Source organism: Ranitomeya variabilis, chromosome 8 (assembly GCF_051348905.1).
Source record: "Ranitomeya variabilis isolate aRanVar5 chromosome 8, aRanVar5.hap1, whole genome shotgun sequence".
NCBI classification, from domain to species: domain Eukaryota; kingdom Metazoa; phylum Chordata; class Amphibia; order Anura; family Dendrobatidae; genus Ranitomeya; species Ranitomeya variabilis.
In genome coordinates, this window is record NC_135239.1 from 10301266 (window position 1) to 10877981 (window position 576716).

The 576716-nt window shown below is 44.2% G+C and overlaps 2 long non-coding RNA genes across 3 annotated transcripts; both read right to left on the reverse strand.

The window, feature by feature from the left end:
• Positions 1-29535: 29535 nt before the first annotated feature.
• LOC143788097 (uncharacterized) lies at positions 29536-60698 on the reverse strand. Of its 2 annotated transcripts, XR_013218555.1 has the most exons (5): positions 60506-60698; positions 36500-36619; positions 35698-35833; positions 31020-31154; positions 29536-29634 (listed from the first exon to the last, which is right to left on the reverse strand). It is a non-coding gene; the product is annotated as an uncharacterized LOC143788097 (long non-coding RNA). The 2 variants fall into 2 exon arrangements; XR_013218556.1 differs by lacking the exon at positions 36500-36619.
• Positions 60699-62469: 1771 nt separating this feature from the next.
• On the reverse strand, positions 62470-397663 carry LOC143788316 (uncharacterized). Its single transcript, XR_013218602.1, has 3 exons — positions 397575-397663; positions 64013-64110; positions 62470-63132 (listed from the first exon to the last, which is right to left on the reverse strand). It is a non-coding gene; the product is annotated as an uncharacterized LOC143788316 (long non-coding RNA).
• Positions 397664-576716: the final 179053 nt, after the last annotated feature.

A 576716-nucleotide genomic window follows, 5' to 3' on the forward strand; every position in this document is an offset into this window, starting at 1 on the left:
GAAACCCAAAAAAGAGACCTTCTGGACTCCAAAAAGACATTTTGAGCCCTTCACAAATAAAGCATTGGCACGCAGGACCTGAAACACCATCCTGACCTGCTTAACATGGGACTCCCAATCATCCGAAAAAAACAGAATATCATCCAGATACACAATCATAAATTTATCCAGATATTCGCGGAAGATGTCGTGCATAAAGGACTGAAAGACAGAAGGAGCGTTAGAAAGTCCAAAAGGCATCACCAAGTACTCAAAATGGCCTTCGGGCGTATTAAATGCAGTTTTCCATTCATCACCCTGCTTAATACGCACAAGGTTATACGCACCACGAAGATCTATCTTGGTGAAACAACTAGACCCCTTAATGCGAGCAAACAGATCAGATAACAATGGCAAAGGATACTGAAATTTGACCGTGATTTTGTTTAGAAGGCGATAATCAATACAAGGTCTCAAGGAACCATCCTTCTTAGCCACAAAAAAGAACCCCGCACCAAGAGGGGAGGAGGAGGGGCGAATAAGTCCTTTCTCCAAAGACTCCTTTATATAACTCCGCATAGCAGCATGCTCCGGCACTGACAAATTGAAAAGTCGTCCCTTAGGAAACTTACTACCAGGAATCAAATTTATAGCACAATCACAATCCCTATGAGGAGGTAGAGAACTGAGTTTGGGCTCATCAAATACATCCTGGTAATCTGACAAAAACGCAGGGACCTCAGAAGGAGTGGATGAAGCAATTGACACCACAGGAGCGTCGCCATGAATTCCCTGACAACCCCAACTTGACACAGACATTGCTTTCCAATCCAGGACTGGATTATGAGTCTGCAACCATGGCAGGCCCAACACGACAACATCATGCAAATTATGCAATACAAGAAAGCGAATCACCTCCTGATGAACAGGAGTCATGCACATGGTCACTTGTGTCCAGTACTGAGGTTTATTCGTAGCCAATGGTGTAGCATCAATTCCCCTTAGTGGAATAGGGAATTTTAAAGGCTCCAAAACAAAACCACAGCGCCTGGAAAATGACAAATCCATCAGACTCAGGGCAGCACCTGAATCCACAAAAGCCATAACCGGGTAAGATGACAGGGAACAAATCAGGGTAACAGACAAAATAAACTTAGGCTGTAAAGTACCGATGGTGACAGATTTATCAATCTTTTTTGTGCGCTTAGAGCATGCTGAGATAACATGAGCTGAGTCACCACAGTAAAAGCACAACCCATTTTGCCGTCTATAATTTTGCCGTTCACTTCTGGTCAGAATTCTATCACATTGCCTAGACTCAGGTGTCTGTTCAGAAGACACCGCCAAATGGTGCGCAGGTTTGCGCTCCCGCAACCGCCGATCAATCTGAATGGCCAGAGTCATTGACTCATTCAGACCTGCAGGCGTAGGGAACCCCACCATGACATTCTTAATGGCTTCGGAAAGACCTTTTCTGAAATTTGCAGCCAGGGCACACTCATTCCATTGAGTAAGCACCGACCATTTCCGAAATTTCTGGCAGTACACCTCTGCATCATCTTGCCCCTGAGAGAGGGCCAACAACGCTTTTTCAGCCTGGTTCTCAAGATTAGGTTCCTCATAGAGCAATCCAAGGGCCAGAAAAAACGCATCCACACTGAGCAACGCAGGATCCCCTGGAGCCAATGCGAAAGCCCAATCTTGAGGATCGCCACGCAAGAAAGAAATAATAATCTTAACTTGCTGAACAGAATCCCCAAAGGAACGAGGTTTCAAAGAAAGAAACAACTTGCAATTGTTCTTAAAATTCAGGAACCTAGATCTATCTCCAGAAAACAACTCCGGAATAGGTATTCTAGGCTCTGACATAGGACTGTGCACAACAAAATCCTGAATACTTTGTACCCTTGCAGCAAGATGATCTACACTGGAGGCTAAACTCTGGATATCCATATCAGCAGCTGAACTCAGAGCCACACCAAGATTAAGAGGAGGAGAGAAGCTAGACACACAGCAGCTAGACACACGGCAGCAAAAAAAAAAAAAAAATATCTCCAAGCTTCTTTTCTCCTGCTTCTGCCATGCAATTAACACTTTATCGGCCGGCTGTACTGTTATGATCCTAGTGGCAAGGATCGCAGGTCGGACTAGCTAAGTAACTGAACAGACTACTAGCTCTGGGGAAGTGGTAACTAGATTGATCGCAACCTGATCCTATCCGCAAACAACTATAGGCAGCCGTGGAACGTTACCTAAAAATCCTAGACGTCTCGTCACGGCCTGAGAAACTGACTATTCCTGGAGGGAAAGTAAGTCCTCACTTGCCTCAGTGGAATGCCCCCAAAGATATAGAATAGCCCCCCACAAATATTAACGGTGAGTTAAGGGGAAAGCACAAACGCAGAGATGAAATCAGATTTAGCAAATGAGGCCCGCTAATACTAGATAGCAGAAAATAGGAAGGAAACTGTGCGGTCAATAAAAAACCCTATTCAAAATATCCACGCAGAGATTGCTCGAGCCCCCGCACCAACTAACGGTGCGGGGGAAGCAACTCCGTACCCCAGAGCTTACCAGCAAAAAGAAATCACATGTTAGCAAGCTGGACTAGACTCATCATACACAGAAATCATATTGCAGGCAGATGAGCAAAAAATATTCAAACAGAACTTAGCTTATCCTGAAGAGGCAGAAAACGAGATAATCAGGAGTAATCAGAATAGCACTGAATACATTGACAGCCGGCAACAAGTGGAAGTGAAGCAGAGCTAAATAGGAGCCTCCCTGGTGAATAACAAGGCAGCTGATCCAGCAGACCCGCAGGATAATAAACCAAACCACCAGGGGGAGCCAAAAAACCAAAGTCACACAATACCATCTGTGACCACAAGAGGGAGCCTGAAAACGGAGTTCACAACAATAGAGGTATTATCAGTCATTGTACAGGAGGAGGAGGTGAGCTGTGACATCACCTATTGTGAATGGTGGATCCTGTGTTATCTACTGTATATAGAGGTGTTATCAGTCATTATACAGGAGGAGGAGGTGAGCTGTGACATCACCTACTATGAATGGTGGATCTTGTGTTATCTACTGTATATAGAGGTGTTATCCATCATTGTACAGGAGGAGGAGGAGGTGAGCTGTGACATCACCTATTGTGAATGGTGGATCCTTTGTTATCTACTGTATATAGAGGTGTTATCAGTCATTGTACAGGAGGAGGAGGTGAGCTGTGACATCATCTATTGTGAATGGTGGATCCTGTGTTATCCACTGTATATAGAGGTGTTATCAGTCATTGTACAGGAGGAGGAGGTGAGCTGTGACATCACCTATTGTGAATGGTGGATCCTGTGTTATCTACTGTATATAGAGCTATTATCAGTCATTGAACAGGAGGAGGAGGTGAGCTGTGACATCACCTATTGTGAATGGTGGATCCTGTGTTATCTACTGTATATAGAGGTGTTATCAGTCATTGTACAGTAGGAGGAGGAGGTGAGCTGTGACATCATCTATTGTGAATGGTGGATCCTGTGTTATCCACTGTATATAGAGGTGTTATCAGTCATTGTACAGGAGGAGGAGGTCAGCTGTGACATCACCTATTGTGAATGGTGGATCCTGTGTTATCTACTGTATATAGAGCTATTATCAGTCATTGAACAGGAGGAGGAGGTGAGCTGTGACATCACCTATTGTGAATGGTGGATCCTGTGTTATCTACTGTATATAGAGGTATTATCAGTCATTGAACAGGAGGAGGAGGTGAGCTGTGACATCACCTATTGTGAATAGTGAATCCTGTGTTATCTACTGTATATAGAGGTATTATCAGTCATTGTACAGGAGGAGGAGGTGAGCTGTGACATCACCTATTGTGAATGGTGGATCCTGTGTTATCTACTGTATATAGAGGTGTTATCAGTCATTGTACAGGAGGAGGAGGTGAGCTGTGAAATCACCTATTGTGAATGGTGGATCCAGTGTTAACTACAGTATATAGAGGTGTTATCAGTCATTGTACAGGAGGAGGAAGTGAGCTGTGACATCACTTATTGTGAATGGTGGATCCTGTGTTATCTACTGTATATAGAGGTGTTATCAGTCATTGTACAGGAGGAGGAGGAGGTGAGCTGTGACATCACCTATTGTGAATGGTGGATCCTGTGTTATATACTGTATATAGAGGTGTTATCAGTCATTGTACAGTAGGAGGGGGAGGTGAGCTGTGACATCACCTATTGTGAATGGTGGATCCTGTGTTTATCTGCTGTATATAGAGGTGTTATCAGTCATTGTACAGGAGGAGGAGGTGAGCTGTGACATCACCTATTGTGAATGGTGGATCCTGTGTTATCTACTGTATATAGAGGTGTTATCAGTCATTGTACAGGAGGAGGATGTGAGCTGTGACATCATCTATTGTGAATGGTGGACCCTGTGTTATCTACTGTATATAGAGGTATCGGTCATTGTACAGGAGGAGGAGGTGAGCTGTGACATCACCTATTGTGTATGGTGGATCCTGTGTTATCTAATGTATATAGAGGTGTTATCAGTCATTATACAGGAGGAGGTGGTGAGCTGTGACATCACCTATTGTGAATGGTGGATCCTGTGTTATCTACTGTATATAGAGGTGTTATCAGTCATTTCACAGGAGGAGGAGGAGGTGAGCTGTGATATCACCTATTGTGAATGGTGGATCCTATTTTATCTACTGTATATAGAGGTGTTATTAGTAGCGTTGAGCGATACCGTCCGATACTTGAAAGTATCGGTATCGGAAAGTATCGGCCGATACCGGCAAAGTATCGGATCCAATCCGATACCGATACCCGATACCAATACAAGTCAATGGGACTCAAGTATCGGACGGTATTCCTGATGGTTCTCAGGGTCTGAAGGAGAGGAAACTCTCCTTCAGGCCCTGGGATCCATATTAATGTGTAAAAGAAAGAATTAAAATAAAAAATATTGCTATACTCACCTCTCCGACGCAGCCTGAACCTCAGCGAGGGAACCGGCAGCGTTGTTTGCTTAAAATTCGCGCTTTTCTTTCCTTACGTGAAGTCCCGGCTTGTGATTGGTCGCGTGCCGCCCATGTGGCGGCGACGCAACCAATCACAGCAAGCCGTGACGTAATTTCAGGTCATTCAGTATTTTAAAATTACGCTCCGGCTTTGTGATTGGTTGCGTCACAGTCACATGGGCGACGCAACCAATCACAGCAAGCCGTGACGTAATTTCAGGCCCTTAAGGATTTTAAAATTACGTCCCGGCTTTGTGATTGGTTGCGTCGCAGTCACATGGGCGACGCAACCAATCACAAGCCGTGACGTCACGGGAGGCTGGACACGCGCGCATTTTAAAATGCACGCGTGTCCAGCCTCCCGGCTTGTGATTGGTTGACCGCGACGCAACCAATCACAAGCCGGGACGTCACGGGAGGCTGGACACGCGCGCATTTTAAAATGCGACTGCGACGCAACCAATCACAAAGCCGGGACGTAATTTTAAAATCCTTAAGGACCTGAAATTACGTCACGGCTTGCTGTGATTGGTTGCGTCGCCCATGTGACTGCGACGCAACCAATCACAAAGCCGGAGCGTAATTTTAAAATACTGAATGACCTGAAATTACGTCACGGCTTGCTGTGATTGGTTGCGTTGCCGCCACATGGGCGGCACGCGACCAATCACAAGCCGGGACTTCACGTAAGGAAGTAAACGCGCGAATTTTAAACAAACAACGCTGCCGCTTCCCTCGGTAAGGTCCAGGCTGCGTCGGAGAGGTGAGTATAGCAATATTTTTTATTTTAATTCTCTCTTTTACACATTTTTACATTAATGTTGTTTCGATACCGATACCCGATACCACAAAAGTATCGGATCTCGGTATCGGAATTCCGATACCCGCAAGTATCGGCCGATACCCGATACTTGCGGTATCGGAATGCTCAACACTAGTTATTAGTCATTGTACAGGAGGAGGATGTGAGCTGTGACATCATCTATTGTGAATGATGGATCCTGTGTTATCTACTGTATATAGAGGTGTTATCAGTCATTGTACAGGAGGAGGACGCGAGCTGTAACATCACCTAGTGTGATTGGTTAATCCTTTGCTATATACTGTATATACAGTCATGGCCAAAAGTGTTTGCACCCTTAAAATTGTTCCAGAAAATATTACACGTTTATTTCATGTGTGTGTATTGGAACAACACAGAAAAAAAGGCAAACAGGACATAACTGCACGCAAAAACCCAAACATGGGCCAGAACAAAATTGCTGGCACCCTCAACTTAATATTTGGTTGCACACCATGTGGAATAAATGGTTGGACCCGCAGAAGCGCTGGGATAGGCGCGAAACGGCTGTTCTCCTCCTTCACTTCCCTGATCCCCCTGCTTTCTAAAGACTGTCCCACCACAAGAAATAAAGGACATCATTTTTTAAGGAATGCTGAGTGCTGTTTTTTCTTCATTTTTTTCATTATACTTCATCCCATTTTACATGCACCACCATTCCTGTATTTAAGCGGTGTGCTGTATATTAACCAGTGATTCGTGCAATAGGTGACTGGTTGGTGCCGTTTTGTCTTGTAACTTTTTTCTATACACCGTTTCGAATAAATAACTGCAATCAATCGCTTACTATAACCATCAGCAAGCTTCTTACACCTCAACCCCTGTTGTAGGTGCTGTGTTCTTTTCTTTGTAGGCCTCATTCCATCTTTGGTAAAGAGTAGTGTGATTTTGGGTTACTCATGTTCACTTTGGCAGACTGCAGTCTAGTTTTCTTATGTCTCTGTGTCAGCAGTGGGTTCTCCTGGGTCTCCTGCCATAGCGTTCCATTACATTCACATGTAATCATTCACATGTAATGGAACGCTACATGTGAACCTTTCATCTATTTTTCTCTACCGTCCACATCCAGAGAGATTATCTGCAGCGCCATGGGTTGTAAACTTCTTGATTATGTTGCGCACCCTGGACAAAGGAACATGAAGATCTCAAGATCTCTGGAAATGAACTTGTAACCTTGAGATTGTTAACATTGTTCAACAATTTTGGTTCTCGAGTCCTCAGACAGTTCCCTTCTCCTCTTTCTGTTCTCCAGACACACACAGACATACAATGCAAAGATTCAGTCAACTTCTCCCCTTTTTATCTGGTTTCAGGTGTGATTTTCATATTGCCCACAACTGTTACTTGCCACAGTTGAGAGTGAACAAGCATCACATGCTTGAAACAAAGTTGTTTACCCACAATTTTGGAAGGGTGCCAACAATTTTGTCTGATCCATTTTTGGGGTTTTGTGTGAAATTATGTCCAAATTGCCTTTTTTTTGCTCTTCCAATATGCACAAAGGAAGTAAACATGTGTATAGCAAAACATGTGGAATTGCAATCATTTACTGTAGAGGTGTTATCACTTAGTGAAATCCTGCCTCTGATTATAAGGAAACTGCTGTAAACTCTTCTAGAAATGACAGAAAATATTTATTTAACCCACCGTCAGGAACAATATTCGCACTAACTCGTAATGGAACAATTTGCGTGTCAAGCGCAGGCTAGAAAAATGCCTAGAATATCTAATTTTCTCAATTTCAGTGATCTAAAAGTGATCAGAGACCTTCATAGGGATGTAATAAAAGAGACTACACATTATCAGGTACAAAACAAACCCATTTACTCAACATAAAAGTAATAACTTTGATATACACAAATTTCAAAACTCCCACCAAATAGCCCCCAATGATATCAAGTAACGGTTATTAAAAAGAGAAAATTTTGGCACAAAAACATTTTCTAGGGACCTAGAATAATATTACACACAGAATTAATCTGAATTAGATCCTGAAGGTTCCCCAGAAATAACACATTTTCAAAGCAAAGAGCAAGAATTGCAATACATTTTTGCATGTGTCAGGCAGATTGCATGATGACATTTGAGACATTCATAACTAGAAAGCCTTCTGTTCCCGCTTTCCATGGTGCATCTCCTTCTTTTGGGAGGTGGTACAGGTGTTGGATTTTCAGTATCAATATCTGGGCGGAATCTTTTGAGCCTAACTTGAAGGCCAGAGGGGATACCGATGGTTTTCATACTTCTCCTGCGTAGCTCTCCAAGCATTAGTTCATGGGCCAATTTTTTCAGGTACAATCGTCTACGGAGTGGTTCAAGCTGGTTTTCAAGGTAAATGATTTGTGAATTTATACCACCCAAATTTAGCATAGCAAAAAATATGACCATTGGCCAGCGCTTGGTGTTTCTGCGGACGCTGAAAGTTGAGCACATCTGATCAGCTGTATCAACACCCCCTTTGGTTTCATTATAAAATGTAATAAACTCTGGTTTTTGTTGTGCTTCAGATTTAGGATCGATGGCATCATCATTATGAAGCATTGAGAGAAGAAGTACATTTTTGTTTTTGCGTGGTACATAGGAAACCAAAACCTTTCCATCATGGAATGCAAACATACTGCTGTACTGGTTTTCTCCCTGTCACAGTAACAAGCTGTGGCGGCAATTCTTTTTTATTTTTTCTTACAGTTCCGACATATGAAAGCTTCTGCGTTTTTAGATAATCAATAAGATCACAATTTGAAAACCAATTATCAGCAGTTATATTGCGACCTGATCCAAATAAGGGCTCAGACATTCTTTTCACAACATCAGTGGGTTTGTTGCTGACACAGTTAAGGTACCTTCACACGAAGCGACGCTGCAGCGATAGCGACAACGATGTCGATCGCTGCAGCGTCGCTGTTTGGTCGCTGGAGAGCTGTCACACAGACCGCTCTCCAGCGATCAACTATGCCGAGGTCCCCTGGTAACCAGGGTAAACATCGGGTAACTAAGCGCAGGGCCGCGCTTAGTAACCCGATGTTTACCCTGGTTACCAGCGTAAAATCTAAAAAAAACAAACAGCACATACTTACATTCACGTCCCCCTGCGTCCACTTCCTGACTGACTGAGCGCCGTACAGTGAGAGCAGAGCGGTGACGTCACCGCTGTGCTGCTTTCACTTTCACTTTGCGACGCTGAGTCAGAGGAGGAAGCAGACTGCAGGGGACGCAATGTGAGTATGTGCTGTTTGTTTTTTTTACATTTTACGCTAGTAACCAGGGTAAACATCGGGTAACTAAGCGCGGCCCTGCGCTTAGTAACCCGATGTTTACCCTGGTTACCAGTGTAAAATATCGCTGGTATCGTTGCTTTTGCTTTCAAACACAACGATACACAGCGATCGGACGACCAAATAAAGTTCTGGACTTTATTCAGCGACCAGCGACATCACAGCAGGATCCTGATCGCTGCTGCGTGTCAAACGAAACGATATCGCTAGCGAGGACGCTGCAACGTCACGGATTGCTAGCGATATCGTTATAATGTCGTTTCGTGTGAAGGTACCTTAAGGACCATCTGGCTGTTTTCCAGCATAAATTTCAATGTTGTATGTGTAGGTCTGGCATCAACAAGGGCATACATTTTTATTCTGTATTTGCTAGGTTTTGATGGTATGTATTGACGAAATGCGCATCTGCCACGAAAACCAGGGAGCATTTCGTCAATTGTGACATTTGCCCCAGGGCAATAGTTTATCTTACAGTTTTCCACAAATTTTTGGAATACATCGCGAATTGGAGCAAGCCGGTCATATGTTTTACGTTCGGTTTGGGTAGTTCTGTCATCAAACCGAAGGCAACGAATTAGAATCTTGAATCTTTTTAGAGACATAACAAGGCTAAATTTTTCAATTCCATCACTTTCTATACCCCAAAGTTCCTCCAAACTTTGCCGATTTGCCCTATAAGCTCCTGCAAGGTATAATAATCCAAAAAATGCACGCAGTTCAATTTCATCCGTGGGCTTCAGGATTCTGTCACAGATGAACTTGTGCTTTATATTGTCTATATATTGATTAGTGTATATGACAATAGAGTCCAGAATGTCATCTGTGAAAAAAGTATTCCAGCATTCAGCTGCAGTTTTTGCATTACGTGCTCTTCCCATAACTGCAGGAAGGTGAACTTTTTTTAAGGGTGGATTCTTGTTCCATTTGGTTTTTTTATCTTTTCCCATATAATACGATTCTATATCTTCTTCCTCCTCATCACTGTCACCATCTTGCTCTGTTTCAGAATTTAGTTCACAGACTTCCACCTCATCATGAGAATCAATCTCACTTTCTTCAAAATCCTCATTCATTGTGGGGTCTGCATCATCATCATCATCATCATCATCTAACAGCATGTTTCTCACTTCCTGAACATGATGGGGTTTTGAAAGATCATACATTTTCTTCTCCATTTCAGAAGATAATCTGAAGCAAGAGAGAGAATATGTGCAGCGCCCCAGAGTCCTGGTCGTTGCAGTACTGTGGCTCCGCCACTATGGGGAGCTATGGTGCGTCCGATGGCACTGAAGGAGTTCATCTGACCAGGTATCACAGACACCAATACATTTCACAGCTGGGCCTCCGGGGGGAGCTAAGGGTTCTATTCATTAGGCCACTCCCCACCATAGTGGGTAAACTGGGGGTCAGGCAGGAAGTTAGATGAGAAAGCTGACTGGATTGGACGAAGCAACACCTAGTGGCAGAGGGTGTTGTGGAGGAAGAGACAGTAGGGCCTCTGTCAGGGGTGGGATCCTGACAGAGGCTTGGCATTGAAAAGAACGTAACGGGTCCGCGCCAGCTCCGGGAAGCGGCGGGATCCAAGAAAGGACTAGAAGCGAGATAGATTGTGCTGAGTGAGAAACGAGATCAAGCAATAGGAGAATTCCAGTAGGGGTCATGCTGTAAGACCGGAGCAACACCCTACTGAGGCGCACTACCGGTGGCCGGAACGCCGAGGGAGTATTATAACATTCAGCTTCAAGCAATACTCTAAACAGCGGCAGGACAGTCAGTCTCAGGCGGGCTGTCTAACTCAAATCACCTATGAAGTCTTGGGAGGCAATTGCGGGAGAGGGGCATCTCTAGGGTCCCGGAAGAACTCCAGGCCTACCTGTCAAACGGGTGCCGTTCCTACCCGAACCTCAGGGAGGGACGGAGGATTAGCAGAACATCATCTAATCGAGTTGTGAGGGAACATCAGAAACAGACACAACAGTTGTGGGGTACTTTCCGTAAGCACAGCAGGGAAGGACTACAACACATAGCGCTAGGGGGAAGGCACAGATTTCCTCCTGTGAAGAGAACTCTGGAAGTGTCATTGGACCGGCCGGACTTGCGTAGCCTGGTGAGCCGTATTCTGGACTGAGGACTCAGAGATCTTCAGTAAAGAGGTAAAGATACTGCAACCTGGTGTCCTCGTTATTTACCGCGACCTGCACCCCACAACTGCACCGTTACAACACCACTTATTGCACCGGACGTCCCCCACTGACAGACAGGGCCACGGACCGGGTCTAGCCACCGTGACAACCCCAGGACTGAGACCGAGAGGCCCAGCTCCGGGTACCCCTCGGCCCTGCGGCGGTGTGGGGGCGCTCCATATGCATTAGGGAACAATGTGCATGAGAAGCACACTTTCATTTGTAAGAAAATCTGCCTTATTTATATGAAATATCCACAAACCTTCCTCTATCCATTCATAAAACAAGCTAAATAAACAATAGTAATGACTAGTGTTGAGCATTCCGATACCGCAAGTATCGGGTATCGGCCGATACTTGCGGTATCGGAATTCCGATACCGAGTTCCGATACTTTTGTGATATCGGGAATCGCTATCGGAACCATATTCATGTGTAAAATAAAGAATTAAAATAAAAAATATGGATATACTCACCTCTCCGGCGGCCCCTGGATCTTACCGCTGTAACCGGCAGCCTCCGTTCCTAAGAATGAGCGCGTGAAGGGCCTTCGATGACGTCGCGGCTTCTGATTGGTCGCGTGAGCGCTCATGTGACCGCTCACACGACCAATCACAAGCCGCGATGTCATCACAGGTCCTTCACGCGCTCATTCTTAGGAACGGAGGCTCCCGGTTACGGCGGTAAGGTCCAGGGGCCGCCGGAGAGGTGAGTATATCCATATTTTTTATTTTAATTCTTTATTTTACACATGAATATGGATCCCAGGGCCTGAAGGAGAGTTTCCTCTCCTTCAGACCCTGGGAACCATTCCGATACTTTGCGTCCCATTGAAATGCATTGGTATCGGGTATCGGTATTGGCGAGATCCGATATTTTGCCGGTATCGGCCGATACTATCCGATACCGATACCAATGCATATCGGAAGGTATTGCTCAACACTAGTAATGACTAAAAACATTAAATACCAACCTTATAAAATGTGATGTGTTCGGGGGGACCAATGAGCCTGAGAAGCCAGCACAGCTATATCTTCCTTCCTGAAGCTCTGCAGACCAACTGTGGTATCAGGTTTCACACAGCAGCTAGAGCCAGGAGACTATCTAGAGGGAGGGGTTTTCCTGAAAATCTGGTGAGAGGGAAGAAATGAAAGTAGAAGAGCTGCGCCTGTCAGATCCATTGTTCCTGTCGGAGGGTTAAATTAACAACAATAGTCAGTATGAAAAAGATCATAAAATAGAAAAAAGCCATTGCCTGTTAGGGCTGGCGGAATGCACCGAGTAAATATAGATGTTATTATTGCTGCGTTCACAGCCCGGGGTCCACCGTGCAGGAGGAGAACCTGCTGCAAGCAAATGGCACTATATGGCGGTATAAGCGTCCTCTGTTACTTCACAGAGTCGCCGTGATAGAAAAGCACTGTGTCCTGTTAAGCTCACAGGAGTACACAGCTAACTGCTGAGCTGATAGCAGTCAGTGGTCATGCAGTCAGAGAAACATACAAACAATTCCTCACCGGAGGTGACGGTATTCTAGAGGCTTATTTCAGCCGGGCCCTGAATACATGCAAAGAAACTCCTCACCGGAGGTGCCGCTATTCTAGTGGCTTATGTCAGCCGGGCCCTGACCACAAGCAGACATGACCACACTGACGTAAAGCTCATGACAAAGATTGATACTAGCGCGTGGCCGTGCGGCCAAGCAAACTTTTTATAGTTGCAGCAACTTCAGAACCTTCCTAGAGGACCAATGGGAGTTGCTTCAGGACCTGAGCATGTGACCCCTGATCTCCAATGAGAGGTCTTCCTTTGGTTATGCTCAGAAGGGAGAAAGCCGGACTTAGTCCCAGAAGCGAGTCCTCGCCGCTGACCAGTACTAGCTATAATGGCAGAGCCTGGAAGAACAGCAGTAGCCAGACGCAGAGTATCTGCCTGAGCCAGATGCTGGGACCGATGTCTCCGCTGAGCAGACTCCACTGAGGCTGGAGAAGAATGGTAGACCGCAGCGGAGATGGCTCGAGATTCCCCCCGTGCAGGGGTAGGAATTCGACCTCTAACAATTTTCAAGAATTGTTGGAAATTGGTAAACTAAATTGCGATTGACAAACCTGTGTTAAACAATAGACCATCTTCTAATGGCAACTTCCCTCTAGTTGATACAAATTAGAAATAAAGGAACAAATTAATAGTTTCATTTAAACTAAAATAATTTGCAAAAAAGCTAAAAACAAATATCTAATTGACTGAAAGGGGCAGGATACAAAAATGGCCAGCCCAAGAGGGGAAAGAAAACAGTGTGGGGAAAGTGAGGAGTGTAATTGTAGAGCATGCACTGACCGATTTCATAGAAGGAATTACGATAGAAAAAAAATCTTCATTTAGTCATTCGTTTTGCAAAAAAAAACATTATTTATTGACTTTTAAACTTCCCAAAGTATCTCTCTGTACATTACAAAGTATATAAGGGTGAGAAGTGTATGTATAAGTGCACATTAAGCATCTTTCCCGGCAGCTGTGGCGGCTTAGCACGCTGGAGCTGAAGCTTTTGACCCGGAGTCTACTGGAAAATTTCTACTGAAAAGCAACTGGTAACGGATCCGAAAACAAAATGCAGGGCTCCGCATGGAGGCAGAGCCAGAGGTCACCAGTCTCGATTTCTACAGCTTAGCTGATCAGCACATTCACCAGCGTTTCTGAGATCTGTGACCAGCGCCCAACACACAGCAATTAAAGACATTTCAGCTCCTCTGACATTTCACAGTGGGTGATTAAGGTCCATTTTTATTTTACAGGTAATGTTGATATCTTACTGTACACGGACACAATTCTAGACCGGGGGAGAGCGGTACTACTCTACACTCCCTGACAGAAGTTATGTCGCTTATCCATGTTATGTAAATAAAAGCTTATAACCTGACATTAAATTCATCCATTGGTTGTATAAATTTTTCTTTTGAAAGCTGAAACCCTCCGAAATGTGGTTTAGGTTAAGAAAATAAATTGTCATCAATGCAGAAATATTGATCAGTTAATGGACACAGAATGGTGAGATTTTGGCAAGACAAAAGTTTTGTCGCCCACAGAAAGTAATGTGATATTCAAACAAATAATTAACGTAAAATACAAATATATGTTGCATAACATTGGTGAATGAAGTTGTGGTGCTATTAGAGTCATATTTAATATTTTGTGTGACTTCCATGAGCTTGAAGGACTGCATCCATGCGGATCAACAATGATTCATACAATTTACTAATGAAGTCATCAGGAATAGCAGAGAATGCAGTCTTACATGCCTCCCAGAGTTCATCTAGATTCTTTGGTTTTGTCTTCCAAGCTTCCTCTTTCATCCTACCCCAAACATGCTCAATGATGTTCATGTCTGGTGACTGGGCTGGCCAGTCCTTGAGCACCTTGATCTTTTTTGCCTGGAGGATCTTTGTTGTAGAGATGATGGATGAGATGGAGCACCATCCTGCTGCAGAATTTGACCCCTTTTATGATTTGGAATATAAGAGGTAGCTAATACTTCTTCATATTTTAGGATATTGATATTGCCTTCCACCTTGCAAGTGTTTCGCACACCCCCACACTGAATGTAACCCCAGACCATGATCTTTCCACCACCAAATTTAACTGTTTTCTGGGTGTATTTTGGATCCATACGGGCTCCAGTAGGTCTCCTGCAGTATTTGCGGCGGCTGTGGTGTAATTCTACTGAAGATTCATCACAGAAATCCTCCTTCTGCCACTTTTCCAGGGTCCATCTGTTTAGCAGGCTGTGGGACTTTACAAATGTCACACGGTTTTTATTTGTCTTTTGTTTAGTGCTGGCTTCTGGGCACTGATTCCACCATGGAGGCCATTTTGAGACAGAACCCTACAAACTGTTCTAGTTGACACAGGGACTTGAGGTGACCAGACCTGTTGGAGCTCTGCTGCTGTGGAAGAGGGGCTTGCTTTGGATTTTGTAACCAACAAACGTTCCTCCTGAGCAGTTGTCTTGCGGGGTCTGCAGGACCTGGGCTTGTCAAACACATCTCCAGTCTCTTCAAATCTTTTTTTAATTCTTTGTACTTGACACTGAAACACATTAAAGGTGCCAGCCACCTCTGCAGTGGATCTGGTCTTCAGCCTCTTGATAATCCAGCCTTTGGTGGATTTTTGACATGTTGTCAGAGCTCAAGTTGCAGTTCAAGTGAAGGTATGGGGTGCTGGGTTTCTTTTTATATACACACACACACTAATTAACCGATCATTCACTGAGCAGAGGTGAGGATGTAAACTAGGATTGGGTGCATTATATGACCAGGCGACAAAACTTTTGTCTTGCCAAAATCTGACCATTCTGTGTCCATTTACTGATCAATATGTCTGCATTGATGCCAATTTATTTTCTTGACCTAAACCACATTTCAGAGGGTTTCAGCTTTCAAAAGAATAATTTATACAACCAATGGATGAATTTAATGTCAGGTTATAAGCTTTTATTTACATAACATGGATAAGCGACATAACTTCTGTCAGGGAGTGTATAGCATATTAATTTAGCTACATCAGCTACTATATAAAGGCAGAGGGAGATCTGTGAATGAGGAAAATGTAATATTTGTGTGCAGCAGAAGAGTGGACCCCAGAGCACCAATGTTACTGGTGGGCACATGCCACCCCAGTCAGTCACGGCAGACGAGAGATGATCGAGACGTGAGAGATTAGAATTCTGCAAATTACCATTTTACAAAACTGAACATGTGATTTTTAGTTTAACTTTCTGATCAGACTGTATGAAGCCGCTGCCACAGGGGCGGACTGGGCCAGGTGGCAGGAGTGCATATGCCCCCCGGGCCGGTGCCTGAGCAGCTGCACAGGGCCGCTGGAGGACCGGCAGCGATTTTAATACATAGCGCGCCGCATCCCTCCAGCCGGCCCTTTAAAACTAAGCCAGGTCCTTGTGTGCGCGCGTTGCCCGCGCTGATAAGTGCCGCGGCGGCCCACGCTAGTGCGCGAGCACGGCCGCGGTCCTAGCTCCTGCGCGTGCTCGTCTGCTGCCCGTGTCAGCGCGGGCAAGCAGGAGACCACGCGCGCACATTTGAAAAGGCCGGCGCGCATAGGACGCCTCCACCTGACTGTGTCTGACGCTGGCCGGCCTGTACCAGCGTCAGAGAAGACTGCTCACCAATGCCTGGGATCCTCTTCACTGCCGACGCTGGAGAGGACCCGACACACCTCAGCCCTTCATCCTCCCGACCTCCCCCCCCAATCTCAGGGACCTGGGTGAGTCCCAAGATGATTTTTTAATGTATATACAGCGGTTGCACCTATATAATGTGTATAGACTGCTATATATACGTTATGTAGGTGATACTGCTGTTTATAATCACTATACCACTAAAATGTATGTATAGCAGCCTATATCTTATATAGGTGACACTGCTACTGATGCGTATATACCTTATATAGGTGACACTGCAGTGTGTGTGTATACATACTGTATATACAGTATACTGTACACACACATGTATGTATACACATATATGTACATGTATACACAGCAGTACCACCTATATAAAGTATATACACATAAGTAGCAGTGTTACCTATATAAGATGTAGACTGCTATACATACATTATATAGGTAGTATAGTGATTATATACATCAGTATCACCTATATAATGTATATTTAGTAGTCTATACACTATATATTATATAGGCAATACCGCTACTGATGTGTATATAGGTGATACTGCTGTGTATATATGTCGTTATATAGGCAATACTGGTGTGTGTGTGTGTACACACACACACACACACACGTACATATATACACAACAGTATCACCTATATATAACATATCTACACATCAGTATCAGTATTGCCTATATAATGTATATAGACTGCTGTATACATGATATATAGGTGATACTATCATTATATACAGCAGTAGCAGTATCGCCTATATATCGTGTATCCAACATTTGCAGTATCACCTGTATAATGTATATACTGCATATACGTTGTATAGGTGATACTGCTGTGTATAGCAGCACTATCTATCTGTGTCTAATATATATATATATATATATATATATATATATATATATATATATATATATATATATATATATATATTTTTTTTTATCAGTTTCATCTATATAATGTGTGTACACCAGTCACAGTATCACATACAATATATAGGTGATACTACAACTATACACATCAGTCGCAGTGTCAACTATATATTGTATATACAGTAGCTTCAATGTGATATATATTCAGCAGTCGCGGTGTCTCCTATGTACATCAGCCTCTGTGTCTCCTACGTGATGTATGCATCATAACATAGTATAATTCTGTCCTAATTACCGTATATTGTAGAGATGTGTGTGTGTGTGTATGTATATATTTTTTGAATATATATATATATATATACAGTATATATATATATATATTACATAGAGAGAGAGAGAGAGAGAGAGTGTAGAGATGTTTGTATAGTATGGCGCTATGTATATATATATATACAATATATAGTTGACACTGCGACTGATGTGTATAGTTGTAGTATCACCTATATATTGTATGTGATACTGTGACTGATGTACACACACTATATATACACTGCTGCCACATCTCTACACTATCTACTATATAATTGTCTAAGGGTCACTTCCGTCTGTCTGTCACGGATATTCATTGGTTGCGGCCTCTGTCTGTCATGGAATCCAAGTCGCTGATTGGTCTCGCCAGCTGCCTGTCATGGCTGCCGCGACCAATCAGCGACGGGCACAGTCCGATTAGTCCCTCCCTACTCCCCTGCAGTCAATGCCCGGCGCCCACTCCATATTCCCCGCAGTCACCGCACACAGGGTTAATGCCAGCGGTAACTGAGCGCGTTATGCCGCGGGTAACTCACTCCGCTACCGCCGCTATTAACCCTGTGTGACCAAGTTTTTACTATTGATGCTGCCTATGCAACGTCAATAGTAGAAAGATCTAATGTTAAAAATAATTAAAAAAAAATAAAAAAATCATTATATACTCACCTTCTGCCGCCTTTCCCACTCCTCGCGATGCTCCGGTGACCGGTCCATGCAAGCGGCAGGTTCCGTTGGCAAGGATGGTCTGCGAGAAGGACCTGCCGTGATGTCACGGTCATGTGACCACGACGTCATCACGGGTCCTGAGCGCCTGCGCGAGAAGGACCTGCGATGATGTCACGGTCAAGTGACTGCGACGTCATCACACCCTGGGACCGGAAGCTGCCGCCTGCACGGCACACAGGCGACAGAACTACAAGGGACCCCTCGGAAGGTGAGTATATGTTTATTTTTTATTTTTTAACCTGTGACATACATGGCTGGGCAATATACTACGTAGCTGGGCAATATACTACATGGCTCTGTGGTGTATACTACGTCGCTGTGCAATATACTACGTGGCTCTGTGCTGAATACTATGTCACTGGGCAATATACTACGTCACTGGGCAATATACTACGTCACTGGGCAATATACTACGTGGCTGGGCAATATGCTACGTGGCTGGGCAATATGCTACGTGGCTGGGCAATATGCTACATGGCTGGGCAATATGCTACGTGGCTGGGCAATATGCTACGTGGCTGGGCAATATGCTACGTGGCTGGGCAATATGCTACGTGGCTGGGCAATATGCTACGTGGCTGGGCAATATACTACGTGGCTGGGCAATATACTACGTGGCTGGGCAATATACTACGTGGCTGGGCAATATACTACGTGGCTCTGTGCTGTATACTACATAACTGGGCAATATACTACGTGGCTGGGCAATATACTACGTGGCTCTGTGCTGTATACTACATTGCTGTGCAATATACTATGTGGCTCTGCTGTATACTACATCGCTGTGCAATATACTACGTGGCTCTGTGCTGTATACTACGTGGCTGGGCAATATACTACGTGGCTGGGCAATATACTACGTGGCTGGGCAATATACTACGTGGCTGGGCAATATACTACGTGGCTGGGCAATATACTACGTGGCTGGGCAATATACTACGTGGCTGGGCAATATACTACGTGGACATGCATATTCTAGAATACCCGATGCGTTAGAATCGGGTCACCATCTAATATAATATATACACCGCTCTATATTCCTTAACACGGTATATAATATGCCTCTGTGTATATAATAGATTGTAGTATACCGTATAAACTCATGTATAAGCCGAGTTTTTCAGCATATTTTTTTTTGTCCTGAAAACACCCCCCTCGGCTTATACACGAGTCATTGTCCCAGAAAAACGGAGGGGGAGCAGCGAGTCACAGAATATTCCAGTGCCGTGAATATTCATTTCTCTTATAGGGTTCACAGCCACAGCCGCCGGCTTCCAGCACACATCCTACTTACCTTCCCTGCGCTCCCTCGCTGCATCTTGTTCTGGCGCCAGCAGCTCTTCAGACCGAGCGATCATGTGTCTGCCTCTCGTTAAGGTAATGAGTATTCACCCCTCTCCACTCCCATAGGCGTGGGTAAAGGCCGGAGACACACTGGTGCGAGATACGGCCGAGTCTCGCTGGTTAAAAGCAAGCTGTGGCACCTGCACTCCGGAGCGGAGCGTGCGGCTCCATGTATTGCTATGCAGCTGCACGCTCCGCTCCGGAGTGCAGGTGCCACAGCTTGCTTTTAACCAGCGAGACTCGGCCGTATCTCGCAGCAGTGTGTCTCCGGCCTAAATATTCATTATCTTAATGAGTGGGTGACACGTGATCACCCAGCCACAGGAGCTGCTGGTACCAAAACGAGATGCTGCGAGGGCATGCAGGGAAGGTAAGTAGGATGTGTTTTTTTTTTTTTTTTTTTATCGGAACCATGCATACATGAACAAGGACGGAGCCATGCATAAAAGGACGGGGATAAGGAGCCATGCATACAAGGACGAGGATAAGGAGCCATGCATACAAAAATGGGAATAAGAGGCCCATGCATACAAGGACGGGGATAAGGAGTCATGCATACAAGGATGGGGATAAGGAGCTAAGGAGCCCATGCAGACAAGGATGGGGATAAGGAGCCATGCATACAAAGACGGGGATGAGGAGCCATGCATACAAGGACGAGGATAAGGAGCCATGCATACAAGGACTGGGATAAGGAGCTCATGCAGACAAGGATGGGGATAAGGAGCCATGCATACAAAGACGGGGATGAGGAGCCATGCGGACGGGGACAGGGGAGCCATGCAGACAAGGATGGGGATGAGGAGCCATGCATACAAGGACTGGGATAAGGAGCAATGCATACAAGGACAGGGATGGGGGGACCATGCATACAAGGACAGGGATGAGGAGCTATGCATACAAGGACGGGGATAAGGAGCCATGCATACAGGGACAGGGGATCCATGCATACAAGGACGGGGATGTGGGGACAATGCATACCTGGCTTATACTCGACTCAATAAGCTCTCCCAGTTTTTTTCTGGCAAAATTAGGTGCCTCGGCATATACTTGGGTCGACATATACTCAAGTATATACGGTATATTGTGGAGCTGTGTATACTTCTACTGTCCTGCATAAATGGTATAATTCTCAGTATCTCTTCTTATTATGTATGTGTGTGTATCTGTCTATCTATCACTCTGATTAATTGTGAGAAAAGTAGCGTACTCCTTATTGGCCCATGTGGCAACGTTTCGGATCCATAACTGCACATTTCTCTGATATGGAAGTGAAATGTTGCCACATGGACTAATATAGTGTATAAAAAAAAAAATCGGTTCCATTTTCTTCCACAAAAGTGGTACGATTCTCTTCTCACTTGCTGTCCGTGTGCAGTCGTTTTTTTTTTTCTCAGCAGATGTTGCAGTCTGATACACAGCGAATCAGACCATTGAGAAGATGGAGAAATTAATTTCTCCATCTCCTCCACACCTGTGCTGCGAGCGCATTGGAGCACGGACACTCGGATCATGCTCACAGCAGAGCAAGAGCCAAGTATCATTGGCAGATCACATCCAATGCCATATGCTAGTGTTATTCCACCCTAATGAGCACCTGTATTAAAGGGAACCTGTCACCCCCCCCCCCGGCGTTTTTAACTAAAAAAGCCACCTTGTGCAGCTGTAATGCTGCATTCTGTGAAGGTGGCTCTTTTAGTTCTGGTCCCTTCCAACGCTGAAGTAATCGTTTTTAGAATTTGCCTGTCATACCTGTAGTTTGTCAGGGGGGCATGTCTTTTCCCCCCTGACACAAACGCCTCCCTCAGTACTCTGTGTGCCAGGCGCCACCTCCTCTTCCTTCATTAGCGTCTCCAGCGCCTGCGCTGTAAGTTTTTTTTCGGGCTTGCGCTGCCCTTCCAACTTACAACGCAGGCGCCGGGGCACTAATGAAGGAGAGGAGGAGGCGCCTGGCTCCGGAGCAGATACTGCTGGGCGGCAGGAGGAGCGCTGGTCCCCTGTGAGGGAGATGGCACCTCTGCTGTGAGTCCTCTGCAGAGCGGTCACTGGGCGCTGTGCTCCTCAGTCCTCTGCCATCCTCTGGGCTCTCCTCATCCCCAGGGTGTCCCTGATGCCTGCCTGCGGTGTAAAGAGCACCATGTAAATGGACCTGTGTTCGATCATGCGCACTGCGGCGCCATTCACATGTGGCTCTTGAAATAACGCCTTTAAGAGAAGTGTTGAAGGGCAGGACAAAGTATAGCAAAATTCACTGATCGGGATGGGCAGTGTTATAGTATGTGGGCTGGTGGGGTTTGTGTGGCAGGGCTGTTTTTTTTTGTCCCAGTCCGGCCCTGTGTGTGTGATTATACAGTGTGTGCGTGAGATTATACAGTGAGGCTGTGTGTGAGATTATACATTGGGGCTGTGCCTGTCATTATACAGTGGGGCTGTGCGTGTCATTATACAGTGGGGCTGTGCCTGTCATTATACAGTGAGGCTGTGCCTGTCATTATACAGTGGGGCTGAGCCTGTCATTATACAGTGGGGCTGTGCCTGTCATTATACAGTGGGGCTGTGCCTGTCATTATACAGTGGGGCTGTGCCTGTCATTATACAGTGGGGCTGTGTGTGTGTGTGTCATTAATTATACAGTAGGGTTGTGTGTGTGTGTGTCATTATACAGTGAGGCTGTGCTTGTCATTATACAGTGGGGTTGTGTGTGTGACTGTCACTGTATACAGTAGGACTGTGTGTTATATATATATATATATATATATATATATATATATATATATAATATATATTCATTCGCATGCTTGCAGTCACAAGACCACCTGTTCCCGGCACCAGAGAATCCTCACAGTGTGCACGATATGGGGATTCACACACAGTGACTTTAGACATGTAGCTTAAGATCCGACAACCCCTTTAAGGATGGGCCGCGACTCATGGGCCACTGCTGTGTGGTTGCCCCCCAGGCTAAAATTTGCCAGCCAGCCCCTGCGCTGCCACGTCACAGTCAATGTTCCAGAGTGATTCTACCTGGAGCTTATACACCAGGGACAATGGGGCCAAATGTTATACACCAGGGACAATGGGGCCAGAGGTTATACACCAGGGACAATGGGGCCAAAGGTTATACACCAGGGACAATGGGGCCAGAGGTTATACACCAGGGACAATGGGGCCGGAGGTTATACACCAGGGACAATGGGGCCGGAGGTTATACACCAGGGACAATGGGGCCAAAGGTTATACACCAGGGACAATGGGGCCAAAGGTTATACACCAGGGACAATGGGGCCAGAGGTTATACACCAGGGACAATGGGGCCAAAGGTTATACACCAGGGACAATGGGGCCGGAGGTTATACACCAGGGATAATGGGGCCGGAGGTTATACACCAGGGACAATGGGGCCGGAGGTTATACACCAGGGACAATGGGGCCAAAGGCTATACACCAGGGACAATGGGGCCAGAGGTTATACACCAGGGACAATGGGGCCAAAGGTTATACACCAGGGACAATGGGGCCAGAGGTTATACACCAGGGACAATGGGGCCGGAGGTTATACACCAGGGACAATGGGGCCGGAGGTTATACACCAGGGACAATGGGGCCAAAGGTTATACACCAGGGACAATGGGGCCAAAGGTTATACACCAGGGACAATGGGGCCAAAGGTTATACACCAGGGACAATGGGGCCGGAGGTTATACACCAGGGATAATGGGGCCGGAGGTTATACACCAGGGACAATGGGGCCGGAGGTTATACACCAGGGACAATGGGGCCAAAGGCTATACACCAGGGACAATGGGGCCAGAGGTTATACACCAGGGACAATGGGGCCAAAGGTTATACACCAGGGACAATGGGGCCAAAGGTTATACACCAGTGACAATGGGGCCGGAAGTTATACACCAGGGACAATGGGGCCGGAGGTTATATACCAGGGACAATGGGGCCGGAAGTTATACACCAGGGACAATGGGGCCGGAGGTTATACACCAGGGACAATGGGGCCAAAGGTTATACACCAGGGACAATGGGGCCAGAGGTTATACACCAGGGACAATGGGGCCAAAGGTTATACACCAGGGACAATGGGGCCGGAGGTTATACACCAGTGACAATGGGGCCGGAAGTTATACACCAGGGACAATGGGGCCGGAGGTTATACACCAGGGACAATGGGGCCGGAAGTTATACACCAGGGACAATGGGGCCGGAGGTTATACACCAGTGACAATGGGGCCGGAAGTTATACACCAGGGACAATGGGGCCGGAGGTTATACACCAGGGACAATGGGGCCGGAGGTTATACACCAGGGACAATGGGGCCGGAAGTTATACACCAGGGACAATGGGGCCGGAGGTTATGCACCAGAGACAATAGGGCCGGAGGTTATACACCAGGGACAATGAAGCCAGAGGTTATACACCAGGGACAATGGGGCCAGAGGTTATACACCAGGGACAATGGGGCCAGAGGTTATACACCAGGGACAATGGGGCCGGAGATTATACACCAGGGACAATGGGGCCGGAGGTTATACACCAGAGACAATGGGGCCGGAGGTTATACACCAGGGACAATGGGGCCAGAGGTTATACACCAGGGGCAATGGGGCCGGAGGTTATACACCAGGGACAATGGGGCCAGAAATTATACACTGAAGGCAATGGAGCTGGAGTTTATACACCGGGGGGGCAATGGGACTGAAAGAAATACTGGAATACAATGACTGAGACTTGCGGCCCAATACTTTTCTCCATACAGTGACCGTACATAGAAGTGCATAGAGCACATTCACCTATGTAATACCTTATTACTTACATATGTACAGTGCATGTTCCTACACGGTTTGTTAGAAAGTCGCCCTGACGTCTTCTGGCTTCATTTGCACAGGATTATTAGTATGAGATATATACGTGAGGAAATGAAAAGTCACAGATAAAACTTCGATGTTCTGGAATGAATCCGGTGAATGATATATAGTCACATTTTTATAGTATTGAATCAGGAAACTGTCGATTCCCGGTGACAGGTGCACTTTAATGAGGAGGGATTTCCAATTTAAGATTGGACTTGTCTATACTCGTTCTATGATATGAATCATGGGCGGCAGAAATGAATTGCATTAAATGGATATTCTGGATGAAAAGCTCATAGTACTTGTCATCCGCTGCACTGACGGGAGCTCAGTGCAATGTAGGCTATCGTTCATGTGAGCGGTGGAGGGGTGTGGAGCCGCCGGACACATGGTCGGACTGTGAACTCCTCGCTTTGGATATTTTACACGGTTATTCCAGGTAGATAACTGAATAGAAGGAGGAACCTATTATCATCAGAAAGTGGTAAAGTAAGGTCACCCGACAAGCAGCTGCCTCCACTGTGGGAGTTCCCTGCCCACTGCTAATCCTCTAATAGATGCTCCGCATTTGTTCCTCGGTGGCTTTCCAAAGTTTGTTTTGTCACCCAATGGTCCTTCACACCTCCAGTGTTACCCTTCAGTGAGGCATGAATCAACTCGTTCTAAAATGTTTCACCGTGAAATGTAATGCCATGTTCTCAAATATCTACACCGACAACGGCGAGAAACTGCGATGGATCTAGATTCATGTCTGTAGGAATCTCTACTAGAAAGACATCCAGTCCGGTCCCGCAACCTCTCCCACTTTCATTCTACACCATTCTTGGTTCTACACCATTAACTTAAAGGAATTGTCCTATAAGAAATATTAGTATAGCTGATAAATGTCTGATCGCTGAGTCTCTGCCTGCTGACAACCCTAGGAAAGAAAGCAGTAGTTGTGAATAGTGCCTAAATTAGTCACTGACAACTGAAGGTGGAGAGTACCCCTGGGACTTCCAACATTCTCGTGGCTCTTTTCACAGACCACAATCTTAGTAACATCAGTCTGTTTTTACACTTATCTTTCAGGTTGAGTTCCATGTTGTATGTTACTAAGTACAGAGATCTGTTGGCTTCTCCCTCTCTTGCCAATCACCTCTCACCTGCTCCTTCTACCACGATTATATCTGTTTCTTATAAATAAACCAACGATCTTCTGGAATTTGACTCGATACTTTGTAATCTGCAGAAATATCCTCAGAACCACTAAGCCGCCATACATAGGTAGGTATGGCGATCTCGTGGCTTCTTCCACTCAAGCTCAATTACTTCCAAACCCAATCAGTCTTCCCCTACTGTATGTGTCATCTGTTTCTTGAAAATAAACCAATGACCGTCTGGAATGACTCCAATGCTTCAGATGGTGCAGAGATAACCAACCACTGATCTACCGCACTGCCCGATGTCCCGATGTTGGCAGCTGCAGAGAGTTCTGTTGACTTCTGCTCTTGGCCAATGACTTCCCAACAGCTCCATCTATCCCTGCTAAAGGTATTGTCTGCTCCATGTAAACTATACCCATGACCGGCCTGAATGAACCCTCCAGTCTCATGGATGACGTGAAGTCTTACACCGAAGTCTTACACAGAAGGTCCGTGCACAACAATCCGATGATTCGAAGGATAGCACATTTCCCATGGAGAAGACAATCTGTTCTTAATTCCGGCTATCACATACTAGTCAGGCATTTCTTTTCCTCTTCCCTTGTGTGTTTTGTCCAGAAGATAGAGAGAACGTATTAAATAGTTCCTCCATAGGAATCGAGAAGTTAACAGACTGTTGATGAGAACTTGCAGAGAGGACGTTGTTCTGGCACAGATACCGGCATTAAGCAGAACCATGCCTCCATCTGACGCTGACACCATAAACACAGAGATGGTTTTTCACTTTCAGATCACAATGTGTTAATACCGCCATAAACTCGCAGCCGACTTATAGACATTCCATCTGATAAATGCTGCTTAATCCGTCTCAGAAACATCTTGATTGGATTTAGATGTTGATGAATTCTGACGATTTTTTTTCTATGTTTCTAGAGCGGGACTGTAAAGGAAGAACATCTGCAGAGTGTTGGCCGCACATACGTCTCCTCCGTACATTAGCGCCATGATGATGACTGGATGTTGACAAGTAACTGTTCACAATGGTTTATTTTCAGTGTTCCATCTTATATGTGGTAAAAAGACAGATGTGAAGCAGCAATAAGGCGTCGTAATCTGTTAATTACTGCCCGGAATATCGCCGGTGTTTAGATTGGAGGATTGTCGGACAGATTCTCACGCTACATGCTGGATATGGGGCAGCCGGGGTTACACATGTGGATGGTATTCTATCAGCCATTATTCGGGATAGATTTTCTTAAAGGGAATGTCTGCTTCATTAAAACCTTAAAAAAAAAATGTACTTTTAAAATTCTGTTAAAAGGGTCCCAGAGGAAATATGTTCTAGAAAAATAAACTTTTTTTTACTTTGTTTTTCTAAAACAAACTTAACAAAAAACAAACTTAGTTGGACTCGCCCTCCTTGGGTCCAATGCTGAGTCTCCAAGTAAATCCAGTAAACCGTGAAGCCGAAAAAATTGGAGTCCGGCTCAACAGGACTGGATTTTACTTTTCTTTTTTCAAAAGAAAATATGGTGCATACAAAAGAAAAAATTTACATGGTCGACATGACCCAGTCGATGTGTTTTGACTGCGCTGGGCAGTCTTACTCATGACAAAAGCTAAAATAATAATAATAATAATAATAATAATAAAAAGCTGTCGGCTGACAGACACTGAAGGGTTATGGCCCCTTAGTCTAGGACTAAAAAGTTTCTAGAAATACTGTACCTGATATTGTATCTGTCAGTATTGCTTGTGACTTGAAGACAGGGCTTTATGGCATTGCTAAAATCCTTGGTGGCCTCATGCTTAGATAACTGCTGACCAGCTATACCAACATTTTAGGTTTGTCCCACAGGTGATAAATACAATGTAACGCAATGCTCTGGCATCAGTCAGATTGTGATACAATAATGCCGGAATACCATAAATCTGCTAGAGATAGGACATAGGGTTCCCAGAGCCCGACAGAACCTGTAACCCTTTAATACGGCGTACTACATTAAGATGCTACTCTCTATACAGATGGACCTGGGCTCCGTGGGTGGATGAAATTCTTCTGAGAGCCTCCATCATTATGTGCAACATTCCCTTAAATGAAGATATAATTTACATTATTTTCAGTCCATAGGAAATAAACCCAAATAAAAAAAAAATCTCCAATGTTTGCATCAAGTGGGAATGTCATCGGCCGGACCTTTAGACCATCCTGAAAAGTGGAGCTCCCCTATAATAAATGAATGATCCTGAATATGGAAAGAAGGTGATGTTTCTTGATCCATGTAAGAAGTGCCGGTGATCTCATCAGAGCTTGTGCTGCATTCAGTACTATCCAGTAATATGACCAGAAACACATGGGCCACTTGCACATTGAACAAGTCTGTAGGAACCTGTTTACACCACCAGAAAACTTGAAGACACAAAAGAGCACAGTGAGGTCAAAAATACTCTGTTGTAAAAAAAAAAAAAAAAAATCACAGTAATCAGCAAGTGCTAGTCAAAAGATGTAAAGAAAACAGGGTATTTAGTTGATACTTTTTTTGCAAAAAAATGTATACTAAGCTGCTCCACCAAATCGTCAAGGTATACCCTTATAGAGCAGTCCTAACTAATGTATAGAATCCCTATCTGATATATTTAAAACCTGGTCATCTGTATAGTACCTGTATAAGCAGGGTTCAGAGAAGGACTATCCATGTGGACATGCAGGATGGAACAGCTTAAATGCTAATGACCCACAGAGGAGTGGTGGACTCCCCAGTCTTGTAGAAACAAGAGAACAATTATAGAACCAGAAACACATGGGCCACTTGCACATTGAACAAGTCTGTAGGAACCTGTTTACACCACCAGAAAACTTGAAGACACAAAAGAGCACAGTGAGGTCAAAAATACTCTGTTGTAAAAAAAAAAAAAATCACAGTAATCAGCAAGTGCTAGTCAAAAGATGTAAAGAAAACAGGGTATTTAGTTGATACGTTTTTTTGCAAAAAAATGTATACTAAGCTGCTCCACCAAATCGTCAAGGTATACCCTTATAGAGCAGTCCTAACTAATGTATAGAATCCCTATCTGATGTATTTAAAACCTGGTCATCTGTATAGTACCTGTATAAGCAGGGTTCAGAGAAGGACTATCCATGTGGACATGCAGGATGGAACAGCTTAAATGCTAATGACCCACAGAGGAGTGGTGGACTCCCCAGTCTTGTAGAAACAAGAGAACAATTATAGAACCAGAAACACATGGGCCACTTGCACATTGAACAAGTCTGTAGGAACCTGTTTACACCACCAGAAAACTTGAAGACACAAAAGAGCACAGTGAGGTCAAAAATACTCTGTTGTAAAAAAAAAAAAAAAAAGTTTTCTGGTGGTGTAAACAGGTTCCTGCATGTCCACATGGATAGTCCTTCTCTGAACCCTGCTTATACAGGTACTATACAGATGACCAGGTTTTAAATACATCAGATAGGGATTCTATACATTAGTTAGGAGGACTGCTCTATAAGGGTATACCTTGACGATTTGGTGGAGCAGCTTAGTATACATTTTTTTGCAAAAAAACGTATCAACTAAATACCCTGTTTTCTTTACATCTTTTGACTAGCACTTGCTGATTACTGTGATTTTTTTTTTTTTTACAACAGAGTATTTTTGACCTCACTGTGCTCTTTTGTGTATCCAGTAATATGGCAAAGAAAATAAAGATGGTAAAATCACATCCCTGCGAGAAGAAGCCGAACAGAAACATTGAATGAATGTGAACAATATAATTTATATCTGGGATTAAACCAGACAAGATTTCTTTATTCTTCTGCGTCTTCCTGTCTTTCCACTACGTCATGTCTGCAGTTGTATCATCTGGACAGAGAAAACGACAAACACGAAGAATGAAACCAGCAACTGACACAACAGACACCATCACATGTACAGATCCAAGGACACTGAGCTGACGCGAAATGAGCCCCAGATACAGAACATGTGGACAGAGGTCTGCGAGTGTTCCCCGGAAAATGTAACAATGTATCAAAGTTATTCTGCAAGTGGGCTAAAGGGTCTAATTAGCTTTCTATCTATCTAGTATTTATTTATCTTTCTATCTATTATCTATCCATTATATATTATCTAATTTTCTATCTATTATCTATCAATCTTTTATCTATCTATTATCTATCTATCTGTCTATCCATTATCTATCTATCTGTCTATCTATCTAGATATCTATCTATCATCTGTCTATTATCTATCTATTATCTATCTATCTATTATCTATATATCTATTATCTATTATCTATCTATTATCTATCTATTATCTATCATCTATCTATCTATCTATCTATCTATCTATCTATTTATCTATCATCTGTCTATTATCTATATATCTATCTATTATATATCTACAGTATCTATATCTATCTACCTATCTATCTATCTTCTATCTATCTATTATCTATCTATCTATTTATTATCTATCATCTATCTATCTATCTATCTATCTATCTATCTATTATGTATATCTATTATCTATCTATTATCTATCTATTATATATCTATTATCTATTTTCTATTATCTATCTATTATCTATTATCGATCTATTATCTATCTATCATCTATCTATCTATCTATCTATCTATCTATCTATCTATCTATCTATCTATTATATATCTATCATCTATCTATCTATCATCTATCTATCTATCTATCTATCTATTATCTATCTATCTATTATCGATCTATTATATATCTATCTATTATCTATCTATCTATTATATATCTATCATCTATCTATCTATCTATCTATCTATCTATCTATCTATTATCTATCTATCTATCATCTATCTATCTATCTATCTATTATATATCTATCATCTATCTATCTATTATCTATCTATCTATTATCGATCTATTATCTATCTATCTATTATCTATCATCTATCTATCTATCTATCTATCTATCTATCTATCTATCTATCTATCTATCTATCTATCTATCTATGCACAATAGTATGAGCAGATCCTGTTAGACCCTTACATTCTCTTCTATCTGGTATATTGCTATTGTTTTTACTGTTGATCTCTTGGATGTTAAGAGTGGAATAAAAGTTGGTTTATCCGCATAGCCGCAGCTGTCGGCTGGAGTTAGAGCGGGCACTTGGTTTTTCTATTAAACACAGACCCTTTCTCTGTATATTTTTGCTACAAGAGTAATATAAATACTGTCTAAGAGGACATTTCATGCACAAACCTCTCCGGATCACATGCAGGGAGAGATGGAAGCTTTCAGCCTCAGCACTGTGAGGTTTTTGCTCTGGATCCTTTTCTCGGCCTCCTCTGCAGGAGTGGAGTGATGACAGCTCCGGTAAACATTGTAAAGTAGTCGCTGCATATATAATATAATATATAGAATAAGCAGAGAGAGGCCGGACCGGCCCTTTCTGCTTCCCACAAACCAATGACTTTTATATTTGGTCAATGTGTCTTTGAAAAACAAAGCAATTTATCGATTTATCAATGTTTCTGTAATCAAGACGATCAATATCACAGCAGGAAGCAGCATGAAAAATTAACAAGACAGTAAGTGAGTTCAGCCGACATTTACAATTCATAATACATCCATACCGGCCATGTATGTTCCCTCTATGGACCTAGAACCTTCTTTAACTCTTTACGTTGCAGTAACAAGTCTAGAAGTCCAATTAATCGTGTAACAGGCGTTCTTCCAGTTTAGCATTCGGCCTATGGCCTCACAAGTAGGCCATTGTAGCCTTCCCTATGGTACTGCTGGAGAGATCCAATTACAGCCATATCATACAATGAATAGGCGTAGGCAGTACCCGGCCATGGTCGCTATGAAGATGACGGAGCATGCTGTTCTGCTCCGCTACAGGGCAGTGCTGACTGGAGAGGTGCTGGATGTTGCATCCCCACGATCTGGTATTAATCATCTATCCAAGGATATTTCAATGAAAGGAAAATTCTGTATTGCAGCCACTTAGCAATGTAGCTGTGAATCCAGCACTTGGGTGAGATAAATGCAGCGCCCCAGAGTCCTGGTCGTTGCAGTACTGTGGCTCCGCCACTAAGGGGAGCTATGGTACGTCTGATGGCACTGAAGGAGTTCATCTGATCAGGTATCACAGACACCAATACATTTCACAGCTGGGCCTCCGGGGGGAGCTAAGGGTGCTATTCATTAGGCCACTCCTCACCGTGTGGGTAAACTGGGGGTCAGGCAGGAAGTTAGATGAAAAAGCTGACTGAGTTGGAACCAGGCAACACCTTGTGGCAGAGGGTGTTGCAGGGGAAGATACAGTAGGGTCTCTGTCAGGGGTGGGATCCTGACAGAGGCTTGGCAACTTGAACGAACGTAACGGGACCGTGCCTGCTCAGGATAGCGGCGGTGCCCAAGGAAGGACTAGAAGCGAGATAGATTGTGCTGAGTGAGAAACGAGATCAAGCGAAAGGAGAATACCAGTAGGAGTCGTGCTGTAAGACCGAAGCAACATCCTACTGAGGTGCACTACCGGTGGCCGGAACGCCGAGGGAGTATCATAACATTCAGCTTCAAGCAATACTCTAAACAGCGGCAGGACAGTCAGTCTAAGGCGGGCTGTCTAACTCAAATCACCTATGCAGTCTTGGGGGGCAACTTGTGGAGAGGGGCGACTCTAGGGTCCCGGAAGAGCTCCGAGCCTACCCGTCAAACGGGTGCCGTCCCAACCAGAACATCAGGAAGGGACGGAGGATTAGAAGAACATCATTTAATCGAGTTGTGAGGGAACTTAAGAAACAGACACAACAGTTGTGGGGACTTTCCGTAAGCACAGCAGGGAAGGACCACAACACATAGCGCTAGAAGGAAGGCACCGATTTCCACCTGTGAGGAGGACTCTGGAGGTGCCATTGGACCGGCCGGACTTGCGCAGCCTGGTGAACCGTATTCCGGACTGAGGACCCAGAGATCTTCAGTAAAGAGGTAAAGAGACTGCAACCTGGTGTCCTCGTTATTTACTGCACCGCACCACTACAGCCTCACCCCCCCCATCTACATCCTCCACACCTATTATTCCCTGTGCGCCCCACGGCAGGGTCACGGACCGGGGCCTAGCCGCCGTGACAACCCCAGAGCAGAGACTTCAGAGGCCCGGTACCGGGTACCCCTCGGCCCTGCGGCAGTGGGGGCGCTACATAAACACATTCTAATAAATTCCAACCTTATACAATCACAAATTATACTAAACAATATCTTATAATAAAACCAGACCTTCGTTTCAAAACCCAAAAAACAATTAAAACTAAACCTCATTAAAAATGGAGAGACAACAAAAAGTCTATGTAGTTTGTGTCACAGCAGCCACGGAAGGAACAAGGGGATTGGAGGCTGCTGACATGAAGGTCACTTCCAGGATGCTGGTATTTAGTTGCATTGGAAACCTATAGTTCACAATGTTCGTTTTCATTGGATTTGATTTTACCACCTCCAGATTAATGGGAATGTCCGTATGTCGGAAAACAAAGCGGCCCCAGAAAAGATGACGGTAATTGAAGGATTTACTGGATTTCAACTTTGTTTCAACATCCACAGGAAAACACATCAAGGTAGAAAGTATCATCCAACCAAGACAACAGTATCGGTTCCTGTAACCCTCTAGATCTATCGTCCATCGTATGTGAATCTTTGGAGTTTATTGTGGCGTCTTTCTCACTTTCCTCGAGCATTTAGTCCCCTTTTTATTTGCATGTAGACTCTCAAAAAATATCCAAAAATCTCTCCGGTCGCTGAAATCTATTATTTCCCATCAGAAGACAATGAGACGGGGGAGGAGGGAGATGCAGCTGCAGGAAAATACTAAGAAATGGAGAAATTAATGAAGGTCAATCATTTCTATTTTGATTTAAAGGATGATAACAGATTATAAGGTCTACACAAGTCAGGGGACGCAGCTGTTAGTGTAAAGATACGTGCGCATGAGTAACGAAATGTACAGTGGGCAAAAAAAGCTGGGGATTTTGTTCCATTAATTGACCAATCAGCAGTGCCAGGAAGACATTTGACATCTCTTCTCAAATCTTTCCTTCTGACGAAGGGTTTTCAGGCCTGGATTCAGTTACATTGCTTCCCTTCGGACTTTTATAGGCCCCCGGCTCGTCCTTTTTATGAACCTGTGCCCAGAACTGAAAGACACGTTGTAGACGAGGCAGTATGAATTCTTCGTGAAGCAGTACGATTACATACATGGCTTTCGAGTGTGTCTGTTTTTCTGCACTACATTATTCCGCTGGCTTTAGAAGCAGCTGTTTGACATTACCGTCTATGAGATTCACATGTAACGAGCCGCAGAAAAAAACGCTCAACTCAAATCTAAAGAAATCCTCAGCGAAATCAGCAGCAGAAAATTAGCACAAAGTATTGCAGATCTTACTGATTTCTGTGCAGAAAATAGCTAGCATGGTGTAAAGAAACACAAGTCACTACTAATAGCCCCTGTTCTACCATCCCCTCCCCCGCCCGCAGTAATCGCGAATACGACTGATAGCAGCAGTCCCATGTCAGAACTGTGCGTCATCACTAGATGTCGGCATACAGCGAACAGTGGCAGCCCCAGGGGATTTGTCATTTTATTTTTTTTAACCAATCCACATGTAACTTGCAGGAAAATAACCAATAATATGATTTAATTGGGGCATTTACTATAGAAGAAGGCAATAATAAAAAAATCCTTGCTCGTTCTGTCAAAGGAATTAACGTGGTGCAAGTTTTAAAAAAATTACACCACGTGTCATTTTCTGCATGGAAGATTTCCACAGAATGTGGTTTGTTAAAGGGGTTGTCCGGTCCAAACCGATAAGTCTGTGTTACTCTGTGTGATTGCAGACTTATGAATCCCCCCGTGCACGCACTGTGCGCTGCTGGGATTCACCGGCTTTGCTCTCCATACACTTGCATGGATTTAGGCCTCGCCCTCTAGTCAGACACCTCCACTGGCCGGCCACGCCACTAGACAGGGTGTAGCGTCGAGTCAATACAAGTATATGGAGCAAGGCCACGCCAACTGGCCAGGGGTATGTATAACTCATACACACTCTCCGTTCCCCTCTCTGAAACCAGCGTATCCCCACATGGCACAGCGCGTACACTGGGGGATTCATAAGTCTGCAGTCACATAGAGCGACTGCAGACTTATCGGTTTTGACCAGACAACCCCTTTAAGGGCTAGTCCACTCACTTGCCTTCCTATATTCCATTGTGGATTTTCTGTATGCCTATCCACAAAAACACAATTGTGGCATTTCTGCCGTGTGTGGACTTACTCTAATTGACATTGAGTGCAAATAATTTTCAGAAAACTCTACTATAAAGTTTTCCTGTTTTTTTCAGATAACTGATCAGAAGAAGCTGTTATGTGTCTGTGTAAGGATTAACACAATTTATAACCATCGTAAGACTTGTATTCTGGTCTGATGGATCCCATACACAACAAACACAGACATGAGGGATTTCTTCAGAAATAGCATGGAGGACTTTATACATCAGTACTGAGCAGTGTAGCTGTAAAATAATCACTGGGTGAGATATAACTGTTACTAAAAAGAAGCAACATCAGCGCACAATAAACAGCAGCACTAAGCAATGTAGCTGTAAGATAAGCACTGGGGTGATGTAATCATTCACTTACTAAAAAGTAGCAACATTATACTTAGTACTGAAAAGTGTAGCTGTGAGTCTAACACTGCGGTACGATAAATTAACTGCTAAAAAGCAGCAGCAAGGAGCATATCATAAAAAAGTACTGAGCAGTGTGGCTGTTAATTCAGCACCGGGGTGACCTAAACAATTGTTAAAAAAATGCACGATCGAGGCAATTACACAGAAGTACTGAGAAGTGCAGCTGTGAATCCAGCACTGGGGTGAGATAACACACCTACTAGAAAGCAGCAGCACCAACTATGTGTCTCTATTCATCTTTCTTACTCAGATCCTCTCTCCTCTTCTCTTTTCTCCCCATTTCCACAGACAGTGGTAATCTGACCTCTCAGTGAGCTAGCAGCCTGACTTGTCTTGAGCAGGACAGATATGATATGATATGAGAAGGGAGAGAAGAATGGCTCATTAGTGAAGAAAAAGGCACATTTCTCTAATCAAACATTTTATGTCGTTTTTGACATTTGCTCGTTTCACATATTTATGCAACCAATCAATGATCAGCACTTGGTCCAGTTTCTGGAGATTTCTCCTAGAAGGTCTTCGTGTTCTTCCTACAGATACTCTTGGTGCTCGTGTTTAGCATCCCGCTGAATTACACCCGTCTATGAACTTCCCTCACTCACCCTGACACATTTAAACTCCTGCCTATCAATAAATAATTAATCAGATTGAAATATCACTGTATGTAGCCTAAATAATTCACTGCGCTCCTCTGAGCAGACAAATAGATTTAAATATAGTTATCTCGCTAACACTTTAATCCATGAAATACATAGACATTGCATCACAAATCAAGCGCAGAGAAAGCGAGATGAATCCTGATTAAGATCTATACATCCCCATATTTCCCATGCCAGAAAAAGAAAAGTTACAAAAGGAAATGTAAAAATATCATTTGTGTCTTTGTCGATTGTATCGCTATATGTTTATTCATATTACCATTTGTTTAACTGACACAAAACAGAATTAAGTGTTACAGTAATGGCTATTTCTCAAGACTTTCCAAGGCGATGGAATACCTAATCAGTCCGGGTAATTATCAGCGCAGATCCATTGATTAATTAATTGATTTTTTTTGTCTCTGATGTAGTCATGCTCGCTTGGGGGGAGAGAATGGATCTGGTTCTTCAAAAGCTAATCTGTAAATGTGAAGGGGCAAGAGTTAAGAAAACTGAAAACTAAAAGTGGGGAGCAAAGCACAAGAGAAAAAGAGTGAAATCATGGGATTTAATCATTGGGACACAAATCAATGGAACACTGAGACTAGTAACAATATGCAAGATTTGTGATCCTAGTAGTGCATTAATTGTAGAATGTGACAAAGAGATGATTGGATGGAAATATGATTTATATCAGGTAGATAGATAGATAGATAGATAGATAGATAGATAGATAGATAGATAGATAGATAGATAGATATAGATAATAGATAGATAATAGATACATAGATAATAGATATATGATAGATAGATAATACATAGATAATAGATAGATAGATAATAGATAAATAGATAGATAGATAGATAGATAAAAGATAGATAATAGATAGAAAGATAGATAATAGATAGATAATAAATAGATAGATAATAGATAAATATATATATAATAAATAACAGATTGATAATAGATAGATAATAGATAAATAGATAGATAATAGATAGATGATAGCTAGATAGATAATAGATGTAGATAGATAATAGATAGATATATAATAAATAATAGATAGATAGATAATAGATAGATAAATAATAGATAGATAGATAATAGATAGATAATAGATAGATAATAGATAGATAGATTCCATCTCATGATCTTGGGCAGACAGCACGGTGGCTCAGTGGCTAGCACTGTACGGTGGCTCAGTGGTTAGCACAGCAGACTTGCAGCACTGGAGTCCTGGGTTCTAATCCCATCAAGGACAACATCTGCAAAGAGTTTGTATGTTCTCTCCGTGTTTGCGTGGGTTTCCTCCGGGTTCTCCAGTTTCCTCCCACATTCCAAAGACTGACAGGGAATTTAGATTGTGAGCCCCATCGGGGACAGCGATGATAATGTGTGCAAACTGTAAAGCGCTGTGGAATATGTTAGCGCTACATAAAAATAAAGATTATTAGGATTATTATTGGGCTCCCTATGCATTCTTACAGGCGTTTTCCAGGGGAGCCTCCTCAGCCTACACGATGTAATCACCCTGTTTTGGGTCCTCGATCTCAGGGGCCCCATGACAGCTCCATGCTCGGCATTAATGGTACAAACATTCCTGTGTCTCATCTATTACAAATTTATGTAAATTGCTCCCGATTGTGGTCGGATGCTGCGGTTTCGTGGAGAGGCTACCGGCTGTACTCAGCGCAGGCATGTCACAGGCGCTATGATCCCTCCAGGCTCCTGTAGGTCGGGGAAGAGACGATTGGTTGGTCCAGCAGTTTTCTCCCCACGTTCTCCTTTGCCCACCATGTGCCACTTTCTCATCAATCCTTTGAATTGAGCAATCTCTCAGTGCAATTATTTTCCTGGAAACATCAGGTCCTTCTGGATAATTTGTTGCTTTCTCTTAATGCCGTATTTTCCCGATTTGTCAGGTTGAACAGTGACCAGTGGCCATTGTCAGCATTTTATTTACCTCGATGTGATTCCCGTCATTTACTGTAAAACAATAGGAACTGTTTAATGATAATGCATTGCAACCATCAGTGAAATCCTATATCCCCGAGTCTTAGATCTTAATATAGCAGCTTCGGAGTCAGTAAACATGGAGATCCAGATAGAACCCGGCAATGATGACTGCTGAGGCCTGCTAATAGTGATGGACGGTCCTACCAGGAAAGGGAACTCCACCATCGATCCCTGGTCCAGATAGTAAACGTTTGATCAATGTGGATCCATCGCCCGGATTTCTTGCCAATCAGCTCACGCTTCCTCCATCATATGAGCAGTTGTATCTTATTGTGCTGAGGTCAAATCCCAACTGATCAATAATGGATTGTCAATGGAGAGCCCCTCTAAGGTGACACAGCTGGAGGGCAAACGTTCTTATATCAGGGGTCCATGTTCTTATATCAGGGGCTAGAGACCACCAATGTATTATCCCTACTATATAAAGGAATAGCAAAGCTCGGCTTTTGTGAGATTTTGTACAACACAATTGTTATAAATAGGAAAATTGAACATTATTATCATATAAAGGATCAGGCAGTCATGCCTACTACTTACCTTGGGAAACAGTGCCCCACTGATCAAAAGGCTGTGTCTGGTATTGCAGCTAAGCTCTTGTAATGATTGGTGCACAGCTGCAATACCACACACAAGCTGCTGGCAAAGGTGGCGCTGTTTATGGAGGAAAGCAGTCATCATTTTCTAATATTGCATAATCTTTTTTACCAATCACACACTGTGCTGTATCTAGTTCTGGACCTAAAGATGGTTCATGACTCAGCAATCTACAGTGCATCAATGAATTAATTGTGTGCCCTTAGTGTTCAGGACTTACAGGCCATGAATGACACAGGAAATCAAAGGATAACAAGTCATTCATTTGTGGAGTTCTTTTCTCTTAGAACCTGCACCAAGGATGTACTGCCCCCTTAGGACCTGCACTAGGGATGTACTGCCCCCTTAGGACCTGCACTAGGAATGTACTGCCCCTTTAGGACCTGCACTAGAGATGTACTGCCCCCTTAGGACCTGCACAAGGGATGTACTGCCCCTTTAGGACCTGCACTAGAGATGTACTGCCCCCTTAGGACCTGCAATAGGGTTGTACTGCCCCCTTAAGACCTGCACTAGGGATGTACTGCCCCCTTAGGACCTGCAATAGGGTTGTACTGCCCCCTTAAGACCTGCACTAGGGATGTACTGCCCCCTTAGGACCTGCACTAGGTATGTACTGCCCCCTTAGGACCTGCACAAGGGATGTACTGCCCCTTTAGGACCTGCACTAGGGTAGTACTGCCCCCTTAAGACCTGCACTAGGGATGTACTGCCCCCTTAGGACCTGCACTAGGGATGTACTGCCCCCTTAAGACCTGCACTAGGGATGTACTGCCCCCTTAGGACCTGCACTAGGTATGTACTGCCCCCTTAGGACCTGCACTAGGGAAGTATTGCCCCCCCTTAGGACCTGCACTAGGGATGTACTGCCCCCTTAGGACCTGCACTAGAGATGTACTGCCCCCTTAGGACCTGCACTAGGGTAGTACTGCCCCCTTAAGACCTGCACTAGGGATGTACTGCCCCCTTAGGACCTGCACTAGGGATGTACTGCCCCCTTAGGACCTGCACTAGGGATGTACTGCCCCCTTAAGATCTGCACTAGGGATGTACTGCCCCCTTAGGACCTGGACTAGGGATATACTGCCCCCTTAGGACCTGCACTAGGGATGTACTGCCCCCTTAGGACCTGCACTAGGGATGTACTGCCCCCTTAGGACCTGCACTAGGGATGTACTGCCCCTTAGGACCTGCACTAGGGATGTACTGCCCCCTTAGGAGCTGCACTAGGGATGTACTGCCCCCTTAGGAGCTGCACTAGAGATGTACTGCCCCCTTAGGACCTGCACTAGAGATGTACTGCCCCCTTAGGACCTGCACTAGGAATGTGCTGCCCCCTTAGGACCTGCACTAGGGATGTACTGCCCCCTTAGGACCTGCACTAGGGATGTACTGCCCCTTAGGACCTGCACTAGGGATGTACTGCCCCCTTAGGAGCTGCACTAGGGATGTACTGCCCCCTTAGGAGCTGCACTAGAGATGTACTGCCCCCTTAGGACCTGCACTAGAGATGTACTGCCCCCTTAGGACCTGCACTAGGGATGTACTGCCCCCTTAGGACCTGCACTAGGGATGTACTGCCCCCTTAGGACCTGCACTAGGGATGTACTGCCCCCTTAAGATCTGCACTAGGGATGTACTGCCCCCTTAGGACCTGGACTAGGGATGTACTGCCCCCTTAGGACCTGCACTAGGGATGTACTGCCCCCTTAGGACCTGCACTAGGGATGTACTGCCCCCTTAGGACCTGCACTAGGGATGTACTGCCCCTTAGGACCTGCACTAGGGATGTACTGCCCCCTTAGGAGCTGCACTAGGGATGTACTGCCCCCTTAGGAGCTGCACTAGAGATGTACTGCCCCCTTAGGACCTGCACTAGGGATGTACTGCCCCCTTAGGACCTGCACTAGGAATGTGCTGCCCCCTTAGGACCTGCACCAGGGAAGAACTGCCCCCTTAGGACCTGCACTAGGGAAGTACTGCCCCCTTAGGACCTGCACTAGAGATGTACTGCCCCCTTAGGACCTGCACTAGGAATGTGCTGCCCCCTTAGGACCTGCAGTAGAGATGTACTGCCCCCCTAGGACCTGCACTAGGGATGTACTGCCCCCTTAGGACCCGTACTAGGGATGTACTGCCCCCTTAGGACCTGCACTAGAGATGTACTGCCCCCTTAGGACCTGCACTAAAGATGTACTGCCCCCTTAGGACCTGCACTAGGGATGTACTGCCCCCTTAGGACCTGCACTAGAGATGTACTGCCCCCTTAGGACCTGCACTAGGGATGTACTCCCCCCTTAGGACCCGTACTAGGGATTTACTGCCCCCTTAGGACCTGCACTAGAGATGTACTGCCCCCTTAGGACCTGCACTAGGGATATACTGCCCCCTTAGGACCTGCACTAGGGATGTACTGCCCCCTTAGGACCTGCACTAGGGATGTATTGCCCCCCCTTAGGACCTGCACTAGGGATGTACTGCCCCCTTAGGAGCTGCACTAGAGATGTACTGCCCCCTTAGGACCTGCACTAGGGATATACTGCCCCCTTAGGACCTGCACTAGGGATGTACTGCCCCCTTAGGACCTGCACTAGGGATGTATTGCCCCCCCTTAGGACCTGCACTAGGGATGTACTGCCCCCTTAGGACCTGCACTAGAGATGTACTGCCCCCTTAGGACCTGCACTAGAGATGTACTGCCCCCTTAGGACCTGCACTAGGGATGTACTGCCCCCTTAGGACCTGCACTAGAGATGTACTGCCCCCTTAGGACCTGCACTAGGGATGTACTGCCCCCTTAGGACCTGCACTAGAGATGTACTGCCCCCTTAGGACCTGCACTAGGGATGTACTGCCCCCTTAGGACCTGTATATAGCGATTGGATAAAACGTAACCTTTATTAGGTCTGAGTATTAAAATGAATAAATATACCAAGATCAAAAAAAGAAAAAAGGAAGGGAAACCCTAGTGCCCATGTGACCCTACCCGACACAGATGGGGAAAACAAACCAACAAAACAGAAAAAACACACAACACGAATTCCTGACAGCACCAATGCAGCTACAGCTAGCCAAGATATGAACAACTATTGTGTAGTTGTCATAATGACCTAAGTTACACTAGCTGTATGTATATGGCTTAGCATAATCAAAGGGAATATATCCTGATGTATAATTCCAATTCCTCGATGTACTGATTAGTTCCAAAGGTCAATTAGTCACCCTATAACTGTCCTGTTTTGGCCTACACCCGGAACATATACAGGTCCTTCTCAAAAAATTAGCATATAGTGTTAAATTTCATTATTTACCATAATGTAATGATTACAATTAAACTTTCATATATTATAGATTCATTATCCACCAACTGAAATTTGTCAGGTCTTTTATTGTTTTAATACTGATGATTTTGGCCTACAACTCCTGATAACCCAAAAAACCTGTCTCAATAAATTAGCATATCAAGAAAAGGTTCTCTAAACGACCTATTACCCTAATCTTCTGAATCAACTAATTAACTCTAAACACATGCAAAAGAGACCTGAGGCTTTTAAAAACTCCCTGCCTGGTTCATTACTCAAAACCCCCATCATGGGTAAGACTAGCGACCTGACAGATGTCAAGAAGGCCATCATTGACACCCTCAAGCAAGAGGGTAAGACCCAGAAAGAAATTTCTCAACAAATAGGCTGTTCCCAGAGTGCTGTATCAAGGCACCTCAATGGTAAGTCTGTTGGAAGGAAACAATGTGGCAGAAAACGCTGTACAACGAGAAGAGGTGACCGGACCCTGAGGAAGATTGTGGAGAAGGACCGATTCCAGACCTTGGGGAACCTGAGGAAGCAGTGGACTGAGTCTGGTGTGGAAACATCCAGAGCCACCGTGCACAGGCGTGTGCAGGAAATGGGCTACAGGTGCCGCATTCCCCAGGTAAACAGCGGCAGAAGCGCCTGACCTGGGCTACAGAGAAGCAGCACTGGACTGTTGCTAAGTGGTCCCAAGTACTTTTTTCTGATGAAAGCAAATTTTGCATGTCATTCGGAAATCAAGGTGCCAGAGTCTGGAGGAAGACTGGGGAGAAGGAAATGCCAAAATGCCTGAAGTCCAGTGTCAAGTACCCACAGTCAGTGATGGTGTGGGGTGCCATGTCAGCTGCTGGTGTTGGTCCACTGTGTTTCATCAAGGGCAGGGTCAATGCAGCTAGCTATCAGGAGATTTTGGATCACTTCATGCTTCCATCGGCTGAAATGCTTTATGGAGATGAAGATTTCATTTTTCAGCACGACCTGGCACCTGCTCACAGTGCCAAAACCACTGGTAAATGGTTTACTGACCATGGTATTACTGTGCTCAATTGGCCTGCCAACTCTCCTGACCTGAACCCCATAGAGAATCTGTGGGATATTGTGAAGAGAAAGTTGAGAGACGCAAGACCCAACACTCTGGATGAGCTTAAGGCCGCTATTGAAGCATCCTGGGCCTCCATAACATCTCAGCAGTGTCACAGGCTGATTGCCTCCATGCCACGCCGCATTGAAGCAGTCATTTCTGCCAAAGGATTCCCGACCAAGTATTGAGTGCATAACTGAACATTATTATTTGATGGTTTTTTTGTTTGTTATTAAAAAACACTTTTATTTGATTGGACGGTTGAAATATGCTAATTTATTGAGACAGGTTTTTTGGGTTATCAGGAGTTGTAGGCCAAAATCATCAGTATTAAAACAATAAAAGACCTGACAAATTTCAGTTGGTGGATAATGAATCTATAATATATGAAAGTTTAATTGTAATCATTACATTATGGTAAATAATGAAATTTAACACTATATGCTAATTTTTTGAGAAGGACCTGTATGTTGGACCATAGAGCAATGTCTGCTATTCAAACCATAATTGAAACTGAGTACATACTGGATATGTGGAACTATATACAAACGGTGCTATAATCAATCAGTGCCATATGAAGCTGTCAGTAATATATAGCAGCATTTAAGAGGCATATATCACAAACTACCTAGAACCATCGTTATACCAAACACAATCGGGACCCTGCAGCCCCATGACCTATTCATGAGCATCCCCCTAGTGTATGCTGGTATGGTTCCGGTGTTTGTAAATGAACAACCTATGCAGGGTCAAGCACCATCATGTGCCAATATATAAAACAACTTAATGGAATGATCTCACCCGGGTGTTGAAGAGAAACCTCCTGTCTCTCATCGGGTAAGAATGCCTCTACTGCAACTAGCGTCTCCCGACGCGTTTCGTCCGTTATGGACTCATCAGGGGAGTATGATAAGCTGTGGCTGCCTAGGACCTGCACTAGGGATGTACTGCCCCCTTAGAACCTGCACTAGAGATGTACTGCCCCCTTAGGACCTGCACTAGGGATGTACTGCCCCCTTAGGACCTGCACTAGAGATGTACTGCCCCCTTAGGACCCGCACTAGGGATGTACTGCCCCCTTAGGACCTGTACTAGAGATGTACTGCCCCCTTAGGACCCGCACTAGGGATGTACTGCCCCCTTAGGACCTGAACTAGAGATGTACTGCCCCCTTAGGACCTGCACTTCTTCCCCCTCTTTGTGTCCCCTTTTTGTCACATGACTTTATTAGACCATTCAAGGTTTCTCTCGTCTCTTACACAAAGGCTAAAGCAGAGCCCCATCCTGCAGCTTCATCTCCCTCTTCCCCCTCTGTCTTCTCCTCCCTTATTTACTGTGTTACACTCAATGGATTGTTGCTCGCTGTGGAAATTTCTGAACATTTATAGAAAGGTTGTAGTAATAAAGCGAGAAATTACCGGCAGCTGGAAGATGGAAGAGATGCCACCTTCCCCTAATAATATAGAACATGCTTTCATATAGCCACATGTAATACTGAAATATGAAAGAACAGATAAGGCGAGCGGCGCTTTGAGGTAGAATGTAAAGGATTTTAGAAGTCGTCTTAGAAATCAGAAACCTGAACAAGCAATTGACCTAAAGCTGAGAGAAAAAGATCAATTGAAATTCCGCTCACATTTCAGCTGCAGTTCGGCACATATATTGGAATATTCCATCCCTTTAAGATATATACTTTGTATCTCATATGTCACGGCGATGCTTTAGGGAGTCAAGCATGTTCTTTTCTTATCTATTTCCTGTCATATGAAGAATCAATGAGCAGAGATCTGTAGCCAGCAGCAGCTTAATATATTAGGAAATATTATTTGAGAAATCCCACGGCGTCGGCAGAGATTCTAATAATTCCGTTCTCCGATGGGTCTCAGCCTAATAACGAATATTCTGCTTTACAAAATGCTGATCTCTATGAATGCGGTGTCAGAGGTGATAGGAATTTCTTTATCACATGAGAAATGTTTCTCTCTCACTCATGACATTCATTATCTTTCCGTCACGGGCGAAGCGTCTATGGAGACGAGAGGGTCCCGAGTATTAAATTCCCAATGTATCAATAAAAGTGTCAGGACGAATCTGCACAATCAGGGGCTGCATGTGAGTCTACAGCTTAAATACAGGTCCGCAATGTGCTGTCTTCATCATCCGATATTCATGGAGACTGCGGTTATTTCACTGGCGGTCCACATCGGGGGTCCTAACGTAATTTCCCTATCTCAGATACAACCATGGGGATTATAGGGTCAATTCAATAGTAATTTACACCGTGTTCCAAATTATTATGCAAATGATATTTTTCTCGAATTTTCCTAAATGGTCGGTGACAATGACAGTCAGTCTAATAGAAGTCATCTCAGGAACCTCCCAATGATAACAGTTTAAAATAATCTCCAAAATGAATAAAACCACACAATGCACTGTTCCAAATTATTAGGCCCAGTAGAATTTCTAAACATTTGATATAAAGAACTGAAAATGCTCATTTGTGGAATTTGCAGCATTAGGAGGTCACATTCACTGAACAAAAAAGCTATTTAACTCCAGAACTTCCTAACAGGCCAAGTTACATGTAACATAGGACCCTTCTTTGATGTCACCTTCACAATTCTTGCATCCATTGAACTTGTGAGTTTTCGGAGAGTTTCTGCTTGTCTTTCTTCCCTCCCAGAGCTGCTGTTTTGGTGTGAACGGCCTCCCACCCTCATAAATTTTTTGCTTGATGATGCTCCAAAGGTTCTCTATAGGGTTGAGGTCAGGGGAAGATGGCGGCCACACCATGAGTTTATCTCTTTTTATGCCCATAGCAGCCAATGACTCAGGGATTCTTTGCAGCATGAGATGGGGCATTGTCAGCATGAAGATGATTTTGCTCCTGAAGGCACGTTTCTGCTTTTTAGACCATGGAGGAAAGTTGTCAGTCAGAAACTCTATATACTTTGCGGAGGTCATTTTCACACCTTCAGGAACATTAAAGGGCCCTACCAGCTGTTTCTCCATGATTCCGGCCCAAAACATGACTCCTCCACCTCCTTGCTGATGTTGCAGCCTTGTTGGGACATGGTGGCCTCCACCAACCATCCACTACTCCATCCATCTGGACCATCCAGGGTTGCTCGACACTCATCAGTAAACAAGACTGTTTGGAAATTAGTCTTCATGTATGTCTGGGCCCACTGCAACTGTTTCTGCTTGTGAACACTGTTTAGGGGTAGCCTAATAGCAGGTTTATGCACCACAGCAAGCCTTTGAAGGATCCTACACCTTGAGGTTCGAGGGACTCCAGAGGCACCAGCAGCTTCAAATATCTGTTTGCTGCTTTGTAATGGTATCTTGGCAGCTGCTCTCTTAGGGTACCGTCACACAGTACCATTTTAATCGCTACGACGGCACGATCCGTGACGTCGCAGCGATCGTATTATTATCGCTCCAGCGTCGTAGACTGCGGTCACACGGTGCAATCACGGCGCTGGAGCGATGCCGAAGTCCCCGGTAACCAGGGTAAACATCGGGTAACTAAGCGCAGGGCCGCGCTTAGTAACCCGATGTTTACCCTGGTTACCAGCGTAAACGTAAAAAAAAACAAACAGTACATACTTACATTCCGGTGTCTGTCCCCGGCGTTCTGCTTCTCTCCACTGTGTAAGCGCCATAGCCGGAAAGCAGAGCGGTGACGTCAGACGTCACCGCTGTGCTCGCTTTCCGGCTGGCAGACGCTCACACAGTGGAGAGAAGCTGAGACGCCGGAGGACAGACACCGGAATGTAAGTATGTGCTGTTTGTTTTTTTTTACGTTTACGCTGGTAACCAGGGTAAACATCGGGTTACTAAGCGCGGCCCTGCGCTTAGTTACCCGATGTTTACCCTGGTTACAAGCGAACACATCGCTGGATCGGTGTCATACACAACGATCCAGCGATGTCAGCGGGTGATCAAGCGACGAAAGAAAGTTCCATACGATCTGCTACGACGTACGATTCTCAGCAGGATCCCTGATCGCTGCTGCGTGTCAGACACTGCGATATCGTAACGATATCGCTAGAACGTCACGAATCGTACCGTCGTAGCGATCAAAATGGTACTGTGTGACAGTACCCTTAATCCAATGAATTTGTCTGGCAGAAACCTTCCTCATTATGCCTTTATCTGCATGAACTCTGTCTGTGCTCTGTTTCAGTCACAAATCTCTTCACAGTATGATGATCACTCCTAAGTTTTCAGGAAATATCTAATGTTTTCATCCCTTCACCAAGGCATTGCACTATTTAACACTTTTCAGCAGAGAGATCCTTTTTCTTTCCCATATTACTTGAAACCTGTGGCTGTTTAATAATGTAGAACATCATTTTTAAGTAGTTTTCTTTTAATTAGAATCACCTGGAAAACTAATTATCACATGTGTTTAAGATTGATTTCAGTGATCCATTGAGCCCTGAGACACAATACATCCACAAGATTATTTGAAAAACAAAACAATTAAATCTTTATGACACTTAAATCCAATTTGCATAATAATTTGGAACAGTGTGTAATTGTTTTTGGATCATAGGAAGAAACTACAATATTTTCCTAACTATAAGGTGCAATACTTTACCGTACAGAGCAGATGCCGAATCACAGAAGTAAGATTAACTCCTTCACTGCTGTGGACCCACCGGGAAGCTGGCATTAAACTAAACCCTCCATTAACCTGGACCATTGGAAAAGCTGGGATTAACCCCTTAAATACCAGGGAACTTGGCACTAACCCCTGCACTATCCCAGATTATCAGGGGGGCTTATATTATCCCCGTAAATACAATGAAGCACAAAGGAACCTAGTACTAAGCCCTGCTCTATCCCAGACCACTGGGGACAATTATATTAACCCCTTAGTTACACTAAAATTACCAGGGACCCTGGCACCTACAGTATCCTAGAAACTAGATTACCCTTTCACTACCCTACAGCAGTGAGGAGCCGAGCACTAACCCCTGCGCTGCCCGCTATCATCAGGGGCATCATTGTATCGTAGTACACCCAGACCCCAGCACTTACCCCATGCACTATCCTGGATCACTGGTAACGCTAGAATTAACCCCTTCTCTGAACTACAGCACAAAGGGATCTGTTATCGAGGAACATTGGTAAATTTGGGATTAACTCCGTCCTTAACTACTCTTGAGCACCTGGGAGTATGGCATTTACCTCTGCAATATGCTAGATCTTCGAGAAAGCTTATATTAACCTCTTAACTAGAGTTAAGCAAATTTTTCAATATTCGGTTTGGATTACAATCGCTGGCGAATATTGTTTTTGCAATATTCGCAGAACACACCCGAACTCCATTGGAGTTAATGGGAGTAGAAATGAACGAATATGTTCGGAAATGATCATCAAACATAAATTTGGCACAAATAGGGTAACAATATGGCATGAATATGGCAAATTCAGATTCGGCGATCGTTTCCGAACAAATTTACTAATCTCTACCCTTAACCACCATAGCGCACTTTGGACCCAACACTTACTCTTTCACTATCCTAGATGGTATTGACCCCTTGACCCCTCACCCTTCACTATCCTAGACGGTATTGACCCCTCACCCTTCACTATCCTATACGGTATTGACCCCTCACCCTTCACTATCCTTGACGGTATTGTTCCCTCACCCTTCACTATCCTAGATGGTATTGACCCCTCACCCTTCACTATCCTAGATGGTATTGACCCCTCACCCTTCACTATCTTAGACGGTATTGACTCCTCACCTTTCACTATCCTAGACAGTATTGACCCCTCACCCTTCACTATACTAGACGGTATTGACCCCTCACCCTTCACTATACTAGACGGTATTGACCCCTCACCCTTCACTATCCTAGACGGTATTGACCCCTCACCCTTCACTATCCTTGATGGTATTGACCCCTCACCCTTCACTATCCTATACGGTATTGACCCCTCACCCTTCACTATCCTTGACGGTATTGACCCCTCACACTTCACTATCCTAGACGGTATTGACCCCTCACCCTTCACTATCCTAGATGGTATTGACCCCTCACCCTTCACTATCCTAGACAGTATTGACCCCTCACCCTTCACTATCCTAGACGGTATTGACCCCTCACCCTTCACTATCCTAGTCGGTATTGACCCCTCACCCTTTCACTATCCTAAACGGTATTGACCCCTCACCCTTCACTATCCTAGTCGGTATTGACCCCTCACCCTTCACTATCCTAACCGGTATTGACCCCTCACCCTTCACTATCCTAGACAGTATTGACCCCTCACCCTTCACTATCCTAGTGTTGTGAATTTGGATTCTGGGCTCCCCCGGTGGCCGCTTGTGGAATTGGACTTGTCATCCTCTTTCCTGTTTCACCTGATTCCATCAGTAGTGGGTGTCGCTATTTAAGCTCATTTCTCTGGTGGTTTCTTGCCGGTCAACAATGTTATCTGATGCCTCTCAGTGCTTGTTCCTGCTTCTAGACAACTACTAGATAAGTTGGACTTTTGTCCATGTTTTGTTTTGCCTATTTGTTCCAGTTCACAGCTGAAGTTTTGTTACTGTGTCTGGAAAGCTCTCGTTGATCAGGGATTGCTACTCTGGCGTTATGAGTTAATGCCAGAGTTTAAGGTAATCTCTGGATGGTGTTTTGTTAGTGTTTTTCTGCTGACCATGAAAGTATACTATCTGTCTTCTGCTATCTAGTAAGCGGACCTCAAATTTGCTAAGACTATTTTCCTGCTGCGTTTGTTGTTTCATCTGAACTCACCGTCATTATATGTGGGGGGCTACTGTCTTCTTTGGAATATTTCTCTAGAGGTGAGCCAGGTCTTATATTTCCCTCTGCTAGCTATTTAGGTCTTAGGCCAGAGCTGGGCATCTAGCGATAAATAGGAAATGCTACCTGGCTATTTCTAGTTGCGCGGCAGGCTTAGTTCATGGTCAGTATAGTTTCATCTTCCGAGAGCTTGTCCCTCTATAGGCTTGCTATTATCTCTGCCTGCAGAGATCATGACAGTTTGACCGGCCAATAAAGTGTTAAAGACCCAGGTTCAGAAAGGAGAGTTATAAGAAGTCTGCTGGAATTTTTTTTTTTTTTTTTCCTCCAGTCTGCCTTGCTGCAGTCTTTTTTCTCTCTCTCCTCCTAATCTCTGTATGCTCTGTGTGCACCTGACAATAATGGATCTCCAGAGTGTAACTGCGGGTTTGAATAATCTCATCACGAAAGTACAAAATTTACAAGATTTTGTGGTACATGCTCCGGTATCTGAGCCGGGAATTCCTTTGCCGGAGTTCTTCACAGGGAATAGAGCTAGCTTCCAGAATTTCCGAAATAATTGTAAGCTTTATTTGTCCCTGAAGTCTCGTTCAGCTGGAGACCCTGCTCAGCAGGTTAGGATTGTGATTTCCTTGCTCAGGGGTGACCCTCAAGATTGGGCCTTCTCATTGCCAGCAGGGGATCCTGCGTTACGCGATGTGGATGCGTTTTTTCTGGCCTTGGGCTTGCTTTATGAGGAACCTCATTTGGAACTTCAGGCAGAAAAAACTTTGATGGCACTATCTCAGGGGCAAGACGAAGCTGAAGTTTTCTGCCAAAAATTCCGTAAATGGTCTGTGCTTACTCAGTGGAATGAGTGCGCCTTGGCGGCAACTTTCAGAGAAGGTCTCTCTGATGCCGTTAAGGATGTTATGGTGGGGTTCCCTTTGCCTGCAGGTCTGAATGAGTCCATGACAATGGCTATTCAGATTGATAGGCGTCTGCGGGAGCGCAAACCGGTGCACCATCTGGCGGTGTCTATGGAAAAGACGCCAGAAAGTATGCAGTGTGATAGAATTCTGTCCAGGAGCGAGCGACAGAATTTTAGACGGAAGAATGGATTGTGTTTCTATTGTGGGGATTCTACTCATGTTATATCGGCATGCTCTAGGCGTACAAAGAAGCTTGATAAGTCTGTTTCCATTGGCACCATTCAGTCTAAGTTTATTTTGTCTGTAACCCTGATTTGCTCTTTGTCATCCATTGCCACGGACGCCTATGTTGACTCTGGCGCCGCTCTGAGTCTTATGGATTGGTCCTTTGCCAATCGTTGTGGTTTTGATTTAGAGCCTTTGGAGACTCTTATTCCTCTGAAGGGGATTGACTCCACCCCATTGGCTGATAATAAACCACAGTACTGGACACAAGTAACCATGCGTATCAATCCGGATCACCAGGAGATTATTCGTTTCCTGGTGCTGTATAATTTACATGACGATTTGGTACTGGGATTGCCATGGTTGCAGTCTCACAACCCAGTCTTGGACTGGAGAGCAATGTCTGTGTTGAGCTGGGGATGTAAGGGTATTCATGGGGACGTACCTTTGGTTTCTATTTCGTCGTCCATTCCCTCTGAAGTCCCTGAGTTCCTCTCTGATTATCAAGACGTCTTTGACGAACCCAAGCTTGGGTCGTTACCTCCGCACCGTGAGTGCGATTGTGCCATAGATTTGATACCGGGTTGTAAATATCCAAAGGGTCGTTTGTTTAATTTGTCTGTGCCGGAACATGCTGCTATGCGGGAATATATAAAGGAGTCTTTGGAAAAGGGACATATTCGTCCATCTTCTTCTCCCTTGGGAGCTGGGTTTTTCTTTGTCTCAAAAAAAGACGGCTCTTTGAGACCATGTATTGATTATCGGCTTCTGAATAAGATCACTGTTAAGTATCAATACCCATTGCCATTGCTTACTGATTTGTTTGCTCGTATAGAGGGTGCTAAGTGGTTCTCTAAAATTGATCTTCGTGGGGCGTATAATTTGGTGCGGATCAGGCAGGGGGATGAGTGGAAGACCGCATTTAATACGCCCGAGGGCCACTTTGAGTATTTGGTCATGCCTTTTGGTCTTTCTAATGCCCCTTCAGTTTTCCAGTCTTTTATGCATGATATTTTCCGCGATTTTCTGGATAAATTTATGATAATATATCTGGATGATATTCTGATTTTTTCTGATGACTGGGACTCTCATGTCCAGCAGGTCAGGAGAGTTTTTCAGGTTCTGCGGTCTAATTCTTTATGTGTGAAGGGGTCTAAGTGCGTTTTTGGGGTCCAGAAAATTTCCTTTTTGGGGTATATTTTTTCTCCCTCTTCCATTGAGATGGATCCCGTCAAGGTGCAAGCTATTTGTGACTGGACTCAGCCCTCCTCTCTTAAGGGTCTTCAGAGATTTTTGGGCTTTGCCAACTTTTACCGCCGATTTATTGCTGGTTTTTCGGATGTCGTTAAACCACTGACTGATTTGACCAGACAAGGCGCTGATGTTGCTAATTGGTCCCCTCATGCTGTAGAGGCCTTTCAGGAGCTTAAGCGCCGTTTTGCCTCTGCCCCTGTGTTGCGTCAGCCTGATGTGAATCTGCCTTTTCAGGTTGAGGTTGACGCTTCGGAGATCGGAGCTGGGGCAGTGTTGTCGCAGAAAGGTTCCGACTGCTCCGTCATTAGGCCTTGTGCCTTCTTTTCTCGCAAATTTTCGCCCGCAGAGCGGAATTATGATGTTGGGAATCGGGAGCTTTTGGCCATGAAGTGGGCGTTTGAGGAGTGGCGCCATTGGCTCGAGGGGGCTAGGCATCAGGTGGTGGTATTGACTGACCACAAAAATTTGATTTATCTTGAGACTGCCAGACGCCTGAATCCTAGACAGGCGCGCTGGTCTTTATTTTTTTCTCGCTTTAATTTTGTGGTGTCATACCTACCGGGTTCTAAGAATGTTAAGGCAGATGCCCTTTCTAAGAGTTTTGACCCGGACTCTCCTGGTAATTCTGAACCCACAGGTATCCTTAGGGAGGGAGTAATTTTGTCGGCCGTTTCTCCTGATCTGCGGCGGTCCTTGCAAGAGTTTCAGGCGGATAGACCGGATCGTTGTCCGCCTGATAGACTGTTTGTTCCGGATGATTGGACCAGCAGAGTCATCTCTGAGGTACATTCTTCTGCATTGGCAGGTCATCCCGGAATTTTTGGTACCAGGGATTTGGTGGCAAGATCCTTCTGGTGGCCTTCTCTGTCACGAGATGTGCGAGTCTTTGTGCAGTCATGTGACGTTTGTGCTCGGGCCAAGTCTTGTAGTTCTCGGGCTAGCGGACTGTTGTTGCCCTTGCCTATTCCTAAGAGGCCTTGGACACACATCTCGATGGATTTTATTTCAGATCTGCCTGTTTCCCAGAAGATGTCTGTCATCTGGGTGGTCTGTGACCGTTTCTCTAAAATGGTCCATTTGGTTCCTCTGCCCAAGTTGCCTTCTTCTTCTGAGTTGGTTCCTCTGTTTTTTCAGAATGTTGTCCGATTGCACGGTATTCCTGAGAATATTGTTTCTGACAGAGGTACCCAATTTGTGTCTAGATTTTGGCGGGCATTCTGTGCTAGGATGGGCATAGATTTGTCTTTTTCATCTGCTTTTCACCCTCAGACTAATGGCCAGACCGAGCGGACTAATCAGACCCTTGAGACATATCTGAGGTGTTTTGTCTCTGCTGACCAGGATGATTGGGTTGCTTTTTTGCCATTGGCAGAGTTCGCCCTCAATAATCGGGCCAGTTCTTCCACCTTGGTGTCCCCGTTTTTCTGTAATTCGGGGTTTCACCCTCGATTTTCCTCCGGTCAGGTGGAATCCTCGGATTGTCCTGGAGTGGATGCGGTGGTGGAGAGATTGCATCACATCTGGGGGCAGGTTATGGACAATTTGAAGTTGTCCCAGGAGAAGACTCAGCGTTTTGCCAACCGTCATCGTCGTGTTGGTTCTCGGCTTTGTGTTGGAGATTTAGTGTGGTTGTCTTCTCGTTTTGTCCCTATGAGGGTCTCTTCTCCTAAGTTTAAACCTCGGTTCATCGGCCCTTATAGAATATTGGAGATTCTTAATCCTGTTTCTTTCCGTTTGGACCTCCCTGCGTCCTTTTCCATTCATAACGTTTTTCATCGGTCGTTATTGCGCAGGTATGAGGTACCTGTTGTACCTTCAGTTGAGCCTCCTGCTCCGGTGTTGGTTGAGGGTGAGTTGGAGTACGTTGTGGAGAAAATTTTGGACTCTCGTGTTTCCAGACGGAAACTCCAGTATCTGGTCAACTGGAAGGGTTACGGCCAGGAGGATAATTCTTGGGTCAATGCATCTGATGTTCATGCTTCTGATCTTGTTCGTGCCTTCCATAGGGCTCATCCTGGTCGCCCTGGTGGATCTGGTGAGGGTTCGGTGCCCCCTCCTTGAGGGGGGGGTACTGTTGTGAATTTGGATTCTGGGCTCCCCCGGTGGCCGCTTGTGGAATTGGACTTGTCATCCTCTTTCCTGTTTCACCTGATTCCATCAGTAGTGGGTGTCGCTATTTAAGCTCATTTCTCTGGTGGTTTCTTGCCGGTCAACAATGTTATCTGATGCCTCTCAGTGCTTGTTCCTGCTTCTAGACAACTACTAGATAAGTTGGACTTTTGTCCATGTTTTGTTTTGCCTATTTGTTCCAGTTCACAGCTGAAGTTTTGTTACTGTGTCTGGAAAGCTCTCGTTGATCAGGGATTGCTACTCTGGCGTTATGAGTTAATGCCAGAGTTTAAGGTAATCTCTGGATGGTGTTTTGTTAGTGTTTTTCTGCTGACCATGAAAGTATACTATCTGTCTTCTGCTATCTAGTAAGCGGACCTCAAATTTGCTAAGACTATTTTCCTGCTGCGTTTGTTGTTTCATCTGAACTCACCGTCATTATATGTGGGGGGCTACTGTCTTCTTTGGAATATTTCTCTAGAGGTGAGCCAGGTCTTATATTTCCCTCTGCTAGCTATTTAGGTCTTAGGCCAGAGCTGGGCATCTAGCGATAAATAGGAAATGCTACCTGGCTATTTCTAGTTGCGCGGCAGGCTTAGTTCATGGTCAGTATAGTTTCATCTTCCGAGAGCTTGTCCCTCTATAGGCTTGCTATTATCTCTGCCTGCAGAGATCATGACACCTAGACGGTATTGACCCCTCACCCTTCACTATCCTAGATGGTATTGACCCCTCACCCTTCACTATCCTAGATGGTATTGACCCCTCACCCTTTCACTATCCTAGATGGTATTGACCCCTCACCCTTCACTATCCTAGATGGTTTTGACCCCTCACCCTTCACTATCCTAGACAGTATTGACCCCTCACCCTTCACTATCCTAGTCGGTATTGACCCCTCACCCTTCACTATCCTAGACGGTATTGACCCCTCACCCTTCACTATCCTAGACCGTATTGACCCCTCACCCTTCACTATCCTTGTCAGTATTGACCCCTCACCCTTCACTATCCTATACGGTATTGACCCCTCACCCTTCACTATCCTAACCGGTATTGACCCCTCACCCTTCACTATCCTACATGGTATTGACCCCTCACCCTTCACTATCCTAGATGGTATTGACCCCTCACCCTTCACTATCCTAGTCGGTATTGACCCCTCACCCTTCACTATCCTAGTCGGTATTGACCCTTCACCTTTCACTATCCTAGACGGTATTGACCCCTCACCCTTCACTATCCTAGATGGTATTGACACCTCACCCTTCACTATCCTAGACGGTATTGACCCCTCACCCTTCACTATCCTAGATGGTATTGACCCCTCACCCTTCACTATCCTAGACGGTATTGACCCCTCACCCTTCACTATCCTAGTCAGTATTGACCCCTCACCCTTCACTATCCTAGACGGTATTGACCCCTCACCCTTCACTATCCTAGACGGTATTGACCCCTCACCCTTCACTATCCTAGATGGTATTGACCCCTCACCCTTCACTATCCTAGTCGGTATTGACCCCTCACCCTTCACTATCCTAACCGGTATTGACCCCTCACCCTTCACTATCCTAGATGGTATTGACCCCTCACCCTTCACTATCCTAGTCGGTATTGACCCCTCACCCTTCACTATCCTAGTCGGTATTGACCCCTCACCCTTCACTATCCTAGTCGGTATTGACCCCTCACCCTTCACTATCCTAGACAGTATTGACCCCTCACCCTTCACTATCCTAGACGGTATTGACCCCTCACCTTTCACAATCCTAGACGGTATTGACCCCTGACCCTTCACTATCCTAGATGGTATTGACCCCTCACTATTCTAGATGCTATTAACCCTTTATCATGTTAGCCCAACAGGGACCTTAACCTGGAGCATGAGAGAAGCTGGCATTAACCTCTTAAATACTCCAGACCAACAGGAAAACCAGAAATACAAAATCTGTAAACCATCTAGAAAGCATTCAGCCGTTCAGCAGCCCGGACTAGCGCAGCGCCGACATTACTCCCACCATCACGGAAGCGGACTTGAATACTAGACCATGGAGGATGCGAAGCCTAAACCCCCTTGTTTCCCCCTTGGCCGCACACCTGTAATGTGCATTTGTAATATTGGTGTATTATTAGGGGACAGAGGGGCATTTAGGCCCCCATATACCAGGGTCAGGGGCAAATGCTTCCTCCGGACCAGAAAGGAAGCTGCTATTAACTCTTTGCAGCTGATGCCCCTGTGTCTACAGTGAATTTACTGGGCGCTTTTATTTCACTTTCTTTCAATTAATTAACCTTATTTTCAGGATGAACATTATTAACTTCCGAAAGGCTCCTAAATAGGGGAAAGGTCATTCTGTCACATAAGTTTTATCATGGAACATATTATTATTATTATTTATTATTATTATAGCACCATTTATTCCATGGCGCTTTACATGTGAGGAGGGGTATACATAATAAAAACAAGTACAATAATCTTAAACAATACAAGTCATAATGGTCCAGGAGGAGTGAGGACCCTGCCCGCGAAGGCTCACAATCTACAAGGGATGGGTGAGGATACAGTAGGTGAGGATAGAGCTGGTCGTGCAGCGGTTTGGTCGATCGGTGGTTACTGCAGGTTGTAGGCTTGTCGGAAGAGGTGGGTCTTCAGGCTCTTTTTGAAGGTTTCGATGGTAGGCGAGAGTCTGATGTGTTGTGGTAGGGGGTTCCAGAGTAGGGGGGATGCATGAGAGAAATCTTGTATGCGATTGTGGGAAGAGGAGATAAGAGGGGAGTAGAGAAGGAGATCTTGTGAGGATCGGAGGTTGTGTGCAGGTGAGTACCGGGAGACGAGGTCACAGCTGTATGGAGGAGACAGGTTGTGGATGGCTTTGTACGTCATGGTTAGGGTTTTGTACTGAGTCTCTGGGCAATGGGGAGCCAGTGAAGGGATTGGACAGAGGGGAGAGGCCGGGGAATAGCGGGGGGACAGGTGGATTAGTCGGGCAGCAGAGTTTAGAATAGATTGGAGTGGTGCCAGAGTGTTCGAGGGGAGGCCACAGAGCAGGAGGTTGCAGTAGTCAAGGCGAGAGATGATGAGGGCATGGAATAGGGTTTTTGCAGATTCTTGGTTGAGGAATGAACGGATTCGTGAAATATTTTTGAGTTGAAGTCGGCAGGAAGTGGAAAGTGCTTGGACATGTGGTTTGAAGGAGAGATCAGCGTCAAGGATTACCCCGAGGCAGCGAGCTTGTGGGACTGGGGAGAGTGGGCAGCCATTTACTGTAATGGTTAGGTTCGTTGGGGGGGTCGCATGAGATGGGGGAAAGATGATGAATTCTGTTTTGTCCATGTTAAGTTTGAGAAATCTAGCGGAGAAGAAGGATGAAATAGTGGACAGACATTGAGGGATTCTGGTTAGTAGGGAGGTGATAACTGGTCCAGAGATGTAGATCTGTGTGTCATCAGCATAGAGGTGATACTGAAAGCCATGAGATTCTATGAGCTGTCCCAGGCCAAAGGTGTAAATGGAGAAGAGCAGGGGCCCAAGGACTGAACCTTGTGGGACTCCGACAGATAGGGGGCGAGGTGAGGAGGTGGTGTGTGAGTGGGAGACGCTGAATGTCCGGTCTGTTAGGTATGATGAGATCCAGGATAGGGCCAAGTCTGTGATGCCAAGGGATGAGAGGGTCTGTAATAATAGGGAATGGTCCATTGTGTCAAAAGAAGAGGACAGGTCCAGGAGGAGGAGGACAGAGTAGTGTCTCTTGCTCTTGGCGGTTAAGAGGTCATTGGTGACCTTAGTTAGGGCAGTTTCAGTGGAGTGGTGTGACCGGAAGCCAGATTGTAAGCGGTCAAAGAGGGAGCAAGAAGAGATGGGAGGACAGTTCAAGATGGACGTGTTGTTCCAGTAGTTTGGAGGCATAGGGGAGAAGTGATATAGGGCGATAGCTAGATACAGAGGATGGGTGAAGAGAGGACTTTTTGAGGATAGGTGTGATGGAGGCATGTTTAAAACTTGAGGGGAAAACACCAGTTGTTAGTGATAGATTGAAGAGATGGGTTAGGGTTGGGATGAAGACTGTGGTGAGGTTTGGGATGAAGTGGGATGGGAGCGGGTCAAGTGCACAGGTGGTGAGATACCTGACTCTTGAGAGTTTTTTTTCCTGGTAACATTGTGGCAAATCTTCACTTTATCTTTCTAATTCGCTCATCAAGTTGCAACTCAATAAAGTAACAAACAATGGAGGCGAGAAGGTGAGTGGATGAGTGCGGCAGATTGCACAAGTCTCTAACTTTGTGGGAAAATTGAATTTCTTTTTTTTTTTAGACTCCACTTACCCTAAAACCCTTTATTAGGAGACCCAGGCGTTAAATTTGCCTTATCTGATGTTCCTTGGCTGTTACTAGGGAGAAAGACATAGAAGAGTTGTCTTTTGGCCGCTCACCTCTCCTCTTCACCGTAGGACGCTACCTCCTTACGTGCGATAAGTGACCTCACACGTCGCGGTCACTGACAGGTGCACATTAATGCCACTCTCTGACATATGCAATTAGACATTGCACCAGATGGGAGATATCCCACAGTCCGGGCCCCAAAAACACCGAGAATTGCTTGATTCTAATTGCATTCTCTGGTATTTGGCCTGTGACTTACTAATAAGGGTCATGTGGCCTTGGAACGTTATGGGCTTTAGCAAGGGCCTAATGATAATGTCTAATATTTCACCTTTCACAAACATTCCCTTCTTATGCCTTCAGCCATCCAAGAGAAACCCAATATTCCTCCTAATTTCTGCAATCAGTTACTGTTGCCAGACGGCTCCGTTACATTTCTGCACTTATATTTTTAGATGCAGCTTTGTGTTGTCTAGAAATAATAATAGAAAGTCCAGACAATATGTGTAGAATGTATTTATATATTATTTTACCCCAAATTTCTATTGAATCTGAGTTTTTTTTATTCAATTTTTGCAAATGCAATAAATAGCGGCCTGCTGACCGTCACTGGATTATAAGGGCAGGGCAGAGTCTTTAAGAAAGAAACCAAAACAATAAACTTTTGCCCGTATCTCGGCTGACTTGGACCGGTGAAGTAATATGGTCATTAATGGTCCCACGTGGAGGAGACGATCCCATCAGAGGATCAGGCGGCTGCAGGACCTGGGCGTCATGGGCCAGGGAGAGGCGAATATACAAGGTTTCGCTTTTTTAACTCCTTACCAGGAGATTCGATTTCTACTTAAATTGATGTGAACAAATCTCTATCGCAATTTATTCAGGAGCGGAGGCAGATTGTAAGGACGGGTCTGCGGGATCAGACTAGACAAACGGTTTGTAGACACAATCAGGGAATCCCATAGATCAGATGAGGAGCTGCATATAGAACGCCCGCCAGGGTTGTGGGATACTCGGCACCGGGTCTGGTACTTAAGGGATGTGTCACGGCGGCGACCCGGTCAGTGGCCCTAGGCGCCCATGTTAAAGGGACGGTCTTTAAAGGGGTTAGATTAATAATAATAGTTTGTGACGCCACCTGTGGTATTCGGTCAGGGGTGACCGACGCTGCTTAAAGGGGTCCACTGAGGTGATGTTATGACAGCAGGGATGGTATGGCTTCCCACAGGTGAATCTGGGTCCCCAGGGCTCCCGGTGTAGTAGGGACAGGTGGTAGGTGGTATAGTAAGAAACGGAGGACACAAGGCTGCAGTCTCTTTACTTGCTTTTAGCCAGCCACAGTCTAGGGTACCGGATCACAGGTGCTGGTGTGGTCCGGCCGGCTTGGAAGCTAATTGGGAATCCTTCTAACCAGGTGGGGTTGGAAGCCTTCCTTCTAGTCCTGTGTTATAGTCCCTTGCTGCCTTAGGCCTCACACAAGGTCCTCACATTCTCTCTCTGTCCCCCTTTAAGTAGGACACTAACCCGAAAGGTACGACAGGTAACTCGAGCCTTTTTACAGGATCTCTGTCACGACCCGGGCTCTATGTGTTACTGTGTCCTTGGGTGTTAATGGTGGACAGGTAACTTGCAATCAGCTGTCCACCAGTTTCTGCCGTGGGGCATGAAGTTACCCCCACAACCTCGGTCTTCCAGCTACCTGTATCTGCGCTAAGCGTGGAGGAATTTCAGTCGCAGCTTCCCTCTCTAGCTCTTCTCTTCGCCTTTGCTTCTTCTCCCTCTCAGTCTCTTTACAAGTTGCTCTGCTCTCTTTTTCCTTCCCAGGAGCGTCAGAATCACTCGTCTGCACGGCCCCAGCTTTCCTTCCTGACTCCTCGCTCTCCTCTCACCAACTGTCTAGCTCCAACTGCCTAGCAACTGCCTAGCAGCTGCCTAGCAACTGACTCCTCCTCCCGACCAGAAAGAGCAGCCCCCCGTGAAGTGGGGTGTAGAGCTCCACCTTCTGGCCTGGAGTCAGAACACTGTTGTATGTACTGAATACCTGTTAAAGGGATCCTTCCTCGCTTCCTAGCGTGATATCACTCTCCCCGTGAGGAAAGCAATGCCACTGTAATAATCAGGAACCTGCAGTGTTACACATATACAAATCAGTAGACAAGAAAAAAACAGAAAAAATTCCACAAAGTTGTTTCATTTTATACTGGAGATGTAGAAGTTACCACGTAAGCTGTGTATGAGCTTTACTGTGACGGGGGGGTGAACCGTGTGTCATTTTGATACAATTTAAGAATTCTGGAATAGATTGTGTTTATTACATTTATTCAGAATGTGTAGAATGTATGGAAAAGTTACACTATTCGTCCATAAAAAGTTTTCATTTATTTCAAATTTACCATCTGTGTGACAGAGAAAGTGGGGAGAGGAGTAGGGCGACATAGCAGACGACTAATATTTCACGCTGGAGTAAATAGAGAAACATCAAGATCTCTGGAGATGGACTTGTAACCTTGAGATTGTTGATATTTTTCAACAATTTTGGTTCTCAGGTCCTCGGACAGTTCTCTTCTCCTCTTTCTGTTCTCCATGCTTAGTGTGGCACCACAGACACACAATGCAAAGATTGAGTCAACTTCTCCCCTTCTTACCTGGTTTCAGGTGTGATTTTCATATTGCCCACACCTGTTACTTGCCACAGGGGAGTTTGATCAAGCATTTATGTATTATGCTTTGCTAATATAGCAGTATTAGATTCCACAGCGCTTTACAGACATTATCATCGCTGTCTCCATTGGGGCTCACAATCTACATTCCCTATCAGTATGTCTTTGGAATGTGAGAGGAAACCGGAGAACCCGGAGGAAACTCACACAAACATGGAGAGAACATACAATCTCCTTACAGGTGTCGTCCTTGGTGGGATTTGAACCCAGCGCTGCAAATCTGCAGTGCTAACCACTAATCCAGCATACTGTGCTAGCCACTGAGCCACCGTGCTGCTGAGCATCACAAGCTTGAAACAAAATGTTGACCACAATGTTTACCCAGAATTTTGGAAAGGTGCCAACAATTTTGTTTGACCCATTTTGGGGTAATGTGTGAAATTATGTCCAATTTGCGTTTTTAAAACTTGGGCAATGGAAATCATTTTCTAGGAGATATACTTCATTTCCTGGAACAATTTCAAGGGTGACAAGTGACAACATTTTTGGCCATGATTGAATATATATATATAGTGTCTGATCCGTGAGGGTCACCACTAGCGTGACCTCCATGATCAGATGAATGTGCGCTGACACTTTATTTAGTCCTTGGGACTGACAGCGAGCGGAGAACTTTGCTCTTCCATCTTTGTTAGTCCATGGAATTTGAATACTTTGACGTTGCACATGATGAACCATAACTTCACTCATAGAGGGAACATGGAATCCATGTTCTTGAGATTAGTGGAAATCCCAATGGCTGGATTCCCATTGATCTGACCGGGGGAAGACAACCTGGGGCCTAAGAGGTACGGGGACCCATTGCCACCTCCACAGCAGAGGCAATTATACATTATGAGGACTAGTGGACTGCAAAGGACCCTTATATTGCCCTTATACAGGGGTCTCTTCTGCCTGTGTCCACCCCTGGATACAACCTAATATTTGTATCAATAATGACTAGTGAGTGTTGATTTTTGGAAAACCCCTTTTAATAATGAATAATATGAAGCAATTAAGAAATAAGTAAACAGAAACTACAATTAAAGGTAAAAAAAAAAAAACATGGATAAATAAAATAGACACGAAGGCAAAAATATATAATAAAGTAATAATAAACATAAAGAATAAACAAAAAGTGCCGATAAAAAGACCTAAGAAAGAACTCGTAAAATGCACTGAATAAATATATTTTCTACACTTAGTGGGAGTTTGTAAAGAGTGCGGATGACATTTCTCATTTATTGCACAGACCTTTCTGCAGAACACGCCTGTCCTTTTACACGATCTCCCCAAACGCTGCGGCTGGCAGGTCTGTATAATAACGGGATACATTGATAATGGCAGATGTTCCGATTTCACACCTGTAGCTACAATTGGGAACAGTAAATGGACCCTTTCTTCATTGTTTCCTGGACAGGGGGTGAAGGGCGGTGTCAGGCTCCGATCTGCTGAGGGATTGTCTTTGTGTCTACGTGTGATTGACACGATCCATTGTTGGCCGGTGAGGCGGCTTCAGATGGAACGTAAGTGACGCCTCTCTCCTTACTGACCTTCCATCGTTCCCACTCACTATATGTAACATTTATGGATGATCGAATATTGAAGGATGAATTTTTGCCAAATTCTGTCAAGGAAATATTAAGGTAAAAGGACAGAATCAGCGCAGGATCGCACAGAAAAGCCGACACTTATTTACATATCACATGCAAGCGACTCTGAAAGCTTCTCTGCAATCTCCATCTGAAAAGCAGATACGGTTGTGATCTTTTCATGGAGAAGCACAATAGTGCGAGATGTCCAGGAAACTTAATGTTATGTGACTCAAAGAAGATGTATCCGGAAAACCAGAAAAGCCCCGTGTAGGACTGAGCCGTCTGCTGCATTTTTATTCCTCCTTTCTAGAACTTCCATAATAAAATTTGGTAAAATCTTTCATATAAAATGCCCGTAGGGATTGACGCTGGATGTATCTCAGAGTCTTTCCCCCTAAAGTTACACCCATGGTCTAATCGCAACAATTCTGCAAACTGAAAACAACACTCAGGGAACCACGGAGGAATATAAAAGGGGGTGAGAACTTTGTACAGAACCCTAAGATGGATTCATCCAAAATTCAGGATTTATTTCGGGATTCTGCATCCCAGCATCTGTGACCCCTCATGATGTTGCGTCGTGGCTTTTTGAGGTCTACTGAGCGTGGATGGGCCAAAGATGATGGGACATGGTGGGACAAGACGTCTGAACATTGGACAGGAATGCAGACCGCTTGGGAGAAAGACAAGTGGGGGATTGATTTTTTTAACCTACGCTTATCATGCTCTATATTGAAATAAATAGTATAGATGCACGCTAGAAGTCCTTTGTATATGGGCAAGCCAAGTCTCATTTCAGCAGGTTCGCACATCAGGGTTCTTGCTTCATGTAGATGTTTCCCTTGGACCTTCTAGAAAACCCCCTGAACGGATGCAGTTCACATAACCAGCACTAGGTGGACACATACTTACATATAGCATAGACATCTCCCAGCAGAGTATCGCAGACTCGTGGTTTCTTTTTCAAGCTGCTGCTCATCTCTCAACGTCCTTTTGGAAAAATGTTGAGTCTAGAAGAAAGGAAGGACACATATGTAATCTCAATACGGTCATCCTTCCGGGACAGGCGAATACTCTCCTGCAGAGACGTAAAGACGGGGCCTTAGGATAAAATCGGGTGTCTCATTGTTCTTTCTTGTTGAAAATCTTATCTTTCGTAAAGATAAAGGGCGTGAACACTTCTGCACATTTTTTATATATTGCTCTAGTGTACCTAAACTAAAAAGAAAATAAATTTGCAGATAGATTTGGTAAAAAATCTTGTACTTTTTCCTATGCACAGCTGCCATGCAGACTTATGCATCTCCGTGGATACAGCCCACAGAAACCTATTTAATCTGATCCCGAAACCACACGTTTCCCTCTAAAATCTTACCGCACTTTCCAGCTTTTCAGACCCCATAGCAGCTTTGGCCGATATCCACACTCTGAAGTTTTATTGTAGAAAAGAAACAAGTAAACTTTGATTTTCAAGATTTATCCTTAGAGCAGATTACTCTGAAGTCTTTCTCTATGTGTGACTTGGTGCTCACCATCTGTCCAAGTCCTGAAACATTTTTTATATTATTAATATTTATTAAATATGATCTGTTAAAATGAAGAAAAAAACTTCTATAATCACATAGGTAATTAGGAAAAGCTGAGAGAAGCAGAAGAGAAGCTCGTAAGTATGAAAGTCGCATATGAGCGAGGTGTCCATGTGACGACTGCTGGAATCTGCAGAGCTGAATCCTGACAGTGAGGATATGACACGCTGCTGGGATTGGCTGCAGGGCTTCATGTTATAAATAAAGGCCTCCTCCAGATTTGAGATGAAAGTCTATGTGACTGCAGGCTTCAGAATTCTCAGTGCATGCACTGCACACTTATAGGATTCTCCCTTACTAGTGATGAGCGAGTGTACTCGTTGCTCGGGTTTTCCAGAGCACGCTCGGGTGGTCTCCGAGTATTTGTTAGTGCTCGGAGATTTCGTTTTCATCACCGCAGCTGAATGATTTACAGCTACTAGCCAGCCTGAGTACATGTGGGGGTTGCCTGGTTGCTAGGGAATCCCCACATGTAATTAAGCTGGCTAACAAATGTAAATCATTCAGCTGATGCGATGAAAACTAAATCTCCGAGCACTAAAAAATACTCGGAGGACACCCGAGCGTGCTCAGGAAAACCCGAGCAATGAGTATATTCGCTCATCACTATCCCTTACCAGTGGCAAGAGTGGACTGTTATGTGAGCAATTTGTAAACTTCTGGCCACCTTCCGACTAGACGTGTCCGCCCTCATTTTCTACACACGTCTAGTCTGCATGGTTTCGGTTTCATGACCTCCCACTCTTACTGCTGCTACTAGAGAATCCTAACAGTGTGCAGTGAGCACTGTGAGAATTCAGAAGTCTGCAGTCACATAGAATGACTGCAGACTCACTATAAACTTGGACAACCCCTTTAGTGCTCCTAACATAAATAAAAACATAGTAACCCTTAACTTGCACATCACTTTATTAACATAGCCATGTATCTCGTAATTTTACAAGATATGCATTTTACATGTGTACAAGATCAGAACCAATAACAGCAAAATAATCCATCACCAAAACCACCAACAGTACAGAAATACATCACCATAATAACTAGCAGTACAGAAATAGATTGCTATAACCCTCATCAGTACATGAATCCATCACCAGAACCACCAGCAGTACAGAAATACATCACCATAATAACTAGCAGTACAGAAATAGATTACTATAACCCTCATCAGTACATGAATCCATCACCAGAACCACCAGCAGTACAGAAATACAGCATTGCAACCCTCACCAGTAGAGAAATACATCACCAGAACAGCCATCAGTATAAAAATATATCACCATAACTGGAAGAACAGAAATAAAACACTAGAAACCCCATCAGTACATGAATCCATAACCAGAACAACTAGCAGAACAGAAATACATTAATTTAACCCCCATCAGTACAGAAATTACAACCCTCATCTGTATAGAATTTCATCATCAGAACCATCAGTAGTACAGAAATTCATCATCATAACCACCAGCAAAACAGATATTCATCCATATAGCCTCCATCAGCACAGAAACACAGCACAAATTCTCATCAGTACAGGAATACATGACAAGAACCGCCATCAATACAAGAATACATCAGTAGGACCACCATCAGTACATGAATTCAGCAACAGAACCACCATCAGTATTTGGTAAATCAATTGTAATATCAGGTCAGACGCATATACATTTGTATCGCCTCAACCTATAACTTCCACTATGTCCTTAACAATGGTAAGGAGATACTGGGAGTTGTTGCTATCTGCCATCATCAGACTGCAGACAGGAACCACAGTACTGAGGAGCATTAGTCAGTATCACAACTTTTGTTTTACATCCAGGAACCTTATAGATGAAGTTGTCCCTGATTGGAGTCTTTCTCTTTCTTTTCTTTTATGTTGTTCAGACGCCATGATGACTTCTCACACCCATAGCTTGTCTGTACAGACTTCTATCTTTTCCGGTCTTGTGCAAAACATCTTGACACAGAGGCCTTAAAAATAGCAGGATCATTATAATGATCCTGAGTAAAAATATCTGCCCTTCCCTGAGCCACTGAATAAATAATTGCCCCTCACTATATTCCCTGCACAAAATATGACCCACATACTGTCCCTCTTATGGTACATGCCCTCAAAATGGCCCACTACTTTCCATACTAGACCCCTTCTTCACACTATCCTCTCACACTATGTCCCCCCACCTCATACAGTCTCCTCTATAATACCCCTTGCTCCCCATTCTGTGTCTGTATAGATTCATACCATTACTCGTCATATTGTGTCCACATACATTATCCCTTCACTCTTCCTACTGTGTCCGCATGCACCCCCCACTCACCATACTGTGTCTGAACCCAGCAACCTTCGCTCCCCATCCTGTGTCTGCATACACTTCCCCCTCCAACTGTATCCGCATGCATCCCCTCGCTCCCCACACTGTGTCTGCATCCATCCTACCCATTCTGTGTCCACATACATTCCTCCTTCACTTCTCATTATGTATCAGCACTCATCATTCCACTCACCATAGTGTCTGCATTCATCATCCCTCATACTATTTCCTCATACATGCCCTCTCATCTCCCCTCTTGCTCCTCATAATGTGTCCTCAAATTTCTCATGCTCTGTATAATGCAGCCCCTATGTACAAGAATATAAGTACTATAATACAACTATACTACTATAACACTGCACCTATGTACAAGAATATAACTAATATAATAATATTATAAAATAATAGAATATAATACTGTTCATATGTACAAGAATATAACTACTATAATACTGCTCCTATATACAAGAATATAAGTACTATAATACTGCTCCTATGTACAAGAATATAACTACTATAATACTGCCCCCTATGTACAAGAATATAACTACTATAATACTGCCCCTATGTACAAGAATATAACTACTATAATACTGATCCTATGTACAAGAATATAACTACTATAATACTGCCCCTATGTACAAGAATATAACTACTATAATACTGCTCCCTATGTACAAGAATATAACTACTATAATACTGCCCCCTATGTTCAAGAATATAACTACTATAATACTGCCCCCTATGTTCAAGAATATAACTACTATAATACTGCCCCTATGTACAAGAATATAACTACTATAATACTGATCCTATGTACAAGAATATAACTACTATAATACTGCCCCTATGTACAAGAATGTAACTACTATAATACTGCTCCTATGTACAGAATATAACTACTATAATACTGCCCCCTATGTACAAGAATATAACTACTATAATACTGCTCCTATGTACAAGAATATAACTACTATAATACTGCCCCTATGTACAAGAATATAACAACTATAATACTGCTCCTATGTACAAGAATATAACTACAATAATACTGCCCCTTTGTACAAGAATATAACAACTATAATACTGCTCCTATGTACAAGAATATAACTACCATAATACTGCCCCTATGTACAAGAATATAACTACTATAATACTGCCCCTATGTACAAGAATATAACCACTATAATACTGCTCCTATGTACAAGAATATAACTACTATAATACTGCTCCTATATACAAGAATATAAGTACTATAATACTGCTCCTATGTACAAGAATATAACTACTATAATACTGCCCCCTATGTTCAAGAATATAACTACTATAATACTGCCCCTATGTACAAGAATATAACTACTATAATACTGATCCTATGTACAAGAATATAACTACTATAATACTGCCCCTATGTACAAGAATGTAACTACTATAATACTGCTCCTATGTACAGAATATAACTACTATAATACTGCCCCCTATGTACAAGAATATAACTACTATAATACTGCTCCTATGTACAAGAATATAACTACTATAATACTGCCCCTATGTACAAGAATATAACAACTATAATACTGCTCCTATGTACAAGAATATAACTACAATAATACTGCCCCTTTGTACAAGAATATAACAACTATAATACTGCTCCTATGTACAAGAATATAACTACCATAATACTGCCCCTATGTACAAGAATATAACTACTATAATACTGCCCCTATGTACAAGAATATAACCACTATAATACTGCTCCTATGTACAAGAATATAACTACTATAATACTGCCTCCTATGTACAAGAATATAACTACTATAATACTGCTCCTATGTACTAGAATATAACTACTATAATACTGCCCCTATGCTCAAGAATAAAACTACTATAATACTGCCTCCTATGTACAAGAATATAACTACTATAATACTGCCCCTAAGTACAAGAATATAACTACTATAATACTGCTCCTATGTACAAGAATATAACTACTATAATACTGCCCCTATGTACAAGAATATAGCTACTATAATACTGCTCTTATGTGCAAGAATATAACTACTATAATACTGCTCTTATGTACAAGAATATAACTACTATAATACTGCCCCTATGCTCAAGAATAAAACTACTATAATACTGCCTCCTATGTACAAGAATATAACTACTATAATACTGCCCCTAAGTACAAGAATATAACTACTATAATACTGCTCCTATGTACAAGAATATAACTACTATAATACTGCCCCCTATGTACAAGAATATAGCTACTATAATACTGCTCTTATGTGCAAGAATATAACTACTATAATACTGCTCTTATGTATAAGAATATAACTACTATAATACTGCTCCTATGTACAAGAATATAACTACTATAATACTGCTCCTATGTACAAGAATATAACTACTATAATACTGCCCCTATGTACAAGAATATTACTATAACTACTATAATACTGCTCCTATGTACAAGAATATAACTACTATAATACTGCTCCTGTGTACAAGAATATAACTACTATAATACTGCCCCTATGTACAAGAATATAACTACTATAATATTGCCCCTATGTACAAGAATATAACTACTATAATATTGCTCACTATGTAGAGGAATGGAAATACTATAATGCTGCTCCTATGTACAAGAATATAACTACTATAATACTGCCCCTATGTACAAGAATATAACTACTATAATATTGCCCCTATGTACAAGAATATAACTACTATAATACTGCTCCTATGTACAAGAATATAACTACTATAATACTGCTCCTATGTACAAGAATATAACTACTATAATACTGCTCCTATGTACAAGAATATAACTACTATAATACTGCTCCTATGTACAAGAATATAACTACTATAATACTGCTCCTATGTACAAGAATATAACTACTATAATACTGTCCCCTATGTACAAGAATATAACTACTATAATACCGCCCCTAGGTACAAGAATATAACTACTATAATACTGCCCCCTATGTACAAGAATATAACTACTATAATACTGCTCCTATGTACAAGAATATAACTACTATAATACTTCCCCCTATGTACAAGAATATAACTACTATACTACTGCTCCTATGTACAAGAATATAACTACTATAATACTGCCTCTATGTACAAGAATATAACTACTATAATACTGCTCCTATGTACAAAAATATAACTACTATAATACTGCCCCTATGTACAGGAATATAACTACTATAATACTGCTCCTATGTACAAGAATATAACTACTATAATACTGCTCCTATGTACAAGAATATAACTACTATAATACTGTCCCCTATGTACAAGAATATAACTACTATAATACTGCCCCCTATGTACAAGAATATAACTACTATAATACTGCTCCTATGTACAAGAATATAACTACTATAATACTGCTCCCTATGTATAAGAATATAACTACTATAATACTGCCCCTATGTACAAGAATATAACTACTATAATACTGCTCCCTATGTATAAGAATATAACTACTATAATACTGCTCCTATGTACAAGAATATAACTACTATAATACTGCTCCTATGTACAAGAATATAACTACTATAATACTGCCCCTATGTACAAGAATATAACTACTATAATACTGCCCCTATGTACAAGAATATAACTACTATAATACTGCTCCTATGTAGAAGAATATAACTACTATAATACTGTCCCCTATGTACAAGAATATAACTACTATAATACTGCCCCTATGTACAAGAATATAACTACTATAATACTGCCCCTATGTACAAGAATATAACTACTATAATACTGCCCCTATGTACAATAATATAAATACTATAATCCTGCCCCTATGTACAAGAATATAACTACTATAATACTGTCCCTATGTACAAGAATATAACTACTATAATACTGCCCCTATGTACAAGAATATAACTACTGTAATACTGCCCCTATGTACAACAATATAACTACTATAATACTGCCCCCTATGTACAAGAATATAACTACTATAATACTGCCCCTATGTACAAGAATATAACTACTATAATACTGCCCCCTATGTACAAGAATATAACTACTATACTACTGCCCCTATGTACAAGAATATAACTACTATAATACTGCTCCTATGTACAAGAATATAACTACTATAATACTGCTCCTATGTAGAAGAATATAACTACAATAATACTGCCCCTATGTACAAGAATATAACTACTATAATACTGCCCCTATGTACAAGAATATAACTACTATAATACTGCCCCCTATGTACAAGAATATAACTACTATAATACTGCTCCTATGTACAAGAATATAACTACTATAATACTGCTCCTATGTACAAGAATATAACTACTATAATACTGCTCCCTATGTATAAGAATATAACTACTATAATACTGCCCCTATGTACAAGAATATAACTACTATAATACTGCTCCCTATGTATAAGAATATAACTACTATAATACTGCTCCTATGTACAAGAATATAACTACTATAATACTGCCCCTATGTACAAGAATATAACTACTATAATACTGCTCCCTATGTATAAGAATATAACTACTATAATACTGCTCCTATGTATAAGAATATAACTACTATAATACTGCTTCTATGTACAAGAATATAACTACTATAATACTGCCCCTATGTACAAGAATATAACTACTATAATACTGCCCCTATGTACAAGAATATAACTACTATAATACTGCCCCTATGTATAAGAATATAACTACTATAATACTGCCCCTATGTACAAGAATATAACTACTATAATACTGCTCCCTATGTATAAGAATATAACTACTATAATACTGCTCCTATGTACAAGAATATAACTACTATAATACTGCCCCTATGTACAGAATATAACTACTATAATACTGCCCCTATGTATAAGAATATAACTACTATAATACTGCTCCTATGTACAAGAATATAACTACTATAATACTGCTCCCTATGTATAAGAATATAACTACTATAATACTGCTCCTATGTATAAGAATATAACTACTATAATACTGCTTCTATGTATAAGAATATAACTACTATAATACTGCTCCTATGTACAAGAATATAACTACTATAATACTGCTCCCTATGTATAAGAATATAACTACTATAATACTGCTCCTATGTATAAGAATATAACTACTATAATACTGCTCCTATGTACAAGAATATAACTACTATAATACTGCTCCCTATGTATAAGAATATAACTACTATAATACTGCCCCTATGTATAAGAATATAACTACTATAATACTGCTCCTATGTACAAGAATATAACTACTATAATACTGCTCCCTATGTATAAGAATATAACTACTATAATACTGCTCCTATGTATAAGAATATAACTACTATAATACTGCCCCTATGTACAGGAATATAACTACTATAATACTGCTCCTATGTACAAGGATATACTGTATCTGCAATCTATGTACAGGACATTACAGATTCATTATGATATGATCTTCGCACATGAATACAGAACATGGCAGCACACTGTGCAGAACATTATTAGCTCATTGCAATAAGCCATGGTAGAAAACTGCCGACTGAGCAATACAATGGTTAGTTATTATCATACAGACAATGGCCGCAGTTACTCCGATCAATACATGTATCCAAATGTCGAGTAATAAGAATATTCTGCTGCTGAATAATTCATTCCAGCCGTCCTCTGTAGACATAACACATCATGACTGATACACTGATGGCCATTACTTCATCAGGTTACAATGTTGCACTGAGCTCAGTTACTTCTGACTGCATGAAAACAGATAGTAATAGCTCCACTAAGATGTATCTATGACCGAGGCCGCCTCCTGAACAGTCGTCATGTCCTAATGGGTTCCTCATTGCTATCTTTATGTTTTGCTTTTTGTCCATAGGAGTTGTCAACATGAAGTCGTCAGGAGATGCTGGGAGTTGTAGTTACACTGCCTTAGAACATACATAGTAGTGCCGGGGGCCTGTCATCGCTCCTGAGTTGTTTGTTTCCGTAAATAATTGTACTTTATCTTTTCATCTTTTCTTCTACCTCTATGATGTTTTCGTTATTCTCCCTCGAAGTTTGAATACATTGACCCTTGGGTGATACATTTCTTCTTCTCCTAGGGTTTTGTTGTTACAGCCTCTGTCCGCACAAGTTAGGCACCATGAGAGTGTGTAAGAACACGTCACCAATTTATAACTGTTTATTTATTAATTTCCAGGAGTAATAACAGAGGAATGGAACAACATACATTTCTTAGACAAAGATGATCTATACCAGTAACAATGCCAGTATTTCCTGGTATCAGAAAAGGTTGCCGGTCCTCGTTATTTGCTGTTATGCAAAGGGAGGATCTAATAATAACAATGTCTGATTCTTGGCCGTCTGGTGGATGCTCATCGTCCCTGAAATGGGGTCTCCAGACCCTTGTTGCTCTCCCCAGTTTGATTGCACTATATTAATCTGGACACTTATCTAGAATATTACATGTGTCGGAATGTTTCTTTTCTCGCTGAGATCGTCATCTGCAGCAGAAGTCCCTTGTGCACTGGATTCACGGCAGTGATGGGGTTAAGCAGGATTAGACACTCGGCCCCTCCACATCGCAGCCTGGGCCCTTCAGACCCCTATATGACAGCTGATGATTACAAATATTTGCACAGCCCCATCTGACATATGAGGGATGACAGCTCCGTCCTAGACATGTGACAGCGTTTAGCTAATAATACTATAATGAGCTTGATTGTGGTCAGCTGTCAGGCGGAGAACAAATTCTGTCCGTATGACACCAAATTGTGCACAAATGTGCCATGCCCGGCCGTAACACTCAGCATAGCTAGACATTGTTATTATGTAATCGAAAGGATCACATGATTGCGGATACAGTGCACCAGATGGCGAGGGGCGGACACAGGCGGAAGAGGCCGCTGTGCAAGAGCGAGATATGGGCCCTTCACAATGCACAAGTCCTGCTCTGGAGCTGGAAGTGGCCCCCTTACCACCAATGATATGTCCACCCCTGTGATGGCGGCACATGTAGGGCATACTAAGGGGGATGGAGCTGCAGAAACGTGCCGCTGTACAGTGTGGAAATGTATACGGGTCCCACCACAAAATCTGTACTCCCAGAACGGCACGGACCACGGTGACTTCTCGTCATAACCTTATGATTTATAGAAGAGAACTTTAGTCAGATGAGGATTATTAGACTTTAGAGCAGGAATCTCTCCTGTGTGCTGTGTATAGGAGCCATTGCAGCTGCTAGTCTTCCCCCACCAGCTCAGAGACAACTGAAAATGAGAATTAGAGCCTGCAGACTGAAAACTGGTGAAAAAAAGCAAGAGATAAGTCATATAATGTCCAGATACAGTGATATTTCTTAATAAACATTAGAATATACCATTGGTTAGTACAATATGTTAGCCCCTGTATAATACAGCACTCATTATAAGCCCCTCTCCGGCCAGTACTGTATGCCAGTATATAGATGCACTGTATATACGTATACAGCGAGGTCTGTGGAGGCCGCGTCCGGCCGCTGCTCTGGTATTGCCCGGTGCTGTATGTGCGCTGTGTATCTTACATTCCCTCCATCTTTTCTGGTCCCTGCTCCTTGTCATATTCTTGTGATTATCATCACCCGCACCGGTCAAGAGATACAGCTGTCAGGTAACACTCAACAGATGGCAATTGCCGGCCGATGCTTCATCCACGGTGACATCGGAGCTCAGGGCTGACTCTAATCCAATCATGTAACTGATTCTTAGAGCAGCATGTCCGACATGTAAAGAGCAGAGATTCTTCTTCTCATGGCGCTGTACAATCATCTGAGAAATGCTGCCGAGTGGACGAAGAAGAAAACATCCCAGGAAATAAAAGGCCTTGAGTTGCTGAGATATGTCGGCTAGTTTTGTACAACTGGCCCTTAGTTGTCTCTTTCTAGGATGACTGGGCGACGACCAATATGAGAACTAGTGGTGACCTGTGAGACTTTGTCACACAAGTGTCCCAAGCTTCTGAGTGACCAGGGGTGTAACTGTAGAGGATGGAGAGAAATCAGAAACACATAAAGCCAAAGGAGACCCAAAAACCTGTACACTACTGAAAAGACTCTGTATTATACACTGATCAGTCATAACATCAACGCAGCTTAATATTGATGGCTATACAGCAAAATGTGATGTTCTGCATAATCTGACCCCTTTACATCATAGCTGTGATTCTCTGCATGTCCTGACCCCTTTCTATCATAGCTGTGATGCTCTGCGTGACCTTATATTTTTCTATCATAGCTGGTCATAACACCTTTCTATCATGGCTGCGATGCTCTGCGTGCCCTTACACCTTTCTATCATAGCTGCGATGCTCTGTGTGTCCCTTTCCTTTCTATCATAGCTGCGATGCTCTGCGTGTCCTGACCCCTTTCTATCATAGCTGTGATGCTCTGTGTGTCCTGACACCGACTATCATAGCTGTGATGCTCTACGTGTCCCGACACCTTTCTGTCATAGCTGTGATGCTCTGTGTCCAGACACCTTTCTGTCATAGCTGTGATGCTCTGTGTCCTGACACCTTTCTGTCATAGCTGTGATGCTCTGCGTGTCCCGACACCTTTCTGTCATAGCTGTGATGCTGTCCCGACACCTGTCATAGCTGCTATGCTGTCCTGACACCTTTGTCATAGCTGTGATGCTCTGCGTGTCCTGACACCATCTATCATAGCTGTGATGCTCTGTGTGTCCTGACACCGACTATCATAGCTGTGATGCTCTACGTGTCCCGACACCTTTCTGTCATAGCTGTGATGCTCTGTGTCCTGACACCTTTCTGTCATAGCTGTGATGCTCTGCGTGTCCCGACACCTTTCTGTCATAGCTGTGATGCTGTCCCGACACCTGTCATAGCTGCTATGCTGTCCTGACACCTTTGTCATAGCTGTGATGCTCTGCGTGTCCTGACACCATCTATCATAGCTGTGATGCTCTGTGTGTCCTGACACCGACTATCATAGCTGTGATGCTCTACGTGTCCCGACACCTTTCTGTCATAGCTGTGATGCTCTGTGTCCCGACACCTTTCTGTCATAGCTGTCATGCTGTGTCCTGACACCTTTCTATCATAGCTGTGATGCTCTGCGTGTCCCGACACCTTTCTGTCATAGCTGTGATGCTGTCCCGACACCTGTCATAGCTGCTATGCTGTCCTGACACCTTTGTCATAGCTGTGATGCTCTGCGTGTCCTGACACCATCTATCATAGCTGTGATGTGCTGCCTGCCCTGACTCCTTTCTACCATAGCTGTGATCCTACGTGTCCTGACTCCTTTCTATCATAGCTGTGATGCTCTGTGTGTGCCTTTCCTTTCTATCATAGCTGCGATGCTCTGTGTTTCCCTTTCCTTTCTATCATAGCTGTGATGCTCTGTGTGTCCCTTTCCTTTCTATCATAGCTGTGATGCTCTGTGCGTCCTGACTCCTTTCTATCATATTCATTACCAAAAAAGGTCCAATAGTGGAGTAGCCACCTCCAATCAATATAATAAACACCTATCTACCAGGTATATTACTGGTGAAACATAGAGGCTTGGGCAGATATAAATAAAATATATATTTTTATTATTAATTACATAAAATCATACATAGAAAACAAGACAAGGAAGTTTCATAAAAATATAACTGATGATAATGATGCAAGAATTAAGAGACACTATGGGTATGACAACAAAAAAGGTTCAAAAGGTATGTAAATAGATATATGTCAAAGCCTCAAACCTAAAGGGCCCATTAAATAAAATGCATAGTGCAATAAATCATATTAGGGCAAAAGAAGGAATAACCTTACGTAATTAGAGTATGAACCTAAATGATGCTGCTATATATATACGACCTGCTGTGTATATCTTAGTATGGTGTATACATAAAGTGCATTTTGCTGTGCAAAAATAAATACCACCAGTAAACTAACAGCAGCTCACATAGGGAAAGGACATCATATACTATTGTGAATGACAAAGTAGGAATATACCGCAGCGTATGTATTCTGTTACTTACATCAATGAGACCATCAGTGACCCCGACAGCGCCATTTCGCCATACTGGCTTCCTCAAATGGGGGCGTGTACCCTTTTTTGGTGTCATACCCATAGTGTCTCTTAATTCTTGCATCATTGTTATCATTAGTTATATTTTTATGAAACTTCCTTGTCTTGTTTTCTATGTATGATTTGATGTAATTAATAATAAAATATATATATTTTATTTATATCTGCCCAAGCCTCTATGTTTCACCAGTAATATACCTGGTAGATAGGTGTTTATTACCTTTCTATCATAGCTGCGATGCTCTGCGTGTCCTGACACCTTTCTATCATAGCTGCGATGCCCTGCATGTCCTGACACCTTTCTATGATAGCTGTGATGCTCTGCATGTCCTGACTCCTTTCTATCATAGCTGCGATGCCCTGCATGTCCTGAAACCTTTCTATCATAGCTGTGATGCTCTGCGTGTCCTGACACCTTTCTATCATAGCTGCGATGCCCTGCATGTCCTGACACCTTTCTATCATAGCTGGGATGCTCTGCGGCCCTGACTCCTTTCTTTCATAGCTGCGATGCTCTGCGGTCCTGACTCCTTTCTTTCATAGCTGCGATGCTCTGCGGTCCTGACTCCTTTCTATCATAGCTGTGATGCTTTGTGTGTCCTGACCTTTTTCTATCATAGCTGTGATTCTCTGCATGTCCTGACTCCTTTCTATCATACCTGAGCTGTTCTGTGTGTCCTGACACCGTTCTATCATAGCTGTGATGCTCTGCGTGTCCTGACCCCTTTCTATCATAGCTGTGATGCTCTGTGGGTCCTGAGCCCTTTCTATCATATATAAGGTGAATATGTGTGCACTACTAATGATGGTGCTCAGGTAGGTTCCCACACAGTTAAAAGTTAGGGCCATCAGATGGATAGGCTTAAGCGGCGTGTGTTCCTGGCCGAGATGCGGCATTCACTGCCGTGAAGGTCCCGAATTTGGGACCGAAACGTTTGTTGGTACTACAAATAAATCTTTCACAAGCATTAAGTTGGGTGCCAGGTTCTTCAGTCTATCGTTCTATCATAGTCAGCAGGAGCTGTGCACTGGATCGGTATGACACTGACCTAAGATGTTGTATATACAATCACCATAGTTCAGGCAAATGTGAGACAATGAGCAGCTGCTTCTTTGTAACTAGGGGAATCTTACTGAGTCTTTTTAAAGTACAATCACTTTAAAGGATTATCTAGGATAAAAAAGGCTTTTTTTTGCCGCTTCCTGTTGATAGTCTGCAGAAAATTTTCCAGTATTCTAGTAAATAGTTTGTCTTATCAGTTAATACTTTGTTGCTCTTTGACAATTTCCAGGTCTTGGTGCATGACACGGCGATGGCACCTCCCATCCATTTGGGGTCTCTGTGCATCCACTTCGGCTGACAGAAAAGAAAAGCTAATGATTAGTTCAACAAAAGGTACTTCAGACAATTTAACCATTGTGCTCATACCCTTTATTCAGAGATTAAGAGCCAAAACTCTCCCTTATTTCCACTTTCATTTATTTACTACAGTGGTGCAGCACATCACTTCCAAAATGCATTCAGTTTGTAATCTGGCTCCTCATGGCCAGGTACTGATGCATCTGTCAGCACTTTCTCCTGTCAGCAACTTCTCCTATCAGCACCTCCTTCTGTCAGCACCTCCTCCTGTCAGCACCTCCTCCTGTCAGCACCTCCTCCTGTCAGCACCTCCTCCTGTCAGCACTTTCTCCTGTCAGCAACTTCTCCTATCAGCACCTCCTTCTGTCAGCACCTCCTCCTGTCAGCACCTCCTCCAGTCAGCACCTCCTCTTGTCAGCACCTCCTCCTGTCAGCACCTCCTTCTGTCAGCGCCTTCTCCTGTCAGCACCTCCTCTTGTCAGCACCTCCTTCTGTCAGCACCTCCTCCTGTCAGCACCTCCTCCTGTCAGCACCTCCTCTTGTCAGCACATCCTCCTGTCAGCACCTCCTCCTGTCAGCAGCTCCTTCTATCAGCAATTTCACCTATAAGCACCTTCTCCTGTCAGCACCTTCTCCTATCAGTACCTTCTCCTGTCAGCACCTCCTTCTGTCAGCACCTCCTCCTGTCAGCAGCTCCTCTTGGCAGCACCTTCTCCTGTCAGCACCTCCTCCTGTCAGCACCTTTTTCTGTCAGCACCTCCTCCTGTCATCACCTCCTCTTGTGTGAAACTCCTCCTATCAGCACCTCCTTCTGTCAGCACCTCCTGTCAGCACATCCTCCTGTCAGCACCTCCTCTTGTCAGCACCTCCTCCTGTCAGCACCTCCTTCTGTCAGCACCACCTCCTGTCAGCACCTCCTCTTGTCAGCACCTTCTCCTATCAGCATCTCCTCCTGTCAGCACCTCCTTCTGTCAGCACCTCCTCCTGTCAACACCTCCTCTTGTCAGTACCTTCTATCATCACCTCCTCCTGTCAGCACTTTCTTCTATCAGCACCTCCTCCTGTCAGCACTTTCTTCTATCAGCACCTCCTCCTGTCAACACCTCCTCTTGTCAGTACCTTCTATCAGCAGCTCCTCCTGTCAGCACCTCCTCTTGTCAGCACCTCCTCCTGTCAGCACCTCCTCCTGTCAGCACCTCCTTCTGTCAGCACCTCCTCTTATCAGCACCTCCTTCTGTCAGCACCTCCTCCTATCAGCACCTCCTTCTGTCAGCACCTCCTCCTGTCAGCACCTTCTCCTGTCCGCACCTCCTCCTGTCAGCACCTCCTTCTGTCAGCACCTTCTTCTATCAGCACCTCCTCCTGTCAACACCTCCTCTTGTCAGTACTTTCTCCTATCAGCACCTCCTCCTGTCAGCACCTCCTCTTGTCAGCACCTCCTCCTGTCAGCACCTCCTCCTGTCAGCACCTCCTTCTGTCAGCACCTCCGCCTGTCAGCACCTCCTCCTGTCAGCAGCTCCTCTTATCAGCACCTCCTTCTGTCAGCACCTCCTCCTATCAGCACCTCCTTCTGTCAGCACCTCCTCCTATCAGCACCTCCTTCTGTCAGCACCTGCTCCTATCAGCACCTTCTCCTGTCCGCACCTCCTTCTGTCAGCACCTCCTCGTGTCAGCACCTCCTCCTGTCAGCACCTTCTTCTATCATCACCTCCTCCTATCAGCACCTTCTTCTATCATCACCTCCTCCTATCAGCACCTTCTTCTATCATCACCTCCTCCTATCAGCACCTTCTTCTATCATCACCTCCTCCTATCAGCACCTTCTTCTATCAGCACCTCCTACTGTCAGCACCTCCTTCTGTCACCACCTTCTCCTGTCAGCACCTTCTTCTATCAGCACCTTCTTCTATCATCACCTTCTCCTGTCAGCACCTTCTTCTATCAGCACCTCCTCCTGTCAGCGCCTTCTTCTATCAGCACCTCCTATCAGCGCCTTCTTCTATCATCACCTCCTCCTGTCAGCACCTTCTTCTATCAGCACCTCCTCCTGCCAGCGCCTTCTTCTATCATCACCTCCTCCTGTCAGCGCCTTCTTCTATCATCACCTCCTCCTGTCAGTGCCTTCTTCTATCTGCACCTCCTCCTATCAGCACCTTCTTATATCTGCACCTCCTCCTGTCAGCGCCTTCTTCTATCATCACCTCCTCCTTGTCAGCGCCTTCTTCTATCAGCACCTCCTCCTGTCAGCACCTCCTCCTGCCAGCACCTCCTCCTGTCAGCACCTCCTTCTGTCATCACCTTCTCCTGTCAGCACCTTCTTCTATCAGCACCTCCTTCTATCAGCACCTTCTTCTATCAGCACCTCCTCCTATCAGCACCTTCTTCTATCATCACCTCCTCCTGTCATCACCTCCTCTTGTCAGCACCTCCTCCTGTCAGCACCTCCTCCTGTCAGCACCTCCTTGTGTCATCACCTTCTTCTATCAGCACCTCCTTCTATCAGCACCTCCTCCTGTCAGTACCTCCTCCTGCCAGCGCCTTCTTCTATCATCACCTCCTCCTGTCAGCGCCTTCTTCTATCATCACCTCCTCCTATCAGCACCTTCTTCTATCATCACCTCCTCCTGTCAGCACCTTATTCTATCATCACCTCCTATCAACACCTCCTTCTATCAGCACCTCCTCCTGTCAGTACCTCCTCCTGCCAGCGCCTTCTTCTATCATCACCTCCTCCTGTCAGCGCCTTCTTCTATCAGCACCTCCTCCTGTCAGCACCTTCTCCTGTCAGCACCTTCTTCTATCAGCACCTTCTTCTATCAGCACCTTCTTCTATCAGCACCTCCTCCTGTCAGCACCTCCTTCTGTCACCACCTTCTCCTGTCAGCACCTTCTTCTATCAGCACCTCCTCCTATCAGCACCTTCTTCTATCATCACCTTCTCCTGTCAGCGCCTTCTTCTATCAGCACCTCCTCCTGTCAGCGCCTTCTTCTATCAGCACCTCCTCCTGTCAGCACCTTCTTCTATCAGCACCTCCTCCTGTCAGAACCTTCTTCTATCAGCACCTCCTCCTGTCAGCACCTTCTTCTATCAGCACCTCCTCCTATCAGCGCCTTCTTCTATCATCACCTCCTCCTGTCAGCGCCTTCTTCTATCATCACCTCCTCCTGTCAGCGCCTTCTTCTATCATCACCTCCTCCTGTCAGCGCCTTCTTCTATCATCACCTCCTCCTGTCAGCACCTTCTTCTATCAGCACCTCCTCCTATCAGCGCCTTCTTCTATCATCACCTCCTCCTGTCAGAACCTTCTTCTATCAGCACCTCCTCCTGTCAGCACCTTCTTCTATCAGCACCTCCTCCTGTCAGCACCTTCTTCTATCATCACCTCCTCCTGTCAGAACCTTCTTCTATCAGCACCTCCTCCTGTCAGCACCTTCTTCTATCATCACCTCCTCCTGTCAGCGCCTTCTTCTATCATCACCTCCTCCTGTCAGCGCCTTCTTCTATCATCACCTCCTCCTATCAGCACCTTCTTCTATCATCACCTCCTCCTATCAGCGCCTTCTTCTATCATCACCTCCTCCTGTCAGCGCCTTCTTCTATCTGCACCTCCTCCTGTCAGCGCCTTCTTCTATCTGCACCTCCTCCTGTCAGCGCCTTCTTCTATCAGCACCTCCTCCTATCAGCACCTTCTTCTATCAGCACCTCCTCCTATCAGCACCTTCTTCTATCATCACCTCCTCCTGTCAGCGCCTTCTTCTATCATCACCTCCTCCTGTCAGCACCTTCTTCTATCAGCACCTCCTCCTATCAGCACCTTCTTCTATCAGCACCTCCTCCTATCAGCGCCTTCTTCTATCAGCACCTCCTCCTGTCAGCACCTTCTTCTATCAGCACCTCCTCCTGTCAGCACCTTCTTCTATCATCACCTCCTCCTATCAGCACCTTCTTCTATCAGCACCTCCTCCTGTCAGCGCCTTCTTCTATCAGCACCTCCTCCTATCAGCACCTTCTTCTTTCAGCACCTCCTCCTATCAGCGCCTTCTTCTATCATCACCTCCTCCTGTCAGTGCCTTCTTCTATCTGCACCTCCTCCTGTCAGCACCTTCTTCTATCAGCACCTCCTCCTATCAGCACCTTCTTCTATCAGCACCTCCTCCTGTCAGCGCCTTCTTCTATCATCACCTCCTCCTGTCAGCACCTTCTTCTATCAGCACCTCCTCCTATCAGCACCTTCTTCTATCAGCACCTCCTCCTGTCAGCACCTTCTTCTATCAGCACCTACTCCTGTCAGCACCTTCTTCTATCATCACCTCCTCCTATCAGCACCTTCTTCTATCAGCACCTCCTCCTGTCAGCACCTTCTTCTTTCAGCACCTCCTCCTGTCAGCACCTTCTTCTATCATCACCTCCTCCTGTCAGCGCCTTCTTCTATCAGCACCTCCTCCTATCAGCGCCTTCTTCTATCAGCACCTCCTCCTGTCAGCGCCTTCTTCTATCATCACCTCCTCCTGTCAGCACCTTCTTCTATCAGCACCTCCTCCTGTCAGCACCTTCTTCTATCATCACCTCCTCCTGTCAGCACCTTCTTCTATCAGCACCTCCTCCTGTCAGCGCCTTCTTCTATCATCACCTCCTCCTGTCAGCGCCTTCTTCTATCATCACCTCCTCCTGTCAGCGCCTTCTTCTATCAGCACCTCCTCCTGTCAGCACCTTCTTCTATCATCACCTCCTCCTGTCAGCGCCTTCTTCTATCATCACCTCCTCCTGTCAGCGCCTTCTTCTATCAGCACCTCCTCCTGTCAGCACCTTCTTCTATCATCACCTCCTCCTGTCAGCGCCTTCTTCTATCATCACCTCCTCCTGTCAGTGCCTTCTTCTATCAGCACCTCCTCCTGTCAGCACCTTCTTCTATCATCACCTCCTCCTGTCAGCGCCTTCTTCTATCATCACCTCCTCCTGTCAGCGCCTTCTTCTATCATCACCTCCTCCTATCAGCACCTTCTTCTATCTGCACCTCCTCCTATCAGCACCTTCTTCTATCAGCACCTCCTCCTGTCAGCGCCTTCTTCTATCATCACCTCCTATCAGCACCTTCTTCTATCATCACATCCTCCTGTCAGCGCCTTCTTCTATCTGCACCTCCTCCTGTCAGCGCCTTCTTCTATCATCACCTCCTCCTGTCAGCGCCTTCTTCTCTCTGCACCTCCTCCTTGTCAGCGCCTTCTTCTATCAGCACCTCCTCCTGTCAGCACCTCCTTCTGTCATCACCTTCTCCTGTCAGCACCTTCTTCTATCAGCACCTCCTCCTATCAGCACCTTCTTCTATCAGCACCTCCTTCTATCATCACCTCCTCCTGTCAGTGCCTTCTTCTATCAGCACCTCCTCCTGCCAGCGCCTTCTTCTATCATCACCTCCTCCTATCAGCACCTTCTTCTATCACCTCCTCCTGTCAGCACCTTATTCTATCATCACCTCCTATCAGCACCTTCTTCTATCATCACCTCCTCCTGTCAGCACCTCCTTCTGTCATCACCTCCTCCTGTCAGCGCCTTCTTCTATCAGCACCTCCTCCTGTCAGCACCTCCTTCTGTCATCACCTCCTCCTGTCAGCACCTTCTTCTATCATCACCTCCTCCTGTCAGCACCTTCTTCTATCATCACCTCCTCCTGTCAGCACCTCCTTCTGTCATCACCTTCTCCTGTCAGCACCTCCTCCTGTCATCACCTTCTCCTGTCAGCACCTTCTTCTATCATCACCTCCTCCTGTCAGCACCTTCTTCTATCATCACCTCCTCCTGTCAGCGCCTTCTTCTATCAGCACCTCCTCCTGTCAGCGCCTTCTTCTGTCATCACCTTCTCCTGTCAGCACCTCCTCCTGTCAGCACCTTCTTCTATCAGCACCTTCTTCTATCAGCACCTCCTTCTATCATCACCTCCTCCTGTCAGCGCCTTCTTCTATCAGCACCTCCTCCTGTCAGCACCTTCTTCTATCAGCACCTCCTCCTGTCAGCGCCTTCTTCTATCATCACCTCCTCCTATCAGCACCTTCTTCTATCATCACCTTCTCCTGTCAGCGCCTTCTTCTATCAGCACCTCCTCCTGTCAGCGCCTTCTTCTATCAGCACCTCCTCCTGTCAGCACCTTCTTCTATCAGCACCTCCTCCTGTCAGCGCCTTCTTCTATCAGCACCTCCTCCTGTCAGCGCCTTCTTCTATCATCACCTCCTCCTATCAGCACCTTCTTCTATCATCACCTCCTCCTGTCAGCACCTTCTTCTATCAGCACCTCCTCCTGTCAGAACCTTCTTCTATCAGCACCTCCTCCTGTCAGCGCCTTCTTCTATCATCACCTCCTCCTGTCAGCACCTTCTTCTATCAGCACCTCCTCCTATCAGCGCCTTCTTCTATCATCACCTCCTCCTGTCAGCGCCTTCTTCTATCTGCACCTCCTCCTGTCAGCACCTTCTTCTATCAGCACCTCCTCCTATCAGCACCTTCTTCTATCATCACCTCCTCCTATCAGCACCTTCTTCTATCATCACCTCCTCCTGTCAGCGCCTTCTTCTATCTGCACCTCCTCCTGTCAGCGCCTTCTTCTATCTGCACCTCCTCCTGTCAGCACCTTCTTCTATCAGCACCTCCTCCTATCAGCACCTTCTTCTATCATCACCTCCTCCTATCAGCACCTTCTTCTATCAGCACCTCCTCCTGTCAGCGCCTTCTTCTATCATCACCTCCTCCTGTCAGCACCTTCTTCTATCAGCACCTCCTCCTGTCAGCACCTTCTTCTATCAGCACCTCCTCCTATCAGCGCCTTCTTCTATCAGCACCTCCTCCTGTCAGCACCTTCTTCTATCAGCACCTCCTCCTGTCAGCACCTTCTTCTATCATCACCTCCTCCTGTCAGCACCTTCTTCTATCATCACCTCCTCCTGTCAGCACCTTCTTCTATCAGCACCTCCTCCTATCAGCACCTTCTTCTATCAGCACCTCCTCCTGTCAGCACCTTCTTCTATCAGCACCTCCTCCTGTCAGCACCTTCTTCTATCATCACCTCCTCCTGTCAGCACCTTCTTCTATCATCACCTCCTCCTGTCAGCACCTTCTTCTATCAGCACCTCCTCCTATCAGCACCTTCTTCTATCAGCACCTCCTCCTATCAGCGCCTTCTTCTCTCAGCACCTCCTCCTATCAGCACCTTCTTCTATCAGCACCTCCTCCTGTCAGCACCTTCTTCTATCATCACCTCCTCCTGTCAGCACCTTCTTCTATCATCACCTCCTCCTGTCAGCACCTTCTTCTATCATCACCTCCTCCTATCAGCACCTTCTTCTATCAGCACCTCCTCCTGTCATAGCCTTCTTCTATCAGCACCTCCTCCTGTCAGCGCCTTCTTCTATCAGCACCTCCTCCTGTCAGCACCTTCTTCTATCAGCACCTCCTCCTGTCAGCACCTTCTTCTATCAGCACCTCCTCCTGTCAGCGCCTTCTTCTATCAGCACCTCCTCCTGTCAGCACCTTCTTCTATCATCACCTCCTTCTGTCATCACCTTCTCCTGTCAGCACCTTCTTCTATCAGCACCTCCTTCTATCAGCACCTCCTCCTGTCAGCACCTTCTTCTATCATCACCTCCTCCTGTCAGCGCCTTTTTCTATCATCACCTCCTCCTATCAGCACCTCCTTCTATCAGCACCTCCTCCTGTCAGCACCTTCTTCTATCATCACCTCCTCCTGTCAGCACCTTCTTCTATCATCACCTCCTCCTGTCAGCACCTTCTTCTATCATCACCTCCTCCTATCAGCACCTTCTTCTATCAGCACCTCCTCCTGTCATAGCCTTCTTCTATCAGCACCTCCTCCTGTCAGCGCCTTCTTCTATCAGCACCTCCTCCTGTCAGCACCTTCTTCTATCATCACCTCCTCCTGTCAGCACCTTCTTCTATCATCACCTCCTCCTGTCAGCGCCTTCTTCTATCAGCACCTCCTCCTGTCAGCACCTTCTTCTATCATCACCTCCTTCTGTCATCACCTTCTCCTGTCAGCACCTTCTTCTATCAGCACCTCCTTCTATCAGCACCTCCTCCTGTCAGCACCTTCTTCTATCATCACCTCCTCCTGTCAGCACCTTCTTCTATCATCACCTCCTCCTGTCAGCACCTTCTTCTATCATCACCTCCTCCTGTCAGCACCTTCTTCTATCATCACCTCCTCCTGTCAGCGCCTTCTTCTATCAGCACCTCCTCCTGTCAGCACCTTCTTCTATCATCACCTCCTTCTGTCATCACCTTCTCCTGTCAGCACCTTCTTCTATCAGCACCTCCTTCTATCAGCACCTCCTCCTGTCAGCACCTTCTTCTATCATCACCTCCTCCTGTCAGCGCCTTTTTCTATCATCACCTCCTCCTATCAGCACCTTCTTCTATCAGCACCTCCTCCTCTCAGCGCCTTCTTCTATCAGCACCTCCTCCTGTCAGCACCTTCTTCTATCAGCACCTCCTCCTGTCAGCACCTTCTTCTATCAGCACCTCCTCCTGTCAGCGCCTTCTTCTATCAGCACCTCCTCCTGTCAGCGCCTTCTTCTATCATCACCTCCTCCTGTCAGCGCCTTTTTCTATCATCACCTCCTCCTATCAGCACCTCCTTCTATCAGCACCTCCTCCTGTCAGCACCTTCTTCTATCATCACCTCCTCCTATCAGCACCTCCTTCTATCAGCACCTCCTCCTGTCAGCGCCTTTTTCTATCATCACCTCCTCCTATCAGCACCTTCTTCTATCAGCACCTCCTCCTGTCAGCGCCTTCTTCTATCAGCACCTCCTCCTGTCAGCACCTTCTTCTATCAGCACCTCCTCCTGTCAGCGCCTTCTTCTATCATCACCTCCTCCTGTCAGCGCCTTCTTCTATCAGCACCTCCTCCTGTCAGCACCTTCTTCTATCAGCACCTCCTCCTGTCAGCACCTTCTTCTATCAGCACCTCCTCCTGTCAGCGCCTTCTTCTATCAGCACCTCCTCCTGTCAGCGCCTTCTTCTATCATCACCTCCTCCTGTCAGCGCCTTTTTCTATCATCACCTCCTCCTATCAGCACCTTCTTCTATCAGCACCTCCTCCTATCAGCGCCTTCTTCTATCATCACCTCCTCCTATCAGCACCTTCTTCTATCATCACCTCCTCCTATCAGCACCTTCTTCTATCATCACCTCCTCCTGTCAGCACCTTCTTCTATCATCACCTCCTCCTATCAGCACCTTCTTCTATCATCACCTCCTCCTATCAGCACCTTCTTCTATCATCACCTCCTCCTGTCAGCGCCTTTTTCTATCATCACCTCCTCCTATCAGCACCTTCTTCTATCATCACCTCCTCCTGTCAGCACCTTCTTCTATCATCACCTCCTCCTATCAGCACCTTCTTCTATCAGCACCTCCTCCTATCAGCGCCTTCTTCTATCAGCACCTTCTTCTATCAGCACCTCCTCCTGTCAGCACCTTCTTCTATCAGCACCTCCTCCTATCAGCGCCTTCTTCTATCAGCACCTTCTTCTATCATCACCTCCTCCTGTCAGCACCTTCTTCTATCAGCACCTCCTCCTATCAGCGCCTTCTTCTATCATCACCTCCTCCTATCAGCACCTTCTTCTATCAGCACCTCCTCCTGTCAGCGCCTTCTTCTATCATCACCTCCTCCTGTCAGCGCCTTTTTCTATCATCACCTCCTCCTATCAGCACCTCCTTCTATCAGCACCTCCTCCTGTCAGCGCCTTTTTCTATCATCACCTCCTCCTGTCAGCGCCTTCTTCTATCAGCACCTCCTCCTGTCAGCACCTTCTTCTATCAGCACCTCCTCCTGTCAGCACCTTCTTCTATCAGCACCTCCTCCTGTCAGCACCTTCTTCTATCAGCACCTTCTTCTATCAGCACCTTCTTCTATCATCACCTCCTCCTATCAGCGCCTTCTTCTATCAGCACCTCCTCCTGTCAGCACCTTCTTCTATCATCACCTCCTCCTGTCAGCGCCTTCTTCTATCATCACCTCCTCCTGTCAGCGCCTTCTTCTATCAGCACCTCCTCCTGTCAGCGCCTTCTTCTATTAGTACCTCCTCCTGTCTGTGCCTTCTCCTGTCAGCACCTCCTCCTGTCATCACCTCCTCCTGTCAGCACCTCCTCCTGTCAGCACCTCCTCCTGTCATCACCTCCTCCTGTCAGCACCTTCTTCTATCAGCACCTCCTCCTGTCAGCGCCTTCTTCTATTAGTACTTCCTCCTGTCAGTGCCTTCTCCTGTCAGTACCTCCTCCTGTCAGCACCTCCTCCTGTCAGCACCTCCTCCTGTCAGCACCTCCTCCTGTCATCACCTCCTCCTGTCAGCGCCTTCTTCTATCATCACCTCCTCCTGTCAGCGCCTTTTTCTATCATCACCTCCTCCTGTCAGCGCCTTCTTCTATCATCACCTCCTCCTGTCAGCACCTTCTTCTATCAGCGCCTCCTCCTGTCAGCGCCTTCTTCTATCATCACCTCCTCCTGTCAGCGCCTTTTTCTATCATCACCTCCTCCTATCAGCACCTCCTTCTATCAGCACCTCCTCCTGTCAGCGCCTTCTTCTATCAGCACCTCCTCCTGTCAGCACCTTCTTCTATCAGCACCTCCTCCTGTCAGCACCTTCTTCTATCAGCACCTCCTCCTGTCAGCGCCTTCTTCTATCAGCACCTCCTCCTGTCAGCGCCTTCTTCTATCATCACCTCCTCCTGTCAGCGCCTTTTTCTATCATCACCTCCTCCTGTCAGCGCCTTTTTCTATCATCACCTCCTCCTATCAGCACCTTCTTCTATCAGCACCTCCTCCTGTCAGCGCCTTCTTCTATCAGCACCTCCTCCTGTCAGCACCTTCTTCTATCAGCACCTCCTCCTGTCAGCACCTTCTTCTATCAGCACCTCCTCCTGTCAGCGCCTTCTTCTATCAGCACCTCCTCCTGTCAGCGCCTTCTTCTATCATCACCTCCTCCTGTCAGCGCCTTTTTCTATCATCACCTCCTCCTGTCAGCGCCTTCTTCTATCAGCACCTCCTCCTATCAGCACCTTCTTCTATCAGCACCTCCTCCTGTCAGCGCCTTCTTCTATCAGCACCTCCTCCTGTCAGCACCTTCTTCTATCATCACCTCCTCCTGTCAGCGCCTTCTTCTATCATCACCTCCTCCTGTCAGCACCTTCTTCTATCAGCACCTCCTCCTGTCAGCGCCTTCTTCTATCAGCACCTCCTCCTGTCAGCGCCTTCTTCTATCATCACCTCCTCCTGTCAGCGCCTTCTTCTATCAGCACCTCCTCCTGTCAGCACCTTCTTCTATCAGCACCTCCTCCTGTCAGCGCCTTCTTCTATCATCACCTCCTCCTGTCAGCGCCTTCTTCTATCAGCACCTCCTCCTGTCAGCGCCTTCTTCTATCAGCACCTCCTCCTGTCAGCGCTTTCTTCTATCATCACCTCCTCCTGTCAGCGCCTTTTTCTATCATCACCTCCTCCTGTCAGCACCTTCTTCTATCATCACCTCCTCCTATCAGCACCTTCTTCTATCAGCACCTTCTTCTATCAGCACCTTCTTCTATCATCACCTTCTTCTATCATCACCTCCTCCTGTCAGCGCCTTCTTCTATCAGCACCTCCTCCTGTCAGCGCCTTCTTCTATCAGCACCTCCTTCTGTCATCACCTCCTCCTGTCAGCGCCTTCTTCTATCATCACCTCCTCCTGTCAGCGCCTTTTTCTATCATCACCTCCTCCTATCAGCACCTCCTTCTATCAGCACCTCCTCCTGTCAGCGCCTTTTTCTATCATCACCTCCTCCTGTCAGCACCTTCTTCTATCAGCACCTCCTCCTGTCAGCACCTTCTTCTATCAGCACCTTCTTCTATCATCACCTCCTCCTATCAGCACCTTCTTCTATCATCACCTCCTCCTATCAGCACCTCCTTCTATCATCACCTCCTCCTGTCAGCGCCTTCTTCTATCAGCACCTCCTCCTGTCAGCACCTTCTTCTATCATCACCTCCTCCTGTCAGCGCCTTCTTCTATCATCACCTCCTCCTGTCAGCGCCTTCTTCTATTAGTACCTCCTCCTGTCAGTGCCTTCTCCTGTCAGCACCTCCTCCTGTCATCACCTCCTCCTGTCAGCACCTCCTCCTGTCAGCACCTCCTCCTGTCATCACCTCCTCCTGTCAGCACCTTCTTCTATCAGCACCTCCTCCTGTCAGCACCTTCTTCTATCATCACCTCCTCCTGTCAGCGCCTTCTTCTATCATCACCTCCTCCTGTCAGCGCCTTCTTCTATCAGCACCTCCTTCTGTCATCACCTCCTCCTGTCAGCGCCTTCTTCTATCATCACCTCCTCCTGTCAGCGCCTTTTTCTATCATCACCTCCTCCTATCAGCACCTCCTTCTATCAGCACCTCCTCCTGTCAGCGCCTTTTTCTATCATCACCTCCTCCTGTCAGCACCTTCTTCTATCAGCACCTCCTCCTGTCAGCACCTTCTTCTATCAGCACCTTCTTCTATCATCACCTCCTCCTATCAGCACCTTCTTCTATCATCACCTCCTCCTATCAGCACCTCCTTCTATCATCACCTCCTCCTGTCAGCGCCTTCTTCTATCAGCACCTCCTCCTGTCAGCACCTTCTTCTATCATCACCTCCTCCTGTCAGCGCCTTCTTCTATCATCACCTCCTCCTGTCAGCGCCTTCTTCTATTAGTACCTCCTCCTGTCAGTGCCTTCTCCTGTCAGCACCTCCTCCTGTCATCACCTCCTCCTGTCAGCACCTCCTCCTGTCAGCACCTCCTCCTGTCATCACCTCCTCCTGTCAGCACCTTCTTCTATCAGCACCTCCTCCTGTCAGCGCCTTCTTCTATTAGTACTTCCTCCTGTCAGTGCCTTCTCCTGTCAGTACCTCCTCCTGTCAGCTCCTCCTGTCAGCACCTCCTCCTGTCAGCACCTCCTCCTGTCATCACCTCCTTCTGTCAGCGCCTTCTTCTATCAGCACCTCCTCCTGTCAGCACCTTCTTCTATCAGCACCTCCTCCTGTCAGCACCTTCTTCTATCAGCACCTCCTCCTGTCAGCACCTTCTTCTATCAGCACCTTCTTCTATCAGCACCTTCTTCTATCATCACCTCCTCCTATCAGCGCCTTCTTCTATCAGCACCTCCTCCTGTCAGCGCCTTCTTCTATCATCACCTCCTCCTGTCAGCGCCTTCTTCTATCAGCACCTCCTCCTGTCAGCGCCTTCTTCTATTAGTACCTCCTCCTGTCAGTGCCTTCTCCTGTCATCACCTCCTCCTGTCAGCACCTCCTCCTGTCAGCACCTCCTCCTGTCATCACCTCCTCCTGTCAGCACCTTCTTCTATCAGCACCTCCTCCTGTCAGCACCTTCTTCTATCAGCACCTCCTCCTGTCAGCGCCTTCTTCTATTAGTACTTCCTCCTGTCAGTGCCTTCTCCTGTCAGTACCTCCTCCTGTCAGCACCTCCTCCTGTCAGCACCTCCTCCTGTCAGCACCTCCTCCTGTCATCACCTCCTCCTGTCAGCGCCTTCTTCTATCATCACCTCCTCCTGTCAGCGCCTTTTTCTATCATCACCTCCTCCTGTCAGCGCCTTCTTCTATCATCACCTCCTCCTGTCAGCACCTTCTTCTATCAGCGCCTCCTCCTGTCAGCGCCTTCTTCTATCATCACCTCCTCCTGTCAGCGCCTTTTTCTATCATCACCTCCTCCTATCAGCACCTCCTTCTATCAGCACCTCCTCCTGTCAGCACCTTCTTCTATCAGCACCTCCTCCTGTCAGCACCTTCTTCTATCAGCACCTCCTCCTGTCAGCGCCTTCTTCTATCAGCACCTCCTCCTGTCAGCGCCTTCTTCTATCATCACCTCCTCCTGTCAGCGCCTTTTTCTATCATCACCTCCTCCTGTCAGCGCCTTCTTCTATCAGCACCTCCTCCTATCAGCACCTTCTTCTATCAGCACCTCCTCCTGTCAGCGCCTTCTTCTATCAGCACCTCCTCCTGTCAGCACCTTCTTCTATCATCACCTCCTCCTGTCAGCGCCTTCTTCTATCATCACCTCCTCCTGTCAGCACCTTCTTCTATCAGCACCTCCTCCTGTCAGCGCCTTCTTCTATCAGCACCTCCTCCTGTCAGCGCCTTCTTCTATCATCACCTCCTCCTGTCAGCGCCTTCTTCTATCAGCACCTCCTCCTGTCAGCACCTTCTTCTATCAGCACCTCCTCCTGTCAGCGCCTTCTTCTATCATCACCTCCTCCTGTCAGCGCCTTCTTCTATCAGCACCTCCTCCTGTCAGCGCCTTCTTCTATCAGCACCTCCTCCTGTCAGCGCCTTCTTCTATCATCACCTCCTCCTGTCAGCGCCTTTTTCTATCATCACCTCCTCCTGTCAGCACCTTCTTCTATCAGCACCTCCTCCTGTCAGCACCTTCTTCTATCATCACCTCCTCCTATCAGCACCTTCTTCTATCAGCACCTTCTTCTATCATCACCTCCTCCTATCAGCACCTTCTTCTATCAGCACCTTCTTCTATCAGCACCTTCTTCTATCATCACCTTCTTCTATCATCACCTCCTCCTGTCAGCGCCTTCTTCTATCAGCACCTCCTCCTGTCAGCGCCTTCTTCTATCAGCACCTCCTTCTGTCATCACCTCCTCCTGTCAGCGCCTTCTTCTATCATCACCTCCTCCTGTCAGCGCCTTCTTCTATCAGCACCTCCTCCTGTCAGCGCCTTCTTCTATCAGCACCTCCTTCTGTCATCACCTCCTCCTGTCAGCACCTCCTTCTATCAGCACCTCCTCCTGTCAGCGCCTTTTTCTATCATCACCTCCTCCTGTCAGCACCTTCTTCTATCAGCACCTCCTCCTGTCAGCACCTTCTTCTATCAGCACCTTCTTCTATCATCACCTCCTCCTATCAGCACCTTCTTCTATCATCACCTCCTCCTGTCAGCGCCTTCTTCTATCAGCACCTCCTCCTGTCAGCACCTTCTTCTATCATCACCTCCTCCTGTCAGCGCCTTCTTCTATCATCACCTCCTCCTGTCAGCGCCTTTTTCTATCATCACCTCCTCCTGTCAGCACCTTCTTCTATCAGCACCTCCTCCTGTCAGCACCTTCTTCTATCATCACCTCCTCCTATCAGCACCTTCTTCTATCAGCACCTTCTTCTATCATCACCTCCTCCTATCAGCACCTTCTTCTATCAGCACCTCCTCCTGTCAGCGCCTTTTTCTATCATCACCTCCTCCTATCAGCACCTCCTTCTATCAGCACCTCCTCCTGTCAGCACCTTCTTCTATCAGCACCTCCTCCTGTCAGCACCTTCTTCTATCAGCACCTCCTCCTGTCAGCGCCTTCTTCTATCAGCACCTCCTCCTGTCAGCGCCTTCTTCTATCATCACCTCCTCCTGTCAGCGCCTTTTTCTATCATCACCTCCTCCTGTCAGCGCCTTCTTCTATCAGCACCTCCTCCTATCAGCACCTTCTTCTATCAGCACCTCCTCCTGTCAGCACCTTCTTCTATCATCACCTCCTCCTGTCAGCGCCTTCTTCTATCATCACCTCCTCCTGTCAGCACCTTCTTCTATCAGCACCTCCTCCTGTCAGCGCCTTCTTCTATCAGCACCTCCTCCTGTCAGCGCCTTCTTCTATCATCACCTCCTCCTGTCAGCGCCTTCTTCTATCAGCACCTCCTCCTGTCAGCACCTTCTTCTATCAGCACCTCCTCCTGTCAGCGCCTTCTTCTATCATCACCTCCTCCTGTCAGCGCCTTCTTCTATCAGCACCTCCTCCTGTCAGCGCCTTCTTCTATCAGCACCTCCTCCTGTCAGCGCCTTCTTCTATCATCACCTCCTCCTGTCAGCGCCTTTTTCTATCATCACCTCCTCCTGTCAGCACCTTCTTCTATCATCACCTCCTCCTGTCAGCGCCTTCTTCTATTAGTACCTCCTCCTGTCTGTGCCTTCTTCTATCATCACCTCCTCCTGTCAGCGCCTTCTTCTATCAGCACCTCCTCCTGTCAGCGCCTTCTTCTATCAGCACCTCCTTCTGTCATCACCTCCTCCTGTCAGCGCCTTCTTCTATCATCACCTCCTCCTGTCAGCGCCTTTTTCTATCATCACCTCCTCCTATCAGCACCTCCTTCTATCAGCACCTCCTCCTGTCAGCGCCTTTTTCTATCATCACCTCCTCCTGTCAGCACCTTCTTCTATCAGCACCTCCTCCTGTCAGCACCTTCTTCTATCAGCACCTTCTTCTATCATCACCTCCTCCTATCAGCACCTTCTTCTATCATCACCTCCTCCTGTCAGCGCCTTCTTCTATCAGCACCTCCTCCTGTCAGCACCTTCTTCTATCATCACCTCCTCCTGTCAGCGCCTTCTTCTATCATCACCTCCTCCTGTCAGCGCCTTTTTCTATCATCACCTCCTCCTGTCAGCACCTTCTTCTATCAGCACCTCCTCCTGTCAGCACCTTCTTCTATCATCACCTCCTCCTGTCAGCACCTTCTTCTATCATCACCTCCTCCTATCAGCACCTTCTTCTATCAGCACCTTCTTCTATCAGCACCTTCTTCTATCATCACCTTCTTCTATCAGCACCTCCTCCTGTCAGCGCCTTCTTCTATCAGCACCTCCTTCTGTCATCACCTTCTTCTATCATCACCTCCTCCTATCAGCACCTTCTTCTATCAGCACCTTCTTCTATCAGCACCTTCTTCTATCAGCACCTTCTTCTATCATCACCTTCTTCTGTCAGCACCTCCTCCTGTCAGCACCTTCTTCTATCAGCACCTTCTTCTATCATCACCTTCTTCTATCATCACCTCCTCCTATCAGCACCTTCTTCTATCATCACCTTCTTCTATCAGCACCTCCTCCTGTCAGCGCCTTCTTCTATCATCACCTCCTCCTGTCAGCGCCTTTTTCTATCATCACCTCCTCCTATCAGCACCTCCTTCTATCAGCACCTCCTCCTGTCAGCGCCTTTTTCTATCATCACCTCCTCCTGTCAGCACCTTCTTCTATCAGCACCTCCTCCTGTCAGCACCTTCTTCTATCAGCACCTTCTTCTATCATCACCTCCTCCTATCAGCACCTTCTTCTATCAGCACCTTCTTCTATCAGCACCTTCTTCTATCATCACCTCCTCCTGTCAGCGCCTTCTTCTATCAGCACCTCCTCCTGTCAGCACCTTCTTCTATCAGCACCTCCTCCTGTCAGCGCCTTCTTCTATCATCACCTCCTCCTGTCAGCGCCTTTTTCTATCATCACCTCCTCCTATCAGCACCTCCTTCTATCAGCACCTCCTCCTGTCAGCGCCTTCTTCTATCAGCACCTCCTTCTGTCATCACCTCCTCCTGTCAGCGCCTTCTTCTATCATCACCTCCTCCTGTCAGCACCTTCTTCTATCAGCACCTCCTCCTGTCAGCACCTTCTTCTATCATCACCTCCTCCTATCAGCACCTTCTTCTATCATCACCTCCTCCTGTCAGCGCCTTCTTCTATCAGCACCTTCTTCTATCATCACCTCCTCCTATCAGCACCTCCTTCTATCATCACCTCCTCCTGTCAGCGCCTTCTTCTATCAGCACCTCCTCCTGTCAGCACCTTCTTCTATCATCACCTCCTCCTGTCAGCGCCTTCTTCTATCATCACCTCCTCCTGTCAGCGCCTTCTTCTATTAGTACCTCCTCCTGTCAGTGCCTTCTCCTGTCAGCACCTCCTCCTGTCATCACCTCCTCCTGTCAGCACCTCCTCCTGTCAGCACCTCCTCCTGTCATCACCTCCTCCTGTCAGCACCTTCTTCTATCAGCACCTCCTCCTGTCAGCACCTTCTTCTATCATCACCTCCTCCTGTCAGCGCCTTCTTCTATCATCACCTCCTCCTGTCAGCGCCTTCTTCTATCATCACCTCCTCCTATCAGCACCTTCTTCTATCATCACCTCCTCCTGTCAGCGCCTTCTTCTATCATCACCTCCTCCTATCAGCACCTTCTTCTATCAGCACCTCCTTCTGTCATCACCTCCTCCTGTCAGCGCCTTCTTCTATCATCACCTCCTCCTGTCAGCGCCTTTTTCTATCATCACCTCCTCCTATCAGCACCTCCTTCTATCATCACCTCCTCCTGTCAGCGCCTTCTTCTATTAGTACCTCCTCCTGTCAGTGCCTTCTCCTGTCAGCACCTCCTCCTGTCAGCACCTCCTCCTGTCATCACCTCCTCCTGTCAGCACCTCCTCCTGTCAGCACCTCCTCCTGTCATCACCTCCTCCTGTCAGCGCCTTTTTCTATCATCACCTCCTCCTGTCAGCACCTTCTTCTATCAGCACCTCCTCCTGTCAGCACCTTCTTCTATCAGCACCTCCTCCTATCAGCACCTTCTTCTATCATCACCTCCTCCTATCAGCACCTCCTTCTATCATCACCTCCTCCTGTCAGCGCCTTCTTCTATCAGCACCTCCTCCTGTCAGCGCCTTCTTCTATCAGCACCTCCTCCTGTCAGCACCTCCTCCTGTCATCACCTCCTCCTGTCAGCACCTTCTTCTATCAGCACCTCCTCCTGTCAGCGCCTTCTTCTATTAGTACTTCCTCCTGTCAGTGCCTTCTCCTGTCAGTACCTCCTCCTGTCAGCACCTCCTCCTGTCAGCACCTCCTCCTGTCAGCACCTCCTCCTGTCATCACCTCCTCCTGTCAGCGCCTTCTTCTATCATCACCTCCTCCTGTCAGCGCCTTTTTCTATCATCACCTCCTCCTGTCAGCGCCTTCTTCTATCATCACCTCCTCCTGTCAGCACCTTCTTCTATCAGCGCCTCCTCCTGTCAGCACCTCCTCCTGTCAGCACCTTCTTCTATCAGCGCCTCCTCCTGTCACCTCCAACTGACGGTTGCCACACGTGTGCCGCACATAGTACACACACGGACACATGGATACTGATATCTCCGGTACCGGTTTCTAAGGACTGGAAATATCAGGACGTGTGAAACCGGCCTTAGGCTAAGTTCACATTGGGCATTTTTGCTGCTTTTTTATGCTAATTTTCAACTGTGTTTTACAGTAGCAGCTATGTCTAGCAGATTTCAGAAATCTCATGCACACACCTTGGTTTTTTTTCATCAGTATTTTGCGCTTTGAAAGGTTTTTTGGACATGAAGCATGTCACTTTCTTTCAGCGGTTTTCCCCCATTGACTTGAATGGGTGGTGAAAAAATGCATCAAAATCGCAGGTATAATTTTTTGCAGCATTGTTTGTGCCAAAACTGCATTCTTTGGAACAGGACTTATTCTCAACACTAAACTTTATCAGCGTGTACAACAGAGTATTCTAGCATGCCAACACCGCCACAAAAAACGGACAAAAATTGCATCAAAAACATACCGAAAAACACAAGAAAAACTAAGGAAAACATGCTTTTTTTCTGCAGCTTCTTTGAATACAAGAAATCAGGTTTTGCTGCGGAACGAAAGCGCAGAAAAAAAGAGTTGAAAAAACACCTAGTGTGAACTTACCCTTAGGCTGTGTGCACACGTTGCAGATTTTTTGCGTTTTTTTCCGTGTTTTTCCACTATAAAAATGCAGAAAAAAATGCATACATTATGCATCCCATTAGAATGCATTCCGCAATTTTGGTGCACATGATGCGTTTTTTTTTCTGCAAAAAAAACGCATCGCGGTAAAAAAATGCAGCATGTTCATTAATTTTGCGGATTTTTTGTGGATTTCCCACTATATTATTGCATTGGGAACCTCCAGATAAATCTGCAAAAAAACCTCACCAAAAACGCGGTAAAAACGAGGTAAAAATGCGCAAAAAACGCATGCGGATTTCTTACAGAAAATGTTCTGTTTTGCTCAGGAAATTTCTGCAAGAAATCCTGAACATGTGCACACAGCCTTACTGTCAGCCTCTACCAATCCTTGGACCCCAAAAGTGTAAAGAAAATGCAAGACAATATCCCCCCCCAAAAAAAAAACTAAAAAAAACCAATAAACCATAAATACATTGTATCTACATAGTAAATAATAAAAAGAAGCACATTAGAAATAAACCGCTCATGCATCAGGTTTAGTGCGGCTTGTGGCATCCACGTTTAGTGGGTTAAAAACAAAACATTGGTTAACAACAGGCAGAGATATTTCCCAATATGACGTTCTATCCTTAGTGTGATGTATGACCGTAGTCTGGGAATTTTCGCCGTTCGCCGTTATAAAACATCGGCAATTATGTTTCTGCATATGTTAAACTAATTGAGTTATATAGCTTTCTCCTTCGAAGTGGACGCACGTTTGGCTGGAAAATAATAGTCGTAATGTAAATAGTCTCTTGGGACGGTGGAAGAGTCAGACGGAAATAGATGTTTTCTCTCATGGATGATTCTGTTTTCCAATTCCATAGCGGTGAAATAGGCAGCGTATCATATGTCATTAGTATTTTATCACTTCAAACTATAATTGAAGGAAAAAAGGACTATTTTGCTTTTCACTGCAATTTCAGCTCCAGAGAAGCAACCATTATCTGTCGAGACTGTGATCTGAAAAACCGAAAAGGAAAACATGTACGCACTTTATAAACTAAGCACAAGTAGAAGCTTTCAAAAGCCTGTCCTATGTGACGGCCCATATGGGCGTAATTAGCTTTATTTTCATATGGTTTTCACCACAGAGAAGCTACACGAGGAAAAACGAGATTATGGGTGAGAGAAAAGCAAGTCATGTGCATGGAAGAGATGCCGTAATAAGCAGCTAACCTCGGAAGGATCAGGATCGTTTTGACCTTCAGGGTCACACAAATGTTGGAGATTTTTCCCCTTGTCATTCCAGAAATAATAATGTTTTTTCTTTTTGCATCAATGTAGCAATATACACTTACTAAGGGTCACTTATGTGTCAGCTTTAATTTTTATTCATTTAGCTTTACAGGACCAGCAAAGCAAAACACAAATGCAAACAATCACCGTGCTCTATTTAGGTATATACAGTGGTGTGAAAAAGTGTTCAACCCCTTCCTGATGTCTTATTCCTTTGCATGTTTGTCACACTTTAATGTTTCCGATCATCAAAGAAATGTAAATATTACACAAAGATAACACAAGTGATCACAAAATGCAGGTCTATATAAAAGACTATAGGTCTATATATCGGTCTATATAAATAAAAGGTCTTTATTATTAAGAGAAAAAGAAATCCAAACCTACAGGGCCCTGCGTGAAAAAGTGATTGCCACCTAAACCTAATAACTGGTTGGACCGCCCTTAGCGGCAGCAACTGTAATCGAGCGTTTGCGATAACGGGCCATGAGTCTTTGACAACGCTCTGGAGGAATTTGTGCACCGGCGGGTCAGTCCCTTTTCACGCAGCATTTCTGCAGTCCGTCTTTGTCCTTCATTTGTGCTTCGTTTGTGCTTTGTTTTCCACCAGTTTTGATCTTTTAACATGGACACAAGTTAGAAACCTGCAACCCTGTTAAAATGGGGCGAGTTGAACTTTTTTCATTTATTTTTTTAAACATTTATTTTCCTCTTCTCACTGTATTTGTTAGTCTATAAGTTGCGATTGTCTGCAAAACCAGTTAGGGGGATGCTGCTCTCGGCCGCTCCTGGGGGCACCGAGCACCCTAATTAGCATGTCTTCAGTTTCTACACAATGGAGGCAACAATTAGAAGAGTACAGGTGCAATTTTTTGGGCCATGTCGCCCACAAGGCAATGTGCTTATACCATACTCTCAGTTGGGGCTGATAGACTCCCTTTAAGGGGCTCATATCCTTTGCCTCCCTCAATCTGCACATGTACACTTAATTTAGCAGAGCGTGCATGTGTTCTCAGTGGGGACAGAAGATTACACCGCTGTCAGGCGCCTCGGGGGGTCTACATCATGGGAGAACAAAAGTATCCGCAGTGGGAAATCAGGAGACCCCAGAAACGATAGATGATGAAGAGACAGGTATGAAATCGATGGATCAATGGGATAAGTCTCAGTCTAGGTCGGACATTGTTATTTCACGGCTCCAGAGATAATTACACATCTGCATGTAAACCGATCATTTCCCAGGAAGGTCTCGTTTATAACGGCACGGTACCGGCACTGATCACATTATAGATGGGCGCTCTCTCCATGAGAATGACGATATTGTCCCTCGCTCCTCGCCCTCCACTCAGAACCGTAATCATTCCCATTTCCACAATAAGGACGTAGTGATTGTGCTGCCGCTTCAGGCGCATTTATAGGAGGAGAAATCTGCACCTAAAACTTCACTAATGAAAAAAGTAGAAGAGCGTAAAAACGAAGAAAGTATACAGTCATGGCCGCCGAGGACAAAAGTGGCATGTAAAAGGAAAAGTCCAGTCTGTGTCCTCCTGGAAATGCTCAGCCATGAAGCGGGGATAAGAGGTAGATACTGTAGATGGATTATAATCCCCAGACATGAGGGCAGATCCCCAAAATTAGATGATGGAAAATAATTTTGTATCACCCGATTTTGCGTTGCTGCCCTAATTATTGGGGATTTTTCTCTATGTAAACGGTTTTGAGTGATAATGATTCAGGCAACAATGGGGCCTCAATGCAAAAATTTGTACGTGGGCCCCAGGAGCATATTAGGTAGATATATTGGCCTCTGTAATAATGCCCCCTATCCCGGCCCTCGTTCTATAATAATATTTGCCATCCTCTTCTCCAACAAATATGAAAAAAATAAAAAATAAAGTAAAATAAGCAATTCCTCTCAACTGTCCTCGCTCCTCGGCAGCGTGTATAGCGATGGTGGTGCAGGGAGCCGGTGGCTCTCTGCACCACCATACATCTCATACATCTCAGCGGAATGTGTATTCGAGCACACATAGTCAGCAGGTTCCTGATGCCACAGACCCGGTTGTACCGCCTGTGTGACGGTGATCTTTGCTCTCCTGTTTGGAGCCTTTCACCAATTTCTGTACTGAACGCTTCCATTTCTCGATGTCCAGGTAGATCGTGCCGTGGATGGATTGATGGGTAGATTTCCACTATTGCTGCCGTATTATGGCCATGTATAAGTCCTGAGGCTGTATACTTGTGCGCCCAGCTTGTGTAGTGCTGGGATCTGGGATCACTTTGATATTTTTGCTCACAATTTTCGGCACAACATTTTGTATAAAAGAAAACATAAGTGACATGACTGCGCTGGATCTCAGTGGGCAGAAAACAGGATGAAAAGTGATTGAAAATCTGAATAAGATGTTATTTTAGTCATCGGATATAATAAAAAAAAAGCAAAACCAGAAGTCACCCGTCCTATCTCCCACAAGGAGCCGCATAGCAGAACAGGTCGCTGCCTGCAGGCTCGCCGCTCGTTCAGACATCCAAACCCTCGCAGCAAATCCAGACACGTAGAAGACAGCGCTGCCGGTGTGAGGTCCACGCTGAACACAGTCCTGGGAGCAGCCGAGATGACATCAGTGAAGCCTTCCGGGGCGAAGCGGCAGCTGCCGGCACAGGTAATAGGAAGAAGCGAGCGGCAGAGCGGCGAGGACAAGAGACACGTCCATCACTGCAGGAGAAGACGGCAATTAGCTCCCGGCATATGTGGGATTATTATAGCTTCAGGGTTATTAATCCAAACTGCAAGCTCTAATCACAAAAACAGAAAAAAATCACAGAAATCATTAATAAACATGTATAAACACCGACTCTGATCAACTTTTTTAGAATTGTTTTGTTTGTTTGTTTACTGTATCGAGGAAAGTGCAAATATAGGGAGTGCGGAGGAGATGGGTGCAACCAGTCCCAAACTAGAAGCCCCTGTGCTACATTACAAGGCAACACGGGTCCCAACTCTGTAAAGTATTACTAGAGATGAGCAAAATGATTAGTAACTACAGTGACATGAAAAAGTTTGTGCACCCCTGGTAAAAATGACTGTTATTGTGAACAGTTAAGCAAGTTGAAGATTAAATAATCTCTAAAAGGCCTAAAGTTACAGATGACACATTTCCTTTGTATTTAGGCAAAAAAATATATATATTTTCATTTTTTATATTTTAAAAATTATAAAAAGGAAAATGGGCCTATGCAAAAATTTGGCCACCCTGCATCGTTAGTACCTAGTAGCTCCCCCTTTTGAAAGTATCACAGCTTGTAAACACATTTTGCAGCCGGAGAAGAGTTTTTCAGTTCTTGTTTGAGGGATTTTCCTCCATTCTTCCTTGGACACTTCCTCCAGTTCTGTGAGATTCCTGGGGCGTCTTGCTTCCTCTGCTATTTTGAGGTCTCTCCACAGATTATCAATGATGTTCAGATCAGGGGACTGTGAGGGCCATTGTAAAACCTTCAGCTTGCGCCTTTTGAGGTCATCTATTGTACATTGTGACGTGTGTTTAGGGTCACTCTCCATTTGTAGAAGCCATCCTCTTCCTCTTCCTCTTCCTCCCTTCATCTTCAGCTTTTTTACAGATGGTGTTATGTGTGCATCAAGAATTTGTAGAAATTTCATTTAATCCATTCTTCCCTCTACCTGTGATATGTTCCACAAGGTTGGAAGGAATCTTGACAGTTTACCCAGGGTAAATTGCAGATGATAATACACAGTGCATACTCCTGCAGTAAAGTCTTCATGAAGATGTCGCCTCTTTTACCTTTACTTGGAACCAGTTTCTCATCCAAGTTCAGTACATTTTTTTACGACCTGCTGGTAAAATCCACAAAAGGCTGCAAGTGACATCACAATCCCGGGATGACCACATATGGACACCTAAAGCATAAACTTCTCCCAGCAGATAAGTAGCAAATATTTTCATGTTTTTTATTTTAAAAAAATCTCATTTCGCACCACTGATCTCAGTTCATTAACCTTGTACGCCAAATGCCATTAGGTATGACCGGTATGGTTGTCCTTGGTAGATGCCGCTTTAGCGACAAGAAGATCTGGGTGTTCGGCATCCAGGCAGTTTCCCTGCTGGGTCACACTGCGCCAAAGTAATTTCCAGTTGATTGATCCATTGCTACAGTAATGGACACCGAAGGTTGAGTAGAAGTCAACCTGACTTGGCGCAGACTTTGGAAAACTGCCTTTAGAAACAAGGAACTTGTGAGCCTTGACCAGAGCTACTAGATGATCTCAAACACTCCCTGACCGATAATGACATCCTTCTATACCATTCCTCCTATCTCAAAACATACTTAGATAAAGCCATGAAATAAGAATCTTTAAAATAAAAACTTGGATTTTGTGATACTCTGTTGGGAGGCGTTTATACTAAATATGTGTGAATGGTCACCCAGTGGTTGTAATGTGAACTGCAACCTTGAAAGAGTTTTTCTAGCAAGTTGTGATAATGTATTGAATTTGCTTCACAATAAAGTGGTGTCTTTTACAAAATTCACGAACAGGTGAAGGTGGAAACTTCTGTATACAGTCTAGAGCAGGGGTGTCAAACTGCATTCCTCGAGGGCCTCAAACCATGCATGTTTTCAAGATTTCCTTCTCATTGCACAAGGTGCTGGAATCATTCTGTGCAGGTGATTAAATGATCACCTGTGCAATACAAGGAAATCCTGAAAACATGACCTGTTTGCAGCCCTTGAGGAATGCAGATTGACACCTCTGGTCTAGAGAAGGCTGAAATAGAAGAGCACAATTCATGAAGGAGTCATGGACTAGAGCAAGTGCAATACATGCAAAGTATAGAGCAAGTGCAAAACTAACTGCGACTACTAGCATTATTATGGAGCACCTAAAAAAAGAAATGAAACAAGGTCATCCAAGCACCTCTCTGCCTGACGTCCGACCTGGAGCATGTCACCCAACAGACTTCCGCAAAAGAGTAAATCCAGGCTGACAAGTTTGGCCACATCAATGTTCTAGAAGCTGCATCCATACTACGTTCCAGAACAAGCTTGAAAGCTCTTCTTATGAAGATGAGAGGGATCAGAGCTCAGCCTGACATGGAGGAGCCGGCACTGAGTACTTGATAAACTACATGGGTCTGGAGGCATATCCGAGGAGAACTGTGAGACGAGTGAGAACACGAGCGAAGGCTTCCAACTCGTAAAATGTTGTAATGATTGAATCGTGACACATTGATTGAATTGACCGGATTCTCGGTAGACTTGTGCATGATAAATGAACGCTTACACGAATTTTGACAAAGCTGGAAGGGATACAATGTAATTTGATAGGAGAAATAAGGAAAAAGAGTCAAAGATATCATCTCTTTGGCCTGGAAGGAAGCTACGATGATGGAAGTGTTGACAGCGACCGTGATGTGTAAAATACCAGGAGCATTCCACTTCTCTTGCAAGCCCATTTTACTTACATTTATTCATCTTCGTCTGATAATCGGGTTTTCCGTTCATGTAGATATGGAAAGATGGAAAGGAGATGAGGGAAGAGGAATGTGAGAAGTACAGAAGATATTGAAGTGCCAAGGTCTTGGCTTTCTTAACTGGGTCATATCACCGAAGGTAAGAAGACACATTTTGATGTCCAAATAATTTAAAAAAAATGTACGATTGTGCTGCTTATATACTAAATATATTATATACAGTATATACCCCCTCACAACACCTTCAGCCTTGTGGTTTGGTAAATACATTGGAGCAAACCTCCAGCAGTGAATGTCTCGGACGCCCTAGTGTTGGGTAGGCCAGATGTGTGCCACATGGAGATGACCACGGACTCGTGATATTCAGCTGCTGGACAGGTTTTACTCTTTGGCTGACGCCATTTTTAACATTTTAGATCGTGTACTAGAAATATGCCAGAAAGAAAAATAAACACAATTGGGTTGCAAATCAGTCGATTGATGAAGTACCCCAATTTTACATGTGTGGGTGAGAGATGAGCAAATTTGTTTCAGATGACTTGAATTCGCCTCAAATTTTACAAAAGAAATTTGTATTCAACTCCATTAAAATTTTTTCAATTCAGTCTGTGAGAATTGAAAAAAAGTTGCAGCTGACCGGCTTAAAGGGTTAATAAAATGAATACACATCTTGCGGCTCACCTCTCCTGTTGCCGCCGCTCCCCTAACCCTGTGTCCACCATTATAAAGAAATTAATATTCACTGCTCCACCCGCCCATAGTCCTACCCACCTCTCGGTGCTGGCTTCAGTGCATAGAGGTGTGAGGGATTATGGGCGTGGGGAGAAGTGAATATATATTTTTGTAAACAGGGGCGCAGATGTTAGCCGCAGCAGCCAGGCTCCAGCCTCCTGTGACCTGCTCGTCCACCACTGCCGCTCCCCAACACAGCCATCCACAGTTACAGCAGGTACATCTGGACTATAAAATGCACCCCCCATTTTCCTCCAAAATTTTGGAGGAAAAAAGTGCGCATTATAGTCTGAAAAATATGGCATATAAATATATATATATATATATATATATATATATATATATATATATATATATATATATTAGGGATTCCCACTCTCAGGTAGGTATTAGGTAGTGTTCACACAGGCACTGGATTCTTTTGTCAAAACAGTGTGACATTTATTTCTACAGGTTCTACAGCACCAAAACAAATTCATAAACGTAAATCCCGGCCTTGTCCAGGCGCTAACTAACCAATATTGACCTTGGCTAATCACACAAGGCTGAGCTAGCCACAGCTCGGTCACACAGAACAGCTATCGTCCATAGGAACCACTTTTACATGCAGTTTTGGTGCACACAGCCTGTGCAATATTTTTCTCAGAGATTCTGGCTTGTCCCTCTCTTCAACTCCAACGCAAATCCACTCTGGTCAGCTTCCCCCCAGCTGACTGACTTAGATGAACACATAGCCTGCAGAGCTAGCCAGGTGCGCCTAATCAGATCCTGAAGAGCTAGGATTTAACCCTAGCCTACCAGGCATTGCTGATAAATATATATATATATATATATATATATATATATATATATATATATATATATTATATACACTTTTTCTCTTTTTGACTACACCCTATGTATATAACACTCTGGGGTCTGGAGAAATGGAGCGCCCCCACACCGCCGCAGGGCCGAGGGGTACCCGGAGCCGGGCCTCTGGGTCTCAGTCCTGGGGTTGTCACGGTGGCTAGACCCGGTCCGTGGCCCTGTCTGTCAGTGGGGGACGTCCGGTGCAGTAAGTGGTGTTGTAACGGTGCAGTTGTGGGGTGCAGGTCGCGGTAAATAACGAGGACACCAGGTTGCAGTCTCTTTACCTCTTTACTGAAGATCTCTGAGTCCTCAGTCCAGAATACGGTTCACCAGGCTGCGCAAGTCCGGCCGGTCCAATAGCACCTCCAGAGTTCACTTCACAGGTGGAAATCGGTGCCTTCCTTCTTAGCGCTATGTGTTGTAGTCCTCCCCTGCTGTGCTTACGGAAAGTACCCCACAACCGTTGTGTCTGTTTCTTAAGTTCCCTCACAACTCGATTAAATGATGTTCTTCTAATCTTCCGTCCCTTCCTGATGTTACAGTTAGAACGGCACCCGTTTGTCGGATAGGCCTGGAGTTCTTCCGGGACCCTAGAGACGCCCCTCTCCCGCAATTGCCTCCCAAGACTTCATAGGTGATATGTGTTAGACAGCCCGCCTTAAACTGACTGTCCTGCCGCTGTTTAGAGTATTGCTTGAAGCTGAATGTTATAATACTCCCTCGGCGTTCCGGCCACCGGTAGTGCGCCTCAGTAGGGTGTTGCTCCGGTCTTACAGCACGACCCCTACTGGAATTCTCCTATTGCTTGATCTCGTTTCTCACTCAGCACAATCTATCTCGCTTCTAGTCCTTTCTTGGATCCCGCCGCTTCCCGGAGCTGGCGCGGACCCGTTACGTTCTTTTCAATGCCAAGCCTCTGTCAGGATCCCACCCCTGACAGAGACCCTACTGTCTCTTCCTCCACAACACCCTCTGCCACAAGGTGTTGCTTCGTCCAATCCAGTCAGCTTTCTGATCTAACTTCCTGCCTGACCCCCAGTTTACCCACTATGGTGGGGAGTGGCCTAATGAATAGAACCCTTAGCTCCCCCCGGAGGCCCAGCTGTGAAATGTATTGGTGTCTGTGATACCTGGTCAGATGAACTCCTTCAGTGCCATCGGACGCACCATGGCTCCCCATAGTGGCGGAGCCACAGTACTGCAACGACCAGGACTCTGGGGCGCTGCACTCCCCCCTGGTTAAACACAGTACTCCGGCCGGGACTGGGAAGAAAACAACAATACAAGTTAGCAAAAAGACATACAATTTTTTTTGAGTGCAATGACAATAAGTATACTTGAACAGGCTTCCCTTTATGGGAGGTAAGGACACTTGAACGTTACAAACATGGCAAAAATATCATAGCAACATGCTATAATTAACTTTTCTTACCCAACCGGGTATTCTACTAAGTGCAAACATTATTGAACAATAATTTAACTTTGCCTTTAAGGAAATACACTCTGTATCCACCAAAGGCCTTCCTATAATCACATTATAAGGCATTTTAACTTTCTCATTCTCCTACTTTGGATCTGCAGGACCGCCTGTCCTATTGGCACCAGACCTACTGCCTCTCCTTTCTATTACAGGACCGTCCCGTTCAGCCAGGGCCTACTGCCTTTTCAACTACTATACATAGTATAGGACATAACATACTTTCAGTTTTAGAAGCTTTGAGCCATCTACGTATGGCTCCTAGGAGGACTCACTACCTAACCCCTACGGGTTCACTTTCTGTCCTCTGTAACACATTACTAACTCTTTCTTAACTTTCTATGGAGGACTCAGGGTTTACCTTCTATCCCCATTTTCTTATGAACATTATCAACTATCTTCTTAGATCATCAACCTTCATTAATACTTTCTTACTTCCGACTATGCAGGACACTCTGTCTACCCCTAGGGGCCTACTGCACCTTCCTTCTGTCTCTCAATCTTTCTTCTAAGGAACATTATCAGCATTTCTTTACAGTTAACCAGTTGGATACATATAACTTTTACATGTAAGTATCATCATTTTCTCTTATCAAACATCATTGCTATCTATCAGTCTTAAAGCAATACCATTTCTTTAAGTGCAACACGTGAACATCCCCTTTAAGAGGGGACCAAGTCTTTAGGAGGTAGCATTTGTTCTCTAGCTACCAGTCCTCTCTCAGCAAAAGCTCCGGTATGGTATCTTCACAAAGAGTCTTTAAGTAAAACCAGTAGGAAAGGTATCTTCACAAAGAGTCTTTAAGTAAAACCAGTAGGAAACACCCTTAAGAAGGTGTAAACTATTTACAAAGAAGAGTTTGTATCATGCACGGTCCATGATTAGTGCAGTTCTTAAAACTTGTGCAAAACTTTTGGTAACAAAAACAAACAATAGGGATCCCGGGTCAACAAAGGGATCCCTTTAAGAGTTAACCCTTTACGGGTATAGCAACAAAGTAGTGGAACAGTAACTATTTACAGATTCAGGGTATCGAGGTTTATTCTTCTAAGTCTGGGGGCGATCCCTATCCCCCAGCCAACGTGGCACCCGTACTGGTAGTTGGTCTCTCAGATGCCATCAGATCAGCCGGTGCCTGGATTTGAAGGCTAATCCTGCTTGCGAGTTCGGTAGCCGCTACAAGACGTACCGTGGTGATGGGAACGAGGTCCGGCAAAACGGGATCAGTCATGATCGGGACAACAGGGGGCGCTCTCTCGGGCTCACACCGTTGAACGTTCCGGGCACACCATCCTTGTGCACTCCGATGGCGGGTGTAAGTCACCTGATCCCCTCTTTGTAACGGGTCACCATTTCGACTGCAGCAGGGGGTCTTCACATTATAGCTAGTGACAAAGACATCAGTTGGTAGCCCCGGTTCCTGTATGGAGCCCCATCCCCTCTTCGGCTGGTAGGCCAGTACAGTTCCCCGCTTTACCACGTCTTTCCTGCCGGGAGCAGACTTCTTACGTGGCGTGTCAGGTGGTTCGATCTCGTCCCGATCTTTCCAGTGTTGGATCAGACAATGCTTATACTGCTCCCAGGTAAGTACCGCAAGGGTGAGGCCATCCTCCCGGGTCCCATCCGGCCCTGTCCAGGGGGTATCCCACCGAAGGATCACCCCGTCTAAGCCCACACCTATGGGTTCTCCCATCTTTGTTGGTAGCGGAGGCACTAGCTTCCCCATCGCGTTGGAGGTGAGGATAACCCGCTCCACCAAGAAGGAACGATCATTGCCGGGGTGGGGAGCGGTCACGGGAGTGGGATCGATCAGGGGAGCCGGATCGGTCGGGAGAGCAGAATCGGCCAGGGGAGCAGGGATGTCGTCCGTACCTGCACCCGATGTGACTCCACCAATGTCGCTCCGGTCCTTTGACAAGGACACTGGAATCAGCTGCAGCCCGGACTGCGGCTCCTCCAATACGGTCCCCGGACGCGGCTCCGCTATCGGTTCCAGGGACTTCGGCTCCTCCGGCTGCAGGGAGCACGGGTCCGCCTCCGATAAGCGAGGGCAACCCGGGACTGCTCCTTCCCCGTTCCGGCACTCGCTGTTCTTCATCATGATCTGCTGATCGGTGGCAATGCATGCATCGGACTCCGCCATTTCTCCAGGGCCGAGCTTCTCCATCTCCTGCTTCCCGCCATTGCAAATCAGGGGGTCGTCCTCTGCTTGAAGGCAGGTCCTCACTTTGCAGCCAGAAGCGCAGGGGGCGGTAGCCATTTCTCGAGCCACTCTCGTAGTCTCCTCCCATGGCACACCCTCCTTCTTCTCTGGCGTAGCAATGGCGGCGGCTTTTGGCGGGAACTCCTCTGGGTCAATGGCAATACACAGTCTCTTAATAAAGTACAGTCCAAGCACAACAAATCACAGTTCCAAGGCACACATGACCCGATTCTTCAGGCTTAAGTAGATCCTGTTCGTGACGCCAAGTTTGGAGCGCCCCCACACCGCCGCAGGGCCGAGGGGTACCCGGAGCCGGGCCTCTGGGTCTCAGTCCTGGGGTTGTCACGGTGGCTAGACCCGGTCCGTGGCCCTGTCTGTCAGTGGGGGACGTCCGGTGCAGTAAGTGGTGTTGTAACGGTGCAGTTGTGGGGTGCAGGTCGCGGTAAATAATGAGGACACCAGGTTGCAGTCTCTTTACCTCTTTACTGAAGATCTCTGAGTCCTCAGTCCAGAATACGGTTCACCAGGCTGCGCAAGTCCGGCCGGTCCAATAGCACCTCCAGAGTTCACTTCACAGGTGGAAATCGGTGCCTTCCTTCTTAGCGCTATGTGTTGTAATCCTCCCCTGCTGTGCTTACGGAAAGTACCCCACAACCGTTGTGTCTGTTTCTTAAGTTCCCTCACAACTCGATTAAATGATGTTCTTCTAATCTTCCATCCCTTCCTGATGTTACAGTTAGAACGGCACCCGTTTGTCGGATAGGCCTGGAGTTCTTCCGGGACCCTAGAGACGCCCCTCTCCCGCAATTGCCTCCCAAGACTTCATAGGTGATATGTGTTAGACAGCCCGCCTTAAACTGACTGTCCTGCCGCTGTTTAGAGTATTGCTTGAAGCTGAATGTTATAATACTCCCTTGGCGTTCCGGCCACCGGTAGTGCGCCTCAGTAGGGTGTTGCTCCGGTCTTACAGCACGACCCCTACTGGAATTCTCCTATTGCTTGATCTCGTTTCTCACTCAGCACAATCTATCTCGCTTCTAGTCCTTTCTTGGATCCCGCCGCTTCCCGGAGCTGGCGCGGACCCGTTACGTTCTTTTCAATGCCAAGCCTCTGTCAGGATCCCACCCCTGACAGAGACCCTACTGTCTCTTCCTCCACAACACCCTCTGCCACTGAGTGTTGCTTCGTCCAATCCAGTCAGCTTTCTGATCTAACTTCCTGCCTGACCCCCAGTTTACCCACTATGGTGGGGAGTGGCCTAATGAATAGAACCCTTAGCTCCCCCCGGAGGCCCAGCTGTGAAATGTATTGGTGTCTGTGATACCTGGTCAGATGAACTCCTTCAGTGCCATCGGACGCACCATGGCTCCCCATAGTGGCGGAGCCACAGTACTGCAACGACCAGGACTCTGGGGCGCTGCAGAAACATCAGAGAAGAAAAAGGAATTTTGATCCAAATTCAAGAGATCTGCCAATTTTGATTCTCGGCTGATTTGCTCATCACTAGTATCGTTTATATGACAGTAATGCAGTTCACAAGTCATGTATTCCGTGTTTGCATATATATTGGTGCATACAGAGACCGTGTCCAATGGAACAGGACTTGCGAATCGATTCTCACCAACGCTAATGGATCTAATTGGAGTTTTGATACATTTTTTCGAGGGTGTCCACTGTATTCTGAGATAGGATCTATATTATAAGCATGAGCAAATCTGCTAAAATTCATATTGGCTTGAACTGGGCAGAGATATTTAATTCGTACTGAATTTATTATATGCAAATCACTTGTTCCTTCGCAAATTCCGGCTCCAGTCTCAATTTTCGACAGCATTTCCAGTGACGACTAAACCTCGAGGCACGTTATTATCTGATGGCATGGACAGGTGAGGCCGAGGAGAGTATATTTCATTATTAAATCCTTCCAAATTCGCATGTATCTGATATTTTGCTTGATTTGCACAAATTGAATTAAGAGACAAAATCAGATTTGCTCGAATTCGCAAGTTTTGGAGGAAATTCTAAATGAATCTGATTAATTTAGAATTGATTCACTAATTCACCTCCTTACTGTCGGTATGATGTTAGCTCCTCACAAGATGGTGATACGTCACTTCCAAGCCTCCAGCGTGCGCCGCTATGCCGCAGGTATTGGCGCAGTCACGCTGTATGGAAAGTTTCCTTTTGTTAATAGATGGTTTATTTCTGCAGCTTTTGTCAGATTTTTGCTCAGCAATTTTTCAAGCACAACTGTTTGCATGCGAGATGACATATGCTAGTAATCTGAACAGGGCAGCGCACCGCGGAGCTCCAGAAAAATGATATTTCATGATTTACCATTTAGTCTGGTTCATCATTCATAACCCTGAGTTCAGACGATACCTACTGCTATTAAGGATGGGATGTTATTGAGCTGCCACCACCACAGGCAATTCAGAGCCATTTTTCCTTCAGGTCTAGCCGCAGGGGCATTTTACCTTTTATTTAACACAGATTTGCTCAATTTAAGCAGCGCTGCCCTTTATAAATAAGCAATCGCAGCGGCCATGGATTGGACGGTACGTGGAATGTGTTATTGTATCTTTACTTAGGAAAAGCAAACAGAGGTTTTACGAGCTCCTTTACACGCAGCGCACATGGCTGCCTCTCCGGGGTGAGACGCTCACTCCAAACTCAGGTTTAAGGAAATGTTATATTCTGCCGATATTTAGTCTTCAGAAAAATGCTGCAGAATTTGTGCAGCTGAAAATCGTCAGTGAAGACAGAAAAAAAAATCGTGATTAATTACAGAGATGCAACCGATTTTCTGCAGCTAGAAATTAAGAAATTATTTACTGCTGGGAGAGCATCATCTTCTTCCATCTTCACCCGGAACCAAGAAGCTCTCTGATGTCATGATGCCTAAGATGCTGATTAAACCTTGTCCGGCCCATGTCGTGATGTCATGACTTACGCTGCGACATCAGAGGCCTATTCTGTCCTGGAACTCCCAGCGCAGACTGAAATATGGTAACATTTTTATATTAGAATATCAATATAGAATGAAGGTAAATTCTCCCGGAGTGTTCTAGCAGGAACATTGTGCTGACCTCGTAATTCTAACGCTTAGGCTACTATCACAGTAGCGTCGTAAGATGCACGTCGCAATGCGTCGTTTTGGAAAAAAAACGCATCCTGCAAAATTGCTTGCAGGATGCGTTTTTCTCCATACACTTGCATTACCGACGCATTGCGACGGATTGCCACACGTCGCAGCCGTCGTGCAACGGTTGCGTCGTGTTGCGTCGGACCGTCGGCACAAAAAAAGTTACATGTAAAGTTTTTTGGTGCATCGTGTCCGCCATTTCTCCGCCCCCTCCTCCCCGCACCTCACAATGGGGCAGCAGATGCGTTGTAAAACTGCATCCGCTGCCCCCGTTGTGTTTTTAACTCACAGTTTGCGTCGGTACATCGCAACGTCGCATTGCGACGTGCGTCGAATGACGCTAGTGTGAAAGTAGCCTTAGGTGCACTTATATGGTGGAGCTGAAGTGCGTCCAAAAGCTGCACCAAAACGCCCTGTGCATAGCAGGAAGGAGAACACCCTGGTCCAGCAGCCTCACCCTGTGCATAGCAGGAAGGAGCACACCCCGGTCCAGCAGCCTCACCCTGTGCATAGCAGGAAGGAGCACACCCCGGTCCAGCAGCCTCGCCCTGTGCATAGCAGGAAGGAGCACACCCCGGTCCAGCAGCCTCGCCCTGTGCATAGCAGGAAGGAGCACACCCCGGTCCAGCAGCCTCGCCCTGTGCATAGCAGGAAGGAGCACACCCCGGTCCAGCAGCCTCGCCCTGTGCATAGCAGGAAGGAGCACACCCCGGTCCAGCAGCCTCGCCCTGTACATATCAGGATTAGTAAATGTGTCTTTTTCCTAAGAAACACCTCCACTCTTATGTACAGACTATATCTGGTGCTACAGCTCATCCATGGACTTAACTGCAGTACCAGGCACAGCCCATAGACAAGGGTGGTGCTGTCTCTGAAAAAAAAGTTGAGTATTTCTCTGGACAAAATGTATACATCAATGACACTTAGGCTAGGGTCACATTGCGTTAGGGCAATCCGTTAAGCGCATAGCACTAGCGGGTTGCGCTAACGCAATGCTTCCCTAGGGTCCGCGTTCGGCGTCCCCGCTAGCGCAGATCCCCGATCTGCACTAGCGAGGAACGGACCTCGGGCGCGCCGCGGACGCTGCAAGCAGCGTCCGAGGTCCGTCACTCAAATGACGCGACATCGCTAGCGCCCGCCCAATGTGGGCGGGCGCTAGCGACGCGCTCACTATTACAGGCTATGGCGGCGTTAATGGACTACGTTAACACCGCGTTATGCCGCGGTGTAACGTAGTCCGTTAAACGCGGTCACATAACGCAATGTGACCCTAGCCTTAGTGAATTGCTTGATGGAGTAATTTGGGGTCACTTTTGGGGGCTTTCTGGATGCTACAAGTCTTTGTTCCTTATACAACGACTTGAAAGCCTTTTATATATTTCATTACGCTTTTCTTTGTCTAATATTTTCTTTTTACATTTCAAGCCCGTTCAGTGTGACAAATATGCAGTAATAGAGGACATCTGGAGGGGGGGAATACTTTTTCACAGCTTCATACAAAAAAAAAAAAGAAAAATCCCATCGCTTCAAACCGTAATCGTCCTCTTTCATTTTAATTGCATTTTAGTCTTCTAATATTTATTTAGAGGAAAATGAAGGCAGAAAAAAAACCTAATTTATAAGGCAGAGATTTCACGTCGGTTCAGGCTGCGATTCAGGTGGACATTTGGGAATCCTGGAATAATAAGTGATTGACATGTATCGACTTTGTTGCCATGGTTACCATTCAAGGACGATACAACGTAACTGTTTCACCATTTACATTATAAAGATGATTTAATCTGTCAAAGTGGAAATAGATACAAAAAAAACCCAATCTCATTTACTTGAAAGCAAATTAATCTTACAGGGATAGACTAAATAGGGCGAAATGTTTCACCGGGAGAAAAATGTCTCCATTATTATAGGAAATTTGAATATCACGACCTGTTCATCATCTCTTCATGTAGCGTTTTTACCGCGGATGATGATATCATTTCACTTGTGAATACTTCCAGCAGCAATAAAAACAGCAATAGCCGTGGATTACTGATTAACTAGGGCCCAGATTACAGTCTAGAGTCCGTATAACAGAGCAAACGCTCCGATTATTTACTGCAGGGGCTTCTAGACAAAATATTACAAATGACTCTCCATTTGCTGTTGTGCTGCAATACCACTCACAGCCACAAAGAAAGGGTGGCGCTGTTTCTTGGAGGAAAAAAAAATCTCCTACAAGCCCTTATTGTAGAGCATTGTGATGTTCCCCTTTTATTCTTTATGGCAATGCATAAATAAACTGCTTAAAAGCACGTCACCATTCTCCTTGTCCCCGACACGTGCCAGCACCCTGTTTGACACTGTCTGACTATTACTGGCAGTTTTCACAGTGTGTAGGAGCATGTCCTATTGACAGGACGAAAAGGAAAGGCATTATGGAGAATTACAAGAACAAGTGCAGCAGATCTGGTTCTTCTTGTGAAATATAGTAAGAGTATATAAAGGGAATCTGTCAGCAGGTAATCTGAGAGCAGCATGATGTAGGGGCCTAGAACCTGATTCCGGTGATGTGTCATTTACTGGGCTTCTTGCTGTGGTTTTGAAACATTTCTGGTAATATCTTCTGTAGATGTAGCAGTGCTCAAATGCTGAGCTGTGCATAACCCCGCCCACGCTCCTGATTGGCAGCTTCTTGTGTACACTGTACATTGTCAGCAACCTGCCAATCAGTGATGAGGGCGGGGTTACATACACAGATTAGCTGGACTGCCTTGCACATGACACCTAGTCCTTCTGTGATAATCTCCTGATCATGTTTTTTTCTGAGGAAGAAGTGGTAAAACTTTGAATCGTGTTGACAATTAAACCGCTAAAACTTGGATCTGCATCACTTCATTCTTTCCCCAGGGCAGCGCAGGATAACCCATCGATTCTAGTTTTGTTTCTTCCCATCCCACCATGGGTCTGCCCCAACCTTGTCCCAGCTGAGCACCGCTGTGCATGTTGTTCTAATATTATCTATTCCAGATAAGACCCTATTTGTGCTTTTTATGGTTTCCAGCATTTATCTTTTCAATCTCCTCCTGATAAAACACTGATTGTACCGAAACTACAGCAAACTTCTGAGCAAGTGATGCATCCCTGGAATCAGGATCTCTGCCCCTACATCATCCAGCTTTCAGAATAAATGGCTCTCAGCCTCACCGACAGATTCCTTTTATAAACGCTGTTCAGCTGCACTACTAATGTGGAAGGGAAGCAAGGTGCGCAGGCAATCTATCTAATGAAGGGCATCATGACGTTATAGAGGTTTATGGGATGTCGGGTGGAGGAGTGAAAACTGCAGTTGCCACAAAGGACTGAAACCAGGAGAGCGCAAATGTTTTTGCTCAACAGTAATCGGTAGATAGATGGATAACAGATAGAGAGATAGAAAGACAGAAAGATAGATAGATAATAGATAGTAGATAGATAGATAAATAGATAAGATAGATAATAGATAGATGATAGATAATAGATAAATAGATAGATAGATAGATAGATAGATAGATAGATAGATAGATAGATAAATAGATGATAGATAGATAATAGATAGATAATAGATAGATAGATAGATAAGATAGATAATAGATAGATGATAGATAATAGATAGATAAATAGATAATAAATAAATTGATAGTAGATAGATAATAGATATACAATATATTGATGACAGATAATGTATAAATAGATAACAGATAGATAATAGATAGATGATAGATAATAGATAGTGCTGAGTGAATACATTCAGGCTATTCTTTACTCGGCGAGTAATTTGCTATTCGCCTCTGTATATTCGAGTGACCCGCCCAGCATGTTTGACGCTTTATTTGCAGCCAATGGACATGCTGGGCTGGCTTGCCAATCACATTAATGCCGGCGTCATCTTTGGTGTGGCATTACTGTGATTGGCTGCCCTTACAGCATCATAGGGAATATTTAAAGGCTGCCGCCGCCATCTTGCCCACATTCTAGCCTGAAATAGCATAAGGAGAGCATAGTGTAAGCGTAGGGAGAGTGAAAGAAGCACATAGGGAGAGTTTGTGACTACAAAAAGCTCTTTTAACAGCTCATGAGAGTGAAGATTAGTTCTTTGTTAGGTGGAGATAGCGCAGGGGAAGATTTAATATGAGGGAAAGTGAAAGGCAGGAACCTGGGTGTTATCATCATTGCAAGTACATGCTGCAGATCTCTGCTATTTTCCATTGTGTTGTATACTTTAGTATTAAGAACAGACTGTGGGATTAGGGAGAGATAGGGAGGGTTTCGTCCACTACCATAATATACAAATCAGTTCTTTTAGGGCCAAATGATACTAGGTAGTGCCAGCATATGCAAAACCAATTTTTTTGGGAGCTACATAATATTCCTGCGTACCAGCATATAAAAAACTTTTTTTTTTTACAGCTGAATAATATTCCTCAGTGCCAGCATATAGTACATCCTTTTTAAAAGCTAATTGCTAAATGATATTCCTCGTCTATTGCTGAATAGCTAATATTTATCTAGCAGTTGTACGACTGGCAGAAAACCTACTGATCTACGGAAACGTTGCTATTTACCAGTAATTTCCCAGAGTCTGCTGTTGGAGTGTCTCATAAAAGCGATATAAAAAAAATTATATTGGTTAAATAAATAGCGTATCTTTATCTAGCACTTCTGCAAAGCCTGCAAAGATATCTAAATGTCACAATTTACCAGTGCCAATAATTTTCCTTAATCTGCTGTTGGCATGTGTCATAAAGGTGAAAAATTATACTTTTGTATTGGTTAAATAAGTGGCATATATTTATCTAGCAGTTGTGCGACTGGCGCAAACCGTGCAGAGATACGCAAACGTCACAATTTACCAGTGGCAATAATTTTCCTTAGTCTGCTGTTGGTGTGCGTCATAAAGGCGATATAAAAAAATACAGTGGCTTCATTGGGATCTGGTGGCAAAAATGAACTGTGGAGCTTACAAAACTCAGGTTTCACAGCACCTGCTGGCCATCAGAAAATGTGAAGCAAGGGCCGAATAATGACATGGCGGTGGACATGGTTGTGGTGGCAGGAGAAGCCCAAAATCCAAATGGACATGTTTTATCTAGCATTGTAAAGGGATGGGGAATATGTATTCCACTGTCTGGCTAAGGCCGGGGTCACACTTGTGAGTGCAATGCAAGAAACTCACTTGAGTCTCTCACATCAATACCCGGCACTGCTGCCGGCACTCAGGATCGGAGCGTGCGGTTGCATGTATTTCTTTGCAGCTGAACGCTCCGGTCCTGAGTGCCGGCGGCAGTGCCGGGTATTGATGTGAGAGACTCAAGTGAGTTTCTTGCATTGCACTCACAAGTGTGACCCCGGCCTAACTATTTAGAATGAAGGAGGGACTTCACAAATGTTAAAGAAAAACTAAAGCCAAAATATATATGTGAACATTTGCTAAAGGGCAGGTATAATTTTTTTTATTTTGCGTTATATACAAGTAATTATAAAGGAAATAATGTTTCTTAGTATTTTTCCCTTTAAAAAAAATTTGGTTTGGTTTGGTAGATCTTCTTATAACTCCATAAAGCCGGCGCAATAGTCTGACAACATTATTCCCAGATCCCATATGTGAGTCAGAAAGGCATGCGGCATCTTCTCCATGCTGTTCACATTTAGTTTTAGCTCCTTCCCATCCATTTCAGCTTTTTTTTCTCTCCGGCCCCCAGACCTGTTTGTTGGGTCCAGCAGAAAAATATTCAGCTTTCCCATTGACTTGCATTGCATTCATTATTCGGTACAAATACACAGATATTGGAAATTATTAATGCCGATTTTCCCGAATTCAAATATTTAACTGTTCGATCATCACTAATAATAGATAGATAATAGAAAGATAGATAGATAGACAATAGAAAGATAAATAAATAGATAATAGAGAAATAATAGATGATGGATAGATAATAGATAGATAGATAATAGATAGATGATAGATAGATAGAGAGTAATAGATAGATAATAGATAAATAATGGATACATAGATAATAGAGTGACCCTGGCGTTAGGTTCAGCTGTTCTGCGTTGATCTCAGGATCAGGACGGGGCTCCTGCGCGGATCATGCGGCTTTACTGATAATAATATATTATGACTTTTATCCAAGATCGCGCCATGTTTACTCCACTTGTCTTTCAGCAACGTCTGAACTTTCTGTTTTCATAGTAACGTGAAGAAAGATTTTGAAGGAACGTAAATCTAAAACTATTTTCTGCTCCTTCACTAACATCTGTAAAGAGGATGAAGAAGTTGCAGAACTCCATGATTGGAATCACTTTACTTTCTTACTTTTCTTTCTTTGACTTTTTTTTGCACAAATCACAAAGTCCCGGGGTGCACTCTTAAATTTCCTTTGGGGCAGAGGGTCCCAGAATTATCGCTGCTGCCTTCTTCCAACAACTTTGTGCGACAGAAAAGAAGCAAACATTGGATGCCTGAGTTCAGAATGGCATTACTGCCACAGAGTGGACTCATCATGTGAAGATACAATGTGAGCTAACTGTGTCTGCCAGGTGCCAGCAGTGAGGAGACCTCTATAGATGGGAATCCTATCAGGCTCATCTGTCCTGGACTGAGTCTACAAATGTAAAGGGCCGGTGGCTTCCAAGTCAGGACTCATTCACACGTCCGTTTTGCTCACGTACGAGAATCCACAGACATGTGCACAGCCCCATAGACTATCACACGTCCGAGTGCGATCAGTGATACCACGGGCAATGCTCGTACGCAGGGCCGTTTCTTCAACAGGGCGGGCAGGGCGGCCACACGGGGCGCCGTGGGGCCGGGGGGCGCAGGAGAGGCCTCGGGCCCCGGTGGTCCCCTGCCCGCTGCTGCTGCTGTTTAAGGGCTGTCAGGGGCGCGGATGCCGCGCTCAGTGCTGAGCGCGGGCGCGCCCTGCCCGAACTCAGCTGCAAATCTGACAGCTGAGCGGTCAGATCATCGCCTCGCGTCGCCGCGCCCCCCCCCCCGCACCGCACATAATGGTTGCGGCCACCTCGGCGCCGCCACTCACCCATACCTCCCAACCGTCCCGATTTCAGCGGGACAGTCCCGCTTTGGCACCGGGGTCCCGCTGTCCCGCTTCGGGCATTTAAAATCCCGAATTTGCGGCCGCCGGTGAAGCCCCGCCCACTTCCGGGACGTAGAGAGAGCCTGTTTTTTTTTTTTTTTATATAAAAGCTGCCTCCTGACCGCCCGCGCAACACCCCCCCCCCCTCCCGCCCCCTGTGCGGCGCTGCCACGCTGAAGGAGAGAGCCTGCAGCAATCAAGAAGAAAGGTCAGCGATTCACTACCTCTGGCTGTGTGTGCACGGAGCTCCGGCTTCTGCTCTTAGCTGCTATCCCGGCAGAGAAGGAGAGACGGGGGAGGTGCCGGGATAGTGCAGAGCTGTGAGCAGGAGACTGAAGACTTCAGCAGAGAGCTGCACATGGACATCAGCCGCCCCTGCATCACAGAGGAGATTGTGTGTGTGTGATGTGTGTGATGGCTGCGTGTGTGTGTGTGTGATGGCTGGGTGTGTGTGTGTGATGGCTGTGTGTGTGTGATGGCTGCGTGTGTGTGTGTGTGATGGCTGCGTGTGTGTGATGGCTGCGTGTGTGTGTGTGATGGCTGTGTGTGTGTGATGGCTGCGTGTGTGTGTGTGTGATGGCTGCGTGTGTGTGTGTGATGGCTGCGTGTGTGTGTGATGGCTGCGTGTGTGTGTGTGATGGCTGCGTGTGTGTGTGTGATGGCTGCGTGTGTGTGTGATGGCTGCATGTGTGATGGCTGCGCGTGTGTGTGTGTGTGTGATGGCTGCGTGTGTGTGTGTGATGGCTGTGTGTGTGATGGCTGCGTGTGTGTGTGATGGCTGCGTGTGTGTGTGTGATGGCTGCGTGTGTGTGATGGCTGCGTGTGTGTGATGGCTGCGTGTGTGTGATGGCTGCGTGTGTGTGATGGCTGCGTGTGTGTGTGATGGCTGTGTGTGTGTGATGGCTGCGTGTGTGTGATGGCTGTGTGTGTGTGATGGCTGTGTGTGTGTGATGGCTGTGTGTGTGTGATGGCTGTGTGTGTGTGATGGCTGTGTGTGTGTGATGGCTGCGTGTGTGTGATGGCTGCGTGTGTGTGTGATGGCTGCGTGTGTGTGTGTGTGTGATGGCTGCGTGTGTGATGTCTGCGTGTGTGTGATGGCTGCATGTGTGTGTGATGGCTGCGTGTGTGTGTGTGTGTGATGGCTGCGTGTGTGTGTGTGATGGCTGCGTGTGTGTGTGTGTGATGGCTGCGTGTGTGTGTGTGTGATGGCTGCGTGTGTGTGTGATGGCTGCGTGTGTGATGCATTTGTGTCAAAGCTGCATGTGTTTGTGAGCTGCGTGCGTGTGAGCTGCGTGCCTGTGTGTGAGCTGCGTGCCTGTATGTCATTATACAGTATGGAGCATCATGTGTGGTCATTATACAATATGGAGCATCATGTGCGGTCATTATACAGTATGGAGCATCATGTGCGGTCATTATACAGTATGGAGCATTATGTGTGGCCATTATACAGTATGGAGCATCATGTGCGGTCATTATACAGTATGGAGCATCATGTGCGGTCATTATACAATATGGAGCATCATGTGCGGTCATTGTACAGTATGGAGCATCATGTGCGGTCATTATACAGTATGGAGCATCATGTGCGGTCATTATACAGTATGGAGCATCATGTGTGGCCATTATACAGTATGGAGCATCATGTGCGGCCATTATACAGTATGGAGCATCATGTGTGGCCATTATACAGTATGGAGCATCATGTGCGGCCATTATACAGTATGGAGCATCATGTGCGGTCATTATACAGTCTGGAGCATCATGTGCGGTCATTATACAGTCTGGAGCATCATGTGCGGTCATTATACAGTCTGGAGCATCATGTGCGGTCATTATACAGTCTGGAGCATCATGTGCGGTCATTATACAGTCTGGAGCATCATGTGCGGTCATTATACAGTCTGGAGCATCATGTGCGGTCATTATACAGTATGGAGCATCATTTGCGGTCATACAGTATGGAGCATCATGTGCGGTCATTATACAGTATGGAGCATCATGTGCGGTCATTATACAGTATGGAGCATCATGTGGGGTCATTATACAGTATGGAGCATCATGTGCGGTCATTATACAGTCTGGAGCATCATGTGCGGTCATTATACAGTATGGAGCATCATTTGCGGTCATACAGTATGGAGCATCATGTGTGTTCATTATACAGTATGGAGCATCATGTGCGGCCATTATACAGTATGGAGCATCATGTGGGGTCATTATACAGTATGGAGCATCATGTGCGGTCATTATACAGTATGGAGCATCATGTGCGGTCATACAGTATGGAGCATCATGTGTGTTCATTATACAGTATGGAGCATCATGTGTGGCCATTATACAGTATGGAGCGTCATGTGTGTTCATTATACAGTATGGAGCATCATGTGTGGCCATTATACAGTATGGGGCACTGTGTGGCCATATTTTTTTGTTTATAATTATTGTATATGAAACAGTGTGATCGGCAGTGCTAAATGGGTGTGGTTGGGATGTGGATATGGGTGTGACTAATTATGAATGGGTGTGGTCAGAGGCGTGGCCTAAAATTTGCCGCGGCGCGCAAAGCGCGCCGCAAACTTTGTCCCTCTTTCCCATCTTCAAAAGTTGGGAGGTATGACTCACCTCCGCTCCGCGCTGGATGAACAGCGAGAATGAACAGCCAGGATGAGGCAGCTCGGCCACTCCCACACTGATAGCAGGGGCGCCGCGCTCTCGGCTGAGCACGGGCGCTCCCTGAGACAGTGATCAAAGAGCTAAGCACACACACTATCACTGTCAGACTAGGCTGCCTGGCTGTTGCCAATTTCAATGCTGGACAGGACAGGCTGCAGTCTAGTCTGACAGTGGTAGCAGTATAGCAAAAATGCCCACCCCCTGCCTATGGATTAGTCCTTCCCTTCCCAGCAGCCCCATTTAGCAGTCTGAGCGCGCTCAGACTCAGAGGGCAGAGGGCACTGACACACTGAACAGGTGAGGGGGTCTGAGGGATGGGATGGGTTGGGCTAGCCTTTTTTTTTGGATGGGGACCCCCACACCTGCCCCCCCCCCAACCACCCTTGGGGCATGCTGATTTGGCATGCCCCACAGCATGAAACCCGGGAGGGGGCCCAGCTGACTTACCTCATCTTTGGCAGTCTGGTGGCATCCTCACCCAGGCGAGAAGTGTTGGAAAGAGTTATGGCAGTAACTGTATACCTGGCAACCAATAATTTAGCTTTTCGAGGATCGTCAAATACATTGTTTACACCAAATAATGGACATTTCCTTGGGCTTATAGAGCTTCTTGGAAAATTTGAACCAGTAATGAGAGATCATTTAAAACGAATTACTTCCCAGGAAATCCATACACATTACTGTGGAAATTTAATTCAAAATGAAATTATCTGCTTGATGGCCTCTCAGGTGAAGAAATGTATTCTAGAAAAAGCCAAAAGATCTAAGTATTTTTCAATAATGTTGGACTGCACACAAGATGCAGGTCACACTGAACAGTTGTCATACACCTTAAGATTTGTTGATATAGATGATGATCACGTAGCAATAAAGGAACATTTTATTGGCTATCGTCCTGCTACTGATACATCTGGGGAAAGTCTCGCCAATCTCCTTTTAGAAGAGATTAGTAAATGTGACCTGGAATTAGAAAATGAACTGGCAGAAAAGCTGAATTATTCGGAAGCTATTAATGCTTTTGCAGCGGCTAAATCTAGAAGAGTCAGTTTCTCATAAATCTGCAACCTACAATTTTTAGGATCTGTTTCCAAAATAATTAATAGATATTATTTACCTACAACTTTGTTCTCACCGTTAATAATTAGCATACTTGTCCCTTTTCCCCAAGTTCTATATAAGTTAAAGGCAAATTATAATTTATTAAAAAAAGGGAAGATACAAGCCTGCTCTCTATTTATTACTCAAGCCCACAAAAATAATGTTTATTATTTTCGGTGCCGGGGGGGGGGGGGGGGGGAGAAATTTCCTACTCTCGCCCTGTGTCATTTTTGGGCTAGAAACTGCCCTGCTCGTACGCAACAACTGGACGTCTGAATGAGGCCTTAGACTGATGGGAGGAGGAGCATGGTGATTTATGGAAGCCATCATAGATTGCCATGACAGTCGAGGGTCTGCTGAAGCCCCCTTGCCAGCCATGACAGTATTGTTATGAAAGTCAGACTGTGGCTGGTGATCATAGGAGACCGGGATTATTCTTATATACAGCAGTGCTGCACATACTACCCTTAGGGGACTGCAAAATAAGGTAGAAAAATGTTTAATATATATATATATATATATATATATATATATATATATATATATATACTCAAATCACCTCCTCCCTTATTAAAAAAAAATAAGGAAATTCTAAAATATTAAAAAACACATAATTACAGTCTATCAAAATATAACTTAAATTAAATCGATCAGTAAACGGCGCAGTGAGAAAGAGAATCATAATGCCAGAATTGTTTTTTTTTGTCCGCTGCCTCGGACGGCGAGGAGAATGGCAGGATTTATGCCAAGTCTCATGACATCGCCATCCAGATACCCAGACGACACACTGCTGACGTTTGAGCGAATTTGCATCTGACTTTGCCTCTGCTGGCAGCATTCACACTTCCACACCAGATGGTTCTAGATTTAGACTCTCTGCTCTCATTTGGGGCATACATAATACAGAGCCGGTGTCAGAATACGGGGAAAGTGCTGCGGTATTGGAAATCTCATTCCCGCAGCCGGCTCATATTAATATTTTTCCAACTATTTGAAATTCCGCAGCTCTACGGAAACACAAACAGTAAACATCGTTGCACATGCGAGTCACATCGCTCATGTATTATTCTCCCGCAAATTACCATCGATAATACTAATATTCTGTGTATTCCTGCCGAAAATCATCGGAGAACAGTCGTAGAACCATGAAAGACGTCCATGCATTATACAAATGTAATTATCCGGGCCGTAGTGTTAGGCTACGTTCACATTTGCGTTGTGCGCCGCAGCGTCGTCGCCGCACCAAAACGCATGCGTCGTGCGGCCCTATCTTTAACATTGGGGCCGCATGGCGCCGCATGTACATGCGTTGTCATGCGTTTTGGTGCGTCGTACGCCGCATGCGGCGTTAGGGCGCACCTGTCAGGGCGCGGCAAACGCAACATGTTGCATTTTTTTTGCGGCGCCGACTTTTTAAAAAACGCATGCGTCGTGTTTGCGTCGCTTTTGCGTCGTCGATGCGCCTTTTTTCCCATTGATTTGCATTGACAACGCAGACGACGCAAGTACTTGCGTCGTGGTGCGTTGTACGACGCATGCGTTTTCCAAAAAAATTGCAAAAATTGTCTAGACTTTGGGGGGGCGCATGCGGCGCAAAACGCTGCGTTTTTTGTTCATAACGCAACTGCGTTTTTGTTTGCGTTGTGCGTTGCGGCGCCGACGCTGCGGCGCACAACGCAAATGTGAACGTAGCCTTAGCAGCTTCTGCTTTATATTGGTTTTTATGAGGATTAGATACTTTTCCGGACGGTGTATTGATCTTCGCCGAATGTTACGTCTCTGCATAAAACGATGCTCACTTTAAAAATAAATGTTTTATCCGAATGTTCTCAGAAGAAGCGGAAAGAAAATCACCATCAGAAAGGACAAAGAGAGGAAGAGAAGAATTCATCATTGAACAGAAAGTCTACTGTTATTCAAAACAAGTTTGATGACGGCCATAATGGAAGCGCCTGTGATTGTAGATGTAATGTGTTTATATATATAATGTAACAGCAGGGTGTGAATATATTGTATGAATCTATCGATAAATAGATATTGTGTGTGTATATATGGACAGATAGATACATTTATCCACACACATATGTAGCTTTCTCTTTCTTTTTAGCAGTTTATTACTTAATAAGCTCATGTTTAGTGTTGAGCATTCCGATACCGCAAGTATCGGGTATCGGCCGATACTTGCGGGTATCGGAATTCCAATACCGAGATCCGATACTTTTGTGGTATCGGGTATCGGTATCGAAACAACATTAATGTGTAAAATAAAGAATTAAAATAAAAAATATTGCTATACTCACCTCTCCGACGCAGCCTGGACCTCACCGAGGGAACCGGCAGCGTTCTTTGCTTAAAATGCGCGCGTTTACTTCCTTCCGTGACGTCACGGCTTCTGATTGGCCGCGTGCCGCCCATGTGGCAGCGACGCGACCAATCACAGCAAGCCGTGACGTAATTTCAGGTCCTGAATGCCTAATTCTGCATTCAGGACCTGAAATTACGTCACGACTTGCTGTGATTGGTCGCGTCGCGGTCACATGGGCGGCACGCAACCAATCACAAGCCATGACGTAATTTTAAAATGCGCGCGTTTCCTGCCTCCCGTGACGTCACGGCTTGTGATTGGTCGCGTCGCCCATGTGACCGCGACGCGACCAATCACAACCCGGAACGTAATTTTAAAATCCTGAATGCCTAGAATTAGGCATTGAGGACCTGAAAATTACGTCACGGCTTGCTGTGATTGGTCGCGTCGCGGCCACATGGGCGGCACGCGACCAATCAGAAGCCGTGACGTCACGGAAGGAAGTAAACGCGCGCATTTTAAGCAAAGAACGCTGCCGGTTCCCTCGGTGAGGTCCAGGCTGCGTCGGAGAGGTGAGTATAGCAATATTTTTTATTTTAATTCTTTATTTTACACATTGATATGGATCCCAGGGCCTGAAGGAGAGTTTCCTCTCCTTCAGACCCTGGGAACCATCAGGGATACCGTCCAATACTTGAGTCCCATTGACTTGTATTGGTATCGGGTATCGGTATCGGATTAGATCCGATACTTTGCCGGTATCGGCCGATACTTTCCGATACCGATACTTTCAAGTATCGGACGGTATCGCTCAACACTACTCATGTTATGTATCTAACTATAGATCGGAATCTACGACTCCTACTTTTTTTTTGTTTGGAGTGGTGACACTAATCTAGGTTCACTGCACTTAGCATGATTCTTACCAGCCTCCATCTTCATCTGTTATTGGTGCTACTCCTGTCATCTAGGCTCCAGTGTTTTCTGCACAATCTGAAAGTCACAATTCAGTGTAAGTTTGTGAAGGCAAGAAAGAAGCCAGAACGAGGCTTTCATAGACTTGCACTGCGAGCTTGTGAATGTTACTTTTGACTTCTGGTCAGTCAGAAGTTGAGGTCACAAAATGGTAGCACGGGATCAGAGCGGTGACGGGAAGAGTTGAAGACGGGGATGGTAATGAGATGACTCTGCTGAATCTGCCCTGTAATGATAGTTAGACAACTCTTCTGATCCTGCCCACTAATGATAATGAGATGACTCTGCTGACCATGCCCTCTAATGATAATGAGAAGACTCTGCTGATCCTGCCCTCTAATGATAATGAGAAGATTCTGCTGACCCTTCCCTCTCATGATAATGAGATGACTCTGCTGACCATGCCCTCTAATGATAATGAGAAGATTCTGCTGACCCTTCCCTCTAATGATAATGAGAAGACTCCGCTGACTCTTCCCTCTAATAATAATGAGATGACTAGCTGACCCTGCCCTCTTATAATAATGAGATGACCCTCATGACCCTGCCCTCTAATGATAATGAGATGACTCTACTAACCATGCCCTGTAATGATAATGAGATAATTCTGCTGACCCTGCCCACTAATGATAATGAGATGACTCTGCTGACCATGCCCTCTAATGATAATGAGAAGACTCTGCTGATCCTGCCCTCTAATGATAATGAGAAGATTCTGCTGACCCTTCCCTCTCATGATAATGAGAAGACTCTGCTGACCCTTCCCTCTAATAATAATGAGAAGACTCCGCTGACTCTTCCCTCTAATAATAATGAGATGACTAGCTGACCCTGCCCTCATAATAATGAGATGACCCTCATGACCCTGCCATCTAATGATAATGAGATGACTCTACTGACCATGCCTTGTAATGATAATGAGATTATTCTGCTGACCCTGTCCTCTAATCATAATGAGAAGACTCTGCTGACCCTGCCCTCTAATGATAATGAGAAGACTCTGCTGACCCTACCCTCTAATGATAATAAGATGATTCTGCTGACTTTGCTTGTAATGATAATGAGATGACTCTGCTGACCATGCCCTGTAATGATATTGAGATGACTCTGCTGACCCTGCCCTCTAATCATAATGAGAAGACTCTGCTGACCCTGCCCTCTAATGATAATGAGAAGACTCCGCTGACTCTTCCCTCTAATAATAATGAGATGACTCTGCTGACCCTGTCTTGTAATAATACAGTAATGGGATGACTCTCCTGGCTTCACCTTCTAATGATAAATAGATGACTTTGCTGACATTGCCCTCTAATGATGATAAGATGACTCTACTTACCCTACACTCTAATGATAATGAGATAGCTCTGCTGATTGTGTCCCACTCTACTTGGCAAAGCTAAAAAAGAGTCTACTAAAAAATCAAAAGTCACCTTGTTGTTTTTTAGATGGATAATCACATGAAAACATAGAAATACTGAAAAAATGATTATACAAAATAAACAAATACCCTGTAGTAAATAATAGAGGTTAGGACCTGCTTATTTTTGTATTTTATCTCTGGTTTTGTTGGTTTTAGTAGCCAGTGTAAACATGCGCCTACACGCTGCATGCACACCAACTTATATTACAGTTCACTTCTTCAGGATTTTGTTTAATTTGTTTAGCTCTGTGCAAATAATGGTGTGGACTGCCTTTTCCTTGAGCTGGATATTACATTCATGTAGTTCCTCATGGCTTGGTGTCCACTAGCCGGGTATTCATCCTACTCAGCCCTTATTCACAACACATCGCTTTACGTATCGTAAGATTTCAATACTAGCAGTTAGGACCATCCCAGATAGGGTCGCCTTGAAGTAGTGGGATGGCTTTATCATTTTTTTTTATCAAAATGATGTTAGCTAAACACCCTCTATTATTTTCATGTCCTAGTGGTATTTATTTATTTACTGCAGGGTATTTGTTTATTATGTTCTATTTTAGGTTTTGTCAGGATCAGTAATGTAATGTGTGTACACAGTGACTGCACCAGCAGAATAGTGAGTGCAGCTCTGGAGTATAATACAGGAGGTAACTCAGGATCAGTAATGTAATCTATGTACACAGTGACTGCACCAGCAGAATAGTGAGTGCAGCTCTGGAGTATAGTACAGGATGTAACTCAGGATCAGTAATGTAATGTATGTACACAGTGACTGCACCAGTAGAATAATGAGTGCAGCTCTGGAGTATAGTACAGGATGTAACTCAGGACCAGTAATGTAATGTATGTACACAGTGACTGCACCAGCAGAATAGTGAGTGCAGCTCTGGAGTATAATACAGGATGTAACTCAGGATCAGTAATGTAATGTATGTACACAGTGACTGCACCAGCAGAATAATGAGTGCAGCTCTGGAGTATAATACAGGATGTAACTCAGGATCAGTAATGTAATGTATGTACACAGTGACTGCACCAGCAGAATAGTGAGTGCAGCTCTGGAGTATAATACAGGATGTAACTCAGGATCAGTAATGTAATGTATGTACACAGTGACTACGCCAGCAGAATAGTGAGTGCAGCTCTGGAGTATAATACAGGATGTAACTCAAGATCAGTAATGTAATGTATGTACACAGTGACTGCACCAGCAGAATAGTGAGCGCAGCTCTGGGGTATAATACAGGATGTAACTCAGGATCAGTAATGTAATGTATGTACATGCAGCGCCCCAGAGTCCTGGTCGTTGCAGTACTGTGGCTCCGCCACTAAGGGGAGCCACGGTGCGTTCGATGGCACTGAAGGAGTTCCTCCAATCAGGTATCACAGACACCAATATGTTTCACAGCTGGGCCTCCGGGGGGAGCTAAGGGTGCTATTCATTAGGCCACTCCCCACCATAGTGGGTAAACTGGGGGTCAGGCAGGAAGTTAGGAGAGAAAGCTGACTGGATCGAACGAAGCAACACCTAGTGAGAGAGGGTGTTGTGGAGGAAGAGACAGTAGAGTCTCTGCCAGGGGTGGGATCCTGGCAGAGGCTTGGCATTGAAAGAACGTAACGGGACCGTGCCTGCTCAGAATAGCAGCGGTGCCCTAAGAAAGGATTAGAAGCGAGATAGATTGTGCTGAGTGAGAAACGAAATCGAGCAGAAGGAGAATACCAGCAGGGGTTTTGTTGAAAGAGGCAGCACCTTGCTGAGGCGCATTACCGGTGGCCGGAACGCCGAGGGAGTGGAATAATATACAGCTTTAAGCCATACTCCAAATAGCGGCAGGACAGTCAGTCTCAGGCGGGCTGTCTACCACATATCACCTATGAAGTCTTGGGGGGCAATTGCGGGAGAGGGGCGTCTCTAGGGTCCCGGAAGAACTCCAGGCCTACCTGACAAACGGGTGCCGTTCTTACTGTAACATCAGGAAGGGACGGAAGATTAGCAGAAGATCAGTTAATCGAGTTGTGAGGGAACTTAAGAAACAGACACAACAGTTGTGGGGTACTTTCCGTAAGCACAGCAGGGAAGGACTACAACACAAAGCGCTAAGAAGGAAGGCACTGATTTCCACCTGTGAGGAGAACTCTGGAGGTGCCATTGGACCGGCCGGACTTGCGCAGCCTGGTGGACCGGATTCTGGACTGAGGACCGAGAGATCTCCAGTAAAGAGGTAAAGAGACTGCAACCTGGTGTCCTCGTTATTTACCGCAACCTGCACCCCACAACTGCACCGCTATACCACCGTTAACAGCACCTATTTGCAACGGACGTCCCCCACTGACAGGGCCACGGACCGGGTCTAGCCACCATGACAACCCCAGGACTGAGATCCAGAGGCCCGGCTCCGGGTACCCGTCGGCCCTGCGGCGGTGTGGGGGCGCTGCATACACAGTGACTGCACCAGCAGAATAGTGAGTGCAGCTCTGGAGTATAATACAGGATGTAACTCAGGATCAGTAATGTAATGTATGTACACAGTGACTGCACCAGCAGAATAGTGAGTGCTAGGGTTGAGCGAAACGGGTCGATCATTTTCAAAAGTCGCCGACTTTTGGCTAAGTCGGCGTCTCATGAAACCCGATCCGACCCCTGTGCTTGTCGGCCATGCGGTACGCGACTTTCGCGCCAAAGTCGCGTTTCAATGACGCGAAAAGCGCCATTTCTCAGCCAATGAAGGTGAACGCAGAGTGTGGGCAGCGTGATGACATAGATCCTGGTCCCCACCATCTTAGAGAAGGGCATTGCAGTGATTGGCTTGCTGTCTGCGGCGTCACAGGGGCTATAAAGGGGCGTTCCCGCCGACCGCCATCTCACTGCTGCTGATCTGAGCTTAGGGACAGGTTGCTGCCGCTTCGTCAGAAGCAGGGAGAGCGTTAGGCAGGGTCCACTAACCACCAAACCGCTTGTGCTGCAGCGATTTCCACTGTCCAACACCACCTTCGGTGTGCAGGAACAGTGGAAGCTATTTTTTTTTTTTTTCCTCAGCGCTGTAGCTCATTGGGCTGCCCTAGAAGGCTCCGTGATAGCTGTATTGCTGTGTGTACGCCACTGTGCAAACCAACTGCTTTTTTCAAAGCACATATCCTCTTGTAACTTCCTTTCTGCACAGCTATCTTTTTTGTTTGTCCACACTTTTTATTTAATTTGTGCATCAGTCCACTCCTATTGCTGCCTGCCATACCTGGCTTACATTACTGCAGGGAGATAGTAATTGTAGGACAGTCCCTGTTTTTTTTTTGTTTTTTTTGTGGGAGATTAAGATTGGCATTTCTGCTACAGTGTCATCCCTGTGTGTGCCATCTCTCACTGAGTGGGCCATAGAAAGCCTATTTATTTTTTCCGTGATTTGTGTTCTAAATTCTACCTCAACACAAAAACACTACATCAATCAGTGGGAGAAAAATATTGGCCTCAGTCAGGGCTTGTGTGCCACTGCTGTGTGTGCTATCTCTCATTCAGTGGGCTATAGCAAGCCTATTTTTTTTTTTTTTTTTTTTAATATTATTTGGTTTCTAAAGTCTCCCTGAAAAAAAAAAAAAAACCTAAAAAAACAGTGGGAGAGTAATATTGCCCTTTCAGCTTGTGTGCCAGGCTTGACTCCTGGGTGTGCCACCTCTCTCTCTCATTCAGTGGGCCATAGAAAGCCTATTTATTTATTTTTTTAAATATTATTGGGTTTCTAAAGTCTCCCTTAAAAAACAAAAAATACATAAAAAAACAGTGGGAGAGTAATATTGCCCTTTCAGCTTGTGTGCCAGTCTTGACTCCTGGGTGTGCCACCTCTCTCTCTCATTCAGTGGGCCATAGAAAGGCTATTTTTTTTTTGGTTTTTTTAATATTATTTGGTTTCTAAAGTCTCCCTGAAAAAAAAAAAAAAAGACATAAAAAAACAGTGGGAGAGTAATATTGCCCTTTCAGCTTGTGTGCCAGTCTTGACTCCTGGGTGTGCCACCTCTCTCCCTTTCATTCAGTGGGCCATAGAAAGCCTATTTATTTTTTCCGTGATTTGTGTTCTAAATTCTACCTCAACACAAAAACACTACATCAATCAGTGGGAGAAAAATATTGGCCTCAGTCAGGGCTTGTGTGCCACTGCTGTGTGTGCTATCTCTCATTCAGTGGGCTATAGAAAGCCTATTTATTTATTTATTTTTTTTCTTATTATTTGGTTTCTAAAGTCTCCCTGAAAAAAAAAAATACATAAATTAGGTGGGAGATTAATATTGACATTAGTGCTTGAGTGACAGTCCTGCGTGTGTGTCATCTCTGTGATTTTGTGCCACAGAAAACAGAGTGTGTAACATTGTGCCTGATTTTCCTTGTGGTCTCACCAACCTGTTAAGGGATATTGAAATCATACTGAAGTTATAGCTCACCGTGTAAGTTGTTTGACAGCAACAAATAAAGTTACTTTGGTTAAGATTTTAAAACAATGAGGAAGTCTGGTGCAAGAGGTCGTCGTGGGCGTTCATTGTCAGCTGGTAATGATGGTAGTGGTAGTGGAGCATCAGGTGGTCGTGGGGATAAAAATATTCCACCTAAGTCTGGAGCTGTGGAGCCAGTTTCGTCGTCAGGCTACACAAGGCCTCGAACGCTCTCTTTTCTGGGAGTAGGAAAACCGCTTTTAAAGGCGGAGCAGCAACAGCAAGTTTTGGCTTACATTGCAGACTCAGCCTCTAGCTCTTTTGCCTCCTCTTCCGAAACTGGTAAATGTAAAAGCAGCGCGTCGCTTGTGGATGTTCACGGTCAGGGACAAGTCGCTTCCTTGTCCTCCTCAGCAAAAACTACAACAAGAGAGAAGGATGCAGCAGGCGACACAACGGGTCACTCCATGGAGCTCTTTACACATACCGTCCCTGGCTTAGAAAGTGAAACATTTAACAGGCCATGCCCATTACAAGTATATTCTGACATGGAGTGCACTGATGCACAGCCACAGCCAGAGTACTATGCTGCTCCTTTGACTCAGACCACCACATTGCCCTCTCAGGGTACAGATCCACAATCAGACCCTGATGAGACTATGTTGCCCCGCCACGAACGCTATACCACCGACCGACACAGTGACACAGACGAAGTTGCACACGAGCTCGAAGAGGAGGTAATAGATGACCCAGTTATTGACCCCGATTGGCAGCCATTGGGGGAACAGGGTGCAGGCGGCAGTAGTTCAGAAGCGGAGGTGGAGGAGGGGCCGCAGCAGGCATCAACATCGCAACAGGTTCCATCTGCCGGGCCCGTATCTGGCCCAAAACGCGTGTCAAAGCCAAAACCTGTTGGAGCACAGCGTTGCCATCCGGTTAAAGCTCAGTCTGCAATCCCTGAAAAGGGATCCGAGTCTAGGAAGAGTGCAGTCTGGCATTTTTTTAAACAACATCCAACTGATCAGCGCAAAGTCATCTGTCAAAAATGTTCAACTAGCTTAAGCAGAGGTCAGAATCTGAAAAGTCTAAATACTAGTTGCATGCATAGACACTTAACCACCATGCATTTTCAAGCCTGGACTAACTACCAAACGTCCCTCAAGGTTGTAGCACCCTCGGCCAATGAAGCTAGTCAGCAACGCAACATCCCTTCCGTCACTGTAAGGCCACCATTTTCCGCACCACCGGCAGTATCTGTGCAGGTTTCTTTGCCAGCCAAAAGCAGTCAGGGTCAGGGAATCACCAGTTTTGTAGGAGGAAATATTGCATCTAGGGCACCGGCGGAAACAATACCGTCTCCAACCGTCTCTCAGTCTGCCATGTACACCGGCACACCCGAAAGTTCCACGATCTCCAGCTCTCCAGTCCAGCTCACCCTACATGAGACTCTGGTTAGAAAAAGGAAGTACTTATCCTCGCATCCGCGTACACAGGGTTTTAACGCCCACATAGCTAGACTAATCTCGTTAGAGATGATGCCCTACCGGTTAGTTGAAAGCGAAGCTTTCAAAGCCCTGATGGAGTACGCTGAACCACGATACGAGCTACCCAGTCGACACTTTTTTTCCAGAAAAGCCATCCCAGCCCTGCACCAGCATGTTAAACAGCGCATCGTCCATGCACTCAGGCAATCTGTGAGTACAAAGGTGCACCTGACTACAGATGCATGGACCAGTAGGCATGGCCAGGGACGTTATGTGTCCATCACGGCACACTGGGTGAATGTGGTGGATGCAGGGTCCACAGGCGACATCAATTTAGGGACAGTTGTGCCTAGCCCACGGTCTAGGAAACAGTTGGCTGTAGGCGTTCGCACCCCCTCCTCCTCCTCCTCCTCGTCCTCCTGCAGAAGCTACAGCTCTTCCACAGAACGCAGTCTGCCAACCACTCCATCGGCAGATGACACTGTTGCACACCAGTTGTCCCATTATGGGCCAGCTACTGCCAAGCGTCAGCAGGCTGTATTGGCTATGAAGTGCTTGGGCGACAACAGACACACCGCGGAAGTTCTGTCCGAGTTCTTGCAACAAGAAACACAGTCGTGGCTGGGCACAGTAGATCTTGAGGCAGGCAAGGTAGTGAGTGATAACGGAAGGAATTTCATGGCTGCCATCTCCCTTTCCCAACTGAAACACATTCCTTGCCTGGCTCACACCTTAAACCTGGTGGTGCAGTGCTTATTGAAAACTTATCCTGGGTTCTCCGACCTGCTCCTCAAAGTGCGTGCACTTTGCTCACATATCCGACGTTCGCCTGTACACGCCAGCCGTATGCAGACCTATCAGCGGTCTTTGAACCTTCCCCAGCATCGCCTAATCATAGACGTTGCAACAAGGTGGAACTCAACACTGCACATGCTTCAGAGACTGTGCGAACAGAGGCGTGCTGTTATTTATTTGTGGGAGGATACACGGGCAGGCAGTAGGATGGCAGACATGGAGTTGTCAGGTGTGCAGTGGTCTAAGATACAAGACATGTGTCAAGTCCTTCAGTGTTTTGAGGAATGCACACGGCTGGTTAGTGCAGACAACGCCGTAATAAGCATGAGCATCCCCCTAATGCGTCTGCTGATGCAAAGTTTGACGCACATAAAGGAGCAGGCGTCTGCACCAGAGGAAGAGGAAAGCCTTGATGACAGTCAGCCATTGTCTGGTCAGGGCAGTGTACAGGACGAGGTAGCGGGCGAAGAGGAGGTGGAGGACGAGGAGGATGATGGGGATGAGTATATTTTTAATGCCGAACCTTTCCCGGGGGCACAGGAAATTGGTTGCGTGTCACGGCCGGGTTCTGGTTTTTTGAGGGACACAAGTGACGTAGATTTGCCTGCAACTGCCCCTCAACCAATCACAACCGGAGATTTGACAACTGGAACTTTGGCCCACATGGCGGATTATGCCTTACGTATCCTAAAAAGGGACACACGCATTACGAAAATGATGAACGATGACGATTACTGGTTGGCCTGCCTCCTTGATCCACGCTATAAAGGCAAATTGCAAAATATTATGCCACATGAGAACTTGGAACTAATATTAGCAACCAAACAATCAACTCTTGTTGACCGTTTGCTTCAGGCATTCCCAGCACACAGCGCACGTGATCGTTCTCACACGAGCTCCAGGGGGCAGCAGACTAGGAGTGTTAGGGGTGCACACATCAGAAGTGGCGTTGGACAGAGGGGTTTTCTGACCAGGTTGTGGAGTGATTTTGCTATGACCGCAGACAGGACAGGTACTGCTGCATCAATTGAAAGTGACAGGAGACAACATTTGTCCAGTATGGTTACTAACTATTTTTCATCCCTTATCGATGTTCTCCCTCAACCGTCATTCCCATTTGATTACTGGGCCTCCAAATTAGACACCTGGCCAGAATTGGCAGAATATGCATTGCAGGAGCTTGCTTGCCCGGCAGCAAGTGTCCTATCAGAAAGAGTATTCAGTGCTGCAGGTTCAATATTAACCGAAAAAAGGACTCGTCTGGCTACCCAAAATGTTGACGATCTAACATTCATTAAAATGAACCACAACTGGATTTCGAAATCTTTTGCCCCACCTTGCCCGGCCGACACCTAGCTTTCCTATGAAAAGCTCTTGCCTGTGAATTACTTTTCTAATGTCTAATTTGCTGCAGCTGATTGTACAGCATACGACATGTTTACACCTCCCTAAATGGCAAAACTCCCCACACGGGGCCGTGGTATCGCGACTTGGCGCAAGCACCCGTGAGACTGCTGTTTGTCTGAAGAGGTGGGTGTGCTCGCTTTTGGTTGACGGCATTGCTACTGGGTCCCTCATAGTACAATGTAGTGTCTCTGGCGGTGGTGGTGCGCACCCAACGTCAGACACACCGTTGTAACATGAGGGGCCCTGGGGCGGTCCCGCCGGCCTCAAGAGAGTTCCCCCCTACCCCAGCTCAAAATGTGCTCTACCACGTCCAAAATTATGTCGCACAGCTCCACCAATCTTTAGTCTATTCGCTGACATCATTCAATGTCTGGCACTGACAATACAAATTTGTAGACATCTATGATGCAACTTAAAGTAGTCTGTGTCTGTGTCCTATATTGGCACCATTAAATAGTTACTGCCAAATTACTATGTCAGAAACTCAGCAGATGAGCCCACCCCTGTACCTAAGTATGCCACCTTTTTTTTTGTTGTGGTTGTTTTGCGAGACATTAACATCTATTTATATTTTGGGAGTACTGGGACAGACACTCCTTGCACTACTCCTCCACTCACCACCAAGCTGCCTGTGTATCCATGTAACCGCTGTAAAGCTGCCATGAGCCTATTGTTTGTTATTTTAGGCCTTTGATAGCCTGTCTGCGGTCCCTACTTTAAATACTCCTCCACTGACCACCAAGCTGCCTGCCCGTGTATCCATGTAACCGCTGTAAAACTGCCATAAGCCTATTGTTTGTTATTTTAGGCCTTTGATAGCCTGTCTGCGGTCCCTACTTTAAATACTCCTCCACTCACCACCAAGCTGCCTGCCCGTGTATCCATGTAACCGCTGTAAAACTGCCATGAGCCTATTGTTTGTTATTTTAGGCCTTTGAAGCCTGTCTGCGGTCCCTCCTTCCACTAGTCCTCCACTGACCAGACCACTGCTGCCCGTGTACCCCTGGAACCAATTATAAAGTGCCTACAGCCAGCCCATTTTCTTATGTTAGGCCTTTGAAGCCTGTCTGCGGTCCCTACTTTAAATACTCCTCCACTGACCACCAAGCTGCCTGCCCGTGTATCCATGTAACCGCTGTAAAACTGCCATGAGCCTATTGTTTGTTATTTTAGACCTTTGATAGCCTGTCTGCGGCCCCTACTTGCAATACTCCTCCACTGACCACAATGCTGCCTGGAGTGCCTGCCTGTGTATCCATGTAACCGATGTAAAACTGCCATGACTGCCTACTGTTTGTTATTTTAGGCCTTTGATAGCCTGTCTGCAGCCCCTACTTGCAATACTCCTCCACTGACCACACCAATGCTGCCCGTGTACCCCTGGAACCTATTTAAAAGTTCATAGAGCCTAGTTATATATTTTATTTACTATTAATAAGGCCATGATGGACTACGCTGTACCACGCTACAAGCTAACCAGTCGACACTTCTTTTGCGAGAAAAGCCATCCCAACCCTCCACCAGCATGTAGAAGACCGCATTGTCCATGCACTCTGGCAATCTGTGAGTACAAAGGTGCACCTGACAACAGACGCATGGACCTGTAGGCATGGCCACGGAAGATTACGTGTCCATTACGGCGCAATGGGTTAATGTGGTGGATGCATGGTCCACAGGGGACAGCCTACTAAGTCTGTCTGCAGTCCCTAATTCAAATTGTCCTCCACTGTCTAAATCGGAGCTTCCACCTTCTGGCTTTCGGCCTATAGTATCAGAAATTAAACTGCATTTGGCCTTCAACTTTGGTTAGGGCCTACTAACGGCTTCTGCCCCTCCCTGGTGTTGCCCTCAACTAAATAAAGCTGAGCTTCAACCTTCTGCTCCAAATTACCATTTTGAAAAATGCAATAGGCTTTTCCGGCCTACTAAAGGTGTCTGTCTGTGTGCCCCTGCCTGGTGTTGCCCTCAACTAAATAAAGCTGAGCTTCAACCTTCTGCTCCAAATTACCATTTTGAAAAATGCAATAGGCTTTTCCGGCCTACTAAAGGTGTCTGTCTGTGTGCCCCTGCCTGGTGTTGTCCTCAACTAAATAAAGCTGAGCTTCAACCTTCCGGCTCTCATTAAGTGGTTTTAAAAAAAAAAATGGTGGTTAGGGCCTACTAACGGCTTCTGCCCCTCCCTGGTGTTGCCCTCAACTAAATAAAGCTGAGCTTCAACCTTCTGCTCCAAATTACCATTTTAAAAAATGCAATAGGCTTTTCCGGCCTACTAAAGGTGTCTGCCCCTCCCTGGTGTTGTCCTCAACTGAACAAAGCTGAGCTTCCACATTCTGGCTTTCGCCCTATACTATCAGATATTAAACTGCATTTGGCCTACTAGTGTGGTTAGGCCCTTGAAACAGTGTCTGCTGCTCTTGGGTTTGCTACTCCACTGAACAAAGCAATGCCGCCTGTTTAGTCCTGTTACCAATTTTGAACTGCATTTAGCCTACTTTATTCTTTGGCCCTATATCTGTTTCCTCCTCATCCTGCCCATTGCCCAGCCACTGCTAAATGAGTCTGCTGGTACATTGACCTAGACCACTACATTCCCCTTGTACTCTACACAGCCAGAATCTTTCCCTGCTGAAAGTAAGGTTCCCCTTCCCGCATGTTATACCACCTTACACAGGGACAAAGAGGAAGGTGCAGATGAAAGTGCAGGTTCCTTCATCAGGTGGGGGGGCATACTCGTTGGCGACGTCACTGGCACAGGGCCCCTCAGAGTACGCAAAAGTGTCGCTGCTGGTGGGAGGCGCCCCCGCCATGCAAACACACCGCCGTACTTTGAGGGGCCCTGTGCCAGTGGCAATGCGAACGAGTGGGCCCCCCCCTGCTTGCTCAGGATCACAGCACTTGCAACTTTTAAATACTTACCTTTCCCTGCAACACCGCCGTGACGTAGTCCGCATTTCCTGGGCCCACGAAAAACTTGAGCCAGCCCTACTCCCCCCACAACTTTCCCCCAATTCCCTATGCCCAACTATTATTATACAGTTAATTAAGATTGGCAAGCTTCAGAAACAAGAATGGATGTTTTTGGCATTAAAATGGGCACTGTAGGTGTTTTCCTGGCCTCCACTCACTGCCGACTATGCTTCCCCATTGACTTGCATTGGGTTTCGTGTTTCGGTCGATCCCCAACTTTTAGCGATAATCGGCCGACTGCACTCGACTCGACTCTGGACAAAATCGGGTTTCCCAAAACCCTACTCGATCTTAAAAAAATGAAAGTCGCTCAACCCTAGTGAGTGCAGCTCTGGAGTATAACACAGGATGTAACTCAGGATCAGTAATGTAATGTATGTACACAGTGACTGCACCAGCAGAATAGTGAGTGCAGCTCTGGAGTATAATACAGGATGTAACTCCGGATCAGTAATGTATGTACACAGTGACTGCACCAGCTGAATAGTGAGTGCAGCTCTGGGGTATAATACAGGATGTAACTCCGGATCAGTAATGTAATGTATGTACACAGTGACTGCACCAGCAGAATAGTGAGCGCAGCTCTGGGGTATAATACAGGATGTAACTCAGGATCAGTAATGTAATGTATGTACACAGTGACTGCACCAGCAGAATAGTGAGCGCAGCTCTGGGGTATAATATAGGATGTAACTCAGGATCAGTAATGTAATGTATGTACACAGTGACTGCACCAGCAGAATAGTGAGTGCAGCTCTGGAGTATAATACAGGATGTAACTCAGGATCAGTAGTGTAATGTATGTACACAGTGACTGCACCAGCAGAATAGTGAGTGCAGCTCTGGAGTATAATACAGGATGTAACTCCGGATCAGTAATGTAATGTATGTACACAGTGACTGCACCAGCAGAATAGTGAGTGCAGCTCTGGAGTATAATACAGGAGGTAACTCAGGATCAGTAATGTAATGTATGTACACAGTGACTGCACCAGCAGAATAGTGAGTGCAGCTCTGGAGTATAATACAGGATGTAACTCCGGATCAGTAATGTAATGTATGTACACAGTGACTGCACCAGCAGAATAGTGAGTGCAGCTCTGGAGTATAATACAGGAGGTAACTCAGGATCAGTAATGTAATGTATGTAAACAGTGACTCCACCAGCAGAATAGTGAGTGCAGCTCTGGGGTATAATACTGGATGTAAGTAAGTAACAGGTGAACTGATACACAGCGGCTTAGTACAAATAGCTTCTACCTAGACACAGGTAAAGTGGGAGCCACAAGCTGCATCTTCTTTGCTTTTTCTTCAGAACTCCATCACTTGCAGCAAAGTAAACATGTGAGATTTCAGTGAGAGAATCTGGCAGACATCTTTCACTCCTCGATCTGCAGCGCTCACTCACCACACAGGTTTTGTTATATCTCTACGTTGTGAACATCAGCAGCTGGTAATTTGTCACACTGCAACGCCGGCTTTGGGATGACAATTCCGCCATCTCTGTGATAAATGCTCAAAGTGGGATTTAGTCAGGGGCTCATAATTTAATAAACCAATTTTTATTGATGGCCAATACGCCCAGGAAACATGCCACAATCTATCCCCCCGAACAAAAGAAGACATGATATATAAGGGAAGAAATGTCTCCTGATTTAGTAAATCACGATTGAAAGGAAGATGTCAAACTGCCGACTCATAATGAAGTCTGATTTCTGGATTTCATGGTTTTATGCTCGGTCAGGTCTGATTACAGATTCTGCAGCTTCTCTCTGATATAAAGTGCAGAACAGGGGTCCCAGCATATCTGCATGCCTATTGTCAAGGGAAGGCATAATTAAAGGGGCGTGCAGAAATTGCTCTAACTTTCTCCAGGGGTTGTGACTGGTGTTGCATCTCATACCCACAATGAAGGGTATATTGGATTTTTGTCACTCTTTAGTTATGTCACTTGTCGCCATTATTTACAGTTCCTGCATATGCTGCAGAATAAAACGGAAATAGGAAGAGTTATATACGCATAGTAAATACATTTATTATTTACTGTCTCATATATGTAGATGCTCGATTGATTTATATTGGCTATGTAATATATAAAATATGCACAGAATGAGAGAATGTTACCCCCAGAAGAAGCAGTGGTGAAACATGCATCAGACTTTATGTGCCTTATGGGGCATTTTGTTGTGATATGAAGGAGATAGTTAATATTGTATTATTATCTATTATTGTTTTATTATTTTAAACATCAATCATGTTAATATTCTGATAATTATATGGATATTACTAATTGATATCATACGCTGTGACACTTTAGGTTAGAAAAATTGCCAGATTTGGTATATAAATTAAGTAATGAAGTCTATAATCAACATCCCAGAATTAACATAGACTGTTAAATGTTTAACCCCTTAAGCCCCGAGGGTGGTTTGCACGTTAATGACCGGGCCAATTTTTACATTTTTGACCACTGTCCCTTTATGAGGTTATAACTCTGAAACGCTTCAACGGATCCCGGGGATTCTGACACTGTTTTCTCGAGACATATTGTACTTCATGATAGTGGTAAGTTCCTTTGATATTACCTGCGATTATTTGTGAAAAAAATGGAAATTTGGCAAAAATTTGGAAAATTTTGCAATTTTCCAACTTTGAATTTTTATGCCCTTAAATCACAGAGATGTGTCACACAAAATACTTCATAAGTAACATTCCCCACATGTCTACTTTACATCAGCACAATTTTGGAAAAACATTTTTTTTTTGTTAGGGAGTTATAAGGGTTAAAAGTTGACCAGCAATTTCTCGTTTTTACAACACCATTTTTATTTAGGAACCACATCACATTTGAAGTGATTTTGAGGGGTCTATATGATAGAAAATAACCAACTGTGACACCATTCTAAAAACTGCACCCCTCAAGGTGCTCAAAACCATATTCAAGAAGTTTATTAACCCTTCAGGTGTTTCACAGGAATTTTTGGAATGCTTAAAAAAAAATGAACATTTAATTTTTTTCACACAAAATTTACTTCAGATCTAATTTGTTTTATTTTACCAAGGGTAACAGGAGAAAATCGTTGTTGTACAATTTGTCTTGAGTACCCCGATACCCCATATGTGGGGGTAAACCACTGTTTGGCCACATGGCAGAGCTCGGAAGGGAAGGAGCGCCGTTTGGAATGCAGACTTAGATGGATTGGTCTGGAGGCGTCACGCTGCATTTGCAGAGCCCCTGATGTACCTAAACAGTAGAAACCCCCCACAAGTGACCCCATATTGGAAACTAGACCCCCCAAGGAACTTATCTAGATGTGTTGTGAGAACTTTGAACCCCCAAGTATTTCACTACAGTTTATAATGCAGAGCCGTGAAAATAAAAAATCATTTTTTTCCCACAAAAATGTTTTTTTATCCCCCCAAATTTTTATTTTCCCAAGGGTAGCAAGAGAAATTGGACCCCAGAAGTTGTGCAATTTGTCCTGAGTACGCTGATACCCCATGGGAGAGCTCGGAAGGGAAGGAGCACTGTTTTATTTTTTCAACGCAGAATTGGCTGAAATTGAGATCGGACGCCATGTCGCGTTTGGAGAGCCCTAATGTGCCTAACCAGTGGAAACCCCCAATTCTAACTGAAACCCTAACCCAAACACACCCCTAATCCCAACCACACCCCTAGCCCCAACCCTAACCACACCCCTAACTCCAACACACCCCTAGCCCTAATCCCAACCGTAACCCTAACCACACCCCTAACCCTGACACACCCCTAACACTAATCCCAACCATAAATGTAATCCAAACCCTAACCCCAACCCTAACCCTAGCCCCAACCCTAGCCCTAACCCTAGCCCCAACCCTAGCCCTAACTCTAACCCTAACCCCAACCCTAGCCCCAACCCTAACCCTAGCCCTAACTCTAGCCCTAACCCTAGCCCTGACCCTAACCCTAGCCCTAACCCTATCCCTAGCACTAACCCTAACTCTAGCCATAACCCTAATGGGAAAATGGAAATAAATACATTTAAAAAAAAATATATATTGTTCCCTAACTAAGGGGGTGATGAAGGGGGGTTTGATTTACTTTTATAGCATTTTTTTAGCTGATTTTTATGATTGGCAGCTGTCACACACTCAAAGACGCTTTTTATTGCAAAAAATATTTTTTGGCGTTACCACATTTTGAGAGCTATAATTTTTCCATATTTTGGCCCACAGAGTCACGTGAGGTCTTGTTTTTTGCGGGACAAGTTGATGTTTTTATTGGTAACATTTTCAGGCATGTGACATTTTTTGATTGCTTTTTATTCCGATTTTTTGAGACAGTATGACCAAAAACCAGCTATTCATGAATTTCTTTTGGAGGGAGGGGGGGCGTTTATACCGTTCCACGTTTGGTAAAATGGATAAAGCAGTTTTATTCTTCGGGTCAGTACGATTACAGCGATACCTCATTTATATCATTTTTTTATGTTTTGGCACTTTTATACGATAAAAACTTTTATAGAAAAAAGAATTATTTTTGCATCGCTTTATTCTGAGGACTATAACTTTTTTATTTTTTTGCTGATGATGCTGTATGGCGGCTCGTTTTTTGCGGGAGAAGATGACATTTTCAGCAGTATCATGGTTATTTATATCAGTCTTTTTGATCGCGTGTTATTCCACTTTTTGTTCGGCGGTATGATAATAAAGCGTTTTTTGCCTCGTTTTTTTTTATGGTGTTCACTGAAGGGGTTAACTAGTGGGACAATTTTATAGGTCGGGTCGTTACGGACACGGAGATACTAAATATGTGAACTTTTATTGTTTGTTTTTATATCTAGATAAAGGAATGTATCTATGGGAACAATATGTATTTTTTGCTTCTTTATTTAGGAATTTTTTTTTTTCACACATCTAAATATTTTTTTTTTACTTCATAACATTGCCCCGGGGGGGGGGGGGGGGGCATAATGTTATAAGACACTTTGCCCAGCACTATGTCAGATCAGCGATCTGACATGCAGGGCTGCAGGCTTACCAGCGCTTACTCTGAGCAGACGCTGGTAAGCCACCTCCCTGCAGGACCCGGATGCAGCCCCACGGCCATTTTGGATCCAGTGCCTGCAGGGAGGAGACGCTCGGTACAAGGTGAGCACATCGCCTTGCGATAGTCAGCTGACACCCGGCCGCGATCGGCCGCGCTCCCCCCCGTGAGCACGGCCGATCGCTATGACGTACTATCCCGTCCCTGGGAATTAAGTCCCAGGTCACCGTGACGGGATAGTACGTCATGTGGGATTAAGGGGTTAATAAAGACTTTTTCGATTTCTAACTTCAAGTGACTCTCAAAAGTTACAAGAGGAAACAGTCGATATCCAGAAATCTACAAAAAAGTAAGAGTTATGAAATCTGAGCAATAATGGAGTGTGTCAATGACAATTCATTCCCAGCACTGACAACCACGACTGCAGAATGATGTCAGAATGGACAGTGTTATTATTATGAAGTTTTCAATAATTTCCAGTTGTTTCTTATCATCCGCAAAAACCTTCAATGAAAGCTGATGAACAATAAAGGTGATTGTCAGGAAGCTGCAACCCTGACGTGTGTCCCGAGCATTAAGGAATGTTTATAGAAAGCAGGGAAGTGTTCCAAAAAGTGAAATGAGGCCGGTGTGGAGGGATTACAGGAATATCCAATGCAATCCAATGTAAGTCCAGATCTTTAAAGGTGACACTGCCCAGATATTAAAGTTACATTTCGTCTATGGACTTTGCTTTCTTATCAACATTTAATTTATGGACTTTGATTAAAATATGGACTTGGCAAGAAAAAGTACTGAACAATGATGGATACAATTATGGCCTGTACAATATCTACATGCCATAATGTATTTCAAAGGAGTGCTCATCTAAAGACTGTTTATGCTGGAAAAGTTTCAAACAGAATCAAGTGATAAGAACGAAGACACCAAGGAGAAGATGAAGACCAGATGACATCAGATGATGACAAATTAACCTGTTTGTTTTGAATTAGATTTAGTGAAGTATAATTCTGAATTTTATATGAATATTAGTCGCAGCAGCCATAACATGAATTCACTTCACTATGTTATTGAATACGTATAACCATGATCCGATATTGATATTCCATGCATATTTATTTATTCAAGACTTCTTACCAGATGCGAAACTGCAAAGAAAATGTCACAATAATTCTTAGAAAGAAATGTAGTGGTTTGTTAGATTGTGCACCAAAAAGAATTATTGTAGCAAAATACAGAATGTATGAAGTAGTTATAAAGAAATTGTCCATTTGTCCAAACTTAACTCACATCAGTTGAGGTTTGTTCACCCATCTTCCCTTATCCACGAGTGTGAATTTCCAAGAATTTTTTCAGGAGCACATGTCAATCTCTGTATGTGTCGGCCCAAAATGCTATAGAAATAGGAGCTCATGTCAGCTCCTGAACATAGACCCTCTAAGAAGAGTGACCCTCCCTCACTGAGTGTCATGAAGTTTCTATATATTTCAGCTGGGGTGTTCCTTTATAGAACCAACCACCCGAGTTGCCGGCTCACCAACTGACCGAGCTGCCGCCTCACCAACTGCCCGAGCTGCCGCCTCACCAACTGCCCGAGCTGCCGCCTCACCAACCGCCGAGCTGCCGACTCACCAACCGCCCGAGCTGCCGCCTCACCAACCGCCCAAGCTGCTGCCTCCCCAACCGCCCGAGTTGCCTCCTCACCAACCGCCCAAGCTGCCGCCTCACCAACCACCCAAGCTGCCGCCTCACCAACCGCCTCACCAACCGCCGAGCTGCCGCCTCACCAACCGCCGAGCTGCCGACTCACCAACCGCCCAAGCTGCCACCTCACCAACCGCCCGAGCTGCCACCTCACCACCACCAGAGCTGCCGCCTCACCAATCGCCCGAGCTGCTACCTCACCACCACCAGAGCTGCCGCCTCACCAATCGCCCGAGCTGCTGCCTCACCACCGCCAGAGCTGCCGCCTCACCAACCGCCCAAGCTGCCACCTCACCACCACCCGAGCTGCCACCTCAACAACCACCCGAGCTGCCGCCTCACCACCACCCGAGTGTTGTGAATTCTGTTCTTGGGTTCCCTCCGGTGGTTGTTGGTGGTATTGCAGCTGTCCCTGGCTTGCAGTTCTGGTCAGGTGTTTCTGCTGATTGCAGGCCTGACTGGGGTATTTAGGGCTGCTGGATTCATTAGTCAGGGCCAGTTGTCCATTGTTCTTGGAGGGATTGCTTCTCTCTCTGGTTCCTTATGCCCTGCTGCCAATTCAGCTAAGATAAGTGTCTGTTTTTTTGTCTCTGTGCACACATGCAGTGTGCTTGTAATTCAGTGCAATCCATTTGTGTTTTTGTCCAGCTTCGACTTTGTTTGGATTTTTCAGTCATGCTGGATTCTCAGGAGTTGTAGATATACTTGCTATGTCTTTAGTTAGATGTAGTATATTTGTATTTTCTGCTGTGGATATTTTTAGGATTTTAATACTGACCGCTTAGAATTCTGTCCTATCTTTTTCTATTTAGCTAGAAGTGCCTCTTTTGCTAAATTCTGTTTTTCTGCCTGTGTGTGTCTTTCCTCTTAAACTCACAGTCAATATTTGTGGGGGGCTGCCTAACTTTGGGGCTCTGCTCTGAGGCAATATAGAATTCCCATTTCCACCTATAGGGGTATTTAGTCCTCCGGCTGTGTCGAGGTGTCTAGGACGGGTTAGGCGCACCCCACGGCTACTTCTAGTTGCGGTGTTAGTTTAGGGTTTGCGGTCAGTACAGATACCACTTACTCCTGAGAAAGTCTCTCATGTGGCTCCTAGGTCACTGGATCATAACACCCGAGCTGCCACCTCACCAACCGCCCGAGCTGCCGTCTCACCAACCACCCAAGCTGCCACCTCACTAATCGTCCAAGCTGCCGCCTCACCAACCGCCCGAGCTGCCTCCTCACCAACCGCCCGAGCTGCCACCTCACCAACCGCCCGAGCTGCCGCCTCCCCAACCACCCGTGCTGCCGCCTCACCAATCACCCGAGCTGCTGCCTCACCACCAGAGCTGCCGCCTCACCAATCGCCCAAGCTGCTGCCTCACCACCACCAGAGCTGCCGCCTCACCAACCGCCCAAGCTGCCACCTCACCACCACCCGAGCTGCCGCCTCACCAACCACCCGAGCTGCGGCCTCACCACCACCCGAGCTGCCGCCTCACCAACCACCCGAGCTGCCGCCTCACCACCACCAGAGCTGCCGCATCCCCGACCTTCTGTCTCTTCCCCAGTATCCTGTAGAATGTAAGTCTGCAAGGACAGGGTCCTCTCCCCTCTGTCAGCAAAATCTTCCATTAGGGCAAAAGCAGTGTACTAGTATTGAAACTAATAACTTAATTAATATTTATTACATTTACACTGCAAAATGATGATGATGAATGGGCATAGTTAAAAATACTTGTTTCATGGTTATCTGCCAAACACCTGATAAAGGAACAAAACGTTCTTTTCGAGGGGTGAAATGTTTTTTTATACAGCACAAAAATCTCATTCTTCCGAGCGGTGCATAATCTTGTGTAAACAGGACTTGCACTGCAGATAACTATGGCAGCCTATGTTCACGGGGCGATCTAGTATACACATCTTAGTGTACATAGTTTACTTTGGTCTGTCCTTGTAAACAAGCATTTAAACCATCACTGACCTATAAAAGTTTACCGATCGGTGGTAGTATTGTGCTATCGGCCCCCACTGGTGCCAACGGCGCCCACTAGGCTCTACGATGTTATTACATCTCAGCCCAATGCATGACACGACTCCATGTAAAAGACTAGTCCAGCCCTCACCTTGTCCACATAGTCCACCACTTGGTCATTCTGGAGAATGGGGAGCTACTCATCAAGATGGGAGGCTGCTCAGCCAAACCCGAGCTATGCTGACAAGGTGAGGGCCTGCAAGACGTAAGTCTACCCTCACATCACATCATGACGTGCATTGGGCAGAATTATAAAGATGTGAGGCTTTGTGGATGCTTGAGGGGCTGAAGACCCACCCTTAGCTTCAATGAAGACCTGATTAGAATGATCAAGTAGGGAGCAGTGCAGCGAAAGTGGGGGAGAGTTAGAAGTGATACAGTAACATAGTTAGCAAGGCCAAAAAAATCCATCTATCCATCCAGTTCAGCCTATATTCCGTCAGAATAAATCCCCAGCTCTGCGTCCTTCTAAAGAACCTAATAACTGTAAGATACAATATTATTACGCTCCAGGAAGACATCCAGGCCTCTCTTGAACCCCTCTACTGAGTTCGCCATCACCACCTCCTCATGCGAGGAATTCCAGGTTCTCACTGCCCTAACAGTAAAGAATCCCCTTCTATGTTGGTGGAAAAACCTTCTCTCCTCATCTCCCCTCTTCTTAGGTGAAAATTAATATTTTTTATTTTTATTAGGGGACATTCGTCTAATTTCTCCAACAACTTTGATTGAATCTGCTAAATTTGAATTTCGGCACATTCCATCCTCGCTGTATCAAACTTTTATTTGGCCAATATATTAATAACTTACAAATTGGCAAAATGCAGATGTCCTGTCTCCCTGTCTGCCCAAACCTTAGATTAACTAGCAATAATAATAATACATTCATTATAGTTCATCTCGATTTATAAACTTCTGTTTCCACCTCCTCGGTAACTTTTACCGCTTGACACTTTTGACCTACATTTTTACTTTTTAAAACTTTGCAAAAAAAAAGAACTCGATGATTGCTCGTTTAATGTGGTGTAATGGAAGCGCGGCTGGATCCAGACTATTTAATGCAGAATTAACCTATCTTCATAACTGCAGATTGTTTGATTGGACTAATTAACAATCCCACTCACTTCTGCTCCCTCTGTTGCCTAGGAATGATTGGTCTTTTTGTAACGAGGTTAGGCTCTGGAGATCACATGTGGCATATATTAAAAAAAATATATAGTCCTCATGCCAGATGAGATAAAGATTTGTAGACAGATTTGCTTTGCGAGTTCCTGACCGTGTGCTCAGAGTATTTTTTATCTGAAATCTAATTTAGCTGAAGTGGCAGCAGACTTTAACGATTAATGGACTGATTAACCTAGCATGCAAGGAAAAATGCAGAATCTATATGACCTCATTTATGGAAACTAGTGCAGAGGCAAGCTGGTGGTCGTGTCCTCAGTAACCAACCTTATTACAGGCTGATCTGTGTGTTCTTCAACATTGTATTCTGTGATCGATACATGAGGCTACCACCACTTATCTCTATGGATGAGCATGGCCCGTAAGTGTAGCAATATTGCTGTGTTCCTAAGAGTTAATAAAAATGAAAATGTATCATTTGTCTCATAAAAGGGGTCGTCCCAAGTCAGCCCTTTTTCACTTTGATACCTGGAATAGCAGAACTGGAAACAAGCACCATGGAATAGCAGAGTAGAGTATGTGGACAGGCACATTGTAACAGATGAGTTGACTATCCAGACTGGCAAAATGGAACAGCAGAGCTAAATGGAACAGCTGAGTTGAGATTGCAAGGAGACCCACAGTAAGGGTAAATCAAAGAGACAGTGTCCAGTGGAATGATATGTTCACCCAACTACCTGAATACTCAGACAACATCTCTCCACCTGAGCCAGCATAAAAGGCCTAAGTGTGGGACATCAGAGGAGGTGCACATGGAAACCCGACACGCATGAGAGCAGAGAGAGCCAACTGTCAGGAGAGAAACAAAGCCCGGTGCTGGAGCCCGGACTGGTGACAACTACATTATCATGATATGCTAGCAAAGTCCTTAACAGGCTGCGATTCTCATTACAACTGAGTGGCCACAAACAGACAAGAATAGCAGAAACATCTCTCTACATGTGAAAGATTCTCCTGGTTTGTACAGTTAGAAATGGAAGATTTCAGGGTTTTTTACCTTTTGAACTCTGGATAATGCGCTCTTTTGGCAGATCAATTACTTATTAGATGGAGACTGTCTTACTATGATTAATTCAAAATGGCCGTCATTAATAATGTGCATGTCAAATCTATGTATGTGACATCTGGGGTGAACGCTTGTCATCAAACATTGGGAAAGAGCACTATGGCTTGCTGAGGTCCTGATTGACCCTTACACAGAAGTATACATAGAAGAGAGGGGACACCACCAGTGGAAAGATGACACTGACCGACTCTCCTAATATTGAAACTTCAGTCAATTTGCAAGAATTTGATGAGGAAATTTGCAGCGCCGGAAGCAAAAACTAGAAGAAGTCTCAAGAGATATGATTGGGCAGTGGGACAGTTATGAAATGTGACGAGGAGTATAAAGCTATGTTCATACGTTGAGTTTTTTGTTGTTTTTTTGCTGCATTTTTTATGCAAATTGAATGCTGCTTTTTACTGTACCAGCAAAAGCTATGAGGTTTCAGAAATCTCATGCACACATTTGCTTTTTTGTTCCTGACTGAATTTGAAACTGTTGCATTTTATAAATCAGCAATCTGTCAATTTTTGCAGCATTTTTTTGTCATAGAAAGCAACGAGAAAGTGCAAAAATGGTGGGGAAAAAAACCACAACCCTGCATTTTTTTCTCCATTTTTGGTGAACAAAACTAACTTTATTAAATATGTCCTGTAGACAAATGACACATGTAATCTGCACCAAAAAAGGGAGCAAAAATGCACCAAAATCTGCGTTTTGTAATCAGCTTCTTTACTGTCAAAAGAGCAGGTTTGGCTGCAGAAAAAACAATGCTGCAAAAATGCAAAATGTTAAGATAGCCTTATACTTTATTGTTTTTTCTAATTCCAATTCAGAAAAGTTGATAGAAGAAGCTGGTGGTGAAACGCGCGTCGGGGTGAGGGGATGCTGAGCATTTTCCTGTGGCCACCTTTTACCGGTAATTAACTTTCATCATCATTGTTTTTCCTTGTTTTATACATAGCTTTGTCACAGCTATTATAACAATTACCAATATGTCTAGCTACCATTCCTTGTGTCTTAAGGAGTAATATTTCATTGATTGCTACATTACTTACCTGTTTAGAGGTGGTGCCACTAGGTGAGGTGCTACTTATGCTAAGCATTAACCTTGTCACCTCATAGGGGGAGTTGTTATATGTGCATTCATCCCCCTTGGTATTTTGTTTTCTGGCTTACCTCACTTATTGCTTGGTGTCTTTTACAGCATTTTGCTTTTTTTATTTCCCTGTTTTAATATCATATATTAAATACAATGTATTTTAATTGTTCTTGTTTTGGATCTCTTCATGTACCATATATGTGTGGGAGCGTTTCTTGTTGTATCTTCATTGATTTGCCTTCTTTCATTTGAGACCATTTTTCATTTAAAAATGCAAAATGTGAACCCAGCCTTATACGTTATTGTTTTTTTACTTCTCATTTATGATGGTGGCCGGCTGGATGCCATATTGCTGGATACACGCCGATTGATTAAAAGAACAATCGTATTTGTTAAAATCTGAATTTTGACATTGATTAATTAATAGCAAAATCAATTAATGTAGCGATCATCATTGATGTGCGAGCGGAGGGTAACAGTGCAAATCTCCTTGGTGCCAGGTCGGTGTCTTCTCATGTGACAGAGGGGTCTTCGGACCCCCAGAGTTATCGGGGCCAGAGTTCTAATGTGACAAATATAGGCAACCTAAATGCAAGTATAAGCCTTAGAAGACGCCTTTAAATTTTTCATTAGGTTATTTCATGCTTATTAAGGAGACGTAGGCAAGCGGTGGGTGTTATGGAAATGCAGATAACCTCCGGAGAGGGAAAGTATTTTTCTTTGCCGAGTTTTCAGAAGTATGTATTTATAGTTTTGACATATTGTTGACTTGGAACCGTGTGAAGGAGTTCTAGCTGAGATGGACGTTTTGTATATAATGAACTCGGCCTCTGAATTATTCCTTGTGATGTGCGCGAGTTTTCTACAAGCCACATTTCATCTAATTTATCACATCAGGCAATGTGAACATTGGACATTTCCACCTGAATGGGATTAAGAGGTTTTTTTTTGGTTTTTTTTGTTGTTGTAATTCAGCGAGGTTTATCCAGAATATTTAGTGTAATTATTTTATTGCCAGGTGACTTGTTTCTTAAAGTAAATAGTATGAAGTCTGAACGCGCGTCTTCTGGCGGTGAAATCCTCAGGCCGTTGTCAGGAACATTCAGACCTAATGTAAAAAAAGGAAAAGATGTCGGATTGTCAAATGTTCTACATTATCGCCAGGTAGCCGGGGAAAAAGTGGGCATCTGCTGGGGAGGGGACCACTGTGACATTGTCAGACAAGACCCCAGAAGTACCGCCATCCACCATAGTCTGGATTGTGAGATGGTCAGGAATAGAAAATCTGCACAAGAAATATAAAACAAAATAGTCAATGTCTTCTTCACTGTGCACCAGTCGTCACATTGCCTCCAACCGGTGCCCGTCACTAAAAGGACTCACTTCCCAGTGACAGTCGCTGCCCCATCCCCACCGCTTTCACTCCACCCACCCTGTCCATGCTCTGCATTCTGCCAACCGTCCAAGACTAACAGTGTCCACAGTGCAAAGCTCTAATTCCAATCTCCAAGACTCCTCTCGTGCTGCACGAGTTCTCTGGAATTTATACCCCAGGCAGTCAGAATAAAGAGGTTCAACAAAGTAACAAAACAACAAACACTTCTCAACTCACTTCTCATCATTTTTACTCTTAGCCATGTGCATTACCACCAGCATCATGGCTTCAATCGCTGAGCAGCAATAATAAATAGAAAACGGAAGAAAAAAAAGCGCAAGTGCAACATAGTGATTGGTGCAAGTCCACAAATTGTGCAGATCAATAGTTAAAATGGTTTTGATGCAAAAAAATGGGATTTATTTGCCCATGTGTATAATGTTCTAAATGCACATGGGGAAAATAATTCACCAGAACTTTTTTCATCTAAACCATATACATAGATAATAGATAAATAGATACATAGATACAAAAAATATAGATAATAGATAGACCATAGATAGATAATATATAATAAGTAGATAGATAACAAATAGATAATAGATAGATATATAATAGATGATAATTAGATAATATATAATAGATAGATAATAGGTTAATAGATATATAATAGATAGATAATGGATAATAGATGATAAATAGATAGGTAATAATAATCTTTATTTTTTATATAGTGCTAACATATTCTGCAGCGCTTTACAGTTTGCACACATTATCAATGCTGTCCCCGTTGGGGCTCACAATCTACATTCCCTATCAGTATGTCTTTGGAATGTGGGAGGAAACTGGAGAACCTGGAGGAAACTCACACAAACACGGAGAGAACATACAGACTCTTTGCAGATGTTGTCCTTGGTGGGGTTTGAACCCAGGACTCCAGAGCTGCAAGTCTGCAGTGCTAACCACTGAGCCACCGTGCTGCCCCGATAGATAATAGATAGATAGATAGATAGATAGATAGATAGATAGATAATAGGTAGATGATAGATAATAGATGGATGATAAATAATATATATATAGATAGATAATAGATAGATAGAGAGATAATAGATAAATAATAGGTAGATAATAGGTAGATAGATAGATAGGTAGATAATAGATAGATAGATAAATAATAGATAGATAGATAATAGGTAGATAATATATGACCGTATTTACTTGCTGTTATAGCTAAATCCATCCTATATGACTTTGGTTATGAAATATTGACGCTGATGGTGACACCGTCACTTACTGAAGACCTCGGAGAAGTGTTACTACAGATAGAAATGTCAGGTCTTGGGGGTTAACAGTGCCTTGTGGATGTATCTGTTAGTTGCATATAAATGTGCGCTTACGCTTTAAGACGCCCCATAGCAGAACAATCCCCGGTAGCTTCAGTCGCGACCTAATTGCGGATGTTGCAGATACACGTCTTGGTACCTGGTGCCCTGCGGCGTCGCGCGGCTCAGTTAATATGGACCCGCGCGTTGCAGTCACCGCAGCAGTATTGACCTGTACGCCCGGCTCGCTGCATTACGTCTGACCTCTGCATCTATCTGCGGTCACCGATGGGGGCGACGTCCGGACTTCACTTTTTGCCATTTGTGTAGAGAAACATTTCAGAATCTATGGAGATAAACACATTGGAAACTCCCAAGAGAAAGTCGCGGTATTTCCCGCAATGGCGATGTTCCCGTCTCTATAACGATGGCGCATTGTGTCCGCTGTGTGGACCCGCTGCCTAATGTGAGAACTCATTCCTGATTTAATCAGGTCGGTCCAGAACGATGTGCTGACGATGTAACAGAAATTAATCATTTCTCATGTCCTCTGCTATTGAGGACCCCCCTCCCCCAAAATGAGATGAACGCAAGTTATTATAAATCCTGGCGTCATCCACTGTTTAGTCAAGAAGAAGATGTTGAGGTCCCATTTTAACTCTTTCTAGTCTCATTAAACTCCTGGGAAAGTTGTGACTGATACAACATGGCTGTGAGCATTACGGCTCCCTGGGGGTGTCACTCCGGTGATTGGGTCTGCTGAGGTTATATTTGGGGGGGACCAGTGGCGAATCGCGGGATACCAGCTCTCATTGCAAGAACTATGCGCCCCTTAACCTGTGAACCATTAACATTCCCTGTTCCCCCAGTCCCTACCACCAGTCCATTATTAACCTCCCAGCACATTTATTGCAATTTGAAGAAAATACTGAAGTTATTATAGATTGCATTTTGACCGCCTGTTATTTATATTACTTTTTGCTAAATTAAAAAAAAGACATATATTGCTATTTTTATTTCATTTTTTATGTAACAGTTGTATTACCCTAGCCCTATCTCTAATACTATCCCTAAGTCTAACCCTAAATCTAACCCTCACCCTAAGCCTAAGATTTAGGCCAAAGCCTAACCTAATTCCTAGCCCTAAGCCTTACTATAATGGCAATCTCTAAACCAATCCCTAGCCTTAACACTAACCATAGCCCTGGCTCTAAGCCTGACCCTAATTCTTATCTTAACCTAAACCCCAAGACTAACCCCTAACTCTAACCTTAGCCTCAACCCTAGATAGCGTCAGAAAAAGTATAAAATATAAAAGCAGCTCTTAGTAATGAAGTTCGGTCGTGTCCTGGGACCATTAACAATAGGGACAAGTCAGAACCGCACACAAAGATGTGTTTGGAAGTTGGTTTCATTGATTGGTGGAAATCCCGGAGGACCGGCCCCCGAGGATCACGCACTGATCGTCTATGCTTTGCAAGAGTGCTCTCAAGGGTAATCCTGGGCGGATTTTTGGGTCCAATAGACCTGGTGGACAGCGTGAATATTAGTTTTGATGTAGATTGAGGTTCACAATGGCCACAATTTGGCTGAAGTCTTCAAATTCCCCTGAATTCACCCCTGTTCTTAAAGCTAGCCGTATGCTTCAGATACAAATGTAACAGCTCCAGAAATGTCTACGCTACTTACATGAGGTAGCCATCATAAATCTATTGTGTATGGCGTCCTTATGGGTAGGCTTTCTCCGCGTTCTCCTGGAAGACTCCCAGCCTCTCGTAGACCTATCCTCTCATCTACATTTCCATCACGTAGCCAAGGTTTGGCGTTTTCTACGGCCGAGGTTTGCTTCACCGCTCCAATAAATAAAGGGGTGCTTCAATTTTAGAACCTTTCAGTCCAACCATAAAGTTCCTCCGACGCACAGTAAATCAATTACAACTAAAACAAGTCAAGTTTCTGCGTAAAAAGCCTTAAAATTGCAGACAGCCTCTCATCTCCTGCTCAACGATACAACCGGGCATTACGGCGGGAACACCCACAATGCCTTGCTCCATTAAGATGCCTAATAGCTTGTAGGAAATTTGCTTTTAGAGTTTATGTGAAGAGGAGTCGTATTTTATGCTAAAGTTCAGCCGCCGCGTATTATTTAGTGGAAAACGATGGATAAATACACAAAACAGGAGGAGAAGTAAGTCAATTCACAAGGAAATAAAACTTATTAGCATCTCGTCTGACGTCCGAGTTCTGGGGCCGAGCAAGAAACCGCTGAATGGGATTAAATAGGAAGGTATAAATCGTCGCTGACAGTGTATATAGACGCGGAGATGTGCGGCGATGCTAAACACCGCCGCCGTGAAAGTATCTGTGAGGTTATTATGATATTGTCCAGGGCACATATCTGCTGACGTCTCCAAACAGAATCCTTCACTGCCACCCGGCTGTATATACAGGAGGCAAATAACTCAGCTCCGAGCCAGAAAAACAGATTGCGGAGGACGGAAAAGTGAGAGAAAAAAACATTACTACATAAAGTAAGGAAACAGAAAAAAAATCATCAGATGCAAGAAAGAAGTCTGCAGTGCAGAAAGTGCTGCAGAATCTTCAGAAATCGGCATGACACGAAAATATCTGCAACGTGGAGATGAGGTTCGGTGAAGGGTTTGTCTCAGCTTCTTAAAAGAGGAATATTCCAAGGTGCTTGGAAAAATAAGAAACGTTGTAATTTACATTTTCATGTTACAAATTGTTTTCTGTCTCAAAAAAGAAAGATTTTTTTTTCAGTTCTACAGTTTACTGCTCATTGGCCACTTCTGCAATCAGAGGTGGCCGATTTCCTAGGTGAGGAACAAACAGAGCTTGGAAGCGCTGCTCTGAAGCTGGCAGGATTGTTGGGTCCAGCCGGTTCCTCTGATGCTTCAGAGGTAAAGCGTCCTCCACTTGTAACATAAAAGAGCGCACAGTGCAGGCCAGTGGTGCAGCAATGCCGCAGGTCTGACCTGTCAGTCATTAGGATAGCACTGCCCCAAAAAGCAGAGGAGTGGGGAGGTAGAGGAGTGGGGAGATAAGTGGAGTGGGGAGATAGAGGAGTGGGGAGATAAGCGGAGTGGGGAGATAGAGGGGTGGGGGGATAGAGGGGTGGGGAGATAGAGGAGTGGGGAGATAAGAGGAGTGGGGAGATAGAAGAGTGGGGAGATAAGAGGAGTGGGGAGATAGAGGGGTGGGGAGGTAGAGGAGTGGGGAGATAAGTGGAGTGGGGAGAGAGAGGAGTGGGGAGATAAGAGGAGTGGAGAAATAGAGGGGTGGGGAGATAGAGGGGTGGGGAGATAGAGGAGTGGGGAGATAAGAGGAGTAGGGAGATAGAGGAGTGGGGAGATAAGAGGAGTGGGGAGATAAGAGGAGTGGGGAGATAGAGGAGTGGGGAGATAAGAGGAGTGGGGAGATAAGAGGAGTGGGGTGTCAGGACTCTGAACATTTTTTATTACCTTTTGTGCATTACTGCCCTTTTCCAAGATGGCGTCTTTGGTCTCATGTGCACTGGGTTTTCCTGCTATAAAACTCCACCCCAGCCTTCAGTCTGTGCTAGAGTATTCTGCCTTGCATCCAGCTCCTGACCTCTGGTGACTCCCTGGCTATATACCTGCTCCTGTGAACCTGCGGGGTTATCCTGCTACTCTGCTCTGAGTTCCTGCTGCATACACAAGTTTCCAGTAATCCTCCTTCATCTGCTGCTCGTGTTTACTTCCATCTGCATTTGCTGGACATGTAAGCTGTTGCTGCTCTGCAAAAACCTGAGACTATTACCCAGGCCTCCCTGGTTGAGCTAAGATATTATTTGAACTGCCTTATAAGCATATCGATCTGTGTTTGGACTAAGACAAGGACTTATTCGTGTCAAGTTTCCTCAAGAATAATTGTGCTTCATAGACTTTCTGCGTGATTGCATTTTCCTCTAAAGTTTTCTATAGACTGCTAAGCTGCGTTTAATATTTACACCAAGTGTTGTGGACTTGAGTTTCTCTCTGCACCTGTTTGAATCACCGTGTTATAATATAGACTTTACCACTTATAAAACTGTGTCCTGTAGTTGTCTTGTTCCACGCAGAGAGTCTCCTGAGTTATCCCCTATAATTATACATGGGGAGATTGTTGTGAAATTGGATTTTGGGCTCCCCCGGTGGCCACTGGTGGAATTGAACTGGTGTGCATCATCCTCTCTGTTCACCTGTTTCCATCAGGATGTGGGAGTCGCTATTTAGCCTTGCTCCTCTGTCACTTCCATGCCGGTCAACATTGTAATCAGAAGCCTTTCTGTGCATGTTCCTGCTGCTAGACAACTCCCAGCTAAGTTGGACTTAGTCCTTGTTTGTTTTTGCATTTTGTTCCAGTTCACAGCTGTAGTTTCGTTTCTGTGTCTGGAAAGCTCTTGTGATCTGAAATTGGCACTCTGATGTTATGAGTTAATACTAGAGTCTTAAAGTAATTTCAGGATGGTATTTTGATAGGGTTTTCAGCTGACCATGAAAGTGCCCTTTCTGTCTTCCTGCTATCTAGTAAGCGGACCTCAATTTTGCTAAACCTATTTTCATACTACGTTTGTCATTTCATCTAAAATCACCGCCAATATTTGTGGGGGCCTCTGTCTGCCTTTCGGGGAAATTTCTCTAGAGGTGAGCCAGGACTATATTTTCCTCTGTCAGGATTAGTTAGTCCTCCGGCCGGCGCTGGGCGTCTAGGGATAAAACGCAGGCTACGCTACCCGGCTACTGTTAGTTGTGCGGCAGGTTTAGTTCATGGTCAGTTTAGTTTCCATCCTTCCAAGAGCTAGTTCGTATGTTTGCTGGGCTATGTTCTCTTGCCATTGAGAACCATAACAGGAGATAGAGGAGTGGGGAGATAAGAGGAGTGGGGAGATAAGAGGAGTGGGGGGATAGAGGGGTGGGGAGGTAGAGGAGTGGGGAGATAAGTGGAGTGGGGAGATAGAGGAGAGGGGAGATAAGAGGAGTGGGGAGATAGAGGGGTGGGGAGATAGAGGGGTGGGGAGATAGAGGAGTGGGGAGTTAGAGGAGTGGGGAGATAAAAGGAGTGGGGAGTTAGAGGAGTGGGGAGATAAGAGGAGTGGGGAGATAGAGGGGTGGGGAGATAGAGGAGTGGGGAGATAAGAGCAGTGGAAGATAAGAGGAGTGGGGAGATAGAGGGGTGGGGAGTTAGAGGAGTGGGGAGATAAGAGGAGTGGGGAGATAAGAGGAGTGGGGAGATAAGAGGAGTGGGGAGATAGAGGAGTGGGGAGATAGAGGAGTGGGGAGTTAGAGGAGTGGGGAGATAAAAGGAGTGGGGAGTTAGAGGAGTGGGGAGATAAGAGGAGTGGGGAGATAGAGGAGTGGGGAGATAGAGGAGTGGGGAGATAGAGGAGTGGGGAGATAAAAGGAGTGGGGAGTAAGAGGAGTGGGGAGATAAGAGGAATGGGGAGATAAGAGGAGTGGGGAGATAGAGGAGTGGGGAGATAGAGGGGTGGGGAGATAGAGGAGTGGGGAGATAGAGGAGTGGGGAGATAAGAGGAGTGGGCTGCGCTCCTGCAAAGACATAATTGGAACAATCCTTTCAATCTCACCTAAATCACTTCTACCGTATTAAGCCGCAGATTTTCAGCTGGTAAATTTGCAACATTTGCGTAAACTCTAGGGCTTGTGCACACGGCAGGGTGGATATGCTGCAGAGTTTTCGTCTGGATGGATATCCACTGCATATTACAGTAGCACCAATGTGAATGAGATTTTTCCGAAATCTCACCCAGACACACAAACACCGTGCACCGTACATTCCCCTTCACTGCAGGTTTACATCGCTGATTTGACCCTGTGCAAATGTGCAGCGTTTCCTCAATAACAACTGTAATATAATGTGCAGGATTTGGTGCAGATTTTGCAGCTGTGGATTTCAGTTCCAAATCAGACCACTGTGGATGGAAACACTCAAATAGACAATGATGTAGAACGTAATATTCCAGCTGCCTACGTCCACTAGTGGAAGCTTAGGATTTCTTCACGCTGCACTTTGTCCTTTCATTAAGTGCGAATGTCAAGAAAAGCTCCCATGTATCAGTTTAATGGAAGGTTGTGATGGATGATATACAGGACCATCAGTCACCTATAGCACTCCATTATAAAAAGGCATCTCTGCTTGATATCAGCTTCTTCGTTGTATAGAATAGCATATGGTGCAGGACTTCATACAACAAAAAAAGGTAGAAATTTAATTTTACACAGAAATGGAATTAAGTTTTCTCTGATAAATGGGGTCTAAGAGTTTGTTTAACACATTAACAGAGAACTTTCCAGTGAATACATTGCAAAATACAATGTGAAAAGACCCTGCATACAGCTCTACTATTGAGCTCTATGTGTAAGCTGTATACGGTAACCTCACCAGCTCCCTCTAGTGGTGGCTGCAGACAGGACACTTTCGTGTTATAAATCTGGATATACACAGGAGTTTTACAGCTTACACTAGGAAAAATGGAACTTTGATCACTGTAAAGATAAACTTAAAAATTAGCACATAGTTCTAACAGCTGGATTTAACAGCACACCCAATGAGAGCTCTGTATATCACCTTGTATTGGAGTCTATTGGAGTGTCAAGGCAAGTAAAGCTGTTCAGTGCCAGACCATCCCCCAATTTAAAGGGGCCCATAGCTACACCACTTATTCTTATAAAAGAGAACTGATTTGATAAAATGTATTAAAATACGTTTACATGATACTGCATGTAAGCCAATGCACAAAGCAATGCAGCCCCTAGAAAATAAAGAACTCCGCTCTGCTACATCTGTGCCGTGCCACTATAATTTTTGACTCTACTTCATACCAGCCAGAAGCAGAGCACTCAGCTAGAATATAGAAATGTAAGATGAAGTATGAAAATAAAAGACATAAAGCATCGCTTCTCAACTTTCCAGGCACCTGTTAAGTCTCCTGCAATACCCGGCAGACTGCCTTAATCCATGGAGATTCTGGGGATATCGCTGGTTATTTGTCAAGCTCCTCTCCTTTCCAAATTTAGTTTAGCTAATCCATACAGCATTTAGGTCCAGGTATCGGAGTCTGGACTTTATTCCCCCGGCATTACCTTCCATCCTCACTTCCTCTTAGAATTATTTTCTATTTTTGCTTTTATTTCTCACAAAATAAAACAAATAAAGAAACAGTGTGCAGTGCTACATTGTTACATTGTTGCAGCTTCTTCTGCAGTTCAGTGATCAGCCTCCATTGTTCCTATCTGTTTGGTTCAGGTATCTCTGAGCTGAGAATATCCGTGAGCACAATTTAGGGTAACAAAAAAAAAAAAAATGTAAATGGCGGGCGCCCAAATTGTTCTGATCATGCTGTTAAAAATGCCTAGAAATGTTCTCTCTGTCACTTCCAGAAGTCCAAGTTTGGAGTTCAGAGATACTTTGCAGTTCGGGTTCTCTCCTCTCCACTCTTCATATTCATTTCTACTATAAAACCACTTTGCTGCTCATGGGATCAATTTTTGAGCAATTTTCTTTTGTTTCCAGTTTTGATAAGAAAAAATAAAATGCATGTCCTTTGTTGGAAGTGAATCCTGATGGAAACCTCTACCAGCTGACACTGGCCAATCAGAAGGCTGCAAAAAGATTTCGAAAAAATAAAAACTCTTCAAGGTCGCCTCAGGAAGTGAAAAATGACTCCAAAAATCCAACAATGGGTCTGCTGAAGTGGTTTTCACTAGAAAATCCATAGTTTTGGACCACTCAAAAAAAAGCCTGTTAGTGCAGGTAGTGATGGAGGACAGCAGTGCTCCGCCGAGGGCCAAGGACTTTTCTTATTCTTTGCTCTTACCAAGCGTCACATAGTACTGTCTTATCCCAATGGGAGATCATCTTACAGCCAGAAACCCTGAGATTCCGCTCATTTCTGGGACCTGAGCCTTTCTTCTGCCTCCAGCTCCTGGCACTTACTCTACAATGTAGTCGCTTTTCTCTATGATTCTGGTGCAATCCTCTGCGTAATGTCAGATGAAGAGCGCAAAGTATCAGAGGGAAAAACGAAGGCGGAAGCCACGTCGCTCCGGGCATCGATGGAGTCTGACATTAATCACCCGTCTCATTGTGGTTGTTTAATAACGAGTCATGTTATTAGAGAATAAAACACTGTATCTAGAATGTATACGACGATTGGAGATGAATCAATTGGAGACAAATCGAATTTAACTAAAAACAAGAATTTGTGTTTTATGATACATTTAGCTCGAATTAAGCAAAATAACGTCCCGGTGGGCTGCACTTATCTTGATTCATATTAGGTCTTGGAAGTTTAAAAATAAAACAAAAACTTTATTCTCACCTCTGCTATAACGTGGGTGGTGCCGCAGCTCACGGCCCGGTCCTCTGTGGCTCCATATTTCCTTCCGTTTCCAGTTTTCTTTGGGAAAGAGAAGACTGGAGTTAGTGGAGGATCGGATGGGGAGCTATCCTGAGGCCTCTCGCACTCTGCTGTATAACTATGCAATTTTTATCGGATAACACTCGGCCCAGTGTTCTACTATGGTGCACCTCAGATATGACGATTCGCCATGAGAAAACAATTGCAGCATGTTGTAAGTGGCTCCGAAATTCAGATTCATACAATTCTATGCCTGTGAAACATGGGACTGCACTCTGATGTCATCTGAGTGCAGTCTGATGTAGGCCCACACAGTGACAATGGAGAAAAGTAGAAATGACATTCTCCTTCTTCTCCACACCTGTGATATGATTCTGTCATCCGAGAGAATTGAATCACACTCAGATGACACTCGGATCAGGCATAGAGAGAGTCTACGGCACTGTGAGCGTACCCGAGCAGTGATCAGTCCATCAGGAAGGGGCACAAATACTTTTTTATACTGCGCTTCACTTCTGTCTTTGGAGCTTCGTCAGCATGTATCAAAAATGTATCAAAATGTTGATTATGTGTATCTGGATGATAGAGAGGTCCCAGCGGTCAGCGGCAGGACGCAGACCCCATGGATTAGGCTGCTTGTAGGATATTGCCTTTAATCTGTAGAAGAGTGATCCGCGTGTTACAAGTGAGACAGTCATTTATGGAATGAGAGGGAGCAATGGCGTTCAGCTGGGAGGAGGGGACGCAGCGGAGGCGCTGACGAGCTGCCAGCTTCTATTTCCCACCCACGTCTTGTTGACAATAATATTATCAATTACTCGGAGGTAACACATGGAGACGGAGGGCTGGCGCTGCTCAGTGCAGCCAAGTATCTTCAGCACTTTGACTTCCCAGATTCAAAACAAACAGAGAAATTGATTGAAATCAATGGTGGATGCGAACCAAATGGTTCATCTCGCCGTTAATGTTCTGATCTGGCCGCGGTTTCCCTGTGATTATTCTCTGTCTGTTTCCTTCTAATAATATTTACGTGTTTATTTGTATCTTACATGATTTTAGGCGAATTGGGGTCAAATCGAGATTCAAGGAATAGCGGCGCGGAATCGGACAGCTGCTTCACCCGCTCTTATAGGCACCGTTCACACGTATCCGCAGCAGGTTATAGAAGCAGTAAATGGGGGAGGTTTTAATTAGAAGTTTTAATTCCGCTAAATCGCTCAAATTACCCCAGGAAATTGGTTTTGCATCAAATGTAATCAATGTGAATTGTGCCCTTATTTAAAGAATATAAAGCATCGTACACACCCATTCGCGCGCCGCCGTTCGCTGCCCAGTCAGCGTCGGACCAGGGGGAGGGAGTCAGCGCCGAACCAGGTGGGAGGGAGTCAGTGCCGGACCAGGTGGAAGGGAGTCAGCGCCGAACCAGGGGGGAGGGAGTCAGTGCCGGACCAGGGGGGATGGAGTCAGCGCCGCAGTGCCGGACCAGGTGGGAGGGAGTCAGCGCCGAACCAGGGGGGAGGGAGTCAGCGCCGGACCAGGGGGGAGGGACTCAGCGCCGGACCAGGGGAGAGGGAGTCAACGCCGGACCAGGTGGGAGGGAGTCAGCGCCGAACCAGGGGGGAGGGACTCAGCGCTGGGCCAGGGGAGAGGGAGTCAGCGCCGGACCAGGTGGGAGGGAGTCAGCGCTGGACCAGGGAGGAGGGAGTCAGCGCCGGACCAGGTGGGAGGGAGTGGAGGCAAAAGAAGTGGATGATGTGATTCTTTCTTTTTTTTAAATCCCCTTCCCAACCTAAAAAAAATATCAAGCACTGTCCCAGCCGACCAGCCGTCATTCTGCTGGATTTGAGCAAATTGAATCTCAAAATATTCAGATTATGGCAAATCCAATTTTTTTGGGAGGAATTCTGAGGAAATTGGCAGGTAAATTATCAATCAGTGCAGATTTTCAGTCTTCAGTATCCAGTTTCTTTCTATGGATTTTTTCATCAGCTCTTACAAATCATAGAGCAAAATCCATGTCAGATCTGCCAGTAACACAAGGCTTGGGATTTACAGGCAAATCACAGACAGTATTTATTTCATTCCTGCGTGGACGTATTTATGGGTGATGAGGTCTTTGTAGAGAGACTCAGACCTCCCTCCATTAGTCAGACCCCCCTCCATTAGTCAGACCCCCCCTCCATTAGTCAGACCCCCTCCATTAGTTTGGTGGCAAACCATGTTACATATAGTTGTCTATGCCAGGGAAATGTATGCCCCCACCATAATTACACCCCCACTTAGGAAATTTGAAGCTAGTCACCATTAAAGAAAATTTGTCAGCAGTTTTTTGCTATTTAATCTGAGAGAAGTATAAAGTAGAGGCAGAGAGCCTGATTCCACAGATGTATCATTTACTAAGTTGTAATTTCAGTACAATCAGTGTTTTATCAGCAAGAAATTATTATTATCACTCCAGGACTAGTTGTCACATGCCAGGCAGTCCTGCTAATCTGTGTAACCCGGCCCCTACCACTGATTGGCAGCTCACTGACAATGTACAGAGAAAGCTGCCAATCAGGGATGTGGGCGGGGTTATACACAGCTGAGCATTCTGAGCACTGCTACATCTACCTCAGAGGAATCAGGGATTATATCAAAACTTCAGCACTCAGCCCAGTAAGTGACAAATTGCTGGAATTAAGGTCTCAGCCCCTACATCATGCTGCTCTCAGATCACATAGCAAAAACTTGGTGACAGGTTCTCTTTATTGAGCTGTTCACCAGGTCAGCTTTAAATTAAAAAGCCTTGGTGAGACAACCCCTTTAAGAGTTGTGATATCACGGGACTCTCACAAAGGTGTCATTCAGATTCAGCACCAATGTCAGTATCTGGCAAACCTGGAGCAAAGTGATTCCAATAAGAATTGTCTGACCGCTGCTACAGTCACTGTATATTGGCTGCAGCGGTTTTGTCATGTGAACGGCTCACATCACTGCTTCAGCCAATCGCTGGGCTCAGCGGCTCGTGTCGTCTACATCAGCGGTGACGCCATCGGAATGCGTTCAATTTTTTAAATTTTTTTAGCAAAATGCCAAAATCTAATTTTTCCACCTAAAGTCTGGAGCACAAACCTTCGCGCGCGAACGTCCGCGCTCCGTGACATAATAATATAAAACTAGATTAGACTGAGTCGCTTTTGGGTAAATCAACTTTCCCTCGAATTTCAGATTAGTAAAAAAAATCCATATTTTCAATTCATGCATTTCGCTACATTCAAATCGGCCAGTAAGGGGTTAAAAAAGAAATGGCGAACAACTGAAGCCAATAAAGCCGTGTGCCCCGGAGGATGTCGGTGACCAGACACTGCCGTCCTGCGCCTGTCCGACAGCGCTCACACCATGTGTTCCCAATTTACCACAATTTTCCCAAAACGCTGTAAAATCCCTCTTTTTATCGTATTTTTGGAAAATTGCTGCAAAATCCGTGTAACAAATGCATCGTGTGAACACGGCCTGAGAGTGCTGCTGAACTGCGCATTTTTCCTGTGTTTTTTTGTTTTCTATCAGCGTCTATGAGAACCCGAATAAACGCGCTGTAAAAACAAAATTATGTTTTACAGCGCAGAATGGAAGCTTTTCTGCACTAATAAAACACACTTACACATTGTATCAAATTTGCATCAAAATCGCATCAAATAAAGGGAAAATATTATTCTTGCATATCATAGTGTGGACTCCTGCAGGAAACTGATAAAAACAGAAGATAAAACACAATTTTTATTCTACATGAGAACATGGCCCAAGGCTGGGTTCACAGGACGCCTTTTTTTAGCACAATTTTCCAAAAACAAGGTAAAAATCGCTGTATTTTAGCAACAAAATTGTGGCAAGAAAACCCGCATGGGATACGCATCTTACGGACACGGTCTAATCTTCAACATGCTCCGGCGCCGGCGTCTTCTACACTTATCACGTTGCACCATCATATGTGTCCAGTGATGTTATAATATAGCAGGAAATCCCAGGCGCCATCAGACGGACCCGATATCCGGTGCTCGTAGATGTCGATGTAGCCCAGTAATGGCGGCTCCGGTGACGGGAGTGAAGAAGACAACCCACCGGGAGGACAATGAGCGCCAGGGAGTAGAATGTTTATTTTTATGTTACTTTTGTTTATTTTTATCCAATAAATTTGATACAATTTGATCTAATTTTTTTGTTCAAATTTAAGCAAAATGGAGAGTTGTCACTAATTATAATGAGGGTGATGAGGATCCTGAGGCAGCGCGGGTCATTGCTGGTGCCGCTGCTATAACCTCACATCTGATCTCCATTTGTATCTCCGTAAAAAAGCCAAAAAGGAGCAGCGTCGTCCAGACAGAGACCTCATCTGCTCCTGCCATCATTATTTATGACCCCGTCACGTGCCTCTTACTGTACGCTGCAGGTTTTTTTCTCTTGTTATTAAATGTATACTGTCCTAAGATAGCCTCGGGGGGGGCGGCCGGGATCACGCAGTGTTAAGTGCTAATGCGTTCAGCATTGGAGAATTCTCTTCTTCTGGCGCCAAGGAGTTAAGGCTGCGAAGCCGGCAAGTCGGCTGGTGCATCGCCCCCAGCATTAATGGACTTGTTGTACCCCAACAGTCAAGCAAAGGAGAGAACGAGGGAGACGAAGACTGAAGAGCCGACGCCGGCCCCTCGGAGTCCAATCCTCAGCCATAATGGAATATATGTCGCATGTTTTATTAATTAGCCCTAATATAATAAACCGCTATAAAATGGCATAATTAAATACGGAAACGCTCGGCCCTAATTCCCGCATGTTTATAACGTGTCACATCCACCGCTAATAATAATAACACGACGATATTACGTGTCGGATGTTGTTACGCAATTATAAGCAATTGGTTTTTTTATGGGAAGCAATATATCACCCCGCTAAATACGAGCGGCGCTGCGATTATACGGCCGCGCAGATGGATTTAGCAACTGAGTTAATTTGGTAACTAAGTTTAATAGCAGGGAAAATAATTATTCTTAAAGGGACCATTTACTACAACTGTCTGATAAATTCCCCTTTAAGGTACAGTTTTAAAACTTACAGCCCCTCAAAAAGCTCCGGCCGAGCTCAGATCTGAGGTCAGAAGCCAAAAAACATCTGGTAATATGGGGGAGTCATGATGAGGGGTTGTGGGCTCTTCGGCGTTGGGTACATCATCACTTCATAGGGTTACAAGCAAATTATATTAAAAAATGACTTTTATCTAAAAATCTAATTCCATGACGTTGTTTGTACAGGATTAGAAAAAAGCGGCTGCCTTATATCAGAAACAGCGCCACATCTGTCTACTCGGCTTCATTGAAATGGATGGGGCTCAGCTGCAATACCACGCGCAACCACTGGACAGGTGTGGCGCTGTTACTGAAAAGGCAGGCACGTTTTCTAAAACATAAGACAATAGGGAATTCAATTGAATGACAATTTTAGAGTCGTCTCTTTGTGTGTGAATGGGGTTTTGCTTCACATGTATAAACTTAATATAATTAGTCACATCGTCCACTGAAGTCATATAACGTATCAGGACCATCATGTGCAGCATCTCCTCATTGGTCCAAAACCACTAATAACCAATGCTGCCTTCACTAGACTGTAGTGCAGGGCGCCCCTTCTCTGACAACAGTCTGTGCTCTGCAGCTATTGGAAGAAACTGCACCCCTAGACTCAATGCTCTGCTGCTAACCGCAGACTCTCTGCATGCCCCCGGTAATCTCTCTGCCTCCCCCCACCAAGTCTCTGCATGCCCTCACAAGGTCTCTGTACTACCCCGCAGACTCTCTGCCTGCTACGCTGACTTCCTGCATACCCCTGCAGATTCTCTGCACGCCCCCGCAGGCTCTCTGCTCATTCTGGGCAGGCTCTCTGCACACCCCGGGCAGGCTCTCTGCATGCCCCCAGCAGACTCTCTGCCCACCCCCAGAAATCTCTCTGCCTCCCCCCACCAAGTCTCTGCGTGCCCTCGCAAGGTCTCTGTACTTCCCTGCAGACTCTCTGCCTGCTACGCTGACTTTCTGCATACCCCCACAGGTTCTCTGCTCATTCCGGGCAGGTTCTCTGCACGCCCCCGCAGACTCTCTGCCCACCCCCAATAATCTCTCTGCCTCCCCCCACCAAGTCTCTGCATGCCCTCACAAGGTCTCTGTACTACCCCGCAGACTCTCTGCCTGCTACGCTGACTTTCTGCATACTCCACAGGTTCTCTGCACACCCCCACAGGTTCTCTGCTCATTCCGGGCAGGTTCTCTGCACGCCCCCGCAGACTCTCTGCCCACCCCCAATAATCTCTCTGCCTCCCCCCACCAAGTCTCTGCATGCCCTCACAAGGTCTCTGTACTACCCCGCAGACTCTCTGCCTGCTACGCTGACTTTCTGCATGCCCCTGCAGGCTCTCTGCACACCCCCGCAGGCTCTCTGCATGTAATACTATTAATATTAATCTCGTCCTTCTTTGTGGACCTCATGTATAAGGAATATTAACCTTAAAGGCACTGTTTGCTAACAATAAATGTTTTATACATGGGCACATGGTGGTCTTAAAATTTTTGAAAACACGTTCTCACCTATTGGACTCTGATGCTCTTCCTTATGCTGTGTCTTGCAGGCCTTATGATTTCCTCTTCCTACAGTCAGAAGAATGACTGATGATATTCTAATTTTGTGAGAAGCACCTGTATGTTTCTTAGAAACGGACGGCCCCTTTAATCCCCTCTGTATACTGGCAGTGTGGATACAGAATCCGTGAGCAGCATTACTCCCTTGTGTTTCTGTGCTGACGTGTTTTCGCGACACATCGTGCTCCATGAGATTATTAGTAGAGAAACGGTTGATAATCTGGAAATTATCGGGACTATGCCGGATTAGAGGAGTTTTGCTGAATTTAGCGCACACAAGTGTCCTCCCTGATCTGCCCCTACACATCTGTAGTGCTCCATTATGTTCCCAGAAACCTGAGGGTCCCACGCGGTGGAATCGGTCGTCATCATATCATAGACGCATTCTCACGTTGGTGCTAAGTGACCGCCGGCCCGAACCTAACACAAACAGTTATTGAAAGAACAAGGAGAATACATTGACCGTGATGGTCCTGGGTCCCAAGTGGTGTCAGTCAACATGTAGGGCATTAATGTAAGCTTTTTCCTGTATTTCCCAGTTAGTTTAACCTTCCACCAGTTGACCTTTGTCCCCGTGAAATACATCCATCACCAACACAACCACAAGCATGAAGAAAGCCCATCAGGAGCCGGAAGGAAGGAACCCGCTCTATGCAAATCCTCCCCATGGCAATTTGTCTCCAAGTTACACATATATCGGTTTTATTTCTTTTTTTGCACTCGCTAAAGAAAAATGAAAGAGGGGTAACTGTGCAAAAAGTAAAAACAAAACATTGTCTGTTTACAGCTCCACTGCGCACCTGTGCATCGTCATGGTTACAGACTACACAAAGCCCTTTTGTAGTCTGAGCTTCAGCTATGTGATAGTTGCAATCTCTATATTTGCCCACATATTTCACAAGATGCAAAAAATATTTTAGGAGACTTCATCTTTCAACTTCTGCCTTGTAAAATTGGGTACAAAATACAATTTGCAGTGTAATTTTTTTTTTACATTATTTTGCTCATTTGTTTAGTTCCGCTTTTATTCTCAGACGCTGATGATCTATAACTACAACCAGCCTTCATGCTTCATCCCCAGTTGATCTCCAGATGCCCGGGGCATGAGAGCCCATGTTCAAGAATGGACCACTCTCACTTAAGGACACAAAGATCAGCCATTGATGTTTTAGTCCACCTCATGATTAAAGGGGTTGTCCACTAGTAAGCCAATCCCTTTTTTATCTAAATGTTTGGCTCCGATAAAATAAGAAAGTCTATACTCAACTCCTGTGCCAGCGCCTTCCCAGTGGTGTCGGCACTCGCGGTCCTGTGGCCCTGGTGCAGTTGGAGTGACACATGAGCCCGGTGCCCAGTCAGCGCCGGCGTCACCGTCCTCTCCTTCTGTCGATTTGAACATGACGAGTAATTCCGGGCTGCGGCTGATCTCTGACTTCCTCTTGATGTTCAATTTGTATGAAGGCGAGGACAGTGACGCCAGCGCTGATTGAGTTCCAAGGTCACATGTTACAACAACCGCACGAGAGCCCCGGACCGCGAGGGCAAACATTACTGGACCGACACCGGCACAGGAAGTGATTGTAAGCTTTTTTATTATATCAGCGCCAAGAGTGGAGTATGAGAAGGAATTATCCAAGTAGTGGACAACTTCGTTCAGGATCTGTCGAAACTTAAACTTAGGCAAAAGTGAGCGTCAGTGCAGCTTATTCTTTGCGTTTCGAGGTATTGTTACTTCTTCTTCAGCAGAACCACAGAGTCTGTCCGCAGCAGCCGAGAACAGTCTTGAGTAGTGCGACAATCCATTATGAGCATCAAATAAGAAAGCATCAACTTTTGGGGCAGAAGATTCATCTGCCGCCAGTGCAAATAAAATTCAAGTAGAAACAAAGTGTGTGCTGAAAAAAAAGTTGCATTTTCACATTGCAAGGATATTTTTGTTGCAAGGAAATAGTGAGAAATTTAAACTTGTCGGATCCGCTCGAATTCAGTCGGAACAATTGAATGTTTTTCAATGCAAATCAATTTGCAGGTAAAAGATGATTATTATAGTCCTCATTCTCTCTGGTCTGTAATAAACAAAGGGGTTAAAAAAAATACCGCTGCTCCTCACCTCATCCGCTGGCTCTCTCCTGCCCTCCGTAGTCTTCATCATTAAGTGACATGAGACTGACCAAGTGAGCACAGGAGGCGACGAAGAGCAAAGGTGGAAGAGAAGACAGGAGCCGGATGGAGGAAGTGAACCAGAGAACTGGGTGAGGTGAGTATCATTTTTTTAATTCTTCCTGCCCCTGAAAAGTAGCAAAATGGTGAACGTCCGACCTCCCTTTTACTTGAGTTGAGCAAATCAAGATGACAAAAGTTTGGGTTCATGGTGAATATTTTGTGAAATTCAAAGCAAATTTGAACTACTTTTTTTAAACTTTGTATCTTTTTATATAAAGGGTTTCTCTACTACTTTTTTTTAATTTAAGAACTGGACACATGATGGTATTAAAAAGAAAATCACAAATCAGATATCAGTGCTCCTCTCTTACTCTTTCGACAGGGAGCATCTTGTGACTACTGCAGCCAATCATCGGGCACTGATTAGCTGCAGCAGCCATGTGTTGTTTCAGATAGAAAACAAATGATGACTGCCGCAGAAAATCAGTGGTCGCTGATTGTCTGGAATGGTCACATGACATTTCCCCCACTGGAAGAGCAACAGTGTAGAGTAGTGGACCTTTCCTTAAAAAAAATAGAATATTTACATTTGTATCCAGAGTCAAGAATGTTTCTTTTTCCCCCTCTCGGCTGGAGCAGTTATCTGTATGACCAGTCGTTACATGTAATAAAATTGGATTCCTTGTAAAGTATCGGTCTAGTGATGCTCAACTCCCCACGATCCGCAGTCAGGAACAGAACCGACAAGTTCTTAGAAAACTAAAACCATTCACCCAGGAATAAATAAATCACGGAACCCGGGTCAAGTGAACATCTGTATTTTCTGGTTCCTTCTTCATCTTCCCAGGTGTGAGGGCGCACAATTCATGGAACATATTTCAAATAACGGTGTCATATGTTCCCTTTATGAAAAACATTGTCATATGCTTCGTTCCGGTAATTGTTTCATTAGTATACAGCCATCAGCAAGTTTTTAATTAACTGTATGATTAAAGAATGCCCAGAGTGTCTGACCGCACACATCGCAGCACATCACCGAGGTGACACGTGAATGGGACCATCTGCTTTTTCACTCACCTCCAGATTTCCTGCGCGCCTTCCGCTCACATCCTCGTAATCTTCGGGAGATTATGGCTGAAAATTCTAATAAAACTTCAATCACCGGTGGCTAAAAATAATCGCACGTCTTGGATGGCGCGTCTGCATGGGAATATGCTGTGGACCGCGTGGTGTTCATTCTTGGCTGCCCTCGAGGGTTTCCGTAAAGCTGTAATGATCCATGTTCACATTGTACGGATTGTTAGGAGGAAAATAATGAGACAAGTGACGCTTTTAACATTGAAATTCACCATCTTCATCACATTTATACAAACATATTTGACTTGCAGCAAATCGATTCAATCAGAAGGATTCAAGGGGTAACGTTTATCCTTGGGGAGAGTGACATGTCAAGCCTGACATGCCGAGATGAGGAGACTTTTAAGCCGCAATGCTCCTCTGGGAAATAAGCAAATTGTCTCTTCAGAGAGGAAGAGGATCTGAACTCTAGCGCCACCTATAGGAAGTAGCAATCCTAGAAATCAACGTCGACCCTTTAACGAGCCTTGTCACATGACTTAGGATAAAAGCTAAAACCAGAATCTCAATCTGCAGACACTGTGTTTCAGGGTACTGCCCCTCGTCAGTGCAAAGTGTGAGATCAGGTTCTGCTGTGTGAGAGGCGTCTGACCGGGATCCAAGGGGTATAGTTTCTCCTTGCAGAGAGTGACATGTCAAGCATGCCGAGATGAGGAGACTTTTAAGCCACAATGCTCCTCTGCAAAATATAGAAGATTGCTACTACCTATAGGTGGCACTGGAATTCTAGTCCTCTTCCTAACTTTGAGGTGTCCTAGGATTGTACTGAACATCTTTCAAGCTGTTTAACACAGACACATTGTTAGTTATGCCATAGTGACCTCAAAATATATGACTATGGATAAGTGGATGGTAACGTTCTTCACCGCTGCGCTGTCACACACTATTTGTAAGGTTTGTTCAGTATTTTATGACTTTTTTCCCTAATATCTATGACTAAGCTGTGAGCTGTGATGTCCTCTCACTATCAAGGTTCACTACACAAAATAGCAGCTTCATTCCCTGCCTCGGCTTTTACACAAGCTATGATAGTCCCTCTTGATTGGCTGTAACACACCATGTGATGTAATAGCTGCTCGGCATTCTGGGAGCCAATCTGGCCTCACCCAAAGTAATGTGGTCCTTCTGTAGCTCATGCAATGGGTTAAATAGCAAATGTCATTGAAGGCGATTTATTTGAACTCTATGACAATTTTTTTGAGTTCGGCTCTAACTTCCTAAAAATTTGATACAAATTAACATGATAAGTTTTTCCCTAAAAATAGAATAAAACACATCAGCCAATCAAAGAGATCTTCGTGACCGCAAAGCAACCTGCTCACCGCGGCTGATAACCGTGAAAAAACCAAATATGTTAATTTCCAGAAAACTTTCTAAAATATTTCCAGGGAGATGTGAAAATTCTCTACTCATCCATGTCAATATCCTTAGGGGAAAGTATAATAGTCTTGGCTATGCTGCCAGAGGTAGCTCTTAGGGCTTGTTCACATGAATATATTTTCCTTTCGAGTGCTAAAAAAAAACAGATCGAATCTGCATGTAAAAAAAGTCAGCGTGCATTGGTTGGTCCTATAAAATGGATGGGACTTGCCCATTGAAGTCTATGGTTGCGCCAAAAAATCGGAAGCCGTACGAAGCCACAGTGAAGCATCTGATGTTTACAGACACATTGCAATTTTGTAACAACAAGAAATTATAAATGGTCCTATAATGAGGAAAAAAAAACGGATTGTACATGGATGACATGCGAGAAAAAAATCTTCAGAGTTTTGTGAATGAAACTGACGTTTTATGCGCTTGTGTGAACATTCCCTTAAAAAAAGATTACTGGTTCTCATCCAGAGGGATGCTCCATGGGAAATATATGCAAATTACTTCTTTAGAAAAAATAAAGTGACCCATCAACCTGAAGCCACCAATTTATAGAACTTAGTACATAGAAAAGTTACTTTCTCATGAATATTGGCCCAGAGGTGGACTGAGCAATTGTCTTCTGGTGTCTGGTCAGATGTAAGTAACCGCATCTGTGTCTCCGGTCTCATCCCACTTTTGGGGTCTGGCACAGATTTGTGGAAAATTTATTTTTCTCCCAAAATGATGTTTTACTGAAACTCATCTATATACTCAGAACTTTCCAATGTTTGACATACTCTAATCTGCAGATACAATGGCTTAAACACATGTTAGAAGAGCAACATCAGGGGAAATGTCACAATTCAGCATCTGAAACAAAATAGCATTCACAGAACTTGTGTCCTTCCGTCAGCTCCGTCCTCTCCGCTATGTGTCACCTCTCATAGCAGTGACCTGCAAAAGCTAAGAGAAAGGGAAATGCAATGTGGACTTTGTAATGTTGGCTGAGAACAGCTCAATCTGATTCATTTAAATGGGGCTGAGCTGCAGTACCGGACATTGCCTATGGGCAGGAGTGGTGCTGTTTCTAATCCTGGCAACCTCTTTACAGATAATTTCCATCTGACAACTAATATAATGATAACATGTCCTTAGGGTGATGGTGAAAGTTTGATAATTGCATAATTTTTTTTACCTTACAACATATTGACGATATTCTTTTGTTGAGGAAATGGTTTTGTAAAGAAATGACCATAGGACGTGCAGCCCATAGGTTCTCAGCTTTGAAATATAATCTGATAAATTATGTCTACATTCTATCAATAACAAAGTAACAAATTTACCGTCAGGTTCTGAGACGCTAATCCAAAAAGTAACAACTTATATGGCTGCACTTATTTAAAAAAAAAAGCCGGGCCACTATTACCGAAGAAATCAAATATCTATGCAAGTTAAGAAACATCAGCTATCAATCTGATTTACAAAGATCTGCAACGTTTTATGCTTTTTTTTAATAAAAGATCCCAGACCAGCTCCTAATGTCACTTGTGATTATCTGATCTACCAGCGATCAAAAAAGGCAAATTAGCAAAATATTAAAAAGAAAAATATTCAAATATACAAAGTTGCGATAAATGGAATGATTAGTATCACTGGAACTGTGTGTGTGGAATCGATAAATAAATGATAGCTAGATAGATGATAGATACACTCCCTGAAAGAAGTTATGTCTCTTATCCATGTTATGTAAATAAAAGCTTATAACCTGACGTTAAATTCATCCATTGGTTGTATAAATTATTCTTTTGAAAGCTGAAACCCTCCGAAATGTGGTTTAGGTTAAGAAAATAAATTGTCATCAATGCAGAAATATTGATCAATTAATGGACACAGAATGGTCAGATTTTGGCAAGACAAAAGTTTTGTCGCCCACAGAAAGTAATGTGATATTCAAACAAATAATTAACTTAAAATACAAATATATGTTGCATAACATTGGTGAATGAAGTTGTGGTGCTATTAGAGTCATATTTAATATTTTGTGCGCCTTACATGAGCTTAAAGGACTGCATCCATGCAGTACAACAATGATTCATACAATTTACTAATGAAGTCATCAGGAATAGCACAGAATGCAGTCTTACATGCCTCCCAGAGTTCATCTAAATTCTTTGGTTTTATCTTCCTAGCTTCCTCTTTCATCCTACCCCAAACATGCTCAATGATGTTCATGTCTGGTGACTGGGCTGGCCAGTCCTTGAGCACCTTGATCTTTTTTGCCTGGAGGAACTTTGTTGTAGAGATGATGGATGAGATGGAGCACCATCCTGCTGCAGAATTTGACCCCTTTTATGATTTGGAATATAAGAGGTAGCTAATACTTCTTGATATTTTAGGCTATTGATATTGCCTTCCACCTTGCAAATGTTTCGCACACCCCCATACTGAATGTAACCCCAGACCATGATCTTTCCACCACCAAATGTAACTGTTTTCTGGGTGTATTTTGGATCCATACGGGCTCCAGTAGGTCTCCTGTGGTGTAATTCTACTGAAGATTCATCAGAGAAATCCACCTTCTGCCACTTTCCAGCATCCATCTGTTTAGCAGGCTGTGGGACTTTACAAATGCCACACGGTTTTTTATTTGCCTTTAGTGCTGGCTTCTGGGCACTGATTCCACCATGGAGGCCATTTCAAGACAGAACCCTACAAACCATTCTAGTTGACACAGGGACTTGAGGTGACCAGGCCTGTTGGAGCTCTGCTGCAGTGGAAGAGGGGCTTGCTTTGGATTTTCTAACCAACAAACGTTCCTCCTGAGCAGTTGTCTGCTGGACCTGGGCTTGTCAAACACATCTCCAGTCTCTTCAAATCTTTTTTTAATTTTTTGTACTTGACACTGAGACACATTAAAGGTGCCAGCCACCTCTGCAGTGGATCTGGTCTTCAGCCTCTTGATAATCCAGGCTTTGGTCGCAGGGTGGATTTTTGGCATGTTGTCAGAGCTCAAGTTGCAGTTCAAGTGAAGGTCTGGGGTGCTGGGTTTCTTTTTATATACACACACTAATTAACCGATCATTCACTGAGCAGAGGTGAGAATGTAAACTAGGATTGGGTGCATTATATGACCAGGTGACAAAACTTTTGTCTTGCCAAAATCTGACCATTCTGTGCCCATTAACTGATCAATATTTCTGCATTGATGCCAGTTTATTTTCTTAACCAAAACCAAATTTCAGAGGATTTCAGCTTTCAAAAGAATAATTTATACAACCAATGGATGAATTTAACGTCAGGTTATAAGCTTTCATTTACATAACATGGAAAAGCGACATAACTTTTGTCAAGGAGTGTAGATAGATAATAGATATCGATAGTTAATAGATAATAGATAATAGATAGATAGATAGATAATAGATATCGATAGATAGATAGATTATAGATGGATAGACATCGATAGATAGTTAATAGATAAATAGATAGATAGATAGATAGATAGATAGATAGATAGATAGATAATATATAGATAGATAATAGATATACAGAGATACAGAGATATCGATAGATAGTTAATAGATAATACACCCACACTTCCACACACAATCTTACTTTTCTTTCTCGTCTGATTGAAGCTCTGCTATTATTCAGAGATTGGATATAAACTAGTTTTGCGATCTCATTAAGTGGAATATTGCAAAACTGAAATTTAATAATATCATCAGCCTTGAGAGAGCAAAGTGCACAAAATGTCCCTTTTCAGTAACCTGAAAACACAGTTATTTCCCGACTCATCATAAAAAATGACAATTTCCTTTGCTGAGAAAACATTTTTCTCTCTTTGTCCGGCAGTGAAGGGCTCCGATCCTACAGACTGTCACCCAAAATCCAGTCAGCGCGTTATGGCCTCTGCCTCTCTGCTCAGGAGTCATTGAACACATTCATAAATCAATGGCACAGACTGATACATTAGTCTCATTATTATCTCTGCTCCACTGCTCGCATTATGTCACAGGCTCATTGACCACACAGGACTATACAGGAGACGACACATTCAGCTGCTTCCAGGTTCTGGGGACTACACTATGACACTACGTTATGAGTCCAGACAGAACGTTCCACCACATGTGCATTCTTCTCCATAGGGGCAGTATTATAATATTTAGTATTGGGCTGGAGCTCACCTTCCAGAAGGTGATGTGAGCCTTAAGGTGGAAACTAGAGTAATGCGTAAAATCTAGGACTAGTTTGGCCCAGTGTCCAGTCCAGTTCTCCATGGTAGCCAGACCAGGGTAGTCCTCAGTGGCAGAGGCCTCACTGCACAGAAATGGTTGAGAAAGAGGACATTGCATATCATGGAGGGGTCAAGAAGCTGAATGAAGGACAATGGAGGACCAGATGGTGGGTGCGGTGTCGGGAATGGCAAGTGTCAAGGTGTGTGTTCCTCCTTTTCTAGCCCTTTGCCAGCCAGAACAGCCAGCCACCATTCTGCTGTATTTGCACAAAGTGAACCATACAAGATTCAGATTTGGGAAAATTCATGTTTTCTAAAATTTGAGGCAATTTCATTTTTTTTTTTATTTGTGGCCGCCCAGTGGTTGTGTGTCAATTTGCTAACTGTTGAGGGTTTTATTTGCATGTTGTGATAATTTATTGTATTTGTAGCTGGAAAAGTGAAATCCTTTAAGGGATTATCCAGTACTAAGATATTGTTAATTAATCCTTAGGTCATTAATATCAGATTGGTTTTGGTCTGAGACCCCAAGTGATCACCTGCACCAGGTCTGGATGTACACTGTGGACGGATACCACCGTTCTTGGGTGCTGGAGCTCAGCTCCTATTGAATTTCTGTCTTCTGAATTTGTGGAAATGCAGATTATTTGTTGGATTCCGATTGATTTATCAGAATATCGTCTATATCGGGGTGCGAGTTACTTCTCAAATACTAACGATTCTAAAACATGAAGTACTATGGTTTGGACGGAAGTTAATGTGATTAGTCATAAGACCCCACGATACTGATTAAGCTTTCCTGCATTAAGCTTTCCCACCCCCTGGTAATATAATAGCACATGTAGACAGCCTGGGAATGCCCTTTAGTTATTACCATACGATAATGACGTGTAGAGTTCTCTAGTCATTCCGTCTAATTGGAGGGGGTCTCAGGGGTCCGGGCAGGGGTCAAACACTCTTTGTATTGTTTACAGTCCAAAAGTCCATATTCACGAGAGGTTGTCTGCATTCTCAAGATCTGCGAAGAATCTGTGATGATAGTGGGAAAGATTTAGTAAATGTTTTATGTTGGTGGAGGAACGTGGTGCCTGGAATAAACAAAGCCAGTCTCGGATTGTAAATTCAGACTCGCGATGAATTAAACTAACATTTCATTGGTAATATACATGGACAAATAAAGTGTGTGAAATATGATGGAGCCTTGGAAGCCTCGACACCATCCATTCATCAACTTGTACAAACTTTTGAATATGTTAAACAGAAGAAAGGACACTGTTACATTGTGTTTATGTGGAGCCTTCTGTGTTTAGACCCGGAGAGGTTACATGGACTGGAAATGACAGATACGTTTATAACACGTCCTCACTGACCCTGACTAATACTGAGAAGGAAATACCACTACGCTTGATGAGAGAGCAAGGTTTAAAATGGACACAAAACATTAAATACTTGTAAATATTCCTTCCCCATCACCACGATGACTGTAAATTTCATTGCCTGGTTTTTGGGTTCATAGAGAAAAGGTGAAAAAATGCAGAACAAATGCTAACTATTACCCAGTGTCAGTAACATCCACAGGAGAGAAGAACGTCTCATAGTGAAGACCCAATAAATGGACAATGCTCTTCCGGAGGAGAGTCCTGCAGCGGTTATCCATGGAGATGACGGAATTGATTCTAGGCTAATGGAACTCACTTTCAACTTTACAAAAAAAATTTTGATTCCCTCATATTCAATTATAGAAGACTGCAAATAGGTTAAAGCAAATAAATATTATGCTGCCCTCTCCTCTGCGCTCCCCGTGCTTGTCCTGTTGCCTTCGTGGGTCCACTGATGTTCTGTCTTCCATCTTCTTTCTTCTATTTTCTATCTTTGTTCCACTTCTCTGGCTGTTTTGTTTGTCATCCAGTCCCTATGCTGGAACATGAAGGTGGAAGACAGAAGATCCAATCATAGGACCAGCGTAGATGGGACAGGTACGGGAAAGGCTGAAGAGAGTTGAGTATACGTTTTATTTTCAACTCTTTCTTGCCAGATTTAACTTACATTGCATTTATTCGATGGAAATCTTATTTCGCATTCTGAGTTGTGTTAATCCGCTCCAATTGAATTTTGGGAGATTTGGTGAAAATGACTTATATCCAGAAGATATAATGCTCAGAGATCTAGCTAGTAGTGGATCGTTAGAGGAATGCTCCCTGAGAAAGTGTTTTGTGAAACAGCTTAACTCCAGTAAGATGAAAACTTCCTTTCCCGTGACATCTGTAGATGCTTTCTTGTAAATCAGTGTCTAACACTTTATAGGGTCTTGAACATGACTTGGGTTATCTGACAAACCAGAGACGTCCATCCCCCCATTTGTAAATCGCTATGTTATGTCTTACCTGGTGAGATGGATCTTCTAAGATGTAACTCTAGGTGAGCAGTATGGACCAGAGGTGTTGATGCAGCTTAGAACAGTCAACCTGGATATGTTGAGCAGCACCTAGAGTTACTTAGATACCTGGAATAGTAGAGCTGAGTGTGCGGTTGGCACCTTCCGCATAGTACAAAGCTGGATGGCACCTGAGGCATGGAACGGTAATGCTGAAAGTGCAGACAGTGCCTTACTTGTAGAATGATAGTAGTAAGGTTTTTTCTGATGAAAAGGTCCTGCGTTAACCTCGAAACGCGTTGACTTTGTAAACCGGTTAAAATAAAGTATTTAAGGAAAAAATTTGTAGAATTCTATTATCAGCAGCGCATCCAGTGACACTTCACCTGGATATGTTCTGACTTGAGGAATAGCAGAGCTGAGCATGCAGAAGGACGCTTTGAAGCAGCAGACCCTAATGTGCTGACCTGCATCTTGGAACAGCAGACCTGAGTTTGACAGAAGACTCATCTAGGGTATATACTGCAGAGCCCAGCTGTAAAGCAGAGCTGGGGTTGTCATGTGACACAATAGAACAAGCAGCAGAGTCCAGTGATGTAGTGATAGCTAGGATGCCAAGTACATGAATATCTCCTCAACCTTAGTCTGCCTCCACAGGACATACAGCCTTGCGTCTATGGGTCTTTCTTGATGTAAATGGACGGCTCTCTAGCCCCATGCTTACTGCAGCCTTTGATTCAGGATAACGGAGGCAGATAGCATCTGGGAATATTATTTCAAAGTGTGCTAATTTAATTTGCAATTAGGTATTTTAATACCAGAAAGCCCCCTTACTATAGGGGTTATACCTCACCAATCATTGCCACTCACGTACGTGTCTGAAGTGAGCAATGCCAAGGACATTACGTCCCGAGCATACGCCGAAACACGTCCACAAAACTTGTCCACACGATTTGGAAGGTATGTGGCTGGTAACATCATTGACACCGCTCACTTCCAATGTGGTGATGATAACCCCTGTGATTTAACACTAAAGCAAAAATATGCCGAAAAATAGTGATGTCAGCCGGCTCGCTGGAAGCCTTGATGAGATCTAGCGATAGGTTTTCTGATAAGGATCGATCTAGGTTACAGAGGCAATAGCGTTTATTAGTAGAGTGTAACATAAGCCAAAATATGAACACAAAAGTCTTCATTTATTGGAAATTGCTAAAAAGGCAAAACCTTTCTCATTTTACACTTGTCTTTCATCCATTTTTCTTGTACGATATTTGGTGAAGCAATATGAAGATATTTGAGTGTGAGCACAATGCAGATCTTATTTTTTTGCAAAAGAGTCTATAATGTAATCTATTCAGTGGCATCCGATACAAATCACTTCTATCTCGCAATCACTTCCTCCTGCTGACAGAAGGGGTCATTTCTAAATACTATTATACCTGGGTATCCGTGCCTCTCCAAAGGAACTGACAATATATCTATCAGCGCTGGCGTTTATCCACTTTTATCCTAGTATTACATAGTTTTGAGCAATACGGGACACTGTCCAAATTGTTTTCCATCAGCTAGCAAATATAGGAAAAGCTCAACAAGAATAGGGTCATCAAAGAGAATAGAATAGAACCTTTCCCCGTCCAACGCGCCTGGAGCGCTGACAGCTTCATTGTTCTACGCTGCCTTTGTTCTATTAACGCCCCAGAACTAGAATATTGTGACACTTTTTATTTGATTAGAAATTAATCAGGCGTTGTTCATTCCATTTGGGAAACTTTTGTGAAAGATCACCGTTTTGTCCGCACGTTTCCGCTATTTACAGTTTTTGGCTTGTTCATTTCTATTTTCATTTTTCACGGTGTAACGGTTGGCTGATGTACAACTGGGTGTTATTTGCATATTCGGCTCATAGGAAGAAGGAAATGTTGGAAGATAAATTACAGAATTTTAGATGCAGATGAGGTCTGGGACTGAGCCAATCAAATGGGTCGGGTTTATGTATTTCTAGTTGAGTTGTGTGATGTGTTTTCCTATTCTTTTGCATATTTGTCACACTTAAATGTTTCCGATCACCAAACAAATGTAAATGTTAGACAAAGATAACACAAGTAGTCACAAAATGCAGTTTATAAATGAAAGTCTTTATTATTTAGGGAAAAAGAAATCCAAACCTACAGGGTCCTGTGTGAAAAAGTGATTGCCTTCCCCCTTAAAACATAAACTCCCTGTGGTTTATCACATCTTTGGGAAGCGGAGTACAAATTCCCTAGCCACACTCAGGCCTGATTATTGCCACCCCTGTTTAACCCCTTAATGCCCGCCGATAAGCCTTTTAACGGCAGCAGTTACGGGTCCTTATTCCTCAGCACTGAATTTTAACGGGGCTGACATATAAGGTTATAGCGTCCCCTAGCATATTGTGATGCCACGACGTTACATCATCTATTGCCTGAGGCCACACAGCGAGGAGGACCGGACAGCAGGCTAGGGGGCTGTGGACATGAGTAAGTGGGGAGGTATTAGTTTATTTCAACCCTTGCCGCCTACTATTCAGCAAAATATCATCCAACTAGCCGCCATTTTCATGAATACGCTCACAGTAAGATTGTTTTGTTTTTAATTTGAGGCAAATTCAATTCATATAAAAAAAAATCACTCATCTTTGTTACATTAGTATACTTTTTAATTTATTTTCTTGAGACATCCTTTTTGGCTAATTTGTCTTCCTAATCTTTTCCAAAATCAAAAGGACAAGAAGCATGCATGAAAACTCACCAAATATAGGGCTGCCAGGTTCTGTGCTGACTAATAGTCAAATGTTAAGCCCCCAGAATCATTAATCTGACTCTTAAGAGCTTATCTCCAGCCATGCTGGGGAATATCACGTCCCATTGACAGTGGCCCCTGCCAGATTACACCTGGAAATGTGGTTTGAAATACGCAGCTTTTACTCATAGTTACTGGAAGCAACAAGCTTCAAAGAACGTCATTATATTCTCTATGAAAAAATGATAAAAACAAATATACATTTTAGTGTGTTTCACATCAAAAGACTTTACGATATCAAAGGCAGTTTCATTTGCATTTTTACTATCACCACTTTCATAAATGTAAAAAAATACGGTCTTTGATTTCAGCGGAATATGAATTTATGTCATTCATGCTTTACACACTGTAAGGTCTACATTCGACAAGATGGACAATAATAGAAAATAAAGAGTCAGATGAAAAGATAGCTATAGAGACAAGAAAGATAAAAGTTGCAACAAATGTTTCTACCACTATGTGTCAATGTAAAGCACTTTTCTACTTAGTAATGGAGTGTAACAGCACACCACATGGTTAGGAGTGGTATTGCGCTTAAAATTTATTATATACGGTAATATGGACTTCTCCTCAAAATGAATATTTGAGAAAATATCCCTGGCAAAATATGAACTTGTGTGTTAATTTGTTAAATACTTTATAAACAACAACATAGTGAAGAATAGATTAAAAAAGACTGATAATAGATAAATAGATGATAGATAGATAGAAAAATAAAAGTTGCAATAGATAGATAGTTTTATCTAAAAAATGGAAGCACCTCACCGTTTTTAGGTCAAATCATGTGCGATTTTAATTGCCCATACGATCGCACATGAATTGATCCAATAAAGGTGTGCTACTTCCATTTTTTTTTATATATTTACTAGGTGTGGTATGTAGCTGAGAAGCACCCCACAAATATTTTTGTGCTGCTTTTTGTTCTTTTATCTAGATATATAGAAAAATTTAAGTTGCAATAAATATGTTTACCACTATGTGTCACTGTGCAGCATTGCTCTATTTCGTGAAGTAGTGTAACAGCACACCACATGGCTGGAGGTGGTATTGCAAGTAAAATATATCACTATATTATTTTAAGGTGACCATAATATTACATAAAAAAAATTTGTGAGCATGTTTGATAGGTGTCGAATTCCCGCCGCTGCACAGGGGGAATCTCGAACCATGTCCGCTGCGGTTTCCCATTCTCTTCCAGCCGCAGTGGAACCTGCTCAGTTTAGACGTCAGTCCCAGAGTCTGGCTCAAGCTGATACTGTGCGAATGGTTACTGCTGTCTTTCCAGGCTCTGCCTTTGCAGCCAGCACTGATCACCAGCAAGCAGGCCTTTCTGGGACTAAGTCCTGCTTTTCCCATACTTAGCATGCCCACGGGATGACCTCCCGTTGAAGGTCAGGGGTCACATGCTCAGGTCCTCTTGCGGCTTCTATTGGACCATCAGGAAGGTCCCGGAGCTCTACTGCTATAAAAGGTTCGCATGGCCACTCGGCCATGCGCTAGTGTAAACTGATTTACTTGTGTGTGTGTGTGTGTAGATGAATGCCTGTCGATGCATGAAAGCTCCGAATCATTACCATCCCTAGTGTTGTTGACTGCTCGCGAATGATGGAAGCTACCTACCACCACACTGTGCTACTCTGCACATCCAGCACACACAATTCAGGGTCTGTCAGCAGCGACCGCCAGCACGGCGCCGTGCACTTAGTGTGCTTTCTGGGCCCTGGTTAGGGTGGTTAGTGGCATCCGCCTGTGCGGCGTTGTACGCACTCTTGTGCGATTAATTATTACTATTAGTTCAGTTCTACCCCTGACACCACAGTAACAGTGTCAAGCGTAAGAGGTCTAGAGGAACCCTTTCCCCATGTCTTGGGACAGAGTTCTGTGACCCTTTACTTGCGCACTCTGTGTGGGATCGCGGCACTGTGACGCAACATGGTTTGCTTCCTTCATACTGGGTGAAGCTAACCTGTGTGTATCCACATTATAACGCCATCTAGTCTGCCATTACTGAGCAGCAGGTGTCCTTTCTGCACGGTGGACCTCCGACTGCGAACGCACCTCATATCCTCTCTAAATATTATTTGGTGCGTTCCGCCAGTCCTAACAACGTTTATGTCCTGTTGTGATTAAATAGTTCCTTAAATTTTAAAGTTAACAAATTCTAATATAAAATACTTACCTGAGAAAAAAACTACATAGAAGAGAGATAAGTAGTGTTGAGCGATACCTTCCGATATGCAAAGGTATCGGTATCGGATTGGATCGGCCAATATCCAAAATATATTGGATATCGCCGATACCGATACCCGATACCAATGCATATCAATGGGACACAAAATATCGGAATGGTTCCCAGGGTCTGAAGGAGAGGAAACTCTCCTTCAGGCCCTGGGATCCATATTCATGTATAAAATAAAGAATAAAAATAAAAAATATGGATATACTCACCTCTCCAACGGCCCCGGCTCTCACCGGTCCAAGCGTCTGCCTCCGTTCCTAAGAATGCAAAGTGAAGGACCTTCGATGACGTCGCGGCTTGTGATTGGTCGCGTGACCGCTCATGTGACCGCTCATGCGACCAATCACAAGCCGCGACGTCATCGAAGGTCCTTCACGCCCTGCATTCTTAGGAACGGAGGCACCGCTAAGAGCCAGGGTCCGCCGGAGGGGTGAGTATATCAATATTTTTTATTTTTATTATTTATTTTTTACATGAATATGGATCCCAGGGCCTGAAGGAGAGTCTCCTCTCCTCCAGACCCTGGGAACCATACGCACCGCACACTTCCGATTCCGATTTCCGATATCGCAAAAATATCGGAACTCGGTATCGGAATTCTGATACAGCAAATATCGGCCGATACCCAATATTTGCAGTATCGGAATGCTCAACACTAGAGATAAGTAAAATAGCTATCAATGTTAGAGTGGGTTCAAACTGAGTTTCTTTGCTGACAGTTTGGAGCAGAAACTGAGTGGAAATTCTGCAAAATCCTCCTTCAATACTCAAAATTCCTTAAAAACGTGGAGCTTCTTTCAGTGGCTATGTTCATACAGAAACTTTTTGAAGCAGAAACTGAGCAGAAAGTGAGAAGAAATGGTGCAGACACTCCTCAAAAATGCAAAACTCCTTAAAACTTAGAGTTTCTGCTCCAAAAACATAGCAAAAAAAACAACTCCGTAAACAATAGCAAATAAAGACAGATTGTAAATTCACAAAGTAGGACACAACAATTGACCACAGAAATACCAGAATAGTTATTGGTTATATTGATGGGTCATTGGTGAGTGAACAAGTCATTGCAATGAGTCAGCTTCTTTATATAAACAGAAGCCTTAGAGAACCAATAGAACTTTACGAATGGCTCCCACTGGAGGTAACAATATTTAAACCCCACTGACCCAGTCAACAGCTTCAGATAAGACCCTGGTCTACTATTGGGTATCAGCAGGTAGACCGGATTTCGATTTTGCTGGGACTTTGAATAATTCACATATCGCATTGTTGAAAGCTTCAGCATTCAGAAGCTGGTACTATAGGGTGTGACCAGTTGTCAGTGGAAGCAGCTCTGAGATACACCATGAAGATGTCTAATGGTGGCTGTATTGGCTGTCACGCAACTTCTTTCCAAAAAGATTTGCTTGTTATTTTTTGGATGGGGAATGTTTTTATTTTCCATACATGAGCTCAATGATCTAGCTGTTCAGCGTATAGGAAACGAAGTAGTTAAGTGCCCTAAAAAGTGATAATTGATTAATTATTTAACAAATCAATTGGAGTTAATTAGAAAGTTTATTTCCTTTTTAAATACCCTGGAGAACTCTCTCCACTTCTATGAAAATGATTGATGCTATAGAACGTATAAAAGAGGCTTATAGAGAAGGGCATGATGACATACAGAAGGCAGAATAAGTTACCAAGACACCACAGGTCCTGCTTTCTGTTTTCTTCTATTTTTTGCATTAAAAAGAATGTTCTATTTGTCCGAGGATGAAAAACACACTTTTCAATTTCATAGTGTTTGAAGAATCTTTTTGAAAGCTTATATTTAGATAGGGCTTTAATTTGTGATTATTTAGGGTTTTATGCCTGAGATAGCCACAATAAGCAGGAAGGAGCAATACATATCTTGGACCATCAGTAGGAAGCAGCTACGACCCCCTCGGAATTGTTACAGGCGGCTATGGCCGTGCCTTGTCCTGTATCTCATCCCATTCAAGAAAACTGAGCTTGGGTTGAGCTGCAATACCAAAAATAACCACATGTACACAGGGTTGGACTGGTCCAGAGGGGTACTGGTGCATTCCCCGATGGGTCCGGGTCTTTGTCAGGCCCCCAAGCAGGATGTAGAGGGGGCCCCATGGTGGTTTCAACTGAATGTGAGTCCGAGGAACCACTTTCAGTTGAAATGTATTGTTCTGCCACAGTAGATAACAAGGCTGGCAGTTGACTTGAGTGTGCCTGCCGCAGGCATCGCATGACAGTGATGTACCAGGCGTATGACGTCACTGTCACACACTGCTTAAAACAGACACAGTTAAGTCAGCCGCCAGCCTCCGCTAGTTCGGCAATCATTTTACCACAAGCAGCCGGATCTGCAAGCAGAGGAAGCCATGTAGTACAGAATAGTAGACAGGTAAGAGGAACCTTTTTTTCTGTGGATGCGGCATGATGCTGGGGCCAGGCCAAGGGACATGGGGGCCAGTCAGGCCAAGGGACAGATGGGGGGGCAGCAAGGCCATTGGACATATGGGCCCAAGATTGTGCACATTATTATATAAAGGGGGCCGGGATGAGGGACTTAATTACTGTTTGATGGTCAGAATGAGGGACATATTATATTAGTTTATGGTGGCAAAAGGGGGAAATAATTACTATAGGGGGCAATTGGGGACATCATTTATGTTGTAATATTATTTACTGTTTAGAAGACTACTTTCAATGGGAGAAATGGAGGTCCTGTTACTTTGCTTTTTTTTTCTTTATCTGTATAGCGTAGAAGTTGGGGAAAAAGTGGAGAATGTGTTCTAGAAGAGATCACCTATAAATGACTGTGTTATTCTCTGCAGAGACAAATTCAATTCCAGCAAAGTGATAGTGAAGTGTGCCAAATGAAGAAGAAAAGCAAGAATGAAGGACTTTAGCTAGAGACATCACTGGTGACTCACTGTATCAGATGTACATGCACACTTTACACTATATACAGAGCTCCAGTGTAAAATGTCACTGGGGGGTCACTGCATTACCTATACACTGACACTATATACAGAGCTCCTGTGTATATTGTCACTGGTGATCACTGTATTACCTGTACACTATATACAGAGCTCCTGTGTATAATGTCACTGGTGATCACTGTATTACCTATACACTGACACTATATACAGAGCTCCTGTGTATATTGTCACTGGTGATCACTGTATTACCTGTACACTATATACAGAGCTCCTGTGTATAACGTCACTAGTGATCACTCTATTACCTGTACACTGACACTATATACAGAGTTCCTGTGTATAATGTCACCAGTGATTACTGTATTACCTGTACACTGACACTATATACAGAGCTCCTTTGCATAAAGTCACTGGTGATCACTGTATTACCTGTACACTATACACTATATGCAGAGCTCCAGTGTATAATGTCACTGGTGATCACTGTATTACCTATACACTGACACTATATACAGAGCTCCTGTGTATATTGTCACTGGTGATCACTGTATTACCTGTACACTATATACAGAGCTCCTGTGTATAATGTCACTGGTGATCACTGTATTACCTATACACTGACACTATATACAGAGCTCCTGTGTATATTGTCACTGGTGATCACTGTATTACCTGTACACTATATACAGAGCTCCTGTGTATAACGTCACTAGTGATCACTCTATTACCTGTACACTGACACTATATACAGAGTTCCTGTGTATAATGTCACCAGTGATTACTGTATTACCTGTACACTGACACTATATACAGAGCTCCTTTGCATAAAGTCACTGGTGATCACTGTATTACCTGTACACTATACACTATATGCAGAGCTCCAGTGTATAATGTCACTGGTGATCACTGTATTACCTGTACACTGACACTATATACAGAGCTCCTGTGCAAAATGTCACTGGTAGTAATAACAGTGTTGTTAGTATTGTGTTTTTTATTCATGATGTGTATTGTAGTATTTGGTCAATATGTGGTGGTAATATGTGGTCTGGTCATGTTGTGGTGGTATTTCTCACTTGCAGGTAGTATTATTTGGTTACCATGTGATCTGGTCTAATGTGGTGGTATGTCTCCCTTGTATGTGCTATTATTATAACTTGTTTTAACCATAGAAGCCATTTCATGCAAACTACCATAATTGTACATCCCAGTTATGGTGTGTGCATAGTAAATGTGCAGGAGCCACCTGTCTTTTACAGTCGATGCCCCACTATTACAGGGATAATGGCTTACATATATTTGCATATAGCTGTAGGGTGGGCCCCTAGAGTAAATTCCCCCTGTGGGCCCCAGACATCCCAGTCTGACCCTGTATGTACATTAAAGTGGTGTTAGGGGGTTTGTTCTTTTCTTTCTTCTGATTAGGGTGTTATTTAGTCAGAATCCTTCTGATCATACAATAATGATCTATCATAAAGAAATTATTGCCGAGACTCAAAAAATTGTGAGAAGCTTCCGGAATAAAAGGAGATACTCAGACCCCAAACTCCTGGAAATCAGCAAAGTCCTACCAAACCAGCATGAAATCCACAATTCAGGGATGTTTCTTCATTCTGGTAGTTAGGGAACAGGTGTGGGGAGGAAGCGAACAGAACACCTTGCACACCACAAATGAATCATCCTCTTGGATATCTGCCTTCCAATGTATATCTAAAAACGGTTCCAAGTTCATAAACCTGGAAAAAAAATTGGTTTCAAAAATCAAATTATTCAAATGAAAATGTAAAATGATTTATTTTTTTTTCTTTTTGGGAAGAGATACAATTTACTAAGTTTGCAGCTTGAGAATAGAATCTAAATTTGGAAGTTTTCAGGACAGAAGTGAATTGATAAGTCAATCAGTCTCAGAATGGTGACGTAATGTAATACATTTTCCATATTTTTAGACTCAGTGGAATATAGAAAAAAACATTCGAAGAAATCTAAGTGAATAAAAAAATAGATTTTCACTCAGTATGAAACGAAGCAGGAGGGACTGGGTGATGATGTTGTATCTTTATCTCTAAGTCAGGGGAGACATGTCTTAATATATTCTACATAATTCTACAGTTAATTTGACATTTGCCTGAAGCCATATGTTCCATGTTTTCATGCATGATATATATATATATATACACACATCTCACTCTGTATACTGTGTATGCTCACCAGTTACAATTGCTCTGTTAAGGTGTCCACATTTGGGCAACATCTGAGTCTTTATAGGTCCCTGCTCAAAATCTCTCTACAGTAAATGCCTTTAAGAATCAGGTCTCAGATGCAAGTGCTACTTCTGCACCTCCAAAGGCTGCACCGCTGGAAAGATAAGGAAGCCATGTTAGTATTTCTGTTTCCTATTTTCTTTCATAGTATTCTTTTAATTTTTGCTTTATGATTTCTTAAATGTCACCAAGTGCACCTCCTGTGAAAGAAAAAAGTGCGAGATTTATGCACACATTTCACCAAATGGATTTAATAAAACATATGGGACATCATTTCTGCATATTCAATGGACTCCCACCTGGGACCCCCAGCAGTAAGTGTTATTTTTTCCATATTTATGTTGTTTTTTTCCAAGACAACCAGGGACATGCTTCAATATTTCCTATTAAAATAAGAAATAACTTGTATTTATACCTGAGATTTTCTGTATTAATTGATCATGCGAGTAAACTAGAGTCTAAAGTTTTCTTTTCATGTGCACTAAACAACTTTACCACTTATTGCATGTTAAGAATATAATTCATGTTTTTTAAAGCAAAAATATACTGCATAGAGAATTTTCTGATATTTGTTTATGGCAAATTTGCTTGAATCAGCCAGCAAATTCAATGTTGGCTGAATAAAATGCATCCAAATTGACATTGTTACACAAAGACATTCAGAATGCTCTGAAAATCCTAAAAGCTTATACCCACCTTTCCTAGGCCCACTGCGTCACCTGTCTTGTTTGCCATTGCTACCCGCTGGGTCCTCCATTTGTTCCGTAAGGTCACTCTTCACTCTTTGGATATTCTGGCACTTGGCTTCATGCGGTAACATAGGTAAATCGCACACCACCGCAATAAGACAAGTAAAGCACAATGCACATCATTGGCCCCACGTGAGAAGCCTCGTGCTGGAAGATCCGAAAAGCAAAGAGAGACAGGCGGGATCAAGCGCTGAACCAATCAGGGAGCTACGATGGTAGGACAAGTAAAGGGTGGACGTAACACAGGTCCATATGAGCTTTCATTATTTTTTAACCTATTCCCATGAAGAATTGCCAGCAACACTCCACCATGCCCAGCTTTCCTTAAGGAGAATGGATACTTCTCTGTAGCACATTTTGCTTGTAGACGATTTATTTTTTAAAGTCCAGACAACCTCTTTATGTGGTATTTGCACCCATTCTGTGCTTTACAATGTTGGAAATTATGGACAGACAGCCATTTGTCTTTTTTTGGCAGATATTGATTCATATAAATCAACAGTGTTTACCTTCTAATACAGAACAATACATGTAACTCACCCGTCCGCATTCGGCAGGTGCACTCGTGAGTAATATTTGTTAAATTCCATCATTACGTGACATTCGCACAAGTAGAACAATCATATGATGGATATTTGTATAGTGACAAGACTGAGGTTCTTAAAGATGTAAAAGGACTTTAATGAACGTTCCATTAACACAAACTTTTGTTTGGCAAATACTAATATGTGCTCAGGGGTGGGTGGGCATGGAGGAGTATTTTAAAGTGACAGTCTTTTTTTTACTTTCAAGTGATACTTTTATTTGCGTGAGTAAATAAATGGAAGTAAAAAGATTTGGATCAAATGCAAACAAAAACCATAAACAAAGTAACGTCTGGAGGATCAGGAAAGTAACAATCCTGTGCCACAAAGCAGCATGCAGACATCTTATTTCTTGACACTAAATTTACTTTTAGAATTTTATGTACCTAGAAATAAAATAATAGAATACACAAAGTAAGGGTACCGTCACACAGTGAAATTTCCATCGCTACGACGGTACGATTCGTGACGTTCTAGCGATATCCATACGATATCGCAGTGTCTGACACGCAGCAGCGATCAGGGACCCTGCTGAGAATCGTACGTCGTAGCAGATCGTTTGGAACTTTCTTTCGTCGCTTGATCACCCGCTGACATCGCTGGATCGTTGTGTGTGACAGCGATCCAGCGATGTGTTCGCTTGTAACCAGGGTAAACATCGGGTAACTAAGCGCAGGGCCGCGCTTAGTAACCCGATGTTTACCCTGGTTACAAGCGTAAACGTAAAAAAAACCAAACAGTACATACTTACATTCCGGTGTCAGTCCTCCGGCGTCTCAGGTTCTCTGCACTGTGTGAGCGCCTGCCGGCCGGAAAGCGAGCACAGCGGTGACGCGGTGACGTCACCGCTCTGCTTTCCGGCTATGGCGCTTACACAGTGGAGAGAAGCAGAACGCCGGGGACAGACACCGGAATGTGAGTATGTACTGTTTGTTTTTTTTACGTTAACGCTGGTAACCAGGGTAAACATCGGGTTACTAAGCGCGGCCCTGCGCTTAGTAACCCGATGTTTACCCTGGTTACCCGGGGACTTCGGCATCGCTCCAGCGCCGTGATTGCAAAGTGTGACCGCAGTCTACGACGCTGGAGCGATAATCATACGACGCTGCGACGTCACGGATCGTGCCGTCGCAGCGATGGAAATTTCACTGTGTGACGGTACCCTAAGGAGGGACAACAATGTATCCAGAGGGGCAATATTGTGTCTTTAAAGGGAACATGACAGCGGATACATGTTGCCCGATCCACAATCGGCAATTATCAGACATTGGCTGCATGATATCAGACAGGTATATTTAGATCTGAAATGTTGCTGTGTTTCTGAGGAAAAACATAATTTATAAGCCACCAATGGACCAAAGCCATGTTGTGGGCTAATTGGACAGGCCGGTCCCCAGCAGCTTTTTCCTGCACGCTGCTCTGGAGTGACAGGTCTATCCCTATACACACATGCAGGAGAGTCCTGTCACTCAAAAATAGCTGGCGGGGGGAAGCTGCCGGGGATTGGTCTTTGTGTCCCCCGTGGCCTTGAATTTCTGTGGACGTTTAGAGAAAAATATACTTTAGAGTCAAATATACTTGGCTGATATCATGCAGACAGTGCATGATACGTGCGGCCAGTGTTTTGGGCACCATGTATCAGCTGTTAGGTTCCCTTTAAAGGAATTGTCCAGTTTATCATACTCCTCAACATTGAAATTTCAACATAAACAAGGACAAGTCATGGAATGATGGAAAGTTATTAATCTTCAAATGATGAAAAAATAGAAGCAAACTGTTGAAAACATCTGGGTTTATTCCGTCTGCACAGAAATACCGACATTTTCTGCCTCGGCTGCTATCACTGAAGTTATTAATGGTCATCTGAGGAAGCTTCTGCCGCTGATGTGCTAGATGGAGACAAGTCCAGAGATGTTGCCAACAGCTCAAGTGTAATCACCGACCAATGATGTCCCCCATGTGCTCGATGGAGACAAGTCCGGAGATGCTGCCGGCAGCTCAAGTGTAATCACCGACCAATGGTGTCCCCCATCTGCTCAATGGAGACAAGTCTGGAGACGCTGCTGACACCTCAAGTGTAATCACCGACCAATGGTGTCCCCCATCTGCTCAATGGAGACAAGTCTGGAGACACTGCTGACACCTCAAGTGTAATCACCGACCAATGATGTCCCCCATCTGCTCGATGGAGACAAGTCCGGAGACGCTGCAGCCATGTGAGCAGGTTCACAGTAGTACGAGGCCTGATTGTTGAAAAATAAGAATAGAAATAAGATGATAAATAATAAATAGATTATACCAATAGACAGATGTGGCCGGCAGTAGTGACATCTCTACAGCAGGTGGTCTGCCACCTCATGTAAGGTGACATCTCCATGCTTCTCACATCATGTATGAGAGCAGAGGTGGGTTATAGACAATTGACGATGGTGACGAATTGTAAAAGTAACTATTCTTTTATCATCACTTGAAATTACCTGGGGTAGACGACCACTCTAAATACTTGGTGACTGTTTCAGAAGATCCATTTCGGGTGGATTTCCTCTCCTCAGTGTCTCAGTTAGACTATTAGTAATTTCTGAGACTTTCCATAGAGAACGTATCTCAGATTTCTTAATTGCTACCACCTAAATCTAAAATCAAGGTGACCACGGTTCTCCTCTATTAGTACCAGCTCTAACCTTGGTTGCTCAGGTTAATTTGTTGACTGGTGATTCATGTATATGAAATGATCCTCTGACTTTTGGTAAAAGCTTCAACATGATATCATTTTATTGAAGCCTGACCTTTCATCTTCCTTGTTTTTATTATAAATGACAGTGACCTTTCCGTAGCCCAACGTTAGATCAGTAGTGCACGGATATTCAGTCTGTATGCTAAGCAAGAATTAGAATGCACAATATTTACAAGATTTTTATACATTTTATCAATAAATCATTTGTTTTAACCCCTTGAGCAACTGGACTTTTTTTATCTTTACATTTTGAAAATCAAAACTTTTTTTTAGTAGCTTCATAAGGATTTTTTTGTTTAACTGAATTTGACTATAGGGGATACATCTTATTAAATATATACTATATAGAGAAAAGTTAGTGCCCCCCACATCCTCCTCCGGGGCTTCTCTGTCCTCCATCTACATCCATAAATATTAATATGGAGAAAGTATGTGCCCCCCACATCCACCTCCGGGGGCTTCTCTGTCCTCATCTACATCCATAGACATTAATATGGAGAAAGTATGTGCCTCCCACATCCACCTCCGGGGGCTTCTCTGCCCTCATCTTCATCCATAGACATTAATATGGAGAAAGTATGTGCCTCCCACATCCTCCTCCGGGGGCTTCTCTGTCCTCATCTACATCCATAGAGATTAATATGGAGAAAGTATGTGCCCCCCACATCCTCCTCCGGGGGCTTCTCTGTCCTCATCTACATCCATAGACATTCATATGGAGAAAGTATGTGCCCCCCACATCCTCCTCCGGGGGCTTCTGTGTCCTCACCTACATCCATAGACATTAATATGGAGAAAGTATGTGCCCCCCACATCCTCCTCCGGGGGCTTCTCTGTCCTCATCTACATCCATAGAGATTAATATGGAGAAAGTATGTGCCCCCCACATCCTCCTCCGGGGGCTTCTCTGTCCTCATCTACATCCATAGACATTAATATGGAGAAAGTATGTGCCCCCCACATCCTCCTCCGGGGGCTTCTGTGTCCTCACCTACATCCATAGACATTAATATGGAGAAAGTATGTGCCCCCCACATCCTCCTCCGGGGGCTTCTCTGTCCTCATCTGCATCCATAGACATTAATATGGAGAAAGTATGTGCCCCCCACATCCTCCTCCGGGGGCTTCTGTGTCCTCATCTACATCCATAGACATTAATATGGAGAAAGTATGTGCCCCCACATCCACCTCCGGGGGCTTCTCTGTCCTCATCTACATAAATAGACATTAATATGGAGAAAGTATGTGCCCCCCACATCCTCCTCCGGGGGCTTCTGTGTCCTCATCTACATCCATAGACATTAATATGGAGAAAGTATGTGCCCCCCACATCCTCCTCCGGGGGCTTCTGTGTCCTCATCTGCATCCATAGACATTAATATGGAGAAAGTATGTGCCCCCCACATCCACCTCCGGGGGCTTCTCTTCCCTCATCTACATCCATAGATATTAATATGGAGAAAGTATGTGCCCCCCACATCCACCTCCGGGGGCTTCTCTGTCCTCATCTACATCCACAGACATTAATATGGAGAAAGTATGTGCCCCCCACATCCACCTCCGGGGGCTTCTCTTCCCTCATCTACATCCATAGACATTAATATGGAGAAAGTATGTGCCCCCCACATCCTCCTCCGGGGGCTTCTCTGTCCTCATCTACATCCATAGACATTAATATGGGGAAAGTATGTGCCCCCCACATCCACCTCCGGGGGCTTCTCTGTCCTCATCTACATCCATAGACATTAATATGGAGAAGGTATGTGCCCCCCACTTCCACCTCCGGGGGCTTCTCTGTCCTCATCTACATCCATAGACATTAATATGGAGAAAGTATGTGCCCCCCACATCCTCCTCCGGGGGCTTCTCTGTCCTCATCTACATCCATAGACATTAATATGGAGAAAGTATGTGCCCCCCACATCCTCCTCCGGGGGCTTCTCTTCCCTCATCTACATCCATAGACATTAATATGGAGAAAGTATGTGCCCCCCACATCCACCTCCGGGGGCTTCTCTGTCCTCATCTACATCCACAGACATTAATATGGAGAAGGTATGTGCCCCCCACATCCTCCTCCGGGGGCTTCTCTGTCCTCATCTACATCCATAGACATTAATATGGATAAAGTATGTGCCCCCCACATCCTCCTCTGGGGGCTTCTCTGTCCTCATCTACATCCATAGACATTAATATGGAGAAAGTATGTGCCCCCCACATCCACCTCCGGGGGCTTCTCTGTCCTCATCTACATCCATAGACATTAATATGGAGAAAGTATGTGCCCCCCACATCCACCTCCGGGGGCTTCACTGTCCTCATCTACATCCATAGACATTAATATGGAGAAAAGTATGTGCCCCCCACATCCTCCTCCGGGGGCTTCTCTTCCCTCATCTACATCCATAGACATTAATATGGAGAAAGTATGTGCCCCCCACATCCTCCTCCGGGGGCTTCTCTGTCCTCATCTACATCCATAGACATTAATATGGAGAAAGTATGTGCCCCCCACATCCTCCTCCGGGGGCTTCTCTGTCCTCATCAGGGGCTGACTGGCCCAGGTGGCAAAGAGGCAAATGCCCCCCGGGCCACTCCCCCAGCAGCTGTTCAGGGCCGGCTGCCTGGTGGTGGCTACAGCCACACAGCAAATTGTGCGCAGCCATGTCCGCTGTACTGTGACGCGGCCGGCAGCAGACACAGCCGCATCACAGTTAGCACACACGTCTGCGCTGGGGCCAGGAGCTATGCTTGGCTGTCACCTTGACAGTTGCACAGCTTCTGCTCCCTTCATGTTCTCTATACTTCCAGGTTAGGTGTCGGGCATGCGCGATAGCATCCTCACGCACGCGCCGACATGTCCCGAATGCTAGAAGCAAAGAGATGCTGCAGGGGAGCGACTGGTGAGGTAAGTATGAAAAACCTTTTTGTTTTCTTTATAAAATAAATTTAATTGTGGGTAACTGCAAGTGATTAAGTGGGGGGTTGTAAGGAGACTGCACATGATGGAGTGAGGGGGTAAGTGGGGCTGCACATGATGAAGGGGGAGTGGGGCTGGACATGATGGAGTTTAGTGGATAAAGGAGACTGCACATGATGAAGTGGGGAGAGTGGGGCTGTACATTGTGGAATGGGGCTGCACATGAAGTGGGGGGTAAAGGGACTGCACATGATGAAGTGGGGGGTCAGGGGGACTGCACATGATGAAGTGGGAGTGAGTAAGGGGGACTGCACATGATGAAATGGGGGAGTGGGGCTGCACATGATGAAGTGGGGGTTAAGGGGGACTGCATATGATGAATTGGGGGTTAAGGGGGACTGCACATGATGAAGTGGGGAGAGTGGGGCTGTACATTGTGGAATGGGGCTGCACATGATGATGTTGGGGTAAGGGGGATTGCGCATGATGAAGGGAGATATGGGGCTGCACATGAAGTGGGGGGTAAGGGGGACTGCACATGATGAAGTGGGGGGTCAGGGGGACTGCACATGATGAAGTGTGAGGCAGTAAGGGGGACTGCACATGATGAAATGGGGGAGTGGGGCTGCACATGATGAAGTGGGGGTTAAGGGGGACTGCATATGATGAAGTGGGGGGTAAGATGGACTGCACATGAAGTGGGGGGTAGGGGTGACTGCACATGATGAAGTGGGGGGTAAGGGTACTGCACATGATGAAGTGGGTGGGTAATGGGGACTGCACATGATGAAGTGGGGGGAAGGGGACTGCAAGATTGCACATAATGAAGTGTGTCTGAGGTGGGACTGCTCATGATTAAATGGAAGAGGGATAGGGGGCTGCAAATGATGAAGGGGCACTGCAGGTGAAGTGAGGGGGTGATAGGGGACTGCAATGAATGAGGTAAGGGGACTTCAAATTAAAGTGGGGGGACTGCAAATGATGAATTCAGTGTGAGAGACAGGGGACAGCAATTTAATTGAAGGTGGGGGTGGTGAGAGCAAATGATCAATTGAAGAGGGGGTGGGGAGAGCAAATGATGATATAGGGGAAGAACAAATAATGAATTTTAAGGGTGGGGGAGTAAATGATGTATTGAATGTGGGGTAGAGCAGTTGATAATGAATAGAGGGTGGGAGAGAAAGACATGACAATGAATTGGGGCGGGAGGGACATGTAACTATAATGAATCAGGGTTAGGGTTAGAGTGGTAGGTACATAGTGGGGGGCGTTGAGGATGAAGTGACTGGTAATGAATTGGGGGAAAGAGTACAGGTGCTAATTAATTTATATATTAAATGGGGAAAGTGGCTATTTATAGTTAGTGGGTGCACAGTGGTGGATTATAATTTATATTTGGAATGGTGGGTTAATAATAATCATTATAATTTCTATAGTGCCAACATTTTCTGCAACACTTTACATTTTAGAGGGGACTTGTACAGACAATGGACATTAAGCATAACAATAAACACATAGATCAATTATTATTATTATTATTATTATTATTATTATTATTATCAACAGATACCAAAAGGAATGAGGGCTCTTCTCGCAAGCTTACAATCTATGAGGTTGCATAATAACCAATTATATATTGATTGTGGGTGTACCTCTGTATTCAGATGTGTAGTGTAGAAAAAAGGGAAAAAGTGAGGAATGTGCTCTGGAAGCCGTGCTCTAGGTAACTGTGTTATTTTGTGCAGAGACGAGTCCTGGCTGGAAGAAGTGACGGCGGTCTGTGCTGGATGAAAATGAAAAACAAAGATGAAGGACTTCAGCTAGAGACATCACTAGTGAGTCAGTGTATTACCTATACACTGACACTATACACTGTATATTATATACAAATCTGTGTATAATGTCACTGGCAGTGGTGATCACTGTATTACCTGTACACCGACACCTTATACAGATCTCCTGTGTATAATGTCACCAGTGATCACTGTATTATCTTTACACTGACAGTAAATACAGAGTTCCTGTATACAATGGCACTTAGTATTGTGCTTTTTTAAATTAATGATCAGTATTGTAGTATACAAGTTGTAAAAGGTGTACACTCCCTGACAGAAGTTATGTCGCTTATCCATGTTATGTAAATAAAAGGTTATAACCTGACGTTAAATTCATCCATTGGTTGTATAAATTATTCTTTTGAAAGCTGAAACCCTCCAAAATGTGGTTTAGCTTAAGAAAATAAATTGTCATCAATGCAGAAATATTGATCAGTTAATGGACACAGAATAGACAGATTTTAGCAAGACAAAAGTTTTGTCGCCTGGTCATATAATGCACCCAATCCTAGTTTACATCCTCACCTGTGTTCAGTAAATGATCGGTTAATTAGTGTGTGTATAAAAAGAAACCCAGCACCCCAGACCTTCACTTGAACTGCAACTTAGGCTCTGACAACATGCCAAAAATCCACCCTGCGACCAAAGCCTGGATTATCAAGAGACCAGATCCACTGCAGAGGCGGCGGGCACCTTTAATGTGTCTCAGCATCAAGTACAAATAATTAAAAAAAAGATATGAAGAGACTGGAGATGTGTTTGATAAGCCCAGGTCCGGCAGACCCCACAAGACAACTGCTCAGGAGGAATGTTTTTTGGTTAGAAAATCCAAAGCAAGCCCCTCTTCCACTGCAGAAGAGCTCCAACAGGCCTGGTCACCTCAAGTCCCTGTGTCAACTAGAACAGTTTGTAGGATGCTGTCTTGAAATGGCCTCCATGGTCGAATCAGTGCCCAGAAGCCAGCACTAAACAAAAGGCAAATAAAAAACGGTGTGACATTTGCAAAGTTCCACAGCCTGCTAAACAGATGGACGCTGGAAAAGTGGCAGAAGGTGGATGATGAATCTTCAGTAGAATTACACCACAGCCACCGCAAATACTGCAGGAGACCTACTGGAGCCCGTATGGATCCAAAATACACCCTGAAAACAGTTAAATTTGGTGGTGGAAAGATCATGGTCTGGGGTTACATTCAGTATGGTTGTGTGCAAAACGTTTGCAAGGTGGAAGGCAATATCAATAGCCTAAAATATCAAGAAGTATTAGGTACCTCTTATATTCCAAATCATAAAAGGAGTCAAATTCTGCAGCAGGATGGTGCTCCATCTCATACATCCTTCTCTACAACAAAGTTCCTCCAGGTAAAAAAGATCAAGGTGCTCAAGGACTGGCCAGCCCAGTCACCAGACATGAACATCATTGAGCATGTTTGGGGTAGGATGAAAGAGGAAGCTTGGAAGACAAAACCAAAGAATCTAGATGAACTCTGGGAGGCATGTAAGACTGCATTCTTTGCTATTCCTGATGACTTCATTAATAAATTGTATGAATCATTGTTGAACCGCATGGATGCAGTCCTTCAAGCTCATGGAAGTCACACAAAATATTAAATATGACTCTAATAGCACCACAACTTCATTCACCAATGTTATGCAACATATATTTGTATTTTAAGTTAATTGTTTGAATATCACATTACTTTCTGTGGGCGTCAAAACTTTTGTCTTGCCAAAATCTGACCATTCTGTGTCCATTAACTGATCAATTTATTTTCTTAACCTAAACCACATTTTGGAGGGTTTCAGCTTTCAAAAGAATAATTTATACAACCAATGGATGAACTTAACGTCAGGTTATAAGCTTTTATTTACATAACATGGATAAGCGACATAACTTCTGTCAGGGAGTGTATGGTGGCATCATTGGTCTTTGTATAGAGTGTAGTTTCATGTAGAGGTAATGGTGATATTATAATATTATGTATTCGCTGTGTAGTGGTGATAGTACTAGGCACTGTGTAGCTGTATTGTTGTATGTACGTTTGTAAGTAAGCTCCGTTATGGCACCATATCTAAGTAAGCTTGGTTCTGGTACTATATCAATGTAGTATTCTAGATTATGGTACTGTGTGTATGTCGTAATCTCGGTTCTGCTCCAGTTTCTATGTAGCAGGCTTGGTTCCATGTAGTAGACTTATTAAGCTTGGTTCTGTTCCCTTATCTCTGTAGTAAGCTGGGTTCTGCTCCCTTATGTCTGTAGTAAACTCAGTTCTGCTGCCATATCTCTGCAGTAAGTTCGGTTCTGCTGCCATATCTCTGTAGTAAGCTCGGTTCTGATCCCATATCTCTGTAGTAAGCTCGGTTCTGCTCCCATATCTCTGTAGTAAGCTCGGTTCTTCTCCCATATCTCTGTAGTAAGCTCGGTTCTGCTCCCATATCTCTGCAGTAAGCTCGGTTCTGCTCCCATATCTCTGTAGTAAGCTCGGTTCTGCTCCCATATCTCTGTAGTAAGCTCAGTTATGCTCCCAAATCTCTGCAGTAAGCTCGGTTCTGCTCCCATATCTCTGTAGTAAGCTCGGTTCTGCTCCCATATCTCTGCAGTAAGCTCGGTTCTGCTCCCATATCTCTGTAGTAAGCTCGGTTCTGCTCCCATATCTCTGCAGTAAGCTCGGTTCTGCTCCCATATCTCTGTAGTAAGCTCGGTTCTGCTCCCATATCTCTGTAGTAAGCTCGGTTCTGCTCCCATATCTCTGCAGTAAGTTTGGTTCTGCTCCCATATCTCTGTAGTAAGCTCAGTTCTGCTCCCATATCTCTGTAGTAAGCTCGATTCTGCTCCCATATCTCTGTAGTAAGCTCGGTTCTGCTCCCATATCTCTGCAGCAAGCTCAGTTCTGCTCCCATATCTCTGCAGTAAGTTTGGTCCTGCTCCCTTATCTCTGTAGTAAGCTTGCTCCTGCTCCCTTATCTCTCTAGTAAGCTCGATTCTGCTCCCATATCTCTGCAGTAAGCTTGCTCCTGCTCCCTTAGCTCTGTAGTAAGCTCGGTTCTGCTCCCATATCTCTGCAGTAAGCTCGGTTCTGCTCCCATATCTCTGTAGTAAGCTCGGTTCTGCTCCCATATCTCTGTCGTAAGCTCGGTTCTGCTCCCATATCTGCAGAAAGCTTGGTTCTGCTCCCATATCTCTGTGATAAGCTCGGTTCTGCTCCCATATCTCTATAGTAAGCTCTGTTCAGTTCCCTTATCTCTGTAGTAAGCTCGGTTCTGCTCCCATATCTCCGGAGTAAGCTTGATTCTGCTACCATATCTATGCAGCTAGCTCTGTTCTGTTCCCATATCTGCATACCAGCCTGTTTTTAAAGCCTGTTATCTCTGCTACTTTAATGCAGTGGCCAGATATAAGCAGGGAAATGGGGGGCCACCGCCTTGTGATTGCCCCCCAGGCTGAAAAGTGCCAGCCAGCCCCTGGTCCTCATCTACATCCATAGACATTAATATGGAGAAAGTATGTGCCCCCCACATCCTCCTCCGGGGGCTTCTCTGTCCTCATCTACATCTATAGACATTAATATGGAGAAAGTATGTTCCCCCCCACATCCACCTCCGGGGGCTTCTCTGTCCTCATCTACATCCACAGACATTAATATGGAGAAGGCATGTGCCCCCCACATCCTCCTCCAGGGGCTTCTCTGTCCTCATCTACATCCACAGACATTAATATGGAGAAAGTATGTGCCCCCCACATCCACCTCCGGGGGCTTCTCTGTCCTCATCTACATCCATAGACATTAATATGGAGAAAGTATGTGCCCCCCACATCCACCTCCGGGGGCTTCTCTGTCCTCATCTACATCCATAGACATTAATATGGAGAAAGTATGTGCCCCCCACATCCACCTCCGGGGGCTTCTCTGTCCTCATCTACATCCATAGACATTAATATGGAGAAAGTATGTGCCCCCCACATCCTCCTCCGGGGGCTTCTCTGTCCTCATCTACATCCATAGACATTAATATGGAGAAAGTATGTGCCCCCCACATCCACCTCTGGGGGCTTCTCTGTCCTCATCTACATCCATAGACATTAATATGGAGAAAGTATGTGCCCCCCACATCCACCTCCGGGGGCTTCTCTGTCCTCATCTACATCCATAGACATTAATATGGAGAAAGTATGTGCCCCCCACATCCACCTCCGGGGGCTTCTCTGTCCTCATCTACATCTATAGACATTAATATGGAGAAAGTATGTGCCCCCCACATCCTCCTCCGGGGGCTTCTCTGTCCTCATCTACATCCATAGACATTAATATGGAGAAAGTATGTGCCCCCCACATCCTCCTCCGGGGGCTTCTCTGTCCTCATCTACATCCACAGACATTAATATGGAGAAAGTATGTGCCCCCCACATCCACCTCTGGGGGCTTCTGTGTCCTCATCTACATCCATAGACATTAATATGGAGAAAGCATGTGCCCCCCACATCCTCCTCCGGGGGCTTCTCTGTCCTCATCTACATCCATAGACATTAATATGGAGAAAGTATGTGCCCCCCACATCCACCTCTGGGGGCTTCTCTGTCCTCATCTACATCCATAGACATTAATATGGAGAAAGTATGTGCCCCCCACATCCTCCTCCGGGGGCTTCTCTGTCCTCATCTACATCCATAGACATTAATATGGAGAAAGTATGTGCCCCCCACATCCACCTCCGGGGGCTTCTCTGTCCTCATCTACATCCATAGACATTAATATGGAGAAAGTATGTGCCCCCCACATCCACCTCCGGGGGCTTCTCTGTCCTCATCTACATCTATAGACATTAATATGGAGAAAGTATGTGCCCCCCACATCCTCCTCCGGGGGCTTCTCTGTCCTCATCTACATCCATAGACATTAATATGGAGAAAGTATGTGCCCCCCACATCCTCCTCCGGGGGCTTCTCTGTCCTCATCTACATCCACAGACATTAATATGGAGAAAGTATGTGCCCCCCACATCCACCTCTGGGGGCTTCTGTGTCCTCATCTACATCCATAGACATTAATATGGAGAAAGCATGTGCCCCCCACATCCTCCTCCGGGGGCTTCTCTGTCCTCATCTACATCCATAGACATTAATATGAAGAAAGTATGTGCCCCCCACATCCACCTCCAGGGGCTTCTCTGTCCTCATCTACATCCACAGACATTAATATGGAGAAAGTATGTGCCCCCCACATCCTCCTCCGGGGGCTTCTCTGTCCTCATCTACATCCATAGACATTAATATGGAGAAAGTATGTGCCCCCCACATCCACCTCCGGGGGCTTCTCTGTCCTCATCTACATCCATAGACATTAATATGGAGAAAGTATGTGCCCCCCACATCCTCCTCCGGGGGCTTCTCTGTCCTCATCTACATCCATAGACATTAGTATGGAGGAAAGTATGTGCCCCCCACATCCTCCTCCGGGGGCTTCTCTGTCCTCATCTACATCCATAGACATTAGTATGGAGTTGCCCCTCTGCAGTTTTAACATTACTGCTCTTCTGGGAAGGATTTCTACAAGATTTTGGAGATGTCTGCAGGACATGGTAGGGGTATAAGCTGACACCGCCGTGTCTTAGGTAGAAATGGCCATTCCTAGCTAACACACGGCGGTGTCAGCTTATATCCCTGCATCACCTATGGATAACAGGACTGCATCTTTTCAATGCTAACTAGCAGCTGGAACCTGATCCTAGCATTAATTACTCCATTACAGGATATTCAGTGCTTCTCTATATGATAATTATTTGCATCACCAGGGATATACCATATCATATAATCTACCTTTGCACTAACTAAAAATAAACACACAAAAATTTAGCTTAACTTGAGTGGTACACATGCAGAGGTTAAAAGCATGTTCACATTGGCCACAAAACATTAAAACCTACAAGAGAAAAAGTAAGCAAATCCCTGATGTAACTAAGTAAAAAGCAAAAGTGCATTTAAATAACAGAGTTTTTAGTAATACTGTTCTTTGATCAAAAATAGCATAAAAGCCATCACACCGCATCAAGGTAACTCTGATCGGGACGGTCCTACACTGTCTAATATTAAAACCATTACAGGATATTGAGTGCTTCTCTCTACATGATAATTATCTATATTACCAGGGATAGACCATATCATATGATCTACCTTTGCACTAACTAACCTTAACCTATGATACTTTGTGATCAAGGGTATTAATTAGCCGAAACGTCAAATTTACCTGTCGCTTTATCAATCACTATAAATAAACCCTCACTTGAAGCATATTTTTAACTTGTACGTGTGCAGTGATCTCAACACTTATTAACCAAGAACTGAGTCTTTCACCTAAATTACCTATGCCTGTGCAGCGCCCCAGAGTCTTGGTCGTTGCAGTACTGCTGCTCCGCCGCTATGGGGGGCCATGGTGCCTCTGATGGCACTGAAGGAGTTCACCTGACCAGGTATCAAAGACACCAATACATTTCACAGTCGGGCCTCCAGGGGGAGCTAAGGGTTCTATGTATTAGGCCACTCCTCACACACTGGTAAAACTGGGGGTCAGGCAGGAAGTTAGTGAGACAGCTGACTGGGTTGGAACCAGGCAACACCTAGTGGCAGAGGGTGTTGTAGGGGAAGATTCAGAGGGGTCCCTGTCAGGGGAGGCCTAGCGAACAGAGAGAAAGTTACGGGTCCGCGCCTGCACTTCATAGCGGCGGCACCCCAAGAAAGGATAAGAAGCGAGATATATTGTGCTGAGTGAGAAACGAGATCAACGCAACAAGGAGAATACCAGTAGGAGTCGTGCTGTGAGACGAGGCAACATCCTACTTAGGCACATAACCGGTGGCCGGAACGCCGAGGAAGTACTAGGTTCCAAGCCAGACTTCAAACCTATGGCAGGACAGTCAGCTAGAGGCGGGCTGTCTCACTGAATTGACCTAGGAAGACTCAGGGAGGTAACAACAGGAGTAAGGTGACGTTAGGGTCCCGGAAGACCCTCCGAGCCTCCCCGTCATACGGGTGGATCCTTACTACAACATCTGGGGGACATAGAAGAACATCAGAATCGAGTTGTGAGGGAACACGAGAAACAGACACAACGGTTGTGGGGACTTCCCGTAAGCACAGCAGGGGAGGACCACAACACACAAGTGCTAGAAGGTAGGCACAGATTTCCACCTGCGAAGGGAACTCTGGAGGTGCCATTGGACCGGCCGGACTTGCGCAGCCTGGTTAACCGTATTCCGGGCTGAGGACTCAGGATCCTTCAGTAAAGAGGTAAAGAGACTGCAACCTGGTGTCCTCGTTATTTACTGCGACCTGCACAGCACTGCAACCTTACTACCATACACCACCTTTTATTGTACGCCCCTCAGCAGGGTCACGGACCGGGTCTAACCACCGTGACAACCCCAGAACAGAGACTCAGAGACCCGGTACCGGGTACCCCTTGGCCCTGCGGCAGTGGGGGCACTGCACCTGCGTCAATGGGTCTCAGTGGGGAGGTGGGGGGGATTGCTTGTGGATTTTAGGGAGGGAATGGACAATGGGGACCACTGGGTGGGAAACTATTAAGTCTTCCGACAATGTATCTGTTACCATGAATCATTATGTCATTCTTTGCAATTACATGGAGATCAGTTGTTACCATGGTTTTTGGTTATATCATTTGCTTTTTAATTTTACATTTATTGTATGTTTTAAAATTTTCACATTGCGGTGACATGGTTGGCTCAAAGCAATCAGCTGTTCCAGACAGGAAGCAGTAAATAAGGTCGATGGTTATGTCTATATGGTATGCAATGACTGAAGACCTTGGGGTCTGAAAGGCGTCGGCCCGTGTGAATTCTTCCCTTTGGGGTTGATGACCATTATCTTGTTTGTGAAGGATTTTAAGAATTTTCAGTAAATTTTGTTCTATGGGATTCCTGGATTTTTCTGCATTCATTTTGTATTGCTGCTGTACTGCTGACCTGTCCGTGCTTTGGATCCCCGGCTTCTTTTCGGTGAGCTTACCACGTTTTTTCATTTCTATTATATATTTGAGTGTTGTCGAGCCTCCAATACTTAAGATTCTTCATTTCAATACGGAGCATTTTTTTTTGTTCTTTATTTTGGAATTTGAAAAAAAAAATATTTTTACACTTTTTAATCACTTTTTCAACATTCTCCCAGGATGGGACCTCACTGTATAGTGACAGATTGCCGATCTGATACTCTGCAATGCTTTTGCACTGAGCGGCATGAGAGCAGGGTCTGACAGTCAGGGGAGGAAGCGTGTCAGGTCCTTCTCTGAGCAGGCGCTCACTGGCCACCTTCCCTGCAGGTCCCTGAAGGACCTCGTGGCCATCTTGTGGCCCGGGGTCACTATGGAGATCATTGACACAATGCGATTGTATCGCGTTGTGCCGATGGAAGCAGAGAGAGCTCACTCCCGCTGTGATGCTCTGTTATGTCGCTATCACTATTGACAGTGGCATCAGAGGGGCTAAACGTCTGTGATTGGTGCTAGCACCGATCATGGGCATTGCTACAGACACTCGCACCCAATCTCGGTGGCGCTCAGCATGAGCCCATGCGGTCGTGGTACCGTACCTATACAGCGGTTTGCGGGAATGCAGCTCCCGAAAAGTCATATATATATGTCGGGATGGGGTTAAGTCATTCAACCTGGCCCTTTTAATTAATAATGTCCCTCATCTTGGGCCCCTGCATCCCTGGTTCTGGCCCCTATGTCACTGGTCCCCATGTTCCCGACCTTCATGTCCCTGGTCCCCATGCCCAAAATATCCGTCCCCCATGTCCCCGACCCCATGTTCCCAGTCCCATTGCTCCTGGTTCCCATGTTCCTGATTCCTGGCCCACATGTCCCTGGTCCCCATATTCCTGGTCTCCATGTTCCCAACCTCATGTTCATGGTCCTATGTTAACTACCAGTGCCCCAGCATCCTCTCCATTCAGATCCGCTGCAGCTGTATTCAAATGGCTGCCGACCTATCTTAGGCTGGCGGCTGACATCAGCTGGTGGCCATGTTAACTATTGTGGTGCAGATTTTCTGCACGAAAATAAATTTCAACTGAATGTGCATCCTTGGTTGCACATTCAGTTGAAACTATCCAGCCCGCTCTATGTACTGCTCGGGGCCCGCTGAGGACCTCGGTCCACAGAAGAATCGTCCGGTGTCCCGGTGCTCCAGTCCAACCCTGGGTCATGGCTCTGTGTGGCCGCCCATGATCCCCCCCCATGTCGGTATGGACCTTGTGCCAGGGAATAGTCATGGGGAACAGAAAAAGTTTTTCCCAAAACTGTTCCCACAAAGCTGAAGCTACAATTGTTAACAATATCTTGTGGTGAAGATGAAGATTTCCCATCACTGGAGCTGAGGGTCCGAGGCCGCCCCATGATAACAGCGCATAGAATTATCCTCCTCCACTATTCTCCTGGAATCACCAAACCCAGACTCCTCCGTCAGACGCAGATAGAGAAGTGTGATCCATCACTGCACAGAACACGTCTCCTCCACACTCCAGTGTTGGCAGCTTTACACCACTGCATCTGACACTCGGCATTGTGCTTGGTGATGTACGGCTGCATGCAGCTGCTTGGCCATGAAGCTCCCAGTGGGGGGTGCAATGTTTGTGCTGATGCTAGAGGAGGTCTGGACTCTGCAATTACAAAGTCAGCAGAGCGGTGAGACACTTTTCAAGTCTGTGATTTCCAAGGATAGATCTCGTACCTATGATAGTCTATCTGATCTCTTTCATAGAGAGGTTTCCAATATTGATCCAAATGTTAGATTAAAATTGGAGATGCAAGTCTGCGAGTCTGTGATAAAATTGAAAGCAGTCAGATGCCACCTAAGTGCTGTCCATTTTTCAAGGACTGCTCGATAGAAGAAGGTGGAGAAACATTTTCTTGTTTTCTTATCCAAGAAAAAGTGATAAAACTTGGACCAAAGTCTGATGACACTCCACCGTGTTATTGCAGCTGTGCATGTCTTACTGTGAGACATTGCAGCATTTCAGAGTGGACATACTTTGGAAAAACGTTTGGGACCATATGTCCTGGATGACAAGACCAAGATGCCAGTCCCCAGGGCTTCTCCCTTCTTGTTTCCGTAGACTGACGGGTCTTTATATGTTGGTGTAGAGTTTGACCGGTCAGTCTAGAGAGGCAGACAGGGAAGAAGCAACCCGGGAGCGGCCTCTTGGACTAGTCATCAGAGACACATGGTCCAAGGTTGGTTTTTAAAAGTATCAAAATATCCAAATTGCCTTATATAAAAAAAAATTGTCGATAAAACAACAGACTAAAAAAGTTAACAAATTAGTGAACACCATTAAAGCCGGCAAGACACAGACAGCAGGTCGACAACCAATGTAATGGACGACCATCACCATCAACCTCAATCAAAGGGATATGTTTATTTCAATAGGGAGAGAGGACTAGCAAGTGGGGAATAACCAAGGGGACAAAAGATAAAAAATTAAATAAGCCCTGAACATCTGACACTTTCCATCTACAATTACAGCATTGTGCCGACTTGTCAGGATTAGAGTTTGTGTTTTAGGGTAATTTTGTTACTCATTTTTAAGCAGAGACATAAAGTGCTCGACTATTTGTTGAAAAAGAAATGTTCCTTTATTTACTTTCCTAAAAATAAACAGCTAAATAAGAAAAAAAAAATGTAAACGTAAAATAAATAAGGACCTCTGAAATGCTATACCGCCAGACTATACACAATCCGATACATCAATATCACGCAGGAAAAACTTCTCCATGTTACAGTAAATTGCCATAAACTGCCTTAATGACCAGTAGGGATTCTTTAACATTATCAGATTGTATTTCCAATCATATTTTTTCTCCCTTCAATTTAATTTTTATGGCCTCTAACAAACATCAATGTTTCATGTGGTTATTATGACCGATGCAGAAAAAAAAATGCACGTAAGTATTTAAACGCACCAATTTCAGAACAGACGGGGCCTCGCAAGACAGGAAATGACATCTTTAAATCCATATAATTATTCCCAGTTGTATGGAGAAAAATCAAATCAGTCATATAAGCAGTAAATTAATTTTGCAAGCTAATATACGGGCAGGAAAGAAATACACCAACAGCCTGATTTGTTTGCAGAAAGTGAAAATTTAGCATTTAGAGCATGAAAGCCGACTCAAATTGCAATAAAAAAAAATCAAACCGTAAATTAAGTTAGTATTATTACCCGCGCGTAGATATTCCGGATGTCATGAACCCCATTAGGCTTCTTTCAAGCCAATTGTTATATTTTATTTACAAATGGCTGCAACTAAGTTACACTCGTGTTGCCATGATGACTTTGACCAAACTTTCTTTTTTTGCTTGGAAAGCTGTGTAAATATATTTTCACCGGCAGAAACATTTCAGACAACAGACCCTGCCCCTCTGCAGAAATAGAGCCGTATCATAATCCTATAATCCTCTATCTCTTTTTTTCACAAGCTCTTTTCCACAAATTATTGTTCCAGTAAAAAATATCAGCTGCTCTTTTTTTTTACAGTACACAAAAAAATTCTACAATTTCCATACGTGAAACTTATTTTCTGTTATCTGCAATTTATAATTTTTATTCAGAAATTACATATTTTTAAGATGTTTACCTACAATAAAGTACAGAAAGCAGAAAAGAAAAAATCTGATAATTTGCATGTGTCAAAAAAATTTATTTTCTGTACTTTTTCCCCAAAAATTATAGCATCTATTTATTGTTGTTATATTTATTTTATTTAATTAGGGGATACATGTAATAGAATAAAAGTACAAAAATAAATCTTCAAAAACCTGATACACACAGGCACCGCCAAAAGTGTTGGCACCCCTGAAATTGTTCCAAAAATTGAAGTATATCTCCCAGACAAATATTACAATTACCATACAAATGTTTTGTTATGCAAAGTGTTTATTTCTTTTGTGTGTATTGAAATAACACACACAAAAAACCTAAAAAATGGCAAATTTGACATAATTTCACACAAAATCCCCAAAATGGGCCCGACAAAATTGTTGGCACCCTCAACTTAATATTTGGTTGCACCCCTTTGGAATAAATAACTGCAATCAATCGCTTCCTGTAACCATCCACAAGCTTCTTACTCCTCTCAGCTGGAATTTTGGACAACTCTTTTGTTGCAAATTGCTCCAGGTCTCTCATATGTGAAGGCGCCTTCTTCCAACAGCAATTTTAAGATCTCTCCACCGGTGATCAATGGGATTTAGATCCGGACTCATTGCTGCCACTTCAGAACTCTCCAGCGCTTTGTTTCCATGCATTTTGGGGGGCTTCTTGAAGTAAGTTTGGGATCATTGTCCTGCTGGAAGACCCATGACCTAGGACTCTAGCTCAGCTTTATGACACTGGGCTCTACACTGCCACCCAAAATCCTTTGGTAGTTTTCAGATTTCATGATGCCTTGCACACAGTCAAGGCACCCAGGGTTAGAGGCAGCAAAACAACCCCAAAATATCTTTGAACCTCCTCCATATTTGACTGTAGGTATTGTGTTCTTTTCTTTTTATGCCTTATTCTGTTTCCAGTAAACAGCAGAATGATGTGCTTTACCAAAAAGCGCTATCTTGGTCTCATCTGTCCACAAGATGCTTTCCTAGAAGGATTTTGGTTTATTTACATACATTTTGGCAAACTACAGTCTAGCTTTTTATTGTCCCTGTGCCAGCAGTGGGTTTCTCTTGGGTCTCCTGCCATTGTGTTTCACTTAATTCAAATGTCAATGGATAGTTCGCGCTGACACTGATGCCTCCTGAGCCTGCAGGACAGCCTGAATTTCTTTGGACCTTGATCTGGGTTGCTTATCCACCATCCAGTCTATCCTGCATTGAAACCCTTCATCAATTTTTCTCTGCCGTCCATGTCCAGGGAGATTAGATACAGTGGTATATGATGTAAACTTCTTCATTATGTTGCTCACCATGGACAAAAGAACATCAAGATCTTTGGAGATGGACTTGCATCCTTTAAATTGCTGATATTGCTTAACAATTTTTGTTTTCAAGTCCTCAGACAGTTCTCTTCTCCTCTTTCTGTTCTCAATGCTTAGTGTGACACACAGAGCCACACAATGTAGAGTCCACATCTGTTACTTGCCATAGGTGAGCTTGAATAAGCATCGATGCTTGAAACAAAGTTGGAAAGATGTCAACAATTTTGAAATTAAAAAAGAAGTTGCACTTACCTTAGCAAAAGAAATGGGAAAAATGTATTCCATGCCAAAGGTAGACTCTGAGCCAAAACGTTGTACACCTTTAGCATGAAATAAAAAAATGTTCACGTTCTTTGCTATGCTTGGAGTATGACCTCTTTTTCTCTAATTCAGGGAGAAAAACTACACAAACATACATATTATATATAGTGTGTCTGTAAAGTCATGGTGCACTTTTGACCAGTCACAGGATCTATTTGTAGTTTACATTTTGGCGCCCTTTCTCTGGCCCAATCATATCAGACCTGTTCATGAGGAGAGATAACAAGAACCAACCAAACAACACAAACTCATTTAAGCTGTTGCTGAGCCCCCAGTCATATTAACCCCTGATAAACTGAACTCTGATTAATACACTGCCAGGTCTGTGACATCATGCAACCACAAGCTTATGCCAGCTGTGTTGTTTTTCCATGCCAGTCGAGTGTGGATGGTACAGAAGAAAGTTCAGTGTGTTCTGTAGCTCGCTACATTCGAATCTGTGACCAAAGTGCTACGTGAATATCGGCGCGTTTATAACGAAGCGCCACCACATAGGAATAACATTACTCGGTGGGAAAAGCAGGTGAAGGAAACCGTCAGTTTGGTGGAGAAACCCTGTTCTGGTAGGCCATCAGTCAGTGATGAGTCTGTAGAGGCTATACAGGATAGCTACCTAAAGCCCTAAAAAATATGTGCGTGCGTGTGCTCGACAATTACACCTAAGCAAGACTACAGTTCATAAAGTGTTAAAGAAACATCTATGTTTTATGGGGTACAAATTGCGGCTGTTGCATTCTATCAAACCGGCGGATAGACCCAAACGATGTGCGTTTGTTACAGATATGCTCCATGAGATCGACAATGATGCAAGATTTTTGCAGAACATTGTGTTTAGCAATGAGACGACCTTCCATATCTGTGGACATATTCATCACCATAACGTCCGAATATGGGCTGCTGAACATCCTCATGCCTACGTTGAGTATGGTGTGGCCTGATGCATGATAAGGTGATAGGCCCATTTATTTTCGTGGAGCGGTCTGTGACGGCAAACACGTATCTTGACATGTTGGAATTGTATGAAGTGCCACAATTTCCAGAAGGTGTCATCTTTCAACAGGACGGCGCTCCTCCACACTACACCAACATTGTCGTTGAGTTTCTTGAAAGAACATTCCCCGGCAGTGGATAGGCAGGAGTTCTGTCAAGCCATGGCCACCACGATCCCCTGATCTGACGCACTTAGACTTTTACTTTTGGGGTTATGTGAAGCAACATGTGTACATTGAATGTATCAACGACATTAATCACTTAAAACAGAGATTCACAGATTTTATTCACTCTGTTACACCAGACGTCCTTACCCGTGTGTGGCAAGAACTTCACTATTGTTTGGATGTGTGTAGGACAACAAATGGAGCCCACATCGAACTGCACTGAATAGGTATGAAACTGGGAGAGTTTTTCTTTTATTTGGAACAAATTTCACATTTCTATCCTTTTTTGTTGCTTTCCAGTGAATGGTCAAAAGTGCACCGTGACTTTATGGACACACTGTATATACACTGTTGAAAAAAATAAAGGGAACACTAAAATCCCACATCCTAGATATCATTGAATGAAATATTCCAGTTCTAAATCTTTATTCATCACGTAGTGGAATGTGGTGAGTACAATAAAACCTAAAAATTATCAATGCAAATCACAACTAATATCCCCCGGAGGTCTGGAGTTGGAATGATGGTCAAAATCAAAGTAGAAAATGAAGTTACAGGCTGATCCAACTTCAGTGGAAATGCCTCAAGACAAGGAAATGATGCTCAGTAGTGTGTGTGGCCTGCACGTGCCTGTATGACCTCCTTACAACGCCTGGGCATGCTCCTAATGAGGAGGCAGATGGTTTCCTGAGGGATCTCCTCCAAGACCTGGACTAAAGCATCCTCCAACTCCTAGACAGTCTGTGGTACAACGTGATGTTAGTGGATGGTGCCAGTCATGATGTCCCAGATGTGTTCAATCGGATTCAGGTACGGGGAATTGGCGGGCCAGTCCATAGCTTCAATGCCTTCATCTTGCAGGAAGTGCTGACACACTCCAGCCACATGAGGTCTGGCATTATCCTGCATTAGGAGGAACCCAGGGCCAACCACACCTGCATATGGTCTCACAAGGGGTCTGAGGATCCCATCTCGGAACCTAATGGCAGTAAAACTACCTCTGGCACATGGAGGGCTGTGCGGCCCTCCAAAGAAATGCCACCCCACACCATTACTGACCCATTGCCAAACCGGTCATGCTGAAAGATGTTGCAGGCAGCAGATCGTTCTCCATGGCGTCTCCAGTCTCTGTCACATCTGACACATGTGCTCAGTGTGAACCTGCTTTAATCTGTGAAGAGCACAGGGCACCAGTGGTAAATTTGCCAATCCTGGTGTTCTGTGGCAAATGCCAAGCATCCTGCATGGTGTTGGGCTGTGAGCACAACCCCCATCTGTGGACGTCGGGCACTCAGACCATCCTCATGGAGTCGGTTTCTAACCATTTGTGCAGACAATGCACATTTGTGGCCTGCTGGAGGTCATTTTGCAGGGCTTTGTCAGTGCTCCTCCTGTTCCTCCTTGCAAAAAGGCTGAGGTAGCAGTCCTGCTGCAGGGTTGTTGCCCTCCTACGGCCCCTGTTGTGAATTCTGCTCTTGGGCTCCCTCCGGTGGTTATAAGTGGTAGTGCTGCTGTCTTTGGATCGCAGCAGTCATCAGGTGTGTCCACTTATTGCAAGTCTGACTGGGCTATTTAGTCTTGCTTGACCCTTTGGTTAGTGCCAGTTGTCCATTGTTTCCTGGAGGATTCACTTCCCTGCCTGGTCTCTCTTGCTTGCTGTTCATGTTAACAAAGATAAGTGCTGGCTTTGTTTTCTGCAGTCCACATGCTGTGGGCCTGATCGTTCTAGTTACTTTCCATGTTTTGTCTTGTCCAGCTTGGTCTGTATAAGGATTTGTTTAGCCAAGCTGGTATCTCTGGAGATGCAGATATACCCTACATGCCTTTAGTTAGATGTGGAGTTTTTGTATTTTCTGTGGTGGATATTTTCTAGTGTTTTAATACTGACCTATGCGGTCAGTATTAAAACACTAGAAAATATCCACCACAGAAAATGTACTATGTACTATGCGTACTCTGTCCTATCCTTTCTATTTAGCTAGAATTGGCCTCCTTTGCTAAATCCTGATTTCAGTCTGCGTATGTTATTTCCCTCTCTTCTCACAGTCAATATTTGTGGGGGGCTGTCTATCCTTTGGGGGGATTTTCTCTGAGGCAAGATAGTTTTCCCCTTTCTATCTCTAGGGGTAATTAGTCCTCCGGCTGTGTCGAGATGTCTAGGGAGTGAAAGGTACATTCCACGGCTACTTCTAGTTGCGGTGTTAAGTTCAGGGTCTGCGGTCAGTACAGGTACCACCTTCTCCAGAGTACGTCTCATGCTGCTCCTAGGCCACCAGTTTATAACAGGCCCCCTCCTCATCTCCTGGTGTACTGGCCTGTCTCCTGGTAGTGCCTCTGGACTATACGCTGACAGACACAGCAAACCTTCTTGCCACAGCTCGCATTGATATGCCATCCTGGATGAGCTGCACTGCCTGAGCCACTTGTGTGTGTTGTACAGTTTGTCTCATGCTACCCCAAGTGTGAAAGCACAACCAACATTCAAAAGTGACCAAAACATTAGCCAGAAAGCATTGGTACTGAGATGTGGTCTGTGGTCCCCACCTGCATAACCACTCCTTTACCGAGGGTGTCTTAATAATTGCCAATAATTTCCATCTGTTGTCTATTCCATTTGCACAACAGCATGTGAAATTAATTGTCAATCAGTGTTACTTCCTAAGTGAACAGTTTAATTTCACAGAAGTTTGATTTATTTGGAGTTATAGTCTGTTGTTTAAGTGTTCCCGTTATTTTTTTGAGCAGTGTATATATATATATATATATATATATATATATATATATATATATATATATATATATATATATATACACACACACACACATATCAGCAGTATATATACACACACATTTTACATTTTATTAAAGTGGATATTCATCTAATTAAAGCGTTAAAAAAAATCATTGATTTTCCAAACTTATTTTGAAAAATGATATTTTCCAGTGTTTGATAGTAACTTAGATAAAGGAAAATATTATCATGACAGACGGAGGGCGCCGCTTACTGAATGGCTTAGTAAATGGAGCTCCCCCACTATTGACATCTCCAGGCTGAGAGTGCACTTACTGTAATCTTCCAGCTTAAAAATAAAAAAAAATATATATATATATATGTATAAAAAGCTCGTGATAGGTTTATAATACAGATGAAAAAAAAAGAGTTGAAATTGAGCATTTAAAAAAAAAAGAACAGAAAAACAACCCATAGTTTTGCAAACAATGTGAAATAAATCTGAGGATGTGAGAACGAGATGGCGCTTTGAATTTACAGAATTAATTTGCATAATTTCAAAGGACATTAAAACTGGATGTGCAAAACCATTAAATGCGTCCATTATATGCGAGCATTTGTTTCTTTCCCTGATGCTATGAATATGACACCATGTCTGCTTTATTAGATTCAGGTTTTTGGTGTTAATTACCTAAAACTAAAATATTAATAGATAAAAACAAACCGTCAAAACAAAAAAAAAGTTATAAAACTATGAGAAGTTACACAAATGCCAAATGTAAGTGAAGAGACTGAGACTGGCAGCATTTCAGGAGATGGTCAGATAGGAGATAATACTTTTATAATTCGGGAGGTCTGTTTCCTTGGGCACACCAGAATGGTTAGTAAGCTTATTGTGGGTCTCAGCGGGGACCTTCCTGTGCCTACAATGGCTTATAGCAGAGGACAACAGCTTGTGACCAGGCAGACAACCATAGCCAATGCCTTAGAAGAATCGGAAAGCCAAAATGATTTCAATTTGCTTCATTTACAGAGTGAGGAAGAAACTCCGAGAATTTCCTAGTGTGATGACGATTGTTGGGTGACAACACAATTGTATGAAGCCCCTGTGTAATTCACATGACTTTTCGCAATGTCTAATATCTTTGGTAGGTTATTCCTAATTCCTTATTTGATACCAGGATGTATTCCTACATGTTTGATCAAGTCGAATTTCTGATTGACCACCCAAAATTGCATTGAAAAATTATCTTCTAGTTCGGGCAAAGTGTGTATCATCCAAATCTGATGTTCAGACTTAGGAGTGGCCACCACCTTAGTCTACTAAAGACCTCCAAGGCTCCATCAATATGATGAAAACCACCATCATTTTTTGCCACATAGCCACCATGCCGAAACAGTGATTTTTATTTTTGCTTACATGCTCCACAATCAGATAATTAATTGCATCAACTTTGGACTTCTACTTGGATCAATAACCATAACTTTTGATGGAATGGCAGCCATATGCCTGGTGTAAACCGTGAAGGCCCAGTATTGGCCGAAACGTCAATTGTGGGTATATCTACATCAATAAAAATTGTTTTACTTTTTTGCATCTCAATTGGGAGTGCCGAATTATGTTTTCTATATTAAAGACAAAGGCAGCCACCAATCCATTGTGACAGGGCATTTCACAGACTCATTCTTGGTAGTTGTTTGGGTACCGGTGATGACATACACACTAATCTGCAAATTATCACTTATCCTATACAGCATTTTTTAGGAGGGGGTTTGTTCTACAAGAGGCTTTTAGCACGTCCCACAAGGTCTGAAAGCCTAATGGTCATTGTGCTCCGTTATTTCAGCATTGACCTTTATGGAGATCAGAAAGTTTAACTTGTAGAGGGATGGAGGTTGTATTTATGTTCTTTCATAGGACAAATAAGAGCCAATGCGTCATGGCAGATGATTTTAGGGTTGATTAAAACTTCTTTGCATAGTTGGAACAAAACTGTGAAGGACTTTTAATATCCAGAAATTATAGTCACTAATATAAAACAGAAGGGGATGTGCCATTAGAGAGCACTAGTATGAGCTCAATGATCATCGAGAGACCAACATTACCAGGCTTCCTACCAGACAGATCAAAACTATTTCTACTCCCTGGTAGACAAGTTATTTAGTAATGGCACACATATCATAGAGGCTAACAATGTGGCTGGGTAGGGTTCCTTCTATAGAGAGGATGGCCTCTTCTGCCTTACACTTCAAAGCCTAAATAGAAATCACCTTGTCAAAGTAAAGAAGGGGTTAATTACTCAATGGGTAAACAAAAAGCCATAAAAGGGCAAACATTCGTTGGATTCTTCTGTTTTGGATGGTAAAACTAAGCACCACCCATGAGGATCCAACAATACACAGAGGGCCAATATTAGAAGCTTGGACATAGTCACAGGCCAACCTTCATGTTTATAGAAAAAAATGTCTATAATTAAGGAAGTTTTATCTTGTCAAATATAACAATTAACTTTTTCATATGGAAACAAAGTTAAAGGGGTTTTTCCATGAACTAAGTACATTTTAATTAATAGATTAGTAAAAAGCATATGACCTAATTTAAACATGCAAAAAAGGATAAAAAATCTTGAACAATACAGATAAAGTATGACGCAAACAACAGTGCCCCCAAGCACAGTATGATACCCCCACAGTGCCTTCCACACTCACATTATGATGACACTGCTGTACCCCCTCCCTCAATCCCCTGACAAAGAATGACCATAAAGTATGATATTGCAACTGTAATCCCCACACAGCCCTCCATACAGTATAATGGGCCCCGTATTGTCCTCCATACAGTATAATGGCTCCACATAGTGCTCCATACAGTATAATGGCCCCACATAGTGTTTCATACAGTATAATATCCATAAAAGTGCTCCACACAGTATAGTGATGCCACATCATGCTCCATAGAGCATGATGGCCTCACATGGTGCTCTATAGAGTATAATGGCCCCACATGGTGCTCCATAGAATTGAATGGCCCCACAAGGTACTCCATAGAGTATAATGGCCCCACAAGGTACTCCATAGAGTATAATGGCCCCACATGTTCTCCATAGAGTATAATGGTCCCACATGGTGTTCCATGGAGTATCATGGTCCTATATGGTGCTCTATAGAGTATAATAGCCCCACATAGTGCTCCATACAGTATAATAGCACCACATAAAAAGCAAAAAACTCATCTCTGCCTGTTCCCCCGTCGCTCGTCATGATTTCTTCAGCTCCTCTGCACAGCTTGGTACACAGGGCGCCTTGCAATGACGTCATCGTGCCCTCTGTGCTGAGACGTCAGATGCAGAGGGGGAATGATGGGAGAGGGAGCTGACGGTCCTCCCTCCATCATTGCTTTTAACTGTATCAGCATGTAAGATGTCGATATAGTTGAAAAAGAAATACTGGGTGACAGTGCGGTGTCAGGCTGGTTCCGCCTAGTATAGCAGGCCAAATATGCTCACCCTGTGGGCCAGAGTTTGACATATGTGATTTAGACCTGCTCTATAAAATGCACATACAATACATATAAAATGCACTAAATTCATACTATGCAATATGATCCCTGTACCGATAGTGAAGGTCAAATGTAGACATAATATACAACCTCAATTCCAAAACAGTTGAGGCGCTGTGTAAAATTTAAGGAACACAAGGATGAAAGTTATTATGTGCTGTACATGGTGGATATTCAAAATCTTTTTATTTTTACATTAAGTGACATTTTTCTAAAATTATTCCAGAATTTTTAGAAGTGGTTGTTCACAGATCAGTGACCTCTGACCTTCTTTGCTTCCGGGAGACTCTGCCTCTCTAACATGCTCTTTTTGTATAAAGTCATGGGCCTTCGGCTCTTTTCCATTACTACCACTTCCTTCTGAGATGTGTCGCTGACTTCAATTTCGAAATGAGTAAATTTTCAAATGAAATGAAAAAATGTTCAACAAAAGTTTCAACTTCTGATCTGTTCTGTGTTCTGCTGCGAGTAAAATATAGTGATAAGAAATTTCCTAATGATCGCATTCTTGTTCTGTGCGCATTTTACACAGTGCCCAGTATTTTATGGAATTATGGTTGTATTATTAGACATATATAATATATGGTGTCAAACTATCAAATAAATCTAGACATGATCTTCAGTTTTGAAAAATGAGCAAATCATTTCTCGGCACTCATCTGTCACTAGACCGCGCTGCTCCAGGTGATGTACATAACAAGTGCATTCTTCTGTCATCCAGGCTCGATACCATTTATAATGCCCCCAAGCATGCCGCTCTGTAAGTGTCAATCCCCAGGTCACACGGAGGATAGAAAGAAATCTCCTGACCGCGATTACCTAAGATTTGTGTCAAAAATATCTTTGTGAGAACGACTCAAAAAGCGCCAAAAAATAAAACACTTTATTTCTACGTCTCGGAGTTCAGTTGAGAAGATCTGGGGAAAGTCTAGAAAAATGTCCTTCAGAAAATGTTGTAGAGATTCCAGAATCTTTTCGGTCTCGTCATCGTCTCCACAGGCCCAAGCCATTTTATAGGTTTTTGTGTCTTCATAGGCAGAATACAGGCTGCCATAATATGAATATATCACAGCTTTGTGGATGTATTTTCAGATTAAAGGTATCTTCCAACTGCAAGAATTTATTTTTTTTACAGATGACAATAATATACAATAATGAAAGGAGTAAAATGTATGTTCCTGATAATCTGACCCTCCTGTGCCGAGGCTGTATTGGCTACTGCTGCGGTTTGTTTACTTCACCAATGATGTGTTCTGTCAACATGTTACCACTGCAGCTAATCACTGGGGCAGCACTGATGTCGTTACCATGGCCAGTGATGGGTAAAAGTGGACAAATCTTGAAATGATACAACATTGATGGAAATTCTATGGGCAGACAGGAGGCATTGGCCCAGGAGCAGAAGAGAATCTGTAAAGCTATAAAAAAAAGTTGTGGTTGTAAACCCTTTTTATCTTGCTTGTAATGAGTAGCAATAATTGGCAGAAGAGAGACCGCTTACTTCCTTCTAGAGGACATCTTTAAGGAAGCAAAGAAAATTAATATTTCCAATAGTGACCTCGGTGATAGGACTTGACGGTAAAGCCCTCTGAGATACATCAGGTCCTGGCACGCTTGTCCTCATGTTGCCTGGTCAGTGCTATGACCTTGTCTGCCCCACGGCATGGACCTTGTATCGTGGCTGACAAGACAGGGAGGCCTTGTGTGCTGGGATCTGAAGGCAACAGAAGCCAGGAATCGAAGACAGGTAAGTAGATGCCCTTTGTTTGTTTTTTTTTACATCTGATCTGAGGTCTGATTTAGGGCTCTAACCAATGGTGTGTAGCCAATAGCGACAGACCAAACACCCAGTTTGGGACTCATGAACTTGAGGGGCTCGGTGCTGAATGGCTCCACATGCTGACTGATGTCCACTGTCGTCTCCCAACATCCATCGTATAGCTACAGCAGAGGGTGGAAGGATTTTTATAGAGCAGTTTCACACTCTGAGCCCATTGTTTATCTCCATGGTGTGGCTGTTTTACACAGAAGGCACCTGCCGGTAACAGCTGTGATTAGTGTTGAGCGATACCGTCCGATACTTGAAAGTATCGGTATCGGAAAGTATCGGCCGATACCGGCAAAGTATCGGATCCAATCCGATACCGATACCCGATACCAATACAAGTCAATGGGACTCAAGTATCGGACGGTATTCCTGATGGTTCTCAGGGTCTGAAGGAGAGGAAACTCTCCTTCAGGCCCTGGGATCCATATTAATGTGTAAAAGAGAGAATTAAAATAAAAAATATTGCTATACTCACCTCTCCGACGCAGCCTGCACCTTACCGAGGGAAGCGGCAGCGTTCTTTGTTTAAAATTTGCGCTTTTCTTTCCTTACGTGAAGTCCCGGCTTTGTGATTGGTTGCGTCGCAGTCACATGGGCGACGCAACCAATCACAGCAAGCCGTGACGTAATTTCAGGTCCTTAAGGATTTTAAAATTACGTCCCGGCTTTGTGATTGGTTGCGTCGCAGTCACATGGGCGACGCAACCAATCACAAGCCGTGACGTCACGGGAGGCTGGACATGCGCGCATTTTAAAATGCGCGCTTGTCCAGCCTCCCGTGACGTCCCGGCTTGTGATTGGTTGCGTCGCGATCAACCAATCACAAGCCGGGAGGCTGGACACGCGCGCATTTTAAAATGCGCGCTTGTCCAGCCTCCCGTGATGTCCCGGCTTGTGATTGGTTGCGTCGCGATCAACCAATCACAAGCCGGGAGGCTGGACACGCGCGCATTTTAAAATGCGCGCTTGTCCAACCTCCCGTGACGTCCCGGCTTGTGATTGGTTGCTTCGCGGTCAACCAATCACAAGCCGGGAGGCTGGACACGCGCGCATTTTAAAATAGTGGTAGTGGAATGCTCAACACTAGCTGTGATGGAAACTAGCCCTGATCGCAGCAGTCTGGATGTCTTAGAGACTGTGCTGAGCATCTAATTGGTTAGATGAGGGGTGAGGGCTCGGTTACTCCAAATGGGCATCACTGATACAATCGCTTGAACCCATCGAGTGATTAGTTGTAGCTGCAGTCATGGGGGTGTCTCAATTTGGACGTCATATTTCTAAGTACACCCCTAAATCTGCAGTCTGATTGGGGGGTACATGATCAAGAAGTTGATATTTAAGTTATGACATGAGGCCTAGCATGCTGTAGCTACACCCCTAGTCTGTGCCCATCCTGACACTCGGGACACAGGTGCGGCCAGTGGCTGCCTCCTTCCTCCAGGTTTGCCTCTATTAATTGATTTTGTCAATTTACAACGCAAAGAACACATGGCAATAAATAAAGCTCTGGTGATTTATACGGGATTCTTTTTAACAACTGTTGATGATACTATAAACCTTAAGTAAAAGTACCCCGAGTGTGCAAAGAAAAACATGCCTTCGAATTCAGCCCAAAAAACAGCAGGAAATGGCGGTCTACCAGCAATATGAGGGTTTAGATGAATATATCCATCCCACAATTATGTATTGACATGTTAATGCTACAATTTTTTTCTACTAATTTATCCATTTTGACAAATCTGCAAAGTAAGAAACGCTGATAATTCCCACAGAACGAATTCGCAACATGAAAGTGTGACCTTATTTTGCCGAGAACGCCATTCCCCTCACGCCTCGGTGTTAACCACTTTGTGATACAGGCTTAGTAATGGATGTGTGAATAGTGATCACAATTTTGATTACATTAGACAATTTGTATATAAATGGCAAATGAACATTGATTTTAAATCTGTTTTCGTCGGCAGAACCTGTTACCACCCGTAATTGGTAATCACCTGCTGAGAATACAAAGCCAAGGAGATTGCTTTATGGGATGACGGTTGCACGTAAACAGCGACAATAAATAAGTAGAGGTTGTGGTTGTGGTATTGGCCTGTTCTTTTTCATTCCTTCCAGAGGAGATAACACACTTTGACACAACAGCCAGATAAGGAACACTCCACATTTCACAGGGTGCCCATTATAGGTGCTTACTCCATTTTTCTATCTGTCTCTTTGATGCTCTGTTGCATTTCAATTGCAATCTTAGAAGCGACATTTTAATATAAGCCGCTTGCAACAACATGTAAAAGCCTCACAATAATCAAAATCTTTTCTTCTCATCGGTCCCTACGGGCTTTATTGAATTTTTTCGAATTTTTTTTTTCCGTTTGAGTCAGAAATAAAAATGTAAAGAGTTTGAATGAAGTTTTCAGGTGAGGTGTGGAGATAAAGCCTTGGGTTCGCTGCAGTCGTCACCGAGCAGTAGTTTACCGTCACTGGAGTATTCTGAACACATAAACTAACATCAATCTCCTTCTATTAGGTTAAAAAACCCATCAAAGTAATACTGGAGCTGAATCGGGGAATTACATGGTGATTCAGTTCTTAACCCCTTGAGGTGCACGTAAGGTCCCTGTCTCTTCTAGGCATCAGTTTCATCATTAATTGGATGAAAGCAGCAGATATTTCAAACATAAGATCGCGTCAGTAAACTCCGCAGAGCGATTTGTCACGTGAGAAGATCAGTCGTGGCTGTGAAATAGCAGAACATTGATTACTACGTGATTTGGACCTAAGGAAAATTTTGACCAGAGCGGAGAATGGTTAGAAGAGCGTCTCTACTAGCTCTGGAGGACCCGTCCGATCCTGCATCCAGTGTATGAATGGACACTGTGTAATGCTCCAAGTCCCCCGTGGAGGCGCTGCAGGGAAATCTAACACTTCTCAGTGTCCTACAGATCAGACCTGAGGATCCAGTAGGGTGGACACTGACATTTTTGTCAATAGACCCTTCTAACAAATAGGGTAGTCCAAAGAAGAGAATTCCTTTAATTTCAGGATGACTTTTAATTCCCAACCTGTTCATCATATAAAAAAAATTGAAATTATTTTCCTTTCTGAGAAGCCTTCAAGGGAACCTATCAGAATGTTTTTTTTTACTAATATAGCTATTGACATGGTTGCATGCACGAATAATAATGATCTTGGTCTTACAATTATCTGATGCACCGGGGCTGAGAAAGCGATATTATAGACAGCTTGCAAATAAGCTTGGAAGTACAAAGTGCATTGGGTGGGGGTGTCCATGTCCCCAGCGTCCATCACCACGCCCTCAATGCACTTCTAATGGGGGAGTGTGGACACAAATTTGTATGTGGACTCAAAGATCAATTTCTATTAATCAGAAGGGACCGATCCAATATTACATGGTCGACAATGTTGGATGCGGAAGTAGAAATAAATACGGGTGAAATTGATCAGATTTCTAGAGAGAAGCGGAACAGACAAAACTAGAATTTTTCAGTTCATGCATATTTTCCCTGAAAATTTCATTTTGGGCAATGGAAAAGGTTCAAAGAGTTTTCCAAATGGCCAAAAAAGGAGTAAAATAAGAAAACTGATGATGTCAAAACTCAAAAATTGATGATGTCAAAATTCAACTCAAATTTCATCCAAAATTTGTATTTACCAGAATCTGAATTTTTTTGCAGCTTTGATGTGAGACAATCCAGAAAGATGACGGCCTGACAGTCACCATTGTGCTGGATTCAGAAGAAAGATTAAAAAGAACAGAAAAAAACAATACTTGCCTGGCCCTCACCTGCTTTCTTCAACCTGGCCACCAGTGTGGTCTTCACTGGACCATCTTCCACCACTCAGCATCTTTGAGACCTTGTGCTCCGACAAGGGAGCGACGTCATGGCGCGCTATGTGAGATGTGATAACTTTGTAGGTTAGTCAGCAAAAGTAATGCCAAAAATATGGTGAAATGGAAAATGCTAAAGAAAGAACAAAACAATGACTGGAACAAAATACCAACCAGACGGTGGGGGGGAACAGGTGAGAGACAATTGTGTATCATTTTTTACATTTTTCTACCTATGTTTATTATGCTCTGGGGATTGGAGAAATCTCAGAAGAATATATTATAATAAGTTTGATTTGCATGAAATAAATTTGTTGTGGAACATATTTTGTAGCCAAATTTATGTGAATTGCCGAATCTGAATTTCACCAAATTGGCTCATCACTAGTGATCTCACAAAGAGATTCTGGACTTTCGAAGAGAAACGTTTACATAAAAGTCATTTCACAGGGATAATTCAGCCATCGACATCAACCTCATGACATTTCTCGGGTGATGAAGAGTTTGGAATATTTCTCTTTAAGTAAACAATCAAAAAGTTGGTAAAAGTCTTTTTACACCCAAGACCGACAACCTAAAAAGTGAAGCTTTGGCATTTCCCACCCATCTTTTCCATTGTATCCAGGAGCTCTGATTCATGGGTCGGCAGTAAACTGTAAAGCGTGTCATCCTCTACCCCCTAGACCCCCGATCCTCACCCTATAACCAGCAGTAATTTTATAATTCGAGCTCTTTCTAACTTCTACGACAATATAATACGAGCGGCAAAATATATTTTGGCAGATTATATCTCACTTTACAACGTTTCCAGCTGTGACTTGCTGTCTATTTTACTATTCACTTTATGGCTGCGTGTAAAAATAGGAGACGCCGATGCTATTTTCTATTCCCTGTGTATTTTTTTAAATTTTTTTTCCTCTTTCAATCTAGATGTGAAATAGAATCTGACAGGTGAATATTATGAAATCCGCCATGCTATGCGCCATTTGTAGGAGTGGTTGTAATTTATAACAGCAGAAACATTTCCAAACAATCGGAGGTTACACGTGTCATTAATGCTGAAAACGCCACAGAATACCGGGCACATAATATAAGAGAGGAACAAAGAGAAGAAAAATGTAGATAGAGACTCCGGGAACTGATAACTAGAGAAATAAAGAAAATCAATATTAAAATTAGGAGACATGGAGGAAACAATGTATCTATATAATAAGAAGAAATTCTCTATATATGGTTATGTAGGAGTAGTGATGGGCGAACCCCCCGATGATCGGGATCGGCAGGTTCGCCCAAGCTTTTTTTGTAAAGTTTGAGCTTGGGGCCGGACATGACGCGAACTTGCATCCGAACCCCGAGCTTGGATTTTACAGATATGGGATGGGGCGGGGGGGGCTGGTAAAACAAAGCATAAAATTAATAATAAACATTATAATTATACTTACCTGTCCAGCAACGCGTCCTCCCGTCTGCTGTCGCCACATCTGCTTTCGGGCCTCTCGTTACCTTCCGGCGGTATTCACTGCACTCGGCAGTCTTCGGCTTTTTTCTGGCAGTGTTCGTGCTGCATGAACACTGCCAGAAAAAGCCGAAGACTGTCGAGTGCAGTGAATACCGCCGGAAGGTAATGAGCGGCCCGGAAGTGGATGCGGCCGGGAGAAAGCGGGACGGGAGGACACGTCGCTGGACAGGTAAGTATAATTATAATGTTTATTATTAATTTTATGCTTTTACAGGCCCTGGACCCGAACTGGACCCAAACTGTAACACGGGTTTCCCATGGAAACCCGTGTTTGGGACCTTGTGACCGAACACTATGTGTTATGGGTCCAGAACTTTACAGTTTGGGTTCGCCCATCCCTATGTAGAAGGTATTGGAGACATTGAAGTAAAGAAAGGATTCCAGAGCAGACAAATATTTCTCTATATCCAATCGGATGAAGAAAAGGGACAAATTAACAAGATCAAATATTAGTAATTTAGTACAGTTTTCCTTAATTTTGTTATAAAATGTATTGTATAATATTAAAAAAATGAATCATCACCGACTTCTGGAAATAGGGACTAGAACAAGGTAATAGGAATACCTGGTGAGATAGATAGATAGATAGATAGATAGATAGATAGATAGATGGATGGATGGATGGATGGATGGATGGATGGATGGATGGATAGATAGATAGATAGATAGATAGATAGATAGATAGATAGATAGATAGATGGATAGATAGATCGATCGATAGATGGATAGATAGATAGATAGATAGATAGATAGATAGATAGATAGATAGATAGATAGATAGATAGATCGATAGATAATAGATAATATAAAGATGGATAGATAACAGAGAAATAATAGATAGATAATAGATAGATACTAAATAATAGATAGATAATAGATAGATGATAGATAGATAGATAATAGATAAATAATAGATAATAGATAGATAACAGATAGACAAATAATAGATAGATAATAGATAGATAATAGATAAATAATAGATAAATAATAGATAATAGATAGACAAATAATAGATACCGTATATACTCGAGTATAAGCCGACCCGAGTATAAGCCGACCCCCCTAATTTTGCCACAAAAAACTGGGAAAAATTATTGACTCGAGTATAAGCCTAGGGTGGAAAATGCAGCAGCTACCGGTGAATTTCAAAAATAAAAATAGATGCTCCATACCGTTCATTATGGCCCCATAGCTGTGCCATATAGTGCTCTGCACCATTATTGCCCCATAGCTGTGCCATATAGTGCTCTGCACCGTTCATTATTGCCCCATAGCTGTGCCATATAGTGCTCTGCACCATTATTGCCCCATAGCTGTGCCATACAGTGCTCTGCACCATTATTGCCCCATAGCTGTGCCATATAGTGCTCTGCACCGTCCATTATTGCCCCATAGCTGTGCCATACAGTGCTCTGCACCATTATTGCCCCATAGCTGTGCCATATAGTGCTCTGCACCGTCCATTATTGCCCCATAGCTGTGCCATACAGTGCTCTGCACCATTATTGCCTCATAGCTGTGCCATACAGTGCTCTGCACCATAATTGCCCCATAGCTGTGCCATATAGTGCTCTGCACCATTATTGCCCCATAGCTGTGCCATACAGTGCTCTGCACCATTATTGCCCCATAGCTGTGCCATATAGTGCTCTGCACCGTCCATTATTGCCCCATAGCTGTGCCATACAGTGCTCTGCACCATTATTGCCCCATAGCTGTGCCATACAGTGCTCTGCACCATTATTGCCCCATAGCTGTGCCATACAGTGCTCTGCACCATTATTGCCCCATAGCTGTGCCATATAGTGCTCTGCACCATTATTGCCCCATAGCTGTGCCATACAGTGCTCTGCACCATTATTGCCCCATAGCTGTGCCATATAGTGCTCTGCACCATTATTGCCCCATAGCTGTGCCATACAGTGCTCTGCACCATTATTGCCCCATAGCTGTGCCATACAGTGCTCTGCACCATTATTGCCCCATAGCTGTGCCATATAGTGCTCTGCACCATTATTGCCCCATAGCTGTGCCATACAGTGCTCTACACCATTATTGCCCCATAGCTGTGCCATACAGTGCTCTGCACCATTATTGCCCCATAGCTGTGCCATATAGTGCTCTGCACCGTCCATTATTGCCCCATAGCTGTGCCATACAGTGCTCTGCACCATTATTGCCCCATAGCTGTGCCATATAGTGCTCTGCACCGTCCATTATTGCCCCATAGCTGTGCCATAGTGCTCTGCACCATTATTGCCTCATAGCTGTGCCATACAGTGCTCTGCACCATTATTGCCCCATAGCTGTGCAGCGCCCCAGAGTCCTGGTCGTTGCAGTATCATGGCTCAGCCACTAAGGGGGGCCATGGTGCGTTCGATGGCACGGAAGGAGTTCTCTGAGCAGGTATCACAGACACCAATATATTTCACAGCTGGGCCTCCGGGGGGAGCTAAGGGTGCTATTCATTAGGCCACTCCCCACCATAGTGGGTAAACTGGGGGTCAGGCAGGAAGTTAGAGAGAACGCTGACGGGATTGAACGGAGCAACACCCTGTGGCAGGGGGTGTTGTGAAGGGAGAGACTGTAGGGTCTCTGCCAGGGGTGGGATCCTGGCAGAGGCTTGGCATGGAAAGAACGTAACGGGTCCGCGCAGGCTCCTGGAAGCGGCGGGACTCAGGAAAGGACTAGAAGCGAGATAGATTGTGCTGAGTGAGAAACGAAATCAAGCGAAAGGAGATACCAGTGAGGGTTGTGCTGAAAGAGGCAGCACCTTACTGAGGCGCACTACCGGTGGCCGGAACGCCGAGGAGGTAAAGAGTTTCAAGCCATACCTCAGACCTACGGCAGGGCAGTTAGCTTGAGGCGGACTGTCTCACGCATCACCCAGGAAGGCAAAGGGGGGTACCAACAGGAGAGGGGCGCAGATAGAGTCCCGGAAGATCTCCGAGCCTCCCCGTCATACGGGTGCGTTCCTACCATAGTATCTGGAGGGACGAGGAAGATCATTGCGAATTAAGTTGTTGTGAGGGAACACGAGAAACAGACACAACAGTTGTGGGGTACTTTCCTTAAGCACAGCAGGGAAGGACTGCAACACATAGCGCTAGAAGGAAGGCACCGATTTCCACCTGCAAGGAGAGCTCTGGAAGTGCCATTGGACCGGCCGGACTTGCGCAGCCTGGTGAGCCGTATTCCGGACTGAGGACCCAGAGAGCTTCAGTAAAGAGGTAAAGAGACTGCAACCTGGTGTCCTCGTTATTTTCCGCGACCTGCACCCCACAACTGCACCGCTACAACATCACTTATTGCACCGGACGTCCCCCACTGACGGACAGGGCCACGGACCGGGTCTAGCCACCGTGACAACCCCAGGACTGAGACCTAGAGGCCCGGCTCCGGGTACCCCTCGGCCCTGTGGCGGTGTGGGGGCGCTCCAACTTGGCGTCACGAACAGGATTTACTTAAGCCTGAAGAATCAGGTCATGTGTGCCTAGAGACTGTGATTTATTGTGCTTTATTGCAAGATTGTGCTGCGCCATTAGCCGCCAAAAGTTCCCGCCAAAAGGCGCCGCCATTGCTACACCTCAGGAGAAGGAGGGTGTGTTATGGGCAGAGACTCCCAGTGTGGCGCGAGAAATGGCTACCGCCCCCTGCACTTCTGGCTGCAAAGAGATGACCTGCCCCAAAACAGAAGACAACCCCCTGAGATGCAACGGCGGGAAGCTGGTGACGGAGAAGCCCAACCTCGGAGAAATGGCGGAGTTAGGTGCATGCACTGCCACCGACTATCAGGCAGCGATGATGAACGGCGAGTGCCTGAGCGAGGAAGAAGCAGTTCCGGCCTGCCCTTCTTCACCGGAGATGGACCGGAAGCCTGCGGACCCAACAGCGGAGGTACATCCACCAATCCCGACCTCGGAGTTAGAGGAGGAGGAACCACGGCCAGCGGAGCCGAATCCGAGCATCCCATTGGAGGAGCCCCGGTCCGGGCTGCAGCAGACTCCAGCGTCCTCGTTAGCGGACCGGAGCGACACCGATGGAACCATATTAGGCGCAGGTATGGCCGACGTCCCTGCTCCCCTCCGCGAGCCCGCTTCCATGACCCACCTCTATCGCAGTAGGGAGCGACTTATCTCGGCGGGGCTAATGGTGCTATCCCCCGATGACCTGGGGAGGATGGTGCCACCGCTGTCGACTGGAGTGGGGGAGCCTGTGGATGTGAGCTTAGATGGAGTAGTTCTTCGGTGGGACACCCCCTGGTTTAGAACAGATGGATCCCGGGAGAACGGGTCCACTCTTGCGGTGCTTACATGGGAACAATATAGACAGTGCTTGATTCTACAGTGGAAAGGCCGGAAAGAGGCCGAGTCGATGGGCCCATCGAAAGTACAACAACCCCCTCCGGCATGGGATGACAGAGACGTGACAAGGCGGGGCACTGTGTTGGCCTACCATGCAAGAAGAGGGTGGGGCCTTATACACGAGCCAGGATTGGATACTGACGTTTTTGTTGCGCACTGTAACGTGAGGGCTCCTTGCTGTGGCCGAAGTGGAGAACCATTGCAAAAGGGGGATTCGGTGACCTACAGCCGCCACCAGAACCCGCTCGGGTGGTATGCACGGAATGTTCGGCGGTGTATGTCTGGAGCCGCGACCCTTACCGCCTCGGACCTGGTCCCAGGAGCACCCGATCTTGTCACCATCGCAACGGTGCGCCTGGTTGCGGCCACCGAGTTGGCCAGTCGAGTTCATCTTCACGTTCGAACCACGGACGCTGGCACCACGGTGGCTGGGGGGCAGGAGCCCGAGCCGCCTGAAAAAGAATAAACCTCGATACCATGAAAAATGTAAATAGTTAACTGTTCATTCCTTTAACTGTTCCTGTTTGCTGCTAAACCCGCCCAGGGTTAATGGATCCCTCTGTTGACCCGGGATCCTCTTTGTTTGTTCTTCTTTTCCTGAAGTTTATACAAGTTCTAAAGTTACACGAACTGCAGTAATCATGGACTGTGCATGATTCAAACTTTCTTTTGTAAATAGTTTGCACCTTCTTAAAGGTGCTCCATACTGGTTTTAGCCAAGGACACTTTGCGAAGATATTTGCCCTATTTGTTTGAGCCAAAGACACTTTGTGAAGATACCTTTCCTACCGGTTCTAGTTAAAGACACTTTGCGAAGATACCATGCCGGAACCTTTGCATGGACTGGTAGGCTGAGAAGACGAGCTACCTTAGAAAGACTTGGTCTCCTCTTAAAGGGGATGTGAGAAATTGAACTTGAGAGAGATACTGTTGCAGAACAGTAATGCCATAATGATGCCTTGAAAAGAAATGTAACTGTTTTACATGCTAAGTTATATGTGTTGAATTTGTTGAAATGTCTAAATAATGTTTGCAGAAAGAAAAGATGCAGAGAGCCCGTAGGGGTAGAGATAGAGGTCTGCATAGTTGAAAGTGAGCAAAGTAATAATGAAGGTGAGGATAGAAGGTAAACCCTGCGTCCCCATTGAAAAGTTACTTTATTGCTAAGGACAGAGAGTGAACCCGTAGGGGTTAGAGAGTGAGTCCTTAAAGGAGCCGAGTAGAGCTGGCTCAGAGTTCTTCAACTGAAAGGAATGTTATGTCTATACTGTGTATAGTAGAGAAAGGCAGTAGGCCCTGGCTGAACAGGGCGGTCCTGTAGAAGAAAGGAGAGGCAGTAGGTCTGGTGCCGTAGGGACAGGCGGTCCTGCAGGTTCACAAGAAGGAGAATGTAAAGTTGAAATACCCTGTAATGTGATTATAGGAAGGCCTTTGATAGACTAAGAGTGTGAGTTTCTTAAAGGCAATGTTAATTTATTGTTCCAGAATTTGCACTAAGTAGAATACCCGGTTGGGTAACAGGAGTTATGCATAGCCTGTAATGTATAATGTTGACCATGTTTGTAACGTTACAAGTGTCCTCACCTCCCATAAAGGGAAGCCTACTTAAGTATACTTATTGTTATTTGCACTCAACAAAATTGTATGTCTTTTTGCTAACCTGTATTGTTGTTTTTCTTCCCAGTCCTGGAGTACTGTGTTTAACCAGGGGGGAGTGCAGCGCCCCAGAGTCCTGGTCGTTGCAGTATCATGGCTCAGCCACTAAGGGGGGCCATGGTGCGTTCGATGGCACGGAAGGAGTTCTCTGAGCAGGTATCACAGACACCAATATATTTCACAGCTGGGCCTCCGGGGGGAGCTAAGGGTGCTATTCATTAGGCCACTCCCCACCATAGTGGGTAAACTGGGGGTCAGGCAGGAAGTTAGAGAGAACGCTGACGGGATTGAACGGAGCAACACCCTGTGGCAGGGGGTGTTGTGAAGGGAGAGACTGTAGGGTCTCTGCCAGGGGTGGGATCCTGGCAGAGGCTTGGCATGGAAAGAACGTAACGGGTCCGCGCAGGCTCCTGGAAGCGGCGGGACTCAGGAAAGGACTAGAAGCGAGATAGATTGTGCTGAGTGAGAAACGAAATCAAGCGAAAGGAGATACCAGTGAGGGTTGTGCTGAAAGAGGCAGCACCTTACTGAGGCGCACTACCGGTGGCCGGAACGCCGAGGAGGTAAAGAGTTTCAAGCCATACCTCAGACCTACGGCAGGGCAGTTAGCTTGAGGCGGACTGTCTCACGCATCACCCAGGAAGGCAAAGGGGGGTACCAACAGGAGAGGGGCGCAGATAGAGTCCCGGAAGATCTCTGAGCCTCCCCGTCATACGGGTGCGTTCCTACCATAGTATCTGGAGGGACGAGGAAGATCATTGCGAATTAAGTTGTTGTGAGGGAACACGAGAAACAGACACAACAGTTGTGGGGTACTTTCCGTAAGCACAGCAGGGAAGGACTGCAACACATAGCGCTAGAAGGAAGGCACCGATTTCCACCTGCAAGGAGAGCTCTGGAAGTGCCATTGGACCGGCCGGACTTGCGCAGCCTGGTGAGCCGTATTCCGGACTGAGGACCCAGAGAGCTTCAGTAAAGAGGTAAAGAGACTGCAACCTGGTGTCCTCGTTATTTTCCGCGACCTGCACCCCACAACTGCACCGCTACAACATCACTTATTGCACCGGACGTCCCCCACTGACGGACAGGGCCACGGACCGGGTCTAGCCACCGTGACAACCCCAGGACTGAGACCTAGAGGCCCGGCTCCGGGTACCCCTCGGCCCTGTGGCGGTGTGGGGGCGCTCCAGCTGTGCCATATAGTGCTCTGCACCGTCCATTATTGCCCCATAGCTGTGCCATAGTGCTCTGCACCATTATTGCCTCATAGCTGTGCCATACAGTGCTCTGCACCATAATTGCCCCATAGCTGTGCCATATAGTGCTCTGCACCATTATTGCCCCATAGCTGTGCCATATAGTGCTCTGCACCATTATTGCCCCATAGCTGTGCCATACAGTGCTCTGCACCATTATTGCCCCATAGCTGTGCCATATAGTGCTCTGCACCCTCCATTATTGCCCCATAGCTGTGCCATACAGTGCTCTGCACCATTATTGCCCCATAGCTGTGCCATACAGTGCTCTGCACCATTATTGCCCCATAGCTGTGCCATACAGTGCTCTGCACCATTATTGCCCCATAGCTGTGCCATACAGTGCTCTGCACCATTATTGCCCCATAGCTGTGCCATACAGTGCTCTGCACCATTATTGCCCCATAGATGTGCCATATAGTGCTCTGCACCATTATTGCCCCATAGCTGTGCCATATAGTGCTCTGCACCATTATTGCCCCATAGCTGTGCCATACAGTGCTCTGCACCATTATTGCCCCATAGATGTGCCATATAGTGCTCTGCACCGTCCATTATTGCCCCATAGCTGTGCCATATAGTGCTCTGCACCGTTATTGCCCCATAGCTGTGCCATATAGTGCTCTGCACCGTCCATTATTGCCCCATAGCTGTGCTGCTGCTGCAATAAAAATAATAAAACACATACTCACCTCTCTTGCTTGCAGCTCCTCGGCGCCATCTTCCCGGCGTCTCTCCGCACTGACTGATCAGGCAGAGGGCGGCGCGCACACTATATGCGTCATCGCGCCCTCTGCCTGAACAGTCAGAGTGGAGAGAGAGAGACGCCGGGAAGATGGAGACAGCGCCCGGCGTGTGGAACGAGGACAGGTGAATATGTAATACTTACCTGCTCCCGGCGTCCCGCTCCTTCCCCCTGCCTGTCTTTGGTGCTGCAGCCTCTTCCTCTGTCAGCGGTCACCGGCACCGCTTCATTAGAGAAATGAATAGGCGGCTCCGCCCCTATGGGGGTGGAGCAGCCTATTCATTTCTCTAATGAGCGGTCCCACGTGACCGCTCAGGGGAAGAGGCTGCTGCACCCGGAGACCGTGGGACGGGCAGGGGGAGCGACAGGATCGCCGGGACTAGGTAAGTATGCCTCAGCGCCCTCTCCCCCTCACCCGCCGACCGTGACTCGAGTATAAGCCGAGGGGGCACTTTCAGCCCAAAAATTTGGGCTGAAAATCTCGGCTTATACTCGAGTATATACGGTAGATAATAGATAGATAATAGATATATACACTCACCGGCCACTTTATTAGGTACACCATGCTAGTAACGGGTTGGACCCCTTTTGCCTTCAGAACTGCCTCAATTCTTCGTGGCATAGATTCAACAAGGTGCTGGAAGCATTCCTCAGAGATTTTGGTCCATATTGACATGATGGCATCACACAGTTGCCGCAGATTTGTCGGCTGCACATCCCAAAGATGCTCCATACAAGGCAGGATGGATCCATGCTTTCATGTTGTTTACGCCAAATTCTGACCCTACCATCCGAATGTCGCAGCAGAAATCGAGACTCATCAGACCAAGCAACGTTTTTCCAATCTTCTACTGTCCAATTTCGATGAGCTTGTACAAATTGTAGCCTCAGTTTCCTGTTCTTAGCTGAAAGGAGTGGTACCCGGTGTGGTCTTCTGCTGCTGTAGCCCATCTGCCTCAAAGTTCGACGCACTGTGCGTTCAGAGATGCTCTTAGGCCTACCTTGGTTGTAACGGGTGGCGATTTGAGTCACTGTTGCCTTTCTATCAGCTCGAACCAGTCTGCCCATTCTCCTCTGACCTCTGGCATCAACAAGGCATTTCCGCCCACAGAACTGCCGCTCACTGGATTTTTTTTCTTTTTCGGACCATTCTCTGTAAACCCTAGAGATGGTTGTGCGTGAAAATCCCAGTAGATCAGCAGTTTCTGAAATACTCAGACCAGCCCTTCTGGCACCAACAACCATGCCACGTTCAAAGGCACTCAAATCACCTTTCTTCCCCATACTGATGCTCGGTTTGAACTGCAGGAGATTGTCTTGACCATGTCTACGTGCCTAAATGCACTGAGTTGCCGCCATGTGATTGGCTGATTAGAAATTAAGTGTTAACAAGAAGTTGGACAGGTGTACCTAATAAAGTGGCCAGTGAGTGTAGATAGATAATAGATAGATAATAGATATAATAGATAGATAGATAATAGATAAATAATAGATAATATCCCCAAGTTATAACCAAACCAACAACTTTCTTCTGTAAACCGAAAGGAAGTCATCATCGCTCCAGAATGTTCTTTTCTGACACTTGCAGCATTTAATGGCCGATATGAAACAGATAAATGAAACTATTTATACAGGAATGTTCTGGAGATAAAGTCTAATTAGCGCGGCTTTTTGTGCTCACCATTAGAATTCTGCTAATGAGCCGTATCTTGGATTTGTAGCATTTTTAATTCAGAAGCTTTATGACATCACCTATGAATACTTTATATGATGTAGTTTTCTAGATTTGCTTCTCAATGTGATGAACATGAACGATCCGCGCGTCTCCTAACTCCAGGACAGAATCTGTGTATGACCCGGGCCGCTGCTATCACCCGGGCCGCACCTATCGCCCGTGGGGTTTTCTTGTGAAGAACTGCACCAAAGGGCTTTAATAAAACAGTTTGGCTACAAGAAGGTCACGGCCGGTTACATTTTTGATGAAGTTTTGAGTGTTTGGATGGAAATAATCCCCAATAATCCATAACTAAACGGACAGTGGAGAATTTCTAAAACTGTCAAGGGGGATATAAAAAAACACAAAACATTATACTGAACTCAAAATTAATTGTATATGGCTGAATCATGTTCTGTTATCAGGAAACTTCCAGCTGCTCATGAAAAATGAGGGCAAAAAATAAATTCAGGAAATGCCGCCATATTGTGTCAATGTCACCAGCGGCATACGTATACATAGGCAATGTTCCCATGAGGAGTTTATGGTGAATGTTTGATGCTGTTCATTTTCACTGCACAAAAAAACCTCATTGTTTTACAGTTCCAGCAAAATGGAAGGGATTTATCGAAAACGCTCTGAAATCTGCAACATTTCAACTTCTCTTGCGGTAAATCTGCATTTTATGGGTGGATTTTACCCAATTGCATAAGTTGTGGAAAATTGACATACAAAAAAACCCACAAAGTCCGCACATGACTGCACCAAAGTTTTATCAAATATCTGGAACTATCAAAAACAAAGCAGCTCAGTGTAAAACCTTACTGCAGTGTAAAAAAGCGAGCAAAAAAACCGCAAGTCACCTAATTAACATAATAGGAACAAAAATACTGTGTAACATCTGCAACATTAAAATCTCAGCATGGGAACGGAGCTAAAAACTAATACAAGAAAATCCAAAAGGCAATAAAAACTATTTTCCCCAACATTCTCTTTGGAATAACAGGAAGTAAATGTCGCTTTAATTCCTATTCCCAGCATCCTCTATTACCAAGTATTTTTTTATCGCCTTATGTATCATTTTTGTCTTTTATTTGGTTGTTTTTTTTTGTTTTATGATATTTTTTTTTTTTGCTCCACAAAGCTGTATACATTGTTCAGTACAGAAGCTACAATCGATATCACCGTCATGATATGATCCTTGGGTTATCAATAGATGCAAAAAGAAAAAATACAAAAAAATACCAGGATAAATATAAAATAATTCTTACTGAAAAAAATTGACATTGTGCACATGCAATATCTGGACCCATACGTACGACCACGTAGTATGACCACGCATATTCTGCACGTAGCATAGCCTGCTCCTGACAACCTGCTCCTGACAACCTGCTCCTGACAACCTGCTCCTGACAACCCACCTCTGTCACTTAGGAGTAATCTAAGCCCCTCATAGTACATGAAAGCAGGCCTGGATGGCAGAGAATACATAGGAGGGCGGCAATAAGTGAGGCTGGAGCAGGAGGCGCTGCCTCCGCACAATTGACCTCCTGAGGCTAAGTCCTCTTTGAGAAGCCAGCTTTGGGATCTACTACCTCTGATTTGCATTGATTATCTCCACTTGAAGGGATACATTTAAATTTTTCTGGCAGAGCGGTGAAGATATGGAGGGACGGGAGGGGGGGAGAGTCAAGAATGAGACGTTGGGAGAAAAAAGAAGGATAAAAAAATAACAAAGACGGTTTTCTGGGAAAGATCTCGCCATGTAATGGAGCCCAGCCGCAATCTGTGAAGAGCTACAGTGCCCTCTACATGCCAACTGCATAACGCAACCACATACTTCACTGATGAAAAAAAGGCATTAAAATAAAATGTATCCGACGCCGAGTAAGACGAGAAAAATGATCCAGTCATTAAAAAGTAACTGATCTAACATTAATTGTGATTTTTTTTTTCTTTTTACACTCTGTGTGTGCAGAATATTAACCTTTTATCACAGAGAGCGATCGATACAAATAAACGACTTTTCCTTGCAATGTTTATTAGTTAAGAAATCCAATTTTTTTGACACCAGATTTTACATTTGTGCAATTCAGATTTTGCCGTTATAATTCTAGCACATGAAAATTAACAGTAGAACTTAATAATTCCCTCTGTATCCGACAATGGTTAAAGAAGATTTGGTTACAATTTTTGATAGTTTGTTACTTGCAATATCAGCAGGATACAGTGGATTTTGTGTTTCCTTTGCAGCTTGTTTAGTTTGTATTTGTGTTTTACTTATTTAAATAAATTGGATCAGACACCCAACTGGCAACATTGTAGCATTGCATTGTTTAGCAAGTTGGTCTTCCAAACAACACTCCATGTCCAGACTTCATAATCCACACTTCAGTGTCATGAGATTTTAAAGGGATTTTTCACTTTCAGGAAAACTTTAAAGCAAAAAATAAGGAGTAACATCTTGAAGTGTCGGCTGGAGGAAGATGAAACACTTCTCTTAATATGTTGGGTGGATCTTTTGCTGCTTCTCAGTGACTTAACCCTGCTGTTCTGTTCGGGTCATAGTGACCCGAACAGACTTTTTGCGGCCCTGTAGATTTTTTTCTGTAAGTCTCTAAAACTTGAGACTCCTTGACTTTTCCTCATTTGGGGGGACCTACATATGAGTATATATATATATTTTTTTTTTCGTTTACTTTTTGCTACACGAAAAAAGTTACACTAGTTCTGTTCGGGTCATAGTGACCCGGCATCGTTTTTTACAGCTGTGAGGCCATATTTTCAGTGAAATAAAGGACTTATAACCTCAGTTGGGTCTATTTATTGCATCTACTATTGTATATCAATTGATTTTTTTCCTAAATTATTTCAATGGGGTCGTACGCGCGCTCTACCGGGGGTATGCATTGAGATCTGCGCACCATAAAAATGGCTTTATATTGATTATTTTTGGTGCGCAGTCTATTCTAAAATGTAGAGTGCATCCGGAGAGATCACTAGGTGTGCACTACACGTGTATATTTTGCGCAGAACGGACTGCTCAGAACGCGCTGTCTAAGACGGTTTTTGTTTGTAAATCTGAGCTGTAAAGTCTTGCAAATAATTTTTTTGGCTAAGTAAGTCTGTCTTCCTGGCTTATCTGCTTGTTTTCAGAAGTTTTCAAAATGTTTGATTTGATTGTTTTGATTTTTTTTTTTTTTTACAAAAAATGTGTATTTTTCTATTTTCGTTTTGCTCATTGATCTGTTTTTTCAGAATAAAAACAAAAAAAAAAGATTTCTGTTTCATTTTTCTTTTTTTTACTACCAAACATGTTCACAAACAGTCTAGTAAGCAAAAAGTTATAAAAAAAAATGAGTTAGAGTGTCTAAAATCAAGGTTTAATAAGCCGGGTCATAGTGACCCGAACAGAACTAGTGTATAGTAAATGCGAACAGAACAGCAGGGTTAAATTATGATACATTTTTTGACTAAACTTTTTGAAAAGTTGTCAGAGCTGGCCACGACGGTCATAAAACCAACAAAAGTCTCAAAGTCTTTGAGCAACTTCACGTTCCACAAACATTTTGGAAATTTCAAAATGTTTTATGGAATAATTCTGTGTAAGGGCCTGTGCACATGGTGCGGATTTGACGCTGCGGATCTGCAGCAGTTTTCCATGCGATGTACAGTATAATGTAAACCTATGGAAAAGCAAATCCGCAGTGCACATGCTGTGGAAAAGTCCGCGCAGAAATGTTTTATACCTGTTCCTTAAGGCCGGTTTCACACGTCAGAGGCTCTGGTACGTGTAGTGACAGTTTTATCACGTACCGGAGACACTGACACACGTAGACCCATTCACATGAATGGGTCTATGCACATGCCTGCGTGTTTTCACGGACCGTGTGTCCATGTGCAAAACACAGAGACATGTCCGCTTTTCTCCGACAGCACGGTCCGCAAAGCGTCCCGCATACGTGCACACGGAGAACAGTGTGCTCTCTCCTCCGTGTGCACGTACCGCCCGCAGGAGAGACAGCGCTAGAGTTAAGCTCTGTCCCCTGCGTGTGGTGCTGAAGCCGGCATTCATCCCTTCTGTCCTGCTCGGCTGAAAGCAATGCTTGCAGGAGAGAAGGGATGAAAGATCAAGTTTTTTTTGTTAAAAATAAAGTAGGGGTGGAGCCGCATATTCATCACTGTAATGAGCGGTACCACGTGACCGCTCACACAGGACAAGCTGCCGGCGCTGAGAGGAGGCATCGCGGGAGCTGGGTGAGTATTTTAATGCAAGCGGGCGGGCGCACAGGGGGTGTGAGGCGGGAGGTGACCCCAAACTTTATTTTTAACAAAACATTTTTTTTAAAAATTGATCTTTCATCTCTTCTCTCCTGCAGGGGAGAAGAGATGAATGCCGCGTTCAGCACCACACGCTGGGGACAGCGCTTAGTATAGCGCTGTCTCTCCTGCACGGTCCGTGTGGTCCTCAGGCAGCACACGGGCGGCACACGGCTGCCACACGTGTGCCACACTGATGTGCCGCGTGAGCACACGGACACAGATAACTCCGGTACCATTTTCTCCGGTACCGGAATTATCTGGACGTGTGAGACTGGCCTAATAGGAATCCGCTGGTGTAAAAACTCAGGTGAAATCCGCACAAAAACTGCACAAAATCCGCAGAAAATCTTTGGAATCCGCAACGTGTGCACATACCCTAAAGAACCAAGGCCTCTGGGATTATCACTAATATAACGATAATACACCTCAGCTGCTGCAGAACCTCAAATACATATATTTTTTGCTTCAGAATCTCTTTAGATTTAGACTGTCCAATAGTGATTGAATGTTTTGTGATATCTTGTAGCGCAAGCAAATTATTATAATAAATAGTTACTGCAATGATTAAAAATAAGTATCTCAATAGATAAAAGTTCCATTAAGATCCGATTATTCCCAGTGCATAATAAACAATCATATGTTATAAATCAATAAATAATAGCAGTGATAGTGATCAAAAGATCAAATACTGGGAGCAATAGTAGTTAATTATAATGTTAGTCAGTATGGAAAAAGGTTAACCATTTAAATATAAAAAGTGCCAGTGTGCAATATTATTATTATTATTTATTATTTTTATTATTCATTTTTATAGCGCCATTTATTCCATGGCGCTTTACATGTGAAATACGGGGCAAATATAGACAAATACATTAAACATGAGCATAAACAAGGCACACGGGTACATAAGGAGGGAGGACCCTGCCCGCGAGGGCTCACAGTCTGCAGGGGATGGGTGATGATACACTAGGAGAGGGCAGAGCTGGTTGTGCGGCGGTTCAGTAGGTTCAGGATCACTGCAGGCTGTAGGCTTGTCGGAAGAGGTGAGTCTTCAGGTTCTTTTTGAAAGTTTCTATGGTAGGTGAGAGTCTGATGTGCTGGGGTAGAGAGTTCCAGAGTATGGGGGAAGCGCGGGAGAAGTCTTGGATGCGGCTGTGGGAAGAAGAGATGAGAGGGGAGTAGAGAAGGAGGTCTTGAGAGGATCGGAGGTTGCGTGTTGGTAGGTACCGGGAGATCATGTCACTGATGTATGGAGGAGATAGGTTGTGGATGGCTTTGTAGGTCATTGTGAGGGTTTTGAACTGGAATCTCTGGGCGATAGGAAGCCAGTGAAGGGCTTGGCATAGGGGAGAGGCTGGGGAATAGCGGGGAGACAGGTAGATTAGTCGAGCAGCAGAGTGTAGGATGGATTGGAGTGGTGCCAGAGTGCTAGAGGGAAGTCCAGAGAGTAGGAGGTTGCAGTAGTCGAGGCGGGAGATGATAAGGGCATGCACTAGTGTTTTTGTGGTGTCACGGTCAAGGAATGCGCGGATCCGGGAAATGTTTTTGAGTTTGAGGCGGCAGGAGGAGGCAAGGGCTTGGATATGTGGCTTGAAGGAGAGGGCAGAGTCGAGGATCACCCCGAGGCACCGGGCGTGTGGGACTGGGGAAAGTGAGCAGCCATTGACATTGATGGATAGGTCTGGTGGAGGGGTAGAGCGAGATGGGGAAAGATGATGAATTCTGTTTTGTCCATGTTCAGGTGTAGAAAGCGAGCAGAAAAGAAGGCTGAAATAGCAGACAGACAGTGAGGGATTTTGGTAAGTAAGGAGGTGAGGTCAGGTCCGGATAGGTAGATCTGCGTGTCATCAGCATAGAGATGGTACTGCATACCGTGGGATTCTATGAGCTGTCCCAGACCGAAGGTGTAGATGGAGAAGAGTAGGGGTCCTAGAACAGAGCCTTGAGGAACACCGACTGACAAGGGGCGAGGTGAGGAGGTGGTGTGACGGAGGGAGACACTGAATGTCCGATCTGTCAGATATGATGAGATCCAGGAAAGGGCCAAGTCTGTGATGCCAAGAGATGAGAGGATTTGTAGCAGAAGGGAGTGGTCCACAGTGTCAAAGGCAGAATACAGGTCCAGGAGAAGGAGGACAGAGTAGTGTCGCTTGTTCCTGGCAGTTAGTAGGTCATTGGTGACTTTAGTTAGGGCAGTTTCAGTTGAGTGATGGGAACGGAAGCCAGATTGTAATCGATCAAAGAGGGAGCAGGAGGAGAGGTGAGAGGACAGTTCAAGATGGATGTGTTGCTCCAGCAATTTGGAGGCATAAGGAAGAAGAGATATCGGGCGATAGCTAGACACACAGGATGGGTCGAGGGAGGGCTTTTTGAGGATGGGTGTGATCTTGGCATGTTTGAAGGATGAGGGGAAGACACCTGTTGTGAGTGAGAGGTTGAAGAGGTGCGTTAGGGTTGGGATGAAGACCGTGGAAAGGTTAGGGATGAGGTGGGATGGGAGCAGGTCGAGCGTGCAGGTGGTGAGGTGTGATCTTGACAGGAGGGTGGAGAGCTGATCTTCTGTCATGGTGGAGAAGCTGGTTTTGGAGGAGCAGGGTTGAGTAGCTAAGAGGGGCAGTGGGTGCTGTGGGCCAAAGCTTTCTCTGATCGTATCGATCTTCTGTTTAAAGAAAGAGGCAAAGTCTTCAGCAGAAATGAGAGGGGAGGGAGGGGGTGCAAGGGGACGGAGTAGAGAATTGAAAGTGTTGAAAAGCTGTTTAGGGTTGTGAGACAGGGAGGATATGAGAGATGAGAAGTAAGTTTGTTTTGCGGCAGTGAGCGCGGACTTGAAGCTGGCGAGGGACTGCTTGTATGCGGTGAAGTGGTCAGCAGAGCGGGATCGCTTCCATCTTCGCTCAGCGATCCTGGAAGCCCGTCTCAGTTCTTTAGTCAGGCTGGTCAGCCAGGGCTGCCTGTTGACTGTACGAGTTTTGCTATGCATGAGCAGGGCGGCCGAATTGAGTGTTGCTGTTATTGTGGCGTTATAAAAAGCAGCAGCAGCATCTGTGTCATGAAGCGAGGCTATGTCGGTAAGAGGGAGAAGGGACTCAGAGAGTGATTGTAAGTTGAGATGTTTGAGATTTCTGCGAGGGAGTTCGTGGAGTGGGGGTTACACACTAGGAGAGGAGAGGGAAGAGAATGTCAGTAGGTTGCGCAGACAAAGTGCCATGAACATAATCACTTGCCAGGAGAACACAGACCCAGGTGTTGGACCCGCACAGCCCGACGCGTGTTTCGCCTTAGCTTTGACGAGGGAGACTCAATGATCTTATGAAATAATAAAATATATATTTTCTTCAAGAAATGAAGTGTGTATCATATGTTTAGCTTTTTTTTTATTGATAGATCGGGCGATTCTGAACACGGCGATACCATATATGTGTAGATTTGATTTTTTTTTTAATTGTTTTATTTTGGATGGGGCGAAGGAGGGTGATTTAAACTTTTATATATATTTTTTTTCATATTTTTAAAAACATTTTTTTTTAACTTTTGCCATGCTTCAATAGCCTCCATGGGAGGCTAGAAACTGGCACAACTGGATTCAAATGCAGGTGTGCTATGAACGCCGACCACAGGGGGCGCTCACAGCAGGTCGGCATCGCCATCCTGAAGCATCGCCGACCCCCGATCATGTGACGGGGGTCAGCGATGCGCTCATTTCCGTCCAGAAGCGGTAGTTAAATGCTGCTGTCAGCATTTGACAGCGGCATTTAACAGGTTAATAGCGGCGAGTGAATCGTGATTTCACCCGCCGCTATTGCGCGCACATGTCAGCTGTACAAAACAGCTGACATGTGGCAACTTTGATGTGAGCTCACCGCCGGAGCCCACGTCAAAGGGGGAGACACGACCTGCGCAGTAATAGTACGGCGCATGTCGTGAAGGGGTTAAACCAAAGTATGAGAAGGAGGGGAATTAGCACACATACAAAATCTAGCAACAGTGTCAGATAAATTATTATTATTATTATTATTATTATTATTATTATTATTATTATTTATTTCTATAGCACCATTGATTCCATGGTGCTGAACCTGAGGAGGGGTTACATACAAGTTACAGATATCACTTACAGTAAGGAAACTAACAATTACAGACTGATACAGAGGGGCGAGGACCCTGCCCTTGGGGCTTACATTCCACCAAAACGCTTCTCAAACAACAACCACAAACCGCTATCTCCTAACCATGAATGCCAACAAAAAACGAGCAACCAGAAATCCCTTATAGAGAGACAAGCACTATAGGGTAAATCAGAAAACCAACAGGAGGACACAGAGTGCAAAACAGGTCTCGTAAGACATCACATTTTATTTCAATATTTAAAAAAAAAAATTAAATATATATAATCAGATACAGTGTAAGTAAGATTCAAGCAGAGTATTCATAAAAAAGGGTGATGCCAGTACATACTTACAAAAATAAATAAATTTTAAAACAGAAATATACATATATGACAATATATGAACAGCTGGGCCTAAAAATAAGAGCCCCTAAAAATATACCCCTAGTCAAGGACAATTGCTATGACTATTACTAAATCCATTTTAGCCAAGAAAAAAGAATAAGTAAAGTACTTACATCAAGTTGGTATGTAGATATGTAGGGGTAAAGTACATATGTGCTGGCCCACCAGCCCCAATGCACGTTTCACCCAAGGTTTCATCAGGGGGCGCCTCTCCAAACCCTCCAAAAAAGCATTCCAAAATTTATCTGGATTCAATTACTCATACATATACTTAGTTATAAGTGCTCTCGGTAGCATTGTGGTGATATTTAACCCTCAAAAAATTGTTAAAAAAATTGATCGGCATTATATTGCTCATCCATAGAACATTACATCTTCTTGGGTACATTTTCAGTGGTATCTAACCCTCCCAAAAATTGTTCAAAATTTTTGTTGGTATTATATTGCTCATCCTTAGAGTATTACTTACATTTCGGTGGTATCTACCATTCAAAAAAATTGTTCAAAAATGTATTGGTACTATATTGCTCAGTCATACAGTATAACGTGTTCTTAGTTACATTTTCGTGGTATATAACCCTCAAAAAAATTGCTCAAAAATGTATGGGTATGATATTTGTTGTGAACTCTGTTTTTGGGCTCCCTCTTGTGGTCACAAGTGGTACTGTGTGAGTGCTGTCTTTGGGCTCCCTCTGGTGGCTCTTTGTGTCATTCTGCAGGTCTGAGGCTGGTTCAGCTGTCTCGTTATCTGTTAGCTGGTTTCCTATTTAGCTCACCTGGACTTTCAGTGGTTGCCTGCTGTCGATGTATTCAGTGCTATTTTGATCTCTCCTGAATCCCTTCGTTATCAGTCTCGCCAAGAGAAGCTAAGTTTCTGTTTGGTTATTTTTTGCTAATCAGTGTTCAATATGTTTCTTGGTTATTTATTTGTCCTTGTCCAGCTTGCTAATATGTGATTTCCTTGCTTGCTGGTAGCTCTAGGGGGCTGAGTTTCTCCCCTCACACCCTTAGTTGGTGTGGGGGTTCTTGTATTCTCAGCGTGGATATTTTGTATAGGGTTTTTTACTGACCGCACAGTTCCCTGCCTGTCTTCTGCTATCTAGTATTAGTGGGCCTCATTTGCTGAATCTGTTTTCATTTCTACGTTTTGTATTTTCCCCTTACCTCACCGTTATTATTTGTTGGGGGCTTCCTATATCTTTGGGGTCATTTCTCTGAGGCAAGTGAGGTCTTACTTTCTCTATAGGGGTAGCAAGTTTCTCAGGCTGCGTCGAGACGTCCAGGAATTTAGGCACGTTCACCGGCTACCTTTACTGTGTTTGTTAGGATCAGGTTTTGCGGTCAGTCCAGTTACCACCTCCCTAGAGCTCGTTCTATGTTCAGTAACTTAGCTAGTTCATTCTGTGATCCTCAGTCACTAAGGATCATAACAGTACAGCAGGCCAAAAAAGAGTTTAATGCATCGCAGAACTGGGATAAGAGAAGTCCTGAGTACAATTTTTTTTTTTTTCCTCTCCCTTTGCTGCAGTCTGTCCAGCTTCTCTCATCCCCTTAATCTCTGGGTGGCTTTGAGTTCAGCTGCAGACATGGATATTCAGAGTCTGACTTCTAGTGTGGATCATCTTGCTTCAAGGGTGCAAAGCATTCAGGATTTTGTTGTTCACAGTCCTATGTCTGAGCCAAAAGTACCTATTCCTGAGTTGTTTTGTGGAGATAGATCTAGGTTTCGGAATTTTAAGAATAATTGTAAATTATTTCTTTCTTTGAGACCTCGTTCCTCTGGTGATTCCGCTCAGCAAGTTAGAATTGTTATCTCCCTGTTACGTGGCGACACTCAAGATTGGGCTTTCTCCCTGGCGCCAGGAGATCCTGCATTGCTGAATGTGGATGCGTTTTTTCTGGCGCTTGGATTGCTTTATGAGGAACCTAATCTTGAGAACCAGGCAGAAAAGGCCTTGCTGGCTCTCTCTCAGGGCCAGGATGAAGCTGAGGTGTATTGTCAAAAATTTCGGAAATGGTCGGTGCTTACTCAATGGAATGAGTGTGCCCTGGCTGCAAATTTCAGAGAAGGTCTTTCTGAAGCCATTAAGAATGTTATGGTGGGGTTCCCCACGCCTGCAAGTCTGAATGACTCAATGGCTTTGGCCATTCAGATTGATCGGCGTTTGCGGGAGCGCAAATCTGCGCACCATCTGGCGGTGTTTTCTGAACAGAGACCTGAGTCTATGCAATGTGACCGAATTCTGACCAGAATTGAGTGGCAAGATCATAGACATCAAAATGAGTTGTGCTTTTACTGTGGTGATTCAACTCATGTTATCTCAGCATGCTCTAAGCGCGTAAAAAAAATTGCTAAATCTGTCACCGTTGGTACTATACAGCCTAAATTCATTTTGTCTGTTACTTTAATTTGTTCTTTGTCTTCCTATTCGGTTATGGCTTTTGTGGATTCAGGTGCTGCCCTGAACCTGATGGATTTGTCGTTTGCCAGGCGCTATGGTTTGGTCCTGGAGCCTTTGGAATTCCCTATTCCACTGAGGGGAATTGATGCTACACCATTGGCTGAGAATAAGCCTCAGTATTGGACTCAAGTGACCATGTACATGACTCCTGTACATCAGGAGGTGATTCGCTTTCTTGTGCTGCATAATTTGCATGATGTTGTCGTTTTGGGTCTGCCATGGCTGCAGGCTCATAATCCAGTTTTGGATTGGAAAGCTATGTCTGTTTCAAGTTGGGGTTGCCAGGGGATTCATGGCGATGCTCCTTTGGTGTCAATTGCTTCTTCCACTCCTTCTGAGGTCCCTGAGTTTTTGTCGGACTACCAGGATGTATTTGATGAGCCCAGATCCGGTGCCCTGCCTCCTCACAGGGATTGTGATTGTGCTATAAATTTGATTCCTGGTAGTAAGTTCCCTAAGGGATGACTTTTTAATTTGTCTGTACCAGAACATGCCGCGATGCGGAGTTATATAAAGGAGTGTTTAGAGAAGGGACATATTCGCCCGTCCTCCTCCCCTCTTGGTGCAGGATTCTTTTTTGTGGCCAAGAAGGATGGTTCTCTGAGACCTTGTATAGATTATCGTCTTCTAAATAAAATCACGGTCAAATTTCAGTATCCTTTGCCATTATTATCTGATCTGTTTGCTCGGATTAAGGGGTCCAGTTGGTTCACCAAGATAGATCTTCGTGGTGCGTATAACCTTGTGCGTATTAAGCAGGGGGATGAATGGAAAACAGCATTTAATACGCCCGAAGGCCATTTTGAGTACTTGGTGATGCCTTTTGGACTCTCTAATGCTCCTTCTGTGTTCCAGTCCTTCATGCATGACATCTTCCGAGAATATCTGGATAAATTTATGATTGTGTATCTGGATGACATTTTGGTCTTTTCTGAGGACTGGGAGTCCCATGTGAAGCAGGTCAGGATGGTGTTTCAGGTCCTGCGTGCTAATGCCTTATTTGTGAAGGGCTCAAAATGTCTCTTCGGAGTACAGAAGATTTCCTTTTTGGGTTTTATTTTTTCTCCTTCTACTATTGAGGTGGACCCAGTCAAGGTCCAGGCTATTCATGACTGGACTCAGCCTACATCTGTTAAGAGTCTTCAGAAATTCTTGGGTTTTGCTAATTTTTACCGTCGCTTCATTGCTAATTTTTCTGGCGTGGCTAAACCCTTGATGGATTTGACCAAGAAGGGTTCTGATGTGACTAATTGGTCTCCTGCGGCTGTGGAAGCCTTTCGGGAGCTGAAGCGCCGGTTTTCTTCGGCTCCAGTTTTGTGTCAGCCTGATGTCTCTCTTCCTTTTCAGGTCGAGGTTGATGCTTCTGAGATTGGAGCAGGGGCTGTTTTGTCGCAGAGAAGCTCTGATTGCTCTGTGATGAAACCTTGTGCTTTCTTTTCAAGAAAGTTTTCGCCTGCCGAGCGGAATTATGATGTTGGTAATCGGGAGTTGTTGGCTATGAAGTGGGCATTTGAGGAGTGGCGACATTGGCTCGAGGGAGCTAAGCATCGTGTGGTGGTCTTGACTGATCACAAAAATCTGATTTATCTCGAGTCTGCCAAGCGGCTGAATCCTAGACAGGCTCGTTGGTCGTTGTTTTTCTCCCGTTTCGATTTCGTGGTCTCGTACCTGCCTGGTTCGAAGAACGTGAAGGCTGATGCTCTTTCTAGGAGTTTTGTGCCTGACTCTCCGGGAGTTTCAGAGCCAGCTGGTATCCTCAGAGAGGGAGTGATTTTGTCTGCCATTACCCCAGATTTGCGACGAGTGCTGCAGAAATTTCAGGCGGATAGACCTGACCGTTGCCCACCAGAGAGACTGTTTGTCCCAGATAGATGGACCAGCAGAGTTATTTCCGAGGTTCATTCTTCGGTGTTGGCAGGCCATCCTGGGATTTTTGGTACCAGAGATTTGGTGGCTAGGTCCTTCTGGTGGCCTTCCTTGTCACGGGATGTGCGTTCCTTTGTGCAGTCCTGTGGGATTTGTGCTCGGGCTAAGCCTTGCTGTTCTCGTGCCAGCGGTTTGCTTTTGCCTTTGCCTGTCCCGAAGAGGCCTTGGACGCACATTTCCATGGATTTTATTTCGGATCTTCCAGTCTCTCAGAGAATGTCTGTCATCTGGGTGGTGTGTGATCGTTTTTCCAAAATGGTCCATTTGGTGCCCTTGCCTAAGTTGCCTTCCTCCTCCGATTTGGTTCCTCTATTTTTTCAGAATGTGGTTCGCTTGCATGGCATCCCTGAAAATATTGTGTCTGACAGAGGATCCCAGTTTGTGTCCAGATTTTGGCGGATTTTTTGTGCTAAGATGGGCATTGATTTGTCTTTTTCGTCGGCCTTCCATCCTCAGACGAATGGCCAAACCGAGCGAACTAATCAGACCTTGGAAACTTATTTAAGATGTTTTGTTTCTGCTGATCAGGATGATTGGGTGACTTTTTTGCCATTGGCCGAGTTTGCCCTTAATAATCGGGCTAGTTCTGCTACTTTGGTTTCGCCTTTTTTCTGCAATTCTGGTTTTAATCCTCGTTTCTCCTCGGGTCAGGTCGAGCCTTCTGACTGTCCTGGGGTGGATTCTGTGGTGGATAGGTTGCAGCAGATTTGGAACCATGTGGTGGACAATTTGAAGTTGTCACAGGAGAAGGCTCAGCGCTTTGCCAACCACCGTCGCGGTGTGGGTCCCCGACTTCGTGTTGGGGATTTGGTATGGCTGTCTTCTCGGTATGTTCCTATGAAGGTCTCCTCTCCTAAATTCAAGCCTCGCTTCATCGGTCCTTATAAGATTTTGGAAATCCTTAACCCGGTGTCATTTCGTTTGGACCTCCCAGCGTCATTTGCCATTCATAACGTGTTCCATAGGTCTTTGTTGCGGAGGTATGTGGTGCCTGTGGTTCCTTCTGTTGAGCCCCCTGCCCCGGTGCTGGTTGAGGGCGAATTGGAGTACGTGGTGGAGAAGATCTTGGATTCTCGTGTTTCTAGACGGAGGCTTCAGTATTTGGTTAAGTGGAAGGGCTATGGTCAGGAGGATAATTCCTGGGTTGTCGCCTCTGATGTTCATGCGGCCAATTTGGTTCGTGCCTTCCATGTGGCTCATCCTGATCGCCCTGGGGGTTTTGATGAGGGTTCGGTGACCCCTCCTCAAGGGGGAGTACTGTTGTGAACTCTGTTTTTGGGCTCCCTCTTGTGGTCACAAGTGGTACTGTGTGAGTGCTGTCTTTGGGCTCCCTCTGGTGGCTCTTTGTGTCATTCTGCAGGTCTGAGGCTGGTTCAGCTGTCTCGTTATCTGTTAGCTGGTTTCCTATTTAGCTCACCTGGACTTTCAGTGGTTGCCTGCTGTCGATGTATTCAGTGCTATTTTGATCTCTCCTGAATCCCTTCGTTATCAGTCTCGCCAACAGAAGCTAAGTTTCTGTTTGGTTATTTTTTGCTCATCAGTGTTCAATATGTTTCTTGGTTATTTATTTGTTCTTGTCCAGCTTGCTAATATGTGATTTCCTTGCTTGCTGGTAGCTCTAGGGGGCTGAGTTTCTCCCCTCACACCGTTAGTTGGTGTGGGGGTTCTTGTATTCTCAGCGTGGATATTTTGTATAGGGTTTTTTACTGACCGCACAGTTCTCTGCCTGTCTTCTGCTATCTAGTATTAGTGGGCCTCATTTGCTGAATCTGTTTTCATTTCTACGTTTTGTATTTTCCCCTTACCTCACCGTTATTATTTGTTGGGGGCTTCCTATATCTTTGGGGTCATTTCTCTGAGGCAAGTGAGGTCTTACTTTCTCTATAGGGGTAGCAAGTTTCTCAGGCTGCGTCGAGACGTCCAGGAATTTAGGCACGTTCACCAGCTGCCTTTAGTGTGTTTGTTAGGATCAGGTTTTGCGATCAGTCCAGTTACCACCTCCCTAGAGCTCGTTCTATGTTCAGTAACTTAACTAGTTCATTCTGTGATCCTCAGCCACTAAGGATCATAACAGATATTGCTCATCTACACAGTATTATGTGTTCTTAGGTACATTTTGGGGGTAGGTAACTGCTAAAAAAAATTGTTCATAAATTTATCGTTATTATATTGCTCATCCTTTGAGTATTGCATCTTTTTGGGTACATTTTGGTTGTATATAACCTTCAAAAAAATTGTTCAAATTTTGTTCGGTATTACATGTTTTTGGGTACATTTCAGTGGAATTTAACTCTCAAAACAAGTTGACAATTTTTTTTTCTGTATTATACTGGTCATCCATACAGCATTTCGTGTTCTTGGGTACATTTCGGTGGTAAATATAACATTAGAAAAAAAATAAATTTGTCTGGATTCAATTACTCATCCATACGGTATTATGTGCTTTCTGCTCCATCTTACTTTTGCATAAAAGTCCAAAAAAACCTTGAAAAAATGTTTATGGATTCAATGATTCATCCATACACTGCTACATAGTTCTTGTTGCATTTCGAGGGTATATTAAACATAACAGAAACCCTTCCAAAACTTTTTATGGATTTGAGGATTCATGCATACAGTTTAACGTGCTTTGCGTAAAACTATGATGGGTTAAAATGTTTAAAAACCGCTTTGCCTGGTATAGTTCATAAAATATTTTTGGTCAAAAAATTGACTCGTGATATATACTGTAGAAGCTGCTTTGCGTGAAACTCTGTTGGTTTGAAATAACATGGGCCTGCTACAGGTGTATATGTTCTTAATATTTGAATGAGGCACTACAGTTGGTGTGTGGATGACTCTGCTTGCAATTTTTGGCAGGATTTGCACTTAGTACAGAATGTCTAATACAGGGTGCATCTGAGTCCCTCTTACATCACATTTTTGTCAGTTCTTGCTTCCTTCATAACCATACACTAACATTTCCAATTTTGGTTTACTTAACTCATTATTTAGTTATTTTTTTAAAATCCTTTGTTTCTTTACTTTTTTTTTCATGTAATCTCCAATTTCTTGTCGTTTTTGTATGTTTTATTATCAATTTTTAAAGTGGAGTAAAAGTGTGACAGCATTGTTTTCAATGATCTGGGGGTCAGAGATGCTTCCAGGGGTCTTCCTCGTGCTGTTCTCCTTCCATTCAGCACTTTTCCCATCCATTTGAACATTTTGTAGGGTCTGCCGGAAAAAGCTCAGATTTCCCATTGACTCCCACTATTCTCGTCACTCGAAACGAGCATTCAAGTATTAGGAATTGCTCGGTTTCAGCAACCAGCACCTGTACATTTTAGTGCTCGCTCATCTCTACTCAGATTCTAACATCAGACTGTATCAATTTTACAAATATTATTTACTGTCCCGTCAATGCACAATTGATTATTGATATTATTGATATCGTTATTTGCTGCATTAGACCCTGCAGGACTTTGTATCAGTTTCTGCTTTATACATTGTATCAGGAGCATCGTTCCTTGCATCTGGTTCTGTCCTTTTGCCTCCTGCTTCGCTGTGCACAATATTATGGCCCTATGACCCTTTCCCCTTATTTTCCCACTTAAACATGATTATTTTTTCGAGAATTCGTCCCGATGTCTTTCTCCCTTTTATCCATAATGACTGTGACCTTTTCTAAACTGTAATCAGAGCTGCAGAAGCCAAATGCCGGGGCAATCATATGTACAATCCTCATAAAGTAGGAGCCGGCGTTAATGCTGAAGCGGAGAGTTTCTGTATCTATGACGTTGGATCCAAAATAAGAAAATTAAATTTGCGTCACATGTTGCACTTGTTCGTTATTCAAGGCGGCTTTAATGATATTTTTTTGGCCAACTCTCTGTGACGTGTGCTTTATGATACAGATGTGGCACGCGGTGCGCTAACAGGCTGTGCCCCACGCCACGTGCAGTGTGTGCCACAAATATCATACTGCGCCATTCTGACTGTAACCGTATGGCACAACGATAAATGAAGGCTACGTCCCCTTGTAGTGTAAGGTCCAGCAGCACAACTGAATGACGTGAAATGAAACCTTCCCATACTACAAGAGAGAAATCCACAGAGCAGCAAGTCCACAGTCTTTCCACAATGGAATTTTCAGGGGTATTTACCTTTTTGGATTTCCTGAATTTTTTTTCTCCTGCAGAAAATCCAGAGCATTGACCCTATGTAAGAGCTTAGCGTATGAGGAAAGCAGCACCAGGTGCGCTAAGCTGTGGAACAGGCGGTGCCTGCTAGTTTCATACTTGCTACTTCTGTATACCTCAGGCCGGTTTCACACGTTAGTGATTCCGGTACGTGAGGTGACAGTTTTCTCACGTACCGGAGACACTGACACACGTAGACACATTAAAATCAATGTGTCTCTGCACATGTCAGCGTGTTTTCACGAACCATGTGTCCGTTGGGAAAACACGGAGACATTTCAGTTTTCGTGGGAGCGCACGGATCACTCTCAAGTTACACTCTGTTCACACTCTGATCACACTCTGGTTACACTCTGATCACACTCTAGTTACAATCTGATCACACTCTAGTTACACTCTGATCACACTCTAGTTACACTCTGATCACACTCTTGTTACACTCTGATCACACTCTTGTTACACTCTGATCACACTCTAGTTACACTCTGATCACACTCTGATCACACTCTAGTTACACTCTGATCACACTCTAGTTACACTCTGATCATACTCTGATCACACTCTTGTTACACTCTGATCACACTCTAGTTACACTCTTATCATACTCTGATCACACTTTAGTTACACTCTGATCACACTCTGATCACACTCTGGTTACACTCTGATCACACTCTAGTTACAATCTGATCACACTCTAGTTACACTCGGATCACACTCTTGTTACACTCTGATCACACTCTTGTTACACTCTGATCACACTCTAGTTACACTCTGATCACACTCTGATCACACTCTAGTTACACTCTGATCACACTCTAGTTACACTCTGATCATACTCTGATCACACTCTTGTTACACTCTGATCACACTCTAGTTACACTCTGATCATACTCTGATCACACTCTAGTTACACTCTGATCACACTCTAGTTACACTCTGATCATACTCTGATCACACTCTTGTTACACTCTGATCACACTCTAGTTACACTCTGATCATACTCTGATCACACTCTGGTTACACTCTGATCACACTCTAGTTACACTCTGATCATACTCTGATCACACTCTAGTTACACTCTGATCACACTCTAGTTACACTCTGATCACAATCTGGTTACACTCTGATCACACTCTAGTTACACTCTGATCAGACTCTGATCACACTCTAGTTACACTCTGATCACACTCTAGTTACACTCTGATCATACTCTGATCACACTCTTGTTACACTCTGATCACACTCTAGTTACACTCTGATCATACTCTGATCACACTCTAGTTACACTCTGATCACACTCTAGTTACACTCTGATCATACTCTGATCACACTCTAGTTACACTCTGATCACACTCTAGTTACACTCTGATCACAATCTGGTTACACTCTGATCACACTCTAGTTACACTCTGATCATACTCTGATCACACTCTAGTTACACTCTGATCACACTCTAGTTACACTCTGATCACACTCTAGTTACACTCTGATCACAATCTGGTTACACTCTGATCACACTCTAGTTACACTCTGATCACACTCTGATCACACTCTGATCACACTCTAGTTACACTCTGATCACACTCTAGTTACACTCTGATCATACTCTGATCACACTCTTGTTACACTCTGATCACACTCTAGTTACACTCTGATCATACTCTGATCACACTCCAGTTACACTCTGATCACACTCTAGTTACACTCTGATCATACTCTGATCACACTCTAGTTACACTCTGATCACACTCTAGTTACACTCTGATCACAATCTGGTTACACTCTGATCACACTCTAGTTACACTCTGATTATACTCTGATCACACTCTAGTTACACTCTGATCACACTCTAGTTACACTCTGATCACACTCTGATCACACTCTAGTTACACTCTGATCACACTCTAGTTACACTCTGATCACAATCTGGTTACACTCTGATCACACTCTAGTTACACTCTGATCACACTCTAGTTACACTCTGATCACAATCTGGTTACACTCTGATCACACTCTTGTTACACTCTGATCACACTCTAGTTACACTCTGATCATACTCTGATCACACTCTAGTTACACTCTCATCACACTCTAGTTACACTCTGATCATACTCTGATCACACTCTAGTTACACTCTGATCACACTCTAGTTACACTCTGATCACAATCTGGTTACACTCTGATCACACTCTAGTTACACTCTGATCATACTCTGATCACACTCTAGTTACACTCTGATCACACTCTAGTTACACTCTGATCACACTCTGATCACACTCTAGTTACACTCTGATCACAATCTGGTTACACTCTGATCACACTCTAGTTACACTCTGATCACACTCTAGTTACACTCTGATCACAATCTGGTTACACTCTGATCACACTCTGGTTACACTCTGATCACACTCTAGTTACACTCTGATCACACTCTGGTTACACTCTAATCACACTCTAGTTACACTCTGATCACACTCTCATCACACTCTAGTTACACTCTGATCACAATCTTGTTACACTCTCATCACACCCAAGTTACACTCTGATCACACTCTAGTTACACTCTGATCACACTTTGGTTACACTCTGTTCACACTCTGATCACACATTAGTTACACGCTGATCACACTCTAGTTACACTCTGATCACAATCTGGTTACACTCTGATCACACTCTAGTTACACTCTCATCAAACCCAAGTTACACTCTGATAACACTCTAGTTACACTCTGATCACACTCTGGTTACACTCTGATCACAATCTGGTTGCACTCTATTCACACTCTGATTACATTCTAGCTACTTTCTGATCACACTCTAGTTACACTCTGATCACAATCTGGTTACACTCTGCTCACACTCTGATTACACTCCAGTTACACTCTGATCACACTCTGATCACACTCCAGTTACACTCTGATCACACTCTGATTACACTCTAGTTACATACTTATCACACTCCAGTTACACTCTGATCCCACTCTAGTTACACTCTGATCACAATCTGGTTACACTCTGATCACACTCTGATTACACTCTAGTTACACTCTGATCACACTCTAGTTACACTCTGATCACAATCTGGTTACACTCTGATCACACTCTGATTACACTCCAGTTACACTCTGATCACACTCTGATCACACTCCAGTTACACTCTGATCACACTCTGATTATACTCTAGTTACACTCTGATCACACTCTGATTACACTCTAGTTACATACTGATCACACTCTTATCAAACACTGGTTGGTGACCTCCGCGTTGGTTTTCTGTGGCAGCAAGGTCCTGCAAACTTCTTTGGAATATCAACAACCTGGCCACCTCGGGCATTTCTAAGGCTCTTACAACATCATGTTGCTATTCACATGGATTTATTTTACTGATGTCAAGGGCCAATATAAGTCTATGAGTCCATAAAAACACGTACAGCACACGGATTGCATCGGTGTACAGTCTGTGTGCTGCCTGAAATTAACATTGCAAAGCATCGGAGAAGCTTTATCATTTAGTTATTCATTTATCCATCCAGGGAAAAAAAAAGTTGACTGATAGGAAAACTGGCCACAAGTATGACCCACTGATCCGAAGCACTGATGACCACGCTATCATTTTTCCACTTATATTTTTAAACACAGACGAGTGAATGAAGTCTAAAGTTGTATCACTTTTGGGTAAAACATTCTGATTAGTTTCTTATCTGGTTTTAAGGTACAGAATGTGGAGCTTCGTGTTCTGGACATCGCCATTGTGCTGAAAGAAAAAGTCCCGAGAAAAGGTAAAAGACAAAGATGAATCTGGGCCAACATCTCTCCTGCAAATGATATAGAAAACTGATTACAGTGCAGACATCTCGGTGCGGCGCTCGGTGGCCAATTTAGACCATTTAGTGGGAATGTTGAGCCTGAAGCCACAAAAGAAATATTAGAAATGTAGAAATCGATCCAAAGAAGAAAACGGAAACTTAAAAATTCTGCGGGGTTTTACTTTACCTCTGCACAATGTGCTTCACTGCATTTCTAGAAGCCAAATTGTACAATGTGGATAAAAACCTTAGTCTAATCCCTTCCCGGGGAGCTGCGTTCACGCAAAGTGCAGGTTAAGTACAACGCCGCTATTTCTGGTCACCGCACTACATTTTTTTTACATCTGATTTTTTCTTTTCATTTTTTGCTTCTAAATTTTTTTTCTTTACTTTTTTTTTCTCTACTTTTTATAATAAATAGTACCCTATACACAAGCCCCGCACATTACACGTGTAAAAGCAGCAGTTTCACACACATTCCCGGGCTTTTAAAAAGTAGAATAAAAATGGCCCATTCATCAAGACAACACTATTTACCTCCAACACGGATTCAGCCAGTGAGGAAGATCCAACATTCCTCTATTCCTCCTCCTCCTCTTCATCTAGTGAGGAAGGAATCCCTGAAAGGTGCTGTTGGACCCAGGCTACCCTTGCAGCAATCGATCACATATGGATTGCACCTTTCGAATATTATCAGTCCGTTATTCCGGGTTTCATTGGCAGCTCAGGAATACAGTTTGACACCAATGGTCTCACTGAAATTGACTTCTTTAAATTCTTTTTCAGAGAGGAAATAATACATTTTACGGTTGCGAAGACAAACTTGTCTGCCTATCAATTTTTCACCCAAAATCCCACGTCGTCATACGCCAGATTGACCACTCCTAAATGCCTCCACGTCCTAGGCGTCCTCTCTCTCTCTCTCTCTCTCTCTCTCTCCTCCGTCCCAGCACAGAAAATTTCGTATTGCACATTCCAAATCGCTACTGAGCACAAGCGATAACATGACGATAGGCGTTCACTCCCCTAAGACCTATGTCATCACTCTGCCCACGCTCATTCATTGGCTGAAAAAATGGCGCTAAACGCGTCATACGAAACGCAACTTTGGTGCCAAGATCGCGTACCGCATGGCCGACCCCGCACAGGGATCGGGTCGGGTTTCATGAGACGCCGACTTTGCCAAAAGTCGGCGACTTATGAAAATGCATGACCCGTTTCGCTCAACCCTAGTTATCACCTCTACATTGATTATTTTTACACCAGAGTCCCACTTTTCAAGACCCTCTCTGTTAGAGGTAAAGTTGCATGCACAGTGCAAAAAAATCAGCGAGGCCTCCCTAAATGGACAACTGCTGAGAAAAGGTGAGAGCAGAACCCAATACAACGACAACATGGTGGTGGTCAAGTATAAGGATAAAAGGGATATCCGCACTCAGGAGAAATTGCACAACAACTTTTGCTGTCCATTGTCTCCTGTTACCCTTGTGAAAATTAAAAATGGGGCTAAAATATCATTTTGGTGGAAAAAATTTGATTTTTTTTATTTTCAAGACTCAACATTATAATTTTCTGTGAGGCAATTGGAGGTTCACAGTGCTCACCACATATCTAAATAAATTCCTTGGGGGGTCTATTTTCCAAAATTGGGTCACTTGTGGGGTATTTTCACTGTTTAGGCACATTAGGGGCTCTTCGAACACGACATGGTGTCCGCTCTTAATTCCAGCCAATTTTGCATTCAAAAAGTCAAACGGTGCAAATTCCTTTTACGGTCCTGCCGTATTCCCAAACAGTGGTTTTCCCCCACATATGGGGTATTGGCAAACTCAGGAGAAATTGTCCAACAACTTTTGCTGTCTATTTTCTATGGTTACCCTATGAAAAAAAAAATCAGGGCTAAAAGATCATTTTTATGGAAAAAACGTGATTTCTTATTTTCAATGCTCCACGTTATAAACTTCTGTGCAGCACCTGGGGGTTCAACGTTCTCACCACACATCTAGATAAGTTCCTTGAGGGGTCTAGATTCCAAAATGGGATTAGTTTTTTTGGTTTTCATCTATTTAGGTGCATTAGGGGTCCTTCGAACGGGACATGGTGTCCGCTGACAATTCTAGCGAATTTTGAGTTCAAAAAGTAAAACAATGCTCCTTCTATTCTGAGCTTTGCCGTGCGCCTAAACAGTGGTTTTCCCCCACATGGGGTACAGGCGTACTCAGGAGCAATTTCACAACAACTTATGCAGTCCTCATTCCACGTTGCTTCAGTTCCAGTGAATCATGTGAAGAGCTAATAATCTTCTTGAATGTGGTTTTGCATAACTTGAGAGGTGCAGTTTTAGAATGGTGTCACTTTTGAGTATTTTCTGTCGTATAGGCCCCCAAAAAGTCACTTCAAAAGTGATTTAAGGGCATAAGAATTCAAAGTTCAAAAATTGCTGTATTTTCCAAATTTCTGATTTTTTGACAAATAAACACAAGTCATATTAGAGAAATTTTGCCATTACCATGAAGTAAAATACGTCATGACTCATGAGGAAACAGTCTCAGAATCAGTTGGATCCGTTGAAGCATTCTAGAGTTATAACCTCATAAAGTGACACTGGTCAGAATTGGAAAAAAATGGCTCGGTCAGGAAGGTGAAAACAGGCTTCGAGGTGAAGGGGTAAAATGAACATTCTTGTAGATATTTCAGAATATATTTTGAAAATTACATCAGCTTCTCTGGAAGTTTCCTTTTTCTTCTTTGAATTGATCTCTTCGAGGTGCATTAAGGATCTTCAGGAGGTTTTTGTTGCCGCCAATGTGGTTTGATGATCTACAACTCCATCAATCGATGTAACTGACCAACAAGTGCCCCCATTGTGTGCTCTGCTGAACAGGAATACACCTTTATGGCTCTTACGTGAACATCTTAGTATTATATTACTAAATCTAGAAACAATATTGTTTCTTCTCTTCTTTTTTTTCTCCTCTATATCTGTTTTAGGTCAAATATCAACTCTTTATTTTTAGTAGAAACTGTGTAGAGCTCTATTTTTTCTGTGATGAGATGACAGCAAAGTACTCACATACATAAAACAGAATCTGTATACAGGGAGCTCCCCCTAGTGGTGGCTGCAGACAGGATCTTATCATGTATCTCTGTATACAGGGAGCTCCCCCTAGTGGTGACTGCAGACAGGATCTTATCATGTATCTCTGTATACAGGGAGCTCCCCCTAGTGGTGACTGCAGACAGGATCTTATCATATATCTCTGTATACAGGGAGCTCCCCCTAGTGGTGACTGCAGACAGGATCTTGTCATGTATCTCTGTATACAGGGAGCTCCCCCTAGTGGTGGCTGCAGACAGGATCTTATCATGTATCTCTGTATACAGGGAGCTCCCCTAGTGGTGGCTGCAGACAGGATCTTATCATGTATCTCTGTATACAGGGAGCTCCCCCTAGTGGTGACTGCAGACAGGATCTTGTCATGTATCTCTGTATACAGGGAGCTCTCCCTAGTGGTGACTGCAGACAGGATCTTATCATGTATCTCTGTATACAGGGAGCTCCCCCTAGTGGTGGCTGCAGACAGGATCTTATCATGTATCTCTGTATACAGGGAGCTCCCCCTAGTGGTGGCTGCAGACAGGATCTTATCTTGTATCTCTGTATACAGGGAGCTCCCCCTAGTGGTGGCTGCAGACAGAATCTTATCATGTATCTCTGTATACAGGAAGCTCCCCCTAGTGGTGGCTGCAGACAGGATCTTATCATGTATCTCTGTATACAGGGAGCTCCCCCTAGTGGTGGCTGCAGACAGGATCTTATCTTGTATCTCTGTATACAGGGAGCTTCCCCTAGTGGTGGCTGCAGACAGAATCTTATCATGTATCTCTGTATACAGGGAGCTCCCCCTAGTGGTGGCTGCAGACAGGATCTTATCATGTATCTCTGTATACAGGGAGCTCCCCCTAGTGGTGGCTGCAGACAGGATCTTATCATGTATCTCTGTATACAGGGAGCTCCCCCTAGTGGTGGCTGCAGACAGGATCTTATCTTGTATTTCTGTATACAGGGAGCTCCCCCTAGTGGTGGCTGCAGACAGGATCTTATCATGTATCTCTGTATACAGGGAGCTCCCCCTAGTGGTGGCTGCAGACAGGATCTTATCTTGTATCTCTGTATACAGGGAGCTCCCCCTAGTGGTGGCTGCAGACAGAATCTTATCATGTATCTCTGTATACAGGGAGCTCCCCCTAGTGGTGGCTGCAGACAGGATCTTATCTTGTATCTCTGTATACAGGGAGCTTCCCCTAGTGGTGACTGCAGACAGGATCTTATCATGTATCTCTGTATACAGGGAGCTCCCCCTAGTGGTGGCTGCAGATAGGATCTTATCATATATCTCTGTATACAGGAAGCTCCCCCTAGTGGTGACTGCAGACAGAATCTTATCATGTATCTCTGTATACAGGGAGCTCCCCCTAGTGGTGGCTGCAGACAGGATCTTATCATGTATCTCTGTATACAGGGAGCTCCGCCTAATATATCATGACTTTCTATGCTTCTAAAGGGGTTTGGATATCTACTGGAAAAGCAAAATTCGTACCTCTATGAAGATATATAGCGTTATTAATTAGCATAGAGTTGAGGAGTATTGAAACTAAACACTCATTTTTAATAGTTGGACATTTACTTGAAGACAGAAGATGTATTTTTTTGTTTATAAAAGTTTTCATCACTTTTCAAAGACCCCTAATGACTTCCACTGAACGATACCTTCCCAGCTCTGGCACATTGTCATTTCAGTGAACAGAATTCTAATAATGAAACATGTCTGGAGACATCAATGCAAATCATTGTGTAGCAATGCCTACATTAATTTGTAACTGGGTCATTTCAAATCATGCCCTTGAAATCAAACACCTATGTCATAAATCAGATCCAATATTACACATTCTATCAATCTCATGTCCTTGTCACACTTCTGCAATATTGCATTCCGGGGAGATTATGATATTTTATTGCTTAAATTGTCTTAAAGTCTTGGGAAAACAGGGAAGATCTGCATACTTTAACGACTTTCCTTTTAGATTTGCACATTGTTACTATTCTGGAATAATGAGCAGGCAATTCACAGAGGTGCTTACTTTTCATCTTTATTTCAACTTCACAATTCAAATGGTAGCGAGTTTTGAGTGTCCCTAATTAGAGAAACAAGTTTTCGGTGTTTTCATCTCAGTGTTACTTAATATGCAGCGTTATTGCCATTGACATTCCCTTCACTTTAGTAAAGTAGTATCTCAATTAGATAATAAAGCCGTAGCGAGTGTGTATGTAGCAGAGCTCAGGTTATCCAATGATACAATTGGTTTCATCCTACTGGATCTATTGGGATCCCTGGATTAAGTTTCTCATTGCCCCCGAGATACAACCAGTGGCATGTACAGGACTTGTAGTATTTCATGTGTCTGCTCAAGTCAATGGTCATGAGTGCAACTCATCTATGGCTGGAGATCACCAGAGTGAGAGTCAGTTTTAGGTGCTCTATACACCTGAATAGTGATGGGCGAACCAGTGGATGTTCAGGTCCGGCGGGTTCGCTGAGCATCTAAAAAAAGATTGGTTCAGGTACAGTAAAACACAAATAATTAAGATTTATTTACAAAGAAGCGGCAAACCCTGGATAGAAGGATCAAATAATTATTCCTTCGGGAGTGTAAAAAAACTACTAATGAACAATTACGATGTAGAAAGTGCAGCTCTCTCGGGAAACTTGCTCTTCAGATTTATCTAAGGACTTAATGTGTGTTGAAATTATATTGTTTTCTTTTAATAGTTAGACTATATTCCATTAACAAAAATCAACATCAAAAGTTCTGATTAGTTGAGGTCCAGGGGCTGAGACTCCCACCAATTACTAAAAAAAGGGACAGAAGTGCAGAACTGATTGCCGAGTCCCTTCTTTTCAGCTCAGCTCAGTTTGCAGTCCCATGTAGCCTTTTTGTGGATCTTTGTGCGTTTGGACTTTACAACAAGTATCGAGCAGGGTTCTAAGGGGACACACCAGTCAGCCCTTTCCTTTTATCAATCTGTGGGGGTCTCACACTTACCAACATTCTGTTGGTAAAACTGAACAATTTAGTTGCAGCCCAAGAATATCGAGAACCTCCCACCTATGGTTTTATGTTTGTCTATAGTCCAACCTTTTTTATACTGTGGTTCTTGGGTCTGTACCAGTAAAATCAGGACTATTGCAGCTATGGGATTTCTACAGCTGCACTCTCAACTATCCAAATTTCTAACATGTTACAATGACATATCAAAAGGTTTTGAAAAATGATAGTTACCCTTAAATGTTGAACGAACAAATGTATTCCCTGGTAACAGGAGTAAGCTGAAGCTATCGGGCTCCTCTCCTACCAAGTTTTCATAAAAGCCTGAGATTGTGCTCTCCACAAACAAGTGTAAAATTGCAGTCTATCGCTGCTACTCCTAAAAGAGAAAGGCCTTTAATAAATCTTTCCCCATCCCTCCAGACCAGAAGGTCAAACTAAGAATCAAGGATCAATGGCTTCCCCTCAGAGAAGCTTAAGGAGAACTGGTCAAAATACTAATGACAGAGATTCAGCGTAATGCTACCTACCTACATTCCTGGACCTTTCACCGGGAAATGTAAAAAGTCCTCATCTTAGCCAGGAGGCCAGAATAAGAGTGTGTGCTGAAAAGTAAGAAAGTGTGAAGTGCGGTGCAAATGTTTATAAAGCTCTTGTGAGGTCCCACACCCAGTGAGTTATAGCACCCCAGGGACACCACCGCTTCACTTTGGCCTTGGGATTAGGGTGACCTGACTAGATGACTATATAAGTCACCCAGTGTGCATTAGTGTATCAACCCACATCAATGGCTGTCATGTTCTCAATGGCAAGAGAACATAGCATCAGCATATATAGGAACTAGCTCTTGGAAGATGGGAACTGAGCTGACCATGAACTAAACCTAACGCACAACTAGCAGTGGCCGGGTAGCATGCCTACGTTGATTCTAGATGCCCAGCACCAGCCGGAGGACTAAATAATGCTAGCAGAGGAAAATATTAGTCCTAGCTCACCTCTAGAGAAATACCCCGAAAGGAGACAGAGGCCCCCCACATGTATTGGCGGTGAATTAAGATGAAATAACAAACGTAGTATGAAAATAGGTTTAGCAAATTTGAGGTCCACTTACTACATAGCAGAAGACAGAAAGGACACTTTCATGGTCAGCTGAAAACCCTATCAAAACACCATCCAGGAATTACTTTAAAACTCTGGCATTAACTCATAACACCAGAGTGGCAATTCCTGTTCACAAGAGCTTTCCAGACACAGTAACGAAACTACAGCTGTGAACTGGAACAAAAATGCAAAAACAAACATGGACAAGAGTCCAACTTATCTAGTAGTTGTCTAGGAGCAGGAACAAGCACAGAGAGGCTTCTGATAACATTGTTGACTGGCAAGCAACTAACAGAGCAGCAAGGTTATATAGCGACTCCCACATCTTGATGGGAACAGGTGAACAGAGAAGATGAAAACACCAGTTCAATTCCACCAGTAGCCACCGGGGGAGCCCAGAATCCAAATTCACAACAGTACCCCCCCCTCAAGGAGGGGGCACCGAACCCTCACCAGAACCACCAGGGCGATCAGGATGGGCCCTATGAAAGGCACGAACCAGATCAGAGGCATGAACATCAGATGCATTCACCCAAGAATTATCCTCCTGGCCGTATCCCTTCCACTTGACCAGATACTGGAGTCTCCGTCTGGAAACACGAGAGTCTAAGATTTTCTCCACAACGTACTCCAACTCACCCTCAACCAACACCGGAGCAGGAGGCTCAACGGAAGGCACAACCGGTACCTCATACCTGCGCAATAATGACCGATGAAAAACGTTATGAATAGAGAAGGATGCAGGGAGGTCCAAACGGAAGGAAACAGGGTTAAGAATCTCCAATATCTTATACGGGCCGATGAACCGAGGCTTAAACTTAGGAGAAGAGACCCTCATAGGGACAAAACGAGAAGACAACCACACCAAATCCCCAACACAAAGCCGAGGACCAACACGACGGTGGCGGTTGGCAAAAAGCTGAGTCTTCTCCTGGGACAACCTCAAATTGTCCACCACCTGCCCCCAGATCTGATGCAATCTCTCCACCACAGCATCCACTCCAGGACAATCCGAAGATTCCACCTGACCAGAGGAAAATCGAGGATGAAACCCCGAATTACAGAAAAACGGGGACACCAAAGTGGCAGAGCTGGCCCGATTATTGAGAGCGAACTCTGCCAATGGCAAAAAAGCAACCCAATCATCCTGGTCAGCAGACACAAAACACCTCAGATATGTCTCCAGGGTCTGATTAGTCCGCTCGGTCTGGCCATTCGTCTGAGGATGGAAAGCGGACGAAAAAGATAAATCTATGCCCATCCTAGCACAGAATGCCCGCCAAAATCTAGACACGAATTGGGTCCCTCTGTCAGAAATGATATTCTCAGGAATACCATGCAAACGAACAACATTTTGAAAAAACAGAGGAACCAACTCGGAAGAAGAAGGCAACTTGGGCAGAGGAACCAAATGGACTATCTTAGAGAAACGGTCACACACCACCCAGATGACAGACATCTTCTGAGAAACAGGCAGATCTGAAATAAAATCCATCGAGATGTGCGTCCAAGGCCTCTTAGGAATGGGCAAGGGCAACAATAATCCACTAGCCCGAGAGCAACAAGGCTTGGCCCGAGCACAAACGTCACAAGACTGCACAAAGCCTCGCACATCTCGTGACAGGGAAGGCCACCAGAAGGACCTTGCCACCAAATCCCTGGTACCAAAAATGCCAGGATGACCTGCCAACGCAGAAGAATGAACCTCAGAGATGACTCTACTGGTCCAATCATCAGGAACAAACAGTTTATCAGGTGGGCAACGATCCGGTCTATCCGCCTGAAACTCCTGCAAGGCCCGCCGCAGGTCTAGAGAAACGGCTGACAATACCACTCCATCCTTAAGGATACCTGTGGGCTCAGAGTTACCAGGCGAGTCAGGCTCAAAACTCCTAGAAAGGGCATCCGCCTTAACATTCTTAGAACCCGGTAGGTATGACACCACAAAATTAAACCGAGAGAAAAATAATGACCAGCGCGCCTGTCTAGGATTCAGGCGCCTGGCGGTCTCAAGAAAAATCAAATTTTTGTGGTCCGTCAATACCACCACCTGATGTCTGGCCCCCTCAAGCCAATGGCGCCACTCCTCAAAAGCCCACTTCATGGCCAAAAGCTCCCGATTCCCAACATCATAATTCCGCTCAGCGGGCGAAAATTTACGGGAAAAGAAGGCACAAGGCCTCATCACGGAGCAGTCAGAACTTTTCTGCGACAACACTGCCCCAGCTCCGATCTCAGAAGCGTCGACCTCAACCTGAAAAGGTAGAGCAACATCAGGCTGACGCAACACAGGGGCAGAGGAAAAACGGCGCTTAAGCTCCCGAAAGGCCTCCACAGCGTCAGGGGACCAATCAGCAACATCAGCACCCTTCTTAGTCAAATCGGTCAATGGCTTAGCAATATCCGAAAAACCAGCAATAAATCGACGATAAAAGTTAGCAAAGCCCAAAAATTTCTGAAGACTCTTAAGAGAAGAGGGCTGCGTCCAATCACAAATAGCTTGAACCTTGACAGGATCCATTTCAATGGAAGAGGGAGAAAAAATATATCCCAAAAAGGAAATCCTCTGTACCCCAAAAACACACTTAGAACCCTTCACACACAAAGAATTAGACCGCAAAACCTGGAAAACCCTCCTGACTTGCTGGACATGAGAGTCCCAGTCATCCGAAAAAATCAGAATATCATCCAGATACACAATCATAAATTTATCCAAATAATCGCGAAAAATATCATGCATAAAGGACTGGAAAACTGACGGAGCATTTGAAAGACCAAAAGGCATCACTAAATACTCAAAGTGGCCCTCGGGCGTATTAAATGCGGTTTTCCACTCATCCCCCTGCCTGATTCGCACCAAATTATACGCCCCACGAAGGTCAATCTTAGAGAACCACTTGGCCCCCTTTATGCGAGCAAACAAATCAGTCAGCAACGGCAATGGGTATTGATATTTTACAGTGATTTTATTCAAAAGCCGATAATCGATACATGGTCTCAAAGAGCCGTCTTTTTTTGACACAAAGAAAAAACCGGCTCCTAAGGGAGATGACGATGGACGAATATGTCCCTTTTCCAAGGACTCCTTTATATATTCTCGCATAGCAGCATGTTCAGGCACAGACAGATTAAATAAACGACCCTTTGGGTATTTACTACCCGGGATTAAATCTATGGCACAATCGCACTCTCGGTGCGGAGGTAATGAACCAAGCTTGGATTCTTCAAAGACGTCACGATAGTCAGACAGGAACTCAGGAATTTCAGAGGGAATAGATGATGAAATGGAAACCACAGGTACATCCCCATGAGCCCCCTTACATCCCCAGCTCAACACAGACATAGCTCTCCAGTCGAGGACTGGGTTGTGAGATTGCAGCCAAGGCAATCCTAGCACCAAATCATCATGTAGATTATACAGCACCAGAAAGCGAATAATCTCCTGGTGATCCGGATTAATACGCATAGTTACTTGTGTCCAGTATTGTGGTTTATTATTAGCCAATGGGGTGGAGTCAATCCCCTTCAGAGGAATAAGAGTCTCCAAAGGCTCTAAATCATACCCACAGCGTTTGGCCAAGGACCAATCCATAAGACTCAAAGCGGCGCCAGAGTCGACATAGGCGTCCGTGGTAATAGATGACAAAGAGCAAATCAGGGTCACAGATAGAATAAACTTAGACGGTAAGGTGCAAATGGAAACAGATTTATCAAGCTTTTTAGTGCGCTTAGAGCATGCTGATATAACATGAGTAGAATCACCACAATAGAAACACAACCCATTTTTCCGTCTAAAATTCTGCCGCTCGCTTCGGGACAGAATTCTATCACACTGCATACTCTCTGGTGACTTCTCAGTGGACACCGCCAGATGGTGCACTGGTTTGCGCTCCCGCAAACGCCTATCGATCTGAATAGCCATTGTCATGGACTCATTCAGACCCGCAGGCACAGGGAACCCCACCATAACATCCTTAATGGCATCAGAGAGACCCTCTCTGAAAGTCGCCGCCAGGGCGCACTCATTCCACTGAGTAAGCACAGACCATTTACGGAATCTTTGACAGTAAATTTCCGCTTCATCTTGCCCCTGAGATAGGGACATCAAAGTTTTTTCTGCCTGAAGCTCCAAATGAGGTTCGTCATAAAGCAACCCCAAGGCCAGAAAAAACGCATCCACATTGAGCAACGCAGGATCCCCTGGTGTCAATGAAAAAGCCCAGTCTTGAGGGTCGCCCCGGAGCAAGGAAATCACAATCCTGACCTGCTGTGCAGGGTCTCCGGCAGAGCGAAATTTCAGGGACAAAAATAATTTGCAATTATTTCGAAAATTCTGAAACCCAGATCTATTCCCCGAGAAAAATTCCGGCCAAGGAATTCTCGGCTCAGATACAGGTGCATGACAAACAAAGTCTTGCAAATTTTGTACCTTCGTGGCGAGATTATTCAAACCTGCAGTTACACTCTGAAGATCCATTACAAACAGGTGGACACAGAGCCATTCAAGGGTTAAGAGGAGGTAAGAAGCAGCTAGACAGCAATTAAGGGCTAGGCAGCAAAACTCTGAGGGGGAAAAAAAAAAAAAAAAATTCCCTTAAACACTTCTTTTTCTCCTGCTTCAGCCCAAACAATTAACACTTTGTAGGCCGGTCAAACTGTCATGTTCTCAATGGCAAGAGAACATAGCATCAGCATATATAGGAACTAGCTCTTGGAAGATGGGAACTGAGCTGACCATGAACTAAACCTAACGCACAACTAGCAGTGGCCGGGTAGCATGCCTACGTTGATTCTAGATGCCCAGCACCAGCCGGAGGACTAAATAATGCTAGCAGAGGAAAATATTAGTCCTAGCTCACCTCTAGAGAAATACCCCGAAAGGAGACAGAGGCCCCCCACATGTATTGGCGGTGAATTAAGATGAAATAACAAACGTAGTATGAAAATAGGTTTAGCAAATTTGAGGTCCACTTACTACATAGCAGAAGACAGAAAGGACACTTTCATGGTCAGCTGAAAACCCTATCAAAACACCATCCAGGAATTACTTTAAAACTCTGGCATTAACTCATAACACCAGAGTGGCAATTCCTGTTCACAAGAGCTTTCCAGACACAGTAACGAAACTACAGCTGTGAACTGGAACAAAAATGCAAAAACAAACATGGACAAGAGTCCAACTTATCTAGTAGTTGTCTAGGAGCAGGAACAAGCACAGAGAGGCTTCTGATAACATTGTTGACCGGCAAGCAACTAACAGAGCAGCAAGGTTATATAGCGACTCCCACATCTTGATGGGAACAGGTGAACAGAGAAGATGAAAACACCAGTTCAATTCCACCAGTAGCCACCGGGGGAGCCCAGAATCCAAATTCACAACAAATGGCCCTAGATTGGCCACCGACTAGAAAAATACTGCACTTGATATTATCCAGAGACCTAGAAGTTATCACCCACTCATCAGGATAGGACCCACAACCAACCAGGTACCACTTCTGGAGCAAACCAGCTTAGTGATCAGGGTGTCCCTCCTGCCAGGTAAGTGTCACCTTCACCTGCCATGTGCCATTTATACCACTGGTGTCTTCATTTAGGGCAGAGAGACTATTTGATCCTCTCGACACCAGGGTCTCTAATGCTATTGCGACACCCCTCTCAGGCAGGTTTTGCAGGACGTCCACCATGATAAGGATTGTCCTGTGATTTCTCATTTTGATGCAGGAGTTTATAAGTTACTAGAGAGAAATATTCTAACTTTTAGTGATTTTCGCTTCCGTGCAATGATGGGTGGTCTTTCCTGACAGTCACAGGTGCTTAGCTGCTGTCTCAGCCTATTATGGGTAAATGAATGTCGCTGTCTTCCACCTCTGCTTCTTCGGTCTCCATTTGAAATCCTTCCAAGCTCTTACCGATTCCACATAGCTGCGGGCTAGATGAGAGCTCTCCATGTATCAACCATGTATAACAGCCTTTGGGTGGATGGTGGTCCACCTGCTCAGTCACTTCACATCCAAAACCAACAGAAATTTATATTCTGTGTCTGAATGATTTTTAACCCCTGAATTAGCTGAAGAGACGAAGGTCTTAACATAATGACTATGGCAGAACCCGACAGCATATTGGAGGCTCCAAACTACAGAAAACATAGTTTAATAAAAGAGGTATTCTTACAGAATAGGTGATAACTTGCTAATCATGGGAAGTCCCAGCACTGGGACCTCCATTAATTCGGAGAACGGGGCTCTGAAGTGTCTTGCTTGTATGGAGAGGTAGTGGCACACGTCCTTCACTGCCTCATTCTTTCTCTATGGGACTGATAAAGATACGCAAGTACAGAGCTCTACTATCCCTGCAATCCCTTAGATGAACGTAGAGATTCCTGCTGGTTTCATACATAAGCTGCAATTCCTCCATTCAATCAAGGCTTGCCAGAGCTCAGTCCCAAAGATTCATGGGGTCACAGCGGTGGGACCGACCCATGGACAACTGATAACCTGCTAAAACCTGCCATCCTCTCGCCACAAAGCTTATTCCTGATAGGACATTGGACCTGCCATGGCATGACACAAAGCTTCTGGAGAGCATACAAAAATCCAAAACAGGGAAACTTACAGACTCCCTCATGGCTCATGGTATCAATCCTGCAACCATCAGGAACTCCACACTGATGGTACACTGATGCTCTACAACACTAGATCCCATGAAGTCCCCTGATGGACCCCAACCACCAGTGGGGAGAAACACGTTGGGACAGCACTCCATTATGGGATAAGTCCTGGGGAAATATATATGTTAAGAGACCATCTATTTAGCATGAGATCCTGGAAATATGTTACTGGGACCTGCTTTCCTTATATTCTATACGGTAATATATTAATTATTTGAGCTTGGGGGCTGACACCATATATTGTCTGGACTTGATCCATAGTCCTCGGGGAATTGCAGTATACTATTGATATAATTGTTATTCGGTTGTTATTTTACACGTGTTTTAATTTGCACTTTATTGGCGGTAGGGTGTGTAATAGGACATACTAGGGCCAGTTGTCATTGAGCGCGGGCGCCACTTTGCGTTTAATAGAGTGTAAACCTCAGTGGTGAGGTAGCGAATCTTCAAGAGAGTATTTAGGGATAGCTACCTTAAGGCCACACAGACACAGTAAGTATTTGGTCAGTATTTTACATCAGTATTTATAAGCCAAAACCAGGAGTGGGTGATAAATCTAGAAGTGGTGACGTGTTTCTATTAGACTTTTCCTACAATTGTTCCTCTCCTGATTTTGGCTACAAATACTGATGTAAAAAACGGACCAAATACTGAAAGTGTGAACGTGGGCTAACTCTGTATATAAATAACTGTCTGGGTTGGTGTCACCCGAGCCAGGACTTAATGGCGGCCAACTGTCACAGTGGTCTCGCTGGCCAGGGGGGCCATCCTCAACAGAATAAAAAGAGATAAGTTGGGGGAAGGGATGCAGGACCAGCTCATCTCAATAAGCAATGTCCAGACCTCAGGTGCAACAGGAAAAAACTCGCTTTTACTAGAGCAGTTGATGATGATGATGATGATGATTACATCTCTCCACAGTTGATGATGATGATGAGGAGGAGGAGGACTACAGCTCTCCACAGTTACTCAGTACACTGAGCCAATGGTGCCTCATGGTGTGATGACCCCGGCTCTCTTCCGGCAATGTGTAGCCGCTCCTCTCTCCCGCTGTGTATAGCACTATACCTGCACTAACACTTCTCTCCTCAGCCTGGACCTTGGCATCCATGGCACCTCAGACTAACAGGAAAGAACCTCAACTCTCTTCACTCCGTTGTAAACTAAGGATCGTGTCTAGACATCCATCGTCTGATCCCTAACTTTTGTCATCTGTCAGTTGGGCTCTTCTTGAACCGCGCAGGAAACTATGTCCCTCGCGGCTGCACAGATTTTGCTGGAGTCCCGACAGCGACCACAGCAAAGGCACTGACCGGCCTCCTTGATCACCAGCACTACAAAATCCCAGGGACAAAGGGTTGCTTCTCCTTGGTTTAGTAATACTCCTGTAGGGGCTGCTACCCACCAAACTTCACGATAGCCTTTACACTAATGTGTGTTTGTTTAAAAATGGCTGACAAGCTTCTCACACCATCATAGTTCATAGACATTTGTGCCACCTGACTTTCCAGGGCGCCACACAACAATATCAAATTTCCTACTTCGACACCCGTGCAACACGGCACTTATTTTTTTAAACTTGGCGTGTATAACTTACATTACAAGTTTTTGATTTTAATTAAATATAGCATTATTGTTTTTAGTTTTTGTTTTCTTCTTTAGTCTTTGATAAACATGGACCTCTGTCTCTATCAAATTAATTGGTTTTAACCTATAGACCCCACAAACACAAGATTTTGGGTGTAACTGCACCTCTCCGTTCCACATAGTTGAAACCCTACAGATGTGACCTTCCATATATTTCCTACTGGCTTGTGATACTTTAAGATGAATGTCTCGAGATTCCCAGCGTTGTATAAAAAATAAATAAATCTTTTGGGGTATACCCAAAAAGGCAGAGGGGATTTAATCAACCGTAAAACTCCTTTAAAGCATGGACTTTATATTTTGTAATTGATATAGAAAGTCCAGTATCACCCTTGTTATAGCTGCAACCATAATCCATGTTAGTGTTGAGTGAAACTCCCAAAATTCGATTTCGGAAGGTTTACACAACTTGGGTCGGGAGAAAATTAATTATTTTGGAAAGCGCAAAAAAAACGGACTATTGAAACTCAGCTCTTCTTGGCTCGTCCCATGTGAGCACCATTGTGGTTCTCTGCCTGGTCCTCCGGTCGTTATTCCCCAGCTTTGTTCTTGTTCCAAGTCCTCTGGTGCTGCCAATGACTAGGCTGTCACATAATGCGTGATGCCTATCATTCACATCAATGACAAGTGTCATGACCCATGGGACCACGTCAGGTCTCATCAGCAGCTGCACTGGAAGACCCCCCAATGGGAAGAAGAAGCCAAAGAGGAAACAGTGGAGGAGTGGAGGAGTCCATTCCATTTTGGGCTCTTCATCTTTTTGACCCATAAGGGAGTCATGATCGGCCTCTATGTAGAGAATCTCACTGTAGGGATCACGTCCTTCCAGTGGTTGAAATAGATGGTATTACTGGCTTATACTGAAGATGGCGGGAGATGACCCCATGAATGAGGTACGTGTAAGGTCACCTGATACATTTATTATCAATACATACATCAATACAAAATTGTTTTTATATAAAAAAAATAAAAAATGCAAACAAAATTACACCCCAAATAGAAATTACAAAAAAATAGTAATTGCAGTTTATATGGTAAATAGCAAATGGATAACAGTTAAAAAAAATCTCTATTTTTTTTAGCATATTTTACACTTTATAAGAAATATATTTCTACTGTTGCATTTCTAATCCAGTGACTTTACAGCTGTGATCCATTAGAATTTTTTTTCATAAAGTATTTTTTTTTTTCGAAATGCTACGTCTGGTATTGCGGAAGAGCCTTAGTCATCATTAAATCTGCAGTACCAGAGTCAGCCTCTGAACAAGAGTGGTGCTTTTTCTGTAAAGGATCAAGCCCATCTTGATAACCTCTTTAATAATTGTAAATGTGATTACTTAAAACAAATAATACTAATTGTACCCCCCCAGCTACTTTGACATAATTGTTCTCTCCTGTTCGCAAGCAATGCTGACAAGTGCTGACCGTCAACTTTACGCCAATGAGATGTGACAGCGCTGTTTAACTTTTCCTTATTCATAAGCCTCATTTTAATAAACGCAATAATCCTGGCTTCTGACACTTCTCAAAGATCGGCTTTCACTTGGCGGGATCAGTGGGAAGTCTTAAAATAATTATTTTTTAACCCAACCTCGGCACTTAACAGGTTTATAATAAGGAAGGAAAGATTTGGAGATACGAGGCCAATGTGCTCCGTTCTGGAGGAAGAACGGAGCCGAAATTGTAATTTTTATTTAACACTTGGAGAATCAATTTTGTTAACGATTTAAACAGAGAACCGAATGATATTTGTTGGAAAAGGACTAAAATATGCAGAGAGCGCGGCTGAGAATTGTAATGAAGGCATACCATTAGACTCTCAATCTTCACATGAAGCCCCCGTCTCCAGATTCCAAATTCTCAGCCTCAAGCAGGGGAATTGGCACAAACAAACCAGTCCCCCCTTAGGACGCATGACTAATTAGACTCTGCAGGAGACTAAACGAAAGACCCCGGGCCACGTAAACTGGACTCTGACAGCAAAAAGCGAAAAATCTGCAACATTAGAAACAACGGTTTGAAGGAAAGAGCATATGGGAGAAGAATTTTTAAGTGTATTTTGCTTCCAGATCACAAGATCGAATAAGAGAACACTTACTAAATATTAAATAAGAAAGAGGAATAAACTTGTGGATAGAAATATCGCTGCTATTTTATGGGGCGCCTTCAATTTTTAATCGGTATTTGCCGAGCGGTAATCTCCAGCGTTAGCTTTTTGCACTCACTTTCTCTTTTCAACTTTGATGAACTTATATTAGCTGTAGTTATAAAAAGTTTATATTTGCAAAGTTATCATTGGATTTTTATCCCGCTCTGGGTGATGGGCACATAAATACATGAGGCTCAAAAATGTGCCGGGAAGGGGGGGGGGGGCAATTGAGTTTAACGCCGATCTATATTTCCGTAGGAGAAAAACCTTGGGAAACCCTAGGGCGGAATTCAACATCTGAGCTCCATCAACTTTTAATCCTGAACTTCTAATGATGCCTACCACACACACACAGGATATCCACATGGAATACACATATACACCGCACTCTGGAGCATATATTAAGGAGGGGAGGTATGGAAGCAAAAGATCAAAGCAGGACCCTCGTCATTGTGCTGATTCGGTCTAATACTGTCCCAATTCAAGTCTTCCTACAGCTCTTGTAGAAGAGTACAGAAGTAAGATGCGTCCAAATTCTTGGCTGCTCTTGAGTAGAGGCGAAGACCTGTGTTGACTGTAACCAACGTAAGGAAGCAGAATGATCACATAGTAGCCCAGTGTGTAGACATTGATTGTCCTTACTTACCTTTTTCTTTGGCTCTTCCTATCCCATGATGAGGGGCGACAGATGTTCAGCTTTTAAAAAAAAAACATTTTGGATTGCTCCACTGGAAAATGTTTATGATATGTGTCTATATGTGGTCACCCGGTGGGGTCGGGAGTTGAGCTGCAGCTTGTTGAGACATTGAATTTGCATCATGAAAATTTGCAATAAAATCTGTGAAAAGGTAGAGGTGGACACATATGAAGGTTCTTGACCAGACAAGTCTCTTTGGCTTCTTCTATGAAGATGATTCACTGGCTGTCACCAAATCACCAATCAATGTCAGAAGCTCATTTCATTCCCATCAAAATAGTGGAAAAAAATAGCATAGCCTTTTCCGATAAAATGATAGACACCATGACAGAGACCCAGCGGACCCCATAATAGCCAATGGTGTCTACAAGTAGCCACGGGTTCCTATAGAAATCACAAGAGCGCTTCTGTGTATGGGAGCTGAGATGTCTGTTTAATGATCTTGACCGGCAGCCACCTGAAGTGCTTTACCCTCACATTTTTCCATATATGTACTCCAGTGCTTCATCCTGGAGTGATTTTACGCACATCTGGAGTTTTATGCGCTGTTTTCGATATTTTAGGGCTCGCTCTCACTTGTTATTAAATTGGACAAATGCAATCCAATTAAAAATCAAATTGCATTTGTACATTTAATCCTATGCTTCTGCTTTCAGTGGCATTTTTGGGGGACTTTTTATTCCATTTTTTTGTAACATTTTCTAGTCGCAGTTAATTTTAATTGTGCTCCTATTCAAAATGATAATAATAATTAAAGTAAACAACACCAGGAAATTCCAGAACTACAGTAAGCCGAGCCTATATTAAAACTCAAGAATTGCTGAATGAATGCTCGGTCACCACTATTCATCTTTTGGAGCTTTTATTTTACCTACCTTACATGTAAAAATAAATGGTCAAGAAAGCCAAAAATGTCCACAAGACCCTTGGACACAAGGTACTGAACTGCACTCCTGGAAAAGATGGCAATAGAGATGAGCAAATTTATTCCAGTAAAATTGAATTCTACATGAATTTTACAAAAATGTGCATTTTGTAGAATTTGGATTTTATATATATATATATATATATATATATATATATATATATATATATATATATATATATATATACAGTATATATATATATATATATATATATATATATATATATATATACTGTATATATATATATATATATATATATATATATATATATATATATATTACTCTGAGCTAATTTAACAAAACAACAACTAGCTGCAACCACCATTTTGCAGAACAGTGGAGGGCTGGCACAAGGATATAAAACCCACAAGAAAACCCTACATGCTCCTTATCCGGTGTCCGGTCCTCCGTGTCACAGTTGCTGACTGCAGGCTGGGGTTTCTTGCCAACAGCTAGCCCTGGATTAACTGTGCATGCTCTGGGGCCAACTCACGGATGGAAGTCTCAGCCTAGAGTGACCCCTTGGTAACGACTTCTGGCCGCGGGCCCCAAGGTCATTGTGCACGCATAGTTCAAGGGAACCTGTCAGCCCTATCCAGTAAACGTATGGCCGTAATGGCGCTATTACACTGATCAGAGTGGTACCTTTGTTGTAGGAATCACATCAGCGGTTCTTTCTTAATCACGGTTTTACGTTTTCTTCTCATGACGTCTCCTGGGGGGTTTAGGTCTTCTGCTCCTGTCCCTCCACCTGCCTCCTGTGTTTCTACAGGTCAGTGATTAATCAGTCACCTGCCTACGTTATGACATTTTGTGCCGTCGTCGCCATCTTCATTTATTTTATTTCTTATGTTTATTGTGCTTCTCTGCAAATCAAATTTCACAAGAGAAGCCACAAAGACAGATTTGAAGTTTGCAGGATCTGCTCATCTATAGTTGACTAATCTCTCGGATGTTGACGTTGCCTTCAGGATTCTCCTAGAAAAAAGATGAACTTTGGCCAAACATCCATCTGATGCTTATGGAATTCTCCAGACTCTGTCCTGGCAAATGATTTGGGGGAGAAATAGATTAATTATTTGAAATTTTGATTCTTCTTTTCAGAGGAGATAAGCCTCTGTCAGGGGAGTCTGGCAGCAGCCTTCTCCTTTCTCAGTGGAGCTGAGCACTTATGTATAATGGGAGTCAGGGGAGAGATCGATGTCCGCAGAATAAATGCTCAGCCAAGCGCTATCTCATGTGTCTGCCCCCTCTAATAGTGCGCATGGAAAAGGGTTGTCCTAATGGGCGACCCTCGTAAGAATGAAGATGAAAATAATGATAATAAAATAACTACCATAATAACAATTACAGTCACGTCATAAAACAATAATCATAATAATTGTAGCAGAATTATAAGTAACAGCTTTGCGTCTACTTGCATGAGCCTCAGCAATGCACCGACGTAACCGCGCAGGAATGATGCAACTGATGGAAACAAATGCGCAATGCTTAATTGCTAAGATCATTAGTAGTAATTCACAACGGCTGCAGACAATGCAAATCCGAAATAAAAGATGCAAGTAGCTGGAAATGGCAATGTTCTCCAAATCCCCAGAGTGGTAAGTAAACGAATAATATGCAAATTATTAATTTGTACTCTGATTACATTATCACAATAACACTATGAAATCAGCTGATAATGAGCTGTTTCTTTTTGTTTATATGTTTCACGATGGGGTTATGCATCGCCTTCACAGCCGCCAGCTCCCCTGCCTTGGAATAGTAATGCTCAAAACTCAAAATAAGTCAATAAAACCCTAAAATATTCCCAGAAATAAGAAAATTAGCTCACAAGCCGCACGGTTTAATTATGTAAATTGCTAATGAATCCACCTTGAAGCTGTTTCTGCTGCCGGTCTGCGGCTGAATGTCTCACTTTCTGGCAGCACTTCCTTCCAGTCGGCACCGGACTCCATAACTGATGTCTTTGGTCAATGTTATTTCAACAACTTAAGGCCTCTTTCACATTTCCTTCGAAATCCGTCGATTTTTGAAAAAAAAACGGATCCAGCTAATTTGTCTGCAGGATCCTGTTTTTCCCATAGACTTGTATTAGCGACGGATTGTGATGGATGGCCATCCTTTTAACCCGTCGTGCACTGGAACCGTCAGAAAATTGTTGTCCGTCGGGCGAGATAACGCACAGAGGAACGTTTTTTCTGTACGTCAGAAAATCGCTCAGCGATGGATCCTGTGCTGCCCGTCGTTGGCTATAATGGAAGCCTATGGACGCAGGATCCGTCGCTGACCGTCAGAAGCAGGAATCCAGCGATGGGTTCCGTCTTTTGAAACTGAGCATGCGCGGAAGAGTTTCCAGTCAGGGAAATTCTCTCTCGCTTGCTCTCTCTCTTTTTACTATTGATGCTGCCTATGCAGCATCAATAGTAAAAAGATATAATGTTAAAAATGGAAGAAAAAAAATCGCAATATTCTCACCTTCTGGCGTCCCGCACAGAGTTACCAATGCTCGCGATGCTCCCACTAATGCGACGTCATCGGGTCATTTCACAAGGCATTTCATTTCACAGCTGCCAGGAGCATCGCGAGCATTGGTAATGCTGCGCGGGACACCGGAAGTTGAGAATATTGCGATTTTTTTATTTTACATTTTTAACATGGGTTGTGCTGTGTATGCGTTTTTGTAGCAGAAAACCGCTGCGAAGACGCATACACAACAGGTACACATAGCCTCGGGCCCAGTGCACACGTTTTTTACAATCTGCACAGGATCCGTCATTTCAACATTTTGACAGTTCCTGTGCAGATTGTAAAAACGGAAGTGTGAACGAGGCCTAAAATAAATAGTGCAAAGGAGAATACTAAACTCTGTAATAAATCTTATGAGAATATTGTTGTTACTGACGTACTCGAGTCCATCGTCGAGCTCTCAGTTCTTCCTCTTCTTTTCTACATGTCGGTTTACCATGACAATCTGTGAGATCAAGTATTCTAAGATCTTACAGGACGGCTCAAGTGGCGACTCGGGAGCATTTATCTACTAAGCCTTCTTGCCTCCAATCAGGACTTTATTACTGCTTATCCTTTCTACAGTGTTGTACCTGACATACACATCTCTGCTACATCGCTGGACTCTGCTATATAGCTCAATTCTGCTAAACATATTGTAGCTACATTAAGCCGACTGACTTACCCAGGTCTGTTACATCGCTGGACTCTGCTACAATGCTCAGGTCTACTGATTATCTCTACATTGAGCCACCTGACATACACAGTTCTACTACATTGCTGGACTCTGCTACATTGCTCCATTCTGTTGATCATCTCTGCATTGAGCGTCCTGCAATACCCAGCTCTGCTACATCACTAGGTTCTGCTATACTACTTACCCACTCTGCACAGAACTCCATGACATATTCTGCTCTACCTCATCACTAAATCTCCTCTGGGGTACTATTATTACCTCAACTCTGCTTCATCAGTCTCCCTTCGCTGAGTTTCGGTCTTCATAGTGGACATTATTCTACTCCTCCAGCTGCAATCCACTCTCAGCAGACAATAGTTCCAACTGAGCAGCCCGGTGAATCATCAGTATCTGTCTCTGCGGCATTACAACTGCTCGTCTGGACCAAGGGCTTTGCGGACCCACCCCTCCTGCTGCGATATAACAAAAGTCACTGCCTCCTGAACTCATCATTTAATCAGAAAATCCTGTAAAATCCATCATGTTCAAGACAAGAACGACTGCCATCTAACCAAGGTATCAGATTAGAGGGGAGGGAGCAAAGTGACAGGCTGAAACACAAATATATTGATGATGCTTTTTAGAAGAGTTTTATCTCACTCTAGGTCTGGATTCACAGCTACACTGCTCAGTATTCTTCTAAAGTGTTGCAGCTGTTTTCCACCAAGTGTTTTCACAGCTGCACTGCTCAGTACTGCTGTATAATGCCCTTCTGCTGTTGCTGATTCTGAGCATGTGAACATAGAGACAGAAGAGCAGATTAGACGGGAAGGAGCAAAGAGACATAGGCTGAAACACAGAGATGTCAATGATGCTTTATACAAGTGTTTTATCTCACTCTAGGTTTGGATTCACAGCTACACTGCTCAGTATTCTTCTAACGTGTTGCAGCTGTTTTCCAGCAAGTGTTTTATCTCACTATAGGTGGTCAGGATTCACAGCTGCACTGCTCAGTACTGCTGTATAATGTCGTTCTGCTGTTGATGATTCTGAGCATGTGAACATAGAGACAGAAGAGCAAGAATCCATCATGTCTGTGTGTGGTGTACGGGAGACAACATAACAGCTTGCCTCTACCCACCAGCTCAGAGACAACTGAAAATTAGATTAGACTTAGAATATAATAGAAGAAAACTGGGGAAAAATTCAAGACACAAGTAATGCCTTGTCTAAAATAGTGTTATTTTTCGAGTACACAGATGACAGCTTATTGTAAACTCCTGAAACTACTTCTGTGAGATAGTACTCGCTATTGTTAGCATTCATATTGCTTATGTTTGATGTTTTTTTTAGCCCCCCAACCTGTGGCATTACAACTTCTACAAGCAGGGTTGCTGCTGTCTTGGCATGATGGGAGTTGTAGTTCAAAACTACTAATGTAGACCAACACAAAAAGGAGCGTAACACCTCATTGCTTTATTTTTTGCCACATTTTCATCTTTTAACGCAATATTGTTTAGGATTATTTAAAAAAAGAATTTCCATTTTCCCGATTAATGAATTTTGAGCTTTTTTCATTACGAAAGAACTCGTGTATTTTACATAAAAAATATTTACATACTTACATAAAAAAAACACAATGATGTCGGTAGACGCGGTATAATGCTTCATTAAGTTTTAGTTTTACCCTCTTGGTATATTTATTTTTTTTTGCTTAGTTGTCAGGTTAAAAGTTTTATATTTTGCAGTTTCATGTTCCGGTTATACCGTGGCATGTAAAAGTTTGTGCACCCCTGCTATGAAGATGAGATGAATGATCTCCAAAAAGGCCTAAAGTTACAGATGACACATTTCCTTTGTATATATATATAGTCATTTCTAAACTTTAAAAATTTCAAAACCGATGCTGGTGATGCAGAACCAACTGTGATGTGCGGCTTAATTCCAGGGGAGCACATGGTGGCAGTTTGCACTTCTACCCTAATGCTCAGGCCATGTGCAGCCGCCCAAGATAGACACAAGGGAAGGAACTAGAGTCCGGTGCTGGCGGGGACCAGGGGGCTAACAGGGGTGTTGTGCTCCTGGGTCACTCCTCCTACCAGTGCTCGGTTGTGGCCGGCGGTGGTGGCTGCCATGGCTGTAATTGATAGATTAAGGACCTCCGTGTGTAACTTGTCCGATACTAGACTGATACATTTTATTCAATAAGTAAAGTAAGAACCCTCTTGTTGCTTATTTTTTAAATGTTGCTTAGCTGCAGGAAGTCAATATCTTAGTTGTATTTCCAGCTCATCATCTCGTATAGGACAAAGAAGACTGAGGCATCTTAGAGGTGTGGACGTTCTCACAAACGCTCCTATTTCTAATAACACGGAGATAATGCAGTGCACATCCCCGTACCATGACCTGTGCACCGCACCATATGGCGGTCTTTAGAGGATTATGGGATTATTCTTAGCACCTTGTCAGTGCGAAGTCACAAATACGAATGTCACAAATCTGTGAATGTAACACACTGATCTAATTATGTGTATGTAGGTAAATAATTAGGACCAGGCTGGGATACAGACATCTTACCATATTAGCCTTTCGCTGTTTATCATCCGAAGCCTCGGAGCTACACCTACTGACAAATATCATTATATTACAAGACATCCCGTGGCTCCATATACATTGCTCTGTAGACATCTACATCCACAATGTACAGGAAAAATATTAATGAATATAATTAACAATTGAGGAATTGAGGCCAAGTGTAACATGTATGGTTTCACTAGTTGGGCCGGGGCTGGATCTATGCAAACATGATATCAACATAATATGGCTGCAACATCTGTACTCTGCATGATTTCACTTAACCAAACTTAGATTTCCTTAGGGTTCCTCAGTGATTGACAGATATGTCTTTATTTTTGTTCTTGGCTCGATGCATCCCAAGATGTGCACAAGACGACCAGCGTTAAAAAAGGAAAAAAAAAATCTAGATTTTGTGGTACTATGTTGGGAGATGCCTGTGTGGCCACCCAATGTTTTTTGAGGGTTTTACTATCTTGTCTTTTCAATGTATTGTAGCCCGTAACTAAAGCTAAGTACAGATAGGAGTGGACCCATTTGTCTGATTCAGGACAACTATGGGGGTTCAGAGTGTTGCTGCCATATTAGAGATCCTACAATGTGGTGATGTTCGATGTCGAGCCATTCATATCACAGGAGAGGGGCGCCCAGTAGAGATGAGGGAATCAATTCGAGATGAATCAAATTTGCTTCAAATTTCACAAAAATGTCATATTTGCCAGAATCTGGACTTTTTTACACCTCGATTACCTAAAATCAGCCTACCTACTGCCAGCCATTTTCTTTTTTTTAGAGACGCAAAGAGGCATTAAAACAAAGCACATTGTATTGGCTTTGCCCAACACCTGGCCTCCACCCTCCGAGAACTTGCGTCCTCCCGCTCTTCATTCTTCACCTCTGGAGCTTCGAGTGACATCAGGACTAGGGGAGATTGGAGGCACTGAAGAGTGAAGAAGACAACAGGGAAGTCTGGAGCTGGAGGGAGAATATGAGCCAGAGGAGGACCAGGTGGGGAGTGGCGGAGCAGGACAGGTGAGGGATACGTGGAGGATAATTATTCTTTGTATTAACCTTTGAAGTCTGGAGAGACCTGAGAGAACAATAAACAGTTTTTATCAGCAATTTATCCAAGAATTTGATGCAAACCAAATTACTCAGCTGAATTTGAGCTTATTTGGTGAATCCAATTTTGTCAGATTCGCTTATTTGTAGTGCACAGTTCTACATAGAAAAAATAGTTATTATGATTCCACTTGGTGTCACTCCATTTTTAGTGGAGTGAATCCTATGGACTACACTGGCCCAGCGCCACTTCTCTTCCTTTTCCTTATGGCAATTGTTCGTATGGTGGACATGCTCAGGACTGAGCAAGGATTGAAACAGACATACTGTGTAGTAAGGCTGTCAAGAATGACACGCTCATTGCCGGCACTGAAAATAGCTGGTGGTTGATTGACTGCTGACAAAATTAAGTAATTTGCAATTTGTAAACTAACCAGATTTCAGCTTGTGCTACACTCTCGTCCTGCTGTTTTCACCAGTAAATCCCGCTGTCTCATTACAGGAGTGTGGGACGTGGCATATGCTAGATTAACCTGCATCTTCCACACTACTATCTCATTACTTGCTCCATTCACAACACTCACGTCAGAACCTAATTAGTTGCATTTCATTTACTTAATTGTAACATTCATTAATAGTTATACATTTTCCCGATCTAGAAATATCTTATTTCTTATCTCGTTTGAGTAACGATGTTTAGTACATCATTAAAGTTTAATAAATACATTATTTTTTCAAGGATTTTTTTAAGGGACAACAGTCAGGGCTCATCGGTCTTTAAAGAGTCCAATTCCTGGTTTTGTTGGAGAGGTGGCCACACAGGTCTCCAATATAGATGAGAAATGTAATTTGCATTATCCTGGCACAATGTCCAGTCCAATCCTCCATGGCAGCCAGTCACTTCTGCTCCCGGCATCTTCAGCCTGGAAATATGGGCGCTCTTACTAGGTCCTATGAAAGTATGAAACCTTGGATCAGAGGTGAAGACAAGCTGCCATGGAGGATTGCACAGGATGCTCAACTAGGGCAGCTCAAAATGCTCATCTTTAGTCTCCATTGAAAATTTCCAACCTGAAAACAATGAGTAATTCTTCCAAAGCCCCAAACTTCTTGAAACTTTATAATTTTGTTCATATGTCACTAAGATAATGATCAGGAATTCCAATGAAGTTACTATATGTAGCCCATGTGGTTATGATTTTCGGGGGGTAAAAAGAATGTGTCCTGGTAGAAAACCATTGGGTGTCTAGATATGATTTATCACCAAGATTGCTCATATACGTAAGACCAAACATAGCCAGACCAACCTAGATCCTCTCACCTGACCTGTGACAGATGACTTTGGGTGAAAATGTTTGAGCATGTTGAATATATAACTGATCCATTGCTTTTATGGCTGATAGGCCACCTCCAGTGGTACCTGACCGCAAGTCACTTCCCTCTCCCCTTTAAGAACACTTGCATGGTCCATGTTTACAGATGATTTATTTATGATCACTTATATAGTATCACCATTAATTTCTCAGCTCTTTTTAGCAAAACATCATCACTGTCCCCATTGGGGTTCGCAATCTAAATTCCCTGTTAATATGTTTGAAACCAAAAGAAACCCAAGAAAGCACAGAGAGAACATGCAAACTCCTTGCAGATATTGTCCTTGAAAGCCAAGACTCCAGTACTGCAAAGCAACAGTGCTAGCCACTGAGCCACCATGCTGGGAGGAACATCTGTTGGTCAAATGAGCATCCAGTCAACAGATATTGACGGTGTATCGGCAACCTCAGACAAATACCAGGTGGCCAAGATCTGTGAGATCTAAGGTGGTTAAAATCTCTAATACTCATTCTTTCGAAATCAACATTACTTCACCACAATTTCAAAGTTTGAGGTCTATAACTTGGGTCAACTATAAAAATTCAACTAGTCGATAGGTTGTCAGACTCCAAATAATATCAAAATGCAATCGAAATACCACCAACAACAAAATCTCTAGATACAACAGATGAAGACTTTGCATATTGTCTTATCAGCTGTTCTTTGATTTAGCCTACGATCAAAATGTTGTAGTGGGCTGCCAGCCAAGTGTAAGTACCAAAGGTGCAGAAGTAGAAATGAAGGTGTCCAAACCCTAGATACCAACCAGCCAACAGTTTCTTTCCTGATTTATACATGTGAATGTTTGGCCCTGCTGAGCTTTCATGTGTTTACAATGAGGAGAAGAGATGACTTATCTTCCCAGGAAAACAAAATGTTGCTGTTTGATCCTTATCACAAATGTCTGTGGCGAGTCAGAAGTCCACCCATATACATCACTTGGTGACAAGTTTCTCCTAAATCAAAGGGGTTGGCCAATTTTACAGTTACTGTATATGCAGCCGTTAGTAGTTTTTTAATGTTGGAAACCTCTGTAAAGGATCTTACCTGACACATTCTCTTTAATATTTGACCAAAAAATCAAGTAATGAGCTTGTGTAGATCAGATCGCTTGCGGAATTGTACTGATACTCTGTGACATTATCGACAGGTTTTCCAGTTTACACAGATAATATTTCTGCCAATGGCCGAGAACGAGCCTTTACTTCTACATAAATGGCTAAACTGTCTAAATAAGTAAAGAAATGTATAAATAAAAAAAAAGCAAGAACATCTGTTTTTAATACACTAACATGTATTTTGGACTAGATTTTCCTTTAATCACAAACTATGTCAACTGGAACTCGAAGCTCGGCCCCCCGCTTTGAGAATTTTTGGTCAAATCTTTTTTTAATTCGATGTTGATTAGGGCAGCCATGGTCTTGTTTCAAAATGAATCATTTTTAAGAGTGTTCATGGCTGATGGTAATTTCTTTAGAAAGCAAATCATTATCATTATCAGGAACTGGAAGAGTTAAAAGTTAAAGAAAAAATCCAAAGATGGTTACTGTATTACAGGAAGGCCACCGTGAGGGGTGACGCGTGGGCCAGGAGACGGGATCTTCTCTATGATTGTGTTTCTGAAATCATTTAGAATGACAGATGTCTGACTGATCAGAGCCGCAAAGAAGAAGGACGTAAAGGCATCCCCTGCTACAATAGATGGATAGAAAGACAGAAGGATGGATAGACATACAGATAGAAGGATAAACAGATGGATAGACAGATAATAAATATTATTGTAATAGAATAGAACAATAAATAATAATAGATACATTATATATAAAGATAAGAAGAGGCAGTACTCCATTAATAGGAAATCGTGGACTTTATTAGCCCATGTGGCAACGTTTCAGGTTCTATCACAGGACCTTTCCCAGGCAAGGTTCAGTGATAGGACCAAAATATCGCCACATGAGCTAATAAAGTCAACAATTTTTGCCTATTAATGGAGTACTGCCTCTTCTTATCTTACATATCTAATGGATTATGGCATTGTTAGTCCAGGAGGCTTGCACCATGAGATTTTTTTATTTTTTGCATTTTGTGCTGCTTCATTATTCTCTAAACAAATGATCAGATAGATGATAGAGAGATTGATGATATCTAAGTTTCCTCCCTCTACTAACCTACTTACCTATGACCAATATCGCCATCTCCGTGTGTGGTTTTACCATCACTCCCAGCAACATGCTCGCAGTCTTAAGGTCATATCTTTCCTTCAATCCCGACATCCAATCACTCGCGCATGCCACCTGCACCTCAAAACATCTCTAGAATCTGACCTTTTGCTTTGTCACTTTTGACTCAGAAAAACGTTTACTCTCTCTTTTATTCCTTCTTGTTTGGACTACTGCAACTCTCTTCTGATCGGTCTCCCTCTTACTAAACTCTCACCTCTCAAACCCTTCTTGAATGCAGTATCCAGGGTTGTATATCTGCCCAACCGCTACACTGATGCCTCCACCCTGTGCCAGTAATTACACTGGTTACCCACTCGCTACAGAACACAACATAATCTATCGCCCACAAAGCTCTCCAAACCCTGCATCTCCTCCCAAACCCTGCATCTCCTCCCTCATCTCTACCACCCTACCTGTGCCCTCAGCTGTGCAACTGATCTAAGACTAACATCCTCCATAATCCGTGCTGCACCAGCTTTCTGGAATTCACTACCCCAGACGATCCAATGAATACTACATTAATAATGTTTTCAAGTGTTCTTTAAAAATACATCTCTTTGTGTTCCCTCATTTTCCTCAGATTCTGCTGCCTCCTGTTCCTCTGTGTCCACTTCCTCCTACCAAATAGAACTTGGTAACTGCACTTAGTCAGACCCCGGTCCCCCTATTTCCCTTTAAATGTAGCAGCAGGACCCTCACTCCTTCTGTAAAGGGTGAACTATGAGTTACTTTGTGATGTCTTTTTTGTACACGTCAACACTTAATTGTACAGCGCTGTGGAGTTTGTTGGTGCTTTAGAAATAATATTATTTATTAATAGAATAGATTATTCGATAAATACAATATATTTAGCAAAATTCACATTGCAGAAGGATTCAAAAAAGTTAAAAAGAGAGAACTCTGCGGGTAAATCTGTCTGATACAATGCAGCGTGTGAAGTCCTGCTGTGTCAAGGTCAGATGGGACAAGAGCAGCTTGTGTTTTAAAGTTAAAAGAGAAATCCAAAGTTCGCAACTAGCCGAGGTTTCAACAAGAAGGAATCCACGGGGTGCAGTAAGGAATACAAATAAGGTACCAGACCCAGAAATGAATGACAGGACGCGGAATAGTGAGCCGGGGGCACCGGGTTAAACAGGAGCTGGACTTTTTGAAAGCATTTGAAAAAGGGGAAAAGGGAAGGAAATATGCTCAGGGGAAACGTCGGAATGAAAGGTCTGGTGCGATGGCAGATTCTGGGAATTTATTGTTTAATTCTAGTTTTACTTAAGAAAACAGAAAATCAATAAGGTTTCACTTAACACAATGAATGTTTATATTATTACTATTATCCTTCATATTATTATTACTACTATTGTTATTATTAGATCATTCTTAACAAAAATAACATGAAGCATTGTAATAGAAAAATAATAATCATAACTACATGATTAATAATAAAATATATTATTAGAATTTATTATTATTTCTGTTATCACTATTAGTATTATTATATTTCATACTATAAATAAACATAATAATATTAATAATATAAATAATTATCAAGTAACAAACATGAATTATGATTTTGTTTATTATTATCACTATAATTAATAACACTATTTATAATAATATTAATAATTATAGTTATTATTACCGGTATTGTTATTGTTATTATTATTATACAAAGTTTTATCTCAATTATTATTACTACAATTATTACCAGAGATGGGAGCATCAATCCATAATTAATAAAATTCCTTATTAATTCCCTAAAAGTTTTGTTTTCTTTTACTTAATTTTCAGGATTCGATTTGCACAAATCCAGCAAAATGGATACTGTCTGCCCTTCACTTTACTGGTTTATTTTTAGGGTCTGGAAGGGGTTAGAAATAGTTATTAACACTAACCTGTCCAGTTTCCAGTGGCCATCTCAGTCTCCTGACCTCAATATCATTGAGCTACTTTGGGGAGATCTCAAGGGCGCAGTTCATGAGTTCATGCTAGACAGCCCAGGAATTTACAGGAACTGGAGGCTTTTAGCCAAGAAAAGTGGGCAGCTTTACCATCTGAGAAAACAAAGAACCTCATCCACAACTACCACAAAAGACTTCATAGATGTCATTGATGTTAGAGGGAGCAATACACAATATTCAGAAATGGGGTATGTGAACGTTTGATCAGGGTCATTTGGATGTTTTGGGTTGTCATTATGATTTAAAGGGAACCTGTCACGCCCAAAATCGATGGTGAGGTAAGCCCACCATCATCAGGGGCTTATCTACAGCATTCTGTAATGCTGTAGATAAGCCCCCGATGTTACCTGAAAGAGGAGAAAAAGAGGTTATAATATACTCACCCAGGGGCGGTCCCACTGCGGTCCGGTCCGATGGATGTCTCAGGTCTGCTCCGGCGCCTCCTATTTTCATTCCATGATGTCCTCTTCTGGTCTTCAAGCCGCAGCTCCGGCGCAGGCGTACTTTGTCTGCCCTGTTGAGGGCAGAGCAAAGTACTGTAGTGCGCAGGCGCTGGGCCTCTCTGACCTTGCGCACTGCAGTACTTTGCTCTGCCCTCAACAGGGCAGACAAAGTACACCTGTGCCGGAGCCACGGCGTGAAGACCAGAAGAGGATGTCATGGAATGAAGATGGGAGGCCCCGGACCTGAGACGCCCATCGGAGAGGGACCGCCCCTGGGTGAGTATAATCTAATGTCTTTTTCTCCTCTTTCAGGTAACATCGGCGGCTTATCTACAGCATTACAGAATGCTGCAGATAAGCCCCTGATGACGGCGAGCTTACCTCACCATCGATTTTGGGGGTGACAGGTTCCCTTTAAAAAGAGAAAACAGTAGTTTGACAATAAATGGCTTCAACCAACCACTAACCATGAGTGGAGGAAACGTTTTGGTGTTATTCATATTCCTTAAAAAATGGTCAAGAAAGCAAAATTTCTGCCGGGGTATGTAAACTTTTGAGCACAACTGTATTGTTTTTTTTTATAACTTCATAATGTGGCAATTAAGATGGACACTATACGCACCATTTTTTTCTGTGTGCATGTGTCCTGAATAAAATAATAGGAATTTATGGAAATTTAAACAGTTATAGACACTTAGGGTAACATAGTAATCAGAATCTCCTGGGCTCCAACTCAAGATCATTAATAGGCGCTCGCCTTCATGAGACATTAGTGCCCCGGGTGTATTTATTGTCCCCTGAGATATCTCCAGATTCCAAAATATATTAAGTCAAGGGCCATGATAGGGTTAAATAATTGAAAACACCTTCTTCTCACCCGTCGTAGGCTTTATGCCACTCTATGTTCCTCCTCACGGGTCTTCTTCAGTCCCTCTGACACTGAGGCCCACGAAGTCTTATGGCGATGCATGACGTGAATGATATGTGCCATCCCCAAATGTGACCACATGAACCTCAGCGCCAGAAGAACCATAGAACTGAAGAGAAGGCCGGGGAGCTGTGGAGTAGACGACACAAGGTCTGCCGAGGGCCTACGATGGGTGAATATAGTGTGTTTTTATTATTTTAATCCCTCAAAAGAATGTAAATCAAATCCTCAAAATTATAACTTGCCAAAATGTAATAATTTTTTGTAACTTGTAATGAATTTGATTAGTTATGGATCGATCCGCTCATCTCTACGGGTGAGAAAATTCGTAAATATAAAGTATGACTGCAAAAGGCAAATGGGTTTTCCATCAAAATTCCTAGGTAATCCGTGTGACGGAGGAGGATATAGGAGGGCGCAGTCTTTGGCTCTTATCTCTTAGTGATACCATTGCGGTATTATTGTACAGATGGACTGTACCGTACTATAGTTTCATCTGTTTGATCACATTTGGCCGAGGAATGAAGGAAAGCTGCATAAAGTAAAAGCATATGTCTCCTATTCCAGCCATGCCGGGGTCTAGTATTAACCCTTTAGTGAGAACCCATTCATATTGTCAAAAGTACATCCCAAATATCCGACATGTTCACCTGTATATGCCGAGGTGCATACCTCCAGTGCAGAGACCCAGTCCTGGCCCATATATGCTGGCAGGCACTTCTGATATATCCTTTCATTCTGGTACCAAAGATGCATCTGCAACACCCCAGGTAACCGGTTGCTGCAGTGATGCTGCCTTCCTTTCAGGGAGTGTGATATCATGCTTGGAGGCAAGGGAGATTCTACCTATCAGGTAAGGTACTCGCACTCAGCACATCTGAATCTAAGCCAGGAGGGGGAGCTCAGGACCCGGATTCAGGGGAGCTTTCTTACACTTTATGTATCCTGGTCTGGAGGAGGAGCCAGTCAGTCTTAGAGAGGAGAGCAGAAGGACGTCTGGAGCAGATGTAGGGACTGAGCAGCCACGAGGGAGCTGCTACCCCTGAAAAGAGGGAGAATCTGAAGGAGAGTTGAATTGTGGAGGAGCTTAGAGGGAAGAAGCACAGAGGAGGAAAATGCTCAGCAGGGGAACAGCGGAAGGACACCCTGGGAGCCAGAGCGCAGAACCGGGTACCGGGAGCCTGGTGCCATAGTAGGACTCTAGGACACTTAGCAGAACCGGAGGGCATAGGACTGTATGTCAATTGCCTGCATCAAGTCTGGGGTGAAGCAGTAACTTTAGAGTCTGGGTCATGATAGAGACCCTATAAACAGGCTCGAACTGCCTATCATACAGACATCTGTCTTAGGACAGGAGAGAGGGGACTTGCACTGAGCTTTAAGCGGCAGGGTCCTAATTAACTAAATAGCGCAAGTAGGAAAGGCTTACGGACTTCACCTGGGAGAGGGATCTCCTATTGCCTCCAAGCCGGCCGGAGCACAGCTACCCTGCACTTGGTACCCTTTACTGAGGACCACTACCATCAGTAAACCAGGTAAAGACTGCAAACCTTTGTCCTCGTTCTTACCATCCACCACTTCATCGGTGCCCTACACCTGGGAAGCCCTGGGGACACCGCTTCACCTGTGGGAAGTGTCACCATCTTGCTGCATACCATCACCCCAGAGGACCCCTTTAAGCACCCTCCACCAGCATCGGGGGCAAAAGCTCTGCCAGCCCTTCTCCTGCCTAGCTCCGACTTTTTACTGACTATGTCCTGCTGAATGGGGGGCCAATGATGGCCGGTCCCTCGGTACCTGTGATTGCCACGCTGTGATTTGCTCACTGTATTTGGGTATTTTCTGTTCATTGTGAAATTATAATTTGACATTCACCAAATGTTTCCAGGAAATTCAATTTGCTGCAAATCAATCTCCCCAAATTTCAAGTCCTCCAAAGCTTCCTACAGTTCCAAAAACATGTATCACACTGATCTCTTTTCCTCACACATTAATTTTCTCTACTGCTGTGCTGTTGCACACTATCTGTAATGTTTGTTCAGTGTTTTATGGCTTCCTCTCTTCATCTTTATGGATAGTTTGTGAGCTGTGACATCTTCTCACTATCCAGATTCGTCATACTTTTGCTGCTGCATTCCCTGCCACGGCTTTTATACAGGCTGTGATAGTCCCTACTGATTGCCTGTGCAATGCCACGTGCTGTGGGGAAAGCCACCTGGTCGCACTTAAGAACATGTGAGCCTTCCTAAGGTTGTTGTTTTTTTAGCATGTTGCAATATTCTATCAAATTTCTATCATGAATAATTAATAGCTTTAATGAAGCTTGCAGAATATTAACATTTGTATTGGACATACTTATTTCTTCACTTGACATTATACTTTATCTTGAAAGGAATGTGTGCAGTGCCCTATCCAATGTAAGTCGGGCCCAGTAACTGCGAGCAAATTCATATTTAAAGAAACCAAATGCAGGATCAGTGCTACAATACAAATGCAAAATCCTATATATAAGAGTGCTGGCCCTTTAAGACTAAACGCCCAACCTTTAAACAAGATCACGTTGAACTGGGGATTACTGGTGTAATGGTCATTATTTCCAGTAGCAGCTCGGCTTCCCCAGATCCCTAACATTTTGGGAAATGCGGCACGCAGATTTAAGCCCAATCGCCATTAAATGCTCCGTTAAGTGGATAGCCACATGTGTGCGAGCCGCCGCCGCTTCAGATAATGTTTTATTGTATCGCTCCTGTTACTTTATATCTCCAGCAGAACACACTTACAGAACCATATAAAAAAAGAACGAGTCTTACCAGACTTTAATGTTTCCACTGCAAGTAAAAGAAAAATAATAAAGAAAAAAAAAATCCAAAATTAAAAAATAAAATTCTCTCATTTCGATGAACTGTAAGCGCTACCAAGAGTGCAACTACTTTCCCGCTCCACAAAAAAGCAGAAACCCACAAATTAGCCAGGCTTCATGAATAAGTAATAAAATGTTATTTGGACTCGTAGTCTCGAGTCATTCCGAACACCAAGGTTTAATTTCAGCCACAGCAGGTGGGAGAAACATAGCTGCATATTAATATAACAAACTGCAACCGACGTCTAATATTTTCCTCTGTGAGCCATAGAACAAAGAAAACATAGAATAGACACTGTATGTCTTGAAATATGAAGCATCGGCAGAGACGAGCGCTCGAACATTCGACTGCACTTGGCACAAGAATAAAATTAAAAACTAGCGAAGTCAATGGGAAGGATGTCAAGCAATCGATGCGGGAGTTGTCCTAGGCGCGGGGGAATTATGGACCCTGATATCATCTGATGTCAGATTTCCTCATTACCGTTCTTTGTCGCTTGTTCTAACGGCTTCTCGTTTCTACTAATGTGATTCTTTTTTTTTGCAATAATTATCCAAAACCCCATCATGTTCATCGCGGAAGAATTTATTTTTTTTCTGTATCAAATCATTTCCAAATAATGATTTTTTTACATGGGACGTCTTACTTGCTTGACTTTGTCAGAGAATTTCAATTTGTGTTGAATTTATTGGATGCGAATCGAATTTAAGGAAAAAAAAAGTTTATTATGATCTGGAGAGATCTCAGATCCCTGAGCATAAAAAATCGAGGGGTTAAAAAACATATTATACTCATCTGACCACTTGCCCCGGCAGCGCATCTCCATGCTGGTCCTCCACTGGTTTCCTCCCTATCTCCCTTCCTCTTTCCATTTCTGGCCTTCTCTTCTGTTTTCATCTTCGCACTTGGTTGACATTACTAAACAAACTCTCTTTAACTGTGGAAATTAAGAAGTAGTGAATCACCCCTTAATTATCCGGATCTTTGCATCGTTTTGTCCTCTGATCTACTTTCGTCATGTACAAGATAACATGGGTTGTCCTGATGAATGTCTCAAACAGAAGTCATTTCAGAGTGAGAAGCGACATTTCTTACCGGTACTTTGGTCACATGGGGAGATTTGTAGCTGCTCTACGATCTTATAGGGGCTCAATAACACCATTATGGCTCTGAGTGTGGATGCACCCAAAGCATTACCTCTGAGCCTTTACATCAATCTGTACGAGCAGGTGATGCAGGAGCAGCGTGCTTCAGAACAGTGGCGTCAATGATTAGTAGGGTCTCAGGATCTGAATCTCCAACTGATCAGCAAAACTTTGTTACCCCTAAAACATAATAAAACTTTTTCCAAATCAGAGTTACCCTTCAACCATCGCTGGGTCTCATGGTTGTATCCCCCCCCCGAGCCTGTTACTTCTTGTAGGGCAGATTGAGCAGGCAGCAACATCGCAGTCATTTCTGCGTATGCTCATTCCACTCAAAATGTGGAAGTTGTGTATGCATGGTTTCTCCGCATGGGAAAATACAGCAGTGGAATAGGAGGATAGGGGGAAAGAATTGCACATGCTCAACCACCAGAGAACTACTGGAGAATGTGTCCAGGAGCAAAAGAAGGCAAAAAATAACTAAGTATAGCATATTAATGGAAAAGAATGAAGGAGGTGCCAAGGGAGAATTGAGAAGGTTATGGGTTTTTCTTTTAGCTAATTGTAATTTCAACTATTTATGATTTTTTTATTTAAACACACTGAACCACCAATGTGCCCTGGGAATGTAATCCAGTGACAGTTTGGTTCCTTGGGTCAACCAGAGGAAGTGGGGCCACCTTGATGTATGGTACTGTGACGCCCCAGGGTCCTGGTTGTCACAGTGGCATTGCTTTCCTCACGGGGAGAGTGATGTCATGCTTGGAAGCGATGGAGGATTCCTTTTAACAGGTAATTAGCACATACAACACCATTCTGACTTCAGGCCAGAAGGGGGAGCACTACACCTGACTTCAGGGGAGCTGCTCTCTCTAGTCGGGAGGAGAAGTTAGTTGCTAGGCAGTTGGGAAGATTTAGACAGTTGGTGCCAGACAGCAGACTGGAGTAGTCTGAGGCAGAAGGACGGGTGAGGGGCCGTACAGCCTGAGGTGCTGTAGCTCCTAGATAGTGAGATACAGAAGGAAGAACAGGATTTAGCTAACATGCCGGAGAGCGAAGCACAGGAGTGTGACAACAGGGGAGAATAGCTGGGACTGGGCTACATCCCTGATTGAGCCCGGTAGCCGGAAGACTGAGGCTTTTGTGGGACTCTAAGACACATAGCAGAAACCGGCAGGACAGCTGGATTATACATCACCTGTTCGCCCTAACACCCAGGAGACACAGTGACACATAGAGCCCGGGTCGTGATAGAGACCCTGTAAAAAGAGTCACCTGTCATACTGGTTTGTGTCCCAGTTCTACAAAGTGGTGGACAAAGACGTGAGCACTGCTATGGAGGTGCACGGGTAGGTTCCCACACCTTAAGACCATATATGTAAATAAACCCGGCACTCAACCGGCATACACAGAGACTAGCGGTGGACACCGCGTCACACTCCAGATACAATAAGCTCTCAGCCTATTCCAATAGCAGGGCACTGTCACCCCAGTAACTGAAGAAGGTCGCATGAGACAGAAACGTTTTGTTGGTTCTACATAATAAATACTCAAGCTACTAGCATTAAGTTGAGTGCCGGGTTTATTTACATACCAGTTCTACAAAGGACAGAGATAACTGAGAGGACCTTGCTACAAAGCCATAGGCAGTAAGGGACTATAACAACACAGCGCTAGAAGGAAGGCTTTTAACTCCACCTGATAAAGCTGGACTCTGAACTCGCTTCCAAGCCGGCCGGACCCTGCCTGTACCTGTGATCCTGTGATCTGGTGCCCTGGACTGTGGCTGCCTGCAACCATTAGTGAACCAGGTAAAGGGACTGCACAACTGTGTCCTTCATTTTTTGCTGCACCACTCACCATCTTCCATCTATTCACCCGGAGCCCTGGGGACCTACTTCACCTGTGGGAAGTTATGCCATCTGGCTGCCATAACATCACCCCAGAGGACCCTTTTGAGCAGCGTGGATCATCCCTGACCGAATACTACAGGTGGCGTCACAAACTTTCTTTATTTCAAAAACCCCTTTGGAGACCTTCCCTTAACATGGGCACCCAGGGCCACGGACCCGGTTTCCGCCGCAGTGACGCATACCTTTGAGTAGTGGACCCGGTACCGAGTACCCCACTGCCCTGACGGGTGACTTAGTACAGTTGCAGGCCCATTTTTATTCTGTTGTTATCTTTGCTCTTATCACAATACCCAGAAAATATCATCAAGAAGATCTAATCAGTGTATGCATAATCCCAAAAGAAATAGACCCAAGTAATAAGTGATTGGCACCAAAGTCCTGTACACACAGAGTCATCTTCTGCTAGAGCTTCAGGACCAATAATGCTGCCAGAATCGGCTAGAAGAATCCAACACTGGCTGCAGTCCTATGTAAGATATTTAGCGCTGTTTAAGGTTTCCATTGCTTGGAAACTACAAGGGGCCACGTTGACTTTATTAATGCTGGTTTTGGCTTATGTCATGGAGCACACTGACAGATCGGGTGTTTTTAAGGAAGCTATGTGTCAGAAAAGCTAAGATAAGGAAATGTATAGGACTAGTGCCTGACACAGCTCCATTGTCCCTTTAATCTGGGAATTGGTGAGGAATGTGCACATGGACTCAATCAGTCTTATCGTCATGTCTTTATTGGCATATCTGAAGATAACTGTAAGTGGATCTTTCTGTCCTTCACAGTTAAAGCAATAGATATTGATAACGCTAGTAAAAATTCAAGTCCATGTTTGGACGCTCGGTCAATAGCTGTCGGCTGAACAAATATTCATCCAATAGCGAATTCTAACACCTTTCCATACACAAGCGTGCTCGGTTCGACCTCTGGGCAGCATCTTATCTCCCTAGAGAATTAATGATTTGTACATTGAAATTCAACATGGCTCATCCTTCGTTCCTCAACTTGCAACGTAGCCGGTCAGCCGGTGGCACCATAAATTGGCCTGTGTGGGCAACCTAAGGCTAATGTCTTTATACACGTTTGTGGGGGAAGAGTTTACCTCCATCTACTTGAGTGATGGTGACGCCGGAAGGAAGGAGTATCGATCTGTGTCATTTCCCTGGAAATCTTGAAGCTGGAAATGGTTGAAGAATTTTTTATTGGGCGCATTTGCCTCCTAAATTTTTTATTCATGAAGGGAGATAGCTTGAAGCTGATGAACCCCAATACAAAATCTGTAACAGGGTCCCATCAGTCTCCATGTACCATTTATAATACTGGAGTCCTCTTATGTTACAGAAGAGTCTTTGCTTCCACCTTGCAGATCAAATCTCTGCACTCTCCTGTTTATGATGACGGAATTGCCATAGAACTAAAATAGACACAGTAACTTTTTATACTTTAAGAGAAACAAATGCTTTTGTCCCTTTTGGACCTCAAGAGGTTGTCCTATGAAACTGACCCTATTTTCATGTCTAGGACATATCAGGGCTTAAGGACTTCTTATTGGGGGCTTGTATGTATTGTGGCTCCCATTCTACTAGACCCAAGCCATTTTATATTACAAGGACAGTCATCTGAATGGCCTCAATCCAATAATGCATTTACCAAATGCCCAACTAGGTTTTGCTGTCATATGCCAGCAATGGTGGTGGCAGTGATCCACCAATCATAATGAAAGGCATTGATCTAGGGTATCGCCCCCTTAAATGCAAATGGATGCTTCGGGAAAGGGGGGATGTTGTGCTTCTTCTGAACCCCTGGAGAACTGATGTTTGGAATGTGGGAGCCCTTATGTAGATTTCTGACACTTACAGCATACACATTTATGTCGCTGAGCATTATTGCTCAATTTTCTCATGCACTGGATAATTTTGTAATATTACTGTAAATATTAATATTTGGCAAATGCATTTTTCTGAGTCATATTGGGAAATGAATGTAAGTTAGTAAAATGGTGCGGATCAATTTCAGTAATGTTGAGTTTCGTCAGCCATGATTGTGTTGGGGATCGGGTGACGCATTCTCCCAGGAGGCTGAGCAGCAGATGGACCATATGGTGCAGAAAAAGAAGAAAACCTAAACGGTAAGTGCGTCAGAATGTGAACCAACTGCTCGGTGAGTTCCATCTGCTCAACACTCATGTTGCTAATTTGCTGATACTGGATTAGTCGTAGGTTTTGGACAATGAGAACTCTTTTAGTGATTATTCTAAGAAATGTTAAAAAAATATCTTAGATAAAAAAATAAAGAAAAAGAATATTTTGAAAACTTCTTAACTTTATTTTTTCAAGCTCTTCCGCCAGACTCTTTCAAATTGATTTGCCGCCCATAATGTTGTCCGAAGCCTGAAATTTAGGGATGTAATTCTTATCTCTGACAGTAGTTATGTTCATTTAGGTGTATCGGAAGATTATTTTTCAGGAAAGTTAGAGTTTAATCATGTTTAAGATTTAGATTGCCCCCTGGGGGTCCTAACGCTGTGACATTTTGCAATTTATTTCTTATTTTGCTGCAGTTTGGATTCCTTGGTGTTAGTTGAGTAACGAGGGTCCAGTGTAGAAAATTAGATGAATGCTGTGGGCAACCGGAATAATATTTTTCAACAAGTAACCCGCTGTCCTCAATTTCTCGTTCCAAAGTTTGGAAGCCTGAAGATGTAGAGGACAATTCACAGCTCTTATTTTCCATCATTTAGAAAGCACCAACACGTTCCACGTCATTGGAAACAGAATTTGTGTACTTTGCACCAGTCTTTGACTATGGCCAGACTCTCGAGACCGATCATACACTGTAATGGTGCCTATGGCACAAAGCACAAGACTTTTTTGGAATAGTCAAGGTAACCAGGCTACACAACCTAACTTTTTGATACATATTTAAAGAAATGTAAAGAAATTAGTATTGACTTCCTTCCAGTTTTCACCACTCTAAGACTTTACTACAAGCCACAATAAACAGGTCGGGTCATAGGGAAGACAAAATGGACATCTTGGATCCTCCTCCACCATCCTGGTGACATTGGGCGATACAAAATATTATAGTAATATCTGAAAACTGATTGTTTCTTCTATTTTTGTACTTTGTGACAGTTGTTTAAAAAAATAGTTCTGTAATGTTTCCTTAAAACTGAATATTTATCACTTTTTCTGCCTTGGCTTTTCTCAGCTCTTCTCACTATGATAAAACTGAGTTTCTTAGAGAAAGCTTGTCTCAAAAGTTTTATCCCACAACCTTGACCCACTCCTATGAATCAGTCCACTGCTTCCTATGCAATTGGGTTTTGATAGTTTCCCTCAAAATAAGCAACGTAGTAATCCTGCACAGGAATGGTAACGAGGAGAAGTGGTTTTCTGGTCAGCAATGTTCAGATGAAAGGTTCAAGTTGGATCCACTCTTGGAATCCATCACTACAAGTGCAGTGGAAACCATTGGTGTCCTGAGAAAATAAAAGACACCAAATGATTCTAGTGGATTCCAAAGATCTCCAAGGATCCAGTAGTGCAGTTGAAAGGCACTGCCTAGTGAAGGCTACCAGTCAAGAATGGGTTAATCCGTGCGGATCATCCTGACACATTTTACTGCAATATTTGTTACCTCCACCGCAGTCATTGACTCCAGAACTGAACAATATGGCTGATTAACAAAAGCTTTCTGAATTAACGACCATATGGAAGAGCGTTTTAAAATTGATAGTAGGTGTTGTTTCATTTTTGGAAATTTGCATAACTAATTTAGCTTAACGCAACTCATTAATTTAAAGATTTTTAGGCTTTGTTTTTTTGATCCAGTGTTTTAATTCCCCTAACGAATACAGTTCACAAAGCACCAAAGAGGAAAACAGGAGAATAAAGCACTTCAAGAAGAGGAAGCACTTAAAGGAGTGTTAGAAGGGCTGGTAGCACTCCGCATTACAAGAGGATTCCTGCCTTACAGTCAATGGATATTTACTGTTGTCTGGATTTTTAAAGTGACCTCCAGGTAAAAGCAAAAAGTAATACTTCTGTGTAACGGTATATGTCATCGCAATAGAAGAGATTCCTTGGGGCCGATTCTGCATCTTCCCACCCTGTTGTGTCCTTTATGCACATTCCGTGATTTGTGGTAACATGCATGCGGAGTAACGTTTTGAATTCATGGCTTATTACCCGGGAGCTTTAGTAAAGATACATTATACCTTTTTATATTAATATTCATTCATGTACAGTTCTGTGCAAACGTTTTAGGAAAATTTGTAAAAAATGCTGCACAGTAAGAAGCTTCATACACGGAAGAGTTAATAGATTATTGGCATCACTTACCAAAATGTTCCCGAAGAAAAGAGAAATGTAAATTCTATCAGTACCTAGTGACCTCCTGTCCCCTCCATCATCAGTATCTGGTGTCCGCCCATCTCCTACATCATCAGTATCTGGTGACTGCCTGTCGCTTCCATCATCAGTATCTGGTGACCGCCCATCACCTCCATCATCAGTATCTGGTGACCGCCCGTCACCTCCATCATCAGTATCTGGTGACCACCCGTCACCTCCATCATCAGTATCTGGTGACTGCCCGTCGCCTCCATCATCAGTATCTGGTGACCGCCCGTCACCTCCATCATCAGTATCTGGTGACCGCCCGTTACCTCCATCATCATTATCTGGTGACCGCCCGTCACCTCCATCATCAGTATCTGGTGACTGCCCGTCGCCTCCATCATCAGTATCTGGTGACCGCCCGTCACCTCCATCATCAGTATCTGGAGACCGCCCGTCACCTCCATCATCAGTATCTGGTGACTGCCCGTCACCTCCGTCATCAGTTTCTGGTGATCGCCCGTCACCTCCATCATCAGTATCTGGTGACCGCCCATCTCCTCCTTCATCAGTATCTGGTGACTGCCCATCGCCTCCATCATCAGTATCTGGTGACTGCCCATCACCTCCTTCATCAGTATCTGGTGACTGCCCGTCACCTCCATCATCAGTATCTGGTGACCGCCCATCACCCCCATCATCAGTATCTGGTGACCTCCTGTCCCCTCCATCATCAGTATCTGGTGACCTCCTGTCCCCTCCATCATCAGTATCTGGTGACCTCCTGTCCCCTCCATCATCAGTATCTGGTGACCTCCTGTCCCCTCCATCATCAGTATCTGGTGACCTCCTGTCCCCTCCATCATCAGTATCTGGTGACCTCCTGTCCCCTCCATCATCAGTATCTGGAGACCGAGTGACACCTCCATCATCAGTATCTGGTGACCTCCTGTCCCCTCCATCATCAGTATCTGGTGACCTCCCGTACCCTCCATCATCAGTATCTGGTGACCGCCCGTCACCTCCATCATCAGTATCTGGTGACTGCCCGTCACCTCCATCATCAGTATCTGGTTACCTCCTGTCCCCTCCATCATCAGTATCTGGTGACCTCCTGTCCCCTCCATCATCAGTATCTGGTTACCTCCTGTCTCCTCCATCATCAGTATCTGGTGACCTCCCGTACCCTCCATCATCAGTATCTGGTGACCTCCTGTCCCCTCCATCATCAGTATCTGGTGACCTCCTGTCCCCTCCATCATCAGTATCTGGTGACCTCCTGTCCCCTCCATCATCAGTATCTGGTGACCTCCCGTACCCTCCATCATCAGTATCTGGTTACCTCCTGTCCCCTCCATCATCAGTATCTGGTTACCTCCTGTCCCCTCCATCATCAGTATCTGGTGACCTCCTGTCCCCTCCATCATCAGTATCTGGTGACCTCCTGTCCCCTCCATCATCAGTATCTGGTGACCTCCCGTACCCTCCATCATCAGTATCTGGTTACCTCCTGTCCCCTCCATCATCAGTATCTGGTGACCTCTAAAATTTGTTCAGACCCCAGATGAGAAAGCTGAGGATAATTTAGACTTCTGAGTACAACCCCAAAAAATGGAGCTGAAACCTTAATTCAGATCACCAGAGAACTGAAGCCCTAAGGTCCACAAGCTCAGAGTGGTAGACGGACAGCTCTGATGTGGACACTGGACGGGCCACAGTCTGGCTGCCATTGTTAATATTGGCAGACATGATCCTCGTCTTTAGTGCTACATTCCCCAATGAGGGGCTTGTCCCAATGATGAATGCGGTGTGGGTCACCGACAGGACCAGATTGGGGTCAGTCTCACATGAACATGCAGGAAAGGTTGAATGTACGGCTGACATTAGCTGATGGAGCAGTGCGGTCTCTTGTGTATATGGCCCGTACACGTGTCTACCGATGGCAGGATTCTCTGTGTTGCGCATGACCCTGAATGGCGCATGTGCAGTGCGAACAGTGCCGAGAAACGCTGTGCGGGATGCATTGTACGCGCCGCCGCTCTCCTCCGATGCCTCTATGTCTGGATTTGGAGCACAGACTGCTGGTTGAGTATTTGTGCTTTACATCATTGACTTATCTTTTATTTTCTTTGTTACACAATTATTAGTTTTTTTAAAATATGGAATAAAAAAACCAACGACTTGTAATGCGCCTACTTTCTCCACCATCGTCAGATGGGCTCCAGCCTCTGACAGCAGCGCAGGTGACTGACATGTTATTGTAGCAGCAGTCGCCGTGTGTTTGCATAAAGAGCCGACGTTCCCTCGTAGGGCTGAACAGAGACTTCTTTAATTCTTTCACCACAGAGCAGGGACCTCTGGGGGCATTTTATTCTAATATGTGTTATTAATTAACAGGTTGATAGGAATGAAGCCAAGAAGGAAAATACATATTTTTTCCTTTGTCTCTATAGACTAGTACAATAAAAAAAAAAGTGTCAGCCGAGTCGGGAAATGTATTGGATACGTTCTTTTGTTAGTTTATGCGCTGTGACAGCAAAAAATTGATTTGTAAGGAAACTTAAAATTTATGTAGGTGAAGTTAATCTCGATAAGTCTGAGGATTAAAAATAAATCAGTAGGTTTAACATCCTCTTCCGGAGATCCGGCCAGCGTGTACGGCGCGTTGGGTTCTGGGTGCCCGGAACGGGCTCAGGAGCAGCAGATGCTGGCTGCGTTATACAGCTGACATCTGCCTGTAACAGCAGAAATCAAACATGAGCTACGGCAGCGGAAAATTGCAAAGCTATGACTCTTGGAAGAAGGAAAAATACTAAAGCACAAGAAAGAAAATTGTGTGATATTAACTACATTGTAACATTATGAGGTTTTTCCTTACAGTTGCCCTTGGCTTCACATATCAAGATCAGTAATAAAAAATTACCAGCTATGAAAAAAAAACATGATTTTGAGATACTCTGCCTGGAGATGGTTACGCTGTACGGTTATATATGTGGCCGCCCAGTGGTTGTTATAGGAATTGCAGCCGAGAGTTTTACTTCCATGTTAAGATAATTGTACTACAGCTGAGAAAACTACTCTGAGGTCATGATCTGGGAAACAGAAATCCAGATTTCTGGGAGAAAATTAGGGCTTTTCTTACATTCTACTCCTCAGTTTAGCTCTATAAGATCCCAGCTTCCATACCACGAAGGAGCACGATATGGTAAAATAGCAACATAAAACTTAATAACAATGAAAAATATTTGTATATCTTGTACAAAATTCTGTTTCGGTGAAGTTTTGGAAAACTGCTCAAAAAATTTGCATTGCATTTTTTATGTGTGAATTTTGCCTAAAAGGTAACCCGCGCCGATATCGATATATATATGTCATCTCATACACATGTTGCTTTTTTCCCTTGCAGATTTGCAACAGATTCAGTTCTGCAGTTTGTCAATTCTTGCAGCATTTTTTTTAGCATATTTCAGCCATAATAATGGATAGGGAAAAATATGCATCAGAAACGCATAGTACTGCCAACGCGTGAGAATTCTCTGCTGCAAATCCTGAACGTGAGCATATAAGGCTAGCGTCAGCCTATAGTGAGGGCTCTATGACCGGGTATAAAAATGATTATTTCAAGCAATGGATAATACTTTTACTATGGCTAACGACATGTAAAATAATTAAATAAAATAAAAAAGTTATTGAAAAAAATTCTGCAAGTCATTTCTAGGGACAGATTCTTCTTAATTCCAGTTAATCTAATGCATTTCTTATTTATTTCTCCAATCAATCACTAACTACATCTTAATTCTTCAGTAAATTACCAGCAATGGGGGGAAAAAAACCCAACCTTAAAAATTTGGGATGTTAAGCGAAACCATAGCACTCATTCAAGTTTTTAATTAAGGATTCAGCGTTGCGTCTCTTCTAAGACATTAACATTCAGGTGCCGTCATTAATCTTTCTAAACGAATTCACCTGTGGCTAATACTGATGTATTTTCTATGAGACTTGTCATGGACGGCAAACTGCATGCATAACCACTCTACACTTAATTACACAAGGGATTATCGTAAGTGTCATAAAGATGAAGCCGCGCTCGCAGCTCGACATCGGTTTCTAGCAATGCACCATTTCATTTTGGTTAGCGAGAACATAAGTATTTAAGAATATTAAAAGTTAATTTACATCATGGCTGAAGTGACGTGACGGGTCATGGGGAGGTCGCGCTCCAATGAGTCCTAATGAGAATATCTCAATTATCCAAAAATGAGACGACCGAGTAACAATAACACGAGACCTTGTCCGCTGCGAGACGTCACCGGGGCATTCCGATATAAATGGTTAATTCGGGAGGGAAGACCACCCCATCCAGAAGGTCAAGGATTGGGATAGCGCTCAACGACCAAATGTAGCCCCTGTGTCGGGAACCCATCAGTCATCAACCGAACATATCAGGGAAATGCGTTGGGTTAAGGGATATGGACGTCTTCACGGCATGGGCGGCATCATTTTCCATAAGAGCTTAAAAATAATAATTTTTTGCAACTGGTAACCCATAAGTGGATCAAAAATTTTAAGTGTCAGGGAAATTGGTGCAGAAATATATATTTTTTTAATTAAATGCATATATTTTTAAAATAAAAAAAAAATTATTTGCATTCTGTTTTTATTGAAAAAGGTGCACCGTTTGGCTTCAACAGACTCCTCGTTTCATTGCACATAGCTCTCTGCAAGAAAAGTTAACCAAGAATACATCAGTGAGCTCATTTTTATAGAATATTGTTTCTTTTTACTTTTTTATCTGTCATTTTCTGAGATCCTCACAGCAGATTTTATTTATGACCACAACGAAGTTCAACTTAACTTTGATGTGGTCTGGGATCATACATCAGCAAAGAGGGGATCGTAACTAGACAGACAGGAGACCAGGAAAAGGTAGCAGAGGTCCTGGAGATAGCAGAAGTACAAGGGTCTGGGAAGAGGTAGCAGAGATCCTGGAGACCGCAGGCAGACAGGAGAACAGGAACAAGCAGCAGAGGTTCTGTAGATAGCAGAAGGACAATGGTCCGGGAAGAGGTAGAAGAGATCCTGAAGACTGCAGGCAGACAGGAGAACAGGATCAAGTAGCATAGGTTCTGTAGACAGCAGAAGGGCAAGGGTCCAGGAAGAGATCCTGGAGACCACAGGCAGACAGGAGAACAGGAGCAAGTAGCAGAGGTTCTGTAGACAGCAGATGGACAAGGGTCTGGGAAGAGGTAGCAGAGATCCTGGAGACCACCGGCAGACAGGAGAAAAGGAGCAAATAGCAGAGTTTCTGTAGACAGCAGAAGGACAAGGGTTCGGGAAAAGGTAGAAGAGATCCTAGAGACCACAGGCAGACAGGAGAACAGGAGCAAGTAGCAGAGGTTCTGTAGATAGCAGAAGGACAAAGGTCCTGGGAGAGATAGAAGAGATCCTGGAGACCGCAGGCAGACAGGAGAACAGGAGCATGTAGCAGAGGTTCTGTAGATAGCAGAAGTACAAGGGTCCGGGAAGAGGTAGAAGAGATCCTGGAGACTGCAGGCAGACAGGAGAACAGGAGCAAGTAGCATAGGTTCTGTAGACAGCAGATGGACAAGGCTTCCGGAATAGGTAGCAGAGATCCTGGAGACTGCAGGAAGATAGGGCTCAGGAACACTAAAAGGCTATATAGCACCAGACTGTTTGCACTGGTTTTTGCCCATTTGCACTGGTCTCCTCCAAGTTCTCTGGTGCTGTGGTCTTCTCCTGTGGCAAGAACAGGAGCACAATTGCCACCTTCGCGCCCCCTAGAGCTGCACCCTCTGAAGAGAGCATGAATAAAAGAAGAGTTAGTGCCGGTATTATCCTAGTGAAATGGGATTTTTGAGTACAGGCACGTGGTACTGTGATGTACGTTGCCCCTGTAATGTATTCGTGTTCTTTAATATTTGCTCATTTAGAAATTCCATGTTTCTTTCCTTGCAGATTTTGCATTGCAAAAACAATCACATAATAAAGGACAATTTGTTAGATTTACCGGTTCGTGCCCTTTCTGGGAAAATTATTCACACAGAATATTACAGTTTTATTTGCAGCCCTTAAAATAATACACATAGAGGAAAATAATGGTGAGACGGAGTTTTCTCTGCTTTTTATGGCTAATGCTCTGCATGCCTTTCCGCCTTTTACATTTGCAGCAATATAATTTCTAGTGCAAAATAGCCGATATTGCCGTCTTACATTTTTAAATAACCCATTATTAGCCCATAGGAATGTGGACATTTATCTCGTGCAAATGTAATCTTGTCTCCAGGCCGAATCCGACTGCAGGAAGTATTGCTGAGCGCTGGTGTGCGCCTTGAGTCAGCAGCGAGCAAAATGGAGGGAGCAGAGAGACAGACGGGGCTTCTGTAGGGTCTGGGTGACACAACCACGAGCTGGGGACATGGCCGGAGATACTGGGGGAAGAGACCAATATAAGAGTGACAGCAACAATGTATCTTCTGTGACTGCCGACATTGGATCACTGCGAGGACGACGGCCAATTACTCCATCACTCCAGGGGCCTTGCATCACAGCTGCCTCTATGGTATGCACACCGCTCAGGATACTTAAAGGGATTGTTCACTTTTACTTTTTTCACGTATTTGTCCACAGACTCAGTGATAAGTAAAATTGGCTGCAGAAGATTTAGGCATCAGGATTCTCCCGCTGCACGGGATAGATCCCAAGCCTTATCTGCCTCTGCAGTCTCCCATTCAGGTTCGGCCGCTCAGATTGCTGGTCAGCATAGACGTAGTTACCAGCATCTTGCTCAGGCTCCTGGTATGTGCTTGGTTACTGCTGGCTCTCCAGCAAAACCTATAGTAACCACTAGTGTTGCACAGGTGCAGTTTTGTGCTCTGGAGCCTAAGTCCAGAAATCACCTTACTGAGCATGTCCGTGATGTGGCAGCTCCGGATTGGCCTGCGGGTGATGTCACGGCCGGCTGGGCATGAGTGTTTGGGGTGGAGTCTAATGTTTAAAAGGCTCTCAGAGGTGCATGCTGGTGTGCTAGTATCATTTTATGTATGGCTATGATTGAGTCTCTACCACTCTGTCTGCAAGCGTTGTGTGTCTGTCTAGCTTGGGACTGTACACATAGGCATGCAGCTAGCTACAGTGGTGGCAATTAGCCATTGGCTTAGCATCTGGTTCCTACGTGTGTGCAGTTAGCACAGCAGAGTTCCAGAGCAAGCACAACCCTTATCAGGGTATTAAGCTCAGAGCATCTGTTCTGTTTCTTTGTGCGAGTGACACAGCTCAATTGCAGTGCATCTATTCCCTTTCTGTGTGCGCGTGACAGCTCAGTTGCAGAGCTTCTCTTTTGTTTCTGTGTGCAAGTGACACAGCTCAATTGCAGAGCTTCTCTTTCGTTTCTGTGTGCGAGTGAAGTAGCTCAGTGCAGAGCAACTCGTTTGTTTCTGTGTGCGAGTGACACACCTCAGTAGCAGAGTTTCTCTTTTGTTTCTGTATTGTTCTTCTCTGTGGAGTAACAGAGGTTGGAACTCACTGTCCTGTTCACACTCAGTGCATACAGGCAACAGGCAATCCCTCGCCGTGTGTTCCGTCATTGTTTACTAGCAGCAGTTTTCCTTCTCTGCACAGTGGACCCGGGGTTGAGATTGCGCTTTATTATTTATTTTATTTAGCGCAATCCACCAACTCTAACAAGCAGTTAAGTCATGTTAATGGAGCGCCCCCACTGCCGCAGGGCCGAGGGGTACCCGGTACCGGGCCTCTCTATCTCAGTTCTGGGGTTGTCACGGTGGCTAGACCCGGTCCGTGACCCTGCTGAGGGGCGTCCAATGATAGGTGTTGGTGGGGGTGATGTTATGGTGCGGTGCAGGTCGCAGTAAATAACAAGGACACCAGGTTGCAGTCTCTTTACCTCTTTACTGAAGGCTTCAGGATCCTCAGTCCGGAATACGGTTAACCGGGCTGCGCAAGTCCGGCCGGTCTGATGGCACCTCCAGAGTTCCCTTTGCAGGTGGAAATCTGTGCCTACCTTCTAGCGCTTGTGTGTTGCGGTCCTCCCCTGCTGTGCTTACGGGATAGTCCCCACAACTGTTGTGTCTGTTTCTGAAGTTCCCTCACAACTCGATTATGATGTTCTGCTTCGTCCCCCAGATTATATGGCTAGGATGCACCCGTTTGACGGGTAGGCTCGGAGCTCTTCCGGGACCCTAGTGTCGCCCCTCTACAACTGTTGCCCCCTATGTCTTCTTAGGTGATTTGGGTGAGACAGCCCGCCTATAACTGACTGTCCTGCCGTAGGTTTGAAGTTAGGCCTGGAGCTCTATACTTCCTCGGCGTTTCCGGCCACCGGCTGCGCGCCTCAGTAGGATGTTGCCTCGACTTACAGCACGACTCCTACTGGTGTTTCTCCTTGTTGCGTTGATCTCGTTTCTCACTCAGCACAATAAACCTCGCTTCTTGTCCTTTCTTAGGGCACCGCCGCTATCTCGTGCAGGCGCGGTCCCGTAACGTTGTCTCTGTTCGCTAGGCCTCTGTCAGGATCCCACCCCTGACAGTGACCCCCCTGAATCTTCCCCTGCAACACCCTCTGCCACAGGATGTTGCCTGGTTCCAACCCAGTCAGCTTCTTCCTAACTTCCTATCCAACCCCCAGTTTTACCAGATTGTGAGGAGTGGCCTAATACATAGCACCCTTAGCTCCCCCTGGAGGCCAGACTGTGAAGTGCATTGGTGTCTGTGATACCTGGTCAGGTGAACTCTTTCAGTGCCATCAGACGTACCATGGCCCCCCTTAGCGGCAGGGCATCAGTACTGCAATGACCAGGACTCTGGGGCGCTGCACTTCCCCCCGGTTAAATCCAGTACTCCTGGACTGGGAAGAAACAACAACACATGTCAGCAAAAAGACATACAATTTTTGAAATGCAATAAATAAGTAAACTTTTAACAGAGCTTCCCTTTTTGGGAGGTGAGGACACTTGAACGTTACAAACATGGTTAAATACTTTAAAATAACATATTACAACTAACTTCTCTTACCCAACCGGTTATCCTACTAAGTGCAATTTCCGAACAATAATTTAACATTGCCTTTAAGGATGTACACACTGAATCCACTAAAGACCTTCTTATAAAACATTATAAGGCTAATCAACCTTTCTTCATTTTCCATCTTTATATCTGCAGGACCGCCTGTCTATCTGCCCCAGGCCTACTGCCTCTCGTTCTGTTGCAGGACCGCCCCTTTCTGCCCGGGCCTACTGCCTTTCTGCTACTATACACAGTATAGAACGTATCATCCATCTCTCAGTTCAAGATCACTGAGCCATCTCTGTATGGCTCTTAGGAGGACTCACCACTAACCCCTACGGGTTCACTTCCTGTCCTCATTTTCTAACACATTATTAAACATTTTCTATTAAATAAAACATTAAACTTCCCTCATTACTTTCTTACTGACAGGTATGCAGGACGCTATGTCTACCCCTACGGGTCTACTGCACCTTTCCAATAATTACTTTATTTCAGAGCACATTATCAACATTTCTTATGATTGTCTAGCTGACTACATATAACTCACTATATCAAAACATTATCACTACTCGTTTAAGGCAACATTATGCGTTAAGTGCTATGGGTGAACGTTCCCTTTAAGAGGGGACCAAGTCTCTATGAGGTAGTGCAACTTTCTCAAGCTGCAAGTCCGTGTGCAGCAAGGACTCCGGTACTGCTTCCAGGAACAGTTTCTTCACAAAGAGTCCTTTCTTTTGTAAAACCAGTAGAGGGCACCTTTAAGAAGGTGCAAACTATTTACAAAACAGTTTGTGAATCATTCACCGTCCATGATTCGGTAGTCTTTATAACATGGGTGAATAGGGAGCAAAAGAAAAATAAAAGCAATAGGGATCCCGGGTAAACGAAGGGATCCCTTTAAGAATAACCCTAGTCGGGTTTAAGCAGCAAAAAGCAGGGAAACAAGCAGTTAACTATTTACATCTCCATGGCATCGAGGTTTACTCTCGCTCTGGCGGCCGTAGCTCCGCATAGACCTCGCTCGGCAAGGTGATCGGTGAGGTCGGGGCCTTTAAGAAGTGCTCCATACCCGTGGCCCGATCCCAGGGTGTAAGGCGCCAGAGTCTATAGGTCCCAGGGAGAGGGGGTACCGCGATGGGGCCTACCAGCAAGTCCTCTGCTGGCGAGGCAGGGTCATTCTTCATACCTGCTTCAGATGCGGTCCCTCCGGAGCCGATCCGCTCCGTCTCCGCTGGGGTCTGGAACGCTAGTTGCAGGACCTCGCACTGCGGCGTTGTCATCCCCGTTTGCAGCACCTCGCTTTCTAGCAGGGCCTTGCTTTCTGGCTTCGAAGCGCTGGAACTTCTTTCCTGCTCCGGACCAGATGAGGTTGCCAACAAACGTCTGATGAGGCTCCCGATGAAGGTCTTCTTCCACCCGGCCTCAGTGCTCAGCTGCGTCTGCCGGAGTTGGTCGCCGAGCTCATCCACTCCGGCCTGCAGGAAGTCAACATCAGCGGTGGAGGCCTGGTTGCGGTGCCCCTCCGGGTAGCAGGGGGAGTCCTCTGCTCCTACCCCACGCTCCGACTCCGGGTGGCTCGCCATGGCGTCCTCCATGTCGCTGACTCCTTCTTCCTGGTCCTTTTCCCGCTCTCTCCTTCGTGGGCGGTTTCGCTTTCGTTGTCTCCGCCCCCCATTGAGGATCAGTAGGCGGATCTCGGCTGCTGACGGACATGTCCTCAAGGGGCAGAAATATTTAGACTGGGCGGCCATTGTCTTTCGCGCTCTCCAGCTTGTCTACGCCCACTCCACGCCCTTCTTCTTCTCCTGTGCTTTCCTTAGCGCTGTAATGGCGGCGGTTTTGGCGGGAACTTTTGGCGACAAGTGGCAATACACAGTCTTTGCAATAAGTCACAGTTCCAAGGCACACATGACCTGATTCTTCAGGCTTAAGTAGATCCTGTTCGTGACGCCAAGTTGGAGCGCCCCCACTGCAGCAGGGCCGAGGGGTACCCGGTACCGGGCCTCTCTATCTCAGTTCTGGGGTTGTCACGGTGGCTAGACCCGGTCCGTGACCCTGCTGAGGGGCGTCCAATGATAGGTGTTGGTGGGGGGGTGATGTTATGGTGCGGTGCAGGTCGCAGTAAATAACGAGGACACCAGGTTGCAGTCTCTTTACCTCTTTACTGAAGGCTTCAGGATCCTCAGTCCGGAATACGGTTAACCGGGCTGCGCAAGTCCGGCCGGTCTGATGGCACCTCCAGAGTTCCCTTTGCAGGTGGAAATCTGTGCCTACCTTCTAGCGCTTGTGTGTTGCGGTCCTCCCCTGCTGTGCTTACGGGATAGTCCCCACAACTGTTGTGTCTGTTTCTGAAGTTCCCTCACAACTCGATTATGATGTTCTGCTTCGTCCCCCAGATTATATGGCTAGGACGCACCCGTATGACGGGTAGGCTCGGAGCTCTTCCGGGACCCTAGTGTCGCCCCTCTCCAACTGTTGCCCCCTATGTCTTCTTAGGTGATTTGGGTGAGACAGCCCGCCTATAACTGACTGTCCTGCCGTAGGTTTGAAGTTAGGCCTGGAGCTCTATACTTCCTCGGTGTTTCCAGCCACCGGCTGCGCGCCTCAGTAGGATGTTGCCTCGACTTACAGCACGACTCCTACTGGTGTTTCTCCTTGTTGCGTTGATCTCATTTCTCACTCAGCACAATAAACCTCGCTTCTTGTCCTTTCTTAGGGCACCGCCGCTATCTCGTGCAGGCGCGGTCCCGTAACGTTCTCTCTGTTCGCTAGGCCTCTGTCAGGATCCCACCCCTGACAGTGACCCCCCTGAATCTTCCCCTGCAACACCCTCTGCCACAGGATGTTGCCTGGTTCCAACCCAGTCAGCTTCTTCCTAACTTCCTATCCAACCCCCAGTTTTACCAGATTGTGAGGAGTGGCCTAATACATAGCACCCTTAGCTCCCCCTGGAGGCCAGACTGTGAAGTGCATTGGTGTCTGTGATACCTGGTCAGGTGAACTCCTTCAGTGCCATCAGACGTACCCCCCTTAGCGGCAGGGCATCAGTACTGCAACGACCAGGACTCTGGGGCGCTGCACTAACAGTGCTGCAGCCAATCACTGAGCTTAGAGACTAATGTAGATGTCTATCTAATGTATCTTCTATCTATCGATCTAATGTATCTATTTATTTATCTATCTATTACATTTGAAACCAGAAGTTTACATCCACTGTATAAAAAGACACATCTGCATGTTTTTCTCAATATCTGACATGAAATCAGAATAAACCTTCACATTTTAGGTCAATTTGGATTCCCATAATTATTAATATTTGCCAAATGCTAGAAAGAGAGGAAGACTGTTTGAAGGCATTTTTATTACTTACTGTAAAGTCAAAAGTTTCCATACACTAAGATTACTATGTCTATAAACAATTCTGTTTACAACATACAACATCTGTGTTAATTAGAGACACACATGTGGATGCATTTTAATGCACACCTGAAACACACTGCTTCTTTGTGTAGCATCATGGGAAAGTCTCAAGAAATCAGCCAAGATGTCAGGGAGAGAATTGTGGACTTGAACAAGTTTGGCTCATCCTTGGGTACAGTTTCAAGATACCTGAAGATGCCTCGTTCATCTGTACAAACAATTATAGGCAAGTACAAACAAGATGGGAATATCCAGTCATCATACAGCTCAGGAAGGAGATGGGTTCTGTGTCCCAGAGATGAACGTGTTTTGGTCCAACATGTGCATGCCAACCCAACGACAAAAGCAAAAGAGCTTGTGAAGATGATGGCGGAAGCTGGTAAGAATGTGTCAATATCCACAGTGAAATGAGTACTGTATCAACATGGGCTGAAAGGGCACTCTGCCAGGAAGAAGCCATTACTACAAAAGAAACATAAAAAGCCAGATTAATGTTTGCAAATGCAGACAGGAACAAAGACCTTACTTTTTGGAGACATGTCCTGTCGTCTGATGAAATTAAAATTGAACTTTTTGGGCATAATGACCATCGTTATGTTTGGAGGAAAAAGGGCGAAGTTTGGAAGCCTAAGAACACCATCCCCACTGTGAAACATGGTGGTTGCAGCATCATGTTGTGGGGTTGATTTGCTGCAGGAGGGACTAGTGTAAGGGGGTGAAGAGGAAGACGAGCCCAAAGGAGGTTGCTTTCCCTGCTCCTTACCTGGAACCACTTAGTCAGACAGCTGGGTTGTTGAAGGAGGACTTTCTGCCCTGGACAGAGGAGACCATGTGACTGCTGGGGTGAAGAGGAAGAGAAGAGCAGGAGAGCAGAGCGCGCGAGACAGAGGGGACAGTGCACCAGAGAGAAAGCAGGCTGTAGCACCGTGCTCCCCGTGTGGGCACTGAGGCTGAGATACCCACCATAGTGAAGTGTTATGATCTGGTGGTTAAGAGGCCACACTGATATGACCTGGTGGCTAAAACGCAACATGGGACGAGCTCTGAGAAGGTGGTATCTCTATTGATCGCAGTCCCTAATCCTAACAACAACACTAGTAATAGCCGTGGGATGTTCCTAACTCTCCCTAGACACCTCTTCACAGCCTAAGAACTAACTACCCCTAAAGAAGGAAATAGAAAGCTATCTTGCCTCAGAGAAAACCCCAAAAGGAAAGATAGCCCCCCACAAATATTGGCTGTGAGTGAAGAGGGAAATGGCGTACACAGAAATGAAATCAGATTTCAGCAAAGGAGGCCAATACTAAACTTGATAGACAGAGAGAAAAGGATACTGTGCGGTCAGTATTAAAAACTACAAAAATCCACGCAGAGTTTACAAAAAATTAACTCCACACCAACTCACGGTGTGGAGGGGCAAATCTGCTTCCCAGAGCTTCCAGCTAGCCTGAATATGACATAGTGACAAGCTGGACAAAAATAGACATATTTGCAAAGCAATAATATCCAAAGCAAATGGACGAACAAGAACTAGCAAAAACTTATCTTTTGCTGACTAGGACAGGCCATATGAGAAATCCAAGGAGAGAACCAAATCCAAGCCAAGGACATTGACAGCTGGCCTGAACTAAAGCCCAGAGCAGGTTTAAATAACAAACCCAGGCAAGGCGATTAGTGAAGGCAGCTGCCACAGCTACCCAAAGGAGCAGCAGTTCCACTCGAAACCACCAGAGGGAGCCCAAGGGCTGAACTCACAAAAATACCATTAGCAACCACAGGAGGGAGCTCCAGAACGGAATTCACAACAGTGAAGGCTGTATGTGAGGGTGTGGACTCAGAAGCCTCCGTAATCAGAGAAGACTTTTCCCCTGACGGTGCAGAGACAGTGACCCGAGCGCGCAGCCCCGGTGACCGCAGTGACAAGCCAAGACTCCCTGAGTCTGTTTCTCGGCGCCTACATTGGAGAAGACGACCCTACAAGCAAGTCCTCATCAGACTGATAAACAGAATTTCTTGAGAAAACACTTATCAGTCTGATACTGTTATACTGTTTGACTGTCTGGGAACTTATACTGCTTCCCATATATTTACATGATTATATCATCAGTTTATTTCCTACTGTTTTCTCCCTGCGAGGAGAATCTTACTCCTGTTAATAAATCCCCCTCAACAGTTGGTCTGTCTGTTCCATGGTGACATACTCTACCCTGCACCCTATTACACTAGTGCACTTCACAAAATAGATGACATCATGAGAGAGAAGATTATGTGGCAATACTGAAGCAACATCTCAAAACATCAGCCAGGAAGTTAAAGCTTGGGTGGAAATGGGTTCTACAAACAGATGATGACTAGTGTTGAGCATTCCGATACCGCAAGTATCGGGTATCGGCCGATACTTGCGGGTATCGGAATTCCGATACCGAGATCCGATACTTTTGTGGTATCGGGAATCGGTATCGGGATTAATATCAATGTGTAAAAGAAAGAATTAAAATAAAAAATAGGGATATACTCACCTCTCCGACGCAGCCTGGACTTTACCGCCGTAACCGGGAGCTGTTGCACCTAAAAATGCGTGCTTGAAGGGCCTTAGATAACGTCACGGCGCTCTGATTGGTCCGTAGCGGTCGCGTGACCGCTACGTGACCAATCACAAAGCAGTGACGTCACCTAAGGCCCTTCAAGCGCGCATTCTTAGGTACAACGGCTCCCGGTTACGGCGGTAAAGTCCAGGCTGCGTCGGAGAGGTGAGTATATCCCTATTTTTTATTTTAATTCTTTCTTTTACACATTGATATGGATCCCAGGGCCTGAAGGAGAGTTTCCTCTCCTTCAGACCCTGGGAACCATACAGGATACCGTCCGATACTTGGTGTCCCATTGACTTGTATTGGTATCGGGTATCGGTATCGGATTAGATCCGATACTTTGCCGGTATCGGCCGATACTTTCCGATACCGATACTTTCAAGTATCGGACGGTATCTCTCAACACTAATGATGACCCAAAGCATACTGCCAAAATGGTAACAAAGTGGCTTCAGGATAACAAAGTCAATGTTTTGGAGCAGCCATCACGAAGCCCTGAACTCAATCCTCTTGAAAATGTATTTGCAAAGCTGAAAGGCCGGTGTGAGTAAGGTCAGATAAGATAAAGCGGTCTGGAAGGAGCTCTGATGACATAGGCCACAAGGATAAAAATAGATAATATAAAGTCTTTATTCACAACGCGTTTCTATGGCAGGTAGCCGTCTTCTTCAGGTAGCTGTTCATTTGCTCCACAGGATTGGAAATTCCTCTAGCCACATAACATTGTTATGCTTGTCGAGCATACCCTTCTATGGTGAGTAGGTCCGTGACCATCACAATTTTCATCCTCCTGCTGGTACCATTCATGTGCGCTCCCCTCTCTCTCCTTTTGTTCCCAGGTGTGAGCGAGGCGACCTACAAACCTGGATCAGCTACAACAGTTTTGTCAGGAGGAATGGGCCCAAATTGCAACCAACTATTGTGAGAAGCTTGTGGAAGGAGATCCCAAACGTCTAACCCAAGTCATTCAGTTTAATGGCAATGGTACCAAATACTAATGAAGTGGATGGAAACTTCTGACTTTGCAGTAAGTAATAAAAATGTCTTAAAACATTCTCTCTCTCTCTCTCTCTCTCTCTCTCATTATTCCAGCATTTGGCAAATATTAATAATTATGGTAATCCTAATTGACCTAAAACGGGAAAGGTTTATTATGATTTCATGTCAGATATTGAGAAAAACCTGCAGATGTGTCTTTATATATAGAGGATGGAAACTTCTGGTTTCAACTGTATTATCTACCTATTATCTATCCATCTATTTATCTATCTATCTATTTATCTATCTATGTATGTATCTATCTATCATCTATCTATCTATCTATCTATTTATCTATTATCTATCTATTTTCTATTATCAATCTATTATCTATCTATTAATCTATCTATTATCTATCTAGAAAAAAAAGAAATTGAAAGCAGCACTAGCAAACAATAATGCGGGTGCCAAGCCTTCCAGGCATAAACAAATCCTCAAAATAGTTAAAAAGAATGAAAGCCGCCCACGATTTAGAGAAAAATTAGAAAATGTGATTTAAAAGCCCACTGGGGCTCAGCGATGCTGACACCCTTTTTCTGGCAGTGCACATGTGAACAAGCAGACTTCTTATAAATACATTCATTACATACTGTATCAATAATGACAATAAAGTGCAAAAGGTGCTGAGCATTTATACAGTCACTGTATCATAATTATTACCTTTTTTCAAATACTGAATATCATCACAATAAAGTTCATCAAAGTGAAATTATCAAGATCTCAATCCATCTTGCTATTTGACAATCATGTGTCAGGTGTATATAATCTGTAGCTACACTCAGCCCCTGATGTGTTCGCTATAAGCGCCTAATTTGGCATCTAGTAGACTTGACTGTTCTTGTCATTTTACTAAAAGGCAGGAAACAGTTCATTGCTCAGGACTCAGGAGCACTTAGTGAAACAGTCATCTTTAATTAGGTCAATTCCACAAATTGCGTTGGCGCATGCGCACAAAGGAAATAAAGAAAATGCTCATTGCGCATGCGCCAAGTCTCAGTGAATACACTTATAATGGAACCTCCCCTGTTTGTATCTTCACTATTATCACACGGGTGTATTGGGGTCTACGCAGTAACTGTCAATGGTTGGAACGACGCATCTCATCTTCTTCCAAACCATCAAAGTGGTCTAGAGCTCCCCCCACAACAATACGTCCATTTTTCTTTCCACCGGCTTCCGTCATTGGGGGGGCAGGTGGGCAGCTCCTACACATTCAATCTTCGTCCTGTCTCCATCATCTGTCGGTTTATTGATCCATCTGTGGTCTAACACGTACGGCTAAAATAATAAATGACCTTGATGCATCTTCATAATTATAAAAATGGCCTTAGCTTAATGATAATGTTAATAGTTATTATTTTTAACTCATCAATAAATGATATCAATATTTCTAGTTAATTTCACGGTTCCAGCCCTTGCACAATGTGTCTTTGCATATTGATTGCTTTTTTATTACAGCAGAAAATTAAAGTGCAGGAATTGAGACTTCCCCATTGTGCGGCACAAGTCGTACAAGAGAGAATAGAAGTTACGGAGAACAATCAGCTCTAATAAACAACACCTTGTCACATTGTAACATATATTACTGTCAGCCACGGCGGAGCCTGAGATTAAAATGTGAGCACAAACCTCTCTAGTATTGCAATCAACTCTGTCATTATGAAGTCAGATGATCGGCTGTAAATCAGCAGGATCCCTGAGAAATAGAAGGAATCGTTACGGTTTTCATCTAACCTTTCTGTCTATTGGAAAACACTTTTGGATACACTTGACATATGTACAGTTAAATAAGGTCATTTCATCTCACCGCGCGGAATGAATTGGAAAAAAATCTCCACAGTATTCAGCTTTATGAAAAATCTGCAATAAAGGCGAATGTGGCTGCAGCCATTGATCTGATCAACGGTATTATTTTTAGAAATTGCAGAAATCATCCTATGTATCCCATACCTTCCAAAAATGTGAAAATAATCAGGGAAGGAAACAGACCGGTATGTAGGCATATATTAATTCCATCTATCTATCTATCTATCTATCTATCTATCTATCTATCTATCTATCTATCTATCTATCTATTATCTGTCTATTATCTAGCTATTATCTATCCATTATCTATCTATCTATTATCTATCTATTATCTATCTATCATCTATTATCTATTTATTATCTCTATATATTATCTATCTATCTATCTACAGTATCTATCTATCTACCTATCTATTATCTATCTATCTATCTATCTATCTATCTATTATCTACTGTATCATCTATTATCTATCATCTATCTGTTATCTGTCTATTATCTATCTATTATCTATCCATTATCTATCTATCTATTATCTATTATCTATCTATTATCTATCTATCATCTATTATCTATTTATTATCTATATATTATCTATCTATCTATCTATCTATCTATCTACAGTATCTATCTATCTATCTATCTATCTATTATCTATCTATCTATTATCTATCTATTATCTGCAGTAAGTAAATAGTAATAGTACATGTGTCATCGTCAGATAATGTGGGAAGTTCTGAGATGTTTTGACTGTTCTAAATTAAATTGGAAAATTTGAATACATGCACGGAAAAGCCACGCTGATTCATTGAGCATCAAAGCAGATCTCTCTATATTACATCATGACATCATCTTATATACAGTAGGTATTTAATACTTATACATAGTAGCAATATAATTTCCTCAGCTTATCTCTAAATATGTGCTGGCATTAGGATACAAACATCTCATTGGCTAAAGGTAATACTGTCTACACCCAGCTGGAGAGACAGGCACACACACACACACACTCCATTTTGGAAAGCAAGGAAATACATGTAGAATATCCACAATAGAGTCAGGATAGATAAATATAAATCCTGTCCCCACACATGTAAATATCAAAGGTTACTTGATGAACTCTATTGTGATCAAAAAAGCATAAAATCCATCCCACCGTGACAAGGTGCACCCGTCAGGATGGTCCTCGCCTTTCTCGAGTATTAAAACCTTACCATGTGTCAGCAGACCTCAATGTGAATAAGGGCAGAGCAGGACAAGGGCCCGATTGTTCATGCAGCTGTCCATGGGAAGCTATATAGATGAAATGCCTAGCTCAGAAAGGGAGTTCACACCTCTGTTTGTACAAAGTGCAAGAAACTACAGCAAAACCAAAGAAATGAGCCAAAACATAAGTTGGTATTAGTGCAATGTGTAAGCGTTCCGGCTCATTTCTTTGGTTTTGCTGTAGTTTTTTTTGTACTTTCTACAAACAGGGCTGTAAACCCCCTTTCTGAGATAGGCATTTCATCTACATAGCTAGTGTTGTCCTACAACGTCTGAGCTGGATGTTGGTGGTGTCAGTCTTGCAGCTAATATCCTCCTAATTCCATTGTCGTCATACCGCATCTGTCGGGCAGGCTACCAAAATCTGACATAGATACACTTACTAAACAGATGTTTTAGTGAATTCCTCTATGTGAACATAATTACCCCCATTGATGCTTGCTGAAGATTTACCAAGACGATACAGTGGATGTGAACACAGATAGGCGTTGGGTGCTGCCCTTCAACGGGGGAAAATAGTATTCTCCCAAAATTGATGACGGGCCGCTATCAACCCTCAGAATAAAGATTCTCGATCAGCTCATCCATGCAAACTAACACCAGGGAACTGTGCACTGAGCTTAATGTTGGCCTTGGAAAAGTTGTTGGCAACGTTGGGCTCTCGCAAAGTTTGTGGCAGATGGACCCCGAGAATGCTAACACAGGAGGAGAAAGAGCATCAAATGCAAACATGTCAGCCCCTTCCGGTCCAATGAGGGTCTGAAAGTGACACTTTCTTGGACAGCAGCCTCATCGTAGACGAGACGGTCAGTTCTGAACACATGAAGACGCTGGCTAATCTAAAGGCTCAGATCTCCAGAGCAGAGATGACAACCTTTCTCTTGCAATATGATAATGCCGCTCACAATACCAGTGTCAAGACCATCGAGCACATTGCAAAATTTGGCCGGACTGTCATCACATCCACCATTTGGTGCCTTCAGACTTCCAGCTCCTTGGGTCAACGAAAGACGGACGACTTTCACAACATTTTCCAGACACTGACTCTGTGATTGATGGTATAAAAATGTGGCTTGCCCCTGCTGGGTGAAGGAGCAAAAAGATGAAAATTACCAATAAACTTGTATTCAGAAAGGTACCTGGACCTTGAGATACCTCCACCATTCCCATCACTTGCACTTCCGTCTTTGCTTTGGCATGAGAAAGAGCTACCTATCACAGCTCATGACCGGTGATGTGTATGAAGGAGCCGGCTGGCGACTTATCCGCTTTCTCTGTCTATGGTTCAGCAGTGGCAGAGGAGGCTGGCTCAGCTATGGGAGCATGCAGCCAACCCCCTTCATACACAGCACTAATGACATGGCGGCATAGCTCTCTACTGTGTCAGAGCAAAGCTTGGAGAGGCGGTGATGGACACGGGACCGGCGCTGATGTATTCAGATCATGGCTCCTTTCTGGTTTCTAGGAAAGTTTAATATTTGTGCACATTATAAGAAAAATACTTGTTTCCATGTAGAAAAATCCCTGTAACAAGAAACCACAAAACTAATGCAGCTTTGAATGTGACTAGAGGAATTATTATGCTGTAGATCAAGATAACTAAAGATATAAAATCATTTTGTCATGTGAAACTCGTGGTAATATCTGGAACGTTCTGCAGAATATTCGCAGGGCACTTTGATTTTCCATCAGCGTCAGAGAGTGAGACCCCCGGCATTAATCGTGCCCCCGTCATGTAGTGACTATGTCGTCTCTGCGTTCGTGTCACTGATTGATTTAGGTATAAGGACACCAGTGACATCCATGGTGCACGGGAAATCTATATCCCCTCCCCCGCTCACATGAGCGGGAGATTTAGTGCAGGTGAGAATAATGATCTCTGTCAACCACAGACGGCGGCATAAAGTGGCGATTACTGATAAAGCAAACGTGGATTTATGTGCTACACGGGGGGAATATTACACAGGAAGGGACATTATTATGTGAGCACATGGCAGCGCGGGGTCATTGATATCCAGTCTGTACAGACCTCGACAAGCAGGGGGCTATCTATCTATCTATCTATCTATCTATCTATCTATCTATCTATATTATTATCTATCTATCTATCATCTATCTATCTATCTATTATCTATCTATCTATCTATCTATCTATCTATTATCTATCTATCTATCTATCTATCTATCTATCTATCTATCTATCATCTATCTATTATCTATCTATCTATTATCCATCTATCTATCTATCTATCTATCTATCTTATTATCTATCTATCATCTATCTATCTATCTATCTATTATCTATCTATCTATCTATCTATCTATTATCTATCTATCTATCTTATTATCTATCTATCATCTATCTATCTATCTATCTATCTTATTATCTATCTATCATCTATCTATCTATCTATTATCTATCTATCTATCTATCTATCTATCTATCTATCTATCTATCCATTATCTATCTATCTATTATCTATCCATTATCTATCTATCTATCTATCTATTATCCATCTATCTATCTACTATCTATCTATCTATCTATCTATCATCTATCTATTATCTATCTATCTATTTATTATCTATATATCTATTATCTATCTATCTATCTATCTATCTATCTATCTATCTATCTATCTATCTATCTATCTATAATCTATCTATTACCTATCTATTATCTATCATTTATCTATCTATCTATCTATCTATTATCTATCTATCTATCTATCTATCTATCATCTATTATATATCTATCATCCATCATCTATCTTTTAGCTATCTATCTAATATCTATCTATCTATCTATCTATCTATCTATCTATCTATCTATCTATTATCTATCTATTATCTATATATCTACTATTATTTATCTATCTATCTATCTATCTATCTATCTATCTATCTATCATCTATCTATTATCTATCTATCTATCATCTATCTATTATATATAATCTATCTATTATCTATCTATTACCTATATATCTACTATCATTTATCTATCTATCTATCTATCTATCTATCTATCTATCTATCTATCTATCTATCTATCTATCTATCTATCATCTATTATCTATTATCTATCTATTATCTATCTATCTATCTATCTATCTATCTATCTATCTATCTATCTACTAGCATTTATCTATCTATCTATCTATCTATCTATTATCTATCTATCTATCTATCTATCATCTATCTATCATCTATTATCTATCTATCATCTATCTTTTAGCTATCTAATATCTATCTATTATCTATCATCTATCTACTATCTGTCATTTATCTATCTATCTATTATCTATTATCTATCTATCTATCTACTTACCTAAGGTCACCAATGACCTATTAACCACCAAGGCCATGCGACACTACCCTGTCCTTCTCCTGGACCTGTCGGCTGCCTTTGACACAGTGGACCATTCCCTATTATTACAGACCCTCTCATCCCTTGGCATCACAGACTTGGCCCTATCCTGGATCTCATCATACCTAACAGACCGGACATTCAGCGTCTCCCACTCACACACCACCTCCTCACCTCGCCCCCTATCTGTCGGAGTCCCACAAGGTTCAGTCCTTGGGCCCCTGCTCTTCTCCATTTACACCTTTGGCCTGGGACAGCTCATAGAATCTCATGGTTTTCAGTATCACCTCTATGCTGATGACACACAGATCTACATCTCTGGACCAGTTATCACCTCCCTACTAACCAGAATCCCTCAATGTCTGTCCACTATTTCATCCTTCTTCTCCGCTAGATTTCTAAAACTTAATATGGACAAAACAGAATTCATCATCTTTCCCCCATCTCACGCGACCCCCCCAACGAACCTAACCATTACAGTAAATGGCTGCCCACTCTCCCCAGTCCCACAAGCTCGCTGCCTCGGGGTAATCCTTGACACCGATCTCTCCTTCAAATCACATATCCAAGCCTTTTCCACTTCCTGCTGCCTTCAACTCAAAAATATTTCACGGATCCGTACATTCCTAAATCAAGAATCTGCAAAACCCTAGTCCATGCCCTCATCATCTCTCGCCTTGACTACTGCAACCTCCTGCTCTGTGGCCTCCCCTCTAACACTCTTGCACCCCTCCAATCTATTCCAAACTCTGCTGCCCGACTAATCCACCTGTCCCCCCGCTATTTCCCGGCCTCTCCCCTCTGTCAATCCCTTCACTGGCTCCCCATTGCCCAGAGACTCCAGTACAAACCCTAACCGTGACGTACAAAGCCATCCACAACCTGTCTCCTCCATACATCTGTGACCTCGTCTCCCGGTACTTTCCTGCACGCAACTGTAGAGACCGCAGATAACGAAGGATGCAGGGACAAAGAGGAGTCAGAAAGCAAATAACGTTTTTTTAACTTTCCTTTAACTTCCAACCCAACGAAGAAATAACAACAGTTTTCCACGCAGGGAACTTAGGTACACGATCACAATTTCACAGTAAATCCTATCTACTATATAGGCGCCCTGAACTAAACCCGCGAAACACGACAGCGCCTCACTAGTGACCCACTAACCAGAACAAGTCAACCAAGTTCACTTATCAGCGTTGTTTCAACGATGCAGTCCTGATGGTGAAGCTCCGTCAGCGACGTAGTCCTGATGGCGGGGGAAGGAGGTGTCCTCCGTTGACGGGCCCAGGTGTAGATTCGAGTCCAGAATGTCTTTTGCGGTGCTGCGTTACCTCCCACAGGCGGACGTTGATCCGGGGTAACAGTTTCCACGTCCAGAGAGGGGTCTTTTTGAGAAGAGTTAGCAGAATAATCGGTATCAGTCACAGCTAAGAAAAACCCAGGAGGGCCCGGAGCACTCTGTGGCAAGATGCTCCCGGGGAGCACGGTGATATTGTCCCTGAGCTGATCAGCGCTACCCCTCTGCCTGGGGGGTCGCTGACGACGAGTGCGCCTCTTTTTGGGGGCTCTGGTAATTGCCCGCAATGTCTGTTGCACGTTCTCCCCCTGCTTCCAGCAAGTCTCACTGCGGCCTGCACACACACAACAACTGCGCTGCAGTTTCCTCTCCTCAGAGATTTCCCGCGCTTCTCTGTCCCTGCTTTCGCGCGTTTTGCTTTTTATCCTCTCCTCTCCCTGCGTCACTCTGCCTCCTGTCACATGAGCCTGGCTTCCCATGCGCCCCTCAAATCCGTCCCCCGGAACCCCGACTCCCGGCAACAATGGTTCCACCCGTCTGCACAGCTCACCAGGTCCCTGTCCCCTACATTCCCCCACCCTGTATGCTCGCCAGTCCCCGGGCGAGGCCTTCGCACTGACAGGTCGCCCATCTGATGGGTTGTTCCACACTTGGGTCTGTCTAGTGTGTAAGTCAGGACTGTAGCGAGTTGGGGGTCTACCGGCAGTAGAACGTTCAGAACGTCGTGGCTCGGGTCCTTGTGTAGGGGGTGTTGGGGGAATGTCGTCAGCGGAAGGGTGACTGGTCAGGGGTAGTGTAGTAGTCGAGATAGGGGGAGTATTTTGACGCCGTTCTTCTTCTTCATCATCTTCTTCATCCCACCAATGGTTGTTGGGGGACTCAGTCGTAGGTGGCTCTTCCCTGATTGCGGATTCCGGGGTGTCCGAGTCAACAGAGCGACACAGCCGGAGCATGTTGCGATGAAGAATGCGAGTACCTGTACTTCCAGGGGCCTCAGACTGCACTTCATATACAGGTCCATGCGGGTCTATACGGCGAAGCACCCGATAGGGTGTTTTTTCCCAACGATGGTCTAACTTGTTTTGCGGTCTTTGCTCTCGAACGAGTACTCGATCACCTGGCCGGAACTCTGGGGGTTTTGCTGTAGGGGTGCTCCGATGCTCCACTTCCCGAATTCGAGTGTGTACCAGTCGGTGTAAGGTCTGCAGCCGATGCCGATGATCACGCACCCACGAAGCCATCCCTGTTCGGGGGCCTTCTTCCTCCGAAGACAGTTCCAGATCTGTCATGCCTTTTCCTGGGCGCCCAAAGACCACTTCATACGGGGTGCATCCTGTGACTTGATGAACTCTATTGTTGTAGACCCACACTAGGTCAGACACATACTCCGGCCAGCGGGCCTTCTGATCTTGTTCTAGCGCACGCAGCATTTGAAGCAAAGTCCGGTTAAACCGCTCACAAGCCCCATTTCCCTGGGGGTGATACGGTGTGGTGCGTGACTTATCAATGCCGTAGAGGCGATGCAGCTCTTCCATGACTTTGCCCAAGAAACAGGCGCCTTGATCCGAATGTATTCGCCTCGGACAGCCGTAAACTTGAATAAAGTTCTTACAGATAGCGCTCGCCGCCGACTCAGCTGTCTGATCACGGGTAGGGGTGACTACCGCGAATTTTGAAAAATGATCTACCATAACGAGGCAGTGTTCGTAGCCTTGATGCGCTGCTCCAATGGTAATGTAGTCTATCATTAATACTTCAAAAGGGGCAGACGTCGTGATGCTCTGCACAGGCGCCCTTTCCTCCGGTGACTTGGTTAGCTCACATTGTCGACATTGTCTACAGGCAGTTTGTACTTCCGCAAGCAGCCGAGGATGATAGAACCGAGTTTGCAGCCACTTAAACGTCCTCTTCACTCCGAAGTGTGCCCCGGACTCATGAGCTTCTTTAGCAACTGCGGCCACCACGGGCCCTGGTAAGACCATCTGCCAGGTCGGCTCGGAATCTGCCTGAGCCATGGTTAAGTGGCATAAGAGCCCGTCCTGAAGAGTTAGGCGCTCCCACTGCCGCAGAAGAAGGTTCAGGTCTGACGGGAGAGTTTGTCCAGGGGTTCTCACGGGCAATAGACCATTCGTTATCCACTGTCGCAATGGAGCTAGTTCCTGGTCTTCCTGTTGCAGCCGTATCCATTCGTCCCGACTCTGAACCAACAGTCCTGTAGCCGTTCCGTTCCCGGTCTGTTCCCGGCTCACAGCCGTCCGAGCAGCGCCCCCGATGGCGTAGGGGATTTCTTCTCCCTCCAGCTCCTCATCTCGGTTAGTTCTTGGGGGGTTCTTCCGCAGACGAGATAACGCGTCAGCATGAACATTCTCCGCTCCTCGCTTGTAGAGGATACGGTATCTGTACTTGGCCATCCGGGCTACCCAGCGCTGTTCCAGGGCACCCAATTTCGCATTTTCCAGATGTGCCAATGGGTTGTTATCCGTGCGTATCAGCACCTTGGAACCGGCCAGGTACTCAGCGAACCGCTCCGTCATAGCCCACACCACGGCCAGCAGCTCCACCTTGAAAGAACTATAATTGTCCGGGTTCAACTCAGAGTCATGAAGAGACCGACTCGCATAGGCGATCACTCTCTCCCGCCCATCCTGAACCTGAGACAACACAGCCCCCAATCCCTGAGAGCTGCCGTCGGTGTGTAGGATGAACGGTTGCGAAAAGTCCGCATAAGCCAACACCGGCGGCTCCATGAGAGCTGTCTTCAAGTCCCGGAACGCTGCTTCTTGTGGCTCCTGCCATTGTATCTTCTTTCCCCGTTCCTTGGGGGAGCTTCCTTTCAGCAGGACTTGTAGATTGTGAGAACGGCGAGCAAAGTTCTTCACGAAGCGCCGGTAGTACCCAGCGAGGCCCAAGAACGCCCGTACATCCTTGGCGGTCTCCGGTGTGGGCCACTCCTGGATTGCGGCAATCTTCTCCTGCGATGGCCGGACTCCTTCGGCGGACACCACATGCTCCAGGTACTCGATCTGTTCCCGGAACAAGTGACACTTCTGGGGCTTCACCTTAAGCCCGTATTTCAGCAACCGGTCTAGTACCTGCTCCAGTCGGCACAGATGTTCCTCGAATGTTGGAGCATAGATGATGATGTCATCCAGATAAATGAGAGTGGCCTCGAAGTTCAAATCCCCCAGACACCGCTCCATTAATCGTTGGAAGGTGCCTGGAGCGTTGGCCAGCCCAAACGGCATTCGATTGAACTCGAATAGTCCCATGGGAAGGATAAACGCTGTCTTAGGACGATCTGCTTCTGTCATCGGAACCTGCCAGTATCCGCTGGCTAGGTCTAAGGTGGAAAAATATTTGGCCCGACCCAGCACGGAGAGAGACTCCTCGATACGGGGAAGTGGATAAGAGTCTCGGACGGTGCATGCATTTAGCTTACGATAGTCCACACAGAACCGGAGCGTGCCGTCCTTTTTTCGCACCAGCACGATCGGGGCAGCCCATGGGCTCTGACTCTCGCGGATCACTCCCTTTTGTAGCATCTGGCCTAACAACGTCTTTACTTCCTGGTACATCTGCGGGGGAATCTGTCTGTACCGCTCCCTGATGGGCACTGTATCTCCGGTCGGAATTCCATGTTCGATGGCCGTGGTACAGCCAAAATCATCTTCATGTTGTGCGAACACTTTAGCATAATGTCCAAGGAGTCGCTGCACTTGTGAGATCTGTGATGGATCCAGGCCCGACAATTCCGTCCGCATGTGCTCCAGAATAGTTTGACCCTTTCGAAACGCTATTGGCTCAGGATCCTGCGTAGACCGGACACTGACCATCCAGGGATCAGGGGAATCCACCGTTAACTGCAAAGTATCTGGAGGGGGCATCACTTCTAAAGGTCGTAACACTTTGGCCATCTCACTTCGGACCCGTAGCACGACATCGTGTTCATCCACATTCACACATCACACTGGTACGGCCCCATTTTTAACAGTAGCCAGGGATCGGGCCACCAGCAGTCCTGTGGGCAAAGGGGATGTAAAGGTGGGCTCAATCTGTACTTGTACTCCTTCTAGAGGGATGCGAGCTCGTATGGGCAGGGATATAACAGTCTGTCCTGGGGGGAACGTCACCTTTGCTGTCGGGGAAGTAATTACTCTCCCTAGTATGTCTCCCTCCTGACAGGTCTCTTGTACTCGGACTTCCCTCACTAACTGTCTGAACACGGAGCCCTGAGGTGTACTGGTCCCCCACTGATTGAGTGTCTCTTGCGTAGTCTCCCCTAACAGAAAACTGCCAAAATCTTTCAATACGTTCATCCCCAAGGTCACAGTATGTTGTGGGCCGGGATCTCCCCGTGTTAACACAACCCCCCGGCGGCCCAGGTCCTTCCCACATAAAGATATTTGCATCCAGGTGACCCCTTCCACTGGGATGGGCAGCTGATTGGCGGCCTGTAACCGAATTACGGGACCCCATTGGGGTCTGACTGTCAAAGGAAAGTGTTTTCTAAAATAAGCCTCGGGCATAGTCGTGACTTGGGACCCGGTGTCCACCAGACATCGGACAGCCCGCCCTTCAAACTCTGCCCAAACCAGGGGGCAGCTGGCAACCAAATTTCCGGGACTTTCACCACCCATCCGCGGGGACTCTGGCTCCGAGCGTCGTCCCCTTAGCTCGGAGCCCTCTAGTTTAACGCCTGACGGGACGAAGCCCTCCCTCTCCGGGGGCACTCCCGTGCGAAATGTCCTGCCTCCCCGCAACCATAGCAAGCACCGGGGACCGGATAATATCCTGGACGAGCGCCACGAGCTGGACTCCCAGACCCTTGCCCCCGGGGTAGCTCCCTTGGGCTTCGCGCATTCTTTTTAACTTCAGCCAGTTCGTCCCTGATTTGTTTGAGCTCCTGCCGCATCTCCTGAACCCACGACGGCTCACCCCCTCCTGGTGCAGCGGTCTGGATAACCCGAGTCTCTCCTGTCAGGACCGTCACCCCCCTCTCTTGCTCCCGGGTGCGGGCCTCATTGCCTATGTCGGAAAAAGTCAGGCGCGGGTCGACCCGCACTCGTTCACGTAGAGCCTGTTTGGTCAACTCATCTCGCAGTCCCGTCACCAGTTGGTCGCGCAGGGTCACGTCAACATGTCCCATCCCCATACCATCTTTCCGCACGATTGCAATGTTTAGCTCTTGCAGAGCATTCATGTACTGAGTGACAGTCTCGCCTTCTTTTTGTCGCCGTCCAAACAACCGGGCCCGCAGCTCTCCCACGTCGGTGGGATCCCCGTGCGTCCCCTCTAACACATTTAACACCCCGGTAAAAGTATTCCGCTCTGTGGGGGGTCTCAACATCACTGAATCTCGGGCCTCTCCGTCTAAGGCCATAATGGCCACCTCTGCTTCCAGGGCCGGGGTCATAGGATGCATCCTCAGCAGCCCCCACATCCTTTCAGTCCAACTCCACAACAACATGTTGCTCCCATTAAACTTGGGCAGGTTATTCAACATGGCCCCCAATGAGAGAGACGCTCTCGGGCCAGCCCCATCCTCCGTATCTTCAGGCTCCCTCTTTGGATCCTGCATCCTGCCGACTACGCCAAATGTAGAGACCGCAGATAACGAAGGATGCAGGGACAAAGAGGAGTCAGAAAGCAAATAACGTTTTTTTAACTTTCCTTTAACTTCCAACCCAACGAAGAAATAACAACAGTTTTCCACGCAGGGAACTTAGGTACACGATCACAATTTCACAGTAAATCCTATCTACTATATAGGCGCCCTGAACTAAACCCGCGAAACACGACAGCGCCTCACTAGTGACCCACTAACCAGAACAAGTCAACCAAGTTCACTTATCAGCGTTGTTTCAACGATGCAGTCCTGATGGTGAAGCTCCGTCAGCGGCGTAGTCCTGATGGTGAAGCTCCGTCAGCGACGTAGTCCTGATGGCGGGGGAAGGAGGTGTCCTCCGTTGACGGGCCCAGGTGTAGATTCGAGTCCAGAATGTCTTTTGCGGTGCTGCGTTACCTCCCACAGGCGGACGTTGATCCGGGGTAACAGTTTCCACGTCCAGAGAGGGGTCTTTTTGAGAAGAGTTAGCAGAATAATCGGTATCAGTCACAGCTAAGAAAAACCCAGGAGGGCCCGGAGCACTCTGTGGCAAGATGCTCCCGGGGAGCACGGTGATATTGTCCCTGAGCTGATCAGCGCTACCCCTCTGCCTGGGGGGTCGCTGACGACGAGTGCGCCTCTTTTTGGGGGCTCTGGTAATTGCCCGCAGTGTCTGTTGCACATTCTCCCCCTGCTTCCAGCAAGTCTCACTGCGGCCTGCACACACACAACAACTGCGCTGCAGTTTCCTCTCCTCAGAGATTTCCCGCGCTTCTCTGTCCCTGCTTTCGCGCGTTTTGCTTTTTATCCTCTCCTCTCCCTGCGTCACTCTGCCTCCTGTCACATGAGCCTGGCTTCCCATGCGCCCCTCAAATCCGTCCCCTGGAACCCCGACTCCCGGCAACAATGGTTCCACCCGTCTGCACAGCTCACCAGGTCCCTGTCCCCTACACAACCTCCGATCCTCACAAGATCTCCTTCTCTACTCCCCTCTTATCTCCTCTTCCCACAATCGTATACAAGATTTCTCTCGCGTATCCCCCCTACTCTGGAACCCTCTACCACAACACATCTGACTCTCGCCTACCATCGAAATCTTCAAAAAGAGCCTGAAGACCCACCTCTTCCGACAAGCCTACAACCTGCAGTAACCACCAATCGACCAAACCGCTGCATGGCCAGCGCTATCCTCACCTACTGGATTCTCACCCATCCCTTGTAGATTGTGAGCCTTCGCGGGCAGGGTCCTCTCTCCTCCTGTACCAGTTATGACTTGTATTGTTCAAGATTATTGTACTTGTTTTTATTATGTACACCCCTCCTCACATGTAAAGCGCCATGGAATAAATGGGGCTCTAATAATAAAAATAATAATAATCTATCTATTATCTATCTATCTATCTATGTATGTTTGGTCTGTCATATATTTAGTAGTAGTAGTAGCAGTTCCGAGAATCAGATGGGGGATGCAGTGGGGGGACAGGTTTGCGGCACAGTGAGTATTTTGCTTTGATTCCTTTTTCCAGCTTTCTGACATTTTGTTGAATTCACATAAACTGAATCCTAAAAAACTCAGACCCCAGAGTATAGTAAATTAAGATGTAGAAAATACAAAACCTCATACTGTCCTCTCCAGCTTCTCCGCTCTTCACTGTCCCCCATATAATCCTTGGTGAATCCTCTTTTTGCTGCCGCGAGCACCAACCCCATGTTATTACACAAGTGTGTGGCGGTCGTGATGTCATGATGTTACGCCATGCTCACAAACCTTGAGCACGCACGTGCGGATTCAGGATTCTGGTCTTGTAAGCGGTGATAAGAAGATGCTCCAAGGACCAGGCGGGGAACAGTGAAGAGCGGAGGAGCCTAACAGGGGAGCAGTAAGGTGAGTATCAGATTTTATTAAACTTTTTGATGTCCCTTTACAGTTCAGAGAACCGGCCTACATTTTGATGAATCCGTGTGATGGTGAATTACTAAAATTCCGCATTTTGATGAATGTTGATTTCTGTAATACTCGAGTAAAATTCAGTTCTTCTCGGATATTGCCGATCTTCTCTGCTTGTTAGAGTTTTAGTAAAGTGATTTTAAATGACTTAACTAATTGACTATTTCACAAAAAATAAAAATAACCAAAATACCAATCAAATGGAGCGTCCCCACAGTCGCAGGGCCGAGGGATACCAGGTACCGGGCCTCTCTGTCTCGGTTCTGGGAGTGTCACGTGGCTAGACCTGGTCCGTGACCCTGCTAAGGGGCGTCCAGTAAAAGTTGAGAGTGATAATGTGTGGTGCAGGGTGCGATAAATAACGAGGACACAGGGTTGCAGTCTCTTTACCTCTTTACTGAAGGCTTCAGGGTCCTCAGTCCGGAATACGGTTAACCAGGCTGCGCAAGTCCGGCCGGTCCGATGGCACATCCAGAGTTCCCTTTGCAGGTTAAAATCTGTGCCTACCTTCTAGCGCCTGTGTGTTGTAGTCCTTCCCTGCTGAGCACCACGGGATAGTCCTCACAACTGTTGTGTCTGTTTCTGATGTTCCCTCACAACTGATTCTGATGTTCTTCTCCGTCCCCCAGATGATATGGCTAGGACGCACCCGTATGACGGGTAGGCCTGGAGTTCTTCCGGGACCCTAGAGTCGCCCCTCTCCCACTGTTGCCCCCTATGTCTGTTTAGGTGGGACAGCCCGCCTATAACTGACTGTCCTGCCGTAGGTTTGAAGTAAGGCTTGGAGCCAGTACTTCCTCGGCGTTTCCGGACACCGGCTGCGCGCCTCAGTAGGATGTTGCCTCATCTTACAGCACGACTCCTACTGGTATTCTCCTTGTTGCGTTGGTCTCGTTTCTCACTCAGCACAATAAACCTCGCTTCTTGTCCTTTCTTGGGGCACCGCCGTGATGAAGTGCAGGCGCGGTCCCGTAACGTTCTCCCTGTTCACTAGGCCTCTGTCAGGATCCTACCCCTGACAGGGACCCCCCTGAATCTTCCCCTGCAACACCCTCTGCCACAGGATGTTGCCTGGTTCCAACCCAGTCAGCTTCTCAATAACTTCCTATCCAGCCCCCAGTTTTACCAGACTGTGAGGAGTGGCCTAATACATAGCACCCTTAGCTCCCCCTGGAGGCCAGACTGTGAAGTGCATTGGTGTCTGTGATACCTGGTCAGGTGAACTCCTTCAGTGCCATCAGACGTACCATAACTCCCCTTAGCGGCGGAGCGATGTTACTGCAACGACCAGGACTCTGGGGCGCTGCACAAACATTGGTCGTTGTTGATTTCTTACTGTTCCGTGAAGCGGCTGATGGAAGTTTCCACATTGGCGCGGCGGTAATATCATTACATTGTGGTTCTAAGTTAAGCCTCCGGAGGAAGAAGCAGCGACGTATACTGAGGCTTCAGCGTTCATTACCGGGATTGCGTGAATTATCTGCAGTCTGTTTTTATCACACAGGAGAACAATGTGCGGCGCATTAACGTCCATCTTCATGACATTCAGCATCTCGATTTATCTGGATGAGTATCCTACCCTGGTAAAATTACACTCCGCATAGACAGAAAAGGGCCAAACAGTGACAACAGCCTGAACTGATGGCCGCGCTTCTCCCAGGCTCATCCTGTATTTTAAGAACATGAATGGTTTCCTTTTATTACCGAGGTCAGATTGAGATCACTAACGAAGGAGACACAGGGAATGTGCGATGATCTGATTAATTACTAGAAATCAAATGCCTTGCGGTGCGGAGCTGTGCGGTTGTAAGAGACACCGGCCTTAGAAAAACGCTGCACATTAACAGACAAACACACCGAGGGGATACAGTTACACTTCAGCTGGAAACCAAAGGATTGGGGAACGATTGTTTATCCTTGACTGTGTGACCTGTGTCAGTCTTTATTAAGGGCCGGCTTTTTGGTGAGGGAAACTCGCAGGAGCCGCTTCTTTCAAGTCGAATATCAGGTGCTCTTAATTTACATGAATCACAAAGTGCAATATTGGAAAATAGCAACTTTGTTCTATGTCTTTTATCATCTAATATTAACTTTACGTTACTGTGTTTATTATGTTTTTTATTTTCTACTATTGATTATATATTATTATATATATATTTGTATTACCTAGTATTAACTGTGCATTGTATTGTGTTTATTTTATAATTTATATATTTATGACCTTACATTATTACGTTTTTATTATACAGTATATTGACTATGTATTATACAACATTTATTTTATCTTTTATACATTTTTTATATTACTAGGTTTTATTATCTAGTGTTAACTATATACTGTACAGTATATTATATATACAGTTGTGTGAAAAAGTGTTTGCCCCTTCCTGATTTCCGATTCTTTTGCATGTTTGTCACACTTAAATGTTACAGATCATCAAACAAATGTTAATATTAAACAAAGATAACACAAGTAATCGTAAAATGCAGTTTATAAATGAAGGTTTTTATTATTAAGGGAAAAAGAAATCCAAACCTACAGGGCCCTGTGTGAAAAAGTGATTGCCCCCTAAACCTAATAACGGGTTGGGCCGCCCTAAGAAGCAACAACTGCAATCAAGCGGTTGCGATAACTGGAATTGAGTCTTTTACAACGCTCTGGAGGAATTTGGGCCACTCATCTTTGCAGAATTGCTGTAGTTCAGCCACATTGGAGGTTTCCGATCATGGACCGCCTTATTAAGGTCAAGCCTCAGCATCTCAAATGGATTAAGGTCAGGGCTTTGACTAGGCCACTTCAAAGTCTTAATTTTGTTATTCTTAAGCCATTCAGAGGTGGACTTGCTGGTGTGTTTTGGATCATTGTCCTGTTGCATAACCCAAGTGCGCTTCAGCTTGAGGTCACGAACAGATGGCCGGACATTTTCCTTCAGGATTTTTTGGTAGACAGCAGAATTCATGGTTCCATTTACCACAGCAAGTCTTCCAGATCCTGAAACAGCAAAACAGCCCCAGACCATCACACTACCACCACCATATTTTACTGTTGGTATGATGTTCCTTTTCTGAAATGCTGTGTTACTTCTACGCCAGATATAATTGCACATACACCTTCCAAAAAGTTCAACTTTTGTCTCGTCAGTCCACAGACTTTTCTCCCAAAAGTCTTGAGGATGATCAAGATGTTTTCTAGCAAAACTGAGATGAGCCTTTATGTTCTTATTGCTTTGCAGTGGTTTTCGTCTTGGAACTCTGCCATGCAGGCCATTTTTGCAGGTCTTTTTGTTATGGCGGAGTCATGAACACTGACCTCATCTGAGGCAAGGGAGGCCTGCAGTTCTTGGGATGCTGTTGTGAGGTCTTTTGTGACCTTTTGGATGAGTAGTCGCTGCGCGCTTGGAGTAATTTTCATCTGCCGGCCGCTCCTGGGAAGATTCACCGCTGTTCCATGTTTTTGCCATTTGTGAATAATAGCTCTTTATGTGGTTTGCTATAGTCCCATTGCTTTAGAAATGGCTTTATAACCTTTTCCAGACTAATAGATCTAAATTACTTTGCTTCTCATTTGATTCAGAATTTCTTTGCATTGCTGCTTTTGAGGATCTTTTGATCTACTTCACTTTGTTAGGCAGGTCCTATTTAAGTGATTTCTTGATTGAGAACGGTTGTGCCAGTAATCAGGTCTGTGTGTGGCTAAGTAATTTGAACGCAGCTTCCCAAAGATGTGCTAAAACACAGTTAATTTATTTTTTAACAGGGGGGAGAAGGGGCAATCACTTTTTCTCACAGGGCCCTTTAAGTTTGGATTTTTTTCCCCTTAATAATAAAGATCTTCACATATAAACTGCATTTTGTGTTTGTGTCATTCTTGTCTAATATTTAAATTTATTTGGTGATCTGAAACATTTAAGTGTGACAAAAATGCAAAGGAATAGTAAATCAGGAAGGGGGCGAACACTTTTTCACACTACTGCATTTATTATATTATTAGGTTTTTATATATACAAGTGCTTCTCACAAAATTAGAATATCATCAAAAAGTTTATTTATTTCAGTTCTTCAAAACAAAAAGTGAAACTCATATATTCCATAAAGTGATTACACACAGAGTGATCCATTTCACGTGTTTATTTCTGTTAATGCTGATAATTATGGCTTATATACAGTGGGTATTGAAAGTATTCAGACCCCTTTACATTTTTCACTCTTTGTTTCATTGCAGCCATTTGGTAAATTCAAAACAGTTCATTTTTTTGTCATTAATGTACACTCTGCACCCCATCATGACTGAAAAAAAACAGAAATGTAGAAATTTTTGCAAATTTATTAAAAAATAAAAACTGAAATATCCCATGGTCACAAGTATTCAGACCCTTTGCTCAGACACACATATTTAAGTCCCATGCTGGCCTTTTTCCTTGTGATCCTCCTTCAGATGGTTCTACTCCTTCATTAGAGGCCAGCTGTGTTTAATTAAACTGATATATATATATACATATATATATATTGTAGGGATTTCACTCACTCAGGTGCGATGGCTGACACTTCAGGAGGCACGTTCCTTTAAAAGTTCATAGGTTTATTACATCATAAACCAAGTGGCAAAATAACAGCAAACAAATAGCCTTTAGTTCAGGAAAAGGAAAAACAAAGTGTCCATTCCTTCAGGCTCAGTCCTGTAGCCTTAACACACTCTGGAGGCTAGCAGCTCCACACATATCTCCTGTGTTAAGCATTTGCCTGTCTTATATAGAGCTAACCACACCCAGTAACCCATCACATGATTAGCCATGTGGTCTGACATCACCACAGGTCCTGAACACACATATATACATGGTTATATACAACAAAGAAATACTCCGGGCTACATTACAGCAACAAGGCACTTATATGGCACATACCTCCCGTCGACTACACACCCTTTAGCCATGCTACATACCTCGCCCCTCTGCCTAAAGCCGTGGGGCTTGGCACTTTTCCCCACTAAACAAGGGATTCTTGATAGGGCATCCGCATTACCGTGCAGCTTTCCGGCCCTATGTTCCACATGGAAACTGAAGTCCTGCAGGGCTAAGAACCAACGGGTGACCCTAGCATTTCTACCCTTTGTTTCCCTCATCCATCTTAGTGGGGCATGGTCAGATATCAATCTGAATTTACGACCCAGCAGATAGTACCGTAACGTGTCCACCGCCCACTTTATGGCCAAACACTCTTTTTCCACGACTGAGTAGTTCTTCTCAGATGAGGACAGCTTTCTACTCAGATAGAGGACAGGATGCTCCTCCCCATGCAGCTCTTGGGAAAGGACTGCTCCTACCCCAACATCTGAGGCATCTGTCTGGAGAATAAATTCTTTATTAAAGTCTGGAGCCATCAGAACGGGCTGCTTACATAGAGCCCCTTTCAACTCTTGGAAGGCTGACTCTGTCTCTTCGGACCATTTAACCATCACCGATTTTGTCCCCTTTAGCAGATCAGTCAGAGGTGCAGCCACTGTGGCTAAGTTCGGGATGAACCTCCTGTAATATCCCACGATTCCCAGAAAGGCTTTAACTTGCTTTTTGGAGAGTGGTTTCGGCCATGTTTGGATTGCCTCCACTTTCCTGATTTGGGGCTTTATTTCTCCACGACCCACTATATAGCCTAGGTATTTAGCTTCTTCCTTACCCAAGGCACACTTCTTCAGGTTTATTGTAAACCCCGCCTCTCTTAGAGCATCAAACACCGCTTGGACTTTCTCCAGATGACTCTCCCAGTCCGGGCTAAAGATGACGATATCATCTAGGTACGCAGCAGCGTAGGCCTTATGGGGTGCAAGGACTCTATCCATAGCCCTCTGGAAGGTCGCCGGAGCTCCCTGTAGGCCAAACGGCATCCGGACATACTGGAAGCATCCATCAGGTGTCGAAAAGGCTGTCTTCTCCTTGGCTTCCTGTGCCATGGGGATCTGCCAATACCCCTTTGTCAAATCCAAGGTGGATATATATCTGGCGTGCCCAAGCCTTTCGATGAGCTCATCAACGCGGGGCATGGGATAAGCGTCAAACTTGGAGACCTCATTCAACTTCCGATAGTCGTTGCAAAACCTCCACTCTCCATCAGGTTTTGGGACCAGGACAATTGGGCTCGACCAACCGCTCTTGGATTCCTCAATGACTCCAAGCTTCAACATACGCTCCACTTCCTTGGAGATAACTTCTCGACGAGCCTCAGGAATACGATAGGGCTTCACGTTCACCCGCACATGTGGCTCTGTTAGGACCTCGTGCTCTATGACCTTCGTGTGACCTGGCAACTCTGAAAACAGGTCCCTGTTTTTCTGGAGTAACTCCCGGCACTGCTGTTTCTGGGTCTTCGATAGCGTCTCCGCTATAGTAACCGCTCCAACCTCACCTTCTGGGTTGCTTAACAACGATGGAGTTACTGTTGGCTCTCTATCTTGCCACGGCTTGATGAGGTTGACATGGTATACTTGGAATGGTTTCCGTCTTCCTGGTTGGTGAATTTTATAATTTACTTCACCAAGTTTCTCGACAACCTCATATGGCCCTTGCCATTTGGCCAAGAACTTGCTCTCCACCGTCGGAACTAACACAAGAACTCGGTCTCCCGGATTGAACTGCCTCACTCTTGCAGACCGGTTGTAGACTCTGGCCTGAGCTTCTTGTGCCTGGAGGAGGTGTTCTTTCACAATAGGCATCACCTTTGCAATCCTCTGCTGCATCAGGGCCACATGCTCAATGACGCTTCTGTGGGGCGTGACTTCGGCTTCCCAGGTTTCCTTGGCTATATCCAGGAGTCCTCGTGGATGTCGGCCATATAGAAGCTCAAACGGTGAGAATCCTGTGGAGGCCTGTGGAACTTCACGAATGGAAAACATCAGGTAGGGTAAGAGACAATCCCAGTCTCTACCATCTTTCTCTATAGCTTTTCTCAGCATGCTCTTCAGTGTCTTGTTAAACCGCTCAACAAGGCCATCTGACTGGGGATGGTACACCGAGGTCCTCAACTGGGAGATTTTCAGGGCTTTGCACAACTCCCTCATCACTTTGCTCATGAAAGGTGTCCCCTGGTCAGTCAGGATCTCCTTCGGCAGACCTGTCCGGGAAAAGACATGAACCAACTCGCGGGCTATACTCTTTGAGGAAGAATTTCTCAGAGGAATTGCCTCAGGATAGCGTGTGGCATAGTCCAGGATGACTAATATATACTGATGGCCCCAGGCTGATTTAACTAAGGGACCGACCAAGTCCATGGCAATTCTCTCGAACGGCACCTCAATAATGGGCAGGGGCACAAGAGGGTTCTGGAAATGAGCAGTGGGAGCAGTTAGCTGACATGTAGGGCAGGACCTGCAATAGTTCACTATTTCCCGGTGACACCCAGGTGTTGTGAACTCCGTTTTCAGGCTCCCTCTTATGGTCACAGATGGTATTGTGTGACTTTGGTTTTTTGGCTCCCCCTGGTGGTTTGGTTTATTATCCTGCGGGTCTGCTGGATCAGCTGCCTCGTTATTCACCAGGGAGGCTCCTATTTACCTCTGCTTCACTTCCACTTGTTGCCGGCTGTCAATGTATTCAGTGCTATTCTGATTACTCCTGATTATCTCGTTTTCTGCCTCTTCAGGATAAGCTAAGTTCTGTTTGAATATTTTTTGCTCATCTGCCTGCAATATGATTTCTGTGTATGATGAGTCTAGTCCAGCTTGCTAACATGTGATTTCTTTTTGCTGGTAAGCTCTGGGGTACGGAGTTGCTTCCCCCGCACCGTTAGTTGGTGCGGGGGCTCAAGCAATCTCTGCGTGGATATTTTGAATAGGGTTTTTTATTGACCGCACAGTTTCCTTCCTATTTTCTGCTATCTAGTATTAGCGGGCCTCATTTGCTAAATCTGATTTCATCTCTGCGTTTGTGCTTTCCCCTTAACTCACCGTTAATATTTGTGGGGGGCTATTCTATATCTTTGGGGTCATTCCACTGAGGCAAGTGAGGACTTACTTTCCCTCCAGGAATAGTCAGTTTCTCAGGCCGTGACGAGACGTCTAGGATTTTTAGGTAACGTTCCACGGCTGCCTATAGTTGTTTGCGGATAGGATCAGGTTGCGGTCAATCTAGTTACCACTTCCCCAGAGCTAGTAGTCTGTTCAGTTACTTAGCTAGTCCGACCTGCGATCCTTGCCACTAGGATCATAACACCCAGGCCAATAGAACCTCTGCACAACCCGTTCCTGCGTTTTTTCCACCCCTAGGTGTCCACCCAAGATGTGTGAATGGGCCATGTCCAACATCTTCCATCTATATGGACCCGGCACTACCAACTGCTCTACCAACTCCTCCCTTATTTTCGTGACCCGGTACAACAACTCCCCACTCATCAGAAAATGGGGAAATCTTTTGTCTGCCCCCGGCTCCTGTACCACCCCGTCAATAACTGTGACATTATTAAAGGCTTCCCTCAGAGTGGGGTCCCTATGTTGGGCAGTCCCAAAATTTTCACCGGTTACCTCTAACTCCAGAATGTCAGATGCAGGGGACACTTCCTCCTCATCCCCAACCAGAACACAAAAAGGAAACCTGTCTGACTCCGGGTGTGGCGACACCCTTCCAGGGTTCATTGGTTCCCTACTCTTGCTAGGGAGCTCAGAACCTTTTCCCCACAAATCCCAAAACAAGCAGAAATCCCGGCCAATAATTATAGGGTGCAACAAGTCCTGCACGACGCCGACTATGTGGGACTCAGTGCCACATGCCGTTTCAATGTCCACCCTTGCCAAAGGGTAGTCCTTTGCATCACCATGTATGCACCGCACTCCAACCTTCTTTCCCGGGAGCAGGTGGAGAGGAAAAGTGGCCCTCACCAGGGTCACTAGGCTCCCCGAGTCTAACAGTGCCGTTACTGCTCGACCGTTCACCTTTACGGGGCACGCTTGAGGTCCCTCATTGGGCGGAGAGTTCACACTGCAGGCTGGATATGCATAGTATGAACAACGGCGTCCCATGCTGCAGTCCATCTGCTCAGTGGTCTGGGAACAACGGGCAGCTATATGTCCTGGCCCGTGGCACCTCCAACAAATAATATCACCCGTAGGGACCTTGGGCACCACCTCCCCCGCGCTTTGTGACCTTGGACGCGCCACCCCTTTTTGGGACTCAGTTCCCTTTTGGGACCCCCAGTACGGCATAGGTTGCCTCCCGGAGGAGCCTTCCAACCCTTGGTATCTCTCAACCAGTCCGATCAGCTCGTCGGCATTCTGGGGATCACCCTGGGCAACCCAAGTCTGTATGGACCTCGGGAGGGAGTGCACAAACCGATCCATCATCACCCGTTCCACCATCTGTGCAGGTGTACACGACTCTGGCTGCAGCCATTTCTGGACCAGGTGCAACAGATCAAACATTTGAGAGCGAGGCGGTTTGTCCCGGTGATAGGCCCAGCTGTGAACTCGCTGTGCCCTGACAGTCAGTGTCACCCCCAAACGTGCGAGAATCTCGACTTTCAATTTGTGATACTCTTTGGCATCCTGCAAGGTCAAATCATAGTACGACATCATCCCCGGGAGTCATTTTCTGCAATGCGCGTCTTACCGTCTTCCGGACGTGGGTGTCATCAGCCAAACCTGGGGTTGGGGCACTCATGTTGCCCTGGATGGAGGTTGCCAGAAGCTGCATCTGCTGCCGTTGCTCCTGCTGGTTCTGTTGCATCTGCTGCATCAACAGCCTGTTGGTCTCTTGCTGCCGTTGCTCCTGCTGTGACTGCAACTGGACCAAGTGTTTCAGCAGTTCCTCCATTTTCCCCAGCAATGCTTGCTGACTTACAACAGACTTGACCCAGGACATCCAATAACAGACTCTTTGTCTCCGCTGGGAACACTGCCCGCACGTCTACCACCAATTGTAGGGATTTCACTCAGGTGCGATGGCTGACACTTCAGGAGGCACATTCCTTTAAAAGTTCATAGGTTTATTACATCATAAACCAAGTGGCAAAATAACAGCAAACAAATAGCCTTTTGTTCAGGAAAAGGAAAAACAAAGTGTCCAGTCTTTCAGGCTCAGACCTAGAACCTTAACACACTCTGGAGGCTAGCAGCTCCACACATATCTCCTGTGTTAAGCATTTGCCTGTCTTATATAGAGCTAACCACACCCAGTAACCCATCACATGATTAGCCATGTGGTCTGACATCACCACAGGTCCTGGAACACACATAAATACATGGTTATATACAACAAAGAAATACTCCGGGCTACATTACAGCAACAAGGCACTTATATGGCACATACCTCCCGTCGACTACAAACCCCTTTAGCCATGCTACAATATATATATATATATATATATATATATATATATATATATATACTAGATGGTGGCCCGGTTTTAACGCATTGGGTATTCTAGAATATGTATGCGTAGTGTATAGCACAGCCCACGCAGTACATTGCGCAGCCCACGCAGTAAATTGCGCAGCCCATGCAGTACATTGCGCAGCCAACGCAGTACATTGTGCAGCCAACGCAGTACATTGCGCAGCCCACGTAGTACATTGCGCAGCCCACGTAGTACATTACGCAGCCCACGCAGTACATTGCGCAGCCCACGTAGTACATTACGCAGCCCACGTTGTACATTGTGCAGCCCACGTACTACATTGCGCAGCCCACGTAGTACATTGCGCAGCCCACGTAGTACATTGCGCAGCCCACGTAGTACATTGTGCAGCCCACGTAGTATATTGCGTAGCCCACGTAGTATTTTGCGCAGCCCACGTAGTATATGGCACAGCCTATGTTGTATATTGCGCAGCCCACATAGTATATTGCACAGCCCACGTTGTATATTGCGCAGCCCACATTGTATATTGTGCAGCCCACGTTGTATATTGTCCAGCCCATGTAGTATATTGCACAGTCCACATAGTATATTGCACAGCCCACGCAGTATATTGCCCAGCCTACGTTGTATATTGCGCAGCCCACGTTGTATATTGCGCAGCCCACGTAGTATATTGCGCAGCCCACGTAGTATATTGCGCAGCCCACATTGTATATTGCGCAGCCCATGTTGTATATTGCCCAGCCCATGTAGTATATTGCACAGTCCACGTAGTATATCGCACAGCCCAGTAGTATATCACGCAGCCCACATAGTATATCGCGCAGCCCACGTAGTATATCGTGCAGTCCACGTTGTATATCGCGCAGCCCACGTTGTATATCGCGCAGCCCACATTGTATGTTGCGCAGCCCACGTTGTACATTGCGCAGCCCACGTTGTATATCGCGCAGCCCACATTGTATGTTGCGCAGCCCACGTTGTACATTGCGCAGCCCACGTTGTATATTACGCAGCCCACATTGTATGTTGCACAGCCCACGTTGTACATTGTGCAGCCCACGTTGTATATTGCGCAGCCCATGTAGTATATTGCGCAGCCCACGTTGTATATTGTGCAGGCCACATTGTATATTGCGCAGCCCACGTTGTATATTGCGCAGGCCACGTTGTATATTGCACAGCCCACGTAGTATATTGCGCAGCCCACGTTGTATATTGCGCAGGCCACATTGTATATTGCGCAGCCCACGTTGTATATTGCGCAGGCCACGTTGTATATTGCACAGCCCACGTAGTATTTTGCACAGCCCACGTTGTATATTGCGCAGGCCACATTGTATATTGCGCAGGCCACATTGTATATTGCGCAGCCCACGTTGTATATTGCGCAGGCCACGTTGTATATTGCACAGCCCACGTAGTATATTGCGCAGCCCACGTTGTATATTGCGCAGGCCACATTGTATATTGCGCAGCCCACGTTGTATATTGCGCAGCCCACGTTGTATATTGTGCAGCCCACATTGTATATTGCGCAGCCCAGGTATATAGCAATGTGGGCATGATATCCCTGTTAAAAAAATAAAATAAAATAAAAAATAGTTATATACTCACCTTCCGTTGGCGCCTGGATCCAGGAAGGGGTTACCGACGCTTGGGATACAGCGAAGCTCCGCCGAGCTGCTAGCGCCGGCCACCATCTTCCTTTCCCAGGATGCATTGCAAAATTACCCATATGACTTAGCGGTCTCGCGAGACCGCTAAGTCTTCTGGGTAATTTTGCAATACATCGCCGGGAACGGAAGATGGCGGCCGGCGCCAGCGGCGCGGCGAACTACGGAGAGTGAGTATAGCAGGTTTTTTGTTTTTTTATTATTTTTAACATTACATTTTTTTTACTATTGATGCCACATAGGCTGCATCAATAGTAAAAAATTGGGGACAAACAGGGTTAATAGCAGCGGTTACGGAGTGCGTTACCCGCGGCATAACGCGGTCCGGCATTAACCCTGTGTGAGCGGTGACCGGACAGCGTATGCGGGCGCCGGGCAGTGAGTGCGGGGAGTAAGGAGCGGCCATTTTCTTCCGGACTGTGCACGTCGCTGATTGGTCGTGGCAATGGTGGTGGGCGTTTTGCCGCGACCAATCAGCGAGTTGGATTCCATGACAGACAGAGGCCGCGACCAATGAATATCCGTGACAGACATAAGGACAGACAGACAGACAGAAAGACAGAAGTGACCCTTAGACAATTATATAGTAGATATATTGACTTGTGTAAAGTCAATACTCCCTGTAAAGACCGGCCAAGGTTCCACTAGTGATTCTCCACTGTAGTGTCCCAGCAGCAGGATAACCTTGTATTAGTTTATTTGTGGGAGCACTGTCTAAACAACGGGGTACAGTGAAACATGGAAAAGTTCTGTTCAGTTACTTTATGCAGTTTTACAACTTTAGAATATTTCCTGCCATATTCAAAGCCATCTTGTACTCAGAACTGAATGGGAGCAATCACGGCCTATTTGGGCAAAGTTCTGTGCTCTTAACCTCAATTATTCTGAAAGGAAGATATAGGTTTGATAAGTCCATCTCTTTCTTCACAATTGCTCGAGAAATGTTCTTATTTTTATGACATGTCGCTTTAGATTTCTGGTATTTTCACTTTTGGGATTTTACACCGCTTCATTTTTTCTTGTCAAACATCTTAAAACGTTTTTAATGGTGACATTTGCATAATCAGGGAATCAGCAAGTTGACTACTAAAATGTACATAGCAATTAATACAAATGAAAATATGGAAGGCATTAGGTTTTCTGTAAGACGCTGACGTTTTATTACCTTCCAGCTGTAAGTAAAGGTAATTAGCGTCACAAGATACATCGCTAAGTTTTATATTACATTTTAAACTTAAGCTCAAACATAAAATAAACATTAAAACATAACGAGAAAAGATGACGTTACCAGGTTCTTCCCACCTATTTGCTGACCGGCCATTATTTCTCATGTTTCAGTTCGTGAACCTCGCTCTACTTTAAAAGATATTGGAGGAAGCGTATCATAAAGTAACAAGACAGTGATTGTTTTTTAATATATTGTTTAACTTGTCCTAATTCCTTTTATGTTCTCCTCTTAATTTTGGTCGTATGATCTCATTGTGGCTTCTCTGGAAGTGTCATGCCTTTATGTTCCCTCATGGAGGTCGTCATCTCAGTCCGGCTACATTCTTACATCCTTGTCAGACTTTCTAGCACTGGTCTAAGTTTTTCTCTCGGACGACACATTGACTCATAGAGTGTCATTGAGCCGCACACCCATTCGTTACAAATATGGGTTCTTGTCTCTGGATCTGTGAGACTCTCAGCATGTCTTATTCTCACCCATTTTGTGGATCACACTTGATAATTAAAGTCTATGTGGATCCATGAAACATGGATGAAACTAGGAAGACAGACCTTGTACTTCATATTTCCATACTTGTTTCATCCGTTTGTAAATATGGCTTGCAAAAGTATTCACCCCTTTGACATTTTACCTCACAACTTGATCATGCCGACAACTGTGATCATTTGGTTTTCTTTTTCTATTGAAATAATACATGGAAAAAAATAACTGAAAACTTCAGTGTGCATAACTATTCACCCCCGTAAAGTCAGTACTTTGTGGAGCCTACTTTTGCAGCAGTTACAGCTGCAAGTCGCTTTGGATAAGTCTCTATGATCTTTCCACCTCTTGCCACAGGGATTTTTGTCCATTCCTCTAGGTAAAACTGCTCCAGCTCTTTCAGGTTAGATGTTTCATCTGGTGAACAGCAATCTTCATTTCTGACCACAGATTCTCCATTGGATAAAGGTCTGGGCTCCGTCACTCCAGAACATTTACATGTTTCCCCTTATACCACTCGAGTGTTGCTTTAGCAGTATGCTTGGACAAACAACAACAAAACATCTTTGAACCTCCACCATATTTAACTGTAGGTCCTGTGTTATTTTGTTTGTATAGAGAGTACGGAAGGCTAGCACTCGGCAAACGTGGAAGTGAAGGTGCAAGTGAACGGAACCAATGGTCCTCTCAGTCACAGAATATATAATCACTGCACTCATACGATGGAAATACTTGATTCATGTGAATACTTTTATTGAGAAAATGCTCGGGTAAAGCGATAAGTACAAAACGTTTCGGCCAACCCGTGGCCTTGATCACTTAACCGCTTCTTGTTTAAGGAGCCAGCCTGAGCTCATGTGCGTTAATTTTAGCACGATAGACCCGCAGGGTGAGGGAGTCAGTGTAGATCCGTTCCTCAGACCCTGAGGAACGGATCTACACTGACTCCCTCACCCTGCGGGTCTATCGTGCTAAAATTAACGCACATGAGCTCAGGCTAGCTCCTTAAACAAGAAGCGATTAAGTGATCAAGGCCACAGGTTGGCCGAAACGTTTTGTACTTATCGCTTCACCCGAACATTTTCTCAATAAAAGTATTCACATGAATCAAGTATTTCCATCGTATGAGTGCAGTGATTATATATTCTGTTATTTTGTTTGTAGACCTCAATCAATTTTCGATAAACAGTAGAATGATGTGCTTTACCAAAAAGATCTATCTTAGTCTCGTCAGTTCAAAAGATGCTTTCCCAGGAAGATTTTGGCTTACTCGTGTACATTTTGGCAAAGAGCCTAAGTGCAGTCTAGCATTTTTAAGCATCTGTGTCAGCAGTGAGTCCTCCTCGGTATCCTACCATAGCGTTTAATTTCATTCACATGTGGATGGATATTTTGTGCTGACACTGATGCACCCTGCAGGACAGCTTGAATTTCTTTGGACCTTTAACGGGGCTGCTTATCCACCATCCGGACCATCCTGCATTGCAACCCTTCATCAACTTTTCTCTGACATCCACGTCCAGGCAAATTAGCTACAGTGCCACAGGTTATAATCTTCTTGATTATATTGTGCCCCATGGACAAAGGAAAATCAAGATGTCTGGAGATGCACTTATAACCTTAAGATTGTTGATATTGTTCAGCAATTTTGGTTCTCAAAATTAGTCCTCAGACAGTTCTCTTCTCCCCTTTCTGTTCTCCATGCTTAGTATGGCCCACACAGACACACAATGCAAAAATTGAGTCAACCTCTCCCTTTTTATCTGGTGTCAGGGATGAGTTTCATATTATCCACATCTGATACTTGCCACAGGTGAATCTGAACGAGCATCACATGCTTGAAACAAAGTTGTTTACTCACAATTTTGGAACGGTGGCAACAATGTTGCCTGGACCATTTTGGTTGTTTTGTGTGAAATTATGCCCAATTTGCCTTTTTGCTCAGATTTTTTGTGCTATTCCAATACACACAAAGGAAATAAACCTGTGTAATTGCAGTAATTTGCAGAAATACTTCATTTTCTGGAATAATTTCAAGGGTGCCACCACAAAATGAAGTGTTTCTCCCAGAAAATTATTGCTATTACACACATGTTAATTTCTTTAGTGTGTATTAGAGCAACACAAAGAAAACAGGAAAAAAAAAAGTAAATTGGACATAACTTCGCACAAAACCCCAAAAATGGACTGGACAAAATTGTTGACACTTTTGGCCATGACTGAATATAAAATACAAGAGACTTCAGGCTCAGGGAACGTTTGTCACTGCTACCTCTACCCTTGCCATAGGTGTGTCCCTGCCTACAATAATAATGGCAACTTTTCTTGCAAAATCATCTACCATAAACAAAACATAGAAACAAGTCTGCAAAGCAGAAGTATTTCCCTTCGGCTGCCATTGTGCAATCTCCTTTGGACTTCAATGGTAACACTGATAACCGAGTCAGTTTGAACTCTGGCAAAGTGTTTTTGAAGTCACGGATGCCCCGTGAAACTCTTATGTTTCTTTCCATGTATAGTTGTACACAGTGATAAACACACAAAGCAGTTTATAGAGTTGGACAAAATTCTGTCTTTCATAGATCTTCAGTGGTGCTGGCTCGAAGACCCCTTCTAGAAGCGAGTTGGCCCTCCAGCGATTTATGTTCAGCCTCTTACCTGTAGAGAAGACTAAACTTGACACTTCTTTTTGTGCTTGAGATACTTTTCTTCGATGTTGGTAAAGTTAGATTCATGGTCTAGAACAGTGTTCCCCAACTCCGGTCCTCAAGAGCCACCAACAGGTCATGCATTCAGGATTTCTTGAGTATTGCACAGGTGATGGAATTCTTGCCTTTCCAGGTGATGCAATTATCACTTGTGCAATACTAAGGAAATCCTGAAAACAAGACCTGTTGGTGGCTCTTGAGGACCGGAGTTGGGGAGCACTGGTCTAGAAAGATGACGCTCAGCATGAAGCTTACTCCTTCAATACCGGAGTTTTTGCGTATTTTCATAGCCTAAATTATTCAAGGAACTGATTGGAATATTATTTATTATTAGTAAGTGCACGCAATGGAAAACTCAGCAATGTGTTGTGTCTTGTAGTACCATGACGCACATAGAAGATAATTCCATGATTCTAGAGTTGGAATATGGACGTAGATTAATATTTTTTTAATTTTTCCATAAATAGTCAACCCCAATGCTAAGTAACATGCACCAAAATTACCCTCAGAAGGCGTCGTCCTCTACATCATCGTAATGATATTATACATTATTGCTTCATGGTCTTGATCCATCAGGTTACCATCATGGTGGCTATAATTTTACCAGACTAAATAAAAGTGTGTACTGCACCACGTTTTCCAGCTATCTTTTCAGACTTTAAGAAGTAATTGCCGCAATCTACCTCCAACACACAACCTAACTTAAAACTGCATTTATGCTGCAAGATAATTGTGAATGAGCGTTGTTAGAAATGCTTGTTTCACAATTATCTTGCAGTGGAAACAGGCTGACGACTTCTCAATGAACGAGCAAAACACTCATTCATCAGGTAAAATGATCGTTGATGCAACCCAAAAAATCATCGTTCCCAGGCAAGCATGATTCAGTATAAGTAGGACTCTCACTGCGGAGATCTAGGGCTGTACAGACAGCTCAGGGCGCAGGCATGTAAACAATAGTTTAAAGTTTACCAAATGGAGCTTGTATCGTGCCACAGGATTTAGAAGGAAACAGACCTTGAGAAGCCCTCCTTCTCCTCCTCCTCTTCCTCCTCCTCTTCCTTCTCCTCCTCCTCTTCTTCCTCCTCCTCCTCCTCTTCCTCCTCCTCCACCTCCTCTCAAAGCTTTTACCCTCTTAATATATTGCAGTCACCATATCATACAGCACTGTGTAGCTACAATTGCTCATTTTGACTTTCTACCCAGTTAATTCTTCTCTTTTCTCTGCTCTATGTAGAAACAGGAACTCTCTTTTCCCTGTACGAGTCATCCGCCTCTTCAACTCCCGACCTAGCCGCTCCCCTCTGCCACAGACTTTTGTAGGGACTCATGACTCATGCAGAAAAAACTGACCTCCCGTTTCATCGTAGAGCTTAGAAAGATCCAGCTCGTCAGTGTTTATTCATATGATGTAGAAGGCAAAATAAACAATTGTAAATAGACAGTGCCATAAAGTATGATTGCAATATATTAAGAGGATACAAATTTTGATAGGAGGAGGATGAGGAGGAGGAAGAGGAGGAGGAAGATGAGGGGGAGGAGGAGGAAGATGATGATGAGGAGGAGTGCTTCTTTAAGGCTGTAACAATCTAAACAGTAGGAACTCGTTCAGCAACATCTGCCCCCTTGCACCATTTTATAGTCTGGACATGGAAAAGTTGCCATTGGTGGATGGGTAAGAGGAATGAGGTATTTATGATATTAGTTTATTTTTTAGGTCCTATCAATGTTTACATTTACGAGAGGTCCTGTAACGACAGATGCTTAAAGAGAACCTGTCAGCTACCTTTATTAAGCACTATAAAGTAGAGACGCATGCGTAGATCAAGGTTTCATCTCAATGGTGGCTTCATTGAGCCGAAATCTCAGTCTACACATTCGCTGTTAATCCGCATAACAGCGCCATTACAGCCGAGCCTTTACTCTACAGTGCTAAATCCTGCAGAAAAGTTCCCTTTAAGGCAAAATTAGTATTTTGCAATTTGAAAAGCCTGCTAATGAATTCCTTGGCCGATTTCTTCGCGACCTTCTCCTGTTGATTGATAGGTCACTCCCATGTGTGAAAATATGGAGAGACCTGTCACTCAACTGGAGCGGGCTGTAGAGAAGTCATCGATACGTCAGGTCTTCATATATTGCCCGGGCCGCTTCAGCGTCTCAGAATAGCATATACCTTGCAGCTACTGTGTATCCAGGCTCTGATCCATGCTGCCCACGGTTCAGGCAGCATGAATCCCATAACAGGTTCCCATTAATAATAAATCTCCCTACATAGTTGAGTCTCTTCAATGAGAACAATTACTCCAACTCTCCCAAACTGCGAATAACCTCAATGATTAAAATTCTAAATAATACTTCAATAATGAATAAAGAAATAAAAAATAGAAAATAAATATATAAATATTAATACACTTAATTAAACATTTTCCGGGTTGTTTATTTCCATAGTAATTTCATTGAATGGTTAATTTCTGTCACAAATTAATTGATTAAATTGTATACATTAAGACATATCACAGAAGACATCCCGCTGTTTTAATTTTTTCCATGTTTTCGATAGCTCATTAATTTCCTTTTTTAATGTGACACAGAAATCACCAGTACCGAGAACTAATAATAACAATAAATTACCTTTGCAAAATGGTTCCTGTTCTACCGCTGATTGTAATTTTCAACTTCGCCCGCTCTGTTTCTATTTTGTCTAATTTAATACAATTTTTTTGCAAATACATTTCTGAACTTTTTGCCCAACAAGGGCAAAGGTTTTACTGAAAAACAATCAAGTGGCTCAGAAAATGATTGATGTGTTTTTAAATACATCTAATGGCTTACGTAATTTGAAAGGTTATGGTTTCAAATGTAAAAGCACACAATTCCAATTGCCGAGGGAAATAATTTTATAAATATGTGAATTTTTCCATAGTTCTTGAAATAGAATGCCCGGTGAACACGAGCCTGAGAAAATCCAAACACACGAAAATGACACATCTAAATGTCACTTTGACACATTGATAATATTTGGCTGAAATGACATTTGTATCTAATTTCTTGCCATAAGAAATTAATTTTAAGACAATCAATTGTTATTGAGCATTTTTCTAGAATGCTATGTGTGGGTTTGCTTTTTTTGTATTTTGGTGTTATCCAATTTTCAATATTTAAACTTCAATTTAATTAAAAAGCTTTTCTGATTAATAAAAAAAAAAATGTAAGTATCCAGATAATTGTTCTCTATGTTGTTGGCTTTGGAAACACCCAAGGAGCAGCTGTTATCGATGAAGAAACTGGGGCTACTATATATAGTGTGTACTGTATATGTGTGCGCATGTGTCACAGTGTATATATATAATGTGTGCGCGCATGTGTCACAGTGTGTATATATAATGTGTGTGCGCATGTGTCATAGTGTGTATATATAATGTGTGCGCGCATGTGTCACAGTGTGTATATATATAATGTGTGTGCGCAGGTGTCACAGTGTATATATATATAATGTGTGTGCGCATGTGTCACAGTGTGTATATATAATGTGTGTGCGCATGTGTCACAGTGTGTATATATAATGTGTGTGCGCATGTGTCACAGTGTGTATATATAATGTGTGCGCATGTGTCACAGTGTATATATATAATGTGTGTGCGCATGTGTCACAGTGTGTATATATAATGTGTGTGCGCATGTGTCACAGTGTGTATATATAATGTGTGTGCACATGTGTCACAGTGTGTATATATAATGTGTGTGCACATGTGTCACAGTGTGTATATATAATGTGTGTGCGCATGTGTCACAGTGTGTATATATAATGTGTGTGCACATGTGTCACAGTGTGTATATATAATGTGTGTGCGCATGTGTCAGTGTGTATATATAATGTGTGTGCGCATGTGTCACAGTGTGTATATATAATGTCTGTGCGCATGTGTCACAGTGTATATATATAATGTGTGTGCGCATGTGTCACAGTGTGTATATGTAATGTGTGCGCGCATGTGTCACAGTGTGTATATATAATGTGTGTGCGCATGTGTCACAGTGTGTATATATAATGTGTGTGCGCATGTGTCACAGTGTGTATATATAATGTGTGTGCGCATGTGTCACAGTGTGTATATATAATGTGTGTGCGCATGTGTCACAGTGTGTATATATAATGTGTGTGCGCATGTGTCAGTGTGTATATATAATGTGTGTGCGCATGTGTCACAGTGTGTATATATAATGTGTGTGCGCATGTGTCACAGTGTATATATATAATGTGTGTGCGCATGTGTCACAGTGTGTATATGTAATGTGTGCGCGCATGTGTCACAGTGTGTATATATAATGTGTGTGCGCATGTGTCACAGTGTGTATATATAATGTGTGTGCGCATGTGTCACAGTGTGTATATATAATGTGTGTGCGCATGTCTCACAGTGTGTATATATAATGTGTGTGCGCATGTGTCACGGTGTGTATATATAATGTGTGTGTGCATGTATCACTGTGTGTATATACTGTATATGTGTGTGCACGTGTCTCAGTGTGTATATATATGTGTTAATGTGTCTCAATGTGTGTATATATGTGTTCATGTGTCACAATGTGTATATATATATATGTGCATGTGTGTCAGTGTGTATGTATCTGTGCATGTGCAGTTGATGAAATCATTCATGATGTCACCTCTGTAACCTCAAACAGTGAAAGGTGAGTCAACCGCTCTTTGTTATTTTTCGGCTTAAACATATGTTCAGCATGTAAATTCTAGTGTTTTCTAAAAGATACAAGTCATTAAAGAAGACATTCGGCATCCAGTCATGGGGTGACGCTGGCGCGGGTTCAGTCACCGCTCTGTCTATAGGGAGTGGCAGCTGTAACCGCACCCCTGACACTGACTGACAGCAGCTCAGGGGTAGGGCCGGCTGTCAGTCAGTGCCAGCGGTGCGGCTACAGCCACCACTCCCTATAGACAGAGCGGTGACTGAACCCAGGCAAGTCCCATCCCTATGAATGAAACCCAAATGCTGCCGGTGGGGGGGAATAAAGTTAATTTCCTGCCTGCAGCGTGGGTCTAAGTGCACAACGCTATTAACCTGTGGATTAACCCCATATTGGCAGGTTAATAGCATTTATTCAAGTAATAATAAAAATGGCTGCAAACTAGAAAAGAGACAATAAATTTGCAGGACCCTGTTCTAATGGCTACATAAGGGGTCCATTGTTGTGGATCGGAGCCTTTCAAGCCTCCTCCAACCTGTGGGCCTCGCTGGGGCCTCTTCTAGTTAATAGATCTGAGTTGGTGTGATGAGTGCTTCATGCCATAATGATGACATTGCACAGGGCCTGTAAATCAGAAGAGGCGCCGGGGATACCGGCAAGTATGAGGAGGTCCCCACGGCTCCCACCCGGCAGCCTCTGACCATATGACATGGCCGCTGGAGCATCTTGTTCATCTCTGCGCCATCCTATTCTTCACTTACCCTTTCGAATTCAATTGAACTGACTTCCCTGTAACATCAGTCACCAGTAATCGGCTCTTCCATTCTCGAGTGTCGCCGTCTTAAATGCTGTCATTTACTTTAACCAAAAAAAATAAAAGTGAAGAGCTGAAACAATGATAATAAAATGCAATTTGACAAATAACATGATTGTAGCAATACAGCAGCCATTTCACCTGACACTCGCTTAATTCTTCCCCAGACAAATTGCTAATTTCAAACTTTTATCCGTCTCTAAGATAAATACTGAATGGAACATTATTAATATTAAGCGCGATGTTTCCTGATGATGCGCTCACAATGCCTCTCATTTGTCTAAGTGCAGAACGTCTCGGCAAAAGGAATAATCTCTCATTTATAGGGCATGATTATTTTCTGAGAAATAAAACGAACAGAACAAAGCGAGTTATGAAAAAAGGCTCTTTATTTATACAAGGATCAATAGATGTTTACAAATAATCGCGAGCTGCAATGAAGAAGACACTAAACCCGACACGGCGTCTGTCAGAACGGCGCTGCTAATTTGTAGCAGTTTATCAGCACATTGTTTCCTAACTTGTCAACGGCCGGTTACCGATCCAGTAATGAGACGACTCAGTGCTTAAAGGTGTGAATGGTTTCTACATAGATTTATGTGACTCCTACATTAAGGACCTCGGGAGAAGCCTCAGAGTCGACTCAAAAGTGACGGAAGTTAAGTAAAGCATTTCCAAGTAGGAATCAATGAAGCTAATCAGAGAATCTCCCTTCTGCATTTCTCATTTAGCGCTCTTGAAAACGTCTGAATATCACAAATGAAGAAGTCATTAAACATTTCGCAGTTTCTAAACTTAAATTTGGCTGCAATTTTTGTTTTTATTTTAGTTTTTTTTTAGTTGAATTAAAAGGGAAAATGAATGGAACATTTCAGAGAAAAAAATATACTTTCAATACCCGTGATTACAACCACAAATCTTGTTAACCGTGAGTGATCCAGGATTGTGACTGCTTCCTTTCAAATGTCAGTAGGGCTATTGCCAAGCAGCGATCTCGGCCCCTATCAGTAGTGAATCGGCCCTGCTTGTGACATGCACGCTGCTGCGTAGATCATGCATAGACATTTCCTGGGCCTTACGCCACATCTGTAGTTCGCCATCATCCAGCACAAATATTCAAAACAAAGTTAATATCTCAGGGGCAGGGCTTGAATTCTCATTTGTAGGTTAATTATGTTTACTTTTTTTTTTTACACTTGGTATTTGTTGATATTTTTTGCAAAAAACAAATCTTCAAAATGTGTTTCTTTAATTTTGTACAAAATTAAAAATTCTTTTGTTATATATTTATTTTTTTACCATTTTTTGCACCTTTTAAAAACAAAAAGTCACCTGTCACCCAATAAAATAAAGCAACATTTGCAAAAATAAAAATAAAAAAATCCAGGTGCACTTAAAATCAGTTGCAAGGGGACTGAAGCACATTTTTGTAAAAATATAACATCTTTCTTAATAAGAAGATCTGATATTAATGACTTATCCCAAGGAAAAGTCATCAATATCTTAGTTCTGGACAATATTCTTAAAGAGAACATATTTTTACATAATTTGCATTTTATTGCATGAAATAAGTATTTGATATAATAGAAACACAGAACTTAATATTTGGTACAGAAACCTTTGTTTGTAATTACAGAGGTTAGATGTTTCTCGTAGTTCTTGCCCAGGTTTGCACACACTGCAGCAGGGATTTTGGCCCCCTCCTCCATACAGACCTTCTCCAGATCTTTCAGGTTTCAGGGCTGTCTATGGGCAACATTGAGTTTCAGCTCCCTCCAAAGATTTTCTATTGGTTCAGGTCAGGAGACTGGCTAGACCACTCAAGGACATTGAAATGCTTCTTACGGAGCTGCTCCTTAGTTTCCCTGGCTGTGTGTTTCGGGTCATTGTCATGCTGGAATACCCAGCCATGACCCATTTTCAATGCTCTTACTGAGGGAAGGAGGTTGTTGGCCAAAATCTCATGATACATGACCCATTCACCCTCCCTTTAATATGGTCTTTTATCTTGGCCCCTTTGCAGAAAGCACACCCAAATTATGATGTTTCCCCTACCATGCTTCACAGTTGGGATGGTGTTCTTGGGGTTGTACTCATCTTTCTTCTTCCTCCAAACACGGCGAGTGGAGTTGATACCAAAAAGTTCTATTTTAATCTCATCTGACCACATGATCATCTCCCATGCTGCCTCTGGATCATCCAGATGTTCATTGGTGAACTTCAAACAGGCCTAGATATGAGCTGATGTGAGCAGTTGGATCTTGCATAACTTGTAGGATTTTAATCCATGATGGTGTAGTGTGTTACTAACAGTAATGTGTTATGGACCTGGTGGTTAGGAGCACCCGAAATGACCTGATGGTTAAAACAGAAAACCTGGGACAAGCTCTGAGGAGGTGGAAACTCTACTGACCGCAATCCTAATCCTATCACAAACACTAGAAATAGCCGTGGAGCGTGCCTAACTCTCCCTAGACGCCTCTACACAGCCTAAGAGCTAACTACCCCTAAAGATAGAAAAAGCAGCCTACCTTGCCTCAGAGAAACTCCCCAAAGTAAAGGTAGCCCCCCACAAATATTGACTGTGAGTTAAGAGGGAAGTAACAAACACAGGAATGAAACAGATTTTAGCAAAGGAGGCCGAATCTTCTCTAGATAGACAGAGGATAGGAAAGGGAACTATGCGGTCAGTATAAAAAACTACAAAAACCATGCAGAGTGTGCAAAAAGACCTCCACACCGACTCACGGTGTGGAGGTGCAGTTCTGCACCCCCAGAGCTTCCAGCTAGCAAGGAAATATCATAATAGCAAGCTGGACTAGAAACATAGCATGTACTGAGAAATATATTCAAAAACCAATAAACAGCAAATGAATTAGCAGGGACTTAGCTTCTGCTGGAGTAGACAGGTCAACTGAGAAATCCAAGAGAGATCTGAACCAGTACTGAGACATTGACAGCTGGCATGAACTAACGACCTGGGCAGAGTTAAATAGGGAAGCCAGCAGAAGCAATAAGCGAGGGCAGCTGAGAAAGCCAACCTCAAAGATCAGCAGTTCCACTCAAAGCCACCAGAGGGTGTCCAAGAACAGAACTCACCAAAGTACCATTCACGACCACAGGAGGGAGCCCGAGAACGGAATTCACAACAGTAATGTTTGAGACTGGGCTGATTCCTGATCTTTCTCAGACTCATCCTTACCCCAAAAGGCGAGATCTTGCATGGAGCCCCAGATCGAGGAAGATTGACAGTCATCTTGTGTTCTTCTATTTTCAATTAATTGTGCCAACAGTTGTTGCCTTCTCACCTAGCTGCTTGCCTATTGCCCTTGTGCAGGTCTACAATTTTGTCCCTGGTGTCCTTAGAAAGCTTTTTAGTCTTGGCCATGGTGGAGAGGTTGGAGTGTGATTGAATGTGTAAACAGGTGTGTTTTATACAGGTAACAAGTTTAAACAGGAGCAAGTGTAACACCCCAGGTAACCGGTTGTTACAGTGATGTTGCCTTCCATTCGGGGAGGGTGATATCATGCTTGGAGGCAAGGAGGACACCCTAGAGGGACCCCTAGCAACCCCACCGACTGTATCACCTGGCCAGTCAGTAACAGACACAGCAACCTGGGACCGTATGCTTGATATGGGAGATGCCCTTACTGAGCCAATGGTACCTGAACCATCGCCCTTGAAAATATGCAGGCCCAAAGAGACTGTTCACTGGAGGCATCCTAAAACAGACTTAATGGGATTCCCAATAGAGGTCCAATCCGCAGCTAATAGTGTCAAAACCACTAAAACAGAAAATTACTGCAGACAGCAGATCTTAAAACTGGCCACAGAGGAAAAACGCCGTAGAGCTAGATGAGAGGCTATGGAGGAAAGGACCCTGCTAGCTAAAGCTCAGTCCAGTGCAGCTAGATCTACCCATAGTGGACCTATACAGTCAGGAATAGTGTTGAGCATTCCGATACCGCAAGTATTGGGTATCGGCCGATATTTGCGGTATCGGAATTCCGATACCAAGTTCCGATATTTTTGTGATATTGGAAATCGGAATCGGAAGTTCCCAGTGTATGGTTCCCAGGGTCTGGAGGAGAGGAGACTCTCCTTCAGGCCCTGGGATCCATATTCATGTAAAAAATAAAGAATAAAAATAAAAAATATGGATATACTCACCCCTCCGGCGGAGCCTGGACCTCAGACGTGCAACCGGCAGCCTCCGTTCCTAAGAATGAGCGAGTGAAGGACCTGCGATGACGTCGCGGCTTGTGATTGGTCACGTGAGCGGTCACATGAGCGGTCACGCGACCAATCAGATGCCGCGACGTCATCGCAGGTCTTTCACTCGCTCATTCTTAGGAACGGAGGCTGCCGGTTACAGCGGTTACTACCAGGGCGCATCAGAGGGTGAGTATATCCCTATTTTTTATTTTTATTCTTTATTTTACACATGAATATGGATCCCAGGGCCTGAAGGAGAGTTTCCTCTCCTTCAGACCCTGGGAACCATCCAGGATACCTTCCGATACTTGTGTCCCATTGACTTGTATTGGTATCGGCGATATCCGATATTTTTCGGATATCGGCCAATACCATCCGATACCGATACTTTCAAATATCGGAAGGTATCGCTCAACACTAGTCAGGAACTGTTGTAATCTTCAACCTGGACAAAGGATGGGTTTTTATCAGAGAACAAGGAGGACATAAGGAACTATTTGTCAACCGCAGAGACGTGGAATCGCACCTCTTAAGGGGACACCCTGACCGTGATTTGTACCCCGGTGACAAAGTAACCTTTACCCGGCACCATGGAGAAAGGGGATACTATGTCCTTCATGTTAAAAGGTGCCCAACACAGTACACTAATACCTGTGTAGCTACTCAAAATGGGGTGCAGACTCGGGCTACAGTTTCCCATGGAGTCACCTGTTGATACCTGGACCAAAGGACTTCCCCAGTCAGGAAGCTGTGCACACCAGGACCTGCCCTGGAAGAAAAAGTAAAAATACATTCACATGAGTGAAAGTAGAGTTATAAATATGTTATGTTGATGTTTTTCTTTACAGTTAAAATGGACAGTGTTACCTGAGAACTGTATTATAAATAGTTTGGCACCTGTTCCAGTGCCCCTCATTGATATTGCCATGGGCTGGTAGCATGAGATGGACTGTATGTTTACCCGATTTGCTTTTCAGACCTGGAGCAGAACTGCATGGCGTAGCAGTGACCAGGACAGGTCAATGCGACTTGTTACTTCAATGATTGCACTTTACCTGTGTGCACTTATAATAAATAGTTTGGGTTATGTAAAGTTTTGTTATGCAATGTTCAAGAACCGTACCTCCCACAAAGGGATGCTTCAGTTTTTACCATTTAACCTGTTGACATGCATGTCCAAAAATTGTCTTTAACCAGTATGCTTATGTTTTTCTTTTCCAAGTCTGGGAGTACTGGAGTTAATGGGGGGTGTAACACCCCAGGTAACTGGTTGTTGCAGTGATGTTGCCTTCCTTTCGGGAAGGGCGATATCATGCTTGGAGGCAAGGAGGATTCTCTTTACTAGGTAAGCACCTATGCACAACACATTCTGAATCCAGGCCAGGAGGGGGAGCTCAGGACCTGGATTCAGGAGAGCTTCCCTCAGCTTTAGGTGTTCTGGTCTGGAGGAGGAGTTAGGTCAGTTGGAGAGAGACACTGAGGAGAAAGGAAGTCTGGAGCAGAGTGCAGACTATGAAGCCGTGCAATCAGGACTGAGCAGCAGCTCCATGAAAGGACTAGAACCCGAGGGGTTGTTGTATGCAGTGAAGCAATTGAGGAAAAGAGCACAGGAGAGGAAAAGCGCTCAGAACTGTGACCGGGCACCCTCAGAGCCGAAGCACAGAAACCGGGTATCTGGAGCCCGAGTGGGACTCCAAGACACTTAGCAGAACCGAAGGGCCTAGAACTATATGTGATTTGCCCACAACACACCTGAAGACGAAGCAGCACATGAAGAGCTTGGGTCATAATAGAGACCCTGTAAAACGGCTCGTCTCCCGCCATACAGGTACCTGTCCCAGGACAGGAGAAGGAAGGGGTACTTTGCCAGCAAGCTTCAGGCAGCAGGGACCTCACACACCAGCGCAAGTAGGAAAGGCTTATTCACCTCACCTGGGAGAGGGATCACCTTTGACTCCAAGCTGGCTGGACCACATCACCACCTGTGCCTGGTACCTGGACTGTGGACTGCTACTGCCAGTAAACCAGGTAAAAACTTTACAACTCTGTGTCCCCCACTTATTTGCCGGCATACACCACCCTTGCCCATACACCTTGGGAGCCCTGGAGACCCCGCTTCACCTGTGGGAAGCGTCACCATCTTGCTGCAACATCACCCCAGAGGACCCCTTTAAGCAGTGTTGGTCACTCTGACCGAGAACCACAGGTGGCATCACGAATAGACTTTATTACCAAATTCCCTTTAAAGACCTTTCCCCTTTTATTGAGTGCCCAGGGTCACAGACCGGGTCGCAGCCACCCCACTGCCCAGGTGGGTGGCTCACAATTAATACAGTGAATGAACATAAGGATGAATGACCTCGGGGAGATCAAAACATCCAACACCGCGGAGACACCATCACGTGTTTCTCAACGCAGTGAACCAGAACACTGCCCCCATCCCTTATGGGAAATTTGCATTTACCCTTATGTTTCTAGTCTTTTCACCAGGCACTGCTCCTAATAGCCAGTTTCCTACTCCACACTGATGAGGGGCAAATACCCCGAAATAGCTGTCTGTGGATGGATACCATGTTTTGGCATAGGTGGTTTTCCTTTATTGGATGCTGCCCTTCCCGTGGTTGTTCCTTCCCGGTGAAAGACCTGGCTATTCATTGCTTGCGTTGAGAAACACGTGATGGTGTCTCCATGGCTTTTCTGCATTCACAATTAATACAGGTAATGAGTGCAGAGTAGGAGGCTTCTTAAAGAAAAACTAACAGGTCTGGGAGAGCCGGAATTCTTGCTGGTTGATCGGTGATCTAATACTTATTTCATGCAATAAAATGCAATTTAATTATTTAAAAATGATACAATGTGATTTTCTGGATTTTTTTTAGATTCTGTCTCTCACAGGTGAAGTGTACCTATGATAAAAATGACAGACCTCTCCGGTCTTTGTTGGAGGAAAAACTGCAAAATCGGAAGTGTATCAAATGCTTATTTTCACCACTAAATGTAAAACTGCTTTAATGCTGATTAAATCCTTACTTTTCTTGTCCAAATATGTTTTACTGTTTTTAGAAAAATCCATAGTTTATATTGTATGCTGAGTTGCAGGTGCAGTGGGTGAGCGCTGCACTTACAGCTCTCTTGTCTCTGACCCCATTCCCCACCCACAGGCAGGCAGTGGGTGGGGAAAAGGCAAAGAAACAGGAAAGCTGTAAGTGCAGCGCTCACCCACTGCAAACAATTTCAACTATGTATTTTTCTAAAAAATGCAGAACAGATTTGTACAAGAAAGGTAAGAATTTAATCAGCATTAAAGGACTTTTACATACATGCCATTAGTTGGGTATAAAATCCTGATGACAGATTCCATTTAAATGGGGATAAGACCTACCTAGAATGCACCCACTCTCTCTTTCTCTCTCTATAGATTCCACTTCTCCTGGAAGCTGATTGCCTCTATATAATGTAGTACAATGGTTGACATGAAATTGTCTAACGTTACATGAGTGTGATTTGTGGCTTAATGCATGAATCATTATTATATGGGAAACATAAAACACAATCATATTGGAATAAATACAATTTAAATTCAATTAAATAAATGTACAAATTCTCAAAAAAGCTTCCATGTGATACATTGATGAATTGAATACAGGCATAATGTTTTTTTTTTCTTTAGGACCTTTCTAACCCTATAGAGTCCTCGGGGATACAATGTGTCAAATATCACACTTTGAGGAGTCCCACATGTAAATTCCTCTAATTATGATTGACATCAGTAAATAATGTAAATAAACAACCCGAGTGTCAGGCAATTAAAACAAGTGTGAGAAAGTGACTTTAAGGGGCTCCCATCTGACCTGCATAGGAGAGATAATGTTTCAATAGGTAAAATTCTGGGGGGAAAATAACCTCATTATTGCTAATATATGTATGGTAAGTGTTTGGCTGTTTGCAATATCGGTGTATGATTTATTTGGTCCATTGCTTGGAAAATTCCTGAGTGATATTGTGATCCACACTGGTAATGCTGAGAACAGGTAGATATCAAGGTTATGATTAGAGATGGGCGGACTCCTGGATGTTCAGGTCTGGTGGGTTTGGCAGAACAGTTAAAAAAAAGTTTGGGTTCGGGTACCAGAGCAGTACCCTGTCCCAAACCCGAACCCCATTCACATGACTGGGGTAGGGCTGAAAATCCAGTGTTTGCCATGCTGTCAAGTGCATGACAGCACAGCCAACAATGCCTCTGATCGGCATTAAAATCATTACTGCTGGTCAGACGGCCACGGTTCCCTTGTAGTCAAATAACAGCATGAGCGTGCAGCTGTGATTGTAGGTATAACGTTTACCTCCAGTCACTGGCCTATAAGACACCTCTCTATTACTAATCCTATAGTTATATGGTAAATAAAGACACAGCCAAAATAAAGTCTTTATTAGAAATAAAACAAAACACGCTTTTTCTTTTTTATTTAAAAATAACAAACACAGTTATACTCACCTAATGCCTAATTCCACTGAAGCCCTCGTCTCCTGTAATAAAACAAAAATAAAAAGCAGCAATATCCCTCACCTGTCTGTCGTTCTGTCCCATGCTGTAATCCATGTCTAGGGAATTAATAGTTTTTAACCTGGACAGTGCCAAGATGCGACCGTCCAGGCTGAGAACCACTGAGAAATGAGCTGCTGAGCGTCAGTGACCGGTGGTGACATCATCGAGGTTACTACCAGTCAATGAGGCTGCATTCCTGTTCCTGTCAGCTTTTCCTGGCTGGTTATCAAAAATACATGGGAATCCACACATTTTTTTTTTTTTTATTATTTATTTAGAGCGCAGGTGCCGGCAGATGAATACAGGCTCATGTTGTCATCCGACAGTGCGAGAAACACCTGGTGCTCGGAGGGCAGTACCCGAACAGTAACGCAGACTTCCTGGTGAAGTCCATGTTCGGTGTCCGTGCCCGAACAGTAAGTGTTTGGTATGGATGCCGAACGTTACTGTTCGGGTTCGCCCATCACTAGTTATCATCATTTTAAAGGGGTTGTCTAAACTTTCAGATGGGAAAAACTGCAAAGTGCTAGTAAAAACTTGCAACTTTGCAGTTCACTTCATATTAAATATCCTTTTTTTTCCCAAGGACAGAAGTATTTTTAATTGAATATTTTACGACACAACGCTCGGGTTGCCAACCACCTCTGCCGTTTACCAGAGATATCCAGCTTTCTAAGCAGGGAGTACGCGCTTGCAAACGTTGCTCTGCAGCTGGCCACATTGCTGGATCCCATCCGCTTCAGTGTCCCCGTGCTCCTCCGATGCTGCAGAGGCAAATCTGCTAAATACATCAGCACCGAGACGGCAAAGTTCAGACCAGCGGAGCAAGGTCAGTAATACAATTTGGTTTTGCACCCCTTTCCTCTCTCCAAATTTGAAAATAGCAAATCACAAAAAAAAATCAGGTCTGGGAGAATCCACATTTTATGTAAGTTTTGAGGCAAATTCAATTCATTCTAAACAGATTCATCCATCTCTACAAATAACCCGATCACACAGTCACTAATTACAATGCCATCGAGAAAGATGCCCAAATAGAGTATACACTGCGAAATAACACACAGTGCAACGCCTCGGCAGTAACACTCTGTAGTGCAGCGCTCAAATAATGCCACATACACGGTGACCAAACTGCGCCCCGCGAAAGCTAATATACTAAGTGTACGTGCAGCAAATCTCGTGGCTGACTGTGGGGCCTCCTCCAGAATAGGTCGCTCATGTGCCCTTCATGTACAGATCAGCCTTAAATGGAATCTGTCAGCACTTTTTTGCTGCGTATTCTGACAGCAACATGAGGTAGAGGCAGAGACCCTGTTTCCAGCCACGTGTCACTTACTGGGCTGTGTTTCAATAAAATCAGTGTTTTATCAGCAGGAGATTATCACTAAAGCACTAGGTCTCTCCTGCCTCCTAGTTCAACCCTGTCCCCTCTACTGTTTTCTGTCAATGTGTTGTGTACATAGAAAGCTTCCACTCAGTGGTGTGGGAGGGGTTATACAGGGCTCAGCATTCTGAGCTCTGCTAGATCTGCAGCAGAGAAAACTCTGATTGTATCAAAATGACACCATGCAGACCAGCAAGCGATACACTGCTTGTATCAGGGTCTCAGCCTCTACACCATGCTACTGTTACACAGCTGTCCCTGGTCTGGGCTCTGCTCTTTACGCCTTGGTCTTATGAACTTTCTTGTGCTTCACGTCCGGCTTTGCAATTAGCCCGGCCTCCCAAGACTCACACCTATGTCTTGGTATTAAGGTTTTCTAGTAACTCTTTTAGTTGTCTGTGCAAAGTCCAGAGTCCACAGTCATCAGTACATCTCCTGCATGCTTGTGTTTTCCAGTCTCTGAGTTACATGTCTGTGGCTTTCTGTACCACTTCTAACTAGCTAGACTGTGATCTGTTTCGTGTCTTCTAGGACCTTTGTGTTGACACTCTAGTTACTCCAGAGTTTTGTCCGCTACCTGTCTGCAGCCTCCATGACACCACCTGTCTGTCTGCGGCTTCCAGTCCTTAAGTCTCCAATTTGCCTGCTGTCTTCTGTACCTCTGCAGTCCACCTGCGGCTTCTAGTAGCTTTGCTACTGTTCTCCGGTGTCAGTGATGTCTCTAGCCATTCAGCAGCTTCCAGTAACTATGCAACTTGTCTGCAGTTTCCCAGGTGCCTCTGTTTAGCCTGTGGCTTCTAGTAACCTTGCAACATGTCTGCGGTTTCCCAGGTGTCTCTGGTCAGCCTGTGGCTTCTAGTAACCTTGCAACATGTCTGCAGTTTCCCAGGTGTCTCTGGTCAGCCTGTGACTTCTAGTAACCCTGCAACATATTTGTGGTTTCCCTGGTGTCTCTGGTCAGCCTGTGGCTTCTAGTAACCTTGCAACATGTCTGCGGTTTCCCTGGTGTCTCTGGTCAGCCTGTGGCTTCTAGTAACCCTGCAACTTGTCTGTGGTTTCCCAGGTGTCTCTGGTCAGCCTGTGGATTCTAGTGATCCTGCTGCCTGTTTGCGGTCTCCTAGATGTCTTTAGCCAGCCTGCGGCTTCTAGTAACCCTGCTACCTGTCTGCAGTTTTCCAGATGTCTTTAGCTAGCCTGCGGCTTCTAGTAACCCTGCTGCCTCTCTGCGGTCTTCAGGACATCACATGTCTGTCTGCATCTTCCAGTCCTTGAGTTGCCTGTCTGCGGCCTTCATTACATGGGCTAATGGTCTCCTGTCTGCTTACCGTGTCCTGAGTGTCTCACCCGTTTGCTGCATCAACACCTAGGACCCTTGTGTATACTCAGACCTTGGGCTTAGAGGACCCACCTCACATAGTGAACCCCCTTTCTGTGACAGATTACACAGCAAAAACCTGCTGACAGATTCCCTTTAAAATTTTAAGACTTAAGACCAGCTTGGCAAGTCGCTTCTTTACTAGGGATGATAACCAATCCAGGGAGCGTGGCTCTAAAATTCTCCACTGGAACTGTGTTGTGGCCGTGCACACGCCATCGCTCCATGATGGAGATGACTAAGTACAGCACTATATATGAACAAGGTATTTCAGAGCCTTGTTCTCCGGATTCATGGTGATACTAGTAGACGGCCAACCCAGTAATCGGCAAGTGGCCAAGTTGGGAATGACCCTTCAAGTTCATCCCTGATTGCCCTTGCGTTAAGACTTCCGACATTGATCGTTGCTTTGCTGCTGCTTCACTGCCCAATGCTTAAACTGATAAGAATAATTCAGGATCATCATTAGCAGTCAAATTACAAAATCTCTTTTTCTCCCCTTTGTTTAATTTAAATGTAATGTCCGCCGATTCTCTCATGAGCTGAACACGGCCATAAATAATTCTGCGGCATGCCTAAACATCTCCCTTCACAGCAAGGTTCTAATTTGATCTCTGGAGGCCCTTCTTGGTAGCTGCATAAAATATTTTCATTTACTCTGGTAGAGCCTGTACAATCGTACATTTTTAATCTCATGTTGCCCAGTAATGCCTTTAGAAGAGGTCCTCTGCAAATCATTAAACTTGTTCAATAACACCGTTACAAAGCACCAGAGAATTGTCGTTAGCGAAACAAAGAAGTTTTTCCAACAAAAAATAAAATTGGAAAAGATAACTTGAGTTTCTAGGGCAGTTTCTCAGATTATTTAATATTTAAGCATTTCCAGAGGAAAACTTTTAGAATCGCCTGTCAGATGTGGTTTTGAAAATTATGTACTTTCAAGTCCGGGTCCCTTCGCTGATCTAATTATGTTTATTATTTTTTTTTATTATTTTAAAGATTCAGATTGGGGAAAAGCTAAATATATTAACCATTGTGTTATTTTTTTTCTTTATCTTTCAAATGTGTGGAGCGCTGTGAGAATTAGACTGTTAGACTTCAGATCTGCGGGTAAAGAACTCCTTATACGTGATGATACTTTACTGCTGACGTAGAGTCCAAGACCCATCGCACTCAGCCGGATTGTGGCACCACACAAACTCCCAGTCACACCTCCATCGAGGTTCACGGGGAATGTTCTGCATTCTGAATCCGGCTTCTTACAATGCAAAGTCTATAATGGATCGTGACATTGTAGCAAAATGGTCAACTGGTTGCAATAGACATCACAAGCACTGGGTGAGCAGACAAATGTACAGCTCCAAATGAATGCACCCATGTGCAAATGGCTCTATACTACTTAGCTACAAGGACCGTCTGTGGCTCCATACCGGCTCCATGTCTATGACCCCACCGGTTGTATAGCTACAAGGACCGCATATGCCTCCATACCGGCTCCATGTCTATGACGCCACTGTTTGCATAACTTCTAGCACCCTTTGTGCCTCCATACCAGCTCCATACCTATGACATCACTGGTTGCATAACTTCTAGCACCCTTTGTGCCTCTATACCAGCTCCATACCTATGACACCACTGGTTGCATAACTTCTAGCACCCTTTGTGCCTCCATACCGGCTCCATGTCTATGACGCCACTGGTTGCATAACTTCTAGAATCCTTTGTGCCTCTATACCAGCTCCATGTCTATGACGCCACTGTTTGGATAGTTACAAGGACCGCATATGCCTCCATTCCAGTTCCATGTCTATGACGCCACTGTTTGCATAACTTCAAGCACCCTCTGTGCCTCCATACCGGCTCCATACCTATGAGGGCACCGTTTGCATCCTGCAGCACATCAAAAGCTGTTTCCTTTTAGGCTGTAACTTGCGTATAGTAAAGATCGCAGTAACATCAGCACAGTACCTCGATGTTTCCGTCTGAAAGGTGACTTATAACAGTCGTCACACCACTTTACCGTTAAGGAAATATTATGGCAGGAAGCAGGTGGAGATAAAGTAATTCCATAAATTTAACACAATTGGATATTGTCATGTAGCCCCAGAGTTATACAGCAATGACAGACATATTTATAAGACTATTATGTCATTTTTATTTATATTTTTCTTTCCGCTATTACATTAGTTTACTGCAGCAAAATAGCTGAAGTTTTTGTGTACAGGGCACAGACCCCACAATCTTGTCTCCCTACATCCAGCCAGTGCACACATATAGCGTAAGCTAAAGAAAGTTTTGAAAAAAAATATTCAATAGAATTAGATAATGGAGAGCTGCAAAAAAAATCCACAAATTGACTCAAAACATGCAAAATTTTGTTGTGAAAAATATCCAAGTTCACAGCAATTGCATCTGTAGCGCCCCCACTGCCGCAGGGCCGAGAGGTACCCGGTACCGGGCCTCCAAGTCTCTGCTCTGGGGTTGTCACGGTGGCTAGACCCGGCCCGTGACCCTGCTGAGGGGCGTACAGTAATAGATGTGGATAGTGGTGGTGGTGCGGTGCAGTAAATAACGAGGACACCAGGTTGCAGTCTCTTTACCTCTTTTCTGAAGGTCTCTGGGTCCTCAGTCCGGAATACGGTTCACCAGGCTGCGCAAGTTGGCCGGTCCAATGGCACCTCCAGAGTTCTCTTTGCAGGTGGAAATCTGTGCCTTCCTGCTAGCGCTATGTGTTGTGGTCCTCCCCTGCTGTGCTTACGGGATAGTCCCCACAACTGTTGTGCCTGTTTCTCGTGTTCCCTCACAACTCGATTAGATGATGTTCTGCTAATCCTCCGTCCCTCCCTGATGTTACGGTTGGGACGCACCCGTATGACGGGTAGGCTCGGAGCTCTTCCGGGACCCTAGAGTCGCCGCTCTCCACAGGTTGCCCCCTATGTCTGCGTAGGTGATTTAGGTGAGACAGCCCGCCTGTGACTGACTGTCCTGCCGTTGGTTTGAAGTATTGCTTAGAGCTAGATATATAAATACTTCCTCGGCATTCCGGCTGCCGGCTGTGCGCCTCAGTAGGATGTTGCCTCGGTCTTACAACACGACTCCTACTTGCTTTGATCCCGTTTCTCACTCAGCACAATATATCTCGCTTCTTGTCCTTTCTTAGGGCACCGCCGCTATGCTGAGCAGGCACGGTCCCGTGACGTTCTTCCTCGTTGCCAGGCCTCTGTCAGAGTCCCAAACCTGACAGGGACCCTACCGAATCTTCCCCCACAACACCCTCTGCCACAAGGTGTTGCCTGGTTCCAACCCAGTCAGCTTTCTCCTCTAACTTCCTGCCTGACCCCCAATTTACCCACACGGTGAGGAGTGGCCTAATAAATAGCACCCTTAGCTCCCCCTGGAGGCCCGGCTGTGAAATGTATTGGTGTATGTGATACCTGGTCAGATGAACGCCTTCAGTGCCATCAGACATACCATAGCCCCCCTTAGCGGCGGAGCCACAGTACTGCAACGACCAGGACTCTGGGGCGCTGCACATCAATGCACCCAGACAGCAGCGGCAGCTGAACCCAAGCTCTCAGTCTCTAGCAGCGGGGGCTGAACCCAAGCTCTCAGTCTCCTGCAGCGGGGGCTGAACCCAAGCTCTCAGTCTCCTGCAGCAAGGGCTGAACCCAAGCTCTCAGTCTCCAGCAGCAGGGGCTGAACCCAAGCTCTCAGTCTCCAGCAGTGGGGGCTGAACCCAAGCTCTCAGTCTCAAGCAGCAGGGGCTGAACCCAAGCTCTCAGTCTCTAGCAGCGGGGGCTGAACCCAAGCTCTCAGTCTCCAGCAGCAGGGGCTGAACCCAAGCTCTCAGTCTCCAGCAGCGGGGGCTGAACCCAAGCTCTCAGTCTCTAGCAGCGGGGGCTGAACCCAAGCTCTCAGTCTCCAGCAGCGGGGGCTGAACCCAAGCTCTCAGTCTCCAGCAGCGGGGGCTGAACCCAAGCTCTCAGTCTCCTGCAGTGGGGGCTGAACCCAAGCTCTCAGTCTCCAGCAGCGGGGGCTGAACCCAAGCTCTCAGTCTCCAGCAGCGGGGGCTGAACCCAAGCTCTCAGTCTCCAGCAGCGGGGGCTGAACCCAAGCTCTCAGTCTCCTGCAGTGGGGGCTGAACCCAAGCTCTCAGTCTCCTGCAGTGGGGGCTGAACCCAAGCTCTCAGTCTCCAGCAGCGGGGGCTGAACCCAAGCTCTCAGTCTCAAGCAGCAGGGGCTGAACCCAAGCTCTCCGTCTCCTGCAGCAAGGGCTGAACCCAAGCTCTCAGTCTCCTGCAGCGGGGGCTGAACCCAAGCTCACAGTCTCCAGCAGCGGGGGCTGAACCCAAGCTCTCAGTCTCCAGCAGCGGGGGCTGAACCCATGCTCTCAGTCTCCAGCAGCAGGGGCTGAACCCAAGCTCTCAGTCTCTAGCAGCGGGGGCTGAACCCAAGCTCTCAGTCTCCAGCAGCGGGGGCTGAACCCAAGCTCTCAGTCTCCAGCAGCGGGGGCTGAACCCAAGCTCTCAGTCTCCTGCAGCGGGGGCTGAACCCAAGCTCACAGTCTCCAGCAGCGGGGGCTGAACCCATGCTCTCAGTCTCCAGCTATGCTTCTTTGCTCTACTCTGAGGCTTGCCAGGATTGCCGCAGTGTTTGGCTCCTGATGTTGGCCAGCTTCATGCTCACCGCATTTCTAGAAAGGCAAATCTGCTCCGTTATTCAGCACTGAACACAACGATGCCGCTGGTCTGAAGAGTCACTCCATCCAGAGCACCTGCCCTCATCATTTAGGAAGAAGGGAGGAAAGGGAGCGGTGCGCTACTGATTGCTGAGGACGGGTCAAACCACTTAGCTGTAACTAGAGCTAAGTGTAGGTTGGCTGGCACCATCGGCAATGCCTCATAGTGACGTCTCCCCTTCATCATGGTGTAGGATATAGTGGCCCAAAAGTGCCTAAATATTTCAATTGTCTAGTTCCTAAAAAGACAATGTTAATTAAAAAGACAGTGTAAAGTATATGGCTTGCCAAACATTTGGATATTAAATGTAGGATCAGGTTTTAAACTACAGTTGCCCTGCCGCTAGGGTTGTTCACCGACTGATACATTTAAGGCTGTGTTCATACTATGCTAGGCTTTGTTTCATCAGGTTTCTGCTCTAATGTCATATTCTTTTGTGCTATTTAGTCCTGTAGACAGTTACGTATTACATTAAATATTAATTAAATAGCAGATCTGCCGCATCACATGGTTGAAGCAATAATGTATAAATGGGGTCTTCTGCACAGAGATTTACGTCTTCCCCGAGCCTCATATACGCTAACAATTCTTTGACTGTACAACATTGTGGAATCTGTCAGCGCCTTGATTATAAATCACGTTTATCACCATGGCCTCCTATAAAATAGCTATTGAGCGTTCCTATCATGACATCATCTATAATTGTGTCAATGTCATTAAGAATTGATGCCAATGTAAATTGCACATAGGAGGATTAGCCGAGCTCCCGCTGCTTCTTCTCTCCCGGCCCGAAATGGAGATATGAGAAAGATAGATAAAAAGAGACACAATTTGACACACACACGCGCCCTTACAGTGAGAGATAAATAATTGTAACACGAAATCCAAACTCATAAAATAACAAATATGTGCACAGAGCCTGGACGTAGCGAAAATTACAGCTGTATGACTATTGACTGATTGATGCAGTGTGCCTTCATCTTCGCAAAGTCAATAACTCATTCGAAAAACACCATCAAAGACAATCGCGATTTCAATGAGCATCACATAAAGTGTGAAATAGAATCAGACATTAAGCAGCTATTCAACTTTAACTCATTATTTAACTACGGGCAGAGGTAATGATGTATTCATAGTGGGAACATGCTACATATTCATTCATGCTCCCCACTGAGTCACTGTGATCTGTTATATGACAGCCAGAACCCCTGGCGGTCAACCGTAGGTCCTGCATTAATCTAGAAGGACAGGTTTTCACTGCAAGAAGAAATGAGTTGAGGGATGAAAAGTTGTTTTTGAAGTTGAGTACATGCAGGTCTCACCCTACCAGGATCTGGAATAAAGTTATTGCAACATCCTTGAAGAAAGACTTGAATGTCTTACAAGACTTAACACAGAGGGGAAGACCAACAATGGGAAAGCCAACAGTGGCCATTGAGAGAGGACAAAAGCGAAACACAAGGAAGAAATGAATGAGATTGAAAAATAGGATAGAGAAGGTTGTTTTATTCTTTAATCATATTACTTGATCTATTATTCAATTCTCCAATGGGCCCAAGGCTCATAGAGGCGCAAGACCAAGCGGCAACTGCAGTCCGCGTAACACAACTTTGAGTTGCATTGGCAAAACTACATGTTTTGTTATTTTTTTTATGTTCCATGGGTTATTTTTCTGTGAAAACAACATTAGTTGTAGAAGTATCTTACACTGACCGACCTTAGTGTCTGACTTTCTCCATGCTGACATAAAGAATAGTGCTTGCTCAATTCAACCTGATGACCTTCGTGAGCTTGATCGCAACTGGAGATCCCATGCGATTTGTAGAGTGGGTAAAATATAAAAATAATGGAAGCATTGGCATTTTATTGAATTAAAGTTGCATTTCCGATACATTGTTACATTCCAATTAACCCTATGCTTCACAAAACGCCAAACCAAATTACAATTACATCTTGATTAAGATGACTCAATGTATCCACTCAATGTATCCACTGCCAGCTCAACTTTCTGCTTGAAAAACATGGAGCATTTTTATCCAGATAGCCAAAGGCAAACTAACCAACTGAACTTTTGCTCAAGTTTTCTTGTTGCTGACACTGCCCCTGCTGGAAATAAAATAGTAGTACATCAGATGTATAGCATTTAAGCCGCCATCCCATGAAATGTCTTATTACTAGACCAGGGTATATGTCCATGTAATATAAGTGTTAATATACTCACCTACTGCCGTCTTCTCAGGTGTCCAGTGCCGTTCTGCTCCTCTTCTCATTGTTGTCACTGCTCTTCAGAGTCTCTGGACGCTCTATGCATAAGGCAGTAATCTCTTTTATTTATTACATGCACATATTCACAGATGTAATAAATCAAAAATTTCATGTGAGGCTTCTTTACTGATAAGCCAATAATTTTAGAAAAATTAAGGTAAATTTTATTGGATTTATTTGAAAACCCAAAAGTCAGATAACAGGTTTTGATGTCTATAATATTACATCGAAAGAAGGAAAATTCCTTCATTTTTATCCTCATATTATACAGGACTGTGCACTTACAATTGCTCATTTTGCCTTTCTACTCAGTTATTTTTTTCTGTTTTTCATTAAGTCTATGACATCACGTGATTAATAACTGACAAGCTGAATTTCTCCTGTATAAGTAATGACACACTGCAGAAGTCAATGGCAAGGACGGGGGGGGGGGGGGGGGGGGCAGCTGGGTCAGGAGGAGAAGAGGGGAATGATTTCTGCAGGGACATGAGACATCCTGTTTCTACATAGAGCAGATAATTGAGAAGAATTATCTGGGTACAAAAGAAAAATGAGCAATTGTAAGTGCACAGTGCTGATGAATGCAATATAGTAAGAGGGTAAATACTTTAATGGGAGGAGAAAGAGGAGGAGGAAGAGGAGGAGGAAGAGGAGGAAAAGAAGGAGGAATGCTTCTTTAGGTAAATTCTACAATTTCCAAAGCATTTGACAATAAGACCCTTTCATACACCTCCCAACTGGCGGAGAGGGGATGGGTTAGACTGATCACCATGTTACATTTTCAAATTCCCATTGTTTTCCCAAACTCTGCTTTAAGCCAATTAAACCCATGACTAAGCACACATATCCTGCTGATCAAGCATTGCCCAACAATTCTGAAGAAATTTGCAAAGTTTTCCCTTATTTGATTTGTAGTCCAAAAATTAAGCCAATTTAAAAACATCTACACAAAATGAAAAACATTCTTGCTTTTATATATTCTCAATTCCACTCGTCCCCGACAATATATTCCCTGCCCAATTGTTCTAAAATCTAATTGACCCGGCCTATTAAGTGGACAGATTTTTCATTTTTCGGTAGTTTTGTGAGTCTCCCGGTGATATCACAGGAATATGTCACAGAACGTGTTGTGAGCTGCGATGTTCCGACTCTACAGAGTTGCTGAAGATATGATTTGCTAGAAACTAAGTTACATTTAATGGTGTAACTGGGTCAAAAGGTGCCTGCTGCTCTGTAAGTTCCTTGTCCGAAACAATTAAACTCAGAAACTGCCTATTTCAAAAAAAGTCCGGCATCTCCTAATATTATCTGCAGAAGCCCAGCAGGATGTGCGGAATATATTAAAGTCTTATTCTCGCCTTTTCAGCTGTCCTTTTTATCTTACTTTTTAATCAGTTGACTTCTTTTTATATATGGCTGTTAATAAAATATAGGCATGGCTTTTTAATCGCGGTGATACTAATGTAGCCGGCTATTTAAACACACCCTGTGGAGTGGTAGGTGTTAATTAAGTAATCTGCCCTCTGTCAATTTCTCATACACTTAAGAGATACTCAGTAAATCTGAAATAAAAATCGCCTGATGACAAAGAGAAATGATGAATTATTTCCAATAAAAGTAATATATGCTGGAGATTATTTAAAGCTTAGATTACAAGTGGCTTTTACCAAGTGGGCACATGGCGCATCGCTGCGGATCCAACCGGTGGGACCTCCTGATTGCTGTGGGGATAGTTTACCACTGTAGGGTGAATGGGGGTGCAAATCCCAAGAACCCCATCAATCAGCTGGTTATAAGGGCTGGGGGGTTCACCACACACAGGACCTTGGTAGTTTCTCCTAAAGATAGGTCCTTAAAGAACAAGATAGGTAAACATCTTTTATGCCAATGTGCAGAAAAAAAACACTGCAGCCTCTTTTATTTCAGACCTGTTGACCCTCAGAATCAGCACAAATAAGTCACAGACGTTTACTCAGAAAACATATAGAAATGAAAGTGAAGGCTCCTCATAGGGTACCAGATCATTGGTCACGAATGCCGGGGAAGGAGGAATGGGCCACACAGGATGTGTGTTTCCAGGGTTGTTCTAGTATGTATGGAGACCATGCGTACAGAGATTATGTGTGTGGAGACCATGTGCGCGGAGACCATGTGTATGGAGATTATGTGTGCGGAGATCATGTGCGCGGAGACCATGTGTATGGAGATTATGTGTGCGGAGACCATGCGTGCAGACACCATGTGTATGGAGATTATGTGTGCGGAGACCATGTGTATGGAGAGTATGTGTGCGGAGACCATGCGTGCGGAGACCATGTGTATGGAGATTATGTGTGCGGAGACCATGTGTGTGGAGACCATGTGTATGGAGAGTATGTGTGTAGAGACCATGTGCACGGAGACCATGTGTACGGAGATTATGTGTGCGGAGACCATGTGTGCGGAGACCATGTGTATGGAGATTATGTGTGCGGAGACCATGTGCGCGGAGACCATGTGTGCAGAGACCATGTGTATGGAGAGTATGTGTGTAGAGACCATGTGCATGGAGACCATGTGTACAGAGATTATGTGTGCGGAGACCATGTGTGAGGAGACTATGTGTGCGGAGACCATGTGTGCGGAGACCATGTGTACGGAGATTATGTGTGCAGAGATCATTTATGCGCTGATGACGTGTACGGACATTGTGTGTACAAAATTCATGTATGTAGTGATTATGCGAACAAACATTTTGTGGGAAATCATGAGTGGGGTGATTACGTGTACGGAGATTGTGTGCAGAAATCATGTGTGCGGTGATTATATGACCGAACATTAAATGTGTAGAGATCATGTATGCCATTATAATGTATGCAGATTGTGTGAGTGGAGATCATGTATGCAAGGATCATGTGTGATTTGATTGTGTGAGTGGAGTTTATGTATGCGGTGATTATGTGTATGGATATTGCGTGTGCAGAGATCATGTGTGCGGTGATCATAGTTATGGTGATTGTGTGTGCAGAGATCATGTGTGCGGTGATTATAGTAAGAGTCGAGAAGAGTCAGTTCACCCACTTGGAGGATCCGGATGCACGGAACACTAGGCGGTACAACAGATGCCAAAGATTAAGGAAGGTAAATCCAGCTTCCACGAACGTCCATTTTTAAAATCCAAAATCATTTTTTATTTATAAAAACTATATTTAAAATATTACAGCTACAGGACTCAATCTAAAAGCAAACGAGTTTCAGACGCAACGTCTTTAGTCATGGCAATTGTGCTGCATGTTGTCATTGACGTGTGGTGGTCCCCATGTGATAGCGTGAGACCCTGTGGAAGGAAGAATCTGCTTGAATGAGATGAAGGACCAGAACAAGTGAGAAGATACTCAGAGGAATCGGGGAGGCCACAGAGATGGGAGAATACAATTTTTTCAACTCATTACCTGCAAAATGGTGGTCGGTCAGTGAGACACAAATAAATCCATATTAGGGCGCCTCAAATGTATTCCCTAATCTGTGCTCGTTCCATCTGCCACCTTCTCCAGACATAAGGTTACTTTAGTCTTTTTATTATGACTTCTGAATGCCATTTTCTGTAACGTGATTGTATCTTAGCAGCCACACCGAGCCACAAATGCCGGCCCCCCATAGATCTGTAGACTCCACATTATTTCACTTTTAGTTGCACAGTAGTGGGGTCTTTCCACCTCAGTATCAATGATAAAACGTGGCCCTAATATGAACCAGCCTGACATTACACCTCCCAGCCTATCAGAAAGTCCGCGAAGTGATCGATGACGAGATGGAATCCAACAACCTGATGTAACTTTGTATCATAGTGAGGATAGCGATACAAAACCCACAAACAGCCATCTAGATCTCACCGCATCCCCGCGCCTGCGCCGCGCTCTGTACCGGGAGTTAGTGATTACATTAAAAATGTAACAGTGTTTTCTTTAAATGTGCTTAACTTAAATTATGGCAAATTTGGACAATTATTTTGATGAAATAATCATGCACGCGGCTTATTCCGGTTCCATTAAAGGCAAAAAAGAAGACATTAAAAAACTATTAAAGACACAACGTTAAAACAACATAAAGCAGGAAAGCAACAATATGATTTGAGAGCGTTAATAACGGGAATGTGATGTACTTACACATTGCATTATGTTCTATACTATAGAGAAATATCTGCTGAGCACAAAGCCGACTGCGTGCAACATATCAGACATTTGTCCATCTGACGGAAAACATCTTGTTTTTATTTATGGATTTATTCATTTATAACTTAGTCATAAGACCATGGACTTTGATGAAGAGTTCACAGGCTGTAAAGGAAGTCCAACCTTAGGGACAATTTTCTTTTATTTAAATATTTGTATTTGGAACTTAAAATAATTTTTTGCAATTGGAATTTATTAAAAATGTTGCACTATTTGACTTACAAAAACTTTTTGTTTCCGTGCACATTCAACCTTTATGTGGTCTGTGGTCATCATAAACCGGCAGGAGGAGCTCAGAAAAGACAGATAAGAGTTACAAACTCCTAGACAGACTGTCATAACGGGCGGACTGATGGATTCTCAGTTAACTCATTCCACAGCCAGGAATAGGTAGTGCAGCCAAGAGGCTATAGAAAGTGAACTGTGCAACATGCTTAATGAGATCCAATGGCAAAAAGACGGAAATCTGTATGTCCAAGATGGTGTCGCCTATACTAGCTCTCATGTATGAGCACAGCTTCACTCCTGGACTGATTTATTTCTTCTACAGCTCATGAGGAACCACTTCTCCCTTCCACTGACAGACACAGATACTGAGGAGTCTGTGATCGCCTCCTCCTGGACAGTCTACACTTTGTGGGATCTGCCCTCCCAGATAACTTGGATGCTTTCTCTCCTTTTCACACTTTTTGCATTATCTCTATCAATGATTGAAAGGATGAGGAGAGCAGAAATGGCTGATGACCTCAGCACCAGCAGGACCAGAATGTTGTCTGATCTGTTTTAAACTTCACAATACTAAAATACTAGGAAGTTTTTAATAAAAATTATTTTTAAAGTTGTTTAATTTTGAAACTAGGAAATAAATGAACAAAGAAAAGTAACACAAATGTGTTTATAGTCTTTAAAGCTGATCAGTGAGGGTCTCGGCAATGGAAAATCTTCTAGCAAGGACCACTCTTGTAAGGCTGTAAAAATCAGGCAATACCTCTAAAAGGCTACATAGCACTTATTATTACATATCCACAGGATCCCTGTGTGATCAGATATCCTCCTCCTCCTCTTCCTCCTCCTCCTCGCACATGCTCACTATGACTCCATTCCATCAGAGGACTTTAGGACCTCATTCTCAGTATCAGTCGATGTCTCCACAGCCGGACCCCCAGCGACCTTACCTTTATCGCCTATCCTGTGGACAGGAGAATATAATGTTGCTAGATGGTGGCCCGATTCTAACGCATCGGGTATTCTAGAATATGTATGTAGTTTACAGCCACGTAGTATATAGCACAGCCACGTAGTAAACAGCACAGCCACGTAGTATATTGCCCAGCCACGTAGTATATAGCACAGACACGTAGTTTATTGCCCAGCCATGCAGTATATTGCACAGCCACGTATATAGCACAGCCACGTAGTATATTGCACAGAGACGTAGTATATAACATTGCCCATGCAGTATATAACACAGGCCACGTAGTATAAAGCACAGCGATGTAGTATATTGCCCCGCCACGTAGTATATAGCACAGCCTATATAGTATATAGCACAGAGATGTAGTATATAGCACAGCCTATATAGTATATAGCACAGAGATGTAGTATATAGCACAGCCCTCGCAGCATGTAACACAGCCCACGTAGTATATAGCAATGTGGGCACCATATCCCTGTTATAAAAAGAATTAAAATAAAAAAGTTATATACTCACCTTCCGGAGCCCCTGGATCCAGCCGAGGCGTTTACCGATGCTCCTCGCAACGCTCTGGTCCCAAGAGTGCATTGCGGTCTCGCGAGATGATGACGTAGCGGTCTCATGAGACCACTACGTCATCATCTCGCGAGACCGCAATGCATGGACCGGTCACATGAACGTCGCGAGGAGCGGGAAAGGCCTCGGCTGGATCCGGGGGCCCACGGAAGGTGAGTATATAATGATTTTTTATTTGTTTAAATTATTTTTAACATTAGGTCTTTTTACTATTGATGCCGCATAGGCAGCATCAATAGTAAAAAGTTGGTCACACAGGGTTAATAGCAGCGTTAAAGGACTGCGTTACACCGCAGCATAACGCGATCCGTTAACGCTGCCATTAACCTTGTGTGAGCGCTGACTGGAGGGAGTATGGACTGCGGGCACTGACTGCAGGGAGTAAGGAGCGGCCATTTTGCTGCCGGACTGTGATCGTCGCTGATTGGTTGTGGCCGTTTTGCCGCGACCAATCAGCGACTTGGGATTTCCTTGACAGAAAGAAAGACAGAAAGACGGAAGTGACCCTTAGACAATTGCGGTATATAGTAGATTTTTGTAACAACCTCTTTAAGTGAGTTACAGGAAATGTATGGAAAGTATAGGGCTATCGCTCACTATCTACAGTATGTGATACTATGGGCAGAAAATGTTTGTTTTTTCTTGTTTTCCTCCCTTTTGATATGATTACAGGGTTGTGATTTCATATTCTTGCTGTTTTATGCCTCCGGATTCTTGTGATAATGTCGGAGATATTTACACATTTGAACTGTTACATCCTATTTCTTTACTTTTTAATACATGTGATTATGACACAATTTCTTTTCATCTTATTTTATTTTTGTTTTCAAGTTCCGAAGAAGTGATGAAAGAGCAAGAAAAGTCAACAGGCGAGATCTTCAGATGTGCGGCCGGTGGAGTCTGTTCTGTATGGAGCTGCTGCGCTATCTGCGGGACTTGTCATGTTTCACCTCCTAATGATCTGCTCACAGGCCATCCCCACAAGTCTCAAGACAGAGGCACAAAACGAAAGGACCTTGGCTCCCGATAGTAGAACCACAGGGCCCTCACTCCCTGATAAGTTGGTTGTGACTGCTGCTCGTCAGCAGGGGGCGCCTCGCTGTATAATGCAGTTTGATGTGACAAATATTGAAATGATCCATTGTGATCCACACGTGATAAATATTAATGGGGTATTGTGTGCGCCGGCTCATCAAGCTCACAGACAGTAATTCCATGTTTTACTTCTAGATCTTTCAGAAAACTTTCTAACTAATATAGCAAATGAGGAGCACAGGAGACGTTTCTATCCTTGTATACGCCACCAGGGGCAAAGTCTGCGCTCTGATACAATTTTTACTAATCAACATTGACAAAGAATTCCGCTCCACAAACTGCAATTTTACATGACTTTTGGATATGGGATGGACCTCACTCCATCTTAAAACCACCATAACTACTGTAAACCTAGGCACTAAAATAAATACAGAAAACACATTATTTTGGTTGTCAAAATGGCCACAGCTGTTAGGGTTAGTGGAACGCACCGAGTATATATATATATATTGAGTAGTAGGTGCGTTCGCAACCCGGGGTCCACCGTGCAGGAGAGAACCTGCTGCTAATAAAAGACAGTACTATATGGCGGCATAAGCGAACTCTGTTACTTCACAGATTCGCTTGAGAAAGAGAACACTGTGCCCTTTTATCCTCACAGGGGAACAGCTACCTAATAGAGCCGACAGTGGTCATGCAGTCAGCATAGCACACACAAAACTCCTCCCCGGAGGTGCCGGTATTCTAGGGGCTTATTTCAGCCAAACCCTGACCACATGCCAGCATGAACACACTGGCGCTGAGCTCATAACTTAGGTTAATACTAGCGCATGGCCGTGCGGCCATGTGAACCTTTTATAGCTGCAGCAACTTCAGGACCTTCCTAGAGGACAAATGGGAGCTGCTGCCGTACCTGAGCATGTGACCTTCAACCTCCAATGAGAGGTCTTACCCTGGGCATGCTCAGAAGGGGAAAAGCAGGACTTAGTCACAGAGACGTCTGCTCGCCGCTGACCAGTACTGGCTACAATGGCTGTGCAGAGGTGGGAACTCGACCCCTAACAGCAACTTTTATTCAATTCACAGGATAAAATAATCACAGTAGGAGTCAGGTGGAGTGCTAGTACATTGGGATTCACAAGTACTGCGATATCCCCAGCTGTCTGACATACAGCACCAGGACAGACAGCCATAAAGGGGCGGCACACACTGGCTTGCCATTCAAGCAGAGCCAGTAACCTTTCAGGGCACCAATGAGCCTATTATTCTCACTCCTGTGCTTAAGCACTGTGCCCACCCCTGATTGACGTTACCATTACAACGTCCTTGAGGCTGGCCACCAAAGCCGAGCCTGCTCACCACCATGAGGTTTTACATCCTCTATTAGTTAAAATGAGTCCACCTTAACTTGTCTGCAACTTCCACCTGACTCCTAAACCGCAAAGCCGTGACGGGTTATACATTCCAAGTCTCATTTGACAATTTTTTTTTTTATATAATTAAATCATTTTTGTAAACTTAAAAACTAGAAGTCCCTGCAAAAGCATTAATGGGACTAAACTTGGCAAACCTCCAACTCACAAAGAGTCATCCTACAGTGCTCAGGAGAGGAAAAAACCCCTGTGGAGGAAACCTCTAGGGAACCATGGCTGAAGGATTGCTCTTCCCTTGGGCTTAGAAGGTTACCACAAATGATAACTCTTTATAGCCAATATACAATTGAACCTGGTATAAGATGTACAATGACAAATTCAAAAATACAATAAAGCGTTTATCATTATACAAGCAATAATTAAAAAGTTGTAGGACAGAGGTTATAAACAGGGCGGGAGGGCGGGTAATGTTTCCTCCTGTCCATCCTGTGAGAGAATGAGGGAGTGCCAGAGTTGCCTCCCCTATATAAGCCCCACCGTCCTCACAGTAATACACCAGGCACAAACATCTAAACTTCCTCTTAAAGCAACATCACTCTTGTTTAAAATCTACACCGTAATACAAACAAAAGCTGCAGGAGTTCTCGGTCCACCAATCCCCAAGTCATGTCCACCTCCATCTAGTCTCCGGTGGTTTCTTTCTAACCACTTTATGTTTTGGGCCTTATGCTGTTGGTGTCTTTTCAGAAAACTTTATATACAGTAAGTTAATACCACAAGCAAATATAAGAAGCTCTGTAATAATCTATTGAATTCTCGACTTATGAAACATGTTTTCTTCTCCTCATTGGTCCTCAGCTCATCACTTACTCAGAAAAATCTAATTAGATGGACTGCCAGCTCACTGAGAGGTCAGATTACGGCTGCCTTTTAAAGTTTAAGGAGAAGGGAGGAGAAAGGAGGATGGAGGAGCTGAGCATGCTGCTACTTTCTAAAAATGTTTTAAGTCACTCTAGTGCTGGATTCACTGAAACACTTCTCTGTACTCTATACAATGTTTTACACACCTCTACTGCTTGCTAGTAAGTGTTTTATCTCACTCCAGTGCAGGATTCATAGATACACTTTTCGGTACTGATGTATCGTGTTGTCCATACCTCTATTGCTTTCTTGTAAGTGTTTTATCTTACTCGAGTGCCAGATTCATAGATACACTTCTCAGCACTTCTGTATAGTGTGCTCCATACCTCTACTGTATTCTAGTAAGTGTTTTATCTCACTCCAGCGCTGGTTTCATAGATACACTTCTCGGTACTGCTGTGTAGTGTTCTACATACTTCTATTGCTTTCTAGCAAGTGTTTTATCTCACTCCAGTGCTGGATTCACAACTAAACTGCTCAGAACAACTGTAAAATGTCCTCAGTGCAGCTTCTTCTTCTGTACATGCGCTTCATAGAGACAGGAGGGATCCCTAAAGTGTGCGTTTTTTGTATAGGAGACATTATAGTAGCGCATCTCTACCCACTAGCTCAGAGGCAACTGAAAATTAGAGATAGAGTCTACAGAAGGGAAAACTGGTGAAAAAGGCAGAATTCAAGTCATATCATGAGCATAAACAGTGTTATTCCTTATGTACACACACGCAGCTGATTCTTGAAAATCACTTAAAAAGGAGGAAATGCTGAAGGTCCAATCATTTTTTTGAGTTTATTTTCTCCAGTGTCTCATTTCAAGAGCCATACATTTCTTCCATTAATATATCTAAATAAGAGCACCATTTTGGGGTATATAAAACACATTAATTAACTTTTATAACTTTTTTAACATTTTAGCATTATTTGTTTTTACTTTTCTTTTCTACTCCTTGTCATTAAGTAATAACAACATGTTTATTTAATTCCCAAGTTACTTTGTTACTTGGCATCCCAACAAAGTATAGTGACTTCTATTTTTAGTCATTTGCACATTAAAAATATATTTTATGGAAAAAAGTACCTTGCATGTTCTTACATTCTGAAGGTCATAACGTTAGTTTTTTCCATAAAAGTAGCTGTTTTTGTGTTGTCATTATTTTTAATAATAATTTATTAAACTCAATTAACACATATTTCTCTGGAGGGAACATAAATCAGTGATCATTTGATCGCTTCTCTAATGCTTTGAAATATAGCCCGACTGACAGCTTTTCAGTCTCTGCCCACCCAGGCTGACTGACAAGCGCAGCTTGTACTGAGCAGAGTGAGATCTCAGCAGAGAGGAGGAGCACTGAGGAGGTGTCAATCTACAGCAGGCGGAGACTTTTCAATAAGTATTATTCAAACATTCTGACTTGGATTTCACAGCAATACCCCAGCTCCATCAAGTCTAAGAGATCTATTTAATAATGTATGCCAGTATTCATTCATCTCCTCTCTCATGGTAACATTCAGACATAATGTGCAAATATCCTCCTCAGAGAAGAAGAGGTCTAAAACTTGAGTGTCTCCTGTTGTGAATTCTGTTTTTGGGCTCCCTCTGGTGGTTACTGGTGGTACTGGCTGACTTTTGTCTTGCACCTGTTCCCATCAGGAAACTGGGAGTTTCCTATTTAGTCTGGCTTCTCAGTCATTCTAGTGCCGGCAATCAATGTTACCAGAGCACCTCTGTTGCTTGCTACCTGCTCCAAGTCTGCAATTCAGCTAAGTTGAAATCTTTGGCTTTTTTGTGTTTGTTTTGTCCAGCATGCATTTGTATTTCTCGTGCTGCTGGAAGCTCTAGTGATCTGAAATTACTACTCCGGTGTCATGAGTTGATAACGGAGTCAAGGTAGTTTCAGGATGGCTCCTTAGGGTTTTGAGGTAACCGCGAAGTCCTCTTTTGTATTTTCATCTATCTAGTCAGAGGGCCTCACTTTGCTGAATCTATATTCATACTGCGTTTGTGTTTTCCTCTTGCCTAACCGTTATTATATGTGGGGGGCTACTATAACTTTTGGGGTTTCCCTGGAGGCAAGCCAGGTCTGTGTATTCCTCTTCTAGGGGCAGCTAGATCTCCGGCTGGCGCGAGGTGTCTAGGGATAAAACATAGGCACACCCCCTGGCTATTTTTATTTGTGTGTTAGGTTCAGCATCGCGGTTACCTGAGATACCATCTTCCTAGAGCTAATCCGTTTTTGCCCGTGTCCCTGCCATTGGGAATCATGACAGTATTGCCGGCCATAATGTATTAAAGGTATTGGCTAAAGAAGGAGAGAAAAAAAGAAGTTTCTGACATTTTTTTTTTTTTTACTCAGAAGTTCTGTCTAGCCATAATTGCCATCTGCTGTTTTTTTTTTTTTTTTTTTTTTTTTCTCCTCTTAACCCCTGAATGGCTCAGATCTCTGCTGTTGAGAAATGGATATCCAGAGTTTAGCTTCAAATCTTAATACTCTTGCCTCTAAGGTTCAAATATCCAAGACTATGTTATACATGCTCCTATGTTTGAACCCAAGATCCCTATACCTGAGTTCTTTTCTGGAGATAGATCTCGTTTTCTGAATTTTAAGCACAATTGTAAATTGTATCTTTCTCTGAGATCTCGCTCCGCTGGAGACCCTGCTCAGCAGGTTAGAATTGTTATTTCCTTGTTGCGGGGTGACCCCCAGAATTGGGCATTTGCATTGGCACCAGGGGATCCTGCGCTGCTCAATGTGGATGCGTTTTTTCTGGCACTGGGGTTGCTCTATGAGGAACCTAATTTGGAGATTCAGGCTGAAAAGGCCTTGATAGCCCTCTCTCAAGGGCATGATGAAGCTGAAATATATTGTCAAAATTTCGAAAATGGTCGGTGCTTACTCAGTGGAATGAGTGCGCCCTGGCGGCGAATTTCAGAGAAGGTCTCTCTGACGCCGTTAAAGATGTCATGGTGGGGTTTCCTACGCCCACAGGTCTGAATGAATCCATGACTATGGCTATTCAGATTGATCGGCGTTTACGGGAGCGCAAACCTGTGCACCATTTGGCGGTGTCTTCTGAGCAGGCACCGGAGATTATGCAATGTGATAGAATTCTGTCCAGAAGTGAACGGCAGAATTATAGGCGTAAAAATGGGTTGTGCTTCTACTGTGGTGATTCTGCTCATGTTATATCAGCATGCTCTAAACGCACAAAAAAGGTTGATAAGTCTTTTGCAATTGGCACTTTACAGTCTAAGTTTATTTTGTCTGTAACTTTGATCTGTTCATTATCATCTATTACTGTGGATGCCTATGTGGATTCTGGCGCTTCCTTGAGTCTTCTGGATTGGTCCTTTGCCAGACGCTGTGGGTTTAGCCTAGAGCCTTTGGAAGTTCCTATCCCTCTGAAGGGTATCGACTCCACACCATTGGCTAGGAATAAACCACAATACTGGACACAAGTGACTATGTGTATGACTCCTGACCATCGGGAGCTGATTCGCTTCCTTGTGTTGCATAACTTGCATGATGTCTTAGTGCTTGGATTGCCATGGTTGCAAACTCATAATCCAGTCCTTGACTGGAAAACAATGTCTGTGTTAAGCTGGGGATGTCAGGGGGCTCATGGGGAAGTACCTTTGGTTTCCATTGCTTCATCTACTCCCTCTGAAATTCCGGCATTTTTGTCTGATTTTTGTGATGTGTTTGAGGAGCCTAAACTTAGTTCTCTCCCCCCTCACAGGGATTGCGATTGTGCTATAGACTTGATTCCGGGCAGCAAGTTTCCCAAGGGTCATTTGTTCAATCTATCTGTGCCTGAGCATGCTGCTATGCGAGAGTATATTAAGGAGTCCTTGGAAAAGGGACATATCCATCCATCCTCTTCCCCTTTAGGAGCAGGTTTTTTTTTCGTGGGTAAAAAAGATGGCTCCCTGAGGCCCTGTATTGATTATCGCCTGTTGAATAAGATTACAGTCAAATACCAGTATCCATTGCCACTATTGACTGATTTATTTGCTCGTATTAAAGGGGCAAAGTGGTTCTCTAAGGTTGATCTTCGGGGTGCGTATAATTTGGTGCGGATTAAGCAGGGAGATGAGTGGAAAACTGCATTTAATACGCCCGAGGGCCATTTTGAGTATTTGGTAATGCCTTTTGGTCTTTCTAATGCTCCTTCAGTCTTTCAGTCCTTTATGCACGATATTTTCCGTAAATACCTGGATAAATTTATGATTGTGTATTTGGATGATATTTTGATTTTTTCGGATGACTGGGAGTCGCATGTTCAACAGGTTAGGAAGGTTTTTCAGGTTTTGCGGGCCAATTCTCTGTTTGTAAAGGGTTCAAAGTGTATCTTTGGGGTTCAGAAGATCTCCTTTTTGGGGTATATTTTTTCCCCTTCTTCTGTTGAGATGGATCCTGTCAAGGTTCGGGCTATTTGTGATTGGACGCAGCCTACTTCCCTGAAGAGTCTTCAGAAGTTCTTGGGCTTTGCTAATTTCTATCGTCGATTTATAACTGGGTTTTCAAGTGTTGCTAAACCTCTGACTGATTTGACTAAGAAGGGTGCTGATGTTGCCAATTGGTCCTCTGCGGCTGTGGAGGCCTTTCGGGAGCTTAAGCGCCGCTTTTCTTCTGCCCCTGTGTTGCGCCAGCCTGATGTTTCGCTCCCTTTTCAGGTTGAGGTTGATGCTTCCGAGATTGGAGCGGGGGCGGTTTTGTCGCAGAAAAGTCCCGATTGCTCAGTGATGAGACCATGTGCATTCTTCTCTCGAAAATTTTCGCCCGCCGAGCGAAATTATGATGTCGGTAATCGGGAGCTCTTGGCTATGAAGTGGGCATTTGAGGAGTGGCGTCATTGGCTTGAGGGTGCTAGACATCAGGTGGTGGTCTTGACTGATCACAAGAATCTGATTTACCTTGAGTCTGCCAGGCGTCTGAATCCTAGACAGGCGCGCTGGTCATTGTTTTTCTCTCGGTTTAATTTTGTGGTTTCATACTTGCCGGGCTCGAAAAATGTGAAGGCAGATGCTCTTTCTAGGAGTTTTGAGCCTGACTCCTCTGGTGATTCGGAGCCTACGAGTATCCTTAAGGATGGAGTGATTGTGTCTGCTGTCTCCCCAGACTTGCGACGTGCTTTGCAGGAGTTTCAGACTGAGAGGCCTGATCGTTGTCCGTCTGGGAGATTGTTTGTTCCAGATGAGTGGACCAGTAGAGTCATCTCAGAGGTTCATTCTTCTGTGTTGGCGGGCCACCCTGGAATTTTTGGTACCAGAGATTTGGTGGCCAGGTCCTTCTGGTGGCCTTCCCTGTCTCGGGATGTGCGTACCTTTGTACAGTCTTGTGATGTTTGCGCTCGGGCCAAGCCTTGCTGTTCTCGGGCTAGTGGATTGTTGTTGTCCCTGCCTATTCCGAAGAGGCCGTGGACGCACATCTCTATGGACTTTATCTCGGATCTCCCGGTTTCTCAGAAAATGTCCGTCATTTGGGTGGTGTGTGACCGTTTTTCTAAGATGGTTCATTTGGTACCCTTGCCCAAATTGCCTTCTTCATCGGAGTTGGTTCCTTTATTTTTTCAGAATGTGGTTCGCTTACATGGTATCCCGGAAAACATCGTGTCTGATAGAGGATCTCAATTTGTGTCTAGGTTCTGGCGAGCGTTCTGTGCCAGGATGGGCATTGATTTGTCTTTTTCATCTGCGTTCCATCCTCAGACTAATGGCCAGACGGAGTGAACTAATCAGACTTTGGAGACTTATTTGAGGTGTTTTGTGGCTGCTGATCAGGATGATTGGGTCACCTTTTTGCCGTTGGCAGAGTTTGCCCTCAATAATCGGGCCAGTTCTGCTACTCTGGTTTCTCCTTTCTTTTGCAATTCTGGGTTTCACCCTCGTTTTTCATCTGGTCAGGTGGAATCTTCGGATTGTCCTGGAGTGGATTCTGTGGTGGATAGACTGCAACGGATTTGGAGTCATGTGGTGGACAATTTGAAGTTGTCTCAGGAGAAGACTCAGCAGTTTGCTAATCGTCATCGTCGTGTGGGTCATCATCTCCGCGTTGGGGACTTGGTGTGGTTATCTTCTCGTTTTGTCCCTATGAAGGTCTCTTCTCCTAAGTTTAAACCTCGGTTCATTGGTCCTTATAAGATTTTGGAGATTCTTAATCCTGTATCTTTTCGTTTGGACCTACCAGCATCTTTCACCATTCATAATGTCTTCCATCGGTCGTTGTTGCGGAGGTACGAGGTACCGGTTGTTCCTCCTGTTGAGCCTCCTGCTCCTGTGCTGGTGGAGGGTGAATTGGAGTATGTTGTGGAGAAGATTTTGGACTCTCGCGTTTCCAGACGGAGACTTCAATATTTGGTTAAATGGAAGGGATACGGTCAGGAGGATAATTCTTGGGTGACTGCCTCCGATGTTCATGCCTCTGATTTGGTTCGCGCCTTTCATAGGGCGCATCCAGATCGCCCTGGTGGTTCTCATGAGGGTTCGGTGCCCCCTCCTTAAGGGGGGGGTACTGTTGTGAATTCTGTTTTTGGGCTCCCTCTGGTGGTTACTGGTGGTACTGGCTGACTTTTGTCTTGCACCTGTTCCCATCAGGAAACTGGGAGTTTCCTATTTAGTCTGGCTTCTCAGTCATTCTAGTGCCGGCAATCAATGTTACCAGAGCACCTCTGTTGCTTGCTACCTACTCCAAGTCTGCAATTCAGCTAAGTTGAAATCTTTGGCTTTTTTGTGTTTGTTTTGTCCAGCATGCATTTATATTTCTCGTGCTGCTGGAAGCTCTAGTGATCTGAAATTACTACTCCGGTGTCATGAGTTGATAACGGAGTCAAGGTAGTTTCAGGATGGCTCCTTAGGGTTTTGAGGTAACCGCGAAGTCCTCTTTTGTATTTTCATCTATCTAGTCAGAGGGCCTCACTTTGCTGAATCTATATTCATACTGCGTTTGTGTTTTCCTCTTGCCTAACCGTTATTATATGTGGGTGGCTACTATAACTTTTGGGGTTTCCCTGGAGGCAAGTCAGGTCTGTGTATTCCTCTTCTAGGGGCAGCTAGATCTCCGGCTGGCGCGAGGTGTCTAGGGATAAAACATAGGCACACCCCCTGGCTATTTTTATTTGCGTGTTAGGTTCAGCATCGCGGTTACCTGAGATACCATCTTCCTAGAGCTAGTCCGTTTTTGCCCGTGTCCCTGCCATTGGGAATCATGACAGTCTCCTACTGTTGGTAACAGTCTGAAAAGTCCATTTTGACCTTTGTAAAGCTTGTTAAAGGGGAGATATTGACCTTTGGAATTGCTACTTCCAATGGGAGGCACTAGAGTGTCTATCAACTTCCTCTCTGAAAAGTATATTTGCATATTTAATTTCCCAGAAAGCATTGCATGGCCATTAAGTCTCCTTACGCCAGCTTGCAATGCTCCACAAAGATAAAAGTCCCCCCTTAGACTCCTATATAATGTATTCTTGCCAGTAGTTTTGCCATGTCTCGTGATCAGTTGAGGTTTACCAAAGCTTTGTCAAAAAGTGGAGATTTTGTGGACACTCCGAGGCAACCCTTGAGGCAAGTGATGCTGCATTTTTTTTCTGTAAGGTCAATCCCCACATAGGATGTAACATGATATCATATGTTGGGTCCCCACCTGTGAATCAGACTCAGTTTAGATCTTTCTCGGCAGATAATGCAGTGTTACACCACCGACATCTGCCACTAACAGGACTGTATGGAGCTGAGCTACCGCTACTGCGGGTAACAACTTAAACGCTGCTGCCAATCACTGATATCAGCATTTAAAGCAATGGATGGTACCAATGGGTTAGTATGGCAGTTTGGGGTCTGCTGAAGTCTCCTGTGCTGGTCATGACAATGCTCCTAAGAAGATTGGCCTGTGGCTGGGGTTCATTACTATTATTTACCGCATCACTGTGGAATTGTAGCATGTAGTATATGCAAAAAGATGGTTGCAGGTTCAAGTCCCTTTAGGAGACAAAAAATATACTGTAGATGCAAAAAATGAACATTTTCAAAAATACAGAAAATAACAAATATATGAAAATTAGAATCATACAGTTTTTCCCCAATAAAAAAGAAAAAAAAAATTATAAGAATAAACATATGCGGTATCGCTGCATCTTACAAAGTCCATAAAAATATAAAATTAATTAACCTAATTGGTAAATGATGTAATGAGAAAAAGAAAATCAAAACATCAGAATTGCAGGGGGGTTTTTGTCTCTACAACTCTGCAAAATAAATTGAACAAGAACAAATCAAAACATCATATCTACCCCACAACTGTATCAATTAATCTTTATTTTTATATAGCACTAACATATTCCGCAGCGCTTTACAGTTTGCACACATTATGATCACTGTCCCCGATGGGGCTCACAATCTAAATTCCCTATCAGTATGTCTTTGGAAGGAAACCGGAGAACCCGGAGGAAACCCACGCAAACACAGGGAGAACATACAGACTCCTTGCAGATGTTGTCCTTGGTGGGATTAGAACCCAGGACTCCAGCGCTGCAAGGCTGCTGTGCTAACCACTGAGCCACCGTGCTGCCCTATCAATTAAAACTTCAGCTCAGCACACAAAAAGCGAATCCTCGCACAGTTCCATCGCCTATAAAATATAGCGTAACGGGTATTGGAAATTGGCAACCCAAAATGTTTTTTTTAATAAACTTGTGAATTTCTTTCACCATTTACATAAAAAAAAGTTTGGTATAGCTGTGAGCATACGTACCCGGAGAATCATGTTGGTGACTCATTTTTATTGAATATTAAACACCATAAAAGCAAAACCCAAAAAGCAATTTCATATTACTTTTTTTTCACAATTTCGCCACACTTGGAAATGTTTTCGTGTCTTCCAGTACACTGAATAGTAAACCAAATGATGGACATAAAAAAGGAAAACTTGTATCGGCAGAAATAAGCCCTGACATGTCTATGTCAACTAAAAAGATGAAAAAGATATGGCTTTTGAAAGAAAGGGAGGACTTTATAGTCTGTATTTTTCAGATTATAAGACGCACCTTTCCCATCCCCAAATTTGGAAGGAAAATGGGAGATGCGTCTTATAGTCCAAATGCAGATTTACCCAGGGATGCGTCGGTGGTGGAGCAGGGTCTCTTTTGCAGGGAGCTGGGAAATGGCGACTGGGAAACCAATGGTGTACTCTGCTCTGCTTACCGTCGACACTGGACTGCAGAATCGCCACACTTCTGCCATCGTCGGCTTCCTCAGGAGGGGATCCTGCTCCATGCAACTCATTCTGCTCTGCTTCACCGCCAACACCGGGTCCGCAGCATCCCACCACTGGGATACCCCCTCCTCCCACCCATGGCCCGCAGCATTGACCCTCTTCTGTCGTCAACAGCTTCCTGAGGAAAGGCCCATGTCTCCTGTGACTCCACTCCCCCGCTGCCAATCCCCAGGTAAGATACCTTAAATTCGGACTATAAGATGGACCTCCATACTATAAAAATCGTTTTTTCCTATATTCCACCCCAAAATTTGTTGTGCATCTTATGGTCAGGAGCGTCTTATAGTCCTAAAAATATGGTGGCTCAAATATGGAAAATCTAGACGTGATTTTGGTGCAAATTTGTGGTCAATCCTCAGCAAAACTTGCACCATTTGGGTCTTGTTATGGATTTGGATTATGGGAGAAATATGAAGCAAATCCACAGCCAATCTGCACCAAGAATCTGAACGGCATGAGCATTTTTAAAATCCAACCACACTAAAATCAGATATCTGAAAGGAGAATCTACAGCAAGGGTTGAGCAAAAAAATTCCCAGGACCCTGCAATGATGATGATGTGTAGGGCATAGTAATCAGAAGGGACATCAGTGATGCTGGCAGCAAGGGGGAGTTTAGACACTTTCTTGGCTGGTGGACCGGGGACCTGAGAAAGCTTTTTTCTTGTCTCTACAGTGCCACCACAGGTGAAACAACACTCTACTAAGTCCTATTCATCAATGACTGTGAAATCAGTGCACGGTTTTGTTGGGTTCCCAAAACAAAATATATGTTTTTAGCCTCTCTTGTTAAGTATTGAGGGTCTTGAATAAGCGATTGACCCGCTATTGACTCAGAATTCCCTAAAACCAGTATTTGTAACTCTTCTAAACCAGATAATAAGAGTCAATCTTAGGTTTTGTATCTCTGTAAATAATTATAAATATAATTTCCAACCTTAATGTTAATCCCTTGGACGGGGGTGCGTCTGGTTGACGTATAAGCCACATTGAAAACTTTGTGTATTTTGATAAACAACCTCCAGTGGAGAATTGCCTCCAAGTAGAAGCTCCTCGCAGCCTCCAGAACCGATATAATCCCCTGTTATCGTGCACAGATAAGAAGATCCTTTAGCATTTTAACCATTTTCCTTGTTTGATTTTTGTGTTTGCTACTTAAATGAAGAGCCAGGACACCGCTGAGTGTACAGCTGGTGTACAACCATCGCAACGGGGATATTTTATCCAACTGTTTAATGCAACTAGTAAATTGCTTAATAAGAAGATTGTAAAACATTTATTAAGTGCTTCCTGTCAAATCAATAATTCATTATTTTTCTCAGGGTCTTGCTTTACGCTTCTTGTTTGAGAGCCAAGGTCACCTTTTATTGTTTGGGGTGCACGTGTGAGATGGATGTAATGGGAGGATGATGGTGTACGCAGCACGTGGAGAAGAACCACTCATCCTTTTATTTAGTGGTAGTTTTTTTTTGTTGCCATTTAATTGAATAAATAACAATGTCAAACGAGACAAATTAACGGTTAATTAAGTTATTTGGGTTTCACTCTTGTATCATGCTTTGCTTACACAATCTACCTTTTGCCTTACAGTAATTTGGGCATTTTAATTGGTGCTGAGAAAATTGCAACTGAATCAAATCAGTGGAGAACATGATACATACAATTACCCCACTCATGACAAGTATCGTCTCAGCTTTCGTTTCCTATTGCTCTAATTGCTGCTGAAACAAAAGAATTTTGCATACTTGCTCTTCTGATTCATGCATGCTAATTAAGACGACACTTCTAAAAACAATACAGGGAAAACTTGCTTTGTGCTATGGCCACGTTCCAGAAATGTGCATTCTGTAAACTCCGATCTATTTGGTGCCGAAAAGCTTTGGTTTCACCCTTCATCCCAGAAGAGAGATGTGGACCTTGCTGCTGGAAGTTTCCAAGGTGGCCGTTCCGAAAAGTCATGTTTCGGTAGTATCAGAGGTGATACAATATTAGCAGGAAAGGAGCAAAGAGTTGTCATCAGGGGAGTGGACAACTAATGGACAGGGTGGCGCTCACAGCAGGCCGGCATCAGTAACCATAGAGGTCTCAAGGAACTCTATGGTTATCATCCTGACGCATCGCCGACCCCCGATCATGTGACGGGGGTCGGCGATGCAAACATTTCCGGCCGAGCGGCCGGAAGCGCCGGTTAAATGCCGCTGTCAGCGTTTGACAGCGTCATTTATCTGGTTAATAGTGGTGGGTGAATCGCCGCTATTGCGGGCACATGTCAGCTGTACAAAACAGCTGACATGTCCCGGCTTTGAGCTGGGCTCAGCGCCGGAGCCCACATCAAAGCAGGGGACCCAACCTCCACAGTAATAGTGCAGCGGAGGTCGGGAAGGGGTTAAATTTCCTTTGCCCGCTCAGTGCAACGGTGCTGGGCAATTGCCACTGTGACATTCCTGATAGGCCGCCTGCCTGGCTACCGAGTACCCCGGCTCGAGCAGCCGCGGCAATTGCAAGTGCATCAAAATTGCTATTTTACAATTGTTTGGGGGGATTTTTATTTATCATTTTCACCATATGGTAAAAGTGACCTGGCAATATAATTCTCCAGGTCAGTACGAGTAAGCAGATACCAAACATGTATAGGGTTTTTTTTATTTAAGTAATGAAAAAAAATTAAAAAATTCTTAGAAAAATGTTTTGGCATTTGTTGCCATTTTCCGAGACCGTAACATTCTCATTTTTTGAGATATGGAGCTGGGTGGGGGCTTATTTTTGTATCCTGAGCTTACATTTTTACTGATACTATATTGGGGTAGATATGATGCTTTGTTTGCCCTTACTGCATTTTAGTGCAATCTTGCAGCGGTCAAAAAATGTAAATCTGGAGTTTTGATTGTTTTTTGTTACGTCTTTTACTGATCGGATTAACTTATTTTGATAGATCGGACTTTTACGAATGTAGCAATACCAAATATGTGTATTTTTTGTTTTATTAATCATCTTATTTTTGATGGGACAACATTGATGATTTTAACTTTTGTGTTTTTTTTTTTTTTTTTTAATATTTGTAAAAACGTTTTTTTTTTTCACTTTTTACCGGATTTAATAGTCCCCTTAGAGGACTTGACCCTGCGATCATCTGATTTCCTGACATTGTAGCAGAACAATTTATACAGTGTAGGGATTTACTCGCCTTCAGGCAGCTGGTAGCATTCACTCGTAGGCCCGTAGTTTCTGGGTCAAACAGGGAGGTTTATTGAAGGGCATAAACTTTCAGCGGAATGGAAAACAAACAGCCTTTCTCCGGCATAAAGGAACAAAATAAATAGTCCAGATACAGGTACATGCCTGTCACCCATTCAGACAAATGTACAGCTGTCTCTCACATTCTGTCAGAGAGACCTGCACCAAGAGGTCTCTAGTCTTCCCCTGTCCTCCCAGACACAGACCACTGTCTCTCACCCATGTGGCAGAAATTCTAGCACTTCATCTGGCTCAGTTTAGTTTGGCCCTCTGCATCTCCCAGCAGGATCTACACCCTGCTCTGCTACCCAGTACACCGCGCACCAAGTCAACCTACTTCCTACTTCTAGCAAAAAACTATGCAGGTGCCTCTAATCATACCTTGCAGATTTGGGGTGTAACCCTGTCCTACCTGGTTTTCCTACAACCGATACATTTATACCTTCACATATTAAAATTCAGTAATACTTGTTGTGTCCCATGAATGGAACAACTCGTTGTGTATTCTCTATGTTATTCATTGCTTTCTGCTGTTGCTAGGGAAAAGCTCTGCCCTTTGAAGTTTGTCCCTTCTTCTCTTCTGTAGTTGATAATTTTGGCCTTTGCTCCTCCCTTCTTTCTCATTATCAGTTTGCTGTAGCCATTTTGGATGTACATGTGTACTTCTTCTGTTTGGATTACTCTTTCCACCTGCTGCATTGTGCTTAAATGCAAGATTTCAGAGAAAATCAACTCTGTTTCTCCTGGACTCTTATTACGTCATTGTGGCTGAGTTGGAACTATCTGAGGACGCATCGCATGTGAGTACAACAATCATACAGTTATCTAAGGGATTGATGGCTGAGGATTTAGAGACTCATACTACCTTGAAGAGTCAGAATAATACTGGTAATGGGTTAAAATAATATAACTGTCAGATCACTGGATGCAGTGATGGTGTGACCTGCAGCCAATCTCTGGCCTCAGTGGTCTCCTGCCATCTACCTTGGCATCAGTGATGAGACCAGTTATTAGCTGCAGCAAAGAGACCGCACTGAAGTATCAAAAGATTTAAATGGTGAGAAAATTATTATTTTTTTAATTACAAGCCCATCTTTTACATCTTCTTTGAAAACGGAGAGAAAGTCATAACCTGACTGTTAGAAATCAGCAATCGTTATTAACCAAATAATCCCCATGAGCACCATAAATGTGCAGCAGTGAGCTCACAGGAGCAAATCGTCCTCTTGCTGCAACAGCTGAGAGGGCTCCCGCAGGTTGCACAGATCGCTTGATGAACACTCAAGGCAGGAATGAATCCAGACCAAGGGGTGAAAGCTAAAATTCAAAAACTTAATTGGATGTATATTTAAAAATACTCTTGGAAGAAATGACAAGGCCAACGCATTTTGAGCAATGGCGCACCTAATCATGACTAGCAGCAGCATTGCTCAAAAAGCGTTACTTCCAAGCCTATGTATAATTATACATTTAATAACGTTTTTGCACCCCTTGTGCTGGGCGTGCAGAACTTGGATTTAAGTAACTGTCATTCCAAAAACTTTGTTATTTTTAATTACCTTTTTTACTATATTTTAGGTCATCTTTAACTTACTTTTTACTGTTTTAAACACATCGCTAATAGCAGAATAGTTATAAACTAGATTCTAGACTATTTTCCGTGTTGTAACAGTGTATCCTTCCATGATTACATTACCTTGCTTCACCGCTTTCACTCGTCATCCGCTGCTACATTTGTATCTCTGTTTGCTCCATCAGCTCCTGGATGAGCTCCTGCACAGAATCTCCACTGCTCGGGATCAGTTAAGCTGTTTTTTTATCCATTTTGGTTTTGGAAGCTTCAATAGTCACTTACTAAAATGAAACAAATGGAAAAACATTTTTTGCGCTTGTCATTTGTTCGGGCCAAAATAAGAAATCATTAATCATGAGATCCGACTTCGCCATCTTACGAGATTGCTAAATACACTTTGATTTTCATTTGAGCAGCTTCTTTCTTTCGGCTGCAGCTGAAGGCAAAAATTAGAAACTGGAAAATGGCCAATATCAAAATGTAAAAATGAAGTGAGCGGCTTTTCTGTAGAAATACCGGGTTTTGTTAGGGAAAAATAAATATTTTTTATGGCTTATTCAGGGATTGTCATTTTAACCGCTTTCATGCAAGGTGTAACCAGATATTCCTGCTCTGTACGGACGATGCTGCGGGAAAACACTTGAGGTTGTGCAAACTGAGACAAAGTGAAAGATAACACAGCACAATATCATGCAGATGTTACCGGGACGTTATTTATGAAGTGCGGTGATACGAAAGCTGCATATATCAATGCGTTTGGTGCTGGGAAAGTATTTTAAGAACTTCAAATAAAGCTGTGCTCTGTTTAGATGTTGGTAATCCTAAACATATGAGAGCATTGTCTTTAGAAATAAAAGGGAAACAATGCGGATATTGTTAAAGGGGATTTCAGGGAGTAGGAGATTGATGACCTGTCCGCAGGGTCGATCATTAGCAAAAGTTCAGTGAGGTCCCAACTTCTGACACCTCCACCCATTACCTGAATGAAGGTGGAACATCTCCGGCGCTTGTGAAGCGGCCATGCTTGATACTGCAGGCTCTCTCCTTAACGGGTGCATGGGGCAGAAACATACGGGGAGAGTAGAATCCAACATCATTCTGACATTGAGGAATATTCCTTAAAGTTCCAGAATCTCGCTTTAGGGTAAGTTCACACTGGTTGCCTTATTTCCTTGGTTTTTCGCATGTTTTTTGTGGCATTTTTTGACAGGCTAGATTTGTCTCGTGCATGCTGATAAAGTTTAGTGTTGAAAAAAAAGTTCTGTTCCATAAAATCAGGTTTTGGCACAAAAAAAAACACAGCAAAACCTGATACCTGCGTTTTTGGTGCACTTTTTCAGCATTTTTTCACCACCTATTGAAGGCAAAGAGTGAAAAACGTGAAAAAACGCTGAATGAAGTGACATGATCCATTGTGCAAAAAACCCTGCAAAGCACAAAAAACTGATGACAAAAAAACCAATGTATGTGCATGAGATTTCTGAAATCTCATAGGCTTTACTGGTACTGTAAAAAAGTAGCTGAAAATTAGCATAAAATAATGCAGCAAAAAATGCAGCAAAAACGCTCAGTGTGAACTTAGCCTGTATAAAAGCTAAGGCAGATAATGCAGCAGACATGTTGGGGTGAATCTGGATAGTGAGCGAACTTCACAGATCGCGGCTCAGCAATAAAGAGAAAGGAATAAAAAGTTATAAAACACTGAATAAACTGTACAGATAGTGTGTGACAGCACAGCAGTGAACAAGCTTAGTTTGTGAGGAATAGCCATATACAAGTGCTTCTCACAAAATTACAATATCATCAAAAAGTGAATTTATTTCACTTCTTCAATACAAAACGTGAATCTCATATATTTTATAGAGTCATTACACACAGAGTGATCTATTTCACGTGTTTATTTCTGTTAATGTTGATGATTATGGCTTACAGCCAATGAAAACCCAAAAGTAATTATCTCAGTAAATTAGAATAATTAACATAAAACACCTGTAAAGGCTCCTAAGTGTTTATAAAGGTCCTTAGTCTGTTTCAGTAGCTCCACAATCATGGGGAAGACTGCTGACCTGACAGATGTCCAGAAGGCGTCACTGACACACTCCACAAGGAGGGGAAGCCACAAAAGGTCATTGCTGAAGAAGCCGGCTGTTCACAGACTGCTGTATCCAAGAATATTAATGGAAAGTGGAAGGAAAAAGTGTGGTAGAAAAAGGTGCACAAGCAACCGGGATAACCGCAGCCTGGAAAGGATTAAGATAAGGCCTTTCAACAACTTGAGGGAGATTCACCAGGAGTGGACTGCTGCTGGAGTCATTACTCCACCACGCACAGACGTATCCAGGACACGGACTACAAGTGTCACATTCCTTGTGTCCAGCCACTCATGACCAATAGACAACGCCAGAAGCGTCTTACCTGGGCCAAGGAGAAGAAGAACCGGACTGTTCTCAGTGGTCCAAGGTGTTGTGTTCAGATGAAAGTACATTCTGCATTTAATTTGGAAATCCAGGTCCCAGAGTCTGGAGGAAGAGTGGAGAGGCCACAATCCAAGCTGCTGGAGGTCTAGTGTGAAGTCTCCACAATCAGTGATGGTTTGGGGAGCCATGTCATCTGCTGGTGTAGGTCCACTGTGTTTTATCAAGACCAAAGTCAGCGCAGCCATCTACCAGGACATATTAGAGCACTTCATGATTCCCTCTGCCGACAAGCTTTTTGGAGATGGAAATGTTATTCTCCAGCAGGACTTGGCCCCTGTCCACACTGCCAAAAGTACCAATACCTGGAGTAAAAACAACAGTATCACTGGGCTTGATTGGCAGCAAACTCGCCTGACCTTAACCCCATAGAGAATCTATGGAAGAAGATGAGACACCAGACCCAACAATGTAGATGAGCTGAAGGCTGCTATCAAAGCAACCTGGGCTTCCATAACCCCTCAGTAGTGCCACAAGCTGATCGCCTCCATGCCACGCCGCATTGATGCAGTAATTGATGCAAAAGGAGCCGCAACCAAGTACTGAGGGCATTTACTGAACATACATTTCACTAGGACGACATTTCAGATTTTAAAATCATTTTTCAAGCTGGTGTTATAAAGTATTCTAATTTACTGAGATAATGACTTTTGGGTTTTCATTGGCTGTAAGCCATAATCATCAACATTAACAGAAATAAACGCGTGAAATAGATCACTCTGTGTGTAATGACTCTATAGAATATATGAGATTCACTTTTTGTATTGAAGAACTGAAAAAAATTAACTTTTTGATGATATTCTAATTTTGTGAGAAGCACCTGTATGTTGAGCTTACTTGTGCATTACTAAGTCTATGTTTGCATTAAAGAGTTTGAAGGAGATTGGATACAGTCGTAGGAGACCTCAGAGTGTTACACACATCTTTTCAGTGTACTTGGAGACTTTGCAGTAGTTTCAATTTGTAGTGAATTGAAAAATATTTAGAATATGGAGTTATATATAATAATAATAATTATTATATATATATATATATATATATATATATATATATATACAGTATATATATACCCCCAACCTACTGTCTCCTTCCCCATAATCCTGTAGAATGTAAGCCCGCAAGGGCAGGGTCCTCACCCCTCTGTATCAGTCTGTCATTGTTAGTCTGTCTACTGTAAGTGATGTCTGTAACTTGTATGTAACCCCTTCTCATGTACAGCACCATGGAATCAATGGTGCTATATAAATAATAATAATAAAAAAATCTCTTTCCTGTATGGTAAATTGAATTAACTGGAAACATTTGCCAAACCTTTCGTACAGCTGTTTTCTGTGCAGGTTGCTGATGTCTTGCAGCAGCAGAACTTACGCAGGTCTAATGCTGTTCATCCTGCTGTGTGCTTAGTAATAATAATGATCATTTTATTTCTGTAACACCGACATATTCTGCAGCACTTTACAATTGAGCTGGGACTTGTACAGACAATAAAGACATCACAAAGTAAGCCATAGCTCAGCAGTTACAGGAGGAGTGAGCACCCTGCTGCTCACAAGATACAATCTATAAGGAAATGGGGCATGCACAACAGGGAGAACGTGCTGTCCTGGACGGTCCATCTGTAAATGTAATACCTAGGGGTAATGATATGAAACTGCATGATCTCGCCATCGGCCAATGTCTAAGTAAAGAAACCAAGTGCTATCGGGTGCATGGAGGATTTGGAGAAAGATGAGTAGAAAGGGACAGATTATGAGGAAAATTTAGAATGGGGGGGAACAGGGGAGAGTTAGGTTCGTGAGTTGAGGTGATAGACATGTCTAAAGAGATGTGTTTTTAAAGCATGCTTAAAAATGTGAGGGCTAGGTATTAGTCGAATTCCCCGGGGTAGTGCATTCCAGGATACTGGTGCAGCACGATATAAGACTTGGAGACTGAGGTGCGAGGTTTGAATTATTGAGGATGTTTGTCTTAGATTTGTTGCAGAACAGAGAGCTCAGGTAGGATGGTAGAGAGAAATGAGGAGATGGTGGTGCTGTAAGGAGATAAACAAAGGGAACATTTATTACAGCGAGCTAATGTATAACAGAATGTCTGAAAGTTAGCGCCACCATCCTCTGGTCAAAGATTGTAGGACAAGAAAAAGTGGAAATGATTACATCAACAGGAACTGAATAACGAAGCACCTGATTCTTGAGGGGAAGAGACTGAAGGAGACACCAGGTCAGGCAAAAAATTCTGGTGCTGTGAATAATTCTACAAGGCCCAGGAGGACAGACGTATGGTTCCACAAAGTTGGCTTTTGGCCACTAATTTGAATGACCAGACCCAAGTCAGGAATCAAGTGACCAGACCCAAGTCAAGAATTGAGTGGCCAGACCCTAATGAAGAATTGAGTTACCAGACCCGAGTGAAGAATCTAGAAACCAGAACTGTGTAGAGCTTTGGGGGTGAGAGACAAGTTTATATTGGACTTTTGTAGCAGGTAGCTAACCAGTGTAATGACTGGCACAAGGTGGAGGCATCGGTGAAGCTGCTGGACAGAAAAATGACCCTGGCTCACGTATTCAGGACAAATTGGAGAGGAGAACGTTTGGCAAAACGGAGACAGATCAGTAGAGAGTTGCAGTAGTCCAGACGAAAATAAATAAGAGTGACAATAAGAGTTTTTGTACTTTAAAGGATGAGAAATGGTCGGATTCTGGAGAGGTTTTTATAGATGCCGGGGTCAGGAGCAGGTGTGCAATTGGATTTAGGAAATAAAGGAAAGTTCTGTGTCAAATATCACCCCAAGACAGCGGGCTAGCTTAGTATAAGTGTTTGTGTCTAACCCCTTTCTGACATATGACGTACTATCCCGTCGAGGTGGCATGGGCCTGAGGAAGGTAGCAGTCTGCTGCCGAAACGCGTAGTGGTTCAATAAAAGGTTTGTTTACCACCAATCCATTGCAGTGTGCTCTATAGCCATAGCGCTCTTTAAATTGACCACATTTTTCCCCCAAAAAAAAAGTTTAAAGAAATGAGGATGAGCTGCAATACCACAATGACCTGTGAACAAGGGTAGCGCCAGGGGCGTAACTACCGCGGTCGCAGGGGTCGCAATTGCGACGGGGCCCGCAGTGCTTAGGGGCCCCTAAGAACTCTGAGCTACAAAATGGGCCGCCGGCCCTTTATAAACCTTCTTTACAGGCCCTGGTGCACGTGCACTCTCTCAGTGCATGCGCGATCACGGGTGGGACTGCACTTGTCACGGCAGCAGAGCCCCTCCACCGCAGAGAGCCGCACACCACAACTATGGCTGCCACTGCTCTGTGCGCACAGGACCTAGGATGAGGTCACAGGAGGGGAGGAGTCGGAGTCACATGATCAAGGGCTTCCGTGTAGTGCAGGACAGTAGTGCAGTGCTGGTTGTCATCATGCTGGAGGAGGGTAAGCTTTTGTGTGAGGTCAGGAGGGGTTTGTGTGGATGTAGCAGAGCTGTGTGTGTATGAGGTGTACAGAGCGGAGCCGTGTGTGTATGAGGTGTACGGAGCGGAGCCGTGTGTGTATGAGGTGTACAAGGCGGAGCCGGGTGTGTATGAGGTGTACGGAGCGGAGCCGGGTGTGTATGAGGTGTACGGAGCGGAGCCGTGTGTGTATGAGGTGTACGGAGCGGAGCCGTGTGTGTATGAGGTGTACAGAGCGGAGCAGTGTGTGTATGAGGTGTACAGAGCGGAGCAGTGTGTGTATGAGGTGTACGGAGCGGAGCCGTGGGTGTATGAGGTGTACAGAGCGGAGCAGTGTGTGTATGAGGTGTACAAGGCGGAGCCGGGTGTGTATGAGGTGTACGGAGCGGAGCCGTGTGTGTATGAGGTGTACAAGGCGGAGCCGGGTGTGTATGAGGTGTACAAGGCAGAGCTGGGTGTGTATGAGGTGTACAAGGCAGAGCTGGGTGTGTATGAGGTGTACGGAGCAGAGCCGTGTGTGTATGAGGTGTACAAGGCGGAGCTGGGTGTGTATGAGGTGTACGGAGCGGAGCCGTGTGTGTATGAGGTGTACAAGGCGGAGCCGGGTGTGTACGAGGTGTACGGAGCAGAGCCGTGTGTGTATGAGGTGTACAAGGCGGAGCTGGGTATGTATGAGGTGTACGGAGCGGAGCCGTGTGTGTATGAGGTGTACAAGGTGGAGCCGGGTGTGTATGAGGTGTACGAAGCGGAGCCGGGTGTGTACGAGGTGTACGAAGCGGAGCCATGTGTGTACGAGGTATACGGAGCGGAGCCATGTGTGCAAGGTGTACGGAGCGGAGCCGTGTGTGTACGAGGTGTACGGAGCGGAGCCATGTGTGTACGAGGTATACGGAGCGGAGCCGTGTGTGCAAGGTGTACGGAGCGGAGCCGTGTGTACGAGGTGTACGGAGCGGAGCCATGTGTGTACGAGGTATACGGAGCGGAGCCATGTGTGCAAGGTGTACGGAGCGGAGCCGTGTGTGTACGAGGTGTACGGAGCGGAGCCGTGTGTGTACGAGGTGTACGGAGCGGAGCCGTGTGTGTACGAGGTGTACGGAGCGGAGCAGTGTGTGTACGAGGTGTACGGAGCGGAGCCATGTGTGTACGAGGTATACGGAGCGGAGCCGTGTGTGCAAGGTGTACGGAGCGGAGCCGGGTGTGTACGAGATGTACGGAGGGGAGCCGCATGTGCAATGTGTACGGAGCTCAGCCGCGTGTGTAGGAGTAACTGTGTGTGGCCATTATACTGTAGGCAATATCATGTGTGGCCAATTGTACAGTATGGAGCATCATGTGTGGCCATTGTACAGTATAGAGCACTATGTGTGGCCATTGTACAGTATGGACAGGGGCGTAACTACCGCGGTTGCCACTGCGACCGGGCCCGGCAGGTCAGGGGCCTGGGGCCGGCAGGTCAGAGCAGGGCCGGACTGGCCATCGGGCACTTCTGGCAAATGCCAGAAGAGCCGGTGCCAGTCATGGGCTGCTCGATCCGCCTCCCCCCGCCACCGACTCACCCCCCCCGCCGTCGCATTCAACTATACCGGCGTCTATGACGCCGGTACAGTTAAATGCAATGACGGAGGAGAGAGCGTCTACAGACGCTCCCTCTCCCATTATTCCCCGCTCTGCCTCTGACACTGCAGGTGCGCGATGACGTCATATCATCGCGCACCTGCTGTGTCCCGGGCAGACTGCAGCCGAGCCTGAGATCGGAGCAGGAAGCAACGCTGGCAAGAGGAAAGGTAAGGAGAGTGTTTTTTTGTTTTTTTACTGGACTGTGGGGGCATTCTCGGGGGGGGGCGAGAGATGCGGGCTGTGCTGTATAGACCACTGTGCGGGCTGTGCTGGATAGACCACTGTGCGGGCTGTGCTGGATAGACCACTGTGCGGGCTGTGCTGGATAGACCACTGTGTGGGCTGTGCTGGATAGACCACTGTGCGGGCTGTGCTGGATAGACCACTGTGCGGGCTGTGCTGGATAGACCACTGTGCGGGCTGTGCTGGATAGACCACTGTGCGGGCTGTGCTGGATAGACCACTGTGCGGGCTGTGCTGGATAGACCACTGTGCGGGCTGTGCTGGATAGACCACTGTGCGGGCTGTGCTGGCACCCAACACCATATTGCAGTGCAGGGGATTCCTCCTGCACAGCAACAGTCCGAGGCGTATCTAGGGGAAGGGGGCAGCCGGGGCACGTGAGAGACAGGAAGCAGCTCCAGTCATCACGATGAGACAGCTTCTCAATCTGTTTTTTCCCCCTCATACATCTCATGTACCTCTGAATGAGATCGTATTTAAGAGAAAGCCAAAATAACCCCGGGACAGAAGGCGAGAGCAGGGGGGAGGTGCGGGACAGAGCCGCTTTAGTCAGGAGAAGCTGAGGAGCTGCAGCCGGTTTACATCAGCCACCCCTGTACCAGAGAGGAGATTGTGAGTTGTGTATATGAGCTGGTATCTCTGGTGTGTGTGTGCGTGTGTGTGTGTGTGTGTGTGTGTGTGTGTGTGTGTGTGTGTGTGATATCTGTAGTGTGTGTGTGATAACTGTAGTATGTGTGTGATATCTGTAGTATGTCTGTGTGTGTGTGTGTGTGTGTGTGTGATATCTGTAGTGTGTGTGTGATAACTGTAGTATGTGTGTGATATCTGTAATATGATGTGTGTGTGTGATATCTGTAGTGTGTGTGTGATATCTGTAGTATGTGTGTATGTGTGATATCTGTAGTGTGTGTGTGATAACTGATGTGTGTGTGTGTGATATCTGTAGTATGATGTGTGTGTGTGTGTGTGATATCTGTAGTGTGTGTGTGATATCTGTAGTATGTGTGTGTGTGAGGCAGCGGCGTAACTACCACGGTCACAGCTGCAAGCGGCTCTGGCAGGTCAGGGGGCCGTGTGTCCCCTTGAGCCTGTCTCCCTTATGCTTGTGTCCCCATGTGCCAGTCTCCCTTGCCCATTAGTCCCTGTGTGTCCCCATGTGCCTGTCTCCTATGTCCCCTTGTGCTTGTGTCAGTCTCCTTTGTCCCCTTGTGCTTGTGTCAGTCTCCTTCGCCCACTAGTCCCTGTGTGTCAGTCTCCCTTTCCCACTTGTCCCTGTGTGTCCCCTTGTGCTTGTATCCCTTGTGTCAGTCTCTTGCCCACTAGTCCCTGTGTGTCCCCTTGTGCCTGTCTCCCTTGTCCCCTTGTGCTTGTCCCTTGTCCCCGTGTGTCCCCGTGTGCCAGTCTCCCTTGTCCACTAGTCCCCATGTGCCCTTTGTGTCAGTCTCCCTTGCCCACTTGTCCCCATGTGCCCCTTGTGTCAGTCTCCATTGTCCCCTTGTGTCAGTCTCCCTTGCCCACTAGTCCCCTTGTAACCTTCTCCCCTGCCTCCTAGCCCCCATGTGTCCCCTTGTGCCTGTCTTCCTTGCCCACTTGTGCCCTCTCCCCTGCCCCCTAGTCACCATTTGCTCGTGTCTTTCTCACTGCCCCTGTATGGAGGGGCTGCATTATACTATGAGGGGGGCTGCATTGTATTCTATGGGGGTTACATTGAATTTTATGGCGGGGGGGGGCCCCATTTGGAAGTTCGCACCGGGGCCCATAACTTTGTAGTTACGCCACTGGGTAGCGCTGTTTTAGTGAGAAAGCTTTCAGGTTTGTCTATTCTGTGCCAACTCCTTTCTGAAGGTCATCCATCAGTTTTTTGGAGTTTTGCTATGAAGAAAAGCATAGCAGAATATCCAGATTGGATTTTACATGTTACATTAATGTTAATTCTGTATATCTAAAATATTTTATTTCCTATAGCCATTGGACTTTCAGTAAGGAGTCTAAATATATATGAAGAGATAATAATACTGTTACATTCTGTTTATAAAACAATGGACATTCTTTTATTTCAATGACTCGTGATAGTAAAATGCTAAGAAATGAAAGCACTAAAGGTAAATAAAACATATAATGTAGCGATGAGCAGCGGGCTTAGATTGACGAACTGAAGTCTCCACAAAGCCCATAGCCATGAAGAAGCTTGCACATTACAACCCAGTACACACCTAGCAAATACCAGGAGAACATTGACTCATTCCCATCAGTGTGAAGCACAAGAGGCGGAATGAAAACCACTGATGTTATTTTCCTAGATGCAGAAAGAATAACTTATCAACCCGCCTGGAGAAAGAAAATAATTGGAGACTGTGTAGCCAGCAAAACAGGAAAAAAAAAAAAAGAAAATAAGGAACATGCCTGTAACCTAAAAGTTCTCCTTCTACAATACCCAATGAAATGCAGAAAAAACGTAATGAATTGTGTTAATGAACTTGTGAAGGACGAGAACAGACGAGCAGCCATCAAGGCCGGAGCGGGAAAAGAGGGTAAGAACGACCAAAAACAAAAAAATATATCTATTAATGACAATAAATTAGGTCGAATTAATGATTTCCCCTTTCCCTTCACTCTGACTTTTGATGTCCTTCATAGAAACCAAGTTCTGTTTATTTGCAGAAAATGTACAATTGCGCTGTGAGCGACCGCCTGGCCATGTTCCATTTTCAGCTGTCTCATTAATTGTAGTGGGGTTGCTGTGCTAAATTAAGTTTTTACTCATTAGTTCTAACAACTGTGTAAGCAATAGAATACGTACCGCAATCTGTAAACGGTACCTGTCAGGAAGAAGCCGGTGATATGGCTGTAGACGTCTTGGTACAACAATGAAAACGACACTTGTCTTGTAGGAGTCTGATGTGCCAGCGCTGAGAAATCAAAGTTTTGATCACACATGCAAATTAACCTGGAAGTGCAATAGGGCGTGTCCATATACTCAGTGCATCAACAATGCACTTTTAGGCTAATTTGCATATTACCTCACGGCAGGTGTCACTTGTTTTGCTGTACCTGGACCTATACAGCCATACTACTCCTGTAAAGAGTTGTTTCTCCCAACATGTCTGTATTAGATAAATCATCTACTTGTAAAATAACAATGGTAGAACATATTTCCTTAACTTGTCTTTATGTTTCTTCTGTGTTATATTACCCTTGTTGATAGTGAATTTATTTGCATCCTCTAACACTGTGCTACTTGGATGCTGATTACAGACATTCTCAGATTCAAATTCACCGACTGCTGAATTTTCTAAAAAAATTTGTATTGCGGAGATTTAATTTGTGCAAATCTCAATATTGTAAAGCTTGTAATTATTCAATAAATACAAGGGGGAGAGAGAAAAAGAAAGAGAGAGGACCCCACTGACCATAAGAGCTTACACTCTACAGGAGAGAGAGGACCCCACTGACCATAAGAGCTTACACTCTACAGGAGAGAGAGGACCCCACTGACCATAAGAGCTTACACTCTACTGTAGAGAGAGAGGACCCCACTGACCATGGGAGCTTACACTCTACAGGAAAGAGAGGACCCCACTGACCATAAGAGCTTACACTCTACAGGAGAGAGAGGACCCCACTGACCATAAGAGCTTACACTCTACAGGAGAGAGAGGACCCCACTGACCATAAGAGCTTACACTCTACAGGAGAGAGAGGACCCCACTGACCATAAGAGCTTACACTCTACAGGAGAGAGATGACCCCACTGACCATAAGAGCTTACACTCTACAGGAGAGAGAGGACCTCACTGACCATAAGAGCTTACACTCTACAGGAGAGAGAGGACCCCGCTGACCATAAGAGCTTACACTCTACAGGAGAGAGAGGACCCCGCTGATCATAAGAGCTTACACTCTACAGGAGGGAGAGGACCCCACTGATCATAAGAGCTTACACTCTACAGGAGGGAGAGGACCCCACTGACCATAAGAGCTTACACTCTACAGGAGAGAGAGGACCCCACTGACCATAAGAGCTTACACTCTACAGGAGAGAGAGGACCCCACTGACCATAAGAGCTTACACTCTACAGGAGAGAGAGGACCCCACTGATCATAAGAGCTTACACTCTACAGGAGAGAGAGGACCCCACTGACCATAAGAGCTTACACTCTACAGGAGAGAGAGGACCCCACTGACCATAAGAGCTTACACTCTACAGCAGAGCGAGGAACCCACTGACCATAAGAGCTTACACTCTACAGGAGAGAGAGGACCCCACTGACCATAAGAGCTTACACTCTACAGGAGAGAGAGGACCCCACTGACCATAAGAGCTTACACTCTACAGGAGAGAGGACCCCACTAACCATAAGAGCTTACACTCTACAGCAGAGAGAGGAACCCACTGACCATAAGAGCCTACACTCTACAGGAGAGAGAGGACCCCACTGACCATAAGAGCTTACACTCTACAGGAGAGAGAGGACCCCACTGACCATAAGAGCTTACACTCTACAGGAGAGAGAGGACCTGTCAGTATTCCGGGTTTTCCAAGTTACCTTGTGAATGATTTTGCCCTTTGTTAAGATGGAGTTTGCTGTTTTTGTCTGCCCTACTTCCTGTTCATTTGTTTAAAACCCGGGTCAGGTGTCAGCCTCACTGCTGGAGTATTCTGCTTGGTTTCTCCATCAGCTCAGCTGCTTGTTTGCTGTACTGCTACCCGTGGCTCTGGACATTCTCTGCCTATGTAAGTTACTCTCTCAGTCTGTTGGCTTGGGAACTTAACCCTTGGTTCACTCCTCCGGGTAAGAACTCTGTTTTGGAACTGTGTTTGGAGCTTGCTGCTGGACTTAGACTAAGTTTGCTACCGTACTTAATTCTTATTTACTCCCCCCGGTGGGAGCTACTGGAAATTACACCAGTATAATTCTTTATGTGAACTTGTTTCTGGACTTACCCGTGTTTATGCCACAACTGAGATAAACTCATGAACTTGTTTCTGGACTTACCCGTGTTCGTCCCACACCTGGGATTAACTTGTGAACTTGTTTCTGGACTTACCCGTGTTCGTCCCACACCTGGGATTAACCTGAGGACTTGTTTCTGGACTTCCCTGTGTTTCCTTCATACCCGGATTTGACTCTTTCTGCACCAGCTGTGTTTGGATCTGCACGTCACCACTAACCTTGCCAAGGACTTTGGCTTAAGAACTCGTCTATTTTGCTGTATATGTTAAGGGACTTGTTTCATTGCGGGTTATCCGTATATTGTTTTCTGTGTTATCGCTGTGTTACAAATACACTTTTGCACTAAAGAAACCCGTCTCTGTCTGTTCATTGCCCCATGCTACCAGAATCCTAGAGTTCCTACAATAGTATTACAGGACCTCACTGACCATAAGAGCTTACACTCTACAGGAGAGAGAGGACCTCACTGACCATAAGAGCTTACACTCTACAGGAGAGAGAGGACCCCACTGACCATAAGAGCTTACACTCTACAGGAGAGAGAGGACCTCACTGACCATAAGAGCTTACACTCTACAGGAGAGAGAGGACCCCACTGACCATAAGAGCTTACACTCTACAGGAGAGAGGATCCCACTGATCATAAGAGCTTACACTCTACAGGAGAGAGAGGACCCCACTGACCATAAGAGCTTACACTCTACAGGAGAGAGAGGACCCCACTGACCATAAGAGCTTACACTCTACAGGAGAGAGAGGACCCCACTGACCATAAGAGCTTACACTCTACAGGAGAGAGAGGACCCCACTGACCATAAGACCTTACACTCTACAGGAGAGAGGGCCCCACTAACCATAAGAGCTTACACTCTACAGCAGAGAGAGAGGACCCCACTGACCATAAGAGCTTACACTCTACAGGAGAGAGAGGACCCCACTGACCATAAGAGCTTACACTCTACAGGAGAGAGAGGACCCCACTGACCATAAGACCTTACACTCTACAGGAGAGAGAGGACCCCACTGACCATAAGACCTTACACTCTACAGGAGAGAGGGGACCCCACTGACCATAAGAGCTTACACTCTACAGGAGAGAGAGGACCCCACTGACCATAAGTGCTTACACTCTACAGGAGAGAGGACCTCACTGACCATAAGACCTTACACTCTACAGGAGAGAGAGGACCCCACTGACCATAAGAGCTTACACTCTACAGCAGAGCGAGGAACCCACTGACCATAAGAGCTTACACTCTACAGGAGAGAGAGGACCCCACTGACCATAAGAGCTTACACTCTACAGGAGAGAGGACCCCACTGACCATAAGAGCTTACACTCTACAGGAGAGAGGACCCCACTGACCATAAGTGCTTACACTCTACAGGAGAGAGAGGACCCCACTGACCATAAGAGCTTACACTCTACAGGAGAGAGGACCCCACTAACCATAAGAGCTTACACTCTACAGCAGAGAGAGGAACCCACTGACCATAAGAGCCTACACTCTACAGGAGAGAGAGGACCCCACTGACCATAAGAGCTTACACTCTACAGGAGAGAGAGGACCCCACTGACCATAAGAGCTTACACTCTACAGGAGAGAGAGGACCTGTCAGTATTCCGGGTTTTCCAAGTTACCTTGTGAATGATTTTGCCCTTTGTTAAGATGGAGTTTGCTGTTTTTGTCTGCCCTACTTCCTGTTCATTTGTTTAAAACCCGGGTCAGGTGTCAGCCTCACTGCTGGAGTATTCTGCTTGGTTTCTCCATCAGCTCAGCTGCTTGTTTGCTGTACTGCTACCCGTGGCTCTGGACATTCTCTGCCTATGTAAGTTACTCTCTCAGTCTGTTGGCTTGGGAACTTAACCCTTGGTTCACTCCTCCGGGTAAGAACTCTGTTTTGGAACTGTGTTTGGAGCTTGCTGCTGGACTTAGACTAAGTTTGCTACCGTACTTAATTCTTATTTACTCCCCCCGGTGGGAGCTACTGGAAATTACACCAGTATAATTCTTTATGTGAACTTGTTTCTGGACTTACCCGTGTTTATGCCACAACTGAGATAAACTCATGAACTTGTTTCTGGACTTACCCGTGTTCGTCCCACACCTGGGATTAACCTGAGGACTTGTTTCTGGACTTCCCTGTGTTTCCTTCATACCCGGATTTGACTCTTTCTGCACCAGCTGTGTTTGGATCTGCACGTCACCACTAACCTTGCCAAGGACTTTGGCTTAAGAACTCTTCTATTTTGCTGTATATGTTAAGGGACTTGTTTCATTGCGGGTTATCCGTATATTGTTTTCTGTGTTATTGCTGTGTTACAAATACACTTTTGCACTAAAGAAACCCGTCTCTGTCTGTTCATTGCCCCATGCTACCAGAATCCTAGAGTTCCTACAATAGTATTACAGGATACTCCAGCCCTAAAAAGGATTCTGCTGGGGCAATGACAGAGACACGGGTAGACAAGATGTTTGCTATGATTAACTCCTTGCAGCAGGAGGTGGTGGCTATGCAAAATAAGATCAGAGACATGGACTCCCGAGCTAACCATAATGCACAGGTGTTTGGTCAGGCTCTTCAAGATTTACGTACTCAGGTAGAGGCTCAGGTCACACCACCTGCTCAGCATGCACCACCTGTTCAGCATGCACCACCCACCAGTATGCCTAAATTGCCTCCTTTTCGGTTTAATGGTGACCGAAGTCAATTCCGTGGGTTTGTAAATCAATGTATATTATTTTTTGATGTACATGCCTCCTACTATCAGTCTGATAGCTCTAAGGTACTATGTATTATTATGTTGTTGACATCACGGGCACTGGCTTGGGCAAATCCTATGGTAGAAAGTCGCGATGTCCGTCTAAATAATTTGGATGATTTTCTGGCAGCTATGGCGCAAATGTTTGATGATCCCAACCGCCGTGCCTCCGCTGAAAAATCCTTGCTTTCCTTATGCCAGGGGAAACGTTCAGTCATAGAGTATATTACTGAATTTAAGAGGTTAGTAGTGGATACCAACTGGGATGAAAATGCTTTATTACCAATTTTCAGGAAAGGGTTGTCCAGTACAATCAAGGATGAGCTAGCTCGCTCTGAATCTCCACAGGAGTATGAGTTATTCTTACAACACTGTGTGCGTATTGATATCCGCCTAACTGAACGCAGACAGGAGAAATGGGCAGCTGTAAATCGCATCACTAATTTTACTCTTCCGTCTAGGGAAACTACCAGTAAGAACCCGCGGGAAGCTGAGGAGGTGCCGATGCAAGTGGACTCACTAGAAAAACGTGAAAGTAATGAACGCCGTGAATATCACTTTCGAGAACGCTTATGCTTTTACTGTGGCCAACCAGATCATTTCCTTATTAATTGTCCTAAATGTCCCAGGCGACCTAACAAGGTATTGGCGGCAGTAGGGGATTATGACAATACGGACACTGAGTCAGAAGTTTCGGAGACCAGTTTACATCTAGATGCTGTGGTTCCCCTAACAGTGATGTCGACTTCCCCTAAGGATCAAGGGGAGAAATACTCACATTGTTCTCTTCCTATTCAGATTCTGTGGGAGGGACAGTGGATAACAAGTTCTGCTATGATAGATTCTGGAGCAGGTGGAAATTTCATGGATTCTTCTTTTGCCAGGGAACATGGTATTAAGACACAGCTAAGAGCCTCACCAGTCACCATGGAAACGGTGGATGGTTCTCCGTTAGTTTCTGGGCCAGTAGACCGGGAGACGGTGCTTCTGAAGTGTAAGATGGAACCAGACCATCTGGAAACCCTATCATTTATGCTAATATCTTCTCCTCATTTTCCTGTAATTTTAGGAATTCCCTGGTTACGGTCACAGAATCCAAACATCAATTGGGAAACTAAGGAGATATCCTTCCTTCCGAAGTGTAGCTCTACCATCAGTCCACAGGTAATGGCTCCAGTTACCCAGAATTTGGAGGAGACGAAACCGGTATCTACTCTCCCTCTGGTTTACCAGGAATTTTCAGACATTTGTGCAGCGCCCCAGAGTCCTGGTCGTTGCAGTACTGTGGCTCCGCCACTAAGGGGAGCCACGGTGCGTTCGATGGCACTGAAGGAGTTCCTCCAATCAGGTATCACAGACACCAATATGTTTCACAGCTGGGCCTCCGGGGGGAGCTAGGGGTGCTATTCATTAGGCCGCTCCCCACCATAGTGGGTAAACTGGGGGTCAGGCAGGAAGTTAGTAGAGAAAGCTGACTGGATCGAACGAAGCAACACCTAGTGAGAGAGGGTGTTGTGGAGGAAGAGACAGTAGGGTCTCTGCCAGGGGTGGGATCCTGGCAGAGGCTTGGCATTGAAAGAACGTAACGGGACCGTGCCTGCTCAGAATAGCGGCGGTGTCCTAAGAAAGGATTAGAAGCGAGATAGATTGTGCTGAGTGAGAAACGAAATCAAGCAGAAGGAGAATACCAGCAGGGGTTTTGTTGAAAGAGGCAGCACCTTGCTGAGGCGCATTACCGGTGGCCGGAACGCCGAGGGAGTGGAATAATATACAGCTTTAAGCCATACTCCAAACAGCGGCAGGACAGTCAGTCTCAGGCGGGCTGTCTACCACATATCACCTATGAAGTCTTGGGGGGCAATTGCGGGAGAGGGGCGTCTCTAGGGTCCCGGAAGAACTCCAGGCCTACCTGACAAACGGGTGCCGTTCTTACTGTAACATCAGGAAGGGACGGAAGATTAGCAGAAGATCAGTTAATCGAGTTGTGAGGGAACTTAAGAAACAGACACAACAGTTGTGGGGTACTTTCCGTAAGCACAGCAGGGAAGGACTACAACACAAAGCGCTAAGAAGGAAGGCACTGATTTCCACCTGTGAGGAGAACTCTGGAAGTGCCATTGGACCGGCCGGACTTGCGCAGCCTGGTGGACCGGATTCTGGACTGAGGACCGAGAGATCTCCAGTAAAGAGGTAAAGAGACTGCAACCTGGTGTCCTCGTTATTTACCGCGACCTGCACCCCACAACTGCACCGCTATACCACTGTTAACAGCACCTATTTGCAACGGACGTCCCCCACTGACAGACAGGGCCACGGACCGGGTCTAGCCACCGTGACAACCCCAGGACTGAGATCCCAGAGGCCCGGCTCCGGGTACCCCTCGGCCCTGCGGCGGTGTGGGGGCGCTCCAAATCTTGGCGTCACGAACAGGATCTACTTAAGCCTGAAGAATCAGGTCATGTGTGCCTAGAGACTGTAATTTACTGTACTTGAACTGTACTTTATTGAAAAGACTGTGTGTTGTGCCATTTGCCGCCAAAATCCGCCGCCATTGCAGCGCTGAGGAGAGCGCAGGAAGAGAAGAGGGGCGTGGAGTGGGCGTAGACAAGTTGGAGAGCGCGAACAGCAATGGCCGCCCAGTCTAAATATTTCTGCACGGTGAGGACGTGTCCGTCAGCAGCAGAGATCCGCCTCCTAATCCTTAATAGGGGGCGGAGGCAGAGAAAACGAAACCGCTCCCGAAGGAGAGAGCGGGAAAAAGACCAGGAAGTGACCCGCGTGGAGGACGCTATGGCCAGCAGCTCCGAACCCGACAGTGGGGTTGAAGTGGAAGTCTCCCCCGACTACCCGGATGAGCCCAGTAGCCCGTCCTCCGTGGATAACACCAGATTCCTGAGAGCTGAGATGGAGGACTTATATAACCAGCTCCTCCAACTGAATGTGAGAGTCCAGGCTCCGCACCCGGTGGAGCCGGTAGAGGGTTCCCGGACATCGGAGTTCTCACCGGAAGAACCAGCGGGACCTGCTACGGAAAGTGAACTCGTACCAGTTGGTGAGTCCGCCGATCCTGCCCCGCCAGCCGAGGGTGTGTTAGTGGGTCCTGTAGCGGCACCACCTCTCCCGGGAACCCATAGACTCCAGCGCCTGCTACCATGGGAGGAAGCCACGGGCATGGAACACCGTATGCGAGCCCCAATCACCCCTACTCCCTTGCTGTGTGAGGTCCACGCGGAGCGCACGGTGTGCCGCTGGGTGAACCCCGGATCCAATCTTATGGGGTTCCCCGGGGTGGAGACCCAGAAGGGGGAGATGGTACAGGCCCTAAGCTGGGAGGAATACCAAATCCAGCTAGAACATCGGTGGCGAGAGGAGGAGAAAGTACATCAGGCTGGGCGGGAGGCTCACCATCAAAAGGATTTGGCGGTCAAGGATCGGGCCCGCAAGGACCCCACCACTCACCAGGCCCCGCGCAGGCAGGGCATCGTCACCACCTTTAAGCTCCGAGGAGGCTGGGGCTTTATTAAGGAACCGGGGCTATATGCGGAGATCTTTGTCAACCGACGGGATGTTGAGTCACACCTTAGAGAGGGCCACCCCGATCGGGACCTCTACCCGGGGGACAGCGTTACTTACACCCGGCATTTTGGGGAAAAGGGGTGGTTTGCTCTGAACGTCTACAAGAAAGAGAAACCAGCCCCTGTAGCCAAGGTGCCACCGTGTGATCGATCCGTAACCACCCCGGTCGCCCCCACCTGTCTGATCACAGAACCTGTGATCTGCCGCACGACCCCCGCAACCACCGTAGTGGCCAAGGAAGTGCCTTTTCAAGTGACCGATGTTCCTGATGTACCAGCGCAGAAAGACGTGGGAACGCAGACCCTCATCACCGCACACGATCTGGTTGTGCAACAGACCCGCACCCATGGGGTGTACCTGGCCGCGGGAGTGAATCTGGAACCTGACCTGCCTGTATTGCAGGGGTTCCCCCGCCAGGTGGCGCCTCGTGGGGGATTCTGAATTGAATGCTCTTTTATGAAAATGTAAATAGTTACTGTTTGTTCTTTAAGTTGCTGCTAAACCCGTCCAGGGTAAACTTTAAGAAAGGTGACCCCTTTGTTGACCCGGGGTCACTATTGTTGTTTTCTTGAAGTTTTGCACAAAGTTACACAAACTGCGAAATCATGGACTGTGCATGATTTGAACTTTCTTGTAAATAGTTTGCACCTTCTTAAAGGTGCTTCCTACTGGTTTTGTTTAAAGACATTTTGCGAAGATACCATTCCGGAGCCTTTACATGGACTGGTAGGCTGAGAAGAAGAGCTACCTCAGAAAGACTTGATCTCCTCTTAAAGGGGAGGTTAGAATTGAACTTGAAAGTGATACTGTTTTAGAACAGTAATGCCAAGATAATGCTTTGAAGGAAATGTAACTGTTTTTCATGGAAAAGTTATGTGTGTTTAATTTGTTTAAAATGTGAAACCTAGATAATGTTCTTTGAAGAGAAAGATGTAGAAAGCCCGTAGGGGTAGATGTAGAGTTCCGTTTAACTAAAAGTAAAGAAGTAATAACGAAGGTGAGGATAGAAGGTAAACCCTGCGTCCCCATAGAAAGTTAGTTCGTTACTAAGGACAGAAAGTAGACCCATAGGGGTTAGTGAGTGAGTCCTTATAGGAGCCAAGCAGAGTGGGCTCCATGCTCTCAAATTGAAAGGAATGTTATGTCTATACTATGTATAGTAGAGAAAGGCAGTAGGCCCTGGCTGAACGGGGCGGTCCTGTAAAAGAAAGGAGAGGCAGTAGGTCTGGTGCCATAGGGACAGGCGGTCCTGCAGGTTCAAAGTAGGAGAATGTGAAGTTACCTTGCCCTGTAATGTGATTATAGGAAGGCCTTTGGTAAACTAAGAGTGTATGTTTCCTAAAGGCAATGTTAATTTATTGTTCCAGCATTTGCACTTAGTAGAATACCCGGTTGGGTAATGAGAGTTAATTGTAGCTTGTTGCTATGATATTTGATTATGTTTTGTAACGTTAAAGTGTCCTCACCTCCCATAAAGGGAAGCCTGTTCAAGTATGCTTATTGTTTTGCACTCAACAAATTTGTATGTCTTTTTGCTAACCTGTATTGTTGTTTTCTTCCCAGTCCCGGAGTACTGTGTTTAACCATGGGGGAGTGCAGCGCCCCAGAGTCCTGGTCGTTGCAGTACTGTGGCTCCGCCACTAAGGGGAGCCACGGTGCGTTCGATGGCACTGAAGGAGTTCCTCCAATCAGGTATCACAGACACCAATATGTTTCACAGCTGGGCCTCCGGGGGGAGCTAGGGGTGCTATTCATTAGGCCGCTCCCCACCATAGTGGGTAAACTGGGGGTCAGGCAGGAAGTTAGTAGAGAAAGCTGACTGGATCGAACGAAGCAACACCTAGTGAGAGAGGGTGTTGTGGAGGAAGAGACAGTAGGGTCTCTGCCAGGGGTGGGATCCTGGCAGAGGCTTGGCATTGAAAGAACGTAACGGGACCGTGCCTGCTCAGAATAGCGGCGGTGCCCTAAGAAAGGATTAGACGCGAGATAGATTGTGCTGAGTGAGAAACGAAATCAAGCAGAAGGAGAATACCAGCAGGGGTTTTGTTGAAAGAGGCAGCACCTTGCTGAGGCGCATTACCGGTGGCCGGAACGCCGAGGGAGTGGAATAATATACAGCTTTAAGCCATACTCCAAACAGCGGCAGGACAGTCAGTCTCAGGCGGGCTGTCTACCACATATCACCTATGAAGTCTTGGGGGGCAATTGCGGGAGAGGGGCGTTTCTAGGGTCCCGGAAGAACTCCAGGCCTACCTGACAAACGGGTGCCGTTCTTACTGTAACATCAGGAAGGGACGGAAGATTAGCAGAAGATCAGTTAATCGAGTTGTGAGGGAACTTAAGAAACAGACACAACAGTTGTGGGGTACTTTCCGTAAGCACAGCAGGGAAGGACTACAACACAAAGCGCTAAGAAGGAAGGCACTGATTTCCACCTGTGAGGAGAACTCTGGAAGTGCCATTGGACCGGCCGGACTTGCGCAGCCTGGTGGACCGGATTCTGGACTGAGGACCGAGAGATCTCCAGTAAAGAGGTAAAGAGACTGCAACCTGGTGTCCTCGTTATTTACCGCGACCTGCACCCCACAACTGCACCGCTATACCACCGTTAACAGCACCTATTTGCAACGGACGTCCCCCACTGACAGACAGGGCCACGGACCGGGTCTAGCCACCGTGACAACCCCAGGACTGAGATCCCAGAGGCCCGGCTCCGGGTACCCCTCGGCCCTGCGGCCGTGTGGGGGCGCTCCATTTGTGACAAGAGGAAGGCAGATCAACTCCCTCCACACAGACCATATGACTGCCCCATAGAGCTGATTCCCGGGGCAGCAATTCCTTTCGGCCATGTTTACCCGTTGGCAGCTCCAGAATTAAAGACATTACGGGAGTATATAGACGAGAATTTAGCCAAGGGGTTTATCCGACCATCTTCTTCACCAGCGGGCGCTCCCATATTCTTTGTAAAGAAAAAAGATGGCACTCTAAGACCGTGTATTGACTATCGGGAGCTAAACAAGGTAACCATCCGTAACAGGTACCCGTTGCCGTTAATTCCTGAATTGTTGGAGAGAGTTCGCCAAGCTAAAATATTCACCAAATTAGATCTTCGCGGAGCATATAATTTACTCCGTATACGTCCCGGAGATGAATGGAAAACAGCTTTCAGATGTCGGTATGGACATTTTGAATATTTAGTGATGCCATTCGGACTCTGTAATGCTCCTGCTGCTTTCCAACACTTGACCAACGATATTTTCAGGGATTTACTGGATCATTATGTAGTCATTTACCTGGATGACATTTTGATTTTCTCTGATTCCCTACAGGAACACCAGGAACATGTCAAGACCGTGCTCAGACGTTTGAGAGACAACCATCTGTATATCAAACTCGAAAAGTGTGAATTTCATTGCTCCAAAATTCAATTTTTAGGCTATGTTATTTCTCCCCAGGGATTGAATATGGAGTCCAGCAAGATCCAGGCGATCATAGATTGGCCGGTACCAGGAAACGTCAAAGAGGTACAAAGATTCATTGGCTTTGCTAACTTTTATAGACGTTTCATCCGGAATTTTTCGGAAATTGTCCGTCCCATCACTCTCTTCACTAAGAAGGGGAGGAAGTTTGTATGGTCTTCGCAAGCCCAGGAAGCCTTTGATCGCCTAAAGGTTTGTTTTACCACGGCTCCGATATTGACACACCCGGACCCTGCACTGCCTTTTGTCGTGGAGGTGGACGCTTCTGACTGTGCACTGGGAGCAATTCTCTCACAACGAACCGGAGATAAAGGTTTGCTGCACCCGTGTGCCTTCTTTTCTCGCAGGTTATCATCTGCTGAACTGAACTATGATATTGCAGATAAGGAACTTTTGGCAATCATTTCCGCTTTTAAAGGCCCCGTCTCACACAGCGACGCTGCAGCGATACAGACAACGATGATCGCTGCAGCGTCGCTGTTTTGTCGCTGTGTGGTCGCTGGGGAGCTGTCACACAGACAGCTCTCTCCAGCGACCAACGATCAGGGGAACGACTTCAGCATCGTTGAAACTGTCATCAACGATGCCGAAGTCCCCCTGCAGCACCCGGTAACCAGGGTAAACATCGGGTTACTAAGCGCAGGGCCGCGCTTAGTAACCCGATGTTTACCCTGGTTACCAAAAAAAAACAAACAGTACATACTCGCCTTTCGGTGTCCAGGTCCCTTGCCGTCTGCTTCCTGCTCTGACAGTGCCGCTGTACACTGAGAGCAGAGCGCAGCGGTGACGTCACTGCTGTGATCTGCTCTCACTTTCCGGCCGGCAGTCAGAGCAGGAAGCGGACGGCAAGGGACCTGGACACCGAAAGGCGAGTATGTACTGTTTGTTTTTTTGGTAACCAGGGTAAACATCGGGTTACTAAGCGCGGCCCTGCGCTTAGTAACCCGATGTTTACCCTGGTTACCAGTGAAGACATCGCTGGATCGGTGTCACACACACCGATTCAGCGATGTCAGCGGGGCCTCAACGACCAAAAAAAGGTCCAGGCCATTCCGACACGACCAGCGATCTCGCAGCAGGGGCCTGATCGCTGGTACGTGTCACACATAGCGAGATCGCTACTGAGGTCGCTGTTGCGTCACAAAACTTGTGACTCAGCAGCGATCTCGCTAGCGATCTCGCTATGTGAGACGGGGCCTTAAGGAATGGAGACACCATTTGCAGGGAGCAACTCAACAGGTAGTGGTGCTCACAGACCACCGTAATCTGGAATTCCTCAAGTCCGCCAGATGTCTCTCTCCTCGACAAGCTAGCTGGAGTTTGTTCCTAAACCAGTTTGATTTTGTCATCTCGTACCGCCCAGGTTCACGTAATGGGAAAGCCGATGCACTATCCCGAATCCACACGATGGACTCCGTGCCTGGGACCCCGTCTAAGACCATCTTGTCGGATGCCAATTTCATAGGAGTGCTCCAGGACCGGGACCTGTGGGAGGAGATCAAGCTGGCCTATGATGGTGACGTATTTCTTGCTGCCCCACCTGACAAAATGAATCTTGTCTTACAGAATGGTGTATGGCTTAGAGATCGCTGTATTTATGTCCCTGAGGCTGTGAGACTTCGAATTCTCAAATTGGTCCATGACTCCGTATTGGCTGGTCATCGGGGGGTACAGAAGACGCAGGAATTTTTAAGCCATTTTTTCTGGTGGCCTACCTGTTTGAAGGATGTGAATGACTATGTCCGCTCTTGTGAGGTTTGTGCCCGGTACAAAGTTCCTCGTGTTTCACCTACGGGCCTTCTTAAGCCACTACCCGTACCATCTCGTCCTTGGGGGTCTATTTCGATGGACTTTATTGTGGAGTTACCCACCTCCGGCGGTAAGAATACTATTCTGGTGCTAGTGGACCGTCTAACAAAGGCTGCTCATTTTATTCCTTGCAGTGGTCTTCCCTCAGCCACAGAGACAGTGGATCTGGTTATCCAGAATGTTTTCCGGCTGCATGGGGTACCAGATGAGATCATCTCTGACCGGGGAATACAATTTACCTCTAGGTTTTGGAAAGGATTTTGTTCTGCACTCCACATTAATGTTTGCTTGTCTTCTGCATACCATCCTCAGACCAATGGGCAAACCGAACGAACCAATCAAACCTTGGAGCAATATCTACGCTGTTACGTCAGTCATTTGCAGGATGATTGGCTGAAGCTTCTTCCATTAGCAGAATTCTCGTATAACAACTCACAGAGCAGTTCCACGAAGGTAACGCCTTTTTTCGCCAATTTGGGATATCATCCAAATATTTTGCCTAGGTCTCCGGTTGCTACTTCGGTACCAGCAGTTCAAGACAGAGTGGCAGTGTTGCAACGTAATCTTGAAGTTTTGAAAGACTCCCTGACCGCAGCACAGGAGCGTTACAAGAAGTCGGCTGATAGATTCCGGAAACCGGCACCCATGTATAAGGTAGGAGACTCGGTTTGGTTGTCTACCAAGAATATAAAATTGGGTGTTCCTTCGCAGAAGCTGGGGCAGAAGTTCATCGGTCCATTCAAGATCACTGGGATTGTGAGCTCTGTTGCTTGTCGGCTGAAGCTGCCACGAACTCTAAAGGTACACCCAGTATTTCATGTTTCTTTATTAAAACCAGTCTCTCTCAACACATTTCAGGGACGTATCGTACCTCCTCCTCCACCAGTGTTGGTTGATGGCGAAGAACAATTTGTTGTACAGGACATTATCGATTCAAGACTTCATAGGAATCGACTTCAGTATCTGGTTAGATGGCAGGGTTATTCTCCTGAAAACGATTCTTGGGAACCAGTAAGTAACATCAATGCTCCCCTGAAGGTTGCTCAATTTCATCGTAGATACCCAGGCAAACCTGGTCCAGGATCGTCCTGAGGCCGTTTCTAAGGGGGGGAGTAATGTCAGTATTCCAGGTTTTCCAAGTTACCTTGTGAATGATTTTGCCCTTTGTTAAGATGGAGTTTGCTGTTTTTGTCTGCCCTACTTCCTGTTCATTTGTTTAAAACCCGGGTCAGGTGTCAGCCTCACTGCTGGAGTATTCTGCTTGGTTTCTCCATCAGCTCAGCTGCTTGTTTGCTGTACTGCTACCCGTGGCTCTGGACATTCTCTGCCTATGTAAGTTACTCTCTCAGTCTGTTGGCTTGGGAACTTAACCCTTGGTTCACTCCTCCGGGTAAGAACTCTGTTTTGGAACTGTGTTTGGAGCTTGCTGCTGGACTTAGACTAAGTTTGCTACCGTACTTAATTCTTATTTACTCCCCCCGGTGGGAGCTACTGGAAATTACACCAGTATAATTCTTTATGTGAACTTGTTTCTGGACTTACCCGTGTTTATGCCACAACTGAGATAAACTCATGAACTTGTTTCTGGACTTACCCGTGTTCGTCCCACACCTGGGATTAACTTGTGAACTTGTTTCTGGACTTACCCGTGTTCGTCCCACACCTGGGATTAACCTGAGGACTTGTTTCTGGACTTCCCTGTGTTTCCTTCATACCCGGATTTGACTCTTTCTGCACCAGCTGTGTTTGGATCTGCACGTCACCACTAACCTTGCCAAGGACTTTGGCTTAAGAACTCGTCTATTTTGCTGTATATGTTAAGGGACTTGTTTCATTGCGGGTTATCCGTATATTGTTTTCTGTGTTATTGCTGTGTTACAAATACACTTTTGCACTAAAGAAACCCGTCTCTGTCTGTTCATTGCCCCATGCTACCAGAATCCTAGAGTTCCTACAATAGTATTACAGGACCTCACTGACCATAAGAGCTTACACTCTACAGGAGAGAGAGGACCTCACTGACCATAAGAGCTTACACTCTACAGGAGAGAGAGGACCCCACTGACCATAAGAGCTTACACTCTACAGGAGAGAGGATCCCACTGATCATAAGAGCTTACACTCTACAGGAGAGAGAGGACCCCACTGACCATAAGAGCTTACACTCTACAGGAGAGAGAGGACCCCACTGACCATAAGAGCTTACACTCTACAGGAGAGAGAGGACCCCACTGACCATAAGACCTTACACTCTACAGGAGAGAGGACCCCACTAACCATAAGAGCTTACACTCTACAGCAGAGAGAGGACCCCACTGACCATAAGAGCTTACACTCTACAGGAGAGAGAGGACCCCACTGACCATAAGAGCTTACACTCTACAGGAGAGAGAGGACCCCACTGACCATAAGACCTTACACTCTACAGGAGAGAGAGGACCCCACTGACCATAAGACCTTACACTCTACAGGAGAGAGAGAGGACCCCACTGACCATAAGAGCTTACACTCTACAGGAGACAGAGAGGACCTCACTGACCATAAGAGCTTACACTCTACAGGAGAGAGAGGACCTCACTGACCATAAGAGCTTACACTCTACAGGAGAGAGAGAGGACCCCACTGACCATAAGAGCTTACACTCTACAGGAGAGATAGGACCCCACTGATCATAAGAGCTTACACTCTACAGGAGAGAGAGGACCCCACTGACCATAAGAGCTTACACTCTACAGGAGAGAGAGAGGACCCTGCTGATCATAAGAGCTTACACTCTACAGGAGAGAGAGGACCTCACTGACCATCAGAGCTTACACTCTGCAGGAGAGATAGGACCCCACTGATCATAAGAGCTTACACTCTACAGGAGAGAGAGGACCCCACTGACCATAAGAGCTTACACTCTACAGGAGACAGAGAGGACCCCACTGACCATAAGAGCTTACACTCTACAGGAGAGAGAGAGGACCCCACTGACCATAAGAGCTTACACTCTACAGGAGAGATAGGACCCCACTGATCATAAGAGCTTACACTCTACAGGAGAGAGAGGACCCCACTGACCATAAGAGCTTACACTCTACAGGAGACAGAGAGGACCCCACTGACCATAAGAGCTTACACTCTACAGGAGAGGACCTCACTGACCATAAGAGCTTACACTCTACAGGAGAGAGAGGACCCCACTGACCATAAGAGCTTACACTCTACAGGAGAGAGAGGACCCCACTGACCATAAGAGCTTACACTCTACAAGAGAGAGAGGACCCCACTGACCATAAGAGCTTACACTGTACAGAAGACAGAGACTTACGTAATGATTCCTACGAACGACACTGTGGTACAGTCTGTGCTCCTCTTTGTACCACTGATCTGTGATAGTCCCGGTACTGACCAGCACTGTACAAGAGATGATAATCTGCTAGATGTCATAGTTTCAGAGGATTATGGGTAGTCTGTGCGGTGATGCAAAATGATACTAGCCGCCTTTTGATGCTTTTGCAGTGGGCACTTTTTTTCTTATGAACAGTGTATCAGATCTCAAAATGTTTGAATTCACTGGTTTGTGGTCTTTGTACCAATTCTATATACTTGGTTTGGGGGATTATTTAAGCATCTCCACTTTGCTCTTGTCTGTCTTGTTCCTTAAATCTTGTGGTTTGTTCAGATTTGACTTTGCAAACTGTAGTTGTGTTGTCATGTTCTTTCTTTTATAAAGAAGAGGCTTTCTTTTTGTAACCCTTCCACACCAGCCATACTTATTCTACTTTTACTGTCATGATTTTGAATATGAACATTGAACAAGCTAACTTAGACCTTTAGGGTCTGAGCTGTAGCTCTTCGGTTATTTGCAATCTCTTCGAGCATTGATGGTGTGACCATTGGATGAATTTGCTCTGATGTCCACTTCAGGTACAGTTGTCAGCCGTCTTGAATGTTTTCCACTTGTAAATAATCCTTGTCACTATAAAGCAATGGACTTCAAAATATTTAGAAATAGCTTTAATTTGTAACTCTTCCAAGATGGATGGCAGCAACAGTTGCATTTCTTTAATCATTCCTGATACTTTATTCCTTGTCACATGCCTAAATGTTCCAGACCAGCAAACTATCAAAACTTCTGCTGTTATAAAGTTGATCACATGTTCTGTTAAAAAATTAAACAAGGGTGTTTCATTGGCAGCTGCTTACCCTTTTCATTCCTATGAAAGCAGTAAGGGTGTTCTTAATTTTTCATACATTCATATTGCATTTGGCCTTGTTTATGGTCAATAAATAACTACATTGTCATCTGACGTTGAATTTACCTAATGCTAAGACTTTTATAGGCCATTTTTTTTATTTACATGTTGATATGTATTCAAAGAGGGTGTATTACGTTTTTCTCATGACTGCATATATATACACACACATATATATATATATATATATATATATACCTAATTAATTAACTAAATTCAAAATGCATATTTTATTTACTCCTTTTATGCGGAGAAGATTTGATTCCTTGGAAATTATTTGTGAAAATATATATCTTGAGAGAAGGAGAAGGCACGAACTCTAATGCCACCTTTTGGAAGTAGCTGTCCTAAAAGTCAATATTGACCCTTTAACCCCTTCCCGACATGTGACGGTATAGTACGTCACATGTCGGGACCCCCGCTTTGATGTGCGCTCCGGCGGTGAGCGCACATCAAAGTCGCGACATGTCAGCTGTTTCTTACAGCTGACATGTGCGCGCAATAGCGGCGGGTGAAATCGCGATCACCCGCCGCTATTAACTAGTTAAATGCCGCTGTCAAACACAGACAGCGGCATTTAACTACCGCATCCGGCCGTGCGGCCGGATATGAGCGCATCGCCGACCCCCGTCACATGATCGGGGGTCGGCGATGCATCAGGACAGTAACCATAGAGGTCCTTGAGACCTCTATGGTTACTGATTGCCGGTGGCTGTGAGCGCCCCCCTGTGGTCGGCGCTCACAGCACACCTGCAATTCTGCTGTGTAGCAGCGATCTTATGATCGGTGCTGCATAGCAGAGCCGATCGGGCTGTGCCTGCTTCTAGCCTCCCATGGAGGCTATTGAAGCATGGCAAAAGTAAAAAAAAAAAGTTTTTAAAAATGTGAAAAAAAAAAAAAAAAACATAAAAGTTTAAATCACCCCCCTTTCGCCCCAATCAAAATAAATCAATAAAAAAAGCGCCCAACCTACACATATTTGGTATCGCCGCGTTCAGAATCGCCCGATCTATCAATAAAAAAAAAGCATTAACCTTATCGCAAAACGGCGTAACGAGAAAAAAAATCGGAACGCCAGAATTACGTTTTTTTGGTCGCCACGGCATTGCATTAAAATGCAATAACGGGCGATCAAAAGAACGTGTCTGCACCAAAATGCTATCATTAAAAACGCCAGCTCGGCATGCAAAAAATAAGCCCTCACCTGACCCCAGATCACGAAAAATGGAGACGCTACGAGTATCGGAAAATGGCGCAATTTTGTTTTGTTTTGTTTTTTGCAAAGTTTGGAATTTTTTTTCACCACTTAGGTGAAAAATAACCTAGTCATGTTAGGTGTCTATGAACTCGTACTGACCTGGAGAATCATAATGGCAGGTCAGTTTTAGCATTTAGTGAACCTAGCAAAATAGGCAAGCAAAAAACAAGTGTGCGATTGCACTTTTTTTGCAATTTCACTGCACTTGGAATTTTTTTCCCGTTTTCTAGTACACGACATGCTAAAACCAATGATGTCGTTGAAAAGTACAACTCGTCCCGCAAAAAATAAGCCCTCACATGGCCATATTGACGGAAAAATAAAAAAGTTATGGCTCTGGGAAGGAGGGGAGCGAAAAACGAAAACGGAAAAACGGAAAAAGCTCCGGGGGTGAAGGGGTTAAAGGGTCTTGTCACATGACTTAGGGTACCGTCACACAGTGAAATTTCCATCGCTACGACGGTACGATTCGTGACGTTCTAGCGATATCGTTACGATATCGCAGTGTCTGACACGCAGCAGCGATCAGGGACCCAGCTGAGAATCGTACGTCATAGCAGGTCGTATGGAACTTTCTTTCGTCGCTTGATCACCCGCTGACATCGCTGGATCGTTGTGTGTGACAGCGATCCAGCGATGTGTTCGCTTGTAACCAGGGTAAACATCGGGTAACTAAGCGCAGGGCCGCGCTTAGTAACCCGATATTTACCCTGGTTACAAGCGTAAACGTAAAAAAAACAAACAGTACATACTCACATTCCGGTGTCTGTCCTCCGGCGTTCTGCTTCTCTCCACTGTGTGAGCGCCTGCCGGCCGGAAAGCGAGCACAGCGGTGACGCGGTGACGTCACCGCTCTGCTTTCCGGCTATGGCGCTTACACAGTGGAGAGAAGCAGAACGCCGGAGGACAGACACCGGAATGTGAGTATGTACTGTTTGTTTTTTTTACGTTTACGCTGGTAACCAGGGTAAACATCGGGTTACTAAGCGCGGCCCTGCGCTTAGTAACCCGATGTTTACCCTGGTTACCCGGGGACTTCGGCATCGCTCCAGCGCCGTGATTGCAAAGTGTGACCGCAGTCTACGACGCTGGAGCGATAATCGTACGACGCTGCGACATCACGGATCGTGCCGTCGCAGCGATGGAAATTTCACTGTGTGACGGTACCCTTAGGATGAGAAGCCAAACCATTCACTTCATTTGCAGACACCTGTTTCGGGGGATTTGCCCCTCATCAGTGCAAAGCAGAAGAATCGAAATGGTATAAACTCAAGTTCTATCTTAATTTGTCATTTCCATTTGAACTATTTTAACTCACTTTTACAGTGGATGCACATAATAGCATCAGGACTCTGTGTACCCTACAGCTTTTCCGAAAAAAGGAAAATGGTCAGAAGGAGTTTTAAGCTTTTTTTTCCCCTGGAGACATTATACAAATGAATTACTCCCAGCGAGAAGGAACTTCTGGGAAACACTAAATACTTGGCCGCCTTCTGAATCATTGTCTTCGGCGCTGAGTATTCAGAGCATGACACAGAGCATTTGTAAGATACATTACAGACAGTGTCACACTTATTTAGGCTCATCGGTGAAAAATAAGACTTTTCTGTTGGGCATAAAATGTAGAATAGATAAGGCTAACCGAATCAGAAAAAAAAAATATACAAAGACCGTAAATTCATCCTGAACGATAATATCCAAATATTTCACAGAAAATTACATTCTGAAGACATTAACAAACCGAAGACTGAGGTCATTATTTACTAAAAGTGTGCCATGTGCCAACGTAAATGCAATTTCCAAGAAATCAATACCTCTAAATAATAGCATAGCAGCAAAATTGGCAAATTGCATTTACTCCATGGTTGGACCCAGACAGGATGGAGACTTCTGCTGGACGATGGCGGAGCGGACAGTGCAGCATACGCATCAACATCTCTGTTGGCAAACATCTTAGGATTGCCCCTTAGGACGGCCCCTGGATTGCCCAAGACTGGGAAATAAATCGAGCACTTTACAGTCAGACACATGACCGAATTTGCTTAAATTGTTTACAAAAATTCAGGACCATAAAAGCAAATTCAGCAACGGTGGACAAAGATATCATGAAGTAAGGCTTCACCATCATCATGGACGGGATTCTTTATTGTAAGAGCAGTGACTCTATGAAATTCACACCACATGTTGTCGGGAATTTGGCAATTTTACCTACGTAATATTTTAACACAATTCCAGGGTTTCATTCTGATCCTTCTTTCTAACTTCATCAACGATTTACCTAAATTTTGAATTGGCCATGATAAAGTGAAAAGTTGACACGAGCCCTGCGAGTTAAATTTAATGCAAATGTGACAAAAAGCACTCAATAATAGATAGGACGATAATTTGGATAAATGTCTGAGGGACCTGCCAGCAAAAAAAAGGATCAGAGGGTCCTGTCCTCTTAAATCAGCGGTAATCTGACGAGTGGGAAATTCTCCTGCAGCGCCACCACAGGGGAAATGAGGAATTACATATTTTTAAAAAAATCAGCGCCAACTATGTGATGAATGTGAAGGCATTTTTGGTTTTACAGAACAAAAGTAAAAACAGTTTTTTTTTAATATATGAAAATCCCTTTAAAATTCCTATGAGGAACGATTTCTTGTCACAGGGTCCTGCTGGGAAAAAGTCCTACATCAGGGGTACGAGATATATGAGGAGGACTGTCGATGGACAGGACTCCCCACCGGAATCACTAATAAAATGCCTTTTTTAAGGCTTTCATTATCGTATACTCAGATCAATCGGTGTACACAGTTGTTTAAAACAGAGTTATCAACTTTTGGGGACAATTTTTTTTCTTTTTCTAACTTATTGCAGGTTTTTGGGGCTAAAACAATTTTTACAATTAAATCTGATTAATAATATTGCACAGCTGGCTTTTATGGGGTCCTTGTTTCTCTGCACACTCAGCTTTAATATGTTCCGTGGTCATAAATCACCAGAGAGAAGCTCAGAAAAAAAGACACATACAAAAGTTAGAAACTCTCCCACAATGTGCTCACTGCCAGATTCTCAGATAACTCATTTTCCATTATGTAGTTTAACACAGAAAGTGTAAAAGGCAAATAGTGCAATATGCTGGTGCCAAGTTCCCGGTGGGACGCTCTACCATGCACAATCAAGGTCATAAGTAGAATGTATTGCTCATGGAGGTGTAATAAGGTAGGACGTGGTTTGCAGGATTCTGGAAAGAGTGCTCCACTTAAAAAAAATGGGCCCCTATTTCTCATGGGGTCCCTAGGCTTCAGCCTAGTGAGCCTTATAAATAATATTTTGCAATGTAGTGGAACACCGGCCCTACAGAATGAGAGACAATTGTTGAAGACCTCTCTTTACACTGATGAAGAGATGCAGGTCCTGAAGTAGGGACCCCTTTTGTCAACTTATGATATATATGTGTTGAAAAATGGGTTTTCTAAGTTAGACAACCCCTTAAAAAAGAAAATATTCTAGTTTCTATCCTCTAAAGTTAGGCTGTAAAAATAAAACCATGCTAATTCCATTAATGAGATCCAAACTCTGCACCAGCTGTAATGTTCCGAGCAGACCCTCAGCGTCTTGTTCGTTCCCCGTCCTCCATCTCTCCCTGTAGAATGGGAATAAAATATAAAATATTGCGCTTCTTTTAAACATCCCAGATTTTATACATGGCTGAAATAAAGATGCAAATCACCAAACAATAAATTCAAAGCTTTGTTACAAACACCCTGAAGAAAACCTGAACAAATCATAACTGTCAGAGCGATGGATGATGAAAGTTTTTGGCACGGAAAGAGATACAAATCATTTCAGTGTTCTGAACATTCCTCCGTCTTCCCTAGTTGCAGGCACATCATCAACCTTAATGATGGGAGCCATCCGCAAAAATAATTCCGAAGCCTCAGGAATACACACCTACCTGACACCATTAGAAAATCTTCCTCAAACAACATCAATCTGCTTGTGAGTGTGATTTACAGTCTATCCGTCACCACAGCTGTAAAGAATTCTTCGGCACATCCAACATTCTCAGGATCTCGCTCCACTTTGCTCTCCAGCCATAACAAATGTTGAATAATTTATTTAATTCAAGTGCAAAATGTACTAAGGTGATGAAAAGCACCAAGAAACCTTCCATCAGTTCATAGGTTGGCTTAACGTTACCTAGGGCTGAGACTTAAGGTGCTCAAGATATTGGATGACTGTTGGCCAATGCCACAAAGACCAAATGATTGACGAAGGTGTATGATGCTTCCCAATTCTCCCTGATGGTAGATGTCAAGGGAAAGAAAGATCGGGTGTATTGGATGATTCTTATCCTTCAGCTATCTAAAGTGTATGACCTTCTGAACAGTAATGGTCTCCTTATAGGGTTCTCTGGAAATTCGAACAATATGTTGCAGATAGCTTTAACATTTTTGCTGATAAAATAAAGATGAGTCCATATGTTCCGGGTGTTATTTTTTTACATTATTCGTGCTGCCCAATTCTCGAGACATAAGCCTTTCTGGTTTTCAGGCAAGTCTAAAATTTTGAGTTTTTGTCTTGATTTCCCATGTTGCGTAGTGTGCACTCTACTCAAAGTTTTTCTTTATCCCCAGTCTTCTAGCTTTATATGCTATTGATCCATAACTCATGAGCTGCCCATGTAGGAGATGTTTGTATGTCACCATGTACATTGGAGGCGAAATCCAGCCTGGAAGGAACAAACGACGAAAATACAGCACATCATATACAGCAATACTGGAAACAGAAGAACATGGTCACTGGACCCACCTTAGAAGCAGCAGATTCGGAAAAATAATAATGGCTTACTTTGGATACATTATACAAAGAAAGCAATCACTGGAAAAGGACATCATGGTGGGAAAAATAGAAGGAACAAGGCGAAGAGGAAGATCAGCAATGCAACGGCTTGATACTATCAAGGTAAAGGCGTAGAAGACCCTGGTGGACCTATCTAGGCTTCCTACAGATCATTCATCCATCAGGCCACCATGGCTCAAGACCGAGCTGAAGGCCCCTAAATAAAAAATAATAAATACCCATAAAAATAAATTCCTGAAAATCTCTTTTATTCATGTTCCCCAGCCCTGTATCTCAATACCCAGGTCAGTGGTTTACTGTCACTCCTGCCTAGCACGTGATAATGGGGCACATGTCCCTCCGGCCCCCAACATCTACAATCTTGCCAACTCAATCGAAAACAACATAAAGCCCCATCTGATGAGATAACGTCAATTAATTAGGAGATAACGCTTACTTTTATGCTTCTAACTGCACGATCTATATTGGTATCTTGCCACTCACAGCCAAATAGTTCACATAGAAAAAGTGAATGTGAAAAACTAAAGTTAACGAGACTACAACAATAACCATAATTTCCTTTTATTCCATGACCCTGTCCTGATCTACAGATGTGTTCACTACAATTTTAATATCGATCTTACTTTTAATTGCCCAAAAAATGTGGATTCTAACAGATCTGAATATTTTGGAAACCAATTTTGTATATCCAGGAAAACAGCAATTTCCAGGTGCAAATATAGGGCGCGTTGCATGTCATGTGCCCCGTGTGACCACGTGGGGACTTGTGAGAAGACCTTGAAGGAGAAGAAGGCTGAAAAGGAGCGATTGGTAGACCTGTCTGCAGTGGTAGGACATATATGGGGAGGACCAAGGAGAAATGAATATATCATTATTGTTATTATTATTATTATTTAATTTTAGGGCACCTTTGATTCTATAGTGCTGTAAATGAGAAGGGGATAAATAAAGGATACAAATATAAAACACAGTGGTCAAACTAACAATGACAGACAGGTACAGAATGGAGAAGGTCCTGACACCACAAGATTTCAGTCTACAGAATAATGGGGAAGGAGATAGTAGGGTAGGGGGTTGTGGCAGCTATGGTAGTGGCGACATGGCATTAGGGTCATTGCAGGGTGTAAGCCTTCCCGAAGAGGTGAAGGTACCAGTAGTTAATGATAGAGTGCAGAGAAGGGTTAGGCCTGGGACTAGTGTGGTGGCGAGGTTGGGAGGAGGTTGCATGGAGTCAAGTGCACAAGTGGTGAAATGGGATTTGGAGAGGAGATGAGAAAGTTCTTCAGTGATAGTTGGGAGGATGGCATGGGAGGGCAGTGGCCTGTTATATGTGGGGGTTGTCGTGGTTGTGCTGTAAAAACTTGTCTTGCTTGGTCAATCTTATTTTTGAAATCTGGGGCAAAGTCATCAGCAGAAATGAGGGAGGTCGGAGGGGTTGGTGGTGTGCGGAGGAGGAAGATAAAGGTGTTGATTAGCTGTTTACTTCCAGCACAGCTCCGCAACCCTGGACACTTGCTGAAGTTTGTAGTGAGGTTGTTGTGCCAGGGTTGTCTATTGAATCATTGCACTCTGTCATTCCCAAGAGGGGCCATCAAGTTAATAGCTGATGCCAGCGTGGTGTTGTATAAAACAGTGGCACTGTCTGTGTCGTGTAGTGAAGATATGGAGGACAGCAGTAGAATAGAGTCAGAGAGTGTGTGAGTGTCTACATGTGCAAGGTTTCTGTGGGGATGAAATAGTTGCTGGACATGGGGGCAGATGAGGAGGACAGGGATGAGAAAGTGAGTAGATGGTGCTCAGATGGGGGAGAGGTGAGTTTGTGAGGTTAGATCAGGAGCAGAGTTGTGTGAAGATGAGGTCTAACGTTTGTCCATCGGTGTGGGTGGATGCGGAGGACTCTTGGGTAAGACCAAAGGATGAAGCAAGTTTGGAGGCTGTAGGCTGGTGGGTGTCAGTGGGGATGCTGAAGTCACCCATGATGATGGTGGGAATGTCAGGAGAGAGGGACATAGAGAAGTGATCAATAAAGACAGTGGCCAGGTCAATGGGTTGGTATATGATGGCCACTTGGAAGTTGGATGGAGAGTAGATATGGACAGAATGCACTTCAAAAGAAAGGGAGAACAAGGGAGGGTAGCGGTGGGATTGGGTTGAAGGTGCAGTTGTTAGAAGGAGAGCCACTCCTCCACCATGTCTATTGAAAGCACGAGCAGTGTGGGTGCAGTGATGGCCATAGTAACACAGCGCAGTGGGTGAGGTTGTGTCAGACGACTTCAGCCATGTTTCAGTGAGGCACGACAAGGATAGGTTACGAAAGGAAAAGAGGTCGTGGATGTTGTGGAGCTTATTGTAGATGGAACGGGCCTTCCAAAGTGCACCAGAAAAAGAGATCGGGGTCACAGGAACAGGGTTTAAGTTGCAGAGGTTGCGATATTTTCTAGCAGGTGGTCGGTGATAGGAGGGAGAATTATTGGGGGGTTACAGCTGTTGGGAGATATATCGCCAGCGGTGAGGAGAATCAGAGAAATGGACGGGATATGGGAGTATGAGAGTGGCCGGCAGGTTTTGTGTTTTACTAGGAAGGACGTGAGGTTGAGGAGCAGGTCAGCAGAGGAGGTCAGGTGGGGAGGTAAGAAGGTGAAATAACCATTTGTTTGGAGAGTGCTGGAGTTTGGGGGTAGAGAAGGAGAGCAAGGACTAGAGGAGCAAAAACTGTAAGGCCATAAGTAACCATGGTAAATAGTAACTGCGGGAGATAAAGAGGTAATCGGCATTTACAGTGGCAGCTCTCACCTTCTATTCACTTCTGGGACATTTTCGGTTGTTTCTATTCTGCACTTAAAAACTGCACTTGAGAAGTTGCACTCAGAGTTCAAATCTGTTTGATACAATTCCAATCTCCTCGCCTTATGTGAAAAAAATCTGCCTGAATTAAATTTCTCAAGATTTGCTCAACTCTTGGGTTCACATACAATTTTTTTGCTAAATTTGAAAATGATTAAAATTTCTCAAGATACTAAATTCATTACACTTATTAAGACACAATACAGAAAGCTCTCAACAGGCTGCAATACCCATTACAACCACTGAGTGGCAACATATAGACCAGAAGAGCATAAACATCTCCCAATAGAGTATCGAAATATTGTGTTTATTCATTTAATAACTGTCCTCTTATATGAGCTCCTAACCAACTGCAATTCACCATTCCACCACTGGGTGGCCCAGTATAGACACACATAGCATAAATATCTCCTGACAGAGTATCGTGTACGCATGTTATTTTCAGAGATGATTCTCTTGAGCTCCTTATTGTGGGATATAATGAAACAAGAGGAAAGGTTAGGATGGATGTATTTGAAAAAGTCAATTCAAAGAGTAAGAACTAAGTAAAAAAAAAGTCTGTATTTGTCACTATAAATTCCCCATCCTCTGGCTGCGAGGAGTTGGAATTTTGTGAAAACAGCGCCATTAGCATCCATAGGTTACATATGGTATTACATCTTGGCCACATTTACACCAGTGTGAGAGACTTGTAATACCAGATACAACCTATGGAAAGAGATGGCGCTATTTCTTAAAGACCGGATGCAGGGTTCTCTAATTCTGTACAGACCCTTTAAAACGCATCTTAAATATTCGCAGACCGTTAGAGGCAGCGTGTGTTGTCTTTTGACTTTAATGTAGGAACGAATGTGATAAACCGGTGGCAGCTGGAATATAATTATTGCCTCACCTCGAAAACCAGGAGCCTATTTTACCGAGTTGAGTTTCCAATGTTAAGGAAGAAGGAAGAAGAATATGTCATTTATAGAACTCCTGACCTACTTTTAACTTCTTAAAAAAAAAGAAAAAAATGCCTTCGATTCTATGGAGCATAATATACTTCGCCAGTAGATCAGATTGCAATTTTTTACAGTCAACTAATTGCTCGATTTAATATCCCAGAATGTTTTTCGACAGAAGAGGAGATGTACAAGAGATTTTCCATCTGCACGAGAGGCTTCAGGAGAGTGATAAACATTTGATCCGTCCATATTAATGGTATAGCTTCTAATAATATCTAATAACACAGGAAAGAAAAAAAATATTCGCGGCACCAATGACGCCAGAAGATTCTTGGTTTGACAGCCCATTTAAGGATCAGCTCCTGCAATAATAGAGTTTCCGCATTTTTCCTTTTAATTTCGATAAATGATGACATCCGAGAACAGTAGACTTTATTTCAGAATCCCATTAGGTACCATTATAAGATCTGATTTCCAAGACTTTTAAAAATCTAATTGTCAGTCGATGTGTTACAGTAAACGTAGCTTTTCTTTTGATTCACATGGCTGTATGCTTTGGGGAAACACAAAAGAAGGACGCTTTATCATCCTGTCAAGGAGATTTCTTAACACATTACTTTTTTTCCAAAGGAAACTCAAAAAAGATATTTTTTGTGGCTCAACCAATTTTCAGAGTCCATATCAAGAAGACAGCTCTCTCTGCTTCAAAATGAAGGTGCGGACATCGGACTTGGCAGGGACGGTTATTATTCTGGAGATCGGGGATTGTTTTATTGAAAAATAAAGGTATTTTTCATGGAGAAACATTAAGGGGTCAGGAGATTTATAAAATGCAGTATATGGAGTGACGTCACGTCACCGACCTACAAAGGTATAGATAGAACATAAGGACCTCGAGTGAAAGCACGTTGGGTCAAATTCCCAAAGTAGTTTTTGCTCTCAAGGCTAGACTATCGTAGTTTCATAGTTTTTTAGGTTGATGTTGGACATAAGTCCATTGAGTTCACCCTGTAGCCTAATATGTTGATCCAGAGGAAGCAAAATCCCCATGAGGCAGATTGTCCCATATTAGGGGAAAAATTCCAACCCAACTCCACATGCGGCAATCGGATAAGTTCCCTTGATCAATATCGATATTTGATTGATGGGAGTCCATCCAGACCTTAACTGATCAGCACAATGAAGGAGCCACATTACTCGGGACGGTCACTTCTCCTTTATAGTGGCGGCTCCATACAAGCAGCCATGGCTCGTACTTTAGCTCTTCCCATTTTCTTGGGTTGACCATCAGAGGTCAAGAAAGTTGAATCTACATGGATTAAAAGGAAGTGGTCACCTGATTTATGCTGCCCAAACTGTTGAGAGCACGAATCAGAGCCTCGGCCTCATTTACCTATTTCCAGCCAGGTATATTTTCCTCTAAAACTCTCCGGTGCTTAAGAATTACTAAACTTTAAAGATCTGGCCTGGGACCAGTGCAACAAACTAGACTAGGTGAGATGCAGGGAGAGGGAGAGGGATGAAGGAGCTTACCTCGTTGAGAATGTCTAGCAGGAAATTTGGCCCAGAGTTCCTCCTGAGGGTGCCGTTCGCACTGGTGATCACAGGAAGGTAGATGAAAAATGGGGAAAGATTCCGGCACGACCATCCAGGGATAAAATGGATTCTTCTTTTAAACGTGGTTAAAGCATTAAAGAAAAAGAGTCCAGTGATAGAGCAAGAGAACTCATGGGTCCAACTGTATTCAGTCTCTACCCATCCAGCCGGACTGAGAGCTTACAGTGAGAAGTGTGAATGTCCACCGCAGCAGGGAGGAGGGACCCTGAGGAGCTCTCAGTTAGGCAAGCTGAAGAAATGTGGATGTGGAGAACAGAGCGCACATTATGGTGATGCCCTAAGGAGGGAGAGTGCGTAAATCCTGGGCACACTCACTTGGTGGAGTTGGGAATGGCCACAAATCTTATGTAGGCATGAAGAAAAACAGCTGCTGCTGCCCGGCGACTGGTGGATAAATCATCCAGGAAATATTGGATCCAGTTGGATAAATACATGATCAGATGGACTGTGCTGCTGGAGTTGACCGATTCTTCACCAATGATGATAATTATGTTTTTGTTATTCACGCATTTCACATGTTATACTGGAATCTTTAGGACGTGACAAAAATCAGATGAATTTCCACAGCAGCGGGAGGAGGGACTCAGGAGCTGTCAATTAGACAAGGTGGGGGCAAATATATTAGCAAGGAAGAGACACTGAGGACATATTCATTAGGCATGGTGGGTGGAGAATTGGCAGCGGTAGGATGGAGGACAGTCAGGAACTACCAATAAGGCTAGATGGGCAGAGATTCAGCAGCAGGGAGGAGGAACACTGAGGAACAGTCAATCAGGCAGAGTGGTTGGAGAATAATTAGAAAGGAAGAAACAGCAAAGAACTGTTATTTAGGCTAGGTGGGTGAAGATTCAGAAGACAGAGGAGCTGTTAATCAGGCTAGGTGGGCAGAAAATCAGCAACAGGGAGGAGGGACAATGAGGAGCTGTCAATCAGAATAGCTGGGCAGGGATTAGCAGCAACAGAGGGGAGTACTGAGCTGTCAATCAGAATAGCTGGGCAGGGATTAAGTGGCAACAGAAAGGAGTAATGAGCCGTCCATCAGAATAGGTGGGCAGGGATTAAGTGGCAACAGAGAGGAGTAATGAGCCGTCCATCAGAATAGCTGGGCAGGGATTAAGTGGCAACAGAGAGGAGTACGGAGCTATCCATCAGAATAGGTGGGAAGGGATTACGTGGCAGCAGAGAGGGGTATGGAGCCGTCCATTAGAATAGGTGGGCAGGGGTTAAGTAGCAACAGAGAGGAGTACGGAGCTATCCATCAGAATAGGTGGGAAGGGATTACGTGGCAGCAGAGAGGGGTATGGAGCCGTCCATCAGAATAGGTGGGAAGGGATTACGTGGCAGCAGAGAGGAGTACTGAGCCGTCAATCAGTAAAGTTCAAATGCAAAGTAAAGTTTTAAAAGTTCCAAAAGTCATTAATATATTAGGCAGCTGTTGGTCACATGGTCATTTACTAGATCGCATTCTCCTGACTTCCCAATAAAATCTTCCCTAGGCATGTCTATTTCCCTGGCAAGTGCCGGCCTAAAATCAAACATGACTGACCTCCTTGTTCCTGACTGCCGAACAACCTATAGATCACTGGCTGTGCAGCTCAAAATACAATGTTTGGCCATTCATGTGTTTTCCTCCATGACAACCAGTCCAAGGTTCTCTAGCACCAGTAACAATCCAGCGTTCACAGTCCGGCCAGTCTTCCTCAATAACCACCAGATCTTATTTCTGCAATGAACGTTGCTGTACGTTATACTCATGTTGCCATCACCAATAAACAGCACAGCTCTGAATACTTAATGTACGAATCATTTGTTTTTACAAATACAGATTGTGTTTCTAACGATAAAAAGGAGAAATTCTCCCGCATCCCAGAGGATCCACAACGTAAAGGAGCACAAAGCCAATAAAATAAGGCGGCCATCCATCAATGTTATAGCCATAGGACAGAGCAATAAAAGCAGATAATTTAAGTTTTTGGTCAGCGCTGCTCGGACAGGAGACCTTATATATACCTCTGTGTAGAGGCGTCATCAATGATCCTCAGGAGGAGCTGTAACGAGAGGCCGCGTTCCACCAGACGAGCAGCTCTTGTGTCAGGACTGTTACAATGTATGGAACACGTTCATGCTACAAGAAGTCATTCATCTATCCATTATCATGCTGATTCCTCCGGGAACGTGACGGAAGAGATGGACATTGTGCTCGGCTATACAATATGTATTTGCTCCATACCTGTTCCATTACACAGCACTGACGATCACAGGTTATTGCTCTCCTGAAGATTTTATTTTTAAGGTATTAATATGATTAATAAAGGTTGAACCTCTGTGACGACCGCTGATCAGAATGATGAGGCAGCGACTCTCCCGGGCTCCGTTATGGCAGTATTTAGGACAGTGATGTCGCATGTGACCGCGCCTGGTCCCACAGCTCATGCACTTTAATAGGGTGATCTGCAGCACCAGGCGCGGTCACCCACATATGATGACATCTGCTCTGATGACGGCAGTGATGAGACGCCGGCGCTCCTGTCCTAAGGACAAGTCCTCAATATATTTCACAAATGAAACCAGTTTTTTTCAGTATTTTTATTGGATTTAACACTATAACAATAATTAAAGCGATAACAAGAAAATGAAAAAGGAAAGTGCGAAAAGAAGCAATAGAGATAAAAGGGGACAGATTAACGCCCTCACACCGCTGTCATTTCTGTTTTTTTGTTTCCGTTTTTTCCTCCCATAACTCTTTTATTTCACTGTCCACATTGACATATGAAGCTTGTTTAGTGCAGGACGAGTTGTGCTCTTGATTGACACCATTCATTTTCCCACAAATCGTACTGCAAAATGGGAAAAAACATTCCAAGTGCGGGAAAATTGGGCAAAAAAACTGCAATTCTAACATTGCCTTTTGGGAACTGTTTTTACACTGTATATTTTGTGGCACAAGGGACCTCGCAATATTCTTCTCCTCATCAATATGATTACGACCATACCCAACATGTCCAGTTTTTTATTATTTTAATGATGAAAGAAAATCAGAAGTTACACCAAACCATTTTTAGGGTTGTATCTCCATTTTTTGAGACCCAGAACATTTTCATTTTTCAGCCGATGGAGCTGTGTGATGACCTAATTTTTTGATGTTTTTATTAATAACATTTTGGCATAAATGTGACTTCTTCATCACATGTTACTGCGCTTTCTGTGGAAATGTAGCGACCAAAAAAACCTAATCTTGGCGTTCTTGAATTTTTTTTGCTTACGGTCTTTATTGATCGGGTTATTTGTGCTCATATTTTGATAGAGCTGAGTTATGGGAAAGCAGGGATACCAAATATGTGTACTATATATATATATATATATATATATATATATATATATATATATATATATATATATATATATATATATATATATATTATTTTCAATATGGGAAAAGGTGGGGGGAGATTTTAACTTTTACTTTTTTTTTATTTTTTCATGTTTTTTAAACTTTGTTTTTACTTTTTACTGCTATTGTTAGCCCCCTTAGGGGATATGAAGCTCTATTGTGCTATATACATTAATGCCACGGTATTGATGCACATAGCAGAAATCACGGTCTCCATTTGGGTTTCAAAGGAGCTCCGTAATGACAGGCACGGGGTCATCAGCTGACCCCCGGCTGTCAAGAAAACCTATCGGCGACCAGCGATCTTATCACGGTTGCACCGATGGGTGGAGAGAATGATGAACATGCATGACGGGTTGTGTTAAATGTCAGATATTGACAGCGGCATTTAACAGGTTAACAATCATGGACGGAGCACCGCTCCACCGCTCCACCGCTGTAATACACAGCCTAGATTAGAAGGACAAACACCGGAACATTTAGAAAATTAGTAGTGTTCTCGAGGAAGGGACTCGCGGTCCAGAGTATCTGAAGTAGGAACCTCAGCACCAGAAAACGGGACCGGACCTCTTACTGCAGTGTTAATTTATTATTATCCGGCAAGGAGTCAAAAACAGACATGGTCCGACGTTTCGACTGAGAGCGGTCTTTGTCAAGGACATGTGTGTGTAGAGCCGGGGACCAGGAGCTGGGGCCGGGTGTGGGCCGTGGGCAAAGCTCCATTTCATCAACTGCTTTTTCCTAAGTATTTATCTGTGTAATCAGCTTTTGTCGATGGATTTTCTGCCAAATTAATCAAAATGGCGTCTGATGTTTAATGAATTTGGCACAAATTAAAGTTGCTTTTTTTGGTTCTTTCTCCCATTTTGCACTTGTAGAATATCGCACAATTCTTTCATTAACCGTTAAAATGCTGCACATTGGTTTTCAGCTTTAAAAAAAAAAGAAAACAATTATTTCATCCTCTATTGGAATAACACTTTGAAAAGCTGCAAATAATCTGAAAACCCAAATCCCCAAAAGTGATGAAGAATGACAAAAACTATGATAAAATGCTGCATGTGTCGACATGAACAAATATTTTGATATTTGAGTTTATCAGCTTTGGCGAAATTTTATGAAAAATTTGATTTGTCGCAAATTCAAACGCTGATAATTGCAAGTATTCCAAATGACTAGAAATGATTTTAAGAAATCCCTGAGGTCTCCTAGGATTGTATGCAACCCCTTTCCAGATCATTAATGCAAGAAAAACCTTGCTAATGTTCAGATTATCTCAAAATATATGGCTCTGGGTAACTGTTCTTCGCCGCTGTGCTGTCACACACAATCTGTATTTTTACTCAGTGCTTTATGGCTTTTTCTTGTTGTGCGCTGTGACAACTTAGCACTTCAAATTGGCTGCTGCATTCCCTGCATCAGCTTTTATACAGGCTAGGATAGTTCATCCTGATTGGTTCTGCTGTACCATATGATGTGATAGCTGCAATGCATTATGGGAAATCCTGTCCCACAATTCAAGGCTGGTACAATCTTCTGCAGTGTGTAAAATGGGGGCAGCCATTTATTGCATTGCATATTGTTCAAATGCGCCCAGGCTTAGCAAATTTTGGACATTTGACACAAATTCAATTTGTTCAATCATATTTTTGCATAAACCATAATGAATTTGTTGCAAAAATGAAAATAACAGCCAAACTTATTTTGCTCCGAAGACAAGGCATGAGTGCCAGGGATGCTCCAAAACTTCTTGGCATGGGCTTTGCCGGCCATAGATCCACTGCAGGACCCAAGACTGCAAAAACATTCTATGTAAAGCAAGAACTGCTGCTCGCTGGTTTAATATTTAGGTTTATCGATGACGGCGGGTTGATGGTGTGAAATTAAAGAGACCAGATCATGAACTTGTTCATGTTCAGACCTTTTTAACAAAACAGTGGAGAATATGAATAGTTGCAGCCCTCGTAAGCCCCTCCGTCCTTTCACCCACCAGTTGAGCGACACCCACTTATTTCCCAATTACGTAGATTTCACTTGTGCAACATTATTAATGGTGGATTTATACTTTATATTTTTGCTGATGGGAAGAAACAAAATGGAAAATCCTGTTTTTTCATTGATTTTGAAGTTTTCACTTCTGAAGGACGACAATAACGTAAGTTATTTCAGCTCCATATGATTTATCTCTTCCATCCTTTTACTTAACCTCCTCCCTCCATCCTCTAAAAAGTGCTAAACAGTATCACATCAGCAAAAACCGAGCCAAAATAGTGTGCGCAAATTCCACAACGTGCGATCCGATATATTTCAACATGTCACACGATGTCAGTTCTTACACAGTCTAAGTATAAATAGACGAAGCCGCGGATCGTAACATCTGGATAAGATATATATTCCCATTTATCTTGTCATTCGCACATCCCCAGTGAATGGGAACGGTCTCAGAGACACTTTCAGGTAAGGAGAAGGTTTACAGATTCTTGTACTAATATGTCACTTGAGGATGGGTCATGACAGTGTCAGATCACGCGGTCTCTGGGGGGAAACAAGAAAGCGCTAAACAGCATTTTTCTAACTCTCAAGAATTCAGATAAAAGAGAAGGAGAAGAAAGTGACAACATCATTTCTGTGCGAGAACTTCATTTGTGGTTCTCCATTTTTGGGCTGTAAAATATAAGAATGGAACAGAGAGAAAACCTGTGATCTTAAAGGCGTCTCCCGCTAAATACATTAATCACCCGACCAGAAGACACTGTAGGTGACAAACTGGCTGCTGGGACCCCACTGATCCTGAGAATAAGGGTCCCAAAGCCTATGTAATTGAATGGAGTACACCAAAATGGGGGGGCACAAAGTCCTCTGAACGGAGCTGACCACCGCTGTATTTCATCGGCTGGAATGATGGTCGGCCATGAACTCTATGTCTCCTCTGACACAGGGAATTTTACGATTTCCGCTATCGTAATCAGTGGTGTTGCCCACATCTTGAATTTCCTGAATCCAATTTTTTTGTCATTCCCTTTGTGTAGATGTCCCGGAAAAAATGGGTGGAAAAAATACTCACGTCACCACTCACCTATCCTGCCACCAGGTCTCCCGTCCGGTCTTCTGTGCAGTTTCCTTCTCCACCCGGGGCACAACGTCCTCTTTGGCTCTTCCGGCATCTTTACGAGAAGGCCTAGACTTTGCAAATCATTAATCTATAAGCTACAATTACATAACTTTCCCCAATAGACAATGTCGGTCAATAAATAGAACGAGGTCCAAAAGATCGAAAAGTCCATTCTCAATTGGATCCCTCTTGTTCTCTAAGGCTTCTTTCACACATCATTTTTTTAAGAATCAGTCACAATCCATCAAAGTGTTGAAAAGACGGAACATGTGCAGATTGTAAAAAACTGATGCACTGGATCCGTTTATTTTTATGAAATCCGTCGAAGCAGCTGCTGCTGGAATTTAAAGGAACAGAATTCTGGAGAGAAAGAGATATATTCCCTGAGTGGGAAAAATGGGTTAAATTAAAGGAATAGAAATTCTTCCAGGCATGCTCAGTTTCTCAGCAATGGATCCTGCGCCCATAGGCTTCCTTTAAAGCCAACGATGGACGGCCCAGGATCCGTTGCTGTTTGACTTTTCTACGTACACAAAAAATGGATGAAACGGAAGGCCATCTGTCACAATACATCGCTAATACAAGTCTATGAGAAAAAAAACAGATCCAGTAGCAACATTTGCTGGATCCGTTTTTTTCTTAAAAAAGATGGATTGTGAGTGATGGCAAAAAACTGATGTGTGAAAGTAGCCTTACACTTATGTCATGTGTCGAAGAGGATTTCCTACTATATTGCTGGAATATTTGATAACTCTCATAGTCCTAAGTGGAGACACTGTGGTGACCTTTCTGTTCAGTCTCTGCCGGGAACCTCGCTTGGGGGCACAGAACCAAATTCTCCTTACGGATGTGTGCCTGAGAGGTGGAAGATGTGACCCGTCTGAGCTGCCACCTGAGCTGCCACTAAGCGCAATTTGCAATTTTGCTGCATGTATGTGATTCTGGGGGCAAATGTGTATGAAATTGATTTCTGTTGGTAAGTATGTATCCTGACATTAACATGTATCGGTCTGTATCCTCAGGTTTTCACGTTGGTGAATGTTTTGTGAATGTTCTACCTGTACATGCAGCCCCATGTAATGTATGTACAATGCCATAAAACAGTTATAGGAACCGTTGACTGTTGGTCCAGGTGCCTTAGGAATCTATATCACAAAGAAATGCTCTCTGACTCATGGATCTGAAATGTCAAACACCAGGACGGTCTCCGTAATGCAGGGACACGTGTGCACCCAAGTTACATAATGTCTCCTGACCCCAGTAACAGATTTCACTATAAACTTTGTGACCAGTTTTATATCCATGCCATGAATGACACCATATAACTATAAGACATCGCTGTGTAAACAGCGTCTTACATTCCACCTCGTACTATGTATGTGTGAGGAGGAGGTGTGGGACATGACTGTGGGATACGTCACACGTATGCGGTGGAAGAGAGAAGGACGCCAGGTACGTTCTGGGATCTCACTATCGCCACTTCAGTGTTAAGGTTCTTTTTTTTATCTTAATTATCAATGAATAAAATGTCAAGTGATGACATCAATGTAGATAAATTTCTGCTGAGATCCAGTAACGTGGAAGTCACCACTGGATGTCGGGAACTTGGCCCCAACTCATTGGATGTCACAGGGCAGTAACAATAAGGACCTGAGGTCTGGACTTTGTCCCGTACATGGAGACCAGGGCTTTACATGGCACGTGACTGTCGAGGACCCTGTGACACATTTTATATTGGGTGTCAGGAGCTATGTTTTATCCATTGGACACTGCTGGAAGAGGCATCGAAACACTGGATACCAGAGAGTGGAGCACAAAACCATTAGATACCACTGGACAACAGGGATTGGAGCAACAAACCAATATATAACCTGCACTCAGGCATTAAACTGCTTGGCCCTACAAACAATGAAGACCAACCAAGCATAGCAAACCACTAGGCTCCAGGACTAGTATCTAAATCTTTGTCCGAACTCATCGATATTAGTGGGTTCAGGTGATATTAATCTGATGCGTATGGGAGTCTTTGGTCATTAAACTTCTGGACACCAGGAAGAATGAAAAGGAAGAATTTAATTGCAGGAGAAAGGTAAAAAGTCACTGATGAGCAGAAATAATGGGACATTACACCACAAAGGACTAGGACAAAGAATGAAGAAAGTGTTAAACTTCAGGAGCAAGAGAAAAAGTCAGTGACCACCAAGAGCTGTGGAAGGAAAGTACCGGGCATAGGAATTACGGCAAATCAAAATCAAACCGCTAAACACATTATTTTAGAGCAAAATAAAAGTCACTGGGCATCAGCAAAAAAGGTGTTAAAATAATGTTCAAGATTAACAGATAAATCCAACACTGAAATAAATGTTTTTCTCGGCATCGAGGATAAAAACAAACATCTAAGGAATATTCACCTTCCCGCACCCTGTGGATGCAGCGCAGATTGCTGACCTCAACCATGGCTTCTGGAGCCAGTGCGGTCCTCCGGAGTGGCATATGTTGGATCCACAGGGGTGCGGGAAGGTGAGGACGTCTCCTTGTATTGTTGTAAAACTATTTGTGTCTAGAAAAACACATGTACAGTATTTTAATGTTGGACACATCCTCTAATGGCCATCAGAGATTTAGATACCGATCTCAACGCCAACCACTCTGCCCAACAGACGGAGGAGCCACTAATCTACACAGACTACGGCACTAACCTCTTGGATTGCTGGGATATACTGTAGAGATAAGTAAACAGACCACCAGCCCTAAATCCAATGTGGACGTCCATATGTAGTCCATGGCCACTGGACTAGAGCCTTCCTCCAGTTCCTACTTATCAGCCTCCTCACAACTCTTTTGATTATTCGGTTTTAACAATGTTGTCGCTTTAGGATTACCAGAATCAGAAGAGGCGCTGGGGAGGCAGAGAAGGAAGAAGGACGTTTATAACACTTGTGTCCCAACGACCACAGACTATTGAAGTGGCCGCTGGACCAGGTCCTTGCAAATCTTTTCGCGCACCAGTACTGGGATGCAGACTTTCTGCTATTGGCGTGCAACAAATAACACATAAAACTACTGTTTATTGGGGACCTGACACCAAAGCATTGCTTAACAGCAATAAGGGATTAAAAAACTGGACCCAATGACCAGGATCTAAGGGATAATAGCTACTTATGGAGAGAGACATGCTTGACATGTCAGTGTAAGGAGACTTAAAGGTCATGCAATGCAAACCAGATCTCTTGCTTTGCACTGAGGAGAGGCAGCGCACATAAACACGTCTGCAAATTCAGATTCTGGTTTTGCTTTTATCCTTAGTCATGTGGCTCGTTAAATGGTTGATATTGACTTTTAGGATTGCTACTTTTAATAGGTGGCATAGTTCAAATTCTCTTCCTTTCTAAAGAAGCAATTTGCATCTCCTGAGGACCAAACATTAAACCATTGGACATCAGTGTATTGGATACTCCACCAATGGACACATAGCCACAGTTTGGTGGGTGAGGATGTTTTACAAGCTTTGTCTGTTTTTTTGCACAGCATGAAAATTAAGAAATTTCACATTTGTTTTAAAAATATTTTTATTTGAAACATAAAAACATTAACTTAAAAAATAAGATGAAAACACTTTTTAAGAAAAGAACTAAACCTTCCCCCTTAAAAGCGGAAAGACAATGGCTTTCCCCATGAATTCCTTTCCTCCCCTGCTGCCGTGGAGCAGGGTAACATTTTTTTGTGTGTGTTGTGACTGTAGTTAATAATTTATTGAAATGTACCATATGAACGCACAAAGAATGTGGATATAAATAGTGTCGGGTCCCTTGATAAAATCAGTGTGTTTTCACGTTTTAAATTTCCAGGCATCTATCAGATAATTCAATATCTGAAGAAGCCGAGGAATGTCATATAAAAATTTGATAAATTACTTTGTGCCTGTAAATGAGAAAACAGACTTGTAAATTGTGAAATGAACCGTTCTGGCAAAGTCGAATTTGATCTTAAAGTGTAAACAATTGAGTTAATGGCAAAGATATCTCGCAGTCTCTGAAGCCGGGGAACGTTGGGAGGGTGAACGAGAGGTTATGGAATCTCTTCAATATTTAACTTTGAACATCCTCATAGACTTTAATTAGACAGATTACCTGTTATGCATGGTGTGCGATGCCGAGCAGTTTTTAAACTGTCTTGTCCTTAAGGCAAATGGAAGGAAAAGTCACATAGAATTAAAGTCTGCACTGAATAAGAATGGATGTTCTATTAAGGACGAGGCGAAATTAAACATTTCCGGGCGATGCGCAGGTTTAAATCTAAACTTATCCAGCGAAGGCAAACTTAGTGAAATATTTAACAATTACTCTTCTATTTTCCAGGGGAGAGGGCGACCTATTTGTGTTTAAAGAGCCATCCTAAAACGTTCATTTAGTAAATATTTGCATCTCTAAAAAAAATTAAACAAATAAACATTCCGTGGTATTTTTTTTAGTTTAGTACAAATTGTTACATTCCATTGTTATTACTTTTCGGAGACGTGTCCTTACCGGTCCACCTCGTCCTCCCTTATCACAATCTGCATTGATTGGGGAGTGCGTAGGGTAGTGAAGACGAGTGGATAAATGCAGCATGAATTGCTCCAAGATTTCTAATTTTGATCAATTGGAAATTTTCAGGATATGATTCATATGAATACTGCAAAATGTTGCACAGAATTTTGCTGAATTCCATTGAGGGCCACTGTAAGGATTAAAATTAAGGAAAAAGAAGAACATTATACTCAACTATCCAAGGCCCTCGCTGACTCTGTATGCCACCTCCTCCAGAGTAGTCCACCCTGGTCATGTTTGGTTCTTCTGGCTCTGAGGCCACATAGTACCATGGGAAGCAATGGACGTCACCGACGTGACCGAGTGGCCTCAGCGTCAGATGAATACCAGGTGGACTACCGGGGTAGAGAAGGTGGCATAAAGAGTCAGGTGAGGGCCTTGGTTAGGTGAGCATTCTTTATTTATTGTAACCCGTTCTTGGACCTCATGAAATTCAGCAAAATAACACCGGCTGGCAGCCATTGAACTGAATACGTGCAAATCAAATCCTAAACATTTTGCATTTCACAGAATTTTTGGACTGAATAAAATTAATGAATAAGCAAATCTGATTAAAACAAATTTTGGAGGATTTGCTCATATGCTCATTTGTAGACTTAGGAGACATTATTTCTTACTTGATAATCCATAAATTTATTTCCAGAAGTAATAATACAGGAATAGTAAGTTCAGAATTCCTAGAAAATAATGCTGAATTACACACAATCATATATGGGTAGTGTTGAGCGATATCTTCCGATAGCCAGAAGTATCGGTATCGGATTGGATCGGCCGATATCCATAAAATATCGGATATCGCCGATACCGATACCCGATACCAATGCAAGTCAATGGGACACAAATATCAGAATGTAAATAAGCCCTTTCTGTCCTTGTCCTTCCTGTTCCGGAGAGGGGAAGAGTGTGGGCGGACACTGTGCGTGTCTGTATGTGCGTGCGGGGTCTGTTCGTGCCTGCAGGGGCTCTGTGCGGGCTGCCTGGGCTCTGTGCGGGCTGCCGGGGGCTCTGTGAGTGCCTGCCGGGGCTCTGTGCGTGCCTGTCGGGGCTCTGTGTGGGCCTGCCGGGGCTCTGTGCGTGCCTGCCGGGGCTCTGTGCAGGCTGCCGGGGCTCTGTGCACACCTACCAGGACTCTGTGTGGGCCTGCCGGGGCTCTGTGCGTGCCTGCCGGGGCTCTGTGCAGGCTGCCGGGGCTCTGTGCACACCTACCAGGACTCTGTGTGTGCCTGTCGGGGCTCTGCACGGGCTGCCGGGGCTCTGTGCGGGGCTCTGTGCGGGGTTGCCTTGGCTCTGTGCGTGCCCGCACAGAGCCTCGGCAGGCACGTACAGACCCCCCACGGTCATGCACAGACCGCCCCCGTGCACACACACGCAGTCTCCGCCCACACTCCATTATAGTGCATAATTGCACTATAGGAACTTCCGATTCTGGTATCTGATATCGCAAAAGTATCGGAACTCGGTATCAGAATTCCGATCCAGCAAATATCGGCCGATTCCCGATATTTGCAGTATCGGAATGCTCAACACTAGGGTTGAGCGACCTTGACTTTTTTAGGGTCGAGTCATGTTTCGTGAAACCCGACTGTTGGAAAAGTCGGGCGAAATCGGCCGATTACTGCGCAAAGTCGAGGATCGGCCGGAACACGAAACCCTATGCACGTCAATGGGGATTTTTTTTGCACGCCAATGGTGATATTTTTTTTTTCTCTCTCTCTCTCTCTCTCTCTCTCTCTCCCCCCCCCCCCCCTGCGTCCCAGTCCCGAAAATTTCGTTTTACACATTGCAAATCCCTGCTGCGCACAAGCGATAATATGATGATAGGCGTGCACGCCCCTAACCCCTATGTCATCACTCTGCCCACGCTCCTTCATTGGCTGAAAAAATGGCGCTAAACACGTCATACGAAACGCGACTTTGGCGCCAAGATCGCGTACCGCATGGCCGACCCCACACAAGGATCGGGTGGGGTTTCATGAGACGCCGACTTTACCAAAAGTCGGCGACTTATGAAAATGAACGATCCGTTTTGCTCAACCCTACTCAACACTAAATATGGGCCATATTTTCATGCATATACAATGACGTTGGTGCCGGTCACTAACCTAAAGCCAAGGCCAGACTTTGTGGCCATAGCATGGATGAGAAAATATAACCGCTACAGTCACGTACATGTGAAAAGAGATGACTGGTTATTTTTAAATGTGCAGCTTTTATCATTTTTTTGGAACCTTAAACCAAATAATTTTGGCACAAACGATAATAATTCTGAGTCATTTTTTGCTTGAGATGTTATCATGTATCATTCCTCTGTTATACCACCTGCAAATGGATGAATACATTGAGAAAAATCGCAATATTATTCTGCATGTAAAAGGGACTTAATACTGCTCCGCTGGTGGTAAGAATGGAAGATATGAATTTGTTCACACATTTCTGAAAGGAATTGCAGAGGAATTGATTCAGATTTACATTTCACTGTTCTACATATTTTCAGACTTTGTCAGGTTCAGTCGTGAATGAGCCGTTTCTGAATGATTTTCACCTCCTGAATTCAACTCTGACAATTAACATTTTTCATTGTCTTTTGTTTTTATGATATCAGAGTTTTCCTTTTTTTGCTACATATCATTAATAATTGATGCATAAAAGTTTCAGTATTTTGAAATATTATTATTTTTGCAAATATAAAGATGCAGTATTTTTTGTTGTTCCAATGTTCTGATATTTATTTAGAAGAAACTTAGTGACAATTACAATAAGTAAAACGTCTAAACACTATTGAGTATTATAAGCAGTTTCAGAAATTGCTCTACAACATTTGCTCCTCTTTCAGTGATGACTCTTTTTTGCTTGTCTCTTGTACTCCTGCAATGGATCATCTCCTACAATCGTCCAGCAGTATTCTGCCAGCATTGATGGGTTCTATTTTCCTTGATATCTTTTCTCCATAGCCACAATATCTTGGTGGAATCTCTCACCGTGCTCGTCACTCACTGCTCCGCAGTTTGGTCAAAGAAAGTCTAGATGTGAATGTAAGAAATTGATCTTTAAGAACATTTTACAGCCAAGATGTTTTCAGGAGATTTTCAACCACCTCTTCATAGTTATCTGCTCTTGAGTTTCCCCCAAAATTAGTTACCACTAATGTGAATGTGACCCATGCAGGCTTTTCCTTGCCCTTCAACAAACAGAGAAACTCCTTTTCTTGAAGAATCTTACGAATCTGAGATCTATTAAAGATTCCTTCCTATATCTTTGCTTCACTCAACCTTGGAAATGTATCAATGAGATACTGGAATACTTTTGCATTGTATCCATTGCGTTTCCAAAGTTCTTCTTTAGATCCAACTTGATATGCAATGATGGTAACAGAATCTTATGTGGGCCAACAAATGCTGGATGCCGGACATTTTTATTGCCTGGCTGAAGTGAATGTCGGAGAGGCCGCTCTCTTTTATTGTGTTTTCTCTTGTACGACTATCTCACTCACACAGGAAGCAGCAGTACTTTGTGTATTCACCCTGGAGACCAAGTAAGAGGAAATAGGAGAACCTGGGTCATTATATATTAAAAATCTAATATTTATTGATACAAAGTACATACGATAAATACTCAATACAGTATATAAACAAATTCTTACTTCTATATTACATTTGTATGGATAAAAATGTGATCCTCAAAAGTGACAGAAAATATACAGTATATCAAGTAGCCGCAAAACGGAACCCGGGTGGTACAGCACATGAACTAATATCATATATATCATGCCATGGTAAAGGGACATGACAAGTCATTCACCCACAAATAATGAGGGGAATCAAGTAAGGCCACACTAACCAAACCATGCGGCTAAGCCAAACTAAAAAAAAGTAGCATAAATTGTAATCAAGTGCTATACCAAAGTCATGAGACATGAGATAACAAATAAAGAGTGGCGGCCACTGACCCCGACGCGCGTTTCACAAAGGTTATTTTTGCTTCCTCAAGAGGATGGCTCTGTCCAGATCATTGGGATTGTAAAATGCATAGATGGCTTCTTCCTATGGAACCACTGGGTAAGATGTGATGGACATCTATCACAGGATATGTGTGGAGCCCAACTCTTGTCCTGATCTCCTATACTGCCTCTAGAATACAGGTTGTACTTATCATGGTAGTCAAATTTTGCTTTTGTGACGTCAAAGTGACTTTTTCACGTATGCATCTATCCGCTTTGTTAATGCAAGTCTGGATATATCTGAAAAAACATATAGAAACATCTCTACATGCTAAGAAGCTAAGCTAAGAAATCCTAACACCTTACATCAAGAGCATTTATTAAAGTAGATGATGCCACTGAAGATAGGATGACGCCATCGGAGCGGAGTTGGCGTTTTTTGATTGGTTGTCCTGAGATGATAGACGACTGAAGGCTCAATAGACTAAATAGATGATGTGATAGACGAGCTACTAACAAGGCAATAATGAGGAAGAAATAATAAAGACACAATGTTTCTATAAACCTGAATGAAAGGTGTCATAAGTGATTACAACCTCCTCTGGATCCTGAAAATTAGAGCCAATCAGAACATTCCAGCATCATATTTGTTTCCAGCATCATAAGATTAGTTGAGTTCGACTGTTTTCGTCTCTGAACCAATTTGGCTGCAGGACAGAGTTTTTGGTGTTGAAAATACAGATCTTTCTGACAGCAGACAGCTTCGGAGAGCTGAGTGAGGTACATGGCTGCCCTATGTTGTTTTGGATTGAAGAATTGGGCAGTTGCCGTCCTCCCTGTGTTTTGTAATTGGAAGTATAAAGCCCCCGTGATTAATTATCAGCTCGGCTCTTACAACCTACAGGACCAGGGGACTGCGTATCAACAATATCATTACTTGCGCCAGTTCGTCCTCCCGATGTGCCGGCATACAATTACAGCGTATGATCGCTTGGGGGGAAAACTACAAAATGGAGAAGGCTTTTTTCTACTCAGGTGAAATAGATTGTGAGTCTGGTAATGATTATTATGCGGTTTTATGAGTTAGAGGCAAAAGGGAATATTTTATGTAAATTCTATTTTTTCCTTGTTTAAACACCTGAACGCTGGGTACTATAAAATGTATTCTAAGCCGCTGCCCCACCGGGCTTGGAGGATATGTAAATCACGCCGAAGGAATCTTTTAGGGGCAGTTTGAAAACATTAGGGGTTATAAAGTCTAAATTCAGCAGAAATTACGATTTACTGCGCAAGCTAAGCTTTCTCCAAGTATAATGTTATCTTCTGTGTAATGTGACTTGAAGCCTCGGACTTGTGCATCAGTCAGCATGAAAATGAGTCCTGATGTTAAAGCAATGCTTGAGAATGTTGTAGACTCTGGAGAGGGCGATCGGACCTCCCCGATGGAGGGCTTAGAGGTGACTTCTAAAATCAGTATATGTAACTGCAACATTTCCACGATACTCCACATGACTTCATCTTATCATTCACACTGCAAAGGCTATGTATCAACTCCCAGCGAGCTTCACCTGTGCAAACATTCTACATTATCACTACTAATAAATACATGTATCTAACATACAACATAAAGCACAAATCTCATCATGTATTTCAGCATACAGGGAGCAGGCAGAACCTTATCATGTATCTCTGTATACAGGGAGCTCCCCCTAGTGGTGGCTGCAGACAGGATCTTATCATGTATCTCTGTATACAGGGAGCTCCCCCTAGTGGTGACTGCAGGCGGAACCTTATCATGTATCTCTGTATACAGGGAGCTCCCCCTAGTGGTGGCTGCAGACAGGATCTTATCATGTACCTCTGTATACAGGGAGCTCCCCCTAGTGGTGGCTGCAGGCGGAACCTTATCATGTATCTCTGTATACAGGGAGCTCCCCCTAGTGGTGGCTGCAGACAGGATCTTATCATGTATCTATGTATACAGGGAGCTCCCCCTAGTGTGGCTGCAGACAGGATCTTATCATGTATCTCTGTATACAGGGAGCTCCCCCTAGTGGTGGCTGCAGACAGGATCTTATCATGTATCTCTATATACAGGGAGCTCCCCCTAGTGGTGGCTGCAGACAGGATCTTATCATGTATCTATGTATACAGGGAGCTCCCCCTAGTGTGGCTGCAGACAGGATCGTATCATGTATCTCTGTATACAGGGAGCTCCCCCTAGTGGTGGCTGCAGGCAGAACCTTATCATGTATCTCTGTATACAGGGAGCTCCCCCTAGTGGTGGCTGCAGACAGGATCTTATCATGTATCTATGTATACAGGGAGCTCCCCCTAGTGTGGCTGCAGACAGGATCTTATCATGTATCTCTGTATACAGGGAGCTCCCCCTAGTGGTGACTGCAGACAGGATCTTATCATGTATCTCTGTATACAGGGAGCTTCCCCTAGTGGTGACCGCAGACAGTCTTATCATGTATCTCTGTATACATGGAGCTCCCCCTAGTGGTGACTGCAGACAGGATCTTATCATGTATCTCTGTATACAGGGAGCTCCCCCTAGTGGTGGCTGCAGACAGGATCTTATCATGTATCTCTGTATACAGGGAGCTCCCCCTAGTGGTGACTGCAGACAGGATCTTATCATGTATCTCTGTATACAGGGAGCTCCCCCTGGTGGTGGCTGCAGACAGGATCTTATCATGTATCTCTGTATACAGGGAGCTCCCCCTAGTGATGGCTGCAGACAGGATCTTATCATGTATCTCTGTATACAGGGAGCTCCCCCTAGTGGTGGCTGCAGACAGGATCTTATCATGTATCTCTGTATACAGGGAGCTCCCCCTAGTGGTGGCTGCAGACAGGATCTTATCATGTATCTCTGTATACAGGGAGCTCCCCCTGGTGGTGGCTGCAGACAGGATCTTATCATGTATCTCTGTATACAGGGAGCTCCCCCTAGTGGTGACTGCAGACAGAATCTTATCATGCATCTCTGTATACAGGGAGCTCCCCCTAGTGGTGACTGCAGACAGGATCTTATCATGTATCTCTGTATACAGAGAGGTCCCCCTAGTGGTGGCTGCAGACAGGATCTTATGTATATATGTATACAGGGAGCTCCCCCTAGTGGTGGCTGCAGACAGGATATTATCATGTATCTCTGTATACAGGGAGGTCCCCCTGGTGGTGACTGCAGACAGGATCTTATCATGGATCTCTGTATATAGGGAGCTCCCCCTAGTGGTGACTGCAGACAGGATCTTATCATGTATCTCTGTATACAAGGAGCTCCCCCTGGTGGTGGCTGCAGACAGAATCTTATCATGTATCTCTGTATACAGGGAGCTCCCCCTAGTGGTGACTGCAGACAGGATCTTATCATGTATCTCTGTATACAGGGAGCTCCCCCTAGTGGTGGCTGCAGACAGGATCTTATCATGTATCTCTGTATACAGAGAGGTCCCCCTAGTGGTGGCTGCAGACAGGATCATATGTATATATGTATACAGGGAGCTCCCCCTAGTGCTGACTGCAGACAGGATCTTATCATGGATCTCTGTATACAGGGAGCTCCCCCTAGTGGTGGCTGCAGACAGGATCTTACCATGTATCTCTGTATACAGGGAGCTCCCCCTAGTGATGACTACAGACAGGATCTTATCATGTATCTCTGTATACAGGGAGCTCCCTCTAGTGGTGGCTGCAGACAGAATCTTATCATGTATCTCTGTATACAGGGAGCTCCCCTAGTGGTGACTACAGACAGGATCTTATCATGTATCTCTGTATACAGGGAGCTCCCCCTAGTGGTGGCTGCAGACAGGATCTTATCATGTATCTCTGTATACAGAGAGGTCCCCCTAGTGGTGGCTGCAGACAGGATCTTATGTATATATGTATACAGGGAGCTCCCCCTAGTGGTGACTGCAGACAGGATCTTATCATGGATCTCTGTATACAGGGAGCTCCCCCTAGTGGTGGCTGCAGACAGGATCTTACCATGTATCTCTGTATACAGGGAGCTCCCCCTAGTGATGACTACAGACAGGATCTTATCATGTATCTCTGTATACAGGGAGCTCCCTCTAGTGGTGGCTGCAGACAGAATCTTATCATGTATCTCTGTATACAGGGAGCTCCCCTAGTGGTGACTACAGACAGGATCTTATCATGTATCTCTGTATACAGGGAGCTCCCCCTAGTGGTGGCTGCAGACAGGATCTTATCATGTATATCTGTATACAGGGAGCTCCCCCTAGTGGTGGCTGCAGACAGGATCTTATCATGTATCTCTGTATACAGGGAGCTCCCCCTAGTGGTGGCTGCAGACAGGATCTTATCATGTATCTCTGTATACAGGGAGCTCCCCCTAGTGGTGGCTGCAGACAGGATCTTATCATGTATCTCTGTATACAGGGAGCTCCCCCTAGTGGTGACTGCAGACAGGATCTTATCATGTATCTCTGTATACAGGGAGCTTCCCCTAGTGGTGGCTGCAGACAGGATCTTATCATGTATCTCTGTATACAGGGAGCTCCCCCTAGTGGTGACTGCAGACAGGATCTTATCATGTATCTCTGTATACAGTGAGCTCCCCCTAGTGGTGGCTGCAGACAGAATCTTATCATGTATCTCTGTATACAGGGAGCTCCCCTAGTGGTGACTACAGACAGGATGTTATCATGTATGTCTGTATACAGGGAGCTCCCCCTAGTGGTGGCTGCAGACAGGATCTTATCATGTATCTCTGTATACAGGGAGCTTCCCCTAGTGGTGGCTGCAGACAGAATCTTATCATGTATCTCTGTATACAGGGAGCTCCCCTAGTGGTGACTACAGACAGGATGTTATCATGTATGTCTGTATACAGGGAGCTCCCCCTAGTGGTGGCTGCAGACAGGATCTTATCATGTATCTCTGTATACAGGGAGCTCCCCCTAGTGGTGGCTGCAGACAGGATCTTATCATGTATCTCTGTATACAGGGAGCTCCCCCTAGTGGTGACTACAGACAGGATCTTATCATGTATCTCTTTATACTGGGAGCTCCCCCTAGTGGTGGCTGCAGACAGGATCTTATCATGTATCTCTGTATACAGGGAGCTCCCCCTAGTGGTGGCTGCAGACAGGATCTTATCATGTATCTCTGTATACAGGGAGCTCCCCCTAGTGGTGACTGCAGACAGGATCTTATCATGTATCTCTGTATACAGGGAGCTCCCCCTAGTGGTGACTGCAGACAGGATCTTATCATGTATCTCTGTATACAGGGAGCTCCCCCTAGTGGTGGCTGCAGACAGGATCTTATGATGTATCTCTGTATACTGGGAGCTCCCCCTAGTGGTGGCTGCAGACAGGATCTTATGATGTATCTCTGTATATGTAACACCCCCGGTAACCGGTTGTTACAGTGGCATTGCTTTCCTCATGGGTAGAGAGATGTCACAATTGGAAGGGAGGAAAGATCCTTTTAACAGGTTTTCAGCACATACACCATTCTGAGTCCAGGCCAGAAGGGGGAGCTCTACACCCGACTTCAGAGGAGCTGAAAGGGAAAAGAAGCAAAAGGCGAAGTAAAGAGCAGGAGAGAGAAGCTGCTAGTGAGCTTCCTCCACGCTGAGCGCAGATACCGGTAGCCGGAAGACCGAGGTTGTGCAGTCCTTAATATCTCACAGCAGCAACCGGCGGACAGCATATTGCAAGTTACCATCATTAACACCCGAGGACACAGTAACAGATAGAGCCCAGGTCGTGATAGAGATCCTGTAAAAAGACTTGAGTCACCTGTCGTACGGGTTAGTATCCTACCTAAAGGGGGACAGAAACAAACAGAAAAACACACCCAGCTAATGAAGTACAGCACAATCAATCTAATGTAAAAGATAATATAAATATAGGGATGTAATCTATAGCCGGAGTGTCGGACCAAATACGGACCCACTGAAGTCAATAAGAGAACCACCACAGGACAGCTCAGTGGAAAAAGTCCAGACTAATACATAAATATAATTGCAAGAATAAATTTATTAACACAAAAGGTCAATTGGCAAAAACATGGCTAAAAAGTGACAAACCGTGCTGCATATACAAAGGCCCCTGAGGAAGGAAGGTAGCTTCCGAAACGCGCGTCGGGAGGGCGGGAGATTGCATGTACCCCTGTCACACACCATTAGGTATGTTGTTACCATTACGATGTCTATGTATTAACTGGTGTTGTTAACAATTGGGAATGTATATGCCTTTACTTATTGTATGTTTGGGGATATCATGCTGCCTCTTACCGCCTTTCAATATGCGGCACGGTTTGTCACTTTTTAGCCATGTTTTTGCCAATTGACCTTTTGTATTAATAAATGTATTCTTGCAATTATATTTATGTATTAGTCTGGACTTTTTCCACTGAGCTGTCCTCTGGTGGTTCTCTAAAGGGGGACAGAGAGAACATGAGGACCTTGTGTGAGGCCTAAGGCAGCAAGGGACTATAACACAGCGCTAGAAGGAAGACTTCCAACCCCACCTGGTTAGGGGGATTCCTGAGTCGCTTCCAAGCCGACCAGACCATACCAGCACTTGTGATCCAGTGCCCTGGACTGTGTAGTAAAGAGGTAAAGAGGCTGCAACCTTGTGTCCTCCGTTTATTTTCTGCACCACCTACCACCTGTCCCAACTACACCGAGAGCCCTGGGGACCCAGCTTCACCTGTGGGAAGCCATACGATTCCAGGTGCCATAACATCACCCCAGTGGACCCCTTTAAGCAGCGTCGGTCACCCCTGACCGAATACCACTGGTGACGTCACAAACTTTTATTATTTTACACACCCCTTTAAAGACTTTTCCTTTAACATGGGCGCCCAGGGCCACGGACCAGGTCGCTGCCACTGTGACACATCGCTTTAAGTACCGGACCCAGTACCGAGTACCCCACTGCCCTGACGGACGACTCACCTACAGGGAGCTCCCCCTAGTGGTGACTGCAGGACGCTAGAAATGTATAATTTATTGCCATGATTGTTATATTTATTATAAAACTATTTGAATTATTATAGTAAATCTGGAATGGTGGACGTTACCTTAATAAAGGCTCAGTGTTGTTGTAGAGTGCTCAGTAGGGAATGTGGGGACATGTTGAGCTTGTCGATTGGGTCCTCTGATTTCTGTGTACGTTCCTGTCAGTGGTTTTCAGCTTTTTTTTCCTGTAATGATAAATGTAACAAAGGAAATACTTGATCAGCATATTTTCTTATCATTAGTCGCACGGTAATTGTACTTGGGTCGTGTTCTTACAGGTTTAAAAGTGTTCAGCATATTACCGAAAAGAGAATTAAATGAGCCTGTCTGACTATGAGCTACAGAAGTTGAATTGCCCCTGAAATATTGCGAGGTACAATAATTAAGTGTATTCCTTTCATTTTATTGAGATTTCAATGGGAAGCGGTTTTGTTCTCAACAGGAGAGCAAAAGCAGAATGTTAATGTCAGCCAGAATAAAGCTTAGCCGCGTTTTGGAAGCTGTCACCTCAATTAAATGCCTTCTCATTAACTGTATATTGTTTCCCAGCACAATAAAAGGACGTGAAATATGCTCTCATTTCATAAAGTAAAAACACAAATGCATTTTTTGTCTTGGAAACTTTTTATCCGCGTCTGAAAATCCCTGACGCCGCAGGTTAAAGAGACGTTCATTAGGCCAATATGATGGCACACCGTGAGAAGGGGAACAGCTGAGGATTCAGCCGGCAGAACGGCAGCAGATATTGGAACGTGTGACTGATCCTCACCTGCCCCTCGCCCCACTGCGAATCTGCACCATCAAACAAGCACAAGACAGGTGCGAAGTGCTCAGGTCCAGGACTGCTTCCAGTGATGCCAGCCTGGGAAGTGGAGACAGGCTGCACTCCTCACTTTATGTAGAGCCTCACACTTGGAGATGCTCCATAGACGTTTGTGCCCGCATGGCAGGGTGATATGTTTTCCATGGAAATGAGGCAATGTGATTTTTGGCACCTACAGCCATGTATTATTTCCTATTTTTTTTCACTCTTCTCTCTGGTGAGTCCTCTGGGCTGGCACTGTCCGTCTCTCTGTGTCTGTGTAACTCTGTCTCTGTCTCGGTTTGTTCCTCAGGATCACGCTATCTCTGTCCCGATCTCCTTTCTTTCCTGACACAGAACACCCATGGCCTGTGGCCTTGCAGAGCGCTCAGACCAAACGTCTGCTCTAGATACAAGCTCGGCCCCGTCGGAGTCACTACCAGGAAGTCTTCCCTGATCCTGCTGCATACTCCTCTCTGGGCTAGTCCCAACACTTAACTATCAGTTACCATACTCACTGTCTGTTGCTGGGCAGAACATAGTGCAGCACTGATGTCTCCAAGGGGGAACAGGACAATATGGCCATCTCTTTACATCTTCCTTTTGGAAGAGAGATCATTTCCATGCATTTAGGCATGTACAGTAATGAAGAGCTGACATTTTTACATTATTCATTTTGATAAGATAATAGGTTCTATTATCTGCAAGTTGTGGCAAGACAACAGGGTTTTGCATCACAACTAGTTGAACCAAAATCTCTGTTCTGGAAGTGCATGGAGTGTTTAGTAACAGTATCATTCCTCTGTCCTCTCCTGTTTTACAGAAATATTCTCCTCTTGTGACTACAGCACCTCCTCGATGCACAATACACTGGAGCATGTCATACGGATGATACCGCCAATTACTGACCCCAACAGTCACAAAACTGAGGCTAGTAATTGGCTGCAGTGGTTACATGTGGCAGGGAGAATGGGCGGTGAAAGTGGACGAGGCGGGAGATGTAGCAGATATTTCATGTTTACCATGGCATTGCTCCTCTTGGCTTCTTTGGTTGATTCCATGCGACCCTTTACCTGCTATGAATGTTTTATGGTGCCCTCACACCTCAGCTGATGGTCAAACGCTAATTGGGTCCATAACTCTGTTGCCCACTCTTTAGCCCTGGCCGTAACAGTAGAGATCAGTAATTGGCTACAACAATCGTATGGGCAGAAAAAAGCAGAAAGGAGACAGAAAAGAAACCCCCGTTAGATGTCACTGGCAGCAGATTATCCAGCGGAAGAACAAAGGATTGGCCAGTGGAATTCAGACTCTTCTCTGTACATCATCTGCCAAAAGACAGTGTGAAAGCCTCCATACACATCAGATAGGTCACTGATTGGTCTAAAAATGGCAGACAACTTCCACATAGTGTATATGGGGATTTAATTGTAGCCATAATCCACAGAAAATAATCATTCTAATGAGGTTCTCTGGTGAAAACTACCGAATACAGTGGGGAAAATAAGTATTTGATCCGCTGACGATTTTGCAAGTTTTCCCACCTACAAAGAATGCAGAGGTCTGTAATGTTTATCGTAGGTACACTTCACCTGCGAGAGACAGAATCTAAAGATAAAATCCAGAAAATCACATTGTAGGATTGTTACATAATTAATTTGCATTTTATTACATGAAAGTATTTGATACAATAGAAAAACACAACTTAATATTTGGTGCAGAAACCTTAGCTTGCAATTACAGAGGTCAGACACGTATCAAATACTTATTTTCCCCACTGTAGGTGATAACTTATTGATTGGAGAAGGTCTGACTGCTGGGACCCGCACAGATCGGCAGAATGGGGTACTTTAACCCCCACTAGAATGGAGTGGCAGCGCACATGCTCGACCTCCAATTCATTTTCCATCAGTCCCATAGAGAATGAATGGAGTGGCAGTCGGGCATCTGATATTCTGCTCCATTTTGGAACAGAGCTAAAAGTCTCCATAAAAATTTCCCAGTACTGTCATTTGATTCCAGCAGTAAGACCAGCACCAATAAGTAAGAAATCACCAATCAGGTAGCTAAAAAAAAACTTGAACCGCTCCTTTAAGTATACATGAATAGACTAAATTCTGCTTTGATACATTGTTGCATCTATTTTCCCACTCCTACAGTGCCTTGAGAAAGTATTCGGCCCCCTGGAACTTTTCCACCTTTTCCCACATATCATGCTTCAAACATAAAGATGCCAAATGTAATTTTTGGTGAAGAATCAACAACAAGTGGAACACAATTGTGAAGTTGAATGAAATTTATTGGTTATTTTACATTTTTGTGGAAATTCAAAAACTGAAAAGTGGGGCGCACAATATTATTCGGCCCCTGTAACTTAATACTTTGTTGCGCCCCCTTTTGCTGTGATTACAAGTTGCTTGGGGTATGTCTCTATCAGTTTTGTACATCAAGAGACTGAAATTCTCGCCCATTCTTCCTTGGCAAACAGCTCGAGCTCAGTGAGGTTTGATGGAGATCGTTTGTGAACAGCAGTTTTCAGCTCTTTCCACAGATTCTCGATTGGATTGAGGTCTGGACTGTGACTTGGCCATTCTAACACCTGGATACGTTTATTTGTGAACCATTCCATTATAGATTTTGCTTTATGTTTGGGATCATTGTCTTGTTGGAAGACAAATCTCCATCCCAGTCTCAGGTCTTTTGCAGACTCCAACACGTTTTCTTCAAGAATGGTCCTGTATTTGGCTCCATCCATCTTCCCATTAATTTTAACCATCTTCCCTGTCCCTGCTGAAAAAGAGCAGGCCCAAACCATGATGCTGCCACCACCATGTTTGACAGTGGGGATGGTGTGTTCAGGGTGATGAGCTGTATTGCCTTTATGCCAAACATATATTTGGCATTGTTGCCAAAAAGTTTGATTTTGGTTTCATCTGATCAGAGCACCTTCTTCCACATGTTTGGTGTCTCCCAGGTGGCTTGTTTCAAACTTTAAACAACACTTTTTATGGCTATCTTTGAGAAATGGCCTTCTTCTTGCCACTCTTCCATAAAGGCCAGATTTGTGCAGTGTACGACTGACTGTTGTCCTATGGACAGACTGTCCCACCTCAGCTGTAGATCTCTGCAGTTCATCCAGAGTGATCATGGGCCTCTTGGCTGCATCTCTGATCAGTCTTCTCCTTGTGTGAGATGAGAGTTTAGAGGGACGGCCGGGTCTTGGTAGATTTGCAGTGGTATGATGCTCCTTCCATTTCAGTATGATCGCTTGCACAGTGCTCCTTGGGATGTTTACGGTTTTGGAAATCATTTTGTATCCAAGTCCGGCTTTAAACTTCTCCAAAACAGTATCACGGACCTGCCTGTTGTGTTCCTTGGTCTTCATGATGCTCTCTGTGCTTCAAACAGAACCCTGAGACTATCACAGAGCAGGTGCATTTATACGGAGACTTGACTACACACAGGTGGATTATATTTATCATCATCAGTAGTGTTGAGCATTCTGATACCGCAAGTATCGGGTATCGGCCGATATTTGCGGTATCGGAATTCCGATACAGAGTTCCGTTATTTTTGCGATATCGGGAATCGGGATCGGAATGCATATTCATGTGTAAAATAAAGAATAAAAATAAAAAATAGGGATATACTCACCCTCTGACGCGCCCTGGTAGTAACCGCTGCAACCGGCAGCTTCCGTTCCTAAGAATGAGCGAGTGAAGGACCTGCGATGACGTCGCGGTTTTGTGATTGGTCGCGTGAGCGGTCACATGAGCGGTCACGCGACCAATCACAAGCCGCCACGTCATCGTAGGTCCTTCACTCGCTCATTCTTAGGAACGGAGGCTGCCGGTTGCAGCGGTTACTACCAGGGCGCGTCAGAGGGTGAGTATATCCCTATTTTTTATTTTTATTCTTTATTTTACACATGAATATGGATCCCAGGGCCTGAAGGAGAGTTTCCTCTCCTTCAGACCCTGGGAACCATCCACGATCACTTCCGATATTTGTGTCCCATTGACTTGTATTGGTATCGGGTATCGGTATCGGCGATATCCGATATTTTTCGGATATCGGCCGATACAATCCGATACCGATACTTTCAAATATCGGAAGGTATCACTCAACACTAATCATCAGGCATTTAGGACAACATTGGATCATTCAGAGATCCACAATGAACTTCTGGAGGGAGTTTTCTGCACTGAAAGTAAAGGGGCCGAATAATTTTGCACGCCCCACTGTTCAGTTTTTGATTTTCTACAAAAATGTAAAATAACCAATAAATTTCGTTCAGTTTCACAATTGTGTTCTACTTGTTGTTGCCAAAAATTTACATGTGGTATCTTTATGTTTGAAGCATGATATGTGGGAAAAGGTTGAAAAGTTCCAGGGGGCCGAATACTTTCGCAAGGCACTGTGTATAAAGGTACCTTCACACTAAACGACTTTGCAGCGATAACGACAGCGATCCGTGACTGGCTAGCGATATCGTTGTGTTTGACACGCAGCAGCGATCTGGATCCTGCTGTGATATCGCTGGTCGTTGCTGAAAGTTCAGAACTTTATTTGGTCGTCAGATCGGCGTGTATCATCGTGTTTGACAGCAAAAGCAACGATACCAGCGATGTTTTACAATGGTAACCAGGGTAAATATCGGGTTACTAATCGCAGGGCCGCGCTTAGTAACCCGATGTTTACCCTGGTTACCATTGTAAAAGTAAAAAAAAAAACAGTACATACTCACCCTCTGATGTCTGTCACGTCCCCCGGCGTCCGCGCTGCTGCTCAGAGCTTCCTGCACTGAATGTGTCAGTGCCGGCCGTAAAGCAAAGCACAGCGGTGACGTCACCGCTGTGCCCTGCTACTGCCGGCGCTTACACAGTGCAGGGAAGCGGACGCTGGGGGACGCGAATGTAAGTATGTAGTGTTTGTTTTTTTACATTTACACTGGTAACCAGGGTAAACATCGGGTTACTAAGCGCGGCCCTGCGCTTAGCAACCCGATGTTTACCCTGGTTACCCGGGGACTTCGGCATCGTTGGTCGCTGGAGAGCGGTCTGTGTGACAGCTCTCCAGCGACCACACAGCGACGCTGCAGCGATCGGCATCGGTGTCGATATCGCTGCAGCGTCGCTTAGTGTGAAGGTACCTTAAAGCAATGTAGATCTCTGTGTTGGTGCTTCTCCAATCTCCCCCAGAACTTCATGGAGTTTAGCCTGCGACGTCATCTCTAACATTTGCAGAAACAAATCGTCCTCTCCACTTGAAATAATTGTTAAACACCCATTTACTTACTTTCAAGTCGGTAAAGAGTATATCAAACGTAATAGTGCTAATTATTGTAACAACTGTGAAGGTTTTCAGCTGTTAGTGAATATGTGTTTCTACAACCTCAAAGACTGACTCCGGAATCAGGTTTCCCTCTGGGGGCTTCTGTTTGACTTTCAATGCTATAGATCAGGTTAGGAACTACAATAACAATTAGCAATTAGTGGGTTCATCTCAATTTACTTTGTTTGAAGGTCAGATCTCCAGAGTATTTTCTCCTAAGAGGAGGAAAGCGGGGGAAGGTGATACTTGAAGAACAAATGAATCATTGTGAGGAATGGGAATAGCAAAGTACAGAACCTCAATACCTATAAAGTCTACATAAAAAGCTGTAAAGCATCATGATTAATGGTTAATGCAGATAATGGACGTCTTGGGCTGTCCGTGGATTACTTGGGACTACAAGTCTGCAGGGAATATGGACATAAAGATTGTAAATGTCCTCGTCCGTATGATTTATTCATGGATCTTATAGCAGCACAATCATCCCTTCCACCAAATGATCAGCGTCTTGATGGAGTTGCTGCTATAGAAATTCAAAGGTACGGTACCATCAAAATGTGCGGTACCATCAAAATGTATATTTTAAAATGAAATAAATGAAATATTCCATGCTATCACTTTTTCCTCAACAATAATTATTTCCTAAAATCATGTTAGGCTCACATGGTGACGTGGACCCACTAACCGCCAGGTCCGGGTAGGTACATAAACCCTGGGCTTTGGTGCGGCTGCCAGGATGGAAAGCGAGGATGAGGCAGGAATTTTGGGAGCAGCAGGATGGATGAAGTGACATAAGCAGGGCAGCAGGGATAAAAGAAGGTTAGTACGGTGTGATGAACAAGAGGTGGAGCACACCAAACGAGAGTCTTGAATAACAATCCAAATACACAAGTGTTTGTCAATGGGCCTTAGATAGATCTGGGGACAACCTACAAAACCTGTCGTGTAGCACAGCAGAGGGCAACGGAGTACCAAGGATGGGTTTGTTCCAATCATAAGTTCTTTCCTCAACTAATGATATCTATAATTTCCAGAACATTTAATGTTGTAAGTCTCACGTTTAGGGGAGTCAGACTTCATGCAAGAAAGGTCAAAATGCCTAAGTCAATCCATAGCGCTATAATGACACCCATAGATGAGGTGACCCGAAGTAGAGTCAGTACCGGTCTTTTTCCCATGGAGCCTCTACAGATTGTATCTTGTTAGAGATTTGGATTAATAGAAAAATGTAAACATTTGGGTGGATTTACCACCTCGGTCAGAGGTGTCCTTTGTTGGCTCTTGGATAACGTCATCGTAGGAGAGGCAGCCAAGCTCTTTTTCTCACAGCTAGAAAGCAGTAGAGGTGCAGTGGCTGATGATGCCATAGAAGGATTGTGTCGCCAACAACATTTGTCAAAAACTAGAACAAATGTTGAGTTATTGGCTAAAAAAACTAAATATTTTTTGCTTCCTCTTCTAGGATACTGCAACCATTGTTTTTTTTAAACTAACGGAGGAAGCAATTACCATTAGAGAAGAGCGAATCATCCACAACAAATGAAACTTGTTATGAATTTTCACAAAATTTTAGATTCTGATGAATACAACATTGGTATTACACAAATCCAGCTAAATCTTGGCGAGATGGCCATTTTGCGAAATTATTTTGAGGGAAAGAATAATAAAGATCACAAGTAAACCACAGACACGTGTCCAAGACCCTCCTGCCTAATGCTGCCTCCACCATCACAGCTCCCCGGGCCTGTGTGTTTTCGGATCTTCTGGCGCTTTCTCTCCAGTGCTGGCACCAGTGATCATCCTCTCGTGACCGGTTAGGAGGTGGAAATCACTGTCATGAAAAACATGCTACACTCCCATGTGACCATTTGGTCCACAAAATCTAAAGTCCGGTGCCGAGAACTGCAGAGTTTCTGTGGAGGCAGCATAAACCATCAGTTGAGGACCAATGATAGTCCTAAAAAGAATCTAACATAATGGTGTCGGCTGGATTTACGTTAGTCAAATCTCCAAAGTTTTGGGGAATTTAGTAAAACATTTGATTGGCTACAGATTTGCTTATCTCTAACAGCTACTATGGATAAAATATTTGTGACTTTTTAAAGCCAGTTTTGATAATTTCATACACCGGCCCCTTTGTGTTTTTTATCTATTCATTGCTTGACCCTGGTTAGATGATGTGCTGCCTCCTGATTTGGAATTACATTTGAGACCCTCAAAACTAAGTTTCACAACCACTGACTCCCGTAATAGACAACCCTTATTGCTCCCTCTTCTATTAGCCATTTCCAATGTGAAGAACCTCCTCCCGAGACCTCAACCTGACTTTCTGGACTCCTAGCCTCAGGATGAGAGGCGTTGCTGGCCAGTGGGAACAATCGTCAGCTCAATGGTATGGAGAATTGTGTTCATGTGGAGGTGCGGGGCAGTCGGCTTTACACCTTGACAGCTAGAGAGCTGTGACATACGGTTAGTGGTCAGACGGCCTGAAATTTGCCCTTTTTTCTGCTGTGATGTGATTTACTTTGCCATGAAAACCAACTGTGCTGGAGTGAAATGATGTTGTGTGCCAACTACCTATCCCAGAAGATGGCAATCTCCTCAGATAACTTGCCCCTAATAACATAGGTGTAAATTGTAGCCCTTGGTCCCAATTCACAATCTGCAGCAGGGCTACTCATTAGACATGAGCATATTAATTTGTAGAACCCTTGTCCAATAAACACGTCAACATTTTGAGGCCACCATGCAAGAGCCCTGCGAACTGCCTCCTACCTGCATAAATGCCCAGCGCCTCTTCTGAGTTTCAGGCATGTTATTGTGGCATGACACTTACATGACGTCCTGCCAGGCTGACTAATCAGAAGATGAAAAATGCTCCTGATTGGGGGTGCACAAATAGGGTTCCACTCCACAAATAGCATAAAAATAAATCTGCCACTCCAGCATAGATGCAAAAAAACTTAGTAATTTTATTTCACACAGGTGATCCACTGTATGTAATATGACGTTTCGGTCAGTTATATGGCCTTCTTCAGAACTTGGTATCGTATTTGATAGCCCATAATGTAAGGGGGAAGGCGCTGGGGCCGGTGTAGGTAGGAGGCGATTTGAAGGGTTCCCATGATGTGGCCACAGTCCCAGAGTCTTGCCAATCGGTCGGATCACATCTCTTACTCACCTGTGTCTTCAGATGACAGAGATTTCCCCCCTTTCAGGACTGGGTCCCATATAGCTACATATGTGTTACCGATGGGACAACGCCTTTAGGATTTTACAACATCATGAATAAGTTGACTTATTAATGCCACCAGAAGATGTAAAATTAATTTTCAATTTCTCAAACTCCAATCCCCCCAAAAAAAATTAAATACAAAATTCTATGTAACCTAATTGTAGCCAATTTCAAGCATAATTATTGCCAATCAACCTTCCCCTGAAAGCAAAAAGTAAAATCTGAATTTTATTAAGGCTAAGTCTAAGGAGCGCGGTTCTGAGTGGAGCTTCACCTTCCGCCTTCTCAGACAGATGTGAGCGAGAATAAGACTCATGTAAGAGGTGCACGAGCTCCGACTCTCCTTCCATTGAAATGAAGACGCCTGATGGAAGAAGAACTTAAAGGAGCATCTGATTGTGAATGGAGTTTGTGAATAGTCATTTGAATGTGAAAGGATATAATGTGAGCGCTGGTAGAAGTAACCGGGGTGCAGCCGCCAAGTGCACGGAGAATGATAATGTATAAATCGGAGGAGGATGGCGATGCTCCTTCATGCACAGAGGCGCCATCACCATGAGTTAAGGACGGCGCCGGTGGAGGCTTTTGCAGTGGTTTTTTATAGAGCTGTACACACAGTTAATTAAGAGCAGGTCAGAGGTGTTGGATTGCATTGCACAAAAAAAAGGGAAGAAGCTGCTCAAACAATGCACACCACGCACAATGAGACGAACATGATAATATACTAATATTAAAGGGGAATTTTTATTGACACATGACAACTTCAAAACATGTAAAACATAATTAAAACCAGTACAAACATCAATTGGCACATAATCATATCACATGTATAAAAATACAAAATACAAGTCTGCAGAAACCGGTATATATATAGCAAAGGTCCCTTTTGGCTCATGGAACTGACAAATCTCAATCAGGTGGGTGCACCACCCTTATAGGAGCCCGAGAACAGTCCACCAATCCTGGAAGAACCAATCGAGCATAAGTACTCAGCTGCAGGGCAAAGCCACTCAGTACAGCAGCATATGAAAAGACTGATAAAGTCCCGGGAGGTCCAATGTCCCTAATAAGACAAAAGAGCTAAACATACCCAGAGATAGGAGGGCATACACACCGGTACCGGCCGCAGACAGAATGTGTGCCAAAGAAAACACCCAACGCGTGTCGCCCTTCTCAGGAGGGCTTCGTCAGGGGAAGGTGTCATGTATCAGAAGGCCCCCTGTATAAATAGTAAATGCAGGACTGACCTGATGCGACGCAGGTGAATGAGGACGCCGGCGCCACCGGAAGTGTCAAACCTGGAGAGGAAGTGTGCGTCACTGAACAAGAATGAGGAGTGAGCACGCCCCCCACGGCCAGGGCCAGAAGGGAAAAGAGAACGCATGCGCAATAGCGCCGACACAGTGTAAACCCTCCCCAGCCGCCGTGGCCATAGCCGGCTTATTGCGCAGCGTGTGCGCAAGCGCACAAGCACAGCTGAGGGGAACTAAGTTATATGTGTTGCCGGTACAATAGCCGGTCAACACAAAATAAAGGGCAACGGAGGAAAAAGCACAGGGGGAAAGGATACAGGAAACAGCAAGATAAGAACCCAGTCACGGCAAAAGATGGCCGAAACAGGACTATAAGATTGCTATGCAGACATAACATGTGTAGCTGGATCCCTATCTATAAATGCACGCACACACAGGCACCTCAATCAACACATGCACCCCCGGGGGCCTGCCACACCACATATCGTACAGTATCGAAGCCATCTGAAAAGGAAAAAGTATTAATATACAGGAATAAATAATACTAGATCATAATATAGCAATATAAATAATTTTTATTGGATATTATAATAACATGTAGGGCAGCATAACGTATGTAAACTGCCCAAATGACAGTAAACCCCCAGATATGGCATTTTGATTTGATGGAAGTCAAATTGCCTGAAAGCCCCACCGCCTAGGGTCCAGATTGATATGAGGCATAAGACCAGTGGCGAATAACTAGATGAACCTTTAATACGATTCAAAGAAGGGGCGGATGTGTAAGCGTGCAAGCAACAGCGAAAATCTATATCCCTATAACGCCCCATGAGCCATTAAAGGGAAACCAAATAAAATGGTAGATCACAATATCTGCAAAAAAGCAAATGCTGATGAAGAGCAAGAAGTAACACCAAATATAAAGAATAAACAAAATCAAAAAGTTCAAAATATTTTTTGGACCAACAAAGACCACAGGGCGAATATATTTAATGGAAAAGAGTGGACCCAATGCACGTTATCTGCAAGACCCAACATGATCTATAACCAGAGTCCAGGATTTGTAGATAGAAAGTACGACCCTTCCGGGTAAAGTGTGGATACGAATATAGTTCCATCCAGGATCCAGCACCTCTTTTCCATAGGAGTATGTATTACATGTCCGAAGGAATTCCAAAGCTTGATCTAGAGTAAATCGGAAACATATGGAAAAAAGAAATGAAAAAGGGCAAAACCCACCAATAAAAGGCAAAAGGAAGGGACAGAGGGGAGGGGGGAATATGACAAGTGGGGTAAATTAGCCTAGAAAACCAGTGAACAATAAATCCTCATTGAGCCCCCCCGGGGCCACTGATCCTAGACAGAAAATCCATCGAGCCTCAGCCCGAAGGAGCTGAGGTACAATGGGGCCGCCCCTGTTAGTCCGATGGATTCTTTCCAAACCAACCACCTGGGTATTGCTGGTGCGACCCCCATGGTGGGACAAAAAATGGGAAGCTACTGTGGTGAGCATCTTGCCCTTAGCCTGATCAACCGGGGCCATATGGATGGTGGAAAAATGCTTCTGTACTCTACGTCGTAATTCTTGTGTAGTTTGACCTACGTATACCAATTGGCAAGGACATATTAACGCATAAATGACATATGAGGTTCTACAGTTGATGTAAGAGCGTAATTTATGTCGTCCGCCATCAGAAGGATTGATGAAAACATCCCTGGTCGAGGTCATATGAGTACAGACATTACAATCACCACAGGCAAAAGAGCCCAGGAGTCTGATGCCCTGCCCTAGGCGGGTAGTTTGTCTAGTGTAGTGGCTCCTGGTAAGGATGTCCCTGAGGTTAGGAGCCCTTCGAGCGACCAACAGGGGACGATCCCCCACAATAGATGAGGTACTCAGATCCGTGGTAAGTATCCCCCAGTGTTTACGCAAGATTCCACTCAGACCAACCCAGTTGTTGTGAAACGTCGTAATAAACCTAGGTTTATTATCACTTACCCTGGTCCTTGGGGCCAATAGTGAGTCCTGTGTGTGGGCTCTAGCTCGCTGGTAGGCCCTCGAAATGCTCTTCTGTGGGTAATGCCGATCCTTAAAGCGATGAGTGAGCTCCCTAGCTTCTATCTGAAAGTCCAAATCGTTGGTACAGTTCCTTCTGGCCCGAAGGAATTGGCCTGTTGGAACGCCTGTCCGGGTGTGGAGCGGATGGAAGCTCCTAAAATCCAATAAACTATTTGTGGCCGTGGGTTTTCGATAAAGCTTGGTCATGACCAATCCATCATTCAACGAGATCTCCAAATCCAAGAATGTAACTGTGGATAATGACATAGTATAGGTTAGAAAAATATGATGAGCATTGTTGTTTAGAAGCCCAATGAACTGGCAACACTCCTCCTGAGACCCCGTCCAAACAAAGAATAGGTCATCAATATATCTAGACCAATGCAGAACCTTCTCCATGAAAAGCTTAGAAGGAAACACCTTGGTGGCTTCCCACCATCCTAGAAACAAATTTGCCAGAGCGGGCGCACATCTCGCACCCATGGCTACCCCTGAGACTTGTAAATAATAGGCCCTATCAAATAGAAAATAATTATGCCTAAGTACGAAATCTAGCAAGTCCACTATCAAAGAGTCATGCATGCGGTCAGAGTGATTTAGTTGGTCCAAAAAAAATAACACCGCTTGAATGCCGTCCTCGTGACTGATGTTGGAGTACAACGACTCCACATCACAGGTCACGAGCCAGGCTCCGGGGGGCACCGTCAGTCCCCGGCAAATCTGGATGAAATGGGCTGTGTCCTTGACAAAAGAAGGAAGTATCTTGACCAAGGGCTGGAGAAAGAAGTCAACATAGATGCAGACTTTTTCACATAAACTACCAATGCAGGCCACTATGGGCCTACCTGGAGGTTTAAGCAGGCATTTGTGTATCTTGGGCAATAAATAAAAAGTCGCTACAACCGGGCATTCTACCCACAAGAATTTATGTTCATGATGGTCAATGATACCTAGGTCCTTAGCCCTGTCAAGAAGACATCTGAGTCTTGAGGCAAAAGTCACAGTAGGGTCAGAGGGTAACTTCCTATAAAACCTACAGTCGCCCAATTGACGCTGTGCCTCCTCCAGATATAAAGCATGCGGCCACAAGACCACATTGCCCCCTTTATCCGCCTCTTTGATCAAAAATGTGGAATTATGGCGGAGATTTGTGAGAGCCCTTTGTTCCTCCTTGTTTAGGTTATTGGGGACCAATGCACGAGGGACCAAATTCATGATGTCCCTCTTGACCAATTCGAAAAAAACTCGAATGGCGGGTACCAATGAAAAGGGTGGTGAGACCCTGGATGGATTTTTATGTGGAAAGCGGTTCCTACCTGGACCGGCCTCATTCTCATGAAGTAATTGAATCAAGTCCTGTAGTATTTGCTGGTCCGTGTGATCCGAATTATTAGCCAGGTGGGGCCGACTGTGCAACACTTGAAGAACGAGCTTCCTGCAGAAGAGATACAAGTCCTTTACAAGTGTGAATTTATCAACGCATTGCACAGGTGAGAAAGTTAAGCCCCTCTGTAGGACGGACAGTTCAGTAGGGGATAAAACATAATCGGAAAGGTTAATAACCTGTAACACGTTACCTGAAGTGTGGGCCCCCATCGAATCTGCCTCTGAAGTTAGTATTTGCGATAATTCCGATGTTGTTTCTGCGTGAATTGACGCCGACCCCCGAATCGAGTGGTCCGTGTGGACACCGGGGCGGCGCCTGCGCCCTCTTCGGACCCGGCGTCTAGCTCGCTCTCTGCCGATGATAAAAAATCGCTGCCCGAAGTATAATTAGTAGCACTTGGCCCATCCTTTGCCATGTCCCTAGTTTTCTGTGCAGGTGTAATGGATCTCTGGTTACCTTGATGTTTCCATCTAAAGGCCCTGGATGACTCAAAATCCGTACGATCTCTAGAAAATTTAGATCTCTTCTTATTCATGATATCTCGATCGTACTTATCGAGATTTTCCTTTAATCGCTGTCTGAAAGGTTGAACCTCCTTGGCCTCATCAAATTTAGCCAACTTTGAGTCCAAATCCCTAATTTTAGTTTTGGTGGCTAATAACAGTTCCCTGTCATGCTCCAGCAACATATTAATAATGATACCGGAACATTTAAGTAGACCCTGTTCCCAAGTGTTCTTAAAAACAGGGGAAGGCTCCCAAGCTGGATAGATGGCTATTCTGAGGCCACGGGGTACAATGTTGGACTTAATGTACTCCTCAAGACTTCGTATATTCCACCATAATCGTATGCCGGTGCGATGGGCCGTAGTCAGCTCCGTTGTCAGTTTGACAAAATCCGAGTCGACAGCAGCGTCCTTTGTGGAGGAGAAAATATCTGCCGACTGAGCCTGCCATGCTGCCTCACGCGCCTCCCAGTCCATTATGCAGAGGGATATCTAAAGGGAATACTAGATGAAAAAGAGCCAATCATAAAAACAAAAAACCATGGAAAATCAGATGAAAAAATGTGTAATGACACAAAAATTGTAGAACCCACCTACAGTAACCACTACCAGGCAGTCATATAAAAACAAGAATAAATAAGGTAATATCCCATAAGGGATTCCATATTAATAAACGTAATCCATAATAGGATGTGTGCTGCTCAAGAAAACCCTATGAAAGAAGATAGGGAAAAACTGAATTCCATGAAATACAAAAAATAGAGCGCACTACCAATGTGATCACATTGGTAGTGCGCTCTATTTTTTGTATTTCAAGGTGTTGGATTGCATTGTTGATCGCTTCGGGTCTGACTTGTGTGGAAATTAATTTGCCGTGTCTAATGCTATTATAGGAAAGATTAGTCTGTCAAAACTCATCTGTGCCCCTATCAAAGAAAGCCGAGCAACAAGGGAAGGAAAAAGAACCGGCAAAAAGAAAGGAGATGAAATAATGGACTCGTGAAAATCAGAGCAAAATGTATTATTATCTTACAGTGGTGGTCTTCAACTTGGGGCAAAACCAAAACCTCCAACATTGCCTTACAGTGTGGGCAAAGAATTGCAATTCTGTCTCGAATTTACAAAAAATTTGGATATACTGGATTCTAAAGGGCCGAAAAGGGACTAATAAAGAAAAACACAATACTCACCGTGCCCTTCCCCAATGGTGCACCCCACTATGGTCAGGTTGTTTCCAATCTAACTGTTGCAGAGACGTAGCGAGGGGTTCAGCTAAGGGGGGATGTCACACATCCGAGGGCCCCTAATCAGGCAGTCATGTTTACATCTATGGTGTCGGCCCCATAATCAGTGACCAGGCCCTTACGGAAAAGTCAATCTCTATACAAAGACCCGCATGGACATTACTGCCATATGGTGACCCTATAGTGGTACATACCAGTCCTGCAGAATATATAGAGGCTTTGTGTGCCCCATAGATGGCTACAATACACTGAGTGCCCCTGTAATGTAATAATACCTCTTAAGTGCCCATTTAATGTTTAATAATATCCCCTAAATCCCTCCACATACTGTAACAATGTCATAGTCCCCCCGGCCTCCTATACATAGTATAATGCCCCCACAGCTCTCCCTACAGTATAATACTGCTCCCCCCCTACATATTATAAAACCACCACAGCGCTCCACACAGTTTTACACCCCACAATACACTATATATATGACATTTGTATTCGTTTTTATTGTATTCTTTTAGGGAGGAGCGATGATCATAAAAATGCAAATCCGCCGTTTTCATCTTTTATGTCAGACTCATTACAGTATTTAGCAGTGGGATTAATTAATTTAGATTGAACTTTATTGAATGCCAAATATGTTGTTTCTTTATTTCTTAATTTCTAATGGCAGAAAAGGCTGTGATTGGAATTTTTTTATAACTTTTTACTTTACTTTTTAGACCCTTAGAGGACTGGAACCTGCACTCATCAGATTACTTATACTATATATCGCAATACCACAGTGTGGCTGAGCTCCACAGGAGTACCCATAGGAGCAGCCATTAGCCGTCCCCCAGCTGCCAGAGTAACCAATGTGATCACATTGCTGGGGCCGAGTGCAGTTGGTGCGTGCAAGCCCCGCCGAGTGTTCCACCTAAATGCCGCTGTTAGACACAGGTGTCAGCTGTGTGACATAACTGGCATCAGCCACGTGTGAAGAGACCACAGCTCTCAGTCCCCCTTCACATGAGACCACCATGGCAGTGATATTCATGGCACATTGTGGCAAACAATTAATCATCATCTGAGCAAGTTTCTGCCGCCGAATACAGTGGCAAAAATCATCAGGATCTGCTTCTGGCAGCTCCTGTGTAATCATTGACCAATGATGTTCTAGATTTGCCCAATGGAGACAAGTCCGGAGAAGCTGCTGGAGTCTCCTGTGTAATCACCATCCAATGACTTCCCCAATGTGCCTGATGGAGACAAGTCCGGAGACACTTCCGGCAGCCTCTGTGTAAGCACCAACCAATGACGTCCCAGATTTGCCTGATGAAGACAAGTCCGGAGACGCTACCGGCAGCTCATGTGTAATCACTGACCAATGACACCCACGATGTGCCCAATGGAGACAAGTCCAGAGATGCTGCAGCCGCGGGAGCAGGTCTATACCACACCGGCGCTCACAGTAGCGCCAGCAACATGCGGCCTGACACTCGGGCACCTAGATAGCGTACATGAGTGCACCATTTACTTGACACGTTATGATCAGAATCTTACTGCAAATACGAAGAAAAATAAAACCTTCCTGTTGTACTTATTATGTACATCAGGTTTCAGTTCAGCATCGTTTATTGTTGCAATTTGTTACAATTAATAATTTTGTTTTACACAAATCATAATTTCAACTTAATCCTGAAATTCAACCAGTATTTAAACCATTGTTGTATCCATATGACAACATTCATTATTTTCATAAATTGCTGACAGAAAACGTCAAAACAACACAGTAAGAAAACGAAATGCAATTAATACTCCTGCAAAAACAGAAAACACTCAAAAACACAATAACGCAGAGGAAACAATTGTTACTTCACAAAACAGACTTTGTCGTGTTATACAACAAGTTATGGCGCCTGAGAACAGATTTATAGTTTTTACATTAACTGGGAAAAAAGTAACTTCTCTTAGTTAATGTTGAAGCTTAGAAGTAGCGATGGTCAGACGGTCGCCTGTGACTGAGAGGATCGGAGCGAACACACTGATGTATATAAATGTATATACTGTATATAAGAAATGAGCGATTCTGACAAAATGCTAATTCAGCATGTCACTCAGCCAACCTCACCGCTCTCGCCCTCCTCGCCCCTCGCTTCGTTGTGCTCGCTCCGCTCCTCTCTGTAGTCACAGGCGACTTCTGACCATCCCTGTTACTAAGCAGCAGCTGCCATGACATTAACTGGGGAAAGGCTTTATTTCACCCACTTGGTGTAAAAATGATAAATCTGTTTTCAAGTTTATATGTATGTGGAGCGCGCCGTCAGGGCCAGGGGTACTCGGTACCGGGTCCGGTCGGCTTGAAAGGGAGATGTCACGGTGGCTGACCCGGTCCGTGGCCCTGGGACGTTCGTATAAAAGGGAAGGGTCTTTAAAGGGATAAAGTTTATGTTCGTGACGCCACCTGTGGTATTCGGTCAGGGTGACTGATGCTGCTTTAAGGGGTCCGCTGGGGTGATGTTATGGTAGCTAGATGGTACACCTTCCCACAGGTGAAGTGTATCCCCAGGGCTTCCCAGATGTGTAGATGGTGGATGGTGAGAGGCGCAGAGAAGAACGAGGACACAAGGTTGCAGTCTCTTTACCTTTACTGAGGACTTCAGCATCTACAGTCCAAGGCACCAGATCACAGGGCAGGCAGAGTCCGGCCTGTTTGGAGGCAAATCCAGAGTCCCCTTGTCCAGGTGGAAATCAGTAGCCTTCCCTTGCGCTGCGGTGGTGTAATCCCTTACTGCCCATGGCTTCACATAAGGGTCTCACAGATGCGATGTTTCTCTCTCTCTGCCCCCATATAGGACAGGACAAACCCATATGACTGGTGACTTGAGCCTGGTTATAGGGTCTCTTAGACAACCCGGCTCTGTAGGTGTCACCGTGCCTCCTGGGTGTAGGTGCGGACAGGTAACCTGCAATTAGCTGTCCTGCCGGTCTCTGAAGTAAGGCGTAGAGGTCCTTACTCCCTCGGTGTTCCGGCTACCGGTGTTCTGTGCCTCAGAAGGAGGCAGCTCCTTTGCTTCAACTTCCTTCACACTTGCTGCAATACAATTCTGCCTTCCAATGTCTCTTTCTGGGAGCTGCAGCTCTGAGGGCATGCACAGCTCCGTGGACCCTCTGTCCTCTCAGACTACTGTCTGGAACTTTCTAACTTTCCCTACAGACTACCAGTTATATATATATGGGGAGTAGTGTTGAGCGATACCTTCCGATACTTGAAAGCATCGGTATCGGATAGTATCAGCCGATACCCGAAAAATATCGGATATCGCCGATACCCGATACCAATACAAGTCAATGGGACTCAAGTATCGGAAGGTATCCTGGATGGTTCCCAGGGTCTGAAGGAGAGGAAACTCTCCTTCAGGCCCTGGGATCCATCTTCATGTAAAAAATAAAGAATTAAAATAATAAATATGGATATACTCACCTCTCCGGCGGCCCCTGGACCTTACCGCTGTTAACCAGCAGCCTCTGTTCCTAAGAATGAGCACGTGAAGGGCCTTCGATGACGTCGCGGCTTCTGATTGGTCGCGTGACCGCTCATGTGACCGCTCACGCGACCAATCACAAGCCGCGATGTCATCGAAGGTACTAAACTCCTCATTCTTAGGAACGGAGGCTGCCGATTACAGCGGTAAGGTTCAGGGGCCGCCGGAGAGGTGAGTATATGGATATACTCACCTCTCCGGTGGCCCCTGGACCTTACCGATGTAACCGGCAGCCTCCGTTCCTAAGAATGAGCGCGTGAAGGACCTGCGATGACGTCGCGGCTTGTGATTGGTCGCGTGAGCGGTCACATGAGCGGTCACGCGACCAATCAGAAGCCGCGACGTCATCGAAGGCCCTTCACGCGCTCATTCTTAGGAACGGAGGCTGCCGATTACATCGGTAAGGTCCAGGGGCGGCCGGAGAGGTGAGTATATCCATATTTTTTATTTTAATTCTTTATTTTTTACATGAAGATGGATCCGATTCCGATTTCCGATATCACAAAAGTATTGGAACTCGGTATCGGAATTCCGATACCGCAAGTATCGGCCGATACCCGATACTTGCGGTATCGGAATGCTCAACACTAATGGGGAGTCACCTAATAAATAGGATCAAAAGCTCCCCCTGGTGGCCTGGAGTGTGAATGTGTTGCATGTTTGTGATACCTGGATGCAGTTATCCTTCCTTGCCTCCAAACGTAGCATCACTCTCCCCGGGAGGAAAGCAACACTACGGCGACGACCAGGACCCTGGGGCGCCGCATATGTACATATATTATATATAAAAAATGATGTCCGTCCATTCAGTTATTTAGGAGCATAAAAGAAATACAATCTGTTAAAACAACATTCTGAACAAATCTGATACATTGCCAACATTTCCAGATAATTAAAGTGAAGAAGACAGATGTGGAGATTTGTGAACATTTGCACTTTTTCTTTGTCTTTGATATATAAACTTAAAAGTAGATTCCTGGCTTGATTGCACTTGAAAATTATTTTGCCCAACATACATAATTTTGGTATAATCTTACATGAACCCTTTTAATTTATTCTGTTTTCAGCTATTAAATAACAACTAAATGCAGCTCATGATAACGAGTTCAGGCCCTTGTGCAATTTTCACACTGAACACTGGGGCTAGTGATGAGCGAGTGCACTCGTTGCTCGGGTTTTCCAGAGCACGCTCGGGTGACCTCCGAGTATTTATAACTGCTCGGAGATTTAGTTTTCATCACGGCAGTTGAATGATTTACAGCTATTAGCCAGGCTGAGTACATGTGGGGGTTGCCTGGTTGCTAGTGAATCCCCACATGTAATCAAGCTGTCTAGTAGCCGCAAATCATTCAGCTGTGGCAAGGAAAACTAAATCTCCGAGCAGTCATAATTACTCGGAGGTTACCCGAGCGTGCTCTGGAAAACCCGAGCAACGAGTATATTCGCTCATCACTAACTCGGGCTATTTTAAACTCATACTTCCTGCGCTTTCAAGAAGAATTTTAAGCAGGCTCATTATCATCAGAGGCAGGATGGCAATGACAGGTGCCATAATTAACAATAGGTGATGTTCCAGCTCACCTCCTCCTGTACAATGGCCAATAACTAGTGATGAGCGAGTATACTCATTGCTCGGGTTTTCCAGAGCACGCTTGGGTGGTCTCCGAGTATTTATGACTGTTAAGAGATTTAGTTTTCCTCACCTCAGCTGAATGATTTACAGCTACTAGCCAGGCTGAGTACATGTGAGGGTTGCCTGGTTGCTAGGAAATACCCACATGTAATCAAGCTGTCTAGTAGCTGTAAATCATTCAGCTGATGTGATGAAAACTAAATCTCCAAACTCTAACAAATACTCAGAGATCACCCGAGCAATGAATACACTCACTCATCACTACTGATAACACCTCTATATACAGTAGATAACACAGGATCCACCATTCACAATAGGTGATGTCACAGCTCACCTCCTCCTCCTGTACAATGACTGATAACACCTCTATATACAGTAGATAACACAGGATCCACCATTCACAATAGGTGATGTCACAGCTCACCTCCTCCTCCTGTACAATGACTGATAACACCTCTATATACAGTAGATAACACAGGATCCACCATACACAGTAGGTGACGTCACAGCTCACCTCCTCCTATCCAATGACTGATAACACCTCTATATACAGCTGATAACACAGGATCCAACACTCACAATAGGTGATGTCACAGCTCACCTCCTCCTCCTGTTTAATGACTGATAACACCTCTTTATACAGTAGATAACACAGGATCCACCATTCACAATAGGTGATGTCACAGCTCACTTCCTTCTTTCTATACAATGACTGATAACACCTATACATACAGGAGATAACACAGGATCAACCATTCACAATAGGTGATGTCACAGCTCACCTCCTCCCCCTATACAATGACTGATATCACCTCTATATACAGTAGATAACACAGGATCCACCATTCACAATAGGTGATGTCACAGCTCACCTCCTCCTCCTCCTGTACAATGACTGATAACACCTCTATATACAGCTGATAACACAGGATCCATCATTCACAATAGGTGATGTCACAGCTCACCTCCTCCTCATCCTCTACAATGACTGATAACACCTCTATATACAGCTGATAAAACACAGCATCCATCATTTACAATAGATGATGTCACAGCTCACCTCCTCCTCCTCCTGTACAATGACTGATAACACCTCTATATACAGCTGATAACACAGGATCCATCATTCACAATAGATTATGTCACAGCTCACCTCCTCCTCATCCTCCTGTATAATGACTGATAGCACCTCTATATACAGTTGATAATACAGGACCCACCATTCACAATAGATGATGTTACAGCTCACCTCCTCCTCCTGTATAATGACTGATAACACCTCTATATACAGTAGATAACAAAGGATTCAGGATTCACAATAGGTGATGTCACAGCTCACCTCCTCCTCCTATACAATGACTGATAACACCTCTATATACAGCTGATAACACAGGATCCACCATTCACAATAGGTGATGTCACAGCTCACCTCCTCCTCCTCCTCCTGTGTAATGACTGATAACACCTCTATATACAGTTGATAATACAAGATCCACCATACACAATAGGTGATGTCACAGCTCACCTCCTCCTGTACAATGACTGATAACACCTCTATATACAGTAGATAACACAGTACCCACCATTCACAATAGATGATGTCACAGCTCACCTCCTCCTCCTGTACAATGACTGATAACACCTCTATATACAGCTGATAACACAGGATCCATCATTCACAATAGGTGATGTCACAGCTCACCTCCTCCTCCTCCTCCTCCCATATAATGACTGATAACACCTCCTATATAAAGTACATAACACAGGATCCGCCATTCACAATAGATATCACAGCTCACCTCCTCCTGTACAATGACTGATAACACCTCTATATACAGTAGATAACACAGGATCCACCATTCACAATATATGATGTCACAGCTCACCTCCTCCTCCTCCTGTACAATGACTGATAGCACCTCTATATACAGTAGATAACACAGAATCCACCATTCACAATAGGTGATGTCACAGCTCACCTCCTCCTCCTCCTGTACAATGACTGATAACACCTCTATATACAGTAGATAACACAGGACCCACCATTCACAATAGATGATGTCACAGCTCACCTCCTCCTCCTCCTGTACAATGACTGATAGCACCTCTATATACAGTAGTTAACAAAGGATCCTCCATTCACTATAGGTGATGTCACAGCTCACCTCCTCCTCCTGTACAATGACTGATAACACCTCTATATACAGTAGATAACACAGGATCCACCATTCACAATAGGTGATGCCACAGCTCACCTCCTCCTCCTGTTCAATGACTGATAACACCTCTATATACAGTGGATAACACAGGATCCACCATTCACAATAGGTGATGTCACAGCTCACCTCCTCCTTCTGCACAATGACTAACACCTCTAAATACAGTAAATAACACAGGATCCGCCATTCACAATAGGTGATGTCACAGCTCACCTCCTCCTCCTGTACAATGACTGATATCACCTCTACATACAGTAGATAACACAGGATCCACCATTCACAATAGGTGATGCCACAGCTCACCTCCTCCTCCTGTTCAATGACTGATAACACCTCTATATACAGTGGATAACACAGGATCCACCATTCACAATAGGTGATGTCACAGCTCACCTCCTCCTTCTGCACAATGACTAACACCTCTAAATACAGTAGATAACACAGGATCCGCCATTCACAATAGGTGATGTCACAGCTCACCTCCTCCTCCTGTACAATGACTGATATCACCTCTACATACAGTAAATAACACAGGATCCGCCATTCACAATAGGTGATGTCACAGCTCACCTCCTCCTCCTGTACAATGACTGATATCACCTCTACATACAGTAGATAACACAGGATCCACCATTCACAATAGGTGATGCCACAGCTCACCTCCTCCTCCTGTTCAATGACTGATAACACCTCTATATACAGTGGATAACACAGGATCCACCATTCACAATAGGTGATGTCACAGCTCACCTCCTCCTTCTGCACAATGACTAACACCTCTAAATACAGTAGTTAACACAGGATCCTCCATTCACTATAGGTGATGTCACAGCTCACCTCCTCCTCTTGTACGATGACTGATAACACCTCTATATACAGTAGATAACACAGGATCCACCATTCACAGTAGGTGATGTCACAGCTCACCTCCTCCTCCTGTACAAAGGCTGAGAACACAAATATGAATCTATAGTGCTCCCTGTGGCCAATGAAAAAACTGCAAGATTTCTAATTTTTAATGTAGATTGCGAGATGGGAAAAATATATTTAACACAGAAATTAAATTTAAACAACATGTCAATTCCTCAGGTTCTGATGACACATTCTCTTTACAGGGGCTTTATGACATCAGAGCTTGGGTGTACAGCGCCCCTGTTGTCCATGGGCTATGTGTGGTATTGCAGCTTATTCATGCATAGTATGATATGTAGATGATCTCATTCAGAGGGCACATGGGGTCATATCAATATAAATGTTACTTCTTCCATTTCTTGGCCATGATACAGTTAGACATGGATCACCGGGTATGTAAGTATCCAGGACTGGAGAGATTGGTAACGGACAGCAAATGAAAAGAAAAGATAACAGAAAGGGAAGTTAGTTCCCCGTCATCCCTGAGGTTGTTACAATGTTGCTTTTAGTTATTGAGCTTCCTACAGGTACAAGTAGGGGGTGAGCGTTGACCACCAGAGGTCCATGGCTGAGGTTAGAACCTCTCCTCAGCCTGTCTAGGCTTGGGACACCCAAAATTAATTTTACACTCCCCTTAAGGCAGCAGTAGCTAAGTACATTATATCCGTAAGGGATACAACTGCAGTTCCCGCGAGTTTAGTCAGTGCAAATGGAATCTACAGTAACGACCAAGTAAAGGACAGATAAAACATCCAAATCATGGAAATGTCTCGAGCTGACAGTTTATTCAGCTTTCCTAGAACAAAATGTGAGAAGCAATTTGCATTCATTGCATTATATATGCCGGAGAACAATATCAGAACTTCTTAGTTTTCTGTTTTTTAGAGTTTTTTTAAAAAAAATGACATTTAAACGGTAGCAGGGCATTCTCATTTCTGACTTTCTAAAAATGTGCAATTACACTGTCATCCTTAGCACTTCACGGTGGACACGGATTAATTATTAATGTGTATCCCTCAAAGAATGACTCGATCATGTCACAATTCTAGACAAATAAGGCTAATGCAAAATCATAAAATATTCAATTGACTACCGCTCAACTGACAGGAAATTAATTCTACCAACACTTTTGATATTACCAGAAAATGAGTTTGAAACTCACGCGGCTGAAATAAATGTGCTGGTAATTTGCTCAAGGGTACAACTCATCTTCCAGGAGGTTAGTGCCTCTTCCTAAATGCTACAAATACACAGTTTGGAGGAGGGAGGCTTAATATACATTATTTTAAGACAGTTCGTTACTTAGTAACAACACAAAAGGAGACATTCTCTTTTTTTATATTTTCACTTTACGGCTGGAATGACTTGTTATTTGCCGTTCTCAAGCTGTTCAGGTTGTGAGCTATAATTTCAGAGCGCTGCCGTTGTATAAGGAGATTATTTCTGTCTTGCAGGAAAGTGATTTTTAATTATAACCGTTGTACGGCTCGAAGAATATTGAGAAAAACACCGTGCTCCTGTTTAAGGCTGCTGTGAGTATTTCTCTAATATAATTTTATTACTGAGATTACTACAAGAGAAATGTCAATGGGACGAGCGGGTGACGGCACCGAGCAGCAAGAATGCCAGGAGCATCAGACCACGCGTCAGGCAGAACGGCAAGAAGTTTACGAGGACGTCTCACAACTCGGATCATGCAAAGTTCTGTTCTCGCTGCCTGGGTGTCCTCCTCTCAGTCCTCACATGTAAAGCGCCATGGAATTAATGGCGCTATAATAATAATAAATAATAATAATCCATCGGCTGTGTGAGAGCCGCATTCAAATCAAACACCAATCATTTATACAATAGCTAGACAAAAGTATGTGCCCCCCACATCCTCCTCCGGGGGCTTCTCTGTCCTCATCTGCATCCACAGACATTAATATGGAGAAAGTATGTGCCCCCCACATCCACCTCCGGGGGCTTCTCTGTCCTCATTTACATCTATAGACATTAATATGGAGAAAGTATGTGCCCCCCACATCCACCTCCGGGAGCTTCTCTGTCCTCATCTACATCCATAGACATTAATATGGAGAAAGTATGTGCCCCCCACATCCTCCTCCGGGGGCTTCTCTGTCCTCATCTACATCCATAGACATTAATATGGAGAAAGTATGTGCCCCCCACATCCACCTCCAGGGGCTTCTCTGTCCTCATCTACATCCATAGACATTAATATGGAGAAAGTATGTGCCCCCCACATCCTCCTCCGGGGGCTTCTCTGTCCTCATCTACATCCATAGACATTAATATGGAGAAAGTATGTGCCCCCCACATCCTCCTCCGGGGGCTTCTCTGTCCTCATCTACATCCATAGACATTAATATGGAGAAGGTATGTGCCCCCCACATCCACCTCCGGGGGCTTCTCTGTCCTCATCTACATATATAGACATTAATATGGAGAAAGTATGAGCCCCCCACATCCTCCTCCGGGGGCTTCTGTGTCCTCATCTACATCCATAGACATTAATATGGAGAAAGTATGTGCCCCCCACATCCTCCTCCGGGGGCTTCTCTGTCCTCATTTACCTCCATAGACATTAATATGGAGAAAGTATGTGCCCCCCACATCCTCCTCCGGGGGCTTCTCTGTCCTCCTCTACATCCATAGACATTAATATGGAGAAAGTATGTGCCCCCCACATCCACCTCCGGGGGCTTCTGTGTCCTCATCTACATCCATAGACATTAATATGGAGAAAGTATGTGCCCCCCACATCCTCCTCCGGGGGCTTCTCTGTCCTCATCTACATCCATAGACATTAATATGGAGAAAGTATGTGCCCCCCACATCCTCCTCCGGGGGCTTCTCTGTCCTCATCTACATCCATAGACATTAATATGGAGAAAGTATGTGCCCCCCACATCCTCCTCCGGGGGCTTCTCTGTCCTCATCTACATCCATAGACATTAATATGGAGAAAGTATGTGCCCCCCACATCCTCCTCCGGGGGCTTCTCTGTCCTCATCTACATCCATAGACATTAATATGGAGAAAGTATGTGCCCCCCACATCCACCTCCGGGGGCTTCTGTGTCCTCATCTACATCCATAGACATTAATATGGAGAAAGTATGTGCCCCCCACAACCACCTCCGGGGGCTTCTCTTCCCTCATCTACATCCATAGACATTAATATGGAGAAAGTATGTGCCCCCCACATCCTCCTCCGGGGGCTTCTCTGTCCTCATCTACATCCATAGACATTAATATGGAGAAAGTATGTGCCCCCCACATCCACCTCCGGGGGCTTCTGTGTCCTCATCTACATCCATAGACATTAATATGGAGAATGTATGTGCCCCCCACAACCACCTCCGGGGGCTTCTCTTCCCTCATCTACATCCATAGACATTAATATGGAGAAAGTATGTGCCCCCCACATCCTCCTCCGGGGGCTTCACTGTCCTCATCTACATCCATAGACATTAATATGGAGAAAGTATGTGCCCCCCACATCCTCCTCCGGGGGCTTCTCTGTCCTCCTCTACATCCATAGACATTAATATGGAGAAAGTATGTGCCCCCCACATCCACCTCCGGGGGCTTCTCTGTCCTCATCTACATCTATAGACATTAATATGGAGAAAGTATGTGCCCCCCACATCCACCTCCGGGGGCTTCTCTGTCCTCATCTACATCCATAGACATTAATATGGAGAAAGTATGTGCCCCCCACATCCACCTCCGGGGGCTTCTCTGTCCTCATCTACATCCATAGACATTAATATGGATTAAGTATGTGCCCCCCACATCCACCTCCGGGGGCTTCTCTGTCCTCATCTACATCCATAGACATTAATATGGATTAAGTATGTGCCCCCCACATCCACCTCCGGGGGCTTCTCTGTCCTCATCTACATCCATAGACATTAATATGGAGAAAGTATGTGCCCCCCACATCCTCCTCCGGGGGCTTCTCTGTCCTCATCTACATCCATAGACATTAATATGGAGAAAGTATGTGCCCCCCACATCCTCCTCCGGGGGCTTCTCTGTCCTCATCTACATCCATAGACATTAATATGGATTAAGTATGTGCCCCCCACATCCTCCTCCGGGGGCTTCTCTGTCCTCATCTACATCCATAGACATTAATATGGAGAAAGTATGTGCCCCCCACATCCACCTCCAGGGGCTTCTCTGTCCTCATCTACATCCATAGACATTAATATGGAGAAAGTATGTGCCCCCCACATCCACCTCCAGGGGCTTCTCTGTCCTCCTCTACATCCATAGACATTAATATGGAGAAAGTATGTGCCCCCCACATCCACCTCCGGGGGCTTCTCTGTCCTCATCTACATCCATAGACATTAATATGGATTAAGTATGTGCCCCCCACATCCTCCTCCGGGGGCTTCTCTGTCCTCATCTACATCCATAGACATTAATATGGAGAAAGTATGTGCCCCCCACATCCTCCTCCGGGGGCTTCTCTGTCCTCATCTACATCTATAGACATTAATATGGAGAAAGTATGTGCCCCCCACATCCTCCTCCGGGGGCTTCTGTGTCCTCATCTACATCCATAGACATTAATATGGATAAAGTATGTGCCCCCCACATCCACCTCCAGGGGCTTCTGTGTCCTCATCTACATCCATAGACATTAATATGGAGAAAGTATGTGCCCCCCACATCCTCCTCCGGGGGCTTCTCTGTCCTCATCTACATCCATAGACATTAATATGGAGAAAGTATGTGCCCCCCACATCCACCTCCAGGGGCTTCTCTGTCCTCATCTACATCCATAGACATTAATATGGAGAAAGTATGTGCCCCCCACATCCACCTCCAGGGGCTTCTCTGTCCTCATCTACATCCATAGACATTAATATGGAGAAAGTATGTGCCCCCCACATCCACCTCCAGGGGCTTCTCTGTCCTCCTCTACATCCATAGACATTAATATGGAGAAAGTATGTGCCCCCCACATCCACCTCCGGGGGCTTCTCTGTCCTCATCTACATCCATAGACATTAATATGGATTAAGTATGTGCCCCCCACATCCACCTCCGGGGGCTTCTGTGTCCTCATCTACATCCATAGACATTAATATGGAGAAAGTATGTGCCCCCCACATCCTCCTCCGGGGGCTTCTCTGTCCTCATCTACATCTATAGACATTAATATGGAGAAAGTATGTGCCCCCCACATCCTCCTCCGGGGGCTTCTGTGTCCTCATCTACATCCATAGACATTAATATGGATAAAGTATGTGCCCCCCACATCCACCTCCAGGGGCTTCTGTGTCCTCATCTACATCCATAGACATTAATATGGAGAAAGTATGTGCCCCCCACATCCTCCTCCGGGGGCTTCTCTGTCCTCATCTACATCCATAGACATTAATATGGAGAAAGTATGTGCCCCCCACATCCACCTCCAGGGGCTTCTCTGTCCTCATCTACATCCATAGACATTAATATGGAGAAAGTATGTGCCCCCCACATCCACCTCCAGGGGCTTCTCTGTCCTCCTCTACATCCATAGACATTAATATGGAGAAAGTATGTGCCCCCCACATCCACCTCCGGGGGCTTCTCTGTCCTCATCTACATCCATAGACATTAATATGGATTAAGTATGTGCCCCCCACATCCACCTCCGGGGGCTTCTGTGTCCTCATCTACATCCATAGACATTAATATGGAGAAAGTATGTGCCCCCCACATCCTCCTCCGGGGGCTTCTCTGTCCTCATCTACATCCATAGACATTAATATGGAGAAAGTATGTGCCCCCCACATCCTCCTCCGGGGGCTTCTGTGTCCTCATCTACATCCATAGACATTAATATGGAGAAAGTATGTGCCCCCCACATCCACCTCCGGGGGCTTCTGTGTCCTCATCTACATCCATAGACATTAATATGGAGAAAGTATGTGCCCCCCACATCCTCCTCCGGGGGCTTCTCTGTCCTCATCTACATCCATAGACATTAATATGGAGAAAGTATGTGCCCCCCACATCCACCTCCGGGGGCTTCTCTGTCCTCATCTACATCCATAGACATTAATATGGAGAAAGTATGTGCCCCCCACATCCACCTCCGGGGGCTTCTCTGTCCTCCTCTACATCCATAGACATTAATATGGAGAAAGTATGTGCCCCCCACATCCACCTCTGGGGGCTTCTCTGTCCTCCTCTACATCCATAGACATTAATATGGAGAAAGTATGTGCCCCCCACATCCTCCTCCGGGGGCTTCTCTCTCCTCATCTACATCCATAGACATTAATATGGAGACAGTATGTGCCCCCCACATCCACCTCCGGGGGCTTCTCTGTCCTCATCTACATCCATAGACATTAATATGGAGACAGTATGTGCCCCCCACATCCTCCTCCGGGGGCTTCTCTGTCCTCATCTACATCCATAGACATTAATATGGAGAAAGTATGTGCCCCCCACATCCTCCTCCGGGGGCTTCTCTGTCCTCATCTACATCCATAGACATTAATATGGAGAAAGTATGTGCCCCCCACATCCTCCTCCGGGGGCTTCTCTCTCCTCATCTACATCTATAGACATTAATATGGAGAAAGTATGTGCCCCCCACATCCTCCTCCGGGGGCTTCTCTGTCCTCATCTACATCCATAGACATTAATATGGAGAAAAGTATGTGCCCCTCACATCCAACTTGTCATAAAGGGCCACTATTATTTTTATTTCTCTATTATAGACCTTCTTATTTGTAGCATTGATTTCTGCTCCAGACAACAATTGACCAATGGGACATGTTATGCCTTAAAGGAATTATTAAAAACTAGACTGTGGCCCGATTCTAATGCATCGGGTATTCTAGAATATGCATGTCCCCGTAGTATGTGATTCGCGGCAGACTGTGCCCGTCGCTGATTGGTCGAGGCAACCTTTATGACATCATCGTCGCCATGGCAACCATTATGACATCATCGTCGCCATGCTGTGCCCATCTCTGATTGGTCGAGGCCGCCCGACAAACCGTCGACCACTCCATATAAGGTATGGTCTACAAACCGCCAACCACTCCATATAAGGTATGGTCTACAAACCGCCGACCACTCCATATAAGGTATGGTCTACAAACCGCCGACCACTCCATATAAGGTATGGTCTACAAACCGCCGACCACTCCATATAAGGTATCCTGTTTGTAGACCATACCTTATATGGAGTGATTTCCAGGACAGACAGACAGACAGACAGACAGACAGAAAGACAGACAGACAGACAGACAGACAGACAGACAGACAGACGGAAAAACCCTTAGACAATTATATATATAGATAAACCTTAGAAAAAGAAATTGAAATAATCAATTGATCGCTGTGGATCCAACTTCTCTAGCAGCAATAATTGTTACATTTTATCTAAATCTAAACTGAATCACTATATATTGTGCATTTGAATAACTGCGGTGCATTGTGTCCTGAAGAGTCATTCTACAGACAAGCTCCGTTCTGGACATAGAGAGGTTTGTTTCCATCACCCTAGTAATCTCCAATAGTCTAACACGTGTATGGACCAGGCATGTCCTGATAGGACATCACCTTAATTTTTGACCCTTTATGTTTTTGTGTCCCCCAAACCACCACTTGCAATTGTGTCCTCGTCCTGCTCAGTGTTCTAGTGCCCACAAGTGCCACCGAGGTTCCCCAGGAGTCTAGTGATGTCACAATGCCTAAATGTACGTGGCTTAGAAGAGTAGAAGGCTGGAAGTCATAGTTCTTCTCAGCTTGTGCAATAAGAGTATGTAGATCCATCTGATCCAGGGCAGCTAATAGTGAAACGGAGACGATCTCTGGATTCATGAGAATGGTTGGCATACCGCTAGATCTACCGTTAAAAGCTCAAGAACTGAGAGCTTCCACCCCAAACTGCTCGTTACTAAACTGAGGGTTGTAATTTTAGATTCTGCATTGAGTCATAACTTCCCTGTATTTCTCCAGAACTTTGTAAGAAGATATTGTGGAGAAAGGCAAACATTCCCCATTACCAGACGAAACCAAGACTTTCATTTATTACGTCAATTTGTAGAATATCAGTTTAACATTTATAATCAAAATCTATCAACATTATAAATATCTTATTACGGGACCATAAAGGCATGCATTTATTAATAAAATTACAGGAGCCGATCGCAACCGTCTACAGCAGCGGCTGCTCACCGCCAAAGCTCTGATCCTACAGAATTGAAACTGGTATTTTAATGGGAAAACTCAACATCAGACATCAAGAAAAATGATGTTTAGCTTCTACAAATCCGGTAAAATTGTTCATATTTCCTGTGGGGGTATTAGAGTAAGGCAGGGAAGGACTGATATCTCAGCTCTGTCACTTTGGGTGTTAGTACGACGAGTCTTTAAGAAGTTCTATGGCCTATATAGAAGCTCAGCTGGGCCTAGATGGAGAAACCAAACTCCGAGATGACTTGGCCATGGACTTTATTATATAGCGGGAATGTATCTTACTGAAGGAGCCGATAAAATAGCCGTTGGTGCCTTCCAACTTTGTGGATAGCACAGCAGATGGGGCAACGGAGGAAATGATGGAAATAGTACGAGTCTAACAAGGCAGACTAGAAACAATGTGTCCCAGAGAGAAGGACACTAATAAGAGGGTAAAGCTGGACACCTAGTGCACCTGGTGTAATGATGCCAAAAAGAAGGGATTCACTGTAGCACCCGCAAGACCATGGGATTTTTGCGCTGTCCATCAAGAACAAGTGCCAAACAGAATCATAGAGCCGGCATGCTCACAAACAGAAACAAACAGAACATGGGTCTTACAGTATCAAAGACGCACCTATTGCATGGACCACACGATAAACAGATGAAATGGGCTGTGTGGTTTCCCTATATCACCACCACAAATCTGAATCAACATATTCCTGCAGACTGTTACACTGTGTCATAGTGGATTGTTACTTTGTATACATGGTTCCAGTTCTGAGGAGCTCACTTACTATTGATTATACTTGACATTGATGATTGGACTATATTAAAAGAAGTCAATTTGCCATTTGTACCAATACTTGGCAGGTGAGTAATGTAACAATTAGCCGCCACAGTGAGTCCAGACCCTGAATATCACCAATCCCGTCAATGCAGGAACTCATTAATTTCTAAACTTATCTTGTGCCCCTAGTGGTGACCCAATCACATTGCAGGTTCTGTAAAATACCTGGCGCCTCTGTCACAGTTATATCGGAGCTGGAGAACATTCACAGTCGAAAAGTCACTTGTTCCATTTGGAATTTTCTTAGCAGAGTGTGCAAAATCCCATTTACATTTCTTATAAATTATATACCTTACAGCTTTTACTTTCCTGGCCTTTCGACTCTGCTGCCATTGTCATAACAGAAACAAAAAAGCTTTTAGTTTCTCTTTGTATCTTACTTTTATTGCATATTATTTAGAGGAAATCATGTCCTCTCAGGCAGTAGCCGGCCATTAAGCCTCGCAGTTTGGTTTAGAAACAAGTAATCTTTAAATCATTGTTGACATTGAAATTAAATCATACTTCCAAATAATGGATGGCGGCTTCCTGAAATAGACAGAAATCTCTCCCCGGCAGGAGGATCGGGTTACTTCCACCACAGTGCGTCACCTTCTCGCTGTGAGACCTCATTACCGGCATTCTCGATGCTCGCGGCTCTTGCACGGCTCAGACGGACTCATGTACAATCAGATACATCGCATTTGATGAGGGCTGCACTGTATTGACGGTCGGTGTGAAAACTCCTGGATATGTAGCAACACTTATTCTGGTTCTCGAGACGAGTGTCACATTGTGTCGGTAGTCGTCCTGCGATCACATCGGATCACATGATTGGCTGATGGGCGGTAATGTTCATCTACATCCTCATGTTAGTTCTACCGGATAGACACATAGACAGTGGAGTGGTAGATGCTGGGACCAGTTGGAGCAGCTTCATCCTAAAAAAATATATAAGGATGGCAATTGGCTAATTAGTGTTTAACATTGATTACAAGAATAGGCTTCTGTGCTCTCGCAACGCCCAATAACGATAACCTGTCTGGGGGATTTTACTACTAAAAGTAGCACTATGGCTGCATACAGTGAACCCTGTCTTGTAGTAATCTCATGTGTCTGTGCTGAGAAACAGAGCTATTCCACTCAAGCAAGTCCCAAAAAACGTCCATCACCATCGTACACATTGCAGAAGAGTTCATGAGTGACAGACTGGTTTAGCTTTCCCAAAATGCCTTGCAGCTATCACATGACATGATATAGCGCCACCGACCAGCAGAGACTCTCCTACCCTGCGTCTCCAATGACGGTATTGCAGCAGTTAGCATCACTTACTGGGCATACACCTGAAAATTGGAAGCATCGCATGCTGTGTCGGCGCCCTACATCCATCCCTAGATATCTCTCCTTCCTAACAGCTGGATTACCTCCATCCATTTCTAGAGTCAACTCACTGCAAAATTACGAAGACTCACTCTCTGTAACCGCATGAATCTAAATTGCACACGCTCCTCATAGACCTCTGAGTGTTAGACTGTTCAGGACAATTGGCCTTCTGGCAATTTACATCAAATGTATTCAACACAAATTCAATTTTGGTGAAAATTTTGCACAATTTGGTGATTTCAAATTGCAAACGGCTTGTTCATCTGTAATGATGGCTCTTTGGGCACTGGAAAAGGCAGATCCCAGTGAAGGAAACAAGCCTACATAACCGGAGACTTCAAATCAAAAGCATCGTACAAGGAGCCATGAGGGAAGAGATAAAACACTAGAGAGAAAGTAGCGCAAATAGGGTCTTAACCGACAAGCAATTAAAACTTTTTTTTCAGAGTCCACTAACCTGATCCATAAATTAATGCGTTTTTTAATTCTTGTTCAGTAGCTGTGGACCCACGGGTTGTCAAATCAATGAAAATGTAGATATGGAGAATTTGTGGATCATATTGCGCTACCTATTGGGGGCCCTGATAACTGTGTGATCGCGGTCTGGACAGTTACTCTAGAAAACAATGGGTGAATTGGCTCTTCATGGTTCACGTTGGTCCAAAGAAAACATTGGTAGTTTAACACGACCAATCCAGAGTCCGGTAAACCTCCTCCTTTCATTGTCCTCTTCTGTGTAGTAGGCGCAGTGCCCTGTAATCAGTGCCACACGGCACGCACATAATGCTGGAACAATCCCACTGGGTAGGAGGAAGGTTCTCATAGGTCTAGTCCGGTGGCCAAGGACTACTGGTAGCAAATGACTACCGGTGGCTAAGGACTACTGGTGGCTAAGGACTACCGGTAGCCAAGGACTACCAGTGGCTAAGGACTACCAGTGGCCAAGGACTATCGGTGGCTAAGCATTACCGGTGGCTAAGGACTACCGGTGGCTAAGGATTACCAGTGGCTAAGGACTACCGCTGGACAAGGACTATCAGTGACCAAGGACTACCACTGTCCATGGACTACCGGTGGCTGCTGAAGTAGCATAGTGCAAATCTTTTTTCAAGACTGAGTGATTTGGGAGATCGATGGTTTGGAATAATTAATCATTCCTAAGGTGAATTTAGTAAAAATAATCCTATTGCCTAGGGTGGGATATTGTGAGAATTGGCAGATTAGTGAAATAGATGGATGGAGTTACTCATCTTTATTAATAACTTATCCTCTCACGTTTTCTCTTTTTTCTTATTTCTGCTTCAGAATCCACAAAAAAAAGAGAATTTAATGTTAATAGGATTTTAGAGTAAAATTGTTAATTAATATTAGATTAACTCGGCTGCCAACTTCGATGAACAAGTTCTGCTTTACTGATTTAAGTGAGCGCATATTGGAGAAATATTATTTTCTGCTGGTAATTAGCCTTTTTGTATTTCACAGAACTTATGCTGTTCTCTTAAATTAGTATATAATGGCTGAATGTTTCATGTTCAGACAAGGTTCCAACTCCGAGAGAGAGAGGTTAAAAAGATGCAGGATCCTAATGAGTAGGGGGCATGTTCTTAAATATACCCGTATCATTGTATTAATTAGTTTTTATTCTTGTTTGTCTTTTTTTATTTTCATTTTTATTTCAGTAAATTTAGTGTTTTACTGGAGGGAGAATTTTGTCTAGTTTTGTGAATATAACCTGATACCAGGGAAATTGTCATTCCCCTCCCCCACAACCTCCGTGTGGAAGAATAACCAGGTATGAACAGGCTGTGCCAACAAATACCAATATTTCATATACTCTTTTATATGTCTCTGCATTTTTCCATTATGCTTAGACAAATCCAAATGAACAAGGTGGAATAATCGTATCTCGTGTGACAACGGCAGTCAATCACCGGCCAATGTGGAGGTGTGAAGTGGATTGGCCATCGATGGGGTTTCTTTGGCTATTACAGTTATGCCGGATTCCCACATCCATATGTTGTGGTCCAAGTAGAACCACGATGCACGGACTTGGCTTCAAATCTCCTGTCCCGACCTTGACAGCTTCATATTTGCTTATGAGACTGTTGAGTTCAGGTCGGGAATCCTGCACCGGCTCCATGAATCCCGGACCATGACAAATGATTGCGTGATTGTAGCGTCATGACTGGTCGGTGACGAGCATAATTATTGGTAAAGGAAAAAAAGGTAATCAGCTCACCTTCCAGGGAGGAGAAAACCAGTGCGAAAACCTCTTATACTCACATGGAGACCCTGGTGGACCTTGTTTGGTCAGGGTGTGGTGCAAGGAGTCTAGAGACACAAGAGGCAGGTATACAGGTCAGAAATGGAAGAAGGGTCCGAGGATTGGAGCACAAGTGAGAAAATGTTAAAACATAACTTTTTCTGTGAAATTAGGAATATGATGAAAGAAGCACAAATATTTTAAAAGATTAAGGATTGATAAAGCTTATGCGTTTTGGGTCAGCAACAGCTATGAATAAGGGTTGATAACCAGACATCCGTAAGCTTATAAATCCTTAATAGTGTTAAAATAAAAGTTATGTTTAACATTTTCCTATTGGTGCTGGAGCCCGGTCCTCGGACTCTTCTTCCACAATTATTGGGGCTTGTGTCATGTTCTCAATGGCAAGAGAACATAGCATAAGCATATATAGGAACTAGCTCTTGGAAGATGGGAACTGAGCTGACCATGAACTAAACCTAACGCACAACTAGCAGTGGCCGGGTAGCATGCCTACGTTGATTCTAGATGCCCAGCACCAGCCGGAGGACTAAATAATGCTAGCAGAGGAAAATATTAGTCCTAGCTCACCTCTAGAGAAATACCCCGAAAGGAGACAGAGGCCCCCCACATGTATTGGCGGTGAATTAAGATGAAATTACAAACGTAGTATGAAAATAGGTTTAGCAAATTTGAGGTCCACTTACTACATAGCAGAAGACAGAAAGGACACTTTCATGGTCAGCTGAAAACCCTATCAAAACACCATCCAGGAATTACTTTAAAACTCTGGCATTAACTCATAACACCAGAGTGGCAATTCCTGTTCACAAGAGCTTTCCAGACACAGTAACGAAACTTCAGCTGTGAACTGGAACAAAAATGCAAAAACAAACATGGACAAGAGTCCAACTTATCTAGTAGTTGTCTAGGAGCAGGAACAAGCACAGAGAGGCTTCTGATAACATTGTTGACCGGCAAGCAACTAACAGAGCAGCAAGGTTATATAGCGACTCCCACATCTTGATGGGAACAGGTGAACAGAGAAGATGACAACACCAGTTCAATTCCACCAGTAGCCACCGGGGGAGCCCAGAATCCAAATTCACAACAGTACCCCCCCCCTCAAGGAGGGGGCACCGAACCCTCACCAGAACCACCAGGGCGATCAGGATGGGCCCTATGAAAGGCACGAACCAGATCAGAGGCATGAACATCAGATGCATTCACCCAAGAATTATCCTCCTGGCCATATCCCTTCCACTTGACCAGATACTGGAGTCTCCGTCTGGAAACACAAGAGTCTAAGATTTTCTCCACAACGTACTCCAACTCACCCTCAACCAACACCGGAGCAGGAGGCTCAACGGAAGGCACAACCGGTACCTCATACCTGCGCAACAATGACCGATGAAAAACGTTATGAATAGAAAAGGATGCAGGGAGGTCCAAACGGAAGGAAACAGGGTTAAGAATCTCCAATATCTTATACGGGCCGATGAACCGAGGCTTAAACTTAGGAGAAGAGACCCTCATAGGGACAAAACGAGAAGACAACCACACCAAATCCCCAACACAAAGCCGAGGACCAACACGACGGTGGCGGTTGGCAAAAAGGTGAGTCTTCTCCTGGGACAACCTCAAATTGTCCACCACCTGTCCCCAGATCTGATGCAATCTCTCCACCACAGCATCCACTCCAGGACAATCCGAAGTTTCCACCTGACCAGAGGAAAATCGAGGATGAAACCCCGAATTACAGAAAAACGGGGACACCAAAGTGGCAGAGCTGGCCCGATTATTGAGAGCGAACTCCGCCAATGGCAAAAAAGCAACCCAATCATCCTGGTCAGCAGACACAAAACACCTCAGATATGTCTCCAGGGTCTGATTAGTCCGCTCGGTCTGGCCATTAGTCTGAGGATGGAAAGCGGACGAAAAAGACAAATCTATGCCCATCCTAGCACAGAATGCCCGCCAAAATCTAGACACGAATTGGGTCCCTCTGTCAGAAATGATATTCTCAGGAATACCATGCAAACGAACAACATTTTGAAAAAACAGAGGAACCAACTCGGAAGAAGAAGGCAACTTGGGCAGAGGAACCAAATGGACCATCTTAGAGAAACGGTCACACACCACCCAGATGACAGACATCTTCTGAGAAACAGGCAGATCTGAAATAAAATCCATCGAGATGTGCGTCCAAGGCCTCTTAGGAATAGGCAAGGGCAACAATAATCCACTAGCCCGAGAGCAACAAGGCTTGGCCCGAGCACAAACGTCACAAGACTGCACAAAGCCTCGCACATCTCGTGACAGGGAAGGCCACCAGAAGGACCTTGCCACCAAATCCCTGGTTCCAAAAATGCCAGGATGACCTGCCAACGCAGAAGAATGAACCTCAGAGATGACTCTACTGGTCCAATCATCAGGAACAAACAGTTTATCAGGTGGGCAACGATCCGGTCTATCCGCCTGAAACTCCTGCAAGGCCCGCCGCAGGTCTGGAGAAACGGCTGACAATACCACTCCATCCTTAAGGATACCTGTGGGCTCAGAGTTACCAGGCGAGTCAGGCTCAAAACTCCTAGAAAGGGCATCCGCCTTAACATTCTTAGAACCCGGTAGGTATGACACCACAAAATTAAACCGAGAGAAAAATAATGACCAGCGCGCCTGTCTAGGATTCAGGCGCCTGGCGGTCTCAAGATAAATCAAGTTTTTGTGGTCAGTCAATACCACCACCTGATGTCTGGCCCCCTCAAGCCAATGGCGCCACTCCTCAAAAGCCCACTTCATGGCCAAAAGCTCCCGATTCCCAACATCATAATTCCGCTCAGCGGGCGAAAATTTACGGGAAAAGAAGGCACAAGGCCTCATCACGGAGCAGTCAGAACTTTTCTGCGACAACACTGCCCCAGCTCCGATCTCAGAAGCGTCGACCTCAACCTGAAAAGGTAGAGCAACATCAGGCTGACGCAACACAGGGGCAGAGGAAAAACGGCGCTTAAGCTCCCGAAAGGCCTCCACAGCGTCAGGGGACCAATCAGCAACATCAGCACCCTTCTTAGTCAAATCGGTCAATGGTTTAGCAATATCCGAAAAACCAGCAATAAATCGACGATAAAAGTTAGCAAAGCCCAAAAATTTCTGAAGACTCTTAAGAGAAGAGGGCTGCGTCCAATCACAAATAGCTTGAACCTTGACAGGATCCATTTCAATGGAAGAGGGAGAAAAAATATATCCCAAAAAGGAAATCCTCTGTACCCCAAAAACACACTTAGAACCCTTCACACACAAAGAATTAGACCGCAAAACCTGGAAAACCCTCCTGACTTGCTGGACATGAGAGTCCCAGTCATCCGAAAAAATCAGAATATCATCCAGATACACAATCATAAATTTATCCAAATAATCGCGAAAAATATCATGCATAAAGGACTGGAAAACTGACGGAGCATTTGAAAGACCAAAAGGCATCACTAAATACTCAAAGTGGCCCTCGGGCGTATTAAATGCGGTTTTCCACTCATCCCCCTGCCTGATACGCACCAAATTATACGTCCCACGAAGGTCAATCTTAGAGAACCACTTGGCCCCCTTTATGCGAGCAAACAAATCAGTCAGCAACGGCAATGGGTATTGATATTTTACAGTGATTTTATTCAAAAGCCGATAATCGATACATGGTCTCAAAGAGCCGTCTTTTTTTGACACAAAGAAAAAACCGGCTCCTAAGGGAGATGACGATGGACGAATATGTCCCTTTTCCAAGGACTCCTTTATATATTCTCGCATAGCAGCATGTTCAGGCACAGACAGATTAAATAAACGACCCTTTGGGTATTTACTACCCGGGATTAAATCTATGGCACAATCGCACTCTCGGTGCGGAGGTAATGAACCAAGCTTGGATTCTTCAAAGACGTCACGATAGTCAGACAGGAACTCAGGAATTTCAGAGGGAATAGATGATGAAATGGAAACCACAGGTACATCCCCATGAGCCCCCTTACATCCCCAGCTCAACACAGACATAGCTCTCCAGTCGAGGACTGGGTTGTGAGATTGCAGCCAAGGCAATCCAAGCACCAACACATCATGTAGATTATACAGCACCAGAAAGCGAATAATCTCCTGGTGATCCGGATTAATACGCATAGTTACTTGGGTCCAGTATTGTGGTTTATTATTAGCCAATGGGGTGGAGTCAATCCCCTTCAGAGGAATAAGAGTCTCCAAAGGCTCTAAATCATACCCACAGCGTTTAGCAAAGGACCAATCCATAAGACTCAAAGCGGCGCCAGAGTCGACATAGGCGTCCGTAGTAATAGATGACAAAGAGCAAATCAGGGTCACAGATAGAATAAACTTAGACGGTAAGGTGCAAATGGAAACAGATTTATCAAGCTTTTTAGTGCGCTTAGAGCATGCTGATATAACATGAGTAGAATCACCACAATAGAAACACAACCCATTTTTCCGTCTAAAATTCTGCCGCTCGCTTCGGGACAGAATTCTATCACACTGCATACTCTCTGGCGACTTCTCAGTGGACACCGCCAGATGGTGCACTGGTTTGCGCTCCCGCAAACGCCTATCGATCTGAATAGCCATTGTCATGGACTCATTCAGACCCGCAGGCACAGGGAACCCCACCATAACATCCTTAATGGCATCAGAGAGACCCTCTCTGAAAGTCGCCGCCAGGGCGCACTCATTCCACTGAGTAAGCACAGACCATTTACGGAATCTTTGACAGTAAATTTCCGCTTCATCTTGCCCCTGAGATAGGGACATCAAAGTTTTTTCTGCCTGAAGCTCCAAATGAGGTTCGTCATAAAGCAACCCCAAGGCCAGAAAAAACGCATCCACATTGAGCAACGCAGGATCCCCTGGTGTCAATGAAAAAGCCCAGTCTTGAGGGTCGCCCCGGAGCAAGGAAATCACAATCCTGACCTGCTGTGCAGGGTCTCCGGCAGAGCGAAATTTCAGGGACAAAAATAATTTGCAATTATTTCGAAAATTCTGAAACCCAGATCTATTCCCCGAGAAAAATTCCGGCAAAGGAATTCTCGGCTCAGATACAGGTGCATGACAAACAAAGTCTTGCAAATTTTGTACCTTCGTGGCGAGATTATTCAAACCTGCAGTCACACTCTGAAGATCCATTACAAACAGGTGGACACAGAGCCATTCAAAGATTAGAAGGAGAAAAAAAAAAAAAAAAATTCTCAGCAGACTTCTTATTTCTCTCCTTTCTCAGCCAAGGATTTTAACCCTTTAGTTGGCCGGTCAAACTGTCATGTTCTCAATGGCAAGAGAACATAGCATAAGCATATATAGGAACTAGCTCTTGGAAGATGGGAACTGAGCTGACCATGAACTAAACCTAACGCACAACTAGCAGTGGCCGGGTAGCATGCCTACGTTGATTCTAGATGCCCAGCACCAGCCGGAGGACTAAATAATGCTAGCAGAGGAAAATATTAGTCCTAGCTCACCTCTAGAGAAATACCCCGAAAGGAGACAGAGGCCCCCCACATGTATTGGCGGTGAATTAAGATGAAATTACAAACGTAGTATGAAAATAGGTTTAGCAAATTTGAGGTCCACTTACTACATAGCAGAAGACAGAAAGGACACTTTCATGGTCAGCTGAAAACCCTATCAAAACACCATCCAGGAATTACTTTAAAACTCTGGCATTAACTCATAACACCAGAGTGGCAATTCCTGTTCACAAGAGCTTTCCAGACACAGTAACGAAACTTCAGCTGTGAACTGGAACAAAAATGCAAAAACAAACATGGACAAGAGTCCAACTTATCTAGTAGTTGTCTAGGAGCAGGAACAAGCACAGAGAGGCTTCTGATAACATTGTTGACCGGCAAGCAACTAACAGAGCAGCAAGGTTATATAGCGACTCCCACATCTTGATGGGAACAGGTGAACAGAGAAGATGACAACACCAGTTCAATTCCACCAGTAGCCACCGGGGGAGCCCAGAATCCAAATTCACAACAGGCTTGTTGGCTGCACAGTTATGTTGGCTGCCACTATTTATGAGACTCTGTAGCAGAAGCATCAACGGGCACTGTTAATGTTGATACTTTTGTAACTGGCACTGAATATGTCAGTCCCGTTAATCATTGTCTGTCACAATAACATCTCATATGGGGACACTGTGACTTTCATTGTTCTAGAGCTGTTGTGGAGGTTACAAATATGGGTTAACTTTTCTGTAGTTTCCACTTTTATGTAACCACTATGTAATATGGAGGCACTGAGGTTGTCACTTCTATGGGGTCACTTTTCACTGTGGTGGTGATTGGTGAATATTGAGGCAGCACGGTGACTTTTTCTTGATTTAATTTCATGTTCTTATAGATAAAATGACAGAAATATCATTGGATGGAAGATGGCGTTATAGCAATATGTGTGTTGTCATCTATGCATTTTACCAGCCCTGGACCCTGGATCTAGTAGGGCAGTAAGAAAATCCCTGATACTGAGCCGGCTGGTTGGTTGGCGCAGTCACATATCCAAGAATTCACATTATTATTTTGTCAAAGTCAATATGACTCGGCAAAGAAGACGCGGCCATTGGCACAAGTGTATGAGCTTTGTTATTTTCAGTTACATCGTGCTTATAAAAAATATTTTAAAAAGTGTTAATTTTAAATTCTTTATCAAAAGCCAAATTATGCCGTCATTATGTAATGCTTCTGGATAACATAATCGATACTAATAAACACCAAGTCGTAATTTTCTATGTTTCTTTTATGTACGTCATTGCTCCTGACTGTACTTTCAGCATAAGAACCTTTTTCCCGTTACTGAAATGTAAAATCATCAAAGCAAAAATAGAAATAGCCAAAACAAAATAAAGTAAAAAGGAAAGAGGTTACAAAAACTGATTAAAAAATCAATTCCTTAAAAAAAGACAGATGAACGCAGCCGAAATCCCTTTCTGAGATATATGAGATTATTTTAGAGGAACACTAAGAAACTATTGATAAAAACAATCTATTCTCAAAGAGTCAGAAGGACCCAGGAGAAAATAGTTTTATGCTAATATGATCATTTCCGAGCAAAGACGAAAAAAAGCCGCTGCGCTGAAACAATATATGAGCCGCCTTCGAGATGATGGGAAGACTTTAGGAAGAGTCGCAGCTTCTCCTCCTGAAATCTCTCGTAGATCTGCAGTAAAATTATCAAGTATTGGTCTCAGCGTAACATTTACAAATGGAGAGGAAGCCGGCACTAAATACTCCAGAGCTCACTATTAGGGGAATATAATCCCGCGTAGACGGGCTGAGATCATTTTTAGAAACTGATACTCATCGGGGGTTTGGGAAAGATTCCACTTTCGTGATGAAGAACTAAATCAGACGAAGGTTTTATGCTGAAAAGTCAGAAGCAGAACACAAGAAGGAACGACGTCTTATCTGATGCTTGGAAGATACAGATTAACATTTCAATGTTTTCATACTAATCTTCTGCGATAAAAATGAACATGTTCCCACTAGAGCGAAGCTTCATCCCAGCCAATGCCCCCTTTGGTAATATGAATATTGGGATAATGCTTTTCATGTAGAGATGAACGTCGATGACATTTTGTGATCTTTCTGATAACTGTAAGATGATATGAAAATATCTGTAATTCGGGCTAGTGACACGTTTGGATTCTGAAACTGGGATTTGCTGTTTATCTGGATACAGAAAAGACATTTTCAATATTTATTAGAGAAGCCCTCCTCCTTCTCCTCCTCTTCCTCATTATCCTGTTCCTCCTCCTCCCATCAAAATTTTTATTCTCTTAATATATTACAGTCATCATATTATACAGCACTTGGCACTTACAATTGCTCATTTTTCCTTTCTACCCAGATAATTCTTCTCTTTTCCATTAGATCTATGACATCACATCATTAATAACTGACCAGCTGAATCCTTCTAAGCTCTATGTAGAAACAGGAGGTCAATTTTCCCTGCACAAGTCATGAGTCACTGCAAAAGTCAATGGCAGGAGGGAGGAGGGAGCAGCTGGGTCAGGAGGTGAAGAGAGGAATCATAAATGCAGAGAGACTTCCTGCTTCTACATAGAGCAGAGAAAAGAGAAGAATTGACTGGGTAGAAAGACAAAATGAGCAGTTGTAAGTGTGCAGGGCTATAATATGATGATTGTAACATATTAAGAGGATACAAGTTTTGATTGGAGGAGAGCTTCTTTAGAAGTGATTTATATTCCCAAAATGATTTTTTTATTACATTTCAGCCCTGATTTATCATTGATTTTGTGCATGTTTTTTGTCTAAACCCCAAAATACAAGAAAAAAACAAATTGAGCATACACCCTACAGCACACCCGTATGACTAAAAGAGCAGGTAAGATATAACTATATTAAGTGCTTTTTGATAAGGAATAAAGCGGCGATTTTAATGGAAAAAACATATTAGTGATTCACATTACATCACTGACAATGCACTGGGGACACTTTAGATGCTACAAATGATGTGACAGGTTCCCTTTAAAAAATATGCAAATGAGGAATCTGGGCCTTTGTTTTAAAAATGTTTTTTTTTTTTAAACTTCACTGTTACCATCTTGAAAAAAAATATTTTAAAATTTAACTTTCCCACTGAGCACTGGGGTAAGAGTTGCTGTCATTGTTCAGCACTGTTCACAAGGTAGATATTACAGGATCACAGGAATATAAAAAACAGGAGCAGCTGAGCTCTCCCCTCCCTGCGCAGTGACCTCTGCACATATCTCAGAGCATGCCCACTAAACTCTTCCATAGAAGTCAATAAGACATTTTTTATCTACCTCTGCTTACGTAATTACAAAAATGTTTGTGAACATGTTGTAGCTGATAACAAGTCAGGTAACGTGGCTGCCCCTACGCGATGTGCAATTTGTATTTATGATGATTAATTATAATATTGCACACCTCCAGTGCTGCCGGTCAGTCCAAAAGGTTAATAAACCCAAAACCTGAATATTTAAGAAGGCAGAAGGGCGATGTTGTCTTTCTTAGGAGAATATCTGGTCACAATCCTCACGGACTAATAATTCTGCACATGATAAATAAATAAGTAAGAAAATACAAAATATAGAATAATAAAATTAATTTTACTAAACAGAAAAATGTTGCAAAATGACATTCTATTTTAGGGTTGATAATAAAAATGTGATTTTTTCAATGACATAGAGCAGCCTCAAGAGTCCATGTGGTGTGAGGGCAATGATAAAAGGGTTAAATATTCTCTCAACTCCTCAAGCCAGCGGTAGATAGAGAGAAGAACCAATGATTTGTTATTGAGCTTTCTCTGTCACTGACCTCCAGCGCATTAACTGGAAGTTACGAAGACGATTGTTCAGAATTACAAAGTTTTGGTCTCTTATTTTAAGACATAGCGCCAACCCTGAGCATGGCCGTGTATGGTGCCATCGGCTGAGCAGTAAATGGAGCTGAGCTTCAGTATCACACACCCTATGGCCAGTAATGACGCCATTTCTGAAAAAATGCAGACCATGAACAACCCACTTAAAGGGGTTATCCCAACTTGGCAAGATGTCACTTATCGCCTACTGATTAATGGGGGCCTGATTTCTGGCACCCCCATGTGCACAGTGCTCAGCTCTCTTTGTGGTCGAGCGCTGCTCACGGGGAGTTGCAGACCTTGCTACTGGTGATCAGACCCCAGCGATCAGTAAGTTAAGGAAATAGCTGAAATATCCTGGTCTTCAATGGGAGCAGGCTCCTACTTCAATAAATTGCCAAACTCTTGAAAATTGATGCATCCTGGGAATGACACCGAGTCATAAAATGTTGGGAATTTTTTCTTCCTTTTCACCATTTCTATAGAACAGGGCATAGTCCATTAAGTCTACGATGGTCATATCTTTTAATATTTAATATTTTCATTTTATTTTTGTTTTCCTCAAAAATATTAAAATATTGGGCAGCTGTGGATAGAACACAAATACTAGAGATGATCACGTAAAATCCTAATTTGCCTGCTCGTATGGTTTTTCCCGGGAAATTAGATTTGTGGAGAAGTTATTCTCTGCGAATTGAATGTCCCTCGTTATGGTTTTGGTCTCTCCAGACCAAAGAACATAAGAAATATAATATGTAAAAAAAAAAAAAAAGAAAATCCTTCTATTCACCGCTCACCTCTCCGGCTTCTTCCTTATCCATTACCACCTATTTGGTCCTCGTCACATCTTCTGATCCTCCACCGCCGGCTCTGGACTTCCCGGGCCGCCCACACTCAGCCGATGGCAGTGAGTAACGGAGGGGCCGGAGAGGTGAAAGATACAGTGAGTAACCCTTGGACAGGGCATTATGGTTCAGAAAAATGGCGTCCAGCTGCCACTATGTTGCTGAACCCATGCGGAAACGAATTGCAAAGAGAAAAAACGAAAAATTTAATTCCACTTAAGTTTAATCACGCATATCTAAAAAATACATAATGAAAAAAATGAAACAAAAAAAAATTCCTTAAAAAAAATTCTGTTTCACCAAAGAAGATACATGGTGAATTCTATTATTCTAAATCTATTTAAAGAGATTTACCTGTGATTAAAAAAACAATTTACCCAAGTTGCTAAAATAGCAAAATTCTTCCCATTTTTGCTTGAGAATTACATGTTACATTTTCCCTGCTGTATCTAATGACACTTTTCCACGCTGATTCGTCACGTGAGTGGAATCCTTGATTCGGCCATAGTGACACAAGTACGGCCGGTCACATCCTCATTTAGAAGGGTGGTGAATATATTAAGAGTTTTAAATTGTGTTTTTTACATTTTGCTGTATTTTTTAACTTTGTGTTTTTTTTTTAATCAGTATCGATATCTCGCGTCGTCCCTTATTCAGTTCTTCCAGTGTCTTAGTTTTCTCCTTAAAGCATTTTCCGTCTCATTGTCTCATAACTTACATATCAGCAAATAAATCTCATCATCGCAGAACACAACTGAAATTGTTTTCATCATTCGAACTCTTACTTTACTAATAAAGTGACTGGAGATTTACTGACGTTCTCCGTGTTTATTGCTTTCCTTCATTTCTTTTCTTTTTTTTTACGATGAAAAAAGTTCACTTGAAGTTCTCGTCGAGTCTTCCACCTATTGTTTCATGTTTTTGGCCGAGCACCCAGATGAGTTTATACATTGTGAGGAGAATATTTGACCACTCGTAAAAAGACCATTAGCTAATATAAAACATCCTATCACTTTCCTTGTTGGAAATTCCCTCATCCTCTCCTCGCTTGTTATCTCCTGCCATAAAATAGGTCGTCTTTATGTTTATGGGTCATTGAGTAATTGCCAAATTACCGAGCCCATAAAGAGCAGTATTTGCCCATTTGAAGTTACATTAAGCCATACTTATTGTTTATAGGTAGATCCATGAAATATACAAGTGGATTTATAGATTAAAAGAAAAATTATTAAAAGCAGAAAATACAAACAGAAAACCCATTTAAGGTCTAGAACGGCAGGAAACGGCCCCTTTATTAACCGCGGATCATTGTAAACAGAATTATCCATCTGCCGTGAACAGTAATTAATAGTATCACGGCGAAAACCTACCAGGCATGAAGTCCATATTTCTCCATGTATGGTCTTCTAAAGATACAAACAAATCACAACTGGTTATGCCATGACATTTTTATCTCCCCCGACCGGCGGCAGTGAGTGCAAACTACACAACAGCCCCCCAAAATTACAGTCCACGCAACCGACTCCCTATAGAAATGCAGATGACGTATGAGATCCCTTTAATAAAGATACAGTCCACAAACCAGTCCCTTCATTTTACAGACTGCCCCCCTTTATTCCGACCCCGACTGAGTCCAAAAATACCCAAATCGGCCCCTGTCTCACATACAGACCAGAGGCTAGCCTACCCTGTTTACAATACACAAGGCCCACACTTTTTGGTTTACAGACCCCAGACCAGCCTCCTCTGGTCAGAAACCCCATCCAGAGTCCTTGTTGTTTCCAGACCCCATTATTTATAATATCTGTAAATAGTATTAGTGCATAATATGTGCAAAATAGTTTCAGACCCCTCTTTATAGCAACAAAAATGTCTCCATTTACACAGACTCCAAACCATAGTCCCCATTAACAGGTCCCAGACCAGACCCCCAGGTCGATGACCTTCTGTTTATATACTCCCAGCATAGACCCCTGTTCACATTGTCTGCACATACATCCGTTGCGTCTTCTGTGTCAGGTGATGATTGCCGTCCCTCCCCGGACACCATATCAGTCTATGGACACTTTTCTTCCACAGACTTCTATTATTGTAAGATTGTAGCGACACCATAACGAGCAGTCTGTACATTTATTCCATGTAAAGCGCCATGGAATAAATGGCGCTATAACAATAAATAATAATAAATAATAATAACATACCGGAATGAGAGTTTTACACCAAACGGAAGATACAAATAATCAGCTTTTGTGTGTTTCTGCCTTCTTTATTTTGTAAATGTCTAGAGTAATTGTCCTATGATGATGTTGTACGGACATATTACGTCTCATATCATCTCAGCGATGAACATAAAGAGGCGAGTGCAGAAGATAAATCACGATAAAAGCTTGTTGTGACCTACATTTGCATTCATGGCTTTTTGATTAAGAACCCCTCAATGTAACAAGCTCAGGGTCGAAAAGAGCTGACACCAAGATAGAAACCAGGCGCAGCTACTTCCGAATCAGCACCTGTTGTTACCGAGCCGATGATTTATGGCAGCCGGATTTAATAAAATGCCGACCATTCCATGTACAGCCGCTGACATTCTCGGCAGACAAACTTATGGAGATACTTTGTTTTCCATGGTTGCGGAGGTCTCCGGTGATGGTGAGGTATGGTGGATCCTTGTGTAGGTCAATCTTTGGGAAACTAATATAACAGATTTTATGAAAATGTTCTTAATGTTTAATGTTACCACATCATCTCCAATGTGTCCTACCCAATCTGAGAAGTTATTGATTGGTGACAGATTGATTCCGTAATTGTGAAGTCTGAGACAAAGTGAAGGGTCCTCACAAGGAGAGCAGCAAACAGAGGAAGGGGACGATGTTCAGAACAGGTCCCAAGCTTTCAGTCGAAAGGACACAACAACAACAATATAGAACCAAACTATAAATCGGTGAACAGAGTTTTAAAGCACTGGTAGATGTGTGGGGTTTTGTACATCCCACCGCCCCCTAAAATTCTAAAAATGAAAGAAAAACTAGAACCAAAACTAGAACCCATGAAGGTCCATCAACACTAAAAATAAGAAAAAGTTATATTTCACTATAAATACGGCAAGTAGTTTTTTTTCATCCTCAAAAGTATCAACATATAAACAAACACCATATAAATTTAGTCCTGATAATATAATATCGACCAACATAAAAGTAATTTATGAAACAGGATATACGGTATGTATATATATATATATATATATATATATATATATATATATATATACAGAAAAATGTTTGATTTTGTCCCTCCATACCACAAATGAAAAATGATGTGCTAACTACGCCAAAACCTGTCCCACCAAAACCAAAACCTTGTTTTCTATATCAAGTAAAACAATAAAAACTTATGATTTGTGAAGATGAAAAATAAAATAATCCTTGTGTACTTAGATAAATCCCTAAAAGGGTTAAAGAAAAGTCAACATTTTATATGTATGAGATTTTGTTTCCATAAAAATGTCAACTTAATTTTTCTTTGCCTTCTTCTTTCTCCATTTTTTTCATCCAAGGGAATCGGTCAGAAAAATTTCACCCCTCAAATTATTTATATATGCATGTCACGCTTTCAAAAGACAAGTTCAGCAATATTTTTATATGGCCGGTCCGATCTTCCATTACTGAAAATTCAGAGTTTGAATTAATATGCAAATGAGACTGAAGAGCTATGATAGATCTGAAGCCTTGGTCACTCCAGCTCTACTCTCCGCCCAGTGCTGCCTCCTCCGCCTTGACTGACAGCCTCTATGTGGTGTGACATCAGTCAGAGGAGCCATCAGTGAAGCAGGAGGCGGCAGTGGGTGAGGAATAGAGCTGCAATGCCAGAGGTTTCAGACCTACCAAAGCTCTACAGACTCATTTGCATGTCAATTAAAATGCTGATTTCTCAGTAATGAAGGAACGGATTAGCCAAGTAAAGGAATTGCTGAACTTGTCTTTGCCAGAGTTACATGCACATACACATAGTTGGAGGGATGAAATCCTGCTTAACCCCTTTCTGACCTTGGACAGGATAGTAGGTCTGAGGTCAGACCCCTGGCTTTGATGTGGGCTCCGGCGGTGAGCCCACATCAAAGCCGCGACATGTCAGCTGTTTTGTACAGCTGACGTGCGCGCAATAGCAGTGAGTGGAATCGTGATTCACCCGCCGCTATTATCTAGTTAAATGCCGCTCTCAAACGCTGACCACGGCATTTAACTACCACTTCCGGCCGCGCGGCCGGACATGCGCTCATCACCGACCCCCGTCACATGATCGGGGGTGTCGGCATAGTAACCAGAGGTCTCCTTGAGACCTCTATGGTTTCTGATCCCGGCTAGCTGTGAGCGCCCCCCCCTGTGGTCAGCGCTCATAGCAAGCCTGTAATTAAGCTACATAGGAGCGATCTGATGATCACTGCTATGTAGCAGAGCCGATCAGGCTATGCCAGCTTCTAGCCTCCCAAGGAGGCTATTGGACAATTGCAAAAGTAAAAAAAAAAATGTTTAAGAAAATGAAATAAATAAAAAAATATAAAAGTTGAAATCACCCCCCTTTCGCCCCATTCAAAATAAAACAATAAAAATCAAATCAAATATACACATATTTGGTATCGCCACGTTCACAATCACCTGATCTATCAATAAAAAAAAGGATTCACCTGAGCGCAGTGAGAAAAAAATTTGAAGCGCCAAAATTAAGTTTTTTTTGGTCACCGCGACTTTGCATTAAAATGCAATAACGGGCGATCAAAAGAACGTATCTGCACCAAAATGGTATCATTAAAAACCACAGCTCAGCATTCAAAAAATAATCCCTCACTCAACCCCAGATCACGAAAAATGGAGACGCTACGAGTATCGGAAAATGGCGCTTTTTTTTTTTTTTTTTTTTTAAGATAAGTTTGGAATTTTTTTTCTCCCCTTAGATAAAAAATAACCAAGACATGTTTGGCGTCTATGAACTCGTAATGACCTGGAGAATCATAACAGCAGATCAGTTTTAGCATCTAGTGAACCTAGCAAAAAAGCCAAACAAAAAACATGCATGGGATTGCACTTTTTTTGCAATTTCACCACACTTGGAATTTTTTTCCCATTTACTAGTACACGACATGGTAAAACCAATGATGTCGTTCAAAAGTACAACTCGTCCCGCAAAAAAATAAGCCCTCACATGGCCAAATTGATGGAAAAATAATAAAGTTATGTCTCTGGGAAGGAGGGTAGTGAAAAACGAACACGGAAAAACGGAAAATCCCAAGGTCGTGAAGGGGTTAAGGATACCCTTGACGTTTTTGACAGAGCTTCGAGTCTCCTGAAGATTTTGACACTAGAAAAATATTTAAGAGTTCATGATCAAAAGTTACAGGATTACTTGATATTTAAGGGCAAATCATAGAAGAAAAAATAATTACCAGGAACAAAACTGCTGTAGAGCTGTCATCTATATACATCATGAACACATTACAGGCAAGGATTGATGCATGAAGTCTACATTGGTTATCATCTGAATACAACAATTCTTGCCAAATATGTCCTTCATTACCGTTAATAATAATAATAATAATAATAATCTATCTTTATAATTGTCTAAGGGGTACTTCCGTCTGTTTGTCTGTAACAGAAATCCCGGGTCGCTGATTGGTTGCTGCCGGCTGGCCGTGACCAATCAGCGACAGGCACAGTCCGGCCGTAAATTAGCCCCTCCCTACTCCCCTCCAGTCAGCGCCCACATAGCGTTTTAGGGCAGCGTTACACCGCGGCATAACGTGGTCTAATGCAGTCCGTTAACGCTGCCATTAACCCTGAGTATATAACTATTTTTTATTTTAATTCTTTTTTTTAACAGGGATATGGTGCTCACATTGCTATATACAATGTGGGCTGTGTTATATACTGCGTGGGCTGTGTTATATACCACGTGGGCTGTGTTATATACTGCGTGGGCTGTGTTATATACTACGTGGGCTCTGTTATAAACTATGTGGGCTGAGTTATATACTACGTGGGCTGTGTTATATACTGCGTGGGCTGTGTTATATACCACGTGGGCTATGTTATATACTGCATGGGCTCTGTTATATACTATGTGGGCTGTGCTCTATACTACGTGGGCTGTGTTATATACTGCGTGGGCTGTGTTATATACCACGTGGGCTGTGTTATATACTGCGTGGGCTGTGTTATATACTACGTGGGCTCTGTTATAAACTATGTGGGCTGAGTTATATACTACGTGGGCTGTGTTATATACTGCGTGGGCTGTGTTATATACCACGTGGGCTATGTTATATACTGCATGGGCTCTGTTATATACTATGTGGGCTGTGCTCTATACTACGTGGGCTGTGTTATATACTGCGTGGGCTGTGTTATATACTATGTGGGCTGTGCTCTATACTACATTGGCTGTGTTATATACTGCATGGGCTGTGCTATATACTGCGTGGGCTGTGCTATATACTGCATGGGCTGTATTATATAGTACGTCGCTGTGCTATATACTACGTGCGCTGTGCTATATAGTACGTGGCTGTGCAATATACTACGTGGCTGTGCTATATACTACGTGGGCTGTGCTATATACTACGTGGCTGTGCAATATACTACGTGGCTGTGCTATATACTGCATGGCTGTGCAATATAGTACGTGGGCTGTGCTATATACTACATACATATTCTAGAATACCCGATGCGTTAAAATCGGGCCACCATCTAGTAATAATAATAATAATTTTTATTTATATAGCGACAACATTTCCTATTGGGATAAAAAAAAGTGAAATGCAATATGAGCAGTATGATTAAATAAAAAAAAAAACACAATAAAATTCATGATTGTATTTTCAAAGATGGAATGTTAATTTTGTTCAAGCCAGGAGTCAATTATAATGATAGACGTTGAGGTCTACCCATGTATGAAGTGTCAAGAAGTGATCGTTCAATAACAACCTAGGACATGAAAAAGGGATAGCCGCTGTGTTACTCCTACGGAGCAGGTACATTTGCCTTAATTAGACCCTGATGAAAGTCTTCGATCCATATATGTAGAAGTGATTTTCTTCATTGTGCCCATTTCTAATAAATTGGTTGTAGCCATGTCTGCCACAAAGAGCCGGGTCAGAGTAATCAAAAGCCGAACAAACTTGCGTTAACCCTCTGTTATTAACGAAAAAAAAAGCCTTGAAAATCCACAACACTACTCTGCTGTTCACAGAAAAAAGGAAACGTCCAAGACCTGCTAATCATGGCCTCCCAGTGTTAGTATAAGGAGGGTGAAGTGGTGGCCTCTCAGCTGTAAAAATCAGATTGATTATTTTATTAATGGAATAAGTCTAAGAACAGCGATTTTACTGTTCGGGACACCGGCGCTGCTAACTTTCATGCTAACATTGTTTAACTCGCTTTGACATGTCTTTCCGTGTAACCTGATGTAGCAAGAAAACAGCTAATTAAACAAATGGTGCTCGCCCCTAAGAGCAGGGCTGTGCGACATGTCAGATGTGATCACTATATAAATGTATCCAAAAGTCTTCTGGCACCGGGAAAATGTGCCCGGAACAGACGGTACGAGGCACCGCACCAAACCGAAAATTGTAACAGCCATGGTGTCTTCTAACGGCAACCCCAAGACTTATAGTTAGAGAGTGATTCTGAAAAACGTGAAAAATGATCTAGTAAAGAAGATAGAAAAGTAAACACGAGGGTGAGCCGCAAATTATCGGCACTACGGATATATAAGGACTCCTGTCTTATCCGCACTTTCCGTATGAGGTCGCCTTCTCCGCAGTCGCTACTGTGCAGGTTTCATTCTGATAAATCAGTTTATTTGTGACTGCAGGGTGAGAATCAATGGTCGACCTGCTTGAGATTTTCACAAAAGAAGAACAAAATTGCAGCGATTCGTTTTTTTGTGGTCGCACAGCATCTGATGCCAAAATTTACCAAATAATAACAAGATGGTATTATGTGGCACAGAGGTATGCATGAATCAATAAAAATAGTTCTAAAAAGATTGCACAAGTGTCAGCCATGAAAAATCCAAATGCCCATCCACGACTTATGACAACGGTGAGCCACGTGCACGTGAGCTGATTCTGTTAGATATAGAAGTGTCAGTGGATTATGTGACAAATCAGCTCTTCGAGGACAAAGTTTCACATCTGAGAAAGAGGGGAGGACAGCGATAAATTCAGCACTCAAAGGTCAGCGTGTATACGCAGGTCTTGTGTGGTGTTCACGGTATACAGACATTCTTTTAGGGTGTTCGCAGTATACGGCTGGTCTTGTGTGGTGTTCATTGTATACGGCAGGTCTTGTGGATTGTTCTCCATATAATTCAGTCTTGTGGAGTGTTCACAGAATACAGCAGGTCTTGTGTGGAGTTCATGATATACAGCAGGTCTTGTGGGTTGTTGTCAGTATACAGCAGGTCTGGTGGTTTGGTCCCGGTATACTGCGGCTCTTGAAAGGTGTTCTCAGTATATAGAGGGTATTTTGGGTTGCTTTCCTTATACAGGAGGTCTGGTGAGGCCTTCTCGGTTTGCAACAAGTCTTTTGGGTGATTCTCGGTATATGGCAGGTGTTGAGGAGTGTTCCCTGTACGCAACAGATTTTGTGGGATGTTCCTGATATACAGCAGTTATTGTGGGGTGTTCATAGTATACAGTAAGCAATGAGGGATGTTCACGGTATATGTCAGGTCTTGTGGTGTGTACTCGGTATGTGACAGGTCTTATTGGTTGTTCTTGGTATATGGCAGGTGTTAAGGGGTGTTCGATGTATATGAGGAATCTTGGTGTCTCCAGTATACTTCACTTCTTTTGGAGTATACACGATGTAAAGCAGGTATGTGGGGTGTTCTTGGTATGCGGTGGGTCTTCAGGGTTTTCACGGTATATGTCAGGTCTTCAGGGTGTTCACGGTATATGGCAGGTCTTCAGGGTGTTCACGGTATATGGCAGGTCTTGATGGGTGTTTCCAGTAAACATCAAGTCTTGTGTGGCATTGCCGATATATGGCAGGTCTACATAGTGTCTTCTGTATATAGCTGGCCTTTTGGGGTGTTCCTAGTATACAGCAGATCTTGTGGGCCATTAGTGGTATACAACATGTATTGTGGCGTGTTCCTGGTAGATGGCAAGTCTTGTGGGGTGTTCCTGATATATGGCAGGTATTGTGGTTTGTTATTGGTATACAGCAGGTCTTGTGGGCTGTTTCTGGTAGACTTCAGGTCTTATGCGGTGTTTCTGGTATATGAAAGGTCTTGTGGGTTTCTTTTGGGGTATTAGTGGTATATAGCAGATAGTGTGGTGGTGTTACTGGTATACTGCAGGTCTTGTGGACTGTTACTGGTATACTGCAGGTCCTGTGGGGTAGGGTATGCCTGGTAGATGGCAGGTCTTGTGATGTGTTCCTGATAGACGACAGGTCTTGTGGGTTGTTCCTGATAGACGGCAGGTCTTGCGGGTTGTTCCTGTTAAATGGCAGGTATTGTGGGTTGTTCCTGGTAGACGGCAGGTCTTGTGATGTGTTCCTGGTAGACGGCAGGTCTTGCGGGTTGTTCCTGGTAGATGGCAGGTCTTGTGGGTTGTTCCTGATAGATGGTAGGTCTTGTGATGTGTTCCTGGTAGACGGCAGGTATTGTGGGTTGTTCCTGGTAGACGGCAGGTCTTGGGGGTTGTTCCTGGTAGACGGCAGGTCTTGCGGGTTGTTCCTGGTAGACGGCAGGTCTTGTGGGTTGCTCCTTGTAGACCGCAGGTCTTGCAGAGTGTTCTTGGAATTGGACATGTCTGGTGAGGCATTACCGGTATACGTCAAGTCTTGTGTAGTGTTCCCTGTATTCAGCAGGTTAAGGTGAAATGTTGATTTCTTGGAGGCCATATCTCACAACTTACAGGAATTAAGATAACTACATAGAGTTTAAACATTATTTGTGGCTGTTTGCAGCCACCACTATGGGTAGATGACGCACATTAAGTGTTATTATTTTATTCTTTCTTTATAAACATTAGCGAGTAAGCCGCCCCTGGTGGTGGCCAGAGGGAACATTTTGGGAATCTTTTTTAATTCTTTGAACTTGGTTGAGAATCTTGAGCAGAGGAGAAAATTGCAATAGAGGTAAATTAGAAGACGAGAGTCATAATATTCTTTATAACTGGGTTATGGAAGCCTCTAATTTACATAATTCTGTATATTCACATAGTTGCCATCACCAGATATATTTTTATCAGCTTGGTTTAGTGTTAAACTTGTTTGCAGTTTCCCTACAGAATCATGTAGAAGCGTTGCTTCTCATTCTTCAGTTTTTCCTTATTTATCGCTATATCCTCAGGCTCTGTTCCCACCACTGCGCCTGACATAATGTTTCCCCCTGCAAGTTCTCTTTTCTTCTCTCTCTTGTCAGGAGCTGCTTACCTGAGGCCAATTTGCAGCTTTATCCTGTAGTTAAACCAGCTGTTTTGTAATAATATTGTTGATTTCTCGGAATGAACGCTACATTTGGTGTCTTAACATAACTTTTGGCAGACGTTACTAAGAATGATGGATTTCAGCAGCGGGGCGATATCTTAAATCTTGGCCCTTCTGGTTACTCCACACGTAAACTCTCCGATTCCTCCAGCTCAGGAACAATCATCTCAATCATATTTTAATTATGATGGCAACAAAACTTAAATGAAGGTAGAATGATTTTTTTTATTGATGCTCATCTGTGTCATCAGCTGCTATTTCATGTAAAGTTACAAACTTACAGAATCAATCAAACGTTAACTTCGACTTTTCTACTTTTTCTCTTCTGTAATTTCTTTTGAATAGTTTTTAAACAGAAAAAATAAATACAAATTAGATAATTTCCTTCAATCCACTAATTAATCCATTTCTGCAAATGGTGGAATCTATTAAAATCTTATTGGGGAGCATAAGTAGTACAAGGATTAAAAGGATTGTCCACTACCAACCACAGATCAATCAATTTAGGACTCAATTTAGATGAAAATCGGTCCATTCTCACCTTCCGCATCGGTGCCATGTCAGCAATGTCAGAACCGATGTTCCCAGCTGTGACATTGTTGTGCCGGTGTCGGTGGAGGCCCATGAGTCATGTGTAGCCTTCATCGGAGCAGACGTCAGTGAGGTGAGCATGGACTGCTTTTATTCTAATTTGGGTATTAAATTGATTAGATGGGGTTGTTTGCTAGTGGACAACCCCTTTAATGGATATTGCTCACCTCAACATGGAGTTCAGACTTTATCACCGTCTACCTGCAGCATGACGATCCATTCTGGGTTCTGCTTATCTAATAATCCTTATGGACTAGAGATGAGAGAATCTATTTGTTGTGAATTAAATGTGTATACCATTTTTTGGAATTTGATCCAGTGAATTAAAACAATTTGCAAATTGATTCTTGTAAACGGATAAACATGGCCGCCTACATTACCAATTGTATATAACGGCATCAGCCAGAGAAGGATCACATGCATCCAAGCAAGGCTGGGCAGACTTTCCTATAATGCCAGTCGCTTCCTCTACTCCAAGGATAATGCTCCGAGGACCAGAAATCACTGATACAATGATTGAAAATGGACTTTCCAAACTGTTAACTATTTGGAGGAAGTCGTGTTGGTGAAGTATGAAAAGCTTCTTCTTCAGCACAACCAATCCCTGAGAGATCTGAGGGATCAGTGATCCTATGAAGTTGCGGCTAAAATGATCTTGTAATCTTCTTGCTCAAATACAAAATGTAGTATCAGCCTCAACATTGCCTAATAGTCTTAACCTCAATCCCTACTGAGCTGTAACATTAGCAAAAACCCTAATTACCAAAGTTTCCAAGGATTTAATCGTATTTAACCCTTCACCTAATATAAGCCGTATCTGTGAGTGCAGCTCAAAGAATAAAAGTGTTCACAATCCATTAAGAATCTAATGTTACACTTCCAAACTCTGGAAATGTGTGAAATTCCAAAGACAAAAGATTCAAGTGAAAACGTATTGTGTGATTGTTCCATTGAGTTGGCGTTTTCCATTTTTAATGAAAACACTCTAATTTTGGGATAAAATACATATTTTGTGTGTTTTCCAATCAATACGAGAAATTGAAGCTTTTTTCTTTGCTACTATGTAATTTATATTCATCTTAAGATACAGGAACGAGTGATGCCAAAAATATACGATTTTCTATATCTCCTGTAAAGATATTGATAAATAGAACTACTTAGAATACTAGCTGGGCTGTTAGTTTTTTCTTTCGACCCCTCTTATACACGTGAATGATCAACTTGGTAGAGACTGCATGTGTTCTCAACTGGAAGGGGATAGAACTCCTCAGAGGAAATAAATGTACAACTAAGTGCTCAATAGTGAAACACTGGGTAAAACCTCCACTGAGCAGAATTTGGATTTGTCAGAACCTCAGTTTTTCACAATTGACTTTGCTAGAATCAAGCAAAATAATTCTTCTTTGCAACTGTCTTTGAGCTAGTGGGTGGAAATGATCTGTTATGAAGTCTCCCATACACAGCACAACACCCAATGAGGGATGTTTGTTTTTCATTTCCATTTTTTTATCACAAAGAAACAATCAGCAGCAGTATAAAATAAATAATACAACATTAGTGATCAGTGTAGCTGTGAATCCAGCTGTGGAATGAAGAAAATGAATCAAAATAGTGTGAGGATGTGGGAAAAAGGAAAATCATCAGCTGATCAGTGTAGGGGGGATGAATGATAAGGCAAGGTGCATGGATAGCTGCAGGCCGGTTCCTGGGTTGAACTTACAAAAAAAAGGTGTTCATCCAGCACTGCAGCCATTCTGTCAAAATGCAGAATCTAAAATGTCACATTTATCCAAAATGACATTAAAACCTGGAAAGGACTAAATCATGGCACTAGATACCCCGATGTCTGGTCTGTGCATTTCATTTAAATGCTCTTAATGACGAATCATGAATAAGCAAGTTTGCTCTGGACAGTCCTGACACTTGCTGAGCCCTATCAGTCATTAGAAAGCAATCCTGCCACTTAGTGACAAATAATATCAGATGCTTCAACTGATAAAAGGTGTCTCATTACCAAGAGACCACACAAGAAACATCTCATGATGAGTAAAACCAGTGAGCTATCTCAAGACCTTCACAACCTTACTGTTGCAAAACATTCTGATGGCATTGGTTACAGAATAATTTCAAAATTACTAAAGAGTCCAGTGAGCGCTGCAGGGGCCATAATCCAGAAATAGAAAGAATACAATTTCACCATAAACCAGTCACTACCAGGTGCTCCCCACAAGATTGTCATATAACGGTATGGATGCCAAGTCTGCCTGGTAACACCCAAACCATCCAAATGCAAAAGCAATTGGAGGCAGCTCACCAAAAAATGAAAAATAGTGAATTTTATTAGCCTATTGTGTCGATGTTTCGGTCCATAGTGTGAACCTTTCTCAAGCTTATATTTACACATATATTTATTATATATTAAACATATTAGTATTGCATTTTATATTATCCAATATTTACAAACTTTTACATCAAAATGTTATATCTAAGACTACAAATTTAACAAAATCCTTTCTTTCAATTGCTTAAACATCGACCATATCGCAGACTGCTTCATGAACTCCCAACCTTAGATACATTCCTGAAGATAAATTACATTATTCTGCGTTTAATTGACGAGTAAAAATCAGGTTTGGTTTTTTTATAAAAAAAAAAGTGTGAAGCAAAATGTTGCCAATTTGCATGGTCTTTGCAAAAATCTGACAATTTACATCTGAACCCGCTAATTAGATTTTCCATCCGAAAAACAATGGAAGTCCTCAAAAAGTCAGCAGTAAAGAAAGACAGCGTTGTGGAATTAGCATGAATCCTTCTGCTACCTTGTCATTAGAAGATATTAAAATGGCATCTTCCCGAGCCTCGGAACCTACTATTATAGAATAAATAAGATATTGCATAATTCATTATGTGCCAAGAATGATTAAATAAATCCCCACCCCCTCTCCAAATGTTTTCAATATTTACATTTAATTAATCTGCGCTGAAGCTTTGTTAACGCAAGTGTTTCTTCTTAAATTGATTCCTCATCGTATCTTCTGAACAGCGCACAGCAGGAAGCTATATCTACATAGAGAAAACAAGATCTTGCTGTAGGCATCGGGTACAAGACAAAAAGACACTGATTAAAGAAAAAAACAGACTGCTGTTAGCATTTGATCTTAAAATTATTGATCTTGTCAATCAATTAGAGAGACAGAGAGCCCATTTATTCAATGGTGGTTTTTCATGGATTGGTGCAGCGTTTTCTACATCATGTTAGTGTGACGGAGGGCCAGGGCCATAGTCGTGGTTGAGAGTATGTGCTTTAATGCACCCTGGTCTCCCGTCACATGAATATAATGTCCTCTCTGCAGCACACCTTCTGCTTCACCTTCTGCACCGTCAGGGTCCCATCAGGCTGGCTGAAGTTCTGCTGCCGGCATTGTTGCATATAAAGAGACAGAGTCCATTTCAAACTTATTGTAAAACTTTACTTTCCTCTGTTTGCAGCACATCCTTTTCAGATACAGCATCAACATAGAGTCCCATACAGTTCACATTCTCTACTTTCCCTGCACTTCTTTCTATGTCCTTCAGTACATGCCCAGGTCGTACCGCCTCTTACGGTAAAGCAGCGTCCTCCCTGTCCAGACTCAATACGCTTGGGTGTTCCCTCGTCCGTTTCGCCCCGGATCTGAGGGCATCAGCCCATGGGATGATTTGCCACATGATGACCGGCCTGCATCCCCATACTGTTTAGAACTTCTTCTCTCGCTTCTTCCATCCGTTTGGCCATAACTTATATTTTCTTCTATTTAAAATAAACAATAATTGTAAAAATATATTTAACGCTGCTATCTAAATGGACGGATGATTTTATTTTATGGTAAAATCCTTGGAGGCCTAAAGCAGTGAAGGGGTTAATGAGAGCATTTCTGCTGGGCTAGTAAAGTCAAAGGGCTGATGACTGGATTCCTGTAGTGAATGGGTTAATGGTCTCATCCTTGGTCATCTAGGGATGTGAAACAGTTTATGAATGAAAATTTTCCGGGTGGGCTAGGATAGACAAGGGATTAACTATAAGATCCCAGGCTGTCTAGGGCGATGATAAAAATTTCTGGTGTGCTAGGGTAGTTATGGACTCAATGATACATTTCCCGAGGAAATAGAGCAATAAATTGGCCCCATCCTTAGCATTTTGGGGTCGTGAAGGTATTTATGATAATATATTTAGTGGTCTAGGATTGAGGCCATGTGCACACGTTCAGTATTTTTCGCGGTTTTTTCGCATTTTTTCGCTATAAAAACATGATAAAAACGCGAAAAAAACGCTAACATATGCCTCCATTATTTTCAGGGTATTCCGCATTTTTTGTGCAAATGTTGCATTTTTTTCCGCGAAAAAATCGCATCGCGGAAAAAAAGCAACATGTTCATTAAAAAAGCGGAATTGCGGGGTTCCGCACACCTAGGAATGCATTGATCTGCTTACTTCCCGCACGTGGCTGTGCACACCATGCGGGAAGTAAGCAGATTATGTGCGGTTGGTACCCAGGGTGGAGGAGAGGAGACTCTCCTGCACGGACTGGGCACCGTATAAGTGGTAAAAAAAAAAGAATTAAAATAAAAAAATAGTCCTATACTCACCTTCGATGGCCCCCGCAGTCTTCCCGCCTCTCAGGTGCATGCTGCCGCTTCGGTTCCTATAGCGATGACGTCGCGGTCTTGTGATTGGTCGCAAGACCGGTCATGTGACCGCTCACGTGACCGCGACGTCATCGAAGGTCCTGCACACACATCATCTATAGGAACGGACGCCGCTGAGGAGATCGGCTGTCTGCAGGTGAGTATAACCATTTTTTTAAATTTTTTTTATTACTTTTAAACATTCTATCTTTTACTATTGATGCTGCATAGGCAGCATCTATAGTAAAAAGTTGGTCACACTTGTCAAACACTATGTTTGACAAGTGTGACCAACCTGTCAGTCAGTTTTCCAAGCAATGCTACAGATCGCTTGGAAAACTTTAGCATTCTGCAAGCTAATTTCGCTTGCAAAATGCTAAAAAAAACGAGAAAAAAAAAATGCGGATTTCTTGCAGAAAATTTCCGGTTTTCTTCAGGAAATTTCTGCAAGAAATCCTGACGTGTGCACATACCCTTATGGTAACATCCCTGGTGGGTCAGTGAAGTGAAGTGATTTAGGTCATGAATGGATCATTTTTCACATCCTTATTAGTCTGAACTCTTGAAAGAGTTTATGATATCATTCCTGGTGGGCTTTAGAGGTCAGGGAATTAATGATAACATCCCAGGTGGTCCTAGTGGGTTGCGGTAGTGAAGCAGTCACTGACAATTTTCCTATTAACTAGGGCAATTATATGTTTGCTACAAATTGGCTGTGAAGATACTTTTGATAACATTCCTCATGGGTAGTGAAGTGGTAAATGATAAGTTTCCAGCAGAGCTAGGGTAGCGAGCAATTTATAGATCCCATCCTTGGCAGTTTAAGGTTGTGAACATTCCTTAAATGGTCAAGGGATTGATGATAACATTCCAGGTGGTCTAGGGTATTGATATGGTTTACTATAACATTTCTGGTGAGTTGGGGAGTGGAAGGGTGGATGACAAGTTTCCAGTTTTGAAGAATTAAAAAAAAATAATAATTTGCCCCAAATATCAGGCACTCCAATTACCCAAAAATGACATGTTGGACACTTCTGAGGATGCTTCAGACTGTATCCACCTCATATCAAGCTCCTTACTGCAAACACAGCATTAGAGGTGTCCATGTGACCTCATCATATATGGATGTTGACCGGTAATAACGAGCTGCCAATCTTCTTCATTGCTATGATGTCACTTATTTTCTGTACAGTTTTGTCAGTATTCTATAGTTTTCCTCTATATGGATACGCTGTGATATCCTCTCCCTATCCAGATTCAAATGCCCTGCCTCAGCCAATACAGTTGAAAGCAATGATGGAAGAGGAAGCGTCAGCTGATGCTTCTTCCTCCATAATTCTTCTTCGGCATCTATGGGGAGTGCATTATACTGTATTGAGGACTATGGGAAGTGCATTATACTGTATGGAGGACTATGGGAAGTGCATTATACTGTATGGAGGACTATGGGGAGTGTATTATACTGTATGGAGGAACATGGGGGGTGCATTATACTGTATGGAGGAATATGGGGAGAGAATTATACTGTATGGAGGCATATGGGGAGTGCATTATACTGTATGGAGGACTATGGGCAGTGCATTATACTGTATGGAGGAACATGGGGGCTGCATTATACTGTATGGAGGAATATGGGGAGTGCATTATACTGTATGGAGGCATATAGGGAGTGCATTATACTATATGGACTATGGAGGACTACAGGGAGCGCAGTATACTATATGGAGGACTATGGTAAGTGCATCTACTATATTGAGGACTATGGGGAGTGCATTATACTGTATGGAGGAATATGGGGAGTGCATTATATTGTATGGAGGACTATGGGAAGTGGATTATATATTATATTGAAGACCATAGGGTGTGCATTATACTATATGGAGGACTATGGTAAGTGCATCTACTATATTGTGGACTATGGGGAGTGCATTATACTGTATGGAGGAATATGGGGAGTGCATTATACTGCATGGAGGAATATGGGGAGTGCATTATACTGTATGGAGGACTATGGGAAGTGGATTATATATTATATTGAAGACCATAGGGTGTGCATTATACTATATGGAGGACTATGGTAAGTACATCTACTATATTGAGGACTATGGGGAGTGCATTATACTGTATGGAGGAATATGGGGAGTGCATTATATTGTATGGGGGAATATGAAGAGTGCATTATGGGGATAGAGATTATTTTCAGTAACAGCTCTGTCATCTGCTGAGGTTCTTCTACATCCAATATTAGGATGAGCCACCATAATTATAATCAGGGTTACTAGGTTAGGGACCCACTTAGATGTTTCACCCCCTGAACCAAACCCCTAGCTATGCCTCTTGCGGTACCCCTTTATTTTGTATCCTTTTTGATCATACATAACATTGGTTCACCTGTCCCAGATGTCAGTCCTCAAGCTCATCGGCGTGGCCTTCTGGTTTTGATTGTACACTTTGGAGTTGAGTAGCTGCAGTTACAAAGGCTCGGACACGAATAATACATTGAGGCTCAAAGTCATTATCGAGCATAAAAACCCTGCTCCTAACTCTTCATTCATCATCATGTAACTAAGCCCGTGTTATACCACCCGTGTAATATCACCCACAGGAATATTGAGATCCAATGTCATTTTATTTACAGATTGTTCTTGATCTCTTTCAAGCGCATTATTTTCTGCAAAGTTCCTGCAATTTATTCTCCTTTCTGGAGTTTTCGGCTAAGTCTAAGTGTAATCTGCGACTTTAACGTATAACATATGTCACTGTGCACATGAATCTGTCAGAAGTTTGATTGCAATCCCTGTCAATGAGGCCTTTGTTGTGCTGGGGCCTCGTTCATCTGTTAAGTATTTCGACTTATTTCAAAAATAGATTTGAAACAAGGAAAAAAAAAACATGTCCCTATCTTTAGTTAGTGGAGAGCCGGCCTCATGGACACCATTCATAGGGATTCAGAGTAACAGATGTATCGCACTTCATTGAAATCATCTGTCACCTCATCACGATGTAGCTGGGTGCGAGGCTCCGAAAGGATATTCATCGACAGATAGCGCTGCTCTCCATTTTATGTTCAAGATTAATTTAGTGTCTGGTGCAAAAAATGTTCATCAAGGATCTGAGCTCCGAGGCCGCAGGACGCCGGCCCAAATGTCAAAAATCACTGTAAGAAAAACAGAACAGTGATGATACAATAGTCGTGAGAACAGGTACAGTCTCTGACACATTGTATCCTTTACTTTTTTTTTCGATTCCTTGTAAATGGATTTTATGACTCCCTTAAGGTGCGTCGTGTACTAATTTTTAAACTTATTTATTAAGGCAAGTAAAAAAATATCACAGGGGGAATCATCAGTCATTTCTGTACCTAGAGGGTGTACAGAGGTCGGAGGAGCGACAGGAGCTGCGGGGACCGGGGAGAAGTGAGTAAGAATTTTTATTGTGTCTTTAACCTCTTCTCGTCCATCTGTCTATTATTCTTTATTATTATTATTATTTTATTTTTGTCAAATACATTTTGATGTGAATCAAATTTCCCACCGATTTTTAGCCAATCTGTCACCTAATGGTATAATATTAAACATTTCATTATAGATATCTATCTATTTAACTACAGAACGTGGAGAAAAGTATGTGCCCCTCTACATCCACTGCCAGGGGCTTTTCTGTCCCCATCTATATCCATAGACATAATAATCTCTGTTCTAGGTCACTTATATGGTGTTGGATGGAGCTGAGGTCCAGGACTCCCCCCTCCATGTCTTTATGGACCTTGTGCACTGCGCACAGTCATGGGGGCACATAAGGGTCTTCCTCAAACTGTTCCCTCAAAGCTGAAGCTACAATGTCTTGTGCTGAAGATGAAGATTTCCCATCACTGGAGCCGAGGGTCCGAGGCCGCCCCCTGATAACAGCCCATAGCATTATCCCCCTCCACCATCTGTACAGGGGGCACAATGCAGTCAGGGGGGAACGTCCTCCTGGAATCACCAAACCCAGACTCCTCCATCAGACGCAGAGAAGTGCGATCCGTCACTGCACAGAACACGTCTCCTCCAGAGTCCAGTGGTGGCGGCATTACACCACTCCATCCGACGCTCAGCATTGTGCTTGGTGATGTACGGCTGCATGCAGCGGCTCTGACATGAAACTCCCAGCGGGGCGCTGTGTTTATACCAGAGGAGGTCTGAACTCTGCAGTTATGGGGTCAGCAGAGTGCTGGTGACTTTTTCTATTATCTATGTATCTATTATTTATCTATTATGTATTATCTATTTATCTATCTAGAAAAAATGGAATAGCACACTGTCCAAATAGGTGGGTGCACAGGCCTCCCGGCAAACAATCTGTATACTTGCCAATTTTATGGAAACAAAAAAATGTGAAGCAGCACTCCAAAAGTTGCTTAAAGAGTAAGTTGGACTTTATTAGGTCCACATGGAGTGGCGTATCTATCATCTATCATTTATCTATCCATTATCTATCTATCTATATAATTGTCTAAGGGTCACTTCCGTCTCTGTTTGTCTGTCTGTCTGTCCATTTCTCTGTAACGGAAATCCCACGTCGCTGATTTGTCACGGCCAGCCGGCCACGACCAATCAGTGACAGGCTTAGTCCGGCCGAGAATTGGCCCCTCCCTACTCCCCTCCAGTCAGCGCCAGTGTGTCGCCCCATCCCAGACCAACTTTTTACTATTGATGCTGCCTATGCAGCATCAACAGTAAAAAGATATAATGTTAAAAATAATAATAATAAAAAAAATTGTGCTATTCTCACCTTCCGCCATCCACCGATGCGCGCGATGCTGCCGCCAGCTTCCGTTCCCAGTGATGCATTGCAAAATTACCCAGATGACTTAGCGGTCTCGCGAGACTGCTAAGTCATCTGGGTAATTTTGCAATGCATCACTGGGAACGGAAGCTGGCGGCAGCATCGCGTGCATCAGGACAGCTTCGGTGGACGCCGGAGGGTGAGTATATAACTATTTTTTATTTTAATTTTTTTTAACAAGGATATGGTGCCCACACTGCTATATACTACATGGGCTGTGTTATATACTGCGTGGGCTGTGTTATATATTACGCGGGCTGTGTTACATACTATGTGGGCTGTGCTATATATTACGTGGGCTGTGCTATATATTACGTGGGCTGTGTTATATACTACGTGGCTGCTATATACTATGTGGCTGCTATATACTACGTGGCTGCTATATACTACGTGGCTGTGCTATATACTACGTGGCTTTCTGTGTTACGTCGGCTGTGCTATATACTATGTGGCTGCTATATACTACGTGGGCTGTGTTATATACTGCGTGGGCTGTGTTATATACTATGTGGGCTGTGTTATATACTACATGGCCTGTGCTATATACTGCGTGGGCTGTGCTATATATTACGTAGGCTGTACTATATACTGCGTGGGCTGTGTTATATACTACGTGGCTCCTATATACTATATGGCTGCTATATACTACGTGGCTGCTATATACTACGTGGCTGTGCTATATACTACGTGGCTCTCTGTGTTATGTGGGCTGTGCTATATACTATGTGGCTGCTATATACTACATGGCTGTGCTATATACTCCGTGGCTGTCTGTGTTATATACTACATGGTTGTGCTAAGCGCGACGTACATATATACATATTCTAGAATACCCGATGAGTTAGAGTTGGGCCACCATCTAGTCTATTATATATCTATTATCTATCTATCTATCTATCTATCTATCTATCTATCTATCTATCTATTATCTATCATCTATTATCTATCTATTATCTATCTGTTATCTATCTATGTATCTATCCATCTCTGTCCCAATCATATAAATAAAGTTACATTTCATTACCGTTCTTTGTTTTCGCCCCTTCTCTGAATATGTTAGATACAAACTGTCGTCTTGGTGACAGGGAATGTTGCGCGCTCGCCTTCACGGTGACTTCTTGCTCCGACTATTAATGAATTCTTCCTTCCTAATTTGAAGTAACAACATAAATAAAAGTGATAGAAATGAGCACGGCAAAGTAATGTGAGTGAATTGGCGGCATTATTAGTGGCGCAGGGTGGAAGCCGCATCGTGCCGGGGATAATTGCTTCCACTGTCAGCCGTACGGGGTGTAAACCGACTGTTCTGTGCAGCAAACGTTTCCATTGTTGTCTGCCGTCTTGAACTTTCTAAGAGGAACCTATTGCTTTTGGCTTGGCTGAAAATAAAGATGCTGATGGTAAAATCTACTGGAAATCGGGACTTTGGAGACACAACCCGTTGATCCCGGCTCATTTTCTCAGCTGTTTTCAATACATTTTGATATGTCAGCTATTTGCCTTCTGTGTTCTGCAGCAGATTTTGTCTGACCTCTGGTGGCAACATTTTCATTTCATTTCCCACCACCTAAATGAGCTTGGAATTAATTGATGCTCTATAATCTTTTCTTCGCGTTGTCAGCACTTTCACATCTAAATAAAAAGAATACGTCTGTATTAAAAAAAGCAAATCCGAGGGGTTAGAAAGCTCTCCGCGAAGGCGAGCGTCTTCATACCCTCCAGAGTCACGGAGATAAGCGGATAAAAGTTTCACAATCAAAGTAATTACGGAAGTCGAGATGTGAGACCCTGATATTGTTCTCCGCTGTGTGGTGTCGTCATAGGGTGAAACAGGCTGCAGAGAGTATTAGGATAGTCGGATACATGTCCTCCGCCTAATTCTGTTCGGATTCATTCTTGGAGAGCAGTCTCCGCTTTCTTTAATCCCAACGTGTTTAAAGCTGATCTCAAAGTGCCGACCGCTGAGATCACCAGCGATCAGCTGTGATCCATGAGGAAACCTGTCAGTGTTCCATTTCTCTGCAGCGCCTCCATAGGTGAGATGGAGTATTACAGAATGACCATTCGAATTCAAGGGGTTGTACCTTCACAACCAAAGTTGTACATAGGTGATGGCTGGGGATCCCACCACCGGGACACTCATCGATCCTGAGAACCGAGCTCTGAAATGTCTAATTAAAATGGAGTGGAGGTCGCTAATGGACATCATAGGTCCATTAATTTCCTATGGGATGCTGGACAAACTCAAGCGCTTAATCCATGGTAGTTCCTTAAAGGGTTTTACTACGCTCAAAAAAAAATCTGCTTCGCTCTATGTGACCGCAGATTGGTGATTCTTGAAAATTGTAGACTTTTCAGGATTCCTTTCTATTTCCAGTTCGAGTGGGCATCACGTGACCTCAAGTGGATGATTTGCAAATTGCTGTCATGTGCTAGATAACTTTTCATCTGCTTCATTCAATATTTCTACTTAGGGATGAGCGGACCCATGGAAGTCCGGGTTCTTGTATCCTACCTGAACTTTAGTTAAAAGTTTGACTCGGGTATCAGAACTGTATCCAAACTTGAACCAGAACCCAAAATTCATCTCTCTCTCTCTGTCTTTCCCCCCCGAAACTCCAAACATTGCAACAGTATTCTGGGAGAAGTCCATGTTCGGCGTGTAGCACCGGAACTTTTAAGTTCGGGTTCGCTCGTTTCTGTTCTTAACATTTGTTGAAATTGAATTCTTGGTCTTGTGTCCATCCACTCACACTGGAAATGGAAGGGAATCCTGACGGTGCGCACAGTGCACACATTCAGGATTCAGCAACCTGCAGTCGCACACAGATGGTGAGCGGTTTGGGTCGTCCGTCTACAGCAATATCTAAACTCTCCTGTTCCAGCAGAATTTGGTTGGGTTTCCAACTGTGTGCGACAACCGAGGAGCCAGAAAAGAAGGCAGAAGTGGTTTATAACCCCTTCTGTCATCAATGATTCCTGTGCAGTGAATAGAGGCAGCGGCAATGCTCCTGTTTTATTGGATCTGCCGATCACATGATCGACGGGCGCCTGAAACACAAAGCAGACGTTTTAGATTTTAACAAACCCAGTTCTGCCGGTGACTTCTCTATGTTCGGGGGCTATTATTTCCCATAAATGCATCTCTGGATGAAAAACTGATTAATAAAAAAGCAACATACCCCAGAGATATTTTATGACCTCTTGGGGGGCATGTCATGTAACAAATCTAGATTTTTATGAAATACAATAAAAAACAATACAAATTAAAAAAAAAAATCCTCCCAAGAAATGCAAAAAAGCAAAACATTTAGTAAAAACACAATGTTATTCTACATACTGGATATTAGATTATAAAACGCTACACTTATCAGGAACTACGTGACTTTAATAACCTGAAGAATTAATTAAACAGATTATTTAGTGTGAAATACAAAAGACATTAAAAGCATTAAAAAAAACCTTCAACAAATTTTCTATATTCTTGCCTGAAAAGAAAATAAATTTCACAGTAATTTATGAACCTCCCCAAACATCGCTAAAAAGGAAATAATTATTGCCCACGAAAAACAATTCCTCATAGAGCTATGCAAGGGGGAAATTGAACAACCGTGGAAAATATCAGAAAGACAAAAATGAAAAACATTGCTTGATCGTTAAAGTAAATCTGTCAGCAGATTTCACCCCAAATTATGTGTATGCATGTGTCGCTCTTTTAAAGTCAGGGCCAGCGATACCTTACATGGCCGCTCAATTTCTTGTTACTGAGAATTCAGCATTTGAATTGATATGCAAATGAGGCTGGAGAGCTATGGTAGATCTGAAGCCTCCGTCACTCCAGTTCTATCCCCCCCAAAGCCACCTTTTCCTGGTTGACCAACAGTGTCTGTGATGTGTGACTTTAGGTAAAGGGATTGTTAGTGAAGCAGGAAGAGGCAACAGAGGGCGGAGAATAGAGCTGGAGTGACACAGGCTTCAGATCTACCATAGCTGTCCAACCTCATTTGCATATCAATTCAAACTCTGATTTCTCAGTGACCGAGGAAAGGACCGGAATGTTGAGGTACTGCTGGACTTGTCTTTGAAAGAGCGACATTCACAAATCAATCATTTGAGGTGTGAAGTCCTTCTGATTGATTTCCTTTAACCGATAAAACAATAAATGAAGCTTCATTCTAACAAGGTGTTTCAGAGCCCAGTCTCAAGGATCGGTGGAAGGGTTTTTTCACTTTAAAGAATCACAACTCGTTAAAAGGTTAATCAGTTCATCAGCCAATGATCTGCGGGGATCTGTAGAGAGACCTTTGAAGCAAGTGCTCAATTTCCCTGCAGCGCTCCCGCAGGGGAAATGAAGAAGTACACCACGTCCATACAAATTATTTCCAGAAAGTAAGGGCCATAAATCATAGGCTCATCCACAATAACAACAACATTAAACCAGAGAAAGAAGTGGGCCTTAGAGCAATTTATAAAAACTATATAAACAATTTTTATTAGAAATTCTGACAAAACAATATTTTAATCATAAAAACAAACAAACACAGAAAGAATCAGGGTAAAGTGACAACATGGTGCCACGTCCGCAAAACAGAAATAAATAATGCAAATACGCTCATATAATCCTAGTGCAAACAGCCAAGTGCTGAGTATATTGACAGAGCATGTGGTAGTTCATGGATTCATATAGAAACCCAGAGTGTAAAATAGTAACTGCATAATGTAGGTAAACACCCGAGTTAGAAAAATAATACAAAGGGAATAATACTAAAGTCAAAAATATACGTGCAGATGCCAAAAATACTGTGTTAGAGCAAAAAGTCCATAGATGACATACAATAAGTAATATCAGGAATAGTAAGAGAAAAGAAGTACTAATGATGAACCAACCTGGATGCAGGACGTGTAAAGACAAACCCCAACGCGCGTTTCGCAATGTTGCTTCCTTGGGGCGCGTCCATACAAAGTAAAGTAATGCATGATAGGACAGGATGGGTCCTCCGAAGCAAGAGATATTATTTGTAGCAATTCGCTACATCTCCTCCCATTCATCGGCGTTCTTTAGAGACAGAAATGTGTATTAATACCGCGAGCACAGAAGTCTACTGGGCCCACTATTTCTTTATATGTCTCTGTTTTCTTATAGAGATAACACACCGGGCGTTTCTTACAGATTCTATATAAATCCAATGAAAATAAACTTTCCTGACAGTTTCTTTTTAGCGCCACTCTTTTGCAGAGACCGTGGCTGGTATTGCAGCTCAGTCATATCTGCATAATCTCCATAAAGCCGAACATTTCTACCATTCTAAAGAGCGGATCTGCAGCAATGATCGATGCAGTGATACAACCTCGGATCCTGTATTGATACATAATTACCAGCTGAGCAGAAGATAATTACACGGGGAGCGATAATAACTGCAGATTGTGTGATTATGAGAGGAAATGATCTGTTCGATTCTGCTGGATGAATGAAACATTGGTGTATTGACCTGGAGCTTTGTATCAGTGCAGAAAACACTAAGCTCATGTCCTTGTCAGCCTATAACAAATAATAAGAGCCCGACATTTACACGATCAGCTACTGGACGGACAAACCTGCATGGGAATCTGGTGTGACGGACCCGGCACAGCGTACAGCGGATACGGTTAGTAATGCCATTGATACTATAGGAAAAAGATAGAATGTGTTTTAGGGGTTTGTGAAATGAGCTTAAAGGGATGGTCCAAAGTCAAACTAAATGTAATTCTAAATCACTATCTATGAAGTTCTGCCCATAATCTAGACTGTTTTATAATATACTTAAATTAAATATTCCTTACCGCTCCCTAAATACACTATCTGTTATTCTATTTTTTTTTCCCCATTTTCTGTGTGCACTGCTGACACTTTGTTGGAAAATCCCAGTGCATGGAAACTCAAATGAAGTGTCATTAAGGACCAGCACTGTGGTTTTTGCAGCAATACCTGGCCCCCAACTGAAATTAAGCATCACCATAGCAGGGGACAAAGGCTGTGGTACCTGACACAGCCCCTTCCCCCTCCCGGAAAAGACGCATCATCAGAGCAGGGGACAGAGGCTGCAGTACCTGACACAGCCCCTTCCCCCTCCCGGAAAAGAAGCATCATCAGAGCAGGGGACAGAGGCTGCGGTACCTGACACAGCCCCTTCCCCCTCCCGGAAAAGAAGCATCATCAGAGCAGGGGACAGAGGCTGCGGTACCTGACTCAGCCCCTTCCCCCTCCCGGAAAAGAAGCATCGTCAGAGCAGGGGACAGAGGCTGTGGTACCTGCTAGAACTCCTGCCCCATCCCTAAAATGAAGCATCGCCAGAGCAGGTCACAGAGGTTGCGATACCTGCCACAGCCCTTTCCCGCTCCCTGAAATTAAGCATTACCAGAGCAGGGAACTGAGACTGTGGTACCTACCTGAGCTACTCCCCCCCCCCGGAAAAGCATCACCAGAGCAAGGGACAGAGGCTGCGTTCCCACTGGCACTTCACTGTGAGCTGGGACGATGAACTGCTGAGATGGGATCACCACGAGCATAGATGTAGGATGAGCCTCAAAATAATACGTACTAGTGGGATAAAGAAACACCATTTTGGCATCCCCTATAGTTTAATCCTCAAAGATATAAAAACAGAGGGATCCTGCAGAAAAAAATTATTAAAATAGCAGTTATAGAATTCTAGATTCCATAAGTCCTATGGAAAAATTAATTACTTTGGTCTAGGAGCGTGTCATACAATGCTTCCTTTGCAAAGGGATATTGTTATGATCTGGTGGCCTAAGAGCAGCATGAGATGTACTCTGGAGAAGGTGGTACCTGTACTGACCGCAGACCCTGAACTTAACACCGCAACTAGAAGTAGCCGTGGAATGTACCTATCACTCCCTAGACATCTCGACACAGCCGGAGGACTAATTACCCCTAGAGATAGAAAAGGGAAAACTATCTTGCCTCAGAGAAAATCCCCAAAGGATAGACAGCCCCCCACAAATATTGACTGTGAGAGGAGAGGAAAAAAACATACACAGACTGAAATCAGAATTTAGCAAAGGAGGCCACTTCTAGCTAAATAGAAAGGATAGGACAGAGTACTATGTGGTCAGTATTAAAACACTAGAAAATATCCACCACAGAAAATACAAAATCTCCACATCTAACTAAAGATATGGAGGGTATATCTGCATCTCCAGAGATACCAGCTTGGCTAAACAAATCCTTATACAGACCAAGCTGGAAAAGACAAAAACATGGAAAAGAACTGAAAATCAAGGGCAGAACTTATCTTTGTTGAAATGAACAGCAAAGCAGGAGAGACCAGGCAGGGATGTGAATCCTCCAGGAACAATGGACAACTGGCACTGACTAAAGGGTAGAGCAAGACTAAATAGCCCAGTCAGATTTGCAAAAAGTGGACACACCTGATGAATGCTGCGATCCAGAGACAGCAGCGCTACCACTTATAACCACCGGAGGGAGCCCAAGAGCAGAATTCACAACAGTACCCCCCCTTGAGGAGGGGTCACCAAACCCTCACCAGAGCCCCCAGGCCGATCTGGACGAGCCAAATGAAAGGCACAAACCAAATCCTCAGCATGAACATCGGAGGCAACAACCCAAGAATTATCCTCCTGGCCATAACCCTTCCATTTGACAAGATACTGAAGCTTCCGCCTCGAAAAACGAGAATCCAAAATCTTCTCAACCACATACTCCAACTCCCCATCAATCAACACCGGGGCAGGAGGATCAACAGAGGGAACAACGGGCACCACATATATCCGCAACAAAGATCTATGAAAAACATTATGGATGGAAAAAGAGGCTGGAAGGGCCAAATGAAAAGACACTGGATTGATAATCTCAGAAATCCTATAAGAGCCAATAAACCGAGGCTTAAACTTAGGGGAAGAAACCTTCATAGGAACATGACGGGAAGACAACCAGACCAAATCCCCAACCCGAAGCCGGGAACCAACACACCGACGACGGTTAGCAAAACGCTGAGCTCCCTCCTGAGACAACACCAAATTGTCAACAACATGAGCCCAAATTTGCTGCAACCTGTCATCCACAGAGTCCACCCCAGGACAATCAGAAGGCTCAACCTGCCCTGAAGAAAAACGAGGATGAAAACCAGAGTTACAAAAAAAAGGTGAAACCAAGGTAGCAGAACTAGCCCGATTATTAAGGGCAAACTCGGCCAATGGCAAGAAAGCCACCCAATCATCCTGATCAGCAGACACAAAGCATCTCAAATAAGTTTCCAAAGTCTGATTAGTTCGCTCGGTTTGACCATTTGTCTGAGGATGAAATGCGGAAGAAAAAGACAAATCAATGCCCAGCCTAGCACAAAAGGCCCGCCAAAACCTAGAAACAAACTGGGAACCTCTATCAGACACAATATTCTCCGGAATGCCATGCAAATGAACCACATGCTGAAAAAACAACGGAACCAAATCAGAAGAGGAAGGCAATTTAGGCAAAGGAACCAAATGAACCATCTTAGAAAACCGGTCACAAACCACCCAGATAACCGACATCCTCTGGGAAACCGGAAGATCCAAAATAAAATCCATAGAAATATGCGTCCAAGGCCTCTCAGGGACCGGCAAAGGCAAAAGCAAGCCACTAGCGCGGGAACAGCAAGGCTTGGCCAGCGCACAAGTCCCACAGGACTGCACAAAACAACGCACATCCCATGACAAAGAAGGCCACCAAAAGGACCTACCAACCAAATCTCTGGTACCAAAAATCCCAGGATGACCAGCCAACACAGAACAGTGAACCTCAGAAATCACTTTACTAGTCCATCTGTCAGGAACAAACAGTTTCCCCACTGGACAACGATCAGGTTTATCAGCCTGAAATTCCTGAAGAACCCGCCGTAAATCAGGGGAGATGGCAGAAAGAATCACCCCTTCCTTCAGAATGCCGACCGGCTCAAGGACCCCAGGAGAATCAGGCAAAAAGCTCCTAGAGAGGGCATCAGCCTTAACATTCTTAGAACCTGGAAGATACGAGACCACAAAATCAAAACGGGAGAAAAACAGGGACCATCGGGCCTGTCTAGGATTCAGCCGTTTGGCAGACTCGAGGTAAATCAGATTCTTATGATCGGTCAAGACCACAATACAGTGCTTGGCCCCCTCAAGCCAATGTCGCCACTCCTCAAATGCCCACTTCATAGCCAACAACTCACGATTGCCGACATCATAATTGCGTTCCGCAGGCGAAAACTTTCGAGAAAAGAAGGCACACGGTTTCATCAAGGAACCATCAGAATTCCTCTGAGACAAAATGGCCCCTGCCCCAATCTCAGAAGCGTCAACCTCAACCTGAAAAGGAAGAGAAACATCCGGCTGACGCAACACAGGGGCAGAAGTAAATCGGCGTTTAAGCTCCTGAAAGGCAGAAACAGACGCAGAGGACCAATTCGTCACATCAGCGCCTTTCTTCGTCAAATCGGTCAGGGGTTTACCCACACTGGAGAAGTTGGCAATGAAACGGCGATAAAAATTAGCAAAGCCCAAAAATTTCTGAAGGCTCTTCACGGATGTGGGCTGGATCCAATCATGAATGGCCTGAACCTTAACCGGATCCATTTCTATAGATGAGGGAGAAAAAATGAAGCCCAAAAAAGAAATCTTCTGTACTCCAAAGAGGCACTTAGACCCCTTCACAAACAAGGCATTATCACGAAGGATCTGAAATACCATCCTGACTTGTTTCACATGAGACTCCCAATCATCTGAAAAAATCAAAATATCATCCAAATATACAATCATGAATTTATCAAGATAATTCCGAAATATATCATGCATGAAGGACTGAAACACAGATGGGGCATTAGAGAGTCCGAATGGCATCACAAGATACTCAAAATGGCCTTCGGGCGTATTAAACGCAGTTTTCCATTCGTCACCCTGCTTAATACGAACAAGATTATACGCCCCTCGAAGGTCAATCTTAGTAAACCAACTAGCCCCCTTAATCCTAGCAAACAGATCAGAAAGCAAAGGCAAAGGGTATTGGAATTTGACCGTGATCTTATTCAGGAGGCGATAATCAATACAGGGTCTCAAGGAGCCATCCTTCTTGGCAACAAAAAAACAACCTGCTCCCAATGGTGAAGAAGATGGCCGAATATGCCCCTTCTCCAAAGACTCCCTAACATAGCTCCGCATGGCGGTATGTTCTGGCACAGACAGGTTGAAAAGTCGGCCCTTAGGGAACTTACAGCCTGGAATCAAGTCAATAGCACAATCTAAGTCCCTATGCGGTGGAAGGGAACTGGGCTTGGGCTCATTGAATACATCCTGGAAATCTGACAAAAACTCAGGAATTTCAGAAGAGGGGAAGGAGGCAATTGACATCAAAGGAACGTCACCATGAACCCCCTGACAACCCCAACTAGTCACAGACATAGATTTCCAGTCTAATACCGGATTATGCACCTGTAACCATGGGAAACCCAGCACAATAGCATCATGCAAATTATGCAACACCAGAAAACGACAATCTTCCTGATGGGCTGGCGCCATGCACATGGTCAGCTGTGTCCAAAACTGAGGTTTATTTTTAGCCAACGGTGTAGCATCAATGCCCCTCAAAGGAGTAGGACTCTGCAAAGGCTGCAAGGGGAAACCACAACGTCTGGCAAATTCTAAGTCCATTAAGTTTAGAGCGGCGCCTGAATCTACAAATGCCATGACAGAAAATGACGATTAGGGTTGAGCGAAACGGGTCGATCATTTTCAAAAGTCGCCGACTTTTGGCTAAGTCGGCGTCTCATGAAACCCGATCCGACCCCTGTGCTTGTCGGCCATGCGGTACGCGACTTTCGCGCCAAAGTCGCGTTTCAATGACGCGAAAAGCGCCATTTCTCAGCCAATGAAGGTGAACGCAGAGTGTGGGCAGCGTGATGACATAGATCCTGGTCCCCACCATCTTAGAGAAGGGCATTGCAGTGATTGGCTTGCTGTCTGCGGCGTCACAGGGGCTATAAAGGGGCGTTCCCGCCGACCGCCATCTTACTGCTGCTGATCTGAGCTTAGGGACAGGTTGCTGCCGCTTCATCAGAAGCAGGGAGAGCGTTAGGCAGGGTCCACTAACCACCAAACCGCTTGTGCTGCAGCGATTTCCACTGTCCAACACCACCTTCGGTGTGCAGGAACAGTGGAAGCTATTTTTTTTTTTTTTTCCCCTCAGCGCTGTAGCTCATTGGGCTGCCCTAGAAGGCTCCGTGATAGCTGTATTGCTGTGTGTACGCCACTGTGGAAACCAACTGCTTTTTTCAAAGCACATATCCTCTTGTTCCTTCCTTTCTGCACAGCTATCTTTTTTGTTTGTCCACACTTTTTATTTAATTTGTGCATCAGTCCACTCCTATTGCTGCCTGCCATACCTGGCTTACATTACTGCAGGGAGATAGTAATTGTAGGACAGTTTTTTTTTTTTTTTTGTTTTTTTTTTGTGGGAGATTAAGATTGGCATTTCTGCTACAGTGCCATCCCTGTGTGTGCCATCTCTCACTGAGTGGGCCATAGAAAGCCTATTTATTTTTTCCGTGATTTGTGTTCTAAAATCTACCTCAACACAGAAACACTACATCAATCAGTGGGAGAAAAATATTGGCCTCAGTCAGGGCTTGTGTGCCACTGCTGTGTGTGCGCTATCTCTCATTCAGTGGGCTATAGCAAGCCTATATTTTTTTTTTTTTTTTTTTTTTAATATTATTTGGTTTCTAAAGTCTCCCTGAAAAAAACAAAAAATACATAAAAAAACAGTGGGAGAGTAATATTGCCCTTTCAGCTTGTGTGCCAGTCTTGACTCCTGGGTGTGCCACCTCTCTCCCTTTCATTCAGTGGGCCATAGAAAGCCTATTTATTTTTTTTTTTAAATATTATTGGGTTTCTAAAGTCTCCCTGAAAAAACAAAAAAAACCTAAAAAAACAGTGGGAGAGTAATATTGCCCTTTCAGCTTGTGTGCCAGTCTTGACTCCTGGGTGTGCCACCTCTCTCCCTCTCATTCAGTGGGCCATAGAAAGCCTATTTATTTTTTTTTTTAAATATTATTGGGTTTCTAAAGTCTCCCTGAAAAAAACAAAAAATACATAAAAAAACAGTGGGAGAGTAATATTGCCCTTTCAGCTTGTGTGCCAGTCTTGACTCCTGGGTGTGCCACCTCTCTCCCTCTCATTCAGTGGGCCATAGAAAGCCTTTTTTTTTTTTGGTTTTTTTAATATTATTTGGTTTCTAAAGTCTCCCTGAAAAAAACAAAAAAAACATAAAAAACAGTGGGAGAGTAATATTGCCCTTTCAGCTTGTGCGCCAGTCTTGACTCCTGGTTGTGCCACCTCTCTCTCTCTAATTGTGGGCCATAGAAAGCCTTTTTTTTTTTTTTAAATATTATTGGGTTTCTAAAGTCTCCCTGAAAAAACAAAAAATACATAAAAAAACAGTGGGAGAGTAATATTGCCCTTTCAGCTTGTGTGCCAGTCTTGACTCCTGGGTGTGCCACCTCTCTCCCTTTCATTCAGTGGGCCATAGAAAGCCTATTTATTTTTTCCGTGATTTGTGTTCTAAATTCTACCTCAACACAAAAACACTACATCAATCAGTGGGAGAAAAATATTGGCCTCAGTCAGGGCTTGTGTGCCACTGCTGTGTGTGCTATCTCTCATTCAGTGGGCTATAGCAAGCCTATTTTTTTTTTTTTTTTTTTTTTTTTAATATTATTTGGTTTCTAAAGTCTCCCTGAAAAAAAAAAAAAACCTAAAAAAACAGTGGGAGAGTAATATTGCCCTTTCAGCTTGTGTGCCAGTCTTGACTCCTGGGTGTGCCACCTCTCTCCCTCTCATTCAGTGGGCCATAGAAAGCCTATTTATTTTTTTTTTTAAGTATTATTGGGTTTCTAAAGTCTCCCTGAAAAAACAAAAAATACATAAAAAAACAGTGGGAGAGTAATATTGCCCTTTCAGCTTGTGTGCCAGTCTTGACTCCTGGGTGTGCCACCTCTCTCCCTTTCATTCAGTGGGCCATAGAAAGCCTATTTTTTTTTTTTTTTTAATATTATTTGGTTTCTAATTCTCCCTGAAAAAAAAAAAAAAACCTAAAAAAACAGTGGGAGAGTAATATTGCCCTTTCAGCTTGTGTGCCAGTCTTGACTCCTGGGTGTGTCACCTCTCTCCCTCTCATTCAGTGGGCCATAGAAAGCCTATTTATTTTTTTTTTTAAATATTATTGGGTTTCTAAAGTCTCCCTGAAAAAACAAAAAATACATAAAAAAACAGTGGGAGAGTAATATTGCCCTTTCAGCTTGTGTGCCAGTCTTGACTCCTGGGTGTGCCACCTCTCTCCCTCTCATTCAGTGGGCCATAGAAAGCCTTTTTTTTTTTTGGTTTTTTTAATATTATTTGGTTTCTAAAGTCTCCCTGAAAAAAACAAAAAAAACATAAAAAACAGTGGGAGAGTAATATTGCCCTTTCAGCTTGTGCGCCAGTCTTGACTCCTGGTTGTGCCACCTCTCTCTCTCTAATTGTGGGCCATAGAAAGCCTTTTTTTTTTTTTTTTTTAATATTATTTGGTTTCTAAAGTCTCCCTGAGAAAAAAAAATAAATAAATTAGGTGGGAGATTAATATTGACATTAGTGCTTGAGTGACAGTCCTGCGTGTGTGTCATCTCTGTGATTTTGTGCCACAGAAAACAGAGTGTGTAACATTGTGCCTGATTTTCCTTGTGGTCTCACCAACCTGTTAAGGGATATTGAAATCATACTGAAGTTATAGCTCACCGTGTAAGTTGTTTGATAGCAACAAATAAAGTTACTTTGGTTAAGATTTTAAAACAATGAGGAAGTCTGGTGCAAGAGGTCGTCGTGGGCGTTCATTGTCAGCTGGTAATGATGGTAGTGGTAGTGGAGCATCAGGTGGTCGTGGGGATAAAAATATTCCACCTAAGTCTGGAGCTGTGGAGCCAGTTTCGTCGTCAGGCTACACAAGGCCTCGAACGCTCTCTTTTCTGGGAGTAGGAAAACCGCTTTTAAAGGCGGAGCAGCAACAGCAAGTTTTGGCTTACATTGCAGACTCAGCCTCTAGCTCTTTTGCCTCCTCTTCCGAAACTGGTAAATGTAAAAGCAGCGCGTCGCTTGTGGATGTTCACGGTCAGGGACAAGTCGCTTCCTTGTCCTCCTCAGCAAAAACTACAACAAGAGAGAAGGATGCAGCAGGCGACACAACGGGTCACTCCATGGAGCTCTTTACACATACCGTCCCTGGCTTAGAAAGTGAAACATTTAACAGGCCATGCCCATTACAAGTATATTCTGACATGGAGTGCACTGATGCACAGCCACAGCCAGAGTACTATGCTGCTCCTTTGACTCAGACCACCACATTGCCCTCTCAGGGTACAGATCCACAATCAGACCCTGATGAGACTATGTTGCCCCGCCACGAACGCTATACCACCGACCGACACAGTGACACAGACGAAGTTGCACACGAGCTCGAAGAGGAGGTAATAGATGACCCAGTTATTGACCCCGATTGGCAGCCATTGGGGGAACAGGGTGCAGGCGGCAGTAGTTCAGAAGCGGAGGTGGAGGAGGGGCCGCAGCAGGCATCAACATCGCAACAGGTTCCATCTGCCGGGCCCGTATCTGGACCAAAACGCGTGTCAAAGCCAAAACCTGTTGGAGCACAGCGTTGCCATCCGGTTAAAGCTCAGTCTGCAATCCCTGAAAAGGGATCAGAGTCTAGGAAGAGTGCAGTCTGGCATTTTTTTAAACAACATCCAACTGATCAGCGCAAAGTCATCTGTCAAAAATGTTCAACTAGCTTAAGCAGAGGTCAGAATCTGAAAAGTCTAAATACTAGTTGCATGCATAGACACTTAACCACCATGCATTCTCAAGCCTGGACTAACTACCAAACGTCCCTCAAGGTTGTAGCACCCTCGGCCAATGAAGCTAGTCAGCAACGCAACATCCCTTCCGTCACTGTAAGGCCACCATTTTCCGCACCACCGGCAGTATCTGTGCAGGTTTCTTTGCCAGCCAAAAGCAGTCAGGGTCAGGGAATCACCAGTTTTGTAGGAGGAAATATTGCATGTAGGGCACCGGCGGAAACAATACCGTCTCCAACCGTCTCTCAGTCTGCCATGTCCACCGGCACACCCGAAAGTTCCACGATCTACAGCTCTCCAGTCCAGCTCACCCTACATGAGACTCTGGTTAGAAAAAGGAAGTACTTATCCTCGCATCCGCGTACACAGGGTTTTAACGCCCACATAGCTAGACTAATCTCGTTAGAGATGATGCCCTACCGGTTAGTTGAAAGCGAAGCTTTCAAAGCCCTGATGGAGTACGCTGAACCACGATACGAGCTACCCAGTCGACACTTTTTTTCCAGAAAAGCCATCCCAGCCCTGCACCAGCATGTTAAACAGCGCATCGTCCATGCACTCAGGCAATCTGTGAGTACAAAGGTGCACCTGACTACAGATGCATGGACCAGTAGGCATGGCCAGGGACGTTATGTGTCCATCACGGCACACTGGGTGAATGTGGTGGATGCAGGGTCCACAGGCGACATCAATTTAGGGACAGTTGTGCCTAGCCCACGGTCTAGGAAACAGTTGGCTGTAGGCGTTCGCACCCCCTCCTCCTCCTCCTCGTCCTCCTGCAGAAGCTACAGCTCTTCCACAGAACGCAGTCGGCCAACCACTCCATCGGCAGATGACACTGTTGCACACCAGTTGTCCCATTATGGGCCAGCTACTGCCAAGCGTCAGCAGGCTGTATTGGCTATGAAGTGTTTGGGCGACAACAGACACACCGCGGAAGTTCTGTCCGAGTTCTTGCAACAAGAAACGCAGTCGTGGCTGGGCACAGTAGATCTTGAGGCAGGCAAGGTAGTGAGTGATAACGGAAGGAATTTCATGGCTGCCATCTCCCTTTCCCAACTGAAACACATTCCTTGCCTGGCTCACACCTTAAACCTGGTGGTGCAGTGCTTATTGAAAACTTATCCTGGGTTCTCCGACCTGCTCCTCAAAGTGCGTGCACTTTGCTCACATATCCGACGTTCGCCTGTACACGCCAGCCGTATGCAGACCTATCAGCGGTCTTTGAACCTTCCCCAGCATCGCCTAATCATAGACGTTGCAACAAGGTGGAACTCAACACTGCACATGCTTCAGAGACTGTGCGAACAGAGGCGTGCTGTTATTTATTTGTGGGAGGATACACGGGCAGGCAGTAGGATGGCAGACATGGAGTTGTCAGGTGTGCAGTGGTCGAAGATACAAGACATGTGTCAAGTCCTTCAGTGTTTTGAGGAATGCACACGGCTGGTTAGTGCAGACAACGCCGTAATAAGCATGAGCATCCCCCTAATGCGTCTGCTGATGCAAAGTTTGACGCACATAAAGGAGCAGGCGTCTGCACCAGAGGAAGAGGGAAGCCTTGATGACAGTCAGCCATTGTCTGGTCAGGGCAGTGTACAGGACGAGGTAGCGGGCGAAGAGGAGGTGGAGGACGAGGAGGATGATGGGGATGAGTATATTTTTAATGCGGAAACTTTCACGGGGGCACAGGAAATTGGTTGCGTGTCACGGCCGGGTTCTGGTTTTTTGAGGGACACAAGTGACGTAGATTTGCCTGCAACTGCCCCTCAACCAATCACAACCGGAGATTTGACAAGTGGAACTTTGGCCCACATGGCGGATTATGCCTTACGTATCCTACAAAGGGACACACGCATTACGAAAATGATGAACGATGACGATTACTGGTTGGCCTGCCTCCTTGATCCACGCTATAAAGGCAAATTGCAAAATATTATGCCACATGAGAACTTGGAACTAATATTAGCAACCAAACAATCAACTCTTGTTGACCGTTTGCTTCAGGCATTCCCAGCACACAGCGCACGTGATCGTTCTCACACGAGCTCCAGGGGGCAGCAGACTAGGAGTGTTAGGGGTGCACACATCAGAAGTGGCGTTGGACAGAGGGGTTTTCTGACCAGGTTGTGGAGTGATTTTGCTATGACCGCAGACAGGACAGGTACTGCTGCATCAATTGAAAGTGACAGGAGACAACATTTGTCCAGTATGGTTACTAACTATTTTTCATCCCTTATCGATGTTCTCCCTCAACCGTCATTCCCATTTGATTACTGGGCCTCCAAATTAGACACCTGGCCAGAATTGGCAGAATATGCATTGCAGGAGCTTGCTTGCCCGGCAGCAAGTGTCCTATCAGAAAGAGTATTCAGTGCTGCAGGGTCAATATTAACCGAAAAAAGGACTCGTCTGGCTACCCAAAATGTTGACGATCTAACATTCATTAAAATGAACCACAACTGGATTTCAAAATCTTTTGCCCCACCTTGCCCGGCCGACACCTAGCTTTCCTATGAAAAGCTCTTGCCTGTGAATTACTTTTCTAATGTCTAATTTGCTGCTGCAGATTGTACAGCATACGACATGTTTACACCTCCCTAAATGGCCAAACTCCCCACACGGGGCCGTGGTATCGCGACTTGGCGCAAGCACCCGTGAGACTGCTGTTTGTCTGAAGAGGTGGGTGTGCTCGCTTTTGGTTGACGGCATTGCTACTGGGTCCCTCATAGTACAATGTAGTGTCTCTGGCGGTGGTGGTGCGCACCCAACGTCAGACACACCGTTGTAACATGAGTGGCCCTGGGGCGGTCCCGCCGGCCTCAAGAGAGTTCCCCCCTACCCCAGCTCAAACTGGGCTCTACTACGTGCAAAATTATGTCGCACAGCTCCACCAATCTTTAGTCTATTCGCTGACATCATTCAATGTCTGGCACTGACAATACAAATTTGTAGACATCTATGATGCAACTTAAAGTAGTCTGTGTCTGTGTCCTATATTGGCACCATTAAATAGTTACTGCCAAATTACTATGTCAGAAACACAGCAGATGAGCCCACCCCTGTACCTAAGTATGCCATCTTTTTTTTTGTTTTGGTTGTTTTGCGAGACATTAACATCTATTTATATTTTGGGAGTACTGGGACAGACACTCCTTGCACTACTCCTCCACTCAGCACCAAGCTGCCTGCCCGTGTATCCATGTAACCGCTGTAAAACTGCCATGAGCCTATTGTTTGTTATTTTAGGCCTTTGATAGCCTGTCTGCGGTCCCTACTCCTCCACTGACCACCAAGCTGCCTGCCCGTGTATCCATGTAACCGCTGTAAAACTGCCATGAGCCTATTGTTTGTTATTTTAGGCCTTTGAAGCCTTTCTGCGCTCCCTCCTTCCACTAGTCCTCCACTGACCAGACCACTGCTGCCCGTGTACCCCTGGAACCAATTTTAAAGTGCCTACAGCCAGCCCATTTTATTGTGTTAGGCCTTCGAAGCCTGTCTGCGGTCCCTCCTTCCACTAGGCCTCCACTGACCAGACCACTGCTGCCCGTGTACCCCTGGAACCAATTTTAAAGTGCCTACAGCCAGCCCATTTTATTGTGTTAGGCCTTCGAAGCCTGTCTGCGGTCCATACTTCCACTAGTCCTCCACTGACCAGACCACTGCTGCCCGTGTACCCCTGGAACCAATTTTAAAGTGCCTACAGCCAGCCCATTTTATTGTGTTAGGCCTTCGAAGCCTGTCTGCGGTCCATACTTCCACTAGGCCTCCACTGACCAGACCACTGCTGCCCGTGTACCCCTGGAACCAATTTTAAAGTGCCTACAGCCAGCCCATTTTATTGTGTTAGGCCTTCGAAGCCTGTCTGCGGTCCCTCCTTCCACTAGGCCTCCACTGACCAGACCACTGCTGCCCGTGTACCCCTGGAACCAATTTTAAAGTGCCTACAGCCAGCCCATTTTATTGTGTTAGGCCTTCGAAGCCTGTCTGCGGTCCATACTTTAAATACTCCTCCACTCAGCACCAAGCTGCCTGCCCGTGTATCCATGTAACCGCTGTAAAACTGCCATGAGCCTATTGTTTGTTATGTTAGGCCTTTGATAGCCTGTCTGCGGTCCCTACTTTAAATACTCCTCCACTCACCACCACCAAGCTGCCTGCCCGTGTATCCATGTAACCGCTGTGAAACTGCCATGAGCCTATTGTTTTTTTATGTTAGGCCTTTGATAGCCTGTCTGCGGTCCCTACTTTAAATACTCCTCCACTCACCACCACCAAGCTGCCTGCCCGTCTATCCATGTAACCGCTGTAAAACTGCCATGAGCCTATTGTTTGTTATGTTAGGCCTTTGAAGCCTTTCTGCGCTCCCTCCTTCCACTAGTCCTCCACTGACCAGACCACTGCTGCCCGTGTACCCCTGGAACCAATTTTAAAGTGCCTACAGCCAGCCCATTTTATTGTGTTAGGCCTTCGAAGCCTGTCTGCGGTCCATACTTCCACTAGGCCTCCACTGACCAGACCACTGCTGCCCGTGTACCCCTGGAACCAATTTTAAAGTGCCTACAGCCAGCCCATTTTATTGTGTTAGGCCTTCGAAGCCTGTCTGCGGTCCATACTTTAAATACTCCTCCACTCACCACCAAGCTGCCTGCCCGTGTATCCATGTAACCGCTGTAAAACTGCCATGAGCCTATTGTTTGTTATGTTAGGCCTTTGATAGCCTGTCTGCGGTCCTTACTTTAAATACTCCTCCACTCACCACCTAGCTGCCTGTGTATCCATGTAACCGATGTAAAACTGCCATGACTGCCTACTGTTTGTTATTTTAGGCCTTTGATAGCCTGTCTGCGGCCCCTACTTGCAATACTCCTCCACTGACCACAATGCTGCCTGGAGTGCCTGCCTGTGTATCCATGTAACCGATGTAAAACTGCCATGACTGCCTACTGTTTGTTATTTTAGGCCTTTGATAGCCTGTCTGCGGCCCCTACTTGCAATACTCCTCCACTGAGCACAATGCTGCCTGGAGTGCCTGCCTGTGTATCCATGTAACCGATGTAAAACTGCCATGACTGCCTACTGTTTGTTATTTTAGGCCTTTGATAGCCTGTCTGCAGCCCCTACTTGCAATACTCCTCCACTGACCACACCAATGCTGCCCGTGTACCCCTGGAACCTATTTAAAAGTTCATAGAGCCTAGTTATATATTTTATTTACTATTAATAAGGCCATGATGGACTACGCTGTACCACGCTACAAGCTAACCAGTCGACACTTCTTTTGCGAGAAAAGCCATCCCAACCCTCCACCAGCATGTAGAAGACCGCATTGTCCATGCACTCTGGCAATCTGTGAGTACAAAGGTGCACCTGACAACAGACGCATGGACCTGTAGGCATGGCCACGGAAGATTACGTGTCCATTACGGCGCAATGGGTTAATGTGGTGGATGCATGGTCCACAGGGGACAGCCTACTAAGTCTGTCTGCAGTCCCTAATTCAAATTGTCCTCCACTGTCTAAATCGGAACTTCCACCTTCTGGCTTTCGGCCTATAGTATCAGAAATTAAACTGCATTTGGCCTTCAACTTTGGTTAGGGCCTACTAACGGCTTCTGCCCCTCCCTGGTGTTGTCCTCAACTAAATAAAGCTGAGCTTCAACCTTCCGGCTCTCATTATGTGGTTTAAAAAAAAAAAATGGTGGTTAGGGCCTACTAACGGCTTCTGCCCCTCCCTGGTGTTGTCCTCAACTAAATAAAGCTGAGCTTCAACCTTCCGGCTCTCATTAAGTGGTTTAAAAAAAAAAATGGTGGTTAGGGCCTACTAACGGCTTCTGCCCCTCCCTGGTGTTGTCCTCAACTAAATAAAGCTGAGCTTCAACCTTCCGGCTCTCATTAAGTGGTTTTAAAAAAAAAAAAATTGGTGGTTAGGGCCTACTAACGGCTTCTGCCCCTCCCTGGTGTTGTCCTCAACTAAATAAAGCTGAGCTTCAACCTTCCGGCTCTCATTATGTGGTTTAAAAAAAAAAAATGGTGGTTAGGGCCTACTAACGGCTTCTGCCCCTCCCTGGTGTTGTCCTCAACTAAATAAAGCTGAGCTTCAACCTTCCGGCTCTCATTAAGTGGTTTTAAAAAAAAAATGGTGGTTAGGGCCTACTAACGGCTTCTGCCCCTCCCTGGTGTTGTCCTCAACTAAATAAAGCTGAGCTTCAACCTTCCGGCTCTCATTATGTGGTTTTAAAAAAAAAAATGGTGGTTAGGGCCTACTAACGGCTTCTGCCCCTCCCTGGTGTTGTCCTCAACTAAATAAAGCTGAGCTTCAACCTTCCGGCTCTCATTATGTGGTTTTAAAAAAAAAAATGGTGGTTAGGGCCTACTAACGGCTTCTGCCCCTCCCTGGTGTTGTCCTCAACTAAATAAAGCTGAGCTTCAACCTTCCGGCTCTCATTAAGTGGTTTTAAAAAAAAAATGGTGGTTAGGGCCTACTAACGGCTTCTGCCCCTCCCTGGTGTTGTCCTCAACTAAATAAAGCTGAGCTTCAACCTTCCGGCTCTCATTAAGTGGTTTTAAAAAAAAAATGGTGGTTAGGGCCTACTAACGGCTTCTGCCCCTCCCTGGTGTTGTCCTCAACTAAATAAAGCTGAGCTTCAACCTTCCGGCTCTCATTAAGTGGTTTTAAAAAAAAAAAAAATGGTGGTTAGGGCCTACTAACGGCTTCTGCCCCTCCCTGGTGTTGTCCTCAACTAAATAAAGCTGAGCTTCAACCTTCCGGCTCTCATTAAGTGGTTTTAAAAAAAAAATGGTGGTTAGGGCCTACTAACGGCTTCTGCCCCTCCCTGGTGTTGTCCTCAACTAAATAAAGCTGAGCTTCAACCTTCCGGCTCTCATTAAGTGGTTTTAAAAAAAAAATGGTGGTTAGGGCCTACTAACGGCTTCTGCCCCTCCCTGGTGTTGTCCTCAACTAAATAAAGCTGAGCTTCAACCTTCCGGCTCTCATTATGTGGTTTTAAAAAAAAAAATGGTGGTTAGGGCCTACTAACGGCTTCTGCCCCTCCCTGGTGTTGTCCTCAACTAAATAAAGCTGAGCTTCAACCTTCCGGCTCTCATTATGTGGTTTTAAAAAAAAAAATGGTGGTTAGGGCCTACTAACGGCTTCTGCCCCTCCCTGGTGTTGTCCTCAACTAAATAAAGCTGAGCTTCAACCTTCCGGCTCTCATTATGTGGTTTTAAAAAAAAAAAAAATGGTGGTTAGGGCCTACTAACGGCTTCTGCCCCTCCCTGGTGTTGTCCTCAACTAAATAAAGCTGAGCTTCAACCTTCCGGCTCTCATTAAGTGGTTTTAAAAAAAAAATGGTGGTTAGGGCCTACTAACGGCTTCTGCCCCTCCCTGGTGTTGTCCTCAACTAAATAAAGCTGAGCTTCAACCTTCCGGCTCTCATTATGTGGTTTTAAAAAAAAAATGGTGGTTAGGGCCTACTAACGGCTTCTGCCCCTCCCTGGTGTTGCCCTCAACTAAATAAAGCTGAGCTTCAACCTTCTGCTCCAAATTACCATTTTAAAAAATGCAATAGGCTTTTCCGGCCTACTAAAGGTGTCTGCCCCTCCCTGGTGTTGTCCTCAACTGAACAAAGCTGAGCTTCCACATTCTGGCTTTCGCCCTATACTATCAGATATTAAACTGCATTTGGCCTACTAGTGTGGTTAGGCCCTTGAAACAGTGTCTGCTGCTCTTGGGTTTGCTACTCCACTGAACAAAGCAATGCCGCCTGTTTAGTCCTGTTACCAATTTTGAACTGCATGTAGCCTACTTTATTCTTTGGCCCTATATCTGTTTCCTCCTCATCCTGCCCATTGCCCAGCCACTGCTAAATGAGTCTGCTGGTACATTGACCTAGACCACTACATTCCCCTTGTACTCTACACAGCCAGAATCTGTCCCTGCTGAAAGTAAGGTTCCCCTTCCCGCATGTTATACCACCTTACACAGGGACAAAGAGGAAGGTGCAGATGAAAGTGCAGGTTCCTTCATCAGGTGGGGGGGCATACTCGTTGGCGACGTCACTGGCACAGGGCCCCTCAGAGTACGCAAAAGTGTCGCTGCTGGTGGGAGGCGCCCCCGCCATGCAAACACACCGCCGTACTTTGAGGGGCCCTGTGCCAGTGGCAATGCGAACGAGTGGGCCCCCCCTGCTTGCTCAGGATCACAGCACTTGCAACTTTTAAATACTTACCTTTCCCTGCAACACCGCCGTGACGTAGTCCGCATTTCCTGGGCCCACGAAAAACTTGAGCCAGCCCTACTCCCCCCACAACTTTCCCCCAATTCCCTATGCCCAACTATTATTATACAGTTAATTAAGATTGGCAAGCTTCAGAAACAAGAATGGATGTTTTTGGCATTAAAATGGGCACTGTAGGTGTTTTCCTGGCCTCCACTCACTGCCGACTATGCTTCCCCATTGACTTGCATTGGGTTTCGTGTTTCGGTCGATCCCCGACTTTTAGCGATAATCGGCCGACTGCACTCGACTCGACTCTGGACAAAATCGGGTTTCCCAAAACCCTACTCGATCTTAAAAAAATGAAAGTCGCTCAACCCTAATGACGATAATGAGCAGATCAGGGTCACAGATAACAGAAATTTAGGTTGTACAGTACTGATGGTAACGGAACTAGCGATTCTCTTGGTAAGCTTAGGGCAATCAGAAATAACATGAGCAGAATTGCCGCAGTAAAAACACAACCTATTCTGACGTCTGAATCCTTGTCGTTCAGCTCTAGACACAATCCTATTACACTGCATAGGCTCAGGACTCCGCTCGGAAGACAATGCCATAGTGCGCACAACTCTGCGCTCGCGCAAGCGCCGATCAATCTGAATGGCCAGAGACATAGAATCACTCAGACCAGCAGGTGTGGGGAACCCCACCATAACATATTTAACGGATTCAGAAAGACCCTTTCTGAAAATTGCCGCCAAGGCATCCTCATTCCATTTAGTCAGCACAGACCATTTTCTAAATTTCTGGCAATATGATTCTGCCGCTTCTTGACCCTGACACAGGGCCAACAAGGTCTTCTCAGCATGATCCACTGAATTAGGTTCATCATATAATAACCCAAGCGCCTGGAAAAAGGTGTCTACATTAAGCAAAGCTGGATTCCCAGGTTCCAGGGCATATGCCCAATCCTGGGGGTCACCACGCAGCAGAGATATAACAATTTTAACCTGCTGGATGGGATCACCAGAGGAATGGGGTTTCAGAGCAAAAAACAGTTTACAGTTATTTTTAAAGCTCAAAAATTTGGACCTGTCCCCAAAAAACAAATCAGGAGTTGGAATTCTAGGCTCTAAAACCGGAGTCTGAACGATATAATCGGAAATACGCTGTACTCTAGCAGCAAGTTGATCCACACGAGATGCCAATCCCTGAACATCCATGCCAGCACCAAACTCCTGAGCCACCCAGAGGTAAAGAGGTAAAAAAAACACAACAGACTACAGAAAAAAAAATGGCTCAGCACTTTCCTTCCCTTCTTCTGAGATGCGGTTAACTCATTGTTGGCCAGTTGTACTGTTATGATCTGGTGGCCTAAGAGCAGCATGAGATGTACTCTGGAGAATTTGGTACCTGTACTGACCGCAGACCCTGAACTTAACACCGCAACTAGAAGTAGCCGTGGAATGTACCTATCACTCCCTAGACATCTCGACACAGCCGGAGGACTGATTACCACTAGAGATAGAAAAGGGAAAACTATCTTGCCTCAGAGAAAATCCCCAAAGGATAGACAGCCCCCCACAAATATTGACTGTGAGAGGAGAGGGAAAAAACATACACAGACTGAAATCAGAATTTAGCAAAGGAGGCCACTTCTAGCTAAATAGAAAGGATAGGACAGAGTACTATGCGGTCAGTATTAAAACACTAGAAAATATCCACCACAGAAAATACAAAATCTCCACATCTAACTAAAGATATGGAGGGTATATCTGCATCTCCAGAGATTACTCTGAGTTACTCATTGGATTACGCACCCTGCTAGCATATCTCCAGAGATACCAGCTTGGCTAAACAAATCCTTATACAGACCAAGCTGGAAAAGACAAAAACATGGAAAAGAACTGAAAATCAAGGGCAGAACTTATCTTTGTTGAAATGAACAGCAAAGCAGGAGAGACCAGGCATGGATGTGAATCCTCCAGGAACAATGGACAACTGGCACTGACTAAAGGGTAGAGCAAGACTAAATAGCCCAGTCAGATTTGCAAAAAGTGGACACACCTGATGAATGCTGCGATCCAGAGACAGCAGCGCTACCACTTATAACCACCGGAGGGAGCCCAAGAGCAGAATTCACAACAGGATATGAAAATTAACCTCTTGCAAAAGGCCAAAGTTGGTTGACCCACTGGATATAGCCAATGTTACCCTTATAAGTCTTGATACGTAAAGTAGGACATTCAGCTAACCCAGAGTATCTACTATATAATTGTCTAAGGGTCACTTCCATCTGTCTGTCTTTCTGTCCGTCACGGATATTCATTGGTGGCGGCCTCTGTCTGTCATGGAATCCAAGTCGCTGATTTGTCTCGCCAGCTGCCTGTCATGGCTGCCGCGACCAATCAGCGACGGCCACAGTCCGATTAGTCCCTCCCTACTCCCCTGCAGTCGGTGCCCGCTCCATACTCCCCGCAGTCACCGCTCACACAGGGTTAATGCCAGCGGTAAAGGACCGCATTATGCCGCAGGTAACTCACTCCGTTACCGCCGCTATTAACCCTGTGTGACCAAGTTTATACTATTGATGCTGCCTATGCGGCGTAAATAGTAAAAACATGTAATGTTAAAAATAATAAAAAAAATAAAAAATCATTATATACTCACCTTCCGCCGCCTTTCGCGCTCCTCGCGACGCTCCGGTGACCGCTCCATGCAAGTGGCAGGTTCCGTTGGCAAGGATGGTCTGCGAGAAGGACCTGCCATGACGTCACGGTCATGTGACCGTGACACGGTCATGTGACCGCGACGTCATCACAGGTCCTGCGCGCCTCCGCAAGAAGGAGGCGACAGAACTACAAGGGTACCCTCGGAAGGTGAGTATATGTTTATTTTTTATTTTTTAACCTGTGACATACGTGGCTGGGCAATATACTACGTAACTGTTCAATATACTACGTGGCTCTGTGCTGTATACTACGTAACGGGCAATATACTACGTAGCTGGGCAATATACTACGTGACTGGCCAATATACTACGTGGCTGGGCAATATACAACGTGGCTCTGTGCTGTATACTATGTCACTGGGCAATATACTACGTAACTGGGCAATATACTATGTGGCTCTGTGCTGTATACTATGTCACTGTGCAATATACTACGTGGTTGGGCAATATACTACGTAGCTAGGCAATATACTATGTGACTGGCCAATATACTACGTGGCTGGGCAATATACTACGTGGCTCTGTGCTGTATAATACGTCGCTGTGCAATATACTATGTGGCTCTGTGCTGTATACTATGTCACTGGGCAATATACTACGTTACTGGGCTATATACTACGTCACTGGGCAATATACTACGTGGCTGGGCAATATACTACGTTGCTGGGCAATATACTACGTCACTGGGCAATATACTACGTCACTGGGCAATATACTACGTGGCTGGGTAATATACTACGTCACTGGGCAATATACTACGTGGCTGGGTAATATACTACGTCACTGGGCAATATACTACGTGGCTGGGCAATATACTACGTCACTGGGCAATATACTACGTCACTGGGCAATATACTACGTGGCTGGGCAATATACTACGTCACTGGGCAATATACTACGTCAATGGGCAATATACTACGTCAATGGGCAATATACTACGTCACTGGGCAATATACTATGTGGCTGGGCAATATACTACGTGGCTGGGCAATATACTACGTCACTGGGCAATATACTACGTCACTGGGCAATATACTACGTGGCTGGGTAATATACTACGTCACTGGGCAATATACTACGTGGCTGGGTAATATACTACGTCACTGGGCAATATACTACGTGGCTGGGCAATATACTACGTCACTGGGCAATATAATACGTCACTGGGCAATATACTACGTGGCTGGGCAATATACTACGTCACTGGGCAATATACTACGTCACTGGGCAATATACTACGTCAATGGGCAATATACTACGTCACTGGGCAATATACTACGTGGCTGGGCAATATACTACGTCACTGGGCAATATACTACGTCACTGGGCAATATACTATGTGGCTGGGCAATATACTACGTGGACATGCATATTCTAGAATACCCGATAAATTAGAATCGGCCCACCATCTAGTATTTCCATAAGAAAAGACCTTCATCTGCAGACAGCGGTTTCCACATTCTTGACCATCAAATTCACTGAAAAAGGAAAAGCAAATTAACAATATCACTGAGAGAGCAAAAGCAGCCATAATTGCAATATCATGTCCAGATGCACGACACCCTATGCAGACATGTGTGCCATTGAAATAGTAGGCAGCCGCCCCACGGATGTTTGGTGGGTCAGTAAGTGGCTTGTTTTCAGCATTTTGCGCCTGTTTTTGTGTTGGCGGACCCGCTACATCCTGTTTGTGCATTTGCGCCTGGACATGATATTGCACGTATGGCTGTTTTTACTCTCTCAGTGATATTGTTAATTTTCTTTTCCTCTTTCAGTGATTTTTTTATTATATTGGACCATCACCTTAGCTGAATAGTCTTATATGGAGGCAGGTCTGACTTGTTAACTCTCATGTTATACAAAGGGACATCTTATTTATGAGCGACCGGAAGTTTGTAATTGTGACCGCTGTGATGTTCTCCGGAGGTTAATATGGATAAGTGGGAGAGACAGTCCGTAATAAGCATTAAATAATATTAAAGGATCTTCTATCAGGAAAGTCATCTGGGGAGAAAGAACATAATAAGAAGGACCGAGCTCGACATATACTGCAATCTATTACCATTGTGGATGGTTAGTCACAAAATCAATGGATTATAAGGTCTGCATCTCCAAACCGGTGAGGAAACATTCCCTTCTGCATTTAATGCTCATGATTACGCGTCTCCAAATTGACACTAAACCAATTCTCTAGAGAGGCTTTTACATGGAACAAAATTCTTATTTCCGCATATCGGATCCCAAATCAGAAATGGGCATCATTTCCACAAACCCTGTTCTGATCAGTGGATATTCATCAGTATGCCGGATGGAGAGATGCCTCAAGGTCGTGACTTAAATCTTACTTCACTTTTTCACCAAATGAGTTGTCCACAAAATTGCTCTAATTTCCCTCTTACGCTTGGAAAATGAAGATTTATCCATATGAATTTTGTTACATCCTTGTTCCATTCCCTCAGTGCAGATTCTGGTCATGTGATGCCACCAGTCAGCTGTGCCCTGGCTCCCTGTGATGGTACACCTGAGGGATGTCCTCTCAGCCTCCAGCTTAGGATAGAACATCTCAGAGGCAAGACCGAGAAGATGCCTCACGGGAGCTCTGCAACTTCACAGATGCTTCGAATGTGGACAAAGCCAAAGAGAAGCTGAAACATGGCATCACAACTCCAGATGCTACCCAGCGGGAACGGGGCAAGAAAACTTAAGACACATATTTAGAAAAATCAAAACAGTAGTACTTCAGAGGGCACAAGAGGGAAACTTTTGCAAAGTATTGGATGACACCTTAAAACCAATTGCCCGTTCTACTTTACACAAGTACATGGAGTAGTGCAGCTCTATAAGGGCAGGTATCCCTCAAAAAGTGAGGGGCTTGGTGGCTGACATCTCCAACGATGGCTGAAATAAAAGGGGAACATGTCATGTTGGTTCCAATGCTATTTGTTGCTCTTCTCCCCTTGCTATAAAGTATTTGTATGAGCCTGTCCATAGCATAGAGCTAGGGGAGCACAATGATCATGTGCACCCCTTAACTCTTGCCCCCGGAGTCTCAGCAATTATACCTCCTGATATATCTATTTGGCAGTGATCTTAAATTTTTGTGTCAGTCTCAAGTTGTTGAAAAACACTAATTCCCAGCAAGCATACAAATGACAGCTGTTCCAGATTACCTGGGACTCCTGTGTCAAAACTGGGCAGGGTTACTGTATGCCCCCCCCTAAAAGTGAGTGATTTAGGGTGGGCTGTGGGCATTCCTGTTAGGGGACATTTAACACTTCTAGAAATGTTGCCAATTCTGCATGCTCCAAACCAAAATCATAACTTAACCAAAGGAAAAGACAAAGGCGAAAGTTAAGTCAAAAGGGGGGGGGGGGGGCAAAATACCAGGAAATAGAGAAAAAAAGCCAAAGGGCAAGCCATAGGGATAGTCAGAACATGGTCCAAGGCTCAGTCAGGGGAAGGTCAGAACAACAGAATCAGGCAAACACTCACCAGCAAACACAAACTATGTCTGGCAGGGAACAGGGGCAAACAGCTCAGTTAAATAGCTTGGGCAATCTCCAGAACAGAGAATACCTGAAGGAAGTCCTGCACCACCCAGTCCCAGATTGGACAGCTGAGTTGTCAATCGAAGCACTGAAAACTCAGCACACCCATCACAAGATTAGACAGCCGAGCTGTCAATCAAAACACTGACACTCAGCGTGACCCAGGTTCCATAGGACAGCAAAATAATCACTCAGTGAGTGGATGAAATGACCAAAGAGGAGCCCCACTCCCCAGCCTCTGTTTTCACTCTTTAGCAGATCCAACATAGCCAGAGCCCTAGCACAGAAGCTCAGAGGAGCAACCAGCAGGATGGGGACAGCACTGGAATAGGAGCAACTCAGAACCAGTTTCTTGAATGGAAGAGTCTATGTCGCTCAAGGACCCTTACACTCCAAGAGCTCCTCCGTTCCTTATAGTTCCAGCCTTTCCTCCAACATATAGTTTTACAGTTTTATTCCAATTACAGTAGAAACATTAGAATTGTTGATAAAAAAAATAAAAAATAAAATCTTAAGCATCTATCTAATTTATCCTTCCTGTAACTGTGAGAACGTGACTTTCATGGAGATGACAGGTCTGAACACAATTTTCTATGTGCCGTAAAACACTAATTTGCTTTAACTAATGCTGTCTTGTGCGGTATTAGATATCCCTTCATGTGTCTGCGCTGCTCATTTTCTTGTCGTCAACACTGCGAGGATCCGGCTCTAAGTAGCTGCAGAGTACAAACTGTTTTAGTAGACAGAAGGTCGAAAGACTGAAAGTTGCTAGCGGAATTCGAGGCTTCGGCTGCTTCCATAACAACCAGCCTTTAATGCTTCCTTCTATTCTACCTTTGTGAAACCGCTCTTATAATAACTGCGATGTGCTGGTGAGAATCGAGCTAATTTAAAATAAAAATTATAACTAACAAAAAAAAAAATAACAGCAGATAAATGTGAAATAAAGTAAAATGAGCTACTGATATTTTTAACATTCTTACGTTATGTTTGAGAATAATATTGTGACATTTACACATCTAAAGAATTAATTTCAACAGGGGTTTTTCTTTTTAAGTTTTTGTATCCAAATTCTGCAGAAAAAATAAAAATCTTTTGTCTTCTTAAGTAAACTCTTCTGTATAAAAGTCTACAAAAACTGAACAAGTAAATTTGGTCTTAAACTGTGTTAAATGTTACATCTCTTGTACTTGATTTCTTATCCGGGACTGTAGCTACAAGGGAGCACTAGTGGCAGTGATTCCTCGGCTCAGGCACTAGAGGGGACTAAAAAGCCCCTCTGCTACCTCGGCTCCTGCTCTAAATATTTCCTCTATGTAAGAGCTCATGCATAGAACAATGCATGTATCCAATATGACATTTTTTAAATTTTCTACTAGAATCCATTAATGACTCTTTGGCACTCGCTTTGCTCCATGAGGCACCATATTCTATAACAGCAGAGCTCAACTCAAAGTCAAAGTTACTTTATAGAGATAAGAGAATCTTTTAAAATTCGAAATTTCAAGCTTTGCCAAATTTTAACAAAAATTTTGATTTGCAGAAAATCGATGTTAAGTGAATTGCAATAGGTACAATTGTTCTGAAAAACTGAATATAACACTCTGAGGTGTCCTAAGACTGTTTCCAACTCATTTTAGGAGCTTTGGCACAAACAGTCTTAGTGATGTCCAAGTGACCTCAACATATATGGCTATGGTGAAGTAGATGGCAACCATCTTTTCACTGCTGTGCTGTCACACACATAATTGGTTTATGGCTTTTTACCTTATTTCTATGGCCTAGCTCTGAGCTGTAATGTCCTCTCGCTATCCAGATTCAGGTAAAAAGGTTTGCTCTCTTCCGTGCCTCAGCTTTTATACTGACTATAATAGTCCCTCCTGGCTTGTAGCACTATACCCGGTGGTAGCTCTAGGGCATTATGGGGATGCCCGCTAGGAAGTACCGTATTTTCTGGTGTATAAGACGACTGGGCGTATAAGACGACCCCCAACTTTTCCATATAAAATATGGAGTTTGGGATATACCCGCCATATAAGATGGGGGTCATCTTAAACTCCCAGTCATCTTATACGGCGTGTGCGGTGCGGATCGTTCCCAGGGTCTGGAGGAGAGGAGACTCTCCTTCAGGCCCTGGGATCCATATTCATGTAAAAAAGAATAAAAATACAAAATATGGGATATACTTACCCTCCAATGGCCCCCGGCTCTCAGCGGTGCAAGCGGCAGCCTCCGTTCCTAAGGATGCAGTGAGTGAAGGACCTTCGATGACGTTGCGGTCGCGTGACTGGTCGCGTGACCGCGACATCATCGAAGGTCCTTCACTCACTGCATCCTTAGGAATGGAGGCTGCCGCTTGCACTGCTCAGAGCCGGGGGCCATTGGAGGGTAAGTATATCCCATATTTTGTATTTTTATTCTTTTTTTTACATGAATATGGATCCCAGGGCCTGAAGGAGAGTCTCCTCTCCTTCAGACCCTGGGAACCATACAGGACCGCTCCCTGCACACGCCGTACCCGGCGTATAAGACGACCCCCGACTTTTGAGATGATTTTCAGGGGTTAAAAAGTCGTCTTATACGCCAGAAAATACGGTAACCATTTTTTTTTTTTTTTTACGTTCTTTCTCAGACTTGAAGAGTTATAAGTTTTTTTGTTTTTTTCTGGTGACAAAGTCACATGACAGTTTAATTTTTTTCCCATATAGGTTGCAGTTTGGAATTACAAAATACAATATTTCATACTTAAAAAATAAAATTGCAAATAGGATGTAATTAAAAAAAATTATTTACACACAATTTTTTTTCAATCAATATTAATTTGACCATAAATATTTTGTGCTATCTTTGCTGTACAGATGAGAACATTTATGATTATATCACATTAAATGTTTTTTTTTATACTTTACTGCTCAAAAAATATCACACATTAAGAAGAGGCCATTGAGCAATTGTAAGATCCCTCCCTTTCCATCCACTAAAATACCACAATCATAATTGAAAGTGGCATCTAAGGGTTTATTATTATTATTATTATTATTTATTTCTATAGCACCATTGATTCCATGGTGCTGTACATGAGAAGGGGTTACATACAAGTTACAGATATCACTTACAGTAAATAAACAATGACGGACTGATACAGAGGGGCGAGGACCCTGCCCTTGCGGGCTTACATTCTACAGGATTATGGGGAAGGAGACAATAGGTTGGGGGTTGCAGGAGCTCCGGTGTTGGTGAGGCGGTAGCTTCGGTAGTGATGAGGAGGCAGCGGGGTCAGTGCAGGCTGTAGGCTTTCCTGAAGAGATGAGTTTTCAGGTTCCGTCTGAAGGATCCGACTGTGGTTGATAGTCGGACATGTTGGGGCAGAGAGTTCCAGAGGATGGGGGATATTCGGGAGAAGTCTTGGAGGCGATTGGATGAGGAGCGAATAAGTGTGGAGGAGAGAAGGAGGTCTTGGGAGGACCGGAGATTACATGAGGGAAGATATCAGGAGATTAGTTCAGAGATATATGGAGGAGACAGGTTATGGATGGCTTTGTAGGTCAGTATTAGTAATTTGAACTGGATACGCTGAGGGAATGGGAGCCAGTGAAGAGATTTGCAGGGGGGGAAGCGGGGGAGCAGCGAGGAGAGAGATGGATTAGTCGGGCAGCAGAGTTAAGGATGGACTGGAGAGGTGCAAGGGTGTTAGCAGGGAGGCCGCAGAAAAGGATGTTGCAGTAGTCAAGGCGGGAGATGATGAGGGCATGCACAAGCATTTTAGTAGATTGAAGGTTGAGGAAAGGACGGATTCTGGAGATATTTTTGAGCTGGAGGCGACAGGAGGTGGAAAGAGCTTGGATGTGCGGTTTGAAGGACAGGGCAGAGTCGAAGGTTACTCTGAGGCAGCGGACTTCCGGTACGGGGGAAAGCATGATGTCATTGATTGCGATAGATAGGTCAGGTAAGGAGGATCTGTGGGGTGGAGGAAAGATGATGAGTTCAGATTTGTTCACATTGAGTTTGAGGAAGCGTGAGGAGAAGAAGGAGGATATGGCTGATAGGCACTCTGGGATTCTGGACAGCAGAGCGGTGACGTCTGGGCCAGAGAGGTAGATCTGAGTGTCATCAGCATAGAGGTGGTACTGGAATCCATGGGACTTTATGAGTTGTCCCAAGCCAAGTGTATAGATTGAGAAGAGTAGGGGTCCTAGAACAGAGCCTTGGGGGACTCCAACAGAGAGAGGGTGGGATGAGGAGGTGGTGTGGGAGTGGGAGACACTGAATGTGCGGTTGGAAATGTACGAGGCGATCCAGGATAGGGCGAGGTCTTTGATGCCAAAGGAGGAGAGGATCTGTAGTAGGGTTTACACTACTGTTAAGTCAGCTTCAAATTCGATTGTCTTCATCAACTCAAAAACCTTTTATTGTCTTGCAGCCTGGTCTCTTTGTGACTCTGACCCTAAATTGTAGCCATATTTGTTATTATCCATAGTAATAGACACAAATTAATAGAATATGTAAGATAAAAAGAAGATGATGGCTGAAAGTTTTGTATTTTCTGTCCATTTTAATGGAGCGGCTCCTTAAAGGGAACCTGTCACCCTGTTTTTTCAAGATGAGATAAAAATAGCGTTAAATAGGGGCAGAGCTGTGCTTTACATTAGTGTATTTTTTGTGCCTTTATTACCCACCTATGCTGCCGAAATACCTTTGTAAAGTCGCCGTTTTGGGCTGTCACGCTGGTCTGGTCATATGGGCGTGGTGACATTGCTGTTTCTCCCCCAGATCCTGCTCATCTTTCCGTTGGTGGCGTAGTGGTGTGCGCATGCCCAACAGGCGAATCCACTGCGCAGTTGAAGGAAAACAGCACGATCTGCGCTATTCAGCGCTTTATCGGTGGGCGTGGCCATCTTCCTGAGGCCGCGCGTGCGCAGATGGTAGTGCTCGGCTTCCCGGGGCTTCAGGGAAATGGCCGCCGCAATCTCCATCTGCGCACACGCTGCATCCCGCGGCCATTTTCCTGAAGCCCCGGGAAGCCGAGCACTACCATCTGCGCACGCGCGGCCTCAGGAAGATCGTGATCGCGCAGATCGTGCTGTTTTCCTTCAACTGCGCAGTGGATTCGCCTGTTGGGCATGTGCACACCACTACGCCACCAACGGAAAAATGAGCAGGATCTGGGGGAGAAACAGCAATGTCACCACGCCCATATGACCAGACCAGCATGAGTGACAGCCCAAAACGGCGACTTTACAAAGGTATTTCGGCAGCATAGGTGGGGAATAAAGGCACAAAAAATACACTAATGTAAAGCACAGGTCTGCCCCTATTTAATGCTATTTTTATCTTATCTTGAAAAAACGGGGTGACAGGTTCCCTTTAAATGAAGATATAGAAGAAGTAGACCCTATTGATGAGTGATAGACTCTAAAGTCAGGCCCAAATGGGTTTGTTTTCTGCTCTACCTTCAAGGTCATTATTGTGCTGAATTCTGGGCTCTCTTGAAGATCCTTTGGTACTTTGGTGGACCAGTCTGAATGTTAGCAAGAAAAACAAAATTATAGAATTCGTAAGATGACAGAAGAAAATGTCTTGAGGTCTTGTATTTTCTCAACTTTTTAAGGAAAAGTCTCTTTGAATCAAAATGTGGAATAAGTAGACCCTAGTGGACAGTGATTAATCCATCTGCTTTCAAGCCCTTGCTTGTGTTGAAGATTGGGCTTTCTGAAGGATCCACAAGTTCTTTAGTGGCCCAGTCTGACTGTGAAAAGTAGCCATATTGGCTGAAATCCATGGTAAAGTCAGCCCCATTTGAGGTTGTCTTCTGCTCCACCTTCATACCAATTTCTGTGTGGGAGTCTGAGCTCTCCTAGAGCCTCATTGGTCCTCTGGTGGTCCATTCTGACCCTGAATGATACCCATATTGCTTGGTAAGAGAGACGAATGTATACAATTTGCATGATGACAAAAGTTAATGGCTCAATATTTTGCATTTTATTTCCTTCTTCATGGAAAGGCTCCTGAAATGAAGATGGAGTAAAAGCCAAGCCTATCAAAGAATGATAGACTCTAAAGCAATTTCTATACGAGGTTGTCTTCTTCTCTTTCAAGCCAATTATAGACTAAGGGATCCGCTAGTACTTTGGTGGAACAGTCTAACCCTGAACAGCAGCCATATTGGTTGAAATCCATAGTAGGAGAGATAGAATTTTATAAAATGACTCTAAAGCCAGTTACAAATAGGGTTGACTTCTGCTCAACCTTCATGCCCCTTTTTGTTTTGGACTCTGGGCTCTCCAACAGATTCATTGGTACTCTTGTGGGCCAGTCTGAACCTGAATGGTAGCCAAATTGGTTGAAGTCCACAGTATGAGAGACAGAATTTATGAGATAACTGAAGTCATCTTCAAATGGGGTTGTCTTCAATCTCATCTTGAAGGACCATATCGTATTGGAGTCTGGCCTTTCCTGACCCACTCCAATACGACCCACTGGTTTTCTAGTTGGCCAGACTGATGCCAAATGGTAGCTGTATTGGTTGAAATTCATAGTAAAAACAAATTTGCAAGATGAGAGAAGATAATGGCTTGAGGTCTTATGTTTTCTCACAATTTTCATGGAAATTCTCCTTAAATGAGGATGTAGAAATGAACTCAGAGTTCAAGCAACTAAGTGAAGTGTTTCAGACTAAATTATATTCCCACAGATAAGAGAAAAGGTGGTTATGGACTGTTCTTTTCACTAACTTTGAAAATAGCTTCCACGTATTCAAAGCGTTTGTTTGCGGCAAACACAGATAATTGGATTGCCTTCCAGTCCTCATCTTATCTAAAGAAAAAATCAAACAATAACAAAATAAAAACTAAGCATCAAATAATATATTTTGTTGTCAATTTCTTCTCAGCGGCGCACAATTTGTGATACAAATGATGAAAAGAAGGTGTTATTCAAAGATGATACACAGAATAAACATTTTAAATACACTTTTGAGGAGACAAATCATCCATTGAATCAGTAAAAAGGTGAATTAAGAACATCTATCCGGAGCTCTGCTGAAAGCATAGAAAAACAGCGAAGAAAATGTGGAAGAGTCATCTCAGAAAAAAAGATCACTTTTTAAAATAATTAGACCGTTTATTTACTACAAGCGGCGGGGAGACTTGGAAGGTAAAAGATCAGATACAATTACACAGAAATGTTCATTATTTGTAGCTTGCAGTAAAAATGGCTTTGATAGGAATGTTAAGGCCATGTTCACACAGTGCGTTTTTTACCGCGGAACCGCGGCGGTTTTGCCGCTGCGGTTCCGCAGCTGTTTTCCATGCAGGGTACAGTACACTGTACCCTATGGAAAACAGGACACACTGTGCACATGGTCCGGAAATTTAAAAAAAAAAGCCGTGCTGAATAGCTCCCGGAAAAAAGAAGGAGCATGTCAATTCTTCTTCCTGAACCGCAGCGGTTCTGCACCCATAGACCTCCATTGTGAGGTCAAAATCGCAGTAAAACACGCAGATCAAAAATATATCTGCGTGTTTTACTGCGGTTTGATGTGCAGAACCGCTGCTGCAGGAAGTGCGGGGAAGCCGGCGGAAGTGCGGGGCCGGAAGTCCGTGGGCGGAGAGACATGGAGGCATACCGGCGCATGGGGATCGTGTCGGCCGTTTGATTGAATTGGTATGTGTGTGTGTGTGTGTGTGTGTGTGTGTGTGTGTGTGTGTGTGTGTGTGTGTGTGTGTGCGTGTGTGTCCCCATGCGACGCTAGTGCCACCATTGTGCTAAGTCGCCGTATGGGACTACTACTCCCATCCGGTATTAGGATGGGAGAGTTGTCCCTGTGTCCGGCGACTTAGCACAATAGTAAAGTTTACACCAAACACCTACACACAATACACATACATGACACACAGTACAGTACATACAACACATAACATAGAGTATATACTCACCAACAGCACACTTGTAGGCGAAGCCCTCGATCCTCCAGGAAAAAATCCAAAAATAATAAACCAAATCCATACTCCCTGTCCGCAGAATCCATAAAACGAGTGTCCCACGCCGATCCCCTGCTCTCCGGCGATACACTGCCAGGAGCGAAGCTCCTAGCAGTGTATCGCGTACTGTCCCGGAGTTCAATGACTCCGGCGTCTCGGTTAACAGCAGTACAGCTGCGTTGAACTTTCCCACGCAGCACTGCCGTTAAGCGAGAGTGCCGGGGTCAATGACCGCCGGTAAACTCGCTCGCGCATGCGCAGTGACACACCGACAGGAACTATGGCTCCTGTCAGTGTGTTGCTGCAGCCGTGGAGAGCAGACATATCTCTGGATGTGTCTGTTCTCCATGAAAAATCTTCGTGGGATACGTGGATACTTAAATACGTGACACGTGTCACTTAAATACGTGATACGTGTCACTTAAATACGTGGCACGTGGCACTTAAATACGTGGCACGTGGCACTTAAATACGTGGCACGTGGCACTGAAATACGTGGCACTGAAATACGTGGCACGTGGCACTTAAATACGTGGCACTGAAATACGTGGCACGTGGCACTTAAATACGTGGCACGTGGCACTTAAATACGTGGCACGTGGCACTGAAATACGTGGCACGTGGCACTTAAATACGTGGCACGTGGCACTTAAATACGTGGCACGTGGCACTGAAATACGTGGCACGTGGCACTTAAATACGTGGCACGTGGCACTTAAATACGTGGCACTTAAATACGTGGCACGTGGCACTGAAATACGTGGCACGTGGCACTGAAATACGTGGCACGTGGCACTTAAATACGTGGCACGTGGCACTTAAATACGTGGCACGTGGCACTGAAATACGTGGCACGTGGCACTTAAATACGTGGCACTGAAATACGTGGCACGTGGCACTGAAATACGTGGCACTTGGGCTATGTTCACATTTGCGTTGTGCGCCGCAGCGTCGGCGCCGCAACACACAACGCAAAGTAAAACGCAGCAAAACGCATGCACAACGCTGCGTTTTGCGCCGCATGCGTCCTTTTTTTGATTGATTTTGGACGCAGCAAAAATGCAACTTGCTGCGTCCTCTGCGCCCGGATGCGTGCGCTGCAGTGACGCATGCGGCGCAAAACGCGGAGCGCTGTCATTCAAAACACGTCCACTCATTTTGGTGTTTAGTCCCAAAATGGAGGATGGAAGAAGAAAAGGGTTGGACAAGGAAATGACATCATTTTTTTTTTTTTTTTCCCCCCACTGCAGTAAACTTTATTTCTGTCAAACACAGACAATCTGCAGACAAAACTGCATCAAAAAACGCACTAAAAAACGCACTAAAAAACGCACCAAAAAACGCACCAAAAACGCACCAAAAACGCACCTGCGTTTTCTGCAGAGACCTGCAGTTTCAGTCAGGAAAAAAAAAGGATGGAAATCCTGAACGTGTGAACATAGCCTAAACCTCGGAGAAACTGAAAGAAAAGATGACGACAAACGGGCAACGTGCATCGAGATAAATCAGGAGAAAATAACACAAGGGTTAAAAGAAAAATAAACAGATCAGATCATCGTAAAGGAGGGATGGCGGAGCCAGGAGGGGGCAGAGTTTGGGGAAAGATGCTACAAAACTTACAGTTATATATGAGAAAAGTAACATTGTTACTAGACTCTAGAGAAAAATGCAAACCCTGACGAGATTTTTTTATGTGTAGATTAGTTTGCACAGACTATTTTCATAAGCCCAAATAGAAAATTCTGAGATGGTAGTAGTGGATGGGGAACTTTAAGAATCCACATCTTTTGGCCAAGGTTGAAGGAAAATTTAAATAGTGTGTCAAGTCCAGGTCTGCTAAACACCGGCAACTAGACATGAGCAAATGTATTCGAGGGAAATTAAAAATAAAATTAAAAAAGAGCATTGAATTTGCAAATAAAATCTTTGCTGCAAATCAAAAACTTCCCTGTAAAATCTACACAATTTGGCAAATTTGATTTTTTTTCCAGATCCGATCAACTTTACATAAAACCCTTCGATATGGATGGACACTGTGTAATTCTTTGTTTCCCATGTGGTGGCGCTGTAGGGAAAGTGAACACTTCCTGGCAGAATCCAGATGAGTGGCCATATGGACAGAATAATATTAGTTTGTGTAAGGATTAGAGAGCTTCTCTCATTGACCTGAAGTGCCGGGATCCATTATATGCAAAAATACAGATGTGTCCATTTTCACCTGTTTCTGAATTTTATTTAGGAATCTAATTGCTGACAATAAACATTTGGTAAATTATTGTGACTAACTAGCAAAAGCCTTGACAGGCTGTAGTTGTGAATCCTGCATTGATCAGGCGGTTGGAACAGACGACCCAGGAGGTGACTTCCAAGTCTACCATTCTATGATTCACACCACGGTGGCTACAATTAGACACATATAGTGTAAAGCTTTTCCAAAGCATCGCAATGTCACCTTTTTTTTCTTGCAGTTGTTAAATTTGCGTCACCAATGTCAGGTCTATAGGAATGATAAGGAAGGACTCGTAAAAACAAAATACACATTGCAACTTTGTTGTCTTAACTTCCTATTAGGTGTTGATTATCGTTGATCCCAAGACCTCGGTATGCTATGATTGTCTGGCATTTGTATTATTATTTTTTATTATTTATTTATATAGCACCATTAATTCCATGGTGCTGTACATGAGATGGGGTTACATGAAAATCCAAATATCACTTACAGTAAACAAACTAACAATGACAGACTGGTAAAGAGGGGCGAGGACCCTGCCCTTGCGGGCTTACATTCTACAGGATGGTGGGGAAGGAGACAGTAGGTCGAGGGTTGCAGTAGCTCCAATGGTGTTGAGGTGGCCGTGTGGTCATTACAGGTTGTAAGCTTCTTTGAAGAGATGGGTTTTCAGGTTTCTTTTGAAGGATCCAAATGTGGTGGATAACCGGATGTGTTGTGGCACAGAATTCCAGAGGATGGGGGATATTCGGGAGAAGTCTTGGAGGCGATTGGGTGAGGAGCGAATAAGCGTGGAGGAGAGAAGGAGGTCTTGGGAGGACCAGAGATTACGTGAGGGAAGATATCGGGAGATTAGTTTGGAAATATACAGAGGAGAAAGGTTATGGATGGCACTTGATACTTTAGTAACACGAAGACAGAAAAGCAGCGTGAGCCCAGGAGTTTTTGGTAACAATGAAAGTCTTATATCCAGGGACAGAATAAATTGGTCACCATTGGTAAAAAAAAGATCAGTAGAAACAGTCACTAACAAGCTGAGGTCAGTACCGAGAAGCCCAAAACAGAACAAAGGGTAATGACCATTGCATAAAGTCAAAGCAGCCGTGACCATGCAACAGTGCAGCAAATCAGGTAAGGTGCGGCGGTTGTCGAAATAATCCTTGTCAAACGATCCAGCTCATACCCAAAGGAAACCATAAACAGGCAGGTGTCAGGGATTGATAACTGTACCTGACAACAGACAGGGAGCGCACCATCCTCTGATCTACTGTGACCTAAATTGTTAACTTAGGGGGGATCAGATTTGATCCAGTCCTTTCTGTTGTGCAAACTTTTGCAGAGATCTACCGGATCCACAACTTAGTTACCAGAATTTCTAGTTCCTCGCACTGCGCGGCATTCATTAGTCCCATTGATAATCATTCAGGCTGTTGTTGTCTACTTCATCTATTAAAGAAATAAAAAAATAAACATGTGCATAATCATTTTCAGTCAGCAAAAATGTGATAATGTAATTATGTATATAAATTAGAGAAGACAATTAACCATCCCTCAGAACTCTCTTAATTTTAGATTTGAAGAAGTAATTTACATCAGTAACAAACCTTTCTGTTCATCATAAATGGCTCAGATTAGTGGTAACCTGGGGGCCGCACGGTGCAGAATAATATGTTCAGCATTAGGCATGCAGAATTGTCTTAAAGGGGTGGTCCGACACCAAAAAACACTTTCAATTGTCCGCAAATGTAAAATAAATGCTCTAACTATTATACTTTAGGTGAAGTTCATACAACGAGTATTTGGTGCATTTTTTCCACTGTGTATTTTCATTCTATTCCAAGTGTAGCATATTCATATTGACGTCACATCAAAAGGAAAGTTTTCTCCTTTGTGGAGTTATTCTGAATGCAGATTCCTCGGATGCAAAGTCCTAAAGGCTCCAACTAGCTAAATCTCCACACGGTAAAACGGCATCTTCCGGGGTTGGACAAAAGGACCATTTTTATTCTGCACAGCCGCATTCGTGTCCATAGGTGGTGTCGGGTATTCCAGGTCATCCTCATATATCTGAGTGAGAGTGACCGGTCAGAATACCGCGCTTCACCGAACATATAACAGGGTCTTATATTATTTTTTGCTCTGATGGATGGATAACGGCTTGTTTTCAGGGGATGTCTTATAATAAAAATTCCATGAACAACAATCCACGTTTACTACTGAACAAAAAAAAAATCAACATTTATTCAAATATAATCATGTCATTACACAGACACACACTGCACATACACATGATATACTGTACACACATACAAATGTATATACACAAACTGTACATACACGATACTCACACACACTACACAAACACATGTATATATACACACACCACACATACACATGTATATACAGACGCTACACAAACACATGTATATACAGACGCTACACAAACACATGTATATACAGACGCTACACAAACACATGTATATACACACACTGAAGATACGATACGTACAACCTGTCTCCCCTAAAGCTTCTCTAGAATCCCACAGGTAAAGGACCTTTGGTGATGAGAGTGAGGGTCCTGGGCCACTGCCTAGTTTCCCCCTCTTCCCCCTAATGTTGGGTAACTAGGGCTTATTTTTGGAGTGGGGCTTATATTTCAACCATACTCCAAAAGTCCTGTAAATCATATTAGGACTTATTTTCCCGATGAGCAATGACCAAAGGCGGCGCTGCTTCTGTAAAAAGTTTTTTTTGTCTTTTCAGACAGCTCTTTGATGATGATTAAAATTTACCAAAGAGCCCGAGTAGATACTTTGTCAAAATGACGCTGTGCATATTTGAAAATTTCAATTTTATAGGATAAAGTATTAAAATAATATAAATTACTCTGGTTAAGTTCTTCTGCTGCTCCAGCGCTGCCACTCTGCTCCTCCCACTTGTCACTGCAATGACGATCTAGTAACTATGTGACCGCTGCAGTCAATCTCTGGCCTCGGCAAATCTGAAAATCATTTCAGTCCCTATTCCCACATACCTGCACCATCAGCATCAATGTTTTATGTCTCAACCGATGACAACTGATGTCAAATGGCATCAATTGTCATTTGGCTTTTTCAGCAGTTTCTGCAGCAAAACTGGTGAACTGGATGGCGAATCTCACCATGATCTGCTGTTTGAAGGGTCTGATGCATGAAATTTTAACCATTTAGTGTTTTGACCTTGAGAAAGGCGCCGATCCGGGGTGGAAACACTTTAGCATTAACAAGAAACTTATCTGTAGCTCCAAGGCTCCTATGTTCCCACCTAACGGTATTCTCTCCACTCCGGTAAATCAAATGTCACCCAGTACTTCACTGCGGTGCCAGAGGGAAAAAAGAATTAGGGGAAGAGGATTCTAAAATTCTGACATTTGTGGTTCTGGGGAGGGGAGAAAACGGTGTCAATGAGATTTTGATCTTGACCACGCAAAGCTTCATCTATGGAGCTGGGGCTCGTCCGGAAGATCTGCTTGGTCTTCTGTCCCTGGACGATTTGCCACAAAGGAGCCAGATCTGTTTTTACGAAGTTCTACGAGGAAGGTTCAAGTCTATAAATCTTCTTCCTCACTTCATTGTTTTATAATTAATCGCTCGGCTCCAATCAATGTCTTAATTAAAAGCCTATGTTCTCTGAGTTTTCCCAGCCATTGATTTGGTCTTGGTACCTGCTGGAAATATAAAAAGAAAAAAAAAAGTTTGAAGGAATAGGAAGTAAAGAGAATTAGATTAAGAAGGTGTTATATCAAGAAGGTACTTTATTAAAATATTGATTTCATTTTCTTACTTTTTCCCATGCTGCTTCCCGGCAGTCAGTTGGAGTCAATTGTGTGATGCTGATTAAGAGTCAATAACACATAAAAGCAAATTATACTGCAATTACTTTGTCGGGTGATTAATGGGAACGAAGTCACCGGAAGGTAAAGTTACATTTCTACATTTCACGGAGGTGATGTAATAAAATGTTTCTTAACTACACCAGAGAGAAATCTTTAAAGTTTTCCTATAAAGTGAGGGAATAATAGATCCATTTATAAAGCTGGAAAATAAAAACGCAGGGCAAAGAATGTAGAAAGCATTTGTGTAGCTGATAAAATAATTAAAGGGCAGATAAGCCTTTAAAGGGGTCATTTGGATGATCTTTTTTTTTTACAAATAAAATTGGACTAAAAAAAGCAAAACTTACCCTCTGATCACTGACGCTCCAGCTCTAATGCTTCCTCACTGGTCACTTCACCACTCCGCCCACAGGAAATGCTGCTTGGCCAATGGCTGTCACTGGTCACTGCTGCAGCTAGGGAGGGGCGGGGAACTTTACCGGCATTTCCTGTATGTCATCATCAGGGAGTAGAGACCAGAGGGAACAAAGGGATCACTGGGATGGGAGGAGATGGGATCAGTGGTTCCCACTGGTTTATAGCCATGATGTCATCACACAATAATCAATCATTTACCTAACAGCTGCAGTCAACCACTCACTGTATATATACGGCAGAAGTCCAAGGAAATGATTGATTGGCTGCAGCGGTAACATTGATGATTAATAGGAATTCACATTGCAGAAACACCAGGGATTACTGGATATGGCACCTGTAAAGTAACAGGAAATGCAGCAGGTAATTTATGTACAACATACTCTACCAATTAATTATAAAATGCCCCCAATAAAAAAAATAGTCACATTTTCATCATTTTTCATATCTGCAGCCACCATCACATCAGGATTAAGAGATTTCTGCATTTTTTTAGACTTTCAATTAACCTGCATACAGAAAACAGGGATGACGGCAAACATTGCGCGTCTGTACCGCACATTCTCTATGTAAAAAATCTTACATTTCAGTGAATGAAAACTGACATTTTTGCCTGTAACAAATTTTTTTTAGAAAAGGCAGAATTCCCTAAGCATGCAATCAAGGTGTAAAACACATGGCACCGTTATGGACCCTCGTTATATAACTCTATGACATGTGCAGTGCTGCTTACAAGTTTTAGGAATCCTTCAGAATTGTCCTTATTTCTGCGTAAATTTGAGCCATCTAAACCTTTCTAGAAATCACTGATTATTCCTGCACATTGGATGGAGGAATTTTATCCCAATACTCCCTACAAAACAGCTCCACCTCTGCTATTTCATTGGGTTTGTCCCATTATCTTCTGGCGTCAGGTGTTTCCATAATAATTCTACAGGACTGAAGTCAGGACCTTCAACATTCCAGAACTTCACATTTATTCTTATTTAACCACAAATTTATGCCCCTTACAGTCATGTGATATTAGATCATTTTCCTCAATGAAAAAGTGACTAAGCCTATTATTTTTGCTCATGTATTTGATTTGATTCTTTATGCAGTTATAGGCCTTGTTTCAGAAAATGAAGCTGTTTCTGGACAAATTTATGAAGAAATATTGAAACTTCCAAGCACCACTGTGTATAATGGTATGACACTATCATCTACTGTAGCTCAATTTCACTCTGGTTAAATATAAATTAGGACCTTTTGTTTCTTGTGTTGTGTCAGGGAACGCAACTCCGCTGCCTCCAATCGTCAGGACAATTACACAATTGACTGACGATTGATGGACGAGGCGGCGGCTGCTTCCACTACTAGGCCGGTCATTGGAGGAACTTACAGTGAGTGTATGGTATGCATACCACAGATTCCAATGCAGAGAATATATATATGTATATATATATATATATATATATATATATATATATATATATATTATATATATGAGACACAGATACCGGATACCCACATTGTCATTGAATTTGGATCCAAACCTTTTGTATCAATCGGAAGATTTTAGCACTCACATTTACTTTTGTATTAATTACTATATACTGTACTGTTATGCAGATAGCATTGTTTGATACTATGGTATGATTAATTCAATTATTTATATGGGGCCATTTTGCGGTAACTTCTGAGGGAAGTATTTGGTGGTGCGCATGCGCCCTGTCTATCCAGCGGCTCCTCTTCTGCCGCGGCGTCTTCTCATCCTCTCTTACATGCCTTCACGCATGCGTGATTGTGCCTGATGCCGGCGGCTGCTGTAGGACCTGCGGAGTGCAGGGCACATGCGCCAACATACCAATACTATTGGCCGAGTCACATCACGTGACCGGCATTAGATGAATCACCAATAGGATAAAAAGGTCCTTGTGTGCAGTAAGCATTATCTCCTTGAAGAAGCAACAAACAAGCGAAACGTACGTTGGGGGCTCTGTTGGATTCCTATTGTGCCATCCACCCCATGCTGGTGTTAGCTACTGGTAAGCACCATTTACAGCTATTTGCTTTGATGAATACATGGTCACATTGGGTTAGCACTTCATTTTTTAGCGCTACTCACTTTACTTGGTGCTGGCTGCAGGGAAGTGCTACTGTATAAGGATTTACTTAAAAAGACCACATTATTGCACTATATTAGCACTTTTATCATGGTATGCCTTCCTGATTTATGTGACACTGGCAGCTACGTGGGGTGTTTGACACCCATGATCTTTCATGTCATCCTGTTGTAATTTTTACTATGTGTTACACTTTATTATATTTCCACAATAAAATACTCTTTTAACCTAAGCACTACTTTTTCCTCCTAATTTCTCTCTCCATACATATATAGCTATATATATACCATATTTTGCGGTTTGTAAGATGTATCGGATTATAAGACGCTCCCCAAATTTTGAGGAGAAAAATAGGAAACAAACCACTTTTTTTTTTAATAAAGTGGGGGTGCTTCTTACAATCCATGCGTCTTATTGCTTACCAGGGGTGGTGGCTGTGATAAAGCTGGGTCCCAGGGTCGCTGCTGGAGGAAGCAAGAGTGGAGCATTGCTGCAGGTTGCAGGCTAGGATGAGGGGTGTTCGGATGTGCACCCCTGCAGGTGTTCGGTGGTACAGGGGCTCCACTGACATTTTGTGAAAGCCCTGAGCCCCCGCACCTACAAGGACATGGTGTACTATGTGGTGGACTCCGGGAAAATGGCTGCAGGGGGCGGCGCATGCGTAGATGCAGATCTTGGGGCTGAGATCTCATCTCCCGAGATCTTGGTGCCAAGATCTCCATCTCCACCACGGCCGGTAAGGTATATCCGCATTATAAGACTCACCCCCATATTCCCCCAAAATTTTGGGGAAAAATTGCGTCTTATAATACGAAAAATACAGTATATATATATATATATATATATATATATATATATATATATATATATATATATATATATATATAAAATAGATCAATGGCCAAACTTATCTGTGCTAAAAAACAAGGAAATGTGAAATATGTGAAATGTGAATAGCATACTGGCTTATGAACTTTATGAACAAACACATGAGATTTTTAGCACAAGATTTGCAAACGTTGTGAGCCCATTCACCAAAACGTCAAGGTAATCTCAGATCGAATGGGTAACTACACTGACTGTCTGGTGTGAACACTTACCTATGGTATCTGAGCTGAATGTCTAATGTGAACACTTGCTTATGGCTAATGACAGGATAAAGCCTACTTATATAGGGATATATATATATCACTATATGATCACTGCCAGCTCCACAATAGCAAAAGGAACTACTACTAGCTGTCATCACCAATTGTTTATGCAGGCCGATTGGACACATGTTACAGGTAGTGTATGGCTTTAGCGGTGCGGTTTACAGAGCAAGAGGAACAGAGCTATTCAATTTTATATATTTTATATGTGCAATCCTCAAAGGTAGGCAGGGTTTATAAAAATATACAAGATGATACAAAATGGGAAGAAAACAATACAGCACATACAAATACATAAAATAAAAGGGATAACAAAAGAGAAGTACTTAACCTTTATCACAATATAAACTGTGCAGGAGGTGTTGTACATGTTGTTGTATGTGGAATTTCCTGAAGAAGAGGTCGCACTGACCTTGAAACGCATTGAATAAACCACCTTTTAAATTTATTATCCTTGGAACTTCATCATTAAGGCAGCATGGATTTAACCCACACCTCCTGCACAGTTTATATTGTCATACGGCCGTTGATCGGCTTGTGGATCTGCAGCAGCCGAAATCGCTACATGCTCTTCATTTAACAAAATCAGGTGAGCAACTCTAAGAAAGCTCTCTTGGTTATCTAGAGGAGAAGACCCTATTTTGCGCTTTGTGTCTCCATTTTTTTTCCTATAGCTAACCTTTATCACAGAAATGGCTCAGAGCATAGCGGAGGAAAGAACTCTCTTAGGAAAACAAACAGAACCACAGCAAGCTGTATCTTCCAGGACTGACACCTGATAAAAACAAAACTCTGCTTTTAATTAGATCAAGCTTACACCCACACCCCTCTTCTGAGCCCATAAAGGGAGCTGGTTGTGGGATGTGCTAGATCTTTAGAAGATTTTGAGATCCCCAAGTTTCAGGATAACTTCGCCCCTGGAGGTCCTAAATGGGAGATATTGCTGTCATGTTTCCTATCATGATTTTATCTTTCTATAGAGATGAAACATAGCATGAATAGTATCATCCATCTGACTGATATTAAGTTGGAGGTGTTAGACAGGCCAAACTGTGATGTGAGTAAATGCATTATGTTCATCACTTTGCCACAAAGCCAAAAATATATCTCCCAAAAATATTGGATTCATGCAAACCCCAATATTCATCACTCACCACTGGCTCCAGAGTGTCTGAGACAATTTCTTTGAACAGAGGACGCTCTTACCTCAGAAATTGCACTTCTCCACCTCTGAATATACAATTCTTAGACATGGTGGCTGGCTCTCAGCAGATCTCTTGTTTTAATTACCTGTTCCTGGCAAGAGGTCCTACTTCAATGGAGGTTGAAGTGTTAGCTCTTTCTCACTTACCCATTGATAATTAATTCTATATGTTTAAAGCGATTGTGATATGTCCAATCTCTGGAGATGTCTTCATGGATTTTACAATTTTTCTCTACGATATATTATAAAATTCTGTATATTGTTTCTTTTTTATGTGCGATTAAATTATGCAGATTTATTTCCCAGGTGTCCTGTGAACTGCAACACCCTATGGGTTTCTCATTCCTATATCTACAATTATACATATGCAATTATATCAGAAATCTTTGAAATGGTGTCAGATTGATGAAGGACTAAAATGAAACATGTAGATAGTTTAAGGATACATTTTGTCATGGCGGCACCATGATCAAGGAGTAGTCCGAAATGCGTCGTGTGTTACAGTTCACCAAATGCATGCTCCTTGCACAGATCCTCCAGCAGTTACAAAAACACATGGATGAGCTGACAACTTGCACTTTATTTTTGCATTCAACCTATTTAGAGGCCAACAGTCTGGAATTTTCCAGGACTGTCTTGGTTTTTCTAAATTTGTTCCTGGTTAATTTAGAGAGGTCCCAAACCAAAGTAGGTGGATTTTATGCAAGCCCTGTCTAAAAAAAGCATTCTTTCTCAGGTTTCGGGTGGCAATCCCAGGTGGAATTGGAGTAGGTCTTAACTGTTCTTATTTTGCCGATATCAATGCTGGTAAGTCTAAGACCCTAGAAGAGAATATGGTGCGTGAGGCATCACATTGATTCCAGGTTCTCAGTACAGACTGTTCTTCCTCCATATGAGGTCTCTCCATGTAGCAATGTCATATATAATGTGAACGTATAGAATGTGTTCCCCAGGAGTACAGCACTGGAATATAAGATTACCCCGTGACTGTACGAAAGCTCGCGAATTCCCCGGCATTCTCTCAGTAAAGACCCGTATACAGCACACACTCCAGATATATGAATTTAATTGGCTTCTCCTTCCAATATCTACAATTACACACTCAATTATATCTTAAATGCTTTGAAACATAGACAAGCGCTCGTGT